Source organism: Lissotriton helveticus, chromosome 11 (assembly GCF_964261635.1).
Source record: "Lissotriton helveticus chromosome 11, aLisHel1.1, whole genome shotgun sequence".
Classification (NCBI taxonomy): domain Eukaryota; kingdom Metazoa; phylum Chordata; class Amphibia; order Caudata; family Salamandridae; genus Lissotriton; species Lissotriton helveticus.
The window spans coordinates 1,020,364,079-1,020,940,794 of NC_136072.1; the positions used below are offsets into that span (position 1 = coordinate 1,020,364,079).

At 45.1% G+C, this 576,716-nt stretch overlaps 1 protein-coding gene across 1 annotated transcript; it reads left to right on the forward strand.

Moving 5' to 3' along the window:
• Positions 1-210,400: 210,400 nt before the first annotated feature.
• On the forward strand, positions 210,401-211,629 carry LOC144790931 (ly6/PLAUR domain-containing protein 3-like). The gene is made up of 2 exons (XM_078665563.1): positions 210,401-210,701; positions 211,018-211,629. Exons 1-2 carry the CDS (start codon positions 210,453-210,455, stop codon positions 211,627-211,629), a joined length of 861 nt encoding a protein of 286 aa, XP_078521689.1. The 5' UTR covers positions 210,401-210,452.
• Positions 211,630-576,716: the final 365,087 nt, after the last annotated feature.

Here is a 576,716-nt window from a genome sequence, read left to right on the forward strand (position 1 = left end):
GACAGAGTCATTAACCCATTGTCCACTACAGAAAGTGATTTTTCCAAATTAATACGATCAATTACCCGTATTCTCTCTGCTGTTTCAATTTGAGTAACCTTCCAGGCCTCATTGTATGCTGCATATACAGAGGCTGCTATGAAATGCTTTTGACGCTGTTTGCGTGGTCCCAAAGTGAAATCACGCAAGTCAGCACCATCAGTAAGTAAAGTTAGGTGTTGCTTAATTTCTGTCAGTGTGGAAGTTTGTAGCCATTGAAGGCATAATTTGCCCACACTGTAGGTTGTTATTATCCCTGGGTGATGTCTTTGAGGATATCTAGGGTCTGGCCTGGTCATTTTGAACCCCTGTGTTTTGTTCAGGAATCTATCTTGACAGTTATTTGTATCTGTGGGCCAGATCAACCACTGTTTCCAATCAGGATGTGTTCTGTTTTGGTTTAATATATGGTTTACGTCTATCTCTTCATCTGTAGAAGTGTTGCTAAACATTGTTGGTTTCGGAATAGACGGTTTATTTCAATCTTTGATTTTGGCTAGGCCAAGACAGGTGGTTTGTTGAACAGTGTCATTTAAAAATATCATTTGTTCTGGGATCATGCAGGCTCTAAACAAAGCTTCTATACCCTGTACTTGCCATTCTTTTGTACCCCAAACACTTTTCAATTCAACATTTTTGTCCCAATAATCAAACCCAAAAGTATTCATTTTTTCAAAGAATGAGTCTGAATATAACAATTTTGTGTTGGTTATCATGGTCTTGGTCCCTGTTTTGTTTGACAATTTAAAATAAAATGTTTCAGCATTACTTGTGTTAAAACCTGAAAAATATGAGTATTTGTCGTAAACGGTTCTTGAGCTCCCTGTTGGAGGTGTTGCACAATGTTCCCATTGATTATAATTTAAAACATTTCTAGGTTGTGCAGATCTATGTAAAAAATGGTTACCATAGTGGTTATAACAGTACATACTATCATAATTTGTTGAACCCTGCAAATAATCATGTTTGGTAAATTTAGCAGACATTACTAGGTCAGACATCATGTTATTAATGCTTTCGAAGTCCCAATCATCAGCAAATGAGCTTGGTTTTACAAAGTCACTCAAGGAGATCTTAATTTGGTGTGGATATTTCAGGATCTCGACCGGACCATAAATTTCATAGTCAGTGTTGTCCCAAGCTCCCCACCAGGTATCGGATTGGCTGTGAAGTTGGCTGAAGAAAGTTCTCTTTTCTCGACGTGTGAAGATGTGTGTGGTTTGAGGATCAAGTTGATTTTCTGACTTGCTGTGTCCATTTTAGCATATTTTCCCTCAATGAAGCGTCCCAAAGTTAGTACCATGATGAGCCAAAGTATGAGGATAAATGCACCAAAACCCACCCAAAATTCAATCCATGGGGAAATCAGATATGTTTCTTTCAGTTGTTTCAAAAGTTCTTTAGCTTTATCTTTAAAGGTTTTTGATGATGGCTGTGTCTTTGATTCACTGAAGCCTTCAGAGGAATCATCGAAGTTTATGAAGTAGCCGGATGCTGTTCTGTCAATCGTTCCAATTGGTTCAGGATTACTGTTTCTTGCATTTGCACTTGGTACTTCATTATAGATTGGTGTGTCTCTGCTAAATGTTTTTATTTGGGATTTCAGAGGTCGTAGTTCTATTGCATTGTTGCATAGTCCATGTTATTCTTCTGTAGGCGTTTCGAATGTGATGAGCCTCTTTGTTAGGACCTCTGTACTGGTAGCAAACCTTGGTGTTCTGCTACTTATTGGGAGTCCACTTGGCCTACTGTTTGTTATCGGCCACATGATTGTGGTTTTACCAGGTCGATGGATACAACTCGGTTCTCCTTTTTACCAGCAAGTGGCGGTAGTACAACTGATCTTGTCCCGTTGACAGACAAGACAGGAACTGCTTTTCTGTAAGAAGGCCCAAATTCCTTCTTTACCGCGATCTTCTCCCTGACTAGATCCCCGACTTTTGGAATCCAGACAGGTCTTGCTGGGACAGGTGGTGGTTCTTCAGTGGTTGTTGGCTGTTGTTTCAACTTTATGTTGCTCAGGTCTTTTCTTGTTTTGTTTAAGTCCTGTAAAATAGCCAAGCGGTCTTTGATATCAAAGCTTTTTTCTTCTACCACTGAAGTCTGACTATCAATGTCAGAGATCAACATCCTAGTTCCAAATAATAATTCGTACGCACTGAATCCCTTCAGAGAATTTCTTGGCAAGTTATTGAGACTACGTTGGACACTTATTAGATGTTTGACCCACCCAGCTCCCGAACCTAATATCCTTTCCGCTATATATTGCTTTATGCCTTGGTTTTTTCTTTACACCATCCCGTACCCTCAGGAAGGAAGTGAGAAGATTCCCGCTGTGTTATGCTCATTTGGCCATGTTTCCCATCAGGCTTGAGGGCTAGAGTGGAGACAATGGTCAAACGTAGCATGCTCTTAGCGTATATGCCATTTAGACTCGCAAATCTTTGTATAACAGTCCGGACGTCAGCCGAGTGCTGGTGATTTACATTATAAGTGGAACTAGCCTGTATATGTTAATCGCAACCCTTCATTTTTACTCCTCATTTTTCCTGGAGTAGAACGACGAGGTATTAAACTGTTTCTCTCCCCACTGCGATCTCTATTGCAGTCTGGGCAGTTTTTTACAAACATGGTGTGACGCAGGCTCATGCCTGGCCACCAGTACCGTGATTGTAATTCTTCCAGAGAATCTTTTAGTTTGAGGTGTCTGAGACCCTCGCCCATATGTGCGTCTGCGATTAACAAGTTTCTCCTGTCCATGTTTGGAATCACTCTATCCCCCACTCCAGGGATTCGAGCGAAAGGGACGGAGTTTGCATCGATTATGTATGTATAATTGAGTGGATAGTTGATCGGTAACGCTGAGCAGTCGCCTTTTGATGACGTTTTCACCGCCAGCACTGTTTCACCGTCAATGTATTTTAATGTACGCTTTTTTCGACCTACGGGAGCCGATTTAGTGGCTGCCGCTGTGGCTGTTTCAGCCAATGAATTCCCTGCAACGTGAACGCCATCACGCTGATGACTCAGTGAGTGTGTCACGTGAGTCTTTGGTAGTTCTTTTTGTAAAAGAGCTATTTGTTCCCATAGCAGTTTCTGCTTTATTGGTGCATCTGTGTCATCTTTGTAACCGTTTTGAATCCATGTCTGCAAATCCTTGTTATATGATTTGACGCAGTAATATGAATCTGACACTATAAGTGTCGGGAATTCGCGATCCGCATTATCTAGCGCCATTTTCAAAGCTAATATTTCAGTTTGTTGTTCTGAATTAGTTTCTACAGAGTGTGTCTTTGTTAATAGAGGTTTTAGTTTACCTCCGCGCCACACTTCTTTTGTAATCTCACATGTGGGGTTGTATGCTTGTTCTCCCCAAACGGAGGGTTGAGCATGTCCGTCTGTATAGATTACACAGGCGTAATGTCGTAAGGGCAGAATATCGATTGGCAGAGGATATGTTTTTTCTTTTCATATTCTAGTTCTTAGAAAATTGTCAGCCAGGCTACACTTGATAATTCATATCCTACGAACAGGACTGTCAGATGGGCAATTCTGGATTTTTTAAAGTTGAATTTGTAACCCTCTGCAGCGAACCCAAGTATTATGGTGTTCACTCTTTTCAAGTGAGTCTCCAAGTCATCATCTGTTAAGTAAATGTCATCGACATAAGATAATGCTTCATCATCATATAGTTGTAGTAATTCGGTTACTCTCGCTGAGAATACTCCCGGGCTGTTCTTGTACCCCTGGGCTAACCGACAGAATTGTTTTTGAGTGCCATTTATTGAGAACGCAGTTAAATATCTGCTCTCTGGTGCTATGTTTTGACAAAAGAATCCATTAGAGATGTCTAAGGTTGTTTTGTATTTTTTGCGCACTATGTTATTCATTAGTGCAGCACTGTGTGAGTTTTGCACTGCAAAAGTTTTGCAACATGTGTTAAGGTGTCGGTAATCCAAAACTAGACGGTATGAATTGTCTGGTTTGGAGACCGGAAACAAAGGGTTGTTCATTTGTGAGGTGCAAGTTTCAATCACCCCCTGGTATTCTAGCTGATCTAGTATTTCATTTACCTGTTTTTTAGCTTCTTGCTTAATTGGGTACTGCCTTTGTGCAGTAGGTTGTGATTTTAACTGGATTTTGTGAGGAGGAGAATCCTCATCCCATCCCACGTGATTTTTATATAAAGCAGGAGCTAAAGCCACTGCCCACTTTCTAGCAAGTGTGTATTTTTTATGAATTGGGATATGATTTGAGAAGGCAGGCATAATTACTTCTTCGCCATGAGGGCACTCCCTGACAAACTCTGGTGGCCAGTCTTTTTCAGCTAGAAGGATATCATAGCCCTTGGAGAGATTATCCCAAAATAGTCCCCTTATTTTCCTAGTCTTATCTCCCTCTATACGCAATGTTATTTCGTATATCTTGTGAGGTTTGCTAACTCTGGTGTCCGCAGTTTCCACTTGAAGATATTCATTCGTGTCCACTGTCTCCAGATGATTCATAAGGACTTTGCGAGCTATGCTCACTTCTGCTGCGCTGTCTAGCATTGTCTGAGCCCATTCTCCGTTTTTCAGTTGTGTCCTCAGTATTCTCGGCATTGTTAACTACCTTGATACTGGCTACCTTCTTTTTTGGAAATTGTAATTTCTTTTTTAGTTGAGCAGGTTCCTTGTCTTTGGACTTGGCGTGCTCTTCTCTTTGTTCTGATCGTCCTCTTCTTTCCGATTTCTGCGAGGAAGTCTGAAAAGATTGAGAGGGACGTGTATCAATGTCTTGATATCTATCAGGCTTTTTAATATTATCCCTATTTCTAAGGTTATATCTTTTCCCAGAGGGGTCACTCTGGGGTGACCTGTGTCTTTGGTTCGGAGATTTTTCTCTTCGCCTAGGAGACCTTCCTCGGGACTGGAATTTCTTTTCTTTAGGATTGGATTGTTTGTTTCCATCCCAGTTCTTTTTTGGTGATGTAGAATTGTTATTAAAAAATATTTTTTCTGGACTTTCAATCAGTTGCGGTTTTACTGGTATTCCACCTAAACTATCTCTACCTAGTTCCTCATAGGATTTTTCTATGATTCTGGCAATTTCCGCTGGTTGGTCTGCTATATCTGTCTCTTTTAACCTCTGGCGGATCGCCATGTTTGCTGCTTCACCTTTTATGTTGGCTAGTAATATAGCCGAGACCTGCTTGAAGTCTTTCAGTAATTTCATACCAAGAGTTAAAGCGGGTTCAGGACCATATTCATCTTGAATTTGTTTTAGCACATCTGGTATTACCGAAATGGATGGAACACCGTGCCTTTTTGTGTAGATGGAAGCAAAGACTGTACCCCAAGTGTCACAGTCCTCAATGTGTGGTGCGATTCCCATTGGAAGACAGATAGTCAGAATCCTGTGTTTTTCTAATGGGGTGGTGTCAGGAAACACCGCCTCTATTTGGGTAATTTTCTGTGCCAACCAGAATGGTATTTGTTCCCGTTTAGCTGGTACTTTACCTAGGCAGGACTGGATGTTCTGTGGTGTAATTTTATTTGTGTTCCCCTGGTGAGGGGTCAGCTGTGGAATTTTAATCGCTGGCTGAATTGTTCAAGTCCGCATCACATATTGGACTAATTGTCTGTGTATTTTTATTAGTTGTTTTAGCTGTGTTAACAGCTCTGCTGCTGGCATCTCATTGATGTCTGGATGTGGTGTGTATCCGGCTAGGACCGGCCACGTTGCTCCTGGTCTACCTAAAGGACCGAGCCTGGTGATGTGATTATTATGTTTTAGGGCGCCATCAAATAAGAGCAAATGCTCTTGAAATTTGAGTGGTACTTCCACCTCCTCGAAAGGAGTGTACTCATTAGGAGGTTCCTCTATTTTGTAATAGTGGAAGTACTTTGTTACAGCATTTGCTGCTGGAAAATGTATCCATGAATAATATACCTCTGTCTGCCGATATTCGTGTGCCTCAATTACGAATATGACTGTGCCACCTCTAGGTGTCAGTCCATTTTCTATAAGTTTTATGGTTATAGATTTCCTTTTGATGACCGGGATGAGTATTATATCCGGGTCTGCGTCTTGCATGGTAGCATCAGCTACTGCGAGTTCAGTTGCTAATCTAACTGCCTCTCTTTCATCCTCATTGTCTGACATTTTACTGACAGGATGGTTATTTTGTTTGTTTGCAGATCAGGTTTCTTATGGAAACAAAGTTTAGATGCACAATATTTTGGAACTGTTTATCCTTCAACGTTGATTATACCAAGAACCATACATAGGAGTTCCCTCCTGCGAGGTCTGGCGGATATAACCTTTCACCCACTCCAGACGTCTTTGGAGTATTGTGGAAAAAGGGGTCTGAGTGAGAAAGCACGACTGAGTTACTCTAAATGTCTTACGTTAGTTTTATCGCCCTTTCCAAACGCGTTGGGCGCCATGTAGTGTAGTTCCTATCATCCCAATAGGCTCTGCGCATTGGAATAATACCTACAGCAGTAAAGGCCTAGACCAGACGTTAACTAGGTCTACTACTGTCGATACTAGACTTAAAGTTTTGGGTTTGCCAGCTTAGCTCAGAGTTCACTAGAAACTTTCTCGAATGTTCAAGGAGGACTTAACTTCCCTGATTAGACAAGAAGGGATTTAGTTTCTGACAACCATAGAACATGACAACTTTGCTCTCCCCTAATCAAGAGTATATCTCGAGAGTCGTGTGAACAAAAGGCAATTTATTTTACTCAGTCAGTACGTGCATTCTTAGTCTCATCAGAATGTAGAGAAAAGGAAGAGACGGGCGTGTTCAATAAAAAGGTGTTATTTATTGATCAGTCTCTTTTCTCGTACAAGAGAAATGGATCGATATTATTGCAATACTTATAGTTAAGTAAAGTGCATACATTAAAAGCAATAGTATAAAATAATACTGTAAAAACATTGATATGGTTTCTAAGCCATAAGATGTTTTAAAATGAATAAAATATATTACATACACATATACATTTGACTAAACGTACTCAACTGGTGTTTCTAGATACGCCTACCCCGTGTACCTGACCTAAGCCTAATACGTGGGCGGGAATAGAAAGTTACAGTTTAAGTTAAGTTTGTTTTTGCCAAGTGAATAACTTAAGAATTCTCTGTGAGGGGTTATTCAGTTCTGTACCTGGAAGTTAGGATGAATGAGGAATGGTATCTCTCTCTCTGGTCTCGATATTCCAGGCTGCCTGCGAGGGCTACCCAGAAACGCCGGGGCTGGATTTCTCGGCAGGAGAAGTCAGCGCGTCTCTCAGCGCGTCAGGAAGGCGGGGCTGCTGCCAGCGGGGTCTGCTCTGCTCTTGGCTTCGGCAAGTATGGCTGCTCCGTCTCGTCACCACGCGTGTGTTTGCATAGGGCAAGATCGGTAATATTTATACCTTTAAGGTGCCGAGATTGACGTAAGGATGGACATAGATACGTCAATAAGGATGTCATACGACTTGCTCGTTAGCACATTCTTTTACTGAAGTTCTCGGTGAAATCAAAACAATGGCCGCAGGGTTTTGCCCGGGTTGTCATAGGTTTGATTTGTTATGAGAACTCCGTATGCCTTATCAGGGGCTGGAGGAATATCGCTTGTCTAATTAGATCGCAAGCGTTATGACCTAATCAGATAACACGTTCCTGTGCCGTAGTGTGACTGCGTCAGATAACGGTATCTGCATCATGGGGATTTTCTGCCTCATGGGCTGATTACTAGTTAACTTGTTAGTTTACTAACCAGAATAGGGTCAGGAATAGGGGGATCGATTCAGAACCTATAGGAATACATCACACTGCCTTCTGAAATAATTCTGGCCATTAAACATCTGACCCCCAGGAAGGCAGCTGGCCAGGACGGGATACCGGGAGATCTACTCCTGAATGATCCTGAAGCCTGGGCCAGACTTATTGCCGTAGTAATGAATTTGATCTCCAAGGGTTATCCTGTGCCAGACTCTTGGAAAGGAGCAGAGGTGGTAACAGTATACAAAAAGGGCCCCAGAGAGGACCCTGCCAATTACAGACCAATCAGTCTGATTGACGTGATCCAGAAGGTGGTTGGTAGGGTCATCATTTCAAGGGTAGGTGTCTGGATGGAAGAGGAGCATGTTCTCTCCCACTTCCAAGCAGGGTTTCGCTAGAAGGTGGGAACAATGGACCAGGTCTTCCGTTTTTTTGCGATCTGTTGGAAGGCCGTGACCATTAACAACGGTAGTCTATATTTGGCATTCATAGATCTCAAGACAGCATTCGACCTGGTCCCCCGAGCAAGGCTCTGGGATATCCTGGAGAAGATGGGTTTCCCAAAGCCTCTTCTGGGTTTTATTGTAAAGCTACATGAGGGGAACTATGCGAGGATCAGATGGGGCACCCAGGGACAACTGACAGAGAGGGTGCCCGTGAGGAGTGGAGTCCGCCAGGGATGGGTTATGGCACCGACCCTGTTCTCCCTCTTTGTGAATGGTGTGGTGGATCATCTGAGGGAGGAAGCGGCAGATGCGCTATCCCTGGCGGGGGAAAAAACACCTACTCTACTCTTCGCGGATGATACCATCTTGATCTCTAAATCCCCCATAGGTCTCCGAAAACTCCTGGATCACTTTAGTGAGTTTTGCATTGATAGAGGCCTTACCATCAACACCTCTAAAACAAAGCTTATGGCCATTTCACCCGCCAAGAGATTCAGGAACAACTTTTCACTTAATGGTGGCCCCTTGGAGTTGGTCGACTCCTTTGACTATCTGGGTGTTAGGGTAAACAGCCGGATGAAATGGAAAGATCACCTGGCGAAAATGTAAATAAACCACAAAAGAGTTGCAGGGGTGGTTTTAAGGGAACAGTGGGAGTCGACAAGTAAAACTGTGGCACCGACCCTCGCAATATATGATGGCCAAGTATTACCGGCAGCCCTATACGGATCTGAGCTATGGGGGTTTGAGAACGTAACGGAGTTAACCACATCAGAAAACAAGTTTATGCAAGATTTGGTGGCCCTCCCAGTCTCCACCCTGTTGATTCCTCTACGGCTAGATCTGGGTAGGCGCACCCTTAAAGACACAGTACGTTTGCGCCCACTACTTTTTTGGGTGCGACTAAGAAGGACCCAGGAACTACACAATTATGCTGCAGCCCTAGATTAACTTATCTTGCTCAACACAGCTAACAAAATCAAGTGGTTGTGCAACCTGAGACAGCTGGTTGAGCAACTGGGCCTAAGTGAAGCATGGCTGAGCCAAACCCCGCCTCCTAAAGCAGTGATCAAGAAGCTTTAATGGGACTGGGTACTGGAGATGGGCATACGTAGGAGTGAAGGGGGGCCCCTTTCCCAGCGTTTTCTGGAGTTCAAATGGACAAGAAAACTGGAACCCTTTCTCGATTTTATAGAGAAACCCCTGGACAGAGCACTTTACCTGAAATTCAGGCATGGAACTTTGCTGGTAAATGACTTTTCTTCTGGGTGGAAAAGCAAAGGTGTTCTTACTAAATCCTGCCCTGGCTGTGCAGCCCCCAATGAGTCAGTAGAGCACTTTTTCTTTGCTTGCCCGGCTTACAGGGTCGCTAGGAAAATATGGCTAAAACCATTATGTACAGGGTTGGGCTTTAGATGTCACAAAATGGCCCTACGGGTTCTCCGCACTGACACGTCTTCTACTGCTTTGGTGTGTGGGGTAGCCAAATTCCCGGGTAGTGCATGGCAGACCCGTACAAGGAGGGCCAAGCCTACCCCCCATTTAGCCTAACTGCCGGACAGTCCCACGGCAGGAAGTGCCTTATACGATTTTATGTGACAATATCTTGAGTTTGATTTTAGATAATTTAAATTGAGTAGTATATGAGGATGGTTGAAAAATATATGAGTGCTGAACCCCTACTCTTTTATCCTTTTAATGCATTGTATAAATTGTATACTTTTATGATGAATTTTTTTCATCGAATAAAGTAAATACTACATTTTGTCACAAGAACATTACATTTGTGCCACAATTCTAGATCCATGGTCCAAATCGGCACTGAAAAGTAAGATATTAATTTCTTTTTCAGAAGTGTATGTTGCCAGGTACAAAACTTGGATAGCTGAGGCAGCCAGTAAGTGAAAAATGAATGTCTGGTAATTAAAAGCCTGCTTCATAAACCCACAAAAAGAACTGCAGCAGGGCATCCGGCATCAAGTTCAACTTTAGAGCCTGAGGGCAGTGGGTTTGGCTCAGAACACTCACCAATACTATCGACAACAGCAAGAACCAGATCATTAGCCCCAGTGAAATCTTTAGAGGATTGGTATTTACAGTAGGGACTTGGTAGGTCCAGTGCTGATGCAAAGACAAAAGAGGCCGAACAAAGTGTAGCATCCCTGAACATTGAGCGGATGGTCCAGGTCTATCTGGTCGACCCAACAGAGGTGAACATTGATCAAAACCCATTGCGGTATTGGTATGGGAAAAGGGGCCAATGGCCACTGCTCAGCAGGCTGGCGATAAACTATCTGGCTTGCCCTGTGGCAAGTGTCTCTTCTGAATGTGTTTTCAGTGCTGCTGGTTCCATTGTAACAGAGAGAAGGACCAGTCCCTCACCCAAAAACGTGGAGAGGTTAACGTTTCATGAGTGGCATAAAAGGTAAACAAGTCAACAACAAACACAGCAGACCTAATTGTCTGTGTAGTGGTGGAGTCGAGTGTAGTGTGATATGATTGACAGCGGTGCATTGATTTAGTCATTTAAATTGTAAAATGATATGTTACTGGATATGTGCTTTGTCAGACTCTGTCAAAAAATGTACGCTAAATGGAGGATGTGCAAGAGGTGCCGTCACCGTGGGCCTGCTCTGTCCTGTTGTTGTAGGTTGATGCTGGAAACAGACTAGAGTAGACATGATGCATCCATGCCGCCTCTGAAAGTGTTCTTGTTGCACTACACCGTAACTTATGCATTTTTTTTCTACTTGGTTTTTGAATATCCCTTTTGTTTTTCCATCTACAATTACAGGCCGGCCCTTACCCTGTGCTATACTTGGAAAAACAATGCACACTTACCTTACCAATGAATCTACATCTGCCAAGCAGCCAGTGGCGTTACCCAAGATTGATGGACAGAGCATCTGTGGAAGGGAGGACAAAGAGGAATGCCGAGATGCAACTCCCCATTTTGACCAGGATAACACAGTAACATTATCAACTTTATCATCTTTTAATAATTTGATTATTTTGTTGTCTTCAATCATTACTACAGTGTGTTGTTATTATTATGTTTGCTCTCTGCTTATAATTCATCCCTACCGCTACTTTTTAATTTTCTTTGCTATCTTTAAAAGTAAGTCCGGTACAACAAAGCACCAACTGTATGTAATCTGGGTCTCTCTCAGGGCAGACAGGCAAGGCAAATTGCATAATATTAATATACTGCTGCCCTGTACTGTCTACTGTCTAATTGTCTAGTAGTCGTTAGTGAGTAAGTACTACTTATCATTAACCATCAAGTTATCATCATCATCATCATCAAAGCTTTATTTTGATATACAAGATATCATAAAAGCACATACAAAATTTAAAAGAAAAACCGCAATTCATAAATCTTACATTTTGCAAAGTTGGTTACAGTAAAAACATTCATGTTACAATAAATAATTTAAGAGGCATATTAAACATTAGTAGCTTTGTGGATATTAAAAATTATTTAAAACTAAGTCATCTCATAGCTTTTCCTCTAATTATCCAAACCCAGCTCAGAAATTTGGCAACCCCACACATTAAGCTTGTACTAGTGTAAGCCTTGAGTATTCTAAGTGCTACGGAATGATTCCTGGTTCCGAGCAATAAACACGCGGGTTTTAGCCATTTCTGTCTCGGTTTTACATAGGCTGGGCATGCAAAAAAGACGTGAGCGATACTTTCAGTGACGCCTTCACAAATTGGGCAGTCAGGTGGGGTTTGGGACAGGGGCTTCCACTTACAGGTGTAATCGTGTAAGGGCAGGTTTCCCAGCCTGAACTGAATGAATAGGGATCTATCCCTTGGTTTTTTGATAAAATCCAAGTACGGCTCCAAACGAGGCTTGGGTTTGTGCTGTTTAAACTCTTCGGTCAGTCTTCCTTGGTTTAGGTCCCTTAGATCTTGCTCGTCCACCCAGTTCCAGTAAACTCGCTTAATTTCGGGCTTAGATAAGGGAACTCCAAGCTCCCAATCGATTGGCAAGCCAGTGTCGTTCAGAAGCTTCTAAATGTTACGGATCCAGCTGATTTTATGGGAGCCATTAAGATTCATAACCTCTTTCAAACCATCAAGATACTTAGAGAGCTCTGGGGTCCGCCATAGCATAGCCCAATATAAAAGAGGTCGTAGCCTGGCTAGGTCCCGGATGGAGCGGCGACCCAGATCACTCAGTAATGGTTTGATGGGGGTGCCCATTGGAAGGGATACCAGCTCTCTAAGGAACTTATTCTCGGAAGTGGTAAGACCGCTAATGGAATCGAAACCCCACAACTCTGCACCATAGAGGGCACTGCCCACAGCTTTTGCAGCATATATATCCAGGGCAGGGGCAACGGGCTTAGAGGTGGACATACGATGTTCTTGCCCCAAAGCACCAGCCACCCTTTTATGATTCAAAAGCATTTTATCAATATGGGGCTGCCACTTCAAGTTTTGTGAAATTCTAATTCCCAGGTAGTCAAATTCTTTTACACGCTCCAATGGTTCTCCATCAAGAAAGAGGGTGGACCTGGAGGACTTACTAGGATTGAAATAGAGGAGCTTAGTTTTCGAGGTGTTAATGACAAGGCCCCTAAGTTCACAAAACAAACAGAAGCGGTTCAGCAACTTTTGCAGGCCCATGGGGGTTTTCGAGACCAACAGTGTGTCGTCTGCGAAAAGTAAGGTGGGCACTTTATCGCCCGCCAGGACCGGAGCATCTGCGTTTATTTCAAGCAGAAAAGAGACCACACCATTCACAAACAAAGAAAAAAGTGTTGGGGCTAACACGCACCCCTGGCGTACCCCTCGGTTCACAGGAATCCTATCGGTTTTTTGCCCTTGGGAGCCCCATCTAATACGGGCATAAGTACCATCGTGCATGCGTGCCAAAAGGTTTAAGATTGGTGGGGGAATCCCAATCTCCTCCAATATAGTCCACAGGCGGTCTCGGGGAACCAGGTCAAAGGCGGTCTTTAAGTCAATAAATGCCAAATAAAGACCGCCTTTGCCAATGGTAACCACCTTCCAGTGAAGGTAGAACAACCTAAACGCTTGGTCAGTTGTACCTGTGCATGCCCTAAAGCCTGCCTGATAAGGGGAAATGATCTTATACTCCTCTGCCCACGAGAGGATCCTCTCAAGGAGAACCCTGCCCACCAATTTCTGTCCAGCATCTATTAGACTAATTGAACGGTAGTTGGCAGGATTCTCCCTAGGACCCTTCTTGTAGATAGGAATCACCTCGGCCGCCTTCCAAGAATTAGGGACCGGTGAGCCTGCCAGCAATGCGTTTATTAGGGTAGCAAAATACGTTGCCCAACCATCAGGATTAGCTTTGAAAAGGTCACCTGGCACACCGTCCTGTCCTGGGGCTATGACAGATACTATTTTGGCTATTGCAGCAAGAACCTCTTTATAATTAACTCTTCATCATCCTCATGCATGCATTTCCTTTTTCTCTCTCAACAGATTTATCGGTATGGTAGTCTACAAAGATTGTATTTTGTTGTTTGTCCATGCGTTCTGTTTTTCTTTGTCAAACCTTTCCCCAAACCCCCTTCCCAACCATTCCTCAAACCCTAACCCTCTTCCCCCGGGCTGTGTGACTTATTGAGGTGTGACTAAATTAAATGTACACCAATAATTTATCACGCGCTTGCTGGGGCGGATGTGGCAAAAGCAACAGTAATTCAATTTCAAGGCAGGGCGAGGATCTTCTTCTGCTTGCCCACCCATAAGCAGTATATTTGCGAGGTATATTTTTTTACCAAAGGAACCTAATCCATCAGCATTAATTGCTGGCATCGACTGAATTTGTTGTCATCCTCTTGCACAGCACTAACATTTACACTTGTGTCGAGTGTACTGGAGGCCTAGTCGAATGACTCGTGACGCAAGTTTCGAGTTTGTTTTAACTCTATATACAAGGCTATCCCCGCCACCATTACATTTTATTGCATTTGGCATATTATTGTTTGGCAGTAAGTTCTGTACTGTACTTTGTTCTACTACTCCTCCCACAGTCTCTCTCAGGCAACTGACTGTCTCATTTTCTTTTTTTGCAAATGCTACTGCCAGTGTTTACTACTACTACCACCACAACCATGGCATGTTGGGAAAGAAAACCATCATCACCATGTAGCCATTGCTGTGCCTAAGTTAGACATCAAGCACAGGTTAGAGAAGAAGTTTGGGGGAGGGATAATTAATAATTTACATTTTTTTCATTAATTCAATTTCAACACCCCTTTGAGTCCAATTGCAGAATGCATAGACTAGGAGGAGAGACTGACAAAACTAGTGGGACAAGTCACCCATTGAGGGGTACCGCATCTATCTGTTTGTGTGTTACAAAATCGGCAGATTATTAAATCCAACACTGGGTGCAGCCCTGTCTGCAGCAGCAAGGAAACCATCTTTGTGATGTAAAACAGTACCCCCCACGATACATTAACTAAGTATTGCTTTGTTTAAGTAAAGATATAATTTAATACCCTAACAAAAGTAAACGATGTAAAAAAAATCCCATAACACCCGACCCACCCCTCTCCCAAACCCAACCAATGTCCAAAATGATAAAGTCCAACCCATGTTCAAAATGTCTATAATCACCAATGCAACGCCGAATTCCCAACAAACCCAAAAATGGATTAATAAAGGGGGAATGCAAAAGGATCAAGTTATTGGAGGCTCTGAGTGCATATGCCCTGCAGTTGCATCCACGGGGGGGGCAGCAGTGCTAGATATTATACTGCGGCGGCGGGCAGCTGCCTGACCGTGGCGCCGTACAACTGGAGGTGCCTGTCTGGGGCCCGGGGCATTGGAGGAGGCTGCAGCTGCCACCGCCTCCTCCTCCGCTAGAACAACCAGCCACCAGTATTCTTGGCAGATGGCCTCCAGCTTCTAGCGTCGGGTATTGGCTGCCAACTCCTTCCTGGATGGTTTTGCTTAGGAAGGAGTAGCTATATCAAGAAAGCAGAAAATAACTGTTAACCAATAATCTTAGCAAAACAGTAACAAAAATGAATTAATAGTGGCACAGTGGCGCTAGCAAGCACGGTACATAACATTTGTGGTATGTATCTACCCTCCCACTTCCTCGGCCTATAACATTTGTGGGAGTTTCTGTCATTATACTAGCACTATGAATGAACTTGAGTTCGCAGTATACCAGTCTTCTTCTGCTTCTCTCTTGTTTAGTCAAATTGACGTAACTTTGTTGTCGCCGGCATGCCAGCTCAGTCAGCCTGCGCCCAAGACAAACATACTAGAGTCATAACGCAGACTGCAGGTGGGGAAGTTCGTATTTTTCTATTATAGGTGGCACTGGCCATACTCTGTTACATCAAGGGCAACTGCTTAATTTCACTTTCACACTGCCCTGACTACTAGAAAAAGGCAGATGATATGCGATCCAAAGATCATTGCTTATATATGGAACGACATGAGGTCCTTTGTTTTGATTGAATGTGTAACCAGCCAGGCTGAAAAAATTAACATAGGTAGGGAGTTGTCCTCTGAGTCGGAGGAAGGCGCTTGATAACTACTACACACATATACAATATATATTCTGTGTTTGCAAACTACTGTTAGTCAAGGGAGTATTCTGAAAAAAACAACTTGGATTCTCCTCGGCTTTCCTACTCTGGCGCAGTTTCTTTAACAGTCTCTTCACACTAAGACTCTTCATGTCAGTGACAGTCTCCGCCTATGCTATCTATGATGATACAATCCAGGCATCCATCCATTCAAAGTAAACGTCTATCATTCTTCTTAATCTCTCAACAAACCCTAGATTGTTTCACCAACAAACATGTATTATTATTTTTTTTTCAACCACCACCCATGCGTCCTTTCCTTCTTTGCTTACCTCGGCTTGGAGTTTGACCCAAACACCACTGAGGATTCTTGCTATCCTCCACCCGTACAGTTTCACCCACCCAGACAGGCATCTTTTCTTTCACCTTCCACCCATCCTTCAACCACCCATGCATCTGATTCCTATCAGCCACCTATGCATGCATCCTATGTATCCTTCTGTGCCAGTCATAAATATTACATCTCGCCCATCCTTCCTCCTTCCACCCTTCTTTCTATTTTTGTTCAACATACCCATCAAGGTCATCTAATCTGACTTTTAGTCTTCTCTTTTTTTCTTTTTTCTTTTTTTTATTGAAATCCATATAACAAACATTCTAGTATCCATAAATACATCCATAATAATTCATTAGATGTGATGATAATAAACCCAGAGTTAGTAAATAGCACAAATTTACCAAGAGAGAATAAATATTAAAATCTAGAAAAATAAGCTGCATAAACATTTACATTCTTATATGAAGGACAAAGAACACAGTATCTACTTCCAATCTTAAATAGAGACTGAAAACTGAATAATGTATTAAACCTTGGATATCTTAACTTTTAGTCTTCTCCATAAAACTTTCACAGCTGAGTTTAAGTCAGATAGAAGAGGCTATTGGTTACTCAATTCCCACCGCTATTGCTAATGCTAAGTAAAGGGTGTCTTTTTCAACCGTTGTTTACAAGAACTTCTTACTTCCTAAGTCTCAACAGTACAGTGTAGTGTACACCCTTGCAGCAAGTGTAATATCAATAAGTAAGGATAACTTACCACCACCCGCCACTGCTGCTGTCTCCCCTCCTGCAGCCCCTACAGGGGTCGCTTATCCTGCCCCTTCTGGAATAGTGACGTCGCCATCGCTGCTGGCCCCAGCACTGGAGGTTGTTAGTACGTGTAGAAAAAATATGACACATTTTTTAGATGCCATATACACCTCCCCCTATTTATTCTTTTTCATTAGAAAGATTCAAACAAAAGTTAATTACATACATTTACAACAGACATTACTGGTACAAATCTGGCACTACTAGAGTAGAGTAGACATTTGTAGTGTTATGGTCTCTAGGGTCATGCTAGTCTCTTTGCTAAGTTAACGTGAGCCGCACAAGCATTTTTGCTTTGTGTCTTTTATTTTTGTGCACGTTACCTCGCAGCTTGTTGCGTAAGAACTAAGAAGCCTTTGAGCCCAAATGAGCGCATACTGCTACTGTCTGAGTGCTGTGTGCAAGTTTGAAAAACAAGCAACTTTGTTATAGAGTTCTAGTGGTTAGTCCATATTGCTTAGCCATAACATGCTACACTTTTGGCACGACTGAGAAATGCTTGCAATATACTAATGCACACCATTTTTCTCATTACAGATGAAAGATTCCCTTCTACGAAACAGAGCTTTGCAGAGCTTATGATGTAACCAGTACTTCTAGGTTCTTCTAAGGTGAGGGGTTCACCAGAATTTGCTTAGAGATCTTCATATATGATTTTATACAAACTATATTCCTGCCAAGGAGAGGGTGATTTTTCAACCACTGTTCAGCTATCATGATTTGCCCTTTTGTCTTCTCCAGACTTGTAGTTGTAACAATGTTTAATGTTTTAATCTTATGCATTTTGTTGTTGGTGCTGGCACTTATAGTTAGTATACTGCATTATAGAACAACGTACAGAGCTTGTTATTTAAAAATAAACCTTTTGAACTTTCATAGACTCTGTGGTATTTGGTGTGGATTATGGACTTAAACGAGTGAGTGAGCGAAAGGATGTGTATTGCTTCCACAACTCTGCGAGTTTGAAAGTGTAGTGTTATGTTCTGGATTGTCTAATCACTGGGTTTCTTCGTGGGGTTCAGGGAGCCTCAGCTAATGAGACACTATAGCTAGTTGGTCAGGGGGTTGTGGGTGAGATATGAGGAAGGTCCAACCTCCTATCAACAATGTTCTGTGAAGAGTTCTGTATGTGCAGAATCCCTACAACAGTAGTAGTATGTACTAGTATCCTATAAAAAAAAATTAAATATCTGGTTGGGAATTTTGTTGGTGGGAATATTCTAAAAGCCTCAAGATTAAGAAGACCAGAAAAGGACAACCCAAAGGACTGGACTCAGTGGCTAGAGCGATTGATGAATCGGAGTTTTATTTAAAACCTTTAAAATAAAGACTGGCCACCGGGCAAGCTTAGCTACAGACAGACTAATAGTAGTAGTAGTAGAGAATTTTGAAACTGATTGTCTAGATTGAACATTGGAGAAGATATTGTAAAAAATAGAATTAGAGCCCTCGGTAGAGGAGCGTTCCTGGCCCTGGGAGGCCTCTTCCCCAGCTCCAGCCGACTCCGACCCCGTCTTTCTGCCCCTGGGTGCTGATCATGAAAGATGTAAGAAAGAAAGAGACAAACATGGATAATTGGTGTGAAACAAATAAAATATTTTTTAAAACGCTCAAAAAAACATTTATGGAAACAACATTTGCAATAAAATTGACCTATCTAAATCTGGTCGACTAGTAGTATTGCGGGATTCTCGCAGCGGTCTGCCTTGTTATTATTTAATATATTTATGAACACTATTCCAGTGTTCCATTCTGATTCCAAAATACTAACTAAGCCTAAGTACCACCTGACCTAGCCCACCTATCCAGACGGGCCAATTGTTCACTAAGTCTAGAAAAAAGCAATGGAGGACACATGCATAAATGTTTGCATACATCAAATTTTAGAATTACAACAAACGGCTATGGGTGCTGAAGCTGAACACAGGCAAACAGGACAACTTACAAAAAAAATAGTCCCCCAAAAGCGTAAGGATACCGCACTAGGGGTGGCAAGATGGCGGCCGCTTTATTCGAGTGGGTGTCGCTCCCTGACCAGCGCTGCAGCAGCAGTGGTTTTTCTGAGAGAGAGGAGAGTTTTGGATGAGGGAGTAAAAACTCTATATCGGAGCAGTTCAAACAGCAGCTCGGCATTTTTTTAAAAGGATCATATGTTCACGTACCGGGAAAAACAGAAGCTCTGGCCCTGGTCTGCACGGCTCGCAGCAACGATCGTCCGCAGCCATGCACACCTGTGGATCTGGCGGGCGTGGCTATCAGGGAACTTCCAGCAGGAATCGAGGGTGAACGGTGGCTCACAAAGCAACATGCAGTCTCGCAAAAATGGAAATGGAATCTTACCTGTTTCGAGCACCAAAGTTGCTGGAGATGCGGCAGCCTTAGGGATTAAGAAGACTCCGGCTGCTCAGGAGAAGGCTGACAAATTTGAAAAATCAGCGAAAACGGGCAGAGTGGCAGAAAAGCCCGGTGCTAAAACAATTGCCGTTAGTCTAAAGAAGGCGAGTCTTGCAAAAGGGAAAGTTGCTGTAAAACCCAACCCCCACCTACCCTGAGCGATGGAGGTACTAACAAGAAGCTGGGGGTGTCGGTGATTCCCTCTCAGGCAATGGAGGGCTCTGGGCAGGGGAAGACTGTTACCGTCCCAGGGATGTTTGCGGGAAAGCCCTCACAGACAAAAATACAGACACAATGTTCCTTCTGTGGTGCGGATGCTGCTGGTTCCCCTAATAACTTCGAGGTTCTTTTAAAGGACAGTGGTGGGGGAGTAAATTGAATCATGTCAACGGAGAAGCCTGGGACAGTTGGTGGGGATAAAATTGTAAAGAAGCTAAATACAACCCCTGAGGCCTCACTGGCGTTGTGTACGGGCACAGGAGGGGCTGAAGGGGCTGAAGGGGCGGAAGGGGGCTCTGCAAAATCTCTGCAAGGCTCAGAGATCGACATGGCTGATACCTCTACCTTTCAAACTCCCGTTGGAAGTGGTCTGGATACGGGATCTGGCGCTGGTAGTATACCGGATGTCCAGGATGGAGATAGCTTTTTTACTGTGGCAGAGGAATCGGATATAGATCCTACCTCCGACTCCGAAAATGAAGAGCTTATCTTGGGTGAGGAGAGTGGGAGTCCCCCAACTACAACAGATACTCTGAAAAGGATTACACCTTGCCACAGTAAATTTAGGAAGATACCAGCACCCACCTCGAGAAAATGTGGGAGCGATGGCTCCGTGGCAAGCAGTAATCTGCAATTGGATTATTCAGGAGTTACAACTACCCTTGCAGGCTCAGGAGGGCCGAGAGCCCAAGAAGGAGACCTGGGGGGGCCTGGAGGTGAATCCAATCTACCTCCTACGAATACCCAGTTTTTTGCCATGCTTAAGTCTATCCAAAATGAAGCTCACCAAGAACATAAGAGAGCCCAGCTAGCTACGATGAAAATACAAGGGGCAATCAGGAAAAATACAAAGGCTTGCTCAGTGGTCATTGCCAGGACAGTTGCCTTGGAGGAAAGAATTGTGGGGCTCGAGGCTGGATTGCAAAATACCGAAATAAAAATTACAGCTAATGATGAAAAGCTTTCAGATATAATGTGGAAGTTGGAGGATTCCTAAAATCGGCTCCGTCAGAACAACTTACGACTTTTAGGGATTGAGCAAGAAGCTGAGGGTGAAACTATTTAAAACTGCGTTTCCGGAGCTCTCACACTGGTGTTGGGAAACTGAGATACAGAGAGTGCATCGGTTTCCCCTTATGCTGAAAAAAAAGCTGCCCCCGAAGCCAAATCCCGGGCAATATTGATTGTTTTTGGTAACTTTTGTTGAGAGAAGCCTTTTTTGGAAAAGCACGTCCGGATGCAAGAAGATCTGCAGAGGGTCATACTTTTTTTGTGAGACCCGATTTTTGTCACACAACAGTGGAACGGAGGTGGCGGCTCCGCCAGCTGATTACCCGTTTTCAGAAAAAAGGGTGTGAAGTCTTCTTGATGAACCCTGCACGGCTGAAGGTTATCCTTCATGGCAAGATACGGGTGTTTATCTCGGAAGTACAAGCAGAAAATTACCTGAAGGAACTTACGGAGGGCTAATGTGTGTTGTACTTTCAGTTAAGAACTTTCTTGGAGCAAACCTGTATTGGATGTTTTGGCTTTTTTCTTTTCACTCCCTCAAGACTGTTTTTTTTCTCTTAAATCTCTTTCTCTCTTTGTATGTTGATATATGGTCAGGGAGTGTCAGGGAGTGACCGGGAGACACTCGGCAAGTGGGAGGCATCACAAGGGTCTGAGGACCTTTTTTGCCAGTTTTGTGGGGTGGGGGGTGGGGGTATCAGGGTGGGGGAGGAACTACAGGGTAAGGGAAGGTTTGGGTTGGGGGTTGTTTGTGGGAATAGGCTGGTTCAGGTAGGGTGTTCACAATCTCTCAATTGGATATATGTTTGGAATATTTTCAAAATGCCATGGCTAATATTAGGATAGCATCTATAAATATATGTGGACTAAATGATCCTGCTAAACGGCGTCGGATCAGAGAGGATGTGCGTTTCCTGCGGGCAGATATCATTTTCCTTCAGGAGACTCACATCGAAGCTAGCCGGCATAAGCTCCTCGAGCTTGAGGGTTTTCAGTTGAGTTCATGGACCAAAATAAAGGGGTTGCCATTCTGGCGCGGCGAGGAACAGTGAATATAATCCGTTCTTCTGCTGATGTTTACTGTAGATGGGTCATCATTCATGGTAAATTTCAGAAAAAAACCTTCACACTTTGTTCAGTTTACGGCCCAGTACTTGATGATCCAGAATTATACAATTGGATAAACTTAGAGCTGGTCGGGTGGCCTGCCCCGTTTATATTATGCGGCGATTTTAATATAAATATTAACTGTGAACTTGCTAATCAACCGGGTCTAGCATACCCTGGTCGAAAACCTAAAGTTTATAGGGCTCTGCGGCAGATGGTGGAAATGCATTGGCTGATTGATGTATGGGCTTCTTTTAGAAGGGATGATTCTGGGTTTACCTTTTTTCTGCACCACATAAAACCCATTCTAGGCTAGATTACTTTTTTATTTCATCAATCCTGGCTCAAGGCTCTAGTATTTTCCGATATCCAAGAGTAATGTCAGACCATAATCCGCTTTTATTTGAGCTTAATATACAACCTACGGCTAGGAAACCAGATGTATGGCCTTTTAATCGTGGTTTGCTACGAGATAGCAAGTATATTGAATGTATGGTGCCTTGGATAACAAGATTCCTAAATGAAAATATAGGTAGTACTAGTATACAAAATGTCTGGGACACACTTAAAGCTGGTATAAGGGGGAGACGACTCGATATGGATGAGAGAGCCAGAAAAAGGAAATAGTCAAATTGTTGGAGTTACACAGAGATCTTGAAGAGGCCGGTGGGGATGGTGATGCCGCTCAAACTCAGATTATAATTGCTAAATCAGCCATAACAGAAATCTCACAGGCCAAAGCTGCAAGTAAATTTGTGGCTTGGCGCTCAAGAATGTTTGAGAATAGTGAAAGAACCAGACATATGTTAGCGGTCAGAACTCGAGAAAAGGAATCTGCTTTGCGTATAGAGAGCATTATGGATCCCAAAGTCGGACTAGTAACTGAAGAAGGCGCTATAGCTTTAGCATTCCAGAAATTTTATCAAAAGCTATATAATGAAGATATCTGTGGTAACGAGGTGGTTCAGGCTGAAATCCAAGTGTACCTTCAGGAAATTGAGGTAGGGGCTTTATCCTCTGAAGAGCTGGATATACTTGAGGCGGAAATAAAAACTGAAGAGTTATGGCTAGTTCTAGATTCTCTCCCTAGTGGTAAGGCTGTTGGCCCCGATTTTATACCAGGGGGTTTCTATAAGAATTTTCGCTCTCAGCTTACCCCAGTAATGATAGAGTTGTTTCGAGGGATCCAAAATGGGGATAAGCCTCCTGAATCATGGCGGAGAGCCAGGATTGTCACATTTTTAAAGAAAGGCAAGATACCTTCATATACCGGGTCTTACCGACCAATAACGCTAATTAACAGCGATATTAAAATATACTAAAACATTTTGGCAAATCGGCTAGCAGGGGTGTAAATTTAAAAAAAAAAGGTCTTATGACATGGATGTATGTTAAGTTGCTTTTACTTCTTTGTCTTTTTTCTGTATGATTTCTTGTACATGTCATACCTCCTAATAAAAACTTTTTTTTAAAAATTGATTTGGTTGGTTCCTGCTGATGTTCAGCTAGTGATAAATAATAAGCCTATATTACCACTCAATAAACAAACTACAAAAGGTTCTACTAAGGACTGGGGTAAGCAGCACTCAGCAACATGTGACGTGACAGAGGATGCGTCACCCAGACCACTAAAAAACGTAGGGGGCAGATGGTTTGGAACTATGCTGAGCCTGAATCTACACATTAAAAGGACGTATTGAGGAATGGGAAATGCGGTCTGAGGTCCACTGGAGGGCGGATAATATCATGAACTATTGAGGTGTTTAATGCGCAGGTACGAACTACATTACCCAAAATGCATGAAAGCTGGAACTCACCTGAGCCCCAATGGAGGTCAATTAGTCATGCTGTATATACACATTGAGAAAGGCTGGGACCAGCCGCAATACGTCAGGACCGACATTGCGCTGTGAATAATCAATAAACTATTTTCTTGCTTACCAGGAGTGTCCACCTCCTCTGCTCTTTTCAGAGGAGTTGTGAAGGAATATATATATATTTTATGCCTGGATGGCTGATTAAAGCGTGATTTTGACTTGCTGGACTGGTGTGGCTCGTTCTTTTCCTTCGGAGGGGAACTTGGTTCTTATATATATATATGTATATATATATATATATAGCAGCTCCAGAACACCAACCAACCGCACTCTCGAGCGGGTGCACACAAAGCGGGGGTGTGCCCGCGGACGTATTACAGCTCCAAATTCACAGGATATTTAAATCCAAAAGAATGCAGCACACGCAGGGGTGGTTCCAGACAAGAATCTTTAATGTCGGAACGCTCACAGCAACAAGTTGCTGTGAGCGTTCCGACATTAAAGATTCTTGTCTGGAACCACCCCTGCGTGTGCTGCATTCTTTTGGATTTAAATATCCTGTGAATTTGGAGCTGTAATATATATATATATATCCACAACGTTCAGATCCCGCTACTTCCAACCCCACTCAGCGGCGGTGGCGAAGAAGAAGGAGACTCGGACCCCACAGGACTTAAGGCAGGATGTTTTATTTTGGCAAAAACAACCTCACGCATGATGCGTTTCGGGCCACAGGAGCCCTTGTTCACATGCAGTCTTGATTAATCGCCAGTGCATTTTTTTATATCTCTAGTGACCACTCCCTTCACCATTGCAAGTCACATGTCCATAGTCATAGAAAAAAGACTCGATTTGACCAGCAGTTTGTCTCTAAAGCCGAAAACGTATGTGATGCATTCATTTGTACATTGTAACTAAAACACAGATTTAATACATGTTAATATCATAAATATGTGCAAAAATTGCTAAATCTAAAAATAGAAAGTATATTCTTCAGATATTCTTCAGATATAAGAATATTGATGGATAAATCCATGTAGTACATGCAATAGTTGTCGTTACTTGTCAAATACTTTTTTTAGGTTAAATCCAATATGTGACATTGAAATAAAGTGCATATGTGATGAGCAGCAAAACAATCCATAAATTAGTTCTTGTGCAACACAGTGCTTATTGTGCAAAAAAGGCAAATATTAATTGTGATACGAAATACATACAAATAGATCAGTTGTAGTATAATTATAGTGCAAACATTAAAAGCAATTATATTGATAACATATATATATATATATACATGTTTTCCACAAAGTTCCCAAAGCATTGAGAGAGAACACTACAGTGCTCCACCATCCGGCAATTAGATGCAGCTTGCTTCCTGCTCCAACTCTTTAACATATGCCAACGCGTTTCGCGGTCTTGCGCCGCTTCTTCCTGGGCTGCTGAAATCACACAAACAGGCAAGCATTATCTTCATTTTCATTCAATTTATTCATGCTTGGCCACAATGGGCGTGTGCTGTCAAGTCTTGCATAGTATTGCATGATGGGATATTGAGTTCCCGAATGCGAGCAAATTCAAGTTCAATGTGCATTTCAATTTTTAAGCTTTGTAATAACCTTGAGTAGGTGTTGGGGCATAGATGCAAGTTTCATTAGCATTTCGAGCACTGTGCTTCCATGATCTCGATAAGTTCGATTTCAAAGCCTCAGTCAGCTGGCTGAGGTGTATCTCCAACTGACGATGGTTCCTCTCTCCACGGCAGGGATGCCGTGTAATTAAGTTTTCCACAAAGTTCCCAAAGCATTGAGAGAGAACACTACAGTGCTCCACCATCCGGCAATTAGATGCAGCTTGCTTCCTGCTCCAACTCTTTAACATATGACAACGCGTTTCGCTGTCTTGCGCCGCTTCTTCCTGGGCTGCTGAAATCACACAAACAGGCAAGCATTATCTTCATTTTCATTCAATTTATTCATGCTTGGCCACAATGGGCGTGTGCTGTCAAGTCTTACATAGTAATGCATGATGGGATATTGAGTTCCCGAATGCGAGCAAATTCAAGTTCAATGTGCATTTCAATTTTTAAGCTTTGTAATAACCTTGAGTAGGTGTTGGGGCATAGATGCAAGTTTCATTAGCATTTCGAGCACTGTGCTTCCATGATCTCGATAAGTTCGATTTCAAAGCCTCAGTCAGCTGGCTGAGGTGTATCTCCAACTGACGATGGTTCCTCTCTCCACGGCAGGGATGCCGTGTAATTAAGTTTTCCACAAAGTTCCCAAAGCATTGAGAGAGAACACTACAGTGCTCCACCATCCGGCAATTAGATGCAGCTTGCTTCCTGCTCCAACTCTTTAACATATGCCAACGCGTTTCGCGGTCTTGCGCCGCTTCTTCCTGGCCTGCTGAAATCACACAAACAGGCAAGCATTATCTTCATTTTCATTCAATTTATTCATGCTTGGCCAGAATGGGCGTGTGCTGTCAAGTCTTACATAGTAATGCATGATGGGATATTGAGTTCCCGAATGCGAGCAAATTCAAGTTCAATGTGCATTTCAATTTTTAAGCTTTGTAATAACCTTGAGTAGGTGTTGGGGCATAGATGCAAGTTTCATTAGCATTTCGAGCACTGTGCTTCCATGATCTCGATAAGTTCGATTTCAAAGCCTCAGTCAGCTGGCTGAGGTGTATCTCCAACTGACGATGGTTCCTCTCTCCACGGCAGGGTGAGAGGAACCATCGTCAGTTGGAGATACACCTCAGCCAGCTGACTGAGGCTTTGAAATCGAACTTATCGAGATCATGGAAGCACAGTGCTCGAAATGCTAATGAAACTTGCATCTATGCCCCAACACCTACTCAAGGTTATTACAAAGCTTAAAAATTGAAATGCACATTGAACTTGAATTTGCTCGCATTCGGGAACTCAATATCCCATCATGCATTACTATGAAAGACTTGACAGCACACGCCCATTGTGGCCAAGCATGAATAAATTGAATGAAAATGAAGATAATGCTTGCCTGTTTGTGTGATTTCAGCAGCCCAGGAAGAAGCGGCGCAAGACCGCGAAACGCGTTGGCATATGTTAAAGAGTTGGAGCAGGAAGCAAGCTGCATCTAATTGCCGGATGGTGGAGCACCGTAGTGTTCTCTCTCAATGCTTTGGGAACTTTGTGGAAAACTTAATTACACGGCATCCCTGCCGTGGAGAGAGGAACCATCGTCAGTTGGAGATACACCTCAGCCAGCTGACTGAGGCTTTGAAATCGAACTTATCGAGATCATGGAAGCACAGTGCTCGAAATGCTAATGAAACTTGCATCTATGCCCCAACACCTACTCAAGGTTATTACAAAGCTTAAAAATTGAAATGCACATTGAACTTGAATTTGCTCGCATTTGGGAACTCAATATCCCATCATGCATTACTATGAAAGACTTGACAGCACACGCCCATTGTGGCCAAGCATGAATAAATTGAATAAAAATGAAGATAATGCTTGCCTGTTTGTGTGATTTCAGCAGCCCAGGAAGAAGCGGCGCAAGACCGCGAAACGCGTTGGCATATGTTAAAGAGTTGGAGCAGGAAGCAAGCTGCATCTAATTGCCGGATGGTGGAGCACTGTAGTGTTCTCTCTCAATGCTTTGGGAACTTTGTGGAAAACTTAATTACACGGCATCCCTGCCGTGGAGAGAGGAACCATCGTCAGTTGGAGATACACCTCAGCCAGCTGACTGAGGCTTTGAAATCGAACTTATCGAGATCATGGAAGCACAGTGCTCGAAATGCTAATGAAACTTGCATCTATGCCCCAACACCTACTCAAGGTTATTACAAAGCTTAAAAATTGAAATGCACATTGAACTTGAATTTGCTCGCATTCGGGAACTCAATATCCCATCATGCATTACTATGAAAGACTTGACAGCACACGCCCATTGTGGCCAAGCATGAATAAATTGAATGAAAATGAAGATAATGCTTGCCTGTTTGTGTGATTTCAGCAGCCCAGGAAGAAGCGGCGCAAGACCGCGAAACGCGTTGGCATATGTTAAAGAGTTGGAGCAGGAAGCAAGCTGCATCAAATTGCCGGATGGTGGAGCACAGTAGTGTTCTCTCTCAATGCTTTGGGAACTTTGTGGAAAATATATATACATGTATGTATGCCACGAACATCGTTGAGCAGTTTTATTCCAAACAAAAACGAGCATTGACCCAGGTTTGGTGCCGTTGATTTTTATTGAAACATACCAACAGTCGCCATGACGTGTTTTGACAGATCCCATATATATATATATATATATATATATATATATATATATATATATATATATATATATATATATATATATATATATATATATATATATATATATATTCACAACAAAATCCCAAAGCGCAACCATCCAAACAAACGCGCAACACCAGGATACAGACTCCGTGGCCAATGATGAAGATTAGTGTTGTTTATTCACACATCATAGGTCCAAATGACGCGTTTCGGCTGCCAGACATGCACATTGTTCACATAGCGCGCTGATAAAAATGGTGCATTATATACATGTGACAGTGGTAGTGTTTTTTCTATTTTGTTACTAGTGACTAGGCATTTTACTACATGTGGTAACTTTTACCGTAGCGCTACTTTACTGCCGAAAGGCGAAATTACATCACATCATGGTCATCATGTATTGACATAGTGAACAGACTTTGTGGTGTGCTACCTGAACTGTAACAGTATTGGCTGTGTGCATAATCTCTGCGTGCAAGTTATGGCAACATACGTAAAATACCTGAAACAGATCGCGCTCAACTTGAGTGCCAAACTGAGTGAATACCTGCATTGTCAAGCAGGTAAGTTGACCTCCGCAATCTACCCCATGTTAAAAACGGCAGTGCGTGTCGGATTGTAAAAGGGTGCGTCTGAGCGAGTGAGGGAAATGCAATTACATGTGTGGTACTAATGCGTGTCAGCCGAATGTGCGGACATGAAGATATCCCCGTTAGTTACCAGGCTTGCAGAGTTATCGCATTTAAAACCCATTATGCCAAGCAGCGCGTGGAGTACCACTAGAGAGCCTAATTGATTTATTGAATGCATAAATGTGGGGCTATCCACCACTGGATACAGTTAAATAAAAACGAGTGAGGGATATATGCGTTGTTATATACAGCTTAAGAGAGGCATGCGTGCATAGTGCGCATATGTATTGCAGGTGTCCGTGCCGTGATGTAGCCTCCTCAAGGATGTGGAAAAGTGACATAAATTACATTATAAACATGCAGAAATTAAATGCTTTACAAGAAATAAATACTAGGTTTCCCCAATGTGTTTCTAAGCTTCCTCTATTTGTACGCAGTATACATGGGATCAATCCTTTCTGAATGAATGAGTGTGCAAGGAATTCATAAAAAATCCAAATGGACCATTGAAACGATGAAAATGCAGGTAATAAACAAAATTGAATCAACAAAATCCAAAGAATGTAAAAACACAGATAATATAATCCAAATACTCAACTACGCACATACATGCTTTGCTCGACATTTTCAGTTCGAATGGTCCTCGTGTAGGCAATATAACTACATAATTGTGAGGTGCTAAATATATGTACAGTGTAGGTAAATGCCATTCTATAACATGTCAGCATATTCTGTACTGCATATATCTACATAGCATGGGTCAGTATCACAGCAAATGGTGCAAATCCTCACAAGTGTTGAGGCAAGCGGGCGTTTTGGTATTGAACTGCAAGATGTATTTACTTTCAAGTTGGCACAATAACCTCTCCCTGTTTCCCCCACGTCTGAGTGCTGGTACACAGTCGATGACTGAGTATTGGAGGTGATCTAAGTTGTTATTATGCACCTCCTTGAAATGTCTGGCTACGGGGTATGCTGGGTCACTATTGACGATGGCTCTAAGGTGCTGCAGGATGCGCATGTGCACTTGTAACTTAGTACTCCCAATGTAGCGTAGCCCACATTTACATTCCAGGATGTAAACTGCAAACTCAGTCCTGCAAGTTAGCCTTTACTTGATGTGGAGTGGTGCATGTCTGAAAGCGGAGTCCAACTGCGTGATATTCTTGCCAAATGTAGATGCCCTGCAACTATTGCATTTTACAAAACCCTTCCTGTCAGCCAACCAGTTCTGGGTGGTTTTGATTTCAGGACTGTTCTTGACTAGCGCATCAAGCATGGAGAATGCCCTCCTGTAGGTGATATCAGGGTGGTTTGCAACTATTGGTACCAGCGTGGGGTCAGACTTGATGATGTCCCAGTGTTTGTTAATAGCTGATCTAATTACTCTTTCCTCTGAGTTGTGGGTTATGATCAGTCTGGTGTTAACTGTACTGGTTGGCTCTGCAAGAATGCAAACTGCACTAATGATTTGAGGGGCAGGTTTACCAACAAGGCGTTCTTCTCTGGGGATGGTTTTGGCTCTTTCTGTGGCTTTGCATATGGCAGCAGCCGAATATCCATGTACCCTGAATCTCTTGTCAGCCTCGCTTTGGCACTTAAGAAGGTCATCTTGAGTGCTACATACCCTACCCAGGCATAGCATTTCCCCGTAGAGAATGCTGGCTATTAGATGCCTGGGGTGAAAACTTGAGGTGTGCAAAGTTGAATTGCCTGCAGTGAGCTTGCGATTACGTTTTGAGTGCAAGGTACCATTGGCGACATACAACATGACATCTAAGAAGTCAATGGAGGTGTCACTGATATTGGCGTTGAATTCCAAGTTGAGATCATTAGTGTTTACTCAGCAATGAATTTTCTTGCACTATCCACATCACCTCACCAGTTTAAAAAGACATCATTTATGTACCTCAGCCAAGACACAATGTTGTTGTTAAATGTCCCTGAGTGGTCGACTATGAGAGCCTGCTCCTCCCACCAGCCAACATGTAAACATGCATAGCTGGTAGGTAGTTATAGTTAGGACCGTGTTTCCATAGGAAAAGCATTTTTTGACTTGCCTATAACTTTGGTGTTGTTTGACGAATCTTCACTAATTTTTCCCTCATAATGGGCTGGTGATTCTTGTTGCACGTGGAAAGTTTTAGTTGACTTGTGAAGCAGGGCTGGAAAAAATATTAATTCCCATAGGACCTATCAACACGACTGCAGCCCAAACTGCTGGATGGTTTTACACCAAATCTGGTAGAAAGGTAGAATTGGTTACGCAGATTGTGCTTTTTGTTATTTTGTGTAAATCTGTTCAGTAGTTTTTGAGAAATTTAAGATGAAATAGTTAAGGATATCTGTGGCCGAGTATATTTCACGTAGACACCACAAGTAATCGCGATAATGCGAGCTGAAAGGAATGCTGTGATTGGCTGGCCCCAACCTGAAAAGAAAGTTATAGCTGCCATTTTATGGATCGGAAACAGTTCCCATGGGTTGAAAAGTTGTGGGAAATGTTATAGAAGGGGTCAGGGTAGCAGTACTCTGACCCCATGTGTGACAAATGGTGGTGTCAATGACACAAGTTATGTGTCAAAATTACATTTTTGGGCGACGCGCAATGTACGCAATGAAGACGTGACAGTCAGTGTGCACACCCATATAACGCTTTGGGAATTCCACGACCATCACACAACTCCACAAATATTGAAGAGAATATAAAAAAGTATATATTTTCACACACCAGTACTGACATTTACTTAGGCACACATGCACATACTCACTGATGCTTATGCACCCAGTGACACATTCATTCAGAAACTCATAAACCCATTCAGAGTCACACTCTGACACTGACACACCCACTTACAGATGTAGTCAAACAGTCACACTAACACTGAGAGACCCACTTAGAAACGTATGCACCCACTCATAGATGTACACGCTCACTCACAGACCCACTGTAACACTGATGCACCCACTGACAGACTCACTCCGACACTGATGCACCCACTTAGAGACCCAGTTAGAAATTGATGCACCTACTCAGAGAGTCAGACCCCAGCTCAAAGATGCACTCAGACACTGATACGCCAACTCGTAGACTCTCTTAGACACTGACACACCCACTCAGAGACACAGTCAGACACTGTTGGATCCACTCAGATTCCCACATAGACTCTAATCCACCCACTCAGAGGCCCACTCAGACACTGATGCAAACACTTAGGGTCACACTAAGACACTGATGCACCACTGAGAGATGCTCTCAGATACTCAGACACCCACTCTCAAACCCACTCAAACACTAATGCACCCTCTAATAGACCCATTCAAACACTGATGCACCCACAGAGAGATCTGCTCACTGACGCACCGGCTCAGAGACCCACTCAGGCACTTATGCTCCAAATTAGAGACTCACTCAGATACTGAGACACCCACTGACAGACCCACTGGGACACTGATGCATCTATTCAGAGACCCACTCAGGCACTTGAACACCCACTCGCAAACCCACTCAAACACTAATGCACCCAGTGACGTACCATCTGAGAAACTCAGAGAGCCACTTACAGACCCAGTCAGAGACTGAGATACCAAGTAACAGACCCACTGAGACACTGATGCACCCACTTAGAGTCCCAGTGAGAAACTGATGCACCCACTCAGAGACCTAATGAGAAAGAGACACACCCACTTACAGACCCACTCAGACCCTTATACAGTGAAAGAGAGGCTTACTGACACAGTGATGTAGCGAGTCACAGTTCCCAGTGAAAGAGTCTTACATGCTGTGATAGCCACGTTGAGGGAGTTATATATGTTTTTATATGTTCTTTTAGATAGCAATATATTTAGTGTGATAGTTAGAATCTGATTAATAGTTATAGATTTTCAACGTGTTGGTGGCTATTGAATGTCTGTTTTTGTTTTGTGATTTCGCGATGTCTTCACAATCATTGCAGCACCTGGCGTCACAGCGAAAATGGAAAATAGGTTTTAAAGATGGTTTCCATAGAAGCTAAGTAGAAAAATATGAGTTCACAAAGTACACTTATAAACCCCCAGTGTCTGAAATATTGCAAAATGTGTGGGTATATGTGTTTTACACTTTATGAAAAAGGCGGTTGGTGATGTAATCGCGACACACATTGTCCCGCAAAATTCTGCTGGTCATTGAATGTCTGCTTTTGCTTCGCTTTTTTTGCAATATAATCGTGATCTCATTTCAAAGATTTTCAAAAATTTAAGCAAAAAAATATTTATAAAGGAAATTAGCAATATTTTGAGTCCTAGGGTGGCTCTGACAAGAGCCTATGTGTTGATTGTGTTAATATGACAGCTGCACATAAGAGTGGATGCAAAGTTTCAGGGTGGGTAGAAACAACCTGTAAAGTGCACTCCATCTCTTCTATAGATTCCATGCATATCGAAACACAGGTTGTTGTTGTTGTAGATAGAGCCCATGTTATGGTCTCTGAGGAATGCAGAAACAGTTTTATTAACGTTTCCTGGCTTTGTCAATGTGGGGACGGAATTGATTAGACCACCTTCCATTTCTGCCTTTGGCATATGTTGGAAAATACTAATGCAGTGTGAGGGAAAAGCGTCATTAAGTGTACAAATGTATTCTTCATAAGGATTTACAGTCCTTCTCCAGTCAGTGTGTTTAGGTCATTGCAACCACAGTGCACCATCATGAGGTCAGATGCTGGGGAATCCACAATGTTTTTAAAATTAAGGCAGCATTTGATGTCCCTTTCTTTATCTCTGGCCAATCCAAGGAATGCCCACATTAGCCACACCCAAATCCATGTCAATACCTTTCTTGCTTGCGTTCTCACTAGCCCAATAGACATAGCTGTGGCCTACAATCCACACTGTAATAATTTTGAAGGAAGGAGGAGTACCAGACAGCAGAACCCTACACCTGAATGTGGGAGTTGGTAGAATGAAAGCCAGTTAAAATGCATGTATGTTGGTGGTTTGAAAAAAATAAAAAATCAGATTGGTTGTAGGGAATATGCAGGTGAATAAAAGTAGGTAGTGTTTTGAAAGGATAAGCAAATAGATGTTTGATTGGCTCTGGTTAAACGAAACAAATGTAACGCAGACTTGGATGTACTTTACAGTGTGTACAGTAAACCACACTTGCTGTAGCTTATTTTGTAACAAGTATGGTGTTTCTAGAATCTGGTGTGAACTTACAACCTACTGGTTCTAGTGGGTTAGTATGCAGACTGTGCTAAGATAATATTGTGGGATGGGTGAGAGGTTAATATTTGTTATACATGTGAGGTGTTCGGCCTAATTATAGTGCAAAAGGGGCTTATTTCTTAGTGAGGGCTTGTTAAAAAAGTGTACTGTAGTGTTAAAGTAAAAAAAGTGTGAAGGTAAATATGTTTTTGTCCTTCTGTTTTTTTTTTGCAGATTCTTTGCAATAGTCACTATCACCTCACGATTTTATACAAATAAGCATCCATTTTGGTGGCCTTTGTAAAATGCAGGGAAAAGGTTAGCATATACTAACCATTTAGAAGTGCACTTACAACGCTAAAATATAAAAGGAATGCTTTTATGTGCTGCCTTTTTCAGTATCAGACAGTGAAAAGTTCAGAAAGTTGCCATTTGCTTTGTATGAGAATGGTGTACCATTCTTATGCTAAGTTTTTGCTAAACCTGAAAGTTGCATCTATCAAATAAGAGACAGCACTTTTACACATGAACTCAATCTTGTGCTATGTAATGTACATTTTGGTGTAAGGAAAAAAAAATATTAAAAAACTAAATGTGTATGTGAGATAAAAAAAGTCAGGATAAAACATAATAGTATTTTAGGTAGATTAGAAGTGTTTTGATTGGCAGTATGAGTTTGTGTGAGATATAGAATTGGTCTCTATGAAGTAAGTTTACAATGTGTTGGCATGGAACTGCATATTTCCCTTGGGCTGCTTTACTCCATTCTCTATATTTTAGGAAAAAACGACTGTAGTCTAATGCTTAAAATGATGTAATAATGTATCAGGACATGTACAACTGTGTGTAGATGATATGCTGGACAGAAACCATTTTTTTATTGAATTCTGAGTGTTGTAGTCCTGCATATTCCATTATAAAGGGGAGTAGAACAGTCAAAATTGAAGGAGTAAAACCTGCACTGTATTGTATAAACCTGTGAAAATTGTCAGCTATGTATTAGAACTCTTTTGCGTAGGTGATCTTAACTTAAATTGCAAGGTTAGCTTTTCATATGATTACAGGGTGAGATATGTCAGCTTATAACATATAACTGCATATAACTGACTGCTGAGAAATACTGTAGGTATCCCATAAAGTGCACACTGAGAGAGAATTTTCTATTTAAATTGTAGTTCCTTAGTCATGCATGGTGGCACTATTATGCCAAGCACTACATACAGTGTAACACCCATAATCCAATTCACATACGTATTTCCAAAGCATATACCTCTGTCGCCCACTCACACAGCAACAGACATATTTATACATTCACTAACATAATTAGTAACTAGTTATATATCCAGTAGTGTGAAAAATATTTCCACAGACACGTATGTTGCTTTCAAATTCCTAATGTATGTTAAAAGATTTTGTAAAGCGCACGCACACCAGGCTGGTTTTATGGCGCTACTCTAAGAGATGCTTGACCCTAGGAAGTTACTCATAAGCTTGTCTAAATAGCCAGGTCTTGAGGAGCCTCCTGGAGCTTAGGAGGTTGTTGCATGATCGGATTTTGGGGGGGAGAGAGTTCCACAGTCTGGGAGCTCGAACAGCAAACCTGGCACCACCCAGGCACTTTAGTTTGAAGTCGGGGATTGACAAGAGGTGTTTATGGGCCGAGCGCAAGTTGTGCATGGGTATGTGCCTATGGATAAAGCTGTCCAGGAATTTCGGGCTCCTCCCATTCAGGGATTTGAAGATGAGGCAACATATCTTGAAGGCACAGAGCTGTGAGATGGGGAGCCAGGGCAGTTTCCTCATCAGGAGGGTGACATGATGATGTCTAGGCTGTTGAAAGATCAGTCTTGCTGCTTGGTTCTGAACCAGTTGCAAGCGTTTGATTAGATAAAGTGGGATGCCAAAATATAGAGAGTTGGCATAGTCAACATGGGACATAACCATGGCAATCACCACCTGGATCAAGGCATCCTGGGTAAGATATCTTCTAGTTTTTTTATTTTCCTCAACTGGAAGAAACATGTGGATATCACTAAGCCGATTTGGGACTTCATAGTGAGATCTTGATTTATTGTCACTCGAGGCTTTTAGCCGAGGCAGATGGGGTGGGGGATTGGCCCAGCTCCTTTGGCCAAAAGTGTGAGCCCCTTGGGTTGGAAGTTCCCCGGTTAGGACTAACTCAGTTTTATCAGTTTTAAGTTTTAGGTGATTACTATTCATCCACCCGCTGATAAACAGCATAGTTGACTGAAAATGGCTGACCGAGTCAGAGGAGTTGCTGATGGAGAAAATTAGCTGGAAGTCATCAGTATAATTGAAAGGCAAACTTTCTTCTCTCTCAGAGCCCGGATCAGTGGGAGGAGGTATAAGTTAAACAGAAGGGGGGAAAGTGAGGAGCCCTGTGGAACACCACATGTGGTCCTCATTTTGGATGCTGTATACTGGGCAATGGAAACCGACTGTGAGCGATTTCCCAAGAGGAGCGGATCCGGCTCAAGGCAGGCCCCTGGATCCCCGCGTCTCCTACACGGTCGACCAGTATACCGTGGTTAACCGTGTCAAAGGCTGCGGAGAGATCAAGAAGGACAAGGCATCCCTGCGGAGAGTGTCTAATACTGTTAGTATTACGGCCTCAGTGGAGTGTGCAGGGCGAAACCCTGTCTGATGAGGATCAAGATATTCAGACTCTTCTAAGAATCCGAAGAGGCATCTAGTGGCGTATGCTTCCAAGACTTTGGCCATGTATGGGAGAAGAGAAATTGGACGATAATTCATCAAAGTTTGAGGGTCTGCCCCTGGTTTCTTCAGGAGAGGGACAACAATTGCCTCCTTGAAGGTTTCTGGGACAAGGCCCTAGGACAATGGCTCGTTCAGGAGAGATAGAGCTGGGCTGGGAAAAGCAATGAATATCTCTCTTAAAATGCCGGGAGGGCAGCAGTCACTTCGTGAGCCTGATCTAACTTTGGAGAGGATATCCAAGAGGGTCTGGTTGCTAATAGTCAGAAAATGAGTAAAGGTACTGTGATTTTTAGTTGTAATAGGGCCAGCCTCTGAAATAGGGCATGCCAGAATGCTGGCCTTGATTTTTGCAATTTTGTCAATAAAATTGAATTCAGGGAATTAGAAAGGATTTGAGAAGGAGTGGGTTTGATTGTGACTCTGTCAGGATTAGACAGCTCATTGACAATTGAAAAAATCTCATTAGACCTGTTAAAAGCGGTCAGGATTTTTGAGGAGAAGTAGGCAGCTTTGGTAGTCAAAATAGCTTTTTTGTAGGTTTTCATAGCGTCTAGGTAGGACTTTTTGTCCTCAGAAAGGTAATTGTGTCTCCACTTTCTCTCAAGTTGCCTGAGCGCTAATTTTTGGGCTTTTAAATCAGCAGAGAACCATCTCTGGGCTTCATGACGACGGGCAAGGTGAGTTTTTATAAGGGGAGCATGCTTGTTGCTGACATCTAAAAGCCATGTAGTAAGATTTCCTGCACTGTGGTTGATAGAGGGGAGATTAGGTGGCACTGAGTTGACTTGTGTGTTGAGGAGTTGCGTTTTATCGACTTTATTCCAGTTCCTTGTGGTCCCCCCAACAAGGGATGGGGTTTTAGCCGTGGTAATATTGTTGATGGTGAATTTAATTAGATAGTGATCTGACCAGGTGCAGGGTGTGACCAACATGGCAGACGTGGTTGTAAGATTGGTTGTCGAGACCTGATCGAGTGTGTGCCCTTTGATGTGAGTGGCTGAGGACACCTAATACAAGTAATGAGGTATTCATTTAGCTTTCTACACTCACTTTAAGTAATAGATACAGGCAGTAAATATAAGACTCACACCCTGGCATATGTGTATAAATATGGGAACAGACTGCTAGCTACGCTATATAGCAGGGTGTTATGTGCTTAATATGTAATGCATATATTCTGTATATTCTCCGAGGTATATGCTCTGCTACAGACCCATGTGCCCAATCATACATCCACCCCGACACTCAGACTGTAATCTGAGATTACTAAGTACAAAAGGAGGCATATAGTTAAATATCCAGTAAAATAATCACAGAAACACCTAAAAACAGTTACTTGCATAGAGAGGTACAATTGATATGTATGTTATACTAAAGTAGGCAGTAGCAGATATAGTTAATTAAATGAATGCTCACTAGCATAGCCAGTGGGGAAACCAAGCAGCCCATTTCATTTGGTTTTACAGAACCAGAGAGGTCACAAACAGAGGCAGTAATTTATCCAGAAAAGTACATGCACATGCAGTCACAGGCCCAGATAGGGACTGAGAGACTCATTTGGATATGCTTGAAAGAACTGATACTTTGCACCATAACATGTAGACAAGTTGCCCTTGACTCATGTTTGAGATCTGTTACACTTGAGCTGGTGCATGACGTTTTACAGCTATGCAAACTATTAGATTTGAAAGTCTTACAGAAGATATCAAAGTTTTTTCTGCTATGTATAAGTCACCACTGAGATAGCCTGTAGGTAGAGAATAGGGCACAGTAGTATGTGTTAAAAGGTACCACATTTAGGGGCTGATTAGGATGGTGGACGGATAGCGTCCTGACCACCAGTCTCGCGGGAAATGACCGTCCGACTGCACCGTGTGAAAACCGGCAGTGCAATTAGGATTCCCCTCCAACACGGCGGATGGAAGTCACCAAAGACCACCGACCGCGGACGCAACCATAGAAAACCCATCCGCGGCGGAGGGATGTCACCAAAGAACGCCGACCGTGGACGGAACCATTGAAAAAACCGACCGCCGCAGACGGAGTTGCCGCGGTAACAGGCCCAACCGTCGACAGTGCAGCAGAGTGACTGGCCGCACGATTAGGATAACACCACCAGGGCAACGTAAAGAATCACCCTCCATGACCGTTGCGGAAAATAACATCGACAAATGTAAGTATCAGCGGAAGGTCCGAAGCTAATCTCCCGCGGCGGTCAGACCGCAAAAAAAATGGCGGCTGCAAGGTACCATGCAATCCAGCAAATCAGGACCCAAACCTACCATGAACACACCCCTCTCCCAAAAACCCACAGCAAAAACACACCCCCATGGTGGAACACCTGACAGGCAAGGGTCCACACCCACAACATACCTGACTGCAAGATACCATTGGGACACAGCCACAAAGAAGAAAATAAAAGGTGCCCCTCCCATCCGCACAATCCTTTGCATCACAGCAGAACTGAGAGGAGGAGGCACACAACAGAGCACAGTACCACATACACCAATATCCACACAACAATCTGCACATCAACACACACACCTCACCATCCACCACAACACCATCCCAACAAACCACACACCTGCACCCCCAACACCCTGCACAGCACACACCATGGCCCACAAGAAACAGCCTAAATTCACAGAGAGTGAGCTGAAAGTCATGGTGGATGAGATTATACGTGTAGAACCAAACCTGTTTGGAAACCTTGTACAACAGACCACACTGGCCAACAAAACCAGAATGTGGGAAAGGATAGTCACCAGAGTAAACGCATCAGGGACCGCGCCACACACCAAAATCGACATCCAGAGGCGGTGGTACGACCTCAAGGCAAAGGTGAAGTCAATCAGAGCCAAGAACCGCGAGCGGGCTGAGCGTACTAGCGCCGGCAGTCTCATCCAGCCAATACCATACAGTGAATGGGAGGAGAAGGTGCTTGGAATACTGCACCTGGAGAGCCTGGAAGGAATAGCTGAGGGAATTAAGGCTGTTAAGTACAACCTAATGACCACAAACACAATGCCAAGTACTGCCTTGCACAACTGCTAAGAAACTCCGCCTAGGCCCCACACCATGCATGTGGAGCACTCATTCATCCAAATGTGTGAATGCCACGGCCAAAATGCATCCACCATGATCACCCACACATGGAGCAACCCCCATTTCCTGGGTCACATATGGCTAAGCAGCCAGCACTACAATTCCCAACAGGCCGCCTTCACCCACAGCCCAGCAAGATGGAGTCCCTCCACCATGTTCTAGCAATGCAACCCACCTCACCAAAGTAACAGGTAGGTAGCCATCTTCACAGGGAGGGGTGTACCTGGTTGAGGGGCCAGCACTACAACTCCCAACAGGCCCCCCTTCAGCCACAGCTCAGCAAGATGGAGTCCCTCCACCATGTGCTAGCAATGCAACCCCCCTCACCAAAGTAATAGGTAGGTAGCCATCTTCACAGGGAGGGGTTTACCTGGTTGAGGGGCCAGCACAGTATGACACCTAGCCAAGTGGCGTATGCCACCTTAACCCGTTATGATGCCCAGTACTGTGTACCACAACAATGTGATGAGTTTGTCAATCTTGTGTTGCATGACACGACATCCCAATTGTCACAACAACCAATCTGTGCAGTACACAGTAATGACTCTCTAACCTTTGTACAACAGGTGATCGTGAACTGGCAGGAAATGTCAGCAACCGGCAGCACCAGGCACCCCCCTCAGACCATGGACTCTCCGGTGCAGATGACCTTGATGCCTCGGATGCTGTGGATGAAGCCAGTACACCAGTGTCGCCAGTGCCTTCACGGTCCCAGGACATTGCTGTCACTACCACTTTGACCACAACACCAACAGTGGCCCCTGCCGTCGGGACCTGTACTGCCACTACCATCACCACCACCACCACCACTGCAACAAGTCTTCCCTGTGCCACTGTACCAGACCCATTGGACAATGAAACACCCTCCACATCCCAGGAGAGCATGGAGAGTTTCCGGGCTAGGACCCAAGTGAGGCAACAGGTCCCGGACAGAAGGGCAGGTGCAAGGGCAGGTGGCCAGCAACACCCACCCAATTGTGGTGCCGAGGCCCTGGATTTATTTATTTTATTTATTTATTTAAAACACTTGTAAAGCGCAACTGTCACCTGGCAGGTATCCTGGCGCTAGGAAGCTTACTCCTGAGTTAGAAGCGGTGGGAGATGATTAGGGGAGTGGTGGAAAGGGAATCTAGGGGAAAAGCCAAGTCTTTATTAGTTTCCGAAAAGGCAGAAGCTGTGAAGTTTGACGAATGTCGGCGGGCAGACTGTTCCAGAGCTTTGCAGCCGCCACTCTGAATGATCTTCCCCCGATCCTGGCTCTCTTAAATCTGGGTACTATTACAAGGCGGGCGGTCGCGGATCGCAAAGCTCTGGTTGGTGTGTACCAGGTAAACATTCGTTGTAGAGGTCTTGGTCCTAATCCGTGTAATGCCTTGAAGACCAAGCAGAGAGACTTGAAGGCAATTCGTTGCTTCAAGGGAAGCCAGTGTAGCTCGGCTAAGGCAGCAGTGGTCGAGGATCTCCTGGTCCATCCGAGGGCCAATTTGGCTGCTGCTGACTGGACACGTTGGAGTCTGTCCAGCAGTACCATGGGGGTGTCGAGCAGGAGGGCATTGCAATAGTCAAGGCGACTAAGAATAGTGCACCTGACTATCTGTGCTCTGGCGGGAGGTGGTAGTAGTGGCAGGATTTTACGCAATGAGCGCATAAGGGCCGAGCAGGTGGCGACTGTTCTTGATACCTGTGTTTCCATGCTCAGTTTGTTATTCAGCATGACGCCCAGGTTGCGAACACTGGTCACAGGTAGCAGATTATCTGGATTTTCCGGGGGCCCGAACTCAGCAGGCAGAATGCGGGGTATGCGGCTCGCCGGACAGAACAGGACCTCGGTTTTAGAGGAGTTGAATTGGAGGGAGTTGTGGTGTAACCAGCCAGCAGTATCCCTCAGGCAGTCGTGGAAGGCTTCTAAGGTAATAGAGTCTTCACCCTCCCAGGAAAAAATGAGTTGGGTATCGTCCGCATAGTTTACTGTAGTCATATTGTGGGATTTGATAAGAGTGACCAATGGTATTAAGTAAACATTAAAAAGAATCGGACTGATAGAAGAACCCTGGGGTACACCTTGGGGGACTGGGGAGAAGGCAGATTGAAAAGGGGGGAGGGATACAGCCTGTTTCCTATCTCTGAGAAAGGAGTGGAACCAGAGCAGGGCTGTGCCGTCAACCCCAGCCTCTCTCAACCTCTCAAGCAGGATCACGTGGTTGACAGTATCGAATGCGGCAGACAGGTCCAATAGGATCAAGGCCACCGCTTGGCCCCTGTCTGCCCGCATTCGAAGTTCTTCCATGGCCGTAAGTACTGCTGTTTCGGTGCCATGGACTGGACGAAATCCGAATTGGAAGTCGTCCAGAACGTGGTTCTGCTCGAGGTGGGTTGACAGGCAGGTGCTGACCCATCGCTCCACCACTTTCGCCGGAAAGGGCAGAAGTGATATGGGTCGGAAATTGGAAAGGCATTCTGGGTTCAGGGATGGTTTTTTCAGAAGCGGGGTGATTAGAGCTTGCTTCCAAGGGTTGGGAACCAACCCACTGCGGAGAGATTGGTTGCAAATCCTCCGAAGGGTATGGAATAGCTCGTGCCCGCATGCTTTCCAGATTTTTGGGGGCAATGGGTCAAGAGGGGACCCGGAGGTGATGCCCAGTGCCAGTCTTTCAAATTCTGCTTCGGGAATCTGGGGGAAAGCCAGAAGACTTTCCCTGGGCGGACAGACTAAACTGGGATACAGATTGGTGGGACAGGCTGCCGGGGAGGTAGGCGTGTATTGGGATGATGAGATTGCCAGGTTATTGATGATGGTCATGATTTTATCCAGAAAGAACTGTGCGAGATTGTCACAGAGGGTCTGAGATGGGGGGATAGTTTTCTTAGCACAGTCAGGGTGTATGAGATTCTCTAGGATCTGGAATATGCTTTTAGAGCTATCAGCTGCATTAACTATTGTGGAGCAATAGTAGGCCGATTTGCTCTCTCTAATAGCCGCTTTGTATTCCAGAAGCTTATTTTTCCAGAGTATTTTATTGATGTCACAATAGCCATGTCTCCACTTCCTCTCAGCCTGCTTACAAGCAGACTTGAGGGTTTTCAGGGAGTCAGTAAACCAGGGAGCAGACACTCTCCCTTTAGGATTAAGAGACTATGGAATCCGTGATGGATGTTATCCTGCTACTGAAGGTTCTGTAGTTGTTTTCCACCGAGCTAGTGGGAGAAAAACTATCTTCCGTATCGAAGACTGTGGTGACAGAGCTGAGCTTTTCTAGAGCTTTCCAGTTCCGGTACGTAAAATCTGCTGGACGACTATTTTTGGGCTTGTTTGTGGTGGTACTGGTGATATAAAGTTTGATAAGTGAGTGGTCCGTCCAGCTCATATGCAGATTGTCGCCAACTTGTGTTAGGTCTGGGCTCAAGAAAATAAGGTCGAGTCGATTGCCTGCAGAGTGGGTGGGTTGCCTAATCAGTTGGTGAAGCCCCACACTATCACAGGAAAGCAGGAGGTTGTCTAGTGCTGTATCGAGGCTGCCATTTGGCCAAAGATTAAAATCTCCCAAAATAACTAATTTATTATGGGAAGTTGCCATATTAGTGAAAATAGTGAGAAGTGCTTGTTGTTGCGGAATGGAGAAAGCTCCTGGGGGCCGGTAGCAAATATTCACCGTGAAGATATCTCCTAGGTGGCGATTTATGGCCAGACCGAAGAGCTCGACCCCAGGCACTGGGTCTATGTCTATAGTATTTATAGTCCAGGAGGCTCGGAAGATAATGCCAACTCCGCCGCCGCGGCCTTTTGGTCTGGGGAGGTGCAGGATATTGAAATTGAGTGGGCATGCGGATGCTAGATCAATATCACAGTCGGCCTGTGTCCAGGTCTCGGTTAGGAACAGGACATCGAGATGGTGTGTTTCTATAAGGAGGTTGATTTCAGTGGCGTGCTTAGGTAATGATCTGACGTTTAGTAGGCCTCCTGAAATCAGGCCCCTATGGGTGAAGTCAGCTAGGGGAAACGCAGTGTCCTCAAAGGTGAGCTTACCTTCGGGTGCGGATCCTTGTAAATATAGCAATGTGTCACGGGTATAACGTGAGGGATGCGGGTCAATTTGGGCAGAGGTGGCGGTGCTGGTCGCGTCCTCGTCGCGGACGACCGCAGACGAGCTTGCCTTTAGCACGCCTTCGGCGCGCAGACGACGCGCCCGCTGCGCTCGTCCGCTGCGCTGCCGGTATTGGCACATGATTTATAGTGGCAGCTGACGCGTAGGAGGGGCGTGGCCAGCAATAGAAGGGCGTGGCTGAAGTCTCCCTCGGCGTCTAATGGCGCCCAGAAACCAGCGTTTTGGGGGTCAGACAGCTAGTGGTCAGCTGCTCGGCGAGATAAGGGTGAGTGCCAGAATGAGCAATGTGCAAATCTACAGTTATTAAAAACACAATACACAAGTTAAAAATAACAGGCTGCAATGACAAACTCCCGGCTTTCCGCCTCAGGAGTAGCGCAACAATGAAGCGACGCTAGTGTTCAGCGCGCTTTAAATGATTCAGTGGAAGGGGCGTGGCCAGCAATAGAAGGGCGTGGCTGAAGTCTCCCTCGGCGTCTAATGGCGCCCAGAAACCAGCGTTTTGGGGGTCAGACAGCTAGTGGTCAGCTGCTCGGCGAGATAAGGGTGAGTGCCAGAATGAGCAATGTGCAAATCTACAGTTATTAAAAACACAATACACAAGTTAAAAATAACAGGCTGCAATGACAAACTCCCGGCTTTCCGCCTCAGGAGTAGCGCAACAATGAAGCGACGCTAGTGTTCAGCGCGCTTTAAATGATTCAGTGGAGGGGGCGTGGCCAGCAATAGAAGGGCGTGGCTGAAGTCTCCCTCGGCGTCTAATGGCGCCCAGAAACCAGCGTTTTGGGGGTCAGACAGCTAGTGGTCAGCTGCTCGGCGAGATAAGGGTGAGTGCCAGAATGAGCAATGTGCAAATCTACAGTTATTAAAAACACAATACACAAGTTAAAAATAACAGGCTGCAATGACAAACTCCCGGCTTTCCGCCTCAGGAGTAGCGCAACAATGAAGCGACGCTAGTGTTCAGCGCGCTTTAAATGATTCAGTGGAGGGGGCGTGGCCAGCAATAGAAGGGCGTGGCTGAAGTCTCCCTCAGCGTCTAATGGCGCCCAGAAACCAGCGTTTTGTGGGTCAGACAGCTAGTGGTCAGCTGCTCGGCGAGATAAGGGTGAGTGCCAGAATGAGAAATGTGAAATCTACAGTTATTAAAAACACAATACACAAGTTAAAAATAACAGGCTGCAATGACAAACTCCCGGCTTTCCACCTCAGGAGTAGCGCAACAATGAAGCGACGCTAGTGTTCAGCGCGCTTTAAATGATTCAGTGGAGGGGGCGTGGCCAGCAATAGAAGGGCGTGGCTGAAGTCTCCCTCGGCGTCTAATGGCGCCCAGAAACCAGCGTTTTGGGGGTCAGACAGCTAGTGGTCAGCTGCTCGGCGAGATAAGGGTGAGTGCCAGAGTGAGCAATGTGCAAATCTACAGTTATTAAAAACACAATACACAAGTTAAAAATAACAGGCTGCAATGACAAACTCCCGGCTTTCCGCCTCAGGAGTAGCGCAACAATGAAGCGACGCTAGTGTTCAGCGCGCTTTAAATGATTCAGTGGAGGGGGCGTGGCCAGCAATAGAAGGGCATGGCTGAAGTCTCCCTCGGCGTCTAATGGCGCCCAGAAACCAGCGTTTTGGGGGTCAGACAGCTAGTGGTCAGCTGCTCGGCGAGATAAGGGTGAGTGCCAGAATGAGCAATGTGCAAATCTACAGTTATTAAAAACACAATACACAAGTTAAAAATAACAGGCTGCAATGACAAACTCCCGGCTTTCCGCCTCAGGAGTAGCGCAACAATGAAGCAACGCTAGTGTTCAGCGCGCTTTAAATGATTCAGTGGAGGGGGCGTGGCCAGCAATAGAAGGGTGTGGCTGAAGTCTCCCTCAGCGTCTAATGGCGCCCAGAAACCAGCGTTTTGGGGGTCAGACAGCTAGTGGTCAGCTGCTCGGCGAGATAAGGGTGAGTGCCAGAATGAGCAATGTGCAAATCTACAGTTATTAAAAACACAATACACAAGTTAAAAATAACAGGCTGCAATGACAAACTCCCGGCTTTCCGCCTCAGGAGTAGCGCAACAACCCTCAACCATCAACAGGGTTGTGGGCGTATATGAGCGTGCACAGGCACAGGCACGCCAAGACACACTGGAGCACCGGCAGCTGTTGAGGTCCATCGACAACAGGATGGCACAACTGGTGGACATCATGGGGCAGCAAGCAGCGGCTCGGAGGGACCAGCCTGCAGGCCATATACCACCTCCCCCAGTGGCCTGCAGGATGTCATTCCACAAACATCCCCTGAGGCCACAGAGAAGGATGTGTCCCCCGAGCAAGCTGCCCCCACAGCAGCCCCCCCTCCAGCCAAAATACAGAGGGGACATCCGAGGAAACAGCTAGGTGAAACCAGTGGCAAAGCACTAGCCAGCCGCCAGACGAGGAGCCAGCGCTGACTTCACCATACCCTGAGCCTGTGATTCACTCTGCTGACTATCCTCCCCCACACCGCCAGGCCATTGCATATATCTGTTGTACTGGGTTCCCACAACAATGTGGGTTCTACACGATGTTCTCATCCTTCATGACTTTCAACTTGCTGATCCCCACCCCCCATCTTGTAAATATGCACTCCCTCAACACTGCCACCATTGTAAATAAACACCCTTGAAACACTCATGTCTATGTGTACTCCATGTTTTAATCACAGGGTGTACAATGATGTAAACGTTACCATGTCCAAGGAGCAATGCCTGTCTGTACTCATGGTGAAAATGAAGCGACCTAGGGAGAACAATAGAACAACATACACATGTCAGGAGACTGCATCACAGCCTTCACACCACACCGCACTTCACGGCTGTGCTATCAAATCCACTCCACAATTTGCACTACTCACAACATACCCATTCTTGAGCAGTGCATGACTGCCATGTTCCACACACATTTGCATCCAGCACGGAGCCAACCACAGGCAGCAGTCTCAACCCACATCCAGACATCATCACCAACCACCCCTCCCGCATACCATGTCAACACCGTACGTTGACACCCACCTTCAAGGGTAGTAGCGCTCAATGAGCTGATGTCTCTGGTCCACACATTCCTCCTCCCCACTATCATCATCACTGGACACGGGCGGGATAGCATGCGGAGCCACTTGTTGGTCTGCAGGGTCCAGGATCAGGGGGATCCCCTTGCGCAGGGCCAGGTTGTGGCAAAAAACAACAAGTGATGGACTGAATGTGGATCAATGTCACACACTCCCCCAGTCAAAAGATCTGGGCCCAAATCCATCGTTTTTTTGCACTCCACACCACCCTGGGTCAGATAATGGCTTTATGCAAATCAGCTCTGACCCTGTTGCCCCATGGGAACAGTCCAGTCCGAACTACAACAGCCATATCTTTCCCAGACCGGAATCAAGCATCCGAGGACCGGACCGGTTTCGAGGTAACACCTCTCTTCAGCCCGGCTAGCTTGACTCCAAGTGGTGTGGAGTGCCTGGGACCCACGTCTGGGCATCCCCAGCGCACTTAGGGCGGCAATTGCAAAAAACAACAAGTGATGGACTGAATGTGGATCAATGTCACACACTCCCCCAGTCAAAAGATCTGGGCCCAAATCCATCGTTTTTTTGCACTCCACACCACCCTGGGTCAGATAATGGCTTTATGCAAATCAGCTCTGACCCTGTTGCCCCATGGGAACAGTCCAGTCCGAACTACAACAGCCATATCTTTCCCAGACCGGAATCAAGCATCCGAGGACTGGACCGGTTTCGAGGTAACACCTCTCTTCAGCCCGGCTAGCTTGACTCCAAGTGGTGTGGAGTGCCTGGGACCCACGTCTGGGCATCCCCAGCGCACTTAGGGCGGCAATTGCAAAAAACAACAAGTGATGGACTGAATGTGGATCAATGTCACACACTCCCCCAGTCAAAAGATCTGGGCCCAAATCCATCGTTTTTTTGCACTCCACACCACCCTGGGTCAGATAATGGCTTTATGCAAATCAGCTCTGACCCTGTTGCCCCATGGGAACAGTCCAGTCCGAACTACAACAGCCATATCTTTCCCAGACCGGAATCAAGCATCCGAGGACCGGACCGGTTTCGAGGTAACACCTCTCTTCAGCCCGGCTAGCTTGACTCCAAGTGGTGTGGAGTGCCTGGGACCCACGTCTGGGCATCCCCAGCGCACTTAGGGCGGCAATTGCAAAAAACAACAAGTGATGGACTGAATGTGGATCAATGTCACACACTCCCCCAGTCAAAAGATCTGGGCCAAATCCATCGTTTTATTGCACTCCACACCACCCTGGGTCAGATAATGGCTTTATGCAAATCAGCTCTGACCCTGTTGCCCCATGGGACCAGTCCAGTCCGAACTACAACAGCCATATCTTTCCCAGACCGGAATCAAGCATCCGAGGACCGGACCGGTTTCGAGGTAACACCTCTCTTCAGCCCGGCTAGCTTGACTCCAAGTGGTGTGGAGTGCCTGGGACCCACGTCTGGGCATCCCCAGCGCACTTAGGGCGGCAATTGCAAAAAACAACAAGTGATGGACTGAATGTGGATCAATGTCACACACTCCCCCAGTCAAAAGATCTGGGCCCAAATCCATCGTTTTTTTGCACTCCACACCACCCTGGGTCAGATAATGGCTTTATGCAAATCAGCTCTGACCCTGTTGCCCCATGGGAACAGTCCAGTCCGAACTACAACAGCCATATCTTTCCCAGACCGGAATCAAGCATCCGAGGACCGGACCGGTTTCGAGGTAACACCTCTCTTCAGCCCGGCTAGCTTGACTCCAAGTGGTGTGGAGTGCCTGGGACCCACGTCTGGGCATCCCCAGCGCACTTAGGGCGGCAATTGCAAAAAACAACAAGTGATGGACTGAATGTGGATCAATGTCACACACTCCCCCAGTCAAAAGATCTGGGCCCAAATCCATCGTTTTTTTGCACTCCACACCACCCTGGGTCAGATAATGGCTTTATGCAAATCAGCTCTGACGCTGTTGCCCCATGGGAACAGTCCAGTCCGAACTACAACAGCCATATCTTTCCCAGACCGGAATCAAGCATCCGAGGACCGGACCGGTTTCGAGGTAACACCTCTCTTCAGCCCGGCTAGCTTGACTCCAAGTGGTGTGGAGTGCCTGGGACCCACGTCTGGGCATCCCCAGCGCACTTAGGGCGGCAATTGCAAAAAACAACAAGTGATGGACTGAATGTGGATCAATGTCACACACTCCCCCAGTCAAAAGATCTGGGCCCAAATCCATCGTTTTTTTTGCACTCCACACCACCCTGGGTCAGATAATGGCTTTATGCAAATCAGCTCTGACCCTGTTGCCCCATGGGAACAGTCCAGTCCGAACTACAACAGCCATATCTTTCCCAGACCGGAATCAAGCATCCGAGGACCGGACCGGTTTCGAGGTAACACCTCTCTTCAGCCCGGCTAGCTTGACTCCAAGTGGTGTGGAGTGCCTGGGACCCACGTCTGGGCATCCCCAGCGCACTTAGGGCGGCAATTGCAAAAAACAACAAGTGATGGACTGAATGTGGATCAATGTCACACACTCCCCCAGTCAAAAGATCTGGGCCCAAATCCATCGTTTTTTTGCACTCCACACCACCCTGGGTCAGATAATGGCTTTATGCAAATCAGCTCTGACCCTGTTGCCCCATGGGAACAGTCCAGTCCGAACTACAACAGCCATATCTTTCCCAGACCGGAATCAAGCATCCGAGGACCGGACCGGTTTCGAGGTAAGAGAAGGATGTGTCCCCCGAGCAAGCTGCCCCCACAGCAGCCCCCCCTCCAGCCAAAATACAGAGGGGACATCCGAGGAAACAGCTAGGTGAAACCAGTGGCAAAGCACTAGCCAGCCGCCAGACGAGGAGCCAGCGCTGACTTCACCATACCCTGAGCCTGTGATTCACTCTGCTGACTATCCTCCCCCACACCGCCAGGCCATTGCATATATCTGTTGTACTGGGTTCCCACAACAATGTGGGTTCTACACGATGTTCTCATCCTTCATGACTTTCAACTTGCTGATCCCCACCCCCCATCTTGTAAATATGCACTCCCTCAACACTGCCACCATTGTAAATAAACACCCTTGAAACACTCATGTCTATGTGTACTCCATGTTTTAATCACAGGGTGTACAATGATGTAAACGTTACCATGTCCAAGGAGCAATGCCTGTCTGTACTCATGGTGAAAATGAAGCGACCTAGGGAGAACAATAGAACAACATACACATGTCAGGAGACTGCATCACAGCCTTCACACCACACCGCACTTCACGGCTGTGCTATCAAATCCACTCCACAATTTGCACTACTCACAACATACCCATTCTTGAGCAGTGCATGACTGCCATGTTCCACACACATTTGCATCCAGCACGGAGCCAACCACAGGCAGCAGTCTCAACCCACATCCAGACATCATCACCAACCACCCCTCCCGCATACCATGTCAACACCGTATGTTGACACCCACCTTCAAGGGTAGTAGCGCTCAATGAGCTGATGTCTCTGGTCCACACATTCCTCCTCCACTTGTTGGTCTGCAGGGTCCAGGATCAGGGGGATCCCCTTGCGCAGGGCCAGGTTGTGGAGCATGCAGCAGGCGACCACGATTTTTCAGACCTTTGCGGGTGAGTAAGGCAGGGCCCCTCCTGTCTTGTCCAGGCAGCGGAACCTTGACTTCAGCAGCCCGAATGTGTGCTCCACCACCCGACGTGTCTTGTCATGTGCCACATTATATCTCTGTTCGCCTGGGGTAGTGGGAATCTGTACTGGGCTCAACAACCATGGGTGGTTCGGATACTAAGAGTCACCTATGGGAGAAGTGGACAGGCACATTCAACATTACCACTGTGGTGTGGGTCAGCAGGGCACACATACAATACAGTGGTTGACACTTACAACTCACCAACAAGCCTGCCACATTCCGGATGCATATTCACCATCAGTTGGGGCACAATTCTACTCCGCAGGATGTGGGAGTCATGTGCAGAGCCTAGAAATCTGGCACACACTTGCGAGATGATCTGATTGGCCTGACACACCACTTGGACGTTGATGGAGTGATAATGCTTCCGATTACGATAAATGTGTTCACATGCCTGTGGTGGAACCAGACCCATATGTGTGTCATCAATGGCACCCACCACATGTGGAATCCGACCCAGAGTGTAGAAATCAGCCTGCACAGCTGGCAATTCCGCTGCCCCTGGAAAATTTATATATTCATCCTTAAACAGCATCATGGCTGCCAGGACATCACGCAGTACCACACTAAACATGGGTTGGTACATCCCCCCTGCTGTAACAATCATGTGCTAGAAAGTGCCAGTAGCAAAGAAGTGAAGTGCTGCCATCACCTTGGCCGTTGGTGTTATTGCACCGGGATATTCCTTGCATGGCTGCAGGAGGGGCTCTAGTTGGGCAACCAGGATCTGAAATGTGTGACGGTCCAAGCGGAATCTGTGTATCACCTCGTCACCCACAATGTCCTCCAGCACAGTGTATGGACGGTGCACATTCGGAGCCCTCTTTGGATGGGAGCACATGTCAATTGTAAACACAACACAGCTGTACCACATTTGTGATCATGACAGACACAGCAACAACAAAGACTGACATCACCAGTGATGGTACCACAGACTACATGTGGGTTGGCCCTGGCACCCAACAATGGCACACCTGTAGACTTGCCACACATTAACATCCCCATAATGACGCATGTGTATGCACAAAGGCACGTTTCCACATGCACTACAGACAGCCTTGATTGTGCAACATACACCTCATGTGTGTAACTGCATCCCCACAGGCCCCAATCTTTGTGCTGCACCATGCCAATACATAAATACACAGTCCATGAGGTCATGCACCACTGACTAGACTTGCATAGGCTGGACATGGACACATGAGAGGGCAAACCATCAAGCATACATCACACAGCAACAAAATCATAGTGCATCCATCACATCATCACATGTCGTTGCACAGACCAAGCACAGACTCACATGTAGCACAATCTGCAGGTCCATGGTAACACTGAACTGTGTAAATGTTAACCAACAACCCATGTCACATGTGAGCCACCACATCACAACATTGTCACAGATGTGCACTGGCCTGGCATGTGCACTCAGCACTGCTCTGGGTGGGTAACTTGCAATGTCTGCATAGCCCTGTTGCGTGATCATGGTGGACAATGGACACCCTTGAACAGCGCCCTCACCACAGCATGATGTGTTGGCAGGTACCATGTACCTGCTCTGCCACCCATATCCCCTAGCCAACATGGAATGTGTGCCTGACCATGCAGTAATTGGCCTCACGCTGGCAGTGCACGCCTGCCTCAAATACAAAACTTGCATTCAGCCTCCACGAAGGCGGTTCCCATTGGCTGTTGAATAGGGTGCCATGGCGGGGACACATCGGTGCGGTCATGCGTCCGCTGCCGCTAGGGTGAATCTTTCAAATGCATCCAGTTTCCGGCACCGCAATGGAGGTTCACGCACACCGCGGGGGCGGGGCAGGCTTTTCGCCAAATTTAAATCTACATTGTAAAATGGTGGTTGGTATGTCCCGTCATGCAGATAGCGGTACCCACCGCCATTACCCGGCGCTGGGTAACCCGGGGAACAGATTGAATGGGCATGGGCGGTGAGACACCACCGGGGAACGGCGGTGGGTACTGCTATCTGCATGGCGGGCCCCTAGACTGAATGGGCATGGGCGGTGACTCACCGCCGGGGAACAGCGGTGTGTACCGCTATCTGCATGGCAGGCCCCTAGACTGAATGGGCAGGGGCGGTGACTCACCGCCGGGGAACGGCGGTGGGTACCGCTATCTGCATGGTGGGCCCCTAGACTGAATGGGCATGGGCGGTGAGACACCGCTGGGAAACGGCGTGGGGTACCGCTATCTGCATGGTGGGACATACCAACTGCCATTTCACAATGTAGATTTAAATGTGGCGGAAAGCCTGCCCCACCCCTGCGGTCTGCGTGAACCTCCATCGCGGTGCCGGAAACTGGATGCATTTGAAAGATGCACCCTAGAGGCAGCGCACGCATGACCGCGCCGGTGTGTCCCCGCAATGGCACCCTATTCAACAGCCAATGGGAACCGCCATCGCGGTTGCAAAATGCAAGTTTGAAAATCGCAGAAGGCGTGCACTGGCACCGCGGGGCCAGTCATTGGAGAGTTTTAAATAAGGCAGACCTGGGACACCAATTGCAGCTGCCCTGTACCAATGAAATTACCTCTGGGCCCTATATATGTGTGGGAGTGTGCACCACATCTCCACTGCTGCCTGCATCCATCACCTCTACCTGCTGCTGCCTGCTCCCTACAACACCCACTGCTGTTGCTGCAGATCCAGTCTTCAGCCAGTGCTGCCTGCACCCATCACCTCTAACTGATGCTGCCTGCTCCCTACAGAATCAGGTGCTGTTGTGCCAGTGTCCTAGACACCGTGGTGTTGAGGGTTGTGCAGATTCGGTCCCGTCCCTTCACCACTGAGGAGCTGCATGTCCTCGTGGACGGGGTGCTCAACCAATATGTGAGGCTATACGGTGCCCCTGGAGTGCTGGTAAGTGCAGTGTGTTGTAAATGAGGGGGCATGGTGTGCACCACTTACTCTGTGCATCTGCTGTCTGGGCATGCTGGGGGCTGTGTGGGACACAGTTGGGCATGCTGTGTGCATGGTGATGTGATGTGTACCCAGTTCCTCATGATTCGCGGTCCGCACTTTGAGATGGGTTTGGCACGCAGTGTCGCAGAGCATATGCCATATGAAGGCTAGTAATCAGTGGGCTGACTCAGGTCTGTTGTGTGCATGTGACAATCCGTGGTGGTGGTGTGGGAATTGCATGTCCATGTCCCTCCATGTTGGGGCCATGGCACAGATCCCTTTCCACCAGGGCCATGTCGGTCGGTGGTGTGCATTTTAGGGCAATGTGGGTGTGCTCCAGCCCTGCCTGGACATTATGGGTTTGTCTGGTTCACTCACAGGCAGATTTGTTACCATGATATGACATCTGATTCACCCATGGGCACCAAGAAGATATGTGTATGCTGGTACATGTGCTGTTCCAAACCCCATACCAGCTATCTAGTTTGGGTGTGGCTCCCATGCCTTTTCTGTAAGTCTCATGGCATATGTACCTACCAGCCATATCTGCAGTTCCCCTGCTATGTTTATGTGATTCACATGTACAGTGTGCCTGTGTTGACTGACTAATGTACACTGACATGTCTTCCATTTACCTCCCAAATCCGTAGCTCAAACTTCACCAGCGTAAGGCCATATGAAGGGCCATAGCACGCAATGTGCGTACCGTGGGGGTGTGCAACAGGCGACATACACACTGCAAATGAGAGCAAACCAAGTCAAGGGAATGGTGTCCAGCAATGTGAAAAACCATGAACAAAATTTGAAAGCATGTATGAGCACCTGTCATTGAGGTACATAGGCTGAAAATAAAACCCCATCAGACCAGCCATTTGCTGGAGATTACGTCATATGAGGGTTTAGTACAGCATTAAACCCCACATCCGACTTAGTATTGACGGTGTAGGAGTAAATGTCAGTACTTTAGCCATGAAACTCAATGCAGAGATATCGTGCAGTGCTACAATGATGGTGGTACTTAAAAATGACTACTCAGACCCAGACATAGGTTCAGAACGAAAGACTAAGTGTCAAGATTAAAAACATGCCGAGTAGTAAAACTTACCCTATGGCATTTATACAGAGCGGTCGACATGTTTCAGCCAAATAGGGAATTACCCTGGCTTTCCTCAGGACCTTTAAATATAATATGGCTACTGCAACTGTGAAAAAAACTTTTTTGTATCAAATGTGACATAACAGTATGTACTGAAAGCAAGTTACATAGCTACCAGGAACTTGAAAGAATGTGAGTCCACTGGAAGGGAAGAGACATGTCTTCTTCCTAACAAAACAACAGAAAACATGTAATTGTTTTTCTTATTCAATCAACATTGGATTTCACACATACATTCGCTAAATGCACATAGGAAACACGTAGACAGACACCTGCATAAATAATTTGTATTATGCATTATAAAGAAAGCATGTTAGCTTAATCACCAGGAAGCATTTCTTCGCGGTGATACTCACCCAGCGTTGTGTGGATGAAGACCTCATCTCACCCGGCAACCGCTCGGGAGTGTGAGGCCCCGCTCTATGGTGTAAAGAAGAGGGCACAGTAAGTACTAAGATCCACTGTGTCCAAACCAATTGTTTTACACACTTAACCCAACAAACGTGTATTAGAAACACCCTTGGCCATACCTCAAAATATACCCACTACGAAGTTCTCTAGGAACCATATAAAGCTATAGGACTTTCACAAGATTTTTGTATCCTATGGATAGTTAGAGAGCACTATAGAGTCCTTCTTATCTCGAATTTGCAGTGTCAAACGACATTGGTTGCAGAGAGCCTGACCAGCAACTCACCTATCCGTCGGTACCTCCATTCTACTTCTACTACACACCTACTTACTAATATTGAATGGTCTTTTCCCTTAAGTAAACACTCTTTTAATTGGCTTTGACCGAGTTACTCCAAAAATCGCCTGAGGCAACAAGTCTAGTAACCTCACTTGTATTTTGAGTCAATTACAGACCAACTCACGAATATGGAATGGTCTTTTCCCTTAGTAAACACTCCCTCAATTGGGTTTGACCGAGTCACTTCATTAAGCGACACACATCCTATATTGCTCATGCCCATGCTTGGATTATAGGATCTATCAATGGACATACCCCTCGGTTGTTTCCATCTAAGTAACTTCATGGCGCCGACTGCTCCATGCTCCAGAGGTATAACACTACAAACCCCGGATTTTTTAACATTATACGGATCACGCATATGCCGGGCGACAGCATTCATTTGTGCGCATGCCCGGGGAACAGTGTTCTGCCCCGTGATCGTGCGCACACTACCATTTTGGTTCTCCAATACGCAAGTCACACATTTTGTGCTCAGTGTTCTCCATCGCGCATTTTTCCCTAATCCAGGGCAGAAAGCACCCACAGCATCTTGGGGTGATAGCCGCATTATGTTCCGTTCTTTCGGCTATAAGACACGACTATAGTTCGGGCATGATGCCTAGACTCGCAGGGTAACGGCGCATGCGCGCAGAAACAGTGTTTTCTAGCGCGACTGGCTACACGAAGTCAACGCCCTTTACATCCAATCAAACAAAACTATTTATAAAGGAAAAAGACGTCACAAAGAGTTCCTCCCCTTCCGTTCAGGTGTCGAATGGAGGTACCGACGGATAGGTGAGTTGCTGGTCAGGCTCTCTGCAACCAATGTCGTTTGACACTGCAAATTCGAGATAAGAAGGACTCTATAGTGCTCTCTAACTATCCATAGGATACAAAAAATCTTGTGAAAGTCCTATAGCTTTATATGGTTCCTAGAGAACTTCGTAGTGGGTATATTTTGAGGTATGGCCAAGGGTGTTTCTAATACACGTTTGTTGGGTTAAGTGTGTAAAACAATTGGTTTGGACACAGTGGATCTTAGTACTTACTGTGCCCTCTTCTTTACACCATAGAGCGGGGCCTCACACTCCCGAGCGGTTGCCGGGTGAGATGAGGTCTTCATCCACACAACGCTGGGTGAGCATCACCGCAAAGAAATGCTTCCTGGTGATTAAGCTAACATGCTTTCTTTATAATGCATAATACAAATTATTTATGCAGGTGTCTGTCTACGTGTTTCCTATGTGCATTTAGCGAATGTATGTGTGAAATCCAATGTTGATTGAATAAGAAAAACAATTACATGTTTTCTGTTGTTTTGTTAGGAAGAAGACATGTCTCTTCCCTTCCAGTGGACTCACATTCTTTCAAGTTCCTGGTAGCTATGTAACTTGCTTTCAGTACATACTGTTATGTCACATTTGATACAAAAAAGTTTTTTTCACAGTTGCAGTAGCCATATTATATTTAAAGGTCCTGAAGAAAGCCAGGGTAATTCCCTATTTGGCTGAAACATGTCGACCGCTCTGTATAAATGCCATAGGGTAAGTTTTACTACTCGGCATGCTTTTAATCTTGACACTTAGTCTTTCGTTCTGAACCTATGTCTGGGTCTGAGTAGTCATTTTTAAGTACCACCATCATTGTAGCACTGCACGATATCTCTGCATTGAGTTTCATGGCTAAAGTACTGACATTTACTCCTACACCGTCAATACTAAGTCGGATGTGGGGTTTAATGCTGTACTAAACCCTCATATGACGTATTCTCCAGCAAATGGCTGGTCTGATGGGGTTTTATTTTCAGCCTATGTACCTCAATGACAGGTGCTCATACATGCTTTAAAATTTTGTTCATGGTTTTTCACATAGCTGGACACCATTCCCTTGACTTGGTTTGCTCTCATTTGTTTTGAATGTAAAGTATAGGGGATCGAGCATACAGGTCGTTAAACTACCCCTTGACCCTCCACACATCCTTTTGTCTTTTGGACATACACACTGCCACAAGCAGTGAGATGACATCTCCAGGCTCAGCAGGAACATGGCGGAGATGACACTGGGGGTGATTCCACGTGCTGGCAGGTTGGCACACCGTACCATGACCCCACTCATGGCACGCATCCTAGCAGTGACACATCCTGATCTGGCGGCACGTTTGAGTGAGGAACAGCCAGAATCTGGGGGTGAGTCTACAGTATGGGCTCATTTTCTTAATGTGTGCCCACATAGTTTGCATGTCAGAGACAGTACTTGCCTCTGTGTTGTTGGCAGTGTGCTTCAATTGCTTGTGAGTGGACTCTGTGTTGTGTGCAATTGTCATGGTTTTCCTGCAGCATGACATACATGGTGCATTCCTGTGTCTGGCCCTGTACTTGACAATCAGATCTGTGTCCTCATTGCATCACCTGCATAATTGTCCGCATTGACGTGCCATCGATGTTTGATGCACATGTTTCACATGTACAGGCAATTTGTGCTAATGGGGATAGGTGAAGGAGGTTGTGGATGCCCAGGCTGGGTACAACATGTTGTTTTGACTTCCAGGTCTGTCCACCACTTGCCTATGAAGTTTGTGACTCTGGCACTTACATGTACCCACATCTCTCTCTCTTTCAGCATTGGACGAGGGCAGTGTCAGACAGACAACAGAGGCAGTTGGTGACAATACATCGTGCTCTGATGTAACACAGGATACGACCGAGACAGATGGGAGCAGCATCGTTGAGGGTGGCAGGGGTGACCATGAGGACTCACGTGTTGACACACCAACATCCTCATCATCCAACAGCGGGGGTGAGTATTCATTGTTAGGTGACACAGGGAGTCGGAAATCAACCCCCTCAACCGGCACACAGCGTACAGGGCCCACACTCCCGCAAACTTCAACAAGTACTGCCCGTGCTCGCCAGAGTCGGAGACACAGAGTGTCCTTTGGTCCAGGCACCGCTGCACCTGACCATGTGTGCCAAACTGCCCTCAGTGCTGAGGCAGTTGACCTGCTGTGCCAGCTGTGTGTGGGTCAGACTAACATGCTAAATGCATTCCTGGACCACGACAGGAAGTTGGGCCAGGTGGTAGCTTTCATGGAGGGGATGCATGGGGATGTGGCTGGTAAACACAGGACTGTCCAGTCCTTGTCCTCGAAAGTGATGGCAGCCATTCAGCTGTCACATGCTCAAAGTTCAGCTTCTGTACCTGCGTCCACACCACAGGCTGTAACAGAGGAGAGTGACCTCTCCGATCCTGCCTCACACTCTGGATATGGCACACAGAGCCAACACAAGCAGCAGGCAAAGTAACACAGGCCACATACACCATCCCCTGGGAAAGCTAGAGGCAGCGCAGGGCACGACATAAGCTGCCCCTCAGAGAACACAGGGCACTCAGGCGTCCCCATCCATGTCCACTCCCAGGGACAAGGCATCTCCCAAGGAAAAGGCACATACCAAGGACAAGGCATCTCCCAGGGAAAAGGCATCTCCCAAGGAAAAGGCACCTCACAAGGACAAGGCACCTCCCAAGGAAAAGGCACCTCCCAGGGACAAGGCATCTCCCAAGGAAAAGGCACCTCCCAAGGACAAGGCAACTCCCAGGGACAAGGCACCTCCCAAGGAAATGGCATCTCCAAAGGACAAGGCACCTCACAGGGACAAGGCATCTCCCAAGGAAAAGGCACCTCCCAAGGACAAGGCAACTCCCAGGGACAAGGCACCTCCCAAGGAAAAGGCATCTCCCAGGGACAAGGCACCTCCCAAGGACAAGGCACATACCAAGGACAAGGCACCTCCCAGGGACAAGGCAACTCCCAGGCACAAGGCACCTCCCATGGACAAGACATCCCCCGAGGACATACAGCCATCAGCCATACCTCCCCTGAAGGTGGTGTTGGTGAGGGATCATAAGGTACATGTCTCAGAAGTCGATTCTCCCCATACCTCGACTCCAAACAGCACCCCTGTGAAGCAGAGGAAGGAGTACAGTGTTGTGGGGTCTCCTGTTACACAGGTGTTTGAGGGCAGGAGGCAGGGCCAGAGCAAGCGTTCAGCAGAGTCCAGCACATCCCCAGAGAGCAGACCACCACCAGCACATGATCCACCTTTGATAGGAAGTGTGTCTGTGGAGCCAGCACCATTTCCCAATCCTAGCAAGTACACACCGACCTCACAGATCCCCAAAAAGCGTAGACATACACCGCAAACAACTGAGCCTCATACTGTCTCTCCTGGACAGCTCTCTCCGGCTCCCAGAGCCACCCAGCCTTCTGGACTATCCAGCCCAGTGGGTCATCAGTACAGTGATGTCACAACCTCAGCTGCAGTTCACTCTCATGTGTCAGATACTGGCACTGTGTCTGTTGTCCACTTTCAGGTGTCAGATACTAGCACTGTGTCTGTTGTTCGGTCTCCTGTATCAGGCACTGCCACTGTGTCTGTTGTTTACTCACATGTATTAGATACTAGCACTGTGTCTGTAGTTCGCTCTCCTGTATCAGTTACTGCCATTTTATCTGTGGTTCTCTCTCATGTTGAAGATACTAGCATGGTGTCTGTTGTTCACTCTCCTGTATCAGGTACTGCCACTGTGTATGGAGCTATCTCTCATGTATCAGATGCTAGCGCTGTGTCTGTAGTTCAGTCTCCTATGTCAGGTGCTGCCAGTGTATCTGCACCTCCGATGGTACACAGTCCACCTGATTCTCTGGTGTGAGTTTCAGTCCCCCTCAAACACATCTCGTTTACATTGCTGGCTGGACTGTCCATTGTAGGCACCCTGGCGGTGTTGTTGTCCATGGCAGTGTATATGCACCACATATCCCTGTGCTGCCTCAGATGTACCTGCTCTGTTCTGGCCACTGGCCCTGTTTGAGTTATGATTCTATGTGCCCCTCACTTGTGCTGCCTCAGATGTACCTGCTCTGGCCACTGGCCCTGTTTGAGTTATGATGCTATGTGCCCCTCACTTGTGCTGCCTCAGATGTACCTGCTCTGGCCACTGGCCCTGTTTGAGTTATGATGCTATGTGCCACTGACTTGTGCTGCCTCAGATGTATCTGTTCTGTTCTGGCCACTGGCCCTGTTTGAGTTATGATGCTATGTGCCCCTCACTTGTGCTGCCTGAGATGTACCTGCTCTGGCCACTGGCCCTGTTTGAGTTATGATGCTATGTGCCCCTCACTTGTGCTGCCTCAGATGTACCTGCTCTGTTCTGGCCACTGGCTCTGTGGTAACTGTGCTGCTTCTTGCCCCTTGGTTGTTTATGTTTATGTTTTTTCAATTTGTAATGCGCACAAATACCCGAGGGTGTCTCGGCGCAGAGGATTTAGACAATTAACCGAAAAGAAAAAGAATGTATTGATCAAAAAGCCATGTTTTCAGCTGTTTTCGGAAAATTAACAAGGTTGGACTGGTTTTAATACAAAGAGGAAGGGAGTTCCATAATCTCGCCGCAGCTACCAGAAAGCGTCTGTCTCCCCAGGCAGCTGTTCTGGTGTGGGGGAGGGGCAGAAGAAAGTTGGATGCCAAACGGAGAGACCTACTAGGGGTGTAAATCCTGAAGGCATTTATTAAAAATTGAGGGCCTGAGTTGTGTATTGCCTTATATGCAATACAGAGGGCCTTGAATTTTATGCGTCTTCCAACTCTAAGCCAGTGAAGTTGACGTATGGCAGCTGCAACAGATTGATATTTGGGGATGGAAAGAAGTACCCTAGCCGCTGCATTTTGGACCAATTGTAGTTTATCCACAACCTGCTGTTGGGCATTTAGCAGGAGGGCGTTGCAATAGTCCAGTTTCGAAAATATTAATGTGGAAATCAATGTCATTCCTGCAGCTAGGGGTAAAAAAGGAAGTAATTTTTTGATTTTCCTGAGGGTAAAAAAAGAAGCTGAGGTCACATTGTTGACATGATGGATAAAAGTTAGTTTGGTGTCGAACGTGACCCCCAGGTTCCTGACCCTGGCAACCGGTACTGGTGGGGGGCCGAATTCAATGGGCCACCAGATGTCAGACCACACCGGAGACAGGTTGCCAAAGGTCATCACCTCAGTTTTGTTCGAATTTAATTTAAGGCAGTTCCCCAACATCCAGGAACCTATGGCTAGTAAAGCCTCCTGAAATCTTGAGGCAACTGCCAAACCATTCTTATGGACTGCCAACACCAATTGGGTGTCGTCTGCATAGGTGGTCAAATTCAGTCCATAAGTTTTTATGACCCTCTCCAAGTCCGACACATAGATGTTGAATAGTGTCGGACTTAGCAAGGATCCCTGGGGTACTCCACAGGGTAATGTGGAAGTGGGCGAGTAAAAAGCACCAAGTTTCGCAGCCTGGGAACGGTTGGCCAGAAAGGAAGCTATTAGGTCTCTGGCTCGATGATTAACCCCCAATGCTGAGACACGGTCGATCAAGATGGAGTGATCGACCGTGTCAAAGGCGGCAGAGAGATCGAGCAGAATGAGCGCAGCTGCCCTATTATGATCTAAAATAGCTCTGATCTCATCAGCCGCCTTTATCAGCGCTGTTTCCGTCCCATGGTTCCTTCTGAAACCAAATTGGGTATCATCCAGCAAATGATGTTGTTCAATGAAGTCAGACAGTTGGTAATTCATAATTGCTTCACAGATTTTTGCTGGGAAGGGAAGAGCGGCTATGGGTCTATAACTAGCTGGTTCTAAAGGGTCCAGAGAAGGTTTTTTCAACAAAGGTTTAACCCCTTCAGTGCTAATGACAAGGGTAACTCGTCATGGAGTTTCCATTGATTTCAATGGAAAGTCAATGGAAGTGCATCATGTGCCTTAGCAGCCAAGTGGTTAATTGTGGTTTTCTTCCAGATCTTAGGGTACTCGCCTGTGAGGAACGTAGAATTACAAATCTTGGTAAGAGGGAGTGTAATAAGTTCACTGAGTTGATTAAGTACCGATGAAGGGCACGGGTCCAGGGGTGAACCTGAGGTAGTGGTGACAATGTATTTGTTAATTGTTTCTGCAGGAACAGGGTGAAATAAAGAAAAAGTAGGACCAGTGACAGGATTTGAGATGGGTTGAAAATCAGAGCCTTTGGATTGAACTAACGAAGTAAAGGTAGCATAGATGCTGGTGACTTTGCTGGAGAAATAGTCAGCTAGGGAGTTACAAAGGTCCTGGGATGGCTCAACTACAGGGACAGAAGGAGGGGTAGATAACAAATTGACTATTTGAAACAGTTTCCTAGAGGAATTTTGTGCGGACTCTATTTGAGATAGGTAGTACGCCCTTTTTTGAGAGATTATGGCACGTTTGTAAATGGCTATGGCAACTTTATAAGTTTGTTTGTCGTGCAGATTATAATGTCTTTGCCAATGTCTCTCGAGGTTCCTGCAGTGCTGCCTCTGCAATCTAAGTTCCTCGGAAAACCAACCCGCAGATTTAGTAGAACGGTTTGGAAAGATGACTTTAGAGGGGGTCGCTAAATGGAGTGCGTTTACAAGCCATTCATGAAATTTGGCAGATGATTGATCTGGATCAGCAGGAATCGCGAATTGGGGCGTTGTAAGTAATTGGGTAAGCAAGGGGAGGTCCAAATTTCTCCAATCGCAAATACTCTGTGAGGTTTTAGATTTCAATTGTGCTTGATTCGGACTGTATGCTTTGATACTAAAGATGACCGCATAATGGTCTGACCAAGTCTGAGGTAGCACCTTAGTAAATGAAATAGCAGGATTATTAGTAAATAATCCGTCCAAAGTGTGGCCAGCTTGATGTGTCGGAACTGTAACTAGTTGGTGTAATCCTAATGCTTCTAAATCTGCAATGAGTTGGATGGTGTCTCTGTCCACGGGAGATTCAAGATGAAAATTAAAATCTCCCAGGACTGTATAGTCCAATGAATCTACGCACGTTTGTACAATTTCGGCAAGATTGGAGAGAAACTGAGTGCGTGTGCCTGGTGGCCGATAAAGGAGGCAGCCCCTAAAAACTTGGTTGGTGTTAAGTGTGATGGAAAATTTAAGGGTCTCACTGCACAAGGTTGGAGTAGAATCAGTTTTTAAACTAAACTTGGCTTTATGGACTATGGCAAGTCCCCCACCCCTGCCTACGGGTCTGTCCATTTTGAATACTAGAAAGCCCTCGGGGGTGGCGGAGCAAAAATCTGGTCTGGAACAGAATATCTAGATTTAAATTAGTGATTAATTCTCGAATTTCCAGACTGTGCCTTGGTAGAGATCGAGCGTTAATGAGGGCCACTGTGTAAGGAGGCCTAGGTTCTGTACAAGAGGTCTGAGTGGATGGGGGAGGATCACAGAGTGAAAATAAACATATAGGACAAGAAATGCTGGAAGGCATAGATAGTGACACACACGACAAAGGAGGGCAATGATGTGAAGAGACACCTACATTGAGTCTTTTTAGCTGGTCACCGGAATACTGGATACGAGGGGATCGAGGAAGACAAGAGTATTGGCCAGGGGGGGTGGCCCTGGGCCCGGTTCCGGCGCAGACGGGCTTGCCTTAAGCGCGCCTTTGGCGCGCTCTCGGCGCGCCCGCTGCGCTTCCGCTGGGGCATGGAGTTTAAGTAGGCGAGGAGGCGAGCAGCTAGACTGCTAACCTCTCAGCCCAGGCGTCTGATGTAGCCCTTCACAGTATGGCGGTCTATCCCTCCACAACAAGCCGAATGATCGGTGGTGGAACGGGGATCGCGCCTCTGGGAGCCCAACACTCATGCACATTCAATTTAGTATTCAAATCAAAGTGCTAACATAATTATGGTGCAGAAATAAAAATAAAAACCAAACGTTTTGAAAAAAAACGCTAGGCACCCTCTACAAGGAGCATCCGTCGGCGGAATCGTTTTAAAAAGGCTGGTTATGGTAAGAGGCGCACTAATAACAGCATAGGTTCGTAATTCCTTCGCATTTCAGGTTAAATAAATCCAAAGGTGGGGCTGAGTCACGAGTTTAAGTAGGCGAGGAGGCGAGCAGCTAGACTGCTAACCTCTCAGCCCAGGCGTCTGATGTAGCCCTTCCCAGTATGGCGGTCTATCCCTCCACAACAAGCCGAATGATCGGTGGTGGAACGGGGATCGCGCCTCTGGGAGCCCAACACTCATGCACATTCAATTTAGTATTCAAATCAAAGTGCTAACATAATTATGGTGCAGAAATAAAAATAAAAACCAAACGTTTTTTTTAAAACCGCTAGGCGCCCTCTACAAGGAGCATCCGTCGGCGGAATCGTTTTAAAAAGGCTGGTTATGGTAAGAGGCGCACTAATAACAGCATAGGTTCGTAATTCCTTCGCATTTCAGGTTAAATAAATCCAAAGGTGGGGCTGAGTCACGAGTTTAAGTAGGCGAGGAGGCGAGCAGCTAGACTGCTAACCTCTCAGCCCAGGCGTCTGATGTAGCCCTTCCCAGTATGGCGGTCTATCCCTCCACAACAAGCCGAATGATCGGTGGTGGAACGGGGATCGCGCCTCTGGGAGCCCAACACTCATGCACATTCAATTTAGTATTCAAATCAAAGCGCTAACATAATTATGGTGCAGAAATAAAAATAAAAACCAAACGTTTTTTTAAAAACCGCTAGGCGCCCTCTACAAGGAGCATCCGTCGGCGGAATCGTTTTAAAAAGGCTGGTTATGGTAAGAGGCGCACTAATAACAGCATAGGTTCGTAATTCCTTCGCATTTCAGGTTAAATAAATGCAGCTTCTCATGGACATGCTCTGCACTCTCTCATTGCCCTGCCTGGAACTGTGCTGCTTCTTGCCCCTTGGTTGTGCAGCTTCTAATGGACATGCTCTGCACTCTCTCATTGACCTGCCTAGAACTGTGCTGCTTCTTGCCCCTTGGATGTGAAGCTTCTCATGGATATGCTCTGCACTCTCTCATTGCCCTGCCTGGAACTGTGCTGCTTCTTGCCCCTTGGTTGTGCAGCTTCTCATGGACATGCTCTGCACTCTCTCATTGCCCTGCCTGGAACTGTGCTGCTTCTTGCCCCTAGGATGTGCAGCTTCTCATGGACATGTTCTGCACTTTCTCATTGCCCTGCCTGGAACTGTGCTGCTTCTTGCCCCTTGGTTGTGCAGCTTCTCATAGGCATAGTCTGCACTCTCTCATTGCCCCGCCTGGAACTGTGCTGCTTCTTGCCCCTTGGTTGTGCAGCTTCTCATGGACATGCTCTGCAATGTGTACTGGCCACTGGGCTGGCTCCTGGGTACATCAGAGTGCTATCTTTGTGATGTTTAATAAAGTCATTTACTCATGTTGTGTACTTTGTCAGTGTCCGTGCTTGTTGTGTACTTGCATTGTGGCTTTCTTGTGATTTACAGCATGCCCTGTCTACCACGGATTAGTTCATACTGGTGACGCACCTGACAACAAGTGAGGCGAGTTTTGAGCATGCCCCCTGCACCGCTCAATATACATATATTACTGGGCCGGCCCAGCAAGAGTAAGGGAGTGACACCTCTGCCATTGATGAGAGGCTGGCAATGAACGCCCATTTGCTTACAGAAAGGCCTCTCAGGCACCCACTGGGCCACTGGCGGTCGTTTACAAATGCAGAGACCGCCCAAATCAGTCCACCACGGCTGCCCACAAAAGCAGCCCTCAGCTGGGACTGGACACCGGCCCCATGGGCATTGACCTAGTGCCCTTGTTGCCAATCAGACGCTGCTGGTGGGAACAGGTAACAGTGTTCATGCGTGCTGAGGCGTGGTATGTGTGTATTGCATGCTTGCGTCCCTGTGGCGGCGTCCACGACGGTGCATGACTTGTTGGTAGTGAAGTACGAACAGGGCCGGGAAGGCGTGTAGGGCTGGGTCCATGGCAGTCGGGTCCGTGCGGTGGGTCTCTTGGCACAGCTTTCCCTCTCCTTTGTGGTGCTTTCGCCGTCTATGAGATGGAGGTGTTTCCGCTGCGGTGTTCTGGTTTGTTTCCGACTACGTAAAATTGCGGACGGTTGGGACGTCGTTCCGCACGGCGGTGGGCCTGGATTGGCTCCGTCCGCCGTGGTGTCTGGTGTGTTCCTACGGCGGTGCATGTTTTTCCGCGGTGGATGGTAAATGTGCCCAGTTCCCCTTCCTAATATGGTGGACGGAAGGCCCGCTGCTGGCGGACGATGAGGTGCATTTTCCGCCGCCTCCAGCACATTGGTCATGCATCCGTCCGCCATCCTAATGGACCCCTTAGTCTGTATGTTCTCTAACCTACATGCACTTCTACAGATCCATGTACCCAATTATACATTCAATCCGTCACCCAGAGTTTAATCTGAAAAAGAGGCAGACAATTGGACATTCTGTAAAATAGTGCTAGAACCAGCTAAACATTTACTTGCACAAAGAGGCAGAACTGATATGTATCTAGTGCTAAGGAAGGTAGTTGTATACACCAAAAAGCCAATAGTTATTTACACGCCCAGGACACAATTCATGCAGCCTATTTTATTCTGTTTTATAAAACCTGACAAATCACAAACAGAGGCAGTCATTTATCCAGAGAGTTGCATGTACATGCAATTACAGCCCCAAATGCAGGCTGAGACACTCATTTGGATATGGGTTAAAGCACTGACACTTTCTAGTGTAAGATGGAGAGAAATACCCTACCATCATGTTTTGTGCCCGCTATACTTCAGCCAGTGCATGCAGTTTTATAGCTAGGCTGACCTTCAGATTGAAACCCCTACATAAGGTATTAACTCCTCTTCTACTATACAATGACATAGTTTGCTGCTAAGGCATAGGTGAGAGTAGTATGTGTTTAAAATATACCATATGTACTGTGATATTCTCTGAGGTATCTGTACAACAGTAGGAAGTTACTTGAACATTTAGTAAAATAGTGACAGAAGCTGCTAAACATTTACTTGTACAGAGAGGCAGAACTAATATGTATCTAGCGCTAAGGGATGTAGTTGTATATACTTCTAAAAGGCAATACGTACTAATACACCCAGGACACGATCTATGCAGTCTGTTTTATTGTCTTTTAGAGAACGTGATAGGTCACAAACTGACTTATATGCCCATGCAATCAAAGCATCAAATATGGGCTGACACACTCATTTGGATATGGATTGAAGAACTAACACTTTCTAATGTAGGATGCAGAGAAACACTATTGCATCATGTTTTGGGCCTGCTACACTTTAGTCTATGCTTTAGTCTATAACCTTCAAATGTAAAACTTCTACATAAGGCATAAACTGGTCTTCACCTATGTATTAGTCACCACTAATATAGGTTCCAGCTATGCCATGGAGGAGAATAGTAGGTGCTTATAAGATACCGCATGTACTCTCAATATTTTCTAAGGGAACATGGACTTCTAGTGTCCATGTTCCCAATTTTACATCTACCCTGCTATCCTGACTTTATTCTGAGATACCTAAATAGAAAAAGAGGCAGGCACAAAAACACTCAGTGAAATAGTGTCAGAAACATATAAATATTCACTCATACAGACACAGAGAGTCAATATGCATCTAGCGGCAAGGGAGGTTTTTGCACACATACCTCAAAAACCCTATATTCACTAACACATTGAGTAGGCTCGTCATGGAGTCTATTTCATTTCATTTTTGAGAACCAGAGAGATCACAAACATAGGCTGTCATTTACCCTCAAAAGTACATGCCTATGTAATCAGAGGAACAGATAGGGAAAGAGACACTCTTTTGGATATGGGGTAAAGAAGTGATATTTTCTAATCTGACATGCAGAAAGGTTGCCCTTTGATCATGTTTGAGACCTTGTACATTTCTGTCAGTAAATTGAGTTTTTGCAGCTAGGCCAACTAACTGATTCAAAGTCCTACACAAGGCATAAACCAGTGGTGGATAGTAGGGGATGGTGGCTCTGACCAAGGGGCAGAAAAAAAAGAATTAAATGTGAACACCGCTGCCTTACCTCTATCCCCTTCTCTCGGAATGGAAGCAACTAAGGGCCATATGTATGAAGCTAATTTTTCCTCGCAAACGCTGTGATTCGCTAAAAATAGCGTTTGCAATTAAAAATTTGCAATTTCCTATGTATGAAGCCAAAATCATATCGCAATTTAAGGAATTGCTAAAATAGCGATTCCTTAAATTGCGTGAGTCTGAATTCTGCGATTCCCTCAGCGAATCCTTATTGTGCGAACATCCAGTCAGCGATAATCGCAAAATCAGAAATCGCTAATAAGGAATCGCAATGGAATGTATCAAAAAATCGCATTTTGCAAATTCACGAAATTCGCAATTTTAGAAATTGCATTTACCACCAAGTGGGGGCAGGTGGTAACCAGGTGCAAAGTATATAAGGAAGTCCACAATGCAACAGACTCTTTTCCACAATGTCTGGGCTGTACGTCATTGCGAGGAGGCGAAGACTGAGAGCTGCTGCGCAGAGGAGGAGACGCCAGGAGAGGATTTTCCGTGCGCGCACCACAATCTACCAGCGCACTGAGGAGGACATCTACACCCACTACAGACTGGAGGAAGACAGTATACTAGATTTAATTGAAGAACTCAGACCCTATCTTGAACACCCCAAACGCAGGACACAAGCCATCCCCACTCACATCCAGGTCCTGTGTTCACTACACCTGCTGGCCTCACGTAGTTTTCATGAGGTGATAGCCACAGCAGGAGGGGTGTCACAAAGTGCCCAGTCGCACTTTTTTCATGCGTTCTTCGATGCCATGGCACAGAGGATGCAACACCACATTCACTTCCCCAGCACCCCACGGGAACTAGACCAGACCAAGCAGGACTTTTACAATATTGCCCAATTCCCCCACTTCATAGGATGTATCGATAGGACACATGTCACAATATCACCCCCCTCAAACAATGAGTACATATTCAGGAACCGGAAATGCTACCATTCACTTAACATACAGGTTGTGTGTGATGCTAAAAACATCATCACTGACATAGTAGCAAAGTATCCAGGCAGCACACATGACTCGTTCATCTTTCGTCACAGTGGGCTATACCGTAGACTCTCAAGAGGTGAATTTTGCGAGGGATACTTACTAGGTAAATGCATTTAAACATAAGGCACATTTCTACTGACTCCCATGTGCAATTCAGTGACTAACCATTTACATTTCAAAACACAGGTGACAGTGCCTATGCAGTCCGGGACTTCATCATGACACCCTACCTCAATCCTGCTCCTGCTGGGGAGCAGCGATTCAATCGCGCACACATTTCCACAAGAGGCACCATTGAACGGACTTTTGGCATACTGAAGAACCGATTTCGATGCATTCATAAAAGCGGAGGAGCACTCCAATACAGCCCAGAAACATGTTGCAAAATAGTGGCAGCATGTGCCATGCTGCACAATATCGCCACCAGAGAAGGCACATCAGTGGAGTTGAGCGAATCTGAATCCTCTGACGTGGAGGGGCCTGGACCTGGATGCATAGCAGCTGGTGTCGCTGGTGCTGCAGCTGGCCGCCAGAGGCGTGATGAGATCATGCGAAACTACTTCTAGGTATGAAATAATGACACAATGACAACTCTAATGTGTATAACTGTGTTTTAATAGCAGGAGAAACAATGCCACATATCCTCCATGGCAACTACTCACACTCCTAATAACATGCACATGTTAAAGTCACTGTGCAACAGATAAACCGGTGTGACTGCGAAGTCATTCTAATTGTGCGTAGCAGGCCTATTGCTCCTGCCACTACGGCGCCTCTCCATGATGGGTGGTGGGTTGCTGTTACTCTGCACTGACTGTGCGTCTTCCTCACTGAGAGTAAGTACTCCAGGGCCTGCAGTATGGAGGGCCCGCAGCTCGTCCAGAGCAGATGTTGCCTGCACAATTGCAGTGGCGAAATCCCGCATGCCATGTGAGAACTCACGCTGCATTAGGATGCTGCGCCTGTTTAGGACGTTGGTAGTAGAGGCCAATCTATTGATTGCCCGTGTATAACGGTCCATGCGCTCAAGCTCTCTGCGCCTTGCTGCACGTTCTGCTTGCAGCTCTCCACAAAGCGCTTGCATGGCACCCCTCACTTCTCCTTGTATGCCCCTGAGCCCTGCCCTCACCTCTCGCTGTAAGGCCTTTATGTTTTATGCTTGCAGGCGCTGCACCTGGAGCATGTTCAATTCCAAGCCTGCAAACACTGATTCATCTCCCTGGTCCCCAAAGCTGCTGGCTGTGCGGTTCCTGCATCTGGCTGTGCCCTGTAGACCTTGGCTGTTTTGAGGCCTGGACTCCTGCTGTGGCCGTGTGTCTTCGGACTGCAAATTGTTGTTGCTGTCATCTGCCTCGTCCTCCATTGGTAGCAGTGGCCTCACTATGTGCCGCCTCTGTCTCTTCGGAGGATTGACAGGGCTATCCTCTCCATCTGATTCTGGCTCCTGCCCTGCGTCTCCAGTGTCTGGATGTTCCCTCACTCTTCCACTGCCTGTTGGCTGTGTAGTTGCTGGTGCTGTGGACAGAACAGCACACATTTATTTATTTTACTCATTTGCAATGTGAAAATAAATTATTTCACAGTTTGGCTTCACATTACTTTTTCATTCCCCTTTCTTGACCTGCACATGCCAAAATTGCCTAGCGTTGTTGTTTACACAACTTTAATTTACATGTGACTACATCTCCCATAATGCATTGCTGTTACTGCCTTTGCACCTGCTCTAGCATGAAATGTGGTTCCCCTACCCTCTAGGTTGCTGCAGGGGATCTGGGGGGTGGGGTTTCGTGTGTGATGGCATGCTTCTTACCTGGTCTGGATGTTTGTTGCTCCGAGCTGTCTAGGTCAGCCACGCCGTCACGCTCTCTGGTACCAGAGTACCCTCCACTAGTTCCTCCAGAGGTGTGGATTCTGGCACAGTTGAGGTCCCTCCACCGGTGAGTCGTGACTGCTCCAGCCTGGTAGCTACCTTTTCTTTAGAGCGCTGGTGCAGGTCGTACCAGCGCTTGCGTAGTATGTCCACACTCCGGTGTGTCACTCCCACCGCATTCACTTTAGCCTGTATGGCTGCCCAAATGCTTCTCTTCCTGGTCTCTGGCACCTTCAAGGAACTCCACCCAAACAGCACATCGTGGCTTGGCACCATCTCCTGTATCAGGGTCTCAAGTTCTGCTTCAGAAAATTTCATTTTTCTCTTCCTGGAACATTCTCCTTCCTGCTGTTGCTGCTGCTGTGTTCCAGCCATTTCCATGTTGCCACTTTCAGCCATGGTGTAACTGTAGCAGTTTTCAATCCCCCACTCTCCCTCTCTGTGACTCTCCCTCAGCAGCACTGTTGCAGCATGGGTAGTCAGTCACTTCCTGGTAGTGGTGTCATCAAACTGCACCAGGTTTCCGATTGGCTGTTTAGCGAAATACGCTAAATTGCGATTTTTCCCGTTAAGGAATTGCAATTTTGCGATTTTTTGGGTTTAAGGAATCGCTTTACGGAATATCGCAATTTAATAGCGATTTTTACCGAATCGCTATTTATTTGCGTTTTGTTACATACATATCGATTTGCGATTCGGAATCTGCGATTCGGTAAAATTCGCTAATTCTGAATCGCAAATTGTGAGCTTCATACAGATGGCCCTAAGCTCCCAGAATTTCCTTGCCAATCACGAGGCTGCTTTACAGCAGCATTGTGATTGTTCTGGGCACCGTTGTTAGGCACTCAGAGAGGGATCTGGCAGTCTGTGCATGTCCTCCACCCAGGCTGTGCAATACAGCCAGTGGAGAACATGCAGAGTGAGCATGATGGTTTGGCCGGCCCAAGACAGCCGGCCAAACTGTCATGTGCACTTATCGTGCAGTCGCCACTCCTCCCGCTGCTGGCATCACGCGAGCCCAGCGCCACCCCATCCTAATATGGAGCTTTAAGGCAAACTAAAAATAAAATGATGATATTCTGTTATTATCATTTTATTTTTACTTTGCTCTGCTCTTCCAGCAGTGGGGGCGATGCTCCTCGGCTTTAGCGGTGGAGCCACCCCTGACATAAACTGATCTACTAAGTATAAGTGACCACTTTGTTAGCCTGTAGCTAGAATATAGGCATGGCGCTATGTGCCTAAATGGTACCACATGCACTCTATATGCTCTCTCTTATTTTACATCCAAACCTTTTTCCTTGCTGTGCAGAGTCCCACAGGGCTCCCCAATGAGTCCTCCTATTTTTAATATTTCTGTTACCCCGCTGGCCACCCTGGTAAAATCATTTAGTCTATCTATTGTCCAATACGCAGATGACAAACAAATTGTTGTCTCTCCTTCTAGGAAGGGTCCCAATGTAAAGAAGTATATATTCAGGCGGTTGGTGTGTGGATGGATGCAAACTGTCTTTGACCGAACTCTGGAAAAACAAAGGTCATCTTATTTGGGAAAAATACCTCCTTTTGTAATCCCACCTGGTGGCTGGATTAATTGGGTTTGCTCCTTCTTCCAGTGAAAAAGGTGAAAACCCTGGGTATCCTAATTGACGATAAATTAGCATATAAAGAACAGTCATATAAGGCAACCTCCACACCCTTTTTTATGCTGTGTAGTATCAGAACAATTGCACCGTTTCTTCCCCTAAACACGCTGAAAAGAGTGGTCCTTTGCCTTGTAATGTCCAAATTGGACTATTGCAAAATACTTTATGTTAATTTACCCAGAGCTCCCTTCGAAAAGCTGCAGACTTTACAAATACAGCGTCAAGAATGCTGATGAAAATCCTGAGGTCTCAGTCAGCCTCACACGTTTTGGTGAACCTTCATTGCCTACCTCTGCATCAAAGGACTCAGTTTAAAATGCTTTGTATTGCTTATAAGGCATCACTGGAACAAGGTCCTACATTCTTCAAAGAAAAACTCAGATTGTTCGCCCCAACAGAACTCTTTGGTTCTCCACAGCAAGGAATTCTATTGTGCGATCCTACAAGCTCTCCTCTTGGGGAGGTAGGAGCTTTGTACACTGCACAAACAAAAACAGGAATTGCCTTCCCTTCTCTTTTCATTTCCCTGATTCTTTTTAGCGCTGAAACGGCTTAGGGTAATTGTTTGTGCTTTATAAACTCAAATCAAATCAAGCTACATGCATTTCTACAAATCCATGTGCCCAATTATACACCCACCCTGCCACCCAAACATTAATCCGACATACCTAAAGAGAAGAGGAGACAGACATTTGGACATACAGTAAAACAGTGACAGAAGCAGCTATACATTTACTCGTACAGAGAAGCTCAACTCATATGTATTTAGCACTAAGGAAAGAAGTTGCACATAGACTTCAAGAAGTTAAAACTTACTCACACACCCAGGACACCAAATATGTAGCCTATTTTCTTATGTTTTACAAAATCTAAAAGGTTACAAATAGAGGCGGTCATTTATCCAGAAATGTACATGCGCATGCAATCAAAGCCCCGCTTAGGGACTGAGGCCCACATGCATCATTGTTACATTTTGCACTTCCTAATTTGCGAAAAATAAGGAATCGCAAATTAAGAAGTGCAAAATGCTATGCATCATTATTTTCGGTATTCATTTGGGATTCGGTAAAAATCGCAATTTTTACCGAATCCCAAATGAATACCGAATTCTTAAGTACATTTTTGCAATTCCCATTGATTCCTATGGGCCAAAAGGCCCATAGGAGTCAATGGGAAGGCATCAGCAAATTGCGAGTGGCACTTAGAAAATTTCATGGGTGCAGGGGGGGGTCCAAAGGACCCCCCCATGCACCCCTGAAATGTATTTTTCGCATCATGTTTCACACACACATGTCCTAAGGACATGTGTGTGTGAAACATGAATGTTGAAAAAAAAACATTTTCACCATTTTAAACACTTTTTCCAAATTTACCGAGTGGTTCAACCACTCGGTAAATTTGGCACCCTAACTGCGAATTTCCACTTGTAAAAGTAATGATGCATTGCTTTTAAGAAATCGCACATATGCGACTTCTTAAAAGCACCCGCAATTTTAGAACTCGCAACAATGTTACGAATTCTAAAATTGCTTCATGCATCCCAAAAAGCACTTTTGCATTCGCAAACGGCCGATTTTAAGGAATCGCACCGTTTGCGACTATAAAAATGCTTGATGCATGTGGGCCAGAGACACTAATTCAGATACGGGCTTAAGAATTTACACTTTCTAGTCTACCATGGATAGAAGCAGCCCTTTCATTATGTTTTGGGCCTATTACACTTCCACCAGTGCATGCAGTTTCACAGCTAGACTGACCTTGAAATTTGAAACTCCTACATAAAGAATAAAGTGCTCTTGTATAATCTATAAGTCACCACTGAGGTATCGTCCAGCTAGGACATACAGGAAAGTACTATGTGCGTAAAAGACACTACATGTACTCTTAATATTTTCCAAGCTACATATACTTCTAGAGATCCATGTGGCCAAATTTTACATCTACCCTCTTGTCACCCAGAATTAAATGTGACAAACCTACATAAAAAAGGAGGCAGGCACAAACGTACTCAGTTAAATAATGACACAAACACCTACAGATCCACTCTTGCAGACAGGCACAGCTGATATGTATCTAGCACTCAGGGAGGTAGTTGCACACACAGGCACTTCAAAAACCTATACTCACTAACACAGCGTGTACTCTAACCATGCAGCCCATTTCATTTCATTTTTAAGAACCAGGGAGATCACAAGCAGATGCAGTCATTTACCCACAAACGTACATGCATACATAACCACAGGCCCAGATAGGGACAGAGACACGTATTTATATATGGGGTAAAGAAGTGACAGACTTAAAATAAAGTTTAGCACAAATGCATTTTGTAGTAAGTATTGTAGTACTACAATAGTACTACAAACATAAAATGCTATTCGCCATCTTACATAACAGAAGTTTTGACTCTGCCTCACTTATCTTTTTCTGTGGGAAGTTCTCAACCCTGACTGTGGAGACTCTAGACACACATAGATACACATTTTAGAAGTAAATGTGGGAAGGACAGAGGAGAGTGGCATGGAAATGAGAAAGATTATGACTATAGCAGAGGGCATTAGGGAGGAGAAATAAGGTATTAGGGAGGGTCAAGACAGGGGATAGGGAACAACAAAAGAGGTAGCCCATTGCTATACACAAACTGCACTTCTAAAGTTACAAGAGTAAAAAGGGACCCAGCTCAGTGCTGAAATAAGTCCAGTACCACACATGGCTAACCACTGGTACTGCGCCACCCTCCCATAGAAGAGAATAGAGTTAGTGACCTAAATGTAAACTCCATAGGAAATAATGTTAAATGAAATTAATTTATTTAAATTAGTTAGAGTATAATAATTTTAATTTAATGTTAAAACAACATATAAAATAGTACATATGTATTATTTAATTATAAAATATGTGAATAGCCTTTTTTGATTTTAAACAGTTATGTAACAATAAATGTTATCAAAATAGTTCTTTAATTGAAATTCATTCTTTGCATACCTTTTGATAAGTATCACTGCATAATAAACATTTTTTTATATTTAAGAGGAAATTTGTTCTAAAACAAATTGAATGAATTTTTTTTTACATAAACTTAGTTTCATTTAAAACATTTACAATATCTAAAATGTAATTCAAAATTATTTTAATAGTGGTGTATTGTTTTATTTAATTAAGTTCTACATTTGAAATAAATATATAAATTAATTTACCTTAAAATGTACTACTTTTTTCAAGTTAAATACATTTGTTTGATTTTCCCTATGTGTTTTCATAGGCAAGCTCTGCAGTCAGTTTGGATATATGTTAAAGTATGGGGTAAATTTAGAAAAAGTATTTAAACTTGGAAAACGTTTGTAAAATATTTTCATGTTATAAATTAGGGTTTGAAGTGGGGCTTGGGTTGGGCATGAAGAGGTTAATGCTCAGCAAACGTTAGGTGTATCTGGATATCTGGATGGTTGCTACTTGGGGAGACCCATGTTATATAAAAATGATAAAATAGAGTATTCTGATTGACTGAAGGAGAATTTTTACTCCTTAGACATATCGGTAACACAATACCAATGCCAGTTCAGCAGTACCAAGTGATCTTATTGGCAGGCTGCAACTCTGAACACAATGTAGACGCCACACTTACAGGCTTCGGGGATTTGGTCACTGAATATTGGAAATTGAATGTCAAAAACCCATAATGGGGTTGCGTGGGCAGACCATAACCTCTAGGATCAATGGGGGGAGGGCTTTTGCTCATTGTTCTGAGTCTCTGAGCAGTGGGCAGTTGGTCAGGTATTAGCGGTTGAGCACAGTGCCTGGCCTTAGGACAGGTCTTCTGGCTTACACCTCGCTGTTCATGGCAGAAAGATGTCAGCAAAGGGTAATTTGCCAGCTGCAAGGGAGTTGAGAGCAGGGCCTGGCATCTGGCCAGACCCTGTGGATAAACCTCTGGTGCACCCAACGAATGACTGTTTGCAGTGTGAGTTGGCTACCTGTGGTAGTTAGTTGGGCACCAGGCCTGGCTGTTGCATTCACGGCTTCTGGCCCACCTAAGCACCTAAGAACCATGGTACTTTGAGGGGTCCAGTGGTTCCTGAGCCTCGGAAAATGCCATACGAAGCCCACAGCTGCTAGCTGGGAGAGTCTCTGGGCTTGTTTCCTCTCCTCGAAAACTCAGAAATGGCAGTCAGCTGCCTGGAGTTTTGAAGCTGCCTTTGAAGGTGACTCCGCAGCTAGTTTACTTCAGGTTTCTTTTTACTCTTCCCTTTCCGTTTTGGCTGATCCACCCTTGAGTTATTTCTCACTTTACTAACCCATAATGTTTTTCCTGTCATTTAGTGTTTGTGGTAAATCCCTGTTTCTGCTCTTTTACTATTTAAGGGCCTCAGTATGGTTGGAGGGTGCATCACAACAAAGCTATGTTCCTTCATTTGTTTTCTTTGCTTCCTCCACTTGCTGATCCTGGCTCCTCACCCCAGAAGAATTTTACTATTGGTTTCTAGATTCCGGCTTTTCTCCAATCCTCTAAAGTCTTTGTTCAACAAGGAGGTTCTTTACATTGTTGGCTTTCAACTCCTGAGAAGGTGGCAGCTTCTCGGTTGTACTTTCCTACCACATATTCCAATGTGTGGAGATAACATGGCTTTCAGAAACAGTCACCTGTACATCGGACAGTGAAAGACCCATACAGAATTGTGGATAAGTATCTAGACCCGACCGGATTGCGATGACCAAAAATGTTTTTGACTGTTTCTGGCATGGATCCTGCTGTGGAATTCTGCCCTTAACTAAGCAATCCATTCCATGTCTTGCAACCTTCCTGCAATAGGCCTTCAACTTCTAAGTATGCTGCCAACCTTTCAACATTAAGGTAGTTATAGATGGTCTTGTGGTTTATTTTATCTTTCAAACTGTATATGAAGTAACCCTGTAGACCTATATTTCTTTAATCGCTGGCTTAACAACGCTCTATATTGGGGCATACACAACATGATTTTCCACACAGACCAAGTAGTCTTTATTACAGTTTGTATTTCATTTTTTATTGGGGGGGGAATTTTACTTTGTTATCAGGACTTTCATATTACAAAAGATATACAACCATGATCACTACAGTAACCATGATCACTACATTGAGTGATCAGGGTTACTGTAGACCATTTTTCCAAGATGGCTCACTTTTCCCTTTTTCTGAACCTGCCACCTGCCATCATGATGGCTACGAATATCTGACTATATATTTTGCCTGCATGGGCTCACTGATACCATAATCTCTGACAAGGGCTCTCAACACCTTTCTAGGTTCTGGTGCTCAATGTGTTCTGTCCTGGGTATCCATAAAACTCTGCCCTCAAGTTACAATCTACAGTAATGAGACGGAAAACGTCAATCAAAGTCTAGCAGAATACCTATCCTTATTTGAATTCTCAGATAACACCCCTCTTCAATCTGCTATTAACGTCTCAACATTCTATCGCATACTGGACATACTGGACTTCCATGTTCATAAATTTGGCTCTACTCCTTATGTGCAGCTAGCATTGATTTTCTGAAATTTGACTCTGTAAACAGAGTAAGTAATTACTAGATATCTTCAGGATTCTAAGACAGCTATGAAAGCTAAGACTGACAAGTTAAGAAAACCAGTAGGTAAGCTTTAAGGTTTCCAATCTCTTGCCTGTTCAAAAGTTGCCAGTCTGGGGTTGTCCTCAAATCTTTGTGCACTTTTTATAACCAAACAAATCATTCAAGTCATCTTTAGGCATCATCTTGCTACATCTTGGATGATCCACCCCAACTTTCATGTCCCCCAATTAAAGCCTTTTTTACTTGATTATTTTCATCAGATCTCTCCTTCTACTCCTACTGTCATAGTAGATGGGGAATTCAGTTCAGTTCATACGTCTTTATTTCGAATATTTCATCATAAAAGACACACACGTAAAAATAGCATCATCCAGAGTTACACAGCCAAAGATTTAAAAGACAATACAGTAGCACAATATATACACATGATACGATTATTAAACCTAAGTAAAAAGGATGTTACTACCATGAACCGATACCTCAATAATACAATATAAAAAGTCACTAAGATCAATTAAAAACACAATGATCCTAAACCAAGTCAACCTCTAACCTAATGGATGGTCCTGATAGTCCACATTCAACCCAGGAATTTTGCTACTGCTGTTACATTGCTTTCCCTAGTATCAGTCCTGAGAATCCTTAAGGCCTCCAGCCCCACCCGAATGCCGATGTTTTGGCAAATAGGTTTAAGCCATTTTTTACGGGGGCTGCATAGGCAGGACATGCAAAACATATGTGGCCGATAGACTCCCTCTGATCCGCACACCAGAAACAAAAATCATCCCCCTGTCCTTTCCAGTTTTTTGTGAACGTTCTTATAGGCAAAGAACCAATCCTAAACTGATGGTATAGCTTCCTATCACTCATCTTAGTGATAATGTCCAAGTAATCTTCTAGGGACGGATCGAGCTTGTGTTCTAAGAGCATTCCTGACAGGGATGAAGTATTTATCTGGGCGAGATATTTTTGTCGGACTGAGAGCCAGTATAAATCTTTAAAGGCTTTTTTCGATGGGAAGCAATTGTTTACTGGATCAGACCACAAGTTACTTAAACCCATATCTACTAGTAGCAATCTTACTTTTTTAAACCAGGGAAAGTTACCCGAGCCCACGACAGATCTAACATCCATGATTTCTTTAGCAAAAAGAGCCAGTTCTGGAGTAGTCCAGATCCTCCTCCATAAGGCCACCGGTTTAAACCGTGCCACATCATCAATTGAGTGGCAGCCTAAGTCCATTAAAGGCGGATTCAATGAGCTAGAGCGGGGGAGGCCTATTAAATGTCTTAGACATTTATTTTGGATTTTAACAATTTGGGTTAAGTCCGCGAAACCCCAGAGGTCCGCTCCGTACAGGATTGCTGAACTAATCCTGGAGTTAAATATCTTTAAAGCAGGACCTATCCTTTTTGTTAGTGAGGACCTCTGTTCTTTAACTAAACACCCCGATAACTGGGCAAACTTAAGTGAAAGAGTCTCAATCTGGGGCTTCCAACTAAGCTTTTTCTCAAGAACAGCCCCTAGATAAGTCATGATGTTGGTCTGTTCAAGCGGAATTCCATTCATTGTGACATGTCCCACCACAGGTTTAGTTTTTGTGAGTATCATAAATTTAGTTTTTGCTACGTTCACCTGTAGGTCATTAATTTGACAAAATTCCTCAAATTTATTTAGGGCCGCCTGCAGGCCCTGCTGGGTTTGTGATATTATAAGGGTGTCGTCCGCAAACATAAGTAACGGAAACTTGGTACCACCCAACGTAGGAGCATCAGTTGGGAAAGCTAGGAAGTACTGCACAACCCTGTTGATGAACAATAAGAACAAGGTTGGTGCTAGAACGCACCCTTGGCGCACACCCCGAGACACGGGGAATCTCTTGGTGACCTGGCCCTGCTTTCCCCAGCGCACCTGGGCAAAATTATCATTATGCAGCTTAATCACTAAATCCAAGAGCTCCTGGGGCATCCCCATACTACTAAGTGCCACCCATAGCTTTGCCTTAGGAACCAAGTCGAATGCAGACTTAAGGTCCACGAAGGCGGCAAAAATAGTACCACCTCCCAGGCTAACGACTCGCCAATAGATCACAATAAAACGGAACACCTGTTCGATGGTACTTATACAGGACCTAAACCCAGCCTGCAGGGGGGACAGAATATCCTCAAGTTCTATCCAACTCTGTATTTTTGCTAACACCATCCTTGCAACGATTTTCTGTACAGAGTCTATCAGGCTTATTGGACGATAGTTACGCGGAGCGGAGCGGTCTGCCTTTTTGTAAATTGGCAGGATCTCCGCTCCGCTCCAGGAGTCCGGAATACCTGCCCCCTTCACTATTGCATTGCCAAGAAAGGCAATGTATGGGACCCAATTTACTAGGTCATGTTTAAAAAGATCAGCTGGGATGCTGTCCATTCCTGGAGCTTTGCCATTCGGGATCTTTCTCAGTGCATCCTCCACATCTTTGCATTCAAATTTTAAAACTTGGCGGTTGGGCAAGGGACTTATATCAAGAGGGGGACGCTAAACCTTCCATTGTGCTTGGGAGAGGAGAAGGACCCACGGACTTCCGGACCTGACCTGCGACTCTTTGTCCCCTTGGGTGCTGCTGTTCCCGCTGTTCCCGCTGTCACCATCACCACTGCTCGCCGCACCCGCTGCGCGGGTGCCGCTTCGCGGGCTGCAGCGTGGGGCAAGGTCCAAAGGCTGGCAGCGGGGATAGGAGGCGGCAAGGAGGTGGGCGTAATCTTCCACGCAAGGACTCAAAAGACCAGGAGTCCCTGCATCCGTCCAGGTGCGCACGGCCGCGCCCCCTGGGAGGCACGCCCCCGCCCAACCAGGCTGTAAAAGGCGTGTGCTCCCCTTATCCTGTGGGACGCTAAACCTTCCGTTGTGCTTGGGAGAGGAGAAGGACCCACGGACTTCCGGACCTGACCTGCGACTCTTTGTCCCCTTGGGTGCTGCTGTTCCCGGTGTTCCCGCTGTCACCATCACCACTGCTCGCCGCACCCGCTGCGCGGGTGCCGCTTCACGGGCTGCAGCGTGGGGCAAGGTCCAAAGGCTGGCAGCGGGGATAGGAGGCGGCAAGGAGGTGGGCGTAATCTTCCACGCAAGGACTCAAAAGACCAGGAGTCCCGGCATCCGTCCAGGTGCGCACGGCCGCGCCCCCTGGGAGGCACGCCCCCGCCCAACCAGGCTGTAAAAGGCGTGTGCTCCCCTTATCCTGTGGGACGCTAAACCTTCCGTTGTGCTTGGGAGAGGAGAAGGACCCACGGACTTCCGGACCTGACCTGCGACTCTTTGTCCCCTTGGGTGCTGCTGTTCCCACTGTCACCATCACCACTGCTCGCCGCACCCGCTGCGCGGGTGCCGCTTCGCGGGCTGCAGCGTGGGGCAAGGTCCAAAGGCTGGCAGCGGGGATAGGAGGCAGCAAGGAGGTGGGCATAATCTTCCACGCAAGGACTCAAAAGACCAGGAGTCCCTGCATCCGTCCAGGTGCGCACGGCCGCGCCCCCTGGGAGGCACGCCCCCGCCCAACCAGGCTGTAAAAGGTGTGTGCTCCCCTTATCCTGTGGGACGCTAAACCTTCCGTTGTGCTTGGGAGAGGAGAAGGACCCACGGACTTCCGGACCTGACCTGCGACTCTTTGTCCCCTTGGGTGCTGCTGTTCCCGCTGTTCCCGCTGTCACCATCACCACAGCTCGCCGCACCCGCTGCGCGGGTGCCGCTTCGCGGGCTGCAGCGTGGGGCAAGGTCCAAAGGCTGGCAGCGGGGGTAGGAGGCGGCAAGGAGGTGGGCGTAATCTTCCACGCAAGGACTCAAAAGACCAGGAGTCCCTGCATCCGTCCAGGTGCGCACGACCGCGCCCCCTGGGAGGCACACCCCCCGCCCACAACTGCCCTAAATAAACAGAATACGTGGCGCATAGCGGGACGCTAGCGGGACGCCGAGCGAAGCCCGAGCAAAGGGCGGGCAGTCTGTGGCAGTCAGGGGCTGTCAAGGCTGGGCCACGTCCCTTTCTTCCAGCGTACTGTGTGTGCGTTACCTGAGATCTTACCGGAGGTGAACAACCCTGCGATGTCTACGAGGTCAGGGAAGTCTCTGAGGAATGAGGGAGGTGGGGCTGCTCCTACCGTGCCGACTGTGATCGGCTCCATGGACCGTTTCATTACCAGAGTAGCGGCGGTAATTGAAAAGGAAATAGTGATGTCTGAAAAACGCCTTTCTGATGTATATCTTCCCGCCAGGCGTTCTTCCCTAGGGGCTGTAGCCTTGGCAATGTCTCTGTCTCCAAATGATGCTCAATGTCTCCCCACAACAGGTAATCCCCAGAAGTCTCGAATCACAATAATAGGGGACACTGTTGACAGGCTGGAGAAACTGGCAGCCTTGGATGACTATGAGGTTGTGGAGGTTTTTGAGGAGCCGGGGGCTTCCCCCCCTAATGGAATGCAGCTTCCAACGCCCAGCGTGGTCTCTTCACCAAATAACCAGGACATCGTGGATGAAGCAGTTGAGCCCGCTGGTCCTTTGGTGTTGCCCACACTCGACAAGGGGAAGAGGGGTGGTCGCCGTCGGAAGGGGAAGTATGTCACCCTTTCCAATCGCTTGAAGAAGCAAGATCGCAGAAGACTGGGGGTAAGATCACATTCCCTTCCACCCCCCACTACAGAGAAAGTACCAACTGAGGGGAATTTGCCAAGCAAAACATTAGAAGAGGGGTGTAGCTTGCCAATCTATAATAGTAATGTGTTGAGCACGGCTGTCCCTGACTACTCCGACATTATTACTAATAAGCTCATTAGCCTTTTAGCCCCCCTGCTTAGTATAGTTGAAGGATTGGGCGTAAGATTGGATAAGCTAGAGCAAACAACACTTGATAACTTTTGCTCGCTGAAAAATCTGATTAAATTGCAGACTCGAGTGAGTGAGAACAATAGGGTGGGGGAGGTAGGGAAATCAGTCCCTGTAGCCCAGGGCCAGACGCTGGCCCCATCTATTGCACTCTCAGTGGGGGGGAAAACAGCTTTTTCCTTAACCTCAGTTCCTTCTGTACCCTCAGCAGGATGTTACTCTAAACCTAAGCAAAAACCCCCTGTTCTTCCCAAAACCCAACCCCAAAAGCTTCCCCAAGCTAAGGCAGTAGACAAAGTGGATCCGCCTAATGCCAACCAAACAGTGGTGGGGGAACTGAAAGTAAAGGGCAGTAGTCCTAGCCCTATACCTATCCCCGATAAGAACAAGACAACCCTTGCGCCACCTGTAGTTGGTCCCCAGAGGCAGCCACAAAGGAGGCACTCGGCAAACCTTCCCCCGGACTGTCAGCCCTATGTGGCTGTCTTGGTTAAAGTCCCCCCATTGAAGGAAAACCAGATAGAAACGCACCAGATGCTAAAAAACAAGTGTATTCATTGGTTAATATAAAAAAAAACATTACCCCCCCGGTGTGGATGGGCTGATATTAGCCGTTCGTAGAGTGAATTGGGTGGGTCAAGGTAAGAAGCATCTGGAGGGGGACTACATTATTGTCAACTTCCAGGACCCTAGGGTGGCAGGTTTAATTTGTGCCCGGGGTCAAGAGGGAGGTAGCGAGGGTGTACAAGCAGTGGATTTGTCCTATTTTTACCCCAGGCCTGAGCCTAATTCACAAAAACTGGGTGTGACCGCTAATCCTCTTTTACAAAGTATGGGTGTTTGTTGGCCAGCGGAACCTTTGGCACACCCACAGGTCGGTTGGATTGCTCCCAATTGGAATCTGGGGGGGTGTTGACCTGAGGGAGTCGAGGGGCTGACAGGGGAGGAAGTGTACAGTGTAACTATTGATCCGAAACAGACGCCCATTCCCTCTTCCTTGGAAGATTTACCGCTATTATCAAATGATATAGCGGGTCCTAGTAGGCCCCAAACCTCCAGTCCTTATCTGGGAATTGACGGTCCTCCGGTGGGCTTGCCCCCCTGTCCTGCTCCTGTGAGCAGTGGTGCTGCGCCTGTAGTGGACACTGATTTCAGGGTCGCCAGCTGGAATGTGGCTGGAATTACTAGGAAGTTACAACTCCCAGATTGGAATGCCCTGGTAGAGGAATATGCTATATGCATCTTCCAGGAGACCTGGAGCGTGGTTCCTGTGCACAGAGCAGGTTATGCAACCAGTTCTGTCCCGGCCATACGCTCGTCTTCTAAGAAAGGCCGACCTTCGGGTGGTCTTTTAATGTGGGTGTCAGCGTCTTTAAACTGTAGGATAGTGGAGTGTCAAACAGGTTGCCCTGACATCCAAAACATCATCTTAAAAGACTCCCGGAACCGAGCCGTGCTAAATATTTTTAATATTTATGCACGCAGTACCATAGGGGGTAGCCTTTCACCAACCATTAAAATATTGGAGGGTCTTCTAAAAACAACTCCCCACAAATCTTGCACTATGGTTGCAGGTGACATTAATTGTACATTCGAGCCCTTGGGCTCGGATGTTTCCTTGCACCAGGAAGAGCTCGATAGTGCTAGAGGGATTCCGGGCCTAGAGATAAAACCAATCAGAAGGTGGTCGCAGGTGGCCCTCCAAGTATACTCCCTTTCTATTGAATTCGAGCTACGGGCGGTGAATGGCAGGACCAAATCAGACAAGGAGGGGGCTCACACATATAATAGACCAAACCACACATCGCGTATTGATTATATCATGCTCGATGTGGGATTATGGAGAGAGCTAAAAGATATGGTCGTGGTTCCAACCACAGAGAGTGACCACAATCTACTCTCTCTTACATTGGGGTGTTGGTGGACACCAGGAAGGGAGGATGCACCCACCTCTCGTCTGGTGGGACTCGGCGAATCGCAAGTTGCCCCCTGCGGGAGGCGACTAAAGTGGGAAAAACGTTCACTCTCCAAGAAGAGTGTTGAACAGGTAATGCTTGTTCTATCTAAAGCCCAACAAAGTTTAGATGCATCTCTGGGGGGTGTGGGTGCAGCCTGTGGGGAGTTTCGAATCCTGACAGAGTCTCTAACAAGTTTATTTACTGTACCATCAAGTAGCTGGGAGGGAAAATCTAAGCAAACCCAAGCAAATGGGTGGTATACCCATACATGTAGAGTGTTAAAAACTAGGCTGGTAGAAGCGGTAAAATCTAATTCCCCATCCAGAGTGAAAGAGGCAAGGAGACTGTACTCCAGGTCAATCTCTGTTGCAAAGAGGGAATGGGAGGAAAAATTTTTGGAGGACCTGCTAGTGGCCAGTAGAAACAAAGACCCAAGAGGATTTTGGCTACTCGTGGGGAAGCGTAGCAAGCCCGATGACACCCTAAGGACTTGTAATATCCCCTCCCAGAGTTGGGCCAATCATTTTGGGGCTCTTCATGCACTTGGAGAAGGGGTTCCGTTTGAAACTGTTCCCCTATCATCCTCCCTTGAGTTAGCTAGTTTAGATCTGTTTACCCCTCAGGAGGTTGAGATTGTCATTCAGTGGGTGGCACCCCGGAAGGCGGCAGGACCGGATGGTCTACCTGGAGACTTGTTGAAGGCTTACCCATCGGAGTGGGGGAAAATAATATCGGCAGTACTTAACGATATTATGAAGGGTGGGCCGGTCCCCGATTCTTGGAAGGGGGCAGTGGTAGTCCCCATTTTTAAAAAAGGTTGCAGGAATAGCCCTGGGAACTATAGAACTATTAGTCTCCTTGATTCCTCACAGAAAGTAGCGGGAAAGGAACTCCTGGGGCGTATTCTGCATTGGGTCAATGAAAACAGAATACTCTCCGATTATCAAGCGGGGTTTCGCACAGGAACAGGAACCGTGGAACAGGCGTTTAGGTTGGCCCTTATCAATTGGAAGGTGGTGGTGCTGGGCAAGGGCAGTCTTTATTTAGCCTTTATTGACTTGAAGACTGCCTTTGACCTAGTACCACGGGGACGGTTGTGGGAGGCTCTATACAACATGGGGATGCCTCCCTATATGTTATCCCTGCTTATTAAATTGCATGAAGGCAATTTTGCCCAGGTACGGTGTGGGAGTAATGGCGAGACAACAGAGAAGATCCCAGTGTTAAGGGGTGTGAGGCAAGGTTGTGTGTTGGCCCCCACCCTGTTTTCGTTGTACGTTAATGAGGTGGTTGATTATCTTCCGAAGGAACCGGCTGACGCCCCTTGTTTGGGGGGTGTACGAGTGCCGACTCTGCTTTTTGCGGACGACACTCTATTACTTTCGAAAACCCCCCAAGGACTGCAGAAACTACTCAACCGCTTCCAGAACTTTTGTGATGCTCGAGGTCTTGTCATCAATGTAGATAAAACAAAGTACCTAATTCTACATCCTCCGAGGAAGCTCGGAAGCCCTCCTGTTCTTAATTCCATACCTCTGGAGAGAGTTTCCCAATTTGACTATCTGGGTCTACGTTTAACAGATAGCGTGAGCTGGACTATGCATATAGACAAAATGCTTCTAAGCCACAAGAGAGTGGGTGGTGCTCTGTTGAGAGAATTTCGGGAGTCACCCAGACACAGAATAGCGCCAGTCCTCGAAATCTATAAAGCAAAAGGTGTTTCGGCAGCCCTATACGGGGCGGAGCTATGGGGACATGAAAACCTGGTCTCTTTGGAAAAAGCTGAGAATAGGTTTTTGAAGGACCTCCTTTGTCTGCCCTCAAGTACACCAACAGTTCCCGTACTATTAGATACGGGCTGTAAGAGCATTAAAAATCAAGCACGTTTACGCCCGCTCTTACTATGGTCCCGGATCTGGAGGGTGGAGGAACTGAAATCTTATGCAAATGGATTAATTGAGATAATGAATATGGCTGGCTGGGCCAAAATCAAATGGCTGAGGGACACCAAGAAACTACTATATGACCTTAGCCTGGGTGAACATTGGAGCGCAAAAACGTCACCCCCAAAAGACGCCTTGAAGAAAATTTACTGGGATTGGGCTGCAGGACAGCTAATTATGAACTCTTCCCACTGTAATTCCACGAGATCCTTTTTGCTCCTAAAGGATATGACAAGATATGAATCTTATTTTGATTTTATCACCCTCCCAGCAGATAGGGCACTGTATTTCAAATTTAAAGTGGGTATTCTACCAATTGGTGCTTTTACATCGAAATGGAAATCTGGTGTCTCTTTGTCCCCGTTCTGTGCACATTGTCATACTAGACCAGAAACGGTGGCCCATATTTTGTTTGAGTGCCCGGACTACCTAAGACCAAGGAAACACTGGCTCAAGCCCCTTTTGTCCAACATGGGAACACGCAGCCACCTGGTTGCCCTACGTATTTTAATGTCAGATACCTCCCCTGTTATTGTTTGTGGTGTCTCCAAATTTTTAAAACAATTTTGGCTGATTCGTTCCAAGAGGCTGTCAATTTCTGTTTAATTGATCTCTTAATTAATTTATTCGGGAGTACACCCGGTTCTTAACTTTTTACGATGTATGTATTGACTAGCTGGATGTCTTGGAATGTTTTTATGGTATATAATTTGCGTTCAAGATAATTGTTTATCGAATAAAAGCTTACAACAACAACCTTCCAGTTCGAGCCCTCTGAACTGAGACTCGAAAAACCCAACCCAATCCTCAGGAGTCACATGATTTTCTGGATCTTGGGAATGGGGGCTAGTTCCCCACTTAACTATATTCCAAAACTTCGTCTGATTTTTCAACCTACTGGCATCTGGGAGCTCCTTCCAATGATGCTCCTCCCACTCTTTTTTAGCAAGGCTTTCCACTTTACTATAGTTTATCCTAGCCTTCCTAATGGCTGGCAGATTGCCTGACCTTATAGCTGCCGCCAGCAGGCCGTAGGATTCACAGCAGGTTTTATTATACCAAACTTTTCCAGAGGGCTGGAATGCAGACCTTTGAGGCTTTCTAGGTTTAGAAAAGTATGATTTGAACTCCTGGAATAGTGCTTCATGAATTACAGATGTCTTCCCAATAATATCTTCCTGTGACGGAAGGGAATGCAAAGCACACAGGGTCCTAGAGACCACCGTATTAATCCTAACTAAGACAGCGGGGTCTTCAATGATCCATGACCAGCGGACCCTTCGCATATCATTGGTTAATAAAGCATCCGCAGTCGTTATCTCGTTATGGTTAGTACTCATTTCACCACCATTTAAGATTAAGCTCAACAAAAGTGGGTTGTGGTCACTCTCAGGGCGGTCAAAAATCATCATATCATCAAGTATTGACCAATATTCAATCTTGAGGAGAATATAATCGATACGGCTAGTAGATTTTCCATTATCAAATGTTGCCCTACCGATTTTTTTTGGAGATGGAGCGTCCATTAACTGCCCTAAAACCACGCTCCAGGCAAAAACCCATCCCCTGCAAGGCTGCCCCTGTCCATTTCTTAATTGGCTTCACATCTAGAGAAGGAATATTCCATTGTGCATCCTCCTCAGCCCACAGAGGTTCGTTGTCAATATTGAGATGTTAAAACGAGCAGTTTAAGTCCCCAGCTACAAGCAATTAGCAATTTAGCCTGGGCGAGTCAAAAAAGGTGTTTAAATCTATAAAGGTTAAGGAGCCCCTCCCACCTGGCTGACCCCTAATGTACACATTAATAATGAGGATATCTAACTGATCAGGTTGTTTCAGATTTACAACAAGGATGTCCGGGCTGTCTACAGTTATTTCCATCAGACTATAATTAATAGATTGCCTTACCCAAACGGTTAGGCCCCCAGATGGTCTTCCTTTTTTTCCTTTCACAGCCGCTTTATAAAAATGTAGGTAACCTGGGCGGTGTATAGGGACGACAGCCCACGTCTCCTGGAAGATCAGAATATCATGATCCTCCACAAATTCGGTCCACTCAGCTGTAGACACTTTACTCATTAAGCCCACGATATTCCAAGAAACGATTTTTAACGTATGCGTTAAAGTAGTTAGCAAGGACGGGTTAGGGTCCAAAACTTGTTGGGAGATCGTAGTGGACACCCCACGATAGCCGGGACCCCCATACTCTATGGGCTTGGAGGCTATTGTTTTGTAATTACAACTTTCCTGCAGAGGACCCCCCACTCTATTCTCGGTACCCGGTTCCCCATTTTCCGTTATCAAGTACATAATAGTCAAGCCAACACAGTCTTCAGGCAGAGAGCGAACTCTACCGAGGAACCCCGTACCTAGGTCAACTCCCTCCTCCAAGCGAATATTTCTGTTATCAATACGCTTGCACAAGATGGATTTAACATTTTCCAAACCCTGGACCACTGGAGGACTTATAGGATTTTGACCCAGTCAGTCCACTCCCTCCAAGCCAGAAAGCAGGTCAAAACGGTTAGACAAGAGGGGGCAGAACTCCTGCCAGCAATCAGGATTAGATCTACTAGATTGTTTTTCACGCCATGTTTGCAGGTTGGAAGACTGGCGCAGAGGTGTACGAACATAAAAATAATTCAAGTTAAGAGGTTGTATTTCACCCTCCCCACCCGGCCCTGTACCGTTACAAATAAATCTTACCACCCTAGGGTCCATAAAATTCACTATTATACAATCCCCCTCTTTGTCCTTTGGTCTACAACCCAACCAACTAACCCTTCTAACGTGGATATTCTCTGCATTAGTATGGGCTGGGAGTGATCTATTCCTGTTCAACCAATAGATGACCTTATTTTTCAGCTCTCTGTGGGTTTCCAGCATGTCATCTCTTAGTCCGGGGAGACCAGTCAATACTACCGTAAGGGGGACGGACTCGGGGGGAGATCAATGATGGGGAACTTCCTAATCCCACCTGTTTTACCCAAAACATTATTCCCTTTGGGTGATAACTCCCCAGCCACAACCGGGATTCCAGACGTTTTCTCAACTTCCCTAGTGGTCGTTTTTGGACCCTCTCTGCTACTAAGGTTAGACTTTCTAGAGTCAGGACCGCACTCAATGCTAGGTTGGATTTGGCAATTTTCCACGCTACCAGCTAAATCTTGGGGGAAATCACTAGTGGAGCTCACAGGACCCGGGGTCACTATAGGTTGTATTCGGGGGCCTCGGCCCTGCATGCTTTCCACAGCTTTTTCTAACATACAAGACCTCGACGTTACCACTTTTTCTAAATTCCCCAGGTGTTCACTTATTTGTTTTATTCTTTCTAGTAGTGGCAACATCAGGGATTTCACTAACTGCTCAATTTGACCCAGGAGACCCTCGTTATTTCCTGTACCGCTATCTTGGCTCGGTGGTTGCTTAGTGTTAAAAAGATAACAGACCAGGTCTGATGAAACCTCTTCTTTATTCACGGCCTCCACTGTGCCAACAGGAACACAGGACACTTCAGTACATTTCCCTCTTCAAGATCAGTCTCACACACTGAACATTCTAAGGCTGCCTTCAGGGGTAAGGGAGGTTCCAAGGAGGGAAGAAAGGAAGGGGTGGAGGAAGATACCACGTACAGGATAATATGTATACAACCTAAACCTGTGTAGGGCTAGAACATAGCCCAACAATAATCCTAAGATAATTAACAACTTATGTTAAACACACCTTAGACCTTGTGAATATGACACCTTTAGCTACCAGGATTTGTGCATTAAAACTTATGGATTATAACACATCTTCCTTCCTAACAAAATGCAAGAAGATACAATTTGTCTACATTATACATTAGTACATCTTATAGTCCTTGTGCCAGTTAGGAGCATTGGTAACTCTCTTGGTGTGTACCCTTTGGTCAGTGGACTTCCGAAAGATCCCCTGTGCAGGGGTTCCTGGGTCATGACATTTTGCCAAGCGGTCCATGCTCCAATTCTGTCCATTTTCTAATGTTACAGTGTTGTTTTTAACTTCTATGATCTTCTTGGGCTTAAAGTACTTGGGTTCAAAATTACCTGCAACGTTCGGTCTCCATACCACTACCATTTCACCAACTTCCCACTTTTGTGCCTTGCATCCATGTCTATTATCGTATTGTTCTTTGTATTTGGCCAGATGAGATTGTATTTTCCCTCTGGCTTCCTCAAACGAGTGGTTCGGAGATTCTCCCCCTCCTATCCATGACGGAAAGAATTTGGTACTCGGCTTCCTTCTTCTTAGGAAACAGAAAGGAGATATTCCTGTTACTGTGTTAGGAGTAGTGTGGAAGGCCCATAATAGCTCTCCGATTGATTTTTCCACTGGAACATTGTTGGCACATGCTAACTGAATGTTTTCTTTGCTCATTCTATTTACTCTTTCGATCATGCCATTTGCCCGCGGGCAGTACAATGCTGTTCTGAGATGGGTAATCTTGAGCTTTTCCAAGAATACTGCCATTGCTGATGATGTGAGCTGTACTCCGTTATCCGTGACTAATTCGGAGGGAATGCCTTCATTGGAGAACGTTTCGCTCAAGAACTCTATTAATGAGTTAGTAGTGATGTCGTTGACCACTTTAGTCACAACCCAGTGTAAATGGAAGTCAGTCAAGGTGAAAATGAAACGTTTATTCACTCCTGATCTGTTGATTGGGCCTATAATATCCAGTGGCAGTTTGTCCCATGGTTTACTCGGGATTGCCACCGGTGATAATGGGACCTTCTGGATATGTTTGGATTTTTCACTGTTGGCGCAAGCGTGGCAGTTCTTCACCTTGTTCTCCACCCATGAATCCATGCCAGGAAACCAGTAGCGTTCCCTGAGTCTGTTCTTCGTTAGGCTTCTCCCCAAATGTCCTTCATGGACTAGATCGATAAGTTTGTCTATTAAGATCTTTGGGGGTATTATTTTGTCCCTTCTCCAGAGCAATTCATCATTCAGACTAATTTCATGTTTAACCTCCCAGAATTTGCTCAGTTCATCGTCGACCTCTTTGCGACTCTCAGGCCACCCATTTATAGTTAGATCCTTCAATTTGCAGACAGTTGGGTCATTGTCCATACTCATAGTCCATTCCTCCTTACCAATGGTGTTTGAATGGACTTGTAAAATTGGGAATTCATGAACCTCAAACTGCTCCACTTTATCCAGGGGTGCTCTTGATAAGAAGTCTGCTGCCTTGTTATGGTCTCCAGCAACAAACTCCACCTTGAAGATGAAACTTTCTAACCCTAGAACCCATTTGGCTATCCCAGGTGTGCAGCTGTTTGCCCCCTTTGAACTAAAAATGTACACCAAAGGTTTGTGATCAGTTCGTATGGTGAATTTGATGCCCCATAGGTAAAATTTGAAGTGTCTCACTGCCCAAAAACAGGCTAGTGCCTCCTTTTCTATCACCGAATAGTTTTTTTCCGCAATGGTCAGGGTGCGAGAGGCAAAGGCCACTATTCTCTCTCCGCCAGCGATGACCTGAGACAGGGTAGCACCCAGCCCCTTGTTGCTGGCGTCCGTGGTGAGTAAAGTTTTCCTTGAGGGATCAAAATTACACAGGTATGGGGCATTAAGAATGGCTGGCGTGATTGCCTCAAAAGCATTCTGGTGTATTTCTGACCATTTAAATTGGGCATGACTCTTAGTGAGATCTCTAAGATCTCCAGCAATGTCCTCAAAATTTCTTGCATACTTTGCCATATACTCAGCGAGACCCAAGAAAGACATTAATTCCTGCTTGTTTGTGGGGGCTTGGGCTTTTTCTATTGCCTCCAGGAGGCTGAGCTTAGGACGGAAACCTTCTTTAGATATTGAATGCCCCAAGTACTCTACAGACCCCACTCCAATCCTACATTTCTTTTCATTGAGAGTGAGACCTGCTTCCTTGAACTTCTCAAGTACTAACTTGAGATAGGTATAATGTTCCTCCTTAGTGGCACCATATATTAAGACGTCATCTTGGAAGAAAATAGTCTGAGGGATTCCTTCCAAAATGTGCTTCATAATCTTTTGAAAAACCGCAGCCGCGGAAGCTAACCCGAACGGCATGCGGAGGAACAAGAAGGAGCCTAGAGGTGTGGTGAAGGTAGTCAGTTCCCTTGACTCAGGGTGAAGTTCCACCTGGTGGTATGCGCTTGATAAGTCTAGAACACTAAAGCAACATGCCTCCCCCATGGTACTCAAAGCTTCATGAATGCGGGGAAGTGGGAATCTTTCCACTATAATGTTGTCATTGAGATCCCTGAGGTCTATGCATAATCTTATTCCGTTTTTATCGGCCTTTTTAGCAATAACTATCGGAGAAACCCATGCACTGCAATCTACAGGCCTGATAACCCCCAGTTTTTGTAGTCTGTTCAGTTCTTCCCTTAAAGGTTCACCCATTAAATGTGGTATGGGCCTTGTTTTATGGGTGATGGGTTTAGCGTTAGTCTTGAGCTTAATCTTGTGTTGGAAGTTTTTGAGGAGCCCCAATTCAGATGAAAATACTTCCGGGAAATCCTTAACCCACTTGTCACTATAACTAGGTGAGTCCATAGAAAGCACTTGCTCAAGGCCGTTAGGATTAAGTGTTATGCCCAGTGCTTTTTGGTGTTGCCACCCCAGAAGGTTAGAGCCTTCCTCTACAATGTAAACCAACTTCTTTTGTCAATAGCAGGAGTAACGGATTTCACAATGGTGGGTGTAGTGGGTGACAGCCTAGCCATTTTAGTAACTTTAGCACTTCTACCCTTTTGGGCACTACCCCCACGCTTTCTTTTACCAGTGGGCTGCTGCGCTTTGTTGCCTTTCCTTGGTTTTGGCTCTATAGTGACCTTTGTACTTAATGAGGTTGATGGGGTTGGCAAAATTTGTTCTACCCTCCTATTTTCAATCAATGAAGTGCTATCGTTAGAGGTATTCAATGAGGTGCAGGCAAACAAGCCTACGGACCCTACAGTTACTAGGTTATTACTCAGATTTGGAACTCCGTTGGGCTAGTGAATAAGAGGCTGCTCAGGAGTAACAGCAGACCTAATTTTACCCAACGAGGAACGTTTTGCAAATAGAGGATCCAGAGATAGTCTTTTTTCAGTTAATGCTATCTCGTGTTCTAATACTACTGCTGCCCTAGTGATGAATTGGTCGAGAGTTCCACTCACTGACCCCCCGATGGTACTAGTAATAACATTTCTACCTTTCCCTGAACGAAGCGCCATTTAACTACGAGCACTAAAAATAGATATTATAAATAGATAAAATAATACGATAAAAAGTGGTAAGTTAATTGATAGACCAAGGCTACAAAACATGTACTAATCCCACAATAAATTACAATCAAGGAGTATAAAACACAAAGTCTCACATATGGAAGAACGTAAGTAAGGGGGTGGCCCAGCCCGGCCTCAATCGGCCACGGACGGCCTCAGACGGTCCGGCCTTTGTCCCAGGCTTCTCCCGGCATGCGCCCGCGCGTGTACCACGCAGCGGAAGTCCAGGTTAAATATATGCAATCAGGTAGGGGGCGGGAGGAGGCACACAGCTGTACGGGGTTACGGGGCTGCTGGTCCTCGCAGTCCCGTCCCGTCAAACCTCTCACGACGGCAAAATTCCAGAGCCCAGGCCTTCAAAGTACAAGAGTTTGCAGATATCAAATGAGGATTAAAGCGCCAAAGTCAGGGAACAACCTCTGCGAGCGGCACCCTCTGCCTTATTATTTTCCCAGGCGTCCGATGTATCAAGTCAAACCATTTTTTCAATAGGATTCTACAGTCGATGACCACGTTCCCACAAAAACTTGTCATTGGCTCTTGGCAGCCTGTCAATGATCAGGTCAGTGGGTCACAATTTTACCACACCACGCAGGTCTCAACTGACATACATCTTCACTGCCATCATTTTCATTGGCTTAGCACCTTAGGCCTAAACATACACTACGTGTTCAATACGGGATCAGAAACCAGCTTGTAGAGACGCACGTTGAAGGCAGGTAGGTAGGGGAATTCAAATACCAGGTCAGGGTGATTTGTGACTCTAGAATTTTCGGATGTTGATTGCAGTGCATTGTTCACTGAAAGGCTATCCAGCAAGTGAGCATTTTTGAGTGTCTGCTTCTTCAGTCCATGCCCCAAGACTGGTACGTGATTTTTTCTGGCCTTTCCTGAAAAACCTGGGGCATAAGAAGGGGGCTATATTGTTGGATCTGTGCTTTCTCAGTCACCTGATCACCAGAGATTCACTATACCTTGAGGGGGTCCCATGGTTCTCAGGCCTTAGAAGATGCCATTTGTAGCCTGTAGTTTCAGGATGGGAGGGTCTCTTGCATGGGCCTCAATCTGGTTAGCGGGTGTGCTGCAACAAAGCTGTGTTCCTTTACTTCTTGCCTTGCTCTCTCTACTTTCTGATCCTGACTCCTCGCTTCTGAGGAATAACATTACTGAGTTTTAAATTCCTAGTTTTCTTTAGTCCTACAAAGTCTTCATCCATTAAACTGTGCTTTTTTCTGCCTTTGGCTTTTTCCTCCTGACGAGGTAACAGCTTCCTGGTTGTACTTGCCTACCACATATTGCAGTGTGTGCTGACATTGTGGCTTTTGGAAACAGTCATCCGTACATTGGACAGCAGAAGAACTGGACTGGATTATGGGTAAACATCCACCCTGAATATTGGCCAAGTTCAGTGGCTGCGCAAGTTTAAATGCTGTGTGCAGTGGATGTATTGGCTGCGTGTATGATCAAGAATGAATTTGTTAAAAAAACACAACATTTTCAATTGACTTTAATAAAAACAAAGGCTACATTGATTTTATAGTTACTTATAGTAATAAGATCTTAACACAAAATGTAAAGTGACATTGTAGTAAGGTGTTGAAATCAGATAAAAACTGATCCTTAAAAAAATGAACCACTGAAGTGCACAAGTTATAGTTTACTGAGTTAACTTGTCAGTAGTAAACATTTTATTCAGTTTAAATAAAAAAACAGAAAATAACAAATATTACAACAATGCAAATCATATACTAATAAACATCACCTAATAAAATGCAGAAACACATTTAAAAGTCACCTAACCACTTTTGTCTACGTATTACATGCCAACTGAAAGTTTCCACTGTTTAGCATAGCTCTAGAGAGTTTAATTGTTGCAAGAAACCAGCACAGGTCTGTATAGTCTGACATTAAAAAACCTGAATAACTGTTTAATGAATCGAGCTCTTATTACACCACAAAACTCACCACAAACATGAGGTGCAGGGAACCTTGGAAACAGTCCAATCACAAGAACAACTAGCAAAAGCGCTAGACCAATCATTCTGCCTTGGGAAGGTCACAAGATGATGGATCATATTATGCCTGAACATTGAAAGCTCAAACCTGTGGCTAGTATCGGTTACGCTTTACAGGTTTGGTTGTATGCATTTCTGTGATTAGGGCAAACGAGCACGAAGCTACGCTTGATTTATGGCGCTCTCTATCAAATCTCTTTGTCACACATATTCAGAAAGGAATCTTTAAGGTCTCCTTTACAAATCTTATTCACACTCTCTGGATTATCCTAATATTCAGGTCTGCCAAGCCTATTGCATATCATCAGTTTAACATGACTTAAACAAAGAATATGTGCCGCTAGCTCTAAGTTTAAAACAATTGTGTACAGGCTCATGGACGTCAATTCAACTACATACCAGGGGTAGCAGAAGTGACATCACACACCCTTTGACCATAACAACATCAAAGGAGGTGACATCATATGAATATTCCCAGGGTGAGAGATCACACAACCTTAATCCCAATGGCAAGACAATAACTGACATTGCTAAAGCGCCCTAAGAATGGCATGATTATTATTTCAACACACAAACATTTATTTTTTTCCAATACCGCCAATATTAGGGTTCTGACATGATCTTTGAAAGTAGTAGGGCGAAATACTTGCCATCAACTCTAGTAAGTCAGTAAAACAAATGAGCTCAACCTTTCCCATGGGGGTTTGGGGTTCTCCTTCTGAGAAAACTTTGAAAAAAATGGAATCAAATAATGCATTTAAAAGCACAATTTTCGCATACATGTTCTAAAAGGTTTAGGCTCTGAAGGGACACTCATCAAATATTCAACTCCTTTATGATGTGCAAAGCCAATTTATATTGAAAAATTTGTGAAAAAATACCAATTTATTCACTATCGTTGTAATAAAAAAAATGCAATGCTTAATTTGTGAAAAAATATGTGCAGCTACCAGAAAGGGTTTCATGGATGGTAGCACCCAGTTATCCCACTGGTGCCACACATTACCATCATTGGCACACCCACTGCCTGATTGGAAAATGTGCAAAACTAAATTGGAGCTAGTGGGTGAAATGAGAAACTTCTCTAAGAGGAACTTCACTGTGAAAAATTGGAAGAATGCTGACAAATGGAGCCTTTTACAGCACAGTTATCACCTACATTTGCTAAAAGCCAAAGGTTTTAAAACGGGACTCTTGAACTATTCAAGTAGCTCAAGATAAATAAAGTTTAAATAAAGTTTGTGCCCACTAGGAAGGAAAGTTGTCCTCACTACATCCCACAACCCACCCTTAGTTGGTGGGTGCCATTCGCCTTGTAGTTCCTACAGAGTTCACCAGCTTGTACACCTTGCCTATCCTTGATTCATTATACTGGGATCACACACCAAAAACGTCTGGTTTCAGCTTCATTGAAGACAAAGTAGGTTGAGATGTGTACTATTAATTTAAACACACTCAAACATGCTAGCTTGTTCCTGTCCTAGTTTTGTATAATGAGTGACACTTCCACGTTACTGGTCAAATTGTATTGGGTCTGGTATGCATCGCATTGTAATTACAAAATGAAAACATATGGATGATCAACACTTTGTAGAGCAGCCACAGGTTTTGTAAATATTATTACATATCTCTGGAGGTGCATCATTTTGTTGTTGCAGACTAAAAGTGACATAAAAAAAAGAAATGCTAACACAAATAGTGCCCCAAATCTCTTCCGAAGCACTTTCCCATCGAGAGCTCTTGACAGTGTGAGTAGCTAATAAAGTGTAGTGGGTAGGATGACTTGCACCATAGGAAAACTATGTCTATTTCGAAAGCAGATAACACCAAACATTAATAAATGAGCTATTAAAGACCAATCAGCAGGGCACAATTCCTAAAAAAAGTAGGGGGGGATGCTGATGTCACAACAGGAAGTGACGTCACGAAAGGTGGATTGCACCATCAGACTCACTGCCTCCCCTCGCTCACCCCTTAGATGCGATTGCATCAGAGAAGCCAGCGTGTGAGCAGCGTTCTGAATGAGAACCAAACAGTGAATGTGTGGCTCCATTTGCTCCAGTTATCAGGCTCCCGGTAAAATAAGTGGGGGGGACGCCATCCACTGGCGTGGTACCCCGACTCGAGCCCTGCCAATCAGTTAAAAGCAGCAACATATATTTATAAAAAAAATATACGCTCACAATAAAGCCAACAACATCATACCTACAAAAATGACACCTGGTCAGGAACACAAACCCCGGACTCTTGGGTTGAAGTGGACGTTCCATGGCCTTAAACAGCCAGCTATACAAGCAAGCATTTCTTATTTTCATAGAAACAATTGCCAAACAGAACTCTGCTGTGGTATTTGGTTGGGATCTTTCAGTGGGAATTATTAAAAATAACGAAGACACTTAAAATGAAGGCAGACAAAACAGGAAAGCTCCTTACTGAATCTGAAATTATAGCTGGGCAGATCACGTCAAATGAAATACAGAGGTAAACATTGTGCATCATCGTTGTTTGACTGTGCACTTCCATTGTGCAGTTACAAAGCTTTATCCAAAGTCCACCAATGAATAACGCAAGCGCGCTCTAGTCATGTTACTACCAGTCTCGGGTTGTGCATGTATTCTATTGTATTGTATTGTATTGTATTGAGCACTTATATAGCGCGGCTGCCACTCCACGGGTATCCTGGTGCAGTGAGCACAAGGTAGGTGTTTTTGTCTTTTTAAATGTTATCTTCCCTCATGGGTGTCTGTCGACCCCCCCCCCCCCTTCCATCGTAACCCCACCTCACCACTCTTTCCTGCACCGGCCACTACTCACTCACCTGTGCGATTGGTTGTGAGCCTATAACGCTCCTGCCCACGAGGGCACACTGTGCAAGGACAAACATGCAGCGCTAGAATGTTTAACAGTAAGTGAAGCGCTGCATGATACAAGAACACATTTTTGAACAACCCGCCTGTTGTCGACCAGGTTGGTGAAAATATTATGTTTATATGAATAAGTAGAATTTGGAGTCCATTAAATATTTTGAGTTAAATCCCCTGGCAGAGTCCCTCAATGCCACTGTGCGCCGCTAATGGTTACAGTGTGTCGGCCTGGTGAGGGAAACGCAGGTGGGGCTGCTCAAGGCTTTTGAATATGGTAGTCAGGGTCAGATTGGTAACACAGCACTCTGGAAATGCCTTGGCCGAAAGGGTGGTAGCCGAGTTCTAGCTGTGGGCTGCTTTTTTGGGAAGCCTGGGGGCTGTCCGGGCTGTTAGGATGCAGTCAGCGGCCCAGGATGTGCCTGAGTGGCCTTTCTTTGAGGCAGATGGACGGAGGTGTCACCCCCTTTCTCTCGCTGGGCCAGCCCATTAATGTATGCTGATTGAGCGGGGCAGGGGCCTGAGCAGAAGTGGTCTCACTTGCATTCATGTGTGGCTCAGCAGTGTGAACTAACCTGTGCATTTTTTTTATCCAAGTGAAGTTAATAAAACATGCCCCCTCCCCCTTTCTTTTAATAAAACTTCGCTGAAGCAGTGTTTTGCAGAAAGGCAATAAGCAAATGTGGGCCACTTTTTTTTGGTATGCCCGGGCTGGTTTTTTATCCCAATCTAACCCTGATGGTAGAAGGTGTTTTAGGCAGCATAGAAAACATGCTTGAGGCTTCTGAATACCGTAGTTCGTGTTTTGTGCAATATGAAAAACAAGAGCACAGAATTTAAAATGCAATCTTTTGCTACGAGCTGCAAAGCTATGCAGGCCACGTCACTGGTCCCTGCTGCACATGGCCTATGCGCTGGTAAATCAGCACTGTTTTTCCAACACTGTATTTCCCAGGGCTTGTACAATTAGGCATAATTTACGTAATTTAATTTAACTGGAATACAACTATGCACACAGTTTAGTACATTACTTGCTGCAGCCTAACTCACCACAGTCAGCGGGCTGGGGCCAGCACCACAGCTTGCATGTGTTTACAGTCCACCTCTGGGTGATGCAGAATTCTGCTTCTGCAATGTTGCTTTTGTTGCTCACCTTAGCAAACCCACGCTGAGTCTTGGATATTAGCGGCTATGTTTTTCAACATTTCAGGCTCCACTACCTCAGATAGGCCCCCAGCCAGTCCAAGTATCCCAGCCAGGTTACCTCCTCACATGTGCTACCGACTTAATCCTTCTTCTCTGTGGACTACTACTCAGCTGAAAGCTGCAATCGAATGGTTGGCAGGATGTACATGCAAGGTTTTTTTGAGCAAGTGTGCTTGGGCATGGCAGCCAGGAATTGTACAGCAAAGCAAGCAGTAACAAGGCAGCTGCAACCCCAGGCAAACCTTATCTCACCTCCATGTACAAAACCTTATCTCACCTCCATGTACAACCTGTGTTTGAAATGGCCTTTTTTGCAGGGTCACCCCAAACCTTTTGCCTTCCTCCTTTTTAGACCCTCTTTTTGTTGGCTTTAGGACTCTGGGCACTTTACCACTCTTAACCAGTGCTAACGTGCACACGCTTCTCCCCTAAACACGATGTCATTGGTGTATACTTGATTAGCATATTTGATTTACTGGTAAATCCCTTGCAAAGTGGTATATCATATACCCAGGGCATGGAAGTCAAATGCTACAGCACTGATTGTTCCACCCTGTGCGTGTTGTTTACTGCCACTTCGATTTGGCATTTCAAGCAACCTGCCAGTCTTGAAACTCCCCTTTTATTACACACATCACCCTTAACGTAGACCATAGGTATTAAAAGGACAATGTGCTGTTTAAATGAAAGGTAGGACATGTACTGTGATGTTTTCATGTCCTGGAAGTGACAAACATCCTATTTTGTTTTCCACTACTGTGAGTCCTACTCCTCACCTAGGTTAACATTGGCAATTCCCTAATACACTTTTAAGCTGTAATTCCTGATCGGAGAAGAATAGCTTTTTTTATGTTTCATATGCTTGAAATGATAATGATAAATCCTCCTTACTGGTGAAGTTAGATTTAACATTACTACTTTGGAAATAACACTTTTAAAAAGTGGACATTGCTCTGCACTTACTGCTGTTTGTGCCAGACAGCCTTTCTCCAATACATGTCTGGGTTGGGTGACAGCTACACTATGTGCATTCCCTCTAGACAGCAAAAGCACAGGAAGGTGAGGCTCATCTGCATTCTGAGCACTCATCAGCATGCATCTGCATTCTTATCGGCCTTCCTGGGCAGGGAGGATCGGGAGGGGCTGACATTCACACTTCAATAGGTAGAGTCTTGTCCATACACAAAGCACTGATTAACCACCCACAAGTAGCCTGACAGACAAGACCGGGGTGAAAGGGATCCTTGTGAACATCAGAGAGCTACTCTGAAATCACCCCCTACATCAAAGGCACTTTTGAGTATAAGTACTGAGATCCTGGCCCACACAAATCAGACAGTTCTGGATTTTAAACTGAACCTATGTCGGAAGGACTGCTGTGCTGCTTAAAGGACTAAACTGGACTGCTTTTCTGAAAGGACTGTTTTTCTGCTTGTTGCTCTGCTTCTGCTTTTCCTGACTCTACTGAAGGAAGCTGGACTCTGCCTTCCCTCCAAGTGATCTCCAAGGGCTTGCTGGCTTACCTCCGGTCTTCTGAAGTCTCAAGAACATAAAAGACTTCTTGCAATTCTGCTGGCAAGGCTGGACTCTGCTTTGTATAAGTCCTATCCTTTCCTGAAGTGCCCTCTCCAATTCTGGGCCTCGAAAGTGTATTCTTGCAGCTCTTTTCACATCAATATCAATGCAATGGTAACTTTGCGCCTATCTGACTGACACATCTCCTTCATCGCCAAAGCAGCTGCCGCTCAACAACAGCGATTCTACAGCTAGTGCGGCTCAACGCCGATAGACAGCATGGTTCTACATCAATGCAGCACCTGCATCTCAAAGGGGTTCGACACCAAAGCTTCCATCAATGGCATGTATCGGCGCCAATGTTAGCCTCCTTTCACGAAACGACGGGATGCCTTCCCAACTCCTCGCCTCGAGTCTTCGATGTTGACTCTATATTGCACCCAAGATAATTTGTTAGTAGGACCTGTCTGAGTCCTGACCTTGATCACGGTCAGCATGAACTTTAAATTTACCCCACTCTAGTGCAACCTCAAGTAACATCTTAGTGCTAATGACTTCTAAGCACTGTCTTTGCATTTAATATTTAAACATTGATATCTTGACTCTACTGATTGAAATTTTGTTGTTCTGCGATTATTTTGCTCAAATAAATATTCTCTATTGTTCTAAACCTGTGTGGAGTCTTTCTGTGGTCAATTCATTGTGTTACCGTGCATGTGTGTATGTGTTGAACAAATACTTTACACATTGCCTCTTTAGATAAGCCTGAGTGCTCTGTGACAAGCTACCAGAGGGTGAGCACTGGTTATCTTTTAGTGTTTATTTAGATTACCCAGAAAAGAGCGGTGGTTCCTCCCAGGCCTGGGTGCATACCTCAGCCAACCAGTAATCCCATTTATAACAACCTTTCTATTGATATAGGCTTTCCATCAAAATCCTGAGCCACATCAGAAGAGGGCATAAGCTAATATGATCTTTCAACCTCATGATGAAATGCCCCTTGCACAAATAGTTGCAGCAACTAGTTGGGACAGCCCCCTTTTTCGTTATGCAAATATGCTGTAGATTTTCCACATTAAAATACCATCAGACACTAGACCTGTAGGTAGCACTGGAAACACACTTGGCCCTGTAAATTACACCCATCTCATTCAGAGGTTTCATCCCTAGTTTTGTTGCAAATCAGAGTAACTCAACTGTAGATTTGGAAAGTTATTGATTTCTTACATTCTTTAGCAGTAGCTATTTGTCTTCTCAATTAATCTGCATATCCGAATAACTTTGATGAGCTGCACACCACGTGCTGCAAAAGGAACAGCTATGCCCCGTCTGGCACCCCACAACATATAAAAACTTTTACCAAAATTGACTTTCAAATGTAAATGATACATAAAGCAAACAAAGGCTTTCAATAATAAGTAAATGCCATTTTCTGTACGTGCCATTAAGACCATATCATCAGCATACAGTAATGCTGGAATGGAACACCGACTAATCTATGGCACAGCCGTTCCTTTCTCTGCTTAAACTCTCTGTAGATTTTTGACATATAAGGTAAAAAGCAGTTGAGCGAGCACACAGTACTGTCTCACACTCCATGCCATACTAAAAAGGTTAGAACATTCACCATGAATTCTCAAAACGACGTTAGCTTTAATTCCTGCACAGGGCTTTTTGAAAGAAATTGCAGTCTTGGAATCCACCACTATCTACCCATTATGGATTATAGTTTGGTCTACTTTACACAGTTACACACACTTGGCAGGTCCACAAACACCAAGGGCACAGTCTCCATTTAACCCACTGTATATTTACTGATTATCAGATTAAGGTTTAAGCACTGCTCTTCTGGGCTATCCCCTTACAAAAAATGCATTCTAACTTCGATAACATAATTTGCTCCTGTGCCCAACATTCAACCTTTGAAAGAGCATTCCACCTGTCACTTTAACCAAGGAGTCCAACAACAAAATGGATCAGTAGCATTTAGGATCTCCTCTGTCTCTTTTTTTAAATATGAGTGCTATCAGCGTTGTCTGCAGAAGGTCCATTGCCGTGAGGTGAACGGCTCAACGTAACAGCGGGGACCCAAGCGCCACGAGGTGAACGGCTTTGAGCGCCAGTACCGCGAGGGCAGGGACTTCAATCCCCAGGTGCCCCGGCGGTTGTGGCGCGTCAGTGACGCCAGCGCAGCGCCCGGAGGCGCGTGAAAAGGCCGGAGCACCGAGCGCTTAACGGGAGCGTTGTCTGCAGAAGGTCCATTGCCGTGAGGGGAACGGCTCAACGTAACAGCGGGGACCCAAGCGCCACGAGGTGAACGGCTTTGAGCGCCAGTACCGCGAGGGCAGGGACTTCAATCCCCAGGTGCCCCGGCGGTTGTGGCGCGTCAGTGACGCCAGCGCAGCGCCCGGAGGCGCGTGAAAAGGCCGGAGCGCCGAGCGCTTAACGGGAGCGTTGTCTGCAGAAGGTCCATTGCCGTGAGGGGAACGGCTCAACGTAACAGCGGGGACCCAAGCGCCGTGAGGTGAACGGCTTTGAGCGCCAGTACTGCGAGGGCAAGGACTTCAATCCCCAGGTGCCCTGGCGGTTGTGGCGTGTCAGTGACGCCAGCGCAGCGCCCAGAGGTGCGTGAAAAGGCCGGAACGCCTCTCGCCCCGCGAGTCGTGCGCGGGAGCTGCCCGGGAGTAGCCCGGGACAAGGGCGGGGCAGTCTGTGGCAGAACGAGGCTGGGCTGGGCCAGAGACCCTGGCCCAAGGAAGTTGAGGTCTACTTGAACCCCATCGATTAGAGTCACAGTGAGATTTTATTAACTTTTGCCTGTGAACAAAGGTTGTAAATTGTACCGCTACGTATACCTCCTTACTGTTAGTGGGGGTGCAATACATCTAATTCAAATTGGGAGTGTATTATAGTAGGTAGCAATATGTCATCACTAAGTGCTCCACCTGTCCTTGGTACCTTGAATAACTACTTAGTAAAAGAGGTTAAGAAAATCAATATCGAAAGACGACAGTCCTTAGGGCTAGGTAGCGAATCTTTGCCACCCATCACGTGTTCCCCCTCTTCGACTACGCTGGGCCAAGGTGAACTTAGCATTAGTGATAACAATGATCCTCTTGTTCTGGAACCGCCTGAACCTGTCTAGTTGGACTTGGAGGTTATACCGGAATTTATAGCACAGCATCCTCCTACCCCTGCTCCAAGAGTGGTTAGAACATGTAGAAAAACACAGTTGAAACGCATGGGTACCCGTTCAACAAGAAATAAAGCACTCACACCTACTACACCTAATAAAAACTTAGAAAAGGTAGATGATGCACTAGTAGGATCTAGTACCGTTAAATTGGATGACGAACAGCTCAACCAATTGGCAGCTCTGATTGATCTGAAGATAAAGGGCATCATAAAACCTTTAGTGGCTAAATTGGACCGGATGTCCGCTGAAATAAAAAGATTGGGGGGCCTCTTGGATAAACACAAGGGAGCATCAGGAGTGCCTGATGACGCTCCTGTCCTAGGTAAGGTTAGTAGTGCAAGTCCGGTTACACCCTCTGTATGTACTGCTGTTCCTATAAAGTCTTTGGTTCCAGTAGAGATATCCCCAAACATAGCTTCAAACATTCCTATTCAGGTCCCAAAAGTGACTGGTGCTACCTCGGGGGTGAAACAGGGTTCCAAGGTCCCAGAAGGGAGATCAGGCCTACACTTACAGCCCCTCAAAAATAGAGAGTTAGCTTTAAACTTACCAGTTGAGGCTTGCCCTCATACCATTATTCTTGCCAATGTTCCGAAAATTAAGGAGGGTCAAAATGAACACTGGTCTTCGTTAAAAAACAAAACACTCTTCTATTTGTCTAGTAAAACAGATTTGGGAGAATACCTGGAAGATAATATTTTAATGGTTAGAAGGGTCCCTTGGGTGGGCAATACTAACAAAAGTCTAGCGGGAGACTGTGTGGTCGTAAGAATTAGATCTTCAAGGTTGGTTGAGGATATACTGAGACAGGCAGGGTCATCCAGAATTGTAAAAGATTATGTAAATCTTCTCCCTCTGGGCTTCTTTTACCCACCACCTCAGAGCATGCAAGTGAATAGTAATTTAGGCAAAAGGAGATTGCCCTATGACTTCACTGTCCCCGTTCTAAATAGATTTGATACTTTTTCAAATCTGGACGACAATGAATGACTAGGTAGCCAAAAAATCAATCTTGCTCCTCTTGTCGAGATTAATGTTCATGATGCTACGACAACGGTAGAACCTATAGGCTCCAGGGATCCTAATATATCCATAATGGTAGAAACCCCAGGTTATCGAGACCGCTCTCTAAAATTAATGACCTGGAACGTAGCTGGTCTTAAAAACAAGATTAATGATCCAGCATGGAGGGAGTTTATCAGTATGCACGATATAATAGGCCTTCAGGAAACGTGGGACACGGGTGACATCTTGAGCCTGGATGGTTACGCGTGTTACCACATTCCTGCGGACAAATCTCACATGGGGAGGGCGAAGGGTGGCTTGGTCATCCTAATTGCAGCCAATATCCAAGGGGTATATACCCAACTAGACACCGGTTCTCGGAATATCCTGGCTGTACAAATTTGTTTAAGTGGGGTGGGAAGGTTTTTAATAGTTAGTTTTAACAATTCGTATGACAGAGTTACCACGACCGAGCACCTGGGCATTTTAAGTCTGTTTTTGGAAAATTACAAGGAGGTACATGATAGCCATTGTTTACTCATAGTCATGGGAGACTTTAATATCCATGGATGTCCGGACGAGTGTTCGTCCTTAGACTTATTTGGCCCTGTTGAACAGGGTGACATCCATTTTGAACATTCTGAACAGGGCGGTCTCCTCGAGACAATCCTGGCAGACAATGGTTTGACGCTCCCAACATTGAGGGACAAGGAGATACCCACATTTAAGGGGAATGGATGTCACTCATTTATTGATTATATTTTTATTAGTTTAACTCCTGGGGATAGGATTCTTGAATATTCGCCTACGTGGTCACACTTCAGTGACCACAACCCAGTAGTTCTGAGTTTGACGGATCTGGTCTTGAAGTCCACGACAGTGGCAAATAGAACGGACAAATCGGATATTCATTCGAGAGATCAGGCCCGCAGACTCAGATGGAGTAGGATCATACCGGGAGACTTCCATACTAATCTAATATCCACAGTAGGATCTGAGTTGGATACCTGTATGAATCTGGAGGCAGAGAATGAGGAAGTTTTAGCGGCTTACTCAATTATCTGTGCCCAGGTTTCTTCAGATCTTAGTCAAACAGGGAAAGCTAAGGCGCCTGCTGAACAAGGGTGGTTTGATCACAACTGTTCAGCAGCCAACCAAAAACTAAAAGCTGCCCTTAATTGCAAACCAGTGAATAGGGCCATGGTGGCCTTACTAAGGAAAATATATAAAAAAAGCCCTGGACATAAGAAAACGAGAGATTAGGGAAGCTGCCTCGGAAGACCTAACCTCAGTTGACGTGCTCAGGAATAGTGCCAAATTCTGGGCCGTCGTTAATAAACCTTTTTTTCAGGACTCCTGTAACGACCTTTTAGATTGTGGCATCCAGGAACAGGTGTGGTGCTCGCATTTCAAGTCAGTCTATGAAGGGGAAAATAGTGGGGAGGGGAGTATAGCGACCCCTCTCCTAAATCCCTATACTTTAAAGGTATCCGAGCTAGAGGCAGCAGAGGTGATCGGGAAGATGACTAGTAATAAGGCTTCAGGTCCCGATGGTGTCCCTGCCGATCTCTTTAAATCAGATGTTAAGACCTGGGCTAGGATTTTAGTCAATGTTTTTAACAGGGTTTGTATGGCAGATATTCTGGACACTTGGTCCAAATCTGTCATCGTACCCATTTTTGAGAAAGGAAATAGGGGGGACCCAAGTTGTTACCGCCCCATTTCCCTTATCGACGCCGCAGTAAAGGTGCTAGGGCGCGTGGTCCTTGGTAAATTAACATCCTGGCTGGAGGACACAGAAGCACTCTCATGCTTACAATATGGGTTCAGGAAAGGTCGTGGCACAGTAGACCAGTGCATCAACCTTTACCTGTTAATAGGAAAATACACTATTGCCAAACGAGGTACCTTGTATTTAGCATTTATGGACCTTTCCTCGGCCTTTGACCGAGTGAATAGGTCCAAGCTTTGGGATTTGCTTCTCAAGTTAGGAGCTGACACAAATATCGTGTATTTTCTAGCTGACCTACATAGGGACCTTTCAGCCACAGTTAGGTACGACCGTTTGGGAAATAGCACAGGCAAGATCGCGATCATTAATTGTGTTAGGCAGGGCTGTATCCTGGCCCCCTTACTTTTTACACTTTACATTAATGAATTAGGGGTCGTCCTAACTGATGCATGTAAAGACTTACCAAGGGCCGTTAAATTCCCCATTACGGCATTATTGGGCATTATTGTATGCCGATGACGCTGCTTTAATAGCACGAACAGCTGTGGGGTTGCAGTGTCTTTTAAATTCATTTTCCAGTTTTATGAAGGGACTGAATCTGAGTGTAAATTTTCCTAAATCTCATGTAATGATTGTGGGGAGTAAACCTAAAAAAATTAAGACCATGACTTGCGAAGAACATGTTTTGTCCAGGGTGACAAGATTTCCCTATCTGGGGGTAATTTATTATGATAATTATGATAATTCTACCTGGTTACCCCAGCTGGCTGCCAAATGGAATGCCTTTGCCAGGTCTATCCTGGCAGTACGGGATTTTGCTCGTAAATTGGGTGTGAAGCCTATGGAGGCGGTGTTGAAAATTTATGATGCTAAATGCACTGCTATAGCGATGTATGGAGCAGACTTGTGGGGGCTAAACAATGTTAAGGTTTTGCAGGTGATGGAGGACAAATTTTTGAAATCTTTTTTATGTGTCCCATAGTCCACTCCGGGTAATATTGTTCATCAAGAGTGTGGGGTTGATTACCTGGAGGATCGCATTGCTTTAGCACCGCTTTTGAAGTGGATCTATATATGGCTGAACCCTGAATTAGAGCCGAATCATGAAATATTGAGGGATTGTCTATCTTTGGACCATGGTCATTCTATTCCCTGGCTGAACTATATTCAAAAATTGGGAGTGAAATTGGGCCGACCGGAACTGTATCATTCCCCACACAAACTGTTGAAAGGGGACATCAAATGGGCAAAATACACATTTAAACAGTTGGTATATCTGGATAGAGAAGAAAAAGAACTATGCAAACCAACTGTTAGGGCCCACCAAATGTTAATCACCACTGATGGCATAGAACCTTATTTGAGTCTCGTCAACAATACGAACCATCGATTTTTATTGACTAAATTTAGATTGAACAAATTCCACCTTCTCCTTACTGATCGTTCAGGATGGACTAAAGACTCGGAGCTGGAGATTTGTTCTTGTGACGGTTTCTCAACTAAAGACACTATGCATTTTATTGTTTTTGTAAGCATTTGAGTAAAATTCGCAAAAAATTCATCATTCCCCTTATTAAGGACAAGGGCTTTAGACAAGTTAAGCCTGCCCTTTTATATGTACAGTTGTTGTCTACTACATGGGAGATCTTCAATGTAGCAAATTTTGTAACAATTGCCTTAAGAGTGAAGAGGAAAACTAACTGGATATATTGCACATAGTGGTATATATAGGCCTGAGAAATCAGCATCTTGTTTAATCTTTTTTAATTGGCTTTCTGCCGGTTTTTATCTTTTTAATTATAATATTTATAATGTACATTTTATCTGTATATGATTTTGTTGTGATAAGGTATGTAATCTAACCTACCTTTTTTTTTATTAATTAAGGTCTTGACACTTTTAAGGTTTTTGCAACGAACCGAATAAAGTATTTTTGAGTGCTATCAGGGATTGCAACCATGTATCCACCTTCCCAATTCTAGTAACTGCTCTCAGAACATTTGTTAGGAGAAGGCCCCACACCTCTAAATTGATCCTAGAAAGCTCAGCTGGGAACCCATCTAGACCTGGTGTCTTCATATTCCATCTCTTTACAGTGGCTGACGTGACCTAGTGGAGCTTGAAGTCAAGGGAAGGGGAACCAACACACCAAGGCTAAAAAGCACACTTCTCTCTCTCCTCCCTGTCACTGGATGGACTATCATAAATCATGCCATAATGAGCACTCCAATCCTGAGCAGGATGAAAACTTCATTGACATGGGCGTTAATTTCTCTATAAGAAGGCTGAGCTACCTAGCTCTCGCACCCCCATCAAGCAGTGATTATAAGCTTGCTTATTTGTTTACTTGTAAATCTTTATTCAGCTATATAGCCATAAAAGCACATAAAACCATTACATTCGATAAAATATGTACAATCAATTTGTTTAAATGACAGTATATTACAATACTCTACTGACAATATTATTTGATTTCAATTCAATGTGTAATCCAAATGTCATGATCGACATACATTTTTAATCCTTGTGATTTAATTCACCAATGAAAAACGTATAACTAAATTCATCAGTGATAGCCGAGAGACAACCAGTCTATAGAATTAAAATATATCACACCCAAAGTCCGACTACAAGAATTTTCTTGCGTCTGTACTAAGGAAAAATACTTTTGGAAGAGGGGGAAATAAAACAAATAGAAATCCAGCTCTAGCAGACAATATTCCCCCAACGATTTATTGACCAGCCATTACCTAAATTGTAATTGTGGTGGTTCTTTGGTGTTATACCACCATACAGGGGCAATTTACTCCCAACAAGTGCCAGATACTCTGGGTACTAAAAGCTTAATGGGATGTTTTAAGTCACACTGGGTTATAGGCATGGCTCTAAGGTTGTATACCATTGTGCCCATCACTGGGATGTGTGTTGTGCATTTCATCAAACTGCAAAGTGTTATCCATAGGGTCTGGGAGAAGATGTTCTCTCAGAGGTAAATGCATATCTGTCAAATTCTTGACCTAAAACTTAAAAGTGAGGGTCGTGTGAACCGGGTGATACCATAAAATCTATGAAGGCATTTTTTTGGTAGGTGGTGAATACCAGTAAAAAGAGGGCCATATCCACTAAATATGGTTGACTTGACCAATATGCCACGTGTCCAGCATGTGATCAAATGATATGTCCATTATCATGTGATAGACATTTGGCCACTAGTATAGAGTATTGAATTAGTTTAGGTTCACAAACCCTATAGGACACTGTCACAATGACTGGATGTTGTTATCAATGATGTCATTTGAGCTATCATCAGTAATATCATCAATGATGTCATTTATCATATCATTAGTGATGTAATATATGAAGTCATAATCACTGCATGGAGGGGGAGCAAGTTATTGTTAGCTCAGTAAACTATAACGTGTGAATTTCAGTGGTTTTCCGGTTTAAGGGTTAGTTTTTTATCTCATTTCAACACATAATAGAACGCCACTTTAACTGTGTTTTCGTTTTTCAGTATAAAACAGGCACACACACACACAGATAAATATTACAAGCATAACAGAGCATCACAAAAAGGATACATATGAATAAATGCTTAATTCAATTTTGGCGATATTTAAGTCTCCATTCACTGTCCCCTGCTTAGTAGAATAGTGGCATATAGTAACAGTTTTCTTGAAACCCCTAGGCAGCTCTGGAAACTACTATTTTACTACCACCAGAGGGCGCTAGATGGATGGATGGTTGTGTGTCATATTTTCTCTTTTCTTTCTTTGAAATAATATTAATTTTAAAATAAAGAGATCCTCGTCGTATGATGCTTCCCCTCACTAGAATGCGAATTCCTGGGCCCCACAAAAATGTGTCAGGCCTAGCCTCTATATCACAGTCTACACCCACTCGTGCACATTTTCTCGTTTGTATGGGCGCATCAAAGGCTGTGAGCATGGTTTATTTCGTGGAATGTCAATGGTCTGGGGGATCGTATTAAGCGGGGTGTGGTGTTGCGATGTCTACGACGTTTGTCTCCGGATATTGTTTTTCTACAGGAGACTCATTTGGTGGGCAATACATGTCGTGCAATGAATAGGTGGGGCTATCGCCTCGCCGCACACTCGGGGTTTACCACGGGTTCCAGGGGGGTGGGTATCCTTGTTCGGGCTTCCCTCCCCCTGGCTATTGATGATGTGATCCTTGATGATCGGGGGCGTTACGCCGTCTTCGTGGGGCGCTATGAGGGTCGGACCCTTTCCTTGTTTGTAGTTTATGTGCCCCCCGGTCTACAGACCTCTACCTTTTCCGATTTGGGCCGGGTGTTGTTGAACCTCCCTGATAGTACTCTTTTCATAGCAGGGGACTTTAATTCTGTGTTCTCCGGTCTATGCGATCGTCACCCCCCTAGGGACACTCCTTCGGCCCAGCAGTGGCTGGGCGGGTTTCTGGATACGTTTGGCTTGGTGGATTGCTGGAGGCTTATGCATCCTACTCAGCTTCAATACACTTTCCATTCTGGGGCCCATGGGAGTTTGTCTAGACTGGATTATTTCCTGATGCCTGCGGCGCAGTCGCCGGCGGTTCGCGAGATTAGACACCTCCCCCGGGGCATCTCTGATCATTCACCGCTCTGGCTTTGTTTTGAGGTGGGGGTGGAGGCGGCGGGAAGGGTGGCTCCTATCAACCCATGGTACCTCGCCTCCCCCGAGACCCACAGTCTCTTGATTAAGTCTTTGGACAACTATTTTCTAGACAACGAGGGGTCCGTCTCCTCTGCGATATCCCTGTGGGAGGCCTTTAAGACAGTGATTCGCGGGCAGGCCCTTTCCCTTATTGCTGAATCTAAAAAGGCGAGGAATCGGGAGGTGGTGGACCTTGAGAGGGAGATTGCTGAGATAGAGGCTGACCTGGAGTCGGATGTTACACCTGGTAAACTCCACGCCCTGGGTCTGAAACAATTTGCTTATAGGTCTTTGGTTACAGATGCGGCTAAACTGATGTTTCGAGAGCAACAGGGTCGCTTGTATGATGTGGGGGACAAAGCGGGTAAGTTGCTGGCATGGTTGGATAAGAAGGAGAGGGCGAATCGTGTGGTGCCTGTGATTCAGACTTTGAGTGGTGTGAGAGTGACCGACCCGGTTGGAATAGTTGAATGTTTTGCGGACTATTTTTGTGTGGTTTATTCCCCTGTGTCTGAACGGGATGTTGATGACTCTCGCCTTTTGTTGCGTGATATAGCTCTGCCCAGTGTTTCCGATTTAGACCGAGTCTCTTTGGAGTCCCCTTTCACTACGGATGAGATAGCGACGGCCATTCGCTCACTCCGTTCGGGCAAAGCTTTGGGCCCGAATGGATTGCCAATTGAATTGTACAAGCTACGTCCTGATAAGGTGGCGCCCTATCTTCGCACCATGTTTTTGGAATCCCGGGAGCGGGGTATTCTCCTATATGATCAGCGTCTGGCTACGATTGTTGTTATTCCTAAAGAAGGTAAACCTCGGGACCTTTGTTCGTCTTATAGGCCCATTTCCCTGTTGAATGTTGAACCCAAGGTTCTGGCTAAGCTTCTGGCTACCCGCCTCTTGACGGTCATCGGTGACTTGGTTCATCCGGATCAATCCGGATTTATCCCGCATCGCAACACGGCTCTTAACCTACGTCGTCTCCACGGTGCTGTTGCGAGGGCGGGGCTTCTGACGGAGCCGGCCATTTTGGCTTCGCTAGACGCTTCGATGGCCTTTGATACGGTAGAGTGGCCCTATCTTTGGGCAGCTCTTGAGAAATTTGGTTTCGGACCTGAGTTTATTGGTTGGGTGAAATTGTTATACGCCGAACCCTTGGCACAGGTAGTGGTAAACGGTCGGGTTTCTGTCCCCTTCTGCCTTGGTAGGGGGACCCGTCAGGGATGCCCCTTGTCTCCGTTGCTTTTCGCGCTTGCCCTGGAACCGTTGGCTGCGTGGCTTCGATGGGAACCTTTACTCAAAGGGATCCGTTGGTCACCGGATTTTGAAGACCGCGTCTCGCTTTATGCGGATGACATTCTTCTGTATCTTACTTCCCCGCGTAAATCTTTAAATGTCTTATTTGACGTTCTTACTTCGTTTGGTGCTAACTCAGGTCTGGTTATTAATTGGGCTAAGTCCTGTGTGTATATTCTCTCGGGTGTTTTGCCCCCATTACCGGACAGATTTCCTATCCAGGTTGTCCAGTCTGGCTTCAAGTATTTGGGGATCTTTATTACGCTGGACTCTTCACTCCGGTTCGAGCGTAATCTCCTCCCCCGCCAGCGGATGTGGCCCGCTGGCGTAAACTACCCTTGTCTCCTCTGGGCAGGGCTGCCCTTTTTAAAATGATGTCTTTGCCACGATTCCTATACGCACTTCAAAATTCTTTTGACGACGTTCCCGCTACCTATTTCTGAGAGATCGAGAGTCTTCAAAGGCAACTGATCTGGGACGGGCGTCCACGTATCGCCCTGGCGAAACTTACTATCCCTTGGTACGACGGGGGCATGGCGCTCCCCGATATCAAGAGATATTATTGGGCTACCCAGCTGTCTGCCATTAACCACGCACTGTATTCCCCGGGTCGAGATCCGGCCTTTGAGATGGATAGATTCCAGCTGCCGGGAGGGGATTTTAATAGAGCGCTTTATTCCAGATCGGCTGGGCGCCATCTTACGGGCCCGTCCAGGACCGCAGTCAATGTGTGGCGCGCCGCGAATGTGAGTTTGGGATGGGAGAACCGACTGACAATGGCGACTCCGCTTTATGCTTCCGAACGTTTGGGATGTCTCTGGTCTACTAAGGGCTTTGACCGCTGGGATATGATTGGGATATGTAAGGTGGGTGATGTCTGTGTGAAGGGTAGAGTGAAGTCTTTCCAGGCCCTATGGCCGAATATGACTTGAGTGATAGAGAGTTTTTTCGATATCTGCAGGTCCGGCATGCTCTGGCCTCAGTTCTGACTCCTGATGTGACCCTACCCGAGTCCTCCCCCCTTGAGTAACGCATACTGGATGGACACCTGCCCGATAGCACTATCTCCCTGATTTATAGGAAACTGATTAATAATCGCGCTGACTTACTGCTCCGACTTAGGGAGGTATGGGTCGGTGACGGGTTGGACTTGGATGACGAGGATTGGCAGTCGGCACTCTCTTCTCCGAAAGAGGTCGCCATCCCCGCCCGTCTTCGTTTGGTTCAACTTAAGATCCTCCACCGGGTGTATGTAACTTTTCCGCGTCTGGTGGTAATGGGTTTTTCCCCGGATGGCTTATGCAAACGTGGTTGTGGGATGAGTGCTACATTTCTGCATATTCTTTGGGAGTGCCCGGTGGTAGCAGCCTACTGGATGGATGTGCTTGCGGTGATGACTGTTGTGACTGGTATTTCCCTGCGGCCTGAGGCCCGACGATGCCTGTTGAATGTGTGGGAACCCACCGACTATTCTGTGGCCCAGACCAGATGGGCGACCTTGGGATACATGGTCGCGAAGCGGGACATTGCGCAGCTCTGGGGCGCGACCAGACCTCCCGACGTCTCGGTGTGGGAGGATAACATGGACTGGTCCATGTTCCGAGAGAAGACCGTCTATGTAGCTAGGGGCAGACCCAGGGCGTGGACGAAGATTTGGGGTCAGTGGAACGATTATCGTGGAGACATTTGTACTCCTCCCTTGGTTGACACTCCCGATGTTACCCTATCTCCCTAGGCTGGCGTTCCCGAAATTTTTCATACTGTTCTAGGATTTTCCTGTCCTCCCCGCTGTCCCCCCCCCCGGCCTTGCCGAGTCCCATTGACTGTGCTTTCGTCTTCCTGATTAGTGGCTTTCCCCTCCGCCTTCTGGGCTGACCTTGATTAATGTGCATTCGCCTTGTTTAGAGTTTGTTGTTGTTTTTATGTTTAATACAGAAAATTGTTATGTCCTGTCCTATGTTTTGAGCAATACTTGGTATCTGATTTGTGCCTGGCCACGGAAGTGACCGTTTGCTTCTTATGTTGTGCGTTGCTATTAGCGGCCAGCCCGTGTGGTTGTAGGCCCATCTTTGTAATTTTTATTTCATTGCTCAATAAAAGTTTTTAACCAAAAAAAAAAAAAAAAAAAAAAAAAAAAAAAAGCTGTGAGCATGCATCAGAACTTGCTTAAGTGAAACTGAGTTTTGTGACTTAGGCCACACACAATCTGCTTTTTTACTACTCTCTGTAGTCACATTTGGCAGCTGCAGACTAAAAGCATTTCTTGTGAAGGTTGCCCACTACATGAAACATCACATGTCTTAAAAACATCTCGGTGTCTTCGGCACTGATTAAACTCCCCTCCTGTTTCTAAGTCTGTTGTTATTTCCCTTGATAAACTATAAATTGTTAAATCTTTTTTTATAATATGGTTTTATGTTATTCTGATGCTTGTTCTATCTCGTATCCTATTGCTATGATTCACTTCTCTCGTATAGATTGTGAGTGCTTAAATAGCTAGGCCTGCCTGGTAAATGTCACTTCCTGCTTTAGGAGGTAGTTTGGTGGTTTTAATTACTACTCTCTTTATATGAATTGTGTATGCTGCTCTGTGGGCTTCCTGGTGCGCTAATTAGATTTAGACCCTCGGTACAATCGATAGATTCTCATTCCATTTCGACCAGCCCAGTCATGGCCGGTAATTTACAGCTCTAGTTGTTCTGAAATCAATACAGATTTGCTCTTCATTGAGAGGGCTGTAAAACAAGGGTGACAGCAGGCGCACTAAGCAGTTGACATGGAGACAGCCTCCCTTCGGATCAGGGCCAGAGCAATCAGGCAGGTACTGCTGCGTTATCAGAGGGTGGACTGAAGCAATCTTCCATGTGAATGAGCACGGACTTTAAGGACTTATCAGCTTTTTGGTGGCTGACGTTTTCAGGCATGGAGTGTACTAAAATATCTCACAGCGTTGTGTGAGAGGGAGAGAGCGGGGCACAACCATATCTGCAGAGTGATGGTGCTTGCTGTCCTCCTCTCCCTTGCCCTGGTGCACAATCAGGCTGCTGCTCGCCAGGCACACACCATAGCACCTTAGTGCGAGGTAGTATACATGATGCCTAGCGTAGCCTTTGAACTGGAAGCATACCCTTCTAGTACAAACTCTATGCTGAGGCAAACTTGTGAGCACATCCAACTTTCTATGTGTGCTATACAGTGCCACCCACATGCAAAGTCAGAAAAGATTGGAGAAATAAAAGCATTCTTCTTCGATAACCTTAATGTCAAAATGGCATTTTTTTTTTTTTTTTTTTAGTAGGTAGGATTTTCCATCAAAGAGCCATGGGTGGTTGCATCTGAACGCTCATGCATCACCCATGGAACGTCCCCTTTGATGTAATGCAAACGGGAGCTCAGTGCTGCTTTGCATTACTTCCCGGTCACTTACAAGTTTTGTGCAGGAAAAATAGTTTCAAGTAAACATTTTGCACCAATTTGTGTCACTTTTTAGATGCAAAACCAGCATCAAACATTTGTAAATACACCCCCCACGTGTTGATCTGTGTTCATAAGCAGTATAGTGTCTGAGTAGTTTATCCACCCTAGGGAATTGCGAGCCAGGGTGCATGGGTACTGATTTAGACTAGGAGAACGGTCTCCCTTTCCCTTGTTTAGATAGTAACAAATAGCTATAAATGGGTTGCACCAAATCCCTTCCATCCTTTGCTCCAGTGCTACTGCTCCTGCTCTACCAATGATAGCCATGTTTCTGAGATTAGGAAGCTGTTATAATTTGATTAGATACTTGCTAAGGGCCTTTCGGATTCGTTCCCCAGCAAGGTATATCACTGATATATGCAAACACCCTGATGAAGGGTGTTACCCAGAAAACGGTCCCAGGATGCTTGTTTCTGGTTCAGGGAAGACCTGGCTTGGCAGTTTGGGCTGGACTGTTCCCATGAGGCACTAAGTCAAGACTGATTTGCATATAGCTGGGTCTGAACTGAGGTGGCGTAGTGAGCTAAAGAATGATGATGGATTCAACCCAGATCTGTGACTGAAGGTACGTGTCTGAAAAGTTTCAGCGCTCCGTCCATCATCTCCTTTTTTTGACCACCTTGATTACTCTAAATGATTGACAACATTTTTAAAAATTATCATCTTTCCTTGGAGATTTGATTTTAAACCAATCCCCCACTTTCACATTAGTTGCTTACAAAGCTTTTCTTCCGTCATTATATACCTTCCTTCTTCTCAGTTTGTCACTCTCGCTTTCCCCCAACCATCAACATCACCAACTCTACTATCAATTTCCACTCGCTTCTCATTCATCCACAATGCACAATGCTATTGGCTGTCCTCCTCCTAAACAACAGAAAAGGAATAACACTGGTGACAAAATGTGGCATTAACCTATACTCTTTCACCTATGTTTTTAAACTCAGCCATCGAATCAGCACCTCACAATAAGTAAATGCTGTATAGACTCTTTCAACACCTTTTTAAACCTCTCGATCATACCATTTGTTGCAGGCTAATACAAAGCTCTTTTCCTATACTTTATGCCTATTTCACCCAGGTATTCCTCAATAAACCTAGAGGTTAGTTGCACACCATTGCCAGTCAACAAAGTACTGGAAAAGCTTTTTCTCCCAAACAATTCCTTGAGGAAACAAATCAAATCTCTAGACTCCACTGAGTTCACAATCTTCAATTCTGGCCAATGAGAATACATGTCCATGCACACAAAATCACATTTATCAGAAAATATTATCCTAATGGGACATAGAAGGTCCAAAGCGATATCCATGCATGGCCCAGAAGCAGGTTCCTGTACAACCATTGGTTATACTCTACACTTTAGCACTGTATTACTTTCTACACACTCCACACAATTTCTCACAATCGTATCAACCATCAAGTACATTCTAGCCCACCACACCCCACTCAATTTCTTACAATCCTTTCAACCATTAATTCCATTCCAGCCCACCAATAGCCCTCTCCGGCTCCCTCCTTAGTCTTGGATATACCCCTGTGACTAATATGGGCATTATCTATTAATTCCTTCCTCAGTCCACTGGGGGACACCAGCTTGCTGCTCCAAATGACCAAACCATCTATCAAAATCAACTTCCCAATAGCATCGTATTTCCTCCTCACATTAACCTTTAGTACTCCACCCCTCCAACATCATCCTTACTACACCCTGTAATGTCTGATGCTCAGCAAGTGCCTTCCTCCATTTCTCTTCTTGAACAATCCTGCAGATGACTGATCAGACATTAAGTTCTTCATCAAAATGGTCTCATCTCAAGGCTCAAAACTACCCAAGTACGACGCTTTGTAGAGGTAGCATTTAATATCCACAAATTCACATTTGCACTGTTGACTCCAAACACATTCTTTACCCTTTTTCAGCAAACTCCGAACGCATATGCTTTGCTCAGCACAGCAAGGCACAAATTTGCCATAGTACTTTGCCATGCCTAAATGTTTCACTAAATCCTCCTTGTTTTGTGGAGAAGGCAATTTGTTGGTGGTACAAACAAGATTTTCTTTAGGGCGGAAACCAGAGATACTCTATTTCTGCATCATTAAATTTGCATTTTTCAGACTTTAAAGTCAACCCACTTTCCTTCGACCTTCTCAACACATTCTGCAGTCTTTGTCATGTTCCTTGAGATTCTTGCCATATATCAAGACACCATCCTGATATATTTGTACCCCTTCTATTTCTGTCCTACACTGTAATCTGTGGTATTCCAGAATACCACAGATTACAGTAAAGTGTGCTCTGAGTAGGCATTACATTTGTACAAAGGTCCAGTGTGGCGTTGAAGGGCAAGGTCAGCCTATTTTACAATATTTCACCAGTTGGAGTCTTCCAGCAGGTAAAATTGTGTCTGTTTTACTCAAACCCAGAAACACGGAGTGCGAAACACATGGCCACTTATAATTGTACCAAGTGAAATACTGATAAGAGTATTGTAAAGTTATCATAATCTTTTTAATCTAGAACTATAATAACATTTTTACCATGCAGTTGCCTAGCAAGTATAGAAAATAACAGGAAAGGTTTTTACAGAAATTCCAAAATTAACCGTATTTTGGAGACAATGTCCATGAATCAGTGAGCAAATAAAAGCTGAAAACTAAAAATAAAGTATCAAATAGATTGATAACTATGTCTTTTTTTATTGCAAACATATTGTATTATGAGTAATCAGTTGAAGAAAAGTATGTAAAGACTATTAGAATTGTGGCCCATCAACTGCAAATTATTTCCTGACATACATTCAGTGCAATAAATAACAATAAAATAGTAAATGTGTGCATTGGACTCAAACTATAGCTCACTGAGGTGAGGCCATAAAGCCTGAAACCCATATTTGCTTGCATGTGTTCCCGTCTAAAGTGGAACTAGCCTAGATGTACGGGTTGGACTGTAAAGGTTGGAGTACAACTAAGACTGATTTACATTTGGCTAATCACTGTCTCGGGTGGCACAAAGGGCAAACAAATACGGACCTGAATGTGGCAAAGTAAGGTGATTGAGTATAATTCAAGCATTTCACTGATTAACGTTGTTTTTCGAAGTAAGACTTAAAGCATAATGCACACCCATCCTGTGAGAGTGTGATGACCATTGCATTACAAAAACTACTACTAAAAGTACTACGTATCAATAAAATATGAAAAAAAATTCGTAGCTAATATTGGAGAGTGAACCGTGAAATATAAAAAAACCATTCAAAATAAATTGAGATTCTATACTGATTGATTATTGGCGGAAACAACAAGAAAAAATAATAACAGCAGAAAATGCAAGAGATCTAAAAGTATGAAACAGATAAACATTTAACACTAATCAAAATTTAAAAAAATAGACAAAAAGTAATATTTGCTTACATGAATAATGAGGAGCAGAAAATAACAGAAGTAGAAACAGAAATAAATAAATACGATAAAAAGAAATACCCACAATCATTAAGCCATATATGATGTATGCACAATTTTCCAACATGCAATTTCTACAGGAGCAACACATGTTTATTTTGAACCAGGAAACACTTGTGCATCCTCAAATACAAAAATCAAACATAGAACATAACATAATTACAATGACATATTGCAGACAGATGATAGCATAACAGTTTCATAAACTATTTGCAATAGAGGAATAGGTAGCCAAAATGTAAATAGGCACCCACAGTACAGCAAGGTTTTCTCATACACAAGAAGGTAGAAAGATAACGCATGAACTGACTGTGTGCTGCTGACATTTGTAGGTCAGGGATGATTTTAATGCTCATCCTGCATAAGCAACTCACTGTTTTTCTAGTTTCTTATGTATGGGAAAACCTCCCTCCAGTCTGTATGCTATGTGCTTCTAGATAGGTGAACATTGTATGCAGTGTTCCACAAAGATTATGCATAACTCCTGCACTTTTTAAGATCTATGGTTTACACCTCTAAGGCTCCTCAAATAGCTGGTATTTTGGTTTAATACCTAGACAAAATGTATGCTGCACATGACTGGAGACTCTGTGGGTGAGTCAACAACAGCTGAATTTATCCAAGGTAAGATCCAGTCAGTTTAAATGATCAAAACGTTGGGCTTCACTCTGTGGTATCCACCATAAATGGTCAAAGGTAATAAAACAGTAAAAAAAATCCTAATGCATCACATTACTATGAAAGCAACTGTCAAAGTGAAAATACTCAACACTCATTTGGAATCATGCATTACGAGGAGGTGTAGATGAATGCAGACATCTCCTTCCTACAGTACTAATTGTGGCTTTCAGATTCAGACCATTTTTGCTTGAATCTCATCTACTTGTGTTTCATCTATCAAGCAAAGTCATTGTGGGGCTAAGTTGCATTCTATTAAGACCTTTTATCCTGCCCTTGCACAACACATTTTCGAAAGACGCAATTGGTATGAAATATGACCGCTCACATATTTGAGAACAAATCAAGAATAACTTACATTGCGACTTCTCTCCAAATTTATCATTGGTTGTGGTTACTGGAAGGGTAAAGTTTTAAATCTTGGCCTTAACACTTCAGGCACTTTTTGGAAACACCACCTAGCTTTAAAAGAAAGGCTATCTACGATCCAACACAGCTCCGGCACTCAAGCAGGAAACATTTGAGTGTGGCTCAAACCCTAACGTTGCATTGCTGTCAATGGACGAACTATTACCAACAGCAATCTCTCAACAGCCTTGATAAGGTATCCATAACGTTTCCCCTCATCAGGATTCCAGACACAATTACATCATGGCTGCACACTGGGTCTACATATTGTGCAAGAGGGCTTATGCTCCTTTGGTCTAGCAGCACCATACCAATTCCAAATGGAATGACCACTGAGTTGGGCAAAGATAACGTTTCTTATCCACAGTGCATTCTAAACTGCTGTACCACATTTGGTTACATTCAAAAGGTTATCACTGATGTTGGAGCTTTGCACTAATACATTTATGATGGCCACTATGCAGAATCAGGCCGTGTGAATCCCAAAAGACGAGGGCACATGGCAAATAAAGAAAATCTATGCAGGACAATAGTCAAAACCATGAAATTTATACAACAATATAGGGCCTCATTTATGAAAAGTGACGCATTGATGCGAGAAAAAAGCGATGCGTCACTTTTTATTGCGCCCTCTTTTCTACACCAATGATGAGTCATATTTACAGTATGACGCATCATGTCGCAAGGAGTTACAGATACGTCAGTATTTCTGACGTATCTGTAGGCGCAAAAATGACGCATTGCTGGAGTGTGTCACAAAACTGACGCAAATCCAGCAATGGGTCATTACACATGGGCAAGTCCAATGTGAAATGTGCTTGCGCCAGTCTTACGCATGCCATGAGGCAGGCGTAAGATATTGACCCATATGCGTCTTAGAAGTGGCGCAGTGCAATCTCATAGATTTCACTGCGTCACTTCTACGAGGCTTACTTGCGTCAGAACGCCCACCCTGCATACATTATACCTGCCACAGGTATAATGTGGTGCAGGTGTTTACAAAGTGACGCATCTGCCTAGATGCGTCACTTTGTAAATATGACGCAACATGGCGCATTGTTTACCCTGCTGGTGCGTCACAAAAAGTGATGCACTGGCGATGCAAAAGTGATGCATGGACTCATAAATATGCCCCTTAGGATTCATTGCAGACAGCAAAATGAATCAATTTCAATGTAGCTCATATGTAAAGAGAAAAAGTATAATTTAAGGCTGAATGACAATCTGATAAAGGGACAACCCAGCATGAAAGTAAGGAAAAGTCTAAGGGCTTGATTCACCAAGTTAAACTTACACTTTGTGTAAGTTTACTACTTTTCTGTATTCACAAACTATGTGCAGAGTTATGTATGAGAATTTCTCTGCTCCCGGGACTCCAAAATCAGGATGGAGAACTCTGCACACATAAGTATAAGGATTGCAGAGTTGTAAAACTTTGCACGCAGTTTGTGATATTCAAAGAGTAGTAAAGTTTACCTTTGTAAATCAGGCCCTAAGTGTCAGTCATACAACAGCCTGTCATAGAGTCCGCCTATATAAAGCAGGCAAAAGTTCTCCAAATCAAAAATATTCTATGTACAGAAGGAACTAGCTAACTGACAAAGTCTGCTCAGTTTAAAAGCCAAGAGAGCTCTGTAAATTATCTCAGTACAAAGTCAGCAAGAGGTTCGACATGAACTCTACCTGTGCATATTAGGCACAAATTTCAAAGCACAAATTAAATAACAGACAGTGTTAGTCTGGCTTCTAAGACATTAGCAAAAAGTCTGTAACACATCCCAGCAAAATCATATTCAATTGGTTCATAGGAGTGGAAAACCGTACTCTCAATGAGGTGTGAAATGGCACTGTAGGGCTGAACTATTAAAGTTATACGACATGAACCAATCAACATTGCGTAAATTGTGTTACAAAACTTTTTATTCTAGAGATCCTCCAAAAATTCAAATAATAATGATCCCTCTTACCATACATTCGAGGGAAATTACATTGTGCATTTGAACAAAAAACTATTTAAAATGAATAAACAAACAGTTGTTGTAGGTCGCTACAGCCTTGATTATTGCAATATTCCCAGAACATCTGTAGGGCTACAAGTTACCTACAGTAGGAGAATCTTCACCACAAAATGAATCTCATGTCCATTATTTTTTGTTAATGGACAAGAACTCCAGCAGAACTTTTGAACATGAAGAATATACCAGCATTTATTTTTGCATTGCAAAGGTACATGTCAGTACAGGCAGTTTGAGGCACAGGTATGTCAACTTGAGGCGTGAGGATGCTTGCTTGAGCACATATAAATACGCAACACTTTAATTATTAAAAATGCTTTCTCAAAGGCAAGCCCCACAACTCTCACACACACGTTTTTCTGGGAGGTTTGAAAATATCAGAATTACTAGAAGTGATTTTATATTCTGTGTGAGAGAAATGTAAAGTAAAAAAATGCATTCAAGGGAATTCTTTGCAAACCTTTGCAGTGGTAGGCTGTTTTCTGGGATACATCCTATTTCCCAGGGAGAAGGTGAAGTGTGGCCAGAGAGGACCACTAACTAAGAGTACTGGAGTGGGTATGAGCAGCTGCACTCTGCACCACAAACTCCATGACGCCTCATTTTCCATGTGACACAATTTTTTCACAGGTAACATATTATTCCAGAGTACTAGTGTTGATGACCCAGTACTTCTAGTACCTGTGAAATGATGCTGCTTCTTCAACACCACATGAACTGTAGAAGGAGCCTTACCCTTGCCTGGCAAGATGTGTTGTCTGCTTAAAAGGAAGTTAGTGCTGTTCCACTTTTATAATAGCTGATCATGCTGCATCTTCCCCACTCAGTCATAGGGTACATCGATGGCATCAGTTATTATTGTGCAGTATGCACCACCGATCTGCTCTTGAGCTCCCACACCCAAGCCATTGCCTGCCATGCTGCTGCATCTTGAGCATTAAGACCACAACACCTTCAAATGCAGAAGCTGGCAAAACAATAACTTGTGGACTTCGAGATACCAACTCAAAGGCACTCTTTATACTGGCTCTCACATGAACATGTTAACTAACCTAACAAATATTCTTTGCACACTGGAGAATGTGCATAATAGTGTGGCAATTGTGCTTTACATCCTGTCAAGCTATGTGGCACAATGGTGCTTTCCATACTAGTGATGAAGCATGATTTTTGCTTGATCAAATCTGCTCAAATTTGTGTCATTAACCAAAACAAATGACTAATGGTGTGAAGAAAACTATTAACATGGGAGACTATTTACATGAAAAGTGCAAGGCAAAGCGCAATACGTTTAGCAATAAATGTAGCATTAGACATGCAGAAGAACATGAATAATATAAATTACTCTTTTTTATTTGGACCAAAACATTATGAGAGAGACTTGAAATAAAATGTTGAATTATAAAAGTTTTCACATAGAATTATGAAATAATAATAACAAGAACGCTTATGGAAAGTGTTACGTGAAATGCTTATTTCCTTTCTTTATATCATGAGAGAGACATAATTATTATTATCATTATTATTATTATATATTTTTTTTAAAGATCTTTTTATTAACTGAGAACAAGAAAAACCAACGGCAGGTGCCTTACATCACGGAACAAACTACAATTATACAAACATACAGCGCAGAATAGACGGATGACCCCCAAGGCAAGAGCTGAGCCATGAATTGTAACTGGCGTGCGGCCATGTAGTATACGAGAAATATTAAGACCAGTCCAACCAACACTGATCACAAACCCCACCACCCAAAGGAACAGGATTGTCATAAGCAGGGCAATTTCGAGTGGCAGGAGAGCGTAGCACAGTAGAGCAGTGGACTAAACAACAACCACAACCAGTACGCAGCAATACAAACGCAACACATTGTAAAGTGCAAACAATACCACCCCCAGGACCCGTCTACCCACAAAACAGGATTACCCATCAGGAAGGCCCCCAATATCAGGATACGAATAGGATATCAAACATAGAAACGAAAACATAAACAATACCAAAAAAAAAACTTCCCCCCACCCTGCACCCCTGCATATCGTCTAACCTCAACTAGCAGTCACCCCATCTAACTAAATACTAAAAGTAGAAAATGGAGGAGGGCATCTTTGTATGGGCCCCAGGTTCCCCCTACCCCCCCGCCAGAACCAAGCAACCCCTGTAATAGAATCAAGAATCTATAAGGAAACCCAAACAGAACAAAACAGGGGAAGCTGTAAACACGCCAAACCTCCCGTAAGCACAATGGTAGCAAATCCCACATCCATTGAGGCCATGATATTAAACCCAGTCAATCAGTCTCATCCTTGGCCCTTCCGATCTATCATGCAAACCCCTTCCGGTCGAACCACCGCATCCACAGGAGAATCGAAGTGCGAAAAGAGTTCAAAAAAGTTCAGTCTGAAACTAATCAAAAATGTTAAGTCTTTGAGAACCCCATCCACACAGAAGATCCCCCTCACCAACATTAAATCCCAACGTTGTTTCCTCCGTGACCGTAGTGAAACTGCCAGGGAGGGAAAAGATGTTGTTTCTATCCGAGAACAGTTTCCAACAGGAGTCTCCGGGAGGGGAGCACCGATTAGTCCGCCAACAGTCAGCAGCGATGTTAGGCTTAATGATCAGTTCAAAGCTCCAAGCTCGCGATTATCCACCAGCACACTGACCAAAGGCTTCGATACTTCTTGCTGCACGGGGCCCTCATCGTCTGTTAAAATGGTCATTGTGAGAATCTTAGCTCGCTTTAGATCTTGCAATGGAGCAGAGTCCGGTCTCACACGCCCTGTCTCAAGTGTATCCGCAGTCATTTTGTGGACAAGGGCTTCCACATGCGAATGAAGTGCCCCGATGGCTGCCAGTACAGTCCTCAGCGACGGTTCACACTCCGTCCGACCCATCTCTCCTCGCTCGGTATCGACCATGTTCACTTCCCCCAGAGAGCCCGGTCTCTCCGGGGGAAAAGTCAAGAGCGGAACGGACGGCAGCGGAGGGCGACTTATCGTTCACCACGGCAGCGATCTGCACTCCGCTACCGCGAGCGAAGACCCCGACCCACCGAACACCGGCGGGGGGCAAACCGGGTCTCCGGGTCAGGGACCTCCGCCCACAGCCTCAGTCGTGCCTCGTCACCACTCCTTCGCTGTTAACCAGCCCAAATGACCGCCATCAAAATCGGGTAAAGTCAACCTCCACAGCGATGGACCGGACCCTGCCTGATTCCCACGGCCGATGTTGTTCAACTGTAACCTGGCTGGGCCAGTACTCGAGGCCCCGGCTCACAAGCTGGGCTAGGCCGGGAACTGAAACACGACGTAACTCCGGCAACCAAGCCAGTAAAATTCTCGGGATTGCACCATCAGACTGTACGCCGGTTTATCCACACGGAGGTCGGGCGTAAACACAGTATGAATGACAGGATAATCTGGCAGGAGACGGAGGTCGGCGGAGCCGGGAGCCTAAGCGGCCATCTTGTTCCCTAGCGTAGCTCCTCCCCTCAATTATTATTATTATTAAATCTAATTAGATTATGCTTATGAGTTTAATAAGAAATAACAAATCTTTTACCATAATGAATTCCTTATGTATTCTTCCATGAATGATTTTGTCGGCGAATGTTGCAAACTGATGTGGAGTCTACCTGAGGAAGTGGATAAAGTTGCAACATTCTTTTCCTGCTTCCGCGGAAAGAAGACATCTTAAGTATTAACAATGGACTGTTTAAGGGAACCTGGATGAACTGGATGGGATTAAGATCACCTCATTTTAAAAGCTAATGAGATTGTGAAGAATTTGTGAATCTAACTTTAGGGGGTTGGACATTTGACATTTGGGGTATCATTATCACTGGAAAAAAGAATTAGGTAGTTGCTGATTCTATGAGAGGAGAGCCTTGCTGCTATTTTCTCTGTGCTACTTTGGATGACTGCTGTCTTTGCAATACCTGGCTGAGGCTTTCCTGATTACTTTGCCCTTCATCGGCTGGTGATGTTGCCTTAAGCTATACCTTTTCGGATGAAAGGTTAGTTCTTCTTAACTATTGCACGTTGTGCATTAGTTCTCATTGATCTAGGTTCGTATGAAAATTGAATTGTACATTGACATTGTAATGAACTATCCTCTTTTGTCTCTTCTTCTCTCTACTAACGCCTGTTATTGATATTGAAATACATTCATTATGAACTGTATTTCTCCTATTTGTGATTTTACTTGTTACACTGAACGTATGATGCTTCCTATTGAATTCCTGTATTGACCCTTCATATTCTGAAATATTAGATAAAAGTGACTTGATAACTATTCAGATTTTGTCATTATTGACGAGTTATCAACAAAATTGCAATATTGTGACAATGTTTGTTAGGTAAACAGTTCCGTAATTTTAGGTCCTCATGGTGGGAATTTCATCATTTTTTTTCATTATCGAGTCCCTATTAGCTCTACAAAAAGGTTCATTGGATGACCTGGTTTTGTAAGTGATTGTTGAGTTCTCCTTGGCGCGAACTCCTAGTTATAAAAGATCCAGGGCCAGATGTAGGTAATTCATATTTACCACCTCTTAAATACCGAATTTTACCGATTCGGTATTTAAGAAGTGGTAAATATGAAGGGGGGAGATGTAGGTATTTCCAGATGTGGAAATACCGAATCGTTAAGATTCGGTATTTACCGAATCTGGAAATACCGAATCGGTATTTCCTATTGATTCCTATGGGCTGTGAAGCCCATAGGAATCAATGGGCAATACCGATTCTGTAATTACAGAATCGGTAAATACCGATTTTAGCAAGGGTGCAGGGGGTGTCACTTTGACACCCTCTGGCACCCCTGTTTTAGGCTTGTGTGCCATGTGGCACACATACATGCCCTAAGGGCATGTATGTGTGCCACATGGCACAGGTGTACATGCACAGATGTGCATGTACACCTGCATCGGTATTTTACCATGCAATTGTATTGCATGGTAAAATACCGATTTTCAAAGCCATGTGTCAATGTGCAACTTGGCACCTACATACCGAAAATGCATTTTCGGTAATTTTACCGACCGGTATATTTACACATTCGGTAAAATTACCGAAAATGCCTGTTTTTTTCCCCCTACATCTCAAAATTCAATTACCGGTCGGTAACGGCCGAATTCGGCCGTTACCGACCGGTAATTGGCCACCTACATCTGGCCCCCAGTATATTAAAATTCCAGTTATTATAAATGGTTATAAAATTTAGTCCGCATCCGCTGGATCACTAGCAAAACAAGAAGTACCAAATGGCCATGTTGTTTTCATGCTGGTGTGATGCAGACTTTTTTATGGGGATTATGTACATACCATTTTTAACAATTGTGCCAAAGGCATTTATCAATGCACAAACTGCCATGTCAGTGAATGCTTTACACACTATTAACCTGATTCACACAGATATGCTTACATTTTTGTGTATGTTTATGATTGTTTGCTATTTACAAAGGTATTTAAGTAGTATATTTACGACTGGGGAGTTTCTGTACATAAAAAGGTATGAATTCCCTAACTTTTTATGTGTGAAGACTTTGCAGTCATAAAGAGACTACTAGTAAAATACCTTTACGAATAGCAAACAATCCTAAACTTATTCAAAAGTGTAAATATATATTTGTCAATCTGGCCCTTGGGCAATATACATTTTGGCATGAAAATGCACATTGTTTAGTGAGGCAGGGTGGCTCAGTAAGCTGCATGCCCGCTACTGATAAATGTGGTGGTCTGAAGGTCATGATAATTTATCCTGACAAGTTATTTTGAGCTTTCCATGCTATTGAGGTACATAAATTGAGTACCATAGATTGCCAAATGTAACATCTGTTATCTACATCACCAGAAGTGTGGTATGACGACGTGCTATATAAAAACAAATTACTATTATTATTATTATTTTGGAAAGTTTAAATGGAGGAGAAATTAGTATAAGGCATGGCAACAATACTTTGAATATGGGGGACATTCTGGATTCTTGTTTGGTAATATGTAATTAAATAATATGGTGCAACCTTATAACTGGTCTGAGAATGGTATTTTGCACAGTAGGGGAACAAATTAAGTGAAAATCAGCCCAGCAATTTATGTTTTATATAAAGTTATACTAGCATAGCAGTGTGGTATATATCTTTTTGGGTAATGAGGTCTTTATCATCATTGCAGTAATTGGAGAGTAATAGATAACTCTGCCTGAAGTTTTAATATCAGTAATTTGATGGTACCTGTTCCAGCACTAGAACTGTCCACCACAGAGTGAGAAGTCAACAGGCACAATAGACTATATACAGAATTCTAGGTAGTTACCAGAGGATTATGGGGATATTTTTCACCGAGGGTTCGGAGATACATTAAATAGACGTAGACGAGAGCGAAACTTGAGTTGTCTATTATGTCACTTAGGGCCAGATGTAGGTAGGCGTTTACCGGGTGGTAACGGCCGAATTCGGCCGTTACCGACCGGTAAAAGCAATTTGATATGTAGGGCCCTGTATTTTACAGACTCGGTAAATTTACCGATAGGTAAATTTACCGATTATGTAAAGTACCGAGTCGGTATCATTACGGATTCCGGAAAATTGTTATGTAGGTGGGACTCTTCTGAGTCCCACAAGCATTACAAAATCGGTATTTTACCATCAAATACTATTTGATGGTAAAATACCAATTCTGGTGTGCATGCACATGTGTGCATGCACACCTATGCCATATGACAGGGCAGGTATGCCTGCCACATGGCACCCGAGCCTCTTTTGGGGGTGCCAGAGGGTGTCAAAGTGACACCCCCTGCACCCTTGTGACAGTCGGTATTTTCCGATGCGGTAAATACCGACCGGTAAATGCCCAATCAATCCTATGGGCTTCAAAGCCCATAGGAATGAATGGGCATTAACTGGTCGGTATTTACCGCATCGGAAAATACCGACTGTTTCCGATTCGGTAATTGCACATCTGCATTTACCTACATTTCGGTACTTTTATTTTACCACCTCTGAAATACCGAGTCGGTATGATGCGGTATTTAAGAGGTGGTAAAATAAAATTTACCTACATCTGGCCCTTAGAAACCAAGGTAAACAATTCCTCATAATTCACTTTTTACCCATCTATAATTTTATGTAATGTGCGGTCCCAAAATCCTGCACTGCTGCTTTTAATTACAAGTAGATGCAGAGAAGTAACGGTGTAGCCATACATAACATGGCTTCTATTCTATGCCCAAACATTACAAAAATACTAACCCTCCTGCCTACAGTCCGTAACTCTCTGTGTCCTTTCCTCCAGAAGGTGTGATCTTTTGTTTCCAGCACAGCTCTGATAGCCTCTTATATCGTCCATCCAGAAAAGTATGGAATTCCTGTATAACGTAGCAACAGTGGGAAACAGCTTTTGTTAAACACTGTTGCTAAATCATAGAAGTAAACCATTGGATTACATAACAATTATTCATGTTAGTAGCTCCTTACCAGAACCATACATAACAAACGCATAACCGATCTCCCTTGATGGGTGGCATCAAGAGCAATATTCTGACACTTCTGAGCAGCATTTTGAAGACTGACATATTTTGTACCATAGTATTAACAACACCTTGGAATACATGAGAAATATCCCATTATAACGACCCACTCCCTGTGCTATCTGAACAACAGTCATTTATATTTTAGATGTGCCCTGGCATATGACAGCTGAGTCCCAGCATATAATTTCATCCTTTGTGATGCTGCCATTAAATAGCAGAGAGATGGCAAATAATTGTGTGCAAACACAGTGTTTAAAAAAACGAATTATTTCTCCTGACATAACGTTTCTGAAGAGTGTTAGTTTCACTGAACTACGAGTTTATTACAGAACATCTCTTGTGGTAAATATGTGCTGCTATACATCCAATGTTTTTGTTCAAGATGCACAATGTTCTTGCTAACACATACATAATTTGCCATTACATAGAAATATTGCCCATGGGTATCTTGGCAGGCCAGGATGTACTACAAAAATTCATCAGCTTCCTTTCAGGACTGCTTGCCAATAAATGTGAAAGCTGTGCTGTAAAGTAAATGACTGGTCCCATTTGTATTATTATAATGTTCCTAGGGTAGAAATGCATAAACTCCCTGGAGAGACCTTGCTTAACTCTCTACAGTAGTTCATTTGATAGAATGTGTTTTTTTTTGCTAGCGTTGCAGAGGGTTTATAGGCCATGCTTGAATTTTTGCATTCAATTACATAGTGTATTTCGCAGGTTGTAACTATAATTAAAAGAATCTCCCATTTGAGTTTAAAGATATTGCACTACTTCTTAAACTGAAAAAAAATGATGATGCATAATAGGAACTGGTCAAATGTACGTCTAAGCGAGTGACAGTGGGTAACAAATTAAGCAACTGTATCTTGCAAAAACGTTTTAGTTTCAGCCACAGAAAAAAGAGCAAGCAGTATTTGCTTTAAAATGAATACTGGCAGCAGAGTAGAGGCAATGCATTTTTACAATTTGTATTTTGTTTTAATATTGCCATTGGAAATAGTGTGGAAACAATTTTAAGGCATCATTAGTTAACTATATTATTTGTTAAGTAAGCATAGAAAAAATTGTGAACCCTGTTTACTGCCTGTAGGGCTGATTTAAAATATGGTAATAAGGATACTCTGTTGCAAGGCGTGATGGAGTACCCTCTCTGCCAAACTGAAGGTCCACCTGCCTATTTTATAGATGTACAGACCTTAAGTATGCCAGTGAAGGAGCCTACTCCAGCCCTGTCACTGACATACTCCTCCACCTGCATGACAGCAGTGCTTTAAATGTGCAGGTACTGTCTGGTACTGAGTATCTGCACTTCTTTAATTTGAAAAGGAGATACTTGCACTATTCAACACTGCTTGATACATTTAATGGGAGAGCAGCAGGACTTCTCATGAGCAAATAAGTAGTCATTTCATTTCAATTTTGCTTTATTCGAGAATGAACTCATAAAAGCTTTACAGACAACAATAAAAAACTATTTATAAAACATTTGAATTGATTAAAAAAGAGTTAAGAAAAAGTAGTAAAAAATGTATCACATACATAGTCACATAAAATTTACAGATAAAATACGTACACTCTGATTTAATGACCTCCAATTCATTCATTTATCTGAGGACTTTTGTCTAATGGACCATGACCAGCCGAGAAATTTAGAAGTGGCTATTAGTATAAACAATGAAGAACTATTACAGATAATTCTTAATGCCACTACACTACTGGTTGTACCTAAGTTCTTACACATGGGAGTGAGCCAGATACGTCTCGGCTCTACATAGGATTTACATGCAAATAAAAAGTGACCAATTGTTTCGTCATGTGCTCCACAGGATGGACAAGAACTATTTGAGGGGCCTCCCCACCTGCCTGTTAGCGATTTAAGAGGGAGAGAACCTGCTCTAATCTGGAAAAGCAACTTCCTATCCCTTGGGCTAGTGATAGTGTCCCAGTATGGTTCTAGACTTGGGAGGAACTTTGCTTGCAGAAATTTTCCAGCCATAGTTTCTTGGTTGATTTCTTTCCAAGTCCGTTCTGCCACTTTCTCCCAATAGATCTCTTTAAGGTTAGTTTTTGTTGGAAAAGTGGCCACCTCCGGATTTTCCCATAACATGTAGAGGCCTAGTTTGCCCACATTTTCCTTAGTTCATTTAGCCATCCTATTTTGTGGAACTCATCTGCATTGATTATATCCTTAAATCCTTCCGCATAGTGTGAGAGTTCGGGTGTAGTCCACAGTCTACGCCAGTACATAATAGGTCTTAATCTTGCTAGGTCAGTTAATGCCTTTCTGCCTAGATCATACCTTAATGGCAGCAAGGGGGTGCTCTTGGGAAGACTTGTGATGAGTTGAAAGAATGTGAGGTAGTTAATGTCCCTTTCATTGTCCCAACTAATGATATGCGTAGGCTGAGATGGTTGCATGTTAAGGCTAATCAGGAAACTATAAACAGCATTAATTTCCAGGTTGATGAAGCGGTAACACTTCTTGAACAATTAAACCCAAAAAATTCAGGGAGTGGTAATGCAACTAAAATCCATGAGAACCTCTTCATAGCTATTAAGGATTATTTCTAGAAACCAGTAAAGAAAGGCGACATAAGAAATGCTTAACCAGCGAAGTGGTATAATGCTGAGTGTAGATGGACTAGAGTAGCCTTAGGAGTCGCAATAAGGGAGAGGGATATGGTGTTTATTCGTATGGCCAGAACTACGTACAGAAAAAGCATAGCCAATGCGAAGAAACTGTGGGATGAGCAGCATTGGCGAGAGCTGAAGGAAGCAAACGACAAAAATGACACTAGACTATTCTGGAACATTGTCAAATGGGGTAAGGGGGGTTCACCAGAGCCCCCTAATAATAATGTATCCCAGGAGGACTGGATCAACTACTTCAAGTCGCAGTATGCAGACACACAGTCCAATAACTTGATGACTGAACATAGACCTTCATTTTATAAAGTCAATTTATTCAGCAGTAATGAGGTTATGATGGCCTTGAGTACAGTCTCAAATGGCAGAGCCCCGGGTCTAGATGGTGTGCCGGCGGACCTTTTCCTCAATGACAAGGAGCGCTGGTGTAAATACATTCTTCTCCTACTGAATGCGGTTGCTCAGGGCGCTAATATATCGGCATCATGGCAATGTGCAATTATAATTCCCATTTATAAGAAAGGAGAGAAATCACAACCAGGAAACTATAGGCCCATAAGCCTAATTGACACCATCCAAAAGGTGATAGGTAGGGCGGTTGTGAACAGACTTTTGGACTGGGCCGAGGAAAATAACGCCTTGTCAACATTTCAAGCCAGCTTTCGAAAATCTGTAAGTACAATGGATCAGGTCTTTCGTTTTTCCCTTCTACAATGGAAAACCGTGTTACTGAGGAAGGGTAGCCTGTACGCAGCCTTTGCAGATTTACGGGCCGCCTTCGACCTTGTTCCAAGGTCCAAACTGTGGCAAGTGTTGAAGAACCTGGGCATCCCTGAAGAGCTTTTAACGATGTTTAATGAGGCTCCATGGGGCAAATTATGCGAAGATCCAGTGGGGAGGGCATGGTAAGGTAACCATGTCATGGTTCTTATACCACTATTATAGTATATGGTTTGGTCTCCACCTGGAGCCCACTATGTACGTGTGCTACTTACGATTGTTTCTGTGCTACAGTATTGTGTGCTTTGTGTTCATCTGCATGTAACAGATACTGAGGTATTTGAGGTGTGTTATAATAATAAACACATCTTTTTATAACTACTGTGTGGTTCTCCTTTCATTTAACCAATACAATAAGATTGCATTCTGGTAATACAAGCTACTTAACATTCATTCAAGACTAATCGTGAAGGCTGCTCTCCACAGTTACCACTTCTAAGGTTATCCTTGACCTTTTAAATCACCATAAGGGTTGTTTGGACTGGTGCAAGGTGCCCTCTTTAATTAGTGGACATCATATACCAGGCCAACTTCTCACAATGACACAATCCTATATACTAAATGCAATTGTAAATGTCATAATGCTGATATTGCAGCATGTACAACCACATGGGGGTGCAAAAAGGCAATTGCCTCTCTAAACACACCACCACATTTTCTGTTCCCTAAATTAAAGGGGAAAAACAGACAAAGTCAATAACAAAAAGACCCCTTACACAACCCACCTGTCATGGCCTGAGGTGGGAAATACTTCCCCTTACCTCACATCTGTCTGTGCAGCCATCAGAGGTCAGCTCCAGTTGAAAGGCACAACAATATTCCCTCCATGTACTGCTACAAATTAGAGTGACACCTGCACAGGTCCCTGAGGGTGCCCTCGTCGACATAGATTAGCCCACTGCTTTCTGATTCAGCTGCACTGAAAAGAGACATTTTAAGCATTGGGGTAATCCATCTCAAAGAATCTCACATAACACTATTAAAATTACTTGGAGAGGGAGAAAGTTGGGTGATGCGTAATCTGCCGATCTCATTGACGGAAATGTAAGTCCTCTGGAGACTCACATCATTGGCCCATAGTCCCTGGCAGCTTCATCTTGGCACCTTTGTCTGTATTTCTTTTAATCAAATTGTCTGTTATGGCCTGGGATAACAGAGCCTCTGGATAGGGGTCATAGTCTTATCGCTTCCAAGAGAACCTCAAAGAGTTTAATCTGATTACCTGCCTCACAGATGTACAGATTTTATAGCTTTGATATCTGACCTATTAATAGTTCTTATACGATTTAGTCATTTTAGTGTAAAATCTAGGTTTAATCTATGTAGTCTCCTAATGTCTACATGTAGTTGGATTTTTAGTTGCTTAAGCGGTGGTGTATACCTTTTCTCCGTCACTTCTCTCAATCCAAATTATTTTGATTGGTCTTGCTGCTCACACATTCCATTAGTGGAGAGTCATGCAGGCAACCAATTTGTTCAGCTTCTCCACTGCAGATCTGAAATTTACATGTGCAACACTCATCCGTTGGGGAACTTATTGAAAAACTGAGTGGTCGAGGTTACCTGTAACCTTCTTGTCATTAATGTTCTCCGGTGTGATCTCAGGCCGCAACCTTTTTAGCCTTAATTTTCTCTGGTGTGATCTCAAGCCTCATTGTATCAAAGTCAAATATTTATTTTATGGTCGTGTTTGCTGTGCAGGGTCTGGGCTTTGAATGAACTTCTCAGTTGAGCTTTTGTCACTATATATGGTGAGGTGTCTCTAGGCTCAGATAATATAAGACCACTCTTCAAGATAAAAACTCTGCTAAATTAAAGATGCCAGCAAACTATTATCTGCTGCTAAGCAACTTGTGCAATATAATCAATAATTAGAATGGAAGAAGGCCTGCATGATGCTACTTTCTTAAAAGAGCCTACAGCCGACCTACTACTCCTTGGCCTATTTCTTTGCTTTTGTTTCCAGCTAAAATATTAGAAAAATATGTGAAATCAAAGCTTGAACTGTTTGGAGTAATAATCCACTGGATTCAGCAGAGTTTGACTTTTGTCCTACACATGTTACTGAAAACATATGCTGGGTTGCATCCTGGATGCCCATATGAGGGCAGTCGAATAGGGCAACTTTGCTGCCATGGTATTACTAAATCTGTAGGCGACTTTTGATACTATCTTATCTCGCATGATATTCTAATCTCCTGGTTGGCAAAAAATAATATTAAGGACACCGCTTTGAAGTGGTGTGCTTCATAACTTGATAATAGACTTCAATCAGTCCACCTCTTGCCATTCCACTCTGAGTATTGTTGTATTGAACAGGGTTTTCCTCAGGGTTCTGTGTTGAGTCCTACTGTGCCTAATATTTACTTGAGGTCTCTTGCTCAGCTCATTCACAATCAGGGTGTTATCTTCACAAATTACACTCACAACACCCAATTTGTTAACTTAGTGGACTCCACATTGTCTGTTCCCTATGAGAATTGTCAACACTATATGCACAAAATCAGAAGCTGGCTTACCTCTGATTACCTTAAATTTAATGAGGATAAAATGAAGGTTCTATGCTGTACCTTGCATATAATTCCTCGGGCTCTACGAGATTACTTTTGGCCTCCACAGTCAAACTTTGCTTAAGTGGGCTTGTCTATGGTTAGTAAACCTAGGGTTCCATTTTGATAGAAATTTACTTTTTATGGCATAGGTAAATAGGTTGGCATACATTTGTTTTCCATTGTTCAAATTGTTCTGAAAGAAATTGCTTCTTCTTCTTGTTGCTCATTGAACAATGATTGTTCAGGCTACCATTCTAAGTCAGCTAGACTATGAGCACTCTCTGTTTCTCGGCTTTACTGATTATTTAATCAAGCACCTTTCCCGCATGTAAATAGCTGCAATACATTTAGCTCTCACTCTTCCTCTGTTGTCTTCTGCTTCTACTGCTCTTAACAAATTGCATTGGCTTCCCCTGCTGAAGAGGATTAATTTTATGTCCTCATGCATTGTTTACAGGGCCTTCTATCATGTTGGCTTGGAAAATCTTCTTGACAAGTTTGAGCAGTATCATCTCAGTCGCCATCTGTGCTCCTCAGATGCCCACCTGCTGGTGCAGCCAAAATTCAAGCTTTCTCATGTTGGTGGCAGGGCATTTACTGTGCAAGCATCTTGCCTATGGAATGGTTTGCCTCTCACTCTAAGGCGGGTTCCTAATCTGAGTCAATTTAGGAAGCTGCTCAACACCTAGCTCTTCATTCTGTACCTGAGTTTGTAAATGGGGAGTGTGGTCTCTGTTTAGTGCCAGGACGCCTCTAAGGTAATTAAATGTCTATAATAATATTATAGGTTGACTGTATCCAAGCTCTCAACATTTTGATGTGATGTTCTGGACAGTGCGTGCATCCATGGTTTTAGTAGCTTAGAATTGGTAATTTGAAATTTCAACATTCTGAAGACACTTCCCGTGACTTCAGTGTTGTAACCTATTAATTATGTAATTGCATTGCCTACCTCTGCAAAGTTGATAAATTAGCCCTCTGCATGAAGCTGATAAATTTTCCTAAACGAAGCTCCAAGCAATGTTAAGGTAGTTTTGTAGAAGATCTCTAAAATCACTTCTTTTATAATATTGCTATGGAGCAACGACAGTGAACACAGGAAAGAATGCACCGCCAAAGATGTGCCACTAGGCAGAAGTTTGGAAAAGCACTTAACATTTTTTTTCTTTTGATGGGGGGTTTATAGAATCAATGTATCTTTATTTTCTCAATAGTCACCTTATAATTATTGCCAGCATTTTTGTAGGATTGTACACCCTTACATCACCAGTCTCTAAGCGTTAATACTAATGAGCATGTGACAAATCTTCTTCTGGGTAGGTAAGTCCTAAACTTTAGACCTGATTTTAGGAAATATCCTATGTTGTATTTATAAGGTGGAAAATGCAAAATGATTTTTTTTTAAAACATGTGCAGTGTTAATAACGCTGTGCATCCAGCACAACAGACCTAAGACGTCTGTCCTGCAATGATCACAGACTGATATTGCAAAAGTGGCAAAAACACTTCCTGTGACGGTGTCTGTGTAACCACGCTTGCAGTAGGTGTACATTCAAATGTGATGTTGCCTCATTTTCAATGTGTTATGGTTCCATGGAAATAAGGAAGATCCAAAATGGGGCACCCACATTTATTTTTTAAATAGGCTTGCGCAATTCAGCATGTGAGTGGTACAATAACAGACATAGATAGTGGGTTACTTTGCATAAGAACATATCTCAAGTAGATGGCTGTGTACACACAATTTACATACTGGTGTACTGTATATGTTTGTGGAGTAAGTTACATGTAGAACATAGTGCCAAATTATTAAACGTTTTTACTGCTGTAAAGAGTCCAATTTACTGTTTGCAATTGAAGTTTTTTTTCAGAAGCTATCAAAAGCATGTTAGAAATCAAGAAATGTATACTGAATGCATAAAATGGGTGTGCCTGCAACTCTGTACCAAATCGTTATCAGGAACGCACATGTTGTGAGGGTCCTTGACAAACAGCGATTCGGGATGAGATGTATCAATGATTTGAATCTGCAATTTCAGATGAAAGCCATTGAAAAGGTAATGACCCCCAAATTGGGCTGCTAACCCATTCTGAAAAGGATAGGGTACCATTTGGATCCCTTTCTCTTTTGATTGTTGAAAAGCGCTTCAGGGAGTGTAAGCCGTGGTCTACTAGACCATTGACAAATCCCAGTGAAATTTTTATAAGACAATATAAGTTTTGAAAAAGTAGTCGGTCAGCATTAAGGAAAATGGCCTTCATTAAAAACTGTTTTCTTTATTTAAACACAATGCTGATCCTTGCTGAACCCTGTGATTGTGGCCCATCAGAGTGATTTGCAGTGTGTGACCTGCCTCATGAATGCTGCAGAAGTAGGTTGGATTGAGACTCACTCCAATTAAGCAAAAATGTCCCTAAAATACTGGTGCAAATTGCGACCACTTTTTGAGACCAGTGTCATAGTACCTCTGGCCCCAATGATCTTCTATGTGTAGAATGATAGAGAACAACTATTTAAGAATGATTTTGCTTGATCATGTCTGATCATTAAGTGTGTTCTAATAAACAGAACTAACAGTGTGAAAAATAATAAATATGGGAGATTTTTTTTAAAAAATGGAACATAAAAGTGTGCAGGAGAGAAACGACACAATTTAGAAATCAAAGTTGCAATGAAAAGCATGCAGAAAGGTTGGAAACTGGTGTTTCAAGAAATGTCCGTGTCCATGACATGAGAGACAAACTTAATACTGTACTAAGTATTTACAAACAGAATTTAGAAAAGGTGATATTTAAAATGCTTGAAGTAAGATGTTTCTTTCTTATGTTTTCTCTAATCTAATGAAGACTTAAAATAGAAAAGTTACAAAAGAAAATTCTTCCTCCCTGAGCAATAATAATAAAGTTACATACAAGTGTTCACAAAAAAGAATGATTTCAAGCTAGTAATTGTAAGGTTAGAACCAATGGATGAGGAGATACAAGAATTCTTCACCTACCTTAACTCTAATAATATGAATGTTCAATCTACTACAGCACATGACAAAGAACAAATTGTTTTTCTGGATGTTGGTCTATTTATTGAAGAGGGCAGATTATGTAGCAGAATGTACCGTAAAGGAACCAGTTATAACTCTATTCTACATGCCAGTAGTTGCCACCCCAAAAGCCAGGTTAACTCTATCCCCTTTGGGGAGATGTTAAGAGCACAACGGAATTGCTCAGTGGAACGTGATTTTGTTACCAATCTTCATGATATATCAATAAGATTCAGAAGAAGAGGTTATAATGAGAAGATTATTAACTCAGCAAAAACAAGAGCTTTGGGGCTTAGTAGGGCTGAGACTCTAAGAATGAATAAGAAATCCAAGCAGGGCTCTGACAGATCTGAGGTTGTTCGGATGGTCACAAACTATGGAATAGGAAGCCATAAATTGTACGGAGTGTTGAACAAATACTGGCACCTGTTAAAGAGTGACGCATATATTTCACCACTCCTTAAAGACAGACCTAGTGTTACTTTTCGTAAGGGGAACCCTACAGAATATTGTGAGCCCCAGTTACCCCAAACCACTACCTAGTACTAACTGGCTAAGTAAACAGCATAATGGAGTTTTTTGCTGTGGCCGCTGCAGTTCCTGCAGATGGGCTGTCAAAAAGATAACAGAGTTTGAATATAATGGTACAGGAAGACACTAGATTAACTGTTTCATTACGTGTGATACCACCCATGTTGTTTATGTCATTGTGTGTTCTTGTTCTAAAATCTATGTCATGAGCACTATTCGAAGATTAAGGGACAGAATGGTTGAACATTTCCGTGCTCTCAAGAATGGTGAAACGAGATATCCGATAGCAGCCCATATAGTGCATAACTGTGATGATGTAAAGAACCATAGTTTCAACTATCATGGAATTGATTACATTAAAATGGATAAAAGAGGAGGCAATAGAATACTACAGCTGAGACGAAGAGAGGTTTTATGGATAATGAAACTGAGGGCGGTTGAACAGGGGTTGAATTTGGACCCTGAATACCAATATTTTCTTGGCTCCTGAAATGCTCTGGCTGCATAACATTGTAAGAACAGGTTATAATTGTGATTTCACATGTTTAATATCCATTTCATAGATTATATCTTATTCGTATATGAATAACATATAATTTGCTGTTCTCTTATGAAATAATTACTGTTTGCATGAATATCTGAGTATTGTTAATGTATTCCGTATTTAGGAATGGGTTTTCCTATCTTTCCTTATTCTTTCTTTCCAGTTCTCCTTACGTGTACTTGATGTAAAGCCTGTTCATGGAGAAAGGATGCTATTACGAGTAGCCTGGGGTGAAAATGTATGCCTGGAATAGCATGTGTATTGAGTACGTACAATACCTAATATGAATGTTGGTTTTGAGACTCGAGTTTTTATATAGTTTTTGTAATTTTATTTGGTTGAAACTGACAATACCAATGAATTGTCCATAATGTTAGGGATATTTTACTGTTAAATGACTAGAATGCTGGTACATTGATTACTGACTGACCTTGTTTTGGGATTACTTTAGTTACAGTGGCCATAGGGGCTGCTTGCTTGCGTGTTATTTAAGGTGCTGGCTTTTTATCAAGAAATGATGTATTAAAAATTAATTTGTGGTGAGGATGTATGCCTGTAATAGCTCAACATGGTTGTTCGGCATGTTAGAGATCCACTGTGAATGATGAAATGAAGGGGTTTGATACCTGTATATATTGTTTGGGTAATTTACTACAGATGGAAGCGTGAATTTGAATGAATTAATTTTACACTAAGGATATATTATTGAAATTTGCTAGGATGTCGATTACTTGGCTACCTAAGGAGAAGGCCTTGGGTTTTACTCTAGTTAAGGCGGCCAAATGGGCTGCGTGACGTTTGGTGAGGGAGAAGCAGAACCAGTGGCAAGGGAGAATGGACTACGAGAAGAACATGAATTAAGGGTACTGAATTAATCTTTAGTTGTTATATGGATACGTCCTGATCCTCATATACTTAAGAAGATCGGGTACCATTTACTTGCGGATTAGATTGAGATAGTTCTTTTGGAATTGAATTATGAGGAATGAATGGAGTTATTTACCACTCCAAGATGGCCCCTATACACTTGGATGCTGTCTTATTTAAGGCATGGTAAAATGGCGCCGACTGTGCACGCCGTCGGAGATTGAAACAGACCGATACAGTCTGCCGGGTGAGTGAAGCACTATGATTCAGACAGTACAGTGGTTTTAGACAGGGTACGGTATTATTAATTTCCTGACTGACTTATACGATGTTTCTTTTATGCGTAGAGACGGATCGGTGCACGGGGACTATACTACATTAGGAACGCTCATGGTAATAAAGGGGTGAGTTTGACCTTTCTGATTAAACCTATCTTGTAGACATAACAATGCTTTCTTACTTTGGAGTGGATAGTAACTAATTGAATGTTTATGTATGTTTTTATAGATACATACCCAACATTTGTGAAAGAATTTTATGAGGTAATTATCAATATGGGTAGCAATACGAAAATCAAGCTGTAGATAAGCTTGGATTCACTTTTTGGTAAAGTTGCCTTACTCTTATTTTGCTTTTGGCTTGCTCTTAGGTTACATGCCACAAAATATACATATATGCCTATTGGGCAGGATTAGATGTTCAATCATTTTGGTGAGTCGACTGAGAGACGTTATGACTATTTGTGTTTCGCAATTTGATAATCTTACCGAATCAATTATTTAACCGATTGTCTATCATGTAAAGTAATACACGACATGAAGTTTTAAGGTGAAAGTATAGCATTGTGAGTGAATTTGTCAGTAGATACGACATAACGAACAATCTCTTGTTGCCAACGAATACTCATATGATGGTAACTTTGTGATATATTGTTTTAGATTTCATATCCAATACCTGTGGATTTGCTAAGATATTGGACACCATTTCTTTTGTGTGTGAAGGTGAATTGTTATTATTGATTACGTAACTCTTTACTTGGTGGAGTTGTGCACTATAAGTGGGTCTTTATTCCTTGGTGTTTTAGCTGCATCCTTTGATTTGTCTTCTTTCACTCCTAAGGTGTTGCTCTATAATATTGCAATGGATGACTAACCCCCATTGGATAACTTTAATCTTACTTACTCTTATTCCTTAGCCTATATTTTCTCTGGCTAAAGTTTTTGGCAGGATTATATTATTATATTTACAACGTGATTAATTTATTCTCTGCAGTCCTGATGAAGTCAATGGCAAGATGGTTGCCTGACGAAACACGTGTAGGCTGTTGTGGCTGCTCTATGGATTTGAATTTTGCAATTTTGGAACTGGAATAAAGAACAATTGAACAAGAAGAATTTGAAGAACTTAATTTGAACAACACCTTACTCTTGGACTACAATAGAATATCAATTGGTTCTAACCTTACAATTACTAGCTTGAAATCATTATTTTTTGTGAACACTTGTATGTAACTTTATTATTATTGCTCAGGGAGGAAGAATTTATTTTGTAATTTATATTCCCATCATGGGGATTGTGGGATAGCCTGGTAGCCTCTCCCTTTTTCCACCCTTAGTAGCACCTTAATATTACTGTTTTTCTATTTTTGATTCACCCTATTACTGTGGTAGTGCGCCCTGTCTACTCCTTGCTACCAATTGTTCTCTTAAACTTATAATAGAAAAGTGATTGCTTATATTTTATTTTTTGAGAATTTGAAATCAGACGATGCTTATGAATTTGAGGGAAATTACATTTATTTCTGCATATTGTTTTCTTATGCATTTCTTTCTTTTTGTATACATTATTAATAAAAGTGTGTTTTATTCTCAGAAAACAATGATTTATGGTATTTTTGTGAAGGTCTCAAAACCAGTTTGTGTTATTTCCATTTTGAATGTAGGCCTCAGAAGAATGTATTTTGTCTTTCATAATTTCTAAAATGCTGATTTATTAGCCCTGGCTGTGTATATTATATCACTAGAGTTTCCTTCCTACGGTTGGAATATTTCTTTCTATGAATATCACTAGAGTTTCCTTCCTACGGTTGGAGTATTTCTTTCTATGAATAATTGTGTCAACTATGTTGCAAGCTGATGTGGAAGAGAGCGTGTGGATACGTAGAGGTCTTGATGTGTATCCTACTTTCGAGATGACATGGCGTCTTGCAAATGAACAAAGAATTATGTTGTTAAAGTTCCAGATGGACTAGGCTGGAAAAATATCACCTCATGAATCCTAACCAATCGTGCAAAACTGTGAAAAAGTAACATTTTGTGGTTGGTATTGAGAATATTTTGGGGTATGATAGTTTCCGTGGGAAAAAAATGAAAAGAGGCTTTTTCTGCTGCACTCTCAATACTACTCTGGCTGGCTATAATCTTTGCAATGTTGGAGGTAACATGCTATTGGTCCAAACTCTGATTCTCCCTTGAACAGAACCAGCCTGATTTCCCCTTTACACTTCATTGGCTGGTGAAGTTGCAATACCTCTACCCTTTCGGCTGAAGGATTAACTGTTTCATACTCTTGCAAGCTGTGCAATAGTCCCTTGACATTAGGTTTGTATACATTTCGAACTGCATATTGAAATTCGCAACGAGTATTTTTTCTTTGTCTCTCTTTTGCTCTCCTCTCATGCTGGTTATTGTTTTGATGTATTTACCATGATCTGTGTTTGCTGTTGTGAATTTTACCTATAATTATTGAAATAACAAAAGTATTGAACCTCTAATATGTTTATGTATTGACCATTCATATTTGATGGTTTAGATAAAAGAAACTTGATAAGTATACAGTTTCTCTTTATTGATTTATTATTTGACCTGATACGTATTTTGACTATTGTTGTGGGTTAGGCATTTTCTTCATTACAGGTCCTCATGAAGAAAATTGCATCCATCTCTATTTATCTGAGTCCTTATCAACTCTTTCAAAGATCTATCAGAGGACCTCATGATTTGTAAGTGGTTATAGAATTTCTACGGGCCCAAACTCTTTGGTATAGTAAATGATAGAAATTTGGTTTTAGCATAAAGAAGATATTGTTAATCTTTATGAAAATGACACCGCTTCCATTGGATCAGGAACATCATAGTCCTAAGGGTGTACAATTGAAAAGATTTGTTCAAGCATTTCACATTTATGCAATGAAAAAAATTCAGCTGCACCATTTTAAAATGTTCCTAGGTGACACAAATACGATTTAGCATATTTAAATGCAAACTTGTATATAATGATCACAAAGATTACAGATTTGTTTTAGAAAAATCACATTTTAAAAAGAAAATGTAATTATTTATTTTGTATTTTATTTTTTTACACAGATTTTCATACTCATTTGTAGTAGCCTCAGAGAAATGTGGGGTAGGAATGCATACTGGAGGGAAACTCATTAGCAATCTTTATGGTTAAACAGTTCAGTTAATCCACAGCAGAATGATAAAGCCTACTTATTCTGGATTCTCAGCATTCAAGGCATGATGCAACACAAGTAAGATTTCAGGAATTCCATGATCAAGAGACATGCCCTCCCTAGATCAACTTCGCACTGAGGACATGGTTGTGCAATACAGCATATTTGATAGACCGGCTTGTGGCTTTTGGGCCATCAGAATGGAGTGGACATCTTCATAAACTTCTGGTTTAATGTAATCAGAGAAGTGTTTAGGATTCGTGATAGGGTTTTTTGATGCCTGTCAACACTTTGTGTCACATGGGTTGTCCACTTTTGTAAGAGTTTGCTTACCAGAATTGCATTATTTCCATTGCGGGATTAGTTCTGAAAGTGCTGTTTGTCCTCTCCCTACCAAAATTTCTTTTCAGCCTATGCGTTCCCCAATCTACTGTAGTTTCAAAGATACTCTTTGTACAAATTTGCTCCTGACTGGCTTCCTTCACTTATCTTACCCCTGACACTGCAAGCTTCACTGCTACCTTGTTTCTACATACCAATAAGTACTAAATGATTCATTCTGTTTATGTACGATTCCTGTTGTGTGTAAAGTGCTTTAATACCAGTAAGTGTAGCAGTGCTATAAAAACTAAAATACATTGTAAATTTCTTAAGAGAAATAGACAAGAGCAAATATTTGAAGGCAACCAGTTAACCTATCTTCTACAAAAATACTTTTATGTACGAAGTGTCATGGAGAGTTCTTGAAGTGATCCCATGCCTCTCTCTTGGATCCACTCCTCTTTCTCCCTAGAAAATATATTTTATGCCAGCTTACATATATCCTAGCCCAGCAGAGTGAGTTATCATTAAATTCTCTCTGCAATTGTTACCTGACAGTTGGCTTGTTCTAAACATGAGTTTTCACCCTAACCTGCAACCAGCAATGGGTCAATCCATTACTGAAATCCAAAAGATTCCCAAAGCAGACTTACATGAAAGGGTTTACTTATTAGATTGATTATATCAGCTATCACAGCTACATCATAGAGTTAACAGTTTCTCAAGATGGAAAAAATACTGCTTCACCTAATATCTCCTAAGCGAATCAAGCTATGAATTTCAGATTTGTGGTACCTATCCTGGCACAATCAATCGATCAATCATGCAATCATGAAATTTGGAAAGCGCACTACATACTCGTGAGGGTCACAAGGCGCTGGGGGGGTGCTAATACTGCTCGAAGAGCCAGGTCTTGAGTAGTCTCCTGAAGGTAAGTAGGTCTTGGGTCTGCCATAGGAGGATGGGGAGTGTGTTCCAGTTCTTGGCAACGAGGTAGGAGAACGATCTGCCACCAGCAGTCGTTCTTCGCATGCGGGGGATGGTAGCAAGGGCGCGGTTGGCGGGGATGAGCTGGCAGTTCGCGGTGTAGGTGAGTCGTCTGTTGAGGTAAGCTGGACAGGTGTTGTGCAGTGCCTTGTGTGCGTGGGTGGGTGAGGAGTTTGAAGGTGATCCTCTTGTTGACGGGCAACCAGTGCAGGTCTCTCAGGTGGGGTGTGATGTGGCTGTGTCGAGGGATGTCGAGGATCAGGAGGGCAGAGGCGTTCTGTATGCGTTGCAGTTGTTTCAGCAGTTTGGCCGGGGTTCCCGTGTAGAGGGCGTTTCCGTAGTCCAGCCTGCTGCTGACGATGGCCTGGGTGACCGTTCCTCTTCTGTCTGTTGGAATCCACCTGTAGATCTTCCGGAGCATGCGGAGGGCGTTGAAGCAGGAGGATGTGAAGGCGTTGACTTGCTTACAGTGTTGAGTCGAGGATGACGCCCAGGTTGCGCTTGTCCACCAGGAGTCGTCCCAAGCTGAGGGGGTGGAGCCGAGAATGAGGACCTCCATCTTGTCTGATTTCAGCTTTTGACAGCTGTTCATCATCCATTCGGCGATGGCCTTCATTCCTTCAGGAGGTTGGTTTTGGCAGTGAGGGGGTCCTTGGTGAGGGAGAGGATCAGCTGTGTGTCGTTGGAGTAGGAGATGATGTTGAGGTCATGCAGTCTGGCGACGTGGGCGAGCGGGCCATGTAGATGTTGAACAATGTCGGGCTGAGGGATGATCCTTGGGGTACGCAGCAGATGATCTTGGAGGCCTCGGACTGGAAAGGGGAGGCGCACGCTCTGGGTTCTGCCGGAGAGGAAGGAGGTGGTCCATTTCAGAGCCTTGTCTCGGATCCTTGCGTTGTGGAGGCGTTTGCGTAGGGTGCGGTGGCAGACAGTTTCAAAGGTAGCTGATAGGTCCAGGAGGAAGAGGGCCGCGGTTTCGCCTTTCTCCAGCAGGGCCCTGATGTCGTCGGTGGCGGCGATGAGGGCAGTTTCGGTGCTGTGGTTGCTGCGGAATCCGGACTGAGTTGGTTCCAGGATATTGTTCTCCTCAAAGTAGCGGGTCAGCTGTTTGTTGACAGCTTTCTCAATGAACTTTGCCGAGAACAGGAGCAGAGAGACGGGCCGGAGGTTCTTGAGGTCTCTCGGGTTCGCCTTGGGGCCGTTGATATCGGCGTTCTTCCAGCTATCCGGAAAGGTCACGGTCTTGAAGGAGATGTTGATAGCCTTGCGGAGATGGGGTGCGATGGTGGCACTGGCTTTGTTGAAGATGTGGTGTGGGCATAGGTCTGACGGGGAGCCGGAGTGGATGGTGCTCATGATCTTGATGGTGTCGTCGTCATTGATGTGGGTCCAGGTGAGCAGGGGGTTGCTGTGGGTGGTGGTCGTGGGTTCTGAGGTGTTGCTGGTATCTGGGGAGGTCAGGTTGTCGAAGCTGTTGTGGATGTTGGTGATCTTGCGGTGGAAGAAGGTGGCAAGGGGCTTGCACAGGTCTTGCAATGGTGGGATGTCATTGGTGTTTGAGCTGGTGTTGGAGAGTTCCTTCACGATGTTGAAGAGCTCTTTGCTGTTGTGTGCGTTGTTGTCGAGGGGGTCCTTGAAGGAGGCCCTTTTGGTGGCTCTGATGAGGTGATGGTGTTGGCACATGGCGTTCTTGTGGGCTTGTTGGTTCTCCGGTGTCTGATCGCGGTGCCATTTCTTCTCTAGTTTTTGGCAGGTTTATTTGGAGGTCTGGAGTTCTGCAGAGAAGCAGCTGGCATTCTTGGTGGTGTGTCTGTTGGAGGGTTTCTTGAACGGGGCGAGAGTGTTGGCGCAGTGGTCGATTTAGCGCCTCAGGTTGCTGGCGGCGGTGTCGGGGTGTGTGGGGTCGGTGGGTGGGTGTCGGACGAGGGTGATGTTTAGCTGGTCTTCGGTGATTTTGCTCCAGCTGCGGTGGGGGACCTGTGGGGTGCGGTGGTGCAAGGTGGGTTTCTGGAAGGTGATGTGGATGCACCGATGGTCGGTCCAGTGGAGGTCGGTGGTTTGGCTGAAGGAGACATGGGGGCTTGCGGAGAAGATGGGGTCAAGCATGTGTCCGGCAGAGTGGGTGGGTGTTTTGATGAGCTGTTTTAGTCCGAGGTTGGTGAGGTTGTCGATCAGTGTTGTGGAGTAGTTGTCGTTGACATTCTCAAGGTGGAAAATCAGGTCTCCGAGGAGGTTGTATCTGTGGAGGCGAGGGTTTGTGTGCTGATGAGGTCGGCGATGGAATTGTTCAACTGTGGTTGGGGTCCTGGGGGTCTGTAGTGAGGGTTCCTCTGAGGGTGGTGTTGTGCTTGACGTGGATATGGAAGTGGAGGTGCTCGACCATACTGAGGGCTTCTTCGGTGTTGGTTGAGATTTTGATGGTGTTCCTGTGGATGATGTTGATTCCACCTTCTGGTTTGTTGTTGTTCCGGTCCCTGCGTGTGATCTTGTAGCTGTCCGGGATGGCTATGGCTATGTCCAGTGCCGAGGAGGTGTTCATCCAGGTCTCCGTCAGGAAGGCGACATCTGGGCGGAGGAGTCGAGCAGGTACCAGAGTTCGACTGCGTGCTTGTGGACTGAGCAGGTGTTGAGTAGTATGCATCTGAGATGGGTGTGGCCTGCGGTGTTGGGATGGGCAGGACGTGCTGGTGTGCGCCGGCTGGCGTAGCTACAGTTTTGGCAGGTGAAGGGCCCATGGATGAGTTTCGGGGTGGCCTGGAAGAAGGTGGAGTTTCGGACGGCGATGAGTGCATGGAGGGTGTTGGCGTTGTAGCGGCGTCAAGACCTGTGGGGGTCCCGAGGGCCAGGGGGTCTGCCACAGAGCGCGGTCCAGACAGGACGGGCACAGATGGGCTTCCCCTAGCCGCGCCCGCTGCACGTGACCGCACAGCGATCGTCGTTTGTTGGGGATGGGGGAGGGATGAGCGATGAGCAGCTGGGAGGAGGGGCTGAGGGGCGGGGTCAGCAGACAGCTAGGGCGGGGGAAAACTGAGGAGAACAGTAAACAACAGAGGGCACAGCTGCCCTAACTACAAAATACTAGAAAAAATAAAGTAAAATAACGGGCACAGTACAGTACAAAAGGTGACAAAGACACAACCACCAGTCACACTGCGGCAGGACAATACAGACCAGCGGGCTGGCTCGAACCCTGCAGCGAAGGGCAGGCAGGCTGCAGGATGAGGCAAGTATTGTGGAGCTGCCTGGGAGAGTGAGATCAGAGGACCAAAACAATGAGAACAATTTTCAAGAAATCCTCATGTATTCCAGTCATTCAGAACCCAATGCATCTTACATTTGCTTTTTGCCTCCTCAAATTCGGTTTAATGCTAATTCCATTAAGGTGGCATTATTGCTGCCTTGGTTGTCTAACCAAGCATTAACTTAGAACATCTTTGATACTGAATCACAGTCCACAATTATGGTATATTCCTTAAATAATTTGCCAATTGTTAAAAAAAATCAGAATATTGAGGTGACTCACATGAGCTTATTGAATTTGAGTCAAGTGATATAAATTATCTCTCATCTGAGACTGTTTGAACTTATGAAGCAGCAACCATTGCCTTCTTCCAAGGGCTCAGAGGGATTAGAAAGATTACATGTGATGGTGGATAATTCTCATACCACTACTAATGTTTTCGTTGATCTTATTATTCAAGCTGATTACCTATAAATAAGAGAAACGCTTAACGAAAATTGAATTTTTCACATCAGTCACAGTGATTAAAACAACTAGGACACCCAATCCGGGTTCCACTGGGGAACTCATGCAAATTGGGGGACTTTGAAAATCATTGAGCGTGGAGGAACAAGAATGAAGAAAATGTGCCATTTCATTCGGCAATATCCTCAATTGGAGAGAAACATGTTCACACGCTATTAGAATGTAGACCAAGACTAATTCTAATTTAAAGGACCCAGCAGCAATCCACTCACATTTTCTTCTTTACCATATTTCTTCATTAACATACTTTTAGATCATATTCCCAAATTTCTTTGTTACCAAAGCCTTAGCCTTCGGTCCTTTATCAATATTGGCAATAATTGTTTTTGATGCAGCTAATTCTTTCATAGATAAGAGATGTAAAGGATACTCAAGATAAGGATACAGTAGAGCTCAACAAGGGATTTGATGGCACATCCCTCAACTCTTGGAAAGTACACCAAGAAACTGAATCACTAGCTATGGGAACAGAAAAGGGAACTGGAAAAACATTTCTTGGACCACAATTATTCTTACAATTTTTTCATTATGTCGGGCAGTACTTGGCTTCAACAACATAGGGCCAGATGTAGGAAGCCTCATCCCGGTCGATAACAGACGAAATTACCGAATTTCGGCCGTTACCGACCGGAATTAGGCTTTTCATATGTAGGTGGCTACATTTCAGATTCGGTAATTTACTGAATCGGTATTTAAGAATCCGGTAAATTACCGGTTCTTAAAAATACCGAACCTGTAAATTACCGAATCTGAAATGTAGGGAGCGCTCAAATGAGTGCTTTTCCCATTTTAGGATTCGTTATTTACCACAACTAGAAGTTGGTGGTAAATAAGGAATTCCTATGTAAATGCATAAATGTGCATTTACACCTGTTCCATGTGACAGACATACATGCCCTTAGGGCATGTATGTATGCCCCATGTGCACACCAGCACTAATCAGGGGTGCAACAGGGTGTCAAAGTGACACCCACAAACCCTTGAATTTTCGGTATTTACCAAATCGGTAATTACCGATTCTGTATTTGCCATTCATTCCTATGGGCCTCCAGGAATGAATGGCAAATAGCGAATCGGTAATTACCGATACCGAATCTTACCGATTCGATATTTTTTACCGAATAATTACCTACATTGCATTTACCGATTCGAAAATACCGAATCGGTAAAATTCGGTATTTTCGAATTGGTAAATTTAAATTACCTACATCTAGCCCATAATAATCAAATTTACGGCAGTATCCAAATGTGAGTTTCTCCTCTGATAAAAGATTTTAGAAAACTATTCAGCAAAAAAGGAGCAGAATATTTACATCCCAATGAGGAGTAAATTAATTCCATCAAGCTGATATTAAAGGCCCGATGTAGGTGGCCATTACCGGTCGGTAACGGCCGAATTCGGCCGTTACCGACCGGTAAATGGGTCATTGAGATGTAGGGGGCTATATTTTACAGAATCGGTAAATTTACCTATTTGGTAAATTTACCGATTCTGTAAAATACCGAATCGGTAATTTTACCGATTCGGAAAATTCCTCATGTAGGTAGCACTGTTTCCAGTGCTACAGGCCTTTTAGATTCGGTATTTTACCACCCAATCCAATTGGGTGGTGAAATACCGAATCCAGGTGTGCATGCACATCTGTGCATGCACACCTGTGCCATGTGACACACAGACATGCCCTTAGGGCATGTCTGTGTGCCACATGGCACACATGCCCGTCTTTGGGGTGCTAGAGGGTGTCAAAGTGACACCCCCTGCACCCTTGCAAAATTCGGTATTTACCGATTCGGTAAATACCGAACCGGTAATGCCCATTGATTCCTATGGGCTTCAATGCCCATAGGAATCAATGGGCATTACCGATTCGGTATTTACCGAATCGGTAAATACCGAATCCTTCCGATTCGGTAATTGTAAAAATACAATTACCTACATCTGCCCTCCTCTTTTTTACCACTTCTTAAATACCGATTCGGTATGAATCAGTATTTAAGAAGTGGTAAAAAAGATTTACCTACATCGGGCCCTAAATGCTAAAATCCCTAATGAAAATATCCACTCATTGACTGTTCAGGAGGATAATATTTAAAAAAAATATCTGGGGGAAAATCTCAATAGGGCCTCATTTGACACTCCAGATTTCCTGCTTGGCTCACATTTGTGTGCCTATGCCTAATGAAGAATTTAGGCCTTATGTGGACTATGGGGAGTTTAACACCATTTTTGTAAAAAACTGTTATCTTCTACCACTAATCTCAGTACTACTCAAAAAAATCAGTCGAATTCTTCACCAAACTCGATGTAAAAACTGCAAATAATTTCGAAACAATAAAAGCAGGTGCAGGTGACAAACAAAAATGTCCTTTAATACTCACTAGTGTCACTACAAATCCTTGGTCAGCCTGTTTGGTTTGTACAAAACCATTTTAATACTTCATTGATATTCTTCCAATGTTCTTCACAGTACCCAGAAAATACTAAAATGGCATTATGTTAAATGGCTACATATATATCCAACACATCTCTAAAAAAAGTAATTGGAAAAGTGTTGAGATGCCACAGGAATAGAGCACAGAACACATGGCATGACTATGAGCTTGATTTAGAGTTTGGCAGATGGCTACTCCGTCACAAACAGGATGGATAACCTGTCCACATAATTACAAGTTGATTAGCATATAATGCACTTGTAATTATGTGGACAGGATATATCCACGACATTTTCCAAAGGGTATCCGTCTGCCAAACTCTAGACTAAGCCCTAAATATTTAAAATGTCCATATTGGGTACTAAAGGCTGTATCCCATTAATCTCCTTGTCTGATTCTCACCAAATTGCATGCAACTCTCAAATCAAATTTACTGAACATCTTTTAAATTATAAACATAAAACAAAAAAGCATTGTTTAAAATATTTGCACATATATAATGAAAATAATTTTTGGGAAAACTTGTATTTATATATGAGAGACAGGCACATTTAATAATTCTTTACATGTATCATAGAACAGATATAGTCAAGACAATATACATTCTTTGTCACCCTCTATAGACATTGCAGAAATAGATACACCTGATCGATTGCATATAAACCATTACCACATTCAATGTTTCTGAACAGTTGGTTATTCCAGTTCTTGAGTTATGAGAGGTAATTCGCAAACATCTCCTCTATATGTGTTCCATCCTTTTTAATCCATTTCCTGGGACAACCCCTATGTATGTACACAGTTTTTTTCTGCCACCATGGCCGTGTCCATATCCCTGCACCATTCTGCGAGTGTGAGGGTGATTGCCACTCCCCAGTGTATAGCAATATTTTTTGGGGCGTCACCGGATCTGGCATGTTATTGATAATTTTCCAATAGGTCATAGATATTGCTTTTTTGTCCATGTGATCCGTCAAGAGCCTATCTTCTAGGGGGGAAGCCTCAGGCAGGGTGGTGTCGGGGGGAATTGCCACTTCAAGGGCGTGCTTGATCTGTCGGTAATGGAAGTGCTCTGTTGATGCCATCTCGTACTGCGTTTGGAGCTGTGTAAATGGGATCATGTTTCCCCGTACCCAGAGGTCGCCCACTTTAGATATTCCAATATGGTCCCAGTGAGTAAAGCTTTTGCTTTTTTCCAATCTTCCCAGCCTATCTGTGACCCAGAGGGGTGTTGCTTCCGTGAGTACATTATGCCACCCTAACCTTTTTTGGACTAAATTCCAGGTCTTGTTGTATGTTATGTTATGGAAACTTTAAGAGCGCACGATTACCCGGAGGTGTCCTGGCGCTAGTTACTTCTCCCTAATGCAGAGCCAGAAAAAAAAGGTTTATTTATCTAAAAGCCAGATCTTCAGCCCTTTCCTGAAAGCTAGAAGATTGGTGGCATTTCTCAGATGGAATGGCAAGCCGTTCCAGGCTTTTACTGCGCATGAAGGGAAGCTTCTGCCACCCCACTGAGCTTTTTTTTTGGGTGGGACTACGACCAGCATGGCACCCAGTGATCTGAGAGTTCTTGTTGGTCTATACCATTGAAACTGGCACCCTATAAGGCCCTGTCTCACCCAACTGCAACCTGTCGAGGATATAAGCTGGGACTGTGTGGGGAACATGAATCCAGTGGTTAATCACTATGAGTTGAGCGGCTCAGTTATATGTCTGTATGTTGGGGAGTGCAATGCCTCCATCATCCCAGGTGCGGGATAGTTTCACCATAGCTATGCGAGCCTGCTTGTTGTCCCATAGGAGTTTAGTGACTTCTGCCTCAATGGCACAGAAGTAAGATTGCGGGACCAAGAAGGGTGTGTTTTGCAGGGCGTAGAGTAACCTAGGCAGCGCCATCATTTTGAAAAGCGCTGCTTTTCCCAGGAGTGACAGGGGCAGTGACTGCCAGTGTTTGGTATCCCTTTGCAACCATTTCAGTGGGGCTTGTAGATTTAGGGCCAGATGTAGATAATCAGCATTTACCGATTTTAAAATAGCGAATTTTACCGATTCGGTGTTTTAGAATCGGTAAATGCTATGTAGGTATCCTTTCGTTAAATTTTACCGATTCGGTATTCCCCATTCATTCATATGGGCCTTAAGGCTCATAGGAATGAATGGGAATTACCGAATCGGTAAATACCGATTCGGTAAAAGGGGTAAAACATTGAAGGGTGGCAGGGTGTCACTTTGACACCCTGTTGCACCCCTCAATTGTGTATGGATGCACATGTGGCAGACATACATGCCCTAGGGGCATGTATGTCTGCCACATGGCACTGAAATAATTTGCATGAAATTGCGTTTTTGGGGGGTTACGTTATTTACCACCAACTTGTAGCTGGCGGTAAATAACGAATCCTAACATGGGATAAGCACTCATTTAAGTGCTCCCTTCATTAATAATGCAGTAATTTACTGAATCGGTATTTAAGAATTCGGTAATTTACCGATTCCTTAAATTACCGATTTGGTAAATTACCGAATCCTTACATTAGGCCCCTACATCAGAAAAGCCTAATACCGGTCGGTAACGGACAAAATGTGGTAATTTCGGCCCTTACCGACCGTTATTAGGCTTCCTACATCTGTCCCTAAATGCCATAAATACCTCCGGGTCAGGGGTGATATGAATCCCTAGGTATTTGGAAGTGTCTTCTACAACGGTTACATTGCAGCCAGCTGGGAGGAGTGGTGGGGGGCCCTTCAAGACATTGAGCACTGACTACGTCCAGTTGATCATGTATCCTGAATAACGTCCATATGAGCTACAGATATCAAAGAGGCAGGACAGGGAGCACCTGGGAGAGGCCATATATAAAAGGATGTCATCCGCATATAGGGTTATGCAATCCTTACATTCCTCAGTCCATCGGAGTCCCCGGTTTACCGGGTCCTGTCGTATCCAGGCCGCCAGAGGCTCCAGTACCAGATGAAAATAATTTTTGTAAAAATAAAATATTACTTAAACATGAAGAAGAAAAAATACCAATAAAATTATATTGTCAAACATGAGATAGTAAACAAATAAAAATTTAATATTTATATTAAACTAATGATCAAAGTTGGAACAGAAATATTAAAATAAGTAAAGAAAAAATAGACCCGTATGGAGTAATATTTTGGAGGAATCATCATCACTTTCCGGCACCAAGGCACCATACGAGGTGTCACATTTACAATGCCCGACTTTAACCTCAGCTACAATAGGTTAAGTGTTGTACTTTGGAGGGGTCAGGTTTACTATACCAACTCCAAACTGATCAACAGTAAAGAAAGTGTTTGACTCAGTAGCGGTCGAATTTACTATTTCTACCCCAATGTAAAACAATAAATTAATATCCAAATAATCAAAACAATTTAATGATTAACACAATCATCCAATTAAACAATTAACAAGTAAAACAAATATTAACATAATGTTAATTATCTATTGAATGGCTAAAAATGTACTTAATGATCTAATTACCAAAACAATGTATAAATCAATAAAAATGAATATTTAAAATACTTACCATCCCATTCCCTGACAATCAAAATTAAAATTGACATAAGATTAAAAAAGTAAATTATTACCAAATCAAAAGACTAGAAGTGAATCAAACATATTTGATTATTAATAAATTACAAGACAAAAGTTCAAAAGAACTACAGAATTAAAACATAGTATTACTACAAACAATATAAAAGACCTAAAAACAATTTTCATACCATTTACAGTCTTTACCACAATATTTTTGACTTCATGCTATTTGGGACACCATCTTTTCTCACAATATTTTTTACACATTATTTTACCGAAATACCAAGGACCTGTCTCCTATGTTTTATGGCTAAGAAATAAAGCACCCATGAGGGCTTTTAGCTTTCAGAAGTAGATCAACTAGACTATCATAAGACCAATTTGTGTATCTGGTCTGGCTCCTTTTTACTGTGAACATCTGGCAGAGGCATTGAAGATGATTCAGCCTTTAACGCACCACGTATTTAGGAAATCACTTGTTTCAAACCTGACTGTGGAAATCATTACAGATCATTGCATTGGAATTAAAAATAAACAAGCTTCCATTCTATCCAATTGGACTGGGAATTATGTTTGCCAAGGCAGTGGGTTCCTAAAACCTCCATGAACATAGGGGCATACAAGAGGTCAAAGCATATCTTTTTTATATGTTCATTCTCTAATGCCAACCACGTTATTTACCCACAGCATCCTTCATATGTAGGTGCATCTATGAGGTCAAAAGGTATCATTTCTATATATCCATTCTCTAATGCCATAACCTTCCCTGTTGTTTCCCAATAGGCTCCTTAATCCAGCAGAGCTTTGACATGGATTCTTACAATGGCTCCAGGCTTATCATTTTCTTCTCTTGGAAGTCTGTTTAATGCATAAAACGATTGATATGTGGAACATACTGATGTTCTAAAGTCTATTAGCTCCTTGCTTGACACGTCTTTGTTTACCTATTTCCTTTTTTTTTGTTCGCATCATCCTTCCTCCTGCTTTGTTTTTTCTCGCTTTTCTACATTTCACTCTCCTTTCTTTCTTCTCTTCTCCATTCCTCACTTATTCACTTCTTCCTTTTTCTCTCACTTCCATAGCTAATTCTCTTCTTGCATGCCCCTTACTCTCTACCCTTGAATGTCCCTGTCTTTCAAATTGTCTTCAGTCTCCATCTTTCTATTATTATTTGGCCTTCATACTTTTCTGCTTTCCTATCATGTAGCTTTTCTTTCTTTCCAATCCCCGCTCCTATCTTTTCTGCTGTGCTCCACACTCATTCCATCTTTTCTATATCCCTTGTTTATTTTCTAATGCAATCTCTCCTCTGCCCTTATTCTCTCTACTTCATATACCATTCTCACCCACCCTTCAACGTTCCTCCGTCTTTCCATCCTTAATATAACACCTTCATAGCTGCCAATCTCCTCCCAACCTCTTTCTATCCAGCTATAATGCTTTCCAAACTGCTATTCTTCTTCATTTTCCATTCCTTTTCACATCAACCATCAACTTCCTGCCCTGTCTACTAGTTCTCTTTTCTACCTCATGATAAGTTCCTACACAAACCCATTACATTACGGCCACTACACTACACAATAGTTCATGCTGACTGGATAAATAAAGTGGGTGGTGGAGTGGAAATGATATTATTTTCTTTCTTTTCTTTCTTTGTTTTGTCCTGACAAGGCCATAAAAGCACAGATAAAAATGTATAGGATACAATTCGGATAATGTCACAATGTGCAAAGTTAAGAAACATATACTAGTCTAAAGTTTCCACAGAAATAAACGAAAGTATTATAAATATATAAAAATAAATATGTATATTTATAGCTCATTTATAGCTCATAAAACACAATAAAATCAAACTATATACAACCAATCACAGTGGGGGGGGGGAAATTTATCCGGGCTATCTGTGTTTTTAAAACGGTACAAAAGGGGGTGGTGATGGAAAGAGCATCTGAACCAATCAAACACTCACACCCAGTCAACAGATCTGGGTTTAATCCATCACCATTCTTTAGCCCACTCTGCCACCCCAGTTCAGACATGGCCATATGCAAATCAGTCTGACCCTGTGCCTCATGGGCACAGTCCAGCCCGAGCTGCCAATCCATGCCTTCCCTGGACCGGAATCAAGCTTCCTAGGACCTGTTTCTGGCATTTCAGCCGTCGTCAGCCATGCTTGCTTGAATCCAGTGGCAAAGTGAGCAAGGGACTCAATGTCTGAGTATACCCTGCCAACTTATGGTGAACAAAGTGGTACAAAAGGGGGTGGTGATGTACGGAGCATCTGAACCAATCAAACACTCACACCCAGTCAACAGATCTGGGTTTAATCCATCACCGTTCTTAAGCCCACTCTGCCACCCCAGTTCAGACATGGCCATATGCAAATCAGTCTGACCCTGTGCCTCATGGGAACAGTCCAGCCCGAACTGCCAAGCCATGCCTTCCCTGGACCGGAATCAAGCTTCCTAGGACCGGTTTCTGGCATTTCAGCCGTGTTCAGCCTGGCTTGCTTGAATCCAGTGGCAAAGTGAGCAAGGGACTCAACGTCTGAGCATACCCTGCCAACTTATGGCAAACAAAGCGGTACAAAAGGTGGTGTTGATGGACGGAGCATCTGAACCAATCAAACACTCACACCCAGTCAACAGATCTGGGTTTAATCCATCACCGTTCTTTAGCCCACTCTGCCACCCCAGTTCAGACATGGCCATATGCAAATCAGTCTGACCCTGTGCCTCATGGGAACAGTCCAGCCCGAACTGCCAATCCATGCCTTCCCTGGACCGGAATCAAGCTTCCTAGGACCTGTTTCTGGCCTTTCAGCCGTCTTCAGCCATGCTTGCTAGAATCCAGTGGCAAAGTGAGCAAGGGACTCAACGTCTGAGCATACCCTGCCAACTTATGGTGAACAAAGCAGTACAAAAGGGGGTGGTGATGGACGGAGTATCTGAACCAATCAAACACTCACACCCAGTCAACAGATCTGGGTTTAATCCATCACCGTTCTTAAGCCCACTCTGCCACCTCAGTTCAGACATGGCCATATGCAAATCAGTCTGACCCTGTGCATCATGGGAACAGTCCAGCCCGAACTGCCAAGCCATGCCTTCCCTGGACCGGAATCAAGCTTCCTAGGACCGGTTTCTGGCATTTCAGCCGTGTTCAGCCTGGCTTGCTTGAATCCAGTGGCAAAGTGAGCAAGGGACTCAACGTCTGAGCATACCCTGCCAACTTATGGCAAACAAAGCGGTACAAAAGGTGGTGTTGATGGACGGAGCATCTGAACCAATCAAACACTCACACCCAGTCAACAGATCTGGGTTTAATCCATCACCGTTCTTTAGCCCACTCTGCCACCCCAGTTCAGACATGGCCATATGCAAATCAGTCTGACCCTGTGCCTCATGGGAACAGTCCAGCCCGAACTGCCAATCCATGCCTTCCCTGGACCGGAATCAAGCTTCCTAGGACCTGTTTCTGGCCTTTCAGCCGTCTTCAGCCATGCTTGCTTGAATCCAGTGGCAAAGTGAGCAAGGGACTCAACGTCTGAGCATACCCTGCCAACTTATGGTGAACAAAGCAGTACAAAAGGGGGTGGTGATGGACGGAGCATCTGAACCAATCAAACACTCACACCCAGTCAACAGATCTGGGTTTAATCCATCACCGTTCTTAAGCCCACTCTGCCACCTCAGTTCAGACATGGCCATATGCAAATCAGTCTGACCCTGTGCATCATGGGAACAGTCCAGCCCGAACTGCCAAGCCATGCCTTTCCTGGACCGGAATCAAGCTTCCTAGGACCGGTTTGTTTCTGGCATTTCAGCCGTCTTCAGCCAGGCTTGCTTGAATCCAGTGGCAAAGTGAGCAAGGGACTCAACGTCTGAGCATACCCTGACAACTTATGGCAAACAAAGCGGTACAAAAGGGGGTGGTGATGGACGGAGCATCTGAACCAATCAAACACTCACACCCAGTCAACAGATCTGGGTATAAACCATCACCGTTCTTTAGCCCACTCTACCACCCCAGTTCAGACATGGCCTTATTCAAATCAGTCTGACCCTGTGCCTCATGGGAACAGTCCAGCCCGAACTGCCAAGCCATGCCTTCCCTGGACCGGAATCAAGCTTCCTAGGATCGGTTTCTGGCATTTCAGCCGTCTTCAGCCAGGCTGCTTGAATCCAGTGGCAAAGTGAGCAAGGGACTCAACGTCTGAGCATACCCTGACAACTTATGGCAAACAAAGAGGTACAAAAGGGGGTGGTGATGGACGGAGCATCTGAACCAATCAAACACTCACACCCAATCAACAGATCTGGGTTTAATCCATCACCGTTCTTTAGCCCACTCTGCCACCCCAGTTCAGGCATGGCCATATGCAAATCAGTCTGACCCTGTGCCTTATGGGAACAGTCCAGCCCGAACTGCCCGTTCTTTTTCAAGGTAGAAACGTTATCTGTCCTGCTATCACTAAAATACTCAATCACTCTTTGGAGACAGGTAAAGATCCCCTGGTATGAAAACATGCCATGCAGAAGCCACTTTTAAAAATACAGACTCTGGATCCTTCACTACCTGAAAGTTATAGGACAATTTTACTTCTCCCATGTATAAGTAGTGTTTTTGAAAGGGTTGTTAATTAGGAGCTCTCCATGTTTTTGGAAGATCCAGAACTCCTACATCCTACTCAAACAGGCTTTTGAGCAGGAAACAGCAGGGAAACTGCAGTATTAAGTGTGACTAAGAGCTCAAAGGAACCGTTGACCAGTGGCAGGGTGGAGGGCATTTTCTTAGACCTAAGCACCGCATTTGATATTGTGTCCCATCCAGGTCTTATTGAATGATTGGGGGAAGCACAAATTGGTTGCTAACTTCATTTTTAATGAATAGAAAATTCCAAGTAACTGAGAACATTTTTTTGTTCTGAGTCCTTATTGCTGGAATACAGGGCACCTCAGGGATTCTTGTTAAGCCCCACTTTGTTTAATGTCTATATGCAGCGTTTGGCAGACATTACTATGGGGAAGTGCTTTTCCACAGTGTCCTACACTGATGACACTCAAAGAGTCATCTCCTTAACATCTGACACAGTCTTACTTTCCTCCAAGCTAAACGCCTGTATAAAGGATGTTACTCACTGAATGTCAAGTAGCAATTTGAAACTCAAACGAGATAACACAGAGGTACTGGTAGTAGGAAATGCAGCCACCCTCTGGTCAGAACACCATTGGGCCAATTCTCCAGGAGAATGCCCTGTGGATAGATAGCCAGCTCACCATGGAGTTCCAAGCTTGGAAACTGGCAGCTTCTTGCTTTGGGTTGGCTTCTCCTCGCTACAAGAAGAACCGTGGTCCATGGTCTTATCTAGCTAGTTCAGAATGCTGCAGTGCGAACATTTCTGAAGATTCCAAAACACCTTTTTGTCTCCTTTGCTCTTGTAACCCTTCATTCGTTACTGATATGTAAAAGAATTACATTCAAGTCCTTCTGACTGGCCCATAAACTGATTAATAACAAAAGTCCTTCTCTAATCCAGAAGCTGCTAATCCCTTACTTCCCCAACAGACCTCTGAAGTTGGAGGTTCTGAAGCTTTTTGTAGGTCCTACAGTCAAGAAAGCCAGAAGTGGGGGACATTACTTTGCCTATAGGCAGCTAAACTCTGAAACACCCTACCTCTTTATCTCAGACCGACCAAGGAAGAACAAGATTCAGGAAGCTTCTTCAAATATACCTCTCTTGAAGAGTTCCTACTGAGTAGGCTAGGATGGACATAATCGCTGGAAGACCCGTCGGCAAGCCATGTGCTTTAGAAATGTCTAGTATAGTATTGTATTATTGGCTGCACCCACTCTTGTCATTTCTATTAATTGCAGGCCTGCTGTCCATGCACATGTAATCAACATATACTTACTAATGCAGGTGGTGTTTTATCTTTGTGATAGAAGTAAATGATACTTATCGTTTTGAAGTATTTTATTCTTGGGTTGATTAGCCAGGTGTGAATGCTAACTCAAACACATTCCATACATATGCTACTCCTAAACCACCAGCTCAATACAGAGCATATGCACTCATGGAAATACCAGTCTTACTGGGAACACAATAGTTGGTTCCGTGGCACCCTCCCCCATGTGAATACACCCGCATGCATGGGCCCCCTCAGTAATAATGGGGCGGCCTTACCAGCACCAGATGAATGCACACCATACCCTGCAGGAGAGGGGTACTGGGGTGAGGGTAGGGGGGTCCTCCACCAGGCCATGGAACTCTGTGGAATTTCACTGATTTTTTCAATAACTCAGTGAATTTCCGCAGAGTACCACTACACAAGCTCTACCCACCCATACTAGACTTCCAAATTGAGGGTGACATACAGCATACCATTAAAGCAATATTGTGTTGATTGGTGCTCACAGTTAGTACAAACATCCCCGCCGGGTGAGTATGTCATGCTTCCTTCCTTCTCTGCTCTTGTCCCTGAACAAGTCAAATAAGCCTATGCAGCCGAAAAGGCTCTTGCACTAGCCCCTGCGCTATCTAGCAAATCATGTTGACTGGGGTAAGGACTCTCCTTATCATATCATACCCTTAAGGTCCAGCCCCCAAGTGCAACTACAATATCGTATTAAACGAGATGCTAAGGCGTTAGAGAAACAATCTTACAATTGGAGTAACAGGGAGTGATTAAACCCATTGTCTGTCATATAAATAATCCTATTTTTCCTGTTTTGAAATCGGATCATTTGTATTGAATAGTCTTAGACTACAGATATTTCTACAGTCATACACGCACATTTGTAATACAAAATACACACAGCACAGTACTAATTAACAATATAGCCCATAAAAAAATACAAAACAACAAAACAACATAGAATATCTTCAATGTTTTTTTTGGTCACAATCTAGAACCTGACAGACATGATTGGGCCGCTTTTACAGCACTTGGATTTCAAATGAGATATTTAAGGCTCACAATGGCCTATAAGAATAGCCCAGGGCTATTTGCTGTGCCTATAATGTCAATCCTTCAAGATAGTTTTTCTGACATACTGTCCTACGTGGATGATATCCACTTAATGGACAACGAATTGAAACCCCTGAACAGAGTAGATCGCATTGGAATTTGCTGAACTTGGCAATACGTTCAACCTCTAAAAATCTAACATGGCTTTTCTGAGTGTCCTTTTCCTATGTTATGAACTTATGCATGAGAGAAAGAGCTTTGCTACTTATTTTTTGGTGAACTGTACCATCTGCAGCCTCCAAACACCTTAAAGAAATTAAAGTGCCTGCAAGGATTTATTAATTTTGGCAGAACATTCATTCTTGATTATGCACAATGGATTAAATCATTCGTCCTGATATTTCCAAAACATGTTAGACATCTGAACACACAGATACTTTGATCTTTACAATCTGGCTGGCTTGCTACACAACACTACATACATGTGTACCACAAACCTAGTCATCTGTGATTTACTGGGTGTAATTGGATTGACCTATATCACTTTAAATGAAAGTGAGATGGTGCCAATGGCATATAAATCACATTTGTATTCCAATGCGGAAATGTATTTTGCCTCAACTAGAAAAATACTGAATGAGATGCAGATGGCTATTATTAAGGAGCGGCCACTAGCATCAAAGGAAACACATTATTGTCATTACATGTGTGTCAGTCTTCGAGGCTGTCACACAGGCTAACATTCCTAACGCTAGGTGGATACAATGGGCAACATCCTTAATAGCTGTTGATGTAGACTTTGTCTTTTACGCCTCTTTACAGACACAAGAATTCTTGCAGTATGAGCATGTTTATCCCATGTGCACTTCGGTCTTCCCTCTTGAACAGTATAAACAGATTGTTTACACTGATGGTTCAGCTCAGCATGCTAAAGGCTCTAAACAGCAGTGCTCTGCGGCGTGTGCCACTGTTGCTGGTATGATCTTGGGCAAAATATTCCAACCACAAAAACAGATCACTCAGTCCCTTGGGACTGCACTGCACAGTTGGCTGAACCAAAAGGTTTACTTCTTGCACTCAAACATAGGGATCCTGAATTCCCTGGTCTGAAATATAGTCCTTGTTAGACACTGACCTCCTGATACACTTCAACAAATTAGTTTATTGCTTCTTTAATGCAGATAATATTTCCGGCCTTGCTCACCTTTTTAAAGTTCTCAGTTCTGACATAGTTAGATCCTTCCAAAAAATCTTTGTTCTGCCATCCCGAAGTGGGTGTGGGGGCACTAGGAAACTTGGTGACCAGGGCGTTTACCCTATCACTGGGAGTGCTGGCTTCCTGGTGTCCTAGTAATACACACCTTGTTGTCTTTAATGCTTCTTTTCCCTTGGACCGGTGGAGGAACCTGATTTGGGAAGATGGTCTACTGCGGTGTGACACCGAAGAGGAGACTGCAAATGCTGCCAGGACCACCAGTAAGTCTCTGTGTAAGCAGGTTTGTGGCCCTGGCCTTGCATGGAGGGTGCCTGGCCCACTTATTGGAGTGCGACCCCATCTCCCCACTTGAAGGATCTGCAGGAAACATGCCACGTGCATTGCTTTGGGAGTAGGTCAGCTGTCAGTGGGGGGTGGGGCCTGGAACTTGTCCAGCCTCCTGTTGCTGGCTCGAATTCTGTTGCCCCCAAGGGCCCATGCCCCGAACACTCTAGTCCTCAGAATGTCGGAGCCAGAAGGGGTTGAGCTGAAACCCTCTGCACTGCATTAGTTGGATACTCACTGCAAGACTGAACCGGACTGCTGGTGCTGCCAGGACCAGGGACACGTCTCTGCGCAAGCAGGTTGGTCGGCTTTATTACATGGAGTTGCTGACTACATATGTCACTGCTTTGCGGTGACACCTGGGGACCCATTGCTGCTATCTACTGTGACATCTAAGGCAGCGACATACAACAAGGAGGCCTACCCCCAACTCATACACAAATAAAAATAGACAAAGTTACGGCCCCCCGCCCGCCAATGCCATAAGCCGAAGATGGTGCAGCATCCAGACCCCCCCTCCAGATGTCTTAGAGATATAAGCCTCCCAGAGGGGCTGGAAACTAAGATTGGTTAGATTGGGGTACGTGTTTTACTCCTGAGGCAGGACTTGTGCAACGTTGACCAGGTCACAGGTGCAGAAGGGAAGTTTTCTGATTTGGAGGATTCCATCATGTCCCTCAAGGCTGGGGTGGCCTGTCTGATGACAGCATGCTGCATCCTGGAGGACAGCACCAAGATGATGAAAACCAGGCCAGGCGGACTAACGTGAGATTTGTTAGGTTCCCTGAGGGATTGAATGGACAGCTCTGGAAATTTGTTTGAAACAATGAATTGCATCCTGGATTCTTGATGGGCGCCTATCTTACTGTTTTATTGTGAAGAGAGCCCGCAGATCACTAATGGTGAAACTGCCTCCATGCCCCCCTACTCGTCCCCTGATCACCAAAATCTTAAACAGCAAAGACAACATCTTTCATGCTGTCATAGAGAAAAACATGATATGCTTCTAATGCACCAAGAAGCTTATCTTACTAAACTACACTTAGCTAGTTCAACAGCAACGGAAATCGCCTGAGACTATCAAACAGAAACTTACATTGAACATCACATATATTCTCCTTTTCCTGCCCCAACTTCGGGTTGTTTATGCCTCCAAATCATTCTCGTAAGCGGCCCGAAGAGTACTTCGAGTCCAGTACCGGACTCAAAGTACTCTTCGTGCCGCTTACGAGAATTACTAGGATTTTAGCTGACCTTATGAAAGCAGAAATTTGGTAGAAGACAATACATCTTCATTACTACTATTTCGTTATCTGTGGTTTATGCTGACTCCAGGACCTATTGAGATTGACTTTCGCGGAAGTCATCATTTTGATTCTCCACAGATGTTGGTGCCCTGATGGAGTCTATGGTTAAATCCAATTAAACAAAACACGTGTTGTCTCAAAGGCTCAAATTATGGCTTTCTCTGTTGTGAAGAAGAACTGAGAAAAGTGAACTGATTTATACAAGACTTGAAATAAAACACAAGGAAGAAATACTGAAGAAAACTACTGCGGTGGCGTGGCCAAGATGGCGGCGGAGTAGGACGTGTTTTTGAGTCCCTCTGGCGCCACATTTTCTAAAGCATTGTCTAGCACCCTCTGGGATTGCCAAAACGGCCGTAACCCTTGCCGCTTTCTATCATCCGGCTCCAGAGACAAGATTGGGGAGGTTTTCTGAGCCCGTCAGCTCCAGAGCCTTTTTCGGCGGCTCGTCCACCCGTGGTGTGGCGAGATCCGAAGACCGGTGCGGGCCTTTACCAGGAAGAGAGCCGACGGACAGCGAGCCCACTGCTGGGGCTATCGGAGCTGGCGCCCCACCTCCTCACCCCCTGCCGATATCGGAGCGGGCACCAGGTGACTTTGTGGCAGCATTCTCTGGCCCCCGTGAGTGTCAGGAACGGGAGCCGGGGTTGATGAGCAGAGGGGGGAGATCCGAGCTTGGAAGCAGAGAAGGGTACACGGAGTAGAGCCTGGAGCCGACTGAGGAGGCCGGCGAAGTGGGCCGCAGTCGCCAGGAGCAGAGGCCCACGCGTGAGCAATCGGCGGCCTAGTGTGGTCTAGGGTGGCTGGCCTGATTCGGAAGGAGACTGGGTCCGGCCCACTGACGGATGCATGCGGAGTTGAGCCTCGACGGGAGCGGGTGAACCCTGCAGCCTACGGAGAGGGAGTAGATGGTGCATTACATGCTTCCCGCCTAGGGACTCGCCCCTGCCTGTACAGACGGACTGGAGTGGATCCTCCTGTGAACCCACAGCAGGATCTAGCGGAGTGGGAGCAGTGGAGCGCAGTGAGGAGCCTGATACGTGATTGTCTACCCCCCTCTGCATGACCGGGCCGGCTGGGAGAGAGTATGTACCCCACGTGTGCAGAGGGCGACCATTGCTGGAGGTAGCGCTCTGGTTTGCGGACTCCCTGCCATTTTTGCCCTACTGCCCTGAAGGATAGCACTGACGGGTGAGCCCCGAACAACACAACCATGTCGCAGCGCAGCGGAACCACTGAGAGCGGCGGGATGAGCTCCTGTGCCCTGTTGTTGACCCGCAGTGAGGACGACGCTGACCAGAGGCCCCCCCCCAGAATCCCTGAGGGCGGGCATAAAGCCATATGTTACTGCGGCTGGTGGGCAAACAGCTGTGACGCCGCGAGACCTGCGTCGGGGGGCCTGTGCTCGACCTCTGACCTTGGGTAAGAGCGCCTACAGTTGGAAAGATCTTTGGGGTACGTGCCGGCAACCATGGCGTCCAACAGGACAAAAAAGGACAAGCCTGAGAAGGATGGGATCTCGAAAGGAGCGGCGCAACCTGCCGCGCCTATCCTCGACAAATTCCCAAAAAAGGGTGGAAATGATGGACCCGCGACCAAGGCCTTTATGATGGAACTCTTTGCGGCCATTTAGAAGGACATATCAGACCTGCGCTCGCAACAGGCCTCAGACCTGCGCGAAGTAAGGAGAGATGTGGACGGAGTGGGGGAGCGGGTCGCGATGCTGGAAGAACACGACGTGGGTACAGCGGAGGACATCCACCAACTGCAGCAAGACGTGATCCGCCTAACGGAGCAAAACCTTGACCTGTAGGCCCATACAGAGGACTTGGAAAATAGGTTGCGTCGCAACAATATTCGCATTCGCTCTGTTCCCTGGAAAGGTGAGGGGGTGGACCTGAGGGAGTACGTTGAGGCGCTATTCAAACACATTCTTGAGGAGGAGGACATCCAGACCATACGAATGGACCGAGTGCACCGGGTTGGACTGCCACGAGGACCCCAAGCGCCACCCCCGACATCCTGGTGTGTGTACATGATTTTCAGCTGAAGGAACGGATCCTTAGGAAAGCAAGAGATCTGGCTCCCCTCCAGTTCCGAGACCATCGCCCCCTGCTGTACCAGGATTTAGCGGCCTCCACACTGCAAAAGCGCAGGGACTTTAAGCCCGTGACCACGTATCTCCAGGAGCAAAAAGTGCCCAATTCTTGGGGGCACCCGTTTCGTCTTATCTTCCGTTGGCAGAATAAGTTGGTCCAGGTGCGTTCTTTAGAGGTGGCGATGGACCTTCTGGGCTTGGAACGCCATGACCCGGTGTCCAGGAACAGCGGCTCAACTGGCAGGCGATGACGGCGCTCAGCAGAGTGGCAGAGAGTGGGCAAGCCAATGCAGACGGGGGGCCGGACCTGTCAGAAAGGATGCAGGAGAGAAGTGCGGCGGTCGCTTCTGTGGCCCAGGTCACTGACGCAGCAACGGACCACTGTGAGGCGGCCTCATGAAACCGAGAGGGCCAACTCTCGTGCTTTCTCTCCATGATCGTGAGGGTGCCCGACGAACAGTGACAGGCGCCATGTCCCCCTGTCCTTAAGACTTTTCCTCTTTTGTTCTCTGTATTGTGTTTTCCTCTAGGGGTGTTGAGGGGGTGGGCGGGGTAGGTTGGGGAGGGCAGTGGTGGTAGCGGGGGTAGGCTTATAGATCGTATTCAGTGGAACTTGCCGGCGGGGTGGGGGAGCTCGAGGTGGGGAGGTCCTGCGAGGCAGGTTAGTCTTGACATGAGCAGTTGGTTGCATGCTACACTCGGACTCTGGAAGGGGGATGGGGGGGAATCACCCAATTGGACACTCACCATGGTGGGCTGGGGCAAACGGCCTTTGCAGAGCTATCTCGTAGGAATTTCCGATGCCGCCTTTAACCTTAGGAACATGGAATGTTAAAGGGCTAAACTCGACCCAGAAGCGCCAAAAGATCTGGAAGTATATCATTGATCATCATCTGGATATAGTGGGCATTCAGGAGACTCACCTGGCTAAAACGGAGGACTCACGCCTTAATCACAAATTGTTCCCATTAATCTATAGATCCTCTGCCGCCACGAAACAGAGGGGGGTGGCCCTTATGTTCCGCTCGACCCTACAATTCCAACCTGTGGGTGTACAGAGTGATAGGGAGGGTCACTGGATCATGGTTAAGGGCCTCTTGAGGGGTAGACTCTGCACATTTCTTGTACTGTACGCACCTAACACAGGGCAAAATGCCTTTCTGCATACACTGCTGAGGGCCGTTAATGATTTTGTAGAAGGGCCGCTGATTGCCATGGGGGACTTTAATATGGTATGGCAGAAAGACCTAGATAGCACACATTCACAGAGGTCAGACATGGGCACGTTTTCCCCCGACACACAGCAACAGATTTCTGACTTGGGCCTTTTTGATGCTTGGCGCTTCCTATACCCCCAATCCAGAGATTTCACCTTCTTCTCCCACGTCCACCGCTCCTATTCCCGGATTGACCACTTCTTCCTGAGCCAGTAACTTCATGGGGATCTACGGGAGGCCAAGACTTTCCCATTATCTGTTTCTGACCACAGCCTGCTTGCGGTGGGGCTCCAGTGAGGTGTGAAGAATAAAGATAGCTCCAGGTGGTACTTCCCAGCTTCCCCGGTTCGGGACAAACCCTCATGCACCACATTACGAGGACTTATCACCAAGTTTTTCACCCTCAATGATCCAGGGGACACCTCGGTCTTCACCACATGGGACGCCATCAAGGCGTACCTTCGTGGACACTGCATAGCACTGAACGCCGCCCTTAATCGGCAGTGCAGTTGGGAGCGGGAACAGCTAGAGGAGGAGCTCTCCTCCTTAGAAAAGGCGCATAAGGAGAACCCCTCCAGGTTGGGACTCAGGCAACTAACGGCCGTCAGGGGTAAACTCCGAGCCCACTATAATAACAGGGCCGAATATACCCTGCTGAAACTGCAGCGACTTTCTTACTCCCAGGGCAATAAGGTGGGGAGACACCTAGCCAGGCAGCTACGGGACAAGAGAAAGCGAGAGTACATAGGGGGAATCCAAGGTGCGCAGGGTGGAGTGACGCATCAAGACGAGACGAAGGAGGAGCTCTTTGGGGCCTTCTACAAGACCCTCTATACAGGGGATCACCTAGAGGCTACCGCCCAAGACGAACATCTGCAAGGATTACCTCTGCCTCAGGTTTCAGCGGAATAGAATGAGGCACTCTCTGCCCCCTTCTCAGGGGAGGACGTGCTGGCTGATGGCTGCCATTAAAGCCTTAAAACCCCACAAGGCTCCGGGGGCGGATGGGTATACGGCCATCTTCTATAAAACGTTTGCTTCTGAATTATGCCCACACCTGATCCAACTATTTAACCGCATGGCGGAATAGGATGAAACCTCCCGCACAATGGCAGAGGCACTTATATCCGTCATCCCCAAACCCGGTAAAGACCCTAGTAAATGCTCTTCCTATAGGCCGATTGCCCTCCTGAATTTAGATGCGAAGCTCTACTCCTCCATCATCGCCCAACGGCTCAATGACCTTATGCCAGGCCTCATAGATCCGGATCAGTCAGGGTTTATCAAAGGGCACCAGACCCATGATAATACACGGTGGGTGGTACACCTCATTGAGAAAGCCAATAAGTTTAAAATTCCAGCGGTTCTGGTGGGCCTAGATGCAGAGAAGGCGTTCGACAGGGTGGACTGGGGGTTCCTGTTCCGTACCCTGGCCGCCTTCAGCTTCTCCTCCAAATTTATAACAATGATACGAGCGAACTACCTCTCCCCCCGATCCCGAGTGGCAGTGAACGGTCAGTTCTCTCCCTTTTTTGAACATTCCAGGGGCACTAGGCAGAGATGTCCCCTGTCACCGCTGCTATTTGCCCTCAGCATTGAACCTCTGGCAATAGCAATGAGAGCCGACCCTGACATCCGTGGCCTACCCTTCACTGGGGAGTGCCACAAGATCACTCTCTTTGCAGATGATGTCCTCCTCTCCCTCTCGGATCCGGCCCACTCTCTTCCCCATGTGCAGACGGCACTGGCGCGCTATGAAGCAGTGGCGGGGTTCAAGGTTAACTAAGACACATCTTATGTCCTTAACCTTACGATCCCCCAGTCGGAGCTTCCCCACCTTAAGTCGCTCACTCCCTTGCCGTGCACAGAGTCCTCCCTTCAATATTTGGGTATCCACCTGACCCCCACGTTGGGGAAACTGTACTCCGCTAACTTCCCTGCGCTTCTTGCTAGGATCCAGTCCGAACTGGCCCGATGGAAGCCCATGTTCATATCCTGGCTTGGGAGGATTCACGCGATTAAAATGACCCTCCTCCCCAAGCTCTTATATCTGTTCCAGGCCCTTCCTATAGACCTCGACGGAGGATTCTTTCGGCGGGTGAGGTCAATGATGCTGCGTTTCATCTGGCAGGGGGGCCACGCATGTTTTCCCTTCACCGTCCTACGCAAACCAAGGAAGGAGGGAGGCGTGGGGCTGCCTGACATGGAATTGTATTATAAAGCGGCGCAACTCCGCATACTAGTTGAGTGGTCACAACAAGAATCAGAAAAACACTGGCTGCATATGGATAGGAGCGTGGCTGGGAGAACAATTTGGGACCTGGTGTGGCGACCCAAGTGTGATAGACCCAAGAATGCATACCTCAGCACCCCCACTAGCACCACCTTGAAGGTCTGGGACTCTGTTTCTAAAGACGACAGATGGACCTCCTTCCCCTCTCCCTTCACGCCCATACACTTCAATCCCGCCTTCCCTCCAGCATCACTCGAGGGCCCCTTCAGGGCTTGGCTGGACAGAGGTTGTCTAGCACTCACACACCTATTTCACAATTATGACCCGCTCACCTTTGAAAACTGCAGGAGGTACTACGGGGTGCAGGAGAACGAACGATACCATCACGCTCAACTACTACACTGGGCGTTCTCCCCCCAGGTGAGGGAGGCGGCAACTCGACCCCTCACGCAATTCGAGACCTTCCTGACCAGGACTGCATCCATTAAAGGGGCAATTACTTTCATCTATGGGTTCCTGCTTACCACTACAGTTTCCCCTAGGCCCCGGTATATGCATATTTTGGGAAGGGATCCTCCACCAGGACATTTCAGACGCCGAGTGGACTCACCTATGGTCTGATATTGCCAAGTTTAATCACTCAGTGGAGCTTAGGGAGGCACATATGAAAACCATGATGGATTGGTACCTACACCCTGCCAAGCTAAAACTGATTTTCCCGGGGACCTCCGATAGATGTTGGAGGGGATGTGGGTTCTTAGGGGACTTCCAGCACATTTGGTGGGACTGCCCCGTTATCCGGCCGTTCTGGGAGGAAATTCTAGCCCAAATTAAGGATATGCTGGGATACCCTATTACTACCTCGGTGGCCTTCACCCTGGTGGGTCTCCGTGACCCTGATCTCGAACACCAGACCAGGGCGGACATGAGGATCATGTGGCTCAGCATTGGCGCGGCCAAAATTACTCTGGCTGCAGCGTGGAAGAAAAAGGAGGCTCCGGCCACCTCTCTCTGGCACTCGAGGCTCTGGAGGTTGCTTAGTATGGAAAGGATGGCAGATATCTTTCTAGATGATTTTAAGAATTTTGAATTTCCCTGGGGCCCGCTGGTAGCATTCCTCTCTCGGGGCCTACCATCCGCAGTCTGTCTGCCTAGCACACTCAGTCTCCACTTGTTTCAGGTCTGAATCCCTGTCGCTATACATCTGGTTCCCTGTCCTGCGCTTATTGCTACCACCAATGGGGAGGGGAGGATGGAGAGGGGGGTGATTTAATTTGTTTTCTTTGTTCGTTACGACATCCCGCCTAATGCTCCATTATGGTATGGCGTGCCGAGCCACATGCCTACAGCAGGTTCTCTTAGCACTACGGGCAGCTATTTGTGACCAACTTACTGGGGGATTAGCCGATAACCCGCATTGTTTTGCTTCTGTACAACTGTGCATCTTTAGCGTTCTCTTCCTTAATGGCTTACCGAATGCTGACCCATATGCTGGATAAGCAGCACTCCCTTGGACACTAGGCCAAGTGCCAGAGACTTGAACACGATGACCCGTCCCCAAATCTGTTGTGTCGCCCTCAGGCGATTGTTCTGGCTACCCCCTGCGTGGGCTGAAGTGCGGGATTGTCGCATGTTTATTCCTATTGTTTTTTTTATTAAATGCTCAAAAAAAATACCTTTGACAAAAGAAAACTACTGCATGAATTACTCTTGTCAAAATTACATGTGACTATTGCTCAGGAGATTGATGTTGCATTCTGTTCAAAGTGTTACCTTGTTTACACTGCTCTGACAGCGTAGGGTGGTCGTTGTGCAATTTCCTTTGAGCATTGTCTCATTAAAAAATTGTCCTCCACTACATGACCACTTGACTTTGCGCAGCCTATATCCCACTGGCCATTCTTGTGAAACTCATTATTGAGTGATTGACTAATTGAACTATGGCAGATCCCCATGATGCCACTTGCCTCACTAGCAGCCAATTATCCTTACTGAGGAGTCCATCTCCAGAGGGGTGCCTTGGATGAATTGCCCCAGTGGTGTTATTTCTTTTATGTTCTGTGTTTGTTGGGGCAACAGATACTTCTTGGGTGGAAGTATGGGGTGGAGGAATTTGGGCGGATTATTCTGGGAGAGGTTCTGGCCCTTTTGGCCACAGTTCATCTAGCAGTGCCAGCTGGGGGGTATGATATATCACTATCGTATGCTGATACAAAAGGTTGATTGCCAGTCACCGTTTGGGCTAGTGGTGCCCAGGGACATCCCAGTTCATGGGAATGTTCCTCCCCACATCTAGCACCTAAACCATGGTGTACTTAAAATTATGATAAGGAATGTCAATGGTCTTAATGACTACATCGTAGTGTTGGGATTTGTAAAACTCCAGTCACCAGAAGTCCTACTATTACAGGAGACACATCTCCGGGGAAATCAATGCCCATTTCTGTCCTGATTTGGCTACAAAAGTGTGTACCATGCCAGATGCTCATGGCCATCTTCAATCACAATCGTGTACCTATTTTGGCCTCCCATAGCATGTCTCTCTCACAGGGGAAGTATGTAGTGGTAGAAAGGGTAATTGCAGCCAATGTATATAACATAGTTTGAGTGTACATCCCTCCCCAGTTACCTTGGCCTTACCTGGATTCAGTAAACGTTGCATTCTAGAGCTCCGGTGGGGCATAACAGTGGTGGAGGGGACGTCAACTTTGGTGATATCGGCCCACACAGATCGCTCGAAGAGAGCTGGAAATAGTCATCATCCGACTCAGTGGCCAGCAGACTGGACATCAAGGTCTGTGGCATCTACCATGTCTGAAATCCAGACACATTAGCATACACCCACATATCGGCTGCACACCAAATGAGGTCCCACAGTGACCTCTTCTTCATGCCCGCTTCACACCACAAGTGCATGCCTCCTCCCTCTGGATTTCAGACCACTTTATAGCATTATTACAGATTGGGGGGGACTCAGCCCTCCAACTACCCTAAGTGGTGTCTGAATGTGTAGTACCTGACCAACAATGAGATCACAGATTTCCTTTCACAGGAACTGGACACCTACCTTGCCCTGAGTGAGGGCTCCGTGAAACTCTCTGGGACTCTGTGGGCGGCGGGTAAAGCTTACATGCGAGGAATTGCTTACCCACACCTTAGGGCGAGGGATAAGCAAAAACACTACCAACTGAGGGAACTGCAGATCTGCATTATCCGTGAGGAAGAGTGGTCAGAAGAGGAAGAAATTGAATCCCGAAAGGTGATGATTTACAGAGCGTTGTTGATGAAACTTTTCCTCAACATGGCACAGTTGTGTTGGATCCAATCCCAGAGCAGGGTCTACGGGTGCGAGATAAATTGAGCAAACTCCTCTATTGACTAGCCACACACAGCACGATGGAGATGGTCATAACATACATTATGGATCCACACCAGAGAATTGCATCTATGTTCACGGCACTGGAACAACTGATTAACCATGAAGAGATAAATGAGGCTCTTTCTCACATGAACCCTGATAAACCACGGGCCCTGATGGTCTCCCGGTTGAATATTATCAGAAACTCTGCAGGTCTATACTATTACAACTGCTAGCCCTACATAATGAGTCCTAAGCATGGGGCAACTTCCCAGAAGGGTTAAAATATGGAGACCATAGTGGTACTACATGAGGACAGGCGCTGCCTGATGACTGTGCGTCCTACCACCCAATCTTGCTCATCAACAGTGAAATTAAGTTATATGCCAAGGTCCTGCCCAACAGACTCATCAAGGTCATTCACAAACTGATGCACTTGGATCAATGTGGATTCATGCCTCATAGTAGTACAAAACATCCATTTGCAAGGTGTATGCGGCCATGGCCTACCTACTTATTGATTTTTAAAAAAGCTTTTGATTCCCTTGTTCAGGACTTTTTGGGTGACACTTTGAGATGTTTTGGCTTAGGGACATGCTTTGTTTTGTACGTACGGGCACTAAATGCTGGTTTGGCTGCACAAGTGCCTCTTAATGAGGTCCTTTCATGGAATGTTCAGATACAGCGTGGCACCAGATAGGGGTGCCCGCAGTTGCACTTCCTTTTTACCTTGGCAATGGAACAGCTGGCATCATGAGTGTGGTGCGACACACAAGTGCAGAGATTCCTGTGGGGAGATGGCATAGAAGATCGATAGCACTACATGCACATATGTCCTGTTTTTCTTACAGATCGGGAAACTACAAGACCTGGGCCACTTCATGTCTTAGAACAATACAGGCAGGCCTCCTGCCTGATTCTCAATTGGTCCAAATCGCTCCTGGTCCCCTTGACTGGGTCCCTTACAGAAACGACATGGCAGACTCAAATGCCGATCCGCAGATGGAGCTTCTTAAAGTTAGGCAATTTTACATCACTGCTCGCATCAATCACTTGGTCACTTCACATGACGCCACTAGGTAGCAGGATGTAGGGTGACCTAGCAAGATGGACCCACCTGCTGCTTAATATATTAGGGAGGGTGGCGCTTTTTAAGAAGATGGTCTTTCCACTCTTCCTATATGTCCTGCTAAATTTTCCACACCTGTTTCCCAAAAGATGGGTCACAGAGTGCGCTCCTTTGTTTTGGGCCAGGCAGATGCCACACATTGCCTTTGAGAAATGTGTATTCTCTACCTTTGATGGGGGCCTTGCGGCTGCAGATTTGTGCCTGTAATACTGGCTCCTCTATTGATGGTCCTCAATTACTGGATTCTTAGAGGCAGGATTGATCTGGCCATCAAGTTTGAACTAATGTCTATCGGTAGTGATACCATAGTGGATAGGCTTTACAGAACCCCTGTGCCACGTGCACTCCATGACCAGATGTGCGGGTAATATTATGCTGATGACCCCCCTTGGAGGGGCACCTGGTTGGGCCAAGTACGTAACCTGGTTGAATTTAGCCTCAGGGACCTTACAGGCATTTCCTAATTATTAAACGTATGACAGGAAGCACATATGTTGTCCTTTCAAGACCTACAGGCAGACTTCCACCTGCATCAGTCCCAGTTCTATAGGTTCCAGCAACTACATCACGCCCTGGCTTTCCACTGAAAGTCTATTCAGGGAGCCCCTCAGTTCAACCCCCTGGAGGCCAAATTGCTCATGGATCCCCCAGTATAGCGTAGCATTTCCTGTGTCTACTGTTCCGTAATTCACCAGACTTATTCACCCCTTTAAGGATCCGTTGTGAGTCATTTGTTGGCACCTTTGGAGGATAACGAATGGAGGGAGGCCCTCATGGCAAACTAGAGAGAGGATGATATCATGCAGGTTCTGCCTGATTCCATTTAATTTTTTGCATACTACATATCTGACACCATTGAAGCTTTGGAGAGCGAGGATACTACACATTTGGCCATCTAGTCAAGGTCCAAAGTTGTTTAGAAAGGGCTGTGGTAGGGCCTGCCATGGGAAGGAGACTCAGGGTGTGGTCACCAATGTGAACATTTTGAGTAGAGACCCAATGGGTGAGGCTAAACAGCAGAAAGATCGGCTGGGCCTGATTTTTGACCTCCTAAAGGTTCAGAATGATCTTCTGAAGGCACAGAATGATATTCAAGGGTTTCAAATAGTCTACTGTGGGGTCACCATGGAATCCTAATTCTACATACTGGATTTGTGAAGGATGGCATCAGAACACTGAATGCAATGGTGTCTGATTTAGCTGACACTTTCCAAGATCGAGAACCATCTGCAGCCAGTTCGGTCCCATAAACTTCAACATTTGGCAATGCCACCGAAAGTGTAACACTGCTGTCCACAGAACCCAGAATCACAACTCGCCCCCTTGAGTTGCCCTTAGGAGTGTATGTTCATCTGTCCCATAAAAGAACCTACAACCAAGAGACTAACTGGAGCATCTGGCAGCTGGAAATAGTCTCTAAGAGACTTTGTACTCACCATTATTTTCACATCAAACATACAAGTTTACCTATTATCAAAGAATCTCAATGAGAGTAAAATTATTTTAGTAATATATTTTTAAATATAAATGAATACAATGATGAATATAAATAATGTGTGTAATGACCTCATTTGTATGTGTGTATTAAATCATAGACTGTTCACAAAAAATACATACCCCCACATCAAAGTGTCTATAGTTGATACTCATGTCTGCACATAATATACATTTCATGCAAAGCAGAATTATAGCTAGGTCAACTAGAATTATGCGGCAGGGATGGGTCAAATTATGAGGCAGGGGTGAGTAAATTATGTGGCAAGAAAAGGCAAATTATTCTGCATCATGTGGCACATTTTGTAATAGTATTACTTGAATATTTGGTCATTTTTAAACATGTTACCGCTGTCTGGGCATTAGCTGTACCTCATTAGTCCCAGTTCACCCTCAAATATAGCAGTAAGCTACAGAAAGATGAGCAGGCAAACTTTGCAAAGGGCCTTCCCATGCACTGCAACATGTGTCGCTGCAGTTTTACTAACTTGTGAACCGTTTGAGCTAGAAACAACATTGTTTTTTGTTAACATCTGCAGTTTATGCAGCAGATGGTGAATTATGTTGCAAATGTGGCAAATCTACAATTATGCAACAATGGCAGCAGCAGCACAATCCGTTAATTCCAGTTGCCCTAATTATAGCCAAACAAAGACAAGTATGTTAACAACATCAATTGTAGTTTGGCAAGATACAAATGTAATTGAAAAGGGTTAGGGCCAAATGTACCATGGCCAAAATAGCGCCTTGCAATTGCAAGTCTTTTGCGACTCGCAATTTGCGAGGCGCTATTTTGGATGTACAACAGTGTGTAACACACTGTTAGCGATTCCTAATGGGGTGGCTCATCATGAATATTGATGAGCCTCTTGCAATTTGCGACCCCATTGGGAATGGCAGGCCCTACCAGGTATGGTGGCCTGCTGGGCTCGGCATACCACCATGTCTGGGACTGCAAAAAAAATAACGTTTTTGTTTCATTTGTTAAGGGCAGGCAGTGCCTGCCCTTAAAAAATATTTTATCCTGCGTTTGCAAAGGAGAAGGGGTGCCCAGGGGAGCCCTTCCCTTTTTTGACCCCATTACTACCCTCTTGAAGAGGGTGGTAATTTGCGAGTGTTTTGCGCCAGCAATTGCGGACACAAAACATCCCTACACAGGGTTGCGCTTACTATTAAAAAGGGAATGCCCCTTCCTAATAGCAAGTCGCAAAACCCTATTTTGACAGTCGCAAAAAATTGCGACCTGCAAAATAGGGTTTGTACAATTCCCATGCTGGTTTTGCAAGCGCAAACAGGTTCGCAAACTGGTTGTACATCTGGCCCATAGACTTCTAAAATTCCATGCGGGAGAAGGACACTTCAACAAAATGTACAAACACTTGTCTACATACAGACCATGGAGAGGAGACACACCACTATGAAGTAAGAAAAAGTTGTCTGAAGCATAGAGACATGGATGAAACGTGGGACAATAGTACCCCAACTGTCCAACTACAACATATCAAGCCAGGGACAATGGGACTCCCTTTGTCTAACTCTGACTTTTCAAACCAGGGACAATGATACTCCCATTGATCCAATGATCTGTTCCTGTGTTGTGTCACTAGGCCCAGCCAGACAAGTCAGGTCATGTTTTTATCAGCCTAAGTGGGGAAACACTGGGTGGTTGTCATTTTGTGGATCCTTGCAGATTCCAGAAGTTTCTGTAACAGAAATGCAGTGAAAATGCATGATTTTAGGCAAAGTGTGAGATTTAAAGGGCACTGTTGGCAAGAAAACTTTTTGGCATCTATGCAATACAAGCCTCACAGCTACCCTCACTACCATCCCAGGTCATTTTCTTGACTGGACATGCTGATGTCTCCATGTTGCACTTTGGGGCAGTTTGTGCAATGGGCACTAGGCCCATCAACCCAGGTGAGTTCGCGTTTTTACCATGACAAGTGTGGGGATGCTTGGTGGAATTTTGTGGATTGTAGAGCTTACCCCACAGAAATATGAGAAAAATTTAGGTTTGCAGTCAAAGTTTGAGGTTTACAAGGGCTCTTTGGCAATAAAACCTCATGAAATCAACACAAGGCAAAACACCCTGGACTCCCCAGGTATCTAGTTCTCAAACATTTCTAGGTTTCATAGGTTTCCCTGGGTGGTGGTTAAGCCTAAGCCCATAACCTACACTTACCCACATTGCATACAAAAGTGTAAGTTTTGAGTACAAAAACATGATCTGCCCATGTTCAGTTTTGGGGCCTTGCTTATCCAGGAAACTGAACCTACCCAGACAAGTGGGGCACCCTTTTTATCGGGAGACATGTGGGAATTCTGAGTGGTTGGAAATTTGTGGATTCTCACCAGTGGCGGCTCGCAGTGGGAGTGCTGCGGGGCAGTGGGGCAAAGGAGGGTCAGGACAGGGTGGGGTGAAGTGGAGTATGACATACAACAGCCACGAGTATAGTAAGTATATGAATAAATAACACTATTTACCTTGTGCTCGCTGCATTACCAATTCGGCGATGCAGCAAGCGCAAGGTGAATAGTTTTATTTATTTATTTACTTACTTTACTCATGGCAGTCCTACGTCCAACTCCACTAACCCCACACCCTGCCCCTGCCTCACCCCGCACCACCACCCCGCAGCACTCCCACTGCGAGCCACAGCCTACACCAGGTGGCTCGTTGCAGCATGCATGCAACTGGCACCCCCTAAAATCTATCATTCCACACGCTCAAAGCCTTCTGCCCCCTGGTTCTCAAAACAGATTAGGGATCACAAAGTTCTCTGCAAAAAGTTGGAAAGATCTTGGCGGATAAACTACAGCGAGGCGGACAAAAAAAATTACTTAACGCCGAATTGAGAGTCTATAAAGAGATGATTCGAATGGCTAAATGTGCGTTTTTCTCCAAACGTATCAAGGAAGCTAGTAACTCCCCAAAGGAACTATTCTGTACGGCGTCATCTCTAGCAACCCCCAAACCGGTGGAAATACCCCCAAGTCGTCAACTATGTGAAAACTTGGACAAGTTCTTTCTGGGAAAGGTGGAAAATATTTTCTACTCTCTAGACAACCAAGTCAGGACTCTGGGCCCAGACACAAACCCAGGGATTGATAGCAAAACGGAAAAACTTCTCAATTTCACCCCAATTAATGAAGAGGAGGTAGTGCACCGATTACATAAGATAAAATCATGTTCCCACTCATAACCCCTGCCCAGCTACGGTTGCAAAACTAGCGCCATCTATCATTGCGGCTGGACTGACCCCACTGTTTAATATCATGCCCGACAGTGGGGAATTTCCCTCACAATGGAAACACACATCCATTCTGCCCCTCCTAAAAAAGTCCAACCTTGATGTAACCGACCTGAACAATTATCGGCCTATCGCAGGCTACCCCTCCCAGCCAAAATCATGGAGGGCATATTAAACGCACAGCTGAGTTCCTTCCTGGGGATAGGAGAGCGTCTAGATCCATGTCAGCAAGGATTCCGGGCGGGGCACAGCACGGAGTCCGCGCTGATCAAGTCTCCTGAAGACATAAGAATGGTGTTGGATGCAGGCGGCAGATCCGCTCTAGTCCTGCTGGACTTGTCTGCGGCCTTCGATACGGTCCACCATAAGTTACTGGTGGACCAGTTGGGGGCCTGCGGGATTCAAGGAAAGGCTCTTAAAATCTTGCAGGCTTTCCTATTCAGCAGGACTCAGACGGTGGCCTTGGGGGACTATGAATCGGACCCATTTGCGCTCCCATGTGGAGTTCCCCAGGGGTCCTCCCTGAGTCCGACCCTTTTAACGTGCATGTCTCCACCCTGGCGCCAGTGATCCGATCCTTTGGTTTTAACCTTACATCGTACGCAGACGACACACAGATTGTGGTGTCGCTGCTCTCGGGTGAAACAGAAAGCACAGCTGACAGGTTTAGAGGTTGCATGCGGGAGGATAGCAACTGGATGGCAGAAAACTGCCTTAAACTCAACTCAGCAAAAACGGAAGTGCTGTTATTCGGGTCCAGAGACAATTTCTGGTCCCCACGATGGTGGCCAGAGGAAATGGGGACCCCCCCTGCGCCGGTGGCGAAGGTCAAAAACCTGGGGGTACTAATGGACGACTCTCTGTCATTCAAGCCACAAATTAACGCACTGTCCTCAGCAACCCACTTTGTGCTAAAAACCATTCGGAAAGTCTTGCCGTTTCTGGCGACGAACACAGGAAAACAGTAGTAACAGGACTTGTGATGTCCCGACTGGATTACTGCAACAGTCTCCTGCTGAATGCCCAACAGGGGCTGTTGAACAAACTCCAAATTTTACAGAACGCAGCAGCCCGCCTGATCACGGGGAAACCCAAGTTTGCTTCTGTAGCTCAGGATCTGGTGAAGCTACACTGGCTTCCAGTACGTAAAAGAATAGTTTTCAAAGCACTCTGCGTGATCTTTAAGGCACTGCATGTCCTAGGCCCTCACTGTATGAAGCAACTCTTCCAGCGGTACATGCCTGCAAGATCCTTAAGGTCGGCTGAGCAGGGGCTGGTGGTAGTCCCTAGAGTCAGGAAAGCTCGCTGGGGGGCAGGAGCTTCTCCCTGGGTGCGGCAAAGCCCTGGAACGCACTGCCGCTAAGCCTCAGACAGACTTCTGATCTGCTATCATTTGGGAGAGCCCTAAGACGTGGCTCTTTATACACTAAGTTACAAAGTCCTCAACACACGCATACTAGTGATCACCCAGCGCCAGGACACCTTTGGGTAACAGTGCGCTTTAAAAATGTCTAAATAAATAAATAAGGGAAGGCTTCCTACATCCATTAGGGCAAAAAGCAAATAACGTTAAGACACCACTCTTACTTCTGTGTTTTTGACTATTGAGATGGACATGGTTTTAAAATGGCTGGAAAGCAACAGAACTGCTCCTTGCACTCCTGTTTTCTCAGGCTAGGAATGAGTAAACAGATACCTCAGTTTACCACAAGAAAAGAACACGTAAAACGCGGCTAAGTAATTGATTATTTCAGTAATAATGAGCCGACAATGGTTTACAATCCCTCTGGTCTTCGAAGGATGTAGCCTGATGCATGCCCAGGACGCTCCACTATCTGGAGAGCTGGTAGCCTCACACGAAGAAGGAAAACACTCTGCAAGGGGTGTAAACAGACAACAGACACATGCATATGATAAACGTGTTGATTATGAGTGCCAGGTAAGTGCTTGCACTGTGTTTAAACGGGCAGCAAATACAAGCATTTGCACTGCAGAAGGTCTCGCTTTTGCGGGACTTTACGCTATTAGCATTGTAAATGACAATGACTTTAATTTATGTTTTAAAAACCAAAACATAAATAAAAGGCATTGTCATTTACAATGCCAATAGCTCAAACTCGCATAAATGTGAGACCTATTGCATTGCAAATTCTTGTTTCCTGACGTGACTTGACTGCTCCTCACACAACAAGCACACAGACTCCTGAGCACAACTTTAAGTAAGTGGTGAGGCCCAGAAGCGATCACACGTGACCCCCGTAATGCTCACAGGCAGTGAAATCACCTATGCAAACAACGGGTAACTGTCCCGGCTGCTTGGAATGCATGGCGCACTGAATGTAAGGAAAACACTTCGTGCCTGCAGTAGGGCAAAACCCATTAAATAAAATAGTGCTTACAGACCAAATAAAACATACTGTGTCCCAACAGAAGTAAAAGGTCCAGTCGCCATGGTAGGTTTCAAATGAAGACACAGCAGTACTAAGGAGGGACTAACAAGGCGATTTAGGAATCAGAAGCCAGCATTTACAAAGGAAAAGGGCACAAGCCTATGAAAAATTTGAGCGGAGAGTGGGCAGAGCTTCAAATCCCTAACTCAATACAGCATGGCTTGCAGTGGAGCACATGCACTGCCCAGGCTTGACCTAAAAAAAAGTCTAAGTGCTTTGTGTTTTCACACTCATGTAAGTGTGTATAAAAAAATGCACAACAGCTTAATTGAAAAATAAATGCAAATTAAACTGACCAGTGATCATTGTACTCTTTTAGGTTATGACACCTCAGCTAGCTACTACCATCACTGAAGAGGTTTGTGTTTTTTTAAAGCTGAGTGACACATAGTTGGTGCAGAGGAACAGTGACCTTTGTATTTATAGTCCGGGCCTCTGGAATGATGCAATTTTGCGTTCTAGGCATTTCGCACCTACTGCTGGATTTCCCGCATTTGCCACATAATCCATAATCTGCTGCATAATTTGCAGATTTAAACACAAAAAAGTGTTTCTAGCTCAAATGGTTCAAACTTACTAAAAATGAAGCAACACATGTTACCCGTCAGTGGAAGGCCCTTTGTAAAGGTTGACCGGTCACCCTTCTGTTGCTTATTGCTATATTTAGGTGTTAAACTGGTACTTATTATTGGCAATATATGCCAGCACAGTGTTAAAAAGTGTAAAAATGACAAAATATTGCGGTAATGCTACAACAAAATATGTAGCATAATTCACCTTTGCTTTTTGCATAATTTAGTCAACCCTGCTGCATAATTTATCCTTCTCCTGTCATATAATTCCAGTGGCCCTGTTTATAGTGCTATAAGGTCCCAGCCTGTGGCAGTAAGCACTGTGAATATGTAAGTCATTATTATAAAATATGATTTACATAGTCTAAGTGAGTCTGTTGCTAAATGATGCAGTGATTGAGATAAAACAAGTTCTTACAAAATATACTTTTTGGTAATAAGTAATCAAACTTTATGTAATGCAGACACTGTTGTGCCTCCATTATTCCAGATCTCAGCTAACACCCCTACATTACAGGTCAAAACGAATAAATCTTTGCCACCATGAAGCTTTAAGCAGAGCCACTTGAATTATTCAGCAGGAAAGAACCACATTATGTCGCAGAGTTGACTAAATTATGCAGCAGGAAAAGGTAAATTATGTGGCAAATTTTGTGGTTAGCATTACATCATTATTTTGTCAATTTAACTCATGGTAATGCTGTCAGGGTAAATACTTCACCTCATTAGTACCAGTTTAACACCCAAATACAGCAGTAAGCAATTACAAGATTACCAGTCAATCTTTGCAAATTTCCTTCCACTGCTACGGAACACTTTGCCACATTTAAAAAAATATTTGTTCCGTTTGAGCTAGAATCAAGTTTTTTTGTTGTTGATGAAATCTGCAGATTATGCAGCAGATTATGGATTAAGTAGCAAAAGCGGTAAATTTATAATTTTGTGGAAAACGCTGCTGCTGCAGAAACTCATAATTTCAGTGGCCCTGGCTTTAACTGGCTCAATCAATTAACAGCTGGTAAGAAGGCTGGTTTCTTTTTTAACTTTCTGCACTACCACCACACCCTTTGCTTTTAAGCAGAGACCTCAACGTCAGCATTAACCATTCAGGTGCAGATTTTTGTCTGGAAGTAGAGTCCATGGAGTGGCAGGTAGAAGGCCATCAAGGTTGTATTCAGATGCAGAGCCCTAATCCTCTCGACCCCTGGGGCCTCACAGCAATGGTCCAGGAGACCGAGGAAGGGAGCGAGATTCATAGATATTGTCAAAGAGAAGGACTAGAATAGGGAGCATTGTATGAGGACTCATTCATTTTCATGTTTACAAATAGCCAGAGATAGCTTCTTCAGAGAGATACCCCAAAGAAGAGGACAATATAAGTGGTCTTTTTTTTAAAGGGCCATTCATAAGGGAATGGGGTACTGCTGCCTGGTGTGTAAGTGGCCACTGCTGGTTATCATTAAGGAAGCAGATGCAGCAGGACTGGGGCCCAGGGGTTTGAGGGGCCCACTGCATCACACCTTTAAAAAGGGGAATGGGAGCTTACCTTTGAAAAGGGGAATGGGAGCTTATTTTCCTTTCTAGCATTAGGACCGAGGAGATGGTCCATCATGGTAGGAAAGAGGTAAAAGATGCAGAGGAGAAAGCCTGCTACTCAGGAGTGCGGTTATCATTAGTGCAGCAGGTGCAGTTGCATTGGGGTCCAAGAGTGTGAGGGGCTCACAACACCCCAATTATGAGGAGCAGTATATTTGGGATAATGCATGTTTCTGTTTGATACTTTTGCTGTTTTATTAATCTCATATTTAGTGCAGTTTCTGAGCTATAGGATAAGTACCCCTGAAATCATCTCATAAGAAAAGGACACACAGTCAAATGCCACCTGCTCCCCCAATTCTTTCCATACATTTTTGGAGGGGGGCCGCATCTCAATTACTTTTGCTTTGGTGGGGCTCAGAGGAAAATTTTGAACACCTCTGCATTATATTATGGGTAACCCAAAATCCAAACGTGTCAAACAACCACTGTTCCGAAACTCAGTATCGTGCCAACATTTCAGAAGTACAAAGGTTTCCTTCCTTGCCATTTTCATTAATTATATTTTGATATATGAATAGCTACATGGTCAGCACACAGTCAAAACCATCCAAAAGTTCATCTCATTTCATGACTGCAGCTATCGTGGGTTTTTGGAGTACCTGCAAGCCCTATATATCCCAGCCACCAGTAGGGTGGTCTTTCAGATGTAACATTGTAATGCTTTTGTAAATTAGCCATTGTAAAAAAACATTACACTGAAGACATTGTCACAAAATCTATTTTTTCCCACTCTTTTTGAGAGAGAGAGAAACTTGTTTATTTAGACCTTGGTCTTTTAAACAGTACAGAACACACGTAATTAGAATCAAAAAGTACGGACAGACAAAATTCTACTACATCTTAAATAGGTAAAATTCAGTACTTGTTAAAAGAAAATTAAAAGAGGGTGATGCCCTCAGAAACACAACATACACTAGGCCCTATTTTTACAGAAATATCAAAAACTCTAAAAGGTTAAGAAGAAAATTTTTCATTTTATAAAACTTTAAAACAACTTAAAATCAGTGCCCCTCTTTCGAAATCACCCTTCCATATTCTTTTAAACCCTTCAAAAATGTACCCAATGCAATTGCAATTTCTAACGTGGGCATATCGGTAAGTAAACAGATCTGGGCACGAGAAGTTATCTTATGTGATAGAAATATCGGACATAAAAATATTTCCTTATATCGTGTACAAATAAGCAATCAAGTAGAATATGCAGCATATCATGTCTTAGTCCACGTCCACAGTTACAGTTACCTTCTGGGCCAATCAGTGCAGATTTTAATTTTCCATCTATCTTCCATGGGTTGATTCCAACCCGAGTCCTAAGAATTTCATATCTCAGCACTCGGTTGGGCAGAATGTCCAAATACGGGAACCAGCCATCATTAACCCATGACGTTTTTAACCACTGGACCGATTTTTTCTCTGACATATAATCTAGGTCCTGCGCCCTGGAGAGCGACTGGCCTTGTTCCCTAAGAGTTTTCTTAGTAAACTTGGCTATCAAGGCGTCCTGAGAAAATTTCACATTAAGGCACCCAGTTACTTTCTGCAGGGTTTTGCTCACATCCTTTGCCCAGGCAAGGTTACTTATTTGGATCTCATCCCTACACCACTGTGAGACCTTTAGTGTCACTCCTGGGTCTTGGCGCTTCCAGAATCTTACCAGGGCCATTTGAGATTGTACGGACCATGAAGTTAGCCCTAGTTCCATTCTTATTGCTTGGACCATAGTACAGTTTGGTAAGGACAATAATATTTTTAAGATTTTTCCCTCTTCCTGGTCCCACTCATGTTTACCGCTCAGGTATAACACCTCTGCGCCATACAATACTTGGGGGGGGGGATCATTGCACCAAATGCCTTTATCATTGGTTTATGAGTCATGTCGCCATATTCTTTATTAAACCTTTTCAACCCACTTGTGGATGAAAAAGCTTTGGCTCTTTGCGCCTCCAAATGGGTGCGCCAATTTAGCGCACTATCAAACCAGAGGCCTAGATATCTATATTCCTTGACTGCCTCTAATTTGTTATTTTCCAAAAACCAATTAAAGTTCCTCTTGCTCTTTCCAAAACATAAAACCTTGGTTTTTTCCATATTTACAGTCAAAAATGTTCTATCACAGTAACCTTTAAAAGCATTTAGTTTCCTTTGAAGTCCTATTTCTGTTTGATCTAGGATCACTAAGTCATCTGCGTATAATAGGCAAGGCACTTTGTTCCCGCTCATTCTAGGGCTTGCACTTCTTTCTACTTCAAGTGTCGCAGGGAGATCAGCCAGAAAGATTGAAAATAACAGGGGTGCCAGGACGCACCCCTGTCTAAGGCCATTCCCTATCAATATCTTGTGGGTTAGTGACCCATGCGAATCTCTAATAACCTGGGCCCAGTTCCCTCTATGGAGATCTTTCAAGATCATCAATAGGCCATCCGGGATTCCATATCCTGTCAAGTCCTCCCAGAGTTTGTTCCGGTCCACAGAGTCAAACGCGGCCCGAAAGTCAACAAAACAACAATGCAACTTCCCATTTTGTTCTATTGACTTCCGGGCCAAAGCCCATAGGGCAAAGCAATGGTCTATTGTGGAATGGCCTTCTTTGAAGCCGCCCTGTTCCACTGGAATAATTGTTCTCTCTTCTGCCCAAGTCTTTAGCCTACCTAATATTATTTTAGCAAATATTTTTTCTCCTATATCGAGTAGGTTGATTAATCTATAGTTCCTTGGTGTGTTGGCGTCCCCTTTTTTATGGATCGGTCGAATTATCGCACCCTTCCAACTACTTGGAACTATTCCTGATTCTAGGACTACTAAAAACATTTGGGAGAAGAATTTAGCCCACCAAGATGTCCGTGACTTGATTATCAGGGCAGGCAGGTTATCTGGGCCGGAGGCTCTTGTTAAATTTAAAGTTTTGATTGTATTAAGTACATTTCTTTCTGAGAAGTCTGGTTTTATGTCATCTACCAGGCCTCTCCAGTTTCTTTGTACTTCCTCTTCAGATTCTCTCCCCGGTGGGTATAGCTCTTTCAAATAATCCTCCCAGGCACCCTCTTCTACCACGCAAATCATTAAGGCAGGTGAGGCTTCTGTTGCTGAGCGGACTAGATTCCAGAATATTCTTATATTCTTGGATTCTATTGCCTCCAGCAATTTCCCCCAGCAATTATCCTTATGGGCTCTTCTTGTGCTGTCCAGAAGCATAGTATACTCTTTCTTTAATTTTACAAGATATTCAACTCTAGATTTATCGAATTTTTTACGCAGACTGCGCTGTTCTCGCCTTAGTTCTCTTTTCTTGATTAAACAGGCTATATTATTCCAGTTTCCCTTCCTAACTTGAGTGGTTTGAGTACTCTTGATAGTCTTTACGTCTGCTCTAAGTTCGACCTTGATACTTTGTACCACTTGGTTTAACTTTTCAATGTACCAGGCCAGATCTAGACCAACTGTGCATCCTAGAACGATTTTATGTTGGAGCCTGGTTAATTTCTCTATGTTTTCTTCGGTTAACGGTGTTGTGATGCGCCTGGGATAGTCCATCTGTGGTATAATTACTTTTTCAGCAACAATTTGATGGGAATATGCCAGTTCCACTTCTAGAATATTGTGGTCACTTTCTTCTATATGGTTAACCATAAAGCCCTTTATTATATCAAAGTTCCATGCTGGAATAAAGACATAATCTATGGGACAATTTTGTGTACCTTGTTTAAAGGTTTTTTTTGCCGGGCGATCTTGTGGGGACCTACCGTTCAAACAGAAGAAACATTTATTCGCTAGGTAGTTCCCCAAGCTTACATCATTCGTTGTACACAGACTTTCGGGAAACTTTGCTTGAATTAGATCGTAAGATTCTAAGAAGTCCTGATACATGAGATCCTGCCGTTTAGGATTAAGTTTATGGTTAAAATCTCCTACCAACAAAATCAAATCTGAGACGTACTTTTCACACAATAAATCTAAATCATTTTTAAAATGACCCATTTCAACTCCATACTCCTCCTTGGCCCCCCATTGCATATATACATTTAGAATCAACACATTATTCTTCTTGTTACCAACTGTAATTAAAGTTATTCTACAGCAGAGCAGCCCTTTACATGTTACCGTGAGCCGGGAGAAGTTTTTCACCAAATTTGTAGATATTAAAGTCAATAAACCCCCTGCCGGGCGTCCTGATCTAGATTTTACTGCCGGTCGATAGGCTTGACAGAACCCATCCACTACAGGGAGCTCGCCACATAGCCAGGTCTCCTGGATACAGATGATCGCATTATTTTTCGCCAGATCTTTTAGCCGTTCAAGTTTTATTTGGTTTCCTAGCCCATTTATATTCCAGGAGACCATTTTTAATCCGTGTGGCAGCCCCTTTACCTATTCCACATCACTAAGGGGCCCAAACCTATTGGATTCCTCTAAGTACCGCTGTGAAGGACCTGGGAGGCTAGATTTAAGACTCAAGTTCTTCCAAGAGTCTTCCGGGACAGAGTTATTTATTATAATATTAAAGTTTCCCGGGCCTTGCCCTAAGCCTCTTTCTATGAATCTTACTTGCCTTTTACCAAGTCCTGCATGGTACTTTAGGAACTCTTTTCCTTTCTGGACACTTTCTTCAGCCCCTACTTCTTCATTAGGTACTAACCGAATCCCTGCTTTTAATATCTCACTACTAGCTCATTCAATGGCAATTTTTACCACCTCAGAATAAACTTGTACTTTAGTAAGCTCTTTTCCATCAAAGTTTGTTTGAAAGCCCACCTGTCTCAGATCTTTTGTACAGATTCCTTTCCAGTTAGGGCAATGGGCGACAGCATTAAGAAGGAGTGCTCTATTCAAGTACGAGCGCTTCTTCATTTTTTTCCCTCCCCTTCCCATTTTTACTTGCTCAAAGTACAGCCATTGATTTCCTTTAGACTCCATACCATTAGTTTTTGACCCCCTATGTGGTTGTTGTATTTTAGTTTTCACCTCATCGGCTTTCTCATTAAATTGCATCCCCATATTATTTTGTTTCTTACTGCCACTATCATGTATTACTCGAATCATTGCTGGCTTCTCTGTACTTCTGTCAGGTTTCCCCGGCCGCTGGTAAATCACTGACTGCTATGTGACTCTGTATGGAATACAAAACTACATTCCCCATGATCCTTTGCGCGGCGCTCTAGAATGACGCTGTGCGACCGGAAAGGATATCATGGCGTTTTCTCAGGGAAGCGCTGCCGATTATTTTGCTTGGCGAGCAGATTTCCTGTTTGTGTTTCCTGGACTCTAGTTGGCGTTTCTTGGAGGAGGTTAGCGGTAAGCTGGTGATCGCTTTACCGGATTTGTGGATTATTGAGGTGGGGCTTAGGAAGCGCCCGCAACAAGAGCGGATTGCCGGTCCTCTCTTACCCCTGGACTACGGATTACTGTGGTGGGGCTTAGGAAGCGCCCATATCGAGAACGAAGAACCTTGTATCAGGTTTTCAAATATTTGAGTGGTGTGTTTGTTCCAGTGCAATTGCTGTGCAGCCCAGTGTTTGAGCTATTGGCTCCAGAGCTTCTTACGGGGAGCACGCTGCTCCTGTCATTGCTGGACACCTAGGCATAGGTGCCGCCTGTTCATTTCTGGAGAGTCACTTTACTGTTTGCGCTTACAGAGAAGGATCTGTAAGGACGCTGTGTTTTGCTTTATGCTGGGATTATAATTTGTTACTGTTATACCAGATACATACTTGGTGAACTATCCATTTAGGGGAGGTATCCTAATGACATTCTGCTTATACCTATCCTCGGAGAGGGAATCCTTTGTAATAACCAGGAAGATACCGAATAGGAGTGTTATATACTGAGTACATTTCCCGGGCATTCTGGTTATCTTTATTCCCAGTTCTGGGTAGGTGTGGTTACATCTTATCTGTCTGCGTACATAGGGCCACAGGAAGAGAGTGGGACTGGGGTTTTATGCTTTCTTTTGTTGTGTCTTATAGTAGGAAACCAGGGGAAGTAGAAGAGCCCTTAATATCGCTCCTTCGTTCTGGCACACCTGTATGGTTAACAGGTGAGGTATGCATGTAGTATTGTAAATAGTGAGTCTCTAAGCTGAGGGTTATCCTACCACTCATCCCTTGCTTTCTGTATCTACAGGTGTTCGGTTCCTGTTGCCCAGCAGTTCCCCTCCGGACCTACATTTTCCTCCGCTTGATCTCCTTAACAGTCTGTGACCTTACCAGCCAGACTTGGGATGATCTAGAGGTGGGCCCCTTTATAGCATCGATCCAATCCTGAGGAGCACCCACGAAAGACCTGACAGAATAATCGGCCCACGTGTTTTGCTCCTCCCGGTTGAATTGATCTAAGGGATGGCCACCTTAGATGAGGTACTGGCCGCACTAGGCTTAGTGCAGGCGGAACTAGCCGCCTCCCGCCAGGAAACCGCTGCGTTGCAGGCACGGATGGATGCCTTGCAACGAAACCCTTTTGATGCAGGGAACCCTGCCCCTCCGCCCGCCTCAGTAGTGATGGAAATGCCCTCCCCTGTTCCCCTAGCTCCACCGGAGAGATTCCTGGAAGATAGAAAGAAGGTACAGGTATTTATGACCCAGGTGATGTTACACTTCACCTGTAATCCCAAATGTTTCCTTACTAATCAATCCAGGGTTTCCTTTCTTATTTCCTATTTGGGTGGAGAAGCAGCTCAGTGGGCGGTCCCTATCGTCAAGAATAACGACGCGATCCTTTATGACTGGGATTTGTTTCGTGCTGAATTTGAGAAAACGTTTGATAGGAGAGTAGAAACATTTTCCGCTGATAAGGAGTTGCTTGTCCTCAAGCAGGGCAATTCCGATTTAGTAACATACCTAAATCACTTTAGGAGATTAATTGCGGAAACCGATTGGCCGGAGGCCAAACAGATGGTTCTGTTCTACCAAGGACTCACAGACAATTTGAAGGATGTCATAGCCCAAGTTGAACCCCAGCCTAACACGTGTGCGGCCTTTATTGACTTGGCCTTGCGTTTGGACCACAGGTTAAGAGAGAGGAAAGGAGAGCTTGGAAGAAAAGACAGACCCCTGTTGTTCGGGGACAAACCAGCCAGTGGGGATAAGTCTGAGGGAAAATCGGAACCCATGGAGATAGGAGTAGTACGTGCATCCCTCACATCAAGTGAAAGAGAACATCGCCGCAAATTCGGGCTCTGTCTTTACTGTGGGAAAAAAGGACACTTCCTGCGTGAGTGTCCAGTGAAACCGAAGGGAGGACGCTATCGTACCGGACAAGGAGTGGTCTCCACAGTAGATAAGGAATCGGAAAACTCCACTGCTTGAGTTCAATGGAAGGGAGGAACTTGAGCGCACACTTCATCCCTTCAGTAACAGAGGAGGTCTTGGCTGGTAACCAACTGTTCTATGTGGACATAGAATTATGGATTGACCAAAATCCCAAGAATATCCGAGCCATGGTAGACTCAGGAGCGACAGGTTGCTTTATGGATTTGGATGAAGCCCGGACATTGGGGTAACTCCTGTCGCTAAGAAGGTCCCTGAAGACGTGTTTGCCGTGGATGGTCATGTGTTGGAATCCGGTCCTATCACCCAACATACACCGGAGTACGAGATGTGGTATGGGGGTTACCACATGGAACGTCTTTCGTTCAACCTCATTCAGGCACCCACCTATGGAGTGATACTGGGACTCCCTTGGCTGAAAAAACATGAACCCTCCATTAAGTGGACGGAGCAGTCTTTGGTGTTCTCCTCCCATTATTGCCAAACCCACTGCATCAAAGAGAATCTCCGACCCTCTAGGGTGTTGGCGGTTACCCACAGGGTTTCTACCGCCGAGGAAAAGGAGGTGGTATTACCCAGATGTTACCAGGTATACGGGGAGGTGTTCAGTAAGGCAAAAGCAGAAGCGCTCCCTACGCATAGAGAATATGATTGCTGTATCGACTTAACGCCTGGGTCGGTCATTCCATGTGGCCGAATATATGCCTTGTCTCAAAACAAAACATCTCCGGGAATATCTGGATAACCTCCTTGCTTTGGGTTTCATTAGGCCTTCTAGGTCTCCAGCAGCTTCCCCGCTTTTCTTCATTCCAAAGGCCAATGGGGAATTACGCTGCTGTATTGACTATAGGGCTTTAAATGCCATAACCATCAAGAATCAATACCCACTCCCATTGATACCGGTGTTATTGGAACAAGTAAGATCGGCTAAGATCTATACAAAATTGGACCTAAGAGGAGCATACCACTTAGTGCGTATGCGATCTGGCGATGAATGGAAGACCGCATTCAAAACGAGGTATGGACTTTTTGAGTACCTAGTGATGCCATTTGGGCTTTGCAACGCCCCTGCCTCCTTCCAATTTTTTCTCAATGAGGTGCTGAGAGACTTCCTAGATATCTTTGTAGTCGTCTACATTGACGACATCTTGATATATTCCAACGATGAACCAGAACATCAAAAACATGTGGGTCAGGTGCTTGAGGCTTTAAAGCAAAATCAACGTTACTGCAAGCTAACGAAATGTGAGTTTCACGTTGATACTGTTGAATTCTTAGGGGTCATGCTCACACCAACAGGACAAATAATGGCAGAAAGGAAGGTACGAGCCATAGTGGAATGGCCTAGACCCACCTGTGTTACAGACATCCAAAAACTCCTTGGGTTTGCAAACTTCTACCGGAGGTTCATCTCGCACTTTTCAGACATGGTAACCCCACTCACAAGGTTGACCCGGAAGAACACCCCCTTTGTGTGGGGCGTCGATGAACAAACCGCCTTTGATCAATTGAAAAACGCCTTCACGTCGGCACCGATATTAATCCATGCTGATCCGAAACTCCCATTTGTGGTAGAAGCTGACGCATCAGAACTAGCTGTGGGGGCAGTTCTCTCGCAAAGGAGTGAAAGTACAGGCTATCTCCATCCCATCGCGTTCATGTCTCGCAAGCTAAACACCGCAGAACGCAACTACACAATTGCTGAAAAGGAACTATTAGCTATTAAAGACGCATTCTCTGAATGGAGACATTGGCTGATGGGTGCCTCTCAACAAATTCCGGTATACACCGACCACCGAAACCTGCAGTTTATGCGAGCCGCTCGCCATCTTACCCCCAGACAACTTCGATGGATGCTTTTCTTTGCTGGATTCAGTTTTGTGGTTACCTTCCGTCCGGGATGTGATAATAGGAAGGCGGATGCTCTCACGCGCCAGGAAAACCACCCAGCATTGATGGCTTCACCAGAGACCAGCATCATTGAACCTACAAAAGTGATAGGAGCAATACACACTGAGGAGTTCCTCCACAAAGTTAAAAGAGGCATTCAAACCTTCGCTTGGAAGACCTGGATCCGTCTACATCCTGAATGGAAAGTTCGTCAGGGGTTGCCTAGAAATGGGTCTCGGTTGCTTCTCCCCACACTAGCATTGAGACAACAAGCCTTCAAATGGTGCCACGATCTACCGTGTGCTGGACACACTGGAGGGAGGAAAACCCTGGAGAAATTACTTCGCACTTATTGGTGGCCAACCATCCGGCCTGACGTGTTTGCTTGGGTTCAACGATGTGACACCTGTGCACAGGCTAAGAGTGATCATAGACCTGCACAAGGGCTGCTGCAAACCATGCCCACTCCTGTGAGTCCTTGGGAGAGCTTTTCGGTGGATTTCGTGGTGGGTCTCCCTAAAGATCAAGGGATGACCACTATAGTGGTAGTTGTGGATTATTTAACCAAGTTGGGTCACTTTATAGCCTGTAAAGGGGTTCCCACAGCTAGCCAGCTCGCCCATTTCCTACTCCTCCATGTCATCCGGTTGCACGGCCTTCCTAAGGTTATTGTTTCAGACAGGGGAGCGCAATTCACTGCAAAATTTTGGAGGGTCTGGTGCGATCGATTAGGCATCACCTCTTCATTATCCACCAGTTTTCATCCCCAAACGGATGGGCAGACCGAAAGGTTAAACCAGACCCTCAAACAATACCTACGTTGTTTTGTTGATACCACTACTGAGGCATGGGCGGACTGGTTGTGGTCGGCTGAGGTAGCCTACAATGATGCAGTCCATTCTTCTACTTTGTACACCCCATTTTTCTGTACTTATGGGTTTCATCCCAGATTTGCCCCATTGAGTGTGCCGGTCGCTGAAGCTCAGATTCCGCAGTTGCAGTCCAGATTGGTGCAGTTGCGGAAAACCGTACTGCAAGCTAGAAGGAATCTTGAGAAAGCGAAGAAACAGTATAAGACTCAGGCTGACAAGCACCGTAGGTACTGCCCAGTGTACACGAAAGGGGATTGGGTGTGGTTGTCCACTCGAAACATCCGTTTCCGACGGTATAGCGTCTTCAACCCTAGGTTTATAGGCCCTTACCAAGTGATTCGCCATGTCAACCCTGTGGCGGTGAAATTGAGACTTCCTTCGCATTTCCGGATACACCCGGTGTTCCATGTCTCCCTGCTCAAACCTGCTCGGGGTCCTGGTTCTAAGGCCCCGGTGCCTGTGAATGTGCAACAGGAGGTGGAGTACGAGGTGAGGTGCATCCTAGACGCTCGTAGGGTGAGAGGGAAGCTCCAGTACTTGGTTTCTTGGAAGGGTTACGGCCCTGAGGAGGACTCTTGGGAACCTGTTGGCGCTATTCATGCTCCCAGACTGGTGAGGCGTTTCCATTTGTCTCATCCTGGTAAACCTGGTGGCAGTCAGTGAATGTTGTGAGGGGGGTGTACTGTCAGGTTTCCCCGGCCGCTGGTAAATCACTGACTGCTATGTGACTCTGTATGGAATACAAAACTACATTCCCCATGATCCTTTGCGCGGCGCTCTAGAATGACGCTGTGCGACCGGAAAGGATATCATGGCGTTTTCTCAGGGAAGCGCTGCCGATTATTTTGCTTGGCGAGCAGATTTCCTGTTTGTGTTTCCTGGACTCTAGTTGGCGTTTCTTGGAGGAGGTTAGCGGTAAGCTGGTGATCGCTTTACCGGATTTGTGGATTATTGAGGTGGGGCTTAGGAAGTGCCCGCAACAAGAGCGGATTGCCGGTCCTCTCTTACCCCTGGACTACGGATTACTGTGGTGGGGCTTAGGAAGCGCCCATATCGAGAACGAAGAACCTTGTATCAGGTTTTCATATATTCGAGTGGTGTGTTTGTTCCAGTGCAATTGCTGTGCAGCCCAGTGTTTGAGCTATTGGCTCCAGAGCTTCTTACGGGGAGCACGCTGCTCCTGTCATTGCTGGACACCTAGGCATAGGTGCCGCCTGTTCATTTCTGGAGAGTCACTTTACTGTTTGCGCTTACAGAGAAGGATCTGTAAGGACGCTGTGTTTTGCTTTATGCTGGGATTATAATTTGTTACTGTTATACCAGATACATACTTGGTGAACTATCCATTTAGGGGAGGTATCCTAATGACATTCTGCTTATACCTATCCTCGGAGAGGGAATCCTTTGTAATAACCAGGAAGATACCGAATAGGAGTGTTATATACTGAGTGCATTTCCCGGGCATTCTGGTTATCTTCATTCCCAGTTCTGGGTAGGTGTGGTTACATCTTATCTGTCTGCGTACATAGGGCCACAGGAAGAGAGTGGGACTGGGGTTTTATGCTTTCTTTTGTTGTGTCTTATAGTAGGAAACCAGGGGAAGTAGAAGAGCCCTTAATATCGCTCCTTCGTTCTGGCACACCTGTATGGTTAACAGGTGAGGTATGCATGTAGTATAGTAAATAGTGAGTCTCTAAGCTGAGGGTTATCCTACCACTCATCCCTTGCTTTCTGTATCTACAGGTGTTCGGTTCCTGTTGCCCAGCAGTTCCCCTCCGGACCTACATTTTCCCCCGCTTGATCTCCTTAACAGTCTGTGACCTTACCAGCCAGACTTGGGATGATCTAGAGGTGGGCCCCTTTATAGCATCGATCCAATCCTGAGGAGCACCCACGAAAGACCTGACAACTTCCCATTCTTGTATTGCTTGCTCTCACTCTCTTAATTTTTGGAGGCTTACGTTTTGACTCTTGTTCCATTAGATCTAATGATTCCTCCATCTCGGACCTTTTTCTCACTACTCTACCTTTGCTCTTTCTTTGTATGACTCTACTAACAGGTCTCCCCTGTCTGAATGAAGCATGACCCTTATATACACCCCTCCTTTTTATCAGCATAGGCCATTTTGAGATGTACACTTCATGATTTGTAGCCGGGGGTTCAATATTCCCAACCTCCATCACAATTGGAATTACAGCTGGGGGTTCTTTATTCCCAACCTCCCTCTCGGTTGGTGTTATATACTCTGGATCAGGAACTGGTCTAAGCATTGAAGGCATTTGACTCTTGATTCCCTGTAATTCACCCTGAATTTTTAAAAGGTGCGAATTTTGTGTTTTTAGTGTATCATGATTTAGCATTGTCACTTCAAGGATTCCCAGGAGAGTTTTTTGCAATATTAAAATCAGATCCAGCATTGAAGTGGCCGGATTTGTAGAGGACTCCGGGTTAGTCTGTGAAGACTGATTACCGTCTTTAGTACTCTTGGAACCTAAAGTGTGTTCTTTGTGCACATCAAGTCCTTTCGAGATTCCTTTCAGAGCCAAGTCGTTCAAATCCAGGTCATCTTCCTCATCTTCCTCCTCTTGTCCTTGAGTTTCACTGTTTCCTTCCTTGGAGTCGTGCAGCAAGGACAGCTTTGGGGACGAGGATAGCCTGGGTGTCATTGTTGGGCCATTGTGAGTAGTTAAGGACTGTAGTGATTGGTTAGTTAGATTTTCAAGGCCCACCATTTGGTCGTCAAAAATGACAGAGGGGCCCCCCTTCCAAAGTTCTTCCCCGGCTGATTCAAGATCAGGTGAGAGGGGCTTAACTGGGGAGAAAACCCTTTTAAAATGTTTTCCCACAAAGTCTTTCAGGGGGTTAGAAGCTTTGCCACCCAAATGACCCGCATTCGATTGCTCATTGGGTATTTTCTCTTTTTTCTTTTGGGTACGTTTAGATTTTGGTTTTGCCTCAAGGTCCACTGAGCTTCCTCGTGACGAGTTTAAATCCATTGGTTTTTTTTTAGAAGTCTTTGTTTTTGCCTGTCCCAAAGTACTTTTGTTCTTCCTTGGCGCCATCAAATGGACCTTTTTGATACAGAGATACGTTGGTGCTTTGTACAGGCTGAATCAAACCCCTCAGCCCTAGACACTGCCCTCAGGACTGGGGTAGACTATTTGCAACAGTAAAGGGATATAATATTTCGAAATGGACCTTTTTGATACAGAGATACGTTGGTGCTTTGTGCAGACTGAATCAAACCCCTCAGCCCTAGACACTGCGCTCAGGACTGGGGTAGACTATTTACAACAGTAAAGGGATATAATATTTCGAAAGGGGTAAAGAGCAAAGAAACACCCTTTACCCCACTCACCTCTGTTGTGCTTTTGTAGATAGCCTTAACCGTGCCCAAGCCCGTTTTCTGCTACACATATGGTGCCTCTTCCTCTCCTTAGCACTTTAGCGCCTTATTCCGGCGCTGTCCACCGATTTGCTCCGGCCCCTCCTTTTCTTCTCCGCCCTCTACAGACTCGCGCTGTGAGGCTGACCAGCAGCGAGGCTAAACAGCGGCGTGCGACGAGAGATTTCCGGCGTCTACGATCTGAGCGCCGCCTCTTTACACACCGGCGCTATTGCTTTTAGAGGGGGCCGCGGGGGTGGGGGGGCCGGGCGGCCGCAATGCCGCTACACCGGGTCGCGATCCCCGCTTCCTGCTCCTAATCGGCGTCTCTCGCAGTTCCTCGCGGTCACGTGGGGGCTCCCGGGTCACGGGTCACGGTACGGCAACTACGCTGTGATCACGCAGCACAACAGAGGCCACTCGTTTTCATTCTTTTTTTATTTCAAAAATTAGCTTTGGCAAAACCTGGAGAGATCCACACAAATGGGCCCGAGGGAAGAATGAAAGGCTGCTTTTTTTGGCCATCAATTGGCCTGCAGTGACTGTCATACTCTTTGTCACTCACCCACCCTCACCACAACAACTGTGAGTCCATGTATGAAGTAGGGGAGCAGGTACAATCTGGAACAATCACCAAACGGAAGGGGATCAGAGGTGGCCTGTGCTTGCGAAAAAAAGCATCACCTGCAGAGACTGAGAAGGTAAGGAGCAAAGTAGCCCAAAACTATAGAAGCGTTACGTGAACAAAACCTGAGGAAATCATAGGGGACAGTCTATATATAGTGTAGGTGAAACAGAAACAATTGTTCATCAGTTCTGCTCCAAGATCAGCGCCATTGGACTCTAATCCTAGCTCTCATCAAAGGCAAGTAGACTGATCTCATTGGTGCTTACTGGACTGTTATGTCAAATGTCAAAGGTTCTTATATAGCGCCTTATCACCGCAAGGTCTCAAGGCGCTTGCTTTGGGAACCTGTCCTGGCTTTTTCCCTGTGACAAACTGGGCATCCCCAAGGTGAAAGCCAGGCATCCCGCCGCAGGGGGGCCATAGTGGAGATTAAGCAAGCTATTGCCCAGAGTTGCAGAGTGTGAACCCATGATTCGAGTAGGCACCGAAGCGAGAATTATCGAGTCCGTGGACATTTTTGGCTCAAGACCCTGCCACGTCGGGAATTGAACCCTGGTCCCGGGTCTGACCTCTGCTTCAGGGTCTGCCTCCTCTAACCAGTGAGCCAAACTGAGCCACACTTCTCCACAAACAAATTATTACCTGCAAATGTTGTTTTTTATGCTGCAGTGACACTTTTTTCGCCTTGACTTTAAGGAGATATGTTCTAGGGGCACTTTCGGCTAGGAATACTGTAAATCACTTTGTCCCCTTCGTTTGAGTCTTTCCCCATAAGCCCCATGTGTTTGTTTATTGCCACTGGTACTGTCGATTTTTCTTCTGGGTTTCTATCTAACGGGTTGCTTTTTAATAGCTAAATATGGGGAAGCGTACCTGTATTCCCAGAAAAACCTGGGCCCAAGCTAATCCTTCTACCCCGCCCCCGACATCAATCGACAAGATGCTGCAAAGGGCAATAGGTGTTGTTGTCACATCATAAATCGAACGCACCGAAAGGAGGCTGTCAATCACCCCTGACCTTTTCCCGCCCATAATGGATTTTCCCAGTCCCAATACTACTTATGTTGCTCTGTCTTCAACTGGAGATGATACCCCGCCCCCAATAATTCCAATGAATACCACATCGGCCGCAAAAAAATTGATCAATGAAGGTGCAGGCACACGTAAGAACGGGAAACGTAAGCAGATAGCGGGGAGGGCAACTATGAGTAAGAAGGCAAGAAGATCTTGCCAATCAAAATCCACCCATAGAATCCTCACCAGCCCTTAGTGTAGATCCTTAGTATCCAGTCTGTGCCCAGTCTGCTATTAGCAGGCTTATTATCCCGACTTAGTGAACTGATCAAGCAAGAGGTTGCCCCTCTGGTTGATCCATTAAAATCTTTGACATCTTTGGTAACCTCGAGGCAAATGCAACCTAGCCCCAGTGTAACACTACCCCTAGTGAGGGAGGGAGGTTCTATCCCGACCCTGATCCTAATAGGAGGGCACTTATAGACAAAGAGGGTATTCCTAGTGACCAACCTTCTAATACACGGCACCTCACTACCCGAGATCATAGCTCCATCCCGCAGAACCCTCCCGCACAGCGTCAGCAAGAGCACATAATAAATACAATACTGAGAACAGCTCGCAGCGAGGAGGATAGTACCCACCCAATGTTCAATGTGTTGACTACCCATCAACTCACTTATACCCCAGCAGGGCCAACTGTAACCAGAGAAGAGCCAAGGAGCAAGGCAGACGCGGCCCTCCCGACCATAAACATCCCCCCAGAATCATCTCACTATGAAATTATTTTAACGGGGGTCCCGCCTCTTAAAGACACTCAGAGGGAGACAGAGTTAGAACTTAGGAACAAGTCCTTATTCTGGTTAGCAACACACAGGCAGTTCCCCTATGAGAGGGCTGAGGAAATTATAATGGTGCAGAGAGTTGATTGGGTGGGACCTAGTAATAGATTCAATCCAGGAGACTGTGTGGTTGTTGTTAACTGTAAAAATCCCCAGATGGTACGTTTGTTATTAGACCACAATCCCGCACATGGGGAGCTCCGTACAGAAGTGAGAGCTTTTTCGCTGGATTATTTTTATTCCCACTGTCACAATTCTGTTAGGGCAAAAATTCCTTTGGGGCATTTTAGACAAATTGAGGATGAACCAAATCTTGCCCACAGACATCCTCCCAGTAGATCCTTGTTTTTTAACCTGCCTGTAAATAATCGCATTCGGCCCCTGGAAGATGTAGACTGACAACTAAGTTTAGCCGGTGTGGGCTTGCCGAAGAATACCCAGGAACTCCAGGGAGGGTGTGCACAGTTAGATAAGGGGATAGTGGGGACTGGTACAATATTGGGGGCTTGTGTTGAACCCACCCTGGGTGGTGGGGTCCCGGAGAGTACATCCTACCCACCGGAGTCTATGCATATTAATCCTTTTTTTTTTTTCTTTTTTGGTAGAGTTTAATATAGCGCGAACTAGACCCGAACCGAATCAGGTATCAGAGCGCTTTACATAGCACAAGTTACGTTTTACATGAGGACACACACTTTCATTTTTAGGCACGGGTAGATTAAGTGATTTGCCCAGAATCACAGGAGGTTTTGGCGTCGTTACCGAGACTCGAACCCAGATCTCCAGGCCCGCGGTCGAGCGCCTTAGCTTCTATCTATTACAATGACTTCATAAATGGGATAAATCATTTAAGAGCAATCGAAGCTCCCACCGACTTATCTGGAGGTGTTTTATGCCCAGGAAGTGGGTTGAAGATCCTATCCTGGAATGTAGTTGGCACTAAGAGTAAACTTTCTTGCCCAGAGTGGGGACTTTTTGTTGACCAGTTCGATGTCTGTTTGTTCCAGGAGACTTGGGCAAATGATGATTATGCCAGGGTGGGTTTTGCAATATTTAACATCCGAGCCACCCCTAGAGAGAGGGGCAGACCGTCTGGTGGATTATCCATCTGAGTTGCCTCTCACGTGGGTTGTACACCTACTCACCTGACTACCCCCTCTAAAGACGTACAATGTGTAATGCTTAGCTTCCCTTCTAAATTGAGGTTTGCAATTATTAATGTCTATTCGCCCTGTAAGCCTGTCCCAGGAATCAAAAACCCTCGACGATTTAAACTCTTTTATCCCTATGGTGCCTTTAAATTCGAGACTGATAGTTGGGGGAGGTTTAAATTGTCATTTTGAACCCCTCTCTGGCGCTCACAATATGATTAACAATGAGGAGGACCTGCAGTGGGCTATTCCAGACCCACAAGTCCATTCGGCTAAGATATGGACCCCCTTGGTACTTCAAATAAATGCCATTTTTTAAAATCACTCCCAGAGAGCTTGTAATGGTTGGACATCCTCTGAAAGGCCGGGTAAATCAACGTTTAATAGACTCGACCAAGCATCTCTAATTGATTACATCTTAGTGGAGTGCAGATCATGGCATAGGGTTCTGGACATTGCTGTCATGCCACGACATGACAGTGACCACAATGTCCTGATTTTAACAGTGAAAGTCCCAGATTCTGGTATCCTCCCTGCAAATAATTCTCCTTTGGAGAATAGGCTATCTCTCACTAGCAATAGGAGAAGAGTTAGGTAGGGAGCATTAAAAAAATCACCTGAGAATGTGGGAGCTCTTTATGAAATGGTAATCCCAGCCTTCCAGGAATTTAGCAGCGTCCCAGTTGATTGGGATAATCTAGCCCTTATTATGCAGGTTGCGGCACTCCACAAGAACTTGACAACTAAATTAGCCAATGATTTCTTTCCGACAGTACGCCCTAGAAAAATTAAAATGATAACACATAGGTGGTTTAATGATAACTGCCGTAATGCTAAACGTGCGCTGATAGCGACCATTAAAGAAAAAAACAAGTCATTAATTAAAATTAAGAGAGTTCAGTATAAAGAAGCTGTTTGTCGAGCTAAGCAGTCCTGGGAAGAGAACAAATGGGTAGACATTAAAACAGCCCTACTGAACCGGGACATGAGAGAATTCTGGGCCATAGTCAGAACAGGTAGTAGGGAGGGTAATCCAGCGGTTGAACCAAATATTCCTGCTGAAATGTGGGCTGATCACTTTCGGACATTGTATGTAGTAGAAAGTGATCTGGGCCCACATTCTATCAACAATAGAGCTTTCCTAGGTGACCAGTGTCTAGTTGGTGGGCGGGCAGAGGACTCCTCTGCTACTGCCCTTAGACACGCTGATGAGGTGGCTGTTGGGATAACCCTCCGTGAGGTTATCTCGGCAATTGCCAGGGGATTTGTTTCAGGAGGAATCATAATTTTTTGCACGGGTACTATTAGATCAAATCCAGGGCTGGTTGCAAGAGAATGACACCATAAGCCTGTATCAAGCCGGATTCAGGAAGAACACCTCGACCGTGGACCAAATATTTAGATAACAACTTATTGTTTGGAAGACGGCATCATTAGAGGGTGGCAGCCTCTTTTTGATTTTTGTGGACCTGAAAACGGCTTTTGATTTGGTCCTTTGGGTGCTAAGGGGACTGGGGAATCCCTCCTATTTGCTCAGCATGCTTATCAAGCTGCATGATGCCACTTATGCTCAAGTAAGATGTGGCAGGGGTGGAGAATTAACCAACAGAATCCCAGTAGACAGAGGAGCGAGACAGGGTTGTGTGCTCGCACCTACCCTATTTTGCCTCTTTGTCAATGCACTTATTGCACAACTTTTAGAGGTTGAGGACAACGATGCCCTCATGTTAGCAAACTAAAAGGTGACAGCATTGATGTTTGCTGACGCCACTCTCCTGTTGTCCAAGACGCCGATGGGTATTCAGAGGATATTGGATAGGTTTGTCCACTTTTGTAATATTAGGGGTCTGGTGATTAACACCATGAAAACTAAGTTCATGGTTTTTAATCCGCCCAAGAAAATGCGTTCAAATCCCCAATTAAACGGCATCCCACTCGAAAGAGTCTCTGTATTTGACTATTTGGGCATCACCCTTACTGAAAATATGGAGTGGTCACCCCAAATAGCCAAATCCAAGCTTAAACTGTGCCCATACAACTGGGGCACAGCTAAATTGGTAAGGAAATCGATTTACAAACTCATTGCCCCTGCCATTGGGATCTATAGGGCGCAAGCGAGGGGAGCTACGCTGTATGGGGCAGAACCCTGGGGCCACAGAGCCTCTGCTTCTAAGTAAAGTTGAGAACAGTTTCCCCAGACAAATCCTGGGCCTCCCACCTAGTACCCCATTAATCCCCTTGCGGCTAGACTTAGGCATAGACCCCATTGAAGATGAGGCTGCTCTACGCCCCCTATTTTTTTGGCGAAGGCTTTGGGTGACCCCTGAATTGGCTGAGTATCAAGCAGAAACCAAGAAGCTATTAGCATATCCAGAGGTAGTAAAAAAGTTCCTTGGTTTGCGCATGTAAGGCACTTATGTGCAAGGATAGGCAAACCAACCCTTTGGAGTAATCCTGAAGGAATCAGCTTCTTGGTTTCTCAAGCTGAACTCCGGAGAGTGTATCGAACCCAAAAGCTCGAGTCCATCCAGGCAAACCCGAATTTGTTTCTTTAACTACACAGTTCCTTATTGTTAAGGAGGACTACAAACTAGAGCCCTTTCTGGATGACATCCTACCCCTCATAGCAAGGAAATTATATGTTCAGCTCAGACACAGCACTCTACCCCTCCAGGCATTCACCTCCAAATGGGCTGGACTGCCCCTACTTGGGTGTCCCACCTGAAATAACCAGGAGGAGTGTGTACTGCATGTTCTATTCTTTTGCCCCGGTTATAAAAAAGCAAGGCAATGTTGGATTCTACAACTGTGTCGAAATTTGGGGTTTGTGCAATGTATGGCGGCATATAGAGTTTTGAAGTACGATACCGCCAAACCCATTGTTTTCTCTATCTCTTGGTTCCTAAATGCAATGTGGCAGAGTCGATGGGTTTTTTAGAAAAGGAAAAACAATCAAAAATTGGTAGTCAGACTGCAGTACCATCAGAAAAGTCCAATGCGTAGACTATTGTATTGCTTATAAATGTGAACCAGCATTTAAAATGTTAATGTTCAATGTAGTTTTTATGTGAATTTTGTGGTTTTAACTATTTATTATATTATTGCTGTTCTGTCGTATGCATTGGGCTTATTTATTAACACTATATGAATTGATCTGCCATCCGGTATTTTTGCCCATGTTTTGTGTTTTTTTCTTCTCACTCGCCACTTTACTATGGTATTCTGTTACCGAAAAGCTATGTTGTTATGTCTAGCCAAATTATCCTTGATTGAATTGGTCCCTTTTGCACTGTTCGGAATGTTTGAAACTAATAATGCAGTTCCTTAATTTGTGTATGCTTTTATGGTCCTAGTGACCGAAATAAAGGTTTTTGAACTGCACTATAATATCCTTGTGACCCATGGTCTTTGGCATGGATAGAGAATAATCCGGAATTAAAACGTCACTTTCCCACGCAACTCAAATAGTAAAATTTCTCTCAAATTGTGTTCTTTCGTATGTTGAAATTCTGATATCAAACCACTTTCTCGCCAAAAGTATAAACGGATTTTGGGGAAAGGATTGCAGGCAATGCAGTCTCTTAATAGCTAGGGGCGCACATAAATTTGTTATTATGTGGAGACAAGAAAAAGTAACAAGAAAAGTTGAAAACTGCTAATTTTCACGGTGTTGAAAGAAATCCCCGAGTGCACTTTATTTTAACACACTGCTTTTCTAGGACATAACTCTAGAGACCTGACTTTGTTTTCTGAACACTTAATTGGCTAGCATGTTTCTGCAACAAAGTCTTCTCATTCCCTAAACACCTCTCAAATCGCACCTCTGTAAAATAGCAAACAGCTCTCAAATCGCACCTCTGTAAAATAGCGAACAATGTAATAAAAACCACTCAGGCTGTTACTATGCAAGAAAAAATGTTGTGAAGCTTCATTAAGCAAGTCAAAACATAATTCCCATTAAATGTCTCTGTTCTCCAAATAGATATTTTAGGATAAAAAATAGAAAAACAAACTTTTGTCCTCACTCTCTGAGAGTCAATTAAAGACTGTAAATTGATTTTATAACTTATACCTTTAGCTATGATCCTTTATTTTAAAGTTAGGCACAAGTCCCTGATAGTTGATTGGCTAATAGGTTTTCTAATTCCAAAGTTCACGTGCTGCGCCGGCGGCTCTATAATTGCAGCATTTTCAAAACAAGCATTGGCATAGCCAATGGGTCTAGCCTTTTGTACCTTTTAAGTGTGTAGCCATGCAGGACAAAAGGACTTACTCTCTGCACGATGGTGCACTAACATGGGGCACTCTGCAGCCAATTCTGCACATTCCTAGGAAAGACAAAACGCATATTCCTTTTGCCCAGACTAAGTACCGGTAAGGCACTTTCAATACAGCGTGAACTTAGCATACATAACACTTTTGAATTAAAAACAAAGATACAGGGTACTACTTCCACTACGCATATAACTGAATGCTGAATGATCAGTAGTGAAATTTAACACACTTTGGGCCAGATGTAGGTGGCCAAATAGCGAGCGCTAACGATAAAATTAGCAGAAATTTCAGCGTTTGCGATCGCTATTTGGCTGTAGGTGAGTTTAAACCTACTAGCAAAATAAGGAATCGCAAAATTGTGATTCCTTATTTTGCTCTTGCATTTAAGGAATTGGAAATTGCGATTCCTTAAATGCATTGTAAGTAGCACAAAAAAAAGTGCACTTTAGCCTTAAGGAATCGCTAAATACCACCAACTTCAATTTCATTAAAAAAACACTTTTTTGCTTTTTTTAAAGTGCCATGTGGCACACATTCATGCCCTTAGGTGATGTATGTGCGCCACATGTGCACACTTGCACATTTCAGGGGTGCAACAGGGTGTCCTTTTGACACACTGGCACCCTTGAAATAGCGCCCACTATTTGTGATTCTTTACTAGCGAATCGCAAATAGTGAATATCTTCTCATTCATTCCTATGGGCCTCCTAGCCCATAGAATTGAATGAGTAGGTATTCCTTATTAACGAATCTCAATTTGCGATTTGTTATTAAGGAATATTAAGGAATCGCTAATATTTTAACGATTCCTCCCTACATTCAATTGTCGGAGTCCCTAATAGCGAATTGTTAAAATTCGCTATTAAGGACTCGAAAATTTGATTTTACCTACATCTGGCCCATAATGGAGCACATTTCTCGACATCCATTAGCATGGGCTAATTTTGAGCAGGTTTTATCAGACCATAAGCAAAAACAGTCAATTTCCATTTCTGAACTTAGGTTTTACATAAAAAATGCATCCTGGTAGTTGTAGTCTTGGTTCATTTGAATTGAGCCACTTGAACCAAAACACCTGATAGCAGTATGTAAAAAGAAAGTCTCGTAGTGGTGCTCTGGTGACATGGAAACATCTGGTAACCAACTAAAACGTTCCAAACCATGGTGTGTTCGGTCTGAAACTTGTTGGCACCAAAAGCTGAAACGATGCTGCCTATTTGTCTCATTGCAACTAGCCAAAATACACCCTCTCTTTGAAAGGGCTCTAGGTGTATGCCACGGGTGACACTAAGTCAGATACTCATACCTGGAGAGTCCAAGGCGCTCATTCTGCTACGGGGAAGTAAACCATGAAGCAAACCTGCATTTGGAGCAAATCATAGACATTTGCGTTTTAGTTGCCGACATGCAACCAGTGCAGGACGTGCCATCAGGAATAACTAGGGCCAGTCAAAGATCAGGTCAGGGAGTCAATCTCTGAGTCCGATTGGATACCGTTGATGGGGCCATGCGTGTCGGGATGTTAATTTACTCCCACCCCCCAAACTTTATGGTTGAACTTCCTGTCACCAATGTTTCGAGTAAATCAAGGCGCCAAGCAGTCAGTTTTGAACGAGGGTCTGGATGATACTTCATAAAGGGAAAGAAAGGTTTACAAGAATTTGGGATAACGCCTAAGTGTCTTTTCCAATCACAATTTCCATGCAAACTGGCCGACTCTGGAAATGACAGGGAAAGCAGCAAGCATGCAGATTAAAAGAAAGGGCATGGCCTCCAGATGTGGCTGCATGCTGTGCTGGGGAAAAGAAAAGATGCCGCCTCCTGAAGAGGCCGCATGCTGAAAGATGAAGCATGGCAGCATGAACCGGGAACTGTTCATCAGCAAAATGTTACAAGCATGCAGAAAAATAGAGTTAGGACCACAGAGGTGCTAGGTGAAAACAAATAATCTGCCAATCGGGGAACAGGCAAGCGTACCGACTAATAAAACCTTGCGCAGTCACCTGAAGTGGCCGCCATGCCGTGCTGAAATAAAGAATGAGGTAAGGCATCCAAAAGCGGCCTCCATGCCTTGCTGACAAAAAAGAAAGAACGCAGCCTCCCAAAGAGGCCCCATGCTGAAAGAAGAAGCATGGCGGCTGTGAACCGGCCACTGTTCTGATCACTTGCAAAATGTAACAAATAAGAAGTAACAAATAGAAAAGGGCGCAGCCTCCCGAAGCTACCCAATGCTGAAAGATGAAGTGCAGCATCCCTGAAGTGAGAGCTGCGCTGATCAAGAGAAACACACGAGCACTTGCATGAAGTGCTGTTTCAGATGTAAAAACATTTTTTCCTAGGGCAGTAACTAACATAAAAAAGTGGATGGATACAAGTCCTGGGGGCTTTCTCCATTGGAGGGAACCAACAACAAAAACGAAGGAGAAATGAGAACAAATACCCAATTGGAAGCAAGTATTTTTAAAGGGCACTGAAACAAACAAATGAAAAGAAGCAGTCTGTAAGCCCACAAACTGTATGCAACATGTCTTAAAAAAGACAGCACAAGAGTTGTCTAGGCCCAACCAAAATAAGGCTCAGCCAGTGGTAAAGGTGTCAACGCCATGCAATTCAGCCTCTTTGATAATTCATGAGAGCAAGATCGTAGACCCTGGAGCCAAAACATGGACGCCAGGACTGGAAGAATGGTTAAAGCAGAACTGAGAGCTGTGCAAGCCAAGCATGCCAAATCTATGGAGAACATCCCATCCAGTAAGAATGAACCAAAACTACAACTGTTTGCAGATATGAACAGGTATTTTGCACCCACACTCCAAAATTCAACTCAGTGAATTAGTTAATCACAACCTATCAGACATGGAAAGCATTTTGTATGAGCCATCAGATGCAAAATACCCCCAGACCACTCTTCATGACACGTTAATGAAAATGTGATTTTCCTAGTTATTTATAAAGGAAAGTCTTAATTATATTAAAGGCACAGAGGTGAGTAGTATTCTTCTCTAATCTTGCAGTTTGTTTAATAGCAGCAGTCAAGAACTGAAAACCCCAAATCCCATGAGGATAAGGAACAACTAACCAATGGACATAAAACGTAGTAACAATGCCAACAAATGTTGTGCATTTCTGGCCGCAGGCAGAGAACGGAAGGGACGGCTGGCAAGTTGCCTACAAGAGCCACTTCGCACCAGGTCCTGGCTCGACCCTGACACCATCTCTTTTCTTAGGCAGACAAACAGAAGGGAAGCGCGGGAATGGAAGAGGGAAAGCACGCGCAGGTTTTTGGGAAAGTGGCCTTGGCGGGAATGCTGGCGGCCGTCCTCCTGGCTGAAGGAGTTGCCAGCCTACGTTGTTACTCCTGTAAGGATTTTAATGATGGAGGATGTGCAGTGGACCGCATCAAGATAGAGGAATGTACCCCGCCACAGAACGTCTGTCTGGAGGCCATCGGTGTTCGAATCATAGATAAACAAAAAGTGTCAGCAGCAATAAAGGGGTGTGACATTCAGCTGCGGCCCGTGGAGGGAGTTGCGGTGGAGCAGGCAGGCGGGGCGGGGGAGGGACAGGGTGGGGGTGATAAACACCGGAATCTGGATGATTGCAGGTAAGTAAACAATTAAATTAATAAAACGAATTTCGTTCCGTGCCCTGCATCGCAAAATGCGATGCAGGGCGCGCTACATAATTCGTTTTATTAATTTAATTGTTTACTTACCTGCAATCATCCAGATTCCGGTGTTTATCACCCCCCACCCTGCCCCTCCCCCGCCCCGCGTGCCTGCCCCACTGCAACTCCCTCCACGGGCTGCGGCTGGTGACATTGGCGTCCACCAGAATCAGGACAACGCAGACATCAGCTCCGAGTACTCGTACAGTAAACGGAAAGTTCACGCCTGCTCTGAAGACCTCTGTAACACGTTGGTGACTGAAGCCTTCGTGAACAAGACTCTGTCCGTCCAACATGAAAACAGAACTCAAGACCTCAGTAATCTTGAATGTTACTCCTGCGTCAGTACCTCGAAGGACCAGTGCTCCCCACATAACGCTCCTGTTGTGAGATGCCTAGATGAATCTCCAAGCTGCTTTGAAGGGAATGGCAGCATAATCCTAGGTAAAGAAAACAGAGTCATCTTACCCTACTTTATGAAGAAATGCGCCGTCTGGAGCTGCACTACGTGGTACATGGGGGTCAGCGATTATGAGAATGTCAGCGAAAGCAGCTCTTGCTGTAGTAAGAATCTCTGCAATGGTTTGGTGCCAACAATAACACCAAAGAAAAATGGTGGCCTGCGCACCACATATGTTTCCTCACTTATAGTGGCTGCCCTGGTGGCCATTATCAGTTTATATAGGGCAGCTGAAAGCATTAAGTACTTAATCCAAAAATTGCATTATCATTCTCTTAAAGAAGATGAGCCATTTTTACTGTAAGCCGCATCTCGGGGAGAGGGGTTGGCCTAACGGCTAAGGCACTCGACCTCGGACCTGGGGATCTGGGTTCGAGTCTCGGTAACGACGCCAAAAAACCCCTGGGATTCTGGGCAAATCATTTAATCTCCCCGTGCCTAAAATGAAAGTGTGTCCTCATGTAACGTAACTGGTGCTATATAAAGCGCTCTGATAACTGATTCGGTTCGGTTCTAGTTCGCGCTATATAAAATTCTGCAAAAAAAAAAAATAGCATCACAGTAACAGCTATAACTCCTAACTAGAATGTGAACAGCCCTCTTTTCCTATGCGACAATAGAAAGCACCGGACTGTAACACCGCCAATGGGCTTGTGAAGAACTTTGCAGCCAAAATGGTGAACATAGCCAAACGCATGATGTGGAATATGGCTGTGGGCGCTCGAGGCACCCAAAGCACCGGTCGCAATGCAAAAGCACAGTAAGCTGTCAAATAACCAATACAGGATATCAATGATTGAAGTTTTATTAGAAATACCAGTAATAACCGTAATAAGTAATAAAAGTGTGCAATACTTTTCTTGACTGCGAGTATTAAGAAAAGAGGGCTGTTCGCAGAGACATTAGGAGTTATAGGTGTTACTGTGATGCTGTTGGTTGGCATTGGTACTCTATTTTATCCTAAGAGGATTTGTAGTTTTCAGTTCCTGACTGCTGCTATTAAATAAAAGGAAGTTTACAGAAGCATAATAAGACTCTGGTCTTGCAATTAAATGAACATGGGCGTGGCTAATTATTCTGGTACCACAAAATCACAAAACATGGTTGAATTCTCTGATCATCAATGCCGCCCTCCACAAAATGTGGTGTTGGCAGTTTGGATCGTTTGAATACATACATTTTCTGATAACTAAACATGTTTAAATTACATCACAGTTAAATGAGACGAGCTACGGTATATGGAGAATGCAGTTATAATGATTTACTGATGAGTCAAAATCAATTAGCTGTACTTTATGAAAAGGAGTGTAGGTGAAATAGCTGAGAGTGCCTTGGCCAAGGGCGGGCCCGTCTGCGCCTGTCAGAGACCGGGGGAGGCAGGGCCCCACCTTCTTGGTTCTCTGACTCTGGTACAGAACTCTGCCTCAAGTTTCCCCGGTGCTGCTCACAATGTAGCCTGCAAAGGATAACCTAGGACAAGGGACAAGGATGTCTGTTTCTCATTCAGCGGTAGAGGTGCTTGGTGCCACATCGGAGTACTCTAGACTGCCTGCGGCTGAATTGGTCTGACAACCCTGGCTGGGACCCCCTGCTAACCTGGTAGGTGTATTTACTCTAATTTACTGATACTGGTCTAACACTCATTCAAAAATGGTAAAAAGGAATACGACACGGTATAAATAAATAAATAATTAAAAATAAATAAACAAAATAAATAAATAAAGAGGATTCCCCTAAGAGACCCCATGGCACCACTTTTGACTCTTTCTTGGTGCGTGTCACAAGCGCCCTAGATAATTAAATTATACTTACACAACAACACTTATCTTTGGATAGAGGAAAAACTCATTTATTACATGTAGACAATACACCTTCTCAAATTTCTGCTGCTACACCCACGCAAAGTGATGTGTTCACACAAGATGGAGCTGTCACTGTGGCCCTGATAACAGCCTAAAGAGCATTACACTCCCCCAATCTTTCTTCATTAACCGAAAACGAGCCTCCCACAAAAAGGAAAAAGAAAACAAAATACAGTGGTCTAAACTCAAATGGCATGCACTAGATCAAAGCTGACCTCAAATATCATCCAACAGAGGGTGTCCAAAGGAGACTCACTGTCGCCAATCTGCACAGACAAGGCTCAGTGCGATAATTCTAATGCTATACCTTGCACCTAGGCTGAACGGGGACACACTTTTTATTAAATTTGAATCAACATTGATTGCTAACCTCTTTCCGCTTCTGCAGAGACTAAGCAACCTTGAGGCCGCTGTGACAAAATTACAGAGCACCGTAGATATTTATAGGAAGCCTGATATTCCACTGAGGCCAGTAGTGGGGAGTTGTAGCACTGTTGCAGGTGATCAGGAGGCAGTTGGATCGAAGACACAATTTCAATACCAGATATGTGAATCTGTCCCTATTACTTCCCATGTAACTAAATGTACTAGGTACTTCATTCCAGGATTCGGGACCAATAGAGCTAATGGCCCCAAAATTGCCACTGGACCTAGAGATGAGGACGCCAAAACCGCAGGCCTTCAAGGAAGTGAAGTCTCTGTTAGTCAAAGTAGCAGCAGAAGTGAAGATAGATATAATACAGAGGTATTGGATGACGTTCAATATGCAATATGCAAACCTTTCCTCCTCAAAGCTATGCTCATCTGGAACATAACCTAAAACTAGGTGTAAAAGAGCAGGCTGAGGGCCCCATGTCACACGCAACCCCTAATCCCAAAGATAAACTAAAAAGTATTTCCTTGAATGTTGCAGGGCTAAGAACCAACCTGTTGGATTCTAACTGGGCTACCCTATTAGACAAATGCCACATATGCATGTTCCATGAGACATGGTCCACTTGCATATTTTAAAACTTGTGTGTCACGAAATTTGTTATATTTTTAATTTCACTCACTGTGATTTCCTGGCATCTTTTAGGACTCTGCCCCTCGAACTCACCGCGCAGCGGACCTAGCGCTGCCGCGGACTCGACAATCACAAACAATTCTTGCCGCCATTGACGGCGTGCTGTGAGGCCACGCCCACTTCGAGGCCACGCCCCCGCCCAATCTGTACAAAAGACGCTGATTGCTAGCGTTCTCATTCAGATCCACTTACTCTCCTGAGGCGGAAGCCGGGAGCACCACTTGCATATTTTAAAACTTGTGTGTCACGAAATTTGTTATATTTTTAATTTCACTCACTGTGATTTCCTGGCATCTTTCAGGACTCTGCCCCTCGAACTCACCGCGCAGCGGACCTAGCGCTGCAGCGGACTCGACAATCACAAACAATTCCTGCCGCCATTGACGGCGTGCTGCGAGGCCACGCCCACTTCGAGGCCACGCCCCCCGCCCAATCTGTACAAAAGACGCTGATTGCTAGCGTTCTCATTCAGATCCACTTACTCTCCTGAGGCGGAAGCCGGGAGCACCACTTGCATATTTTAAAAATTGTGTGTCACGAAATTTGTTATATTTTTAAGTTCACTCACTGTGATTTCCTGGCATCTTTCAGGACTCTGCCCCTCGAACTCACCGCGCAGCGGACCTAGCGCTGCCGCGAACTCGACAATCACAAACAATTCTTGCCGCCATTGACAGCGTGCTGCGAGGCCACGCCCACTTCGAGGCCATGCCTCCCCGCCCAATCTGTACAAAAGACGCTGATTGCTAGCGTTCTCATTCAGATCCACTTACTCTCCTGAGGCGGAAGCCGGGAGCACCACTTGCATATTTTAAAACTTGTGTGTCACGAAATTTGTTATATTTTTAATTTCACTCACTGTGATTTCCTGGCATCTTTCAGGACTCTGCCCCTCGAACTCACCGCACAGCGGACCTAGCGCTGCCGTGGACTCGACAATCACAAACAATTCCTGCCGCCATTGACGGCGTGCTGCGAGGCCACGCCCACTTCGAGGCCACGCCCCCCGCCCAATCTGTACAAAAGACGCTGATTGCTAGCGTTCTCATTCAGATCCACTTACTCTCCTGAGGCGGAAGCCGGGAGCACCACTTGCATATTTTAAAACTTGTGTGTCACGAAATTTGTTATATTTTTAATTTCACTCACTGTGATTTCCTGACATCTTTCAGGACTCTGCCCCTCGAACTCACAGCGCAGCGGACCTAGCGCTGCCGCGGACTCGACAATCACAAACAATTCTTGCCGCCATTGACGGCGTGCTGCGAGGCCACGCCCACTTCGAGGCCACGCCCCCCGCCCAATCTGTACAAAAGACGCTGATTGCTAGCGTTCTCATTCAGATCCACTTACTCTCCTGAGGCGGAAGCCGGGAGCACCACTTGCATATTTTAAAAGTTGTGTGTCACGAAATTTGTTATATTTTTAATTTCACTCACTGTGATTTCCTGGCATCTTTCAGGACTCTGCCCCTCGAACTCACCGCGCAGCGGACCTAGTGCTGCCGCGGACTCGACAATCACAAACAATTCCTGCCGCCATTGACAGCGTGCTGCGAGGCCACGCCCACTTCGAGGCCACACCCCCGCCCATTTTTCTCCCTTGATAACATGTGTATCCACCGGACGCGCAGCAAGCGGGTGCAGCGGGTGCGCCGTTTGCGCGCTGAAGGCGCATCTAAGGCAAGCCCGCCATCGCCAAGACATCGCCTCTCGTCAGTCCCCCTGGTCGGACTCCACAGGAACCCCTTCAGTACGATAGAGAACACCTCATTGCCCTGAACCCTGGATGGAGTTGTGCCGACACAACAGGTATTCTTGGTCACACTCACCTCCAATGTAAGTCCTGCCACTTTATCACAGCTAGCCCCCGCTTCATCCAACAGAAACGAGACTCGCCTACACTTACCCCACTTACGATCCTCCAACTTAATGTCAGGTCTCTCACCAAACATCACCATGAGGTTAACACCCTCATACTCGATGAGAACCCTGATATCCTCTTCCTCTGTGAAACCTGGATACGTGACGGCGCGTCTGCCATACCTAACCTCACGCTTCCAAACGACTACCTTATGTCGACTCTAAATAGAGATGCGAGAGGTGGAGGCATCGCTGTAATTTACAAGAAGCAATTCCCTTGCTCATTCACCAAGGAAGAACTTCCCGGCTGTGAATGTGCCCGCTTCAAAATAACAACCAGCCCTCACTTTGCCCTGTCAGGCCTCTACATCTATCGTCCACCTGGACCTGCCCCTAAATTTATTGAAGCTCTTCTTGAGGTGGCAAGATCCTTAGTGACTAAATCTGCCAACTTCACCATACTAGGTGACCTCAATCTTCATTTTGATCTGCCTAATGACTCCACTATCAAAAATCTTCTTGCCGACCTCAGTGCCTTACAACTTAACTCCCTAATCCAAGCTCCAACGCACTCAGCTGGGCACACTCTTGATCCGGTTTTTACAAACATCCAGGAGGTTAAGACAGAGGTGCCCAGTCCGATGGGATGGACAGACCACTATCTCATTAAACTGACTATACCAGTTAATGAAAGAGCGTACAATACTGAACCAACTCGCCGTCTAAAAAGACCATGGCACAAACTATCCACCAGTGACTTTCACGTCACCCTTGTGAATTTCATCGCGAGGCCAACCAGGACATTAACTTGACCTATGGCGTTTTCCACGATTGGATTACTGGAGGACTCGATGCTCTCATCCCAGCCAAATGGTCTAAAGGGCGCAGCTCACCTTCTAATCCATGGTACAACGACACCCTTAAAACCATGCGTAAAGACTGTAAAAAAGCCGAACGTCTCTGGAGAAGGGAATACAACAATGGAGATAAAATCAACTATCTATCCAAACAAAAACTTTATCATAAAGCCATCTGCGCCGCACGCGCCACCTTCTACGCAGACAAAATCATCTCGAGTCCTAACCCTGCCAAAACTGTCTTCAAACTGGTTCAAGAACTACAGAGCAGCAGATCTCCTTCCCCCAGCATCTCCTCCGCACAACAATGTGAGGACCTCGCTACGTTTTTTGTAGAGAAAGTACAAAGTATCTACAGATCCTTTCCCCAGCTCCCCCCTAATGCTATCAGTCTCACCAATTCCACCTCCAATTATTCCATTTTGACTCACATCCCAGAAATCTCTTATAACAATCTCACCAAACTTTGCAGGAAAGTTAAATCAGGCTCCCCTGCAGACCCCATGAGTCCTACTCAGTTCTTGGATTCACTTAATTTTTTTCTGCCTTCCCTGGCCTCCATACTGAATCTTTCCTTTTCCTCAGCGTGTGTCCCAACAGCCTGGAAACAAGCATGGGTTTCACCTATCATCAAGAAACCCACCCCAGATCCATCTAAACCGGAAAATTTCCGACCCATCTCATTGCTTCCATGGCTGTCCAAACTTGCAGAGGCCCATGTTAACAACGGCCTTTCCCAACACATGGACCAAAATAATATCCTGGACCCATCTCAAAATGGGTTCAGAGCAGGTCACAGCACGGAGTCTGCTCTCCTGGCCACAACCGAACACCTCCGGACGATTTTGGATTCCGGTCAGAGTGCTGCGCTGATTCTTCTTAACCTCAGCGCAGCCTTCGATACGGTATCCCACAACATCCTTCCCAATCGTCTCAAGACAGTAGGGGTCTCCGGCCATGCTCTAAAATGGTTTTGTTCCTTCCTCAAGGACAGATCCTTCCGGGTGTCAGCCCCCCCATTCCTATCTAAACCCCACCCCATTACACAGGGAGTTCCGCAGGGCTCTGCATTGAGCCCATCCCTTTTTAATCTGTACGTGCAGCCACTTGCAGCAGTGGCCAAAGAGTGGGACCTGACGCTGGTGTCGTATGCTGACGACACACAGCTGGCCATCACTCTCACGGAAGGCCCTTCCATCGCGGCCTCAAAATTCCGAGATGGTCTTGCTGCTGTTGCCCAATGGATGACGCACAACTGCCTGCAGCTGAACGCGGGAAAAACGGAAGTGCTGCTCCTTGGTAAAAACACCAGCCACTGGAATGAGCACTGGTGGCCTTCGTCTCTAGGGACCATTCCACCTCCCAAATCCCTAGTCAAAAATCTAGGAGTCTGGATGGATGCCTCACTCAGCTATCAGACCCACACCAAAAAAAGTGGCTGCCACCTGTGTTGGCTTACTGAGGAGTCTTAGCCCCATACTTGGCTTTTTTGATGCTAAGGTCCGCCAAATCATTATCCAAGCGACAATCCTCTCTTGCTTGGACTACGCCAATGTTCTCCTCCTGGGCGCCAATAAAGGAGAGATAGCACGATTGCAACGCGTGCAAAACTCTGCGGCAAGAGCCTTAGTCGGCCTTCCCCGCAGATGCTCGGTTAGAGCTACTATTCGCAAATTGCACTGGCTACCCGTCGAATCCAGAATTCAGTTCAAAGCCCTCATCATGACCTTCAAAATCCTTAAACTCGGAAGCCCAACACTGCTACGACCTCTCCTCTCTCCCTACGTGCCACGACGGGATTTGCGATCCTCAATCCAGCACTTTCTGAGCGTCCCCGCATAAAGCTCTGCTGCATTGGCGGTCGTTCCTTTAGGGTTCTGGGAGCCAAGCTTTGGAACGCCCTGCCACAAAATATGCGTTGCTTAGAAAGCCTACCCACCTTCCGGAAGGCCATTAAGACTCACCTGTTCCCCTCTCTCTAGACCTTCTTTCTCCCTTTTTCTTCTTACTCTTAGGCTAGGGTCTGTGGTCTTCCTCTAGCGCCGGGACGCCTCTTCGCTGGGGCAGCTGTTTGTGCTTTACCAAAAACTATAACATAACATAACATAACTTAACCCATTTTTAGAGTGGGATATACTAACTTTAGCATTCAAGCCAGACCTTCGCCAGCAGGTCAAGCGCCTGGAGGAATTCTTCTTTGGGTTAGGACAAGCCTGGCCTGCAAAGTTAGTAGACTCAATATTGAGTCAGATGACATAGTACCCATCAATCTTTTATCCTGAAAAGGAGATTCTATCATATGATTAATTAACATATATAAAAGTTTTAAGAACATGAATCAGGAATCTACCACAATAGCATCTTTGCCGAACTTTCTATATAATGCAGACAGAGACAATCTCTTAATTATAGCTGGTGAATTTAACGTCACATATGAGCCTGTGGCCTACCTTCAGGATCTAGGGCAAGACGAAGAATTAGCAAGGGGTATTAAGAACGTGCAGGTGCCCCTGCTTAAGAGATGCACCAAGGTGGGGCAGCAACTCCTAGCGTTTACCCTAAACCAACGAGTGTGTTCTTGTAATAAACGGACGCAATCTGGCTCAGTAGCTACCTTTACATTTAAGAGGGGGAACGCCAGAAGCAGTATTGACTATATAATGGTTGATTTAGACCTATGAAACAAAGTACACGACATGGCCATCATACCAAGGCATGACAGTGACCACAATACATTGGTTTTGGAATTAATAGAGCTCTGTCTGAATGGACACCCCCATAGTCACCTCAAATGATGACAGACGGACCAATGGAGCCTCATAGTTTCAGACGATAACTCTCTAACCAATACATATGCCCAGATAGCTTCTCCCTAGATAATTTTAGTAACTTGTGTTGTGACAATTCATACATTTTTTCTATTTTCTCACACCTTCTCAAGGCAATCAATAGCCATTTTTTTTAGACAAACAATAAGCAAGAACCATAGAGGCTGGGATATTCCCTGGTTCAACAAGACCTGCAAGCAGGCAAAGTCTGCCTTAGTTGTAGCAGAAAAAAGGATGGGAGAAGTGGCCACATAGTGGAGTGAGGAAGAGCCTACAAGAAAGCACAGTAGAAGCTAAGAAAAACTGGAAGACAGAGAAGTGGCAGACTTTGACCAAAGCTTCACATAAGAAAAATAGAACATTATTCTGGCATTTAATAACCAAAGGAGCAGTCCACACGGTAATAAAAAAGGATTTCTTTATCCAGCCACACGTGTGGGAGGAGCACTTCAAAGAACTGTATGCTATAGAGGGTAGTGAAAAACCTCCTGTGATTCTGGGCAAATCACTTAATCTCCCCGTGCCTAAAATTAATGTGTGTCCGTCCTCATGTAACGTAACTGGTGCTATGTAAAGCGCTCTGATACCTGATTCGGTTCGGGTCTAGTTCGCGCTATATAGAAAAAAATAAAAATAAAATAAGGACTTTGAATTTCCAAAGGATGCCCAAATTCGACTCCAGAAATAGTTTCAGAGGAAATAGTCTCCTTTACTTTAGAAGAAACTGTAATAGCAATCACCAGCCTGGGAAAGGGCAAAGCTCCAGGATTAGATAAGATACCAAGGGATCTTTATTGTTCAGAATCTACCATATGGGGCCCTGTTCTCCACTCAACCTTGAGGAGGGGTCATCCGAAGTACCTGGAGGGGAGTCAAAATTGTTCTGATTTTTAAAAAGGGGGATAAAGGTGACCCCTCTAATTATAGACCAATCAGCCTCATAGATACGCCTCAAAAGGTTATTAGCAAATTGATCCTGACACTACTGAATACTTGGATTGAGGACAAATACATACTGTCTCGCCTCCAAGCTGGCTTTAGGGAATCTACTATCATCCTAGGACAGGCATTCTATTTTTTACTGATTACTTGGAAGGAAGTTATCTTTAGAAAGGGTCATTTATATGTTGTGTTCGTAGATCTCAAGCAAGCATTCAACTCCATAAATTGCTACAAACTGTGGGTCACCCTCCAGGAACTTGGTTTGTCAAATGGACTACTACAACATATTGTGCGTATGCACCAGGATAACTATTCGATGGAACCAAGGGGGTGAACTCACTGAGAAAATAAAGGTGCACAAAGGAATACGACAAGGTTGTGTTTTAGCCCCAACCCCATTTAACTTATATATAAATGGGTTAATTAACTCTTTCTAAAACTGGGGGATTGACCCTCCAAAGCTTGCAGGCAGACAAATGCTATCTCTTCTGTTCACAGATGATTCGTTATTGATTGCAAAAACACGTATGGGCATGCAAAATATACTGAACAGGTTTGCAACTGCTTGCACCGACCATGGTCTAGAAATAAACTGCTCAAAGACCAAATTCATGGCTTTTAACCCCCACCGCTGTTTAATGGGTAAAATTAGGTTGGGTTCAACCATGCTTGACCTTGTCAAGGTTTTTGACTATTTAGGTGTCAGGCTGAATAGCAATGTGAGATGGACTGATCAAATCCAAAAGACTACAATCACACTACAGCATGTTGACTCAGCAGTAGCCAAAACAAGAAATCAAACAGCCTACCGCCCTATTTCCCTAGCCCTTGAAATACATCGAGCTAGAGGTCTGGGGGCAGCCCTCTATGGTACAGATTTGTGGGCCTTGGCCAGTCAAACAGTTTAGAGCTGGCAGTAAGTAAGTTCATAAACTCTATATTAAAACTCCCAAATAGTACCCCACTCATCACGGTTTAACTAGACCTTGGCCTAAGAAGTGTTAACCACATAACTGAACTGAAGACTCTATTGTTTTGGGTAAGGATATTGTCCACCAAAACTCAGATCCCTGTAAAAGAAGCTGTTGAGGAAGTACAAAAACTTGATATAGCAGTGGGATGGGTAAAGTGGTTTAGAGAGGTGAGGCATTGGTTAGTGAAATTGGGGCTGAAGGCTATGTGGGACGACCCAAAATCCCTGAAAAAAAGCAGTATCTCTTCTCAAAGCGAAGTTTTTGGCTGAAATTCAGGACTCATGTTATGCTGTCATGGGCACCCTAACAGGAAGGTTTTTCGAATTCAAAAATTATTTTTTATTAGAGCCATATATGGATGAAACTGACCCCCGACACGCATGTGCACTTTACTTACAAGTCAGGTATGGAACACTACCTCTGAATTTTTTCAGAAGTGGATGGACTTAGCATACTGTAACTGCAATGTGCCCTGCTTGTTCTCTTCGTCTTGAATCTTTAGACCATTATAAGTTTTTCTGCCCCAGCTATACCCCGACTAGAAAAAAGTGACTTATATACCTATGCCAGATTCTATCGTTTAGGCAAATAGCAGATGCACTGCGTGTTTTCAGCTCAGACTCCCCTAAATGGCTAGTGTTCGCTCCACAGAAGCCCAAGACGAAGAGGCGCTAATGCATCGAAACGCGTCGGTTTGTTCGTTGTAACTGGGAAGAGTTCATGCTATCTACACAAGGTTACAGCCCGGATGGGAGGGGTGCGGTCGTGTGACCTTACTGAAATGCGAAGGAAATTGTGTGAAAATATCCAGAAGGGCTGTCTTGTCCTGGTAAGGAGCACCATCCCCAGCGGAAGCGCACATATGGGGAGGCTGAGGAATTTGAACAATCGTCCCTTGTCAGCACGGCACCTCACAAGTACAATAGAAAGCATGAACGTGGTCCCAACCTACTATAGGTAGGTGTTAAATAATTGCTAACCAAAGGAACGGACATTGAGCTTACTAAAAGTTGTAACACTGCGCACCTGATTGCAGACTTCATGTCCCACAATGCAGTTTAAAGCAAAGGTACGCCATGATTGGCAAACTGCAGAATAAAAAGGCATGGCAAAATTAATCAGGTGTTGTTTCAATGCTGCTCCACAGAAGCTCAAGAAGAAGAGGAGCTAATGCCTCGAAACGCGTCTGCTTGTTCGTTGTAACTGGGAAGAGTTCATGCTATCTACACGAGGTTACAGCCCGGATGGGAGGGGTGCGGTGGTGTGACCTTACCGAAATGCGAAGGCAATTGTGTGAAAATATATATATATATATATATATATATATACACACACACACGTTTTTTACAAAATAAAAAGGTTAAAGAATTTAAAAAAAACTACATGAATAATATGAACAATAACACATATCACAAACAATGAAAGTACACATTTATTAAGAAACAGTAAATTGTAAATATATTTAAAAAAAGAAATATATGCATTCAATAAACTATTACAATATAATAAAACAATCATAAATAAACAACAACTAGCAAAAGTGTGGACTTTAAAGGAGCCAGATCAACTAACCTAACTCCAACTGAAGCAAAAGTAGGAAAAGTCTGGAACTTTGGAGGGATTTGATTTATTATTTTCATTACAAAGTAAGCAAAATCAAGGAACGTTTTGGACATAGGAAGGGTTATATTTACCATTCCAACTTCTGATCATTATTAAACAAACATTTAACTACTTAGCAACATAAAATTGTTAAATCATATTCAAAATAGCAAATATGTACCATGTAAATAAATACAAATAAATGTAAAAAACTAATAATATAAAATAATGTTAAATAATTGCATTCAAAATAAACACACACCCTCCATTGTACTTAGAAAATACCACTCCCAAAAATAAAATAAATCATTAATTAAAAAAACCATTGAAATAGTAATCAAATAAAACAAATCAAATTAAAACACATTCTAAAATTAAAATAGATATCATAACCTGTGGCTATGATAGGGGAGATAAAATAGGCCCACGGCTGGCATGACAGCTCGGAGCGAAACAGGAAAAGGATTATGTTAAACACATAGTCAATGCCGCTGGCGTCACACACTCCAGAGAGGGGGGGGAAGCAAATGCATTCCGGGACTTCTATTGCTCACTTGACACAGCAGAACCCTTAATGGAGCAGGACCAGTCTCGCTACATAGACTCACTTGAGTTACTGCATGTTCCCCCTCTTTTCAATGGTGAGCTTAGCCAACCTATCATGATAGAGGAGGTTCAATAAGTGATAGACGCCCTTAAACTTCAGAAAGCCTCCGGTCCCGATGGGTTAACAGCTCAGTACTATCGAACGTTTGCTACGGAATTTACCCCTCATCTGACAAGCCTCTTCAATCAAATAGGGGCAACCAACAGGTATCCCTGTCGATGGGGGAATGTCTAATTACTATAATCCCCAAAGCTGGGAAGGATCCGCAATTATGTGCTCCCTATCAGCCCCTAGCCCTCTTAATTCTGGACGCTAAATTATGCTCTAAACTTTAGGCCAGCCGACTAGGAAATGTCCTACCTACGCTAATCCACCCTGACCAGTCGGGATTTTTTTAAGGGTCAGCGGACCCACAATAAATTGCACAGGATAATACGTCTGACAGACAAAGTGCAGAACAAGCATATCCCGGCAGCCCTCCTCTCACTAGATGCAGAGAAGGCCTTCGACAGGGTTGACTGGTCCTTCCAGCATCACACCTATGCCGCTTTGGGTTTCGTGAAATCGGAATGGTTCAGGCTAACTATCACTCCCCCAGATCCCGAGTCCTAGTGAACAGTGAAGCTTCAGATTTTTTTCCACTTTTACGGGGGACGAGGCAGGACTGCCACCTCTCGGCCATCCTTTTCGCCCTCTGCATTGAGCCATTTGCAACGCGGATAAGAGATAACCCCAATATTTATGGGGTCAAATTTGGCCCAGATGAACACAAAATTTCGCTCTTTGCGGATGATGTTCTATTACCTATCACTGACCTACCAACATCGCTGTCAGCTATACAAAGCAAACTCAAACTTTTGGAGAAGGCAGCGGGATTTAAAACCAATCTAACTAAATCTTTTCTACTCAATCTAATGCTGCCCCATGCAACGATGGTAAGGATCGAGGAGATGTCCCCCTTCTGTTGCGTACGCAAAGAAATCACCTATCTGGGTGTTAAAATCACCCCCAAATTAACCGATATCTACAAGGCCAACTTTCTCCCTCTGTTGCGACAGCTTCAATCAGACTTCAGGAGATGGAGCTCCACATTCATCTCCTGGATAGGCAGAATAAACGCAATCAAGATGAATGTTCTACCTCAACTTCTTTACCTTTTTCAGGGCCTCCCGATTACAGTAGATAAGGAGCTGTTCCCGGCACAGCTATCCCAGCGGCTATTGACCAGACTACAACTGGAGTTTGGGTTGGCCCTTCCTGACTTTTGTTTGTATTTTCAAGCCGCCGAGCTGAGGGTCTTGGCGGAGTGATCCATTAGGGCCTCCGTGAAACACTGTTTCCATATGGATAGGCAGATAGTGGGTAGAACCATATGGGACCTTCCATGGAAACCAAAACACAACAGACGACCTAATGTATATCTCAGCATCCCCACAGCCACTACTCTCCATGCATGGGACACCGTTACCAAGACACTGCCCTTGACGACCTTTCCTTCTCCCTACACCCCAATTCACTTCAATCCAGCCTCCCCTGCCATTATTAGAGGGCCCCTCTGTTAAATGGTGGGAGGGTGCATGCCTTAGGCTCTCCGACCTTGTTAAGCGGGGTGAATTGCTCTCCTTTGTGGAATGTTCAACCCTTTTTAAATTACCCCCCACAGAAGAATATCATTAGCTCCAACTAAAACATTGGATGCAACAACCCCAGGTGTGGCTAACTGCGACTAGGGACTTGCTCCCTGTTGAGAAATGTATGCAATCGGGCACCACTACCAAGGGCTGCATATCTTTTCTGTACTCTCTTCTTTGAGCGACGGGCCCCCAGTTGGTACCATGACACAGAAGAGTTTGGGATGCTCTCCTCTAGGGGAGAAACAGAGGGGTTTTCAGTACAAAGATATTGTCAAACACAATCGCTCTATGTTTTCAAGAGAAACCCACTATAAAGTTATATATGAAGGGTATTCACATCCCCTGAAACTACACTCCATATTCCCAAATACCTCAGACAAATGTTGGCGGGGTTGTGGACTGCTAGGAGACTATTGTCTTATTTGGTGGGACTGCCCCTCCATTCAACCCTTTTGGAAAGAAATCATCTCCCAAATCAAACAGATCCTGGGATACCCCATCCCGGACACTGTAGAACATACTCTCCTGGGAGTGCGGGACCCTAGCTTGAAGTATCAGACCCAAGGGGATCGCTCAATTATGTGGTGGTGTCTGGGGGCAGCCAAGATGGCAATAGCCATCACCTGGAAGAAGTTGGAGGCCCCCTCAATTACCCAATGGCATGCCCGGTTATGATGAGCACTGGCCCTTGAGCAGATGACGGACATAGTCAATGACTCACGTAAGGGCTTTGACTATGTCTGGAGCCCGTTGGTGGGTTACCTGTGGCAGGTGTTGCCTCTATTTGCCTGCGATCCCAGATTGTGGGTCCTACATCTTTTTATATTTAATGGGCTTGCTACCACCCTGCGCCGCCCCTGTCCGCCCTGGATCGTTAACATGAGACACCATGGAAGTGTGTTTATTATTATAGTTTTTTTCTATATTTGTTTTCATTTTCTTCAAAGTTTTGTTCTCTTTGTTCGTTCCTGAGCACAGACGGTGGATGTATCCTGGAACTTTTAATATGGATCTGTAAGGCGGCACATTGATGGGCCCAATGTATCTGGGAATTGTTTTTTCTTAAAGAAAAAGTAAAATTTGCAGAGACCTTGAGGGGAAAGCTGTGTGTTACATTTTGATATCTGTAACTCTTGGCATGTGAACTGTGCTCAGTTGAAATATAATTGTTGTATATATTTGCAAAACCCAATAAAAATATTTTGACAAAAAAACAAACAATATTCTTACCTTTTGTATCTGGTCCTCAATATTTAGAAGTAAGGATATTTTTGTCACAACAAATAACACAATACTTATGTTTCGATATTTGTGTCATTCACCAAAAAAACAAAACATTTTATGTTGTCACTGCATTGATATTAGAGACAGCCACATCTAGCAATCTCCTTTCTTTTTGCATGCAAGGGATAATTGACAAAACTAATACCATGAAGGGATCAAAGAAGAAATCCAGCTAGTAAAAGAAACACCCAGAGTCAAGAAAGTTCTCATAAGGAAGAGTGCATTGATGGCAAAGTAGTCAAGAAAGAGGCAAGCCACCAGTCGGTTACAGCTGCAAAGAACGTGGGGCCTCATATACTAAGGTGTTTTATAGTCACAACGCCTGTGATTCATATTTTGCACCACAAAGCACTTTTTAACAATGTTCAAAGACGCTTTAAGAGTCAAAAAAGTCTTTCCAATTCGTAAAACGGGTTTGGAATCCATTTCTGAACAAGAAAGGGAGTGCAAGAGTGTTCCTCTCTTCTTTCTGAATTGCAAACGAATGTAAAAAGTTGCCACCTCTCAAGATCTGGTGGTAAAGGATTCGCAAAAGGAAAACTGTCTGGGTGGGACATATTTCCTTTGAGAATCATGTTGAATGGTCATTATGTGTTCCCAAACAGGAACAAAGAATTTTTTTTAAAGCAACACCTTGTTGCAGGGGATTCTGCACATATACATAACTATGCACAGGAAAACAGGACCTCAGTGAATAGTGATGGGGTGTACCATCTTACCACATTAGTACCCAAAATCCCAAACCAACTAGCTATAGTCTCTCATTCGTTCTTCGACTACAGCTAAGCTACAAATCATTAGACAACCCAGAACACGTCCATCTCTCTTGGGTATTGCGGGAGCCAGGCAACTCTTTCGCTCACTCACTCATTCTTGTCCACAATGCGAGTAATCAGAGACGCTGTATAGTTTAAAATGTTTATTTTAACTAACGCGCTCTATGGTATAGTACACGTGCCATTACTAGCAGCAAAATGCATAAACACAATATAGTAAGCATTGTCACAAATCCATAGAATACAAACAGGGATATCATTTTATAAAGACAGTGGAAAAGAGACTAAGAGACCTAACCACTCTCCCCGTTGTAAGAAATAGTTTATTATAAAAAGAGGACCTCTGGGCTTTGTCCGCAGACCCCTTACCCCAAGGCCTAGATGAAATGTTCACATCTCAGGACAAGCACAGCTCTTCTCTCTGGAAAGGGGTCTCTCCAAGTGAGTCAAAACGTGTTTTGCGTGCAAAATTCAAGCACACGATTTCCAGGAGTGCAACTGTGGGTAGTATGTTATGCCTAGGTGTGAGGGACTGACCAGAACAGAATAACAAATGGCATTGTTGATCAACCTTGTACCTCGTGTGCAGACTAAACCTCAGAGCACAGCAGAGAATGCAAAAAGCAGACAGATCTCATGTGAAAGAGGCACAAACAGAGTCTAGCGAAATATATGCTTACAGTGTCTTGCGCAAAAGCAGCCTCATGGCAGTGAAGCTCTCAAATGTTGACAATGGGCCCATAAGCTCTACTACACTCTCCCCCTGGTAAGTCAATCATATGTATACATAAGACGAAAATAGAGTTCAAAAAGCGTGAGCAGATATCAACAGGCATGTCCATGAATTTGGAAAACGCAAAGACGAGAGTCTATATAAAAATAACAAGTTCTGGAAGAAGCAGGAAACAAACAGTGAGAAAAGGTATACGAAACCCAAATGATGCCGGATGGCCATGTATGCGGTTAATCCATTAGGGGTAGGAGCAAAAGAATGCAACATCCTCCAAAAAGCCATCATTGTGGTCTGTAGAAAAAAAGAGACGCCAACCAATTTAATAAGGTGAACGAACAAGAGTGTTCCTCATTGTCGGGTGCCTCCATTAGCATCGCTGGATAACTTGAGAGATATTCAATATAAGTCTGAAGTAGAAGATTCTGTGCAGCCGCACAGATATCCAATTGAGCCAAAATTCCAAGTGCAGCCACATTAACCCAATCCCAGAACAGTCCTGTTTATGGGCCACTAAGGGGCCCATTAGCTGGTCAAAATCCGGGTCCGGACATGATGTATTGGAAAGGCATAAGCCCAACGTCCATGCAAAATAACATCTCAAGCACAAAAAGACAGATTGAACGCAAGTAAAATATGCAAAATGGAAGGACAACCCATTAGACACACTGCATGTTGCCAGTGGTAATGTACCGAAGCATTCATGCATTCGGTCACGGAGCAATTGGAGCCAGTCCGGCATGTGTAGTAGCACAAGAGGAGCAGCCATTGTAGAGCAGGCACAGCAGAAGCAGGATTCCAGTGACTAACGCCAATACTAAACTAAACCCACCAAAGATGCTGGAAAAGCTAGAATGAATGAATGCAGGTATTACACCAAATATAATTTGAAAAGAAGTAACAAAGCCAGAGCCGACAAACTTAAAAAATTGTGCGAGGCCTTGAGTAGTGGACACAATAAATATGCGATGGATGAGCTTCCCAAAATGTAGTAGGAGGTTAGTCTTTAGAAGCATTTGAACTTCAGTATCTGTGCTAGCCACCTGCAGGTTGAAGGTTTCTTGCGCGTAAGTAAGGGGTACTTCTTGTTGGGTTAAAAGTGCCTTTAATCTGCTCGAATTGTTGAAATCTGCTTTCAAAGTTGGTATTGAAGGCCAAGCAGAACTATCCAGTGTCCCATGCTGGGGCGGAAAAAGCACATTATTGCAACAAATTACGCGCTCTGAAACTGTTACAATGTAGGGTATGGCAGCAAGCAAGCCACAGCATTCTTGGGTATTTAAAATAAGATAACTACCGTTAGTAAGCAGAGTGAATGTGGAATTGTTTCCGGGAGCTGGTTTACCTTTTAAAACACAAGCAAGGTTCGGTGCTGACACATTACATGCTCCGTGCAATTTTAAGTGTTTGCATACAAGGGAATGACCTACTGTGGAATCACAGTCCTTTCCGGTATGATACACTTCTGTATCATCCCTTAAACATTGATAGGTAAAAGACAAAGACCATAGTTCATGCAGAAAAGTACTTACAAGGGGTTCAAAGCGGCCTAAATGGTAATGTTCATGCAAGAAGTGAATTGAAACAAAGAAAAAGGCAAATATATAACCCTTTGGATTAGCCAAACAGCAGAGTCACTTTCTGCGACAGAAAAGGGTAAAGGATCTATTTTTTTCAAAGTGCAGAAGACTGTGAATAGCATCTTTCATTGGCATGAATTGCTGTTTGTCTGTTAAATTAAACAGTAAAAACAAAGCAGTTGCATTCGAATAATCCCACTGAACTTTTCCCATTTTTAGAGTTTGCAAGGTCCATGCAAATTGCATTACAGAAAGCAGTTGATTCTGACCAGGATATAACAGAGACACATCTTCATGTACAATGTCAATAACAGAGGAAGCAATATTGTCTAATGTATAAATGCTGGAAGACAGTGCATTAATATAGTTGGATTTTTTTTCTAAGTTAGCCTGCTCTATTTTCCGCGAACGAGATGCTGCCTCAAGGTGTGAAACTTTCCGAATATCATTGTAAGCAGCGTATATCCATCTTTGTGTGCTAGGAGCCCTCGGCCCTAAGGCAAAATCGGCCAAATTAATATTGCTGGATAATAACGATAAATGTTGTTTAACAGACAATAGTGTAGAGTGCTGCAACCACTGTTGACATAATTTACCAACCGAATAGGTTGTTTCTAAATGGGAATCAGGAAATTTTGGGTCGGTTCTGTCTTATATATAACCTAAAGTAGTGTCATGAAAATAGAGTTAGCAGGCATTTGTATTTGATTGCCAAACTAACCACCCTAGGGGATCCATTCCAGATACATTAAATGAATTATTTTGAAACAAAGTCTCTAATGACTCAATTGTATAATTTGTGTATGAGCGCCAATTATTATATTCAGCTAGAGAGGGAATGGCTGGGGTGTTCATTTTTTTTTTCAGTAGCCAAGCCAAAGCATGTAGTTTGGTACACTGTATTGTTCAAAAATAAAATCTGTGCTGGGATGAGGTAGGCACGATGTAAGGCCTCAGTGCCTCACACCTGCCAGTTCTTGGAATCCCAGATTGATTTTAAATTAACTGTGTCTTTCATAACCTTGTAGGGACAGGTCATGTCTGAATGAATCTGAATAGATTAGTTTACTGTGGGTCAACATGCCTTTTGGAGATGAGGAAATACTTAATTTGAAATAATATGACTCAGGGTTTGACCTATCAAAGTCCGTGAAGTACGTACATTTATTTCTAAGTATTTTCGAGCTCCCTTTCAACGGTGCAGGGTAGTGTTCCCACTGAGTGTAATTAACGATGGGACGTACAATATTTGTTTTGTATAGGCTTGTCTACCCACCTCACGGGCCTAAACGACAATATCCCCTGGAACTCTCTAAACAGTTCCCCTAATCCTTAATGTCAAAGAGATCTGTACCAGCCTGCCTACTGAATACACATATCCGCTATGGGAAGTGTGTAAATACACTGCCCACGTTGCACGGAACTGAGCAAGTCACCACATAATGCGGGACTTGGCGCATTTGCCAAAGCCTAGTTCCTCGCAGGGCCTACCCGCCTTCTTAATGCCTCAGAGTATACTGATGTCTCTAACGCTACACACCCATCACTACATATCCTAGACACATCAGCTTAACATCTACTTAGCACTGATCTGGAGTAATGTGGGCCATTAACATGTACTTTTCACACTGTGAATAGGTTCGGTGCACACATGCACAGCAGCTACCATAATCAAGGCGGACTTCAACGTCTTATCCCCCCCTTTTTCCCTTTTGGCACACATGCGCAACAGCCACATACACAGAATCGTTCTGGTCTTTTCACGGCCATTAACATGTACCTTTCACACTATAAATAGGTTTGGTGCACGCATGAGCAGCAGTTACCCTAATCAAGACAGTCTACATATCTTATCTTCTTAGCACGCATGCACAACATCACCTACAGAAGTGGTCTAGTCTTTTCATGTATCGCACACCCACGTGATGATGCATTTCCGGCGTTTGGCTGGCTCCGGCATCTGGCAGGCTCCTGTATTTCATTCCGGTTTCGGAGCAAGTCCAGTTACATTGAGGACCACAGCGGCGACCGGAATAGGTGCCACAGGCGGGTGTCCTATCTTGATGAAGTAAGGTTTTCCTTTTAAATCCAGTATGCGCAGGCATCATAACTTGCAAAGCAATCCCGAAGACTGCCGAGACCTTACGAGTATTTTTATGCTAACTTTCCTTCCCCCTTTATTGCCTATAGAGTGTGACAATAGATGGGTGCTCCTCCCAGGTCTTGATAAAGCTACCAGCAACACGTAGCCAGTGTAACTATTTTGTCCATCATTACATTGAAGCAATCCACTCCCTAACCAGACGCAGTTTACGCACAACTACTAATCGTTACGGTCTAAGTATACACTACGCACTCTTTGCCTACAACTTCTAACGATAAGGCTAAAACAGCATCAATGGCACCCACAGGGCTATACCTGCCCTTTTACCTTTATAATAGCGAACAAAATGTAGAAGCATGACTCGAATATGCTATACCCGGTAACCCTTGCGCAATAAGGGAGTACATCACTGGAATGGCATGCACGACCGGCAATTCACCCGGTCCTTTTAATAGACTGACTTACTCCCGTGCTCACTCACCAAGACAATCACAGTGGCACATGAATATTGCGAAGAAAAGATTGCATTTTATGTTGCATTCATGTTATGTGTGTTTTGTCTTTTTCTCTCCCTTTTTTCCTTACAGGTTTTTACTAAAGGGGTCCGTAAGTATACTGACACCCACCCACAACACACCTTAGCAAGTGTGCTGAAATATCACCTTACACATGGCGTAATTTTGCCACAATCACTCCCTTCACACGGTCCTGAAGAAAGCCCTTCATTAAACATGTAGACCTTCTAAAGTGATAACAATGATAATTTTTCTCCAATGTTGTCATTCGTTTTTAACTTTATCCTGGGCCGCTCTCAACAAATCATTTGGCATGGATTCCCAGAGGTAATTTTAACTTGCACCACTTCCCTCACATACTGCACAACACCAGCTCTGCTGTAATCAGGCGGCGTAGCACAACCGGGTGGCATTCGGCTACCCGGTTGGGACCCCAATGATGAAGCATGCCACCAACCAGGTTGGTGGATGAGGGGGTCTTTTAAAAACACCTAATGGTTTTCAGGCATTTCTGTAAATCTGATTACAGGATAGTCGGCCTTCTTCTTCTTCTTTCTCCTCTCCCATTATCAGGTCTGTCCATGTTGTTTATAGCTTATGCCAGGTGATAGGGACGTACCCCATACTATCCTCCCTTTCTCCTTTTTTTAACTAGGAAATATTGCCCATAATGTTGATAACAGTACAGATTGGCATGATTGGCAGAATTCATATACAAAACCTCAGTATCAAAATCAGCATAATATTTCAAATCTGAAAACAAGGTTTGTATTGCATGCACATCCCAATCATCAGAAAGTATGTCCTGTGTCACCACATCACCCATATAAACACGAAATATGTATGGTACATTGATGACCTCAGTCGGTCCATGGATCTGATAATCCACTGTATACCAGACGATTCCATTAGAAACTGGGAACCTTGAAATGTTAACAAGAGTCTGGTCACGCTTCATGATATGGGAAGTGGGGTGCTAAAATACCATGAACCAAGTTCACAGCAGAGCGTTCAGGCAAATAGTGATCATTGATGAGGAGGAAAAAAACTGTTATAAATCCAATTAACATGAAGAGACAAATGAGGATGAGGACCAACCAGATATATGTCCATGGAGGGACCAAATAAGTCTGTTTAAACCAGGAGAAAAAAATTGTCAATTTAGTTGGGCCACTTGAGGAGGTGGAGGATGAGTCATAAGAAAAACTGCCATGGTGCAAAAGACTATCCGGCAAATCATGGAAAGACTCACTTGTGGGATATGTATATTCAGCCTCTGCATTGCAGGAGGAGGCTGGGGAAATAGAAGAATGGTCAACAACAGGGTCCATCTCGATGACAGTGTTGTGTGGTATACTGGAAGACGTTCCACTCTCATGAGTCCTCAAAATTGTGGGACACGAAACAGCAGGCATCACACTATTCAGAATCGGCCAGATGTTGTAGCTTGACATTGTCCACTGAAATGTATATGTTGTCTTTGCGACCAGGAAGAGAAGGTAAAATCACTGTTCGAGTACCCTTTAGACCAAGCACTGGAACCGGTGCACGATAAGACAGACCAACTTATTATTTGTTCTCCATCGATTTTTGACCAGATCTCCAACTTTAAGAAGCCATCCAACCACCGGATTCAGGAGTGCTGCATCAGTTGCTGAGGACAAATGTTCAGTAGCAAGACTGGCACAGGTCTCTTGTAGGTTCTGTAACATAGTAGAATGATTATCTATGTCAAAGTTCGTGGCAGCTGCCGCAACGTCTAGACCATCAAGGTCTGGCAAAACATTTTGATGCCAAAGAGCATCTTGTATGGGGTCCACCCACCCAGAGGTCTTCTAGGGAGATCATTAAGTGCACATTGGATGCCATACAAATGGGCTAACCCGTTCCTGACAGTACCTAAGACTCTAGCTTTCAAGCATTGCTTTAAGTGACAGTTCACTCGTTCCACAATTGAGTTGCCCTCAGGCCTGTATGGAGACCAAAACTGCACCAGTACCCCTAAAGACTTCATCGCATCCTTGTACGCCTTAGAGGCGAACGATGGACCTTGATCAGAATGAAAGGTGCCACAGGCAAAATCACGACATAGACACGCAAATCCTTGATGACATTTCGAGCGTCAGCACTGCGTTATTGCCAAACCCAAAGGAATCTAGTGCACGAATCAACTGCAACTAAAATGTATTTAGATGCAGTATCAGAAGAAAATGGACTGTTGTGATCAAGATAAACACAAGCAAAAGGGCAATTGGCAGTGCAACGCGGTGTTTGTGGTGGTCGTTTTACCGTAGAAGACTTAATTTGCTCACAGATATCACAAGAAAGTACATAATTACGGGTTTGTTTATATAAACCACGCCACCAGTAATGTTGTTGCAAGATAGCAACAGTTGCAGACACTCCGGCATGGGCCGAAGCCATGGCTTTGTGTGCGGTTTTGATAAAGTGTGTCTGCGGTCCACATTCGGAATCAGCCGATCTCCAATGTCAGGCATTCTAGCAAAAGGAGCTTGTTAGGGAGTTAACTGTTAAGAATATTTTGAAGGGAAACCCTGTGGATAATTAGAGCCCTCTGATGTTGCAGCAATTGCTGCTAAAATATCATTATCAATCTTAGTCATGGACCTTGTAACGGCTGCTACGGAACATGTGGCTACTGCAGATATGGCAGCTTTATCAGTCAAACAATTACCAACAGCGTGTGATCCCAGACGCTGGTGGCCAAGAGTATGAATAACATGTGTGAGTGGCAGATGATGTTTAAGATCCGCCACTCTAACCCAAAGCATTTAATGCTTAATTGTGCTGGCTTTAGAATCTTGGTAATCATCTTGAGACCAAAAGAATAAGTTGTCATCGAAAGACTTAACATAGTAATAAGAGTCACATTCAATAAGAGTTGAAACCTTTGGATCTGCAAACTCGAGAGCAAGAACCAGAGCGTGCAGCTTAGCCAACTGAGCGCTACAATCTCCTAGTGCCTGTGTATGCACTACAATCAGCATTATACCTGCTACAATATCATAAGCCGCTGGATAAGCACGTTTAGAACCTGTCGCCGGTTGCGCCAAGCCATCTGTGTAAATGATACATGCGTACTCCTTCAAAGGAAGCAAAGATAGAGTAGGTGGATAAATGTGTTTATACTGCAAGAACTCCTGTGTCTGAAGCGAGGGGTCAAAGATAAATGTGACATCCGGAGATGTCAAAGAAGTAGCCCATTGTATCCAACGGGGATGTAAAACCTTTGAGTTAGGGACACTTGCCTTTGTCACTGCTTTGCTGTAACCACCAAAATGTGTTTCCCCTGTGCCAGTGCGCGTTCCTTCAGGACCGCCATCTGCACAGCTGTCAAAACCTTCTCAATAGTCAAAAAACGCATTTCGGATGAAGTGTATAAGTGCGATTTGTATGCGATAGGTACTGTGTCACCCTCATTGTACGTCAAGTAAGTGAAACCCAGTGCACCTGGAACGATCCGTATCTCCAGGTTTGTGTGGTTATCACGTGTCAACAAGTACTTAGATTCAAGTAAATCAGATTGCAAAGAATGCAAAATAGCAGAATGTTCCGGGAGCCAGCTGGCTTTTGAATAGGTAGGTTGTATCAAGGCATGAAGAGGCTTGACACACTGGTTTTACTCGGGAATGAAGGATTGCTCGAAATTTAAAAATCCCAGCAAAGACTGACGTTTTTTCAGTGTAGTTGGAGACTGCAAATGTGCATATTTTTCCAGAAAGTGGGGGGCCAAGCCCCGACCTTCATTATTGAGCTCATAGCCCAAAAAGAGCACCGCATAACAAGCGATGTGTGATTTTGCAAAATTAAATTTGTATCCGTAGTCCACAAATTCCAGAATTATGCAGTCCACACGGCATAGATGCGGCCATAATTTGTCGTCTGTGAGATAAATATCATCAACATACGAAAATGCATCTGGGTCAATGCTGTCTAACAAGGAGATAACATGTGCGGCAAAAACCTCGGGCTATTCTTATACCCCATAGTAAAACGCCAAATTTTGTTTTTGGTTTCCACCAGATGTGAATGCGGTCTATTGACTGCATTCAGGGGACAAGTTATGCCTAAAAAAAACATTGGAAAGTCTAGTGTTGTTTTATATTTTTTACGAACAATACTGCTCACAAGAGCAGAGCTATGGGTATTCTGTACCGCAAACGTATGGCAATGAGAGTACAAATGCCGGTAATCCAAAACTATGCGGTAAGACCCATCGGGTTCAGATACAGTAAAAAGAGGATTATTCATTGGTGACACACATGTTTCAATTACTCCTTAATACTCTAACTGAGTTAGAAAATCAGAAACTGGACCTTTGGCTTCCCGCCGGATGGGATATTGGAGTTGAGGTTGAGGCATGACTGCAATGGAATTTCGTGTGGCGGTGAATCTTTATCCCAGCCAACTTGATTACGTTACAGTGCCGGCGCCAGGCCAAAGCCCACTCAGCTGCAAAAGCCTCTGCATGTTCTTTGAGGACGTAGCGCGAAAAACTTGAAAGTATCACATCCTCCCCCGTGCTGCTGCCAGAATAAAATGTGTGGGTCATTCTGATTCTGCTAATGAAGTGTCATAGGAAGAGGTCAGATTCTCCCACGAAATCCCTGTGACGATACACTTAATGTCACCCTCAATGCGAAAAACCATATTATACAACCGAGCTGTCTCTACAGTAATGAAAGTTTCAGTTGCTGTCGCCTCCAGACAAGGACGCAGTGCCTCCCACACTACTGTAACTTACGCAGCACTGTCTAGCAGGGTTACTGCCCAAGTCTAGTCCAGCAGCCGGGTTCTTACCGTCTGAGGCATATCTCGCTTTCAAAGCGGCAACTTTTTTCTTTTGAAACGGGGCACGGAATCGTGGTTGTTCCTCCCGTTTCCCCTTGCCGTCAAACTGACGAGGCCATTCATGTCCCTGTGGCGCAGGATGACTTTTTCCAAAAATCTGGCACCCCCCACCACCGATCAGTAAGCCCGATGAGTCCTGTGAAGAACAAGGATACAGCTGATCAGGGACCTGAAATCTATCTGGAGTATTAATTTACGCGCGGTTGCGCAAGTCATAAGTACACTCCGAATTTTCAGGTGTCGTGACCCAGCATTCGATCCTTGCTTCTGTTGCTGCTGTCCCTGCTTTTTATTTTTCCAGTTCTTTTTTTAAAAGACTGTACGCCCATCTGATTCAGACTGAGCTTTTTGTTGTGTTTGAGACTGTGTTCGCATTTAACTCCCAAACTATTGAGGCCAATGGTTTTTATAAACCTTCACATTAACTTTCAGTCATTCGCGTGGTTTGTCTACATCAGGAACAGCCTTCAAGCCGTTATTGACTTGAAAGCTTACTTCATTGCCCTTGACATTGACAAGGATCATATCAGCAACCACGTCGAACACCCCCACCAGTCTCGTCCCCAATTCCACAGACGCTTCAGCACCATGTTCATCCTGAATACGCTTAAGCATGGAGGGGAGTACAGTCATAGAGGGAGTGCAGAAACACTTTGAATATACAGCTGCGAACACCTTGCCCCAAGTGTTACAATGAGCCAACTCAGGAAGTAAGTCTTCAGGCAAACTAATATTCAAAATCCGGTGTTTGTCTACAGGAGATTTAATAGGAAAAACAGCGTCAAGCGGTCCACATTTTTCGGCAAGCCAATAAGTTAATTCATCCTTATTTTGTGGTCGCTTGCCCATCACCAAATTAACCATAACGGGACTGATAGTAACTCCACCAGGTCCTGCAGGCTGCGCTGCAATGCCAGGTGGTCCCACCTGGAAGCTGTGGGACATGAACTGAAAAACAGCTCTAAGCACTGCTATCAGAGAAGCAAGTAACAGGCATAGTTCGGGCAGCATAGCCGCCATCATCGCACGCGGGTGAGTGGTATAACCAGCTAACACAGGTCAAGTGGCCCCGCCTATTAATAAGGGCCCAAACGGACCGGCGTGTATGAGTGTTGAAGGGTGCCATTAAACCAAATTCGGTGTTGCCAAGCTGTGAGCAGAACCTCAAGGGTCCGATAAGGTTGATACGCAATCGGATCAGCCGTGGCAGTGTATTCTTGGAACAGGTTATCCGTCCCATCCACCGCCATGTTATGCGCCATCACGAGATAAAAAATAACAACTTAAAAAGTGGCAGCACAACAAGAATAAAGAGAGAAAAACCTTTTTCAAAACTTCAAGCTTGAAAGAACCTATAAAAACATCAAGTTAGGAGGCTAAACCATCACAGCTGTCTCCGGAGGCAGAAGTGAGGGTATTGTGGACAAGCACAAGCACTACTCAAGCGTCTCGCAGATAAGAACCAGACCAAAAGTTGGCGGCACCATGTTGCAGGGATTGTGCACATATACAGAACTATGCACAGGAAAACAAGACCTCAGTGTATAGTGGTTTACCATTCTACCACATTAGTACCCAAAATCCCAAACCGACTAGCTATAGTGTCTCATTCGTTCTCTGACTACAGCGAAGCTGCAAATGATTAGATAACACAGCACATGTCACTCTCTCTTGGGTATCGCGGGAGCCAGACAACTCTTTCGCTCACTCACTCATACTTGTCCAGAATGCGAGTAAACAGAGACGCGGTATAGTTTAAAATGTTTATTTTAACTAACACGCCTTATGGTTCAGTACATGTGCCATTACTAGCAGCAAAATGCATAAACACAATATAGTCAGCATTGTCACAATTCCATAGAATACAAACAGGGATATCATTTTATGAAGACAGTGGAAAAGGGACTAAGAAACCCAACCACTCTCCCCGCTGAAAGAAATATTTTATTATTAAAAAGAAGACCTCTGGACTTTGTCAGCAGACCCCAGAACACAAGGCCTGGATGAAATATTCACATCTCAGGACAAGCACAGCTCTTCCCTCTGGAAAGCTGTCACTCCAAGTGTGTCAAAACATGTTTTGCCTGCAATATTAAAGCAAACAATTTCCAGTAGAGCAGCTGTGGGTAGTATGTTATGTCTAGGTCCGAGGGACTGAACAGAACAGAATAACAAGGGGCATTGTTGATTGACCTTGTACCTCGTGTGCAGACTAAACCACAGAGCACAGCAGAGAATGCGAAAAGCAGACAGATCTCATGTGAAAGGGGAACATTGCGAAATATATGCTTGCAGTGTCGTGCGCAAAAGCAGCCTCATGGCAGCGAAGCTCATGCTAACTTAGCAAATGTCGACAATGGGCCCATAAGCTCTACTACAACCTATTTCTTTATTGGACCTTGACTGCTTACAAAATGCCCATTAGGTAGAGCAAATGTAGCAATTATGATCTGCTGACCCTTTCTAGTAATCATCTATGCTTTTCCATAAGATTTGCAGGAGGGTCTCAAAATACAACTTTCCTAATTAGGGCCTAACTAAGATGTTGGGCGGACGTAACCATTGTGGTCACGGGACACCACGATTACAATGCGACTGCACATGGTGCGGTCGCATATTCCCTTTTGTCTATGGGAGCTTGTGCAGTGGCTGTAGTGTAAACCTGCAGTAGCATCAAGCTCCCATAGTCAAATAAGAGAATCTGTTCATCCCAGCACCAAGTGGCAGGCACGTGGCAGGCACCCCAGCGTGCCTGTCACACGGTGCCGAGATTAACAGGGTTGCACCATGGGTGCCCCCTTGGCCTCTAAGAGAAGGCTGCAGGATGAAGGGAGCCCTGCTAGGGGCCCCCAATGGTGCTTTTCGACAGGCTTTCCATGCCGGAAAGCCTGACATAGAAAGCCTGTCGGAAACCGACATCGTAATCCCTATGGTGGATAAGCCATCCATAGGGATTACGGGTAGGCCTTGGTCTGGCCGATGTTCTCCTTGAGCCCTTTAGAATCCAGCTGGAATGACCGGCTGATTTCACTTTCGATTACCTGCATCACAATGCGGCAGTCAAAACTGAAACCGCAATGAGACTTAGGAAGCCTCCAACCTGCAGTCGGAGTCTTTCTAACTCTCATCATAATTAGGACCTTAAAGTCAATTAGGCAAGTTGTTTTGTGACTCTTTGCAAATGGGCAACTTGTGAAGATATCTAGTAGTATTTTGGGTGCATCTGAAATTGCATCCCTGTTCAGAAACCAGTGGATGTGCAATTCGTACATGCCTTGTTTGCAAATGGGGATAGTACATCAGGACCTTAGATGTATCCTCTTTATTCTGCATTTCAGGCATGACATTTAAAAAAAACTGCAAATTGTAGCTAGCAGCATCAAATCAGCATCCATTTGGGGGGTGGGGGGGCTCAACAAGGGAAGGTATCCAACCCAAGACAAAACAGACAAAGTTTATCTAGTTGAGGTAATATCATGCAAAAATTAAGATCTTGAGGAATCTGCAAGAGAACATAGCAACAGTAAGAAACAATTGAGGCTGACTGAGCAAACCTTTAGGAGTTTAGGATAATTATGCAAGAAAGAGGCCAATGTGGAGCAAAGAGCACAGGGCATAATGAACGAAAGAAGGTGAGGCACACACAGGTTGTTACTAGAGAAAAGATTATAGGATATCGAAAGGATATCAACAATAAAGGAGAAAAAATGGTTAGGCACAGAATGAATACACACTTGCAGGATGGTCAGATACAGCTGCGGGATGGCCATGCAAGTTAGATTAACTGACCCCTAGCTGAAAATAGGAAGAAAATCCTGAAGTGCAAGAATAGCCTAGCCTACCACCGAAGAAGAATACATCCTGCTAATGGGCAGTCGATGGAGAAAAAGCCACTTAACTGAAAATGAACTGACAAGTACTGCAATGCATAACAAGAGTGAGAAGAACAGGCCCAAAGAAGCGAGAGCTTTAATAATAGACATATGTGAGAAGAAAGGAAATGCAGATTAAGAGTGAAAGATAGCTTGAGAGCAAGTGAAAGGAAACTAAACAGGCATGCCTTGAAGCAATTCTAAGGAGTACATCTGCAAGAACCAATTCAAAAAGCCCTTGAAGATCATCTCTTAAGAGTGTGAAATTGAATTTTTGTTGGAGAAAGAGAGGGACTGTGACATATACAACTCAATGGCACATGTGAAGGGTCTTAAAGATGTTCTCTTCTCTACTGGTAATCAGTGAAAAAGTGGAAACTTTTCAGAGATGGGGCACAAGCAGGAAGGGAAGCCTCAATGCTGAATTTTCTATCAGTGACAACTGATGTATAAGATACTTAGGGCCAGATGTAGGTAATTTCCATTTACCGATTCTAAAATACCGACTCATACCGAATTGGTATTTCAGAATCGGAAAATGGTATGTAGGAAAAAAATCGGTAAAACTTACCAATTCGGAATGACTCGGTATCACAAATCGGTAAATACCAAGTCGGTAAATACCGGATCTGTAAAATCCGAATCGGTAAAACCCATGCATTCCTATGGGCCTCCTGGCCATAGGAATGAATGGGAGTTACCGATTCGGAATTTACCGAATCGGAATTTTCCAAATCGGTATTTACCGATTCGGTAATATCCGATTCGGATGTTTGAAAAACGCCATGTGACCCTGACAACCAATCAGGGACACCCTAGACACCCCACAACCAAGGCCCTGAGATTCCAACCAATCAGATTGAAGCACCCCTCCCCAGTACCTGGGAGTGGCCACACCCAGGTAGGTGAACACCAACAGAACAAACAATTGAGCTGAGGTGAGAGGAGCTGAGCATCCACAGGCAAGCACTGCAGCAGGATGGAGTCACATGAAGGGCAAAAGGATGCTGGGGAGAGAAAAAGGAAGATCAAGTTCAGCCCAGAAGAACTACAGGTGGCTGTAGAAGAAATAGTAAGCCACTACAGCCAAATGTTGCAGAGACTGTGAAGAGGAACATATGGCTTGGCATACAGGGCAAAGTGAATGCCATTGGTGTGACCCACTGGGAGAATGAGGACATTAAAAAGCGGTAGTATGACCTGCGCATCGTAACAAAGAAAAAAATTGCTGCACAAAAAAGGACGCTGGTGAGACTGGAGGTGGCAGGAGCAAAGCCCCAAAGCTGACTGCGATGGAGGAGCTTGTGGAAACCACCATGGAGCCAGAATGCATCCATGGGATAGGAGATCTGGACAGTACTGCTAAAGCTACAAAGAAACAAGGTAAGGGCCATGTACCCTAATCCACAACCATTACCCTGACCCCGTACCCCACTGTGTAGATTCATCACACAGCATAACAGCTCATACTTGGTGCCAGCAATGCATCATGGTAGAGGTAGTCATGAATACATTGATGCAAAACATACACCACACGACTCTGCAAGGCATGCCACACACATCACCACACACAAAATGTGCACTGTGCAAAGTTATTTTAATAATTTTTTTAAGAACTACACACAGATGAAGAACAACATTGACCCTATGTCAATTTCATTACACAGGAGAGTCCTCACGCAGTTCTGCACCAGCAAGGGAGGAAAGGGCACCCGCACCTAAGAGAATGGAGAAAGAGAAGACAAAAACAGCTCACAGCGCTGTAGAAGGAGGCAACACCACCACCCAGGAAGCCTCATCCCCAGAAAGAGCCTCAACACCTGTGCCACTATCACCTTTGTTGTTCGGATCTCCTGATTTCTCTACCACACCGCGTACACCCGTAGCAATGTCCAAGGTGTCCATGCAGGGAAGGGAAAGTAGGCATGAGGAGCCCCCTCAGAGGATCCTGCAAACCTCTGATTCGGAGGATGATGACGTTGTACCTCAAACAAATGCACCTGTGGCTGACAGGTCTAGATCACATATTGCAGCAGGCGCTGCGCGCACCAGTGTCCTTGGCAGGAGGGCACGTGAGGGTGGCGAGGGGCAGGAAGGGGAAGAGCGTCTTCTGTGGCCTGGAAGGAACAATGGTTAAAGTACAGCGCTTGCAGGCCAAAGCACTCTCAGCCGTGCATAGGCAGGTTCGCTGTATGAACATTAAAATGACCAACATGGACAAGGGTATTGGCCACATTGCATCAAGTTTGGAGGCAATATCAAAGGGGATAACGGACATCTCCACATACATGGGTGTACTGTCGGATAAGATGGACAGGGATCATCAACAGCGTGGCAGGGATCGGCAGTATATGCGCCAGCAAACAAAGGCAATGAACAGGTTTGCTTCAAGTACGTCACTATTGTGCCGAAGATCTATATCCATGCAGGATGCAATTGTGCACTGCTGCACAGACTTGACACGGTGCATGGGAAGAGTGACCTCTGCGATGGAGCAGATGCTCAACACAAACACAGCCAATGCTGGTGACACTGGTGTGGAGGAGACAGAGGGGTCAACCAGCAGGAGTGGCTCCAGCACACCTGTACCGGAGGTGCGCAGGAGCGGCAGGGGCAGCCATGCTGAGTCAGGCCCCAGCAGAGAATCAGAAAGCCAGGCACATCAATCACGCAATGTAGTGCGTGGACGTAAGCACTGACCTATGCTGCAGATCAATACAACTGCACACAGTGACGGCAACTGAGCAGGAGCAGCCATGGACATAGACTTTGATGTATGATGCCTATTCCCATGTGACAATGATGAGTGAGTGAATATTAAACTACACTTGTCAAACACTATACCTGTCTATGTGTCATACATTACCTAGAAATATCGACGTGTAATTTCTGTCCGTCTCAATCTACCATCTATTGCTGCTGGTCCTGTTGCCTGGGGGTCTGCATGTTCTTGGTCATCATCAATGTCCTCGTGATGTGTCACCTCCACCTCTGTACCTTTCTTGGTGGCAAGATTGTGCAAAATAGCACAGGTCACTATTATCTTGCAACATAGGATGGGGGTGTACTGTCGAGCACCTCCGCTCTTGTGGAGGCAGCGGAACCTGCTCCTTAGGAGTCCAAATGTTCGCTCAACTACGTTGCGAGTTGACCTGTGTGCCACATTGTATCGCCTTTCTGCTCTGTTAGTTGGGTTGAGGTACGGTGTGAGCACAAAGGAACGCAGGGCATATGCACTATCGCCTGGGAGGGAATGAGAGGTACATGAGTTACAATCACATTACACATTCATCTGCCATTCATTGCAGGCTGTGTTACACTTATTTAGATAGCAGATATCCATCTCCAAAATCTCCTGCAAGAAGCCGTGTGTATATTCCGCTGTTCTGGAAAATGTAGGAGTCGTGCGTGCTCCCAGGAAATTTGGCCACTATGTCTGTGATGATGTTGCCAGCATTGATATCACCTGCACATTGATGGAGTGCGTAGACTCACGATTTCTGTAGATGTGTTCTGTGGCTGCAGGTGGGCATAGTGGAATGTGGGTGCCATCTATGCAGCCTATCACATGTGGGAAGTGTGCCAGTCCATAGAAATCTGTTTTTGTTTTGGCAAGTTCCGCAGGTGTGTCAGGGAACCGGATGTAATGTTCCATTCTCTGCGTCATGGCATCCAGAAACTTCCTGAAAAAAATGGGACAGGCAGCTCTGGGATACACCACCTACTGCAGCTATCACACTCTGGTAGCTCCCAGAGGCAAGCAGGTGTAAGCTACACAGCACCTGCACATGGGGTGGGATGGCGTGGGCCCTGGGAGTTGGGTGATCCAGGTATGGGTGGAGGTCCCCAATTAATTCCAAGATGGTTCTGGGGTGTAGCCTGTACCTCTGAAGTATCTCAGGCTCAGTCAATTGGAACAGGGTGATCCTCTGCCTGTACACCTGCTCCTCCCTCATCTATACCCTAAGACCTGCAGCATGTAGCCTTAGCCTCCTCGCAATCACATAGAATGCCGCCATTCTTGCAACACTGTTGCATTTTGGGGCTTTTTTTATAGCCTGCACCTGGTTACCACCTGCTTCCAGTCCATGGTAAATACCGACTCTTAAATACCGAATTTCATTGAATTCGGTATTTTTTTCCTTTCCTACATCACGATTGACATATTTTCCGAATTCTTATTAACTGATTCGGTAAATAAGAAGTCGGTAAATTAGAATTCGTTAAATACCGATTCGGAAAATATGTTCTCGGTAAATACAGAATCGGTATTTTACAGACTCATATTTTCCGATTCGGTAAATTATTGGCTCCTACATCTCATTTTCAAAAGACCGGTCGATAACGGCCGATTTTACCGAATTCGGGCCGTTACCGACCGGTATTCGCCTACCTACATCTGGCCCTTAGTGTTTAAGTACATGATCCTACACAAGATTAGAGCTTGAGCTGTCTTCCTGCAGTGTTGGGAAAGATTGGAAGATCTTTACATTAAGCTTCAAGTAAAATCAGCATGAGGAGGGAACTTAATTGACTTGCTGGATGAAGGAAAGACTGCTATCCACCAGCAAGTCTTGCCATATTCACGGGGTAGGAGCGCCACCCAGTTTGTGGGACCACCATTCAGGAGTCAAAGGGGAAGGTGGACCCTTGAGTTTGAGACCTCTGGCCCAGATGCATGAAGCTGAAAACCGCTCGCAAACGGGCAGATTCTTAGAATATGCCCATTTGCGACCGGTATCGCAAATTGAGAATTCGCTACATTGCGATTACTTGCATTTAAGGAATCTCAAATAGAGATTCCTTAAATGCAATGCATTAAAGTTTAAAAAATAGCGATTTCGCTAATAGGGCTCGCAAACTGCCATGAAGTACAACTTCATGGTAATTTGCAAAAACTTTGAAAAATGCACTAAAGGGCATTTCTCAAAGTTTCATGTTGCGCACACACATGCCTTAAGGGCATGTGTGTGCGCAACATATGTGCACAGATCAATTTCAGGGGTGCAACAGGGTGTCCTTTGGACACCCCTGCACCCTTGAAATCGCATTCTCATTTTGCGATTCGCTAATTGCAATTCGCAAATTGAAAATTCTTCCCATTCATTGCTATGGGCGAGATATTCCTTAATTGCGACTCACAATTTGCGAATCGCAATTAAGGAATTTTAAGAAATCGCTATTTTTAAAGAGATTTCTTCTTGCATACCATTTTGCTAATCCTTATTAGCCATTCCTTATTTTTCGCTAATAAGGAATCGCAAAATGGATGCTTGATGCATCTGGGGGTCTGTCTTTTCCTTATTTAGGCGGTTACATTGCAGCCACGAAGCTATGGCCTTGAGGCAACTGTGAATGTTGTCTTTATACTCATAGGATGGTTTTTAAAGAAAACAATAATTTGCTTGTCAACTGCATTTTCATAAGAGATAACCCCTTGATTTGAAGTAAGGCTGCTAATATGAAGACATATAGATTGAAGAGAGTGGTGGTAACAGCAAAAAGCCAGTCACCCTTCATGGTGAAAGCAAAGACAGCCATCTGCTGTCTTTTGGCTATGTTAGGGCTATAGAAATAACATATACATACACAAACACAGAAGCTTGATGCCGTCAATGACATTAAGAAGGCCAAAGTGGGTGCTGTTTTGTGGGTAGAAGCAAGTGTATGTCTGTGCCTCAAGAGAAATAACACCAACAAGTTAAACACAATTGCAGATTAATTGATTTTCAAGGATCTGTGTTGGTAGGGGAAGCAGACAAATGGGTTAATTGCTAGGAATAGAATGATCAGCAGAGTAAGTAGAATAATGAGAGCAGTTTTCCTACACTAGGGCTTTATACCATCATCAGTGGAAATAATAAAGACGGCTTATCTCACTATGAAAGCATGATATGATCCATTGAAGAGCCAGATTTGATGCAGGAGAGAGAGTGTCTTGTCTAGGGAAAGGGGTTTGAAGTGAGAAACATGTGATTAAGGCACCCGAATAGAGTAAGAGATGACCATGAAGAGGTCAGATGGAGAACCAAAAGGTTTATAGATGTTTACAATGTTATCATCAAAACAAGTCAGAAAAGATATTAAATCATTTTTGAGAAAGTGCAATGTGGATCGAGTGAACCAATTTTTTTGTAACCTTTTTGTGGTGGTGTAGTAATTTTTAATATCACTTTAAGAGGATCCATAGGCATTCAGTTTTCTTGCATTTGATTTAGACTGCAGCAGTGTCAAATGTTTATTTCAGGCATGCATAGTGGGAGCTAGATTCAGAACAGCAGAAGTGAGCTAGGAGTAGTAGGAGTCTGCAAACAAAAGAATTGAAGAGGTGGTGGGCAATTAAATCAGCGTGGAGGCAAAGATTGGCTTTCCAATCTGCATACATGTCCCAGGGCTCTGTAGCAAGCAAAAGATATGGGTAGATGTTTGAACAGTGGAAATGGCAAGACAATCTGACCAGATCACTGGAACTGGATCTAATGACAAAAAGGGAACAATGTAAAGCTAGGATACAGAGCATAACCCCGGAGGTGGACACAACCATTTGTGTGAGGCCAATACCTGCTACAGATTTATACATGAAGGCAGAAGTAGCAGCCTCCACACCATCTGGCTACACACCAAACTCTCACTGAAGAAAGAAGTTTGCTGCCTGAAGAGCAATGAAAGAAATGATATCGGCAGTAGTGGAACAGAAATGCTTAGCTCGGCTTTCAGGGTGATAAAGTGGAAGTCCCTTGAATGAACATGTGGATGATACTGTGAGAGAAAAAAGTAGGGATTCTGATAGGAGGTCCAGAATACTAGGTAGATGCCCCGGTCCATCCATTAACCTAAATATTGACAATAGATCTTTCCTGAGGAAGAGCCTTAGAGGGCCATGAGCCTGAGACCTTAAACTTCAGAGTAAGGCCTTGAAAATCCTTGGACAAAGGAAGTAGCATTTCACTATGGAATATGAGGGAAAACTGTGCAGGCTACCTATCAAGTCAAATTCCAATAAAACGCTTTTGCAGTACAGCAACACAATTAATTCTTACACATACACAAACTGCTATAAAGTACTCATATTACATTTAGACACAGCATTTTATGAATTTTCTCTTGTTATTTCTGGTCGGACTTTACAGCACTAACAGCCTGATTCATGTAGCTAAAAGCGCTCGCAAAAGGGCCAGATTCTGAGAATCTGGCCCTTTGCGAGTGCGATTTTTGCATTTGGTATTCATCATCCCAAATGCAAAAATCGCTATTTAAGAATTCGCATATTTGCGAGGAATGGCATTTAAGGAATCTCTAATAGAGATTCCTCAAATGCTATTCATGACACAATAAAAAATTGCGATTTAGCACTTTTGGGCCGCTATTTACCGAGAGGTCAGACCTCTCGGTAAATAGCAAAAACTCAGAAAAATGCTTTTAAAAGCATTTTTCTAAGTTGCATGTTGCACACACACATGTCCTTTGGACATGTGTGTGCGCAACACCTGTTCAAGTGTGCATTTTAGGGGTGCTACAGGGTGTCCTTTGGACACCCCTGGCACCCTTAAAATCGCTATCTGATTTGCGAGTAGCAAATTGCTACTCGCAAATGAGGGATACTCCCCATTCATTCCTAAGGGCCTTTTGGCCCATAGGAATGAATGGGGAGTTATTCCTTTTTTTGCGAGTAGCAAATTGCTACTCGCAAATAGAGAACATGTAGGAATCGCTATTGATTTAGCAATTCCTACATGAATGCCGTTTTGCGTGTCCTCAATAGCGAGTCGCTATGATTCGCTATTAGGGCCACGCAAAGCGGCCCGTACATGAATCAGGCTGTAAAAGTGTTACATTTTTTTTTTTTTTATTTAAATGTTGTACTCACAAACCAAACACGCTTGCGAAGCTTTAACGCGAATGCGGTTTTGGAATCAAACAGTAAAACATGGAGATTACTACACGAAAGCAAAACAAAGGTTCTCAACCAGCCTTTCAAGTAAGTTTTGAACAAACAGCTATTGGACACACAGATATGTAACATCCACGATGTTCAAAAAGCTAAAACGTGCGTTTATCATTTGTAACAGACAACGCCATCTCTGCCCGATTATGATCTAGAAACCTGTGATACAAATGCTATTTAAAAGAAGCGTGACCAGTTGCGTGTTCCCGAACACAACCAAATAGCAGTAGGTTTTATTGCCGTATAATTCAAACGCACCACAGTGATGTAACAACGAATGTGTTGAATTATGTAACCTGAGACAATCGGTTTGTCTCCCTCCCCATTTAGGATTACCGGGTGTTTCAGAAAAACGCAAAGAGCATTGATAAAAGAAACAAAAGTGTCCTCAAAAGACAGAGGTAACTATTGAATCGACACAGATAAAGTTAGGCAGAATGAAGGAGAAGGCAACCATACTCAATTGTTACTTCTTTATCACTTGACAGGTACCCAGTCCAGCCCTGATGAAAAACCCGGAAAATAAATAGCGGGTTTGGAAACGCGTTGGCTTTCTCATAGACTTTCATATATCACTCACAAAGGGCCATTAGACCAATAGTGTGCATCTCAGCGGTGGACACTTACAACAAAGTTATATTCTTTAGAGACTGTCCCTTGTGAGAATAGTCCTAAACATACTGAGCTATAAATATATATGAGATAGGACTGTTATGATAAAAAGTACTGGTGTTTTTTGACTGTATTGAATTGTTTATAATTAATTTGTCACACATTTTGGTGTATATATTGCTTGTTGAAAATTGTTTATTATTTTTAAATGTCTTGTAGTGTGTCAAACTTGGACATTTTGAAAGTTACAATTGTCTAAATCCATATGATGTAAATCATTGATGATAAAAAACTTCAGTGCCTAACAATAATTTATCAGGGCACAGAGTCTGCTTAACATAAAGAGCAGCAATAAAAAATCGAGACCAGGTCAATTGTTTTTTGATTAGATTATGATGTCCTACCTGGTCATGTAAGGACAAGACCCCCCTCTGGTTTATAGCTCTTGAAGAGAGACATTTCTGATTAGTTTGCTCAGCAGCAAGAGTTGACATTTCTGTAAACCATTGAAGGCCATCTTTATCATGACTTCAGAATATTGCACCTGTGTAACTCCTTTGTTTCAGTCACTTCACATGATCTCCATCATGAATAAAAAAAAGTATAAAGTAAAGAAGATCTCATAACGACCCAGACACTGATTCTGAGGAGGAGGAGAGCTTCCCTAACCCCTACGATGAATTTGTCCGCGATTAAGATGATGAGGGCCCTTTTTTTTATTTATTTATTTTTTTTATTTTGAAGACCTTTATTTCCATATACTGCATGCACACAGCTTTCGAAGCCTAAAACCCGGAGGCCGGCAGCATAGACATCAGGGCATTTGATTATATAACACAGCCAGTGACCGACAACCTCCCGGTTTGGTGGCGTTTGTGGAGTAATATCAAATTAGCGCATTGTATTGCATGAAGACATGTATTTTCAATGATCCGGCTAGTCTAACAAAGGTCACTATACTTTTACAAACGAACCCCAGAACCAAACCTGCCTGTCTAAAGCCTCACCAAAATGCTGTATCATCATGGCAATGCACCCAGCCCTACCCACAGCTACCCGCCCCTATCCAAAACTACCTGTGAGGAACACACACCAGCTTTATAGTAATCCCAGACTCGCACACGAGGTCCTCAACTCCAACTGATACAGAACCACAGTCGTTCTCCTACACTCAAACCCATTCCATCTCAAGCATTCACACCTCCGCGCCACCCTGCCCCAACCACAATGCAAATGGTTCCCATATGTCTACGGGTCTCAACCTACGTGGCATAAGGTCCCATTAATTAGTCAATTGGTCTCTACAGTACACTGCTGAAGGTACCCAGCCCGCAACTGTGGGAGTGGCAGTCTTCTTCCAATGCAGCGTCATTTGGCGTTTGGCTAGCAACAGCAATAAAGCAGTTAGTTTCCGCGAAGCACTTGGGATGTCCAACACATGGCCAAAAGTGCCAATAGTGGACTCTGGCACAATTCCAGCTCAACAATCTGTCCTATGTGTTTCAAGATTTCCTCCCAGTAAAGTGCCACCTGCCTACACTCCCAAGTCAGATGAAAGAAGTTTGCATCAGTGGCCCCACATCTCCAGCAGTTCGCATCTGGCTGGAGACCCATACGATGGAGCTGCTTTGGGGTGTGATAAGTTCTGTGCAAGTAATTGAAATGGACGAGCCTCAGTCTATAATTGGGGGACAAATTCTCAAGTTTTTGCAGCAGAAGGCCCATTGTTTTTCAGTAATAGTCACGTCTGCTTCCCGCTCCCACTCAGTTCTTGACGTACTTGACAGTATTGGTGCATGTTCTTGTGTTATACTGTATATGCGGGTGATCAGTTTGCGAGGGGAGCTATTAGATAACACGTCCTCCAGCGCCGGCAATGGGGCCGGGGCCTTTGGAAATTCCGTGTATCGAGCCTTGCAAGCTGCCCGCAGCTGGTAGAACAGCAACATGTCAGAAGCCATCGGCAAATTCGCGGCACACATCTGCTGCAGCGTTAGGAATTCGTCATCTGGATATAAATCTCCAGCTAAGTTCAGACCGTGTCTACGTGCCCGTTCTGTCACAGCTTTGTCCGTTAGTGGCCCCAGTAGAGGGTTACCACCCAACGGCATCGAAGGTGCATATAGCTCTGCGATTCCGACTCTTTTAGCTATTTTCGTCCAGGCCCATCTCGTCGTTTCTACTGTATTTATGTTCTATGGGGATCTTTTGTATGGGTGATATAAAGTCGTACTGAAGGGGGTCGGAGCTGCTATGTCAATTTCAATCGCCACATGGGGCTGATACGGGATTGGATGCTGCCAAAAGTGCACATATTGAGCCTGGGCACTGTATGCATATAATTTAAAGTCACAGGCAGCCAGGCCGCCCTGACCAAAAGGAAGCGTCAATAGTTTCCAGGAGACCCTAGGCTGCCTACCCGCCCATATCAGCTCCAGAAATGCTGACCGCAGCCGCTTAAAAAAATGATTATTGAGGGGCATGGGAATGTTTACAAACAGATAAAGCTGTTTGGGCATGATTACCATTTTACTAATAGCTATACGACCCGTCAGAGAGAGCGGCAGATGTCTCCATCTCTGTACCTTACCTTCTATCCAGTCCACAACCCTGCCATAGTTCGCCAGCCATATTTCCTGAACAGATCTGCCAATCCAGATACCCAAGTACTTAACACTGTCATCCGTCCAGGCTATAGAGAATTCTGTGATACAAAAGGGGATGATGGACGGAGCGTTTGAGCAAATCAAACACTCACCCCCAGTGAACTGATCTGGGTTTAATCCATCACCATTCTTTAGCCCACTCAGCCACCCCAGTTCAGACATGGCTATTTGCAAATCAGTCTGACCCTGTGCATCATGGGAACAGTCCAGCCCGAACTGCCAAGCCATGTCTTCCCTGGCCCAGAAACAAGCATCCTGGGACCGGTTTCGGGTTCATAATCCTCATCAGCCAGGCTATCTTGAATCCAGTGGCCAAGTGAGCAAGGGACTCACGTCTCAGCATACCCTGCCACACTTAGGGCGAACAAAGCGATACAAAAGGGGATGATGGACGGAGCGTTTGAGCAAATCAAACACTCACCCCCAGTCAAGTGATCTGGGTTTAATCCATCACCATTCTTTAGCCCACTCAGCCACCCCAGTTCAGACATGGCTATATGCAAATCAGTCTGACCCTGTGCCTCATGGGAACAGTCCAGCCCGAACTGCCAAGCCATGTCTTCCCTGGACCGGAAACAAGCATCCTGGGACCGGTTTCGGATTCATAATCCTCATCAGCCAGGCTATCTTGAATCCAGTGGCCAAGTGAGCAAGGGACTCACGTCTGAGCATACCCTGCCACACTTAGGGCGAACAAAGCGATACAAAAGGGGATGATGGACGGAGCGTTTGAGCAAATCAAACACTCACCCCCAGTCAACTGATCTGGGTTTAATCCATCACCATTCTTTAGCCCACTCAGCCACCCCAGTGAGTGTTTGATTTGTTCAAACCCTCCGTCCATCATCCCCTTTTGTATCGCTTTGTTCGCCCTAAGTGTGGCAGGGTATACTCAGACGTGAGTCCCTTGTTCACTTGGCCACTGGATACAAGATAGCCTGGCTGATGAAGATTATGAATCCGAAACCGGTCCCAGGATGCTTGTTTCCGGTCCAGGGCAGACATGGCTTGGCAGTTCGGGCTGGACTGTTCCCATAAGGCACAGGGTCAGACTGATTTGCATATAGCCATGTCTGAACTGGGGTGGCTGAGTGAACTAAAGAATGGTGATGGATTAAACCCAGATCAGTTGACTGGGGGTGAGTGTTTGATTTGTTCAAACGCTCCGTCCATCATCCCCTTTTGTATCGCTTTGTTCGCCCTAAGTGTGGCAGGGTATACTCAGACGTGAGTCCCTTGTTCACTTGGCCACTGGATTCAAGACAGCCTGGCTGATGAGGATTATGAATCCGAAACCGGTCCAGGGATGCTTGTTTCCGGTCCAGGGAAGACATGGCTTGGCAGTTCGGGCTGGACTGTTCCCATAAGGCACAGGGTCAGACTGATTTGCATATAGCCATGTCTGAACTGGGGTGGCCGAATGAACTAAAGAATGGTGATGGATTAAACCCAGATCAGTTGACTGGGCGGTGAGTGTTTGATTTGTTCAAACACTCCGTCCATCATCCCCTTTTGTATCGCTTTGTTCGCCCTAAGTGTGGCAGGGTATACTCAGACGTGAGTCCCTTGTTCACTTGGCTACTGGATTCAAGATAGCCTGTCTGATGAGGATTATGAATCCGAAACCGGTCCCAGTATGCTTGTTTCCGGTCCAGGGAAGACATGGCTTGGCAGTTCGGGCTGGACTGTTCCCATAAGGCACAGGGTCAGACTGATTTGCATATAGCCATGTCTGAACTGGGGTGGCTGAGTGAACTAAAGAATGGTGATGGATTAAACCCAGATCAGTTGACTGGGGGTGAGTGTTTGATTTGTTCAAACGCTCCGTCCATCATCCCCTTTTGTATCGCTTTGTTCACCCTAAGTGTGGCAGGGTATACTCAGACGTGAGTCCCTTGTTCACTTGGCCACTGGATTCAAGATAGCCTGGCTGATGAGGATTATGAATCCGAAACCGGTCCCAGGATGCTTGTTTCCGGTCCAGGGAAGCCATGGCTTGGCAGTTCGGGCTGGACTGTTCCCATAAGGCACAGGGTCAGACTGATTTACATATAGCCATGTCTGAACTGGGGTGGCTGAGTGAACTAAAGAATGGTGATGGATTAAACCCAGATCACTTGACTGGGGGTGAGTGTTTGATTTGTTCAAACGCTCCGTCCATCATCCCCTTTTGTATCACATAGGGAATTCTGTGGCACACCTTGCCGTGCCGTCAGTTAACGGTATCATCATTGATTTGGACCAGTTGACTTGTATACCCGTAAGGCTGCCATACCTAATGAATTCCCGCATGAGCGGGTCAAAGTTGTCTGTGGGATTGATCATGTAGATAGTCATGTCGTCTGCGTACATTGAAATAAGGAGGCCCCTGGAGATGAAACCGATGCTGCGATCAATGTGGTGTTGTCACAATCACGCTGCAAGGGGTTCCGTGGCTATTGCAAATAGAAGTGGCGACAGGGGGCTGCCCTGTCTTGTGCCCCTCATTATATCAAACTGCCACGAAATCTGTCCGTTTATTTTCACACGTGCTGTCGGAGACGTATATAGGATCTTGATTCGTTGGACGAATGATGAACTAAACCCCATGCGGGTAAACAATGGAAATAGGAATTTCCACTCAAGGGAATCAAATGCCTTTGTGGCGTCTAGAAGAGCAGCTGCCGCCTGCACTCTGGGCTCTGAATAATGAAGCAGACCGAAAAGAACTCTCAGGTTATGTGACGTTGCATGACCGGGGACGAATCCCGATTGGTCAGATAGCGCTATCTGTGGGAGCATGGGTTTCATTCTTTCCTCCACTAGTTTAGCATATATTTTCGCATCTAGATTTATCAGAGAGAGGGGGCGGTATGACTCAGGGTTCAATGGATCCTTACCTGGCTTGAGGAGAGTGATTATCATGGCCTCCCTTAATGTAGGCGGCAATGTACCCGTCTCCATGGTCTCCATATATACCTGATGCAGTCTGGGGGCTATTATGTCTGTGTATTCTTTGTATAAAGCGGCCGTTAGCCCATCTGGGCCCGGGGCTCTGTCAGCCGGCATGCCAGCGATCACTTCCTTTACATTCTCTATTATAACTGGCTGGTCCATATATTTCCTGGCAACGTCATTGAACCACGCCAATGCAATAGTATCCAAATATTCCACAACATCCTTATCACTGGGGTTTGTACGTGATATGTACAGCTGTTTATAGTATTCCGCCATCGTGTGGAGTATGGTCTGCGGTTCTCTCACCACATCTTCATCCACCCCTGTTAGTTCCGTGATGTATTCTGCCCCACGCGGTACTCGCAGTAGTGATGCCAACTTCTTGCCAGCTCTATCACCCTCCCCATATCTCCGAGCCTGGGCATATTTATTAAGGTATGTCACTTCTCTTTCCGCTTCTTCTTGAAACGCTGTTAGTTTTGCTCTGATCTCGGACTGGGTCAAAGGGGATTTACTTTCCCTATTGCTTCTCTCTAAACTGGCAATCTCCCTCTCCAGATCGCCCAGTGTGTTTCTAATGGACCTTAATACCCCGGTCTTGAGCCCCATACAGCTGCCTTGTGTCACCACCTTAAACGCCTCCCACAGGACACCTGGTGAATTCACCGTACCCTCATTTAATTCAAAATACTCAGTCAATTTCTCTCTCAGTTCTTCTCTGAACACTTGGTGTAGCAATGCTCTCGCACAGCGCATGACCGGAAAATTACCTTGGCAAGTGATCTGCTGCTGACACTCTTGAATGCATATCCCTGGACAACAACCAATAGTCAATCCTTGACCAAGCATTTCGGTGCGCGGTCACACATGTACCCTCACGTTCATCTGGGTGCAAGGCCCTCCAAGTATCCACCAAGCATTCCTCAGTCAACAAGTCTTTCAATAGTGCTGCTGCAATAGGATGGTGTTCGTGTGACGCTACCTGTCTATCAGACGTAGGGGATAGGACCACATTGAAATCGCCCCCCCCACATCAGTTCAACCTGTCCACAGGACTGTACCTTCTGCCATACATTGCTAAAAAAATCTGGGCTCTCAGAATTGGGACCATATACATTTACAATCAGGACAGGAGTTGCGCATAGCGTTCCCAGCAACAGAATATATCTACCCTCCTTATCTATAAGGGATGTTTGCGTTTTCCATTGTAACCCCCTTCGTATAAGGACAGCCACACTTCTGGCATAATTGGAAAAAGGCGCCTCCACTATCTCACCCCAGCGATGATGTTTGAGCATACCAGTGTTGACAGAGGCCAAGTGGGTTTCCTGCAATAGGCAGATATCCACCTCGCGATGTATCAAATAGGAGTGTATCAACCTCGCCTTACGTCGGTCATTCAGACCTCTGATGTTCCAGGATATACAGTTTATTGTCCTAATAGGGACCCCCATTCCGAAACAGACCTAGCTGCAATCAGCCTCCCCTCTGCAGTCCTTCGGAAGGACAGTTCAGGGCAACACGAGTGAGCTGTAGTGCAGAGCCAGCGTAACATCAAGGCACAACAGGCAATAAAAACATGCAAGCAGACGAAATCCCCCCCCACCCGTTCCAACCCCCCAAACATGTGGAACATACCCCTTCCAAACCCCAACTTTCCAGCCCTCCCCACCTACACCAGCCCCCCAATCAGGTTGTGAGAAGCCCTCCCTCAGTGCCCTCATCAGAACAAACAACAAGGACATGTTCAAAAACATGGGACTCATCCCTTGGGGCGTGTTGAGTGACCGCATTCCACCACTGTACTTGTGACAGGGTGGCCGAGCTAACCATGCCACGCATACCCCTCAAGTCCTCAGTTGCAATCATGGCCAATAAGTGACATTTAGTGGGTTTTTCAAGTACAGTTTGTAAGTGGACACTTCCCCGACCAACATTTCAACCAATGCCCAGACTATGAGCCATCGCCACTCAACCTTAGCCCATAGAGCATCGTGAAACAAACATCTTACCAGACCAAAAAAGATTGGACTCTTCATTCAATGTCACTCAGTCTATTGTCTGGATTTTCTTCTTCTGGGGCTTTCTGATTACTGTGTTCTTTTGCCTTCTGTTTAGCATATGCAAGTGCTGCGCTGTCGTCGACGAAGAAAGTAGGCCTGCCAGGGCCCTGAACACGAAACTTGGCCGGGTATATTAAGGTGTATTTTGTGCCAATCTGCTGGAAGATTTTTTTAATTTCAAAAAGGGGGTGGTGATGGACAGAGTATCTGAGTTAATCAGAACACTCCTACCCAGTCAACAGATCAGGGCTTGATCCATCACCGTTTTTTAGCTCACTGCACCATCCCAGTTCAGAACCTGGCTATATGCAAATTAGTCTGTACCTGGCCCAGTGCATCATGGGAACAGGGCAGACCAAACTACCAAGCCAATTCTTCACTGGAAAGGAAACAAGCTTCCGGGGACCGGTTTCTGGCATTACAGCCGTCTTCGGCCCGGCTTGCTTGAATCCTGATGGTGCAATGAGCAAGGGACTCACGTCTGAGCATACCCTTCCACACTCATGGTGGCCAAAATAATTTCAAAAAGGGGGTGGTGATGGACAGAGTATCTGAGTTAATCAGAACACTCCTACCCAGTCAACAGATCAGGGCTTGATCCATCACCGTTTTTTAGCTCACTGCACCATCCCAGTTCAGAACCTGGCTATATGCAAATTAGTCTGTCCCTGGCCCAGTGCATCATGGGAACAGGGCAGACCAAACTACCAAGCCAATTCTTCACTGGAAAGGAAACAAGCTTCCGGGGACCGGTTTCTGGCATTACAGCCGTCTTCGGCCCGGCTTGCTTGAATCCTGATGGTGCAATGAGCAAGGGACTCACGTCTGAGCATACCCTTCCACACTCATGGTGGCCATCAACTGTGTTTTTTGCAATTTCACCCTGAGTGTGCTGGGGATGCTCAGACGTGAGTCCCAGGCTCTCCACACCACTGGAGTCAAGCTATCCAGGCTGATGAAGGCTGATAGCCAGAAACCGGTCCTTGGATGCTTGATTCCGGTCTGGGAAAGACATGGCTTGGTAGTTCGGACTGGACTGTTCCCATGAGGCACAGGGTCAGAGCTGATTTGCATATAGCCACTGTCTAACCCAGGGTGGTGTGGAGTGCAAAAAAACGATGGATTTAGGCCCAGATCCTTGTACTGGGGTGAATGTATGACATTGTTCTACATTCTGTCCATCAACTGTGTTTTTTGGAAGATTTTTTTAGCCAGAATAAATTCCCTGCGGGCCGCCTGCACCTGGAAAGTGAAGTCTGGGAATAGCGCAATGTTGTTGCCACTGTACTGTATTGACCCCTTCTCCCTGGCAAGGCGCAGGATGATGTCGCGGTCCCTGTAGTTGAGCACTCCTGCCAGGATGGGTCTAGCTGGGGCACCTGGCTTTTGCCTAGGACCCAGTGTTCTGTGAGCCCTTTCGATAAGAAACATAGATGACAAGTCTGACACAAACAGATCCTTGAACATAGTTTCCACATATTGCGCCATTTTTTGAATGTCCGTGGACTCCGTAATGCCTGTAATGCGTATATTGTTACGTCTCGTTCTCGCCTCCAAATCCTCGTTCTTTTGTTGGATCAGGGACAGGACTTTGACCATACCTTTTACTTACCTTTCAATTTTGGTGTGGCCTTCTTCTGTTTCGGTCACACGCGTTTCCAGCACACTGACCCTCCCTTCCTGCTTATCCATCCGTTGTGTGATCCTGTCCATATGAGGGTGTCCATTTTAGCGTCTATACCCTGCAGGCCCGCTTTCAATTCTTGAAATATGGTTTTCACATCTTCTGCTGGCAGATGGCCCTGAGCGCTATCCTGCTCTGGTTCCCACTCCGGCGCGCCCACCTCTTGCTGCTTATTCGTCTTTTTATCGAACGTTAGCTTTGGCTGTCTGGTCTCCGGCTTACCCATTGCGACGTTCGCTAGGTACTCCTCCACCCACAACGAGATCAGGCAGTACGGTGTCCACCCAGAGCGAAATCCTCAGCTTTTATCAGTCAAAGCGGCTGCCACCTATAGATTCTCCTGCATGTACAGTTAATGCAGAGTTATTGTCACTTTATGGCCCTGGCTGACTGGGCTGTGAGCATATATGAGAAGGCAGAGCGAGGCGAGCACAGAACAATGTATATGACCATTTGCGATATGCCTGGCAACTCCCTGTGCCGTGAATATCCCAGAGTTTTGAAGGGAGCAGGGGCCCCTAACTGCGTGGCAACTTCACCCCATGTGTATGTTGAGTTCTCTGCACCGCCCGGTCTGACACACGGATGTGGTGTCTCTCAGTAGAGTTGGTGTCATAAATGGTGATATACCAGGTGCGTCCCCTACTACAGAGCGGGCTTGTATAGTCAGTATCTGGGCACATCTGCTAATGGGATTCTAGGCACATCGCGAGTCTTTGCGTGGCTCCATTTCTCACAGAACGCTAAAATACCTTCTTTCGGGCAGTTGGCAGTATCAACGCGATCACGAGGAGACTGTGTATTCTACTCGCCACAGAAGACTCCGGGTCGGACAATCTCGACAGCACACCCAAATCCGGGAGACACATATATGTTTAGCTTGGAACCTTGCGAGCGGCCAAGTCTTCTATCTGCACCGCCCGTCCCTTCCCAGTCAGGTGGTGATTGCAGCTATTTAAAATAGCGGCCTCACTTCATGGGTATCACCTCTTGCGCACTTTCTATCAGCAGCGCAGTACATAAGCGAGCCTGTATCGCAATTTAAGTCCTGGGCCAGAGTTCTGCAGGAGTATCGCCTATTGCTTCGTAGCCCCCCGGGTATGAACTTAAGCACCGAGACGGCACTCTTGGAGGTCAATGAGGTTATCAAGGAAGTGCTGGATGCAGGAGGAAGGGCCATGCTGTTAATGCTAGACCTGTCGGCGGCCTTCGACACCGTCCCTCATGAGGGTCTCCTTAGTAGACTCTATGAGATCGGTCTGAGAGGGACGGTGTTGAGCTGGTTTCGATCTTATTTAGCTGGTCGCCGGCAGGTGGTCTGGGCTCTGCCGTACTCGGCCGAAGTGCCGCCTCTAGAGGTCGGAGTTCCGCAGGGGTCGGTATTGAGTCCGACTCTTTTTAATATCTTTCTGGCCCCTTTAGCGGCGCTGGCTGAGTCTTTTGGGGCTCAGTTCCTGTCATACGCCGATGACACTCAGCTCCTTTTCACTTGTGGAAAGGGGGCTGAGTTTGATGGAGAGGCCATTCGGGGCTGTCTTGGGGCCGTCTTTGAATCGTTTCAACGAAACAGCCTCAAATGCAACCCAGATAAATCTGAGGTGCTATTCTTCGGGTGTCAGTCTGATCCAAGCTGGCAGGAGTGGTGGCCGGTGAATATGTTTCCTCCCGTGTCATCTTCTCTGATTGCCAAGAACCTGGGGGTCAAGATTGACAACGGCTTGACACTTAAGTCCCAGGTCCTTGGATTGGCTGGCACCTGTTATGGCCTCCTCAAGATGCTGCGCAAGTTCCTTCCTCTCCTCCCGCTGGCGCATAGGAAGGTCACGGTCCAGGCCCTTATCGGTTCGAGATTGGACTATTCCAATGTCCTATATCTGGGTTTGCCTGAATATCTTCTTCAAAGGTTACAGGTAGTCCAGAACTCTGCGGCCCATGCCGTTTTTGGCTTGCATCGTCCAGCGAGAGCTTCGGACCTTTTGATCTCCTTGCACTGGCTGCCTATTCGGAAGCTGATTGCTTTCAAAGCACTCACGTTGGCGCATAAGGCACTCCATGGTGTTGGAGCAGAGTATATCCAGAAACGGCTTGCTCTTTATAAACCGGCTAGAGCTCTGAGATCGGAATCTCTTTTACTTGCCGTTGTCCCTGCCATTAAAAAAGTAAGGGTAGGGGGGCGTTCCTTTAAACGTTTGGCGCCTCAGCTTTGGAACACTCTTCCTTTGTCACTTCGTAGTACTTCTAATCTGTTGACCTTCCGGAAGGATTTGAAGACGTGGCTTTTTAGCCAGTGATCTACTAGCACTTTTTCTTCTCTGAGCCTGCCCTTTGCAGTTTGTTGTGGGTAAGAAAGCGCTGGGACACTCTTCGGGGTAGCCGAGCGCTATAAAAGACACCCATAACATAACATAACATAACATAACATGATGCCGCATAGTCACTTTTGCATTTAGACACAGACTGCCACCCGCTCACCGTGTCCCCTCGGCGTTTTCTAGGGTACAACTACGCTGTCAGCAGACACTCGCCTCCGCTACATGGAAGAGCCCAGCCAGGGCTCCCCTGACATCTACTCAAAAGTCAAGTAAAAAAGATTTATTGCATAATTAATAAAAATTATTACAAATTCACATGATGAGATAAAATGCAAAGTTAATAAAATTTTTCCTGAGTTATTACTTCTCGCGATCTAATAAAGTTAAAACGATACAGTTTAAAAAGGAGAAGGGAAGTAAAAACTTCCTCGGACGCTCCACAGTCTATCTCAGATCTTTAATTCTAGTCTCAGTTTGGCCCTCCGCCATGATATTCCCCCTGCTCAGATTGTCCTAAGCATGTTCTCGCCTCGTCCAGAAATTTGACTCCACGGCATGCCAAGATAATGGAAGCTCCTCCCAACCAACTTGTAACTGCGTGCCTGCATGATCGAATATTCAGCTCATTAAAAATGGATTTCAAATAACGTCGTCTCTGTTGTATCAGTGCCGGGCATACACAGAAAAGATGGGCTAGAGTTTCGGTTTTGTACCCGCAAAGGCAACATTGCTCTGTCTGGTGTGAGTGTTTCCAAGAGGGTAATAAGTCCTTCGAGACGTGCATGCCCATCCTATAATCTGTGAATGCTTTTTTTAAGTGACCACTGAAGTGGGATGTAAGATATAGCAGAGGTTTTAATGAGGTAAAAGAGTTAATAATGGTCCAACCATGCCGACGATTTGCAAGTGATTGTTTATCCTCCAAAAAGGATTCCCTTTTTGCTGCAGCATTAGCTAGTCTGCTTAGGGTTGATTTGTCAGTCTCTGATTTCCAGGCTAGTTCTAGGTCCAGTTTTTCCACGCAGCATTTCAAATACTTCCCCCATTTGTTCACGGTTTTGGTCTCCCCCTATTGTTTAATTTCTTCCCAACTCAGCCAGTCCATTGTGTTTGGGTCTGCGGCTCGAAGTTTATAACGTAGTTTCACGAAGCCGCTCATGCTCCGGAAATACTGATTTTGCAGTCCGAACTCCAGCCTGACTTGGGATACTGAAGCGGATTTTGGGAGATTAAAGACCGCTTTATAGATTTTAATCTGTAGGTCGTTTAAGAAATCGGCCTCCTTGCCACACCAGGTAACTAGACCATAGGATAAGGTGGGCATGATTTGGGCTGCCATAACTTTTATAGATGTTTGTAATTTGGGCAGTCCATTTTTCCTTTTAATGATCGATATGCAAAGATTAGAGATTGGGCTTTTGCTTGTATTGCTGCTTTGTTCTCCTTATGCTTTAATCCTTTTGATATTATTATTCCCAGGTACTTATATGACCCTTGTTCTTCCACGGTTACCCCGTTTGCCGTCCATTTATACTTTAGTTTTTGCGGATCTAATAGACGGACCACTTTTGTTTTGTTTTTGTTTAATTCCAGCCCTTCCCGTTCCAAGTAAGATGTTAGTTTATTTATGGCTCTTTGTAAGCCAATAGGTGTTTTGCTCAGCAGTACTATATCGTCTGCGTATTGCAAGAAGTGTATTGGGTTGTTGGCCAAAGATGGAGGGTGACTTTCTGCCAATTCTAGCACGCTTGAGAGGTCAGAGAGAAAAAGGTTAAAAAGAGTAGGGGCTAATACACAACCTTGTTTTAGTCCATGATAAGTTGGAATACTCCTGGTTGTACTACCTCCATTACCCAGTTTCACTCTTGCCCAGGTGTTCTGATGAAGGGCTTTTATGGCTTGTAAAAGTTGGTTTGGCAGGCCCCAACTCTTTAGTTTGCCCCACAAGCGCTCTCTGTTCACCCGATCAAAAGCAGACTTGATATCGATAAAACAAGCATACAGCCGAGCTCCCTTGGCTACCGCAATGTCCATTAGTAGTGACAGACAAGTTAAGTTTGTTATTGTTCCCATTCCTTGCCTGAAACGTGTTTGGTACTTGGGAATTATCTTTGTTTCTCCTATCCAGATTTGTAGCTCAAGTAGGATACAAGAGGCGTAGAGCTTGGCCTCCACATCAATTAAGGATATCAGCCTATAGTTTGTGGGGTTACGATGATCTCCATGCTTGAATATCGGATGTATAATATTGCCTTTCCAGGAAGCTGGAACCTCAGCTTGATTATATATGTGGTTAAATAAAAGGGTTAGAGTCTCTAGCCACAAGTCCGGGTCATGCTTAAAGATCGCATTTGGCAGCCCATTCGGGCCTGCAGCTCCTTCTGACTTCAATCTCGATATGATCGTTCTTAGATTATTTTTTGTGATTAAATCGACTGATTCAATTGCCCCCTTTGAGTCTCGAGACCTTTATTTTCTTTGTTCTTAACTCCTTTTGATTTATACTCGTTTTCATGTATTGCCCGGAAACCTTTCGCGGGACCTTGATCTATATCTCTATATAAGGTTTGCACATGACGGATCCAAGTATCTGCTCCAACCCCAGCTTCCTGTTGGAGTTTTACTCTATGGTTTAGATTGTTTATAATTCCCCAGAAGTCACGGCTGTTAGGGTGTTTGCCCGCAATTAAAAGTTTGTTCCAGATTGTTTCTTTATACGAAAATTTTGCAGCCCTCACGGCCTTTCTGTAAATGCTCCTAGCTTCCTTTAGGTTGGATTTGTTTATCACTGACCCTGGTATTTTTTGGGTGGCAAGAGCTCGTACATCCTTGGTGACCTTTCTTTTTTTTGATCTTAGTTCCATATTAAACCAGGGCTCTTTCTTACAGTGAGTGTTACTCTGATTCCTGGCCCTTGCTGTGAACTTTTGCTGTAATACCAGTATCATTTGCTCCCAGTTGGGTACTCGCTCCTCATCTTTTTGGGTCCCTAGGTTGGCCATCTGGGCTTTCACTGTAGCCTCAATCCTGCCCAACCCTTCTCCGCGCCATTTTAATTTTTTTAGGTTAAACTTTGAAGCGTGGTGTAGAAGAGACATCATTCTTGGCGCCAACGTGGGAGCGTTGTTCAGGCTTGTTATCTGGGGGAAGTGATCGCTTTCTACTCGTAGTTCTATTTTGAATGAATCAATGCAGGGAATTAGCTCGTCGCTACAATAGTGTAGTCAATGATTGACTGAACCCTGCCGCTCAGGTAAGTAGCACCTGCCGGCCTGTCCCCCTTTGTATTGCCGTTCAAGATTGACAGTCCGTAATCTTTTAAGCTGGCTAAAAAAGATTTTCCGCAGCTATTTGCTTTCGTCTTCTCCTTGTCCATATTTTTCCCAATAAAAGCGCTGTTGAAGTCCCCGGAGATGAACAGGGGACAATGTGAATAGGTTCTTTGCATTAATTTAATCAATGCTAGTAGGCTTGCGTATTTTTCTTTTTGTGACTTTCTGTCTGGATGGATAAAGACATTCAAAATTAAAAGTTGCCACAATTGAGGCCCGGATAACGAGGTTTCAGTGATTCTAGTCACTTGGACCCAGTTTAAACCCATGTCCAGCTCTTCTGATAACTCGTTGCGCTGCGTGGGTGCTGCCTCCGCTCTCGTCCCCCACTGTGCCACCCAGTGAACGTCCGATCCGCCATTCACTCCTTCATCGCCATAGCCGCTACCACAGGTCCCAGCTCCAGCCATCAGCAAAGGCCGCGCCACCGGTCGGGGACAACAGCCGTCACCACGCCTCCGGATCTCTCAGATCGGGTCCGATTTCCACCACGGACGAAGGAGACGTGTCCGCTCAGAACCCCACAGTGTGCGAGGACAGGGTGTAGCGTGTGGGACACGAATAATTGCCGGATATTCGGCTCGGCCGGCGGAGTTGCAGATTCAAGCAGCCATTCCGCGCTACGGCCAAGCCACGCCCCCAGATGATGAGGACCTTGATTTCAAAAACCAACTTGACGTTGACTTCCCCTCCTCATCTAAGAATGCTATTCTCAACCCTTTGGGCGAGGAAATGTTTTCTCCACTCAACATCTCCCACCCCAATAGCTCAAAATGTTTTCCCCAAGATCATGTTGCCCAATTCATTAAAAGATGGCTCAGGAATTCACTTGAAAGAGAGGCTCAGAGTACCCTTAGATCCGAGTGCCTTAGACTTTCGATACAAGACAAGGTCTGTCAGACCCCCAACCTTGACTCTGACTTAATTAAATTTCTATTTAAATGAGGTTGGAGCTAAAGGGCTTTTGTCCTTCGCGGCAATGCAATGCCAGTCTTAACATAAAGAGGAGGAGAGCCATCCTTAACAAGATCAATCCCAAATTGGGTGAAATGGCTGAAAAAGAGCCCTCCTAAAACCCCAGAGGCCTCCTCTTTGGTGAGGACATGATTAAATCAATTGGGAAATATGTCTCCACCTTCACCGCCCTTGACAAGGCCAAAACCAATATGAGTCGTGTTTTAAAAAAAAATATTTTATTAAACAAGCAGAGTAAATGATCAGTTGGCAATCATTAATTACAAAAATTGACACAGAAGGCATACATTACAGCGGTACATTATTAGTGCGAGTTCGGGGAGGACCAGTTCTGGTCATCGCCATTTCAGTTGTAGGGGAGGTACAGAGTTCGCCCCTAAAGACATTCCAGTGACCCCATTTCTTATCCCAAGTTCCAGGACACCCCCTGACCCTGTATACAGTTTTTTTCAGATAGCATACATGTGTCCATTGCAGCGACCCATCTGATCAAGAGCGGTTTATTTGGCGAACCCCACTGCATTGCAATTTCACGTTTTAATAAAAGAAAGCCCAATGCCGCCCATTGACATTCCAGTGCAGTGAGATCCGTGGGGTCCCACACATTAAGGAGTCCGCTTTTGGGAGACAGAGGAACCGGCTTCCCTAGTGCATCAGACATCTTATTGGTCGCTTGCTCCCACAGGTCTTGGATCATCGGGCAGTCCCAGATAATGTGGTAGAAAGTGCCAACAAGCCTGCAGTTACGGAGGCAGAGATCAGTTGCACGCTTACCAATCTTGGCCAGTAGGGGAGCAGACATATATGTTCTGTGTAATATCTTCAATTGTATAAGCCTGAATCTGTGATTGATAGCCGACTCACGCGGGGACATCAGTGCCGCCTGCCACTCATCATCCTCTAAGGTCCCAATGTCGCCCTGCCATTTGTCTCTCAGGAGATGGAAGGCGTTAGGCATGTTATTGCATAGCTTGCGGTAGGTATGGGATATCGCCTTGGTCTGAAGGGGTTCTGATAATAGTCGATCTTCAAGAGGCGAGAATTGTGGAAGAGAAGTGAGATCAGGGACGTTAGTAAGTATGGCATGTTTGATTTGGAGATAGCGGAAGGCCTCAGAGTTGGCTAGGTCATATTTCTTCTGAAGCTCTACAAATGTAAGCAGTTTGCCCTTATGAATCATGTCTCCCAGGGTGGAGGTGCCGATCATGTCCCACTTGTCAAAGCCCTGATAATGACAAAGGGAGCCTAGTGTACGCGAGGCCCAGAGCGGAGTGGATAACGTGAGAGTGTCAGACCAGCCGAGGCGCTTATTCGCTCGATGCCAGACTGCTAGCATTTGTGACATCGGGCCTATATATCGAGTGCGGGAAGGCTTACCATATAAGGCACCAAGGTAGCCCTCACTGGCCGTCTGACATCATTCAAGGTGGAAAGCAGGGTTTGTTGGTGAACCATATAGCCAAGAGTTAGTGGCTATCAATTGAGATGCCCAATAGTAAAGTCGAATATTTGGCAAGGCGATACCACCATCGTACCACCCCTGCGTAAGCGAGAGAAGAGCAATGCGGTGGGAGCCGCCATCCCATAGGAGGAGGCGGAGGTCTCACTCTAGTCCATTAAAATAGGAGTCGGCAATGGGAAACGGGCAGTTTTGCAAGGCGTATAAAAAGCGAGGAAGTGCAAGCATTTTAAAGAGGGCTGCTCTGCCTGGAGAGACAGAGGCAGCGATCTCCAATGCAAAACGTCTTTATGAAGTCTTTGTAATGGGCCCTGTAGGTTACAGTCATAGAAGACTTTGGGGTCTGGGGTGACAAAGATGCCGAGGTATTTGAATCCATCCTGGGCCACATCTATCGAATATCCCCTCGGGAGAGGAGGGGTGGGCCATGTAGCATGTACATCACTGATTTGGACCAATTGATGGAGAAGCCCGAGTATTTGCCAAAATTAGTGATGACATGCAATAAACTATTAATAGAGGATTTCGGGGAAGAGATGTAGACAAGGATGTTATATGCGTATAGTGAGATCTTATCTATTGTATCGTCATTCCACCGGAGGCCTCGGATAGAGTTATCCATCCTAACCCAATGGGCCAAAGGCTCCAGGGTGAGCGCGAACAATAATGGGATAGGGGACATCCCTGTCTAGTCCCTCTGTGTAGAGGAAAACGTCTAGATGTGTGGTCATTAACAAAAACTTGACCCCAGAGATCAGTATAGAGCAAACGGACCCATTGAATACATTTTGGACCAAAGCCATGGCGGACTAAGACCTCAAAGAGGTAAGACCATTCTATGGAGTCGAAGGCGAGCGTGGCGTCGAGGGAAAAGATAGTTGCGTCTTCCTGGAGAGATGGTATTCTACTCATAACATTATGAACTTTATGGAGATTGAGCGCCGTGTTATGGCCTGGAAGGAATCCTGATTTTTTTTTTTTTTGAAACTTTTTATTAATTTTATAAATACAAACACAAACAATTTGCAAGGAATAAAGAGAAAGAGAAGACAGCAATATAAACAACGTTGCATTACATGGTGTGGGAGCGGGAAGGTCAACCAATGAGCGTATGTTCTATCAAGAAAGAGTCTCGCATGGGGGGGGCAGAAGGAACAAAATGTATCCAATACACAATAGTAAGTGGAGGAACCCTCGGGTTACGGGGACGTAGGTGCAACATCTGGGTCAGGGAGAGGGGGGAACATATATCGCCACGGTAAGTGTTCCACTGAGTCCATATCTTCCCCCATTTTCGGGGGGTACCCCGAGAAATATATACAGTTTTTTCCCTGAACATGCACCAGTCCATGTTTTGTTTCCATTTCCGAATCCCGGGTGGTCCCTGAGCGCCCCACAGTTGCGCAATGTCTCTTTTGGCGATCATATTGCCCAAGGTCACCCATCGAAGCTGCGAAACGGAGTAGTCGTTCGGTTCCCATACATTCAGCATGCATCTCCTAGCCTCCGGCATCGATCGCACCCCCGTAACCTCACTCATTACCTCGTGCACACGGGTCCAGAATCGCACTACCTCAGGGCACTCCCAAATGATATGGAAAAAGGTGCCCAGGAGACCGCATCCACGCCGACACAAACCATCCACAGAAAAGCCCATGTGCACCAAACGGGGACCAGTCACATACACTCTATGCAGGATTTTAAGTTGCACAAATCTAAGGCGCGCCTGGATGGCCAACTCTTTAGGGGAGGAGATCGCCGCCTGCCAGTCCTCATCGTCCAGCTCCAGCCCATCACCAATCCAGACCTCTCTAAGGCGAAACAGGAGATCAGACCTGGAGTTGATCAACTTTTTATAAATAAGCGAAATCGTACTATCAGGAACATGTCCGTCCAGTACCCTGTCCTCAAGCGGGGACGACTCCGGAATCTCCACACCCGAAGGGAAGTCCGAGAGCACCGCGTGGCGGACCTGCGCATAGCGAAAAAATTCGCGATCGCTCAGAGCGTACTCAGTTTTCAATTCCTCAAACGTCTTCATTCTCCCCTTAGTCCAAACATCATCAATCCTGCTGATACCTATCAAGTCCCACCTATCAAACCCCTTCGACTGCCAGAGAGAGCCAAGTCTATCGGATGCATACAGTGGGGTGGCACGAGTTAATTTATCAGTCCACCCAAGCGCCATGGAAGCATGTCTCCACACCTGGACAGCCGTCCTAGTGGGGCCCGTTACGTTTCGAGGGGTGAGTCTCGAGTAGAGGGTTCTATTATAGTCACCCCCCGGCAACAACCATTTGTCCATCTCGAAGGCCGGATTCGGCCAAGGGCCATACATGCAATGATTTATTGCCCCCAATTGAGACGCCCAATAATAGCGACGGATATCAGGCAAAGCAATTCCACCGTCGTACCACGGGAGCGACAGTTTAGCGATGGCGATCCGGGGCCTACCCCCCCACACCAGTTGTCTCTGTAAGCTCTCAACCTCACGGAAATATTTAGCCGGGACAACGTCAAGTGTGTTTTGCAATGCGTAGAGGAAGCGGGGCAGTGACATCATCTTAAACAATGCCGCTCTACCCAGGGGAGAGAGAGGGAGTTTCCCCCAAGCAACAACATCTGCCCGAAGGCGCTGAAGAGGGGGCAGCAAGTTCCGGTCAAACCGCAGTTCAGGTTTCAGAGTGATAAAAATGCCTAGGTATTTAAATCCATCTCTCACAATCGCGATAGGACAACCACTTGGCAGAAGAGGGGCATCTCCCGACAGGACGTATACACAGGACTTCGACCAATTGATGACAAGACCCGAGTTTTTGCGAAAGGACGTTAAGACATCGTTAAGACATCAAACAGTACAATGAGGGATTTACGGGGAGATGTGAGATATAGCAGAATATCATCAGCATAGAGAGATACACGGTCCTCAAACTCCGAATTCCATCTAATGCCCTTCAGGGACGGCTCCCACCTCAACCAGGCCGCCAGCGGTTCCAAGGCGAGAGCAAACAACAAGGGGGACAGGGGACAGCCCTGTCGCGTGCCCCTGCCCAGTGCAAAGGGTGCAGAGACCCGACCATTGACCACCACCTGAGCCATGGGACCGGCGTAAAGCAATTTGACCCACCGAACGAACTCCGGACCGAAACCAAACTTGGCAAGAACCGCCCACAAATACGGCCATTCTATTGTATCAAACGCCATCGTAGCGTCCAAGGACGCCAAGATGGCAGGCTCACGCAGCGTCTCGGCTCGTGCCAAGACGCCATGCAACCGTCGGAGGTTAAGCGCCGTGTTGCGATGCGGTATGAACCAGGTCCCCAATGACAGTCGCCAAACGTGTCGCCAGCAGCCTGGCCAAGATTTTAGGCTCCGCATTAATCAACGAAATGGGTCTAAAAGAGGCACAGCGATCCCGAGGTTTACCATCTTTGTGGATGACGACTATAGTGGCCAGTCTCTGGTCTGGTGGGAGAGAGCCCACCTCCAAAGACTCGAGAAACATAGAGCGCAGATGCGGAGCTAGCGTGTCCGGGCGTAGTTTATATAGCTCAATGGGGAGCCCATTAGGGCCCGAAGCCTTGCCGGATCGGACCGAACGGACAGCAGCGGCAATCTCGTCCACAGTAGGCGGCGCATCCAGAGCATCCCTATCAATGTCAGGCAATCGGGGAAGTGCAATATCCCGCAATAGCAGGTGGGAGTCCTGCTCAGATCGATCAGACACCTGGGAATACACCTCGCGGAAGTAATCGGCAAAACATGTAACAATATCAGCAGGGTCAGTACAACACTCTCCATTCTCCGCAACAATCACAGGGACGACACGACTTGCATTCTCCCTCTTATCCAGCCAAGCAAGTAATTTCCCAGCCTTATCACCCACATCATACAGGCGGCCCTGCTGTTCCCTTCCCATTTCCTTAGCAGCTTCCGTGACCAGAGCCCTGTATTCATGTTGTTTCAACTCCAATAGATGTAACCCCTCAGCGGTGACCCCAGATTCCAAGCACCCCTCCAGGGCTGTGACCTCCCCCTCCAGGCGAACCATCTCAGCACGGTTGGCCAACTTCACGCTACCAATCAACGAGAGGGCCTGGCCACGAATGACAGTCTTGTAAGCTTCCCAAAGTAAACTTGGGGAGGAAACAGAGCCCACATTTTCCGCAAAATAACAATCGTGTGTTTTAACCAGCTCAGCCCTGACCCTGGGGTCCTTCAAATACCAGGGGTTAATCGGAGCCACTCGGCCCGCCGAACCCCGCCGTGCATCAACCACCAGCCAAAGCGGAGAATGGTCCGAGATACCCCTTGCCAGATGTTTAACTTCCCGTATGAGGGATGCATGGGCCGAGGGCAATAATATATGATCTAACCTCGAGAGACTACCATGAGCACCAGAATGATAGGTATAGTGCAACTGCCCCGGGTGAAGCAAGCGCCAGCAATCAGTGAGCCCCAGCGTCTATAGGAAGTCACTCAACCAAGTCTGGGCCTTCGGCAGTTCCCTGGGAGGGTGACGGTCAAACATCCCCGAGACCACCGCATTAAAATCACCCCCAACCAAAAGCAGACCCTCGGGGAGACCCAGGATAAGTCCACTCAGATCAGCGAATGTGGTGGCTTGGAGGCCCGGGGGCACGTACACGGAAATCAGAATAAGAACCTTCCCTTCCCAGCGCCCCACAATGGCGGCGTATCGTCCCTTATCATCCAGTATGACATCATCAATGGCCAAGGGGAGGGAGGTCCGAACCAGAATGCCCGCCCCTCCGGAGCCCGAAGTGAAACCCGAGTGCGCCACAAGGCGATAACCACGCCTATTCAGAGCGTAGCACTTGTTGCCGAGCAAATGAGTCTCCTGCAGTAAGACAACATCAGGAGAGAAACGTTTCAGCAATTGCAGCACCACCCTCCTCTTGATCCCATCACCCAACCCGTTCACGTTCCAACACAATATCTGAAGTCCCCTACCCCCCATCCCCGAATTCAGCCCCTCCCCCGCCCCACACCCAAAGCAACTGCAAAAAACAGGAGTTTGCCTTTCCTTCACCTTGCAAATAACAATAAAATTCAAACCAACAACCCAGTCCCCCCAACAATGCCAAAACAACTATACCCCCCACCCCGCACCCCTGCTGAAGACCAAAAAGCCCCATAAACTTGCAGTGTGCCTGTCGCCCAACCGCCCAACTAATCTACGAAAAGAAAACCCAGGAGGAGAAAGGACCCGCTCACCCCCCACCCACCCCCAAAAGGACTATTACTTGCAAACATTAATGACACAGCATAGCACAGTTCAAAGCCAACGTGAAGGGTACGGGGTCAAAGTCGACATCTATTCCTGCTCCGTCGGGCCACCGTCCGCCCGATCCGATCTGCCAGAGTCCTCAAAAGGTTCTTGATCCGCAGGCAGCGAGTCAAGCCAGTCACTCACGACCCCAGGATGCTCGAAGAAAAAAGTACGATCCCTATGAACCACCCGCAAACGGGCCGGGAAGAGCATGGCATACTTCATAGACCTTTCCCGGAGTCTCTTCTTGACCCCTTGAAACCCCAGCCTCTGTTTCTGGACCTGTTGTGTAAAGTCCGGATAGAAGCTGACAGTAGAGTTCTCAAAGGCAATGGGACCAGACTGCCTCGAAGCCTGCAGGATAGCGTCTCTGTCCCGGAAATGAAAGATCCTCGCAATGATGGGTCGTGGGTTAGCACCCGATTTAGGTGTGCCGCCGGGGATCCTATGTGCACGCTCGACAGCGAAAAACTTGCTGAGACCCTTGGGCGCCAAGTGATTCAGCACCAGGTCTTCCACCAATAAGTCCGTCGAGGCAGCAGTCGATGATTCCGGGACCCCAATCAGGCGGATGTTATTGCGCCTGGCACGGCTTTCATAGTCCTCTAGGTGCCCAGAGAAATAGTCATTAGCTTTCCGCAGATTCCCGACTTTAGCCCGTAAGTCAGAGACATCAGTGACCAGGCTAGTGGTCTTGAGATCCAGGGATTTGACCTTTTCGTTTGTCTTCGCCAAATCCGCACTGATCAAATTGACATCAATCGACACAGTATCCAGTTTGAGAGTCAAGGCCTCATATTGTTGCCCCAATGAAGCCTTCATACCGGTAATGGCGCCCATGAGATCCCACAACGAGGGCTCTTCCTCAATCGATGAGTCCTCCGGCATTGTCGTCGAGGGTTTAGATGCTGCGCCCGGCGATCCTTTAGTAAGGGTGTACCGGTCCATAATGTTCGTTTGCAAAGCACTCCCTCGAACGCCCGGTTTAGTCTTGCGCCTCTCACTCTCTGGCTTGGTGGCCATCTTAGATCCTGGACCCGTACGGGTCGCCTGTTGTCGGGTGAAAATGATGACTGCGGTGGCAAATGCAGGACCAAAAGGGCGAAGGTGGTGCCAGTCTCAGAACTGAAAGCCACGACAGATCGGCATCAGAAGCGGATAGACCAAAAATATAGGCACGTCCGGCCGTCTACGTAGCTAACAAAGTCAGGTTGATCTCCGGACAGGAATCGAAACCAAAAGCGGTCGCCAGCCCATGCAAGTCCGGCAGTCCGTTGTTGTTCACTTACTGGACGGCAGGCCAGACAAGATAGCTCGGGGCGTCACCTAGGAGCAGGCCAGAAAACTGCGGCGATCTGTAGCTCTGGACCCCGAAGTCCCAAAAAGTTTTTGGGAACAGATAAATGATCAGTAGAACTACGCCAATAAACACCAGTCGTCAGAACCAGGATAAAGTACAGGATAGTCGATGGAGGTGGCGAGGGTCCGGGAGCCCTGTGCTCACGCGACCATCTTGGGTGCGCGCGAAGCTCCTCCTCCGAAGGAATCCTGATTGATCCTCGTGAATTAAGGAGGGGAGTACTGTTGTGATTCTGGTGGCGAGAAGTTTCGCCAGAATTTTCACCTCAGAGTTAATGTGGGAGATCGGCCTATAAGAGCCGCAATTAGTAGTTGGTTTATTAGGTTTGTGAATTACAACTATCGATGCCAATCGTTGGTCTAGCAGCAGGCATCCGGTATCACGGCACTCTTCGAACATTGCCTTCAAGTGTGGGAGAATCTCACCTGCCATACCTTTCAGAAACTCAATAGGGACACCACTGGGGCCCATAGCTTTTCCTGACTTAATGGCGAACAGCGCATTGCCAATCTCCTCCGTTGTGAGGTCTGTCTCTAGGTCCTTCGCGTCTGTCTCAGAAAGAGTGGGTAAGCGCATTTCATTTAAGAGTAGTTTAGACTCCTCGGCACTGTACTGTGCCCTGGCTGTGTATACTCCCTCTAAGTGAGTAGCAAAGACCTCCGCTATTTCTCCGGGATCTGTAACAGAAGAATTGTCTGGGCCAGACAGTTCTGGGATCCATCTGGAGCCTTGCTCACGTTTTTTGAGCCATGCCAGCATTTTACCAACTCTATCCCCCAATTCATACACTCGGTGGCGAGTCTTTAAGAGTTTGGCCTGTGCTCTCTCTAAGTGTCAGCGTTCACACACGAGGCTCCTGATGTTTGTTTCCTGGCGATGCACGCTCCCAACTCCTCTATGAACTAACCAGTCAGCAAGGAGAGGAACTTTTGCACGGCTGATTAAATCACAAGGGAAAGGGGAAGTGGATTGAGAAACAAGACAAAAACAACACTGGATATCTTCTTGCAGTGTCAGCTTCTACTTCTCTTGAAGTGTTCAGGACTTCCTTTTTGTTGTACCTTTACCAATAACAATAACCTTTTAGATGTCTGAATTATAATTATAATTAAGCAATGTCATACAGAAATACATACCAATATTTATTGAAGCCCTTTCTAACACTCCTATTTGTCAGGCTTGAATTTGCTCTGGATTTTAACCTTAAAATATAATGCATAGGATATTAATTTCAATCATCAAGGTCATCAAGACTATGCACATTACAATTCAAAGGCAACACCCAAATTAACTTGGTTAAAAGGTTAGTGAGTAGTCTTAATGCACACATCAAACTTTGCCTACCTGACAAATGCGCATAGATCTCCTTAAAAAGGGATTCTGTAAAATAAGAGACAAGAAAAGAAACCACAAAGAACCCTGCGACCTTTTAGGGCTTCCTGAATTAACTTTCTTAGGCAAAAACAATCCCTAAATACTTTCACTCAGAGGGGTGATCTAGGATACATCAATAGAAGTAATTATTAATAATTAGTTCAATTTGTAACATAAAACTGTTGGCAAGATTTCTTCGATAAATACACACTTGGCTTTACCAATGCTTTTTCTGCAGCAAATTAAATTGTCTTTGCTTATGCTTCTTTAGGTCTATAATGTCAGTAACAAGCGATAGTCTTTTCCAAAGTCCTTTCTTGATGACAATAATATTTACAATTGTATTTACCAGTGCTTTGTGTTGTCCAGTGTTGCCTGGTAACTGGATATCTCTTACTTGTTTGTTGCAGGAAGTCGGACTCCACCGGAAACGCAGAGAAGAACTCTATGATCGCTGGCCTCCACCGGAACTGCTGGGAAGAACTCTAAGGTCGCTGACGCCCTCCGGAAGACGTGGAACAAAGGCAGAGTCACCGGGATATGAAGGTAAGGAGGGGAAACGGGAGGGTTTCAGGGCTGAAGGGATGCTGGAAATTCAACGGGATGACACAGAAGCGGACTTTCAGACGGCAGCTCAGGAACGCTCGTGGTGATGCGAACTCACGAAGCGAAGCGTTCCCGTGATTGCAAGCTGGGTATTTATAGCCTGCGCCTGGGCGTATGCTCGCTCACTCACGTGTAAGCAATCGGCAGTTCAAAACGTGAGAGCGAGAAGGTTCTTGCAAATGTTAACCCCCGCGAATGAAGCCTTGTAAACAATCATTGCTACATGCAAGTATCAGGGCAATAGTAGGCTAAGCAGAAATAATTAACAAGCATCACTAGCTGAAAAGATAGTACACTCAAATAAACAGTTCTTCTCTGCAATGTATTAAAACGTGCACAGTAAAGGGGATCAACTTGTGATTGCCAAGGAACCCATGAAACTAAGGCTACTTCTTTGTATTCTAGTTGTCGTGTCCGGAGACGGGTTGCGGTCTCTTCCGAGGGGTGTGCGTTGTGGGTGGATTCTAGGTGGGCTAGGTTTACTTCGGCCTGACTTAGGTGCTCATTCTGTTTGTGTATATAACCAGTCCCTTTGAAGACAGCCTTATAGGCCTGAAGTCGGCTATAACTATGGTTATAGCCGACTTCACGGATCCGACATTTTCAGTGAAATAATATTCCGTGTGTTCTAGCAGGCAGTCTTGTATGTCGGGAACTTTTAGAAGACAAGGGGTTATTATTATGGGACCACGGGATCTCTGGTGGTGGTATGTGAATTCTACCAGAAGTGGGGAGTGGTCTGAAATTCCCCTGGGGAGTCCCTTAGGGTGGCGAAAAAAATCCATATCAGTTGTGGGGGAGAAAAGGTAATCTATGCGAGAGCTACTATTATGGGCATTAGAATAGTGTGTGTAGTAAGAAATAGTCGGGTGGAACGAGCGCCATATGTCTTCGAGTCCCATCACCTGTGTAAAAGCTAGGAGATCAGAGCTCTGCCTATGTGACGTATTATGGGGGTGGCGATCGAGGGCGTCATTCATTGTCATATTAAAGTCTCCCCCAATAAGCAGGGGTCCATGTGGGAGATCCAGTATGAGTCGCTGCAGGGTTTGCAATGCGTCTATTCCCAAGGTTGGAGGAATGTACACTGAGATGATATTTAATGGTTTCCCCTCCTAGATGGCCTCTACCACAGCAAAGCGACCAAGCGGGACAGCCCATGTCTTTGTACACGTTAATGCAACATTTTTACGGACTAGGATACCGGTCCCTCTGGAACCGGAGGTAAATCCTGCGTGGACGAACAATTTGTAACCCCCTCGGTGTAAAGCTAGACATGTGTTACCCATCAGGTGCGTTACCTGGAGGAGAACCAGGTCCGGAGCGTGGCGTTTGAGATATTGCATGACTATCCCTCTTTTTATTCTACTGCCCAGGCCATTGACATTCCATGTCATGAGGGAGAGAGACTTAGTCAGGGGGGAAGTCATGGTGGCTTAAAGACTGGAAGATATTTACGGAGTGGAGGCCCTTGAGTCTCGGAATGTGTCCCAGAGCCGATATCGGATCTGAGACGGACGAGGGTAGAGTTCATGGGAGACCAAATGTGTCCTAATGTGGGGTGTGGAATGCCTTGCGCAGGTGCGGAACGCTGTGTAGCCAGCTCTATGTCCAAAAAGACTCTGCAACGTGTAAACAAAAACAAAAAGAACAAAAATAATACAAGGATCAGAACAAACAAGGAGGGATGTAAGAGGGGCCACTTGGGCCACCGGCCCATCAAGGCAAGACAGGACACAGGATCAGGAGACCCTCGATCTTCCTGGGGACAGAGTGGTACATCCGGTAGCCATCGCGGCATTTGAGGCCCCGGAAGGAGCAGTGAAGTGTTGGAAGGAAAGACTTTGCTGAAAACACAAAAGAAAACGAAGAAATCCAAAACAGAGCAGCATAAAACCCCCCTCCCTCCCCGTCCAACCACCCACCCAGCTCCCCTGCCCGCGGACTTGAAACTATCCACTCCCCAACTAGGCAGAATGCCTGTCGCCCTCCCAAACATGTACGGGATGTGTGGAGAGCCATAGTTGCCCTCGCCCAAAAGTGCTGAATATTTCAGTCTAGTGCAGCTCCAATACCCATGCATCAACAATAACATTCACATAGTACATTTAACGATGGCATGACCTGGACACTCCCTGGCGTCTGGACCGCAGAGAGTAGAAATCAAGGCAGCAAAGGTGAAGACAAAGCCAAAGTGTCCTCGGCCACTCAGGGTCAGTAGATTCCAGTCGCATAATTCGGGTCTCAGGACAGCGTTCCATTGATGGCGGAAATGTACAGTCCGCTGGTGAGCTCACAAGTTTTTTCGATTGTCTTCAGAAAACAGATCTTGACTTTCTGGGAGCAAATCAGGATCAGTATGTTCGGTCGATCCGCGGCGATGACGCTGAGTGGCACCCGATTGACGCCACCCCTCGAGCCAGTCCCATGTCTCTTCAGGTGATAAGAAGAACCAAGTTTTACCGTTCGACTCCACTCGTAGCTTGGCGGGAAACAGCATGGCGTACTTAATATCTTTAGCACGGAGTGCCTTTTTGGCTTCACGGAAGCTACGCATACGAGCTTGACCCTTCACCGTGAAGTCGGGAAAGAAAGTTTTCTGGGCGTTCTCCAATCGTACAGGTGGACCTGCTTGCGCCGTTCGAAGGATGACATCACGCTCTCGGAAGTTAAACACCCGGGCAATTATTGGACGGGAGGAGAGGCCACCTTTGGCTTCCCTCTGGGGACTCTATGTGCTCGTTCGATAGAGAAATAGTTGGAAAGTTGTTTTGGCTGGAGGTGGTTTTGGATTACATTTTCGACAAAGAGGTCAGTGGCAGGCCCCTCCATTTGTTCCGGGAAGCCTAGGATGCGGAGGTTGTTGCGTCTAGTGCGTCCTTCATAATCGTCCAGGAGCTCTCCCATTTGCACTTGTTGTTTTTGAAGTTGGGCCACCTGCTGTTGGAGAGTAGAGGTGTCTTCCATGAGTGCCGTGGTTTTGACCTCTATGTCCCGTACCTTGGAATCCATTTTTCGGAGGTCTGCCCGTAGTAGGGTAACCTCTATGTTAACCGAGTCTATTCGGGTCTCTAGAGACGAACGAACCCCGGCTATCTCTTCCATCACGTCCTCCAGCGTGGGGGTACTTGTTGCCGGGGGTGGGTCGTAGTTTTGGGCACATTGGAGAAGCGTGGCTCAGTGGTTAGAGGCGGCAGACCCGGAAGCTGAGATCAGCCGTGGACAAGGGTTCGATTCCCCGCCTCGGCGGGTCTCGGGCTCAAAAATTCCACGGACTCGACAATTCTCGCTCCGGTGCCTACTCGACTCACGGGGTCACACTCTGCGACTCTGGGCAATAGCTTGCTTAATCTCCACTACGGCCCCTCGCGGCGGGATGCCTGGCTTTCACCTTGTGAATACCCTGCCGTGGTATCTCACAGGGGAATACCAGGACGGGTTCCCTAAGCAAGCGCCTTGAGACCCCTGGGTGATTAGTGCGCTATATAAATCGAAACACATTTACATTTACATTTACATTTACATTTACATTTACATTTACATTTTCAGGGTTCACCTCTTTGGGCTCTCCTTTAGAACCCCACGAGAGTTTGTTGATTTGCCTCTGGTTGGATGGTCGGTTGCCCTTACTGGAGGCCATGGTGGGGGGGTCGATACGCCCAGTGCAGTCTGGTGACGCGGGTCTAGGAATAGTCAACAGGAACAGACCCTCTCCCCTCTGATTCAGGCAGGTTGACACCCCTCTCGCCAGTCCACAAGCACTGGGGTAATGATGACCCAGGTGGGGGGCAGGGGAGAAGGAGTAAGGTATCACCTGGAGGTCGGGGAGTACAAAGGCGTTGTTTATTCAGCAGTCGATCACAGATTTTGTTGAAGAGCGCCCCTTGCACTTGGGAGCCCAGGCAAGCAGGTCATATGAGACGAGGGGGGGGGGCGCTTCCAGGGTCCGGTTACTGTATGGGGTTGTGTTCTCCCAGGTAAGTCCACAAATACGAGAGCACCTTTAGAAGAAATGGGAGGGTGGCTTGCTCCCGCGACTCAAGGTCAGTCTCAGGGCAGCAACCATTCGTTCCAAACCTGTCCCCCGCATCCGGTCCTTTCGAGGCAGTCGAGGCGATGTCCTCCAGGGAGGGTGAAATCACAGTTGCAGCGGTGGCGGGAGGCAGGCGCTCAGAGGCAGATCCTGTGGGCCCGCAGATTCTAGCCAACGGAACCCCTTCTGCGGGTTACGAGTAGGCCGCAGATCGCCCCGGTTCGTTCCAGGTGGAACAGCCCAACAGGTTCACACGTCGTCACTTGGGGGCCCCCTCTCACCTCACAGGAAGCAGTGATGGGCCGGGTTAGCAGGGCAACAGTGGATGGCCAGCGAGGGCGTACGGCCAAGGTGTGGGCAGCGTGGAGCAGTCCCCGGCAGGAGGCCCCAAGCCTGGGACTCACGTAGATGGCACTTCAGGCTCTGGGGGGGGCCTGCCGCCCGCAGCAGCCCTCCGGCTCCAAATGTCTCAGCCAGGCGGGGGAGCTGCACAGTGGGAGACAGTCGGCGATGCTATCGCGGGGGGTCGTCTCTCAATCACAGCGTTGTCGGGAGGGCGGATGCCCAGGGGCAGATCCTGTGCGCCTGGAGAGCCCAGCCACTGGGACTCCCTCTGGCGGCTCGCAGGTAGGCCGCAGATCTCCTCGGTTCGCTCCAGGCGGAGCGGCCGGACAGGGCAACACACCGTCTCGTGGGGGCTTCTCTCGCCTCACAGGGAGTAATGCAGGGTCCGGACTATCCGGGCAGCAGTTGATAGCCAGCGAGGGCGTCCGGCTGAGGTGTGGGCAGTGCGAAGCGGTCCCCGGCAGGAGGCCCAAAGCCGGGGACTCGCGTAGTTGTTACTCCGGGCTCTGGGGGGGGCCCGCCGCCCGCAGCAGTTTTCCAGCTCTGATCGTCCCACCAAAACGGAGGAGTCGCACAACGGGAGACAGTCGGGTCCGTCAGGCCCAACCCTGGTGTAGTCTATTTGTGGAAGCTCCCCGCTCTTGGAGTCAGCGCCAGAATCGGGGCTCTCGATAGTCAGCAGCTCCGGCCGCCATTTTTGTCTGATGAGGCAGCAGATCCTCGGGAGTTCACAGCGGCCGCAGAGGGCCCGGAGGCGGCTAGGGAGCAGGAAAAGGCGCCCAGGCAGGTCAGCGATAGTTGCACTTTTGAGGATGGGTCATCTATGGCACTAGTTGAGATTGAAAGTACACATTATGGGCGAGGGCCGAGGAGCCGGTTCAGAACGTGGCCATTCCTCTTGGCTGCTAGCCACGCCCCCCCTCATGAGTTGTGTTTTTAATCCCAACCGTTTTGGACGGGCTGGAAGAAGGGGCATTTCTTCCGGCTGTGGCAGCCAAAGGCCCTTCTCAACATCTAGAGGCTATGGAATAGGCTTCTACCCATCCAACCCTCAATTCTATCCTCAAAGAGGAAGAGGCCCACAGAGCAGAGGTTACAGATCGCGTGGAACATCAACCCTTCCTTCAGTTCATTTGGAACAGTCGTCGCTTCCAATTTCAGGCTCTCCCTTTTGGCCTTTCCTCTGCCCCTTGGTGTTTCACCAAGATTATGAGAACTCTCACCTCTCTTTTGAGGGAAAGAGGTATTTGCTTAATTATATATCTGGACGACATTCTCATTATGTCTCAACTCCATTCACAGATCCTAAAAGCCCTCAAAACTGCCATGGACCTCATAGAGAGTTATGGTTTCATTATAAACCCAGAAAAATCTATCCTTACCCCCTCAAACTTGCCAAAATTCGCAAAGAGATCAGGTCTGTTCCAAAATGAGATTCTCTAACCCTGAGAGAGTTAGCCAGGCTTCTAGGCCTCCTTTCATCTTCCATTCAAGCTATCTTTCTGGGGCCTCTCAACTACCGAGCTCTTCAGAGAATAAAAGGGAAAGCTCTCAGGTCTTGCCTGTGGTACGGAGATCTTGTAACCTTTGATCAGGAAGCCAGGTCAGAACTCTTTTGGTGGCTGGAGAATTTGGATGCCTGGAATGGCAAAGCAATCTTTGGCTTGACACCGGAGTTTGTTCTGGAATCAGATGTGAGTCTTCATGGTTGGGGTGCTCGTCTCCTCAACCGAAACACTGGTGGTGTATGGTCTCTTGCGGAGGCCTCCCACCATATAGACTTAAACTTACGGTAGGCTTATATGCTCTAATGAGCTTCAAACACTTGCTTCAGGGCAGATCTGTTATCCTCAAGATTGACAACATCTCCGCAGTATCCTATATCAACCGTCTAGGCGGGACCAGATCAGCTGACCTCTCCGACTTAGCCAAGAGTCTCTGGATGTTTTGCTTAGAGTACAAAATCACTCTAAAAACGGAATACCTCCCGGGAAAGTCAAATATTTCCACAGATTGGAGCTCGAGATTCCTCTTAGACTTCAGTGATTGGAAACTCGACATGAATGTTTTCAACGCTCTGAATTGGATTTCAGGCCCCCTGGATGTGGACTTATTTGCGAGCAGATTAACTTTCCAGTTACAGAAATACTTCAGCTGGATGCCGGACCCGGACGCTCTTGCAGTGAACGCCTTTCTCCAGTGCTGGTCAGACCTTCAGGGTTACGCGTTTCCTCCCTTTGCCATGATTCTCAGAGTTCTGCAGAAGGTGAGGCAGGACCAATGCTTCATAATCCTGATAACTCCCTTTTGGCCATCTCAGGCATGGTTCCCGACCACCCTGAAATTAGGATGCGGCATTCCCTTCTTAATTCCAGTGGTCAGGGGTCTAGTTAGAAGATCACCATCTAATTATTTCAGGGAATTTGAACCTTCTTGCCTGGAAAGGGTCAGGCAATCTAACAAACTGTCTGGCATTTCGTCATCAGCTGCCACTCTCCTCAGAGAATCCTGGGCACCAGGAACACACTATAGGTACAATAACATTTGGAGAAAATGGTTTTGTTGGTGCATGGAGCGGAACATGGATTCCGTGGAGGGTCCTATCTTACACATAGTTAATTTTCTTGTTGAACAATTCGACAAGGGTCTTTCCTATAGATCTAATAATTGTTATAGGTCAGCGATCTCTGTTGCGCACTCCCTTATCAATGGTCAGATGGTAGGTAAAAACGTTATTGGTTGTAGAGTCTTGAAAAGTATTAGAATGAAGAGACCTCCTAATCATGAATACCAATCCTTGTGGGATGTTAAGGCTATTTTAGACCTTTTTCTTCTTGGCCTGATAACGCTTTACTTAATAGGAAATGTCTTTCCATTAAACTTGCAACTCTCTTGTGTTTAATTTCATGCCGTAGAGTTTCTGATATCAAATTACTTGATATTTCTAATAGATCTTATGATATGTATGGCGTTAAGTTTGAAATCCTTAGAAGAACCAAAACTATGTCAGACTCGATTTTTTACCCTCGGTTTGATTTGTGCAAAAGACTCCGTTGTTGACTGTATGAAAGAATATGATTTTAGAATGAGAGACCTTCACCCTCAGGGTGCTAATCAATTCCTTATTTCATTTGTTAAACCCTTTAAACCAATTACTTCTACCTCCATAGCCAGATGGGCCAAATCAGCAATGAGCCTGACTGGCGTTGACTTATCTAAATTCCAAGCCCACTCTCTTAGAGGTGCTATGGCCAGTAAATTCTTCTGGTCTGGTGGTAAGTTGGATGATATCCTCAAAGCGGCAGACTGGTCCAATGCATCTACATTTGCTCGTCATTACTGTAAGCCAATCAAGCACATGTCTGATTTTGTCCTACACGGCTACCAACATGCATAATGTAGCCTCCGGTCTTGTTATGAAATTGGAATTTTCCTATTAACATGACCAGAGAATCTGGATTTCATTAAAGACACAGAGGCTAACATTATAATATAATTTAATAGGAGAATCGCAATTTACTTTAGCAATAACCATTTAATATAGTTGCTTATTTTATGAAGACATATAAACAAAGGGGCACAATCACTTTTCACAATTTAACACAATATAGATATACTGAAGTCCCAATTAAATATTTATGACTAACCTATGTGAAAAGTGCTGTATTAAAAATGACAAAGACATAAAGGATACTTCTTAAGGTAAGCTTACTTCAAAGTGTAAGAGATACAGCTGACTTTGGTTACAGGGTAGCCATAGGAAAAGCAACTGCCTGAGTTTCAAAGCATCACATTCCACATTCCACCAACAGTGAAGTCTGATAACTCAACATGCTTTCCAGCTGAACCCAACATAAATTTAACACAACATGGATAGAGTCAAGTCTAAATTGAATATTTATGACTGACCTAAGGAACGAAGCAAAGAACTCATGTTAGGAGAGTCCCATCCTACTTCCACAATGACGGCAACATAGGCAATAGTAATTTTCACCTAACGATTAAATGCATAGCAAAAACAAAGGATTGTAAGGCTGTTTTGTTCATTTTCACTACACCAATGCAGACACATTCTATGAACTTACCACAGAAACCACATAATTTACGTAATGGAAAGTCATTGGCTCAAACATATTTGTGTCAAAGTGCTTTTTCTCTCAGTAACCAAGGAGAACTAGCCTATATTAGGTAGCAAACTAGATTAATGTATTATATACTGATTGCCTCTGCCTATTTCTGATGTAATAAAGCTGTTGCTAAAGATAGCTCGAGAAAACATGAAACTGTGTCTGTGAGGCAACAGACTGTGTGAAAAAAAGGACCAGGGATAGGCCATTGAAAATCCTCGGCATAACAACTTTAGCTTGAAATCTAATGGTACTGGCTTTGACAATTGATGTATGTAGAAATGAGGATCCATCACGTTACTAGATGACGTATAGAAGATTTAATGCAGCACAGAGATAAACAGGTCTATCACCCATCTGGCCAGCGCTCTAACTGCCACTCCATGGAACACCCAGAGGCATCATAGGTAGAACCAACAGACAATCCAGAGAATTAACATAGAAGAAAGGCTAAGCACTATACAACATATCTCCCCTCCTTAAATCATAAAAGGATATAAAACAAAAACACAAGAAAACAAAAGACCAAAAACCCTCAATGAATATAATCATCCAAATAGACGGGAGGATGACGGGAACGAGGACTCCTCAGACTGATCCCAGAAGGAGCAGAGTGAACAGGAACAAGATCAAGGGTAGAACCACCTTCTTCACAAAAAGAAGTGGAAGTATCACCAAAAGAAGAGGAAGTATCACCACTACCCACCTCCCCCCGTATAGCAGACGGAGAAAAAACATTTGAGTCACTCTGAGAAGATAACATGTAGCCATTACAGTTCTTGTCACTGACACTTGAAAAATCCCCCCCAGAAACAACACCACGCTTTTGATAAAGCGCCACCCTCCTGTAATTCCACTTTTCCCCATTATCAAGGAGCACAAAATGGGCAAAAGCTTTTTTTACACCAAAAGGACCCCTAAACTTGGTGAGTCCTTTAGCACACCGGCCCGGCTTAACCTTGACAAGGTCACCCACTGAGATTGGTAAAGAAGCCAAGTTAGGTGAAGAAGATTGACTATCCAGACCTCTTAACCACGCAGGAGTCAACCTCGACACAGGAGGACGACCACGCATCAACTCGAAAGGAGACTTCTCCCCCTGTTTATGAGGAGTTGAGCGATAGGCCCACACAAGCTCCTGAACTCTCTCATTTGAAAAACACCCACTTTCAACAAACAACTGGATCACACCCTTCACTAATCGATTCACTCTCTCACACAAACCATTGCTCTGAGGATTGTAAAGACACGTAGGATGATGTTCAATACCACACTCACGCACAAAGGAAGCCATTTTTGCAGAAGTCAACTGAGTGCCGTTGTCAGTAATCAGCACAGACGGAAAACCTTCATCCACAAAGACACCCTTGAGAAAACTGATAGTGGAATCAGTAGTAATCTCTCTCACAAAGTGAACCGTTAACCACTTAGTAAAACAATCAATTACAACAATGGCAAAACGCTGATTAAAGGGTAATTCATTCATTGGACCAATGAAGTCCAAGCAAATACTGTGCCAAGGCAAATCCTTAAAAGAAATACTCCCAACCGAATGAGACCCCACAACCTTCAGACGCTTCTCTCCCTCCTTATAAAAACTACACTTAACAACACAATCCACAGCATCAGAATCAATCAAAGGCCACCAGAAATTCTCCTTCACACGTCGCTGGTTGAGGGTCTGCCCCAAATGACCCTCGTGAGCTAAACTAAGGATCCTACCCCTCAAAGAACTAGGAGGAACAAAACGATCACCCCTCATCAACAAATTCCTACCATCCAGAGACAACTCGCTCAAAACCCTAAGAAAGGGCCAAACCGGAGGTTCTACAGTACTCTCCCTTCTCGATCCTTTAACAACAAGATCGACAACAGCCTTTAGGACAGCATCCTCCTCCATGCCTTTTGACCACTCCTCTGCGGAAAAGGAATCCTCCCCTAAAAACAAAACATCTTGTAAAAAGGCAACCGCAGCGTCATCCTGTACATCCTCTAATGAATCTTGCCCCTTAATGGACCGCACAGGAAGACGAGATAAACAATCCGCCTGGATATTCCTCCAACCATGTACAAACTGCATTTGAAATTGATAGTCCTGCAACTGAGATGCTAATCTGGCCAGCCTGGGTGACCCCTTCCCAGTTCCCCCAGGTGCCAAGACATTGAGTAGAGGCTTGTGATCAGTGCGAAGGATAAACTGCGAACCCCACAAATAAGTTCTAAAATAACTCGCCCCCCACGCAGCCGCGAGAGCCTCCCGCTCAATCACAGAATAGTTTGACTCAGACACAGTCAAAGGTCTAGACGCAAAGGCAACAGTTTTCTCCACACCACCATGCTTTTGCAGAAGAACCGCACCAAGACCAATCCCACTCGCATCCACCATCAGAATAGAGGAGCGCTTAGTATCAAACGGAGTAAGTACATTCGCAGATTTGAGTTCAGCCTTAATCCCATTAAAACAAGAATCTTGCTCACTAGACCACAGAAATTTGACCCCTTTTTTTAATAAACACCTCAAGGGAGCCGTTTTCGTTGAAAAATCACTCACAAACTTAGCATAGAACTCAATCAGTCCCATAAAGGACCTCGGTTGTTCCTTGTCAGCAGGAGGAGGAGCTAACTCAATAGCCTCCAACAAGTTTTTTTTTCTCGGTTTGATGCCATCAGCAGAGAGACAAAAGCCTAAGTATTCAATTTCCTTAACTAAAAACGCACATTTCTCCCGCCGCAAAGTGAGCCCAGCATCAACCACCCTGCGCAAAACACTTTGTAGAACACTGTTGTGCTCCTCCAGAGAATCACCAAAAATAAGGATATCATCCTGAAAGTATATTACTTTGTCTAAACCCTTAAACACTTCTGTAACCATTCTCTGAAACACGCTTGCAGCTGAAATCAGCCCAAACGGTAATCTTGTAAATTGGAAGGTACCTTCACCAGTAATAAAGGCTGTCAGATGTTTTGAACTTTCCTCCAGACGAATCTGGTGATAGGCATGTTTCAAATCCAACTTGCTGAAAATTTTCGCTCCCTTGAGTGTAGAAACTAATTCACCAATATTTGGCAACGGAAACACGTCAGCCACTACACACTTGTTCAAAGAACGCAGATCCACAGAGAACCTAATTTTATTATCAGGCTTCTGCGAAATTACCACAGGGGAAATCCATGGAGAAGCCTCCACAGGCTCTATAATACCCCCCTTGTAGCATTTCTTCCAGAACAGATTTTACTTCTTTTCGCAACGCAAAAGGCACCCTTCTAGCCTTGTGCTGAATAGGAATACTACCTTCTTTCAACACAATTCTATGTGAATACCCTTGCAATTCGCCTAACTGTTCTCTGAAAACATGATTATAACTAGTAAGTATATCATCCACAGTAAAATTGTCTACAACCAACACAGGTTCCTCCGCTCTTGGATTTACAACAATATGCAGATCATATTGATGTGAACGTCCCAAATTAGCAGGACCATCCACAGACACATATACCTTACCACAAGTGGACCTGTTCTTAAAGACAATTCTTCCTTAGAAGTATCCAAGAAGGTCGATTTTTTCACCCTGGTAACCAGAGGGAAAAATGTCACACACCTCTGACACCTATCACCCCACACATCCTTCAACAAAGACGCAGGGATGATGGTCCACTTCGAACTAGTGTCAACCATCAGATTGATACGCTTGTCATCAATCACAAAATCAGCTTTAGGAATCCGCTCTCTTTTCTCAAGGCAGGAACACACTGAATCACACAAAACAAGAATTTTGTTCACATCCCGTTTTAGCTCACCATGCTCGTTCACAACAGTTACTCTTGAGTTTGCTTTGTTTTTACACATCTTCGCAAAATGACCCAATTTGCCACACCGCAAGCACTCTTTATTATTCGCAAAACAAAACTTCGCTTCAGACGCATGCGAATAGCTACCACATCTTGAACACATCTTTGACTGTGATTTACTAAAGGGCTGTTGAGAAATATTTTTCTTTTGCAGAACATAGCCTTTTTTTCACAATAGCAATAGCAGCCGCTTCACTGTCACTATTATCACTATTAATAACTTTGTGTGAGACCTCTGCAACTTTTGGTTCCAAACCACTCTTTTGCAGTTCTTTCATACACTTCTCACTCTCTTCAACCACTTTGGCTAACTCAATCGCCACTTTTAAAGTGGGGTTTTTAGCAGCCCACAGACGTTCCTGTATTTTGCGATTGTTAGCCTGTACAATAAGTTGATCTCTAATGAGTTCATCAGTCATTTGCCCAAAGTTACACTTCACAGATAACTCACGCAAACGCGCAACAAAATCGTCAATACTCTCATCCTCAAGTTGCTTGTTCTTATAAAATTTGTATCTTTGCAGAACCAGATTCTCCTCTTTCCCGAATCTAGTCTCAAGTCTTGTAACAGCCTCCTTAAACTCATCCAGAGGAGACTGTGAACCAGAGGGTAAAACCTGCGGTAAAAATTTAAACAAACGTTGTCCTTCTTTCCCCAAAGTTGTCATTAGAAGTGCCTTTTTCCTTTTTGGTGAAAAATCTTCCCCATCTAAAGCTTCTATATAGTTGTTGAACATTACAATCCAATCTTCCCAGGCAGTGGATGGATTCCCTGGTTCACTTAGAAATTGCGGAGGAAGAGCCACATTGACTGGCTGTGCCATAGTTACAATTCTACTAAGCACAAATGTCTGAGTGAAGGAAGAACAAGCTGTCTGTGTTTTATTTTTTTTTTTTAAAGCGCTAACGTCAAAGTAGCAATTTTCCTTCGCACTGAAGAACAACACGTTAACTTTCCCCAAATTGCGCAAATTAGAACGCGCGCTTACTTCTTAACACTCCTAACAACGAGTGTCTTCATAAACTTGAGTTTGTCCAAGTCCACAACGACCCGCGTCTTCAACGCGACCTCCGAAAGCCGATATGCTTTCCGCAAAATGGCCGTCAGCGTCACACGTCACATAGGTCATACGTCTGACTTCACACCTGCGACGTCTCCAGACGCACAAGGAATGCACTTGCCTGGTCGCTACGCAACACGTAGAATTCCTTGTATAATGCGTCACTCGAAAGGCCTCCCAGGTTGCCAAGGAGATAGAAACGTCAACAATCTCACCGCGGAGTTGTTGTCAAAGTTGTCAAGGTGATTCTCTGCTGATGTCACCTCCTTTGGCCAACGACAACGCCGAGAAGAAATTTCCGCTTTAAAACTCCGTTTTTCTCTTCCTTCGGGTGTTGCTCGACGAGATAACTAGTAGGAAGTTTCTTACTGCAAACGCCTGTCACACAGGATTCGCTGGCAGATCAGAACACTGTTCCTCTGTTATATTGACGCCGCTGCAGCTCTTAAATCCCAAACAGTGGCCAGAAACATCCACAAGCCAAGTCGCCAAATGATGTATGTAGAAATGAGGATCCATCACGTTACTAGATGACGTATAGAAGATTTAATGCAGCACAGAAATAAACAGGTCTATCACCCATCTGGCCAGCGCTCTAACTGCCACTCCATGGAACACCCAGAGGCATCATAGGTAGAACCCACAGACAATCCAGAGAATTAACATAGAAGAAAGGCTAAGCACTATACAACAACAATGTTTGACTATTGATCCATTGCGGCAAAGCGTTATGGATAACCATGGCAATGGGCAAGAGGGGTAGCAGAGGTGGTAGACCGGTAAAAGAATAGGGCAGGCAGGTTCAAGACAAAGCAATACGAAATGGGCATTAGCCAACACAAAGAAATTGGGCCGCATTCAGGTCAGCAAATATGGGAGTGTAGCAGTGGCACATAAGCAACGTAGTCTGAAAAAGGTAAAACATTGCGAAAAAAGGCGAAGAAAATTACTAGGTAGAGAAAAATAATGGGCTATAGGCTCAGGGCAACTCTAGATAATAAATACAAAGTAGACAGCAAATAGAAAACACTCAAAGAACAATGTTCACTATATACAATATTCACATTCACAGTAGAAATGTATAACGTTCTCTGGAAAAAAAGAACATAAATAAAAGATAAGTCATTCTTTAAATGAAAAGCCTGTAAAATTTGAACAGTAAAAATTGTGAAAAGACGGAAATATTATTTTCCAGATGGCATTCAGGAAGTAAAAATGTACTAAGTGAGGAATGATATACGTAGAAAAATAAAACCCATGGGGGCATCTCTTTTTAAATTGGGAATGTTCCAAGAATATTATGCTTCCCTGTACACTTTGACATGCAGATTCCTTTAATGTATTCAGTCCTTCAAATCAGAAAGGAGATCATTTGTGACTGAATGTTGCAATGCCCCAGACCTTGTGAATTCCTTTATGAGTGTGCTGAGCCAGCGTCTTTGAAGCACAAGTGTGGCAGGTGACAGATCCACCCATGCCATTGGGTCAGGGTGGCCCATCCTGCCTGTACTAAGCTCCCTGTTTATTATGCTGTCTGGGAGGAATACACAAAGGCCAACTGCCACCTACACCTAGGCATGTGACTCAGTAAACAGGTTGCAGGCAACAAATGGTTGGAACAAGAAAATACCATTTCCTTAAAGTGCCATTTTCAGAATTGTGCCTTAAAATCCAATTGTATCATTAAAGCGTGTTTTAAATTAGAATTAATTTAAGACCAAACTTTCCGTTACTACCTGCTCCCAATCAAAAGTTATCACTTAAATGTAATAAGGTAACCCAGTGTTATCCAATGGAAGAGGTAGGCCTTTAAGTTGAAAAAAATTATTTTAAGAGTAGAATGTCAAACATAAAAGTACATGCCCAAGTTTTTTTAATACGCTGCACCCAGTCTTTGGGCTGTTTAGGACCTATCTTACTGGTCACTTATACATACTAAAAAGTGAGGTTGATGCCTGGAAAAGGGTATATATCAAATGGCAGTTTAAAACTGCACAAATACTGCAATGGTAGGCCTGAGACATGTTTAAAAAGGCTACCTTTGACGATGGCACAATGAGTGATGCATGCCCACCTGTGGCATTTCATTTACAGGCCCTGGGTACGTGGAGTACAACTTTGCTAGGAACTTATATGTAAATGTAATGTGCCAGCCAGGTGTAAGCCAATTGTGCCATATTTTAGGGAGAAAGCACACACAGTTTAGCACTTGTTAGCAGTGGTAAGGTGCATAGAGTCCTCAAGCAAACACAAGCTAATTCCTCACAACAGGAGCAATGAAGGCAAAAAGCTTAAGGGACTAGCACTCCAAGGGTGTCAGGTCACACACAGTGCACCTCAATGTCAGAGAATATTGTAAGAATATGGGCCACATTTATGTAGGTTTCAATTTGTGATTACCTAATAGCACACTTTTGTGATTTGCTATTAGGTAATCAAACATCTTTGTACTAATGTGTCTTTGACACATTTCGTGTACCATACCTCATTAATATTCGTGAGTTTGTTTACAATTTGCGACCCATTGGGAATCACTAAAATCATAGGAATGGTGGCATGCTGGGGGCAGCAGACCATAATGTCTGTTTGCTTTTAAATGAAGCAATGTTTTTTTTATTTTTAAATGCAGTCTGTTTTCCTTAAAAGAAAATGGGATGCATTTCATACACAGAAATAAAAAGTTTTCTTTTCTTTTTTTAAGAGCAGGCAGTGGTCTGTGAGACCACTGCCTGCTCCTAAAAAACATTTTTGCATACATTCACAAAGAGGAAGTTTGCAAATAGGTTATTGCCAGCTGCCAGCAGCAAGTTGGTGGTAACATTTGAATGTTTTTCGACTCCATTTTGGTCGCAAAACATTATTACATGCCACTGCTATTTGCTATTAGGAAGGCATGCCCTTAACACACCCTTCCTAATACCGAATCCTTAACCCATTTTGCGATTCGGTAATACGTTACAAAATCGCAAAATGGGTCTTTATACATAGAAAAAATGCTCAGGTCACAAACGGCCCGATTCTGCAAATTGGGCCATTTGCAACATGAAAAAGCTAGGTGCATGTGAATCTAAGTCTTCCAGCACAGAGACCCCTTTTTCATTGAATTTTGAAGACATGTGTTATTGAACATGTAACAAGTGATGAATTGCCATTTCATTAAATGCTCATTTCTAGCATGTGCTATATTCTGTAAATTTGTTATGAATATGTCTGATCAGCAAGATCAATCAAAAACTCATTAAGAAATAATTTAGTCACTATTGGGATAAGAAATGACTATTCCCTTTCATAATGTTATTCTTTCATCTATTTTAATCACTTGCTTTTAGGTTTCTTTACTTTAGTTTTAGGTTCTTGAACAATAACTACTGATGCCATTTTGTGCTGGGTGAGACTCCATAGTATGCAGTTCCTTATGAGGAAAATGTGGAGTCAAATGTTTCAGGAAAAGGTATATGCTCCTATAGGAACACTGGCCCACACTCACCCAAATCGATATCATGCTTCATCATTGTGCTAGCTCCTTGTCGGGCCAGGGCTGCAATGTCCCACGGGCACCCACAAGGTGGCTATTTGCCAGAGATTTTTTGATTAACCATCTGGTGAAGTGAGGGTGTGTGGGCTAGACAAGTGTAGCTTAGAATTGTGAAAAAGTGAGTTAAAATAGGTAAAGTGATAATCAAGGTCAGTCAATTTAATGAGTGAGTTCACTAACCTAGTTGAAAGCATCTATGCTAACCTGAGATATAATGGTCCTAGCTAGCATGGTGAACAAATTAGTCTAGGGGATCGACATGTTTCTTGCCTAACTATGTCAACAAGATCAAATGGTGATTCATCAGGACCTAAATAACAAACCTAGACTACACAATGACTGGTTTCAGTAAAAGAAATAACTCTGCTCAAGGGGTAACCATGCGTGCACAGTCCTACAAGATGTAAGTCTGACTTTGGTGTTTCGGTTTGCAGAAGAGACCACGGCGAGTAGGAAAAGGGCAACCCAGATGCGCCGCGATAGAGGTAAGTGTGCTTTTTTATCATATTATTTTAAAAAAATAAAAATTATTAGGGGGGGTTGGAGGTGCATAGTGGAGCATAGCTTTTACCAAACTCTGTGAAGCTCCACGTAGTGCAACTACGCCAGCTCTGCCCGGGCTTATGCTCGATGTGACGGCAGCGGCAACTGCGCTGCAATGATCTCTCCAGCCGTGGTCCCACAATGCGTCAGTTCTTGCAGTTGCATGGCAGGGACTGCAAAGGAGTCGGTGCGGTGATTTCGGACTTCGGTAATCGGTGCACGAGACTCGGCATGTGGCAATTTCTCCAGCCATGTGCAGGCACTGCATCGGTTTCTTCAGCCCACAAGCAGCATTTAACTTACAGGCCCTGGGCACACACAGTGAACTGTACTAGGGACTTAGTAGTAAGTTAAACAAGCCAATCATGGAAACACCAACCCAAATTCACAATTTACAGAGGGAGCTCGTGCACTGTGGCAATGATCAACAGCAGCAAAGTGCCCAAAGCATCTAGACCAGCAAAATCAAAACCCAGCACACAGCAAAAATACAGGAGGTACAGGCAAGAAGACAGGGGTAAATCATGCCAAGGATGCCAGGTGTAACACTCCATCCCAGGGCGTGTCCTTTAATTCCTGACCTTGAGATGAGGGTGCAGTGGGACATGGTGTTGAAAGCCGCTGAGCGATCAATGAGGATCAGAGTGGAGTTTCCCCTCTGTCCATGATGGTCCCTGATACCCTCTCTTGCTGCCAAGAGGGCAGTTTTCGTGAAGTGGTTGTTGTGGAACCCTGACTAAATGATGTGCAGGAGGTTGTGCTATTCTAGGTGGGAGGAGAATTGACTGTTGATCTCTTTCCCCTTGACTTTGGATAGGAATGGTAGGAGTGAGATAGGTCTGACTTCTTTCAGGTCCGCCGAAGATATTTTCAGGAGAGGCTGTGACCCCTGTGTTTTTCCAGATATCTGGGAAGGGCCCACTGAGAATTGACGTGTAATGAAGGTGGTGATGTTGACGCTGATTAGTTTTCCTCCCAAGTTGTAGATGAGGTGTGCGCAGAGGTCAGTCGGGCCCATGAGTGAATGGTCTTCATAATTCCAGTGGTGTCTTTTGTTGGGGGTTGGGGGGACAGTTCATAAGTTGATGGATCTTCTTGGTGGTGTTCGTAGGCAGTTTTCTGATGAGGTCTTGTGGGGTGGGTTGAGGTTCAAATTCCTGTAGATCCTAAGTATTTTCTTGTGGAAAAAGTCATAATGGTTGTCCCAGAGTTCCTGTAAAAGGTGATGGTACCTGATTCATGTTTCCTCAGATTGTTCAACTTGGATACTTTGCTTCTATTTCTAAGTTACCTCAGGCTACCCTATCAATTTTCTCCTCTTCGACCTCAACCTTGTTTTTGTCTTGTAGGAGAGATTAACAATAAACTTTTCTGTAACATGATTTACTTTAAAGATAAGAATCAAAGACCCTTATCGTTTGGTAGGCATATACACTGTAATTTGGACAAGCATGATGATGATCACGTTCTACGGACACCTTTGGTGCTCTGGCCTGATTTTGAGAGGCATGGTGTCCCCATTACCAATAACTAAAACAAAGCACATTGCAGTTGAATTACACAGATTTTACATTTTACATCACCTATGTGTATTACATTTGTTTTTGCATATACATCAATAAGCTATGCACCATTGCCTCACTTTATCGGCCTGAAACCGTTTTGGTTTTCACCAATGTGCGAATGTTCCACCATTTTTTTGCTACACTTATTGACACTTTTTTCATGTTACTTATAACTGCTCTATAAACCAAGGTCAGATTATTGATAATATTATATGTAATTTTTTTGTTTCTATCCCTACATGTTTGTCTTTATTGTTGGACCATATGTCTATTTTTTTATTTGTTTTTTAAAATTTACTCTTATCATCATCAAAATATGTTCTTTTCTTGTTGTAATATATTACCTGTTGTGAACAATGAAATACAGATGTTTATGTATTAAGCATTGGGGAGAGGATGTAGCCTTACGGCTAAAGCGGTCGACCTCGAAACCGGCAGAACCGGGTTCAAGTCTCAGCAACAACACTCAATATCCTGAGATTCTGGGGAAATCACTTAATCTCCCCGTGCGTAACAAAAATGAATGTGTCCTTTTGTAACGAAACTGGTGCTCATGTAAAGGGCTCTGATAGCCGATGTCTCGGGTCTAGTTTGCGCTACATAAAACTCTCTTAAAAAAAAGCTATTTGTAACTAACATTCATGTTTTCAAAAACAGATTACATTGTGTTCATCTTAGTTTTTCATGTTTGCTGTCTTGAAATGCATAAACAGCCTTGAAAATGCTGCAGGCCTATGTGCTGCATGGGACAAAACATGTGTTGGCTGGTCAATTTTGCAATATCTTGTCCAACATTACAGTTACTAGGACAACAAGATCAATAAATTAGTAGAGTGGAATATGAAGAATGAATATTTGACTTTAATAAGAAATTCTAATTTAAATTTAAATTAAACGCTGTATTTTGACAATATCTAGTACCCTACACCAAGATATACAGTTCCTAATTATTTTGTAGATTCTAGGGGTATAACCCACTATTAGGCTAGCCTCATGAAACACTCATTTCAACCCTGCCCAAGGTGACTCAGATTCCCAAGACTTTTGCCCCTTTCACTTTTGGTATTTCCTCAACCCATTGTGTTGTTCCTGGAAGGAATTCCATACCTCATTCACACTTCTTTCAAGGATGAACACAAGGTAGGAGTTGGCTGAGGTTAATATTAATTAATCTTCCGAAAGGTCAGACAGGTAAAAAGTAACTTTCTAAAGGTTACTTTCTCATAAATATTTAAAGATGTCAGATTTCACCTTTGAATTTTTTTAATAACTTCTAAAAATAGTGGTTTCGATATTTATATATCTGCTCCCTTTCAAGAGTATTCAGTATTATTATTATTTTTATATGAACTCTGATTTTATACATATTGCAGCTAGGTCAGTGAACATAGCTTTGTGGGTTGTGTTACTGAAGGGACATGGTAATAATTAAGTTATAGCTGTTCCACTTTGAAATACCATGCACTCTGCCTTGTGGGTTAGAATATCTACAAATCAGTGGCTTACTAATATTTAAGAAGGAGTTCTTTAACTGTCAAAAAGTATAACTTTTAGGGGTGGGCATCACTGGGGTAATTCACTCCAGCATAATTACTGCTGAATTACTCATAATTATACGTCTTTATGTTAGATGCATAATCTAGCATTTAGCACTTTTTCTTAGCACAAAATGCACCCTTGCATTCAAAATGGGCATGAGAGTTTATTTTGTGCTAAAAAAATAGCACTAAATGCTACTGGACACAAAAAGCAGTAACAAGCAGCCCTCACTTTCTCTTAGTTCATTATTTCTGTGCTCCTGAAGTGGGATTTTTCTCCAAATTATTCTTAATTACTCAAGTTGCCGTAACTTTGGTAATTTACCATCACAAGTGTAATGCGTAATTACTGAAATTACTCCGGCTACTCGGACGTAACAAAAAATTCCACCCAGGCCTAGTTATTTTGACAGGTTTACACGGCAGGTGACAAAGGGTAGTCCTGCAGCCATGTTTGACCTAACACTCTAGTGGATGGCACACTAGGTTCTGCAGACTACAAGTGGCATTTAACTTCCTGGATGCCCTTTCTAAGGCAGATACTAAGACTTGCAGTCAAGTAAAAGGTGCCGTTTAAGAATAAGGCAATTTAACCATGTTTAAAGGGAGAGCACAGGCACTTCACTTCTGTTTTGCGGGTGTAAAATACATAGACAAGAAAAAATAGGGTCCAAAAAAAAGGTGAAAAATCATAGGTGGCCATGCAGAAAACAGATTTCCTACAGGGCAGATGAAGGAAAAGAGACTGTTCAGCCTTTTTTGTCACTGTGAATGAGATGAGAAAAACACCTATACACTTGGCCTGTTTAGCTTTTAGTTGGTTCTAGACGGTCTCAATGTGCTCAGAAGGCTCATACTTGTGTTGTAGGAGATGTGTTGGAAATGTCTTTTAAATATTTGGAGGTATAGGTGTAATGGTACCTGTTAATGGAATGTGGGCATGAATCCTGCTAGTCCTGATGCCTCTCTGATCGAGCATGGAAAGACAAAAATAAATTATGGGTCTCCACTTGGTCAGATGAAGAATATTGCATTGCCTTCTAAAGGTAATACAAGAAAAGAAGCAGGTACAAGCCTGAGATTTTTGGAACTAAAGGCCCCTGAAAGGGAGAAAACCTGGTGTCTGAAGAAAGATCATCCAGCTATTTACTAGAGTACTGGACCAAGTGTTTTACGAGTTGCGGGAAGTATTATACAAATTTGCAAGTGGAACTATCCCTAAATATGTCAAAAGTAGGCTCACTGTGGAAACTTGAAATTCCAATTTTACAGGCAATTGGAAATTTTGTAACAATTTACAGGCTATTGTCGGAAAGCTAATTATCTTTGAGGGTTTCAATTGCTTTCAAGCTGAGTTCACAAGATATAACATTCCAGCACAATAAAAAAAAGATGTAATGTCTAAAGGTAAGGCCTTATTCTGGACAAAGAATGACCATGTGCACTCACAGCTAGGCTTCACTTCTCCATATGTCCGAGTTGGACTTCTTCATGAGGATTATAAGAAATTGGAGTGTTAGTTGAGGTGACGAACTCACCTCAAATAATAATCACAATCATTGTCAGGGTGAATCACTAAAGTCATGGGGGCAGATTTGCAAGCCCCTTGTGCCTCTTTTGCCATGTTAAAAGTGGCGCTCCATGTCAGAAAGGCCAACATGGAACTGCTGTCAAAAAGTGCAATCATAATCCTGACGGCGGAAATGCAGTCTTTAAGGGATTATGATGCCTGAATGGTGGACGGACTCCTTGAGCCCGTAGGAACCGTGTCGGATTCCTCGTCTGGTTTAAACTTCGACCGACGTCACTATAGTACGTCGGTTGGACTTTAAACCTACAAAGTTGGTCGAAAAGCCTCTGACCAGCTCTCAGAGGCTCTCCAACTGACATTGTAATAAGGCCCTAAATGTGTAAGGCTATTTAGCCGTGGAAATATATATTGTTATTAGTGATAACACGGGATTTGCCGAACCGAGCAGCAAAACAACAGACGTCCCACCCTCCCAAAGTGTCTGCAACAGACTCAGCACCTTCTTCCACTACAAGATCATGATAATCTGTGACAACTTTGACAACCAAGACCTCTGCACCACACAGCTCCCCCTCCAATCGATGCCACCTAACAGTCCCTGTTCAAATGGACCCTGTTCACAGCAGAAGACACCTTGGAGACCATGAAAAGCATCCACCCCACTGCACCCTCAGACCGCTTCTCACATCACATCTTCCACAGAGCAGTTTTGGCCATCGAACCAGAGCTACGTTGGATGATTAACTGCTCCTTCAAGATCACCACCTGCCCCGACGACTTGAAAAACGCCGAAGTCAACCCCCACCTGAAGAAAACATCTGTAGACCCTATATGGACCTCAAAAAATGCAGGCCCATCTCCCTGCTTCCATTCGTAGTCAAGTGATCAAAAAGGCTGTCAATACCCAACTAGCAAATTTCATCGAAGCCAACAACATCCTGTACAACTCCCAATCTGGATTCCGCAGCAACCACAACACCGATACCGCCCTCCTTGCCACCACCGATGACATCTGTTCCCTCCTCAAGAAAGGCAAAATGGTAGCTCTCATCCTCCTGGAGGTTGTATGACATTACAACGCATGCTAATACATTGCATGCCATTACATCGCTGTTTTTACAACGCAAGTCGTTACAACGACTTGCGTTGGAGGGTGCTGGACTTAGGAGTAGTATAATTTACTATTCCAACTCCAGTCTACATACAGTAGGGAAGGTGTTGGATAGCAAATTATACTATTCCTTGTCCTAGAGCGCCATCCAGCGCAAGTCGTAGTAACGACTTGCGTTCTAAAAACCGCAATGTAATGGCATTGCGATGTAACGACCGCGTTGTAAACGACGTTTCCCCTCCTGGACCTCTTGGCTGCTTTCGACACCATCGTCCACTGCACCCTAGCCACCAAACTCCATGACACCAGCATCTGTGGCAAGGCCCTCATCTGGATATGTTCATTCCTCACCAGCAGAGCTCAGCGGGTCAGACTCTCTCCCTACCTCTCTGAACCAACAGAAACCACCTGTGGTGTACCCCAGGGCTCTTCCCTCAGCCCCACCATCTTCAACATCTAAATGGTCCCCCTCGCAACCATCATCAGGAACCACAGGCTCAACATTGTCTCTTACGCCGAGGACACCCAGCTCATCCTCTCCCTCACCCACAAACCCAACACCACCAAACACAACTTCCCAGACGGGATGAAAGCTGTTGTCACCTGGAAGAAAAACAGCTGCTTGAAACTCAACTGAGATAAAATATATCCTCATCCATTGCACCACCCTTTCTGCATGGGACGACTCCTGGTGGCACCCAGAACCTCGGAAATCCCCCCAACCCGACAGACCATGCACAAAACCTTAGCATCATACTAGACTCATTAGTCACAATGAACCGCCAGATCAACGCTGTCTCCTCAACATGCTTCAACACCCTCCGTATGCTACGTAAGACGTTCAGATGGATCCCCTCTGAATCCAGGAAACCTGTCCCTCTTGTCAGCAGCAGACTGCACTACAGCAACGCTCTCTACGCCGGAGTCAACAAAAAACTCCTTCGCAAACTCCAGACTGTCCCCAGAATGCCACAGCCAGACTGATCCTCAACATCCCCCGCCGCAGTCACATCACCGAACACCTCTGCAACCTCTAATGTCTCCCAGTCGAAAGAAGAATAACCTTCAAGCTCCACACCCATCATTACAAGGCCCTTCACAACACCTGAAAGGCTGCCTCTCTTTCCACACACCCAAAAGACACCTCGGATCAGCTGACCACGCTCTGGCCTCTGTTCCATGCATCCACAAGACCAGGACAGGAGGAAGGTCCTTCTACCTCGCAGCCAAGGCCTGGAACAACCATCCCCTCCACATCCGGCAAACCCCCACACAGACCCTATTCAGGAAGGATCTAGAGACCTGGCTCTTCAGATGACCCCGGCACTCAATGGAGCTACCCCCTCCCGCCCAGGGCCTTGAGACCCTCATGGGTGAGTAGTTGTACTTTATGAAACCTGATTGATTGATGATTGATGAGAGTCATTGTCTTTTACAATCATTAATATTATAAAGCCTATCCAAGGTCAACATCTAACCTTGCAACGTCTTCACTGCACCTGTGCACAGTTACCAGGCTGCTCATGACGGTAGTCTCACACATGCAACCTGCACACTTATGGACCTGCATGTGCACACATTTTCACATGTAACTTGCAAAGTACACAATACCCTAATCTTAAATGACGGACACTGGCGCTAAACACACGTTATCCATTTACAATGTGATCACCGTGGGTAAGAGACAAGGAGCGAGACTGTCCGACAGTGTAATGTCCAAAATCAGAGTGATCTAAAAGGATATAACCCAATTTTATTAATCAAAGCCAAACCCATTTGCAAGAGCATGCACCTTGCCTTAGGGGTTGTAAGGCCTACTTAGCGGTGACTTATTAATATTTAAAAAGGAAGGTTTTGACCTTTCAAAAAAGGAGTTAATTTGATGGGTCAAATTAACATTTTTAAAACATCACAGACAGGCTACAAATGGTAGTCCTGCAGCTATGTTCTCACTAGGTATGGGCATAACAGGAGTAATTACTGCAAAATTACAGCATTTAGCATTATTTTCTTAGTGCAAGATGCACCTTTGCATCCAAATCATGCCCAAGGATGCATTTTGCACTAAGGAAATACCACTAAATGCTACATGACATGAACAGCAGTAGTCAGAAGTCGCTTGCTCTTCCTTGGTTCATTGTTTCTGTGTCCATGCAGTAGGATATTTGCCCCAAATGACTCTTAATTACTCAAGCTGGCAAAATTGTGTAGTTTCAAATCACAAGAGTAATGCATAATTACTGAAATTACTCCAATTACTCGAGTGTAATACAATTTTTCCCAGGCCTAGCTTACAGTGTCCCTACAGTGGGCGGCACAATGAGTGCTGTAGGCCACAAGTGACATTTAACGTACAGGCCCTGGGTACACTTTTGTACCATATCATAAGGAATTATAAATAAATTAAATATGTAAATTAGGCATATGCCTATTTCATCATGTTGAAAGGAGAAAGGAACACAGGCACTTTACCTCTGGTTAGCAGGGGTAAAGTGCACAGTGGTTAACAGTTAGCAAAACAGTACAGGCAAAAATCTGGGGGGACACCAGGTAAAGGATAGTTATTTCCAACAACACTTTATCAGAGAGAGCCCAACCACGTGCATCATGGAAGGCTAATTTCTGGGAACACTAGAATTACAATATTTGGGGAGAACAGGCAGACATATTTTAAAGGGAAATCACGGAAGAAGAAATCACAAAAGCGATAGATGAGATGTCAACTAGTAAGGAACCAGGAGATGGGCTGCCAATTGAATTTCCCAAAATAGCTAAACCATGTTAGGTTTGAAAATTCCATTCCTGCTATGTACTCGTTTTCATGCTATGTGAGGTTAGCAGTGTGTGGCTAAATGTACGCCATTTGTATTCACGTTGTGGAACCCACAGAGTTATCCTCGTAAAGTGCAAAACTTGAGTTAGCGAGTGTGACTCCATTTTGTATTTCGTAACTCCTATTAGACTGCTTAGGCTGTGCCCGAACTAGACCGCATTATTCAGTATTGCTTGCCTTCTCAGAACACTGTACTTTGTTATTATTTTCCCTCTTGTTCAAGGCTGCTTCCTGACAAACTAATGAATAGGCCATTCTGCCCTTGCATACCTATCCGAGTGTGTAGTTTCTTCTCCCACGTTAGGAGATGCTGAGACCCAGCATCACAGCCTTGAATCGCAGATAACATGTACCCATCGGGCAGATGTTAGCTCATCCTACTGTGCATCTTTGCTCATGTTCGGCCCAGGCCGGCAGTTTGCAATTGTGGGCATGGTTGGAGGCTTCTTGGGAGGAATGATTACTCACCGTAGACTGTTGGAGGTCAGTCCCTTGGCAGACATCTTAGGGTACAGGTCAGGATGGGCTCCTCTGCAGAGTATTGCTAATAAAATGTATGTTTGTATTCTCTACTGCCTGACCGACTCTTAATTCTTGGGAAAGCATAGCAGGTGGTTGTAAGTAACCCAGGTAGCCCCTATGGGCCACTTCCTTCAACCATTACTAGTCCCATTCCATTGTAAGTTATTTCGGGAGGACTCTGATACACAAGACTTCCTGAAAGAGTTTAATAGAGTCAAAATCTCTTTAATACCAAAACCTGGATGTGATCCACTGCAAAGTACAAATTACAGACCAATATCTATTATTAATTCAGACAGAAAAATACTAGCAAAAATCTTAGCTACTCGACTTAAGTGTCTTATCACATTTTAGATCCACTCTTCCCAGGTTGGCTTCGTTACAGGATGCTCTTCGGCAAACTAATTAAAAACACCCTCCCACATAATATGGTAGGTGACCACAGCGACGATAAAGTCCTCATGTCTTTGGATGCTGAAAAAACATCTGACTGAGTGAAGTGGTCCTATCCGTTTAGGATAATGATACAATGGGTTTGGGATGACTCTTCATTGATAAGGTTTGCTGGCCTTACACATGCCCCAAAGCTTAGTGAGTTGCAGAGTGTTCTCCTTGCCCTAGTTGAAAAGAGGGCACCTTCTTTCACCACTACTGTTCTTGATGGCACTTGAACCCTTGTTCATTGCCATAGGCAAAAAGAAGAAAATTTCAAGGGTTGTGCACTTCACAAATGATACTCTAGTAACTCTATGAAAACCACTTGATTCCATACCTGCTCTGGTGTTATTAATTGGCTTGCTCTCCACATTTTCAGGTTATAAAGTCAATTGCTCCAAGTGAGAGACATTACAACAAGACCCTTATTACAAGAGCCTCGATAGCTAGGAAGAAGAAGAAGAACAGAATATGTAAAGTGCATCATTCACTAATGCTGCATCTTCGCACTAAGAAATAAATAAATCAAGGTCAGATCACAAACACAAAGCACCAAAACCATTCGGCAAGGAACTAACACAAGAAGAAGGTCATCAGGGTCTTTTGAAAGTTCATATATGAATCCATAGCTTTAATCAAATCAGAACATTAATCCACTGCTGAGGTCCAAGGAAAGATAAGGCTCTGCCTCCCACCCTCATGTAGCAACAAATGATAACTGTGAGTTGGAACAAAGGTCTCTGTAGGATACATTACATTTGAATCAGGTTGCAATAAAACACAATCTGGTTGCATGAATGACTTTAATGTACTAAACAGTTCCCTGGCTAAATTCTGAGAATTTGAAATGGAATTCCCCTGATAATTCAATTTTGCTTCCATCATCTTATGAGTTCTAGCTGTTGATTTAAAGTATGACGGGCATCAATGACCAAGTTTTCTGAGAGCGGTTCACCCATGGGCTCCCCCGAAGAAAACTTACTCCAAATGGATGGTTTAGAGGGAATGGTCTGATGTAAAATGTTTCTGTTGCAACAAGGTCAGGAAAAACCTGGTGATCATGGACACAATAAAAAAAGATGATGACCCCCTTTTCATCTTCATGGGACAAAACACCCATTATGTGAGGCTAAAGTTTTTTTTGTTTTTCAGAATCAAACTCTGACTTTGGAATTTACTTCTGACAAACAAAGAAGTTTGGTGTAGGGCTCACCTAAAATACAGCAGACGTGCTGCAAACCTTCAATGCCTTCAGAGATGCAGCGGTGGCAGGAGTCCTCTGAAGGCACAGAGATCAACATAGGGCTAACAAAGCAAACACAATGAGAAGATGGATGAAGCACTGAAACTTTTCAGACACTCACCCCAGTCACAGATCTGGGTTGAATCCATCATCATTCTTTAACTCACTTCGCAAGCTCACTTCAGACCCAGCTATATGCAAATCAGCCAAGCCAGGTCTTCCCTGAATGGGAAACAAGCATCCTAGGACTGGTTTCTGGATAACACCTTTCATCAGCCAGGCTAGCTAGAATCCAGTGGCAAAGGGAGCCAGGGACCCATGTCTGGGCATACCCTGACAACTTAGGAGCAACAAAGCAAACACAAGAAGATGATGGACGGAGTGCTGAAACTTTTCAGACACTCAGCCCCAGGCACAGATCTGGGTTGGATCCACCAGCCTCCTGGTTCACCGACGAACTCAAGGACTCCAAGAAGAACTGCCGCACCCTCGAGAAAGCCTGGCTCCTCGACCGGACCACAGACAACTTGACTACCCTCAAGAATGCCACCCACAATCACCACCAGCTTATCCGCACCACCAAGAAGAAATCACTGAATGGAATGGAATGGATGTGGATTTATAGAGCGCGAATTGCTGCCCGAAGGCGTCCAAGCGCTGAAGGAACGACTGGACAACAATGCCCACGACAGCAAGGAACTCTTCAGCATCGTCAAGGAGTTCTCCAACCCCAGCACCGGCAACAACGACATTACTCCTTCACAAGATCTCAGCGACTCTCTCGCCTAGTTCTTCCACCGCAAGATCGCCGACATCCACAACAGCTTCGACGCACCATCCACGCACCCAACCGTCGAACCAACGCCCCCCACCGCCACCCTCCGCACCTGGACCACGGTGACCACCGAAGACACAGCCTGCACGATGAACGCCATCCACTCCGGATCTCCAACAGACCCCTGCCCCCACCACGTCTTCAACAAAGCCGACTCACCATCGCACCCCAACTCCGGAACATCATCAACACCTCCTTCAACACTGCCACCTTCCCGGAGAGCTGGAAGCATGCCGAGCTCAGCGCCCTACTGAAGAAACCAACAGCGGACCCCACCGACCTCAAGAACTTCCGCCCCATCTCGCTCCTCCCTTTTCCTGCCAAAGTCATCGAGAAGACCGTCAACAGACAGCTTGCCGCCTTCCTCGAGATGAACGGATCCCTCGACCCCTGGCAGTCCGGCTTCAGAGCCAACCACAGCACCGAGACCGCCCTCATCGCAGCCACCGACGACATTTGAGCCTTGCTCGACAACGGGGAACCAGCGGCCCTCATCCTCCTGGACCTCTCCGCAGCGTTCGACACTATAATAATCCACATTTGTAAAGCGCACAATCACCCGTTAGGGTCTCTAGGCGCTGGGGGCCGTTGGGAAGATTAAGCAAGCTATTGCCCAGAGTCACATGGTGCTGGGCTAACCTGCCGCCGGAGCCGGGGATCGAACCGTGATCCCCAGATTCCAGCGTCAGTCGCCCTGGCCGCGGCGCCACACCTCTTCCTACTTCGACACTGTCTGCCACCGCACCCTAGTTCAACGCCTCAGCAACATCGGTATCCAAGAGAAGGCACTGGAGTGGATCATCTCGTTCCTCGCCGGAAGAACACAGAGAGTCCGCCTCCCCCCGTTTCGATCCGAGGCCACCGAAGTCATCTGCGGCGTACCGCAAGGATCATCACTCAGCCCCACCCTCTTCAACGTCTACATGAGACCTCTTGCAGCCATCGCACGCCAACACAACCTCAACATCATCTCCTACGCCGACGACACCCAGCTGATCCTCTGCCTCACCGGAGACCCAGACACCGCCAGAACCAGCCTACACGAAGGGATGAAAGACGTTGCGGAGTGGATGAAGAACAGCCGCCTGAAACTGAACTCAGACAAGACGGAAGTCCTCATCCTGGGACCATCGCCCTCTGCCTGGGATGACTCCTGGTGGCCCCCCGCCCTGGGCACCACTCCCAAGCCAACAGACCACGCACGCAACCTGGGCTTCATCCTGGACTCCTCCCTCTCGATGACCAGACAAGTCAACGCCGTCTCCTCATCATGTTTCAACACCCTACGCATGCTCCGCAAGATCTTCCGATGGATCCCGACCAAAACCAGGAAGGCGGTCACCCAGGCACTCGTCACCAGCCGACTGGACTACGGAAACACCCTCTGCGCCGGAACCACAGCCAAGCTACAGAAAAGACTCCAACGCATCCAGAACGCCTCCGCCCTACTAATCCTGGACATCCCCCGACGCAGCCACATCTCCGGCCACCTGAGGGACCTGCACTGGCTCCCCGTCAGCAAGAGGATCACGTTCAGGCTCCTCACCCACGCACACAAATCTCTCCACGACCTGGGCCCCAAGTACCTCAACGACTGCCTGACCTTCTACACGCCCACCCGCCAGCTACGTTCTACAAGCCTCGCCCTCGCTGCCGTACCACGCATCCGAAAAGCCACCGCCGGAGGCAGATCCTTCTCCTACCTGGCGGCCAAGACATGGAACTCCCTCCCCATCCACCTTCGGCTGATCCAGGACCATCTCGCTTTCAGGAGACAACTCAAGACCTGGCTGTTCGAGCAATAGCAGACCCCTTCCCCCAAGCGCCTTGAGACCCTTCCGGGTGAGTAGTGCACTATACAAATGTTATGATTGATTGATTGATTGATTGATTGATCATTCTTTAGCTCACTTCGCCACCTCAGTTGAGACCCAGCTATATACAAATAAGTCTTGACCCTGTGCCTCATGGGAACAGTCCAGCCTGAACTGCCAAGCCAGGACTTCCCTGAACCAGAAACAAGCATCCTTGGACCAGTTTCTGGGTAACACCCTTCGTCAGGCAGGCTAGCTTGAATCCAGTGACAAAGTGAGCAAGGGACCCACGTCTGGGCATACCCTTTTCGGGCTGGACTGTTCCCATGAATCACAGGGTCAAGAATAATTTGCATATAGCTGTGTCTGAACTGGGGTGGTGAAGTGAGCTAAAGAACGATGATGGATTCAACCCAGATCTGTAACTGGGGGTGAGTCTCTGAAAAGTTTCAGCGCTCCGTCCATCATCTCCTTGTGTTTGCTTTATCAACATAGGGCTCTCAGTGATCTTGAACTTTGGTGGGCAGTATTCTGATCTGGGTGGTGGAGAAGATGACCTCCTCCACCCTAATGTGTGTCAGGTCAATTACCTGGGTCAACATAGGCCACTAGTCTCCCAAGCATTGTCAATGACTCAAATTGCATTACAATCCAGCACTTTAAACAAAATTTACATATAAATTTCTCATGTTTCACATTGCACCAGAATGATAAAGCTGGTTTCATCAAGGAAGTTTGAGCAACCCTTCACTCCCGCTGTTTCAAGTGTTAGGATCTCGAAAGCTTGGATCTAGTGGAGTTCTGAAGCTATCTCAGTAAACAACTACTGCTTACTCTCAATATCTTATATAAGGAGGAAGTCTCTAGCTTCTAGTTAACTGCACTTGCTGAGACAGCCCTAGAAAGAATTTGAAGACAGACATTAAAGTGCAAAAATGGTGCTTGCTGAAAAATGCTAACTGAGTGAAGGAGCATTTGAAAAAGCAACACGTTGCTGCTTTATGGAAAATATTGTAAGAAAGTATGTTATTAATTAGGGTGGATGTGAGTCTACCACAGGAAATAAGGGCACAAACTTGTCAGGGTAAAACACAGTTTCAATACTTTATACATGGGTTCAAACCCCTGGTGGCATTGGCACAAATCAGACAAGCTTAATGTCACCAAAACACCCAAAATAATTTTACCTTCTGACTTAGTTTCTGAAACGGAAGTCGAAACTCTTCAGTGGGGCAAGGTTGCAGGTTGTATTCATCGCAATCCTTTCAAAGCTGTGTAGTCGCTGGATGAAGTCTTGCTGAAGTTGTTGGTTTTGGGGGAAAAGCACCAAGCGGGATGAACTCAAATTTTGTGACCACCTATGTCTCTTGTTGGTCAGATACTTTTTGTATCTTTGCCCAGTCAAGATTTCTGCTTTCAGACATTTTAAAGGAGCTCAGAATTGCACAGCAGGACAAGCCCAAAGTTGTATCTGACAAAGTCCCTTATAAATCAGCCACTGTTGCCACAAGGTCTCACTGAAGCTCTGGGGGTCTAGGAAGTTCAAAAATGTTCTAAGTTCCAACTTTTTAGAGTTTCTGGAGAAGTTCTTCTTGCTCAACAGGATCTCAGGGATAGTGCTTAGGGGTCAGGACTCGATTCAGCAGAGGCCACCATCAGGGACAAGTTCAATTACTATAAATCAAATGGGCACTTCAATAAAAAGGACTCTGCACCATGTTTTTTTCCTTGTAGCCAACAGAGGAGGCCAGCCAACTGACCCTTGGAGTCCACTTCTTAGTACTGGTTATTAGTGGGAGCAGGACCAGCACTTCAGGTCTCTACATAGGTCTCAAATAGCACTTCCGGTCCTCTTCTTCTCTTCTGCAGGTCCAGAGGAGTTCTGATGAGCAGTGAATGATGTGCAACTTTTGTTGAATTAACTAGAAAGTGAGTGGGGGTGACTCCTAAACACTTCTTAGCCCTACCCAGTGAGGAAAAAAATTCCCCTGACGTGAGCATTCCAATTTTGCAGCATATCGCATTTTATTTATGGAAATGGATCGGACAGTGCACTATCCGGAATCAAATTCAATGGATAGGATCATACCCCTTTTAATACACTAGGCCCACAAACGTGTGTGCTACAAGACCTACTTAGGAGTGACTTATATAATAATTAAAAAGTAGGGTTATCTCCTGTCTGAAAGGATTATTTTGGCAAGTTGCCGATGTAGTTATGCTAAACAGGTAAGGTCTGAAGCAATTTTTTTTGTCACTTTAGTGGATGGCACAATACGTGTGTTGTAATCTACATGTATATTCTACCATTTATATAATATTGTCTCCCCTGTTTCCTACCGTTCCTCTCCTCTTTCACTCGCCCGTTCCACCCCTTCCTTTCCTTCCCGGTTGGGACAACCTCTCCTTAGAATGTTGAAGAGAAGCTCACCTTAGAATGTTGAAGTGCCTAAGTTCTTGGTTGAATAAACAGCTTCTTCCAGTCTCTCCTTGTCTGCTTTTTACTTCTAACAAATTGGCGACGAGGATGGGATGCCATTGTTCTTATTGTTTGCCTGCCAGTCTTATCCATTGCTGACAGGCACAGCTTACATACTGTGCAGGTGATTGTTTCCTTATCCTTCCAGTTTTGGGTGCTACTAATTAGGCATGGGCGTGAAATTCGTTCCGCTCGCGGAATTTGCGGATTTTCGGCAAATTCGCAATCCGCGAACTCTAGCGAATTTGCCGAAAATCCGATTTTTTTTCTTGGTGATACAATTTTGCGGCGAGCGGCGTTCACTTACCGTCATTCAGCGTTTGCCGAGTTGTTTTTCTCGATATTTTGCTAGTGCTGCGCCATTTTGGATCTTGCTGCGGGATCCCGCGGGAGTTTGTCGACCGCGATTACGTCATCGCGCCTTGCCACCTTGCACAGCAGCTCGCATCGCGAGAGTTCGCAATTGCGAACACGTAGGTGCGGCGGGCAGCAACAATCTGGCACTCGCAAAATATAGATTTTGCAATTTCGCACAAAAAATCCACCAGCAAACAGCATAAACCTTCAGAAAATGATGATTTTTATCAGAATCACTCCTCAGGTTGGCATTTGCCTGCACTTTTTTTTGCAAGGAGTCCATTTTAGAAGGAAGTGCCCCACAGTCTCCAACTTCCTGTTCCTGTACAGCAGGTTCCTCCCAGTGCTTTCTTCATGTGCTGGTCACTTTCATTTGGACCTTGACCTGGAAGGATTACTCTTTGTGGATGCTGCTGGATATTTGGATTTAAGGCCTTTTTGACTTTCTTTGGATCACTTTTGGATTAGAAATCAACTTTCACAAGTAAGTTTGTTTGGGGCATTACAGTTGCTGCAACTACAATTTTGGAACTTTTTCAGAACATTAAATAAAATATATGGTGGGTAGCCACAGTATCCAGTAGGACCAGGGTTAGTTATGGGTGCATGATACAACTGTTTTGTTGAATTTAAACATCATTGAGGCCATGGATGGGCTGGGATTGTGCTGAATTTTGTGTTTTTTGTCGATTTGTTTGGGGCTGCTGTTGTGACCTTTTGCCCAGGGGTAGTGAGTGGTGCATGGACTGAGTCTGCCTGTGGGGTCTCTTTTTAATGTAAACACCCTAAATGGCATTGGATTGTGGTGATTTTTGTGTGTTTTTAGTTTTTTTTGGGGTGTTCTGTTGATGTGGACTGGCCACGTGGGTGGTGGTGGCCATTTTGAGCGCTTGTACAGGCAGGCCCTCCACATGTGCTTGGGGTGCAAGGGGCCATTTTGAAGACAGGCAGTGTCTGAGGCCAGCACCCATTTTGCCTAGCTTTCATCCATTATGCCCAGGGGTAGTGAGTGGTGCATGTGCCTAGTCTTTCTGTGGGGTGTCTTCTTGAATTTAAACATCATTGAGGCCATGGGTGGGCTGGGATTGTGCTGAATTTTGTGGTTTTTGTCGATTTTTTGGGGCTGCTGGTGGGGCCTTTTGCCCACGGGTAGTGAGTGGTGCATGGACTGAGTCTGCCTGTGGGCTCTCACTCTCTTTAATGTAAACATCCTGGATGGCATTGGATTGTGGTGATTTTTGTGTGTTTTTCGTTTTTTTTGGGGTGTACTGTTGATTTGGACTGGCCATGTGGGTGGTGGTGGCCATCTTGAGTGCTGGTACAGGCAACATGTGCTTGGGGTGCACCCATTTTGCCTAGCTTTCATCCATTATGCCCAGGGGTAGTGAGTGGTGCATGGGTCTAGTCTTTCTGTGGGGTGCCTTCTTGAATTTAAACATCATTGAGGCCATGGGTGGGCTGGGATTGTGCTGAATTTTGTGGTTTTTGTCGATTTTTTGGGGCTGCTGGTGGGGCCTTTTGCCCAGGGGTAGTGAGTGGTGCATGGACTGAGTCTGCCTGTGGGGTCTCTTTAATGTAAACATCCTAAATGGCATTGGATTGTGGTGATTTTTGTGTGTTTTTAGTTTTTTTTGGGTGTTCTGTTGATGTGGACTGGCCACGTGGGTGGTGGTGGCCATTTTGAGCGCTTGTACAGGCAGGCCCTCCACATGTGCTTGGGGTGCAAGGGGCCATTTTGAAGACAGGCAGTGTCTGAGGCCAGCACCCATTTTGCCTAGCTTTCATCCATTATGCCCAGGGGTAGTGAGTGGTGCATGTGCCTAGTCTTTCTGTGGGGTGTGTTCTTGAATTTAAACATCATTGAGGCCATGGGTGGGCTGGGATTGTGCTGAATTTTGTGGTTTTTGTCGATTTTTTGGGGCTGCTGGTGGGGCCTTTTGCCCACGGGTAGTGAGTGGTGCATGGACTGAGTCTGCCTGTGGGCTCTCACTCTCTTTAATGTAAACATCCTGGATGGCATTGGATTGTGGTGATTTTTGTGTGTTTTTCGTTTTTTTTTGGGTGTACTGTTGATGTGGACTGGCCATGTGGGTGGTGGTGGCCATCTTGAGTGCTGGTACAGGCAACATGTGCTTGGGGTGCACCCATTTTGCCTAGCTTTCATCCATTATGCCCAGGGGTAGTGAGTGGTGCATGGGTCTAGTCTTTCTGTGGGGTGCCTTCTTGAATTTAAACATCATTGAGGCCATGGGTGGGTTGGGATTGTGCTGAATTTTGTGGTTTTTGTCGATTTTTTGGGGCTGCTGGTGGGGCCTTTTGCCCAGGGGTAGTGAGCGGTGCATGGACTGAGTCTGCCTGTGGGCTCTCACTCTCTTTAATGTAAACATCCTGGATGGCATTGGATTGTGGTGATTTTTGTGTGTTTTTCGTTTTTTTGGGGTGTACTGTTGATGTGGACTGGGCATGTGGGTGGTGGTGGCCATCTTGAGTGCTGGTACAGGCAACATGTGCTTGGGGTGCACCCATTTTGCCTAGCTTTCATCCATTATGCCCAGGGGTAGTGAGTGGTGCATGGGTCTAGTCTTTCTGTGGGGTGTCTTCTTGAATTTAAACATCATTGAGCCCATGGGTGGGCTGGGATTGTGCTGAATTTTGTGGTTTTTGTCGATTTTTTGGGGCTGCTGGTGGTGCCTTTTGCCCAGGGGTAGTGGGATGTGCACGGACTGAGTCTGCCTCTGGGGTCTCACTCTCTTTAATGTAAACATCCTGGATGGCATTGGATTGTGGTGATTTTTGTGTGTTTTTCGTTTTTTTGGGGGTGTACTGTTGATGTGGACTGGCCATGTGGGTGGTGGTGGCCATCTTGAGTGCTGGTACAGGCAACATGTGCTTGGGGTGCACCTATTTTGCCTAGCTTTCATCCATTATGCCCAGGGGTAGTGAGTGGTGCATGGGTCTAGTCTTTCTGTGGGGTGTCTTCTTGAATTTAAACATCATTTAGGGCATGGGTGGGCTGGGATTGTGCTGAATTTTGTGGTTTTTGTCGATTTTTTGGGTTGTATAACGGATGTTCCTCTGTCTTCCATTGCTTTTAGGTGCACAAGAGAACCACCAGTGCCAGGAAGAAGTCCTGCTGCGGTGTGTGCAGCACAACGTCACGTGTGGCCACAGACAACTCTGCAACTTGTGCAACTGCGGCCTGCTGTTCTGAGTGACATCTGAAGAAGATGGCCCCAAAAAAAGTTCCCCGTAGCTCCTCTAGCAAGAAAGATGCCAGAAAGGAGCAGAAGAAGCAAGTTACCAAGCAAACTGGTGTGCCGCCCGCCACATTTTTTGGGAATAAAAAAAGAAATACGCCTGTAGCAGCAGCGGGATCTGCTGGGGACCAAGCTGGGAGCAGCACCCCCGCTCCATTGGGCTCAGTGCCACCACCCCCACTCCAACTTAAGTCCAAGCCCTTGAGTGCTGCAGAGGCAGCCAGTCTACTTGTTCAATCACCATCGACCAGTGATGTTGGCTCATCGCAAGAAAGTAGCAGCAATGTCCCTCAATCAACACAGGTTGTTGTAACTCATCTGACGAGTGTTGAACAACCACAGCCGCAACAACAACCACATGTGCAAGTACAAGCCCAAGTACATGTGGAAGGAGAGGCGGCGCAAGGAGAGGAGCAAGCAGAGGTGCATGGAGCAGCACAAGTGCCCACAATAGTTGTTCCTCCCGAAGTAGGGGCACATCTGGAAATCGACAATCAAGCCGAGGTATCATTCGAGGAAGCCACTCCTCCTGATGATCATTCATTGTCTTCCACATCCCAAGCAAGGAAAAGATCAAGGGTGGTGGTGTCTACATCTTCTTCAAGCCCACCTCCTTCTGATGATATGGATCTTACTTGGGAGCCAGCACCACTGCCGTCTGAGAGTGAGGCTGAGGCACACCATGATCTGACAAAGGTAGCTAAGCGTAAAAGGAAGGTCGTCGAAACTCTCATAGTTATGGAGTGTGATGACGCTCAACAAGAAGTGGCGTATACTCCTGCTGCTGAAGACTCTCACGACAATGACGCAGTCATCACTAACGTCACTGAAGCCCCAGCGGGCATGCAGCAAACAGACATTTTGACCCTAGCCCGACAAGCTGCTGAGCGTGATGATGAAGTCGACGAGGAGGCAATGGGAAAACCACAATCATTGAAGTTAACTAGTACACCACCACCTACCGCTTCCATATTTCTTCCTCGCCAGAAGGGACCTCCATCCACCTCGACCTCAATTAGTGGTGGGCAAAGTGCACAACGTAGTAAAAATCAGCAATACGCATCCTCCACTTCATCTGGCATTAGCAGCATGACCACCACCAGTATCACCTCCTCTGGCCCCCCCAGACATTTCAAGTCCGCAGTTTGGGACTTCTTTAGTATTTGCACAAAAAGTGAAAAACGAGCCATTTGTAGCATTTGTAAGCTTGCAGTTAGTCGTGGTAAGCTTGGTACCAAGTATGGGACTGGAGGCCAGAGAGGTCATCTTGAGAGACAGCACACTGTCCAATGGTTTGCGCACCTAGAGGAGATCAAGAAAGCCCGAATTGCAAGTCGAGAAAACGTTGATGTTCCATCTGATGATGACGAGGAGGAAGAAGCGTCACACGCTTCACTTACACCTAGTACCCCTGTCACCACACTCCCTGTGAACCACACTAAGAGTGTGGGACAGAGTGAGACACCAATGCGAAAAAGTTCATCAGCGAGCGTAACTGGGTCGAAGAAGTCATCATCCCGTAAAATGGTCCAGGGCAACATTAGAACCATATTGTTTTCAGACGCGCCATATGAACGCAACCACCCAATGGTGCGTCTGTATAACACTAAGCTGGCTAAAATGCTAGCGCTGGATCTTCTCCCTTTTTCTTTTGTAGTGTTGAAAGCTGGACTGAGACCGTCAACATTATCGGCGCCCTCTTGCTCTCCTTAACCTTTTTGTGCGCGTAAAACAGCCGCCATTTTGAACACCATGGCTTCCCTGCTCCCGCCGAGAGCCAGCGCGCCTCTCTCCCCCTCCTAGCTTCGCCGGCATCCCCCGCATACTGACAACCCCCCTGCCTGCACCTGCCGCGAATCATAAAACCCCTCTTCAGCGCTGCTCTGCCCCAGGCCCTCGTCCTGTTCCCAGCGCGACACCTCCCTTCTTCCCATTTATGATCCCCGGCCCTTTGATGCAAACCCCCTTTTCCCCGTGTGCCCGTTCGTCTTCCTCGTTCCCAGGCCGACACCCAGCTCTGCCGATACTGTTCCTTGCCCCTCCCCGTACAATAGAAAGTTTCCCCCCAGCAAGGGATCCCCGGGTTGATCAAAGCCCCCCGCCCTACGAGATCCGATCGAACCCCACACACTCCGTGAATCGGCGGAATATCCAGCTGCGCGATGATCATCACCTGTTGTGAACGGGGCGGGGACTTCCACTGTAACCTTGCGTGGGAACGGGCTGGGAAGGGGGGATTCTGAGGATGTCTTTCCGTACATCAAAGTATCGACGAGAATGTGTTACATGCAATAAAGAGATAAACTTGTGTATAAGAGGCCAGGCCTCAGGGATGCAGTTAGAGCACCTCAGAACGATACCTTCTGCCCGTTTTGTTGTGTTCTCCTCCGGAGAGAATAAAAAACCTTGTTTCCTGCCTTCCAGTCTCCAGCGCCTGCCTCTTCAATAGTTTAACTTCTTTGTGGGTTCAAGAGGCGACACCGCCGGGCAATACTTAAGGATCTTATATTCTGGTTTGTAGTGCCACCCTTTTTTCCACAATTGGCGTCCCAAGCGTGGGGCCCATCAGCGACCCATGGATCCAGTGGGAGAGGTCCTGACGACAAAGTGAACGACTGCAACGATCGGGAACGCGTCTGTCCGATAGACCCTCGTCTGACAGCCGATCATCCGAACTTCACTGGTTCCGAACAGACCTCTCTCGAGTGATCTACGGTCCTGACTGGGAACCATCAGGAGTGCCGCGAGGATAACGGAGAAGAGAGGACGATCGGGCGCTGGATTCGGAAGACAAGAAACTGTCCATGCGGTCCGGGTAAGGTCGTGTAATCACGACAAGTTGCGAAATAATTGCTTGATTGCTTGTTTGTTTAAAAATACTAGTATTGCCCTTTTTTATTTATTTGGAGATTCACTGTCTGCAAACGGAGAAACAACGGGCTCTCTCTCTTTGCAAGCAGTGGAGGATAGGTAGGGTAGCAGCCGTGCTTATTTTTTCTCCCCCACTCAATAATCACTTGAAACTGAACTGTTGTTCGCAAAACTATTGTTTCCTGGAGATTCCCTGTCTGCAAACAGGGAAGAGACCACCCTTTTTGCAGACAGTGAAAAGGGTAGGTAACGCAGATCTTTGCGGACCTACTCATTCTCCCCATTGTTATTTATTGGTCTTTTGTTATTTTGATCCATGAGGTATTCACTGCCTGCAAACAACGTAGAATAGAAATATTCTGTCCAGTCTTTGCACCTAGTGATAAGATAGGCAGTGCTGACTTTTTAGTCCCTCGTTACGAGCCGTCATGTCTGTCTTCTCCCCACTGATTAGTAGCCTGTTTAGCCCGGACCGCCTATTAGAGATGGACCATCCAGCCCCACTGGAAGGCACCCCTAATAAGGACATGTTCATGAAGCATGGATTGACCGCTATAGCCTATAGTAAACTATGGCATAAATATACAAAAAAGGGTCAAGAAAGTCAGTGGCCCCTGATAGGATCCTTCGATGATGATAAAATAAAAACGCTAGAAACTGCCCTGGGTAAAAACAAGACAACACCTACTATGCTTGACAGCTTCGGCATGTGGCGAAAAGAAACTGAACAACGTAAAAAGAAAACTGAGAGTAGGTTGGAAAAAGAGCTGCGAAAAGCAGCCCACCTAGCTGCCCAGAAACTAGAAAAAGAGAGAAAGGAAAGAGAGAAAGCTAAACAGAAACTAGAAATGGAAACGCCAAGCCAGTGTCCGGTTAGAACCCCCTCCATGCTCTACCCTGATTTACCCTCGAAACAACGAGCCAATGAGGACCTGCTGTTAGGTCCTCCTATCATCTACATGCCCCCTCCATATGCCCCTTCTCAACCCTTGGCGCAGCACGCGCCACCCCCAGGTACAAACGAAGGTACCGCCACAGCGTCGGCCCCAATGGCCTCTGTGCCAGCCGAACCCCTTGTATTAAAACCCGCATCCACAACAACGATAGACGACCATGAGACTCGAGGGGCTGGCCCTGCAAGAACAAACAGACTAGACAAAGATGAGCGAGCGGGGATCGACAAAATAGCAAGGACACTGGTAGAAAGGAAGGAGGATGAAGAGTACATCACGGATGTGTTCAGCTCGTATACAGGGAGTCACAGACGACATTTTACCGTACGACTGTGTTATCATGTCTTGAATGCATACGAGGACCGATATCGAGACAAAGGTCCCGAGAGCCTAAGGACTCTGTACCGGAAGGTCGATATCGGGGATGAGGGCGAGTGTGATGTGTCGGACCTCCTTACGCGTACGCTTGAGGTTTTCCGCCACCTCACTGAACGAAAGCCGGGAGCTAAATCCGCAGCCTCTGTAGTGACCGAACCACCAACCGAGCAATCTAACACCATGATGCCGATACGAGAGGCTGCCCCTTACTGGGTTCCTCCTCGGGGTACAGGGACTCACGATGATGCAAACAACCAAGATGCGAAGGGAAGGGTAGTGTACAACTGGGTCTACCAGCCATGGGACCGGCAAGAGATACTGACATTCCGGAAATCTCTACCCGACCTACGTAAAAACCCCACTGCCTTCTATACTGAATTGGGTACAGCCCTGGGCTCAACGATTATGACCCTGGCTGACATCGACTTGTTCTTCGGGTTATGTCTACCAGCTGATGTGTGGAAGCAAATCCGGAAAGTCGACCACCTTGAGCTGTTTGGACATGCCTGGTCACAACTCGATGACCTGGACAAACAACGGGGACCAGGACAAAAGCCGTTGAAATCCATTCTAGACCTCCCAGATAAAATCGTAGAGAAATTAAAAACCCTAATCCCAGAAAAGAAAGTGGACTGGTCGATAGTAACAGCCTGTCGCCAAAAACCCCAGAAGGATGTATCGGAATACTTCTCCCGGTTTGAAACGGTGTTCTCCGATTACAGCGGCCAGGACATGACCACTGCAACCGGACACCATCTGTTTGTCCAGAATTATGTTAAGGGCCTATCATCGGAAATCTCCCAGAAACTACAGGCCAGCGAGAGTAGTTGGGCAGCCTCCAAACCTACAGCGATTCTCCAAATGGCCCAATATTATGAGCATCAGAAAAATGAAAACGATAGGGCGACAGAGAAAAAGAAGAAGGACTTAAAAGAGAGGGTGATGATTGCCAAACTGCAAGGGGTGACTATAGGACGAGACCAATACCGGGGAAACTACCAGACAAACGTCCCTAAGACTACATTTCCCCAGGACCGCACTCTGACTTCCTACAGTGGACGCACAGACCTTAGAGAAGACCAGTGCGCTTTCTGCAAAGGGACTGGCCATTGGAAATCCCAGTGCCCAGTTCTTCTGGAAATGATCAGAAGCAAAGACCCCAGGGATGTAGCAAACGGACCGAGACCTAAGGGACAACAACGAGGGCCCCCAAATGACGCGACTAATGACAGATCAAGCAGACCAAATACGTTCGATCGACGCAGGCAGAACCAATATCAACAATCTGACTATGACGACACTCACACCTTCGCATAGGACAGCCAAGGGCGAGGGAGGGATCCAGTCGAGCTCTATGTTGACCAGCAGGGCCCTTATGTCACTGCTAAGGTCCTGGGTACCAAGTCTCCATTTCTGGTAGACACTGGCGCAACACGTAGTGCGTTATCTAAACGACTGATTCCAAGGGCACCCTTGTCTGGCTCACTCATAACATCGACAGGTTTCGATGGAACGCCCTCCACCAACCCTTTGTCTGCCCCGATTCTCTTTGACGTAGAAAACAACACCACCGACACCACGTTCTTGCTTTCCTCCAATAGCCCTGACGCCATTATGGGACTTGACTTACTGAAACACTTCCGAGCGACGATCAGGTGTTCTCAAGATGGAGTTCGAGTGTTTCTTTACGACAACCCCGTTCTGCTTAGACATTGCTCTCCCCGACACATGTTTTCCATCACCGACGTTGACGCGCCCCTGCTTGACACTCTACCTCCGTATCTGTGGGCCAAAGCGGATTCGGACGTAGGGCGTATGTTAATTGACCCAGTGCACATTACTGTCCGACCAGACGCAACACTCCCAAAACTCCCACAATATCGGATATCGCCAGAGGGCGAGAAGGCATTGGTAATGATTATCCAGTCACTGATAGACGCAGGAGTGGTAGAGGAAGTGGTTAGCAACGTTTGCAACAGCCCTATCTTGCCCATTATCAAGAAGCAGGGAGAGGGAGATGAGAAAGCATACCGTTTTATCATCGACCTCCGAGAGATCAACAAAGTGGTGGTACCCCAGTACCCTGTGGTCTCAGACATCACCACCATCCTGACTTTGATTCCATCCACTGCCACCACCTTCTCCGTCATCGACCTCAAGAACGCATTCTTCTCCATCCCCATCCACCCAGACAGCCGATATCTCTTCGGCTTTACCCTAAAAGCCCGCTCATATAGGTTTTGCCGAGCGCCTCAAGGCTACACGGAAAGCCCTAGCATTTACAGCCAGGCCCTCAAAAGACAACTAGACCAAATCCAGTTACCCGACGGAGTGGTGTTGGTACAATATGTCGATGACATCCTTTTGGCAGCCGACACCACCCCTCTAGCGATTACCGCCACCATTCAACTCTTGCACTTCCTTGCGGAAAATGGCCACAAGGTCTCCAAGAAGAAGTTGCAATACTGCCTACCCCAGGTCACTTACCTAGGCCACCTTTTGTCCAAAGATGGAAGAAAACTCACCCCTGATCGAATCCAAACCATTCTAGATACCCCTGTCCCTAAGACCCAGAAGCAGGTTCGCTCCCTATTAGGCCTCACCTCCTTCTGCCGACAATGGTTACCAAACTTCAGCCTCGTTGTAAAACCACTGCTTTCTCTGCTAAACAAAGACGTCCCTTTCCCACTCCCTTGGACCCCTGAGTGTCAAACTTCCTTCACAGAACTGCGAGATGCCCTTTGCTCAGCCCCTTTCCTAGGTACCCCTGATTACAAAAAGCCCTTCTCCCTTTACACTCACGAAAGGGAGGGGTGCGCTTTATCTGTCCTGACCCAGGCCATCGGCCCTAAGCAACGACCGTGCGCTTACTTCTCTGCCACTCTTGACCCTGTCGCCAGAGCCTTGCCTGCCTGCCTTCGAGCTGTAGCTGCTGCTGCAATCTCTATCCGACAGAGTGAGGGGATTGTACTCTCGAATTCCCTCACGGTACTGGTACCCCATGCAGTCGACACCCTCCTGAACCAAACCAAGACGCAACATCTGACGAGTGCACGACTGACTGGATACGAACTGACCTTGCTTGCCCCCCATATCACCCTGAAAAGATGCACCACACTGAACCCAGCAACTCTGTTACCCTTGCCAGAGAACGATCCCAATGTGCACCCCGTACATGACTGCGTGACTCTCACGGACGAACAGACCAGGAGTAGGGTCGATCTCAGAGACACGGCTTTCCCTGACCCCGACGGGGAGCTGTGGGTGGACGGTTCTTGCATCAAACTCTCCGATGGTACCACTTCCGCTGCCTATGCAGTCACCACGGCTCGAACTGTAGTAGAAACAGCCCGCATCGCCCAGCGATCTGCCCAGGCAGCGGAACTGATTGCTTTGACACGAGCCTGCATCCTGGCAACAGGAACCACAGCGAACATTTACACCGACAGCCAGTATGCCTTCGGGGTGGTTCACGATTTTGGGCTCCTCTGGAGGGAGAGAGGATTCTTGACCTCACACGGCACACCCATTTTGCACGGGGATCTAGTCTCCGCCTTAATCGAAGCTGTCCTCCTCCCCAACAAACTTGCCGTTATCAAATGCCAGGCACACAAGAAAGTGACAGACATTATTGGACAGGGAAATGCACTAGCCGACATCACCGCCCGAACGACAGCTGAAAACAGAACGACAACACGTATGTACGTGACCAGGTCACAAGCAGAAAACTGGACTGACGCCAAGGACACAATTAGAGACATACAAACGGCTAGCACACAACACGAATTGACTGAATGGACACGGGTGGGATTGAAAGACGATGAAGGCTGCTGGCGGACAAAAGACACGAACAGATGGTTGCTACCTGATTCGTACTTGATTCCCATATTGACCATGGCACACTCCCCTGCCCACATAGGATCAGCCCCCATGATCGAACTTGTCTCCAGGGTTTGGCACAATGACAAGATCCCAGATTCCGCCAAACGCCTGGTCCAACAATGCTTAATATGCCTGCAACACAACCCCGGGAAAGGAACTGTAGTACCCCGGGGGGGATTTGGGGTCCCAAACCACCCATTTGAAGTCCTGCAGATGGACTACATCCAGCTAGACAGATGCCAAGGCCTGAAATATGTACTCGTCGTGGTGTGCGCATTTAGCAAGTGGGTGGAAGCATATCCAACCCGTGACAACACCGCTATGGCCACTGCAAAGGTTCTGTTAAAGGAGTTTTTCCCCCGTTATGGCCTCTGTCGTGTTTTATGGAGTGATAATGGCCCCCACTTTGTAGCCAAAGTTATCCAGCTCATCCTAAATGGGCTGGGTATTAAACAGAAATTCCACGCAGTCTTCCACCCTCAATCTGCTGGGCTTGTCGAACGACACAATGCCACACTAAAGCTTAAACTGGCCAAAATAGTGGCTACCACGGGCCTGAAATGGCCAGACGCCCTCCCATTGGCATTGCTATCGATGCGCTCTACCCCCACCCGACATCACTTAACCCCTTATGAAGTTGTCTTCGGTCGACCCATGAGCGTCTGGTCTGCCCCGAAACCAACTTCCATTCATGACGTTCCGGACGTCCTAATGTCTGATTATCTGTACAAATTGACTGAAACTTTGTCTGTCCTTCATCAGCAGGTGCAGCAGGCCATCCCCGATGCTTCCAGGGGTCCGGGTCACGCCATCCAGCCGGGGGACTTCGTGCTGATCCGAAATTTTCAGCGATCAAAGAGTTTGGAACCCCGGTGGACGGGCCCCTGGCAAGTGCTGATCACCACTCGGACCGCACTTCGAGTGGAGGGGAAGAAACACTGGCTGCACGCTCATCACTGCAAAAAGGTCTCTCAAGCCCTGGCCACGACAGACACCGTCAACACCCAAGAAGAGCTCCTGAACCAGGACCGACCATCGTTGAACTGCTATCCTGATACTGAGACACTTGAACTTTCAAAACATCCTGACCCCACTGTGCCATCTCGAGAAGGGTATTTCCTGCGTCGAAAGGAGGGAGTTTCGGCTAAGTAGGCCACGGACTAGGTTAAAGGATCTCAGAACGGTGACCCAAACTACCAAGGGTTACCTGGAGAGAAGCTAAAACTAAGTCTGTGGTCCTGCCCACTACCGAGCACCTTGAAAACGAAGATGATGGAAGCGCCAGATAAGAAGATGATGGAAGCGCCAAACAAGAAGCCGACGGGGACAGCAGGAAATACCCACTACAGAAATCCGAGAACAGACAGACTCCATAGCTCAAAGACAATTGTACTCTTCATCACAATCCTCTTCTGTTTTCTCCTCATGACCACGCTCTGGATTTTGGAAGAACATGCACCTGCTCACGAAACATTCCTAACCACTGCTCAGCCTACCACCATGAAGGAACATTATCTAATCCCGCTCTCTCCTCAACTAAGAGAGAGGCGAAAGGAGTTTTGGAACAACTCTTTCGTGCAGCTACTTCACCAGCACAATCTTGCCACCAATACCACCAACTGCTGGATCTGTGGGTTGCTACCCCATGCCACTGGACATTCAATACCATTCATCCCTTCACCCTTCTCTGTCCACGGCTCCTGCCTTGCTTGGCAGATCCTCCTGCAAGAGAGCTATACGGGCAATGCCACCTCTAGCAGAACTGCAGCACATTCTTCTCACGGGGCCGTGCGAAACAAGACAAAGACACACTTCTGCCCGCTGACCCCCAGCGACTCGATCCAAATGGACATCCCGGCTAAAGAACGAATCGAAATGCAGGTGTTCAACAATCCAACCAGACCCACCTTCTCCTATCTGCGGAAACGAACGGCTGCCACTCTGACTGTGGCCCTGTCGGTCATCAACGTCACAGGCCACATGTGTGTAGAAGGACTTGGGACACAGCTGGTGGGTCGCAGCGCTTGCCGCTTTACCAGAACTTTGGATTCCACGGATCCACCTTCCTTTGTGTCATCCCCAAACATGTATTTCATCTGCGGCACGAAGGCCTACACCTGGCTCCCCAAAGGCTGGGGGGGTACTTGCTACATCTCCTTCGTCCTTCCTCCGACTTATGTAGCCCCAGCGAACCACCACAGGCAAAAACGAGCCAAAGACATTGAACAAGCCGACTCGACAGGGGCGCAGTTCCTCGATGCTATGAAAGGACTCGTCCCCCTCTGGGGCCCGATGGCAAACAGCCGTGCCATCCGACATTTGACTCAGGCAGTCGAGACGACCATGAACATCACAGCGGGCATCTTTGCCAACAACACTGCCGAGCTCCAAGCGGTCCGTTTGGTGGCTCTTCAGAACCGCCTCGTTCTAGATGTGGTTCGGGCGGACCGTGGAGGAGCATGCCGCATTATTGGGTCCAGCTGTTGCACATACATACCGGACAACTCACCCTCAGTGTACAAAGCCATCGAACATCTTCACAGACTCTCTTCGGAAGTTCACCAAGAGCAAGAAGAATGGTCGCTTGGTGGTTGGTTCTGGGACACCGTCAAGAGCTGGGGCTGGAGACTGCTCACCATTATCATGATTCCCGTAGTTGTAATATGTGGCCTATGCTTAGGAATTCAATGTCTGCCACCTATGTGTTCTCTATGTGCGAGTTGCATTTTTCCCAAAACTGTGGACATTGGAAGCGAACATATGAGAGCATTGTATGATACCGAAGTTAGAAATTTGATGAAAATTGACATTGAGTAAAGCAAGGTGGCTAGATATGTTGAAAAGGGGGGACTGTTGAAAGCTGGACTGAGACCGTCAACATTATCGGCGCCCTCTTGCTCTCCTTAACCTTTTTGTGCGCGTAAAACAGCCGCCATTTTGAACACCATGGCTTCCCCGCTCCCGCCGAGAGCCAGCGCGCCTCTCTCCCCCTCCTAGCTTCGCCGGCATCCCCCGCATACTGACAACCCCCCTGCCTGCACCTGCCGCGAATCATAAAACCCCTCTTCAGCGCTGCTCTGCCCCAGGCCCTCGTCCTGTTCCCAGCGCGACACCTCCCTTCTTCCCATTTATGATCCCCGGCCCTTTGATGCAAACCCCCTTTTCCCCGTGTGCCCGTTCGTCTTCCTCGTTCCCAGGCCGACACCCAGCTCTGCCGATACTGTTCCTTGCCCCTCCCCGTACAATAGAAAGTTTCCCCCCAGCAAGGGATCCCCGGGTTGATCAAAGCCCCCCGCCCTACGAGATCCGATCGAACCCCACACACTCCGTGAATCGGCGGAATATCCAGCTGCGCGATGATCATCACCTGTTGTGAACGGGGCGGGGACTTCCACTGTAACCTTGCGTGGGAACGGGCTGGGAAGGGGGGATTCTGAGGATGTCTTTCCTTACATCAAAGTATCGACGAGAATGTGTTACATGCAATAAAGAGATAAACTTGTGTATAAGAGGCCAGGCCTCAGGGATGCAGTTAGAGCACCTCAGAACGATACCTTCTGCCCGTTTTGTTGTGTTCTCCTCCGGAGAGAATAAAAAACCTTGTTTCCTGCCTTCCAGTCTCCAGCGCCTGCCTCTTCAATAGTTTAACTTCTTTGTGGGTTCAAGAGGCGACACCGCCGGGCAATACTTAAGGATCTTATATTCTGGTTGGTAGTGCCACCCTTTTTTCCACAGTAGAAGGGGTTGGTTTTCTAGAATTAGTGGCAGCGCTCTGCCCTAAATGGAAGGTTCCTAGCCGGTTCTATTTTGTCCGAGTTGCGGTTCAGCACTACATGAAGATGTGCTGAAGGTGATTGGGGCAGCTTTGCAGAAGAGTGCTGTTTACACTATACATCTGACAACAGACATGTGGACCAGTGGCGCAGGCACTGATTACATGTGCATCACTGCACACTGGGTCTCTTTTTCAGGGGTTAAAGCAAAGCTAAATGCAGGTGCTGACCTGGACCAAGTTTTTAAAGCTGCTCGGAAACATGCAACACTAGCCATGTTTGGCTTGGAGAAACGTCATACAGCAGAAAACATTTTGAATGAGTTTAACACAAAGGTCTTTGACTGGCTGTCCCCAAAAAAATGCAAGATTGGTTATGTTTCCACGGATAATGGCGCCAATGTAGTTAAGGCCATGGATCTGGGTAACTATTTCAGAGTGCCGTGTTTGGCGCACTGTATCAACCTGGTTGTTAGAAAATTCTTGGATAAAGACAGTCCAGCATGCGAGTTAGTGGTCACCTGCCGAAAAATGTGCAACCATTTCAGCCATTCTTTTAAGGCCCGGAAGCATCTGAAGCGCCTGCTGCATGAACGTTGAATGCCAGTGAAAGCACTCATCCAGGAGGTGCCAACACGTTGGAACTCAACCTTCTACATGCTTGAGCGTCTGTATGAGCAGTTTACGGTACTCGATCAGTATTTCTTAACACTGGGTACAGCTCAGAAGGACCTGAGGCTAGATGCGGAGCAATGGGAGCTAGTTAAAAGCCTGACAGACATGCTTCGTCCTTTTGAGGTCTTCACGCGTGCAGTCAGCAGGGAGGACTGTAATTTGGGAAAAGCTATCCCATTGTTGTGCATGCTGGAGCACAAACTGAAGGCGGTGTCTTCTAAGTTTCAAAAAGATGAGGAAAAGCAAGAAGCTTTTGTTTTGGCGGAGAAATTATTAGAGCGCCTACTTGGCGTTGAACGTCTTCAAAATATCCACTCAGAACAGCATTACATTTGTGCTACTATACTGCATACACGCTACAAAAAGGTGCTGGCAGGCAGTGCATTATTTCCTTTTGGTGATGAAGATGTTACAAAGTACAAACATTGGCTAGCCTTGTCAGCCATGAGGTTTGAAAGAGAACGGCAGCAAATTCAAGGAAGAGGCAGTACATCAGCATCAGCAGGCCATCCCCAGTCAAAAGACTCCACTTCTGCACCTGTGGCTGTGGCAGAAGTGACCTCTTACCCGTTAAAGACACCGGCAACCGGATCATCTGCACCAGACACAACAGAAATATCGAGTGAGGAAGAGGATTGGCTAACTGAGCTTGGGTTTGGTTCTCAAAAGGTCAGAGCAAAAAGTAATCAAAGTGGAGGAAACATGGAGAACCTTGAGTCGATGGTGCAGGACTATCTGAATGACTCAACAGAGGTCTATGTTAATGCTGACCCATTGGCGTATTGGCATGGGAAAAAAGAATTGTGGCCAGAGATCACCAACCTGGCTATACATTACTTGTCTTGCCCACTTGCAAGTGTGTCTTCTGAACGTGTTTTCAGTGCTGCTGGTGGCATTGTAACTTGCAAACGGACCCGCCTCTCGCCCACAAATGTGGAGAAGTTAACAATGATCAAGATGAATGAGCACCTCATACCACCAGATTACAAAGTACCAGATTGCACGACGGAAGAAGACGAGGAGGACAGCAACTTAGATGAGGGAATTTCTTCTGTGTTAGGTGACACTGACCTACTCCTGTCTGAATTTGCAGAGTATGAGGACGAACTCTTCTTCCCTGACACCGAGCCCTGAAAATGAGCCAATGATTCAGAAATTTTCTTTTTCGTACTTATTCACTTTTATTCCTGTGTTTCTGTCTTTCTTTGTTTTGCACAGTTAATATAATTAAAACTTTAATCACCTGTACTTTTGCTTTTTGGCTGTTTGGGGGTCTTCTACTTGTTTTCGCCTGGGTTGACGGCTCTGGGGCCATTGCTGGGAAGGTCTAATACCGGATAAAACTGGTTTGGACAACATCCATGAGGAAAAAGTTTTAGCATTTTCTGACTTTTCGCTCAATGTAGCGTTTTCGGGGGCCTGTTTGGGGGACTTCCTGGTGTTTGTGTGTGGGTTTCGGGGTCTGGGAGCACTGCTGGGTATGAATAGTGTCGATAGCAAGAGGTTTGAAGGAAATCCATGGAGGCAGAGGGGAGTTAGGGCCTAGCTGCAGAGCGCGCACTGAGTGATTTTGGAATTTTTCAGAAAAGTGACTAAGTCCACATTTTTGTACTTTTGCTTTTTGGCTGTTTGGGGGTCTTCAACTTGTTTTCGCCTGGGTTGACGGCTCTGGGGCCATTGCTGGGAAGGTCTAATACTGGATAAAACTGGTTTGGACAACATCCATGAGGAAAAAGTTTTTGCATTTTCTGACTTTTCGCTCAATGTAGCGTTTTCAGGGGCCTGTTTGGGGGGCTTCCTGGTGTTTGTGGGTGGGTTTCGGGGACTGGGAGCACTGCTGGGTATGAATAGTGTTGATAGCAAGAGGTTTGAAGGAAATCCATGGAGGCAGAGGGGAGTTAGGGCCTAGCTGCAGAGCGCGCACTGAGTGATTTTGGAAATTTTCAGAAAAGTGACTAAGTCCACATTTATGTACTTTTGCTTTTTGGCTGTTTGGGGGTCTTCTACTTGTTTTCGCCTGGGTTGACGGCTCTGGGGCCATTGCTGGGAAGGTCTAATACCGGATAAAACTGGTTTGGACAACATCCATGCGGGAAAGCCTTTTGGCACTTTTTGTAACTTAGGGTTCGTTAGGGTTAGCCCTAGCAGCAGGATTGCATGTGTTTCGGGGTGTTCTTGATTTTTGCAACTGAGTTCTGGGGTCTTAGAGCACTCGTGGGAATGTGTAATTTTGGTTGCAAGTGATTTGAAGAAAATCCATGGTGGGAAAGGGGGGATCACTTACTCTGTGAGAGGCACTTAGTGTTGAAAACATTTAGCCATTTACACTTAAAGGAAGAAAATGACACAGACTTAAGTTTCAGGAAAACAAACTTACTGTTAAACCCCCACCCACCAGACTCAAAAGCAGTAAAAAACAGGTATGCTCAGATAAAGTTTCAAAAAGTATATTTGTATAGCCCTAACAAAATAATCTCCTGCAAGACCCTCCCTAACCCCAACGATTGTCCTTCAAAAGTCCCAAAAAGAACCCAACTCCCAAATCCCACCCCCCAAAAGTCTCTAAAAAGGGGCAAGGGACACTACGGCAGGATGCTGTTCACTGTAGCGGCCAGGGCATCATACTCCTTGCGGAGGGTGGCATGGTCGGAGCGGAGGCCCTCCACCAAGTTCTTATAAGTTAAGACCTCCTGCTCCAAGTAGGACACTCTGAGGGATAAGCGGCGCTGGCGTGCCTTGCAACTCCTGTGGGGGGCAGCTGATGTCTTTGCTGCTCGGCGGTGGCGGTTGGCTTTGGTAGCCCGGCTCCGTACCGCTGGAGCACTGCGCTGGCTGGCTGCCCGTGTGGGCCCGGAGGAGGATGCAGCTGTCGCAGTAGATGTACTAGTAGACTGCGTGTCCTCCTCCTCCAGGGCCAGCAGCCGCCGATATTCTGCAACAGTGGCATCCAGCCTCCGTTGCCGGGCCATTCGAGCCTGCTCCTTCCTTGATGGTTTGTTGGATTTGGAAGGAGCAACTATATAAAGAAAGAAAGACATAGTCTGTAACCAATGCTCTTAAGATTAACACAAAATGATTGAGCAGAAAGTTGTGTCACAGTACAACTAGCAACTTGAAAGCACAGTACATAACTATTGAGGCCAGAACCTATCTAACCTCCCACTTCTTCATCCTTGCTCTAACATTAGTGGGAGTTTAAGGAACAAATTCTACGAGCACTATGGACTTCCATTACAGTCGACTATGACAGTACACCAGTCTTATTCTTCTTCTTCTCTCTTGTTTAGGAAAATTGGTACGTTATCTTCTGCAAGCCGGCATAATGCCAGCGCAGTGAACTTGCACCCGAGAAAAACAGACGCACACCATGATGAGTGAGACAGACTTGCGTTACTGTACCGGTACAGTACATGCAGGTGGAGAAGCTCATATTTTTCTATTACAGGTGGCACTGAGAATACTCTGTTAAAAGGGCTACTGCTTAATTAATTTAACTTTCACCCTACAGTGCAAATGAGTACTAGAGAAGGAAAAAGAAGAAACTAAATAATCTGATTATCTATCACTTCACATGGGATGTATTTGATTACATATGGGATGACTTTAGGTGCTTTGCTTTTTATTGAGTGAACAGTGATACACCCACACATGAATGACGTACTACTACCAAACTAAAATTATTAAGAGAGGTAGGGAGTGTCCACCATAATAACCGGATATATGCTGTGCTTGCAGTTGCAATACAAACTACTGCTACTATTCATGGCAGTATTTGGACAAAATTACAACTTCTTTTCCTTGCCTTTCCTACACTGGAACGGACGTGCGGGTGCGGTGTTACATGATCTTCAAAGTAACACTTTGTTCATCCAGTGACCATCTACTCTCTCTAGATACACATATGCTATCTAAGAGTCAGATAGTACCATGATCCAGGCATCCATCCATTCAAAGTATATGCACACATACAGTTTCTGTTTCACCCACCAAGGCTGTTCTCCTTCCACCCATCCTTGCTTCATCATTCACCCAGCCATGCACCATACCATATTCTTTCCTTCCCAGCCACCTCGGGGACCAACCAAACACATATCATTCTTCTTTGCCAGTCATCATTAAATTTCTCGTCCTTCCACACTTACTTACACCCTTCTTTCGCTTTTCGTTCATCCCATCCATCAAGTTTATCTCAGATCTGATTGGGATTTTTCTCGCCAAAAACTTCACAGCTAAGTCGAAGTACATTTAGAGGAGGCTACTACCTGGTTGATTTATAATACACCCGTGCAGAAAGCACACTCTGCAGTCTTCAATCTCAATAAGTAAGGAATATATAGCTTACCTCTGCCCGCCACCACCGTGTGAACCCTCACAGGCACAATGGTGTTGTCCGGCACTTGCACCGCCGCCTCCCCAGAAGTGTCCTCCTCATTCACTACCACCACCTCCGCGCTGGCCCCGCCACCAGATGTTCCACCTACAAAGTACATTTAAGATTGTTAGAATACACCACTCACTACTATATAATATTTGGTCTAGGAATAAAGAAATGTGAAAAAAACAGAAAACAATGTAATAATTTGTGACTGTATAATCTAAAGTAAAAATGTTCCTTTTTCCAGGGAAGGCTCAGTGCATAGAGCTATTGCTGACTAGAATGGGAGTCCAATGGAATTGCCAAATGTGCAATCTTAGTTAGCTACATAGACAGACTAATAAGAATAATCTAGTAATACCACAGGGAGTCATAGTCGAGGCAGGATAAGCATTTAGATACAGTCTACAAGAAGAACAAAGGCGATTTAGAAAAAATCGAATGAGGAACGCTAGGAAAAAATAGGTACTCTATATTAAAATGAAAACTTACTGGGGCCAGCAAAGGAGCCCTCGCCTGGCCGATCCTGCCCTTCTAGCAGCAACCACCTCCTCCTCTGTCCTCTTGCCCCTGGGGGGAGCGGATGTACAACATGAAAGAAAGAAAGACACGAAAACATGGATGATTGTTGTCAACCAAATCAAACATTTCAAAAGAACAATAACAAAATATTTTGGCGAAATAGCAAATAGACAACTATTCCACGGGATAAATTGACCAATCCCATGTGGTCTACTACGTTATTAGTATTGCTTGATTTGCGGACCGTCGACTTGGAAAGCTCTTATGTAACTCACTAAACAAACTACTAAAAAGGTTCGCCTAGGACTGGCAGGCAGCAGTCCGCAGCACGCAAAGTGACAGACAAAGTCCATCGTGATTGCAGATCAGCGACAACACTAAAAAGTTTCCTACTACATTAACCAGTCATTAAAATACTCAAACTATCAATCCTCCACCACTATTTCTTCTTATCGCCATGTGTACAAAAGAAGGACTAAACTTGAGTCTGTAGGGGCTGATTTAGAAGCCCCTTGCGGCTCTTTTGCTCCATTGTTGCGTGACTTTTGTGACGCAGCGGCAGGACAAAAGAGGCGCCATGGTGCGGCGTATATTAACAACGTGACGCATATGGGAGATGCATCACGTTGTAAAGCCCTGCGCCATCAGGGGGCGTTCCGGCGCAAGGGAGGGCGTTCCTGCGCAGGAACGCATCCTAAAAGTGGCTGAGTGACATCTACAAGATTTTAATCGGTCACTTTGAGGACAATGATGCGTGACTCAAACCCTGCGCCTGCTTGAAGCAGACGTACGGCTTGACACAGCATTGGGGAGATAGAGCACCCCAGAGCATTGCTGGAGCTGCACCATCGTTGCGACGCAACTCCAGCAATGCGCCGCCTTTACGGCACAGAAGCGTAACGCTTCGGTGACGTTTTGGGCACATGGTGCGACGCATTGTAAATACGGTGCACCATGGGTGGTGGTGGCGTGGCTCACAATTACTGGCGCATCCCTGCTACTTTGCAGGGATGCGCCGGTAATTAAATATCTGACCCTTAGTGTCTAGCATTACACAGTTCTTTAAACTACACTCATGCATAATTTCACAGGCCAATGAAATGAACACAAAATCGAAAACAAATAAGCATAGTAGCAGCGCTACTGAGAAGGAGAGCAGTGCACCTGAAATGCACAGAAGATTTTGAAATATAATTTACCTACAATGTAATCAGCAGCATTATTGCTCTTGGTAAAAAACAAAAATTTGCAAGATAATAACACACAGAGCAGGAGAAAACAGAGTAGTAAAGAAATAGCTACTACTACTCACCAAGCCCGGGGATCTCAAGGCCGAGCAGGTCCAGCAGATCGCGTTCCCGGTCCAGGATATCCGTCCAACGGTGGGTGACTTGGTTGTAGGTGCGCCGGACCCGAGATTGTTGGTACATGGACGGGCACACCTTCTCCCACCGCTTCCGGCGCTCCCGGAGCCTGTAGCCGCTAGCGATCTTGCCGCCTGCCATGATGGTCCTGGGGAGGCGGCGCTGAACATAAAAAACTAGTGCGGCCACCTCCTCCGCGCTGAAGATCTCCCCCCTCAAACGCCCGCACGGGAGTCGGGCACGGGGTGCGGGACCCTTCCCCTTCGCGGGCTGCTTCCCGACTCCCTTTACCATGGCCTGGGCAGAAAGGAAGCTAAATAATAAAGAAGACATAGAATAGGGAAGAAGAAAAGAAAAGAGTTTAAAAAAGTAGTTTAAAATTAACAAAAAGTAGCAGAAAACACAAAAATATAGAGCTAGAAAAATAGAGGGATAGATAATAAGTAAAATAGATTAAAAAAAACTTTAAACAAGCAAAGGATGGCAGAGATTCAGAGAGGATACAGATTCAGAAAGCATGCCCAGAACCATAGGAATGAATGAGAAACAAGATGGCCGCGCCCGTTCACGACCGCGTGGGTAAGTTTGCGCGAGATTTTACTCGCGAGCACCCGCGAAATTGTACTAGCAAGCCGCACACTTTGCGAGATTACACATAGCGCCCGGAAATGGAATTACGTCATGCAAACAAGATGGCCACGCCCATGTACGACCGCTAGGGTAACTTCGCAAACCTGTGATGATGAACCAGAGGTAGAAACAACATAGTCGCGGCCATTGCGAGCCGACAAGTAAGTTCGCAATTGCGAACTGGTACACAAACCTCGCGAACTGGCAGAAACCCTTGCGAACAAAAAAAAAAAAAATCTGCACATTCGCGGGAGTTTGCGGATTGCCAATCCGTGAATACGCAAGTTCGCGGATTGCCAATCCGCAAAATCCGCCCATGCTTACTACTAATCTGGCTATACCTGCCAGTTCGTTCCCCGCTGACTGGCACAGCCCACATGCAGTCAATTGTACATGCTTAGCATCCGCAAAGAGGGATTTTCATTTACACCGACCGACCAGCCTGCTCAAACACTGCTGAGAGGCACAGCTTATATTTTAGCTTCAGTGCTTTTTAGCCATTCATCCTCCTTTCCACAGTTTCAGAACTATTTCGTGATTAACATTTTCCCTCAGCAATTTTCTGACAGAATTCTTCTGTCTCTCATCACACTATTGGAACTTCCTCATAGAAGCGCTGTTTTAACTCTTCGTGAAATACACAGACAAATTTACACGTTTTATATTAAGATTTATTTATTTACAATTTACAGTGCATAATTACAATTTACAGTGCACATTTACAGTAGGAATGATGTCCTGTATTTAACTCTATACTGTAAATATTCTAGGCCACCATTCTCTGCGTTCTGTACTTCATTTGTTTTTTTTCCCTCTCTCTATTACTCATCCTTTCTCTTTCTTACCTACTATTTCTCTTTTTCTCTCTTTTCTTTCTTCCTCCTATCACCCATTATGGCATTGTTTGCAATGTCTCAACCTCCTTCATTCTTGAATGAAGCAGGAGAGCCTCTTATTTCATGGAAAAGATGGGTGAATCTTTTTGAATCTTATTTGATTGCAATTGGGGGAGACAGATTTTCATCTACACGCAAAAAAACATGTTTTGTTACATAACATGGGCAAACATACAAAATACATTTTTGATGATCTCCTTGATCCCATAATTGAAGGTGAAGGTGGAAATGAAGATGCATGCACATGGTGATACCCAACATGATGTATATCAAAATACCCTTAAGAAATTCGAGATCCAATTTGGATATAAAAATTAATGCAGTCCTAGAACACCATACATTTTTTTTCTAGGTCATAAGGGAAAAATTAGAAAGTTTGTAATTACATTGCTGTGTTAAGAGGGTTAGCATCTACATGTGAGTTTGGTACTTTAACAGAATCTCTTATCAGAGACCAATTACTGAGAAACTATTGGCTGATGCCCCAGACTTAAAACAAGCGGTAGATATTGCTAAAAGTATAGAACACACTGCATTTGTATGAATGAAATGAAAGATGCTGTTGAGATTAAGCAAGTCATTGAAAAAAGTGTATATAAGGTGTCTACAAAAGATGATAAGAACAAAGTTTTCTCTGCTGAACCTAAAAAGCAAAGAACAGATGGTACCAAATTAAAATGTTTCCGTTGTGGTGATGGAGCAGGGTTTCACATATACAGAAACTTGCTCGTATTCATCCCTCTCTAAATATCTTGTAATATATTAACCAACATGTTTTGGTTAATACCATTTACACTACACAACATTTCTAGTATCTAGGGGAAGCTTGCCTATGTCCTTTTACTAACAGTAATTCAAATGCATTAAAATGGGTGCCACAATGCGGGAATTTCACTGCGCATGCATCTGCCACACTCACGTGGTGTGACGTCCTCTCTGCTTTGGTGGGAAATCTTTGCTTCTGTGCACTAGTGCCAGAAAGAGCCGCTTTAAATCTCACATGCTAATGCTTATGCTACAGGTTGTACTAATACTTGTTCGTTTTGCTTAACTACTAATACACAAATTAAAATAAAGCAATGGGGTTAGAGTAGAGATAAGTGGTAAACAGTGCATTAATTTATTTTTGTATTCTAATATGTTTCTTTTTGACTTTGTTGCCAGCTTGTATTTGGGTCTGAGGGGTGTCTTGAATTGCCATTTTGAATGTGTTCTGCGCATGTGCCGGGAAAAACGAGAGACCTCGAACTGTGGCATTGAAACTATGTCAGGGATTGTCTTAGCCGCGATGCGCCTGAGAGCCTCAACCCATGACCTGGGAAAAGGAAGAAGACTGACAAAATATTTCAACTTTGTATGCTAAAATTAAATAATATTGGTGGGTGGAATAAAACCATGAGAAAATAAATTGTGGGTGGGGATTCAATCAAAATGAATCGAATTAAAATTACATCATTTTAGTATGTTGTGATGACCTCTCCTTGTCTTTCCAACCAATCACTGAAGGGGAACACATAGATTTGCAACATTTAGGGATGGTACATTGCCCTTGAAATGTTATAACTAAGGTAGGATTAGATAGAGAAATTGTCCGACTTGTCCAAATAGCTGACCTGTCACTGACCCAACACACTCAATAGCTGATCAAGAGCAGAGGTGCTCTCACGGGTGTTTCGGCGTTTCGGCGGGACGGAGGTCTGGTGGATGGGCGCCGGCTGCTTCTAATACAAGCGGCCTACTGGAATACAGTGCCCACCTCCTTCTTCTGGGGACTTATAGGATTTGCTTGTCCTTGGTTTCCTTGTTAATTATTACAGAACATGCATATGATGTTCAAACACATGAATTCCTGAGGAGTTCTTATTTCCTAAACTCAGGATTCCAACCTGACCTAGTCCCGACCTAATAAATAGATACATAGTACAACCTGGTTTGTTCCATACCGAATGAGAAAAGGAAACATCAGATTTTCCATACATCAATTCATACACATTGGATGACTGAATCTGTGAATACGTGGCCAAGGCATTACAATCTCGTCATATTCTCACTCCTTATGGGACAGCTCACATTTACAAAAGCCCTGAAGAAGTCCCAGCTTGGGACGAAACGCGTCGGCTGTACATTGTTGTTTTGAATACACTGAAAATAAAGATCATTTGAAGATTAACAACATCCTGTCAATGCAAAACGTTCTTATACATGCTTATTAATAGCATTGTAATTTGCTCAATTTCTTGTTGTGGTGCATCTTTGCAGTGGTTTAACGTGCTGGCGGAGCACTCTTTCAGAAGAATCGATTACCCAATTAAGGTACTAATTGGCTTTCCTAGAGAGAGGGGTGTGACTCTGGCTTTGCACTTAGCTAAGGTCACCTGTCCTGATCTGTACCTGTCTTGTCCCGTGGGCACCTGATTAGTCAGGAGCCTGGCCCTGGTCCTTTTTGCCCCAGCCCATCACCAGGATTGGTCATTGCATCATTCTAGGTAAATATAATCTATGTGATATGTCCAGGTGCTATTTCCCTTTCTCACCCGTCCCAGGTACCAATGTCTAAAGGTGTTGCTGTGATTTCTTACAAACTGCATGTCCTACTGGCTATATTCTTGCTTGTAACATTTATGGTCATTAGATTGTGGCCCTTTTTCATTTGACTCAAAAAATCTCCCATAGATAAAGGTTTTAAAACTTTCTCCGGGTCTGTGGTTATTATATAAAATTAAATGTGTTTAAATACTACCCGTTTATTCTAACTCTCTGATTCACATGACTAATAATAAGGTGACAAGGATTGGTAAGTCAAGGTTTACAGGTATAAGTCCTAATCAGACCTCTGGACAAACTGATAGAGTGATTAAATTAGTAAATTAGTTAGGCAGGACTGCTAGTTCAAAGTGTGTATGTTATATGGGCCCAAGGTGAGTATGGTAAAACTGAGCTAATATGTCCCTGCGCGCTCTATCAGTGGTAATCCCAATCACTTAGTCAACAATTTAAGATGCCCGGCTAGGATTGTCATGTGTAGGAAATGCAACAAACGTGGACATTTAGCAAAGGTTTGTAAAGAAATGAGAAGCAATGCCACTCACATGGTCCACAATGAACCAGTTTCAAATGAAGATATCGTCTTCCAAGTAGCTGACCCTAAGGAATTTCCTAATAACAACTACCCCAAATGTAAAATTCTCCTAGATGATATTCCTTATTTAGTGTTCACCGACTCATGTCCCCCTTCTACCTTTATCAATAAATCTACATTAAAGGAAATCTCCGGGAGCACCGATTATGAAATTTTACCCCCAGACATTAATCCATGCGGCTACAACCATGATCCCGTACCTCTCATGGGCATGCTTGTAATGCAGATCAATGTCAAAGACAGAGATACTGTGGAGAAAGTCTACATCACAAAAAATGGGTTGAATTTGTTAGGGTGGAAACACCAAAAAGACTTAGGGATCAAGTTGGATCCCAATGCTCCAGAACCAGTTTATTTAATTGAGATGTCTGGTGTAGGAAAAGATGTGTGTGATCAGTTTCCTGAAGTATTTTCTGATAACTTAGGTCTGCTGAAGCTTTTCTTACATAAGATCAAGTTGAAGACACAACCTAAACCTTTTGTCCACAAAGCGAGATCTGTCCTTTGCTTATAAGAGACCCTCTAAGAAAAGAGTGAGACAGGTTGGAAGCCAGTGGTGTGATCGAGAGGATTGAGAGCTCCGAGTGGTTGGCTCGCATAGTGGTAGCATCCAAGGAGGGAGGGAAAGGTATCCGCCTGTGTGTTGCTCTTAGAGATCTAAACTCCAACATTTGGGTAGATAGACATCTCCTTCCTAACATCAATGAGATGCTCAGTGTTATACAAGGTGCCAAATATTTCAGCATCCTGGACCTTTACCCAGCATATCACCAGGTAGCTCTCCACCCTGACTCCAAAACCCTTACATCATCAGACTGGACAGAATTGTTAAGACAGGGGGTGGCATCGCCTGCATATACCAGAACAATCTCTCAGCAAACCGATCCCAATCTCCAGCATTCCCCTCTTGTTAATACATATGCCTCGACATCACTAGCAATGGCAAACTAGTATGCTCTCTACATACCCTCTATCGTCCACCAGGTGATAACCTCACCTTTACCGAACATTTCATGGACATAGTCTACACTAATGCCGGACATCAAAATACCCAAATAATTCTCAGAGACCTCAATCTCCCCTGGAATAACCCCAATGATGCTGTGGTCAATAGTCTCAAAAACATCCTCTCTGACTTCAACCTCACCCAAATTTGTAACAGCTCCACACATGATAAAGGAGCAATCCTTGATTTAGTAATCTCCAAAGTTGAATCCATCTAGCAAGATACGATCCATCCATGTGATTGGTCCGATCATCATATCATCACCTAACACAATCACAATCTCCAGCTCCAATTTCCTTCTTCCCCCTGAAGGGATATCTGATGTTCATGATCTCACCAACCACTACTTCAATTCCATGAACATGATATTAAACAAGGTTGCCCCTCTTCAACTAAAGAGAGTTTCCACAAAAGACTCTAAGCCTTGGTACGATGTAAGACTCAACGAGGAAAGACGATCCTTAAGAATAACTGAATGTAGATGGAGATTGGCTCCATCCGCCAATCACCTCAAGATACTAAGAAAGAAAAGAGACGCCTACTACAGAAAGATCAAGTGCACTAAAGCAGACTTTTTCAGTCATCAATTAGACCAGGCCAATAATTGTCCCCAAAAACTTTTCGAGCTAATCAAAACTAAATCTAAGGATGCACCTCACCGCCCCCAAACTTTGGGGCTCATTAGGATGGTGGACGGAAGGACGACCGCAGTCCTGGAGTAGGGGGAAAAAGCCTTTTTTCCGTCCACCTGCCGCTGACACTCCGACCGCCATATTAGGATGGGAAACACTGTCAAATTTCCGTACGCGGCGGAAGAGCACGCACCGCCGCGGAAGTACACCCGACCTCGCAGCGGACACACCCAATCCAGACACACCGCCGTACGGATTGACGTCTCCGACCGTCCTCCAAATCACGATGGCGGAAAACACACATAAATTCGCTGCGGAAAAACAACCTGCCTGAACACGGCGGAATCACCACAGCGGAGATACACACCACAAGCAGATCGCCGTCATGGACCCATCGCTGCACGCATTTCCGATACTCTTCGTGCTCCACCACCAGCAAGTCATGGACCATCATCGACGACGACGCAGGTACGCCAACTCACCAATTGCTGACGGAAGGGGAGTACCTGGCAGGGCTGTGACGTTGGAAGGCGGAGTGTCATGTCACAGGAAATACATTGACGATCGCACCAAAACATACACAATTGAAGTACACAACCAGGAATGACAACGACAAACCACAAAACATGACTTATTAGCTTTATTCAACATAATAGGTGCATAATATTAGAATATCCAAGAGCATGGGCATTGGGTACAACAGATCATGTACATCACTGGCAGCACGTGAGAGTGGGTAAGTGCATCAGCAGTCCATTGCACAGAACAGCTACATCAGAGGCAGCATATGAGAGGGGCCAAGTGCATCAACAGTCCATTGCACAGAACAGCTACATCAGAGGCAGCATATGAGAGGGGGTAAGTGCATCAACAGTCCATTGCACAGAACAGCTACATCACTGGCATCACAAGAGAGGGGGTAAGTGCATCAACAGTCCATTGCACAGAACAGCTACATCATTGGCAGCATATGAGAGGGGGTAAGTGCATCAACAGTCCATTGCACAGAACAGCTACATCATTGGCATCAAATGAGAGGGGGTAAGTGCATCAACAGTCCATTGCACAGAACAGCTACATCATTGGCAGCATATGAGAGGGGGTAAGTGCATCAACAGTCCATTGCACAGAACAGCTACATCAGAGGCAGCATATGAGAGGGGGTAAGTGCATCAACAGTCCATTACACAGAACAGCTACATCAGAGGCAGCATATGAGAGTGCACAATGCAGTATCAGAACAGCAACAGGGCTTTGTGGCCAACAGAGCAGGTACATCAGAGGCAGCACGTGAGAGGGCAGAATGCAGTATCAGAACAGCAACAGAGCAGGTACATCAGAGGCAGCACATGAGAGGGCACAATGCAGTATCAGACCAGCAACAGGGCAGTGTTTACAACAGAGCAGGTACATCAGAGGCAGCATGTGAGAGGGTCTAAGTGCATCAACAATCCATTGCACAGAACAGCTACATCAGAGGCAGCATATGAGAGGGGGTAAGTGCATCAACAGTCCATTGCACAGAACAGCTACATCATTGGCAGCATGTGAGAGTGCACAATGCAGTATCAGAACAGCAACAGGGCATTGTGGCCAACAGAGCAGGTACATCAGAGGCAGCACATGAGAGGGCAGAATGCAGTATCAGAACAGCAACAGGGCATTGTGGCCAACACAGCAGGTACATCAGAGGCAGCACATGACACTGACCAACAAATACCATGCCTGCATCTGACACATGAGAGTAGCGGACACACACAGTGCCAGTACCTGCAACAGGAGAGGGCACAACTGACACAGTGCTACTACATGATGCTTGACAGCGAACAATAGACACAGTGCCACTATCTGACACATGAGAGTGAACTGCAGATGAGCCACTAGGACCACTGAAATGATGAGCCACAGGGCTGTATGGGCCAGGAGGCAGGGTGGCTCTGGGAGCTGGGGACAGCTGTACTGGAGCGACATTGGGGTGGTCAGGTCTCACTGGTGTGTGTCTCTGTTTCTTTGTGAAACGAAGGGGCACCCCGGACATGACTGGACTGGTAAGTGGAGTGGCATCATCAGACATCAAAGGTGTTCCATGTGCTTGTGGTGGTCTGCTCTCTGGGGACGTGCTGGACCCTGCCTGCCGTTTGCTGTGGGCCTGCCTTCTGCCCTCTGCATCATGTGTAATGGGGGATGCAACAACAGTGTACTCCTTCCTCTGCTTCTGCGGGGCGTGGATGGGAGTAGAGGTATGGGGGACTCCACTGCTGACACATGTGTTGTACATTCCTTAAACATCATCCTCAGTGCAGCCAGGGGTGATACAGGCCTGTCCTTGATGGTGCTTGTGTCCATGAGAGAACCCTTGCCCATGGGATGTGCCTTGGACGTAGGAGGTGTCCTGTCCCTGGAATGTCCCTGATCCCTTGCCGGTGCCCTGTCCCTGGGTGCAGACTTGTCCATTGTAGTGTCCCTCTCCTTTGAAGCTACCTTGCCCTTGGGAGTGTCCCTGCTCTTGGGAGGTGCCCTTTCCTTGGTACTGTCCTTGTCATTGGGAGTATCCCTGCTCTTGGGAGGTGCCCTTTCCTTGGTACTGTCCTTGTCCTTGGAAGTGTCCCTGCTCTTGGGAGGTGCCCTTTCCTTGGTACTGTCCTTGTCCTTGGGAGTGTCCCTGCTCTTGGGAGGTGCCCTTTCCTTGGTACTGTCCTTGTCCTTGGGAGTGTCCCTGCTCTTGGGAGGTGCCCTTTCCTTGGTAGTGTCCTTGTCCCTGGGAGTGTCCCTGCTCTTGGGAGGTGGCCTTGGCTTGGGAGTCCCTTTTGTGGGGGATGCCTGTGTAGCATGTGAATCCATTTTCACCAACACCCCTTGATGATCCTGTGTGTCAACTCCAGTGTTGCTCACGTCGTCTTCGGAGAAAGATATCACAGTCCTAGAGGATGGTGTCTGTGCCCTCCGTGCCCTGCCTTGCTGCCTGTGGCTGCTCCTAGTGTGATAACCTGAATAAGAGGCCTGGTCTGATGACTCACTCTCCCATGTAACATCAAGTGGTGTGGATGGTGGTACAGAAGTAGCACCCTGTCTATGCGAACTGTTCTGTAGAGACCAGCAACATCGCCATGCATCCCCTCCATGAATGCCACCACCTGCCCCAACTTCTTATCGTGGTCTTGGAATGCATTGATCATGTTGGTCTGCCCTACACACAGCTGTCGCAGCAGATCAACAGCCTCTGCACAAAGTGCACTTTGTGGCACAGGTGCAGGGGCAGCGGTTCCTGCACCGAAGGCAACTCTGCTCCCCCTCCTCTGGCGAGCACGAGCAGTACATGTTGCAGTGGGTGGCAGTGTGGGCCCTGTGTGCTGTGTCCCGACTGAAGGTGTCGATTGCCCACTCCCTGTCTGTGACAACAGTGCTGACTCACCAACACTTTCTGAGGATGAGGGCAATGGTGTCCCACATGTGAGTCCTCAAGGACGGTTTTGTACCCCTCTCCGTGGCTGCCCTTTTCAGTGTCAGTCTGCGTGTGTGTCATCTCGGATCCAGATGCATTGCCACCACTCATCTCTGTCGTCTGTGTCTCATGGCCCTCGGCCAAAGCTGGAAGAGAGAGGGAAGAGATGTGAACCTAAGTGACACACTCACGTACTGAAGGTTTCAAAGTCACACCGTTCCGTACAGTCGATTGACATGTAGCACCCATCCTGTACACGAACCACCCCTACCACACATCCACACATCATAGATGCATGGGTGTATGTGAAACCTGTACATCATACAAACAGGGCAAGTGCATGCAGACCACCACACATGTCATGCCATGGGACACCAGACCTCAACGGCATGTCCTGCAACCCTCAAATACAAATCAACTGGCATGTCCACCTGGCGGACATGGGTGCTACTGCTCACTCCGCTAATGCCACCAACATGCAATATATGCTAAAGATACGCACCACGGATGTCACTACTGTGTCTGAGCACGGATACATGCATTCACTCACAAGTTACAGACACATACAGTCTGCTTACCGCTAGTTTGCTGTTGATCCCCTCTCAGCCGGGCGGACAGGTTAGGATGCGCCACAGCAATTATGCGGTTCATTAGAGGTCTCATGGTGCGTCATCCAAGGCGGCCTGTTCTCGGAATGATCCCCAGTGTCATCTCGGCAACGTTCTTGCTGAGCCTGGATATGTCGTCCCAGCGCTTGTGGCAGTGTGTGTGTCGTCTATTGCACACCCCCACTGCCCGTACATCACGTGCTATGGTCTCCCACACGGCCTTGCGAAGGTGCAGCTTCACCTACCAGGATGGGAGACAAGAAGGGAACGTCAGTGGACTGTTTGACAATCATATATATTGCAGAAACACGTATCTTCATGCAGCCATGCGCATTACAACATATGTGAAGGTCCCACAGCACACCCCCAAGCTTGCAGAAGCAAGGAGTCAGTGACCACCTCATGCCCACCAACATGTTACACACTTCACTTACCACCTGCCCGGGGGCACCGTAGAGCCGTTCATAGTGGCTGAGCACACCGTCCACAAGGACATCCAGCTCCGCTGCGGTGAAAGGACGAGACCGGGTCTCTCGCACTCCCTGCATGGCAAGGTTCACGACTGTGGCAGTACAGCAGCAGTTGTTGGATATCTCAGCAGCAGCAGGTTGAGGTGACGGTCTCAGGCAGCAGTTGTTGGATAGCTGAGGAGGAGCAGGTCGAGGTGACGGTCGCAGGCAGCAGTTGTTGGATAGCTCAGGAGCAGCAGGTCGAGGTGACGGTCGCAGGCAGCAGTTGTTGGATAGCTCAGGAGCAGCAGGTCGAGGTGATGGTCGCAGGCAGCAGTTGTTGGATAGCTCAGGAGCAGCAGGTCAAGGTGACGGTCGCAGGCAGCAGTGGCTGGAAGCAGTGAATGTTTGCAGGAGATCTCCACACATATATAGGGCCCTGAGCTCATTCCAGTAGCACACGTCTGCAGCAATTGGTTTCCCTGGATGCTTCATTCAAAAAGAGCCAATGACTCACATTGTTGTGGCGGAGCACGTCTTCCGCAATTTTTGAATACGCTTACGCGCAACACGTAACCTGTTCCCATTGGCTACATGTGCACGGACCGTCACGTTCACACACCGGCAACCGCATGTGCGTGCTACCGCGACGGTGCATCATTTGAAATCAATCACTCACTGGCGCCGGTATGGCGGTGCACGCCTTCCGCGGTGGCGGTGCAGACAAACACATACATTTGATGATGCAATCTGAAATGGCAGTTAAAACAACCCCTTACAGTGTTATTGCCTCATCCACCGCCAGTCCATGCCGGTCACACACTGCCAGTCCAGGCCGGTCACCCACCGCCAGTCCAGGCCGGTCACACACCGCCAGTCCAGGCCGGTCACACACCGTCAGTCCAGGCCGGTCACCCACCGCCAGTCCAGGCCGGTCACACACCGCCAGTCCAGGCCGGTCACTTTAGGAGTCCCACAATGATATTTCCTATCTCCAACACTGTTCAATCTATTCATGGAACCACTCGCTGAAATGCTATACTCATCTAACGTACAATATCACATGTACGCAGATGACAAACAACTATACATAAAGATCCATTCTCTAGAAGCCATCAAATCGCTCAACACAACTCTCGAGAAAAACTCAGACCTGGCTGGCGGAAAACCATCTAAAACTGAATACCCTTAAACCGAATTCTTCCTAATCACTCCTCCTGCCCTAGTACCCATAATGCAAGACTGGATCAAACAGCTAACAGCACTCAACTGTCAACCTCTTATAGTTGACTCAGCGAAATCGCTGGAAGTAACGCTGGACAGAAATCTCAATATGCAGAAACACATCAGGAAGCAACAAAAGGAGCAAACATTCACATAAATAATTTGAGAAAACTGAAACCTTTCCTGCCTGAAAAGGACTTCAATCTGGGAGTAAAAGCTCTAGTCATCCCAAGAGTGGAATATGGGAATGTCTCTCTCTGCGGCCTTCCCAGATCTTCAAAGGACCCTCTAAGAGCCTCAATCAACGCCGCAGCTAGACTTATTACTGGCTTCAAAAGAAGCTCCCACATATCCCCTGACCTAAGATCCCTTAATTGGCTACCTTTTGAAGCCAAAATCCAACTAAAAATAGCATGTATTACGCATAAAGCCATTCATCACAATGCTCCCAGCTATCTGGCACAGAAACTGGCACCCTCATGTGGGAACAGATCTTCCAGAAGTGCCAAAAAATTCTTACTGAAACCCCAAAGGTTCAACAAGAAGAAAACATACAACCAAACCTTTTCAGGGATGGCGCCCAGAATTTGGATTGCTTTGCCTCCAGAAACTATACTTATCCCTCTACTGCATCTTTCAAAAAAGAAGTGAAATCTCTTCTCATGGCTAAGTTCACTTGAGCATGGGTTACTGTTATTACTCGTTTCAAAACTTGATCTACATGGAACTATATATTATTTACTTTCTCTTTATGTATCCAAGATATTGTGTCTATATTATGCTTGATCTATATGGAACGTTATGTTATGCACCATATATCTATGTTATTACACTATCATTGTCTGACATGGAACTATATGTTATTTAACATGTACCTATGTATCTAAGATATTTACCTTGTAAAGCGCTCTAATTCCCGAAAGGGTCTTGTTCGCGCTATATAAAACTTTCAAATAAATAAATGAACTACATCCTTCATAACACCTTTTGAAGCCTACCAATTTTGCAAAAATCCGTTCAGCTTGGCATCAGCCGCTGCAGTGTTTCAACGTATAATGCAACACATTTTGAGAGGTTCCGACAAAGTGTTGTTTCCAGGATGACATCCTGATTTATGGAGCATCAGAAATGGAACACAACAGTCTTGAAAGAAGTTCTTGGCAAATTAAGCAAAGCGGTTGTCACCACACAAAGAAACAAATGCAAAACTGGTGTGGAGTCTGTAGTGTACCTGGGCCACACCATCTTTGGCGAAGGAAAAAGATCTAAAACCAGCATAGTTGATTCGGTCAAGCTAGCCCCAGGGTCCACTAACAAGGAGGAACTAAAATCTTTTCTAGGCCTAGTAGAGTATATGATCAAGTATCTGGAAAATGTTGCTGGGCGTACATTCTCTCGGAGAGTTGCTAAAAAAAGGGGACCCCTTTTAATTGGAATTCCCAATGCCAAATTGATTTCGCTCATATTTAGGAATGTTTGATCCCAATGCTAGAACAACCGTAACTACTGACGCCAGCATGAAAGACTGACAGCCTTTGCGTCAAGGTCATTGGAAGAACCGGAATGTAACTATTCCACCATTGAAAAAGAGGCTCTCGCTTGCTATTGGGCGATAACCCACTTTACGTTTTTCTTGCGGGGAGTACCATTTACTCTACGCACAGACCACAAACCCCTACTTCCAATGTTCTCCACAAAGAGCATTGAAAGGGCCACTCCCTGTATCTCCAAATGGCTGTTAGGTTTACAGGGTTTTAACTATAATATGTACTACATACCAGGCAACAAGAACCAAATTGCAGACTGTCTTTCGAGACTCCCTATGACCAATGAAAATTCACAATTTAACCCACCTGAAGAGAGCATTCTTGCAATAGGCATTCCTGCTATTTACAAAGAAGAATGGGAGAAAGGTTTAAAAGAGAACACTATCCTTATGGATCTAAAAACCACAATTTGCGGAGGGTAGCCCAAGAATCTTAAAGATTTACCAGAGTATCTCAAGTCTTTCTGGGTGGTGAGAGATGAATTGTCAATAATCGTTGACCAGATTTACAGAGGCAATAGAATTGTTCTACCTACAAACATGTACAAATGCATCATTGAAGTACCACATGAGGGTCATCCAGGGAGGAGCATGACTAAGAGGAAAATCAGACAAGACTTTTGGTTCCCCAACATGGACTCCATGGTGGAAAGACTTGTGAAAGATTGTCTTGCATGTGGATCCTGTGGCAAATCCAAGGTCACTCGTAAAGCCCCTCTCATTCCAGTGTCTCTCCCCTCCAAACCTTGGGGCAAACTGGGCCTGGACATCATTGGTCCCTTAAACCTGCTAAATTCTTCTCAAAGACTCATGTCTGTACTTATCAATTATCATTCCCACTGGATTTCTACTAAAATGGTCTCTTCCATCACTACATCCTCCCTTATTTAATTTCTCAAAGAAGAATTTTCCAAGGAAGGCATACCCAGCACTCTGGTCACAGACAATGGTGTTCAATTTACATCACACGAAATAACAGAGTTCTTAACCAAGTTATCTATTTCCCATCTAAAATCCCCTCTATATTGCCTGAAAGCTAATAGATTGGTAGAAAGGGCCAACAGAATGATACAAAACACTATTCAATTGGCACTTACATCACATGAATCAGTAGAGGAAGCCATAAGACAGATGCTATGGTCCTATCACACATCGCCTAAGGCTATTTCTGGAGTTTCTCCATTTGTTGCTCTAAAGGGGAGAAATCCAAGTTCCAAACTCACTCCCAATTGGCTAAATGGGGGTTGTCCAGTTTGGGTAGACAGTCATGGAGAAGGTTGGACATCATCAATGTGATTACAAAGCCAAGTACCACCAGAAATGGGGAACTATCAGTAAGGAATGGTGTGAAGGTCAATGGGTGGTTATCAAAAGACCTAATGTAGGTCGTTCCAAAGTTTCCTCGTTTTCTAAACCCATTAGTATCCAACGTGTCAATAGTGATTCAGTAGTATTGGAGGACGGAAGTACCTGGAGCATGGACAATGTAGCTCACTGTCCCAAAGTGTGTCTCCCGATGTCTGTTAGTGGGGAAAGTCTGGATGACTCAGTCTCAAACACACAGGAACCAAAGGATGCTAGAATTCGTCGTCCACCACTTTGGCAAGTGGACAATGAAATGTAATGCTATTTCTTCCGTGAATATTGTATAGTGATATATTATACTGATGATTGTATTCTCCTTGTATCAACTGTTTCTTCTTCCCTATTCAAAGGGAGGTGTTTTGTAATCTACATGTATATTCTACCATTGATATCTTATTGTCTCCCCTGTTTCTTACAGTTCCTCTCCTCTTTCCCTTGCCCGCTCCACCCCTTCCTTTCCTTTCCGGTTGGTACAACCTCTCCTTAGAATGTTGGAGAGAAGCTCACCTTAGAATGTTGAAGTGCCTCCAGGGCCAGACTGGGAATAGAAACTGGCCCTGGCAAACTGCTCAGCCGGCACCCCATGGGGTGAGGGGAAGTGCAGCTGAGCATTTTGCGTTCAGAAAAATGCTTCTCGGTGACAAGCAACAGAAATGTGTAAGCCTTTCATTTTGTTTCACAAGTCCAGGGGCCATATTACATGAAATGAGCAGTGGAAGTGCTAATGTAAAACATGCGTCTGCCATAGTTTTTGTTCTTACTAGTTAGGGGCATATTCACAAGGAGCTATCAATGAATTAACTGCACTTTATAACAGCCAAAGTCGTGATATATTTACCACCCTATTCACAAGCTGGTGCTAACAGCCCACAGCACCAGTTTTCTGGCGGTAGCAGCTGCAAAACTTCGCCACAGAGGACCCCCGAAACTATCGCTAATGAGATGCAGAGTAGGCGTTCCCGTCTCAAAACCCGGTAAAACACCACACCTCAACATTCACAACGATCAGACAGATCAGCAATAAGAACACAAAACACGGGATAAGGCACGTTAGCATCAGGCATTTTACACCTGCTCTGACCTGGTGCAAAGTCGGACCACAGCCTGCACCACAAAAGGGAGCACAGCCCATATCCACACCTGAAGACAAACAGATACCATAGAGCAACTGAACATGCAGCACGGACAGCCAACAGGGCAACAACACCCACCAACACCACACCCAGGACCACCCCTCCCTGGCACCCCCCGACAAAGACATGCCACATCAGCTACACTGAAACATCTACAAAATAATCCGCCTGATGCAGCAAAATCACAACTGGTGACATGCATGTGTTGTCACAGAAATGAGCATCACAGATTCACTTTTCGAAGCAAACAATGAAACTTTATTGAAATCAACACAAAAATCAAATGAAGACACATGGCGGCTCCCCTCGACACAATCCGTAGGTCACAGCCTGCAAAGCAAAAAACATGATGAGAAGATGCGTCCTGCGCACATCAAAGGACAGAGAGAGAGCGAAGGAGAGAGAGAGAAGAAGAGAGGGGAGAGAGAGAGAGAGAGAGAAGAGAGGGGGGTAGAGAGAGAGTGAGAGAGAGAAGAGAGGGAAAGAGAGATAGAGCGGGCCCTGCGCACCCAGGCACACTGCTCACCTTCTGCCACCGGTGTGTCTCCAAGCACTTGCCGGTACGTATAGCAGTACACCAGGTCACATATCTGAGACAGAGCTGTCATCTGAAACAGAGTCCAGAGACATGACTGGCACAGTACACACACTTGCACAAGATAACATTGCCCGCCCACCCATACACACCCACGCAGAGGTATCCCAGCCCCTCCCGCCGTCCATGGGAGCATGCCTGCCCATGCACACACAGGCCTCACTGCTCACCTTCCGCCACCGGCATGTAGACTGCAGGTTCCACCATGTGCTGCTGCAAGCCACAATCCCGGGGCCTGCGGATCTGGCACCCTATACACCATGCAGCCACGTTGCGCAGGCCACCATATTTCACGTTTGGTGCTGGGTCATGGTTACACCATGGGATGGGACACACCAGGGCACCCGGCAACATTGCAGCCTGCACAGCCGCTCAGCCTAATGGGTGCCACTTACTCTGGGATTTCGGAAGCGAGGTCACGTAGCGGTAGGCCCGTATAGCCCACTGGTGTGGCCTACACTGCGGTCCAGCAAGGCACACTAATCCTGAGCAGTCTGAACTGGGATGGGGCATCTTGCAAAAACAACAGTTTGCAGGCTGCCTACCCGCTCAGCAGCTCAAGGTGCCAATGACTCAGCGGCGGCGGACCTGTGCCAGCTGCAATGCAGCATGTGCCGCAAACCTTGTTCAACACCAGTCAGAGTCCTGTGGCGGGGTGCCTGTGCCGGCCAAAATGCAGCGTGTGCCACAAACCCTGTTTAACCCCAGTCAGCTCCACTTGGTGGTAGGCCCGTGGAGGCCTCAAGGCCTCAGGTCGGTCATCCAGTCACGACAGGCAGAGGGGTATGTGATGTTTTCGGCCCCTTATATTTCCAGGGTCACCTAGCTGTGACGCCCTCAGGGAGTGGCTTTGACATGCTGACAACTAGACCAGTGACCTGCACAACACCAGTGAGTATGCCTGCGATGGGTAGCAATGAGGCCCCCTCATGGAAGCGTGAACGGAGTGGTCTGGCCTGCCGTACGCCAGAACAGCACAGGGCTTGCTATATTTACTCATGGGCACTGGGCGTGGTACAGTCCATGTCCGGACAAGAAAGTGGCTGGTGCGTGTGTCCCTGTTGTGGTGTCCACGGGACCCGTGCACACTTTGCTATGTAGCACCCTCTAACTGGCATCCCACAGGATAAGCATCATTGACGCTAGGGAAATCACTGTCCCTACATTCATCCACACATACATACATGAATGATGAAAGACATGACACAACAGTGCATTACTGGATGTTTATTGCACATCCAGTGCAGTTCTGCAGCTGGAGTGGTACAGGGCACCCGCAAATACACCACACTATTTGTCCCGTGGCAGGCCAGACAGAGTCTATCCGTGGAAGACAAGTACTGTGGAAGAGGAAGGCTGCAGTCCGCAGTCTGGTCGCCGTGTCATTGGTCATCAAACAGGAGGTGGTGGGGGGGCGTGGCTAGCGACCGACGATGGCGGCCGCAGCCTAGAGAGGCTCCCGAGCGGTGGTGGCTTCCCGCACTCATCCGGAACAATAATCCTGTATTCGATAGTGGCGGAAGGGGTGGAAAGGACCCAGAGTCCCGGCAGCATTCAGCGCTGCAAGTTTGAAACGGACTCGGCGAGGCTGCAGACTCGGAGGACGAACAAAGCCGGAGAAGAGGTGGGGCCTGACAACAGCCGGGAGGCAGCGGAGCTGTAGTTACCTCGGAGCCCGACCGGAAATTGACTCTCGCCGGCCGCACCTGGCCGGAAGTGCCGGCTCGTCGGGACAGTTGCCGAACCATACGCGACCTTCACCCCGGGGGTCCAGTGACACCGACGGAGCCCCGCACCCCCCGACACTGACCGAGGGGGCAGTAGTGACGGACACGGGGCCTCCGCCTACGCCGCAGGCCGGAAAACACAGTGCCGCCATCTCTTAACCCCAAACGTGCGTCACGGCCCTGCGGCAGCGGCCCCAGCTTGGCGGTGGTCGGGCCGGGATCACGGATGCTTACAGAAGGCTCCGCTGCATCAAATATCACACTCTTGGCAGCAGACGACCGACGACGGCCGCGAACGGCAGGGGACGACCACTCTCCCCCCCCTTCCTTTCCTACTAAGACTCTATCCAGGGCACTGAATCCATCGGTGGTACACACGCCAGGGGGTACGCCTCATGTAAGCAGTACTCGGGATCATACACTAGTACCTGTTCGGATCCATTACGCCCTGCTGGCCGAGAACAACGGGCCTTGATCAGAGGTGAGGAGAGACTTGGCGCCAATTGCTGGTGTGGACGTAGTGCCCTGCGTTACCCGGGTTGGAGGCGGTGGCCAGGACCAGCAGTCGCGGACACGAGAGGAATTGCTGTACACCCTCAGAACAGGCCATACTATTCGAGGCGTAATCGGGCTGCCCTGCCCAGGGGCGCGCTCCAAAACATGACGCATAGAGGCCCTCGACAAAATGCCACCCAGGCCAAGCTAGACAAATTCGCATACGACAGACACTCCCCACCCCAGGACCAACGCAAGACGGCCGGGAAAATGACGGAGACAGAGGGGACCAAGAAGGCCACTATCGAAGAAGTCTTGGCGGCACTGGCACAGGTGCAAGCGACAGTGGGGGCTACAGCTACCGAGGTCACCCTGATCCGGGCGGACCTCCACAAAATATCCGAAAGGGTCAAACAGGTGGAAGTTGTTACTAAATCCTTGGTCGAGGATGTGTCCGAACTACAAACAGCAATGGAGCGTCTACAGACGGACAACAAACTGCTTCGTGACAAGCTGGATGACCAGGAAGGGCGCTCTCGGCGCAACAATGTCCGAATTTTGGGGGTACCGGAATCGGAAGACACTGGGGCAATGGACCTCTATGTAGAGGATCTGATTAAAACCAGGCTCCAACCTAAGGGGCTCTCACATTTCTTCTCGGTGGAACGGGCCCACAGGGTGCCGGGGGGGAAGCCTAAGACTGGAGGGCCACCTCGGCCGATATTGGCAAGGCTATTCAATTTCAGAGACCGCGACGCCATCCTTCAGGCCGCAAGAATGGCACCGGCCATCCAGGTCCAAAACTCAAGAATAGCGTTCTTCCCAGACTACACGGCGGAGGTCGCTAGGAGAAGGAAGACGTTTTTGGAGGTAAAAAAAACGTTGCGAGAAAAGGAATTAAAGTACTCAATGCAATTTCCAGCCCGATTGCGAGTGGTAGCGGACAACAAAGTGTGGTTTTTTGACACTCCCGATACCGCCCGGGACTGTTTAGAGGGATGGCGTACTGTGGACCGACAGCGGAAACCACCCAGACAACATCACGAACGCGGAGGGAACAACGGAGCAGGCTCACAGTCTTCCAGTCGAGGTGGAGTAGAAGGATCGCCCTCACATGGATTTACAGGACCTGGCGGTGAGGAATGAACCCTACTCGAAAAAAGGGCTTTGGTGAAGATTGCTGATCGTCGACACATCACTCTACAGCTGCATTTGGACTCTGGCGACACTGTCCCGGAAGCACGCAGGGATGCCGCCTGCTCGGGGAGACACTCTCCCCCTTACACGCAAGTACTCTGGTTGCGGGATGGGTAAAGCACTCTGCTCAGTTGGGGAGGCGGGCAGTTGAAAGTCCGTTAGGCAGGGATGCAGGGAGGGGGGGTTGGGGAGGGGATGGTTTTGTTACAGTTAGGAACACACTTTCACGGTCAAGGAAGGTACCTAGACTTCCCTATGAATCTGGACTAGGCAGGAGGGTCGAGCAGGTGGGGGCGGCTCCCAGCAGAACATTGGACAGTGGATCAACCCAAGGTGGGAAGGGAGGACGGGTAGATGACTCTCTCATTTGGCCTTCTGAATCAGTCGTGGGCAAATCTGCGCCCGGCACCCGCACCACACTTCCCCATTGTTACACTATTAGCCCTGGAATATCCAATGACGAATGTTTTACTTCCGGAGAGGAGTGAGGTGGATGTAGAGACGCACTGCCCTGCATTGAGTATCATGTCCTGGAATGTGAGAGGGCTGGGGGACAAGGTTAAACGGGGGTTGGTCCTTACCGCGATTAGGAGGCAGAAACCCTCAATAGCATTGCTGCAAGAAACGCATTTAACAGGGGGTACGGTTAAAGCCTTAGATAGACGAGGATACAAGATGATAGTCCATTCAGACTTCACGTCGGGATCCAGGGGGACCGGGGTCCTGATACAGAAAAACACAAGCTTTATCCCCCTACTCACAAAAACTGATGACCAAGGCTGTTTTGCAGCCCTTCAGGGGCAGTGGGAGGGGAAGCTTCTTAACCTGGTTTCAGTATACATTCCACCAGCATTGCACTCAGTACAACTCCCTAAATTGGCCGATTTTATTCTGACTCTCCCTGAAGGGGAAGTTATCCTGGGAGGGGATTTCAACGCGATACTTGACACCCAACTCGACAGGTTCCCCATACCGGCCCCCGCAGGAGGAATCCCCTGCCTCCAACGTTTCTTAACAGCCATAGGCCTGACAGATATTTGGAGGCACCTCTACCCCAGCGCCAAACAATACACCTTTCACTCCACAGTGCATGGGAGTTTGTCGAGAATTGACCACTTTTTGACTCTGGGAGACGGTCTCCAACGTATTGATACAATGACAATTCACCCGCGAGGGATCTCAGATCACTCCCCGCTAACGCTCACACTCTCCTCACGGACACGAACGCACAGGGCATGTATCCCATACAGGCTACCTACCTCAAGATTCCCCAAGTTCGTAAAGCTCTCAAAACAGCAACAACACGGTACTTCGCTGAAAATATAAACTCGGTAGGCTCCTCCGAGGTACTGTGGGAGGCATATAAGACGGTCCTACGGGGGGAAGCCATACACACAATCACAGGTTACCGGCGCGAACGCTCTCAGGAACTAGACGGTATAGAACTGACTCTGCAGGAATTAACAAAGATACACGAACAAGACCCCACTCCTTCCACTCTACATGCACTGACACTGCAACAACAGCTTTACAACGACCACCTACGTATGCAGGTTAAAGATCGTATGACTGACACCCAGAACAGGATCTATGAAGTGGGTGATAAGGCCGGGAAACTATTGGCGTGGCTCGACAAACGGGAAGGGAATTCTAGAGGAATCCCACGTCTAAGGGACAAATATGGAACGCTACATACTGACCCAGACCACATTGTGGATCTGCTAGCGGACCATTTCGAACGGGTATATACCCCATACCATGTAATCACCCCAGAAATGGCCAGGGATGTGCTGGCGCCGATCGAGGTCCAAACATTGTCCTCAGAGGTGTCCGGTGAACTGGAGGCCGATATCACCGCGGAAGAAATACAGTTGGCTATTCGTGCCTTGAACCCGGGTAAGGCGATGGGGCCTAACGGGATACCGGTAGAATGGTACCAAGCAATACCTGAGGCTCTCAGTCCACATCTACTGGGAATGTTTAAAGAATGTCAGAGAAATGGCACGCTCCCACCAGACCAAAGAGTAGTGACTATAGTGACTATCCCCAAACCGGACAAACCGCCGGAAGACTGTTCATCTTACCGCCCCATTTCACTGCTCAATGCAGAAGCAAAAGTACTCGCTAAACTCCTGGCGATGAGACTCTTGCCCCACTTGTCCTCTCTGATACACCCGGATCAATCAGAGTTTATGCCACACAGAAACACTGCGTTGAATTTGCGACGCCTACACGGGGTACTAGCCAGAGCAGACTCAATACCGTCCCAGGCAGTGATATTGGCCCTTGATGCCAAGATGGCGTTTGACCTGGTGGAATGGCCATACTTGTTTGAGGCGCTGTCCCGCATGGGATTTGGACCCCGATTTATTGCGTGGGTCAGACTGTTATATACCGACCCGGTGGCAAGAGTGGTAGCCAATGGCCATACATCGCGGATGTTCTCGCTGGGGAGAGGCACGAGACAGGGATGTCCCCTCTCCCCCTTGCTATTTGCGATTTCGCTGGAGCCACTCGCCACGCTCATTAGAACCTCGCCTCTGCTTAAGGGCATCTGCTGGAGGGAGGGCTGGGAGGATCGGCTGTCGCTATACGCAGACGACATGCTGATCTATCTAACTAATCCCGACGATGGAGTGCCAGCCCTATTACGGCTCTGCGACGCTCATGGCAAGATCTCTGGATACACCTTGAATTGGAATAAATCGGAACTTTATGTTCTGAGGGGGCAGTCTCCGACCCTCGACCTGAATTGTCCTCTACGGATAGCAGGCTCATCGTTCAAATATTTAGGCATTCACGTCACTAGAGACCCCGCAGAATTCGTTGACAAAAATCTGAAACCCCACTTAGATAGGCTCAGGCGCGATGTCAAGTTCTGGTCGGAACTTCCACTAACGCTTCTGGGACGAGCTGCACTTTACAAAATGATGGCTCTGCCCAGATTTTTATATGTCCTTGAAAACACGCCTTACCCGGTAGCCCCTAAATTCTTTCAGACAGTCGCAGCGTTGGTCTCCAACCTCCTATGGGGGACCCACCCTGCTCGTATCGCCCAATCAAAACTACATAGAGGTTGGTTTGAGGGCGGCATTGCTCTGCCCAGTTTAAAACTTTACTACTGGGCGGCGCACCTTAAGCCCATCAACCAATGGCTTCACGCTTCTCACGCCGAGCCAGCCTTTCAGGCTGACAGGGGACAGCTGGGCACGGTCAGCATGTTGACTCCACTATATGACCGCCGTAAAATCTGCACTTTAGTGGGACCCACCAGACTAACGGTCACAATCTGGCACACAGCGACAGCTGCTCTGGGCTGGAAAGGGAAAATCACCAAGCTAACTCCACTGTGGGACTCCCGAATCCTCGGACACCTAAGAAACAGCAAGGGATTTTCCCACTGGGACACTATAGGGATCTCCACGGTGGGAGATCTTTGGGAAAAGGGAGGGGTAATACCCTTCAATAGATTGAAAGAACTGTATGATCTCAATGAGAGGGAATTGTATAGATACATCCAGATAAGGCATGCGCTACTGGCGGTTTTGCCCGTAGACACTGACCTGCCTGAATCCTCCCCACTAGAGGATCGCCTTCTTACGGAATTCATGGTTGAGCGCGCAACATCCCTCACTTATCAAAAACTGATAAACAATTTCCCAGACCCTACGTTGACATTAAAGATAAAGTGGGAGGAGGACACCAGCGAAATGGATGAACACGAGTGGAATGAGGCACTGGCGTCGCCTACGGAGGTGGGCATCTCTGCGAGACTACGACTGGTACAATAGAAAATATTGCATAGGGTGTACTACACTAGAACAATGTTACACCGCATTCACAGGATAGAGCACCCTTACTGTCTTCGTGGGTGTGGGGAAGAGGGTACATTCTTCCATACCATATGGGACTGCCCCCGAATCCAAGAATACTGGAAACAGATACTTCGCACGATCTCACAGACACTGGAAACCACACTGTTGCCTGAACCGAAGAGGTGCCTTATTAATGTATGGGAACCTACGGATCTCTCCAGATTCGGACGGATTTGGGTTGCGGTGGGATTGATAGTGGCGAAGAGAGATATTGCGCAGCGCTGGGGGGTGCCAGAAGTACCGACCAAGTCGCACTGGTGCTCAAATATGGATAAGGTGATGTTGACAGAAAGGGCGGTGTATTCCAATCGTGCCTGCCCGGGGAAGTGGAATAAGATCTGGTCTAAATGGAATGTGTATAGAGGTGAGATATGTGACCCCTTGCCGGAGACTGACCCGGATTAATCAGATGATGAAGGGGAGGAGTGACGGGTCACAACACGTTCTGGGAGAGCAAGAGGGATGAGAATTAGGAAAGAGAACCCTCACTAAGTGGCCTTGCCAGACTACAGGGCCAGACACTCACAAGATTACAAGTTCAAGGCATACCTGACTGGTTATAGATTAGACCCTTATAGAGATAGAGGTGCTAACGCCATGTTCCAGCATAGGAACCTAGGGAAGTTAAGTACAGCTGATCAATATTCAAATAGAAATGACCACATTTGTGTTCCACACAGATAATTTGTTTGTTTTCTTGGTTGTAAAAATGGGAAATCAAAGACCACTTATTTCGGGTAAACCGCGGTAAAGGACTCACCCTGCCAGTGAGACACCGGTATTGTGTTTTGCACTGATGAATACTCCTTTGAAATCAATGTGGTGTTATGTGGACGATTCAAATACACTATAGCGGCCGGCCCATCGGGTTGTAGGCATTCCGCAGTGTAATGTACATGATGCAATAAAAGTTTTTACTTCCCAAAAAAAAAATACAGGAGGTGGTGGTCCATGTCGCTGTCCAAGGTGAGTGCATATGAGTGAATCGGAGGTCAGTGGGAGGTCATATGCGGGACCAACCAGGAACAGGCCAGGTGGTGGAAATGAATGCTACTGAGCCCTTCTAATCACAATCCCGTCCACGTCCTCGTCCCCGGATGTGTGTCCTACAACACCTGAGGGTGTTGCTGTACCTGCTGCGGCACTGCGTTGTAAAGGTTTGTGTTGTAAAAACCGCGTTGTAACAGCATGCATGGTAAAGCATGCATTGTAACGTCATACATCCACACACCAGGGGCCGGAGATGTGGATGTTGTGGGGGCAGCAGTATTCAACATCGCCACACCTTGCGGCAGCAATGCCATGATGAGGATCTGCAGGGCATGGTAGATACCAGCTACATTCCACTGATGTGCAGCGGTGGCTGCCATCCTTTCCGCCTCCATCCGCACCCTGTCCTCCAGGAGCCTCTGAATGTGTGCCAGCTCACAGCTGGTTTCGCTAGAGCCACAGGTGCTGTTCTCTCCATGTCATGACTCCAGCTATGTCAGTCAGGACTCGCTGGAGACCATGGAGCGGGGCTACACACCCAAGGATGGCGTCAAGTTTGGTTGCCATGTTGCCGAAGGCCAAACGCACCTGCTCAGCGTATTCCATCTGGCACTCCAGCACACAGCGTTGCAAAGCCATGTGTTGTTCCTGGGGGTCTTGGGGGAGTGCCAGGCTGTGGGTGCCTCCTGCTGGGTGCTTTGGGTAGTGGGTGGGGTCTCCTCGATGTAGCTGGCCTGCCCTTATCCTGGAGGGGATTGGCAGATGAGGTCAATGATGTCTTGGATGGCTTGGGTGTCGATGCTGGTGTTGTCCTCGTCATCAGTGAAGAGTGGCTGGGACTGCTCTGCAGGAGATGTTGACGGTACCCCTGCGATGTGAAGGGGAGAAGATGTATTACAATGTGCCAACATGTATGTAGCCGCATGGTACATGTTGACATTCAGACAGCATGGCATTGTACATTGTGACAGTCTGTAGATTTGGGCGAGGACCCAGAGACATTGTGGGTGTGCACTGTGCTCTGCTTGATTGTGCATGTGTGCCATTGTGCCCTTCTCCATCCATCCCCCCAGTACCTGGTGGTCACTCACCCTGTTGTGGTTGGGTTGTGTCCTGTCGAGCCGTTTTCCGATCCCCCGACTCCAGCCACTGTCTCCACACTGATGTCAACACCAGCCCCTCCATGTCATCCAGCACGTGCTGTGTGCATTGCTGCCTTATGGTTGGTGAAGAGTTTCTCCTTGGACCGCCGCTTGATGTAATTCCATCGCCTCGTCATCTTGTCCATTGTCCTCTTGTGCTCCCCGAGAGCATTCACCTTGTCCACGATGTTCCACCATATTCCATTTTTGGTGCCCAATGACACGTTGGAGGTGACGAACAGTTGTTGATGGTGTTCCATCACCTCTGTGACTGTGATCCTGTTTGTTTGCGGACTGAACTTAATCTTCTACTCTTCCTCTTCCTCTTGTCCTTGCACTTCCCTGTCCCCGAGGTCGCGGGCTGGTAGTCCGGGGTGCTTGTGGGGTTGTGCTCATCCTCTGTGCCTGCTCCGGCTGCCTCCATGGTGCTTAGGTGTTAGTCAGTTTACTTTTATGGTGATTTTTCCTGCCTGCCAGGTGTGTGTTGCAGGCCTGGTGCTGCTTATCGCTGGTTTACTCATCGCGCTTTGCCCATCGCTTTTTTTGGTGTTGTAGTTTGTGTTTTTGTCTCCATCGAGGTGGTTGTATCGTGGACATTGTCCGTGGTTTTGCAGACAATCGCATGCTACCACCGCGTTGTGAATTCCACGTTGACACTGGGCTATTTTTCCTTGATAGGCTGCAATGTTGAAAGTTGCGTTATCCTACTCTTGCGGTAGTTATCACACGTTCTTGTGAATATACCCCATAGTGTCTTAAGGAGGTTAAAAGCTGGACCAACCTGCATTTTACTAAGGTAAATGGTTATTTGTCACTGGCTATTTAAAGGGATGTGCTGCTTTTGGCAAGCAAGATGGAAACATTTGTTTGCATCTCTATGTAGCAGAACGCAGCATAAAAACTCAGCATATAGCAAAAAACATAACAGGACACAAAAGCACACCGGTCAAAACAGAATGCAAGAAAACAGCCACAATAAAATCCCCCCAAAAAATAATTGCATTAGAAATCAAAGCAGAAGAAAAAACAGTACATCACAACCACAAAAAAATGCAATACATCTAATATGCACAAAAATTCTTGACATATATTACAACCTCTATAAATTTGCTTTCATAATACAATGGTAAACTTTGTTTGCACCAAGCATACTTACTGTGGGCTGTATCATGAAAGTCTACCCTGGCTCAGCGCAGAGCCAAGCCACTTTTTTTATGCACCTAGGGCTGGATCATGATGTCAATTTCGCACTGTGCCAGCACAGAAGGGGTCTGCGCACTTTAGGGCATATTATCAAGAATGGCGTTAAAAATTATCGCCGGTTTATCGGCGGAAAACTGCAGCTAAAGCGGCGATAATGGGTTTGATAATATGCTCTTGAGAATTCCAATAGAAGCCCATGTTCTGGTGTGAACAGGGGCTTATATTGGAATTCTCCAGGGCATATTACCAAGCCCATTATCGCCGCTTTAGCAGCAGTTTTCTGCCGCTAAACCGGCGATAATTTTAACGCCGTCCTTGATAATATGCCCCTTCTTTTTATCGTCTTGAGCCCATACATTAATTTGAAATATCTCTAAGTTACGGCATGCTTTGCTGACAGTGGAGCTCGCTAACACAGGGCAATAAAGACCTTTTCTGTTTCTGAGCCCTGCTATCTGAAAACCATTACCTGAATGGTATTTTGAGGTAATGTGTGCGCTCATGATGCCAAAAAGAAGTGCACAGATCCCTTCCACACAGGCCCAGGGTACAAAATAGCATGACAATATTGCACCCGCAATGCATCAATTCATTAACCAGATATTTCTCCAAGTTCTGGCTGATTTTCAGGTAGTACAGTTCAGAAACAGTGAGCAGAGTTTGCCTCTATATATGATTATACCCAGTTCCTTGGGACTATTGGGTCGCCCTATTGGGGGAACATCCTTTACAACAAAACTATTACCACGCTGTACTATTACAATGCAACATTTACAATGCAGGTTCCTTTACAACACATGTCACTACAACGCATGCTATTACAACGCAGAGGCTATTACAACGCATGCCATTACAATGTAAGTATTATTGTTTTTTTATTTAAAAAAAATTTCAAGTATGTGAGATTTAATATAATGTATATTGTGTTTTAAAATGAGAAATTTTGTACATTTTTTTTAATAATTAATAAAAAAAAATACTAACGTATTAATACTCTTGTTTAATATATTTTAACATTATGGGGTCCATTATGATGTCGGGCGGATTGCCTCCGCCAGGCTGGCGGTAGCCACCGCCGGCCTGGCGGAGGCAATCCGCCCGACATCCATTGCCAAATTCCCCCCGCCATATTAGGATGGCGGGGGGGGACCGCAGCGGTGAAAATCACCGCCCGCCTGTTTTCCGCCCCGGTGGCCTTGCAGCCGGGGCGGAATATGTTTAATATGTTGGCGGTGTCTGTTAGACACCGCCAGCCATATTACAATGCGCATTCTGGCACACCTTTCCGTGGCGGCAATGCCGCCACGGAAAGGCAGGCGGAGTCCCCCTGCAGGGGCCCGTTGCGGGCCCCCAGGGACTCCGTGGGGGTGGGGGGTGCACATGGGGGGTACCTATGGTACCCCCCTGCATTTCAATGCACAACATAACAGGCACCTCGCGGTGCCTGTCATGTTGTGCATTGAAATGCACAACGTGCATTTTTAGCATTGCGGCGGGCGGTGCTTTCAGCACCGCCCGCCGCAATGTTAAAAATGCGGGAAGCGCCCGCCACTGTGGCGGGCGCATCTTAATATGTACAACGGGACCCCCGCCCTTATGGCGGGTGGTCCCATTCACCGGTAGGATGACGGGCGGACAGAGTCCGCCCGTCATCCTAATGGACCCCTAAATATATGATAAATAATTCTTCATTTAAATTAAAAATAAAATTAAAAACTTGTTAAATTAAAAAATTAATAATCCTTTTTTTTAAAGTATTAATACTCTTGTTTAATTTATTTTAAAAATATATATGTGATAAGTAAAAATAAAATTAAATATAAAAAAAATAATAATAGAGTTACAAAAAATACTAAAGTATTAATACTCTTGTTTAATATATGTTTAAAAAATATTAAAATATTAATTTTAATTGTACATTTATTTCATGTTAAATTAAAAAAAAGTATTAATACTCTTGTATATTTTATGTTTTATATATATATATATGTGATAAGAAAAAATTATATTAAAAATATATATTAATAGAGTTAAATTAAAAACAAAATACTACAGTATTAATACTCGTGTTTAATATATGTTAAAAAAATTACATTATTAATATTCTTGTTGAATATGTGTTAAATATTAAATAGCAATTTTAGAAAAAATATTAATTACATTGAAATATTATGGAATAAAATTAAACAGTTAAAATAAAATAAATTTAAAAAAACAAAAGAAATTAATAAACAAAAAAATGCTATATGATTATAAAAAAATTAAAACAATTTTTTATTAAAATTATTAAAATAAAAAAATATAGTATAATAAAAAAGTTCCCACGCTTTATCATAGAGTTTAATGAAAAGTTATGTCCTTCATTTATTTCCATAGCCGCTTGTATGTATACCGGAGAGCAGTTTACTAAGTTCATTTGAAGCAAGATGCGGGATAGAGCCGAACCAAATGGATCAAAAAAAGAGGTAAGAACAGTGTAATAGTAATTATGGAAGTAGTCTTTGCATTTTAAAAATAGAACATATAACAAATATATATTTAAACACGAGAAACGTAATAATTTTATAATAAATTTATAAAGAAAATATACATTTAGAACAAAAATATTTTTAATTATTTTATTGGAACATTTGCATAATTAATCAAATTTATTAACATATTTAAATAAATGATTCATTCAAGTTTAATGTTTAATAATAAATAATAATAATGAATTGTCCTTTTTTTCTGTTAGTTGCAGAAGATGACGTAGACGCGTAAACGTGCATGGACACGGCCATTTTGAAGAGCGTCGTTGGACAATGCAGCAGAAAGCAGATCTGCGCTCAGGTAGGAAACATTTAAAACTTTTTTTATAAACGGTTTATTTATTAGAACTATATATATTGTAAGGAGAGAATAAGGGGAGGTTGCAAATGTTAGGTGTCATGTTATGTTTAGTATTTCAGCATGTCGCCGATCATTTAGCTAGAGTATGCCTTTGTCGGATCGCCTGTTTAGAGTAAGTTTTATAAAATAAAGTAAATTATTGTTGTTGAAAAAAAAATAAAGTATACTTTATATATTGAAATATAATGTTTACGGTGAATATAACATGCGTAAAAAAAAAGGCAAAAAAGAAGATCGAATTCGTGGATTTGGGATGTTTTGGATATATTTTTCATGGACATTAATAAAGGATTATTCTTTTTTTGAAAAAAATAAATTTAAGAAGATTGTTTGTAAAGAGTTTTTGGGCCGATTCGGTTTGGATTTTGGATTTGTTCTTCGAAGGATTGGTGATGGATTTTGTTTCGATTTTGGAGATCGAATTGGAAAAGAAGATTTATTTTGAGGGAGAGGTGTGGCGCCGCGGCCAGGGCGACTGACGCTGGAATCTGGGGATCAGGGTTCGATCCCCGGCTCCGGCGGCAAGTTAGCCCAGCACCATGTGACGCTGGGCAATAGCTTGCTTAATCTTCCCGACGGCCCCCAGCGCCTAGAGACCCTTACGGGTGATTGTGCGCTTTACAAATGTGGATTATATATATATTATATTTTGCATTTGATTTTCAAATGATTGGAGTTGGATTATTTTTCAAATTGGGAGATCATTTTGGAAAAGAAGAAGATATTTTTTTTATTCGAAGGATTGGAGATGGATTTGTTTGCCTTTTGGGACATGGTTTTGGATAATAGAAGACTTCAAAAAAATATGCATTTGGTTTTTAATTTCAAAAAAAGGAAATCGATCTTGTAATGCCTTTTTTAAAATACATGGAATGCTGTACTCATCGGTGGAGAATGGATTGAAGAATACAGAACATGGGCATTTTTTTGGGAGAATGAATTAAAGAAAAAATGGAGTGGTTTTCTGGTTGGATTACACTTTTCTATGGATGTATTTTGGTGGAAAAAGAAGAAAAAAAGAGAAGAAAGAAGACATCTTCATGTAAGGTGACCCGCCATTAATATTTAAAAAATGTTTTTAGAAAAATGTCAATTATATTGAAATGTTATAGAAATTTAGAGCAAAGCAGAAAAGTAATGATTTTATTTTTGTTAGAAATGTATGTTAGCAACATTATCAAGGTAGTCTAAAGCCACACACAACGAAAATTGTTGTAAAATAGCCAATAGTCTCTCAGACATTTCTTTTGATTTTTTGGAGATTCCTGGATTTAGACTACCTGTTAATGTTTGCGAGATTCTCATTTCTTGAAAACTTTGCTCCTTCTTCAAAGTTTCCAAAAAATTATAGAAATTTGGGTGAGGTTTTCCAATTGTATGGTTGAAGGAATTATGCCATCCCTCTATGGCATTGTTTGTTTTTGCTTCTCCTTCTAAACAGCTTGTGTAGCAATTCCACAACTCCACATGGAATCGTGGCTTACTCCTGTGACCCGACCTGCTTAGATGCCCAATCCATGAGTCCTCAAAATAATTAAGTAAGGGTGCCAAGTTCTCTTCAATTTCAGTAAAAAATTCAGATTCTGTAATTGCTGTGTAGTACTCGTCTACACTTTCAGGAGGATTAAAGCAAAGAGCTGTTAGTTTTTTTAGTTCGTATTGTAGTTTAATATCCTTAGAATAATCTACAACCAGGTATGTTTTTTGTAATTTACGCCAAAATGCCTGGGAAAAATGGAAAAAACATCCCTGAATTTGGGTATCCGTCTACGTTTTGGTGATCACATTGATCATTGCAAATACAAAATCAATAATGATTTTCCTATGACTTTTGTTTGAGGTTTTGCTTTTAATCACTGATAAAAGCTCAGTGTAGGTTGTACCTCGGCTGGCCTGCTTTCCTATTCCTTCCCTGGATGAATTTTGTCTGTTGGCAAATGGTGTGTCATCTGGCTCTCCGTTGGACCCCTTGCCACACAAGGTCTGGAAGGTGTTCCAGGCAGAGCTTTTTCCACCACTCCATTCCATCTGCTGCCAGTCTCTGACCACGGCCATGGTCCCGGATAGCTGGAAACTAGCAGTGATTACCCCACTGCTAAAAAAGGTCACCTTGGACCCTTCATGCCCGACCAATTATAGGCCTATTTCACTTCTGCCTTTCTCAGTAAAAATCTTAGAGAAATTGGTCACCAGGGTCCTGTCCAGCTTCCTTGAATCTAGCGACCTTTTGGACAAGGCTCAATTTGGCTTTAGGCCGGCCCACGGTACGGAGTCTGCCTTGGTGGCCGTTTTGGACGACCTGCGTTCGCGTGTCGACATGGGGGGAGCAGCGTTCTTGGTGCTGCTTGACATGTCGGCCGCGTTCGACACGGTTGACCATGCGGTTTTACTCGGCAGGCTCCGGGAGTCCGGGGTGACCGGCTTAGCCTTGGGCTGGTTGGCATCATACCTCTGTAACAGGCGGCAATCTGTGGCTATGCCGCCTTTTCGATCAGCGGTAAGAGATGTAAAACAGGGAGTGCCTCAGGGCTCCGCAATCAGCCCGATCCTCTTCAACTTATATCTTCGCACTCTAATAAGTTTAATTAAGTCATACGGCATGTCCGTCATCAATTATGCCGATGACACTCAACTTATTTTTTCCATCGAGGGCAGAGATGCGGTCTCCCTGGAATCTTTTCACCAATGCATGGCTGCAGCCACGGATTGGTTGAGACAGAACTCGTTACAGTTTAATGGGGCAAAGACTGAAGTTCTTTATTGCTCGGTAGATCGAACGCCTCGTCCTTTGCCAGAAGGGCTCTGGCCTTCTTCTACCTTAGGCATTGTTGCAGCGGCAGACTCTGTCCGTAACTTAGGTGTCCTGCTCGGGCCTAGTCTCCAGCTGGATGCCTTCGTTAACAAAACCACGGCGACTTGCATGCTGCTGTTACGTATGCTGCGGAAGATCCTTCCGCTACTTCCTCACTCAGCAAGGACGGAAGCGGTGCGTAGTATCATCCTCAGTAGGTTAGACTACTGTAACTCACTGCTTCTGGGGGCCCCCAGCACCCTAGTCATGAAGTTACAGCGGGTACAGAATATGGCAGCTAAATTGGCTCTCTCGCGGCCATGGTCTGCTTCGTCTTCTCTTGCTCTTTCGGATTTACATTGGCTACCGGTTCAAAAACGGATTTGCTTCAAATCTGCTTGCTTGGTTTTTAGAGCCTTGCATGGGCTGGGCCCAGTGGTGCTGCGAGATCTTTTTTCCTGGAACTCTGCTGCCAGACTTTTGAGATCCTCTTCGGCTTTCTTGGTGACAGTACCCAAGATAAAAAGGGTGAGGATGGGCGGCCGCTCATTCAGCTTTACGGCCGCCAAGCTTTGGAATTCCCTACCGCTGGCCCTAAGGTGTAAGCAGGATCTCCCGTCTTTTAAAAAGGATCTTAAAACCTATCTTTTTCCGAGGGCAGTGTAATTGACATCTGTAGAAATGTTTGTGGTCAAAGGGCCAGGATACCCTTTGGGTGACAGACGCGCTCTATAAATATGCTTACATTTACATTTACATTTGTAGATTGTTTGTCAGGTAGCAAACTGTATACTTAAGGGGATTACATTGTTGTTAATTTTAGCATGAATAGTCTAAATTTGAGTGAATGGATGGGGTGTGCTTTTAAACGTCCCATCCATCATCCAAATTTCACTATTCTCTACTTTGACAAGGTTACGGGGAGTACTAAAGATCAGTATACGTTTCAGAGGGTTTTGGTTGTCGTGCAGGAGGAATGGTTCATTAGAAAAAGATATAGTGAGTTCTTGTGGAATGTTAACGTCAGAAAAGGTATGTGGAGTGGTTGTATTTGTGTTACTTGTCTGCTTTTGTCGTTGAATTATTCATCGCAGATTTGGAATTATAGGCATACTACTAGCTATATGACTGGGGACATGCTGAGCAACCCCCCTTAAAATAGAACCTGAAGTGTCATTGGAGGTGCTTGCAATATCTTTTATCTCATGTTTAGTTTCTCTAATTTCAATGTCCATTGCAGAGGCAGAGTGGTTAAGCTCAGTTGTACTTATAATAGTTTCATCAAGAGTAACCGCTCTGCCTTTGCAATGGCTTGAGTAATATTGCATGCACCTCCAATGCCTTCGTGGTTCACTTATTCTCTCCTTACAATATATATATCCTGCATGTTTAAGTAGTCTGTTTCTTTTATTGGATTTAATGTATCTTGCTGTTCTCTCAGATGACATTATCTGTAATCAAAAAGAAAAATATTTTTTGATAAAATGTTTATTTCGCTTGTTAATTCTAAAACATTTTAAAGCTGTTACCCCTACACTATCCATCACTTTCCCTTCTGCTGCACCTTCATGGAGTTAGAATAGTAAATCTTACCCCTACACTATCCGCCACTTTCCATACTGCTGCACCTTACTGGAGTTATAATAGTAAATTACATCCCTACACTATCCATCACTTTCCCTACTGATGCATCTTCTTGGAGTTAGAATACTAAATCTTACCCCTACACTATCCATCACTTTCCCTACTGCTGCACCTTCCTGCAGTTAGAATAGTAAATTACACCACTACACTATCCATCACTTTCCCTACTGCTGCACCTTCATAGAGTTGGAATAGTAAATCTTACCCCTACACTATCCATCACTTACCATACTGCTGCACCTTCCTGGAGTTAGAAAAGTAAATTACACCCCTACACTATCCATCACTTTCCCTACTGCTGCACCTTCATGGAGTTAGAATAGTAAATCTTACCCCTACACTATCCATCACTTACCATACTGCTGCACCTTCCAGGAGTTAGAATAGTAAATTACACCCCTACACTATCCATCACTTTCCCTACTGCTGCACCTTCCTGGAGTTAGAATAGTAAATTACACCCCTACACTATCCATCACTTTCCCTACTGCTGCACCTTCAAGGAGTTAGAATAGTAAATCTTACCCCTACACTATCCATCACTTACCATACTGCTGCACCTTCCTGGAGTTAGAATAGTAAATTACACCCCTACACTATCCATCACTTTCCCTACTGCTGCACCCTCCTGGAGTTGGAATAGTAAATTACACCCCATACACTATCCATCACTTTCCCTACTGCTGCACCCTCCTGGAGTTAGAATAGTAAATTACACCACTACACTATCCATCACTTTCCCTACTGCTGCATCTTCTTGGAGTTAGAATAGTAAATCTTACCACTACACTATCCATCACTTTCCCTACTGCAGCACCTTCCTGGAGTTAGAATAGTAAATTACACCCCTACACTATCCATCACTTTCTTTACTGCTGCACCTTCCTGGAGTTAGAATAGTAAATAACACCACTACACTATCCATCACTTTCCCTACTGCTGCACCTTCCTGGAGTTAGAATAGTAAATTACACCCCTACACTATCCATCACTTTTCCTACTGCTGTACCTTCAAAGAGTTAGAATAGTAAATCTTACCCCTACACTATCCATCACTTACCATACTGCTGCACCTTCCTGGAGTTAGAATAGTAAATTACACCCCTAAACTATCCATCCCTTTCCCTACTGCTGCACCCTCCTGGAGTTAGAATAGTAAATTACACCCCTACACTATCCATCACTTTCCCTACTGCTGCACCCTCCTGGAGTTAGAATAGTAAATTACACCACTACACTATCCATCACTTTCCCTACTGCTGCATCTTCTTGGAGTTAGAATAGTAAATCTTACCCCTACACTATCCATCACCAACCCTACTGCAGCACCTTCGTGGAGTTATAATAGTAAATTACACCCCTACACTATCCATCACTTTCTTTACTGCTGCACCTTCCTGGAGTTAGAATAGTAAATGACATCACTACACTATCCACCACTTTCCCTACTGCTGCACCTGCCTGGAGTTAGAATAGTAAATTACACCCCTACACTATCCATCACTTTCCCTACTGCTGCACCTTCCTGGAGTTAGAATTGTAAATTACACCCCTACACTATCCATCACTTTCCCTACTGCTGCAAGTTACTGGAGTTAGAATAGTAAATTATACCTCTACACTATCCATCACTTTCTCTTATGCTGCACTCTTCTGGTGTTACAATAGTATATGACACTCTTAAAATAAATAGAATTTTAAATAACATTTACGTTTCAAATTGATAATGTTACCTTTTTTGAATGGATTTGTAGACTCTTTGCTGGCAAATGTATTTTTGTTCTTATTGTTTGCAATTCTTTTTTGCAAAAGATGGTTTGTCTATAATGTAATTTTCAAAATGTAATTAATGTACTGCATTTTAAAAAATAATGTTTACATATTCGTGAAAAATATATTGCACTTTACAAAATGTTATGTTCTATTTTTTAAGATTTATGTTATGTAATATGCAGTGGTTTTCAAAAGAGTTTGTCAACATTTATTTATATAAAAAAACTATTGGTATAATTTTTTGGCTAGATCAGTATTTTAATAGAAGATCATTTATTGAATTGATTTTATATCTTACTTCACGTTTCTTACCTTTGGAAGTTACGTTTTGGTGCCTTGATAGGTTCTCAGGATTTACTGGTTTTAAATGGATTCAAAATGGTGAGTTTTCCGAATCTGAAAAAAAATATATTTGAAGCTTTGTACACTTTACTGTGGTGTAATTGTGTCTGCAAACTGTTTGTGGATTGAAAAGCTGTTAATAATAAACTGGGTTATGGTGCTTATTATAAAACATTTTTCTGATTTCAAGTAGTAATTTTGATGTTGGTGTGTTGACTCTTTGTTGGCTTCTGAAATGAGGGTTCTTGTAATTCTTCTAAATTTCTTAAAACACTCGTATTATCTCTGTGGGGTAAAAACGAGTTTATGGAGGTTATTTTCGTTCTTTAAAAACCCTAGTACTTTGAGTGAAAAATTTCGTAGTTAGAGAAAAAATTTTGAACATACTTAAAATTGTGTGAGAAATTGAGAAAAATTATTCAACATATTTATTACTTTTTATACATTTTATTTTACTTTTTAGAGACATGCATAAGCATTTTTGTAAAAATATGTAAATTTATTTCATTGCGATTACTTTAAATTGGTTACCTTAGTTTATGAAGAAATTTTAGAATCTGTTCGTTTTTCTTTTATTCTTTTAAGGATGTGATGATTTGTTCTCTTAGAAAATTTCATTAAGCTGTAAAAATTGAATTTATACAACGTAAACCTTACTAAATAATTATAATGTTTTTGATTGTAATACATTTGATATGTTTTTTGATTTATTATAATTACGTTGTAATTTAAAAGATCCATAATGACAACTTTTTATTATGTGACACTTTAAGAAATTGTTTAAATAATTTTATACTAGAATTTAAACTTACTTACATCTCTTCTCACTTTGTAAAAATGTCGAGAATATATTTAAGAGTGCTTTTAAACATCTGAAACATAATATTTTAGTTTTAATAATATGCTAATAATTGTTTATTATATTTAAAACCTTTAATTGGGTTTGTGTTTCAACTTACTTGTTTATAAGATCAGAGTTGTATCTTTTCAGTAGGAGTTCTTCACTGTGGCAAGAGGTCAGAGGGTCAGAAACGCGCGACTGCTCTCTCTGGTAGTAGAATTACTACTGATTTCAAAATGGAGTATTACTCGTATTTATAGGTTTTTATGATTCTCATCATAATTTACGAGAAAAGTATCGCTTGGTTTGATTTTTTTAAAATAGTGATTTGCTGTGAAAACGTGAAATTTAAATTTGGATTTTAAAAGTGTGTGTTCTGTGTGCAGTGTATCGTTTTGACCACCATTTTGTTTACTGTGCTTCTGTGTTGGTTTCATGAAAATAGTTGTAGGACTCATTTTTGGCATTATCTCTAAGATGGCGGCTATATGTTTGTTTTGTTGTTTTCTGAAATCATTCGAATGGTATTGTGATTAATATTATTTTTTTGGGTATTAATGAAAATGGTTTCAATGTGTTTATATTATATAAAATACGTTTAATACTCGAGCAATTATTTAATTACTCGAGTAACTGTTTTTTAATACTCAAGTATTAATTTACAAAAAATAGGCTAATTTTTAAAATATACTTTAAGTACTCTGCTATTTTTTAATACACTTCCCCACCCAAAACCCCTATTTTCCCTGCATCCCGTCCCAGGAGTTATTTTACAAAAAAAATAAAAAATATTTGAAATATGCGTTGTAATGTTATGCGTTATATTTGTTTTCGTTGTATTGGTACTTTTCATTTACTATTACTATTTCGCGTTGTAATGGTATGCGTGGTAGAAACATTCGTTGTAATGGTACTTGCGTTGTAAAAAATGTGTTGTAATAGCATGCATTGTAATAGTATGCGTTGTAGTGACATACATCCCCCTATTGTTGTTTTGCAGTCTATAAGTTTCTGAGCTGCCTAAAATAATTTACTAACTCAGAGAATTGATGAGTTAAATTAATTCACTTTACACACTGTGGGCCAGATGTACTAAAAAACTGTTTTCATGGTTGCACTACATTTGTGGAGCATCCATGACGCAGAATACTAGTAGAAATTTACAAAGCCACGCAAGGGGCAATTTGCGTACCTTGCGTGGCTTTGTGAAAGAAATGCAATGCAACACAGCAACTTGCGCTGCATTGCATTGCCTTTCATTCTGAGAGGGGTTCCATGGGTAGAGCATGGGCGTTCCCATGCAGCCACCCAAGGATTTCATGCAATCCCAGATTCACAAGGATTTGTAAACCTGGGATTGTGTGAAATCAATACGCCTCCACGAGGATGGCGTAACAAGAAGAAAAAACTTTTCCCCCTGGATATTTCTTCTTTCTACGTGTGCTACAATCTACAGGACATATAGAAAGAGGAATTGCCTTGAGAGATTGTTTTTGTGCAGGAAAGCACCCCTTCCTGTAACACAGGGACCCTTGCACTGTGGTTTAAGTGTACCTGCATTGGTACTCGGCTGCCTGAATGCGCCAGTGGTATGAGAGCAACAGTCCACCAAATCTTAGTAGATATGTCACTTTTCTGCTTTCTCCCATTCATGCAACGAAGCTCAGTAAGTTGCTATGCTACACTGCGTTGCGTGTAAGGTTAGTAAATCTGGCCCTGTATGTGCATAGAAAGAGGCACTTGGCTTTGCGCTGAGCCGCCACAGCCCCAGTCAAAAATGTATTGTGATGGACTAGGGTGTAGTGAAAATGGGAGCTGGAGAAACAAAGGGGCTTATTTACAAGCCCCTTGCGCCACTTTTGCGTCATTGTTAACATGGGAAAAGTGACGTACGCGTGGCAAGGGGCTTGTAAAAAAGCCCCAATGAATATCAATCAGCTGGAAGGATGTTAAATGATATTGTAAGTTCATGCTAATAATTATAGAAGTTAAAGAGTGTTATTTAATATAAATGTGCATACCTGCAGCTTTTTTGACTGTGTTTTGTTTCAGGTGGCCGAGGCATCGAGGGGGGCAGATAGCAACTTACATTAGAGTGAAATATTTTCAAATGCAATTTACTTGTTCAACACAGAGGCTGTTTCGTTTTCTTATAGTGCTAAAGATAGCCAACATGACATTTGTTTAAAAACAATGACGTTGATTGATACGGAGAAGGTTTGTTAAATTCTTTGACAACTGTACTAATGCATACAATTCTATTTTTTAAGATGCAACAAACAAATGCAGGCGTTGGCGGCTTTGGCTCCCAGAATGCAACGTAATATTCTGCCTAATTTAACATTACGAGTTGACAAATAGCTTGGCAAGGCAATAATTCTATACAGGCAGCTACACTACGTGCTTGCAGCAGATTTTGTCATTTTGTAGCAGAACAAACTGCCACTATCTTTGGATTACTATTGCCACCTACAGGACAGAACTATTATCACAACTCTAGAAATAAAATGTATTCATGACAGTTGAATTTTCCATATCATTGCTGGATTTGTAAAACATTCCCACTCGGTGGAACTACAACAATGTTCTGAGGGAGGGTGCTTCCATCATTGTTGCATCACTGAAGACATATGGATTGTGAAGAATCTAAACGTCAGACAAGGAACAAGTGCAGTGCTTGCAGTGCTTAATTTGTAAAAAGAAATAAGTGACAGGGCCCCCCGTCAGGAGGCCAGCCCAGCTTACACCACCCTTTGCCACTGCCGTCGCTGCCAATGACAGTACATACACAACTACAAGCAATCACATATGACAAATCAGACTGATCGAGGGCCCCAAAAGCTATAAGAATGGCTTGGGAGGCAGGTATTAGTTGTTTTAATGTCTCTTTGATTTAATAAACAACTGTTGTTGTATTCTTCTCTATATTACACAAACAGATTGCCATAGTAGCTGTCATAAATCCCAGTGTTGTCACCAGAAACCACCAGCTCAAATTAAGCACTGGGGCTACTTAAAAGTTTCACTCAGAAGCCACAGCTGGTGCTTCTAAGTGATGCACAGCCAATACCAAGGCAGCGTAGGTTTGAATCCTCCCCAGGCCTGTTTAATCAACAGTCAGGCACTCTCTGCCTCTTAATCTAACTTGTGCTGGATCCTGTTTTATCCCCTTTCAACCGTTTCACCATCTTTCCCTTCCTCCTTCTTGCATGTTTCTTTGTTTTCCACACTCTTGCTCTCTAGATATATCCGGTGAGGAAAATATGAGCCGGTCCCCAAAAATCTCACCGGCTCAAATTAAGTACTGAACAAGTGTAGAAAATGAACCATGCCTATTCAACAGAAGAGTATAAAGGTTGAGGCATGTAGAAGGTGGCACATTTTAGAGCACACTGCCAAATGTAGAATCATATTTATTATTTTTTTCACGCAGCCCAGCAGGACCCGAGAGAAAGGGCGGGGGCTGGAATATGCCATATCTTCCAAGATATGGTGTATTCCTGTTCTCTCCATGCGCTGGTGCACTTTTGAAGCAGGCACCCATGCACCATGGTGTAAGGGTGCCTGCGTTGAAGGTAGGATTATTTTTGTACTGAAAGGACACCAGAAATTTACAACAGCAAATGTTAACAGATACATAACATGAAGGTGCCCTTAGTACATGTTCTTACTTGATTCAATGATTAATGAAAGTATTTAACTCAACATTACTACTAAAGAGTGCATTTATTATATAATTAGAGAATCTACTCCCATGTGTGTTTAACCATGCTAATTAAGATATTTTAATGAAGTTTGATGAATAATAATACCATCCTCATTCAATAGATAATGAATTTATTCTGAAGAAAACTTAACTTTTCCAAACGTGTGTTATAACTTATGAATAACACTTAATGACTTGTAATTAAACCCATCCTTATATATGTAGAATGTGATCTTAATTGAAACGATAAAACAAATGTAATGTGTGCACTAATGTTACACGTATATGCAGTTAAATGTAGTTCTTAGTCATACTTACATCTGATGAAAACTAAAGGTTTATTGTAAGCTATATGTAGAATTAACTTAATGCCATGCATTAGAGTTTACATTCATTATAGCCTTATAGCCCGCCGTAGTGGGCTAAACCGGCTATTAACGGCCCGCCCCGAGCCGAAGGCGAGGGTCTTTAACAAGGGACGGGAGTTTTAATAGCCGGTATAGCCTTGCTATAAGGCTATTAGAATATTTTGCCACTAGAGGGCAGAATGTTCTAACAAATAAAACAAATAAAACAAAGGCTTCTCGAAGCTCGGAGGGATTTTTAAATTCCCTCGAGCTGCAAGAGGCCTTTGAAAAACATTGGTAAGTGCTGGGTTCAGGGGCTCCCAGTGGGAATGGTGCATTGGAGACTGCAAAAAAAAAAGAAAAACATTGGAATGTTGCTATGTGCAGGAAGGGATACCTTCTTGCACATAAACAATCATCCCTACAATGCAGGCACCCTTGCACTATGGTGCAAGGAGGCCCGCATTGGTGCTAGTCAGCTTAATGTAGCACCAGTACTAGGGATAACACAGGGGTGCAGCATATTTTTTTGAATATTGTGCATCCCTGCTTTTTGAAAATGTCGGAACATGGTGCTGTCAAATGTAGGACAGCTCCAATCGCCAACATTTTCTCATACATATGTCCCTATGTGTGTCTGAGAAAGAGATGTTCCCTTGTCCAGTGTGGGAGAAGCTAACAATGTACAGTCGGAATTTGATGAGATCAATGGAACCCTGATGGCGTGATCAAGGGGTATTGCTGAAGTGGACTTTGCATGTTACCTCCAGACATTTTTCGAAGTCCCTTCATGGTTTCAGACCCATCCTGAGCTCCCTTTGAGAGTCCTCCTGCCTCTTGTCGGACTGCTTTTCAGAAACCCTTCCCACAGATCCTATGCAGATCTCTCTTCTACGTTCCTTATGGTCACCCTCCCTGATTACATATTACTGGACTTTGAGAGGTTTAGACCTCAGTGTCACCCTTTTTGATTTCTTCTTAAATGTAACTTAGGCTAACACTTATTCCTGACCCTTAGAAGACACTTGACTGAGCTTCTGAGATGCTAATGCTTCCCTACTTGATTTTTTTTTGTTTTTTCCTGACTTCCTTCATGAACATCCCCTGATTTGTGAGTCTTTTGTTCCCCAACCATTCTATGTTACATGTGTAACCTATCGGAGAGCCTGCCTTGCTACAGTCAATAAGGCTTTGGAGGTCTTCACTGCTTTGAGGTGTAAAGCTTTAAATATACATGTCCCATGTTTTAAATACCATTCACCTGGCTATGGACATCTATGGCCTACTATAGGAACGTAGGAACTTCTTTTATGGTTACCCCCACTTTTTGCCTGGTGTTATGCTGTTTCTAACTAGTCTGAATGGAATCCTGCCAATTAGGAACCCAGTCTCTCTGTTATTTCCCTAAATTGTTATGGTAAGTACTTAGGCACTTCCCAAATTGAATACTGGCGTATTCGTATAAGTCCCTATTATATAGTACTAAGGTACGCCGGGCATAGGTACCCCAGGGGTCCCCCATGGGCTGAAGCACGTATTATGTCACCCATGGGAGACCATTCAAACTGTCACTACAGGCCTGCCATTGCAGCCTGTGTAAGCTGGTGCTAGCACCTCTTACAAAAGATATAGGTTCCCTTTATCTAGGGTCACTGCACTTAAAACTTATAAGTCACCCCTACAGCAGGCCTTTTCAATCCTGAAGGCAAGGTGCTCGGTTCTAAGAGTGAGGGTCTCCCTGCATGAGCAGGACACCCCATACAGCCTACGATGTCCATTCTCCCGGGTTGTAAGTGCCAACACCAGATAACATATAGAGGGGCACCACGTCATTACTCAATGACCATCTCGAAACTGCCTGGAACAAACCCTAACGTGTTTCATGTTAAACAAGATGAATCATAACCCCCACCCCATAAACAGTGAGGGAGGTATGATTCCAAGTACTGTAAAGGCCCTCTGTTAGGCCCTCAGTGCTCCCAGTACCAGTCTTCTAGAGCCGGACGGTACAACATGGCTGCTGCCTACCAGAGACACGATTCTGCACTCCTGCTGCTGAACCAAGCTCGAGTAGAGGAAGGCAGGACAATAGGTTTCCTGTCACAGGGAAGTGTGACCACCTCTCAGACAGGATTTAATGAATTGGGGCTGGGTAGGAGCGCTTTCCAGCACCACTCAGTCTGCTTGAGGGGCACATTTAGTGCCCTCCTTGCATAGTCAAGTTTAAACCAGCTCAGGGAGCTGCTGGCTCCCGCTTTGGTGTGAAACTGCACAAAGGACGTGGGAGTATCTTCCCCACTGTCCGACCCCTCCACTGGAAGGGAACCATAAATCATCCCAACCCTTTCCTTAGGGTTCTTACGCGCTTACCTGAGGGTGGGTCCCTAGATTCGGTAGTGGGACAAGATTCATTTCGACAGACCACTTCTACTTTGGCCGTCTGGGCACTCTGGACTTCGCTGGACTTCCCTATGGGCTTCAGGACTGCAGCTAGAAAGACTCCTGCTGATCCTGGCCTCATCGCCCTGCTTGTCTGCTGTAACATCCTTGCCTGTGCTCCTTAGAGAAACCTTCGAAGGCCTGTGGGCATCCAAGACACCTGAAGGAATCTCCCTTGAAGTGAAGGAGTCACTTCCCTGCATGTGCATGCACCATAACTAAGCTGACCGGTCTGCTGATCCTGGGCTCTCATGGACTCCAAAAGGCTCAGGAACACAGGTGGTGGTTCTTCATATCCCATGAGGCCTGCCCTGTCCTTTCACCGAATTTGAGGCCAGTATCCCTTGTCAGAGCTGCAGCAACTGAACCCTAGTGCACCGCGTCAACTTACCATTGCAAAGACTTATAGGCTTCCTTCCATCAAGATCTTTGGGCTCCTAAAAGCCCCAAATTCAAGCATCTACAGTGACCAGAATGTTGACCACATCGCTTGCACCATGGCCTGCATGTGTTGGTGTGCTGCTCGAGATCCTCTTGCGACTCCAGTGCCTCTGGCCTGTGAGTCTTGTTGAGGGTCACTTTTGAATTATTTGGACTCCCCTGATTGCTCGGGGCCTGCCCTGACTTTCCTGCTTGTGGTGAGTCCCCTGTACCTTGCTGGTCCACGTTATTTGCAGTTGCCAAGGCTTGTTCGTGCTCCCGATGTACTCTTAACATCCGATGTGGGACAGCTTGTGAGACTGCTCCTGGTCTTCCACAGCATCACCTGGTCCTCACAGCTGCAGCTACAAGGTCACCGTCATCTCTCCTGCAACATCCAACATCGGTGGACATTTGTCTTCCAGGCCTCCTGGTCACTCCTGAGTGACATAGTCTCTGTCCCCACTGCTTGCAGGTACTCTTCACTTTGATTCCACCTTTGGATTCCACTGGACACATTCACCTACCCCAGCAGCAGCATCTTCCTGAACCATTGGGTTCAATTGTGGTTTCTGACACCACTTCACACCTATGCTTCCCTAGTGTAGGTAATGTGGGTAGCAGGGTATCAATGGGTGGTTTGGCTCTCCAACCTTCTGTCTTCCATTGGGTTTCTCCAAGGTCCACTGGGAAGGGACTTCTTTCTTTAAAATTGCAACTGCTACTTACCCGTTGACTTATAGTGCGAATGCGGTTGTGGGGTTCCTAGATGTTCACCTTGTGTAGGAGAGTAGGGTCTGCAATCCTATGATCACCCAGATTTTTGCTTTTTGCTGCACTGGTTTACGACTTTCCCTGGCTGTGGGCCTGCTAATCAGACCCACAGCCTAGCTGTTCTCTCTATCCAAATTGTACTCAGGTACTGAATTGGCACTGGGCCCTCTCCAAGTCCCTGTACCCAGGGCTGAGGTGTACCCAGAAGTCTCCCAGGGGCTGAAGCATGTATTATGCCACCCCTGGGCTGACTAACTAAACTGACACAACTGGCTGCACGACAGCTGGGGCAAGGTGGTGTACTCACCCTTTGCTTTAGATATAGTATACCTATATCTAACCCTAAAATGGACACACAGATCTCCTATCAGTCACTCCTATGGCAGGCCTTAACAATCCTGAAGGCAGAGTGCTTGGAATCGTGTGAGATGGTGCTCTGGCATGAGCTGAGCCTGTCTGCGGCTTTCGGGATCCATCCCTTAGCCGTTTCCATGATATCGCATACCATATACTCTTAAGTGCATTATAATCCTCGCGGTTATATGCCAACTCTGGTATCGCTTTATCAAAACATGTCGAGTAAGGTGTCATACGAATTGGAATACTAACCCCTCGCCAATTCTGGCGACGGGGTTAGCATTCCACCCTTCTAGAGGGACACGACATATATGTAACCCCTAACCCCGGTTAAAGTCAGACAGAGCCTTAGCATCCACAAAATGGATGCTGCCACCGAGACACAAGTCTGCCCTCCTGCTGCTGGGAGTCCTCCCAGAGCAGGAGATAAGGACAAAGGGTTTCCTGCCAGGGGCGGTGCCAGCACCGTCCCAGACAGGATTTTGTGTATTGTAGGTAGGCAGGGCTTCAGAGGAAGGTGACTGCACGTGGCACCCCGGTGCTCACTGTGCATAGGCTGGCTTGAACCAGTTCCAGGGACACTCCAGACCCTGTGCTGGGGAAAAGCCCGCCAAGGAAGTGGGTGTAACCACCCCCCTCCTGGTCCCACCCCTAGGGCAGGACTTAGTCGCGTGCCAGCCCCCTTTTCCCAGATAAAGGTAGGAGCAGGCCCCCTTCCAAATTAGATCATCTTTGAATCCTGAAACTACTTTCTACGAAAGGAACTCAAGACTTCTTCCTAAGATTTCTCCCTTGTGGCTAAGGAGTAGTCACCCTGCATCCGCAGGCACCATCAAGAACACTGCGGTCTGCTGCACGTCCTTCCTCCGGAATCTGACTGCCCAGCTCGACGAGAACCGGCTTCCCTGGCACCTCTGACCTCTACCCACCTCTACAGCCAAGCTGAGAACCGTGGGTGCGACGAGACCTCGAGGGACCGGCCATCTTCAAGACTGCACGACTTCTGCACAGCAAGCCCGCCGAGTAATTTCCTGGTGAGTGCTTTGGGGTCCGAGAAGCCCCGACCCTGAGCAGCTCCAGCACCGAAGTGCAGCCTCCCAGCATCTCCACGATCTGCGTGGGGCCCTTCTGCTTTTTGCTGCTCACCGCGTTGTTTGGCTACTAGCCCGCTGGCTTGTGGCCTTCTGAACAACGCCCGACAACATCACTGCTGCTGGTCTGGTTGCTCCAGACTGGCCCTTGCTCCCTTCCCGAAGAGGAGCACCCCGGACCCTCCTGGTCCACTCAAGACGCCATTTTGAGTCCACCGCGTGGGCTTGAATTAGCCAAGGCTTGTTGCCCAATCCTGGGTAACTTCGACGCCGACAGCTTCATCCATCGTGGGACAGCTCGCCTCTCCATCCTGGTCGCCGACAACGCCTCCTGGTCCGTGAGATCTGCAGAGCCAGCGTCGCCCACTCACCTAGACGAGGTGACTGCCATCCGGTGCCCTCCTGGTGCCCACTGACTACTGGCTAGTAGTCACGAACTTGGTCCCCTCTGCTTTCAGGTGTCATCCATCTTCCAGATCCAGGCTTGTATCAACCCGAACTATCTTCACTGGTCGCCTGCCAGCCTCTTTTCTTCCAGGCTCCTGGTCCGGCAACGAGGATTCCCGACGTCTTTTGAGACCTATGCAGCTGCAGCCCCTGGGCTAGGTAACTTCGGCATTTCGGTGCCCCAGCATAGCCTCACTATCCAAGGGTCAGGATCCACTGTCGTTTTCTTCCTACCAGGTCGGGTTCGCCCGTAAACACTAACTTTAACTTTACTAGCTTCCATAGACTTTGTCCCGCATCCCGCGTGAGAGTGCACACTCTGCACCCGAGTCCCCTAGGTCTCCTAGAAGTAATCTACCGATTCCCTAGTCAAGTCCTAGCGATTCCAAAGCCTATTAGTACTGTACTTACCTGCTAGTAATTTCGCATTCCACTTTTAAAGTATATGGTTTTTCGTGTCCCTCGGGCATTTGTGTATACCGTGCTAACTTAAGTATTTTCGTAAGAGTTTTGTTGTGTGCTTAGCACCCTGTCCTCATAAAGAGTACAGGGTTGTTGTGATTCTAATAAATACATTGTTTATTTTCATAACACTTGTGTGGTGTCCTTTCACTGGGTGTTCAAGGGGTAATGTGATGGTAAAACAGCTGACTTAACACGCCCTCTAGAGTCTTAGCCTTAGACTGCTCGTATCCATGCTACTAGGATAGCTGGTCTATAAGGTTGACTTACAACCAATCATCAATAAGGGTTGTTTGGACTGATATATAGTGATCACTAGAATAGTGAACACTGCACATCAGGCCAACTTCTCACATTGGTGAGCAGCGGTTGGGATTTGAGCTTGCTGTTGTTTTACCACACATATCCTAAGAATATCTTGTGAAAGATCACATAAGTACTAAAGGTACATATAACGTAGCTTAGAATACTCTGAGTTCTACTGAACCAGCTGTTGTAGCTCCTAGGGCCTAGCACACCCTAAACTACAACTCTAGCAAGGGATCACTAGGCAAACATATAGTGTAGGTAAGTGCACCACTTACACCTCACTAGAAAAGCATGTCTACCCAGGGAGAATCTACTGAGACTCCCCTGGTCAGTGTTGACCCTCCACAGGTCACTTCAAGATATGCAGCTCTCAGTTTCCAGGAGATGAGACAAATCTGTGTCTCCAGAAAACTGAAGCAGGGGTCTAACCCCACCATTCCCTTTTTAATAGGTCTCTTAGAGACTTATGATGCGAGAAAGCTTTCTCAGCTAGATGGGAATATGCCAGCCTTAGAGGGTACCTCTGGGGATCCAGACCTCCCCAACATTGCCAATGCAGTTGAGGAGGAGGATCAAGGGGAACTCTCTGGGGACGAGGTAGACAAAGGTCTTGAGGTAGTCAGAAGGCTAACTAGGGCCAACTTAGACTTGCTTGGGCTAGGATCTGGGGGACCCGCAGTACTGACCCTAAGTAGGCCTAACCTTGGAGTTAGGAGAGATAGATCTCTTTCTAGGGACTCCAATAGATCTCTGTACTCTAATGCCTCTTCTCAGAGGAGAAGGAACTCTCCCCAGAGGAGATTGACTTCCCCTCAGAGAATGGAGCATGAAGCTAGGATGAGACAGGCTACTCTGAGGATTGAAAGGGAAGAAATTGCCCTGGCCAAAGAGAAGCTTGCCTTGGCTAGAGAGCAGCAGATGAGTGGGTTAGCTCCCACTGGTGGCAGCAATCTCCCAAGAGATAGAGAGAAGGGTTTAGATACTAAACACCTGACTAAGATAGTGCCCCCCTTTAAGCAAGGGGATGATATCCAGAAATGGATGGCTGCTTTGGAGAGGGCCTGCACTGTGCAGTGCATTCCCCGAAGTCAGTGGGCAGCTATACTGTGGCTCTCCTTTGATGGTAAAGGTAGAGATAAGCTCCTCACTACAAGAGTGGAGGATGCTAATGATTACCAGGTCCTGAAAAATGCACTGATTGATGGGTTTGGTTTAACCACTGAGCAGTACAGGTTGCTGTTCAGAGACACCCAGAAAACTCAGTCTCAGGACTGGTCTGACTTTGTGGATAGTGCCACTAAGGCTTTGGAGGGCTGGTTGCTGGGTAGCAAGGTTACAGATTACACAGGATTGTATAATCTTATGATGAGAGAACAAATTTTAAACAATTGTCAGAACCAGTTGTTGCACCAGCACCTTGTTGATTCAGATCTGACCTCTCCCCAAGAATTGGGAAAGAAGGCAGACAAATGGGTCAGGACAAGGATCAAGCAGAACCAGAACCAGAACCAGAACCAGGGTGGTCAGAAGAAAGCAGACCAGAAGGGTAATGCAAAGAGTGAACAAAATGACCAGAAGTCTTCACCAGGTCCCCAACAAACCAAAGAGGGTGGGGGTCAGGCTTCCCAGAAGAAGAAGACTCAAGAAGGCCAGTCAAAAAGGTGGTGCCAGTACTGCAAAAGTAAATCTCACTGGTTTAGTGAGTGCACCAAAAGAGGAGGGCAAACTCCTGCCACTACAGCCCCTAAGGCAACTGCACCCCCTAGTACAGTCAGTAGTGGTAGTGTACCTCCCAAGGCATTAGTTGGGTTAACCTTGGGAACTGAGGGGTCTGACAACTTAGTTGGCACACTCACTCAGGCTGTCCTTGTCTGTACAGGGGATATGGATATAACCCCTGAGATAAGTCCCAATACTTTGGGCAAATACAGGCAGACGCCTTTAATTAATGGCAAAATGGCTCAGGCCTATAGGGACACTTGTGCCAGTGTCACCATGGTGACACCTAACTTTGTGGACCCTGGACAGATCATGCCAGGTACTGATTTCCTGGTGACCAATGCCAGCAATGTCACTACTAGTCATAGTGTGGCAATTGTGGCTTTCTCCTGTGGTGGAGTGAAGGGACAAAAGAAAGTTGTAGTCAGTTCAGACCTCCCAGTTGATTGTTTGTTGGGCAATGATTTGGAGTCATCACAATGGTCAGAAGTGGAGCAGAGGACTCACATGGAAATGTTAGGCTTGCCAGCACATGTGCTTGCTGTGACTAGGTCACAGGCCAGAAAATGCCCCACTGAACAGGTGCTGGATCCTGAAATTATGGACCAGACACCTTCCAAGAAGAAGAGCAGTAAGGGTAAGGCTTTGCCTTCCCCCTTGCCCCAGGTTGAGGATCAGGTCTCTGAGGAGGCTGATCTGAGAGAACTGAGGGAAACTGAGCCTAAAGAGCTTGAACTTGATCAAGTTGAGTTTCTGGGCTCAGGGGGACCCTCCAGAGCAGACCTGGGGAAGGCACAGTTAGACTGCCCTTCCCTTGAACCCCTCAGACAGCAGGCTGCTGCTGAGGCTGCAGGGAATGCCACAGGTGCCCACAGGGTATACTGGGAAGATGGACTCCTGTACTCTGAGTCAAGAGACCCCAAGCCTGGTGCAACCAGGAGGCTGGTCATCCCCTTGTCTCTGAGAGGTTTCCTTCTCACCTTGGCCCATGAGATTCCCCTTGCAGGTCATTTAGGTCAGACAAAGACTTGGGACAGGCTTGTCTCACACTTTCACTGGCCCCATATGAATGAGAATACCAAGGAGTTTTGTCGCTCCTGTGTCACTTGCCAAGCCAGTGGTAAGTCAGGTGGCACAACAAAGGCCCCCCTCATACCACTACCTGTGGTGGGGGTTCCCTTTGAAAGGGTGGGGATTGACATTGTTGGTCCAATGGAACCCCAGACAGCATCAGGGCACAAGTTTATACTGGTGGTAGTGGATCATGCCACCAGGTATCCTGAAGCTATTCCACTTAGGACCACTACAGCACCTGTAGTGGCAAGGGCCCTAGTTGGAGTGTTCTCCAGAGTGGGCTTCCCTAAGGAGGTTGTTTCTGACAGAGGTACAAACTTCATGTCAGGATATCTGACTGCAATGTGGAAGGAGTGTGGTGTGAACTACAAGTTCACCACACCCTACCACCCACAATGCAATGGGCTTGTTGAGAGATTCAACAGGACCCTCAAAGGGATGATTCATGGGCTACCTGAAACTCTTAGGAGAAGATGGGATGTCCTGATCCCCTGCCTCTTGTTTGCTTACAGAGAGGTCCCACAGAAGGGGGTTGGCTACAGCCCTTTTGAGCTTCTGTATGGGCATCCTGTAAGAGGACCCCTGTGTTTGGTGAAGGAAGGATGGGAGAGACCTCTCAAAAAGCCTGCAACCAACATAGTGGACTATGTACTTGGTCTCCGCTCCAGGATGGCTGAGTATATGGAAAAGGCATCTAAAAACCTTGAGGCCAGCCAAGAACTTTGGCATGACCAAAAGGCTGTTCTGACTGTGTACCAGCCAGGGCAGAAGGTGTGGGTGCTGGAGCCAGTGGCCCCAGCAGCTCTGAAAGACAAATGGTCTGGGCCCCACACCATCATTGAGCAAAAGGGAGAGGTTACCTACTTGGTGGACCTTGGAACTCCCAGGAGCCCTCTCAGAGTGCTCCATGTTAACAGGCTCAAAGCATATGTTGACAGGAAGGACATGAGCTTGCTCATGGCCACAGATGAGGGACAGGAGGAAGAGAGTGACCCTCTCCCAGACCTGCTAACTCAGAATCCTGATGATGGATCAGTTGATGGTGTTGTCTTTTGTGGCAGCCTCACTGAACATCAGCAACAGGATTGCAGGCAAGTCCTGCAATCCTTCAGACATATGTTCTCTCTGACACCCAGCCAAACTGATTGGTGTACCCATGATGTTGACACTGGAGACAGTCTGCCTGTCAAGAGTAAAATCTACAGACAGCCTGATCATGTTAGAGACTGCATCAAAACTGAAGTGCAGAAAATGTTGGAGCTGGGAGTCATTGAGCCCTCAGATAGCCCTTGGGCTAGCCCAGTAGTTCTAGTGCCAAAGCCTCACACCCAGGGTGGTAAGAAAGAGATGAGGTTTTGCGTAGACTACAGAGGCCTCAATGCAGTCACTAAGACTGATGCCCACCCAATACCAAGAGCAGATGAACTTATAGATAAATTGGCTTCTGCCAACTTCTTAAGTACATTTGATTTGACAGCTGGGTATTGGCAAATCAGGTTAGCTGAGGAGGCCAAACCCAAGACAGCATTTTCTACCCCTGGAGGGCATTATCAGTTTGTGGTAAAGCCCTTTGGACTGAAAAATGCACCTGCCACCTTCCAAAGGTTGCTGATGGGCTCTCCAGGTATTTCCACTTAGAGCAAGAAGACTCACCTGGTCAAGGTTAGTTTATTGTCCAAAAGTTTGGGGGGGGGTCATGTAGGAGAGTAGGGTCTGCAATCCTATGATCACCCAGATTTTTGCTTTTTGCTGCACTGGTTTACGACTTTCCCTGGCTGTGGGCCTGCTAATCAGACCCACAGCCTAGCTGTTCTCTCTATCCAAATTGTACTCAGGTACTGAATTGGCACTGGGCCCTCTCCAAGTCCCTGTACCCAGGGCTGAGGTGTACCCAGAAGTCTCCCAGGGGCTGAAGCATGTATTATGCCACCCCTGGGCTGACTAACTAAACTGACACAACTGGCTGCACGACAGCTGGGGCAAGGTGGTGTACTCACCCTTTGCTTTAGATATAGTATACCTATATCTAACCCTAAAATGGACACACAGATCTCCTATCAGTCACTCCTATGGCAGGCCTTAACAATCCTGAAGGCAGAGTGCTTGGAATCGTGTGAGATGGTGCTCTGGCATGAGCTGAGCCTGTCTGCGGCTTTCGGGATCCATCCCTTAGCCGTTTCCATGATATCGCATACCATATACTCTTAAGTGCATTATAATCCTCGCGGTTATATGCCAACTCTGGTATCGCTTTATCAAAACATGTCGAGTAAGGTGTCATACGAATTGGAATACTAACCCCTCGCCAATTCTGGCGACGGGGTTAGCATTCCACCCTTCTAGAGGGACACGACATGTATGTAACCCCTAACCCCGGTTAAAGTCAGACAGAGCCTTAGCATCCACAAAATGGATGCTGCCACCGAGACACAAGTCTGCCCTCCTGCTGCTGGGAGTCCTCCCAGAGCAGGAGATAAGGACAAAGGGTTTCCTGCCAGGGGCGGTGCCAGCACCGTCCCAGACAGGATTTTGTGTATTGTAGGTAGGCAGGGCTTCAGAGGAAGGTGACTGCACGTGGCACCCCAGTGCTCACTGTGCATAGGCTGGCTTGAACCAGTTCCAGGGACACTCCAGACCCTGTGCTGGGGAAAAGCCCGCCAAGGAAGTGGGTGTAACCACCCCCCTCCTGGTCCCACCCCTAGGGCAGGACTTAGTCGCGTGCCAGCCCCCTTTTCCCAGATAAAGGTAGGAGCAGGCCCCCTTCCAAATTAGATCATCTTTGAATCCTGGAACTACTTTCTACAAAAGGAACTCAAGACTTCTTCCTAAGATTTCTCCCTTGTGGCTAAGGAGTAGTCACCCTGCATCCGCAGGCACCATCAAGAACACTGCGGTCTGCTGCACGTCCTTCCTCCGGAATTAGACTGCCCAGCTCGACGAGAACCGGCTTCCCTGGCACCTCTGACCTCTACCCACCTCTACAGCCAAGCTGAGAACCGTGGGTGCGACGAGACCTCGAGGGACCGGCCATCTTCAAGACTGCACGACTTCTGCACAGCAAGCCCGCCGAGTAATTTCCTGGTGAGTGCTTTGGGGTCCGAGAAGCCCCGACCCTGAGCAGCTCCAGCACCGAAGTGCAGCCTCCCAGCATCTCCACGATCTGCGTGGGGCCCTTCTGCTTTTTGCTGCTCACCGCGTTGTTTGGCTACTAGCCCGCTGGCTTGTGGCCTTCTAAACAACGCCCGACGACATCACTGCTGCTGGTCTGGTTGCTCCAGACTGGCCCTTGCTCCCTTCCCGAAGAGGAGCACCCCGGACCCTCCTGGTCCACTCAAGACGCCATTTTGAGTCCACCGCGTGGGCTTGAATTAGCCAAGGCTTGTTGCCCAATCCTGGGTAACTTCGACGCCGACAGCTTCATCCATCGTGGGACAGCTCGCCTCTCCATCCTGGTCGCCGACAACGCCTCCTGGTCCGTGAGATCTGCAGAGCCAGCGTCGCCCACTCACCTAGTCGAGGTGACTGCCATCCGGTGCCCTCCTGGTGCCCACTGACTACTGGCTAGTAGTCACGAACTTGGTCCCCTCTGCTTTCAGGTGTCATCCATCTTCCAGATCCAGGCTTGGATCAACCCGAACTATCTTCACTGGTCGCCTGCCAGCCTCTTTTCTTCCAGGCTCCTGGTCCGGCAACGAGGATTCCCGACGTCTTTTGAGACCTATGCAGCTGCAGCCCCTGGGCTAGGTAACTTTGGCATTTCGGTGCCCCAGCATAGCCTCACTATCCAAGGGTCAGGATCCACTGTCGTTTTCTTCCTACCAGGTCGGGTTCGCCCGTAAACACTAACTTTAACTTTACTAGCTTCCATAGACTTTGTCCCGCATCCCGCGTGAGAGTGCACACTCTGCACCCGAGTCCCCTAGGTCTCCTAGAAGTAATCTACTGATTCCCTAGTCAAGTCCTAGCGATTCCAAAGCCTATTAGTACTGTACTTACCTGCTAGTAATTTCGCATTCCACTTTTAAAGTATATGGTTTTTCGTGTCCCTCGGGCATTTGTGTATACCGTGCTAACTTAAGTATTTTCGTAAGAGTTTTGTTGTGTGCTTAGCACCCTGTCCTCATAAAGAGTACAGGGTTGTTGTGATTCTAATAAATACATTGTTTATTTTCATAACACTTGTGTGGTGTCCTTTCACTGGGTGTTCAAGGGGTAATGTGATGGTAAAACAGCTGACTTAACACGCCCTCTAGAGTCTTAGCCTTAGACTGCTCGTATCCATGCTACTAGGATAGCTGGTCTATAAGGTTGACTTACAACCAATCATCAATAAGGGTTGTTTGGACTGATATATAGTGATCACTAGAATAGTGAACACTGCACATCAGGCCAACTTCTCACACCTTGGGTGGTTCTTTGGATCACCAGCACTTCAATGTCCTCTGGGTTTTGTCATGACTCGAGTTGGTGTTCCTATACCACTTATGTGTTTCTATTACAAATAGACTTGATGCTGATAAGCCCTCTCTCACCAGCAATATCAATGAAGATGTATGTCAGATTGATAGTTGGATCGAGTCTGACAGCCTAGCCTTGAGACCAGAAAGGAGCATCCAACAACGTCGCTTGAAAGTGCCTTGGTACACCTCTTCCCTCAAAAAAACAAAGCTAGTCTGTCAACACAAACTGAGGTTATGGAGGGTAAGCTACTGCCAAAAAACAAAAGCAAATTATAAAGCAGAATTAGGGGAAGTACTATAAAGAAATCAAATTAGCTAAAAAAGCCTAAAAGAGCCTACTTTGAGTCAAACAATTTTAAAGGCTGGAAACCACTCCAGAGAAATATTTAAAATTGTCTAAACTTTTTCCTCTCCTGAAGTAGGCTCTAATCTGAAACTCCTGTCCATGGAATGTATGAGGCACTCACCTTGTTCTGCCTAGAAAAAATTAGCTACTATTCAGGCTAGCCTCCCAGTGCTGGAGGTGGTATACTGAGCTCTGGCACTGATTCAGTCATCCAAAATGTGATAGGAAATCGGAAAGATCCTGGCCATGATCCTTCCGTCTATATTTCAGTCATCAATGAAGCCTGCTCTCTGAACTCTTTCTCTCCTATCCCCTTGGATGATCCCCTGCAAGACTTAAAATGCCTCAAATCAGGCTCCCCATCAGACCCAGCCCCCTCTTTTATTCTTGCCCGGGGCAGAGGCTATTAACCCGCTGGTGAATCAGCTTCTGAGTATCTCTCTCTTGCCATCCACTGTACCTACCAAATGAAAATAAGCTAAGGTTATCCTGTTGCTTAAAAAAACCCAGGCAGACCCCTTTGACCTGGCCAACTATAGACTGATTTTCCTCCTACCCTCTTTCTAGAGAAACATGTAAACCATCAGATATCATATCTTGAAAGGAATAGCCTACTGATTGCCAGCCAATCTGTCTTTCACCCTAATTACAGTAAGTACAGAAACTGCGCTGTTGGAGATTGTTGACTCCATCCGGCTTGGTCTAGGAGTGGGTGACAGGGCACTTCTGGTCCTTTCAGATCTATTGGCTGCTTTCAATATGATCTCTCACCATACTCTCTTGACCTATCTCCATTCAATAGGCATTGGGGGACAGGCCTGGAAATGGCTGGCATCCTTCCTAGAGGGGAGGGGACAAGAGTTATGGTGCCACCCATACTCTGCCAATTCCCGCAAGCTGAATGTTGGTGTTCCTCAGGGCTCTGCCCTGAGCCCAACTTTGTTCTATATTTACCTCACGCCTCTGGGTAATTTGGCAGAATGTTTTGGGGCCAAAACTGTGTCTTATGCAGATTACACCTAGCTGCTGTTCTCATGGAAGAACCACGAGCACTGCCCAGGTAATAAAATGCACAATTGCCTTTCGGCAGTGTTTGAGTGGTTGTCCATGTACCAACTTAAATGTATTGTTGGAAAGACAGAGCTGCTTTTTTTTATTTCAGATACTGAGACAGCCTTGCAGTACTTCAGGCCATCTGGCGTCCCCCCCTAACCCCCCATCAAAAATCAGGTGGTGAAAAACTTGGGCTTTATATTTGATAGTCAACTGCTATTCCACACCTAAGTAAACTCAGTAGTGTGCTCCTAGTTTGCCTTCCTTTGACTCCGTCAGAAGTCTCCTTCAGAAGTTTCTGTTCTTATTGTCCTAGGTGGTCAGACAACAAGTGATTCAAGCCCTGATCATGTTGTGACTATGGAACGGTCTTTAGTACTTAATACCTTAATACCTGATTGATAGGCTGCAGCTGCTCCAGAATGCAGCGGCCTAAGCTATTCTCGGGCTCCCCCGTGATGCACACATGTCAAGCATTTTTAAAAGTCTTCAATGGCTGCCAGTAAGGAATAGGATTTTCTTTCAGATACTGCTTGTGACCCAGAAAGCTCTACACGGTACTGTCCCAGGCCACTTATAAAACAGGATAATGTTCTATGCTCCACAGAGATTTCTTCGCTCTGCGAATCTTTTTTTAGGCAAGAGCCCTGTAAATCCAGAAGGCTAGGTCAGGGGGATTGGCCCTCTCTTTCCTGGGCCCCTCCCTATGGAACAAACTGCTACTGACCATTACAAGCATCAAGGCAGCGCCTGTGTTTCGGAAAAACTGAAAACTTGGCTTTTTTCCAGCCCATAGTCCCTACTTGCCCCCGCTGACACTCTTCAGTAGTTAGTGCCAGGACACTCCTTGGAGTAGCAGTTGTGCTTTATAAATATCCCTACATGGACAAAGTAGTGTGTGCATTGTGTATGTCTCCGGGTAGGAGATATCTGTATAAGTTAGTGAGTGTCTTATAATGAATACATATTTTTATAAATACATTCGGGTGGTTCTTTTTCACTTAATCGATACCTAAAAGATTACATTCTGGTAAAACAAGCTGCTTTACACTCATTCTGGACTAAGTCTGAAGGCTGCTCTCCCCAGCTACCAGTTAGAGTGCTTTCTAAGGTTGTCGAAGACCACTAAAACCACCATAAGGGTTGTCTGGATTGGTGAAGGTGTCCACTTACCTAAATGTACATCGTATACTGAGCCATCCTCCCATACCTACCTTACAGGTGATGTATAAGTATTAAAAAAGGAAGTTTTAGGAGTGAAAAAAGGTTTATTTTGCCAGGTCGACATAGCAGTTTAAAACTGTCCATCCAGGCTGCAGGGGCAGACCAGTAAAGACACACTCTACACTGTTACTTTAGACTGCAGCACTATGAGTACTGCAGTCCAATATTTACAAGCCCTCAGTACATGTTTTACCATGTACTAGGGACATATAAGTAAATTAAATGTATCCTTTTTATCATGTGAAAAAGGGATAGAAAATAATTTTACCATTGTATGGCAGGAGTAAAGTGAACCGAGTCATAAGGCCAACCAAAACAGTTTCAGCAACAGAAAGGAGAAATCTAGTGGAATGTCATGCAAAATGCAGTAATTTCCAACATTTACCTTCTTCACCTTTCACATTCTCACCTCCACCTCACTCAGGTTCTATCATCCAAATTGATGCCTCATACCTTTCCTGTCTTTAGTTGTCCTATCTCCACTGCCTCTTCTTCTATCACACTCATCTTCATTAGTCTTTTCAGTTCTCTTTTGTCACTTCAACTTTCACTCTTTTTTTAGTTTAAAGATCTGTATAGAAACAATTAAAAACATAGGTACAACATTATGCAAACATTAGCATGTCAAAAGAGCAAAAAGATAATAGAACAGAATATAAATGGTGAAGAATAAACATTACAAAATAGCAACCAATGATACAAGATCCCAAACTATGAAAGCAATAATGAAAAGTTGCACCTTGAAACGCAATAGCTTTTTACAATTTTCAAAAGGGGGAAAAGATAAGAGAACGAAAGAAAGGAAAGAAAGGAAAAGAGGTGAAAAAGAAGAAAGAAAAGACGTGGGAAAGAGGAGAAAGTAGAAGGAGGGAATAAAAACGGAGAGATTGAGAGATTACCTCAGCCGTGGTTGGTAGTAGGAATACCTGCCGGGTGGTTACATGGGGGGGAAGGGCAGGGTGGGGGGTAGTAAACTATGGATAACGGAGGTTTACAGGTAAGTAAACCTATAAATAAATAAAACGAATTTCGTTGCGTGCACAGCATCCCCAAATGTGATGCAGTGTGCGCAATGAAATTTGTTTAATTTATTCATGTTTACTTACCTGTAAACCTCCATAATCCATAGTTTACTACCCCCCACCCTGCCCCTCCCCCTCCCCACATCACCGCCCGGCAGGTACTCCTACTACCGACCGCAGCTGGATGACCATATTAAATGACATATAAATAATGCCAAAATACATTATTATATCATTTGTGTGAGAAATACCTAACCTTGACTGATAAAAGCTAATGAAACAACAACAATGGTTCTGTTGGGAATCACTAGTTGTATGATTATGTGTCTTTTGTTTCAATTTTGTATAGCACCCTGTCACCAGTCATGACTTGATCACTGAATGTACATAGAGTCTATGTGTTTCTTTGTTTTTGACAGCCATCCAAAAAATTATGGATTTATCCCCAACCAAGGTTTATACTAAAAAGATTTACCTTTTGAACCATATCCTGTAGTGTGTGTCTCCTTATATCCTCCACAGGACATACTTTTCGAATGTGTATTAATTACAGGTTGTTCAAAATATTTGTGATTCCCAAAAGAACCATTGTTGTTGTTTCACTTACATACCCAGGTTCTGAGGGTTACTGGGTAACCCCATTACTCTTAATGGATAAAAGCTAATGAAGCAAAAGAAAAGATTCATGGTGGTTGATAAACAAAAGAAGAGTCCTTATTACGGAGTGCAGACGAAGATAAATAATTGGTGAGTGGAGACCAAAAGGCTTCCTTTCGAATCATTTGCTGAGATGTGCTGACAGAAACTCTATCCACTCTGTGATGATAACAGAGAAGATTCCACCAAGCAGAGTAGGAGACCTTGGAAGCTTCTTTCTAATTAGAGGTTATTACCTGAAAGGCAATTACAAGTACACAAAGATACCAACCTTGCAAGAACCAATCCATAATGCAGAGTTACTTCCAAGGAAAATAGAATATATATCAAAAGGAAAATTGGTAGAGCAGATGGAGGATATAGATTCACATACTTTGGTCCAAAAACGGCAAATGTTGAGACAATGAAAAAAGGAATGCATTAACAAGCCAGGGTTGTGTTGACATGACCAACAGTTCAAGGATAACTCTACGCTATACTTAGAAAGGGATAAAGCAGTAAAAAACAATCTTTGATAAAATTAATAAAGTGTTTGAGTGGTGCTAGCATTGAAAGAGATGTGATGTATGCGAGCCCAAATAGAATTTCCTAGTGGGAACGGAGAGGGTACGCTGCAAGACAGGTTCCCGTAAAAGGTCAACTTTTGTCTTGGAACGAACAAGAAAAGAGCAATGGAGATATTTATAAATGTGCGAGGCTTGAATGGAGGAATAAGTAGATAGGGATTCAAACAAGGAGTCCGAAGAAGACGGAGGAGATCCAGAAAGGAGAGAGAACCGATGAATTAAAAGTACTCTCAAAGACTCATATCTAAGTAGTGAGGAAACTGGTATATCAAACTTAAACTGTACCTCTTGTGGAGTGAGAAAAAAATAATCTTTAATCACATGTTTGACAAGGAAAATCGCTTTAGTGGCCCATTGTTTCAAAAAAATGGTTCGATTTGATAATTTAATGAGTTTGTTATGCCATAGAGCTGAATCTAAAAATAGTTGTAAAGGAGAATGAGATTTACACTTAACTGGGTGAAATGTAGATATAAAGTGTGAGATTGGCAGGTGATTAAAGGAACGAGGAGGATTAGTAAAACTAGCCAACTGGGAAAAAGGAAAAGGGTGAATTAGTGATTCCTCCAATCTGTGCTAAGCAGAACTGGAAATCCTTCAGAGTAAGATAAGTGAGAAATGCGCATGCGCGGGCGGCCACGCATGCGCATTAGTATCCAAGACGCGCGCGCCGGCGGCGCGATGACGAGAGGGAGCCCCGGGGACGCGGCGGACAAGGTAAGTGGTTTTATAATTCATTTATAATGTCATTTAAGTCTTTAGGGAGGGCGGGAGGGAGGCGGGAGGGAGGTGGGTGGCGTGTAGTGGGGCTACGCGAAGTGCGTGGGTGGGCGTCGTTTTTTGCCCACTTCGCGTAGCTTCGCTAAGCCCCACTACGCCCACTACGCCCACCGTTAGAAATAACACAACACAAAAAAGAGACTTCATACTCGACGTTGAGAAATGCTGTTTATCTTCAACACACACATGAAATAATGCAACATGAATATCATGGAATCTGGGGCATAAATCTCACTTACCAATATTACTAGTAGTACTAGGCCCAGTTTGTGTTGCACAGATCTCGATAATATGCACACATGGGAAAAGTTAAATTCTGATCCCTACACTGCACCCTTATGCAGCTCACCCTCACAATCCAAATATTGCAATTTCACACTGCTATAGGGTGCACCCTGGGATACAACAATATCAGTAATATGCACATACACAGAAAACAAAAACTTTCCGCAGCACTACGGGATGAGACCACTCAGGTACACCCACTGTTGAGAGGTTAAGTGCTTTTGGCACAAGAACAATGTATAAACCAACCCCGGCGACCAGTGTCATGAAGCACAGGTGGTTCACAGATATTCCTTCTTGCACACTTATACTCAATTTCCACTGCTACGAAGTCCTCGGAAGAGCCAGATGGGGAGGGCAGGTTTTCCACCATAATAGGGCCAATAAGGGAGTAAGCAGTGAATGGGGATCAACACACAGGGGAGTTTCTTGGCTTGAGGAACCACCCTGTTGGTTTCACATTGATCTAGCTGTGCCCCGGCAAGCTGGGCACAGGATCTGGTGCACGATGAGATGAGTTGCACCAGACACTTCAGGTTATGTGAAGCAGAGACGCAATTCTGTACCTCCCTGGAAACGAGGCTCTATGTCCGGCACACCTTGATGTAGGTTGCACCAAAAAATTCCGGTCACAGACGCAAGTTCCGCAAAGTCACTTGAGGTAGAATGAGGCTCCACAATGGGTACATCCCCCAACTCTGAGGGTCGCAACTTTTGAATCGAACACCGCACACAATGAGCATGCAGTTGGCACATGAAAAAAGTAGCACAGGCAACTAAGCAAGACACTGTTGATCCTGCAACTGGTGGATCTGGTCACTACTAACAAGACACTTATGTGTGCAGAGGTCCCTGCAGTACAGGAACCACTTTGCCACAGATGCGTGTAACTTCTTGCGCTCTGCACAAGGCACTCTGCTCTCCAGGCATGATTATGCAGTTCCAAGTTCATACCGCATTGTCCAGCTTTCAGCAAGCAATGTAGGCACTTGGGGGGCACTGCTCTCCAGATGTCACCGCTAATTGGTGTGCAATGAAATGAAATGAAATGAATGAATGAATGAAAAGAAAAGGGGGTTTATTAAGCGCGGCTGCTGCCCTAAGGCGGTCAAGGCGCTAAAAAGAAGGGTAGTGCCTCATGAGGTCACAGCTTAAGGAGGAGTTTAATTAGCAAAGAGGAAGGTTTTAAGATGTTTGCAGAAGGATGACAGGTTGGGGTTGGATCTTAAGTGTATAGGAAGTGAGTTCCATAATTTGGCCGCGTTGAAAGTGAAGGATCTTCCTCCTGCTCTTGACCTTTTAATGCGGGGGACTGCCGCCAAAAAAGCTTGAGCGGAGTGGAGCTGCCTGTTAGGGCCGTAAGGGGAGAGAAGGGAGTGGTTGATCTTGGGTCCAGTTCTCCAGAAGGCTTGATGGGACACACACATGGCCTTGAATTTTATTCTCTCCCTGACTGGGAGCCAGTTTAGGGTTCTCAGTCCAGTTTCTATTGACGTTCTGCGTGGAATCTGAAGCAGCGTGCGTGCGGCACAGTTCTGGACTCGCTGGAGTTTTTGCAACACGTATTCAGGTGCCCCCATATAAAGGGTTTTACTGAAATCGAGTCGTGATTGTATTAGACCCTGTATCACAATCTGTTTAGCTTCAAATGGGAGGACTGGGAGGATTTTTTTGAGCATCCTGATGAGGCCAAAGCAGGTTGCAGCTGTTTTGGTAGCTTGGGTGTTGAGAGTTAGAGATTTGTCCAACCAGACCCCTAGGGTTTTGATGTTATCTTTCGGGGTCGGTGGAGCACCCAAGCTGATGGGCCAAAGATGGTCAAAGGTCGGCAGCGCTGGAGAACCGAGTAACATAAGCTCAGTTTTGTCCCCGTTGAGTTTGAGGGATGAAGTAGTCATCCATGCCCTTACCTCCTCCAAGCAGGCCGCTAGGTTGGTCTGTGTGGGTACGCTGTTCTTCTGTGCAAGGGATACCACTAACTGAGTATCGTCCGCGTATGAAATGATCTTGATATCATATGGACGGACGATCTCAGCCAGCGGCTCCATATACACATTGAACAGCGTGGGGCTTAATGAGGAGCCCTGTGGTACCCCGCAGTTCAGAGGCCTCCTGGCGGAGCAGGAATCTCCCTCAAAGACTTGGAAAGTCCTTCCGCTCAGAAAGGATCTTAGCCAAGTCAGAGCATCTCCGGACACTCCCAGATTAGAAAGTCGATCCAGCAGAGTTTTGTGGCAAACCGTGTCAAATGCGGCACTCAGATCGAGGAGGATCCCTGCCACTGATCCTCCTTGATCCAGAATCCGCCTGGCTTCCTCCATTACTGCTAGGAGGGCCGTTTCCGTTCCATGTTTGTGACGGAACCCTGTCTGCGATGTATCGAGTAGATGATTGGACTCGAGGAATCTGGATAAGTGGAGGTTGATATGCTTCTCCAGTATCTTACTCGCCCAAGGCAGCAGGGAGATGGGGCGGTAGTTGGTGAGTTTATTAGGATCCAGGTTGGGCTTTTTCAGGAGTGCTCTCACCATAGCTTTCTTCCAGCCAGATGGAACCGTACTCTTTATTATGGAGTTATTGAGTAACTCCATAAGGGTGGGAAGAATAACTTGGCTGGCCTCAACCATGGTGCGGGGAGGAGCTGGGTCACAGGGGGATCCCGATTTTACTTGGAGTGATAGTTTTTCCAGGGTCTCTAGGTCTAGCAGAGGGAATTGGTTCAGAGTTTCCTCGGGAGATTTCCCTACCTCCCGAAGGGGCTGGGGGGCAGTGAGTGGGTCTGTGATTGAATTTGCGAATGTATGACCCCTCATAGGAGATCTTTGATATGCCTGAGACCTCCAAGAGAACAGGAGACCAGCCAACTGGTCCTTAGGAGCCCACTTCAGGGAATCACATGTCAGCAGGTCCTCAGCCCAGGCCAACTACTATTCAGGAAAGAACATGGTCCTTTCCACAGGTATTTACACGTCATGTGCACGACAGTGTCCTCTGTCAATGTGCACCATGCAAACCAGGTTCTCCGATACTGCATCCCCTTAGGGGATTTCTCCTCCCTGTGGGTTGCCACTGGGTAGTTTTACCCCGTTGAGCCTTTGAAGTTGGGGTAAGGTTCAAAGGGTATTTCTTTGAACCACAGATGTGTCACCCAAATTTCCATCCTGTCTGCCATAATGCCACAGAATGCAGATGCCTGTCTTTATGGGGCGGTGATCTGGCCCCAGAGTCAAAGTGCCACAATCTCTGCCCCCCATGTATTCCTCCAGACCCACAAATGGCAGAGGTCGGCTATCTCAATTGCATGCCCAATGGTTTATGGTTGTCACTGGGGAATGTCAAGAATTACCCCCCCCCCCCAGCCTCCGGTATTGACTGGCACCAAACCCCATGGCACACAAAGAGTTTGATGGATAGAAATGTCCACTTTCCATGCGCGTTTGCCCTAGCAAATCCATTGATAGGAAACATCAAGAGGCTGCGCCACTGCACTCCATAGTCAAACGCCTTATTTCAGTAAAATACCATCAAATAGACAAACATTCAGGGTTAACATCATACATTCCAATTTGGGACAAAGCATATGATTAATTAAAAAGATACAATTAGAAGGTGACAGTGCGTGTTGGGGTTGTAACAACAGGCAATACGATGCCTAAGCACAACAGATATCACATAATTCATAATTTTGAAACCGTCAACCGATCAAAAATTACTGTGCAAAGTGGCAGTGTCCCTTGTCTAAAGTGCAAATGCATTTGTTAAAATGTGTGCGTCGTCAGGCCATGAAATTACATTCATGTACATTACACAGCTGGATTAAAATCATTGTTTTAAATATTCACAATAAAAACAAACTAAGAAGAGAATTTGAGTTTGTTAATGTAAAAGGATAAAAAGGACTATTTACATTTTTGAATCAGTGGCCATTGTGACAAATAATCTTGATGGGGCAGGTTGTCACATCTATAACTCTCAGGAGTGGGTCGCGGGAGTTACCAGTGCCCTCCTTTTAATCGCCCATGACTGACCTAAAAATTTTGCAGTTGCGCATAAGAATAAGGGTCTTGCATCTACTTTCAATATGCGCAGGGCGACTCTAAAGTCTCGGGTTCCACGTTTTTTACAAACTGGGGTTAGCCTTTTGCTTCTTGGTTTTGTGTACGTTGTACAAGTAAAGAGAACATGATCAATTGATTAATGCGGGCCGGGACAGTCCTTTAGCTATGCTTTGTTGGTCGACCAAGAGTTTGTAAATGCATTGTTTGGTAGACTACCATACATAAATTGAATGTAGACCTTCCTGTCAGCCGGGACCTTGATTATGTCAAGGTAGCTTTCTAAGGAGCGGCTTACTTTGAAGTCTCTAAATTCTTCAGATAGTCTGCCTTGATTAATATTACAATATGCATTTTACCCAACCCATTCCCAGTATAGTAGTTTAATCTGGCTTCTATTATGGATTGGCAGCTTGAAATACAGGCGACCCCTTCCCCATGTTAACTTAAGGAAAAAGCAAGCCTCCTCTGTAGGGGAACCCGCGTCGGGTTTCCTTACTACCTGGGCAGCGAACACCGTGTTTGCTAGTACTAGTTTGGAGTACGCGTGCAAGGACGCTATCACAGACCTTATGTGGAAAGTCAGTCCTATGTTTAAATGCACAGTTCGTGTGAGAGCGCACACCAGTCTGTAACCGCAGGTCAGACACATAGGTAAACCACACCAGCGGTTTAAATGCGCACCTAGGACGCAATCCCAGGCCTGAGCTACATCTGCAAGCATCATGACCGCACCACTTACTAACATGTATCGGAAGGGTACATGCAGTTTCCAACTGTAGTACAGTGGTAAAGCGCCCAGAGCCTTAAGGCTCCACCCGAGAACCAGCACACACACCGGCTTGACATGGCAGACCAGCGGCCTGGGTCTCCAGGACACCCATGGTGTCCGTAACCTATCTGGCTAACAATGACAGTCCGGAATCAAGCTAAGCATTTCCTTGGTACTAGTGTGCACACTAGCCCATCTTGGCAGGCTGGTGGCGGGGACCTAGAAACATCACTTCATAAATGGCACATAATTACAGGCATGCAAAACAACGACATGCTTCCTGTTGGAATTGGCCCTCTCTGAAGGGTCACCCCCAAACCTTTTGCCTTTACCCCTTCTATTTTTCTGATTTTTGTTGTTGTTGCCCTAAGGACTTGCTAACCAGTGCTAAAGTGCTTGTGCCCTCTCCTTTAAACATGGTAAAATTTACTTTTACTTTGTCCAGCGGCTCCCTGATGACGACATCTCCTCCACGAACACTGCAGGATGCCTTGTCCTGCTGAATTCTCACCTTCCCAGACATTTTTCTTCAGAATTTCTTCTAAGTCCAAAAGAAAGCAGAGACTGGGCCCGATTCACTTTGTGTATCTCACCTGTGCTCTATTGCGGGCAGCCATAACATTTTGCTTTGCCCTGGTTTCAGCAGTGTGTATCTGTCCTGACATAATACCAGACATTTTTAACTAATTAAAGGAAGTGTTGACATGATTGTAGTTATCTCTACCATATAGAGGCCCATGCTTGATATTAAGGGCCTGATTAAGATGTTGGGTGGACTTGTGTCCACCGGACAAGTCTTAGTCCTGGGACCAATGACCTCCGGTCAGCGGCAGACCGGCTTATTACAATGCGACCAAACACTGTTCAGTCGCATACTCCCATTTCTCAATGGGAGCTTGTGTTATGGCCCAAAACCGGTTGTAACACAAGCTCCCATTGAGAAATGGGAGGAGTGGTTCATCCCTGCACTCCGTGACAGGCACCTTAGGGTGCCTGCCATGGGGTGCATGAATCTATGGTGCCTCTCGGCCCCCAACCTGAGCCTACAGGCACAAGGGAGCCCTGTTGTGGGCACCCAAACATGCCATATCAGACAGGCCAGGATTGAAACCATGTCAGAAACCATACATCGTAATCCCAAGGGCAGAAAGGCCCGCCCTTTGGGAGTACGAGCCGGCTCCGACTGGCCGTCGGGCTCCATGAGCCCTTCGTAAGCCAGCTGGAATGACCGGCCGGTTTACTTTCTCACCGCCAGCATCATAATGTAGCCTTCAGAAAGTAAACCGAGCTGCCAATTACGATGTGGCCAGGAAGGCTCCGTCCGTCGGTCAGAGCCATTACGGGACCACATCGTAATCGGCCCCTTAGTGAGCATCGGTATGTGTGGCTGTCTGTGGATTTTTTTTAACTGAGACAAAAGCGAGGACGCAGCAACACCAGAAGATGAGAGCATGGCCATTATTCCCACAAACCTATGATTTAATTCACCACAATCTCTTTTAATCCACTCATGCTTTTATGCAATCAAGAACATGCCTATGCTCATCCATGTCTTCCACTCTCTCCCAACGCAAGAGAGAAGTTTCAAACATTGTGTGGACTCTTTCTAGCTAGACCCGACCCCCCTTTGTCCTTGTGAGCAGAGGCATAGTTTGGTTAGTAAGATTGTGGGGGTAAGCTTCAGATTGCCCATAAATCACGCTGGTTGGAGCAGTAAAAGGGTAGTAGCAGGGTCGGAGAGGGCCTTAAGGTGCAGTAGGAAGGGAGAGGAGTGCAAATTGTGAAGGGTATTTATAACTCAATATTTTGTAAAATAAACATTTTTTAATATCTTTAAAAGAGAGAGTGTGTGTGTGTGTCAGTATTTATGTGTGTTTTTGTCTGCATCTGTATGTAAAAATCACAAGTGAAATTTGACAAACATTCTCACCATACATGGCTTAAAGCACCTGTTTGCAACTATTTACTACATAATACATTTATTAGGGGGGTGTAACACCCCAAATACCCCACCTGAAGCTACGCCTCTGCTTGTGAGGTTAGAAATAGCTATTTCCTTTAGTGTTCAATGCAGCTTTTCCAATCTCACAGTTTCAAAGCATGGTCAGAGGCACCTCTGATCTTTCAACAAGCAGATGTAAATACTTTGAGATACTTTGAGCTAACAGAAGCTGGTCTTCTATCTTCTCCTACTCCAGTCACATCTCTTTCTTAAATTTGCTGTGGTAAGTTCGTAATGGTTGAACTTGGCTGTGATGGTAAGATTCCCTAGGCGATTTCAGCTAGAGTTCTCACATCCTGTGCTCCAATGTATAATTGCAGCATTTCCTAGCACCTGTCCCAGCAAGACACTTTATGGTAAAAGGCAGGAACCCTAGGAAAGTCCCCTTTGCAGCATAAATAACAAAGTATTTTGTGAGTAATGATTTTGAATTTTAGTCCATTTACTGAATACCTGAAAGGTTATGTTTTTACTTATTTCCTGTCTGGATTATGCGGAAAATAGACTTAAGTTCACCTTACTATTTCAAAGGTTAAGTATGGGCTCAGCTAACCTTTCAGAGTTAAACACCAGGCAGCTTAATTTATAAAGGCATAATTAAAGCTGACTTACTTAGGGGCCTATTACGATCTCGGTCGTAAAGCCTCTGACCTTATGTTGGATGCTTTACAACCGAGATCATCGGTTTCAACTCAGACTGGCTGATTACAATACCGCTGGTCGTAATTGAAACCGGCTGGTCATTCCGGCAGGCTTCCGACAGGCTCCAGGAGCCCCTCGGCCAGTCGGAGACCGGTCCATAATCCCATTGGAAGGCGTTTTCTCCTTCGGGATCACGATGTTCAGTTTCCAAATGGCTCTCCGATATGGAAAGCCTGTCAGACAGCGACTCTGGGGCCCCTGGCAGGGCCCCCTTTTTCTTACGGCCTCCGGATGAGGGGGCCGAGGGGGTACCTATGGTGCCCCCTGTTAATCACTGTACCTTGTGGCAGGCACTTTGAGGTGCCTGCCAAGGGGTGCAGGGATTATCACAACCTTCCATTTCCCTATGGGAGCTAGTGCAACGGCCAGTTTACAGCCGTAACTCATGCTCCCATAGGGAAATGTGGGAATGTGACCACACCATGTGCAGTTGCATCGTAATTAGATGGTCGGGACCACCGACCGGAGGTCGTCGGTCCAGTTTCCGCCACTGTGTCGGTCAGAGGAAAATCAAACCAATATTGTAATAAGCCCCATAGTGTTAGGTTTGGCATTTTAAATGCAGACAATGAGATAGCAATAATAATGATGTTGCATGTTTGGCCCCAAATGTGAGTGAAGAAAACAATCACTTTGCTTTTGTATTGCTGGTGCCAGCCTGGGGCCCATTACATGCGTTAAATATGCCAGTATGAATATAATAACATTTTCCCTGGTTTAAGTAAGGACACATGCAATGAGGAGCTGTCTCCTCCAGATTCCAAAATGTCAGGTGCCCATAATCCAAACAAACAAGCACTCTACAGGAAACACAGTGAAAGACTGAGAACTCTTAGGAAGGGCTGTAAGAAGCTTGAGCGCTTATGGAGGAAGGAGTGGGTGGAATCTAATAGAAATGAATATCGCTCCGCGATAAGGGCGTATAAATCTGCTCTTCACCGTACTAGGGCGCAATTCTTTGATGAAAGAATTAAAAACTCCTCGAATTCCTCCAGAGAAACCTTCCTAGTGGTTAAGGAACTATTGAGAGTTCCCGAGCCCTCTTTAGCTCACGACAACTCAGGCGACAAATGTAAGGATCTTGCAAACTATTTTCACACCAAAATAGAGAACATTCTAAGTACCCTGCCCCAGATTGACCAGAGAGCAGATGCCAGTAGGCAGCCGGTTGGAGCCCCCGTCCACCTGGAAGCCTTCGGACCAGCGTCAGTGGACGAGATCCTTAAAGTGCTGGTCACTATTAAGAGCGGCTCCCCTAGCGACCCGGTCCCTATGAGGATCCTGGAACAGGTAGCAACTACTATTGCCACCCCTGTTACCGATTTAATTAACGCATCCTTTGCACGGGGTCTGGTGCCACCGAGCTGTAAGGGAGCAGTTGTGAAAGCCCTCCTGAAAAGTCTCACCTAGATCCATCGGATCTGGCGAATTTCAGGCCTATTTCTTTGCTTCCTGGGCTCAGCAAAATCGCGGAAAGGTTGGTGAACCAACATCTATCACACTTTCTTGAGTCCAATGGCCTGTTGCGTAATTCACAAACAGGCTTTCAGCCGGGTCAGGGCACCGACACCGCTCTTCTGGCAGTCGTTGAGGAAGCCAGAAGCATCTTGGATTCGGGAGGATCAGTGGCAGTGATCCTCCTGGATCTTAGTGCGGCTTTCGACACTGTTAATCACCAAGTGCTAATTCAACGGCTGTCAGATGTAGGAGTGACAGGGACGGCTTTGAAATGGCTCATGTCATTCCTTAGCGACCGGACTTACCAGGTATGGGAAAGGCAGCGCACGATCAGCGTCAATCCCCCTCCAGTGTGGTGTGCCACAGGGCTCATCCCTAAGCCCCACATTGTTTAATGTGTATATGGTCCCCCTGGAGGATGTGGTCGCCCCATTTGGTATCAAAATCGTGAGCTACGCAGATGATACTCAGCTGGTGGTTGCCTTATCCCAGCTTGCTAAAAGTCCAGACACACTGCACTCCTGCATGTCCAAAGTCTATACTTGGATGTGTGAATCGGCATTAAAGCTGAATGGCTCAAAGACCGAGATAATGCTTTTATGACACAAAGGACCCTCACTCCCTCCGACTATCTGGCCCAGTTGTTTGAGCGAGCTCCCGAGTCCAAAGGAGGAGATTAAGAGTCTTGGGGTCTGGCTGGAACAGGACCTCTCATTCAGGACCCAAGCAAAAAAAATGGCGGGAGTCTGCTTTAGTCTTCTCCGCTCAGCTCGGAAAGTTCTGCCCCTCATTCCACCGCCATCCAGAAAACTGCTTATTCAGGGGCTGATCATAACAAGATTGAATTACAGTAATGCTATCTTTCTTGGTGCCCCTGAAGCAACGTTTAACAAACTCCAACAGATTCAAAATGCTGCAGCACGGCTTCTTAAGAGTACTCCAATGACGCGGTCAGCCAAACCCGCATTGAGGGCGCTGCATTGGCTCCCGGTGCGCGAGAGAGTCAAATTCAAGTCCCTTTGCATTGCGCATAAAATTCTCCAGGACAAGGGACCTCCTATCCTGAAGAACTTAGTTGTGCCCTACAAGGCCAATAGAGCCTTGCGCTCAGATCAGAAACATTTGCTCAAAATTCCTAAAGTTAAAAAGGCACGTACGGGGGGGAGAAGATTCTCAGTGAACACAGCAATTCTTTGGAACGCACTCCCCCCCTGAGTCTGCGATCGGAGACCTCTTTCCTAACTGATGCCTCTGAATACGCTTGACTGCTACCTTTCTGTTGCTCTGGAACAAGCGCTGGGATGCTCTAGGGTAACTAAGTGCTATACAAAATTCGAAATAAATAATAAAAAAATAAATAAAAAAGACAGATGTTCTATGCGCGTCTTTGTGCTTAAATTCATAGCATTGACTCTGTAATGCACAATCACAACGTATTGTTTGGATCACTAACCCCAATAAATTGATTATGACAAAAATAAACTTATCAATTTCCGAAGGACTAGTGCACCATTTTCAAAAATGTCTTAAAATCTTAAAGCACTGAAATTATAATGCCACCAAAAGCACTGCATAAGTTGCCTTTAGCGGCCTAATACACTGCATCATTTTTCCTGGGCCATATGTTACCTTTCCGTTGCAGTGAAATCTGATGTACAGGGTTGAACTATTTGGTGCCACATTGCCACAAAATTGAGAGGTCCAAATAATAGTTGATGTCTTTTTGAACAGAGCTCAGATGCCAGGTGCAAGTCGACGCTATGAACATATTTGAAGAAAAAAGATATATAAAATAATAGCAATATTTGCATCATTATTGTGAGATCGCTGCCTGAAATCTCGCTATAACCGGTGTTCATTTTTCTGTCAAGTAAGAATGTAATGTCCACCGTACTCTTGATGGCAATAGATTTCATCTTGTCAGAGCTTTTTTAGAAGTCTAACGATGAACTTGATTGTGAAGAGCCTTGAATGTCTCAGTTGAAATTAAGACAAAAAACATGATTGCCAAGTACGCAAGGAGAAAGACTTCCCTGACGACTTCGTTCCTGCTACATGCCTCAGCAACATCTTAGGCAGGGTCCTGATTGTAAGAGGATTGTTAAATTCCTACCCATGTCTGAGCACCTATATGGACCAGTATTCCAAAATTTACTGCACCATTTTACCCAAGTGAACTCGGCAGGTTACATCTGCCACAATTTACTTGGCCAAAAACAGGCAAAATTTGGTGTGATAAATTCTGCATTTAATTTCTCATTTTCCAGAGGAAAACCCGGAAAAAGGAAGAATTTAGAGGCATATTACCAAGGGCCATTATCGCCGCTTTAGCGGGACTTTTTCTCGCCCTATTACCAAGCTGTCGCTAACACCAGTTAGCGACAGCTTGTAGGCGATAGCGGGCATTTTGGGGCCCACTTTGCATGTCAGCGATAATTATCGCTAATCACATGCAAAGTGGGCGTGCCAAAATGTCAGCGACTGAAAACAGTCGCTGCAATCGCTATCGCCTATGATCAACACAGGCGTAGTTTTGGAAATATTTGCGCTACGCGCGAATATCTCCAAAAGCTAACGCCTGCCCTGACCAGTTCTTAGCCATGTTATCCAATGAGAGGTGGATAACAAGGCTAAGAGCATTGTCACGGTAATGCCTGAATATCGCTGTACTGACAGCGATATTCACGCATTTCGCCTGTTTTTTATCGCTCCTGAGATAAACCTTGCTAATAGCAAGGTATCTCAGCGATAAAAACAGGTGAAGGGCAGCGATAGAAATATTCCCGCTAAGCCAACACAGCGATAATTATCGCTGGTTGTTGGTAATATGCCCCTTAGTGCACCAGGTAATCACCATACTCGCAGTGTGAATATTCATGGGTCGCATTTAATACCGCAGCCTTTGCCAGCGCGATTGTGGTACTCAGAGCCTGGTGCCCAGATTTACAAACACTTTGCAATACATTGCTTAATGCAAACCCAATGTAAAGTGCAGTGGTGGTATTTATAATCCAATGCAAATCGCAATTTGGTTTAGATCGTAACCAAAAGTAATGCAAAGCTGTGCAATGCACGTCGGGGAAAGTTAATTGACGTGCCCATGCAACCATGCATGGGTTTTGGCACAATTCCCTATCTTCAAAGAACCAAAGATGGGGGTTTGTGTCAACAAGCTGCATCTCCTTCAGGCAGGCCTAACGATGAGAAATGTTTTCATTTCTCCTTGGTTTACCTCCTTGCATGTGTGCTGCATTTTGCATTTTGGGAAATGTATAGTTTTTGTAGGGGAAGGGACCCCTTTCAGTGCATAAACTATGCTTCCCACAACACAGACACCCTTGCTCTATGGCACAAAAATAAGAACCCAGTTTACAAAATTCCAGACAGCCGCAAAAGTGGTGCCCTTTAATTAATTTATACAGTAAATTGCCTAGCTAAATTAAATGTCATGCTAATGCCATCTCTAATAAATTCAACGCTGGGGATTATTACTAATAATGATGCTCTTCTAACTGTACAGGCTCATTTTTCCTCATCAAGGCGACATTTTTCAAACTGTGTTTAAAGTTTTAGCTGTCAACGGGAGGCTGCTAAACCAGTGTCAGTGCATCACTGCACTTTGATAAATTGATGTCATGTTCTGTGATGTGGCTGCATCACCCCGAGCTGCTTGGCCTTGTCAAAATGGTAATAAAGAGCAATGTGACGATCTAGGTTCATCAGTTTACAAGTTATCGCTGCTCATATTAAAAGGATGACAGACACAACTGGCCTCTACCAGAGGGTTTGCTGCAAATGAGTCTTCAGAACGAATTGTTAAAATTTTGATGAAAGACCAGTGTGAGCAGAGTTCAGAGTCCGGAAGTCGTGAAGAGGTAACACATAGCACTACATAACACAACAAAAAAATATATAGTGGCATATCAGCAATGGACGGCGATAAATAACGCAAAGCGTGCTTAGCGCTTTTGTATTTATCGCCGTCTATCGCTGGAATTTATCGTCCTGTTAGCTCGTTATTAACAACGCAATGTAAATATAGCGGGGAAATCGCAGTTTTGCAGGGAACATCGCTGGTTTTCCAGCGTGGTTCCCTACATAACGGCGATATGCTTGATGATACGACCATGTGGTCGTAACACAAGAATCCACCCCCCCATGTTAAACATACATGAGTCCAGATTTTAGCAGACGTTTTGCCCAAAACTAACGTCTGCTAAAATGCATGGGCCGCCTTGTAAATATCACGATGTGCACATCAGCGATATTTTACAGGTTGTACTTCCCAGTGACGCCCACTTTGCATCTCATTAGAGATACAAAGAGAGGCATCGGGGAAAAGGGTGCTAACATGTGCTACTGCATGTTAGCATTCCCTTGTAGATAGGGCGCTAATATTATTTCCGCTTCTTTTGCTTTTAATGCCAAACAAGCGGAGGTAAGGCCCTTGTATATGTCCCAAAATAGGCTAGCCATAGTTCCATTTCCTCAGGCATAGTGCTCAGCCTCTTGCATTAATAGCCATGAAGGGTTCAGGGTAAGGCTACACTAATAATGCCGTTTGGACAGTTATTCTTGGACAGTGATTTATTTGTAAAAGAATTGGTACAGAGGCCCAAAGGTCGGCTCAGAAGGTCGTGTCCAGCACTATTTAATGTCGCCATGTCCGGTAACAAGGATGCGTAGGCTGGATTCTCCATCATGACTCTTTAATCCACCACCAGAAACCCCCTACTATTTAAAAAAAAAAGTGAAATCTTTTCATTCAACAGTTGCACAGTGCACATCAAATGGCACAGACATTGACGTGCTGTGGTAGTTATCTAGACAGTGAGATACACTATTAAGTTTTACTCAAATAATGATCAGCCTCACAAAACACATATAGATAACATTGCTAGGGGCTATTGAATGTGAGATCTGCCAACCCCACCCACTGCCCCGTGCCTTCCTGGTCAACTCTTTATTCATCTCTGTTAGAAATGGGATTTCTGGTTGGCTAGGGCTAGCGCCTAAGCCAGGCAGAAACCACCACTATAGTCAAGGCATGGGAGTTACACGCTGAAGATAACCCTTGCTCACCCCCTTGGTAGCTTGGCACGAGCAGTCAGGTTTATCCCAGAGGCAGTGTGTAAAGCATTTGCGCAACACACACACAGCAGCAACACACTAGGTACACCACAAAGGAAACTCCACACAAGGTTATATATAAAAATAGCCTTTGTATCATCCAAAACACATTAGAATAGTAATCACACAATATACACTGTGCCAACTGGCACTATGCAAAATTTACAGGGGATTATATACACCTGACAGGGCTAATTGGGCCACTGTTAGAACCATCACAATGCAAACAAAGAAAATGTAGAACACAACCAGTAACTACTGGCAAAACACTGTACTCAACATTATATCCTGCAACATAAATCATATTATGCAATTAGCATCACATTAGGCATAATGCACATTATGCGCCAACCTCATAAGCATAAACACAATATGCAATAACCTCATAAGCATAAATCACATTAGAGGCATAAATCAGGGTGCATAAATCACATTTATCATAGGCACCACATAAATCACATTAGGGCCTGGCTGCCTACCAACCTAATACTGACCCCCTGGCCAACTGGCCTTCTCACTGGGACTCAAACGTCCTACGTCAAAAAAAATGTCAGGGCATAGCTGCCAATGCAGCAACATCAAAGTGCGCAATTGTGCTGGGGCAGGGAAGGAGTGTACCTAACTCTTTTCTCCTCAGAATGACTAAACATGCCCCCAGGAAATAGTGGTGCTTGCACTACTGTGTTTCCTGGGTCCCCAATGGGACTGTTCACAAATGGCCCCCACAAATCTGGCACAGGCGCTGCCTCCTCCGGACGCACTCCGTGGCATCCACGAAGGAGGGGTGGGCTCCCACCGGACTTCCTCAGGCGAGGCCCCGCCACAGTCAGGTGGACGCCCCTGACTTCCGGTTTCGCCAGACTCGTGGCTTCTCCTTTTTGGCTGCAATCCGGGGTGGGATACTGCTTCAATTAAAGATACTTGTGGGGTGGGCACTCGCCGATCAAAGGTACTGGGCACCCGCTAAATAACCATGCCAGTGGGGTTGGCACCCGCTCTCCAGATCAGCACATAGGTAGGGTGAGCACCCGCCAGCCAACACCAAACCTGGGGTGGGCACCCGCTGTTTAAAATATGTAAAAAACAGGGTGGGCTCCCGCCGTTAAACAAGCATCAATGCGGGGTGGGCTCCCGACCAAGTAAACAGCGCAGGTAGAATCCCAAATGCCGGGATTCTCTTAGGGCACGTCGTAGCCCCGCAATGCCAGGTCACACGCTCCTCTCTCTTCCTTGGCAATCTAAATGTAGTGCTCATGAGGCGCTGGATTTCCAAAGAGGTCCAAGGAGGCACAGCTGAGTCCAGGCAGGCCAGCACACAGGGCACCCAGCAGGGAGGCAGTCCCTCGTGGCAGTTCCTCCTGAGGCCCAGCAGCAGCAAGCCTCCCAAGCACAGGAACAACACACCAAACATGGGGTCACAGCCCCTACATTTATTTTATTTTATTTATTTATTTATTTATTTATTTAATTTAATTTCTAGAGCACTCTATCACCTAACAGGCATCCTGGCGCTGGCAAACTCAGAGTACATGGTAGAGAAAAACGTGCAGAAGAGCGACAGGGTGGGAAAACCACCCAAAAATACAGCCCTTACATTTTCGGAAACAGCAATGTTTTTAGTCTTCTTCTGAAGAGAAGGAGATCACTAACTTGTCTCAGTTCCAGAGGGAGCCCATTCCACAGTCTGGCAGCAGCGATCGTAAACGTTCTGCCACCTGCTCTGACTTTCCTAAACCTCGATGTCTTAACTAATCTCGCCGAAGCGGAACGGAGGTTTCTGATTGGAACATACCACTCAAGGCTTTAAAAACTAGGCAGAGGGACTTAAACTGAATTCTCTGCCCCACTGGGAGCCAATGCAGTTCTGCCAGGGCCCGTGAGGAAGAGGACCTTCTGGGCCAGCCCAGGGCAAGTTTGGCTGCGATGGACTGAATCCTAAAAGTCTATCTAAAAGAAATTTTGGAGATTCTAACAGCAGGGATTTGCAATAATCCAATCTGTTTATGACTGTGCTCTGTGCAACTAATGCCCGTGCCTGGGGGGGTAATAAAGGAAATAATTTCCGTAAAGATCTGATAATTGCCAGGCAGCTATCCACCGTTCTAGTAACCTGAGCCTCCATAGTCAACTTGTTATTAAACATGATGCCCAGGTTGCGAACCATATCCACTGGTCTCACTGCGGTTGACATAATACTGGGCCAGAAGTTACTAGGCAACACTGAGGGAACCCTATCCGCAGAGCAGAAGAGCACCTCCGTCTTGCCTGCATTGAATTGCAGTGAATTACCCTTCAGCCACAGAGCTGTATCACGCAAGCAACAGTGGAACTCCTCCAATGAGGTAGACTTCTCTCCCTCCAAGGAGAGAATAAGCTGCGTGTCGTCAGCATAATTTATGATGTTAATTGTATGCTCTTTAATGTCTGCAATCAGAGGTTTCATAGTCTGCAATCAGAGGTTTCATATATATATTAAATAAAATTGGGCTGATTGCCGAGCCCTGTGGCACACCATATGTGATGTTAATCAGACCAGATCGGTAAAGAGGGATAGACACTGCCTGCGTTTGACCCGTGAGGAAAGATTGGAACCACTGAAGAGCATAGCCCTTCACCTCCACCTCCCCCAACCTGCTCAACAGAATCCTATGATTGACCGTGTCGAACATGGCAGACAGGTCAAGCAGAATAAGAATAGCTGCCTGATCTCTGTCTGCCCGCATCCGAAGTTCGTCCATCACGGTCACCAGGGCAGACTCTGTACCATGAACAGGCCGAAAGCCAAACTGAGCCTCCTCCAGCAATTTATGCTGCTCAAGATGGTTGGAGGGCGTCCTACTGACCACTCTTTCCGCAATTTTGGCCGGAAAGGGCAGAAGAGAAATTGGCCTATAGTTCTTAGGACATTCCGGGTCCAGGGAGGGCTTTTTGAGCAAAGGAGTCACTAAAGTTTTTTTCCACTGCAATGGCACTACCCCACTGTTGAGGGACTGATTACAAATTACCCGCAGAGTAGGAAACAATTCTGCCTCGAATTCCTTCCAAATTTTATGAGGTACGGGGTCTAAGGGGGAACCTGATGAAATGCCATGTGCTACTTTACAGAAATCTTCCGAGGTCAAAGGCGCAAACTCGGTTAAATAATTACCATTCCTGCTATCTGGGAAGGTGATAAAACTATCATTACCCCTCTTTCCCATATCCCTGAAACCCACTGTGTCAGTGGTTTCAAGAACCACTTGCTGACCCCCCAACTCATCAATAATAGTTTTAATTTTAACATGAAAAAACTTAGCCAAGTTATTACACAGTTCCTGGGAAGGGGGTATCTGCTTTTTGGTGCACTCAGGGTTAGTGAGACTATTCAGAATGTTAAAAATACTTTTGGAGGTGTTAGGGGCATTAAGAATCATATTAGTAAAATATTCTACCTTAACCCTATTTATCTCCTTTTTATAACACATGATCTTAGATCTCCACATGTGTTTGTCCATAGCCGAGTAACCCCGTCTCCACGCCTTCTCTGCACATTTACAATACAGTTTCCACATTTCCTTTATTCTGCCCTGGGGCAGGGCTGGGGAAACCAGTTGCAACTGCTTATGGGGGGTGTGGAGCACTTTGCTTACAGGGCTCCCACCCTCCTCTGTCAGGTTGGGGCTCTGTCATCATACAGACCACAGGGGGCGGAGCCAGCATTCATCCAGGCAGGCACAATCCAATTCAGGGTCAGGGGACTACTCCTCCCACTACTCCAAATGCAGATGCCATATTCAGCCTAGTGCTGACTCACCCTGCCCCTCCTTGAGCCACACACACCACATTAGCCCCTGTCACTCAAAAGCCAGTCATGCTATTCACATCAGGGAGGCAGACACATAGCACACAGAAATGCCAACTTCTAAAACAGGGATTTACCTTCAAAGTACATTTATGCCAAAACAAAACTGTTAATGTATAGAGACAATACAATTTTTTTGGATATAGGATTTGTTTTTTTTGACAAAGGGCCATATTATATTTTCTTCTGTGTATAGCTGTATGAGTGAAGTATGAATTCTGATGGTAGGATGTGAAGAATTTTTTGTTGTAAATATATGTAAATCTGTCTGTTTTGACATGTATAGTAAAAATGCTCTACTAGTGAGAAAAATAAAAATTCAACTAGTGACGTAAGTTAAAAACGGACTGGTATGTTTCATTCATAAAGGTTAAGGTCTGAATACATGAAATCAAGTCCAGTATTGGCCATTGTATTGTTCCTTTGTTATATTTGGCTTAGCCTTACTGGGTTAAAAGCCAGAACCCTGTGGTGTTTTTTCCAACTTCTAAAAGTGGCATTTCTAAAATAGTTATAAGAAATCTGCCCACACCATTTGCAACCTGCATACCTGCCATGCTTTCAGCTCCCTGGACGCCTTAAATGATGTTATCTCTTCTGCCTCAACCACTGGTGGGACTTGGGTCCCAGAGGCATAGCGAACATTCCAGCACCGTCTATCTTGCCGGTAACACTCTGTGTGGAGGACCAAAACCCCCAGAGTGCATCTCTCCTGACACAGCTCCTGACACAGCTGCCGCGAGTGAGGGGGAGGCGGAGCCAACGCACTAATAGCGCAGCCTCTCCCTCCTCGGCGTGGGGGATTTTGCAAGCTGCATACCTGCCGCGCTTTCAGTTCCCTGGATGCCGTAAACGCCGCTATCTCTTCTGCCTCAACCCCTGGTGGGACATGGGTCCCAGGGGCATAGCGGACATTCCAGCACCGTCTATCTTGCCGGTAACACTCTGGGGAGGACCACAACCCCCCGAGTGCCTCTCTCCTGATACAGTTCCTGACACAGCTGGCACGAGTGAGGGGGAGGCAGAGCCAACGCGCTAACAGCGCAGCCTCTCCGACCGTGGCGCGGGACACACGCGGGACGTAGCCCGGACGAAGCCCAGTCCAAGGGTGGGCCCGTCTGAGCCCGTCCGAGAATGAACGAGGCTGGGCTGGGCCACCACCCTGTTATCTGGGTATAAGTGAGTGACATTGACCAAAGTTTGTATATTAGTTAATGCAGGGAGCTGTTTAACCTGGGTGAACTTGTGGGGGCCCTATGGATTGAAGTCTAAGGACTGAGGCACTCGAAGTCTAGTGGGAAGTCTAGTTGGCACGCCTGCTCTATTTGACGGTATAGCTCTAGACAATTGTGAATAGGATTGGGGAGGCCTAGTTATTAAATAAGTATGGGGAAGACCACTCCACCACCCAAAAGGTCAACTACTAGGCAAAAAGCCCCCATGCAAACCCCCAACCATCGATAAAATGCTAGAACAGGCAATAGGAGCTGTCTCCAGTGAAATAGCACGCACTGAGAGACGCCTCTCTATAACACCAATGATCCTATGAACCTCACAAACTTCGGAGCCTGGAGCACTCCCATCTTTCCAAACATCGGATCTCCTGACCACTCCAGACTCACTGCCTAGACAAGAAAGTGTAGTTCTCAAAACCCGAGTAAATTTGTGATGGGGGGGGGCTAAAAGCAAAGGAGCACCCCAGAAACAAAAAGATCATAAGGGAGGGAAACATGTGAATCATACCCCCGAGGTGGTGTTAAACCAACGACCAATGGGACATTTAGATAGCAAAAGTAGCCCAGAACAAAGGGAGCCACCAATATGGTCAACCTACATGGTAAAAGAGTTTAAAACTTATTTTGAACACCTCATAAAATCTGAGTTAGAAGTTGCAACAATACGGATTGAAAAGTTGACCTCACTAGTAGATTTTTGGGTGAGTAAAATTCATTCAATTTTGCAAATTATTGAAACCGTTAATTCTTTGGTCCAGACCACTGTCCCCAACAAAATGAAGTGACTCCACCTGTCCCTACTGTGCTACCTGTCCTTGAAAGGCAAAAAACACGAGCACAAACAAAAGCCTTAATTAGTACTATCCCCCTAATCCAACAAATTCAGGCCCCAGCCACTCCCTTACACAGTGTGAACCACATTGCAGACAATGCTTGTGGCTCTAGGGAGCATGACAACAACACGTGGCCCATTAATGGAACACCTCTTATCTAGCAATCGTAAAGGAGATAATAGGACTACACACCAATCAAATCTAAGGGGAAAAAAATCTACTTTGCCTTGTATAGATTTGCCGCCAGCCTCTTCTCCCTATGTGGTTATACTAGCTGGAGTCCCAGAGCTGGAGATAGGTCATGGGGAGTCCTACCCTGATTTAAAAAACAAAATTATCTATTGGTTAAACAAGCATAGACCTCTCCCTCACCGAATCCATGGCAAAATTCTATTTGCATGTAGGGTTAGCTGGTTGGGACAGAGGCAGAAATAAATCCTGGGTGACTGTGTTCTGATTAATTTTAGGGACAGTAGGGTGGTCCAACATATTCTCGAATGGAGACCGCCCACGGAGACAAGTAGTAATCATACCCTTCACTTACGCTATTTTTATCCTCCCAGCCCTTTGATAGAGAGAATGGAAAGTGTGTACAAAAAGTCGGTAATAAGACCACAGAATAAGAATCTACTACCCTCATGTTGGGGTCCTGAAACTGTCTCGCCATTCAACATCCCTGTGAGTAACAGTTTTAGCCTCCTAGACCTGGTTGATTGACTAAATTCTTATGCTAATCACCCGGAATGCACAAATAACCAGCTAGTTAAGCCCCAAAATTGTGAAAGCCTGGTGCTCCCAGAACAACCTCTTAAGCAAAATGATGAGGCTGCATTTGTAGTTAGAACCCATGGCACTCCCACTAAAACATCAGGGAATTACCACCATAACGCACAGGGACGGGCGGGGATTTTGCACTAAGTGTTACAACAGGAGGGGAGCCCTACGCATATGAAGACTGGGATAGTAGAAGAATCACAAAATACTAAGATTTTATCCTGGAATATAGCTGGTCTCTCCTCCAATATGAAACTTCCGGATTTGGGATACTATATAGATACTCATGAGCTATGTTTGTTCCAGGAAACATGGTCAACGACACCATTGTATAGAGTAGGATACATTGCATACTGCATCCCAGCTGTTCAGGGGTCTAGGGGGAGACCCTCAGATGGTTGTCGCATCTGGGCAGGTATACACTTAGGTTGTACAATCAAGATGGTAGACACCTCCTCCCCGGATACCTTGTGTATTCTTCTTTCCTTTGATAACTCTCTAAAGATGGCTATTACTAATATCTATTCTTTCCCAGTGAGGCAGGGACAAACTTCACAGACCCTGGTTTGCTTGGCCTCCTTCTTTCCCACTTTACCTGAGTCTGTATATGTAATTATTGGAGGAGATTTTAATTGTCATTTCGAACCCCTTAACAGCATAACGACGACCATTACTAGCAAGGAAGATTCGGTCTGGGCAATACCAGAATGTAATACCTATCCAATAAGGGGTTGGTCCCCCTTGTTCTTCAAGTGAATTATTTTACATTCAGTCATCTGCTTAGAGCGTGTAATGGCCGCTTTCCCTCAGAAGGTCCGGGTAATCCTACTTTTAATAAACTGGGACAGGCATCTATAATTGATTGTATTCTGGTAGAGGTTGAGTTATGGCATAGAATTCTGGACTGCTCGGTCCAGCCACGCTGTGAGAGTGATCACAACCCATTGATCCTAAATATAGCTTGCTCCCAGCCCAAGGTTGACCAGGGTATGGTTTCACATTCTGCCTCAAGTTTAATTGCAACTGAAGGAGGCAGGAGAGTACAATGGTGAACATTTGCACAATCACCAGAAAAAATGTCCTCCCTCTATCAACAAATTATACCGTTTTTAGAATACGCATTTGATGACTCAGAAAATAGCCGAGGCTATGAATTACTGCTAGCGTTAGGAAACAATCACCAGGATTTGCTTTCAAACTTGGTGGAGTTCTTGTACAATGGGAAAAATAATAAGTCTGACCCCAAACCGAAACACCTGTGGTATAACAAAGCATGTAAGGAAGCAAAATGTGCTTTGGTATCAGGGATCAAGGATAAGGACAACCTATGCATCAAATAAACTAGGGCACACTATAAAAAAAACCCTAGCTGAAGCTGAAGCAGAGTGGGAGACAGAGAAATGGGAAACTATTAAGAAAGCTTTAAACGATAGAGATATGAGAGGCTTTTGGAATCTAGTAAAAACTGGTAAATCTGAAGGCAGCTCAGAAATCAAACCAAATTTGGGGGAAGAAGCTTGGAGATCCCATTTTAAACTTTTATATTGAAGGCCTTTATATGGAGATGAAGTTGCAGGGGTAACTGTTATTGAACAAACTCCTCTAAACACTTCTCCACCTTGGCAGAGTTTTTTTTGACACTGGTAAAATTGTTACCAAATAAGGCACCAGGGTTGGCAGAATCCCTGGCGATCCGTTTAGGAATGAACAAATAGTATGGGCACCCTCCCTATGGATTTTATTTAACGCCATCCTTGAAGGAATTGCAAACACAACAGTGATGGACAGAATGTGGATCAATGTCACACATTCACCCCAGTCCAAAGATCTGGGCCCAAATCCATCGTTTTTCCACTCCACACCACCCTGGGTTAGACAATGGCGATATGCAAATCAGCGCTGACCCTGTGCCCCATGGGAACAGTCCAGTCCGAACTACAAAAGCCATGTCCTTCCCAGAACGGAAACAAGCATCCGAGGACCGGCCCGGTTTCGAGGTAACACCTCTCATCAGCCCGGCTAGCTAGATTCCAGTGGTGTGGAGTGCCTGGGACTCACGTCTGAGCATCCCCAGTACACTTAGAGCGGTAATTGCAAACACAACAGTGATGGACAGAATGTGGATCAATGTCACACATTCACCCCAGTCCAAAGATCTGGGCCCAAATCCATCGTTTTTCCACTCCACACCACCCTGGGTTAGACAATGGCGATATGCAAATCAGCGTGACCCTGTGCCCCATGGGAACAGTCCTTGAAGGAATGGCACCCCCACCAACTTGGGCTGGCACAGAAATCATTCCTATTTATAAAAAAGGTTCCCCTCTCAACCCGGCAAATTATTGGCCAATAAGCCTTATTGATGTTACTTAAAAGATATTTGCCCGGGTTCTTCTAGGCCAATTGCAATCATGGATGGATGAGATGAACATCCTAACTCCTCTACAAGCTGGCTTTAGGTCAAAAACTTCGACCATTGACCAGATTTTCAGATTGCAATTGATATATTGAAATCTGTAATCTTGGAGGGTAACAGTCTTTACCTAACCTTCGTGGATCTCAGCTCCGCATTTGATATGGTGAATTGGGATCAGCTATGGGGTTTACTCCTTGATATGGGAGTACCTGTATATCTTTGCCAACAGCTGAAGTGCCTACACAATGGTACTTATGCGAGGATGAGACATGGTAAGAAAGGGGAATTGACAGCTCCCTTCCCCGTAGAGAAAGGGGTAAGACAGGGATGCGTTTTAGCTCCGACTCTGTTCTCTCTCTTTCTAAATGGTCTAATTGAAAATCTCCTGGCAGTGAAGGACATAGACTCACCAAGGTTAGCGAACCGCAAAATACCTGCTCTAATGTTTGCGGACTATTCGCTGCTCCTGTCCAAATCACTTATGGGTATGCAGCGGGTATTGGAAGAGTTTAACCAATTTTGTAGGAAGAGGGATCTGGAGATAAACCTCCAGAAAACAAAATATATGTTCTTCCAGGCCAACACTAGAAAACTGCCCTCACCCCCAAATGGAGGGTAGGCCTCTTGAGAGATTTTTGATTATCTGGGCCTCACATTGAATGACAAGATGGATTGGGGGACCCAAATAAAGAAAGCCAACCTTAAATTAACTCACTTTATAAGGGGAATTTTAAAAGTGCACAAAAATTACACCCAAAAGGTGGTGGGCCCTCTTGCTGAAATCTACAAGACCCAAGCAAGGGGATCATCAAAATATGGAGCCGAACTTTGGGGACACTGTTCATCTAATAACATTGTATCTGCAACAGAGAACACCTTCATCAGGAAGCTGATGGGTCTTCCCAAAAGCACTCCCTTAACCCCATTAAGGATGGACTTGGGCGTTGGCCCTATTACTGACTTAATTGCCTCTCGCTCACTCCTATTCTGGCGTCGCCTATGGAGTACGCCCAAGTTAGAAACATATAGGTAGGAATTGAAGGATGTTATGTCAATACTGGGAGCTAGGAACTTACCTTGGTTGTCCTATATTAGGAGTATATGTTACGCAATGGGGAGGGCAAATGTGTGGCTAACACCAGAAGAGACCTGCACCTCTGTCTCTAAAAAATCCCTATTCCTTGATTTTAAAGAATATAAATTTGCCCACCTGACCCAGAGTATGAACTCTTGCTGTCTGACCTCCAGCTTTCTGGATGCCAAACAGCACTACAAGTTGGAGACGGCCCTTGACAATATCCAACCCTTTATGGCAAAGAAATTGTATTTGCAATTTAGACACAGGACCCTCCCACTTTGTGCATTCACAAACAAATGGAAGGGAGCCATTAAATAAGATTGTCCTGGGTGCACCCAGACAGAAGAAACAGAACTCCATGTTATACTCTTCTGTCCTGCTTATAGGAGGTCAAGGTCTAAGTGGGTCATCCAACTTTGTAGAAACCTGGGGCTTAGACATTACGTCGAGGTTTTTAGGCTACTAAAATACGAGACACATCCATTATTCGTATTCGCAATCTTGAAATTTCTATTTGCAATGTGATGCATACGCAGAGGCATTATAAAGGGTAAAGAGCTGGGTAACATTTAATAGTGTCCTCTTATTAATTGTCAGTTTTTTGTATTTGCAGATATTTTTAACAAGTGAAATCATCTTGTTATTGTTGTCTTTTCTGTTTATCAATTGTAATGCCTTACTTTTAAATTATTTTTTTTAAATAACTTCTTTTTTTTCTTTATCTATATTCCAGTTGTTTTAGATGCTCCTTATAACACAGCTTAGAGGATAATCTAATCACAGCTGATGTATAGGATGGTTAATTAAGGTCTGGAGTACTAATGGGGGAGAAAATATGTTGTGAAATTTGTAGCACATTGTTTAAAGCTTTAGTGATTTTAGCACTATCATTTTAATATCCAATTGTCAGTCATATGAAATTTGTAATGTATGTATGGTTATAATCATGCACATTTATGGCTGTATAGTCGAAATAAAGTTTTTTGACTGACTGACTGGCATTTATTATCACTATTCCAAATATACCACACTTGACCACGCTGCTCCTCTCATATCAGGAATTACCACGAAAACACTTATCAGGGAATCCTCAATGCATTCCTATGGGAGGGCAGCCTCACAGTAGTGAGAAACCAATATGGCTGTTTGTCACTCCCAGGACATGTCACACACTTAAGGTAGATTTCCCACCTTTTACCTACAATGCACCCTGCCCATAGGGCTAGCGAGGGCCTACCTTAGGGGTGACTGACATGCAGTAAAAGGGGGATCACAGACTTGGCACACACTTTAGGTGCTACGTCACAGCGGCAGTAACACTGCGCACACAGGCCCTGCAATGGCAGAGGCTTGAGATAGGTTTGAAAGGCTACTTTGATGTGTGGCACACTCAGTGCTGCAAGCCCACCAGTAGCATTTAAATTACCAGCCCTGGTTATATGAGATACCACTTTACATGGGACTGACAGATAAATTAAATAGGCCAAATAGGTGTAGACCAATCTTACCATATTTAACACGGAGAGCACAAGCACTTTACATTGGACAGCAGTGCTAAAGTGTACAGAGTCCTAAAACCACCAACACCATGTCAGGAAAAACTCCCGGACACTTGGAGGTCTATTCGCCCTTGACTCCCTACCATTTTATCTCACTGTTGCAGGTTCTTTTTCATCTATTCCTGTAGGAAATTGGTTACTGGTTGAGGAGGTCATATCCTACTGAAGTAGCAACCAGAATGTCTGTCAGGATGAAGTCACAAACAACCCCCAAATCAACCTGCGCTTAACCCTCTAATAGCTTGGCACAAGGCTCTCAGATTTAGTTTAGAGGCAATATGTAAAGTATTTATGCAGCACTTCAAAGCAGCAATAGAGTGGAACACAACACAAGAAATATCCCACATTAATTTGGGAAAATAGAGTATAATGTAATAAATTATTTGAGAGCAAAACAACATAAATCCAATCAGAAGAACCAGAGATATGCAATTTTAAAGATTTAAGTAAAAATAATGCTAAGAAGCACAAAGCTCCAACTGTGGATATCTGGTCATGCACGGTTCGGATTAAGTCACAAGTTCAGGCACACCATAATGGAGCTTGGGCCAGATACAAAGTACCTTAAACCTGGGTTTCAGAGCATGGCGAGATCCCATATGGAGTATCTGTCACGCAGCTGTGGTTCTGATGGGCTGTGGGCTGTGATTTGAGGTTCTGCATCAACGATATGCCATGCAGCGGCGATTCCAGGGCAGTTGCGATGCAAGGACATATGTTGAGAATGCATCGCACAGCAGTGCTTCAAGTAGTTGCTGGGCTGCGATCCGAGGTTCTGCATCAAGGAGGCATAACGCATCAGTGATTCTGAAGAACTGTGGGTTCCTGATCCAGAGATGCATTGCACAGGTGGCAGTGCAAATGCAGAGCTGAAAGGCGATGGTTTGCATTGAGTCGGTTCTGCTAGGACCACAGTTGAGCTGGCAGAGCATTTTCAGGTCCACTTCCAAGATCCAGAAGTAGGGTGGCACCATTTCGGTGTAAGTCGCACAGCAGGCAAAGTCCCGGTGAAGGGTTCAAGGGGATTAGAGCCTTTTCTCTTCCTGAGGCTCTGAACAGGAGGCCAGTCAACTAGCCCTTGGAATCACACTGGTGGTCTTGGTTTCAGGATGTAGGGCCAGTCCACTGTCAGGTAGCAGGGCAGCAGGGAAGCAAGGCAGCAGAGTACAGGGCAGCAGGGTAGTAGACCTTTGTGCAGCAAAAGAGCACTGTCCTTCTGAGTAAGTCTTCTGCAGGTCCAGATGTGTACTCAAGAGTTAGGTCTGATGGTCCAATATTTATCACTGGTGCCAGGTTTGAAATAGAAACAAGGCTCTGGAGGATTCCTCCCCAAGAGGAGTTTGAAATTTCCTGCCTCCCTGCCCTGGCTCTAGCTTGTCTGGGGGAACAAAAACACTAGTGTCAAACCCTTTGTGAGTGTGCTTCATTCCTACAGCGTCAGCGCCTGAGCTTGGAAGAACATCATTCTCCCATGTCTTCATTGTGGGTGCATGTTTGCTTTTCTCTTACATGTGGCTGGACCGGGCATTCTCCAGTTCATTTGTGATTGGTTGACGACTGGATACATAATTGAGGTGACACAACCTTCCTGCTTCATTACTGCAACATCTAAGACAGAATGAGCATTACTCTGCCATCAAGGGAGGGGGCATCTATTTATCCACTTTGCTCCTCTGGAAGCATGTTTGCTCACTGCCTGCCCCTACCTCGATGCATAACGATAGCTAATCACCTGTGCGTGGCTGAACAGTGATCCAGTGCTACCCACCTACCTTCCCTAGATTCTGACTCCTCCCAGGGCATCATTGATCACATGTCCTCAGAATGGTAGCTCTCACTGTGACACCTTCCTTGTTTGGGCCTGTATGGGATAACTGCTGTTAAAAGTCTAGCAATCCTTACCATTGAACTCCCCTCAACCAATTGCTACAAAAACCAAACACACACCTCTGTCAAATGTAGCGCCATTAACTGACTATTATTCATATCTGAAAATACATTATTCATATCTGCAAAATATCTCACCTGTGACTTTAATTTTGAGGTAACCCTTAGTAGGTAACCCCGTGTTCTTATAGAGGTAACCAAGAAATTCCTACAAAGATTTGCCCAGTATTATTTGCATAATGTATCTAAAATGCAACATTTAACATAATGTTTTGGGAGGTGGAGGGAGAAGAACCTACAAAATCACTTTAAAGTGGTCTTCTAATTTTGGAAGGATTGACAATTGTTACAGCCCTAATACACTTTGCCACAAGAGCTGACAAAAAATCCCTGATCGAGAATACTCAAATACCCATGCAAAGCCTGTGGTGATATCTTAAAGAGCAACCTATTTTCTATCTAGTTTATAATGCCACAGTTGTAATAGATCTGATCCCTTTAAAACAGGGTGTTACTGTACCCTGATTTAATGCTAGTCAATGTACTGACCTTGGAAAATTGAAATACTTTAGCCCTTAGTAAGAATTGGGCAAAAACTTCTGATGTGTATGGCATCTACTGGTACCGCATGTATTTGATATTATACGAAAAAAATCGCATTTCCTGAATACATTTCAGCAGATCAAATCTGTACATTTTTACTGGGGAAAAAATGATCGGTAAACATTTGGACATGCAGATGTTGGTGCACTAATCTCCAAAAAACACATATTATTCCCCATTATCAGGGAAAAACTCAGAATTTGTTGGTATTTATTGATCCCAATATATCCCACTCAGTAAAGTTGGATTTCATCTGGTTTAATAAATATCGCACCAGTTATCAGCCAACTCATAATGGCGGGCTCTGATCAAAAAAACATGACCTACAGATCACATACAGATGTCAGTAGCTTACAACCATTTCCTGCAGCATTATCTTTTCCTGAGTTTCTCCACATTAAGTAAATAGTTTTCAAAATTGACCAATAGTTACATTTCAAAATAAACAGACAGGGATGTTGCAAAGTGATATATCTGTTTCACTGATTTCAATAGCTTTCATCTTTACCTAGTTTTTCAGGAGGGGTGGCTATCAATTAGTAATGCCAAGTTCTTATTTGAAGATGACTCATTGTCAGTGAAATTGCTCCCCCACCCTCTCAGCTCCACCATTAAGTGGGGCCTGCCCCTGCACCTGCACTCTTTAGTCTTGGTGATCGAGGCCTTCTCCACCAGCAGGTTTCCCTGTGCCTCATCCCTAGTGGTCCAGTGGACCTCTGTCTCCTTCCTCTCGCTTCACTCTTTCACTCATTTTTATTCATTTTTCTCCCCTCTTTTATTTTCACCTTTCTGCACTTTTCTGCATCTCCGCTCTTTTCTACTTTATTTCTGCCTTATTTCCCATTTTCCTTTACTCCTTATTTCCTCCCTTTACCTTTCCCCACCGCTGCTGCCCATGCAGCCCCTCCCCCAAGTGCAACAGGCCCAATACAGGTGTGGCAGAGGCAAGCCCGTGTGTGTCAGGTACGGTCTCAGCCGTGCCTACCTGGCTGTTTACAGACTAAAAATCCCATGATTTAATGGGGGAGGAGGTACTTAGGTTGAAAAGCGCTGGACTCATTGCGCGTAATTTTGTTTCCTGCTTCCTGTTGGTTTCCGTGTCCGTTCTATTGCCGAGTGAGCGGGGGCTCCAGAGCGCCGGTGCCCGGCTCACTAGAATCACTGATGTACTGAGGGGAATGCGGTAAGCGGAGCGTGGCAGTTTTACTGCACGCTACCGTTGCATCTTTCATTCTTTATTGGAAAGTACTGCTGTCTGGGGGAGAAGCGGAGCGCGGTGGTTAGGCATGACTACGCGTTGCCGTGTTTCCTTCCGGATATCATTTTGGAGTAATTTATGTTACTGGAGTGTAGTGGTGGAACGCTACGCACTGCCAGTAGGTTGACTTAATATTGTTTCCAGGGAAGCGGAGCGCTGTGGTTAGGAACTACTACGTGTTGCCGTGTTCCCTCCTATGGGCTATTCTGAATTCTTTTTACCCTGAGTGTGGTGGTAGGAAGCTACGCGCTGCCAGCTTTTGGCTTGCTGGATCACTTAAGAAGCGGAGGGTAGTGGGGATCCACACGTTACCGTCTTATCTGTTTCTCAAACGTTGCTGTGTCTACAGCACGGAGCTCTGTGGTGAAGTTAACCACAAGTTACCACGCCCATTGTGAACTATTCAACATCTGTTGGATAGGAAAGGGATTCTATCCACGCTATTACATTCATAACGCTTTTCAGAACACTAACAAATATATCTCACTGGAAGGAAGGGGTTTTTAGTTCCTATGCATGTTACCAAGAACTAGGGAAACTTCCCTCATTGGTTTGGTTGGGAAAGAATTTTTATGTGACGTCAAAGGCTTTACTGATGGTACGGCAATACATAGGGTGTAGACTTGAATGGGTGCCTGTGTATCTGAAGTATTCCTAATTCATGAGTACTCTTGTATTTGCAGATTATACACAAGAAGAGGTTTGGTATTGGAGAAATCTTGGTGTAGAAGTATGGTCTGTCATTCAACAGGTACATGGACAGTTAGCTAGAACTATTGAGAGTAGTCTTATATGTATATGCTGTATTTATATCTGTGTCTTATCTCATTTCAGAGCCTTTATCCCTCCTGTCCCCTTCCCTTTCCTGTCCCTCGCTTGATGGTTCCAATCACCCTGTATGTTTCATTAGGGTGTTGGTAATGTCAGGAGGTGGACTTCTTACCAACAACTGGATCCTGTGGAGCGTACCTGACAGAATTACACGCCCACGAATACAGCTCTGCCCGATCCAGTTGTTTGGGGAGTCATGGCCACTATGGAGGATGTCCTCCAAGCATTAGTTATGGTACAACAGGAATTAGCATCATCCAAGGCAGAGACTGTCGCCTTAAGAGACAAGGTGGGGAAATTAACGAGAAATCCTTTTGACGCTTCTTCATCCAATCCTCAAATACAGGTTACCGTACCACCTCCCATTCCTTTGGCTAGCCCAGAAAGATATTCAGGGGATCCCACCAAAACCCAAATTTTCTTGACCCAAATCATGCTGCATTTTTCCTGCAAGCCCACCTCCTTTCCCAACCATCATTCACGAGTGGCCTTTGCTATCTCATATCTAGTTGGTGATGCAGCAAATTGGGCTGTTCCTCTTGTAAGGAATAACAACGCTATTTTATCTGACTGGCCTGCCTTTAGGGCTGAGTTCAAAAAGGTGTTTGACCGAAGGGCCACTACATTTAGCGCTGATAGGGAATTACTGGACCTTAGGCAGGGCAGACAGGACCTACTTACATATCTCACTACATTCAACAGATTAGTGGCAGAAACAGCATGGCCCGAAGAAAAGCGAATGTCACTGTATTATCAGGGTCTAAGAGAAGGGTTGAAGGACATCATGGCGCAGATAGATCCACAACCTACCACTTGTGTGGATATGATTAATCTATCATTGAGACTGGACGGTAGGTTAGCTGAAAGAGGTGGTGAGAGACAAAGATGGGATAAAGGGTATTACAGAACAGAATCCGCATCCCGTAAAGTTGGTGCGTCCTCCGAGGCAGTGATGAACCTATGGAAATTGGGGCGGTTAGAGCCCCGCTGTCTAGGGAAGAAAGAGAAAGTCGTAGAACATCTGGGCTGTGTATGTACTGTGGCAAGAAAGGCCATTATGTAAGAGACTGTCCGATCAAACCAAAAAACACGGGGGGTTGGACCAGACATAAGAAATTAGCAGTATCCACCATCCCTAACATCACAGAGAAAGGGCAGGCAGAGGTAGTGAGAGACTTGAAGATTCCTTCACTTTTTGCCATAGCCTCACAAGACACCGAATCTCACATAGTGCCCCCCATGACTCTCGAAAGTCATACACAGGTACATCAAGTGTTGGTTATGATAGACTCAGGGGCCCTGGGCAATTTTGTGGATAGTGGCTTAGTAAATAGTCTAGCTTTAATTCGGGTGCCTAGGGCTACTCCAGAGGAGGTGTGGGCAGTGGATGGGAAGCCATTAAAATCCAGCCTTATCATTGAACAAACAGAAGAAGTGATGTTATCGGCTCCAGTGCCTAATGGTATGCATCAGGAGCCAATAACTCTAAACATAATCGAGGCACCCCAGTATGAAATAATATTAGGAATGCCATGGTTGAAAAACCATAATCCGTCGATCAACTGGAAAACCAAGTCACTCCAGTTCTCAGCCGAGGATTGTCAGAAACATATAATACTCAACCCACACACGCAAATTGTAGCTCTGTTGTCTTGTTTTCGGATAGCTACTGCTGCCGAAAAGGTGGTGGTGTTGCCCATGCAATATAGGGATTATGGTGACGTGTTCAGTGAAAGCAAGGCGGAACAACTACCCCCTCATAGAGAGTATGATTGTTGTATTGATCTGGTGGATGGGGCTACCATCCCTACTTGTAGAGTGTATGCTTTATCAGTGCCCGAGACAAAGCATTTGAAGGCATATCTGGAACATTACCAAGAGATAGGGTTCATTAGGCCCTCTCGGTCCCCCGCTGCCTCTCCTTTATTTTTTATAGCCAAGGCCAACGGTGACTTGAGGGCTTGTGTGGACTACCGCATGCTTAACAAGAATACGGTACGCAACCGTTACCCCTCACCTCTTATTTCTGTACTACTCGACCAAGTAAGGAACGCAAAGATTTACACTGGGTTGGATCTGAGGGGGGCTTATCACCTGGTACGCGTTCGTTCTGGGGATGAGTGGAAAACAGCCTTCAAGACTCATTACGGACTATATGAGTACACTGCAATGCTGTTTGGGCTGGGTAATGCCCCAGCGGCTTTTCAATTTTTTCTGACTGATGTCTTAAGAGAATATGTGGACATATGTATAGTGGTGTACATTGACGACATCCTTATATATTCAGAGGAGGTTCAGGTACATACAGAACATGTCATCAACGTTTTATAGAAGTTGAGAGAACACCAGTTGTTCTGCAAGTTGAGCAAATGTGAGTTTGGAGTGCATGAGGTGGAATTCCTAGGAGTTATGCTAAGTCTTGATGATTTGCACATGTCAGAACGAAAGGTGCAAGCAGTGCAAGAATGGCCAGCCCCAACAAACATCAAAGAAGTCCAATGTTTTTTGGGTTTTGCGAACTACTATTGGAGGTTTATCCTTCATTTTTCACAAGTAGCAGTTCCCATAACACGTCTGCTACGGAAGGGGGTCCACAGAAGCCAATGAGGCTTTCGAGTATCTCAAACAAGCATTCATTTCTGCTCCCATACTCGCCCATCTAAAACCAGAATTGCCCTACGTGGTCGAAGCCGATTCTTCAGATGAAGCTATTGGAGCTATATTGTCGCAAAGAGAGCCAGGAACAGGCCAATTGCATCCTGTGGCCTATTTGTCCAAAAAATTGAACTCAGCCGAAAAGAACTACACGATATCTGAAAAAGAACTGCTAGCGATCAAAAAGGCATTTCAAGAGTGGAGACAGTATCTGTGGGGGCTGTTTTCCCTGTGACAGTGTATACAGATCCCCGGAACCTTCAGAATATGAGAACAGCTTGTCATCTCACACAAAGACAAATGAGGTGGATGTTGTTTTTTGCCGGGTATGATTTTGTAATAACATTCAGACCAGGGGCTAAGAACCGGAAAGCAGACGCCTTATCCAGGCAAGAGAACAAGGATGACGCTCTCATTAGACCAGCTTTGGAATCCATAGTCGAACCCTCTAGGGTGATTTGTGTGGTAGGAGCTGAAAACTTCTTGAACAAGGTAAAAGGTACGAACTCGGCACTTAAATGGGAAGCTTGGGTGGCAGAAGCAAGTGGACGTTCTCTGAGACAATGACTCCCTTTTGTTGATAACAAATTGTTTTTGCCCACTGTTGAATTGTGTGAAAAGGCATTTGATTGGTGTCACAACTCACCTGTGGCAGGACATCAAGGCATGCTCAAAACATTCCAACTGTTGCAAAGACTTTTCTTTTGGAAAAACATGAGACAAGATGTGTCCTCTTGGGTGAGTCGGTGTGATGCCTGTGCAAGGGCCAAGAATGATAACAGTGGAAAGAAAGGGAAACTAGTGCCTATGCCTACTCCACGCAAACCGTGGCAGAACATCAGTCTAGATTTCGTGACAGGATTGCCAAAGGATCACGGTAAATCCGCCATCTTGGTTGTCATCGATAGCCTCACCAAAATGGGACATTTTATACCATGTAGTAATCTGCCTAATGCAGGACAAACCGCACAATTGTTATTGGACAATGTCATACGGTTGCATGGTCTCCCTGAGATCATTGTATCGGACAGAGGCCCTCAGTTCATCGCAAGGTTTTGGAAATTTTGGTGTAAGGCATTGAATATCTCCGTCTCACTCTCCACAAGTTTCCATCCGCAGACGGATGGGCAGACAGAACGCCTAAAACCAGACTTTGAAGAAATATCTAAGGTGCTATGCTACTGAGGCCCATGACTCTTGGGTAACGCTTTTGTGGATGGCTGAGCTGGCGTATAACAACGCCTGGCATAGCTCTTTATGGGTGTCTCCTTTTTACGCCACGTATGGGTTTGATGCTAGTGTACTTCCTGTGAGTATACCAGCAGGAATCTCTGATCAGCCAGCTGTTATGTGCAGAATAAGGAAGTTCCACTCCGTGCATCAACAAGTTGCTTACCATTTGAGGAGAGCCAAAGCGGAATACAAAAAAATGGGAGGATAGGCACCATAAAGATGGCCCTGTGTACCGGGTGGGTGATCGGGTTTGCCTGTCCACCAGAAACATCCGGTTCAAGTTGCGCAGCATATTTCACCCTAGGTATATTGGGCCATACACTATTGTGAAACAAATCAATCCTGTGGCTTTTAGACTGAAATTGCCAGGTTCCCTTCGGATTCATCCCGTGTTTCATTGCAGTCTCCTTAAACCTGCCTTGTCTGCTAGAAAGCGCGCCCCTCCTCCTGTGATGTGTGATGGGGGGCTGGAGTATGAGGTGCGACGCATCAGGGACTCCAAGTGGCGGAGGGGTGTCCTGTGGTATCTGGTCTCTTGGAAGGGTTGTACGGCTGAGGACGATTCTTGGGAACCTGTCTCTAATGTTCATGCTCCTGCTGCTATGCGCTCTTTCCATGCTTGCTTCCCTGCCAAGCCTGGCCCTAGGAGGCACTGAGAAGGGGGACCTACTGTCAGGTACGGTCTCAGCCGCGCCTACCTGGGTGTTTACAGACTACAAATCCCATGATTTAATGGGGGAGGAGGTACTTAGGTTGAAACGCGCTGGACTCATTGTGCGTAATTTTGTTTCCTGTTTCCTGTTGGTTTCCGTGTCCGTTCTATTGCCAAATGAGCGGGGGCTCCAGAGCGGCGGTGCCCGGCTCGCTAGAATCACTGCTGTACTGAGGGGAATGCGGTAAGCGGAGCGCGGCGGTTTTACTGCACGCTACCGTTGCATCTTTCATTCTTTATTGGAAAGTACTGCTGTCTGGGGGAGAAGCGGAGCGCGGTGGTTAGGCCTGACTACGCGTTGCTGTGTTTCCTTCCGGATATCATTTTGGAGTAATTTATGTTAATGGAGTGTAGTGGTGGAACGCTACCCACTGCCAGTAGGTTGACTTAATATTGTTTCCAGGGAAGCGGAGCGCTGTGGTTAGGAACTACTACGTGTTGCCGTGTTCCCTCCTATTGGCTATTCTGAATTCTTTTTACCCCCAGAGTGTGGTGGTAGTAAGCTATGCACTGCCGTCTTTTGGTTTGCTGGAGGACTTAAGAAGCGGAGCGTAGTGGGGATCCACACGTTACCGTCTTATCTGTTTCTCAAACGTTTCTGTGTCTACAGCACGGAGCTCTGTGGTGAAGTTAACCACAAGTTACCGCGCCCATTATGAACTATTCAGCATCAGTTGGATAGAAAAGGGATTCTATCCACGCTATTACATTCATAACGCTTTTCAGAACACTAACAAATATATCTCACTGGAAGGAAGGGGTTTTTAGTTCCTATGCATGTTACCAAGAACTAGGGAGACTTCCCTCATTGGTTTGGCTGGGAAAGAATGTTTATGTGACGTCAAAGGCTTTACTGATGGTACGGCAATACATAGGGTGTAGGCTTGAATGGGTGCCTGTGTATCTGAAGTATTTCTAATTCATGAGTACTCTTGTATTTGCAGATTATACACAATAAGAGGTTTGGTATTGGAGAAATCTTGGTGTAGAAGTATGGTCTTTCATTCAACAGGTACATGGACAGTTAGCGAGAACAATTGAGAGTAGTCTTATATGTATATGCTGTATTTATATCTGTGTCTTATCTCATTTCAGAGCCTTTATCCCTCCTGTCCCCTTCCCTTTCCTGTCCCTCGCTTGACGGTTCCAATCACCCTGTATGTTTCATTAGGGTGTTGGTAACATCAGGAGGTGGACTTCTTACCAACAACTGGATCCTGCGGAGCGTACCTGACAGTGTGAGCCCATCCGCGACCTGACCATGACCAGCGGCAGGAACCCTGGACCTCCACACCGGCCAATGCGTTGACCCAGCGGCACTCTACACTCTCAACCCAGGCCGCACCAACAACTGCAAGCTAGCGTCACCAGCCAACACCCACGGACCCTTCAGCTGCCACCACTGGTGGCACACCTACAGCACCGCCAAGACCACGGACCCAGTGCAACCCCACCACAAGAACACAACCGAACCGATGACCCTACACAAACACGCCACCGAAATCTGGGACCTCAACAGCACAACCCTGGAAGTAGCTTTCTTCACCGAAACCTGACCATCACCACCTCAGGACCAGACATCGCCATCGCCATTCCCCAAGGATACAAGATCTCTAGGAAGGACTGCCCCACTCGCCCGGGAGGAGGAATTGCTATCGTCCAATAATCCAGCCCACATACCTGATGGAACACCTCCACTTCAAGATACTGGCCAGCCCTACCTCCACCCTCTGAGAAACCCTCATCTACTGACCCCCTGGACCCCGTGGACCATTCACCAACTCCATCATGGATATCATCTCCCTGCATGCCATCACATCCACCAACTGCACCCTACTGGAAGACCTCAACTTCCACCTGGACAACCAACTGGACCCCAGCACCAAATCCCTCCTGGACAACCTCCACAACATTGGACTCCACCAGATAGTGACAGAACCCACACACCCAGCGGGACACACCCTCGACTCCCTCTTCACATCAGAAAACTCCATCAACTTCAGCCACAACACCAAACTCCCATGGGCTGACCATTGATGAGTCCACTTAACCTTCAGAACACCCATCATCCACAGACACCAGCACCTGCTCCCACGATGAAACTGAACCAGAATCACCGAGGACCAGCTAACCTCATCACTCAGCAACTCCACCCCTACCATCACGGAAAATGATGATCCCAACACCGCAGTCCAAACCCTGCACAGATGAATCTCCGACAACGCCAACACTATAGCCGCCCTCAGGAAAAACAACAACACACACCAAGAAAGATAGATGGTTTACCACCAAACTTTGTGAGTCCAGACGCACTTGCCACCGCCTCCGGAAGGCCTGGAGGAAAACCAAATCCTCAGAAGCCCACAACAACTTCAGAGCCGCCACCAACGCCCACCACCAACTCATCAGAAAAACGAGGAAAAAGTGATTGAAGACAGATACTCCACTCATGCACACAACAGCAGAGACCTCTTCAACATCATCAAGGAGTTTGCCCAACCCACCAGAGAGTCCACCGACATCCCTCCCTCACAACACCTCTGCGACAAACTAAGCACCTTTTTCCTCCACAAAATCAAGAGCATCTACGACAACTTCGACGAAGATAATCAACACACTGAATACTCACCAGCCACCCCCGACACCCTGAAGCCAGCGATCGACAAATGGACAGCCCTCACCATCAAAGACACACTGAAGACGATAAAGTCAATCCACTCCGGGGCCCCCACGGACCCCTGCCCCCACCACATTTTCAACAGAGATGCTGACACCATCGCACCCATGCTCTGCTACACCATTAACCACTCCCTGAAAACTGCCTCTTTCCCCGATGACTAGAAACACGACGAGATCAACCTCCTCCTGAAGAAACCCTCGGCTGACCCCACTGACCTCAAAAACTACAGACCCATCTCCCTGTTCCCGTTCCCAGAGAAAGTCATTGAGAAAGCAATCAACAGCCAACTCGCCACATTCATCAAAGAGCACTACATCCTCGATTCCTCCCAATCCGGCATCAGAAAAAAACACAGTACAGAAACCACCCTTCTCGCCACAACAGATGACATCTGCACCCTACTGGACAAAGATGGAGCCAGCAGCACCCACCGCAATGCAAAGAATACATGGTGCGACCGGCTTGGAGGTGGTCACATCGTAAATCCTATGGTGGGACCACCGACAGCTAGTCGGTCCCGTTTCCCATAAGGTGGTGGGCAGACATAAGTCCGCCCACCTAATCGGGCCCCAAGTTAGCAAAATATTATATAGACCTATAAATGTATATTTACTATGAGAACAATGAAGCATATCTGGCTTTTACACCATGTGCTAAATAATTATTTTGCTGGCCTCTTCCAGATGTGCCACGAGTCTTTAAAAAATGCAGCTCCTTCTCCCAGTCTTCATTACACAATGTAACCTTAATTAAAAAAACATGCATCAAACATTAACCTACATTGAAACCAATCCATACTATTGTTTCCCATTCATTTCTATTTTCAATGATCACTAATTGTATGATGAATTTCTTCCTCCAGAGAGATGTCTCTGAAAGTTTACCCTTATGTCATAAAGGGGCCAGGCATTGCTAGGGTTCATTGAGCACTGCTGAGTCAGCCTTCACATCATTGTGACATTCTTCAAGTGTTTTCCTGCGACAGGGGAGTGTCAGCATCTTGTGTTTTGCGCTTGCTTCTGCTAAAACTAGCTTGTGGCTATAAAAACAGACCTAAGGTCGCTTTCTGTTTATTTCACCTCGTAAGTGAACAGCTGTGACTGACCACTGTATAGAAAGAGGGTAGAAGAGGAGAACCCATCAAACTTATCTAAGCAATGTAGTCCCGGTGTGTTGTATAAAAATTGCTTGACAAAAGTGACAAATAAACCGGGGAGTTCGAAAGTGGCCATGGTGTGACAAGTCATCCTTTTAGCCCTGTTCACTCCCATTTATTGGACTAATACTGACGGTAAGTGACACTGACTGCACCCCGGGCTCTGCTAAACAGGCCCAGGGCCAGTGAACTGATGAAAAAGGTAAATGGTCATTAGTTATAATTACAATGACACACCTTGTAAGTCCCTAGTATATAATAGGGCAAGGGGGATGCAAATTACCTGTAAGTCCCTAGTACATAAAAGGGCCCAGCAGAATTCCTACACTTGCATGTGTGTACTGCTGTGTGCCTGCTGTCATTTTAAAGGCAGCCTTGCTTTGCAGACTTTCTTTAACCCTTTGGGTGCTCATGACAGAATGGTTCCATCATGAGAACCAGTGCTACTGTGCTCATGACGGAACCATTGCGTCATGAGTACAGGGGCAGAAAATCCCTGTGCTGCAGAACCAACCACCTCAATATGGCCCCCTGTCTCCAAGAAGTGGCCAGATAGATGGCCAATTGTAAACTCCAACTCAATAAAGACAAGACTGAATTTATGGTATTGGGTCATAACCTCATTAAGAAGTTCAAACTCTTCTGGCTGACTGTCTGGAGGGACTCCCTAGTCCATAAAGGAGTGATAAAGAGTCTTGGGATGTGACTATACTCTAGTCCTACCATCAAGTATCAAGAAAAAAACTTGCAGCGAGCTGCTTTGGTATCCTTATAATAGTTCTAAAAGTTCTAAACCTCCTCCCTTTTTTAGCCATTGGACTAATTGTCCAGGGCCTCATCATCTCTCGAGACATCTGCTGATCTGCTTCTTATGAATTTTCCTAATCACAATCTGCCAATCTGCCAAAAAGGCCCTGAAAGATCTTCACTAGCTTTGAGTGGAGAAGTGTGTCTAATTCAAAGCCCTATGCACTCTGCATAGATCACTTTACAAGAGAGGTCCCACTCTGTTAAGATCTCCAGCTACTCCTTATATTCCTGGAAAGGTCTCTCAGATTCACTTCTGCTCATAGTTTGTAGGTTCCTAAGTTCACCAGATCTTATTGAGGTGGCCACTCTTTTTCCCATCAGACCCCCACATTTTGGAACACTCTTCCCCTTCAGCTACACCAGTTGTTTAATGAGCTCTCTTTTCATAAGGCCTTGAAAACCTGGCTTTCCATTAATTAGCCCTTGCTGGTGAGCTGGTAACAACAAGTACTGTTCTAGTGCAGGGAGGCCTTCAGGTAGTTATGTGCTTTACAAGACCTACAGAATAGAATAGAATTATAAGGTGGTCTAATGTAACCCAGTGCTTTCCTCTGGGGGAGCTAGTTAGCCATGCCAGTGAAAAACAACTTTGGAGATTTTTGCTTGCCAGGACATGTAAAACCTATCTACAGATGTTTCCCTTTGTAAATACTATGCACCCTGCCCTATCAGCATTTAGGGCCAATCTTAGGGGTGACATACGTATTAAAAAGGTAGGTTTAGTCCTAGCAAAAGGTTTATGACTGCACATATTACATTACTGATGACATCTCAAATCTATGACAGAGTAAGTAATAAGTATGTCAGTTATGCATAACTAGTAAGTTCCATTGTTTTTGCATGGTAGGGCTTTTTCATTGAATTTCCTCAGATTGACTGAAGTCTAAAGATGCTGTACACTCACAAGGATGCTGAAAAGTGCATTATATTTAGTGGTGAAGTATGGGTTACACCTAGCACGTTTTGGCTTAAAGAGCCTTTCTCACAGGATGATTTATCGGCGGGTACTCTAGTCTAGCGGACCAGCACCATTGATAAGAGGGTACAAGTCAGCGTTTCAAAAGAGCTGTGTGCAAATAGACACCAAAATGACAATATCTGATGTAGGTAACCAGGGATGATTTTTTAAAGATATAGGGGCATATTATCAACAAATAGCACTTGGAGGAAGGTGATGTCGCCGATGGGGTGCTCCTTCGCTTTGGTCCAGGTAAAATCCTCTATATTTGCACTTTCTCGAAGTCATGATCATTTCAGGGGGCAACCCAGTAAGTTGAATCCAACCGCCAGTTCTGACATCGGAGGAAGCAGCGGGGTGATTTTCGGTGGTAACCTCCAGTTTTTTTGCTGAAAGTTCAGAAAAAGTGTCTACAGGTCAAGTCATGCAATTAGGAAGGGGGAAAGAGTACACTGTAACACCAGTCAAACCTATAGGAAATTGTGGGCACCACATGGGGGTTAGAAATCAATCCCCAGTAACCACCAGCAGGGTCCAGGGCAAATCCAGTTGGAACTGGTCAGCTGAGTTCAGCAGAGATTTTGGCTTCTTGCTGCTTTTGTGTTCCTGGAGTTGAACAGAAGGCTAGCCAACTAGCCTTTGGAGTCCACTCTTCTGTCCTCGGTATAAATGGAGAGGAGGTCCAGCCCTTGGGGTCTCTCTCCACAGGTTCAACAGCAGGTGCAATCCTTCGTCTGTCTTGCACAGGTCCAGCGGTGTTCTAAAGAGGGTATTAGAGTGCAGCTTTCATCTCCAGAGCCAGCCTGTGGGTGGGGAAACTTCTGTTCACTCCTTAACCAATGGAGTAAAAATTCCCAGGGCTACTCCTGCCCACTTTTGCCGCACTTCCTGTTTGTTTTACTATAATCCATAACACAGTGCTCCTCTCTACCTAAAACCTTTCTTCCTTTGTGCAAAACTAAATTGTCCCACTCAGAGGTGTGGCTAGTATAATGGAAACACCCTCCCCTGTGGTCACTCTATATCTGTTCTTGGGGCAGTCCCTTCCCACTGGGATTGGTGCCCAGTTATCTATCAGGGCAATGGGAGACAGGGATAGGTGTAGGTTACATCTGCTTGTGAAAGGGTAGCCAGCTTTTGAAGTTTAATTAAGTTCCTGGGCACAGCACTCTTTCCCATCCTGTCAGGTCAAAAACCTCTCCTCTACACCCAAGCCTTTTATCCGCTGTCCAAGAGCAATACACGACTCACCCAGGAAAGTCATTAACAGTCAGATGACACTGAACATTGTCAGAAAAACACATTTGCCTTAGGCAGGAAAATGCCAACTTTCTAATAGTATACAAAACAGTGATGGATGGAAGTCTTGAATTAATCTCAGATACTGGTAATCACTTGGGCCACATCGTAATCCATAATTTATTTTGCACACCATGACATATCAGTTTGGACCCAGTTTTATGCAAATCAGTTTTGACCCTGCTCCAATAGGAACAGTCCAGCCAAAACTTCCAAGCCAGGTCCTCCCTGAACCGAACAGAGACAACCCAGGATCGGTTTCGTCCTAGTTATGGGCTCATCAGTCAGGTGCAGCTTGGTTCCATGTCTGGGCATACCCATCCCACTTAGGGCCAGATTCTGATGCAGTTTGGAAAACGCTTCAAGACCAAATGGATTTGAGAATGGTTTCCTACCGAATCGGATCTGGAGAGTTCAACTGACTGAGTACGATTCATCTAGATGCTTCCAGATACGATTTGGTTGGACTCCTATTGACTTCAAGGGGAGCCTTTGTTCCGACCGAATGCATAGGCTCCCATTGAAGAAATGGGTGGCTGGGAAAAATCGGGCACCTCCTGGAGTCTGCCACACTGTGCACAGCTGGTAAGGGGAGACCCATTGATACCCCCACAAACCCGATTGGGAAGGCTCCAGGTGCAGGGTGGCCCTCTGCGGGCCCCCAAAGTCTGATTACAACTACCGATTCTAGTCAGACTGCACGATTCAGAAAGGCTGTCCAAATCCAGCATCGTACTCGGTCATGCAGAAATGCGGCCGTAGAGACGTACGATTCTGCTCCGTACGGCTCTGTCACTCCAAACGCCATCAGGTTCGAATTGGGATATTCCTTACGCCAAACTCGCATTATACTCAGTCTGTCAGAAACCTTTCCGAGTCAGTCAGAAAGACACGTTCCCGATTTGATTTGGACGGAGCAAATACTGTTAGGAAGCCTTCCCAACCACATTAGAATCAGGCCCTTAGGGTAACATACTAAAGTATACAAATTAATATAAATTCCTATTTCTAATAGTGCCATTACCAAAAAAGTAATTTAAAATCCAAATTAGCCCATTGATTGGATTTTAAATTACTATTACTCTTAGTCCTTGAAACATGGTTCTAGCTATTCCCAAATTGAAGTTATGCATTATATGATGTTATAATGTAACCAATTCCTTTTCTCTGGGAGGGGTAATTGAGCCACAGTGAAAAACAACTTTCGAGATTTTACACTGCCAGGGGATGTAAAACATAAGCACACATGCCCTCCTTTTAAAATACCATGCACCCTGCAATAGGAGCATTTAGGGCCCACCTTAGGGGTGACTTATAAGTATTAAAAGAAAGGTTTATGCCTAGAAAAAGGTTTATTTTGCCAGGTCAAATTTGCAGTTTTAAAACTGAACACAGAGGCTACAGGTGCAGGCCTGATAACATGCTTTGCATTGTCATGTTAGTGGTGGTACAATAGATGCTGCAATCCACTTCTGACATTCAACATACAGACCATGGGTGCACAGCCTACCATATTCTATGTGAGTTACATTTTCAAATTATGATTTGTATTGAATGTTCACATATTTTAAGGGCTAGAGTGCATTCACTGGGGCCAGGATAGCAGATCCCATTGTACAGAGTCAAAAACCAAGAGCATTAGTCAAAAATAAATATATATTATATTATATAATATTATATCATATCATATTTTCACATCAGACTAAGTTAATTAATTTGGCATTTGTTTCTATGGGGTGTTATTTTAATTCTCTGCCTCCATTTCTTGTTAAAGAAGAGTGTTGCTCTGTTGCAGTACCAGTGACTGGCCATGGTTGTTGCTTGCCTTACTCCAAGGCTTGGCTGGAATACCTTTAGGTCTATTTTGACACTTTTAGGGCTGGAGTAACTTCAGAAGTGCATTTTGTAAAGTGCAATGGCCTTACTCTTTTTTTGGGTGTGTCCAGTATGCCCCTCCCAAATCCCTCTTTAAATTTTCTTTGACCATACCCATTTTTTAACAATTACTAGTGCTACAAAATGCAGTTTGTAAATCGGGCGCACCGTATTCAACCATTAAGACCTACTCATTAATCCATTCATGCACTTTCCCATACATCTAGATGTCAATCAGTGAACGTAATAGAAAATGTCTATGACATTACCACTATCCCCTTAACTCCACTGAAGCGAGTAACAGCAGCTACCAGCCTCATAGGAATCTTACGTTTATTACATTCTCCTGCTTTCCCCAAAAGCAGACGAAAGTTCCAGTGAAAGTCTAGCACAACATTAGGAATCACCAGGGAAACCGTAAACAGAATTATTTAGTCCCTCTGTAACTTCACGTCTTACTTCACCCTCAGTGTCTAACTCATAATGGGCCAGATTTTCCCCAAACCAAAATTTATCACTAGCTCCTAGGAGCGGTATTTCTGGCGGTGAGGAAAAATCCTGCCCTTTTCCAGGGCCACTCACATTATGGACATAAAACTTCGTAAAATATGGTTGGGGCAATAATTTGGCATTATTCTTTCAGGAGTTGTTACTTTATCATGCTACAGAAGAAAAGTGAGCGGTGATGCAGCACTCTGACCGCGGATGGATTGGCGCTCGCCCTCACACCGTGCAGTAATGCCTCAATGGCTGGCTCGCTGGCCTCTGAAAATTGTTTTTCATGGCTCTGCTGGACAGTGATGGAGATGACATGCTGCACAGTGGCTGGGCGCTATCTCACAATGACAGAGGAGAATTGATGCTAACACCATAAATGGGAAAATACAGTGGAAGGTTAATGCCATATCACATCACCCCTCCCAAGTGAATGACTCTAGCCTTGGAGGATTAGCAGCACCCAGTACAGTGATAAAACAGTGAAGATATCAGTCAACTTACTGTGAGTCAAGAGTTCTGTTCCTTTAAACATAAATTCTCAGACTTTCAGCTTTGCCTTTCATTCCAATCCTAAAGATGATGCAGTACTATTTCACTAAATAGAAACCTTTTATAGGTTTATTTAGAAATTGCTAAGGTGCAGTGGAATAAGAAAAGCCAGGTCACTAGATTGTCAGATATTTGTTCTGCTTTGGAGAATTACTATTTTTTCAGGTAAGTAATGAGCTGTCACTTTAATTCTGAGAGATGTCTCATTATTACTTTAAACCTCCAAGAATTTTTTTTAATATCTCTGGCAGCCGTTGGTGACAAACAGTCACCCAGTTATTCGCCCCGAGTGTTAATGTTGAAACTGAACCAGAAATTTCAAAAATATTTTAACAGATATGTTCTACTAAAGATCCGATGTCGATAGAAGATGTCCAGAAAAAAAGCATGAAATATCTGGCATGGCATTAACATTACTAGTGGCCATTTCCACATTGTTTCGCATATGTTTACAGATATGGCGGATTAGCCAGTGGAAATGCTGCTATTCTTCTCCAGGAGCAAAATGATGAAGAACAATATCATACAATTTCTGCCATGATGAATAGCTTGGCGGACATTTCTGTGCTCTTTGTATTATTAAAGGGAGGGTTAAAAAGAGCCATCCAGTACAACTTTAGCTTTACTGTACAAAATAGATGTAAAAAAATGTTGTATATTTTTTGAGATTTTAAAAATAGTCCCTTGAAAGAGGTAACAATATTGGCAACGCCAATAGGTCAGGTGTTCGACCTGGCATCCTTGGTGTGGTTTCCATCTAACCACCTGTTTTTGCTGACTTCACTTTTGCTGGCTTTAGGAATTTGCACACTTTGCCACTGCTAGACAGTAATAAAGTGCTTGTGCTTCCTGCTTAAAGCATGATAACATTGGCTTTATCAAATTGGCATATTTCATTTGCGTATAAGTCCCTAGTAAAGTTCAGTAAATGTGCCCAGAGTCTAAATGAAATGCTACTAATGGGTCTGCAACACTGATTTTCCCACCCACTTAAGCAGCACTTTAAATATGTCTCAGGTCTGCCAGTGCAGCTGCTACAGCGTGACTCCAGAAATCATTTGTAATCAATACTCACCTTTTCCCTGAAACCTTAAAACACACAACTCATGCATCAGTGGGGCCCATAACACTGCGCATTTACCCTGATCACTTACACTTGGCTTCAAGGCTCTGGTGAATCACTCTGAAGAAACGCTGTTGCATTTTTGGTGGAGCGTCTAAACCTATTTAATTAATATCTACACCTGCAGAATTAAACATTTACCATGGTTTTATTCAGACTTAATTTATTTAGACACAGCACCATTATGGCAATGGATCTGTTAGAATGAAAATTAGGCGTAGGAAGAATTCAAAGACCAGCTTTTATTTCTTCATTTATCTAATTTTTATTCAAAGCAAAACGTTAATATGTCTGACATTTTAGGCATTAGTAAATCTTTATTCAGTAAAACTTAAACTTTATTTCAAAATGATCATTTAATTTGAGCTCAAGAAAAATCGCTTTATTTTAGAAGACAGTTAAAATTAGCAAAGAACAGATAGTTCCAAAGTCAATCTTTCCTAACATCCCTAACTAACACCCTCATCTTATCCTTAAATCCTGCAAAGCAAACAAGAAAATTCATAAGAGTCTTACATCCAGGAATCGGTCAGCAATCGGGCAGCATCTCCGATGGAAATGGAAAAAGCGACCCCGACTTAACAAAACCAGGGTTTTTTATACCCTAAATCCCTAACTTAATCTATCTAAAAAGTAACTAACATCTCTTATTCAGAATTTCATTGGACAATTTCGGGGTGGATGAGCATCATCTCACCATTACAGCATTAATTTCTCAACGTGTCAGCGAAATAAGAAAGAGGCTTTGTTTAGGACAGTCTTTGGCCTAGGCATTTCCTTTAGTGGCAACATCCGCACTTCTTCCCAGGCTCTGAGCACGACATCATCTTTGCTTGGCACACATCCTAGGTTCCGGGCCACATCAGCCTTGAACCTCCTCGAGCACCGGCAGTTAACTCTGACTTGCAGGTTTTGACGCGCCTGCGCTGTCCAGCTCTTGCTCACAGTTTTACCCAGGCAGCCATTTTTGCACAGGCCTCAGAGGCCACTTTTGGAACTATCATAGAAACAAACACAGATTCATGTTAAATTATGAATTTAAACTCATTCTGTTTACCTCCCACCTTACTAATGTTTCCCAATAAGTTGTTACCTAGCACATAAGCCACATGAATGCGTTTTTATACTTACATTTCTGCCTCTCCATCACATAAATGAATACAAAAAGCACATTTAAATTGCATTTGTTTACGAATAAGCTGCACATTAGTTCACAATACGATAACAATACATATTAGCTGGGTTTATTTTTGCAGCATGCAAGCAACATTAGTTCTCCCCATGTGTAAAATAAAAATAATGTGTGCACTTTAATCTATGGTTGATTAATTTCGAAAAACATGCAATTAGTGAATGTTACTGTTATGGGACATCAACTTTACGAGGGGTACACAAAATTTTGCGTTTGCCACCTCGCTCCATCACAGCCTGTGTGTGTGCAGTTTTAAACTACCATTTCAAACTGGCAAAGTAAAACTTTTGCCGGGTTACAATCATCTTTTAATACTTTTAAGTCACCGCTAGTTTAGGCCCTGGCAGTCGAGAGGGAAGGGTGCAATTTATTTAAAATGTAGGACATGTACTTTTAAGTTTTACATGTCCTCGTGTTGTAAACGTATCTAGGACCCTATTTAAATATTCCCGATTTATGCCCTTATGTGGTTATAACAAATCATATCCTTATAAAGGCATAAGAATCATATCCATATTTAGTCATAGCCAAGGCAGTCCAAATACGGCAAAGCTACTCCCATAGACTCCTAGAAAGTACAACGCGTTCTTAAAACAAACCAAGCCTCCAGCAGCCCGGGAATTCCCCCTGCTTCTGTTTTGATTTGTCCAAGAACTCCTGGAGTCCTGAAAGAACTGCAAATTCTTAGTGACGTCTTATGTCCAACCTTACATCAAACTCGGCACCTTCCAGGTATAAATATACCAGCAGCTGCCTTAGCAAACACATGGTGGTTTGGAGCAGATCAGCTATCTACTTGCCCGACGCCCTGCTGTGGCAAGTGCCAAAGGAAGCCGACCCTCCCATTGACGCACTGAGAGAGACGCTGTCTTTTCTCCTGCCGAGAAATCCAGCTCCAGTGTTTCCAGTCACCCTTGCGGGTTGCTGGGAGATTGAGTCCTGAGAAAGAGATACAAGACCTCCTTCATTCTATAACCAAGGTACGGAGCTGATTAGATCCTTAGAGAATTCTTGATTCAGAGTCTTGGCAAAGACTATCTTAACTTACCTGCAGCTCACTTACTCCTTCCCACGTACTAGGCTTAGGTTAGGTACACCGGGGTAGGCGTATCTTAGAAGCACCAGTTGAGTACGTTTAGTCATGGTTTTATCTATGTATATATTTTATCTATTTTAGATACCGTATGACTTAGAAACCATACCATGCTTTTACAGTATTATTTTATAATACTCCTTTTACTGTACGCACTTTACTTTATGCAAGTATAGCAATTGTGGCAACTCACTTCTCTTGCATGAGAAAGAAGACTGTTCAATAAATAACCTCTTTTATTGAAAACGCCCGTCTCTCTGTTTCTCTGCGCTTCTGGTGAAACTAAGCATGCACGATTGACTGAGTGAAATAGCTATCTATTGTTTCCGCGACTCTGGAGATATACTCCTTATTCTGGAGGGAGCAAAGTTGTCATGTTTATGCGGTTGTCAGAAACTAATCCCTTCTTGTCTATTCAGGAAAGTTAACACCTTCTTGTTTACTCGAGAAAGTTTCTAGTGACCTCTGAGCTATCTGACATTTATAATTAAGTCTAACATATTCAATAGAGACCTAGTCGACCTCAGTCCTACGTCTAAACTATCGTTTATGTTATTCCAATGCGCAGAGCCTATTGGGAATATAGGAACTACACTACACTCGTAGTGAAAACATCCTAATTTGGTTTTCACTACTGCAAGGCCTACCTCTTTCAATAACATTGGAATTACCTTATTACATTTTTTATAAGTGTAATTTCCAAATCGGAACAGTTAACCAGTTCATCTTTGGTGTCTCTGTAATCACAATTTAAAATCCTAAATAAACGAGTTGCTGAGGCTCTCCCTTTTCATTAGTCAAAATGACGATTTAATAGTGAGAGCCCCAACAATTCATTTAGTTGTCCTTGAAGAATTTGTTATATTATATCTCCTACTGGCTCCTCTTTCACATTACCAATTTCCACTGTTTCAGTTCTACAATAGCACTTCATTTATTTCACTGGTTTGATTATGGTCACTTCACTGGGGTTCACAAATCACCTTCAAATATGAAAATGTATATATTGTAAATACACAAATACTGAATATTTTTCAGAATCTCAAAATATGCTTTGCAAAATAAATTACACTCACTTTGGCTAAAGTGAGAACTACGTAAGTTCTGTTCTGTGGGTCTTTACATTAAACTCCGTTAGAATATTGGAATGCCTTATGGACCTAAGGCTTCATCCTGTGTCTTTTTGTTTTGTTTAAATTAAGCAGGTTATATTAATTCTTGCAAAAAATAATTAATTTATAAAATGAGTTCCTTGTGAAAATTGTTGCTGCTATTAGATCGATAGCATTGTGCATAAGATTTCAATGCACCTCAATCTCTCCTGTAGCTGTTACTATTGGCTTGTCACCATAACCAACTCAGACCTACTGTACTGACCATAAGCTTTTCCTCAAGGCAACCATCAGGCATACAGCTAATAAATATGAAATGTATACACAATTGTTGTTGGAAATGCAAAATAGTATCTCTCCTACTAGGGCTTAACAATTATAATCAGAGTGCAAATTGTCTAAAGTAATGGCTTGTCAGAGGGGCAAACAGCATCAACACCCTTGCCTATTAAGACACCCTATGAAATTCCATGTAACAAAAACCTATCTGTAGGTTTTAATTCAGAATAACAACAAGCCACCCTCATATTGCTACTGACTTCAACAAACGCTTTTCACAATCAATATGCCTTAAACATTAGTTTCACTATAAACAATTGGGCATATATCCTTTATCATTGGCTTTTCACCATAACCAGCTTTAACCCATTATACTGAGCCTAAGCTTTCCACAAGGCAACCCTCTCTCCTAAAACAGCCTAATAAGGATTACTGTAGTGCATATCTTCTAATACAGAATGCATGTACTGACCATAAGCTTTTCCTCAAGGCAACCATCAGGCATACAGCTATTAAATTGCAAATGAATACAAAATTGTTGTTTGGAAATGCAAAATAGTATCTCTCCTACTAGGGCTTAACAATTATAATTAGAGTGCAAATTGTCTAAAGTAATGGTTTGTCAGAGGGGCAAACAGCATCAACAACCTTGCCTATTAAGACAACCTATGAAATTCCATGTAACAAAAACCTATCTGTAGGTTTTAATTCAGAATAACAACAAGCCACCCTCATATTGCTACTGACTTCAACAAACGCTTTTCACAATCAATATGCCTTCAACATTAGTTTCACTATAAACAATTGGGCATATATCCTTTATCATTGGCTTTTCACCATAACCAGCTTTAACCCATTATACTGAGCCTAAGCTTTCCACAAGGCAACCCTCTCTCCTAAAACAGCCTAATAAGGATTATTGTAGTGCATATCTTCTAATACAGAATGCAAGATTTGTGGCTTTCTGCAATGGTCAATTATCCAATGGTAAGTCTCTGTAATGCGGCATCTTGTTCGGTTGCCCACATCCAGTTAGTTGCAGTTCTCCACTCAATACTGGATCTCGTGTTGTGAGGGAGTGGGTTTACTTACTGTTGCTGCAGCAGGAAACTTAGCCATGAAACCAATGAATTCCATTTGCAGTCTTCACCACACCCCACCTCCTTCAGGAGACATCTGGGATTCAAAACTGGCCTTGATCGAGCGGTGTGTAGTCAGATGCTTCTCGGGCCCAAGGCAAATGCCCCACCTCTCCAAGAAGAACAATCCACCCAGTGGAGTTCAAAGGAGTGCCATGGCTGGACTTACAGTCCTCACACTGGACTCTCCAGGTGATGTAACAGGGGTCACTGGATGTTTCTTGGTCTTGACAGAAATGCAGCAGTTAGTCCCTCTGGACATTCAAGCCAACGCTGCACCTAGAGCTCAGTTCTTCAGAACTGCTGCTAGTGAATTCACTTCCATCCTTGTTGCAGGAATGTCAAACAACCAATCATAGAGACATTGTGACTACAGGATAAGGTCTTGAAGGGATCAGTGCACTGGGATACATAGGACCGACTTCTGGGTCACTCTTGTTGGTATCCGTCTGTTTTTAATCTTTTTGAGCAATTTGCCAATCACTTTCAGGCCACAAATGGGTCCTATGGAGACTACTGATGGAACACTAGAGCATCAGAGCCCACTGCAGACTCCGTGCAGCACTGATGTCACACTATATATGATGTCGCCAAGAAGATTTGCCCAGCCTACTTTTTCTGGGATGGTGAACTCCAGTTCAGGTAGCTAACCCTGGGCCTCTCCTCAAGGCAGCCTCCTTTCTGCAGGGGTACTTAAGGCACCCCTCTCTCAGTAGGTCAGACGGGATCCTCTTCCTCGCATATCTACAGTTCTTCAGCAGGTTTCTGTAGACTCCTTCATGTTTTTATGTAAAGTTACTTTTCTTTTACTGGCCGCCAGTGGAGAAAAGCTGTTAAACAGGCCTCACATTCCCGCCTCTTGACACTGATTATCGGCCTGTTTGCTGCACAGTTTTCACCCCATCTGTGATTGTGTCTCGCTTTAAAAAATTAATGAACACCTTAGTGTTCAAAGTAAGTACTGTTTGCGAACTGATAATGTTATTTCATCCTGCTCCTCAGCCAGCTGTCTTTTACTTTCACTTTTCCATTGATGTAAATTATAGCCTCTGAAAAGGTACAGCCCTGCAAAGTACCACACATCTGGGGTTAGTGGTGTCTGCATCACTGCACTAAAATGCATTAGCCACGCATTTATGGTGCCCTGACCAATCCATGTGTGATGCCCTCAATGAGGAACTGTATTTAAGCAGACCCTTCACACACTGAAACAGTAGGCTGAAGGTTTCTTTTTCCATGCTGCTCCCACCACAAGTGCAGTCCAGCCCCCTAAGGGCTCATCTTCCTGGCTGGTTGTGTACCAGCGGGTCTGGTGTGCTGGATTTTACTTGTCTGCAATAAGCGTAAATTCACAGTCTCTTTTACCTTGCAAAACACCTAGTCAACATATAAGTGGGCAGATGCAGCTTACTTTTTCCTCGCTGTGATCTCTGCCAGTAAAGTCCCGAAGGTTAGGTGTGGCAGGTCAGTGTGTTGGCTGAATTGTTTTGGCAGTTTCTGGGCCCATTGCTTCTAGTGCACTGAGTTTTACTGTTGATTTCCATACTATAGAAACCTTGCCTGCAGCAAGGTTAAATGCACAGAGTCATCTCCCATACCTTACAAAACACCTATACAGCATAGGAGGTGGCAGGCGGCAGCTTTAGTTTGCAGTCCAGAGGGCTGGCAATGAAAGGTCAGTGTGTGAGCTGATTTGTTTTGCTATTTGTGAGCTTGTTGGGTCTGGTGCGCCACTGTTTTTACGGTTGATTTTCTTGATGTACAAACCTTGCCTGCAGCAAGCTTAAATGTATGGATTCTCCCATACCTTGCAGAACACTTATATAGTGTATGAGGTGGTGGCAGCAGCTTACTTTTTCCTTGTTGCGCCTGCAGCCAGTAAGCTCCCTGAAAGTTAGGTGTGTGGGCTCATTTTTGTTTCTGTTATTTGACTGTTGGGTTTAGTGATTTTTGGGCCTGCAATGTTGATTTCCATGATGTTACAACAAACCTTGAATGCAGCAAACAAATTGATGCAGTTTCCCATACTGTGAGAAATTGGGTTGTTGGTTGACTGGGGTGTGAACCCTGGTCACTCTATTCTTGATTCCTCTCCGTTTTTAATGCCTCACTGTTGTTCTATGTCATTTGCCAGTTATAATATACCTGGCCCCACATTTTTAACAATAAGCGCTTGCACCTTCACCATTAGCGCTTTTTATCTCTCTATTTCTCACCCGCATTGTCATAATATCTGTACACTAATCTGTGTACACAGGGCACAGCCCAATGAGACATACCCAATGTGCAGGCACCCTCAACCGACACCGCGCATGTCCGCTTCAGGACACACTCCTCTAACGCACATGGGCAGTACATTGCACACAGCCCACCGGGCCACACCCAAAGCGCAGGCGCCAACAATCGGCACCGCGCATGCTCACGCTGCACATACATGACTCAGCGCTTCCTCGCACAGTCTGTTCTCTCTGTTCATGCCCACACAGGTGATCGGAATGAACCAGACAATACTTAAGGCCCTAACATGGCTCAGGGCATTCTTACGGAGGCCACAGTGACAAGAGGTTCAACGCCGATGCAGACCGAAAGTGTTGTGAGTAATCTGAGAGCTTCTGCTACAAGCCGGGTAAGCTCTCTCTCCACAGGTCCCTAACCCCCTGAGGCCCTTTATCTCCTCAGGGTTCACTTCTCTGCCGGAACCACAACAAACCTCATATATATATAAGATAATTTTCACTGTAGCCATACCACCAATATGGCTACAACATTTGCCATTTATTTATCGTCTACACATCACAATAGATATCGGCAATCTCAAAGTGTTTTGCAAGTATGTTACCATGCTAAGACTCTCCCCTGTATGTTTGTTTTGTCATACTTGTTGTATGTCCAGTAATGGTCTAGAGGGAATCCCCCTCAAACATATAAAGCACCTTAGCGAGTGCTACACATTTATTAAAATCACACATTCACTTAAAATGAAGTAATTTGCACCTTCACTATTTGGTCCTGAAGAAAGCCAGTTTTAATCAAAAGGCCTGACTGAAACATGTAGACCACACCTGGATGTAGGAGACCCTAATTAAAACTCCACTCACATCCATCACATCAGCCTTTTTTAACGCTAACAGTGACCCAGTTATTAAAATGTAATTTACCCTCGGGTACTGAGATTCCTGTATAGCTTTTAAACTTTCACCTTCACGTCACTACACTGCACACTCAGCAATATACCTGCTCCGCTGTATTCAGGCGTCGAAGCACACCAGGGAGTTAATTCAAAAGAAAATTTTAAATAATTTGAAAATAATTGTGTATAGGACAAGTTAATGGTCCTAATGCAGCTCAGTTCAATTGATCATGTGTATTAAATACACTATTCGCTATACATAGACACAAAAAACATTTAAACAATTAACAAAGACAACAAAAAGAAGGTGTATATGCAAAATGTTAGATTTTATCAAAAAAGAGTCACAAGGGATTTAAAATACAAATATACACAGGGAATACAGGAAGAATGCAATAAATTTCATTTAGCTTCTCTGTAGAGCCTGTAAACACCTATCCAACATGTAAGTATTATTAATTCATATGGGATAAGGTTGAGAGTGGACGTTTCGGTCTCCTATGAATAATTCCTTGAGACCATCATCAGGACTGATAGATTAATATTTGTAAAGCCTGCTCTGCCAGTGATAATTCCAACCCACACCGCAACCATGGATCCAGGAATGATGGAGACCTCTTGGGGGGTTCATGGCTCACTCAGGCTGGCTCCACGTATGGGTTCAAGATAGTGAGAGCCTTTTATGTTCATGTGGCTCTGAACAGGAGGCCAGCAAACTAGCACTTGGAGTCAGTTCAGTTCAGTAAATCTTTATTTCGACAGTAAAAAACCATCATAAAAGTACAATTTATACAATTAAACAATTCATTAAAAAATTCATTAAATTACATTTCTGAACTTTTTGACATTAAAAAAGAAAGACCAAAACAAGTAAAGGATACATTTCATATGGGGAGGTAATATTCCTGTTCAAATGTTTGCTAATCCCTTGTATTCCTCAACCATACTGCCACTTTTAAAAAACTAGTAATACAACATAGAGTATGCATATCGCTACCTTTCTGTAAAAAGAGTAATGCAGCTTTTGCCTGACGGAATTTCTGTTTCCTGAGGATCTCAACCAAAAATCTGCGCCTCGGATTCCGGTAAAAAGAACATAAAAGTACAAAATGAAGGGTGTCCTGCGGAGACCTATTGTCGCAGCCGCAGGCACCCTTCTGCTCAATCGTTACAGTAAAAACTGAGGGATACGCTAAAATATTAGGTAACAGATTGAGCCTAAAACGACATAATAAAAATCGATCATATTGGTTGTACATCAGGAACAGATACGCTTCCATACCCTCCCCATTGCTGACTCGACAATGGGCTGCAATCGATCCTTTCAACATATCAGCATCACGTCTTGCAGTTTTAAATTTCTCTTCAAGCAGCATTTTGACCCTTTCTTTACATCTAGCAGAATTCGGTACAGGGTCACTAAAGAGGAGGTGCTCATCTATACTTTCTAGAGCGTTCTTAACATATTTTAGCCACGGGATTTTTAATCCATTCTCTCTATGCAGGCAGTCCAGAATAATCTCCCTAGTCAGTGCTGCCTCTGGATTGGACCATATTCTTATCCATGCCATAATTGGCCTCATCTTGACAAGGTCTGAGATATATTGGGTCCCTAGTTCCGTGTGCACTATTTCAGCAGGGATGGAGTGTGGGACTTTCAATACTCTGCGGAAAAATTTGTCTTCTGCTAATTGTAGTTTTTTAGGGTCCCTGAAACCCCACACTTCTGCTCCATATAGGGCCTTTGCTACACTAATTGAGGAATACATGGTCATAATTTGTTCGGGGAACCATCGTCCTAGCCTACTTGCAAAACTTAATATTGCACCACTCGAGGAAACTAGCTTTGTGCAATGCTCCATCACAAGAGAATTAAATTCGAGTTTACCATCCATCAAAAGGCCCGGATACGGGAAGGTGTCCACTGACTCCAACGTATGTGTCCCTATTTTGTATACAAACTTTTTTGAGGGATTTTTCCCGGCCATCATGACGAATGATTTCTTCAAATTTACGCACAGATCTAGCTTTAGTATACTTAGCAGTTAACAGGTATAAGTTTAGGCACTGATCACTGGTCGACTTAACAGCTCTGAACCCGTACTGAACGTCCACCAAGGTACGATGCTCTTCTGTCCAATCCATCAGCCGCTTCAGAATTACACGGCCAAGTATTTTAGCAGACACGTCAATTAATGAGATCGGTCTATAGCATTTTGGGTCGTCCTTGCTCCCTTTCTTAAATATCGGAACGATCAGTGCGGTGGACCAAGAGCGTGGTAGACCAGAACAAATGGCTGCGTTAAAAAAACCCTTGTTAGAATCGGGCCCAGAGATCTATATTACTCCTGTATAGATCTGGTGGAGTGCCATCAGGCCCCGGTGCTTTGTTTGGGGTTAGCCCATTAATTGCTAATACTATCTCTTCTAATGAGAGGTATGATTCAGAGTTCCGGGTACCCTCCCAGGCCCCTTATTGACTTCTGCATTAGGGTCGCTATAAAGGCCCTTAAAATGAGCAACCCATTGTTCCGGGAGGATGTTTGTACTTATCACCGGGGCAGTGTGATCTTGAAAGCATCGTCTATTTACTATCCTCCAGAACTGTGTAAAATCCCTATTCTCACCTGCCTCTCGCAGGTCTGCCCAAACTTCTGCTTGTAGGGTGATCTTTCTTGCTTTCACCTTCGATTTATAGGTTTGCCTGAGTTTGGCCACTTCAGCCTTGTCCCTCGGTTTGGTTTTTAAAGACAGTTTTAAGTTCCTCAGTGCTTTTGAACAACTAGCATCAAACCATCTTGGTTGATCATTGCCTTTTCTTGGCCCCCTAGTTTTCAATAGTTTGTCGGCCAGTTCTGTCAGGGTCCTGAACACTGCCACTAGGGTCCTTCAACTTGGAAGTCCAAACACTCCTCAACTTGTTTGCTACCCTTTTGAATTAAGGTTTTATAAAATTCCTGGGGATTTATTTTTGCCCACCTGAGTCTTCTCCCCTGATTTGTTGGCTGCAGGCTAGTGTCCCCTGGTTTAGTGTTACCCCCCCCCCAATATTACAAGATATTTCCATGGTTAGGGGGTTATGGTCACTGAAGGTGCTCCATTCCGTACTAACCTTAGTAATCCTCGCTTTAGAAAAGGAAGATATCATAATGTAATCTATGATGGTGGAGCAACCTCTCCCTTTAAATGTTGGGACGTATGTACCCTCCAACTCTTGGACGATCAGGTCAATGGTATGAGCTAATAAGTGGGTTTCTGTTACTGCAGTTAATAGTGAACCCTCACTAGTATGCTCAAAATGCGGACCATTTTTTAAAGGGCAGGAGTCCCATCCTGTGCCAGCAGATGACAAGGTTTGGCATAGGTGACAATTAAAGTCTCCCATTAATATTACTATTGGTCCTCCCCCTCCTGTCTTCTGTTCTGACTCTTGAATCAGTCTTTCGTCTATCTCCCGCAGGACAACATTCTCTCCTTCTACGGGTCCTGAATTATAAACGTTGAGTACAAATAACCTCAGCCCTCTACCTTGGAACCTTATTTCCTGTAATGTTTGTGACGTCCATGCTGGTGCTGACTATCTACCTTCTAAGGTTAGGCTGACATAGAGGGCTAGCCCTCCTTTTGCTCTTCCCATTCTGCTTTCCTGTGCTGGCACAAAAAAGCCTTTATAGCCTTCTATTTGATACTGCGAGGGATCAACTGCCCATGTCTCCTGCAAGGCTATTATATGGAACCCTTCTAATTGGTTCCGCCAATCTATGTTTTCAAATTTGCCTGCTATGCCCGCTATGTTCCATGACATGATGTTCAGCTTTCCACCTAATCCTATTACTCTTTTCGCATCCAGCTCGGTTAGCCTGGGGTTAGCCCTATTTACTTGCCCATCCCTATCTCTTTCCACCTTCCCAATGGGAGTACATTTTGATATTTCCTTAGTTTGCTTCCCCTCTAGTGCTTCCATCTCACATTCAGCAGTTGCCCCCCTCGGATCATTTTTCTTGCTTTGTGCCCTTCCTTGTAGTCAATCATTCTCGTTCAAGGATTGTAGGGGACTAAATCTATTTAGCCACTGAGGCCCACCCTGATTTAATAATGGTTGGGCACCTTTCTCCCTAAGCATTGCCCAGTGCCCCTCAATTGGCCTTCCCCTTCCCACCTGTCTAAATGGTGGCTGCTGTAAAACTGATTTCCTGGGATATAAATACCCTAGTGGCATTGTCCTTATCGTGCTAGTTACATTTCTATTGTGGTTGTCTACAATGTACTCCACTAGCTTAGGGTTTCTGAAGTTTGCAATGATGCAGTTACCTTCTATATCCTTTCTTCTGGAGCCAACCCAACTTGCCCTCCGTAGGTGTAAAATTTCTCCTGGTCCCCCCCCCCTGCAGTGGTCTGTGTATGTTTAACCAAGTGGTAACTTTGCTTTTGAGTTCTGTCCCTTTCTAAGTTCTGGTACCCCCGCGAAGATAACAACATAGGGGCTTGCTTCTGGTGGTAAGTTTACACGGGGTAAGGGATCCTGTGGTATATCACTCGGCTCCCTGTTCAGATGTGAAGTATACGTTTGATTACTTGTGGGGGGTATATGTGGTTGCCTTTGTATTATTTGTCCCTGGGCTGTTTTCCCACCCACATTTCCATTTGCTTGTACCCTTCCCTCCCCCAACTCTATAGCTCTTTTAGGCTCTGCATGCACCTGCACAGTAATGCTTTGCTCAGTGCTAACACAGTTGTTAATTGCAGGGGTTGGTTCGGTTGTTGCTGGCATTACTTTATCTAGATGTTTAGAAAGTATAGTATCAGTGGCCTTACCCTGTTTGTTCAGTTCAATGCTAATTTTATCTAACTTGCTTACTAAGGGTTTAATTTGATTAGTTATGAATGCCTCCAGATGTTTTTGCAGGTCTAAGATTACGGCATCAAGCCATACTGGTGGGTTTAAGGGGAATCTAGGTTCTATTATCAGTTCTTTATCCTCCACCGTTCTACACTCGTTACCTCTATTACATCTTTTCCTCGTGTTTGATCGTGTACTCTTGCTACCACTTTTTCTTCCTCTCTTCCTAGGAGTTTTGTTTCCCCCATTTCTTCTCTGATCATTATTCCCTACTTCTGGCTGAGCACAGGGTATCGTTTCAGCTGACTTTTCTAGGGGGCCAATGTCTGGGGTGTCGCTAAGATTTAAATCTGCAATTTGTATGGGAGTCAAAGGCAAATGTATTAAAGTGGTTGAGATACGCTTCTCCGTTCGTTCTATCTCCCCTGCTACTTTCCGTAACATTAAATCAAGGACAGTCGGGGTATTTTTATGCATCGCTACATTGCTTATCTCAGAACCTCCATGTTTTGTTGACAATGGGGTTCCTGGGTTGCCTTTGTTGGAGCGAGTTTTTGGTTTGGTAGCCATATCCGACCCTCCCCAGTAGTTTGTGGGGTGTATTACTAAACAAATCAAGACTATGGGCCCCTATATCAAGGATCGCTTTACTATCGGTTAATACAATACCGAGGTCCAGCAAAAGTCAGACTGTTTTTTCTTTTTTTTCCTTTCAGACAGCAGGTACTACAACAGTTTCAAAAAGCAAATCCAAGGGGGTTAGCCCGTCCCGTCCCTGGTCGTCCCCTGGCTCCGCCCGGCGTCGCCTGCGTGCGTCCCGCGACGCGGGAGGAGCACCGCGTTTAAATGCGCCTCCGGGCGCGGGAAAGTGGCGCTGCTGTGGGCGTCCCGTCGTCCCAGCAAGGGATGCTGGGGAATGTAGTCTTTTATTCGCTCCCCCCTCTCGACGGCCGCGATGAGAACTGCGGCGGGGGGTGGGGGGAGAGCGGCAGGATGCAGGCGCAGTGTCCGGTGGTCAACAAGGCTGCCTGGCAGGATGGTTTTCAGCCAGTGCTCCCAAGATGCAGAAATATAATATGAGGTGTATGAGGCTGTATGGAGTCGGCACGGCCCCTTGTCCTTGGATTCGTTTTCTTGTTTGCTCTTCGGACGGGCTCGTTTCTTCTCAAGTGGTCGTGGCTCTCTTGGCGTCTGATGTCAATCCTTTGAGCCGAAATCTGGCAGGTAGTAAAAAAAAAAAAAAGTCGAGGCGGTTTGAAGGAGAGAAAGGCCACCACAGCAGTAATACAGCTTTCTATTCACTTTTCCTCTCCAAATACGAACGTTGAAGTGTGCCCGCTATCGATAAATTGATCCTTTATACATAAGGAAGCGGCCATGTAATTATTCGCAGCCGCCTTTCCAGCTCGCGGCTTTGTGCTCTCATCCAGCGGCCCCCCGCCTGCAAGATCCGATCAAGGAATCCACCGCCGCAAACACCCGCTCCTCACCGCCACCGCGGGAGAAATCGCTTGCCCGGATTACGCCACTGCAGCCGTCCAACCTTGGATGTGTCACTTACTGGCAGCGTCGTTTCACCAATTCAAGAAACACGGCTCCTGGCGCTCCATCAGAATCGGGAGGTCCAAAAACGCCAGCCTGCCTTCCTGCTGCAGCTGCGGCTCGCCGCCATCATGCACGAGGGAAGGGGGAGGGGTCACAGGTAGGGCCTCCAGGTGCTTGGAGTCATTTTTGGCAATTGTGGGTACAGGTAAACATGCAGGGCTCAACAGCAGGGCTGGTCTCTGAGTGTCCAAGGCAGGCTCCAGGCAGTAAAACAGTCCTTCTAGGTACAGCAGCAGTCTGGCAGCTGCACAGCAGCAGGCAGTCCTCTGAGATTCCTTTCGCAGGGCATGTAGTGAACTAAAGAGTGGGTCTTAAGTTCCAATTTTTATACTGTGGTGCCCTGCTTCTAGAAGGTGGGAGAAGTTTCTGAAAAGGTTCTTTGAATTGCATGGGTCTCCCTGTCGCCCCTACCCTGGCTCCAAGCTGACTGCAGAAATGCTACAGGATCATTAGGCCTACTGTGGAGAGACAGGGCACAGCCTGTTCAGGTGCAAGTCAGGCTGTGCTCAGCTCCTACCAGTTCATTGGCCATTGAGGCCTAGCTAATCCCACTGTTGTATGAATGTCTGGGGGAAATTCACAAAGTCTAACTGTCAGCTTCATCCTGTCATGTGACCTAAGATAGGCTACAGGCACAAAGGGCTAAAGGCAAGAAAATGCCCACTTTCTAAAAGTAAAAGGCACACAGTTGATGGACGGAATGTAGAGCAAATCAAAACATTCACCCCCAGTCAAGAGATCTGGGTTAAATCGATCATTCTTTTGCTCACCATGCCAACCTAGTTTAGACCTGGCCATATGCAAATCAGTCTTGACCCTTTGCCTCATGGGACCAGTCCAGCCCAAACTCGAAGCCAGGTCCTTCCTGAACCAGAAACAAGCATCATTGGACCAGTTTTGGGTTTCACCCCTCATCACCCAGGAAAGCTTAAATCCAGTGGCACAATGAGCCCGGGTCCCACGTCTGAGCATACTCGGCGCACTTAGGGCGAGAAAGCAAAAGACACACAGTTGATGGACGGAATGCAGAGCAAATCAAAACATTCACCCTCAGTCAAGAGATCTGGGTTAAAGCCATCATTATTTTGCTCACCATGCCACCCCAGTTTAGACCTGGCCATATGCAAATCAGTCTTGACCCTGTGCCTCATGGGAACAGTCCAGCCTGAACTGCCGAGCCAGGTCCTCCCTGGACTGGAAAGAAGCATCCTAGGACTGGTTTCGGGGTTTCACCCCTCATTAGCGAGGACAGTTTGAATCCATCGGCACAGGACATGGGTCCTGTGCTCTCCATGCCACTGGAGCCAAGCTATCCTGGCTGATGAGGGGTGAAACCCCGAAACTGGTCCTAGGATGCATGTTTCCAGACCTGGGAGAACATGGCCTGGCAGTTCGGGCTGGACTGTTCCCATTGGGCACAGGGTCAGGAGTGATTTGCATATGGCTGGGTCTAAACTGGGGTAGCACGGTGAGCAAAAAAATGATGGATTTAGGCCCAGATCTCTGTACTGGGGTGAATGTATGACATTGTTCAGCATTTTGTCTTTCATTTGTTATTTTTGCAACTTTCTAAAAGTGGCATTTCTAAATTGTAATGAAAAATCATTACAATTTTATAAGTAACAAACATGACAGATCTATCTCCTCTCATTTAGGAATTACAGTGTATGAAGTGTAATAAGGACTCCTCAGTGTAATCTTATGGGAGGGGCAGGGCTCACGGTAATGAGAAATGAATTTGGGAGTTTTTCCCGACCAGGACATGTAAACATATAATTACATTATCTACCTTTCAATTACACAGCACCCAGCCATATGGGCTTCCTAGGGTCTACCTTAGGGGTGACTTATATGCAATAAAAGGGAAATTAAATGATTGGCAAGGGAATTTAAATGCCAAGTCAACATGGCAGTGTCACACTGCATTCAGGTTGCAATGGCAGGCCCAGGACAAGTTTTAAGGTACTACTGAAGTGAGTGACACTATAAGTGCTGCAGACCCACTGGTAGCATTGGTGAACAGCCTTTACGACGCGGCTGTTACACCGCCGTGCCGTTACAACGCGGTCTTTTCAACGCAAGTCGTTACCACGACTTGCGCTGGAGGGCACTGCAGGACAAGGAATTTTTTGATTTACTATCCAACACCTTCCCTACTGTACGTAGGCTGGTGTTGGAATAGTAAATAAAAAAATTCCTAAGTCCGCACCCCCTCCAACGCAAGTCGTGGTAACGACTTGCGTTGAAATAAACGCGTTGTAACAGCACACGTTGTAAAAGTACGCGTCGTAATGCCGTACATCCGTAGCATTTAACTTAGTATATGATTTTCGACTCTACAGGGGATTTACAAGTAAATTAAATATGTCAAACTGGTATAAGTCAATTAACCCATCTTTTAAGGTGAGAACACAAGCACTTTCGCACTAGTTAGCAGTGGCAGAGTCCTAAGACGAACAAAAGCGTATTCAGCAAAAAGTAGGAGGAGGAAGGCAAAGAGTTCATGGTTGACCCTGCAGAGAGGGCCATTTCCCAACATATACCTTATAAAACACCTACACAGCGTGTTTTGACAAGTTCAATAGTGCTTCAGTGTGAAAATGATGACCACTCTTTTAAATGTCTGATTTGCTAATGGGAGCCCCTTTTATTTTGGTACCCGGGCTTGTATCCGATCCCTGTTTGGGCCTTGCGGGGATTGTTTCCACTTCAGTCTGGTTGGCAGACACAGGTGAGCTCTCTGACATCTCAGAACTCGACTGTCCACAGCTCCTAAGCCTACATGAATCAGGACTGCCTGCTGCTGTAACCTTGTGACTCCTCTGCACAGACTAGGCAGGCGAGTCATGTACTCTCTCTGCACTGAAGTTCACTCATCTCTCAGCATGTGAGATCATCTACTAGGACACCCTTCCAATGTTAGTTATATTGTACTGACAACCAGAGGCATGATTCTTTTGATTTTATTACATTTTTAGGTGCACTAGTTTCTAAAACATGCTCGGTGCCTATAGCATAGTGTCGATCCAGGATTAATGTCTTGTCATGCTTCGCACATGGCTCCACTTTGAAATTCCTCATGGTTTGTCTTTAATTGTAATGAATGATGGTGCCATATCTGGTTTACAGTATAGCCACATTACAAAGAGACTGTAGGTTAGTAACCTTCCATTTCAGGAGTTTTGCATTAGTTTCAAGATATTTTAAGAACTTCTCATTTCTCAAAAGGTTGTATTTTCTGATATTTAGATCTTTCAATACACTTCATCGATTGGTTTTACCCACAAAAAAGTGTCACTCTAAGTGTCACACATTTGGCAATCGAATGTCACTTATGAGTGCATTGAAACCATAGAAATATCACATTTAAGAAATCTAATACTCGACAGCCTTGAATGTGAAACCTGCTCCTAATCCATCCTTCCATATTTCACGTATCTCTCACAATGCTCGAGTTCTACAGTTCTGTCTGATTTTAGCTTCTACTGAATGACATTGATATCTGTAATTTGCTGTGACAGACAGTAATTTGAGTGGGGGTGGTGGGCTACACACAAACATGCACACATACTCAAATGCATGCATTTACACACATGCACACATTCACCCACCATTTGCATGAGCACCGCATGCACAATGCACACACACCCCTTCAGAGCACGCACTCACAAACACACATGCATTCATACATACACACATGCAAGAAACATTAAAAAAAAATAACACTTACTGGGCCACAGCAGTGATCCTGGTTGGCAGAAAGGAAGCCTTGGTCGTTCCTGGCGATTGGTACTGCCTTCTCTCATTGGCTGACCTTGTTATGGGTCAGCGAATACAAGGATAATAGGAGGCAGCAATCCTTTACTCGTCAGTGTGCCTGCTGACCCTATCCCACTCTGTGACAAACGTCACTGATGGACACTCAGCTACAGTACCCGGCTGCCTGAGTTGAACCTGAAGAGTGGCTGACCGTTGATCAGTCTGATAGACACTCTTTGCGTTTGGGGAAAGGTGGGGCATTGGGCTATTTTGTCCAATTTTCAGAGTAATTCATATTATATATTTCTTCATCCGTCACGAATTTTGAATACACACCCTATCTAATTAATGATCAAATAAATACACAATTTATCAGTGGCAACGTAACTGAGTATCAACCTTTTGCCTTTTATCAGTTTATTTTTACCATATCTGTCAATATACAGTTCTCAAAAACTGTGCTTTTCACCAAGTGTTTGAAGCGGTTAAATAGAACCCAATAATGTAAAATAACTTTGCCAGTGTGTTTTTTCCTTAGTATATACTACCCTCAAGTGGCCAACAGTATAATTTGTCTCCAAAAGTAAGAGTGTGAAAAAGCTGAAATTATTTACCACATATTAATAACATAGAAAGGTCCTAAATATTAACATAAAAATGAAAAATGAGTTTAATGTTAGAAAATGTGCTTTTATTTTAATGTGCAATAGTGAAAATGTTGTTTATTTTCTGTAGAAAGCCATCATTTCTGCCGTTCTCTACTTGCTAGACGTCACTGCTAATTTATTCAATACTGTCCCTCTAAGAAAATAAGGGGCATATCAGCAAGGAACGGCAATGAATAACACAAAGCACGCTTAGCGCTTTGTTATTCATCGCCGTCTATCTCTGGAATTTATCGCCCTGGTAGCGAGTTATCAACAACGCGTTACAGGGATAGTGGGGGAAATTTCAGTTTTCCAATGAACATCGCTGGTTTTCCAGCGATGTTCCCTGCAAAAGGGTGATAACCTTGCTGATACGACCCTGTGATCGTAGCTGCACAATCCACCCTCAATGTTAGGGATGGGTAAGTCAGGATTTTAGCAGACGTTAGTTTTTGGAGTTATCCCCCAGTGCTTCCTTCCTTATAGTAAATGATTTTTTTCTCACATATCTAATGTTCAAAAGGTATGGATGTATGTTACCAACTTACTGGGGAACTGATCTACACCTAGGATAAGATTTACCCAAAAATTGTTTTGGGTTCGACACAGCCCAGACGCAAAATCCTTTTTTGGTATTTACAAAGCTACCCAGATATTGATATGTGTGGCTTTGTAAGAAAAAGTAACACAGTACATTGTGCTACTTTGCGTTACTTTGCATCAGAGAGGCATTCCATGGGTTGCTATGGGCATTCTGGTACCTCCATCCATGCATTATTTACAAACAGATGAAGACAGGGGCTTGCAGCAAAATGGTGCATCTGAGTGAGGCTGTTCCTACAAGTAGAAATATATTTATTTCTCCTTGTTGGTTCCTCTTTATATGTGTGCTGCATTCCACAACACACATACAAAGAGGAAAAAGCCTCTAAGTATAATTTTGGACAGTAAAGTAGTGCTTCCTGCCAAAAAACTCTCTAGACGTTAGAGCAGGCACTGACTCTATGAGGCAAGGGTGTCGGCATTGGCGCTAGGCAACACAAGGTGCCCAAGTGCATGGAGACAACAGAACTGAGCCTTGTATATGAAAATATGGCGAGGTTATGCACTCCCTCTTTCATGCAAAGCAGCGCAGGATCTTTACTTACCGTGCTACATAGCATGAATTCTTTGTAAATATGCACTGTAATATGTTTTGATTTTGCACTGGTAGCGAGAATTTTCCAGGTCAGTACCCTCAGTTTCTTCTGAGGAATAGACTAAATCCATGGGGTAATGTTCAAAAGGTATGGATGTATGTTACCAACTTACTGGGGAACTGATCCACACCTAGGATAAGATTTACCCAAAAATAGTTTTGGGTTCGACACAGCCCAGACGCAAAATCCTTTTTTGTTATTTACAAAGCTACCCAGATATTGATTTGTGTGGCTTTGTAAGAAAAAGTAACACAGTACATTGTGCTACTTTGCGTTACTTTGCATCAGGGAGGCATTCCATGGGTTGGTATGGGCATTCTGGTACCTCCACCTATGCATTATTTACAAACAGATGAAGACAGGGGCTTGCAGCAAAATGGTGCATCTGAGTGAGGCTGTTCCTACAAGTAGAAATATATTTATTTCTCCTCGTTGGTTCCTCTTTATATGTGTGCTGCATTCCACAACACACATACAAAGAGGAAAAAGTCTCTAAGTATAATTGTGGACAGTAAAGTAATGCTTCCTGCCAAAAAACTCTCTAGACGTTAGAGCAGGCACTGACTCTATTAGGCAAGGGTGCCGGCATTGGCGCTAGGCAACACAAGGTGCCCCAGTGCATGGAGACAACAGAACTGAGCCTTGTATATGAAAATATGGCGAGGTTATGCACTCCCTATTTCATGCAAAGCAGCGCAGGATCTTTACTTACCGTGCTACATTGCATGAATTCTTTGTAAATATGCACTGTAATATGTTTTGATTTTGCACTAGTGCCGAGAATTTCCCAGGTCAGTACCCTCAGTTTCTTCTGAAAAATCCATGGGGTGAAGCATGGATTATAAAGCTGTTAGCATAAGATCTCCATATCCACAGGTTACATACGCTGATACAAATATTTATAAAAAAAAAAAAACAATAATATACTGGATTCAACTGTTGTTGTTTCCTTTATTGGAACAACTGCCCAAATCGTGAAGACACTCCTACCATGCATTTTATATGTTTTCCAGCATATGCCAAGGACAATAACAGTAGCCGTTCTAAAGGTATTAGACAGAGCTTGTTAGGCTACTATGAAACGGATACCAAGGTGGCAATAACAAGTTTCGAATTATTCTACCACAACATGACGAAGACACATTTGGAGACCTAAGTTCAAGTTCTAGTTGACAGCAACACAGCTGAGGGGAGGCCCATAGGAAAGTGCTGAGACTGAAATTACTACACCTTTAACTGAAGAGGAACCAACAGCAGGCTCCTGGAAGCTAGCTCTACAGACCGCTGCAAACACCAACAGCAGGCTCCTGGAAGCTAGCTCTACAGGCCAGTGCAAACACCAAGAGCAAGCTCCTGGAAGCTAATTCAATAGGTTGCTGCAAATCAATAACAGCAGGTTCTTGAAAGCTAGAACTGTAGGCAGCTGCAAACTCTATCAGCAGGCTTCTGGAAGTGAGCACTACAGGCCGCTGCAAACACCAACAGCTGGCTCCTGGACTTTAGCTCTACAGGCTACTGCAAACACCAACAGCAGGCTCATGGAAGCTAGCCCCACAGACAGATGCAAAACCAACAGCAAGCTCCTGAAAGCTACCTCTACAGGCCAGGGGGCAGAGGTGTGGTGCAGCAGCCAGGGGGCTGACTCTGGAGCTTTGGGCTTGCAATTGATCCCTGGTGCTGGTGGAAATTCAGCACCATGTGACTCTGGGCAATAGCTCACTTAATCTCCCAGATGACTCCCAGCATCCTTGAGACCCTTAAGGGTGAGTAGTTCCCACTTTACAAATACCAGATTTAGATTTAGGCCACTGCAAGTACCAACAGTACCAACAGCAGGCTCTTGGGCTACCTCTGCAGGCCACTGCAAGTACTAACAGCAGGCTCCTGAAAGCTAGCTCTACAGGCTGCTGCCAATACTTGGGTATAGTAAAGACCTCCTCCAGAATGTGACTATGTATGCAGAAGAAGAAGATCAAAGCAGGTATCCTTTATTCACTAGAAAAAGCGACGCTCAGATAGATGATTTAACTGTAAGAGTGGAGCTGTTTGTCAGTAAAACCAATGACTGAGAGGAAACAGAAGCTTTCAATAGGCCCTGATGTTGAAGGTGAGCAACATACTACATTTTGTACATTTTAAGCACATTCAAGGAAGTGCAGTGAGACAATAATAAATAGACCCATATCTATGCAAAACTGGCAAAAAAATAACACAATGAAATCTTCACCGTCACCATGATGCCATTTATAAAGGATTTATTATGAAATAAAAGTTTCTTTGCTCATATCTAATTTTCAGGGGTGGATCAGCTTGACTTTGGCTCAAACCATTTATGTTTTGACCATGCGTTATATATACGTACACATGGTCTCATGTATTTGTGTGATTTAATATCATTACCGCAATGTAGTGCACTTGAACAGATATATGAAGAGCATTTACTATATAATATCGACATTTATATGAGTGGGCATGCTAATGTTTTCCTCACAGCATCATCACATTGCAGTTCCCATATATATATGCACCTGTGTGTTTTTAATAACATTGGGAATTCTTACATAATCCTGTATTAATTTGAATACCATTCTACATTTAGTTTGAAACAGTTTAGGTATCTATAACCATGCTTTTAAACGTGTATTGAGGTACTTACCAAAGTCCTTAGCATTTGAATTTTACATTTAACCTTCAATGTGAACTTTTGCTTGGGTTGCAATGTTTCTCTCTCCTCTGCAGGTGCATTTGTATGATCACATGGATAGAGAAAGGCACTTTGTGTATGAGAAACAGTGAGGCTTGGGAGGAGTACTTTTGGTAAGGACGAGAGGTGCTAACAAATAAAAGGATGACTATTGTCCTTGCTGAATTGGGAGACAGGAGGAATACAAGGACGTTCTGATGTGTGGACCAAAGGAAAGGAGTTTAAAGTGTAGTTCCCATGTTTCACTGTGTGTAGGTGGAAAGTAATAAGACATGTGATATGGGATTCATGAATGTTCTTTTGTGGGTTTAATTGGTGATCACATTTCAGCTTTAGTCATATTTTTTTTAGACTAGAGGGGTGAAGACCAGTTTGCTCTTTTTCTCTGTTATGTGGCTTTATGCTATACTACTGATTTTGGGGCACTTCTACAGAATTCTCTCCAATGCTTACCCCTTCCTTCCTTACTGGCTCTAATTAGGGTTTGCCCAATTGGTGCTACCTGGATTAGGCTCAGTTTAGGTAACTTAGATGTACTCATGCCTAAGCAAGAGGAACGAAAATCATATTCTGATAATCAAATCCTGGTCCTTATTTTCTGCATTGCAATTACTTGTATGTTTCCTGTTTCTGAGACTTTACTTTCTTAACTGATTTATTCTGCCAGTAGTGATTCTGTATTATTACAATATAGTTTTGAGATTAATGTACATCACCTTGGCTTTGAATATATATACAATGTTTACTTAATCCCATTTACCGACTTTTGGGTCCTCAATATGTGGTCAAATTGATTACACTGTAAATTGAATTTGTGGATGATTTTAACTCCCTTTTGTTTCTTAGGCTCCTAAAAAGGTCCGGTGCAAGGAAAATCTGAAGAAAGGGGCTCCATGCTCTAGCAGGGGCATTTGATTGCTTTTCTTGGTGTTTAAAATGTTAAGCACCAGTTGTTTGAATTATCCTTATTTCTTAATTCATCGACTCACAAATGTCCATCAAATTGTATATTTTCAAATTGTGAGTATCCAGATATACTTCAATACTTTTTTACTTTATAAATCTTTATTTCGGTAAAATTTTTCACCATAAAAGACATTAATAACATCCATAATATTATTAAAAATATAAAAATTATACTTTGTAAAATTGTCCGTTATCATTAAAAGGCAGTATTTCACAGTACAATGCATAACCTTGGTATGTTGAAATCAGTTACCGGCGTTGAGTTATTTTCTTCTCAGAGACCAAATGGCACCCAAATATTTGGCCACTGCAAAAACAATATGGTCCGACAGATTTGTTTTTAGGACTCTAAATGCGACCAGACACTCTCCAAGTCCCAAGTTTCTGCATAGAGGAACTATCCATTTCTTGCGAATCCCTCGGTAAGTGGGGCAGAAAAAGAGTATGTGGAGTTCGGACTCTTCGGACATTCTACAAGCTGGACACATACTGGGTGATTGTTCACTCCACTTACTTGTAAATACTCGAAGTGGGAGTGACCCATGCCTCCATTGCAAATATAATTTCCTAAGCAGGGGAGGATACAGTTTGTCTAGAACTGATTCAAAGCTATACGTGTCCTTGATGCATAAAAAATGCTCTGTTAGTGAGCCAGGTTTTTGGTGCTGTAGAAGTTTCATCAGTTTGCTGTCATGGTATATCTTTGCTAATCTCTTTTGGGAAAAAGTGGGCAATTGGTTACAGGATCATACCACATCTTTGAAAGTCCCAGACCCTCCAACTCTGATTTAATAAATTTCAGCCAGTTGATTTTCCCAGCATTGGGCATAGCAAGCACATCCTGTAGTCCCTGCCTATAGCTAGCCAATTCAGGAGTTACCCACAGCCTGCGCCAGAAAGCCAAGGGACGGAAAGCCAGTTCTTCATCTAATGGTCGCATCCCTAAGTCTAACCTTAAAGGGACTAGAGGCGAACTGGAGGGGAGTCCTACAACCCTCCGAATGAATTTGTTCTCCTCCTTTACCAGATCCGATGTTACTGCATGCCCCCAGAGCTCACACCCATACATGGCTGCCCCCCTAGCCTGTGTTTTGTAGATCTGTATGGGAGGACCAGCGGGCCGAATAGATGACTTGTTATTGCCCAAAAGATTCAAGATACCCCCCGAGTATTGAGTCAATTTAAGGAGTGCTTTCTCCTGGTGCGTACTCCATGTCAGTCTGTCATTTAGCATGACTCCAAGGTACTCGAAAGTTTTCACCCTTTCGAGCCTACTCTGCCCAATGTTAGGTCTAAAACTAAATTTTGAGGGGGGGGTTGAACACCATAAATTTAGTCTTTAAGGTGTTAATTTCTAGACCATATACCCCACAGAAGTCAGTGAAGCAATCAAGAACGCGCTGAATGCCCGTTGGGGACTTAGAAAGCAACAGGGTGTCATCGGCGAACATGATCACCGGCACCCTGGCGCCCGCCAACTTGGGAGCGTCAGAGTTAGCAACCCCATTTAGGTGGGAGATGACCCCGTTGACGTAGAGGCAGAACAGGGTTGGTGCAAGCACACAACCCTGTCTCACCCCCCTGTCAACGGGGAACCTATTTGACAGGGCTCCCTCCTTGCCACACCTCACCTGTGCAAAATTAGCAGTATGGAGACGAACAATCATCTCCAGCAGACCCTCAGGTACCCCCAATTTGGCCAACACATCCCAAAGCCTTTTGCGGGGAACCAGGTCGAAGGCCGCCCTCAGGTCCACGAATACAGTATAGAGGCTGCCACCCTCCAACTGCACCGTTTTCCAAAAAATGAGGACGAACCGAAAGACCTGATCTATGGTTGAGACCTTCTCCCTAAAGCCTGCTTGGAAGGGACTCAGGATGTTATATTCCCTCATCCATTCCGACAGGTGGTCCAGCAGCAACCTGGCGAACAGTTTTTGGGAGACGTCTATCAGGCTTATTGGCCTGTAGTTGGCTGGGAGCAGAGGTGATCCTTTCTTGAAAATTGGGACTATCTCTGCCCCCAGCCAAGTTGGGGGGATCGTCATGCCATTCAGAATTGCATTGAACAGCGCCCTGAGGTACGGGGCCCAAATTGTGATTTCGTGTTTATATAGGTCCCCTGGCAACCTATCTAGACCTGGCGCCTTTCCAGGAGCCAGAGCCTTGATTGCCAAACTAACTTCTGCCAAGGTGAATCCATTCATTGGGAATACACTTCCATTGGGTTGGTACATTATGACGTCTGGTAAGTTCTCCAGTTGGTCCTGATTGTGTGGTTTATACAGGATTTTAAAGTGTTCCTCCCAGACGGGGGCTGCTATATTTGCTTCTACTGCCACCAATGGTTCAGCTGAGCCATGTTTAACGATTTGCCAGAATTTTTTGGCATCACGCAGTGTAAGGGCAACTGTCATTTCAGACCAATATTCCTCATCCCACTCTTTTTTGGCGCTACGGAGGATGGACTTATAAGCAAGCCGCTTTACCCTAATCTTGTTCTGGGATTCACGTATTTTGAGGGACTCTAGTAGATCGGCCTTTGCCCTCCTGCATGAAGCATTGAACCAAGAGGCTCTTTTCTTCTTAAACTTCTTTGACCTAGCTACCGGGTTCAGCACTTCTGCCAAGTTGGTACATAGCTCGGAGTGGATGGCCCCTAGCTCATTGAGCTTTGCAGAAAAGAGTTTGGTGTCGTTCACTCGGTAGTGACTAAGGGCCTCTACCTTTTCTAGTGCAGGGACGACTGTCGGATGTTGGATGGGTTCTCCAGCAACTTTATCCATTTAATTCTACGTCTATTACTAGTTAGAACCAAATCAGCTGGGTTTACCAAGTTTTCTTCTAGCGGGCTCGTATGAGACCCCTGGATCGCAATACTCAGTGACAGTAAATTATGGTCACTATCAGCCCTGTCTACTATACGGAAGTCCCTTACTTTAGCCCAATCCCTCACAGAAACCAGGATATAGTCAATACGTGACTCATATCCGGGTCTATTGAAGGTATATTTTGGAGGGATGTCCCCTTGGATCCGCCCATTACAAGCCCTCAACGAATGACGAAGCGTAAAAGATGTTATTTGTGGGGCAAGTGGCGTCCAGGCCTTTATAGGGGGACCCGCCAAAGTGGGAATATCCCAAGGTTCATCCTCTTCACTTGTTAAATCTGTCAGATAGACCGGAAGGGGCTCGTACTGAGTATTAAAGTCTCCACCGACTATCAGTGTGGAACAAAGAGTGGTAGAATCAAGGAACAGCGCTAGGTCAATGATTGTACTCGAGGTAGCTGCTATCCCTACCGATCTCGAGTATACATTAATCAGTGTTACAGTAACACCGCCGGGCCACTCCAAAGATACACACTGGAAATCAGCTGAATTCGTTTCCAGTTTTGTGGCCCTGCAACCAAGGTGGGATCCCACCCAAATCAAAATGGGTCGTCCCTTTCCACCCCATTTTGCCTGTATCTCAAAAGACGCATATCTCATACGGGAATGGTTATCCCTGGCCCATGTTTCTTGGAGTAGGCATATGTCATGCCCTTCAATAAGTTCTACCCACTCAGGGGAGTCTAATTTATTGGCCAGCCCGGCGACATTCCAGGAGAGTGTAGATATCACTCCGGGGGCCACCGGCATATCAGTGGCAGTAAGTGGCCCAGACTGTCCTTGCTGGGCGAGGGACAGACCGTCCGTTACCACTAGCCTTGTTTTTAGCCTGGTCTCAGGGGGGGAATTGTCCTCGTTACTTGGGTCTATTCTGGGCTTGTCTATATCATTCTTATTAACTTTAGTTGACTTAGGTGTTATGTTGCCCACAGGGAGTTCAAGGGGTGCCCATTCTATGTAACTGGTGTCGCCTGAGGTTGAATTGTGGCTCCCCAACTGAAGTTGTGGTGAGGGAGAAGCAGATCGATCCAGTTTGGGTTGGGGAGTAGGGGATGCAGATCGGCCCAGGGGGTAGACAAAGCGACAGAACGAGTCAACTACTGGTAGAATGTCAGTAGACCTACATAAGAGTCAATCCACTTCCTCGAGGCACCCGAATCTATTGTAAGTCGGGGCCCCGGTCCACCCACCGTGTGTGTCTGACCAATCATTGGGTGACCTGCCCCACCCGCCTTTTCTCTCCGTAATCCAGCTCCAGTTCCCTCCTGTGTTCAGATGTGGTCGAGGTGGGTAAAAATAAGTGGGTGGTCTAGATGCTATAGGTGAATTTACACTGGTTTGGTTCCAAGAGTGTACAGATTGCGCAGTGTTGGGATTTTCAAATGAGACCACTACGCAATCGCCAGTAATGGACTTGTGCGAAGTGCCTATCCAGGGGACCCGGCGCACCATGAGGATTTTACTCCTCAGGTGGTTCGGTATTGGCCTGTTGACATTGAGCCAATGGATTACTTTGTTCTTTAATGAACCGAAGTCTTCCTGCTGGTGGTATTGCAGTTCCGGGACCCCTGTTAGTACAACAACATAGGGTCTAACATCAGGGGGAAGATCAACATAACCCCTAGGGCAATCTTTGTTGGCATTAACTCTCTGGATAATGGGTTGTTGGGTAATGGATTGTTTGAAGTTATAGTCTCTGACCTTCGGGTTAGTCATGGCTTTCAGGGGTGGTGCAAGATGACCTGCCGTGGCTGGCAAAGATGGTACAGACTGTACCGCCAGCTGGTTTGTGGCCACCGCTGCCTTTTTATAGATATCTATAGTATCCCTGTGCCGAGGTTTTGGAATAGGTTTAACCTTAGGGGCATCAGATGAAATGGCAACAGCTGCTATTTTATCAGCAGGTAGTAGTGTAGAATTAATAGTATCGGGTGGACAAGTAGGTTTATTAACATGGGTGCTAAGGGTTGCTAGATTCAAGATGCTTTTTTCAGTCTCAAGCAACTGAGATTCGATACGGGCGAGTCTTACTTCAAGGGGGGTTAAAAGTTTTTTTAGTGTTTCCCACACAATTGACAGAAATTCTACGTCCCTCCCTTTTATAGTACAGAGTGGGGCCTCCCCGTTCTCGCTTTCTATTACAAGATTATCTTTGCTCACCGATTGTACGGTACTCGATTCTAGTCTTAGTTCAAGAGGGTATGTACTACTTACTGAGGGGGATTCTAGTGGTGCATTAAGTGGTGCCTGAGTGGGAAATTGGCCCTCTGCTACCTTGGCTTTTTTCTTAAAATATGCCGAAGTATTATTGCGCTTTCTTTTGAGGTTTGGCCCTTTTTGTGGGGGCTGAAATTCCCCCCACCCAATTCCATAGGTTTGGGAGTTTAGGATGTTTCTAAGAGGGCCCTATCACCCCCAATGGCCGACCCAACTACCCCACCTAATGAGAGTCTTAGAGTATCGGTGGATGGGGGTAAGTGCCCCCCCTTGGGTGTAGTTGACATGGCTACTAGTGGCTGGTGGATGTCTGCCTGTATCGTGATCAGGGTGGGGACAGGACCAGTTGCACGTTCAGGTGTTTTAGCAAAGGCAAAATGCCCTAGGGAGGATTTTTTGTGGGCGGCCAACTCCTGGGATAGCCTTCTTGCTGCATCCAGTTCGATATATACTCTGTGCTGCATTTTATTAATCTCCCTATCAATGGCTGTGTTAGTCTTAGTGATAAAATCATCTAGTGTCCCATCTTTCAGTTTACCCTTGGCTGCCCTACTTCTGTACTCACGAGTTGACATGGTTCTTAAACAACAACAGGAGGTTGGGCAGCCGGTGCAGTAGAGAACACAGTTAGGGTCCGTGAGTATGGGCCAGACCAGTCCTTTCCGTCCTCGAACGGCCTCAAACGGCCCGCTCTTTGCCCGGTCTTCGCCCCGAGCTCCGTCCCGCGCGCGTCCCGCGTCGCGGTGGTGAATGCGCCTGTTATATAAGAGGAGGCTGGGGGCGTGGCCGCCGGGGGAAGAGGCACCAGCTGTGTAGAGTGGAGGATGCTGGTCCTCGCAGTCCCCCGGTAGGCTCCACGCACGCTGTTTCCAACTATGCCCTCAACCTGGGCCGGTCTCTCCTGGGAGCGAGTGTGCTCTCCACCGATTGTGGAGCCGCTCACACCAGGGTCAAACTGCCACAGGGAGCAAGTGAGCGGCACCCACGGAGCGGGTGTCGCGAAAGGTGATGGAAGAACTTGCGGCCTCAAGGAGCAGGCAGGAGTTTGGTACAATCCTCGCGGCAGAAGGTAATACAGTCAAAAAAGCACCCAATGTGCCGGTATTCCCAGGAGTAGATATCGCAGGAGGCTGGGGGCGTGGCTGCCGGGGGAAGAGGCACCAGCTGTGTAGAGTGGAGGATGCTGGTCCTCGCAGTCCCCCGGTAGGCTCCACGCACGCTGTTTCCAACTATGCCCTCAACCTGGGCCGGTCTCTCCTGGGAGCGAGTGTGCTCTCCACCGATTGTGGAGCCGCTCACACCAGGGTCAAACAGCCACAGGGAGCAAGTGAGCGGCACCCGCGGAGCGTGTGTCGCGAAAGGTGATGGAAGAACTTGCGGCCTCAAGGAGCAGGCAGGAGTTTGGTACAATCCTCGCGGCAGAAGGTAATACAGTCAAAAAAGCACCCAATGTGCCGGTATTCCCAGGAGTAGATATCGCAGGAGGCTGGGGGCGTGGCCGCCGGGGGAAGAGGCACCAGCTGTGTAGAGTGGAGGATGCTGGTCCTCGCAGTCCCCCGGTAGGCTCCACGCACGCTGTTTCCAACTATGCCCTCAACCTGGGCCAGTCTCTCCTGGGAGCGAGTGTGCTCTCCACCGATTGTGGAGCCGCTCACACCAGGGTCAAACAGCCACAGGGAGCAAGTGAGCGGCACCCGCGGAGCGTGTGTCGCGAAAGGTGATGGAAGAACTTGCGGCCTCAAGGAGCAGGCAGGAGTTTGGTACAATCCTCGCGGCAGAAGGTAATACAGTCAAAAAAGCACCCAATGTGCCGGTATTCCCAGGAGTAGATATCGCAGGAGGCTGGGGGCGTGGCCGCCGGGGGAAGAGGCACCAGCTGTGTAGAGTGGAGGATGCTGGTCCTCGCAGTCCCCCGGTAGGCTCCACGCACGCTGTTTCCAACTATGCCCTCAACCTGGGCCGGTCTCTCCTGGGAGCGAGTGTGCTCTCCACCGATTGTGGAGCCGCTCACACCAGGGTCAAACAGCCACAGGGAGCAAGTGAGCGGCACCCGTGGAGCGGGTGTCGCGAAAGGTGATGGAAGAACTTGCGGCCTCAAGGAGCAGGCAGGAGTTTGATACAATCCTCGCGGCAGAAGGTAAAACAGTCAAAAAAGCACCTACTTCAAAACATTTATAAATAATTTGTATTTGTATTTACAAACGTTACTTTATATTGCTTATCTCAAAGACTCCAGAGAGAAGGTTTATAAGCAAGCACAGAATAAATCCTCAGATGTTCTGAAGCTAAAACGAGCATATAACCCATTTTTGAATAGCAAAATATATAGCTGGGGAACAAAGTGAGCCAGAACCGAAGACTAACCAAAACAAACACGGCTTCAAGACATGTGTAGACAAATCTAAGACATAAAACTCAGCGGATAATTTCTAGGGACTACTCACCGGTTAAGAGAAAACAAGGGTGGATGGAGTGTTCCCTCGTGAGACATCTGATCAGTCAGACTTCTGTTGAGCATGTATTGGTCTCTTGGCAGATTGAGAGAGTGAAACCCTGTAGGCCCCATGATAAACTGCATGTATGAAAGACTACCAAAGAATGAGATAAAAGCTGCTTAAACACAGGGGCGGCCAGCATGGCTCTTAGAGGCAGGACAGGCACGAGGGGAGGGGCTGCTTTTAAAAAAAAACAATAATAAAAAAATCAAACTTGCCTTGCCGCCACCGGGTCCTGAGTCTTCTCTCCTGCTCGCATGTGTCCGACTCCAGGTTGGAACAGGAAGCAGGCAGCCAGCATCCCATCCCTAAGCCAATCACAATGCAGCATTGTGATTGGTCTGAGCGCCGTGGCACAGTGCTCAGCCAGGGGCTGTAGGGTTTGGTATGTTCTCCATGCTTACAGCCTGCATGGAGAACAGGGGAGTGCGCTTGACTGTTTTGGGCGGTCCGATAGGGCCGACCAAATAGTCATTGTACACAGGAGTGTTCTACCACTTAGCTTTAGCCTTAGGGGAGGAGACGCCACTACATAAACCTAAAACAAAAACCGGAACCAGAGCACTTGCAGTTCCCTAATCAACAAATACCCAGCAGCACGAGCTAGCTATAAAGATCTGGACTGATTGGCTGAAGTGCTGTTTCATCAAATGGCATCAACAATGTTTCCACTGCTGTACACTGAAGTAACACAGGCTGTTTTATTAAATCATCCAGGGAAAGTGTTGATGAGTAAATTAAACTTTGCAACGAATACACGATGGAATGACAACAGTGCCTCTTTGAGGTCTAACTTGCTTTCCTCTTCACTGACAAACTTCTAAATATGTTTTTAACTGTTTTCTCTATAAGCTCCCTTTTAATAATGAAATGTACTTTTTTCTGTCACTTTAAATAGTCACTTCCCGACCTTCATGTACAATAGTGAATGAAACAGTATTGGAAACTGCAGGTCCAGAAACACAGGACTACTTGGGCCATCACTCCCAAATCCCCACGACCCCGGGTGTACTGCTCCAGGAAACTCCTACTCTGGCCCACAAAGGAAATACCGCCACTATATGAAGATTATGGTGACTATTACATGTTTTCGCCCATAGAACTTTGTGCACTGAAATGAACGATATATATGTAAAATATTGACACCACAATCACATTTAGCTAGGGACATCCGGGGAGCAGCGTGTGTTCCTTTTTAGTTTCGAAATCTTCATAATAATGTTTTTATTTAAGTTCCATTCGGCTAATAATAAACTACAAAAGCTGAAAAAGTAATAAAGAAATCAATAATTTTCACATTAAATCTTCTACACATCTCAGCCTTATTATTCAAATAAAAATCAATCATTAAATTAAAAAAATATTTCACAGCAATTAACCGATGGATTCCAAGCAACGAACGACTGCACAAGAAGTTATCTTATAACTCATAATTTCATTCCATCGGGTCATGTCTCTCTGCAGTCCTCCAACACTTTACTAGATGTCCCTCTCAGGTCAGAAGGCTTTATGAGCCATCACAGAGTTGCAGTAGCTAAAGTCTCGGGCAAGGGGGCAATATGGGCAACTAAAATATCAGTGCCTGCTTTTATGACAAGTGTGTTTTTTTCAGTTTTTTTACCATCAAATGCATCCTTACATCACAAATTGACACTAGGATGTATTTTGAGCTAACATATAGTGCTAACTGATAACATAATTACATATAATTTCATGTTCATTTCCCTGAAATGCTTTGAAAGCAAATTTCACAAATTTTTCAAACCCCTAAATATAGGAGCCTTCAAATGTTTACATTTAGTGGGTTATTTTATAGGTGAACGGAAAAAAGGCAGTCACTGAAAGAGAATTATTCAATGGCTGAAGGTGAGCTGACCCATATTTCCATACGTTGTGCTGTGGTGGGAGGAAACATAACTTGACTAACATTTGTACATCCCAATAGATATAGAGATAGAGCCCCTCTATATTTTGTATTTTTAAAGATTTTTTGGGGGGAAAACATAAAGCTGGCAAAAAAAACTAAAGCACTCTAGGCTGGCCCTAAAAATGTAAGTGGTTGGATCCGTTTTGACAATTAAGAATATTATGGGATGCTGTGGTAACAAAGCAAAAATATAGTTTATCTTAGTGTTTACACAAGAGATCAAAACACTATGCAATCTCTCAAAGGTTATGCTTTTCTTACACTGACTTATGTTTAGGAGGAATACCTTTGGCGAAAGGCATGGCACGAGTTAGCCGTTGGGCTATGCCAAGCCAAAATTGACCTGTTGCAAGAAGAGGCAGGAAGTTCATCAACTTCCCAGCTGGCTGGGGAATATCATGAGCAGCCTAGCCATGCCACCCTTGTCACCCCCTGACCGCCAGTCACCACTCCTACCCTGTAACCACACATGCCCTACTCCACAAGGTCCTAAAGGTCCTAGAAACTCTGAGGGCAAGACAGGAGGACATTAGGAGGGCACAAGTGGCAATAAAGAAACGTTTATACCATACATAAATCTATTTACATTAGGAAGGGGCTGGGAATATTGCTGGTGGTTTGGGTGTCATAATTTGGTTAAGGGGTAAGATAGTGTAGTGTTAAGGGCTTAGGGAGGTGTGGGCCTGTTGCAGATGGGGGAGTTGTGATTAGTTGTGCAAGGGAAAGGTTAGTTCTGTGTTATTTAGGGTTTAGGGAGAGGATAGTTATTTTGCAGTTGGTGTAAATTGTATGAATTAAGGCATAGACTAGTGTGTTATTTTTTAGAAGTATGTTGCAGGCGACGTGGGTTGCTGGATTTTTCATCTTTTAAATAGATATTGTTATTCTATAGTACCAATGTTTTTTTTCCTTTGTTAATTAATGGGTTTAATATAACACTTTGTAAATCAATGGTACCCTGGGTAGACTTGGGAAGGTCCACACATCTACTGAAAGAGCCTCAAACAAGGCCCATATTAAAGAACAAGGAAGTTCCATTGCCATTTCTCTTACTTATGAAGGATTGATGTAGATACTAATTATAAACAAGGATGTTTTCTAGGGTAGTATACATATTTTATAAGTAGCACTAGTGCCCAAGTTTCAGGTATTTGTGATCTGACGATTTCAAATTTCAGTTGCCATGAGATTTACAATGCCACACCACCTTGTGGACAGCTTTTCTTTCATGTTCTTATTCCAGTATGATGTTTGTGGAACCCTATTAAGGGAACATGTCCTATTTATACCAGGAGCCGCATTACACATGCGCCGCATTTTCCTTCATTGCGCCTGGCGCACCTTTATAAAGGTACACCAGGCGCAAAGAAGGAAAGTGCACTGCATTATAAGGAATGGGCTTCTCCGAAGGGCAGCCACAAACTCGTGCTGCCCTGGGGGGGCAGTGCAATCACATGAAATACAGAGCAGCTGCTTTACAGCCGCTCCATGTTTCACGTTGTAGGCGGCAAGCAGCATGCACTTTTAAAGGGGAATAGCGATCCCCTTGCATGCACGTGCAGTCAGGGAATGCACCCACCTGCATCAAATGTCTGGGGGTCCATAGAACCCGGATTACCACTGCAGAGGGCTGCTCTCAGGGGGCGTACTGACAGTGCACCACCTTTTAGGAGGCGCCTCCTGAGCGAATCTTTGCCTCTGCGCCCATATCGGTAATTCGGCACGGGCGCAGGGACAAAGAGATTCTCTCATTTGCATGGGGCATGCCCCCATGCAAATGAGGGAATGACCCCTTGAAGATAGCGCTGGCGCTTTATGTCCACCAGCGCTATTGGTATTACAGAAGGGGCCTTCTGTAAAATCAAAGTGCCCCACTAGTGCGCAAATCGAGCTCAAATGCTCGTTGCGCCCCTGGACACTCTATGTAATGCAGCCCTGCCAAGTATCACGCATTAGGCGTGACACTAACGCATTCCAGTGCAGGTGTCCGCATCACCGCACGAAATGCATTAGTCACGCATAATTAGGGACCTGTGACCACCCCAGGTGTGCTATAACAATGAGCTGCAGCAACGCGGTAATTGCGCTATGGAAAGCGTTCATGTGACTGCCTGAAAATTAAATAGAATAGATTGATGAATGGTGCACTCGAGAGCTGGCAGGACAGCCTGGTGAATCACTAATAAACACACCAAGATGTCTTTCGCGGCTCATCGTCGTCGTTTTCTATTAAGGCGCGCTTCCCTGTGATCACGTGCAGGGTGATTAGCACCCCAGGCTGCAAGGCAGCCAGTCAGGAGCCTGGCGGCAGCTTTGTTTTTCAGAGCGCGCCCGTCTCTGGCAGAGCAGTACTTTTTCTTCACTTGCGAGCTGGAGTTGCACTCAGACTTTGCTGGACAAGACACTGAGGTAGGAGGCAGCCGTGGGTTTTAGTTTTAATTTGAAGTCGTGTATGGCCCAGGGCCACCCACACTCGCTGCATTCACCTGCCAAGACGTTCGCACGTTGGTTAAAAGAGGCACACATTATCCAGTCACGCTGGGGTCCCGTTTCTGAAATTCATGCACTCGATCATCTAAAGAAAAGTTTTTGAAAATAATGGAGTGCAACCATCATGCATTCATTTAGATATTATTTTGTCCGGCCTGGTTATGTTGCACCCTGAGACTTTGAAATAGCAGTTACATATTACATCACATCGGAGGCCTCCTGGAAATATCGAGTTCTAACTGTGCACGCAGGAGTCCCCTTTAAACAGCAAATGGCGAATCATGGAGCTTTGGATAGTTTTTCTTTTTCATTTTGTTTTCAATGACCGGATGCATGGAAACTTTTGTCTGGACTGCATCATCGGGTTTAAGGTCATAGTTTATTGTTAATTTAGGCAGCATTCACAGCATTAAGTGCTTTTTACAATTGTGATTATCACTATTCATTTGCATAATTGACTGAGAAGTGCTTGGTATCATTTTCACGTAGTAGGCATGGGGAGTGAGCACAATATGATTCACTGCAGAGGGTCACGTATTTCTTGGCACAATTTGTGGTCACGTGTTTGTAGATGAACTGCGCCACATGTTTAAAAGGATTGTTTCCACCTGTGTTACCACGAATTTGCTATCAGTTTGCTTGGTGGGTAACTTTGTTTGTTTTAGGGTTGGTGTAATGGGGGGCTAAGCTGCCAACATTGGCACATGGTGCTAATCTGCTGGTTTCCACATTGGAGCTTATCTCTACACACATTGTAAGTCGACTGTTTGCCTATGTTTGGTTTACTTTTAAGTTTCATGGTTGCTTTTACTCAGGCCACCACTCAGCACGGCGCACTGATTGGCCGAGCAGCTCACCGGCGCTGTTCACAGGCCCCTGTTAGTGCACTTTAGTTCAATTACTTCTTATAGTTTCTTGTTGCTCAAATGGGTGTAATTTCTGATATTTATATATTTCTCTATATGTTTCGTTGCTTGATTTTTGCTCGTGAGAAATTGTCACTCATAGTCGTTGAAATGTCACTCATAATTACACTAAAATTATAAAAATGTCACACATAGCAATCTGAAACCTTGGCAGCTATGGTAATACGGCCCCTGGTCTCCTGTAGTATTAATATATCAAACTGATTCCAGAATTGCCTTATGTTTGTATCAATGTTTTCTGAGGGGAACCTCCTTCGTTCCAAGGGCAGAAAATTAATTTCCAATACGTTTTATATTTTATCTCATATTTGACTTGTGGATCATATATGCACGTATCTGAAGAGGTGACTAATACAAGTGGCAACCAAATCCAGTCTTTCTTTAATTGAGAGTTATTTTCCTGTGTACTGCATTGTCTCCCAGAAATGTGAATACAGAGATTCTGAGATTCACATTATTGCCAATGCATTGATCATTTGCACCCATGGCTTTTCTAATAGATGGATCTTAAAATTTTACTAATGATTAAGAGGAAAGTGACCAGAGTAGTGTCATTTATCTGCAGACCCTGAAGAGGTAAGAACTTGATTCAGGCAATTTGGGATGAGTCCAGATGGAATAATTCTGCATGTGCTATTATTAGTTTGATGATATTTCGGAGACTGAAACTGGAAGAATGTCAAAGTTAAGGTAACCTATTCAAACAGTATTTAGCTGCTCAAAGATTACCAAGTTAGCTGTCAAGGATGGACTCTAAAATAGGACCCATAGAGTTCAAAATATGTATAATTATTTATGCGGACAAATGGTGCAATTGCCTTAAGAAGAGGAATGATTGACAGAGGGCGATTCCTACGGATGTTCTTTGCAGAAGAACATGCTGAATGATAAAAGAAAAGTTCAGTATTTGAGAGTCAAGCTAATCATGGTGCATGAAGGTGGTACACTAGCGGAAGACCTATTTAAAAAGAGTTGAACTTTCAGATTATTTAAAAGAATTCTCATTCAAGAGTCTTTTCCCGAAAATGTATATGCCTTTATTTGTAAATCCAATTCATTCATTTTATAGGAAATTCCATTGAAAGAGAGTGAAATGATGCAATAACAAGAAACGGCCAACACACATTTAGAGGTAACCCTCTTTTTTAAGGCTCAGTATATTAGGATGTTAGTAAATACAAGTCTTATTCTCTATGTCAAATCCATATTACTGTATCAAATTCCAAAGGAAATCAATCAAATTCAGTGTACCTTCACATGGCCCAGGGGGACATTGTCGTCTTCTCTAAGTTAGCACGAGCACGCTGCAAATTGTCCGCTGTTTTGCGCACGTTACTACATGAGTTTATTTTGAAAATGCATCTTTTGCCATTTTCACATGAGAACCTACAGCTGTGTTCACACTCTGCAGGTTCCTGGGATTTAGTCTGAACATTGTGAGCCGGGTCGATCAACAATGCCCCTTGTTATTCTGTCCAGGTCAGGCCCTAGCTCCTAGACAAAACATATAGCTGCAGCTGTTGTTTGGGAATACATACTTTGGTCTTATTGGAATACCAAATAGGTAGTGCACACTTGGAGAGGGAACTTTCCAGGGAGAAGAGCTAGACAACACCTATGCTGTAGATCTACCATCTATAGACTGAGGTACGGGGTCTGCAGATAACACCAGAGATCTTCTAAGGGGAGGGAGGTTAGGTTACACTGTCATTTCTTAATGACAGCTCCTTGCATGATTTATGGACTACTTGCTATGCTGACCGTATTTGTGTTATGCATTTTCCTGCTTATTGCGGCACGTATACAGCATATTAAAGCACGTTAGTTCAAATAAATATTTTTAATTTGTTCTTGTCTCTGTCAGATTATATTGTTGGACAAGTACAAGAGTGTGAGCGAAAGGGTGTGTCTTTCAACCGCAATTCCTGAGAGAGTCAGGAGTATTGTGTTCTGGGGTGTCTAATCACTTGTTTCTCTGTGAGTGAGTAGGAGAGCAAGTGAGACACTATAGCTTGTCAGTCCTGGGCTCATGGGTACTAAGGTGGTAAGATGTCTCAGCCCCTACGCACTAAGGTCCAATAATCCTACGCATAGTTCTGTGTTCGCACAGAATGCCTGCAACAGTATATGAACATGATCATGATTCTTAGTAGCCAGTTTTTATCTCTCCCTCAGAATAGGTATCAGGAGATTGAACACTAGTTCCTAAAAGGTAATTCCCTGGTTGCAGCTATAGGTTGCAGCATTGGTTGCACCAGAAGCTACTCTCTGATTAACACCCTTGAAGGAGGCCACTATGCAGGGATGCACATTTAGTCTTGAAGACTCCAGACGAAGATCCACATGTCTGTACTGAGCTGGAAAGACTGCCCAGTAGTCTTCTTTATTGTGCCAGCAACCGATTCTGGCACTTGAGGGCGGTACAGAAACATTTTTAAAAGTAGTCCAGCTTAGAACCTTTGATTTTGAACAAAGTGCCACCACACATTTAAAAAGCTCCTCTCCTTTAACCTTAAAAAAGGGACACTGTCAGGTGCTAACATTTTGGCTAGTTTCCCATTGTATAAATGTGACAGCTGATGTTTTCAATGTGACTGAGACTCCATGGTAAAACAGTATTGATAATAGGTTGTTTTTATTTGTGACCTTTCTTGGGTTAGGCTGTTTGAATTTTGGGGAGAACGTGGCATGCAACCTTTCCTTGTGCACCGCAGAGTTTGCCTCTGGTAAAGACTACCACTATGAACAACAAAACTGCTTCTCTTGACAACATCTTCATCATCAGCACCTTCATATAGTTATTCATGTTCCTCTCTCTCAGCAATAGCCATCTTCTTTACTTGTTGATCCCACAGTATTGGATGTTGGTTTTCCATATGGGTCAACTGCCCATCCTCGTATCATAATATACAACTGGCTTCCAACAACACTGCGGCAAACAGCCTGCAGCAAACTGTCTGTGGAAACATTCAGCACTGCAGTCCTCATTTGGCCTGCATGCAAAGAACTCCTAAACCAGGGAGGAGACCTTTCCCATAGAGCCAAAGACAGAAGGTGTAGTAGACCTAGACTGGGTTTGCTTGTTTTCGGGGCAAACTGTGTTTGTGGTAGGGATTATTGGTGATGGTTAAGGTTTTTAGATTTTGGAGCAGATGGAAGCAGGCGTTGGTGCTACAGGAGCATACTAAATAGAAGTAAGCTTCACTTCCTTAGCGTCTCTCAACAAAAACAATCGCTAGTCCATCTCTTTGTGACTGCCAACTAAGCTTTCTGGAACCTTCCTTTTGCCTTTTTAACTATGGAGGGACTCAGGGGTCTACTCCATGTCATAATTCATCTGAAAGAGAGCTTGGATAGGTGGAGGAAATGGTCTTTGTTTCTCTCATCTGAGATTAACCCCTTGGCTGCTGGGGTAATTTCCCTGCTGTGCTGGGGGGGCACGCACAGCGCCCCGGTGCTCATGACGAGCTCAGCTCGTCATGAGCTACAGTGCTCCTGTGCTCATGATGAGCTGAGCTCGTCATGGCCACAGCCGTTTCCTCAGAACGCTCAGCAAAGCAGGGGAATTATCCCAGCGTGCGAGCGTTCTAATGGCCATGACGATCTCAGCTCATCATCAGCACATGAGCACCGTGGCTGATGATGAGCTGTTAATCACATCTTGCTGTGCAGCAAACTTACCTTCCTGCTCTGCTCGAACCACAGGAAGATCAACTGTACAGAAACTCTTGTTCCTGTTGAGTTTCCTGGAAAGTTTTTCTTTGCTGGAACACTTATGGACACACTAGTCTAAGCCATGGCTGCAGTTATACTATTTTATGTGAATGTGTATTTCTATAGCACACTATTATTCATGAGGGTATCCTTGAACTTAGCAGGAGTGTGAGACTAGTCTCAAGGGACTTACTCATAGAGCTGAGTCTTCAGCTTCTTGCAGAATTCAAGAAGTAAGAAGGATGTTCTGATATGGAGTGGGAGGTCGCTCCATGCTTGGGAGCACTATATGAGAAGACCAGACCTCCTGATCACCTTTCGTGCATGTGTGAGGCGTGTGTGACTAAGATTCTCGTTGAGTGGTGGCGCCTGAAGGATTTGTGAAAATGCACATGGAGGTAGGTGGCATGTGTTGTGAAGGCCTATGAATTGCTTTGTTTGTGTTGGTGAGAAGGTTGAAATGTGGGTGCTTATATGTCAGAAGCCAGTGGAGGTTCCTCAAGTGTGGTATGATGCAGAACCAGCAGTGGAGGATAAGGATGAGTGTGGCTGATGTTTTCTGGATCACCTGTTGTCTTTTTGTGGGTTGGTTGGTGATAATTGTGTATAGATAGTCTAGCCTGCTAGGTATGAGGGCTTGAGTGATGGTCTTCTAGGATTCATCTGATAGGCACTTGAAGATCTTTCTTAACATCATCAGGTTGTGGCAGCAGGATGTGGCTATCGCATTAACCTCGGTGGACATGAATAGTTTTATGTTGATGAGGTTTGTAGGCCACCAGACTGAGCCCCATGAGAAGGCATTGTTCCCGAAGATCAACTCTTCTGTCTTGTGCATGTTCAGCTTTAGGCAGTTGGCCTCATCCAGGTGGCCACTTCAATTATGCTGGTGTTGAAGGTGTCCCTTGTGGTGGGTGTTTTTTTTTCTGAGAGGGACAGCATCAGTTGTGCATCATCAGCGTAGGTGAATATGTTGTTGTTGAGTGCTTAAATTATGCCCGCAAGCAGAGTCATGTAGATGTTGAAGCGGAGTGGGCTGAGCAATTAGGCCTGAGGACCTCCGCCAATGAGTTTTTGAGCTTCTGAGCAATAAGGCAGTAGGACAGGACCTTGGAGGCCAGTCTCATGAAGTTGTCTGATCGGGAGGAAATGGGAGCCTGTGTAGAATGATGCAGAGAGGTCGAGTAGTATAAAGGCCAGGGTTTATCTTCTGTCAAGGATCATCTGAATGTCATCTGTTGATGTGATGAGAATTGTCTCTGTGGTGTGGTCTGGTCTGAATCCTGATTGAGTGGTCAGGTTGGCGAGGTGGTAGGCAAAATATCTGTTGATGTATTTTTCCATCACCTTAACTGGGAATGGTAGGAGGGAGATCGCATTTAGTTCTTGAGTTTTTCTGGCTTCCAGGCATCTGGGAAGGTGGCTGTGTGGATGAAGGTGTTGAGGATGAGGGTGGGTGTCTTGATGATTGGGGTGTGGCCCTTGTTGAAGTTGTGGGGGGCAAGGGTCTAGACGGTCCCAAGAGTGTATGGTCTTCATGATTGTTGTGGTGTCTTTTGTGGTGACGATTGTCCATGTGGACAGGATGTATTCTTCATTCATTATTGGTAGCATTGTTGCAAGATTGCTAGGGTCCAGTTACAGGCCAAATTGTCATATATGGCTGTGAAATTTGCTGGAGAAAAAGTTTGAGAGGTCATCAAACAGTTCTTGGGTTGGAGTGGTATTGCTGGCAGTTGCTGTGGATGTGGTGAAGTCCTCGATGATTGTGAAAATGTCTTCACTGCAATGGGAGCCGGAGTTGATGCGTTCAGCTAGGGCCTTCCTCTTGACTTAACTAATTTTACTGGTGGTCACTCTCTACCTTCATTCTAGGTGCTTGCAGTACCATGTGGGAAACTAAGAGCTATCTGCCTTTGTTTCATTGGTGGTGGTCATTGTTCCTCCAGGGTTGATCCTCCCAACATCTCCCTGCCCAAAAGAGCGTACAGCAGGTACACCTACTTGCACACCTTGGCAAAAAAAGGAAGAGGGCTTGAAGTCAGTGTTGGCAACAGACTTCTTCTCCTTCTTGGCTGCTTTCTTGATAGAAGCCAGTTTCCTAGGTACCAGCTTGTTATTGATCAGTGCAAGCAGTAGCACTTAACAGAGACTACGATGCATGGAAACTGTCTTGCCAGAGCCGAACTGGTAAGACTCATGAGTGCTGACAAAGAACAAGAGGTGCAGACATCAACAATCAAACCGGTGATAAGGTACAGAGTATTCCACCAACTCTGCCTGACTTTGGAAAAATTGCACTGTTATGTCCAAAGTGCTTAACTGTTTTGAGCGTAGGGGAGCAAGTTGTTCCAACAAGGCTGGACACTATAAATAGTCATCATTGCTCATTTATTTTTTGTTCCTGCAGCTACGCACGGTGTTTTGTGCTAGATTTTTTGTTTAATTTTTCAATTTCAAAATGTAAAAAACACTAAAAAAAACTACAAAACAGTTATAAAAACACAAAAAAATATAAAATAGTTTTTGAAAAAGAACAGTGTTTACAGAACCAACTCTTCTGGTTAAAAAATCAATTCTATATGTTGGATGAATACATGAGTCAATAGATAGTGTCTGTGTGATTGCATTAGTGCATATGTAGTGTCTGAGTGATTGGAAGAGTAAATTAGTAGAGTTTGAGTGAATGGTTGAGTTCAAGAGTATTGCCGGAATGAATGGATGAGTGCATGGGTAGTGCCTGAGTGAATACTTGAATGCAAGAGTAGTGCCTGAGTAATTGTGTGAGTGCATGGGCAGTGCCTGGGTGATTGCATAAGTGCAGCGGTACTGCTTGGGTGATTCAATGAGTGCATGGGTAGTGCCTGAGTGACTTTGTGAGTGCAAGGGTAATGACTGGGTGCTTAGGTCAGTGCATGGGTACTGCCTGAGTAAAAGGATGACTGCAAGAGCAATGCCTGGGTCATTGGATGAGTGCATGGGTAGTGCATAAGTCATTGCATGAGTGCATGGGTAGTCCTTGAGGAAATGGCTGAGTGCATGGGTAGTGCTTGAGTGAAGGGTTGAGTACAAGAGTAGTGCTTGAGTGATGTCATGACTGGATGGGTAGTACCTGGGTGATTAAATGAGTGGATGGGTAGTGCCTGGGTGATTCATTGAGTGCAGGAATAGTGCATGGGTGATTCAATGAGTGCATGGGCAGCACTTCAGTTGAAGCAAAGGGAATGCCCGAGTGTAGAGATAGTGCCTGGGTGAATAGATGTGTGCATGGTTAATGCCTGAGTGAATGTTTGAGTGCAAGACTAGTGCCTGAGTAATTGCATGTGTGCATGGGTAGTGCCTAGGTGATTGCATAAGTGCAGGGGTACTGCCAGGGTGATTGGAAGAGTGCATGAGTAGTGCCTGAGTGACTTTATGAGTGCAATGGTAATGACTGGGTGCTTAGATCAGTGAATGGGTACTGCCTGAGTAAAAGGATGACTGCAAGAGTAATGCCTAGGTCATTGGATGAGTGCATGTGTAGTGCATGAGTCATTGCATGAGTGCATGGCTAGTCTTTGAGGGAATGGCTGAGTCCAAAGGTAGTACCTGAGTGAATTGTTGAGTGCAAGAGTAGTGCCTGAGTGATTGCATGGCTGCATGGGTAGTGTCTAAGTGATTGCATGACTGCATGGGTAGTGCCTGGGTGATTGCATAAGTGGAGGAGTAGTGCCTGGGTGATTCCATGGGTTTATGGGTAGTGTTTGACTCGAAAAATGGGTGCAAAGGTAATGCTGGGATCATTGGATGAGTGCATACGTAGGGCCTGAGTGAATGGATGACTGCATGGATAGTGCCTGAGTGACTGGTTGAGTGGTGCAAGAGTAGTGCTTGAGTAATTACATGAGTGCATGGGCAGTGCCTGGGTGATTACATAAGTGCAGGGGTACTGCCTTGATGATTGGAAGAGTGCATGGGCAGTGCCTGAGTGCAATGGTAATAAATGAGTGCTTAGCTCAGTGCATAGGTAGTGCCTGAGTGAAAGAATGACTGCAAGCGTAATACCTGGGTCATTGGATGACTGCATAGGTAGTGCATGAGTGAATCGTTGAGTGCAACAGTAGTGCCTGAATGATTTCATAAGTACATGGATTGTGCCTTGCTGATTGAATAACTTTAGGGGTAGTGCTTTGGTGATTCTATGAGTGCATGGAAAGTGCCTGAGTGAAAGTATGGGTGCAAGGTTAATGCCTGGCTGATAGGACGAGTGTATGGGTAGTTCCTCAGTGAATGGTTGAGTGCAAGGGTACTGCCTTAGTGAATGGTTGAGTGCCTGTGTGATTGCATAACTGCATGGGTAGTGCCTAAGTGATTGCATGACTGCATGGGTAGTGCCTGAGTGATTGCATGAGTGGAGGAATAGTGCCTAGGTGATTCAACGAGTGCATGGGTAGTGCCTGAGTGACTTTGGGCCAGATGTAGATAGCCAAATACCGCTCGGTAATACTGAAAATCTGTAGATTTCAGCGTTACCGACCGGTATATATCAATCCCCAATGTAGGAAAGGAATTGGTAACACCGATTCCTTATTACCAATATCTAATTTACCGAGTTGGATTTACCAAAAACCCAAATACCAAATCGGTAAATAAGAAACGTTAAAATGAGAAAAGAGATGTAGAAAAATTCGGTAATACAGAATTTCCCAAAAATCGGTATTTAAGAGTCGCTAATTACCACTGACTCAAAACAGGTGGTAATCAGGTGCACTGTATTTAAACAGCCCCAAAATGCAACAGCGTGATCACTATTGCAGATATGGTAGATAACCCGGGGGAAGTCAGTCTGACCTCTTTCCCTCCTTTGACTCTTTTGGGATATGAGGCTTTGTGTTCTACAATCACATCTGGCTCCCCGGCGGACCCTATGCCACCCGCCCTTTTCCGCCAGCTACACTCCTTAATCTCTCCTGTGAGTCTCGATCTGGTAAATCTGTCCTTGAGCTCAGCTTCTGTTCCTCGGGCATGGAAGCATGCTAAACTGGTTTCATTACTAAAAAAGCCCGCATTGGACCCAGGTCATCCAGGGAATCGACCGATCTCCCAGCTCCCCTTCCTGGTCAAGCTGGTGGAATCCCATGTGAACTTTACCTTGGCTAAGTTCCTTGAGCAGAATGCTATTCTTGCTACAACTCAGCATGGTTTCCAGCCTTGGCATAGTACCGAACCTGCTCTACTGGCTGTGTTAGAAACCATCCGGGGCAGTCTGGATGTTGGGGACTCTGCAGCACTGGTCCTTTTGGCCCTAAGTGCCGCCTTCAACACTGTTTCCCATGAAATTCTTCTGAAACGCCTCAAGGAAGTAGGGGTGAGAGATGTGGCATTGGCCTGGTTTCGGTCCTTTCTTGAAGACAGGTCCTTTCAGGTCTTTGTTCCTCCATACCACTCTCGGGAGGCTGCTCTGCAGCGGGGAGTCCCTCAGGGCTCTGTTTTGAGCCCTCTTTTGTTCAACTTGTATGTCAGACCCTTGGTGGAGGTGATTAAGAGCAGAGGGCTGTCCCTGGTGTCTTACGCCGGTGATACCCAACTGGTGTTTGCTTTCTCAAAGAAGTGCAATACCAACTTGGGTACGTTTAAGGACGACCTCTTGGCTATCTTAGACTGGATGGCAGCTAACTGTTTACAGTTGAACCCCAGCAAGTCTGAGATTCTCCTCTTTGGCAAAGACCTGAGAGCTTTGGTCGGAGCAGTGCTGGCCGGACCGCCTCAAGCCCACCCCCCGCCCTAAAGAGGCAGTGAAAAATCTGGGCGTGTGGTTCGACAGTGACCTGACTTTTGATAAACAGACGAAAGCCGTCGCTGGGACCTGCTTTGGGCTACTGCGTGGCCTCAGACCACTGCTCGGCTTCTTTCCCCCTAAAGTACGTCAGACTATCATCCAGGCGTCCATCATGTCCAGACTGGACTACGCCAACTGTCTTTACCTGGGCGCCAACAAGGCGAGTATTAAACGCCTTCAGAGGGTTCAGAATGCGGCGGCTCGGCTTTTGGTTGCATTGCCTAGATCTCACTTGGTTGCACATGTGCTTCCTAGGCTCCACTGGCTGCCTGTTGACCGGCGTATTGAGTTTAAGGCACTTTGGTATTCCCATAAGATTGTGACACTACAGGCCGTACCAGGGCTACTCCACTTGTTGGAGTACTATGTGCCGGGCGCCTGCTTCGATCTGCTGACCTTGCGCTGGTCAGTGTTCCACGCGTCTGGAGAGTGAGGGCTGGCGGTCGCTCGTTCGGTTATTTGGCCGCGAAACTCTGGAACTCGCTCCCCCTCACCATGAGAGCTATGCCGAACCATCTGGCATTTCGAAAAGCCTTAAAGACCTGGCTCTTTCCCCCGCAGGTAGTCTAACTTTTGCTGCTTCACTGTCCGGTAATGGTCTCATGGGGTTTCGGGTTGCGCTGGGACGCCTCGACGCTGAGGCAGCTATGCGCATTATAAATCCTAAATAAATAAATAAATGGCAGCCCTCTATGTTATTGCAAGGCTGCTATGGCTACAGGCAGCAGGAGTGAGGATCTGGAGACGGGAGGAGCGCGTTCACATACAGCTCCTCACAATCTTCCAACTGACTGAGGCAGAGATCCATGAAAGGTACAGTCTACACCCCCAAACCATCCTGGACCTGATCAGGGACCTGCACCCACTCCTGGAGCATCCAACACCAAGGGTGCACGTTATACCACAACATGTGCAGGTGCTCTGTAGTCTACACCTACTTGCATCTGGCAGTTACCAGGGGGTGATAGCTGTGGTATGTGGGTGTCACAAAGTTGCCTGTCCCTTTTCTTAAACAAGTTCCTTGATGCCATAATGCAGAGATTGCATCACTACATAAGCTTCCCAACCACACAGGCAAAACCGCAGAAAACCAAGACATACTTTTTCCAAAAGGCACAGTTCCCGCATGTTATAGGGTGCTTTGATGGGAAACACATTCCAATCTGCTCACCTGCAGCCACTGAGTACATCTACTGAAAGAGAAGATCAGCCACCCCATTAATGTGCAGGTAATCTGTGATGCAACCAACTTAATCACAGACATTGTGGCCAAATTTCCTGGGAGCACCCATGACTCATACATTTTCTAGAACAATGGGATCTACACACGCCTGGCTGCGGGAGAATTTGGAGAAGGATACCTGCTAGGTAAATCACGATGATACACCCTGATGTATGCTGCAGATGAACGTGTTACTGACTTTTATTAATGGCACTGTCTTCCCCACCTAGATGATAGTGCTTATGCTGTGCGGTCATTCATCCTCACTCCGTACCTAAACCCATTGACCCCAAGTGAGAGACGATACAATGTGGTGCACAAATCAACACGCAACGTTGTGGAGTGCACCTGTGGACTACTGAAAAGCAGGTTCCCCTGCCTCCACAAAAGCGGAGGTGCACATCAGTACACACCCATCATCTGCTGCAAGATCATCGCAACTTGTGCTATGCTGCATAACCTTGCAACTAAGGAAGGTACAGAAGTTGAATTAACTGACTCTGAGGACAAGGATGATGAATTTGCACAGCCGGAACTCAACGCAACAGGAGTGGCGCCAGCACCAGATGGGAGACAAAGATGGGCTGAGATCACATGCATCTATTTTTGAGTAAGTAAGGAGACACATGCAGTTGTTGTATTTGAATGACATAGTCTAATATATTGGCACTACGCCACTACATGAAGGGCTCAACATGGCAGTCCTATTTGTAACCACCCTACGAGGATGTCATGGGTTAAGTCACCCAGTTAAGTAGAGAAAGGGTGGCTTGCATTAACGCCTGCGGCCATGCACAACAGTGCTGGGTTCCTTTTGCAGACTGTCGTCACTGGCAATCGATCCAGTGCCAGCATCATGACGTCTGCCTCTCCTTCTGGACTCAGTTGCAGGGAGCGTTATACTGCTGCGACTTGTCTCCTCACTGTTCCCCACATCACCTGCACCAGTATTGGCAGCCTGAGTATTTAGGAGCACTTCAAGTGCAGTTGTAACTTTCACAAGCCCCCTTGACACATCACGGCTGCAGTGTGCCATCCCTTCCTGCATGGCCACGGAGCACCTGCAGAGCAGAGAGGTGACGGTGGAGAGGCGGTTCATCGCCTTTGTATGATTCTCTATCTTCTGCCTCTCCCTGCGCCGTGCCATCCTGTCCTCATCAAGCTTGCTGCACAGCAGCATCATGACTGGGACATGTCCCACATGCCCTCATCCATTTCCTTCATGCCCTCGGCCAGTGTTGTGTTCATTGAGCAGATGCCCTTCTCTATGTTCTGCATGTTTGCTGTCACATGTCTCATCTGCCGCTGAACTGATTGTATTGCTTTCCCTTGCAGGCGCTGAACCTTTAACATGTTTGCCTCTATACCTGCAAACACACCATGCCCCTCACCCTGCAAAGGTGGACTGGGTTCCCTAGCCCTGCGGCGTCTGGCACATGTGTGTGCTCGCTCTGTGGGGGACTGTGATCCAGCATTATTGCCATCAACTGGCATGGTTGACTGTTCTCCACCCCTGCTGTCTTCCAAGGACAACTCAATCTCTTGGAGTCTGGCAACTGCATGCCTCCTGGGTCGTGTTACTGCCGATGGTGACGCTGCTGGTGATGCAGGTGGTGGTGATGATCCAGGTGGTGGTGCTGATGCCGGTGGTGGTGCTGATGCCAGTGGAGGTGGTGTTGCCGGTGGAGGTGGTGATGTCTGAGGTGGTGGTGATGCCGGTGGTGGTGGTGTGGTGTGCCCTGCAGTTGAAATGTCCTCCTCCATTCTCTCCCTCCGGGGTGCCTTTCCTGCCTTGACATGTGCAGACCTGCGCGATGTCTCGCCTGTGGACACAAATTGTACATTAGCTCACTTGTCTGGCAGCACTTCGTAAAAATAATACATTTTCCTGTCTGCCAATCTCTCTGACTGTCCTCTGCTTGCTTATCACTGATGTGTGCCACATGCATTTGTGTTCAGTGAGATGACTGTTATGATGGGTGTAACACTGACTACATTTCCGATAATGCATTGCTGGAGTTTACTAATACATGTACTGGAGTGGGAATCACACTGCCTCATTGGGGAATGGGGTCAGGGAGTGGGGGGCACAGCTTGGTGTGCATGCATCTTACCTTGTTTGTTGCCAGCTCTGGCTGAGCTGTCTGCATCCCCAATTCCGCTGACGCTGTCAGGCTCAATGGTTGACTCCACCAGCTATTCCAATGCAGTCAGTGCAGGTGCCCTATTTCTTCCTCCACCTGTCAGGCTGGCTTGTTTATTCCTTTCAGCCATCTTCTTCTTTGGGAGGCTCCTGACGTCGTACCACCTTTTCTTTAGTACCTCTATTTCACGGTGGGTCACTCCAATTGCATTCACATGTTCCTGTATTCCAGTCCATATTTTTCTTTTCTCTGATTCTGGCACTTGCAGTGACTGTTTCCCAAACAGCTTTGTGTGTTCACTTACCACCTCCTCAATCAGGACCTGCAGCGCCCTTTCGCTAAATTTTAGTTTTCTTTTCCTTTCTGCACCTTCATTTTCAGTCTCCTTGTTGGCCATTATGCAGTTTTTGTCAGGAAAAGTTCTTACAGTTGCTCCTGTGCTCCTCTGCACTCCCTGCCTCTCCAGAAGATTTTGATTCAGTGCACCGGCGCGGGTGTGGCCACTTCCTGGTTGGGAGGTGGTGTTGATGCACATGATTGGCTGATTCCTCAATTGCAGTAATTTTGAATTACCGATTCGGTATTCACCGATTCGGTAATACAGATTCGGTAATACCGATCGGTATTAGGGATTCGGTATTATTTTTTCAGAATTTTACCGAATCGGTATAAATACTGAATTTTTACCTACATCGGAAATTCTGAATTCTTAATACCGAATCGGTAAAATTCGGTATTAAGAATTCAGAATTTCACATTTACCTACATCTGGCCCCTTGTGAGTACAAGGGTAATGACTGGGTGCTCAGATCAGTGCATGGGTACTGCCTGAGGAAAAGGATGACTGCAAGAGCAATGCATGGGTCATTGGATGAGGGCATGGGTCGTGCATGAGTCATTGCATGAGTGCATGGGTAGTCCTTGAGTGAATGGCTGAGTGAATGGGTAGTGCTTGAGTGAATAGTTGAGTACAAGAGTAGTGCTTGAGTGATTTCATGACTGCATGGGTAGTAACTGGGTGATTAGATGAGTGCATGGGCAGTGCCTGGGTGAGTGCATCAGTGCAGGAATAGTGCATGGGGAATTCAATGAGTGCATGGGCAGTACTTCAGTTGAAGCATAGGTAATGCCTGGGCAATTGCATGAGTGCAGAGATAGTGCCTGAGTGAATGGATGTGTGCATGGTTAATGCCTGAGTGAATGTTTGAGTGCAAGACTAGTGCCTGAGTAATTGCATGTGTGCATGAGCAGTGCCTCGGTGTTTGCATAAGTGCAGGGGTACTGCCAGGGTGATTGGAAGAGTACATGAGTAGTGCCTGAGTGACTTTATGAGTGCAATGGTAATGACTGGGTGCTTAGATCAGTGAATGGATACTGCCTGCGTAAAAGGATGTCTGCAAGAGTAATGCCTGGGTCATTGGATGAGTGCATATGTATTCATTGCATGAGTGCATGGCTAGTCTTTGAGGGAATGGCTGAGTGCAAAGGTAGTACCTGAGTGAATTGTTGAGTGCAAGAGTAGTGCCTGAGTGATTGCATGGTTGCATGGGTAGTGTCTAAGTGATTACATGACTGCATGAGTAGTGCCTGGGTGATTGCATAAGTGGAGGAGTAGTGCCTGGGTGATTCGATGGGTGTATGGGTAGTGCTTGACTCGAAGAATGAGTGCAAAGGTAATGCCTGGATCATTGGATGAGTGCATACGTAGTGCCTGAGTGAATGGATGAGTGCATGGATAGTGCCTGGTGGCCGACGGCACTGGGGGCAGCCCCGACACCCACCGACCACACACGCAACCTGGGAATCATCCTCAACTCAACACTCTCAATGACCAAGCAAGTCAACGCCGTCTCCTCCTCCTGCTTCAACACCCTCCACATGCTCCGCAAGAACTACAGATGGATCCAGACAAATACAAGAAAGACAGTCACCCAGGCCCTCGGCAGCAGCAGACTCGACTACGGAAACGCCCTCAACGCGGGAGCCCCGACCAAGCTCATCAAACAACTACAACGCATCCAAAACACCTCGGCACGACTGATCCTTGACGTACCACACCACGGCCACAACACTCCCCACCTGAGAAACCTGCACTGGCTCCCCATCAACAAGAGGATATCCTTCAAGCTCCTCACCCATGCACACAAGGCACTCCACAAGACTGGCCCAGCCTACCTCACCAGACAGCTCTCCTTCTACACCCCCAACTGCCAGCTCCGCTCCGCCGATCTCTCACTTGCCACCGACCCGCGTAATCGAAGAACAACCACCGGTGGGAGATCCTTCTCCCACCTCGCTGCAAAGGCATGGAACACCCTCCCACTGAGTCTACGACAGACCCAAAACCTGCTGACCTTCAGGAGGATACTCAAGACCTGGCAGTTCGATCAGTAGCAGCCTCCTTCCAGCGCCTTGAGACCCTTGTGGCTATGTAGTGCGCTTTACCAATAATTGATTGATTGATTGATTAATTGATTGAATGGCTGAGTGGTGCAAGAGTAGTGCTTGAGTGATTACATGAGTGCATGGGCAGTGCCTGGGTGATTACATAAGTGCAGGAGTACTGCCTGGATGATTGGAAGAGTGCATGGGCAGTGCCTGAGTGCAATGGTAATAACTGAGTGCTTAGATCAGTGTGTGGGTAGTGCCTGAGTAAAGGAACGGCTGCAAGAGTAATACATGGGTGATTGGATGACTGCATAGGTAGTGCCTGAGTGAATCGTTGAGTGCAACAGTAGTGCCTGAATGATTGCATAAGTACATGGGTTGTGCCTTGCTGATTGAATAACTGTAGGGATAGGGCTTTGGTGATTCTATGAGTGCATGGGGAGTACCTGTGTGAAAGTATGGGTGCGAGGATAATGCCTGGCTGATTAGATGAGTGTATGGGTAGTGTCTCGGTGAATGGTTGAGTGCAAGGGTACTGCCTTAGTGAATGGTTGAGTGCAAGAGTAGTGCCTGTGTGATTGCATAACTGCATGGGTCGTGCCTAGGTGATTGCATGACTGCATGGGTAGTGCCTGGGTGATTGCATGAGTGGAGGAGTAGTGCCGAGGTGATTGGATGGGTGTATGGGTAGTGCTTGACTCGAAGGATGGATGCAAAGGTAATGCCTGGATCATTGGATGAGTGCATACATAGTGCCGGAGTGAATAGATGAGTGCCTGGATAGTGCCTGGGAGAATGGTTGAGTGGTGCAAGAGTAATATCTGAGTGATTACATGTGTGCATGGGCAGTGCCTGGGTGATTACATAAGTGCAGGGGTACTGTCTGGATGATTGGAAGAGTGCATGGGCAGTGCTTGAGTGCAAGGGTAATAACTGAGTGACTATATCAGTGTGTGGGTAGTGCCTGAGTAAAAGAATGACTGCAAGAGTAATACCTGGGTCATTGGATGACTGCATAGGTAGTATCTGAGTAAATTGTTGAGTGCAACAGTAGTGCCTGAATGATTGCTTAAGTACATGGGTTGTGCCTTGCTGATGATTGAATAACTGTAGGGTAGTGTTTTGGTGATTCTATGTGTGCATAGGAAGTACTGAAGGGAAAGTATGAGTGTAAGGTTAATGCCTGGGCCATTAGAGGAGTGCATGGGTAGTCCTTGAGGGAATAGATGAGTGCATGAGTGAATGCTTGAGTTAAAGAGGTATGCTTAAGTCATTGTATGAGGGCGGAGTTAGTGCCTGGGCGATTGGATGAGTGCATGGTAAGTACCTGAGTGAAAGTATGGGTGCAAGGCAATGCCTGCATCATTGGATGAGTGCATGGGTAGTCCTTGAGGGAATGACTGAGTGCATGTGTTGTACCTGTGTGAATGTTTGAGTGCAAGAGTACTGCCTAAATGATTGCATAAATACATAGGAAGTGCTGAGTGATTGAATGAGTGCAGGAGTAGTGCCTAGGTGATTGTATTAGTGCATGTGAAGTACCTGAGTGAAAGTACGGGTGCAAGGATAATGCCTGACTGATTAGCTGATGAGCGTGTGGGTAGTGCCACAGTGAATGATTGAGTGCAAGGGTACTGCCTTAGTGAATGGTTGAGTGCAAGAGAAGTGCCTGTGTGATTGCATAACTGCATGGGTAGATCCTAAGTCATTGCATGAGTGCATGGGTTGTGCTTGGGTGATTGCATGAGTGCAGGAGTAGTGCCTGGGCGAATGGATTAGTGCATGGGTCCTACCTGAGTGAATAGTTGAATGCAAGAGTAGGGCCTGGGTTATTGGATGAGTGCATGGGCAGTGTCTGGGTGATTTCACAAGTGCAGGAGTACTGCCTGGGCGATTGGATGAGTGCATGGGAAGTGTCTGTGTGAAAGAAAGAATGCAAGGGTAATTAGTGTGTTATCCTATTAGTGCAAGACTTGTGCTTGAGAGAATGGATGAGTGCCTGGGTAGTGTCTATGTGAAAGGATGACTGCCTGCATGATTACATGAGAAACATAATGCTAATTTTCGAGTGGTCTAAAGGATCAACATTATTTATATTTGAAACAAATCGGATATAATGAAACTTTTTTTTAAAAAAATTAACGTTATCATGGATATTAAAATATGTATTCTTACCTTTTAAGTAATTTAGATACATTACTCAGTAGAAGTATTTTAGAGTAGTATTCTCCTAAACAGCATTAGAAAAACGGTTATTTAATGATAATATATTACAAAAATTATAATATTATATTTTTAAGAACACAACATAAATTTAGAATTACGTACATTTTCAGTTTAACTTTTTTGCTGTTCTCAGATTTCACTTAACTTCACCATACATGGTGATTTCAATGTAGTATTATCATTGAACAGCGGGGAAAAAACAATCAAATTAATTGTAAAAGAAAAACAAATTAGCGTAGAGCGTCATTTTAAATATGTGTAGGTATGTGTTTTTCTATCTACACTTTTTTAATTTATTTCCTTCAACTACTTCAACTCTATTATTTATCTCAAATACATTTGCCAAAATATAGATTCTCATTTACATCTGGTGCAACATAAACAACAAATATATAATCTATTTGCTTTTAAACACAATTTTCCGAATGCAATATCAATTACCATAAATAATAATTCAAACACTAATTATAAATACTAATGGTTTGTACTCCAGTCTACTTTGTGTTTACATCTTCCCAATAGGTTGAATGACGTACTTAAGACTTTGGCTTCAAAAATAACAAATATGCATTTGGTAATTCATATGGCAATCTAGGTTTGAACTCCAAGTGGGCATCATTGCAATGTGTCCATCCTTTATTACACTTTAAATACACAGTATAGTGTCCACATGTTGTAGTAGGTCCATCATGGAAAATAATAGCCACTGCTATAAAAGTTCTTCCTGAAATAGAGATTTAGCTGACATTAACACATTTTAATTTTTGTTTCCAATTTTCTTCCAATTGATCTACAACGTTGTAGCATTAAAATTAGATATTTTCCAAATCTTTCTATATGTAATGTAGACAACATCTCTGATCTACAATGCAAACAAACATCTCATATCCTGATTGGCTGTTTTTATCAATTTGTTAAAAGGTACTGATTTGCAGACTGATATCGTCAAGTATACGAATCGTTATGTTTGTATTTCAGTGATAGAAGTAAATGAACACTCTTCACATTTATGATCCCATCTGTAACTTAGTCCAAATACATTTTTAATTTGTATTCCTTCATGTTCTGATACTCTAAGTATAAGGATAAGACATTCTTGTTCATCTTGTTGCATATTAAGAGTAAATGTCAAAGAACCAGTACATATATCCAAAAGATGCCGAACACCAGAAGCAGTATGGATTTTACTTGTGTCAGTTACTAACTGTTGAAATACATGATGTAGTAAAAACAGAATCTTTTTTTCACAATTTCCCATGATTTCATATTGAAGGTCTTCTAGATAAAAGACAACATTCAGAATCACATTAGCATAACAGTTGATACATGAGCCATTTTCCAACTGGTATCCTACAATGTCATCAGCCGTTTCAATTTTCTTTTTCTTTATGCTTTAAAATTTCTCTTGGTTTGTTTTCTTTTTTTTAACCTCAATTGAATCTTTGACATATTTCCATTTTTGACACACTGTTCGTTTCTCATATATGGGATATTCAACTAAATCAAGAGTATAAAGTCTTCTTAAACAATTGTACTCTCTTACACAATTTGCATCAACACTAAACGTTTTTGTCATCAAAATCTATCAAATACAAACCAGACAATGTTCTTACTCGAGACAATTCAACTCATGCCATTCCCTCTTTGAACACTGTACTTCCAATATTTACAAAAGCAGTGTAAATACTTACACTATGCGATTTATGAATAGTTACTGCATATGCTAAGGACAGAGGAAACTGTTGTCTGCAAACATACAAATCTTTTAAAAGCAAAAAAGTTAACAACAATGCCCAATCTGTCTTACCCCTTTAATTTGATCATCAAAAATTCAATTCCATCTTTATGCTGACATTTTACAAAATCAAAAACTTTTCCCATTGCTCCATTTACTAAACCACCTTCTACATTCAAATGACTCCATAAAATTACCCAACAGTTTATACATATATGTAAAGTCTTTTATAAGCCTGTAGTTTTAGATACAAAGAATCCAATTTAGCCTGTACTTTCTCTGTAAGAAAAATAGTCACTCCCTGGTATTAAGTGTTATCAATAGCTTCAATTTCCACTGTTTGTTCTTTTTCCAAATTGAGAAGTTGTTGTTTAAATATAGAACACTCTTGCAGTGTAGGCATTAGGCAAACTATACACTGTTTTTCTCAAAGCATATTGTGCATTACTTCAGCTGCTGTTTTTCCAGTTGTAAACAAGGTCCTTAGTAGCTGACTTTCTAAAGCTTGTTTACCATGTTTCGGCAAAGCACCAAGGGGCATATTATCAAGTAACGGCTTAAAATTATCGCCGCTTTGGCGGCAGGAAACAGCTTCTAAACCGGCGATAATGGGCTTGATATTATGCCGTAGAGAATTCCAATAGAAGCCCATGTTAACACCAGAACATGGGCTCCTAGTGGAATTCTCTATGGCATATTATCAAGCCCATTATCGCCACTTTAACGGCAGTTTCCTGCTGCTAAACGCGGCGATAATCTTAACGCTGTTCCTTGATAATATGCCCCCAATTCTTATGTTTTGAAGAATATTTCCGTAATCTTCATCACTTGCTAGTCGCATATTCTTAACTTGTTCTTTATATTCAAAATGTAACCAAATGTTCATATTTCCAGTACTTCCCAAAGATTTCCTAGTGCCTTCATGGACAAAGGTTTTAAAAACAGGTTGTCCTTTTACAGGAGTAAGCTGTAGTAGATCTCCAAATACAATTGAATGTTTTCCTCCTAACAGAACATCGTAATTTGTTTTTTAAATCTGTTGCATTCTTAAATGTACAAAGGTAAGCATTAAATTTGAGACCATGCTCACCTCATCAATGATTAAAAGTTTCATTTTCTTCTGTACTCCTGAGACTTCATAACAAGCTTCTCCAGATAGCTTCTGATATTCCAATGTATTATCATTTTCAACTGGTAGCATAAGTAATAGATGTAAAGTAATCCCTTTAATGTTGTGTGATGCTAATCCAGTTGGAGCTGTTACAAAACAAGATAAATGTGATTCTGTAATTTTGTGTAGATAACTGGTCAAAACTTAAATTAAGAAGCTTTTTCCTGTTTCATCATGACTGCTGATCTACATTAGAATAGGTTTAAATGATAAACAATGGCATTCTTTTTTTTCATGCAGCAAACCATGTTGTATCTGTTGTTTGACTTGTAGATATATATTTTTCTGTTCAATATTTAGTTGTTCTTCTAACTTTTCCAATTGAATAATATCTTATTGTGCTTGTTACATTGCTGTTTCTACCTCATTCATGGATATTGCTGTTTCACTTTTGATAATTGACTGTCCCAGTGGATCTTGACTCAGTGGACCAGACCTTTGACTATCCTGAGCGCTTTCTCGAGCTATTTCAGCTGCAATAGTACTTTCTTGTTCAATCTCATCATTTAACATTTGTAGATATGTAGGGAACATTGTGCACATAATACTATCTTTACTTGCATTAAAAGAATCTTCAAAGCAGTCGAAATCTCCAAGTAATTCCATTTCCCTACGCCATGGCTTGAACAGTTGCAGAAGTGCTAAATAGTAATATTCCCTCTTATCTGGACTTTCGCGGCTGAGTTTTCTGTGGCTAAGAAAATTTCATTTTGCATGTTTTACCAAACATCCATCACATCCAATTACTGCATATTTTTCTTCTTTTATGTTTTCTGTAACTTTTCCTTTAAAACTGTAATGTTGAAGTATTTCATACACACATAGGTTTGGGATAGTATGTGTCCAACATATTAGTTCTAACAATATCTGTACTTTCTGGTTCATTCTGTGCTTAGTATTCGATATCTTGCAAAGATTTCAAAACTCTATATTGTGTAGCAGCAAGACCTAGACTTACCCAAATGATTCCTCTTGACTTTGAATATAAACTGAAAGAGCTCAAGTGATACGAACATTCATAGGATCCAATCTCTCGATGGGAAAGCATTTTCAAGATGAAGCTGTACAATTTGTTGCTAAGACTCTACGCTTGTGAAATTTCTGCCCGCATTTCTTTCATCTCTGTCTTTTCAGATTTGGTTATATATAATGTAACATAGCAAGCTACAGCAAATAAATTGTTTACAACGTACTGGATATCCATGTTTGCATTCCACATTTTTAAATTAACTGGATTGTAGTCATTAATGTATGTTGAAGCTTCTGTTCTTTTTAAGTTCTATGTATTCTTGGGAGATTTCCAAGTTATTGTATGCCTTACTGCTGACACAAAACTATTTACTCTTCCTTTAAAAATATTAGGACGTGGGAATCCAAAACAACATTTTGTATACATTTTCCTTTACACTTGTATTTTCATCTGCAGTATTTCCCACACCGATGACTTTGAAACCGTAAAACTTGTTGTCTCAAGCTCTTTTCTCCTCCATCTCTTGGAATGGCCCATGTTACATACTGTTCAATAAAAGGCAATACTGTTTCACCAGTATCAGTTCCAAATGTTAGTGCATTCTTTATGCATACTTGCATGTGTATATGAGGAGCCCCTCTGGTTTGGTACTCCTTTCTAACTCAAACAAATTCAGTTAACTCTCCAAGAGGCGGATTATTTTTATTGCAGATAAGGGACATCATAGCTTGAAACTTACAATTAAAATATCTGCACATATTTACAGGATCCATGGAACACAGTTCTCCAGCTGTCTTCAATTCAATGAGTTTAACATTTGAATTTGCTTCTCGTAGAAATTCAAGTAAATCATCCCATGCATATTCAACACAGCTAAGTGTTACAAACCATGTATGAGTACCTAAGTTTCTTAACATGCATTTAAGTTCTCCATGATGACAATACCATTACTCACTGGCACCACGTTGACATGCCATCAAATTGATTAACTGAGATCCTAAATTGTCATCTCTTTGTTGAACTTTGTCTATGAATTCCTTTGCAGAAACATGTGGAAGATGAACTTGTGTTTTTATTATGTGGTTCACTGCAAATCACTTTCAAACAGAAGAAGAAATATATATGGAATGCACCGCACTGTAGAAATTTTGGATCTTCAGAGTACAATCTTGTCGAGCAGTATTCTGAAGCTGGAATCTGTACAGCTCGCTCATCAAATCATCCACCTACTCCAGTGGGGAATAGCTGTGGAAAACAATGAGCTTCTAAACCTTTTTCCCATACACTCATGGGAGTTCCCTTTGCTTCCTTCATTTGAAATAATTCAATACTGTTTCCAATAATTTCCTTTGAATGTAGAGCATGTAAGTATAATGTTCATAAATCTCTTCACACTTGGATTTGTCCACTTTTTCTATGTGTCTACTTGAAATTTGTTTTTATCTTCAAACAAGATTACCTGTTCATCAGCATTTACATTCTTAAAATAAATGTTATTTTGTACCAGATATAATGTAGCCTTTTGAAGTTTAATAACATCTACAAACTCTTGCCATATTTTTCAACTCTGGATTTGCACAACATTTAGGGGCAGATTCCAATCTGGGTCAGAAAGCTCTCCAACCGAGCCGGATTCGGAGTGTTTTCTGACCGAGCCGGACTCCTGCAGTCAGACCGAGCGAGTACAATTCGACTGGATGCTGCCGGACTTGATTCGGTCGGACTCCCATAGAAGCCAATGGGAGCTGGTTGTACGACACGTACATGGGCTCCCATTGACTGAATGGGTATCTCTCACACAAGGGTGCCCCATACAGTGGGTACGCATCGTTGCCATCTGCACCATACATGCCTGTGTTGGGGAGACCCTTGGGTCTCCCACTGTGTCCGAGTCATAAGGCTGCGGGTGACGGGGGTCCGACGTGAACCCCCAAAGGCAGCATCCCGGACATTTTGCGAGCAAGAAACGTTGGCTCGATCCGGCTGACCGACGCGTGCATCGTACTGGCTCAGTCGGAATTCGCCTCCTTTGCATGGCATGGTTTGCTTACGGACAAGGCGTGCGGAGCGGTTCGGACCCGGAAACGATTCGGTCAGTGATTTTGCATTTCTCGCATAGTAGTTGCTCGCTCGTACAGCTGTACGAGTCGGGTGGAGAACACGCATACGCCTTGTACTTTTTACGGCCTGATCACGTTCGAGGGCCTTCAAGCAAGATCGGAATCGGCCCAATACTAGAATAACTACTGGCTCATTTTCTCCCTGTCTACACCAACAGTTTCAATATTTTACTTGAAATCTAAAGGTAAATACACAACTCTTCCTTTCAAACCTTTTTGTAAATCTGTTGGTGGCAGCTTACCTGTTTTAGGCTCCATACGAACTATATCCTGAAATGGGTGCACAGATTGAATAAGAATAGACTCATATGGATTCAAATCTGCCAGTTATTGAGAAATAGCTACAAACTCTAAGTTGTTATGAACTGCTCTAGCTGGAATTTTGTTGTTCTCTTCTAATTTGTTGTAACCGTATTTACAAATAAGTTGATCAGTAGCCAACTCAAACTGACCTTCTAATAACAAATAAGCACTAAATTGCTGCCACTTATTGTTTTCCTTTTAACTTAGTAAATATAAATCAACATTTCTAGTTTGACTTCTATAGTGAGTACGTTGACAACAAATACAAACATTGTTTTTTTTCAGATAAAACTGTCTTAAACTTTGTAATTTCTTCTGCAAACTCATCAATACTAATCTCTTTCACCTGTTCTTCAACTCCTATACTTATAAGGCTATCGCTTTCTCTACACTCCTCTTGTGAACCAAAAAAAATAAACTGTTTATCATCACAAACTTTTTGTACATCTGATAGTGAACCGTGCAGAAGAGCTGTGATCATTTCACTTAAACATAACACAGGAGATTTTACATAGTAGAGTCTCCTTACTAACTTCCGCATTTCTGAGTCGTGTACTGCTAACATTCTTAAATGATGAAAAGTACTTTTACACACTTTTTTTAAAGTCAAACCAGAGAATGACCCTGCAAATTATTATATTTTGTTTATTTTACATGGATCTAGCTCTTGTAACAGCCTAATCTTCTGTTTAAGACTTTTTTTTTGCATATTCTGGTAAAAAAAATGGAATATGTCAATAGATTCCTGTTGAATACTGTAAATACTGCTACAATCCCACTTATATGCAGGAGTTTGTGTGTGTGTTTCCCTTGAAATTCTTCAGCTATAACTTCTTCCAAACTCCTAAGAACAATTTTTTCTTTTGGAATGGAACAACCATCTTTCATCTCACAGTATCGACCACTAGTATCAACTGCATGAACTAATGTGTTCTGTTGAAAATAGCTTTCTTCATCAAAGAAAGGCTCCGTACTAGAAGTGTGCTTCCATTCACCAGTAAATGTTTTACAAAACTTACTTCTATTAACCAGTCTTTTTATTTTGCTTTTCTCCTTCATAATGTGGGACAGAATTTCTTTTACTGGAATTACTAACATGATAATTGTTAGCCTGATGTAGCTGCATACACGTATATTCATAGTTTATGTATCATTTAATGTTAATAACGGAAAGTAGCTTTTGTTTCTTACATATAGGTTAAGTTGCACAGTAGTTAGAGAAACCACACTAATGCCATTTTGCATTTGTCGACTCGGGCCTGGGTAGTGATCACGTGTTGTTTTCCCCGTTACCGAGCGAATCCCAATTAGTTGAGTTACAAGACAACTGAATACATGATGTTTTCTCTGCTCCAAGGCCCAAGGTCGCATCTGGCTTTAGAGGTGATAAGCACATTCTCGCCGGCGCCGGGCTGTTACTCCCATGTACAGAGACGAAAGGGAGTTGCCCTTTCTGACCTTCCCCGTAATAACAGAAACAGACTTCTGAGCAGGCTTTGTGTGCCATATATGGTTCTTCCGTAAGATCCTGTACCTATTGATAGGTTGCCAAATATGGGTATTTCATGTAATGTAACTATGGTATAAATGACTTGTCTCATGTGTAGATCGTCAGTCTTCTCGGCGCACTGATTTGGTGTGGAAGGAGGGGGCTCCTCTGCGCAAAGTTTTGTTGTTAATAAACAATTGCCTTTCCTTCACTGCCAACTGACTGGTTATTTGATAATAGTTATTGGGCTATTGGTATGTGTGGCCCTTCTCGATATTTTTCCAGTACTACAATAAGCTGCATTGTTTTAATCAATGTTTTCATTGTCTTCAATACTAATATAAATAATTTTCGTTTCAATTCAAAAGCAGTATCTACTACACTTTCAATGTGTTGCTTCTTTTTATACGCTGCTGAGCTTCTTTTAAACTTTTTACAGTCTTTTAATAAATTTGGAAGACTCTACTTTGAAACATTCGTACATGTATCTCTTTAAATTGTTTTTGTCTTTTTTTAAATGTTCTTTTTCTTTTCATTACTATTGTCTTTTTTTAATCTGTCTGCAACTGTTTTAAGAAATTGTTTAGTATTCTATCAGAACATACTTTATCCTGATTAACATTTTGGTCTTTTTGTAGTCCACTCTTTTTACTTTGGTTTAAGTACTTCTGTTTTCTTTGTTGTCTTCTCTGTTCATATATGCTTGCCATCTTCAATTTGTAATCTAAGCAAAATAATTTTCTAAAAATGAAAGAAAAGTTTTGATTGTTACTTACATCAATTAAGTTTTTTAAGTAAATTACATGTCAATGTTCATAATAACTAGTAAAGAATTAATTACAATTACATTGCTATTTATAACAAATCAAAAAAAAGGTACTGAAAAAAACAAGAGAATGTAGAAAGAAACAACAGAGGTGCAGAAAAAGTCAAGAGAAGTGCAGAAACAAGCAAGAGAACTCCAGAAATGCAAACAGCATTCAATACGCATACCCCTTTTATACATACAGTAACTTTAGTGTCATTCCATTTGCCGAAAATGCGCTCACCAGGTAATCGATTTAGGCAAGTAAGCTGAGGACAGCCTTGACGAAGGTTTGACTACAGGCCCCTCCTCCCTGGCAAAGTCCATGATGCACTAGTACACGTCAAAAATATACGGAATGACACTAAAGTTACTCTATGTATAATAGGGGTATGCGTATGGCATACTATCCAATGTGTCCTTATTGGAGGAGTCTGAGGAGTGGTAGCATTGGGATAACATTCCCGATAGGCCCTTAAGAAGAGCCAATAGGGGAACGGCTCGAATCATGTTGACCGATCATTTTTTAGGAGAAAGGATTCATTACAGTCCTCGCCTTCAGGCACAACCCCTGATTTTAACCATACCGGCTGGGGTCGGGAATAAAACAATAGTCCTACTAGTCAGATATTTTGAAACTTATCAGCACTTAAATTCCACTCCCCTCCACCTCACTATCTTTATCATTGACTACATCTATAAGTGCTCCCGTGTAACCATTGGGTCATAGCACACCTAAATCCATAGAGGATTCGGATTAGCCATGGCACCAAGGGGTAACCCTAGTTTGAGGTGTCGATAGGAAAAAATATATTTTTCCTACTACTTCACAGAAGGCACTTACTCATCAATGAGTAAGTGCTTTCTGTGAATAACAAAAAGAGTAAGTGCCTTCTGTGAATAACAAAATGAGAAAGTGCCTTCTGTGAATACCAAATTGATTAAGTGCCTTCTGTGAATACCAAAATGGTAGTACGTTTAGGATTTTGTCTTACGTTAGTTCTGTGAATCGGGCCCTGTGAAAATAAAGCTTTTGAGATCTAAAAATATCACTACAAACAGTAAAGCACTCCTACATAATACATAACACACCTTACAATTTAGTAAGTCACCTTTCAAAAAGTATTGCAGAATATGAAATATAAGAAACTATAAAGGATTTTTTTTTTGCACACAATAAATGTAATGCACCACTCCCAATGACATAAGATCAGTAATGGAAATCTTTCCCTCTCTTTCTGCACACAAATAAATGTAAGTAACAAATCACATTGCTTTCTACATTATTTCAAATTGTAAAACACATTTCTTTTGGTTAGTCATATTAACCCTCTCTAACTGTCTTCTAAAAGTGCCCAAACTGTTTCTGTAATTTCCTGAAGTCGCAACTACACTGTGGTGCTGCAGTGTAGCGTCGCGATTGAACCGCAAACCCTTTAGGCGAGTTCAAAAACCTATTTCTAATAATACTAGTTACAACACACTACTTCTATACTTAGCATTGACTTAGAAAAACTTAATTTAGTAACATATCACCATAGTTACCATTTCACATTTTAAATCCACAGTTGAGTTTCAACCCTTCCCCATTCTGCTTAAGCCCAGTTTCCATAGTAACAGTTTATGCAACATTCAACTGTACTAACAGGTCACAAGTTCACCATATCTTCAAGTTGAGCACAATATGCAAATAGCAGATATGGTTGACTTTTGAAAAACATCACCTTATCCTTTCTACTGTACCTTTCAAACATGTTTTAATAACCAATAAGAAACAGGCTTCTACAGGAAAGTAACATGCTTCCTATTTGTGAGTGCACAATGTTAATGAACAGCCAATGACTTATCGTCATTTTCAAAAACAGCATCTTCTGCACCATTTTAGATATCTCTCATTCTACCAACTGACTACCTCAGCTACAGACATCTTTTCATTCCTTTCAGACATCCCTTCAAGATGCTTTACGGTATGGATTGTAGGGCACAGCTATGTTGTTTGGTGAAAAAGTATGCTAAACACAGAGGTATTGACCTAAGTTTGCAAAATGTGGATATAAAATGGATTGCACAGAGAGGATTAAAGTGGCACCATTTGATGCCTTGGGATTAAACCTTTCTGCATCTCCAACCCCCTAACTCCACCTATGTGGCAATGGCCTAGACACATTGACTGGGGTAGGTCTGGAAATCCTACTGAAGGATACCTTTGCACAATTGATGTTGCTTTTGCCTCAAATTGTCTTTGTATACTCTAATATATGCCAAAGACAGAAATCAAAGTGGTCAAATCAATTATGTCCACAGATTGAAAAAGCTAGGAAGAATGTCAATAGAGCTGTTTCTGCTTACCTTAGAGACCATAGGATGGGATCCATCTATAACAACAATGTACGTTTTGATATGGGTGACATCTATAGAAGTGATGAGTTCACTTCACAGATGAAGGGAACAGAGTGTTTCTCAACAACCTTAAGCTGTGCATCCACACTTACATGTAGCTTGATCAAAGTCATAATGAAAACAATGGCTCTTTTTAGAGTCACCCTATAACCAAACAGTGAATCTTATTTTTTTTTACATATATACTCTTTTTAGCCTCTTCGGTGCTCATTATGGCTCCCGGCCATCATGAGTCTCAGTAGGCATGTGCTCATGACGTCCGGGAGCCATCCGAACGTTGGCGCTCCGCCCATGCGCTGTTAATTCCCCGCCTGTGCGGGAGAATTAATCAGTGGGCGGAGTTCTGATGGCTCCCGGTCATCACGAGTACATGCCCACCGTGATTTATGACGGCCGGGAGCCGTCATGAGCACCGCAGCGCCACGACTACACACACCCCCGCACCGCGATGGAATTTGTGCCGGGGATAAAGACAAGATACTCACTTATGAGACAGAAACTGGTTTCACAAAATGGTGGACGATCACAGAGCATGCGAGGTGGAGGCACGGAGGACAAAGGTAATATTGATGCTTTCCCTGGAGCCTCTTCATCCCCCCCACCCAACAGACAAATGCAGCTTTGCCAGCAAAGGATTACACAAATGCATATCCAGAATGTGTCCGGGCCGATCGATAGGCCTTTACACTAAACAGCCATGAGAATGTAAAAAGTCCACCATGATAAAAAAAACATTTATGCCACAGCAACATTGAAAATGAAAAACATTGTTTAAAATAAACTTTTAAAATGCCCCAAACACAGATAGCCGTGGGCAACAATCAACCTAGCCAAATAATTTTAAAATTGCACTTTAATCAGCCATCTCACACACCCAAAATGGTGGGCAAGCACATGCAGAAGAATGTGGCTGAGAACAAAGGATAATGCCCGGATACATGAGCCGGAATTCATTGAGGCACTCCGATCCTAGCCACAAGCAGGTATATGCAGACAAAGAATAATCAAATTGGGAATGGATTAAAGACCATCAATAGCCCCTAAAATAAGAACAGCAGCTATAAGAATGTAAAAATAATCCATTAAATCATCCATGGCCTACAGCACACTGGGCCCCGAGTAGTACAACTCTATAGTATAATTACAAATCTAGACAAAGATCCAAGGAAATGGAAGAAATATCATTCTAGGCATCCGTCACACTATTAATCTTTAATCCCCACATGGGCCTACACTGTAGCCCCTTGTTCAAACTCTAAGCAATCTTGCTCAAAGAAAATTTAAATCATGCAAGATAAGGAAAAAATGGTGAGGCCTAATCTGGGAGATAATGTAGCAGAGATTGCAGACAAAGGATAAGTGACACAGGGCCACATGTACAAAAGGTTTTAGCGGTCGCAAATGGAGAATCGGGCTGTTAGCAACCGCTAAATAGCCTTTAAACATGTATTAACCCCATTTTGCGAGTCTGTAACATATTACCGACTCTTTAGGAAGTGGCGTGTCCAGGGCGTCCCATCCTAGTAGTAAGTTGCAGGGGGATATATGAATGTTTTGTGACCGGAATAAGGATGCAAAATGTTCACAGTTCACCGCCTACTTCAAGTAGGTGGTCAGCCACTCGCAAATGGGAAGCGGTCCCCAGGGAACCCCTTCCCTTTTGTGAATAGTCGCAAAAAAATGTTTTAAGAGCACACAGTGGTCTCATGAAACACTGCCTACTGTTAAAAAATGGAACTGAACCGTTTAATTTTCTTTTTGAAATGCATCCCATACTCCTTTAAGGAAAAGAGGCTACATTTCAACAAAAAAATATTGCTTTACTTAAAAGCAAACTCAGACATGGTGGTCTGCTGTCCACCATCATGCCACCAGCCCTATGTATTTAGCAATTGCCAAAGAGTAGCAAATTGTTCTCTACCTCATCAATATTGATGAGGTAGGTCTATTGCGACCCCATTAGGAATCGCTAAATGTGTCTGAGGCATTGCATTTTCGACTTCCTAATTGAAGGTAGCAAAAAGTCGCAATTTAGGGAACTCGCAAAATGAATCAGTCGGACATGTGGACCTCAGTCTCTATTGCTCTTTCCATAAATAAAAAATATATATATAAATATATATATATGTTTTGCACTAAAAAAGTTACCCTAGCTGTCCGCTTGAGAAAAACTTCAACTCACAAAAAATGTCAAGTTGATTATATTGGTGCCCGTGTTAAAATCCACAGCTGCTCGCATTTGATCAAGCATTTTAACTTTGTTCCTGTTTCCCTTGATATGTTTTTTAATAAAAAAACTAATTAACATGACATGGTATAACTTGTGCATCACACATAACATCCAGAACACAATTTGCCTAAAGTAAGTAATACTACACCTTAGTAGACACATTTTTGACTGATCTTAGTGTGGGACTCTGGTGTTTCAGCAGGAAACAAAGCCAAGGGTCCTCGGTGTCATATAGCCATTAGGGTCATTGTAGACATTGCTAAGTTAGCATGAGCTCTGCTGCCATGATGTTTCTACATGACTTTATTTTGCAAGACTCTGTTTGTGCCTTTCACATGAGAACCATCTGCTTTCTGCGTTCTCTGTCTGTTCCTGGAGTTTAGTCTGAACACGGAGTACAATGCCCCTTGTTATTTTGTTCTGATCAGTCCCTAGCACTTAGATAAAATATGCTACACGGCTGCAGCTGCTGGACACGCGTGCTTTGATATTATGGGGATGTATGTTGGTTTAACACTCACTTGGAGAGGGACCTTTCCAGGGAGAAGAGCTATGCAGTTCCTATGATTTAAAACTACCATCTAGGCAACAAGGTATGTGGTCTGCTGACAAAGGCTAGAGATCTTTTTTCATATAATAAAACGTCTTCTTTCCAGGGGGAGGGTGGTTAGGCCTTATAATCCTTTATCCACTGTCTGCATATGATAACATCCCCCTTTATATTCTATGGACTTGCTACAATGCTAACCGTTTTAGGTTTATGCATTTTGCTGCTGGTAGTGGCTCGTATACTGCATTATAGAGCACTATAGTTAAAATAAACATTTTGAACTATAACAGTGACTCTGTCAATTCTTATGGTGGACAACTACTAGTGAGTGAGCGAAAGGGTACATCTTGCTACCGTGATTCCTGAGAGAGTCAGGAGTGTTGTGTTCTGGGTTGTCTAATCATTTGTAGCTTTGTGATTATGTAGGAGAACGAATGAGACACTACAGCTAGTCGGTTCAGGGATTTTGGGTACTTAGACGGTAGGAAGGCTTACCTCCTACACAACGCGGTCCTGTTTTCCTCCGCACGGTTCTGTGTATGTGCAGAGTCCCCGCAACAAGGGGGGACTCAGTGTATGGAGTGTACTCTAAATGCTGGATGGGATGAATGGTAGCAAGTTGAGACCCATGCCTGAATGTTATGGGTAAGTGTCAGAAGTCCTGCAAGGGGCCAGTGTCTGATCTCTGTAGAGTGGCTTGTCCCTCTCACCTGAGTAGCTGCGATAATGTACCGCATGCCTCCATGATGGTACATATTTCTTCATAGTTTACCTCATGACTCCAAATGAAAAAGGAGAGAGCGTATGATGCATGCCTGCTCCTTTGAGTCATCAGGCTATATTTGACAGTAGGATTCATTCAGTGATGGTGAGTCAGTAAACAGGGTCTAACCAGTGTCTGGTGAACCTGCTTAATCTGTAGGTGCCCTGGTGCTCTCCATCAGGAGGCACGTAGGTCCTAGAAAGGGTGCGTATTCTCCAAAGGCAGACCAAGCAGTGATGCTTATAACAGACTGACTTCTGTCAAATTTTACAGTATCAGTGCAGAAGCATTGAACACTTTGCACCAGAGTTGTGTAACAGATGGAAAGGATGACCTCTACTAGTGATGTGGGAACCTAATGTCCTGGATGCATCTGACATGCATTTAGATGAGTTTTTAGTTCAGTCTACATTGCTGTGGGGAAAAAGCATCCTAATTATTGGGTCTGATAGGTAGTCTTTGGTGTAAGAAGGTCAATGTTATGACACCTACAGTTGCATACAACTTGTGAGTGGATTGTACAGGCAAAGCTCATTCGCACTTGTGACCTTTTGTAGGAAAGAACACCCAAGGTTATGTCTAGACTATTTCAACTAGTTTCCGTTAGGAGGGGCGATGTTTACATTTTTTGAATTTGGTCCACCACATTTTTAGATCTCTGCTGTAAATGAGTCTCAATAAATCTCACTCAATGTAATCTCTGGTAGATTGCTAATGAGTGATAACCACCAGTGCCTGCCTTTTAAAATAAGGCATGCTGCTGTAATAGGATTTTCACTGGTTACACATGATCATATGTGCACACACTTGTTAAAATGTGTGCAGTCAGAATGCACGGCACTACTATCAAACTCAGTATCAGTGCACAGGAAGCCTTGTCACATGGCTCAGTTAGGCCCATGGAGAACCACTGCCATTTTGACATGCACACATTTCCTAAGTTGCCTTCTCTTTCACACTATTACTTTTGACACACATTTGCATGTGTGACAGTACAGGATTAGTTTCTCCGAAACTACAATGCTTACACATGCCACTTAGTAATGATACTATCATGACACTCTGAAAATTTCATACAAGGTCTGAACATACATTGTGCAAACATAATGGGGCTAGATGTAGGTAAATGGCATTTACCGATTCGTAAATACTGAATTTTACCGATTCGGTATTTACAAATCGGTAAATGCCATGTAGGTAAATATTCGGTAACAATTACCGAATCGTTAGGATTCAGTAGTTACCGAATCGGTATTCACCAATTCGGTAATTGCCATTGATTCCTATGGGCCTTGAGGCCCATAGGAATCAATGGCAATTACCGAATCGGTAAATACCGATTCAGTAAAATTACCGAATAGTCAAGGGTGGCAGGGTGTCACTTTGACACCCTGTTACACCCCTGATTCAGGCTTGTGTGCCATACATGCCCTAAGGGCATGTATGTGTATCACATGGCACAGGTGTACATGCACAGATTTGCATGTACACAGGTATTCGTTATTTACCACCAACTAATAGTTGATGGTAAATAACGAATCCTTAATGCCCTGTGGCACTGTTTTTAGTGCCACCTACATTTAAAATTACAGAATCAGTAATTTACAGAATCGGTAAATTTACGGATTCGGTAAATTTACAGAATCGGTAATTTTTAAGCCCCCTACATCTAAAACTCCAAATACCGGTTGGTAACGGCCGAAATCGACCATTACCCACCGGTATTTGGCCATCTACATCTGGCCCATGGTTATTTTTTTGGGGGGCCATTAGGTGACGCAGTTATCAGTAGATCATAAAAAATGACGGCCTGGCTAAGGGCTCAGCTTGGGAGTAAAGATACTTTTTGCTATAAATAAACAAGCATTTCCTGGTTGGGGCAGAGGAACACTTGCTATCATTGCGAAGTCACTACACGCTGAAATCTCAGCCCAGCTGCTTGCTGATCCCTCTGCGAGAACAGATATCCAACCTGGGACTAAAACTGGGACTTACATACTTTCCCTTCAGGTAATGGGGGTTGGATCATTCAATAGGGGATTTCTGGCAGAGCACACGCTCACTTTAGACATCTGGGTTAAGGACGCATATTAGTATGGTACACTTAGTTCATATATGCTTACATATATTCATTGTTTTAGCAAGATGGTGGAACATTTAATTTTGTTCACTTTCCTAATACTGCTTTTGTCATTGCAGCACTTATATTTCATACCATAATCAAGATGTTCAATAAATATTGAAAACGCCCCCTGTGTATACCTTGTATATTTCTCAGAGAGAGCACGAGTGACTGTGCGATAGAGCTTTAGATCTGTTACCGCGATTCCTGGGGGAGTCAGGTTGTCAAGTTCTGCGGTTACCCAAGCCATTTGTTACCTTAGTAGGTTTAAGGGAACTGATGGTAGCTCTGTGAGCTAGCTGGTCCATAGGACAACATATTCTGAAGGGGTGCTTGGGATCAGTATGTCAACAACCCAAGGCTAAATGTGCAGTTCCTACTAACAGCCTGTCACAGAAAGGTTATTTCATAAATTGGTAAAAGCCTGTGCAGGCATTATAATCTAAATGGGCGTGCAAAAAATATACCCATTTCTTTTCTACTTTTATGTGAGTCTGTAATGCCTCACTATGTCTGTATTGCTTTACTGCATTCACACTATAGGTAAAAGCTGCATTAAAATATTAACTTTGCATTAGCTCAATCTACAGAAAAGATTGTTTGCCCATGACAATGAACATCAGCATTAGGGTTCAAAATATCATTACAGTTGGGGAACTTGGCAGAGGTTCAGCTCCATCACCATTCGAGGAACGTTTCCTTCCCATCAGAGGGGAATACGATTGTTCAAGGGAAAGACAGACAGTGAAGGAGAACTTTGCATGAGTTAATTCTTACTTACTTGCTGACAAGCCTGTGTATCTCCTGCCCATGGAGGGCAGCCAGATCTCTGGTACCACTCAAAGGAAGGGCTCTCCTTTGACGTTTTGGAGGGAAGGGAATAGCTCACTGTATAAATTAGAGGTGAATGTTGGAAAAAATAATTGATTTTGCCATGTTGAAAAATCCAATAATACAGTGCATGATGATTGATCAGGGATGGAATGATGCTGTGACATATTTGAACTGGACAGAGACACCCACCTTCTGTAATCATCCACCACCACATTTAAAACCCTGAGCAAGGAAGTACTGAGAAGCATTGAAACCTGCAGAAAATAAGGACTGACAGACCCCTCATAGATGAACCTCTATCTCGGATGAAGGCACAGTCTGGACTTGCATTTACCTGGACTATTTTGGACCTGTATTTTGAAGACCAATGGCACTGGACTTCACACTCCCTCTGGGCGACAGTAGAGACATACTTGCTGGGGACCCTAGAGGATGAGGTACCCCTAGAATGTCTGTGGCCCAGTTCTAACTGGATGTGCCCTAGGAGGGGTGCCCCAGGCAGTTGCAAGACACACAAGTGCCCTGCAAGTGGCCAGGAGTCTCTGTGATCTGCCTTAAGAGCAGCGTGTTGCTGTTGCAGTAGACCATGGGTGAAGGAGATTGCTGAGGGAAAGAGGGCAGGTCCTGGATATCTCCCTCAATGTAGGGAGAGCAGTCTAAAAGCAAGCTCCTTGACACAACTAAAAGTTACAACCCTGGACATAAATCCTCCTGGTGGCTGGATAATGCTACCAGGAGCAGAATGCTCAAAATCCCATCAGGACCTTCCCCAATCAGGTGCTCGGCGAAGTAAAACAAAGAAGCTGTTCAAGGTGATTAGACATTGAGCAACTTCTTTGTATTACTCTCAGTGAGTGGGGGACTTTCCTTGGTCGAGCACACTGCACAATTCTCTCTTGTATCAGAGAGGGATAGCAAAAACAGCTGTTTCTCCCATCTGTGTCTGTGATGGCAAGCCAGAGTGAGAGCAGCCAGTCGCTACCTAGCACCAGAGAAAGTGCTAGGCAGACAGAGCCAGTTGCCTGGCCAGACAGACTTGGGCTCCCAGGTTGTCCATAAGTCAAAAGTACAGGTGCCCCAAACAAAAGGCAGGGAGACCTGATTGCCAAAACATGTAAAACACAAAGGAGAAATACAATTGTTTGCCACTGGTCAATTGGTTCCTAAAGAAACCCTCAGGCCAAAGGTGTGCCTTGGAATTCTGTGTGGTGTCATAACAAGAGGGTGATTAGGGGCACCACCCAATGTACTTCTGGGGCATTCGGGGTGGCAGTGAGAGTGGCAATACCTCACTGGAGCCTTAGATAAAATGTCAAGGTGCCAACTTTAGGTTCCTCGATAGAAGACTTTTTAGTATTATGGTTTGAGGGGTGCACAGTCCTTTGTTTTATATCCTGTGGTTGTTTTGGATCAAAAATAAGGTAGACTCAAACGGCAGGGAAACATCCTTTACAACGGAACCGCTACAACGCGGTACCGTTACGACGCAGTTTTAACAACGAAAGTCATTACAACGACTTTCCCTGGAGCGCGCTCTAGGAAAGGGGATAGTTTAATTTACTATCCAACACCTTCCCTACTATCCACGGGGACTGGTGTTGGAATAGTAAATTAAACTATTCACTATCAGCGCCCCCCAACGCAAGTCATTGTAACGACCTGCGTTGTTAAAACTGCGTCATAAAGGGACGCGTTGTAATGATACGTGTTGTACCGTCATACATCCCAAATGGCATAATATTGAGCAATGTTATGTTATGTTATGTTATGTTATTTATTACTTGTAAAGCGCGCATACGCCCAAGGGCTTCTTGGCGCTGAGGAGAGAATCAAAACATAACAATGCACAAAAAAAATAAAATCACTATTTCAAATAGGCCTGAGTAAAAAGAAAAGTTTTAAATGCCTTTCTAAAGGCAAGAAGATCCCTGCTATGTCGCAGAGTCAAAGGGAGGGAATTCCACAAGGAAGCAGCTAAAAATTGAAAGCTGCTACCTCCCTGTCGTTTCTTTTTAAAACGAGGGACCTCAAGTAGATCTTTGTGAGCTGATCTCAAGCTACGTAGGGGTCTATATCTCCTTAGCAGTTGTCTAAGAAACATTGGGCCCTTACCCTCCAAGGCCTTAAACACAATGCAACCTACCTTGAATGTGGCTCTCTGTTCCACAGGCAGCCAGTGCAAGGTCTCTAGTCCGTGTCTGATTGATTCCCACTTAGGTACCTTGCAGATTAGTCTAGCAGCTTGATTCTGCAGGTATTGCAATCTTCTAAGTTGGCCAATAGGCGCGCCCAGATAAAGGCCATTTGAGAAATCAATATGAGATAGGACTAGAGCACTGACTGCCTGAATTAAAGCCAAATCAGTGAGGAGGTGTGCGATTTTCTTGATCTTCCTCAATTGAAAAAAACCAGAGGAAACCACCGTTCCAATTTGAGTTTTCAAGGTAAGATCCTCATTAAGAGTCACTCCCAGGCTTTTTACTGTTTGGGATTTTTTTGGAGGAGAACCCATGTCCGACGGCCAGAAACGTGGACTCCAGCTGATCTCACTCTTCCCAGGCAGGATGAGTTCGGTTTTCCCCGGGTTAAGTTTAAGGTGATTTAAAGACATCCACCTTTAAATAAGAGACATGGTTGCTTGAAAGTCCTCGGCCGCATTTAGTGAATTTAGCACAAAAACCAACTGCAGGTTGTCTGCATAATTATATACAGTAACCTTGTGCTCTCTTAAGGAGAACAAAAGAGGCCGCATATATAAATTAAATAATAAGGGGGACAAGGAAGATCCTTGGGGAACCCCGCAGAGGGAAGTGTTTTTTGGGGCTGTGAAGGAACCCAGCCGAACAGACTGGGTGCGTTCTGAGATGAAAGACTTGAGCCAGGCCAAGGCCGAGTCTCGAAGACCGGCCTGTTCGACACGGTTGACCAAGATGGTATAGTCAACCGTGTCGAATGCAGCAGACAGATCCAGTAGCACCAAAGCCTGGTGCAAGTCCTCATCGGCATTAGACCTTAAGGTGTTCTGAACGGCCAATATGACTGCCTCGGTGGAATGACCAGGCCGAAAACCTGCCTGGTTAGGTTGTAAGTAACCGGAGACTTCCACAAAGTTTGAGAAGCTGTTGGTGACATGAGCCTCCAAGATCTTAGACAAATAAGGCAAGAGTGAAATTGGCCGATAATTAGAGAGGTCTGAGGAGTCGATGCCAGGTTTCTTTTTTAAGGGAATCAGTAAGGCCTGTTTGAAGCTGTTGGGAACTATCCCTGACGTAAGGGAGCTATTGAGCAGAGGGATCATGCTATCTGGGATTGCCCGACCAATTTCTCTCATTACTTGGGGAGGGCAAACATCCTCAGGAGATCCTGATTTAACTCTAATGAGTAAATCTAAAAAGGTTTGATCATCGATTAAGGGAAAAGAGTGCAATGTTAGGGGATTAAAAAAGATATCATCTATCGGGGCACAAACTGGAAGTTTGGATAGAGTATCCTTGATCAATAATATCTTATCATTAAAAAAATCATTCAGCGAGTTACAGAGTAATTGTGAGGGGACAACCGGAGGAGAAGTTCTATCATCATTACACAACTCAGTCACAATCCTGAAAATTTCTTTCGACTTATTAGACGCATTTAATATTTTAGTAGAGAAATAGGCGGTCTTGTGGGTGTGCAGTGTTTTTTGATAGGCTTTCCGGATTGAACAATATACAATCCTTGCTTGGGGGCAATAATTAATTCGCCAGATTCTCTCTTGCTGCCTCACTTCTAGTTTTAATTTCCTCAACTCCGGCGTGAACCACTTGTGTGCGTCCGCGCCATATGAGTTACAAAAGCGAGTGAGGGGGGCGTGGATGTTGATGGCCGAGATTAGCCATTCTTTAAGCCTACAATCGGCTGTCTCCACATCAAAACTCTGTACTGGCAAAGTAGACTTTAAGAAATTTAAAAAAGCTGACATGTCCATAGAGGACTATTTCCGAGTTGGTAGCTTGCAGCTTAAATTGAGGAGTTTTATCAACACAAAATGAGAAACTAATGCTAAAATGATCAGACCAACTACAGGGTTTAATATCAATAAAATCTATGGGTAAGTTCAAAGACCAGAGTTGGTCAAGACTATGGCCCTTTTGATGAGTTTTAGTGTCTATATGTTGTATTAAGTTCATGTCATTCAGAAGGTCCTTCGTCTCAGCTGCCTGGGGGTCTAGTGCTATATTATCAAACCAAAGGTTCAGATCCCCAATCAGAAGTAGTTTGGAATTATTTGTAACCAACGTAGCCAGTTGCTCCGCAAAAATAGCAGGAAACGTGGCCATAGTTTGAGGTGGGCGATATAATAAGACCACCACAAGAGTCCCATTAGCAGTGTCTAATTTGGCAACTATATTCTCTACATTAGGTATGTCTAGAGAGGGAAATTGTCTAAGTTGGTATTTCTTATTGACAATAATGGCCACTCCACCCCCAATTTTACCTGCCGGACGAATTACTGAGATAATGTAATAGTCGGCAGGCAGAGTAGCTAAGATGTCTGGTAGGGAGTCCGGAGTGAGCCATGTCTCAGTCAGCAAGAGCAAATCCGGTTTAATATCAGATAGCAGCAGGAAAATATCTATCTGGTGTCTGGTCATAGAGCGGGTATTTAAATAGATACACTTAAATTTACAAGTAGTACTTGGCGTGGTTTCCAGAACCGCGTATTTAGGGGCGGATTCAGTAACTAAGTTGGTAGGATTACTGATGCCAAGACGAGATGTTCGTTTCGTCGTGTTGAGGGGTACGGGGGGACACATCATTAAGGTAGGTCTTAACGCTTGTAAATCAGCGGATGTGTACGTATAGGAACCAATAGTATCCTTGGCCCCTAGCCCCGGACGCTCGCGGACGAGCGCAGACGAGCTTGACTCTAGCGCGACTCCGGCGCGCCTCCGTCGCGCCCGCTGCGCTCGTCCGCTGCGCTCCCTCCCAATGAAAACTTTGTTGAGCTTCATATCATTGGCATTACATTAATGCATATGTTCATGAATGGCATGGAAAGGAGGTACCATCAGAAATGATTTAATATTATTTACAATGTTTTTGAACTCTTGTATTTTGCCTTTAATTATTGTGGTGGCTGTTAGAACTGGGGGTCTCTAGTTGGCTGAGGCAATTACCTTAATTCAAATGGGAACCCTTGCTTCTAGTCAGGGAAAGGAGGGACACCCTCTTTGATAACCCCTACTCACCACCTGGAAGCTTGGCACAAGCAGCCAGGCTTATCTTCAAGGCAATGTGTAAAGTATTTGCAACCACACTCGCAGTGACGCAGTGTTAACACCACAAATAAACACCACGCTGATGTATGAAAACAGCGGTATCTTCATCAAGAATAAAAATATGGTAAGACCAAATAAAAAAAATCCAACATATGCGTATTCGTAATATTTCACTTTGCCGGTTATTAGGCCAAAAAACACTTGTAGGTTCTTGCGGTATCAAGGAGCAGTTCACAATCTGCATATGCAGTCCTAATGCAATGCTATGCAGTTTGTAATGTAGTTCGTATTGTCAGACTAATGCAGTTCGTAATGCAAGAATAATACAATCCTCAATGCAAGTAATCAGGCAGTTCGTAATGCAAGAATAATGCAATCCTCAATGCACATAATCTGGCAGTTCGTAATGCAAGTATAACACTCTCCTTAATGCAATAAGGCAGTTTGTAATGCGAGAATAATTCACCCCTCAATGCACATAATCAGGCAGCTTGTAATGCAAGTATAACACACTCCTTCATGCAAGTAATAAGGCAGTTCGTAATGCAAGAATAATTTAACCCTCAATGCACATAATCAGGCAGTTCGTAATGCAGGAATAACACAATCCCTAATGCAAGGAATAAGGCAGTTCGTAATGCAGGAATAATACAATCCTCAATGCAAATAATAAGGCAGCTCGTAATGCAGGATTAATACCAGGCCAATCGACGCGATTAGCACGGGCACCACTAGGCCCCAACCACAGACAGCAGTCCTGAACATCTGAGGGCAGTCCCGTTACTGCCGGGCAGGTCAGGGCCGCTCGAGGACTCAGCGAGTCTAACGCGATGCAGCAGTAGAGAGACGGGAGCACGCCTGCACTCCTTAGGCACACCTCCCCAAGCCACACACACTTGTGGCTCCTGACCAGAGTCCAAGCCTTACCTGGGGGATGCGCTGCCTTGCTCTCTTTCCCTCCCCGCTCTTCGGATGTCCTGCTGGGCACTCCAGATGACGACGCACCTCCAATGCAATGCAACGCTTTAGCCGGACAGGTTACGGTGCTGCCTTCTCTGTTGCTGATTGTCATGTAGCTCCTGTATATCCTTATATCGTGTTAAGTTAGCATAGGTACATTTGAGGTTTAAACGCCATTTTTCTGTCTTGCAGCTTCTGCACACGACACTTAATTGTTGACTTAGCTTTCAACCTAGTAGTTTGCCGTGGTGTATGTGAGAATAATATGTTATTGCTCTGATATCAGCTTTGCTTAATAAACTATGTCTGCACGAAGAGTGCTGAAGTTTCAGGAACAACACGATATGGAATTGTTATGAGGTCTGATCTCCACGCCTTCATAGTCATAACACAAGTGCAGCCTTTGCCAACTCTGGCTTCAGGCGGGATTGATATTGCTTTGCACGAGGCACATAGAACACACTTGATGCGGTGCACATGCAGAGAGAGCTGGTGTATGCTGATGTGATTCCTTCATGCTAGGACACTAAGGTATGGGCCCGCCCTAAAACAACCCAAAGAGACCTTCTTAGCTAATAATATAATATATGTGTTAGGGAGGGTGAGATATAAGTGTTGTTAACTCTTATTCATTACAGTATGTTGACATGCTGTCACCATTCGCTTTTTATGTCTTAGTAACTATGCTGGTAATTTTGCTACTGATAATAAGTATACTTGTATTATCTAAGATACTGCGCCTGAGAAGACGGCATTAGTAAATAAACATTTCAAATGCACATGTGTCTTCTTTACTCCATGTTCTGGTTTGTAATGATAATATAACGAAAGAGTGTTCATGAGTTCCACGTACCCTGAGGTACAGTAAGTTCATGTTCTGGTTTGTCTAAACATTGGGAGTTTGATATGTCCAATGAGACACTGTAGCTAGCTCGGTAAGGGGTGAGTTGGGTACTAAGGTGTGTTTTGGGTCACCCTAATTCGCCGAGGTTCCACTCCTCTGTGCACAGTTCTGTGTGAGAACAGAAACCCTGCGACATGGCGCCCAACGGTTTCGGTGGTCTTATATCATGACACTCGAGTAGTATATCGTTTGAACCTTAACCCCTTCACATCCGTTTCCGGAAAACGGGGTGTCGGTGAAACCTACCTATTTATGGTAATAGGTCTTTTTCAAGCTTGATTCTTTGTAAAACGGTTTCTTTGAATTACTACCCAGTTGTGCTACAAAGTATTCTTTGTTTTTCCGTAATTCCAGTGTTATCATGGCGGCGGCGGTGGCAATTGCGCAACATAGTCGAGTAGCGGTGCGCACACATCTACAGACGTACCAAGTCCCGGTGGATGGGATGGCTGTGATTTTAGTGGTGTGTGCTGATCCGGCGTTCCCTTTTGAATTGTTTTACTCTTGGGTTACGTTTCCGGCTGTGGAAGCAACTTCTGGTTTGTTCCACTCCTACACGGCCTCCCCTGTACCGGCTGAGTATACACCGTACAGGGCACTGGAAATACCTATTGATCATTGGCAGCATCGCGTTTGGTTTGATGGCGCCCTCCCCCACTCTTTGTCCGCTGCGAGGTTAGGTCCACTCTCAATTCCAGGTACAAACTGGCCTGCGTTGGGTGGTTTTACCCCGCACCCGAATCACGGGGCTTGTACCCTTGCAGAAATTCGCAGGCTACATGTAGTCTCCATTTCCGTGATTCGTGCATTGGTTCAATACATAGGTCGTCATCTCCCGGGTGGTCCCCCGGGGGGTCCGGCCGTTCAAACGGAACGTGGTGGTTTACGGCTCAATCCGGTTATGGTAAATTCGGTTTTTGGTCAACGCCCTGATAATAAAGATGATTTTCCTTTTTGGCTGGCCGAGAAATTTGACCAACTGGAAGCCGTGTTTCCCAATTCTACTCCTGCTGATAAACATAGAATGTTGACGATTACTTTACCTAAGGATATCACTCCCGAGCTCGTTGACTGTGAAAGTTGGGGTAAGACTTTTGCAGCTGTTTATGCGAGGTGTTTCGGCACCCCATCTATGGCTGTACTGCCTACGATCATTAAACGTGTTCAGGATGATCACGGTCCAGAGGCAGCGGTTGAATTGGGTATGCGCCTGTGTGGTTCTTTTGAGATTGTAAGTGATCTCATACTCTCCAACATCAAGGGAGATGCTGTGAACTTCCAGGTTTTTAATGCACTGGCAGCATTACCCGATGCCGAAAAGCCCCGCCAGTTGGCGAAGATTGTAGTGGCCGCTTATAAAACTATCGGTCGCACAAGTAAGGGTTTGAAGTACTTCGCGGTTAAGGAGAAGAAACAACCACAAGTGCAATCTGCTGCGGCAGATGTGCAACCAAAGTCCAAAAAACAGAATTGGCCTCAGAAACAGAAACAGGGGAAGCATCAGCAGCAAACTCAGGAATCATATCCTGCGTCACAGGTCCCTGCGCCGGCTGAGAAAGTTTATGATTTGCGCGATCGCGCGATGATTAAATCACCTGATCGATTTCAGGTTTCTGATCAACGCTCTCCTCGTTCCTTTCAGGACTCATCGGCCCCGAAGACCGGTGGAGGAGGAGGCGGACGGGGACGTGGTGGCCAACAAGGACGTGGCCAGCCCCGCCAGACAGAAGGCGAATGGAAGCAGGAGGATTCTACACCAAAGAGACCGCAGTTTGCGAAAAAGAAAGTTGCAGCCTTAACAGCGCATCGATATGCCACAGATAGTGAGAACGCGGCTTCGGAATCTGACGTGGGCTCTGACCTTGCTGGACAGCGCGGCGGAGATAACCATAGTCAGAGAGGCGCTGCGTCCACTACTGAGGGTGACAGCGACTGATGTCTATGTTGTGATAGAAACAGCGGATACGAGACTTGCTCCCCCTGAAAGACTTTATGAAATTGTCCTGTTAATAGAAGGTGACATACAGCGTACCGTTAAAGGTGTGTTTTGGGTCACCCTAATTCGCCGAGGTTCTGTCTTCTACATATGATATTTTGCTTTCGGAGGCTGACTGGCCCCCACCTTTTGTGCTCGCGGCGCCGCGAGGGGAGGAGGTGATCCTCCCCACTTTCGCGAACACTGTCTCGAAAGAGCATGCGCAGCATTTTGCAGAAGAGTGGGCTCGGGCTCTCGCGCCGTCTCTGTACCGTAACCAGTGTGGTTGGGATAAATTGTCGCCTTGCCACGAAATTCCGTTGCGGTCTCAGCCGCAGCCTCAACCTCAATATCCAATTCGGCGTGAAGCAAAATCTTCCGTCGCAGACATCCTTGAACAATTGGAATATCAGGGAGTTATTGAAACGTGTGTGTCACCGATGAATAATCCCCTTTTTACTGTGAACAACCCTGACGGATCATATCGTTTGGTTTTGGATTACCGGCATTTAAACTCGCATTGCCGTAACTGTGCAGTACAGAATACTCACGGCTCTGCCCTTGTGGATAGTCTCGTGCGTAAGCGTTTCAAGACAACGCTTGACATAGCCAACGGTTTTTATGCCCACAGATTGGACAGCTTTAGCTCCCAATGGACCAGTTTTACGAGCGCTGGAGTCCAAAAACAATTCCGGCGTCTTCCAATGGGCTATAAGAATAGTCCTGGTATATTTACCGCTCGCATTGTCTCTATTCTGGAGGCACTCGACCCTGATGCTTTTTCGTATGTGGATGACATATATCTCACAGACGACGATATTTGGGAGCATCTGTGTCGTGTAAATTCTGTTATTTGTAACTTCGCTGACATGGGTTACAAATTTAACTTTGCAAAATCGCACATTGCTGAACACACAGTGTTGTTTTTGGGCTATGAGCTCAACAATGAAGGTAGAGGTTTGGCTCCTCACTTCTTAGAGAAGTGCGCACAATTGCGCGCTCCTACAACACTGAAAAAATTACAATCTTTACTGGCCTTTTTGAATTTCGGAAGGACATACATTCCGGAATATGCCCAGCGTATCAAGCCGTTGTATGCATTAATACAACCTACTTTCTCAAAATCATGCTGGCTGCCTGAGCATTCAGCCATTTTGCAATCCTTGCAGGCTGATCTGCTCGCTTCTAAATATTTACTGACTCGTGATAACCACACCAACCTGGTAATAAGAATAATTCCTGGGACAGTGGGTTTCACGTACCTCACTTTTAATGAAGGAGACACAGTACCTATTGCTTACAAGTCACACTTGTACCCTTCGGCTGAATTGCGATTTCCCACTGTGGAAAAGGTTTTAACTGCTGTACAGATGGCGATTCTTAAGGAACGAGCACTGTCACAGGGGAAACGCATGCTGGTGGTAACACCCTGTCCTCATTTGGAGGCAGTCACGAAAGCCAGTGTACCAAATTCGAAAGCTTTGCACCCTCGGTGGATTCAATGGGCTGTGTCCTTGACGTCCACTGATGTCACGTTTATTTTTGACGCCTCATTACGGTCGCAGGAGTTCTTGCAGTATGAATTCGTTCATCCTGCTCCTCTGTCTATGCGGCCTTTGGAGGACTTCCATTGCATCATTTACACTGACGGTTCGGCGCAGGTTGCGCATGGCTCTAAACATGCCTACGTTTCCGCATGCGCCATTGTGGTCGGTGCTATGTTGAACGATGAGTTCATTTCCAGTGAAGTGCACACCTTGCCCCTGGGAGACTGCACCGCACAATTGGCAGAGCTTCGTGCTCTTTTACTAGCATTGGAGTACGCAGATCCAAGTGTTACTACACTCGTTGTGAGTTATTCTTACTACTGTGTCCAGTCTTACAATGAAAACTTGTTCTTTTGGATTCAAAATGATTTTCATGATTCCAAGGGTAGCACAATAAAACATAAAATGATCTGGGTTCGAGTGGCAGAGCTTAAGGCTATGTTGCCACTCGTTTATGTGATTCATACTCTTGGTCATCAGCGCGTAGGAGTTCACGCTGTTGGCAATTCGCTTGCTGATGAGGCGGCGAAATCTGCAGTATCTACGTACTTAGTTGCAGCGGTTACTAGATCCAAAACCAAGATTGATAGCGACATCTTGGCGGCAGTTGCTGCCTCTGAGAAGGGAAGTAAACATCCTGCGGGATTCCCTTCGAAGTACAAATACCACTTAAGTCCCGATAAGGTTCCTTTTGTGACAATTCCTGACGTTGGGGAACGGCTGATTCCCAACTCTGATCGCAGAGCAGACTTGATTACAGCGGCACATGAAGGTGTAGCGTCTGCGCATGCGGGCGTCTCGGCCACTGTAACTCAATTACAACAACGTTTCTGGTGGCGGGGACTGTACAAACAGACGCGTGATTATGTCCTTCTTTGTGACATATGCCAGCAGATTAAACCTTCAACTGCTACGCGTCCGCCACAGACTCAGTTGTACATTTCTAATAAACCGCTAGGTTGTGTTTATTTAGATCACTGCGGTCCTTTTTCATCTGATACTGCGTATAAGTACATCTTAGTAGCAGTTGACTCATGCACACGCTTTGTGTGGGTATGGCCACATCGCAGCGCTGATTCATGGACTGTCATTAGAGATTTGCGTGTCTTTATAGGGATTTTTGCCTGTGGTACCTTCCATTAGGATCAGGGTCCGGCTTTCGCCTCTAAGGCGTATAAGGATGCCATGACTTCGTTGGGGGTCCAAGTCAAGTTTTCGTCTCCCTACAGACCTGAGGGTAACAGTGTAGTTGAGCGAATGAACCGTGATTTAAAGCAATCTTTGACAGCCCGAGTTATAGGCACTAGCAGAAACTGGCTGGCTCACCTCTATGGCGTGCAGCGTGCTCTTAATAATCTCCCTAGAAGGTCTCTGGGTGGGCGGACCCCATACGAAATGCTCTTTGGCATCAAGATGTACGTCCCTGACCTTGACGGTCTAGACTGTGTGGTTCGCGCCACTTGCTTTGACGCAGATGAACATTGCAATGTTTTACAGAATCTACAAAAGACCAGAGACAGTCTTGCAAAGGAACATTTGCCCTCCACGTCGGATGATGCGTTGCAGATCCCGGTAGTTGGCTGGCTACCCCGAGTTGGCGAACTGGTTCGCGAGAAGATCGATAACAAGAAAGAATTTGGTCCTTCCTATCGAGCTCCGGTTCCAGTCCTTGGAGTGAAGGGCACAAGAACAGTCATTTTACCACCACTTCCTGGTCGTAAGGAAAACAGGTTTATTTCAATTGACAATGTCAAGATACACAGAGTGGCCGATTCTTCTTAGTAGGACACCGGCTGTTTCCTGTCCTTCCATTGTGAGAAATTCAGTTATGCCCACTGCTTCTAATATTGAACCTGAAGTGGCCATCGATTTACCTGCTGTTTCCAGTCCGTTATTAAATAATTTACCCGGAACTAACATTGATGAGATAGACTATACCTACCCCACTGATTTGTCCATGCCTGACCTGCAAGCACGTTTAGCCACGGAATCCAGATTTTCATTTGACTCTGCTTCCCTTGCCTCGAAGAAACCCTCTCGAATTGCAGTTTATGCTAGCCTGTTTAAAAAACATTTTTTGATACCCCCTTGGACATACATTTGTCTGGTCCTTTTTTCAGTTTACCTTTTTATGTCAATTGGTTTTGTGTTTTATTTTTTTCGAATCATGAATGGACACTATGTCGAGGAGAGAACTTGCATTACTCATCTGAATGGAACTTTGGCCCTGCTTTCCTGGTCCCATTCTACACACAGATTTAAAAGAGACTTGACTTTGGTTAACATCACAGCATGGCCTGTCCTTGATGGAATCGTGTGAGATGCAGTTCGGTTTCAGATTCATGGCCCAACGGAAGGCGTTAATGTACCTAATGTCCTTAGAGTGAATATGGGGGATGTGGTGAAACAAAACATTCGTTCTGATGACTGGGATGTCAATGCTGTAGAAAGTTTATTTTCTGATTTGCAGTACTATGCTGCATTTGATGCTGAGGATTTATATTTAGAATCTGCTAATTATGGTGAATTATTCTGTTACCAACATTATGGCAATCACTTCTTACACAAAACATCATCCAGAAGGGATACTGTTAACTTTACTCAGTGGGAACATTGCCCAGCGCCTCATCAGGGGAGTTCTGAAACATTTCTGAAAAAGTATACTTACTTCACTGACTTTAATCAGTCCAATCCCGAGTCCTTTTATTTTAAGTTTCGAAAAATGCCAATGTCCAAGGTTAGACTTACCGATACTAAATTGTTGTATTCGAAGGCCTTCCTTGATCAATTAGTTACTGGAGGCTATGAGTTATGGAAGGATACAATAGACCTTAAATCAGTTTGGGGTTCAAGGGCCTGGCAGGTACAAGGCACTGAGGCTTTGCACCGTGCATGTCTCATCCCGAATCATATGTTGTTTCTGAATGAAACGATTTCCCAGACCACATGCTTTGGATTGGCTACTTCTAAAAAGTTAAACGCTCCTTCTTTCCCGGAGTTGGAGGAATATGATGGTTGGAGTAATTTTACTCAGTTGTCCATTAGAGAATTGCAGACTCTACTTCTTAATTCCTCCTTTAACATTTCCAGTATGAATCCTAAGGGTTGGCTGCTTTGGCACCGTAGTGCTGATTCTTGCCAACATAGATTTTTGAATTTAACTGACGGTTTTAAAACTGTTAGATCTGATCCCCGATTTGACTTAGGTCATACTGTCACCTCGTATTCTGTAGGCAAATTGTGTCAAAATTGGCTGAAACATTCAACTTTACCTGCGGTTAAGGATCACCTTTCTAAACTAAATGCAGAAGTGGACTTGAATGATTTCATTAAAGGCCCGGCTAGTGGCAGGTCGAAAAGGTGGTTATATGGGGTTTACAATGAAATTTGGAAGCTATCACAGATTGAGGCTGCTACACGCCTTAGGGCTATTGATCAAGCAAATCTTGAGAAAGTGCTTGCAGTTGTCGACAATAGCATTAATGTGCTTTCCTCTAGAATTTACACATTGGATAATATTGTGTCATCAGTCGTCGATATTGTACATGATGAAGTGTCAGTATTATACCATGGTCAAAGTCAATTACGATCAATCATGCAGTTTGCATGGACCCTTCAAACTCTAAAAATGGGTAAAGTTCCCTGGGGGTACATGAACGTTTCTTCTTTATTTGCACCGTTTAATTTGACTGACAAACAACGCTTACTTTCAATGCGTGATGCTTCCTTTTCTATGTTACATATTGAAAGGTTAGAATCTTTACCTTTTTCCGTGGCTGAAGCCACTGCTGCAACGTGGCTTATCCACGGTTTAATAACGCTGCCTTTTGCTTTATATAAGTTTTCAAATTGTATGAAATATGTGCCCATAGGTCGTTATGAACCTTTAGGTAGCGGTTTCCTTCATGAAGTCTGGTCACTCCCATACACATACCGATGTTTTAAGGATGACCAGGAAGTTTATCTGACAGGGGAGGAGTGCACTGAGACGCCAGATCATTCTTTAATGTGTAGACACATACAGTTACACGGTTCATGCAACAAGGACCGACCGAATATGGCTTGCGTTTTACATGGTACACCAGTTCCTGCTATCATCCCCACGTTTAAATTATTAGAGAATGGTAGTTATTTAATGCTCAATAATGAAAACTGTTGTGGGTTAATTAAAGGTATAGCTTTCATAGTAACAGTAAGTGAGCGGGTTATTTGCTGCAGAAATGTGCTTTATCCTCCCACACGTGAACATAGGGAGTCTTCCATCTGGCCACAGATACCAACCTTGGGAGCAGAATTCAGCGGCATGTCAAGAATAAGGGCTCTTTTGTCCCAGAAAGAGGTGGCCTTGAGCTCGGCCCGTGAAACTTTCGTGCTTCACATTGCAAACACCCGTACAGAGGTTCAGGCTCTTTTGAATACTGATTTGCCTTTGCATTTCGGAGCGATGGTTCGAACTATCTTTAACGCATCCTCCACAAAAGGCCTTGCACATTTTTTTAAAGTTGTTAGCAGTGGTCTCGTGACTTCCTTTGAAAAGATTTTTGGAGTCATCCCTGCTTTCTTCCATTCTATTTTTTCATCCTTGTTTGGAGGGTTCCCGTTTTTACTTGCATTAGCAGCTGGCGCACTAGTGGTTTTTTGTCTTGTATTATCTAAGATACTGCGCCTGAGAAGACGGCATTAGTAAATAAACATTTCAAATGCACATGTGTCTTCTTTACTCCATGTTCTGGTTTGTAATGATAATATAACGAAAGAGTGTTCATGAGTTCCACGTACCCTGAGGTACAGTAAGTTCATGTTCTGGTTGTCTAAACATTGGGAGTTTGATATGTCCAATGAGACACTGTAGCTAGCTCGGTAAGGGGTGAGTTGGGTACTAAGGTGTGTTTTGGGTCACCCTAATTCGCCGAGGTTCCACTCCTCTGTGCACAGTTCTGTGTGAGAACAGAAACCCTGCGACATGATGATCTTGGGCAGCTTCCTCTTGCAAACAACGATCACGATTACCTCACGACTCCCTTAGCTTTCCGAAATCCTTCAGCACATTGCGGCTCGGGCCGGCGGCGGCGATCTTGATCTGCAGCCTCCAATATGATGACGGCTCAGGCCACAAACAGCTACACAGCAGCGTGGACAATGATTCACTCTGCGGGGGCACTGCAATCACGGGGCACTTTCCAACCAGCACTATAGACCCCACGCAGTCTCAGGCTGCAGATGCACATGCACAAAGCATCACAGAGACTCGGCTGGGTTTCGGACAACACAGTCCCGGGGCAATGCTTACGAAGGTCTCAGGTTGCAAAAAGCACACACTCACAGCGTCGCTGAGACACACTTGGAAACTTTGATGTTCCTGAGTTTCCACAACAGGGAGCCAGCTCTCCTCAGGCCCTTGGAGACAAGTTACTTTGGGACACAGTACACAGCAAAGTCCTTTCAACAGGGGAGCACAACATACAGCAAAGTCCCTTAGCCTTAAATCAGCAAACTGCAGGCCAGCCCTATAATACACAGCAAGGGTCAGTCTTTCTCTTCAGTCTCTTCAGCTGTTCTTCCTTGGCAGAGGTTCCTCTTGACCACAAAGTAGTTTCAATCCTTTTCAGTTTTGATCAGTCCAACATTCAGGGGTTTCAGCTATCATAGTTATACCCCTAAATGTCTTTGAAGTCTTTATGTTCAGGGGGCACTGACCTCTGTCCAAACCTGTTCTGGGTGTCTCCCTGCCAGTGACACCTTCTTCCTTTGATAGTGGGGGTCTAGTTCCTCAATCACTCAGCAGGAGGTGGAGCCATTCTTTTATGGCAGCAGCCCAGGCCTCTTCAGATCCAAGGGGCTACTCCTCCCCCTACACTCCAGATGCAGGTCAGCCTAGGATGTATGACATTACAACGCACACTTTTACAACGCACACCTTTACAACACATTTTTTGCAACGCAACATCCATTACAACACATGCCATTACAACGCATGCCATTACAGCAAAATTTTAAAAACTACATTTACAACGCATTCCATTACAACGCATACTACCTTTACAACGCATACCATTACAACGCATTACATTACATTGCATGTTTGGTAAGTGTTGGATAGTGTAGGGGTAAAATGTACTATTCTAACTCCAGGGGGTGCAACAGTAGGGTAAGTGTTGGATAGTGTAGGGGTAAAAATTACTATTCTAACTCCAGGGGGTGCAATAGTAGGGTAAGTGTTGGATGGTAATGTTATGCGGTGTAATGACATGCGTTGTAATGACTGAGTTGTAATGACATGCGTTGCAGTGGTGTGCGTTGTAGTGTCACGCGTTGTAATGGTTGCGTTGTAAATGCATGCGTTGTAATGGATTTTGCGTTGTAAAAGTTTTGTTGTAATGGTAGTGCGTTGTAAAAGTTGCGTTGTAAAGGTTGTTTCCCGTCAGCCTGTTGCTGTCTCACCTACTCCTCCCCTGGGTCAAGACATTTCCCAAATCCTATCACATTCAAATCCAGACAGTCAATCCACAGCCAGGCAGAGAGAGACAGAAGTGTTAGAACTAAACAAAACAGCCCCTTCTACATTATGGTTTCTAAACACACAATTCAAAAACCACCTTCACAAAAAGATGTGTTAATAAATTGTGAGTTCAGGCACACTAAACTTCACCTCTCCATCTTAAGCCTATGGAAAGATATGCTGGAAACGTATTGCACAGCCTACCCATTATATCCTATGGGCAAGATGGCCTTGCAACAGTGATAAACAAAATGGAGAGTATTTCACTGTTAGGACATGGTACACACCTCAGTACATGTTCTACCTTTCACAGACAATGCACCTTACCCAGGGGGGTACCTTGGGCCTACTATAGGGGTGTCTGATGTGCATGGAAAGGGAAGGGCATATGGCCTGGCAAGTTGTTTCACTTGTCAGGACAACATGGCAGTTAGCAAACTGTGCGCAGGCACTGCAGTGGAAGGCCCGAGTTCTCTCTTTAGGGCTACTTGTGTGAGTGGCACAATTAGTGCTGCAGGCGCACTAGTAGCATTTGCATTACCAGCCCTGGCACACATAGTTCACTTTAATAGGGACTTTACTAGTAAGGCAAACATACCAATTATGGGCAACCAATTACCATAACACTTTATACAGCGAGCACTTGCACTTTGACACTGATCAGCAGTGGCAAAGTGCCCAAAGCATATAAGTCGGCAACATAATGTCAGAAATAGGTCTAGGAGGAAGGCAAAAAGTTTAAGGAACTTTAGCCACAAAGGGCCAATAGCCAACGTCAATAGTCCAGGCTTGTATTACCGGCCCATGATGTTGTGTTGGGCATTTGGGCAGTTTATTGCGTTTTTTGGGGTTCAGGACTGGCTGGCTCACAGACCATTAGAGATGCCTCCAGCATAGGCGAGCCACAGTACTTCTACCTTATCTTTGGGACCCTTTGCAGGGTGTTATCCTAGTCATTTACACTTTCTATGTCTCTTGCTCACAGCACCACCCCTGAGTAAGTCTTGAACTGCTCTACCTTGCTACCCTGGGAGTAAAATGCTAAAATGGAGAATTTGGTTCCCAGTTGAAGGCCCCCCAGTACTTAAACATCATAATACCAGTAGCAAAGTAGCAAAAGACCTTAGTTATTTTAGTCGAGGCCCATTACTCAATGGCTGTCCTAGGACCCCCACTACCCAGTCTTGATTCTGACTAAACAGAGTGGATCCAAGCGAGATGTATCACTTTTGCATAGTTCTTAAGAGCAATACTGGCTGCTTAGCCATTGCAGCAAAATGAGGAAGCCAGCTTGATCCAGAAACATTTAGGTGCAATGTGCTGAAGGTTTTTAGTCCTCAGAGCTGAACTGATTAATAGGAAAAAATGTGTCGAAAGTGATATTCATTGAGGTATCAAATTGTGCAACATTTGTTATTGTTATGAGGATCAGTGACAAAATAAAATCCAGGGCCTGATTTAGAGATGCTCCCTCTGTCAAATTGACAGTCCATTCATCCTATTTAGTGTTGGGTGGACTGTCATGTTTCTGCCATTGGAGCCCCCTAGCTTCGAAGGAATCCTTACATCGATAGCCAAACGCACTTATTGGCATTGGTGTAAGCACATAAAACTGTCTGCCCTATTTAGAGAGATTGGTTTTGTGTACTCTTTTCTCTTTGGGACTGCCAGGAAAAGCCTGGCGGTCCTAGAGATAACAAAAGAAAAATTACCCCCATGTACGGGGAGAAAACTCACAACGTGTCAGGTTCATTAGTATTTCCTATTAGTGTGCTGTTACAAAATCAATGTCCTGCAAAAATAAATTGCTGAGTGGCTGCCTGAAACAGCAGCCACTCAGCAAACTTTTAATGAACAAATATCTCTAAATATGATTCTGAGCAGTCTGATACTTTTTTTACTCATTTTGATGATAGTTGTTATGAGCTGAAAAGCTGTTTGGCAAGGTTATACAATCAGACTGATGGGTATGTGTGCGGGGTTTGCTTTGTTATGATAGAATCACAAACTCAGCTTGGTTGTTACATTTATTCTTCTTTATACATTACTTTTGAGTTACCAGTCTTAGAAAATAAACATCTAAAACAATAAAGAAAAATGAATCCAGTCTTGACAGTTCACCAGGGTGTAGTTTGGTTTAGAGTTGTGTAGGAAACTAGGTTACTTGTTGAGGGGGTGAAACCCTACTCAAGCCTCAAGCAGCAACCACAATTCTTGGCAGGGTGAAACACAAGCAAATCCCAAATTAACCTGTGAGAAGCAGTCAAACACCACTTGGACGCAATGTGTAAAGTATTTAGGCATCATTTCAAACAGTAATAAAGTGAAAACACCACACAAGAAAATAGCGGCAAAAAGTCCAAAGCAAAACTTGTGGCAATCTGATCATGCGGGACCAATTGAAAGTCATAAGTTCAGGCGGAACGCAATGGAGCAGGGGTCGGATAGAGGGACCAGATTAGTTCCGCTGAACAGTTACCTCCTCAGTCCAGGGCAAAGAGTCCCATTCACAGTGGAGGGAGCCGCGAGGTGGGGTGAAACGCAGCGGATGGTCATCAATGTAGCATGAAGAACAGGCCTGGCATACCAGACATTCATCTATATTGTGCAAAGATCCTGTTGGGTGAGGCTTCAGGGTGGCATTCCCCACAAGCAGTAGATGCTATAGCGCAAAGAGCCCGGTTGACAGAACTTCGCACTGGCCGGCAGGCTGAGCGGCAAGGCTTTGGCACCAATGGGCACGCTCAAATTTGCGAACCCGCCAGTGAGGCCACACCAAGGATCCAGGACCTGAGGTACACCACTTAGGGGTCAGGGACTTACTCCAGCTGGATCTGTGTGTTGGTTTAGGTGGTTTGAAGGCCTGTTATGTTCCTGTGGCTCTGAAAAGGGGTCAGAAGACTAGCCTTTGGAGTCACTCCGGAGGGTCTGGGATCAGCAGTACAGCAGAGTGCAGTACTTTTAGCAACACAGCAGTCATTCTTCCTGGCAGAGGCCTCACGGTCCAGTAGGGTACGGAAGAGGTGGTTTCTGAGGTCTAATATGTATGCCAGCTGCTTCCTTTGAAGTGGGAGAAGCTTCTAGAGGTTTCCCTTTAAAGTGCACAGGCTTTCAGCCTCCCCTGTTCTGGATCTAGACTAACTACAGGGGGCATGCATCCCCTTGTGTGGATGCAGGACACAGCCTATTCAAGTCTAAGTAGGGCTTTGCCCAGCACCACCTTCCTATGCTGCCAGTGATGGCCCATCCAGGCACACTTGAGCTCTGTCCTGTGTGTGGCTATCTATGAGAAATACACAAAGTCAAACTGTCAGCTACACCCAGTCATGTGACCCAGAGGCAGGCTGCAGGCACTAAATGGCTAAGGCAATAAAATATCAACTTTCTAAATGTGGCATTTCTAAAATTGTAATTTAAAATCTGACTTTCTATACGAAATGATTTTTCATAACTGTTCCGAAGACACCAAACATCAACTGGTTACTTGTTCCCATTTGTAAGTTACAGCTTATTAAATGTAATAAGGTAACTCCAATGTTATCCAATGAAAGAGGAAGGCCTTGCAGTAGTGCAAAATGAATGTAAGAGTTTTTCACTAGCAGTGTATGTAAAATATAAAAGTAAATGTCCTACATTTTAAAAACACTGAACGCTGCTCTCTGTGCTATCCAGGGCCTACCCTATGGGTGACTTATATGTTTTAATAATGAAGGTTTTGAGCTTGGCAAATGTTTTATTATGACAGGTCGAAATGGTAGTTTAAAAGTGCACACACAGGCAGCAATTGCAGACCTGAGACATGTTTAGGGGGCTACTTGAGTGGGTGGCAAAATCAGTGCAGCAAGCCCACTAGTAGCATTCAATTTAAAGGTCTTGGACACTACTTAATGAATTAATTAAAAATGCCAATTTGGGTATAAGCCAGAAAAACAAAGTCAGCAAAAGAGGAGGGTTGAAGGCAAAACGTTAGTGGGAAATCTACACCAAGGATGCCAGGTCTAGCAGTCCTTTTCCTAAAATAAGGTTGTTCCTGTTCAGCCTGCAGATTTGTGGAAGACTTTGTATATCTTTGCACATGCTCCCAAAGTGGGAAGACCCCTTTCCAGTACATAAAAGAGAGCTTCCACTACTCTGGTGAAAGGTCAGAGAGAGCTGGGACCAGGCAAGGCAATACAACGTTTTAGGTGCCACTGCTAATGGTGCATTAGTGCAAGAGGACTCTAGGAAGGGGTGATATTCTCTTGCCCTCAAGCAGAATGAAGTTCTAAGATTTTTTCAAAAATCCCTAACCTTTGTGAAGATTGAAAAATATCAAGAAATAATATGTATGGATTTTTTTCATTTTGCCAAAATATTTTTCAGCAGCAGCTGTTTTGCAGAGGTGACAGATAATTGCATTGTTGTTAAAGTGAGAGGTTGGTCAACTTCGCAAATGTTTAGAGCAAAATTACAGTTTTTAAAGCCCGATTTAATAAAGGCTGTCTTATCTCCCCTCATTAAATAAAGTCCACTCAGGGGGTATATAAAAGATAGTTTTGCTGGCATCAAAATTTCTGCACTCTGTAAAAATAAAAAGTTTACTTCATAAGGTGTTGTTAGGAAGTGAAAGTTACCCCAACCAAATGGAAGCAATTTATGAACGTTCGCTGTGTATTATGTTCTGATTACATTCTTTGCCTAGAGCAATATTATCTCTAAGAGAAAGATTATGAGTTAGGGGTCCAAAATTACCAGTACCAGAATTGCTCATTCTGGCCAGTAACTCCTTCCAACACTCTCCAATTACCGGTCATTCTGTTCATGATTGGAAATAAACATGCAGATCTATGTTTACTAGTGAAAATATACATGCCAACATTTTAAAAGGTGGAAAAGGGTGATTTTCTTTTTTTTAAATATCAAGGGACTCCTTTTCCCCATTAAAGTACATTGAAGCAAAGGCAATTTCAGGCAGGAGACAGCTTAAATCTTTTCAAATTAAGCCATTTTTGCTTGAAAAAACAGGAATCCCCAACCTTGTCATACGGTGCCTCTCTCTCTGTGGAATAATAATTCCTTCTCCACAGTTCACACCACCGGCCTGTACACACCCATTTGATTTTGCCCACAGTCATATAATTGGGGGCATGAATAAATAGGCAGGGTTGCGTGCAGGCAGTCCCATGACAGATCGAAACCAGAGTGTGAGCGTGTTTGCTGCTGTGCAGCACAAGCGGTACAAAAGGGGGTGGTGATGGACGGAGCATCCAAACCAATCAAACACTCACACCCAGGCAAAAGATATGGGTTTAATCCATCACCGTTCTTTAGCCCACTCTGCCACCCTAGTTCAGATATGGCTATATGCAAATCAGTCTGACCCTGTGCCTCATGGGAACAGTCCAGCCCGAACTGCCAAGCCATGCCTTCCCTGGACTGGAAACAAGCTTCCGAGGACCGGTTTCTGGCATTACAGCCGTCTTCAGCCCGGCTTGCCTGAATCCAGTGGCAAAGTGAGCAAGGGACTCACGTCTGAGGCCTACACAGCATGCCTCATGCACCGACCAGTAGCCATGCCAGGAACACAACAACTGACGACAAGGGACAGGATCCACTGCACTCAGCACAACCCCTGGCCAAATCTGGTTTTACCATACTCACCAGCATCCCCAGCGGTAAGGTAGAACATTGGAACTTCCCAGCGCAACTCCACCCATGGGCCACTCCCGACCTTGGTAGGCTGCACAGATGATAGCCCTACCGCTTGGAGCTGCCACCCACACTAACTCGTTTACATCACATGCCCGGCGAGCACAGTTTTTGGCCACTACCCTGCCAAAGCCCCAAAATGATGTGGGGGTCATCAGCTGGTCACCTACAGCTACCTGACATGGGGAACAGAGCAAAGGCCCCACCAGCGCCTCAGAAAATAGTGTACGAGGTTGCACCATGCCCCACAAACCTCCTCGCTCTAGGCCTACAACCCCAGTGCAGGAAAGTTGACGAGGCTACCAATGGAGTTCTCACTCATTCATGTGACCACCAGACTCAGCCAAGGAAGTCAGTAGGAAGCTGGTAAAAAACTACCACCACTTCCCATCCCTCTCTACACCTCTGACACTAATGACACCATGACAAACCCTGAACACCTGCAGACATGGCATCCATACCCACCATTGAGCCTTTTGTTGTCTCTGAGCACCATCCTACCAAACTGCCAAATGGGCCACATGGGTAGACAGTCTTGAGACATATTTTGCAGCAGTTGGACTTGACGCTAACAGGAGGCGACCCATGCTCCTTCACCTCTGTGGCACCACTATCCACAAACTATCCAAGAGGGATGCAAACCAGCCATCCATACACCTACGCCATGATCAACTGCCCTCATTACTCACTCCATACTGATATGTACCCCAATCTAGGCCTAAGTAGCTCAACAGCTTTTCACCATCATTTGTCCTACCTTGCTCTGCATAACTGTTTTTGCACTGACCTTTTACCCCATTATGTGCTGAATAAATGTTGATCGGTTTCCTTGAAACTTGCCTCATTTATTATGCATGTGGATTCTGAGAAAAGTTCCCTGCACATGATGTATATAACAAGAATAACATACTCTGTATTAAAGTCATGGTCCTCTTCATGTTATGTTATGTTATGTTAAATTTCATTTCTATAGCGCACGGCTACTCGAGTGGAGTGTCCCGGCGCTTTATTTTTGGCAGCTCAGAGAAGAAACATAACACCATATAAAATCTTCATGAACAGTAAACAGAAAACATACTACAGGGTAAAAAGCCAGGTTTTAAGACCCTTCCTAAAAGATAGAAGATTGGATGTACCGCGCAAGGCCAAAGGCAGAGTATTCCAGAGCTGTGGTGCCCTCAGTCTGAAGGAGCGTCCCCCGATACGGGCCTTCTTTACTCGGGGAACTGCCGCCAAAAACAGAGATTCAGATCGCAAAGATCGGGCCGGGCGGTAGAAAACAAGCCTGCGCTGCAGGTATTTTGCTCCAGAGCCAAAAAGCGCTTTATGAGCCAGGGTCAACGCTTTGAAAGTTATCCGCTTCCGAATAGGCAGCCAATGAAGCGACTGCACAAGGCCGGACAATCTGGCTCGCCTGTGAAGGCCAAAGATAGCGTGTGCTGCAGAGTTCTGCACAACCTGCAGCCGCTGTACAAGATAGTCTGGAAGACCCAGATAAAGGACGTTGGCATAGTCCAATCTGGAGCCAATTAAGGCTTGCACAGTGATCTTCCTGTGCTCTTCTGTGAGCAGAGGCAAGAACTTCCGGAGCATCTTGAGAATGCCAAAGCATGTGCCCGTCAGACCAAGGATCTGAGATCTCAGCGTCAGACCATTGTCAATCTTGACTCCCAGATTTTTTGCCACCTGGGAAGCCTGTGCAGGAGGGAACATATCCACCGGCCACCAAGCCTGCCAGTCAGGATCTGAGGAACAGCCAAAGAACAGCACCTCCGATTTATTAGAATTGCATTTGAGGCTGTTCTGCTGAAACCAATGAAAAACCATCCCGAGACAGCCCCGAATACTCTCTCCGTCAAAATCCTGATTTTTCCTACACGTGAAAAGAAGCTGGGTATCATCCGCGTAGGAAACGATCTGGGCCCCAAAGGACTCCACCAGTGCCGCCAAAGGGGTCATAAAGATGTTAAAAAGAGTCGGGCTCAACACAGAACCCTGCGGAACTCCTACTCCTACTTCATCCTAGGACAAAAGAACTACTTTGCATAATTGCAGGTATTGATTTAGGCTCATTTACATAATCATACTCACAACATATCGGTTGTGTTAGAAACCCCAAGGCTATCTTTATGGTAAAAAATAACCATACCTTCACTAGATAGACAGAGAAAACTCTTCCAGGCTGACCCTGAGGTCGCAGCCTGCAAAGCTCTAGCACGCAGTGGTCAAACATCCCTTGCGGGGTGTCAAACTAGAGAACAAGATGGGGTCCTTCATTCTCTCCCATCAGGTAATGGGGATTGCTCTCTCCTAGGGGATTCTTGGCTTAACACCCATATACATGCTTGATACACTTAGGTGTGCTTAGGTAGAGTTGCATCATAGGAGTACGCTTGATTACTGTCATGTTTAAATGCTTGCATATATTTACTGTTTGAGCACCATGGTAGAATTCTACCTTTTATTTACTCTGTTGGTGTTTGGAATGTTTTACGTTTGCCTCTGTCTAATGATTGTCCCAGCAAACATGTTTTATTCTAGAATGACGCTGGCTCAATAAATGCTTAATGAAAACGTCCCCATTGTTTATTCTGTGCATCGCCCTGAGACTAAGTGAGCACTATTGACTGAGCGAAAAGCACTGCACTGTTTCCAGGATCCCTGAAGGATCAAGGGTTGTCATGTGCGATAGTTGCAAGAAACGATTCGCTCCTTGAAAAGGTTAGGGGGCTTACGGTGGCACTGTGAGCTAGCCGGTGCAAAGGCTAACATATCCTTGCGGGGTGTCCGGAATCAGACTAGACACCAATCCATTAGTTTCTGTTGTCTAAATTCCCAGATCCTATGTTTTTTCAGGAACTACACAACAACACCTCTAGTAAATCCTGACTATGAGCAGTTTCTACTCAGAGAGGCAAAGCAGACTCCTGATGTATCAGTGGCTGAGTTTTATGCCAGGCTCTGTGAGCTAGTAACCATGTGCACCATCCCTGCCGAGCAGGATGAATTCTGCTCTCAATTCATCTGGGGATGTGCATCAGTAAAACTATGCAAACACATCCTGCAGGTCCCACATGACAATGGATGGCATCCTCACATGGGCAGGTCGAAGAAACTGTTGAAATCGTAAGCTGACCATATAGAAGGCATGCTCCAATGAGCCTTCAAATCTGAACCGGTCAACCAAGTAGGGTTCATCGCCTCACCTCAAAGAAAGAACCGACCCATGATGTCGCAACCCACCAGACCATGCTTGTGGTGTGGAGGTCCTTCCCCACATGTAGGAGACTGCTCAGGAATAGGACAAAAATGCTCATTGTGTGGTCAGATGAACCATTTTGCCAAGGTCTGTCGGTCAACGCAGGTAGCGAAAGGGCCCAAGAAGAATGCACTCAACCGGTTAGACACGTAGTCTGTACTGGAGAATGATGACGACATGGATGCTGATGAGTTGAAAGGTACAGTCCCCGTCAGTCATGTAGTGGAGCCAAGACCATGTGGCACCTGCTATGTCCCCCGGTGCCAAATTATGGTTGACGGACAACCTCTAGTGACACTTATCAACAAGGGTGCCTCCATCAACATCCTACCCTTGTCGCTGCACAAAAGCATGGCCTCACCACCAGTGCTGCACCCTACCACCACCTGGGTGTATGCCTAGGGCACTTCCAAGTGCCTCCCACAGGCAAGCATCTTCACCACCACCATCAGCCACCAAGGGCAAGCAATCAAGATGAAAGTATAAGTCACGGAAGGAGGTGCAGCCATGTTGCTTAGCTGTCACACAGCAGTACGGCTCCGACTAGTCCAGTTTGCATTTCGGTTCACATCAGTGCCATTGACTCCCTTCTTGAGGAGTTCAAATAACTCTTCCAAGGCATCGGATGCCTTAAAAATTGTCCTGTCCAACTCCACATTGACCAGTTGGTGCAACCGGTTGGATTGCAATATCGTCGAGTGGCCTTCCATCTCCAGCCCAAACTAGAGGCTGAGCTGATGAAGTTGGAAGAAACCCACATCATGGAAAAAGTGGAAGGTCCAATGCCCAGGGTGTTGCCCTTTGCTGTTTTCTGCAAGACAAAACTGCCGGAGGAGGTGCACCTATGCGTGTACATGAGGATCCTGAACATCAATGTATAGAGTGAGCACCACAGAACACCTACCGTGGATGACATTATGGGGGAGTTGTTATGCTCCCGGTAGTTCTCAAAAATGGATTTACGATCTGCGTACCAAAAGATCCTATTAGCGCCTGAATACTGGCATGTGACCACATTCTTGACTCACCTCAACTTTCGGCATATCCATTACGGCGGAGCTGTTTCGGGATATTATCAGAGGAGTAATGGCGGGCCTCTCCGGCACCCTGAATGTCAGTGATGACATCCTGATCCATGCCCCCACCCTGGAAAAACATCTCCTCAGGCTGAGGTCAGTGCTCAAGCTGCTACAAAAATGCAGCCTCACTCTACACAAAGGAAAGTGTGAGTTCGTGAAGGAGCAAATATGCTTCTCCATGAAGGGAATCACCCCAAACCCTGCGAAAGTCCATGACATTGAAAATGCTCTGGCACCTTCCACCATCACCGGAGTGAGAAGTTTCTTAGGTATGGTCACATGCTGCGGCCAGTTTATTCAGAACCTGACCCAACTCACAGGACCACTACTTGACCTCACCAAGTATTCAACTCCTTGGCAGTGGGGCCCTGAACAAGAAAAGTCCTTCCAAAATAAGCAGCAGGCTTTGTCTGCTGACATCACACTTGTCTACTTCAACCCCAGAAAGGACACTGAGCTGTCAGTGGACTCCAGCCCTACAGGTCTGGGAGCCGTCCACTCCAGTTACAAGAGTATCAATTTTGCAGGAAATACCTGCCAGGAGCCCACAATCCAGTGGATTACCTTTCCAGACACATATGAGTCACCACCTCACAAGAGGCAGAGGAGGCTGAAGAGGCTGTGGAGTATGTGAGGATCATCATGGAGAGGTCATTTCCTCTTCCCATCTCGCAGGTTGACATCATGGAAGCCAACTGAGCTGACAACTGACTCCAGCACGTTATGGCCACCACCAGGTGGGCAAAATGGGATGCCATCATGACTACTCTGCCCCAAAAGACAATATAAGCCCAGAACACACTCCAGTCACTATGAAACATGAGAGAGGAGCTCACCATCTTAGTGAATGGGAGCCTGATCAGAAAAGAAAGGCGGGGCTGGCATCAGCCCTGCCGCAAGTATGGCGGGCACACTGGCCCCCACCCGCTCTCTGTGGTGGGTCACGCCCCACTGCGTCACCATATAGCGCCTGGCGCGCCTCAACATTGATTGGACCCCGGGTCTCCTAGTGACCCGGAAGTGATTCAATCACTTCCGGGTCACTGTGGAGCAAAGGCCAGGCCGGTTAGATCTGGCCTGGCAAGGGAGGGGTTAAAAGGCCAGGGAGCGCGGGAGTCTGCCTCTTTGACTCCGCGCTCCACGGCCTGCCCCTCCAGGCTCTAGGAGGCTGTAATTCTTTTTCTCCACCCACCAAACCCCTGCAGATGATTGGTATTGTGTTTTATGAAGGTTTTCATAGGTTTGTTCCAAATGTATATAGATGACAGGTGTGTCGTACTAATATGTTTTGTTCCTTAGAACTTTATCCTGTTTACAGGTCATCAATTGTCGAATGTATTGCTATTCCTTGGTCAGGCAGTAAGGTCATGATTGGTGAGCAGTAAATTTAAGGTCCTTAGAGGGCGGCGCCATTCTTGAATGGGGTCGCCCAAGGGGAGAGACAAGTGGTCTCTCCTAGAACTCATGGGGCAGTTACAGCCTGTTGGCTACATGGGTGCAGGGGAGAGGGGAGTCACGCTTTCTCTGGGATGGTTGGCCACCCCGCACGTGCACAATGATGCCAGTAAACGGCGCAGAGATGCAAGGGCCCCCTTCAATGGAGTTAATAGAGCGTACAGGGGTAACCGGGGGAAGAAGTACCCTCACAGTAAACGGACCCTCTGCGCATGCGCACTTCGACAGAAGGGCGTGGTTAATAGAGCGTACGGGGGTAACTGGGGGGGGGTGGGGGAGAAGTACCCTCACGGTAAACGGGCCCTCTGCGCTCTCCAACAGGAGGGCGTGGTTTAAGTGATAATGAGCTGACACCAGTTAGGGACCTTGCCGTAGGCCCAAATAGGATACGCAGAAAAGTAATTATTGTATAATTATGATTGATATGTTAGATTCGGATAGGAAATACCTTGTAATAGAATTATGTTAAGGTTAGCCATCTGATATCTGTATATATCAATTGTAATCAAATGTCATGGAACATTTTCTGAGTATTTGTGTAAATATTGTTTATTTAAATTTTTTATTTATTTTTATGTTTTAATAAATACGGCCGGGGGCTGTACGACTCTCGCCTCCAAAGAAATCCCTCTCATGTCCTTTTAATAATGTTTGTTAACGGAAGTGGGGGGGGGTCCTCCGGCAGTCCCTGGCCATAGACCCCGGCTTGTAGTGCTCACCAGCCAGACTTAATGGATGGTAGACCTGCCATACGAGTCACACCAGTGAGTCGTCAATACAAAAAAAAGGCTGAAAAGCAAGTCATTGTATCCCAGCCTTGACGAGAACAGCGAAAGGAAAGTCTAATAGTGCAGACCCTGCCAGGCCACCAGAGGAGGCGACCCTCTGCCATCACTGAACAGTCACCATAGACCCCTGATTCAGCGCTAGCGCAGATTTTGCCAGTCTGCCCAATGGCAAACACCTCTTAGCGGTCATTGATAACTACTCCCGGTATCCAGGGTCGTGATCAAGAAGAACACCTCTGCAGAGGAAACAATCCCCAAACTGGAGAAGATAATGTCTACCCATGGCCTTATCCGGAAACTCAGCAATGATAGCGGCCCTTCTATTCAAATGGACAAGAACTGGTGAGTTACCTGGTGTCTCGAGGGGCCAACTCCGCCGGATCACTGCCGTTGGCCTCAAGCTAACGGCTAGGTTGATCGTTTCATGCGGACCGTGATGAACACCATTCACATTGCACAGACCAAGCAGCAGTGCGTAGAGCGCCATATACACTACTGACTGACTCCACACTCAACTACAGCCGGCCTCCGGCCTCGACCAGTAGCCAGCCTGGAACACAACAGCATCCTCCTTCCCATGTTCCCCAGAAGGTTACGAAACTGATAGGGCGGGTCTGTGTCTGTGCCTGCAACCTCTGGCCAATCCGCACTTGATTACTCTGGATGCTTTTTTTGACTGGTTAAAAAAGTGCCCGGGTTTTCTGCACCATGCGGGGATCAGCAGACCACTCTTGTGATTGGGCTGAGTGACTCATAATCAGGCCTTGAGTTGGTGTCAAATTCTGTGTACAATTCAACTAAAAGGAAACGAGATGCTTTTCCTATTGTTGTGGCCTATTTGTGGTGTGAAAAAGCACTTTTGACTGGAAGCTGTGTTGTAGGTAATAGGACCAAAACGTGCAGTGAGTCCTTAAGGATGAGTAAGAACACTGGGCCATGATTGGTAGAATTTTAGAATTAATGTATTAAGTATTTTTTTAAACATTTTTAGTTTTACTAAATGGAAATTTTGAAATGAACATTTTCAGCTCTATCGTGAAAGTGTTAATGAGTACAACAACTGTGAATATGGCAAGAAGGAAAAGCTACCATAGCGTGCTGCTATTTAGACAGTCAATTCAGCGCAACAGACTTATAATTGCAAACAGTAATAATAAATAGACAAGAAAAAGAAAACAAGGAAAAAAAAGTTAAAGAAGCCCTTCATTCAGAAAATTCACTGTTTTTAGTATCAAAAATAGTTATTTATTACATATAGTAAAAGAATCTAGAACAATTACGCTCAAGGCAAAATGCTGGTGTACATAAAACATATCACAAAGCAGACAGGTGGCAAACAGAACAATACATATTATGATAAAGGTACAACATAAACATAAATAAGGTGTCCTTATGTAATTTTTGACCACATAAGCGTCAACGGCGTTTCAACCGCTGTATCACTTTACTGTCATCATCAGGACTCACAATTCCCTTGAGCGTTACAAATCTGTATTTGCGGGAACCTGGATTGTGCCTCTGATTGAATGAGCGGAAAGTAACGCAGATTTGGGAATTTTATTTCCCGACACTCTTGGCAGATATAACTAATTGTCCACTACTCAGTGTGATTTACTCAAGCCATTTTGTGCTTTTTGTGATTTATATTTTCTGAATTCGTATGGATGACCGTCAATGAGAGACTGGTTTGACTGCTTTTATACAGATTTGTAACACTCAAGTGAATTGTGATATGTATTGTTCTGTTTGCCACCTGTCTGGTTTGTGATATGTTTTATGTACACCAGCATTTTACCTTGAGCGTAATTGTTCTAGATTCTTTTACTATATGTAATAAATAACTATTTTTGATACTAAAAACAGTGAATTTTCTGAATGAAGGGCTTCTTTAACTTTTTTTCCTTTTTTTCTTTTTCTTGTCTATTTATTATTACTGTTTGCAATTATAAGTCTGTTGCGCTGAATTGTATATTTTAAGTGACCCTTCTCTTGAACCAAATGTTAGGTGTATAAACTGATTGTCCCTGGTTCAGATTTGCTGGACAGCCCTTGTGGTTGGTAACGCTATTTAAACAGTGTCATCATTGGCTTTTCTTTGTGACTGAAAAGTAAAATGTTTATGAAAATAGAATCTTGACAAAAATAGTATTTGGTCCGTCGTAGCAATTCAGAGCGATTCTGCTGGAGATGCAATTGCTTATTTTCATATTTTCACCCAGGCTCTCAGCAGCCACAATCTCCAGGTGAAACGTGGCAGGTCCTTGAAGTTCAAATGTAGCTGTTGTGAAATTAGGGGACTTCGGTATGAGGCCCCCTGTCCTCCTTCAGGTAGTTGTGTCTTTGAAGTTAAAGGCAACTCTGTGAAGGTTGAGCACAGCAATGCTTCATCCTGAATAAGCAGAGTCAGAAGATGCGATGCGTCCTCAGAGGAGAGTCCCTGACATCAGCAAACAGAGCTAGTTCGACCCTGCGGCTTCAAAGAGCTCTGTGCGCAGCAAGTCTAATAATTTATACACGCCTCACTCCAGGGTAATAAAAAACTGATGCAGCAAAAGATGCACAGCTAGCCAGAAGCTCTCAGAAACGTGTCTTGATCTGCAACTTTTGAAAAAAGCAATTGTAGGCATGCCCTACTGCAAGGACACAGGCTGTAATTATCCTCTTGCTGCATCGTCATCAGCACTACGCGTGGGTGACTCGCCTCGCATCCCCTGTTGTCATTCTAAGCTCACTTCTTTCGCATGCAAATGTCACTGGGTTTAAATAGTACCCTTCATTGACTTCCACATCACAAAAGTATCGTCAAGTGGGGAGAAATGGCAAGCCTATAACAGCAGCGCATTGTAATGTATGCACGGCTCATTATTACAGAGCCTCACTAAAATACGAGGAAATGTAGTAAATTAGCAGGGAAGTGCCCCAGGCGAAGCATGGTTTATTCTCATATCGCGCCTGGGGAAAAGGCTGACATTATCATCCCATACTGCAGTGGCATTAAGCATCTTTACAAAGTGTAACAACAAATTGACAGTCTTAATGATGATTTTTAAGTGTTTTAGAACTAGATCGCTGCTTCTTCTGTGCTGTAAGTTAACATTCTGAATTTTCTGTTTGTTAAGTAAGCATTGGTTTTGGACAGCAGGTTTGGTTATTTCACAAGTATGAGTGTTTATTCTTGTATTGCTGCATTTGTGAGCGCTGATACAAGAGTAACTCAGTGGCTGAAAGAATTATTGGGTGAGTGACAACATGTGTAGGTGAGTGGGAAAATTACTTCATAGGGTAATCAATGGGCTACGGAGTGCTTAGAGGGACTGCTGCTTATAGGTGTTATTTATGGACGAGTAGAGTACATTGATTTATAGCTGCATGAATGGAAAAAAGAATGGACAGATGAGTGAGTGAATGCATGGATTGATGGATAGGTGGGGACAGCTGGAAATGTTTACATAGCCTCAAGTCCTGTTTTGCCATCAACCTTGTAAGGTGTACGAGGGTCTCCTTTCTTCAAACCATGAATAGTGTTTCAGCCAGCATCTATAGCTTTCCATGCATGTAAAGAACAGCGGTCTCAAATTATTACCCAGAATTTGTTGAGAATAATCCCATTATGCCAGATTATATGGATAAGAGAATTCATAGTGGTAGAAGTAAAAAGTCACCTTACACTGTGAACGGGAAGTCAGTGACGCATACAACATCTTGAAACTAAGAGGTCTGGTGTTTGGACAGAGTTGAAGGGTTGGACTTGGCCCTTTCAACAGGGTCATCCCCACACTTTTTGCCTTCACCCTCCTGTTTTCTTAGCTCGTTTTTGTTGGCTTTTAGGACTTTGCACACTTTACCACTGCTAACCAGTGCTAAAGTGCCTGTGCTTACACCCACTTTGTTAAACCTAAGGTCAAGGGACAATCGATATTTGCCCGGCGGTATCGCCTCTTTAACCCACGAATTATTAATCAATGAAGAGGCAGGCGCTGGAGACGGGAAGGCAGGAAACAAGGTTTATTCTCTCCGGAGGAGAACACATCAGTTCAGACAGCAGGTATCGTCATGAGGTGCTCTAACCGCATCTCTGAGGCCTGGCCTCTTATACACAAGTTTATTGCTTTATTACATACAACACATCCTTGGCAATGCTTTGATGTACGGAGGGATATCCTCCGAATCTCCCCTCCATACCCGTTCCCACACACATTTACAGTTAAAGTCCTCTCCCCGGTCACAACAGGTGATGATTATCGCGCAGCTGGACATTCCGCCGATTCATGGAATGTGGGGGTTTGGTCGGATCTCATAGGGTGAGGGCTTTGATCAACTCGGGGGTTCTTTGATGAGGGAAGCTTTCTACTGTACGGGGAGGGGCAAGGAACAGTATCGGCAGAGCTAGGTGTTGGCCTGGGAACGAGGAAGACAAACGGGCACACAGGAAAAGGGGTTTTGTATCAAAAAGGGCCTGGGACCATAAAGGGAATGAAGGAAGGTGTCGCGCTGGGGACAGGATGGGGTCCTGAGGCAGAGCTGCGCTGAAGTGGGGTTTATGACCCAAGGCATGTGCGAGCGGGGGTTTGTCAGAGTGCGGGCTTTGTGGGGGAGGAGGGCTATGCCGGGGGCCAGTGGCATGCGAAAAGGGTTGTTCTGATCGAGGCACCTAAAATGGCGGGTGCGCACGAAAAAAGTGTGGCATCAGGGAAAAAGGCAAGATGGCGCAGATAATGTTTACCAGACCGTACTAATTTTCCACAGTCCTCCCTTTAACATATCCAAGACATCTTGCTGGCCTATTTCCAATTCATGTCGACTGTGGTGGTCACAGGAAAAGAAGTAGGTACCCAGGTGAAGGAGTTATAAACATTACATTTTAAAATCTTTCATCTTAGGAGGCGGGTCTATCGATAAAAACTCGTTTGCAGGAAAGTCATAGTAATGCAATAACAGACAAAAATGATTCTGTAGTGAGAGCATTGAGTACATTTCATAGCTACTTATAGTCGTTTGGAATGTGAATTGATAGGTCATTACATATGTGAGTTCTGTTCATGTTTGGTTGGGGCATAATTAATACAATGGTGGCTGGGAGAGAAATGAGTCGTAGCAGAAACGATGATTGAGGGTGTCAATGTTCGAAGTTAATGAGTTCTCAGCATTCTTTGTCGTCTTTTGTTGGCGCTGTGGAGCACCGGCGGTGGAGCTAAGGGTCCAGCTCTATTCTAGGTCCCGCGTTGCAGGGCACGACCTTTTCCTCGCGTTTCTGGTCAAAAAGGTCCTTTTCGCCCTGTGTCCTTTGAGTTGATTGTCAAAAAGGTTCAGATGGAAGAAATGTGCGTGTGAGCAGTCCTTTAGGGTAGGTCGGAAAAAAAGGGGGATGGAGCAGGGCCAGGTCGGGAACAGACTAGGGGGACGGAAAATTTCAGGTAGGCGGGCTCATGACCGAGTTTAGAGAGCGGGGACTTTTCGGCATACATTGGACATCGAGCAGGGGCATCAGGTCAGCCCTTTCCTCTCATTTTGTCGAAAACAGTGCCTCGTCCTGCAGCTCCTTACTGTCGCGGTCTCGCCTTGGCCAATGTCGCAGATGTTCCATAGTCTGTAGTCAGGCCACGTGCTCCCACATCCGGTCCTTCTTTCCTCCGACAGTCGTACCCTTAAATGAGTTTGAAAAGACAGTCTTTAGTGAATTGGCAGAGGAAGGTAATCACATAAGTCTATTTCTCTCCCAGCTCCCGGCAAAAATGGAAACATCCGTCATATTAGGGTTCGCAACTGACATATAAATGATTGATGATGGGCCTGCTGGATTTACTATAACTTTCCTTCACAACCATTTCTTTGGTGTTTGTTGGTCGTGAGACGAGATCTGGTACCTATTATTGCATTACAGTTACGTCAGTTCTTCTGACGGAGACCCACCTTCCTAGTACGAGCTTTACAAAGCTATACCGTTCTCCTGGGCTTTATATCAAAAAACGCAATGTGCTATCACCATGGTCTGATAGATATCTTTCTGAGAGATGAACATAGGCTAAACATTTTTCATTCTATCAATGCATCCTGCCTTTCAGCTAAACATTTTACTTTCAACAGGGTTCATTGCAACGATTTCTTCACTTCGGTCTAATCTTAATTTTGCAAACATCGTTCTAGTTTCTACATGGCCTCTTACAACCTGACTACTTAATTAAAAAACCGGGGTTTTATGGAAAACAACTAGGGACATAGAAAACTGTGGTAAGGGCGTAAATCGACCCATCTCTTACAACCGGGGGTGAGGGACAGTTTTATAACTCTCGTCTGGGGCAGCTGATATGAAACAGGGGGCGTTCCGGGAACATGAGGGTGTTTCGATCACCTTTACTGTTTGGGTATTGCGACAATTCGGGACGGGGAAGGTCGCGTTATCTGAGGCATCTTTTTATAACACAGGAGCCGCTGACATGTAGTTCCTTTATTTCGGGTCAGATTAGGGAACCTCAGTCGTCTTACCTGTCCTTTCCCTAATGGCCAAATCTCGGTTTCATCAATTTTTTTAGCAGAAAGGAGAGGTAGTGACACGGCGTCAGGGTGATTTTTATTTAGGATAAATTTTGAGCAAATACTTGTGGTATTTGGGGCCAATTGGTGGTGCACTAGGGGTGGCGGTTTGCCAATTTAGGTGCTAGTCGTTCGGAAGAGCGAGAGAGAGAGAGAGAGAGAGAGAGAGAGAGAGAGAGAGAGAGAGAGAGAGAGAGAGAGAGAGAGAGAGAGAGAGAGAGAGAGAGAGAGAGAGAGAGAGATGTGCAACAACAAGCTAAATAGTACACGTGCAACATGGGGAGTGGCCGTGCATTAAGATAGGCTATTCAGCGCATTATACAACATAAGACATTACGGGTCCGTGTTAGAAGGTTGAAAGCATGCAGTTTGGGATGGACGAGCATTAGGCCGGGTACAGGGGACATGCATCGAGTAAATAAAAAAAAAGGGCACCATTGTCGCATTTCTTGCATTCTCGGTCCTTTAACCAGTTACGTCAACGCGTCAGTCATACACAAACATCATCTCATAGTTTCAGACATACGTGACAGGTGTCCATTCACGCAACACGGATTAAGGGTGATCGCTTTCATCATGTCATACAATTTATTGGCTCTTTTGGTAAAAGAGCAGTTTGTGGGTGTGTTTAGGTGCCACCAGGCAGTGTTAGTCCGCTTCATGTATCAGACATGGCGAGGCTTCAGATCTTCACCATACCTTGGTCGTGATTCCGATGTGGCCTGCAGGGGGGAAAAGGAGGGGAGGGGGACAACATTCGAGCATATCAAAAGCGCGGGTACGAAAGTCTTTTACTTACCTCATACTCGTCTTATCTCCTCGGGATAGAATCCCTGGGGTTGTGGTTTCTGGAGCCAAGGGGGGGGGCAGTGTGTCCTTATGGGCTGTGAGTAGGAAAACGTTAGAGAATCAGAGGCACTTAGCGCGAGGTTTCTAGTTGGTAGGTGTATGTAACTATCGGGGTCCTTAAATCTCTTTCAACGCTGTGATGTTTTAAGGTTTATCAGCTCTTCGGTCAACTCTGTTCCCTAGTGCCTTTGAGTGTCGTATCTTTATAGTATTCTATCATTTACATCGTTTCACTTTACCCATCCTTTATATTCCATCTTTTACACCATTTCGCTTTTACCCATCCCCAGAAGTCGAGGTCTTTCTCCATGCGCGAGTCCCTGAGTCAGTCGCATATTTGACTGCAGAGTGTCGTGTCTCAGATTCGATCCTCCATCCGGGGCTGGGCAACCATCTTCTATTAACCTTAAAGAGAGAGCAGTGCAGGGTGCACAGAAAAGAACTCTCCCGCCGATCCCACATTTTTAAATAAAACATGCAATACCCGTTCATAGTTTCGAAAACCTTTATTTGCACAATCATTCAGCATGTTGATAGGACAGTGTGATCGGGGTTGGCCGGATACGGCAATGGCTAAAGTGCGTACAGTAGGGGGGGCTATTTTGTAGGATTAAAAACATGTTTAAAAAGGTTCATTCATTCATTTGCAGGGAACTAAAAACGTCTATCGAATAGTTGAGGGACCAAGGGGCATTCATTTCATAATTGGAAACACAGTTGGACTAGTTGTAATCAAATTCCTATAGGTATACCATGGGTGTGCGTTATAAGCGAGGTCACATGATAATCTCATAATGAATCGTACATTGAAAAAACATTTTTCACGGGGTCTTTTTACATGTCCGTCGAGTGAGTCCTCCCTCTTTTCCGTCAAGTGTACAGAGGATCATAACATATCTCGGAACATCGAGTCGTTTTTAGCAAAAGAAAACACCACGAGGCGTTCGTAAGTTCCTATTGTTACCGGCGCCATTTTGGGCGGGGCCGGGTTGGTCCGGAAGTAGTGTCAAGGAAAAAAATGTTTCCTACAACCGGCAGTTGGACCAGAGTCCTTTTCGGCAGTTCGAGAATTCATGCTAACAGAAGGAGTGGCTATGTCATGCTTATTTCGTTAGCGATCAAGGCAGTTGTCCCTCACCGGAAACCTGCAGGGGCCGAGGGCTCCTGGGACTTTTGTAGAATCTTCAAGGCTGTGGGGGTGCTGTCGGAGGTGGGGGCTCGTGCCCCGGTGGGCAAGCGCCCGAGTTACATTGCTGTTCAAAGTTACTCTAGCAGCCGAGACCCGCCTTCCAGCGGACCCAGACGCCATTTTGAGGCCCTGCAGCAGCCCCCCTCGTCGAGTCTGCAAGAGTGGAAGAGACCTTTCTGGGGACAAATAGGGAATGGAACTCCGTGTTGTGGAAGCAGGACGTTCGGCTAGGGCGCAGCTGTGGTGCCCCCACCTGGGGGGCGAGGGAGACTCGTTCGCGCCGTCTCCCTCTCCCGGTGCACTCCATGCCGCTCTCTTTCATGGGCCTGCACGATGGTCTCTCCACACCCTGTGCTCCACAAGTCCCATGCCCAGTGCTGCGGAAGTATGGCCACCTGCGGCGCATGTTCGGTGCTGCGCAAGTACTGGGGCGCCACCATGGTATGTTCGGTGCTACGCAGGTATTGGCACCACCGCCTGGCTGGAGGAGTTCGGCGCTGGGCCGGGGGCTGGGAAACCTCCTATCCGTGGAGGTGGGAGAGGCTCGTCCGCATCGCCTCTCCCTCCCAGCCCGACCTGGACTAATTTTCGCGGAGGTATGTACAGGACATCCCTCCCCCCAGAGTTGTCGCAGCCATTATTCAAGTGGCGCCGGTCGTGCTGCTGCGGCCATTACGGAGGGGAAAAGAAAGAAGTGTCCCGTCCTTCTCTGGGCCGGGCTTCCGGTGGATGTCGGCCGGACGCCCCTTGCTCTGGCCCCATGAACGGGTTCCTTGGCTCATCGGCTGCAGCCGGATCCAGTTGGCCCCAGTCCCCGGCCATTGGTGGCCGGACCGGGAAGACATGTGGCGGGACTACCTGCAACTCCCACGCGCCACCGTGGCCGGACTGGGGGAGAGAGAGAGGGGGGTCGAGGACATAGACATTCCCCCCCTTTACAACTCTCCGGTGTGGTCAAGGTGATCCCCTGGCTGGGTCCCGCTGGCCCTTGTCTCTCCTCCGGCTCCACCCTATGTTACGATTTCCCGGCCGACTGTTGGCAGCAGGACCCGCCTTATATGGGTTGCTGCCGGTTGGGCGTAGCCGTAACCCTGCCCTACTTTGGAAGGTTCCAGAATGGGGGGGGCGAATGTTCTGCTGACTTTCATTTTCTAGTTTACCGTTCTTGTTTTCGAACGTTTTCTGTTGTTAGGGTATTAATAGGTGTTATTATTACGTATTGTTATTTGTTTCTTGTTCGTTATGTTAAATAAAAGTTCAAGTTCATCAGTGGCCTACGGATTTCGTTTTCCCATTCCTTTCTTTCCAGGTTGTTCCATGCTAAAGCTTCTGTTAGCAGAAGTTTAAGTACCACGGTAACACAGGCAGAGGGATGACGCAGATTCATGCATCACGTACACACAAACTCAGACGGGGAGACAGTACAAATATTATATAAAAGACCCAAGACAAACATAAAACAGATATTGGCCATAATTATCTTTTTTTCTATATGCTGCGCATACTTTTTTTAGAGCAATGGGGCAGGCTTTAGTTATATGTCTATAAGGATGCGGGAGAAAGGAGGTAGTAGGTTTTCAGACATAGGCAATATCCCTAGTCCTATCGGCGAAGGATACTTGTGTAGCCCTTACCTCGAAATACCCTAAACTCTTCCTTACTTGGCTAAACGTAAGGATGCTTGATCATGTGTGTACATTATTCTTTCTGTTTTCTTCGGGGTTTGTCGTCTGTCAATTTAGAGCTACACTGGGTTTTCCCGTCTTATCGTTGTTGGATCTATGAGGACTCGAACATGTCGCTGAAATCGGCTTGGCGAAATCTGTGCCATCGGGCGTAATCGAACGTGGTGGTTCTATCTGGCCTGTTCAAGTCAGTCTGATTCATCTTTGTCTCGCGCCTTTTCCCTTTCTGCCGGCCTGTTATTCCTGTCGGTCCTCTGCTCCTACTCACGTTCAGTAGAGTCGGGCATTGGGCTTTCCAGTGCCCGGCATATCTACAAAAAGCACATTGGTTTTGCCCTAAGTCTGGCCGTCCTGTGCGTAGTGTCGGGGGATTACTTTCGGGACGTTGTGTTCTGGGGTCGTCCTGTCGATACGTTCCTTTACCTGCTCTGTCCTCGTCTCTATTCTTTCGTTGCATTGCTTCTTTGCGCCACATACCGAGGCAGTCGAGCATAATAGGCGTTGTCTTATTATCACGAAGGGCTATTTCTAACGTTTCTATTTTATCAAGATCGAAGGATCCTATCAGTGGCCACTGTTTCTCTTGACTTTCTTTGGTATACCTGTGCCACCGTTTACTATAGGCTATGGTAACTAATCCATAGTTTATGAACATGTCTTTATTAGGGGTGCCTTCCAGCGGAGCTAGATGATCCACCTCTAATAAACGGTCCGGGCTGAACCAGCTATCGACCAGTGGGGAGAAGACAGACATGACAGCTCACAACGAGGGACAAAAAGTCAGCACTGCCTATCTTATCACTGCGCGCAAAGACTAGACAGAATATTTCTATTCTGCGTTGTTTGCAGGCAGTGAATACCTCATGAACCAATAAAAATAAAAAAACAATTCAGTGGGGAGAATAAGTAGATTCGCAAAAAGGCCTGCTTCCTCTACCCTTTCACTATCTGCAAAGGGGAACCTGTTCTTTCCTGTTTGCAGACAGAGAATCTCCAGAAAACAATCCGCGAACAGTAGTTCGGGGTCAAAAAACAGTTAATCAGTGTCCGTTAATAAATAATTAATCAGTGGGGGAGAAAGATAGGCACGACGGCTGCGTTACCTATCCTTCACTGTTTGCAAAGAGAAAGAGCCTACTGTTTCTTCGTGTGCAGACAGTGAATCTCCAAATAGGTCAACAAAGAGTAATACTAGTATTTTCTGAACAATTAAACAATTATTTCGTGATTCGTCGTGTCTACACGACCTTACCCGGACCGTATGGACAGTTTCTCGTCTTCCGAATCCAGCGCCCGATCGTCCTCTTTTCTTTGTATTCCTCGCAGCACTCCTGATGGTTCCCAGTCAGGACCGTAGATCACTCGAGAGAGGTCTGTTCGGAACCAGTGAAGTTCGGATGATCGGCTGCCAGACGAGGGTCTATTGGGCAAGAGCTCTCCCGATCGTTGCAGTCGTTCACTCTGTCGTCAGGACCTCTCCCACTGGATCTACGAGTCGCTGATGGGCCCCACGCTTGGGACGCCAATTGTTAAACCTAAGGTCAAGGGACAATCGATATTTGCCCGGCGGTATCGCCTCTTTAACCCACGAATTATTAATCAATGAAGAGGCAGGCGCTGGAGACGGGAAGGCAGGAAACAAGGTTTATTCTCTCCGGAGGAGAACACATCAGTTCAGACAGCAGGTATCGTCATGAGGTGCTCTAACCGCATCTCTGAGGCCTGGCCTCTTATACACAAGTTTATTGCTTTATTACATACAACACATCCTTGCCAATGCTTTGATGTACGGAGGGATATCCTCCGAATCTCCCCTCCATACCCGTTCCCACACACATTTACAGTTAAAGTCCTCTCCCCGGTCACAACAGGTGATGATTATCGCGCAGCTGGACATTCCGCCGATTCATGGAATGTGGGGGTTTGGTCGGATCTCATAGGGTGAGGGCTTTGATCAACTCGGGGGTCCTTTGATGAGGGAAGCTTTCTACTGTACAGGGAGGGGCAAGGAACAGTATCGGCAGAGCTAGGTGTCGGCCTGGGAACGAGGAAGACAAACGGGCACACAGGAAAAGGGGTTTTGTATCAAAAAGGGCCTGGGACCATAAAGGGAATGAAGGAAGGTGTCGCGCTGGGGACAGGATGGGGTTCTGAGGCAGAGCTGCGCTGAAGTGGGGTTTATGACCCAAGGCATGTGCGAGCGGGGGTTTGTCAGAGTGCGGGCTTTGTGAGGGAGGAGGGCTATGCCGGGGGCCAGTGGCATGCGAAAAGGGTTGTTCTGATCGAGGCACCTAAAATGGCGGGTGCGCACGAAAAAAGTGTGGCATCAGGGAAAAAGGCAAGATGGCGCAGATAATGTTTACCAGACCGTACTAATTTTCCACAACTTAACCTAATTAATTTACTTGTAAGGTACTAGTAAAGTGGTGCTACCTGTACTCAGGGCCTGTTAATTAAATGCTACTAGTGGGCCGGCGGCACGGATTGTGCCAATCATTTAAGTTTGCCAAATCAAAGGAGAGAGAGAGGACTAGGTAAGCTAGTCCGGATCCCCAGGATTATATGTAGATATCAATAAGGACTAGCTAGGTAGTGAGAGGAAGACTCAATTAGGTACATGTGCTAGTAAACCATTTGGTTTGTTCATGAAGCCCTCACCCACCAACCTAGTTGGTGGCATGCTTCATCATTGGGCCCACCACAGTGACGCCGAATGTGTCCCGGGTGTGCTTCAACGCCAAAATTACTGCGGAGCTGGTATGATTGCTGAGTGTGCAGTGTGATGAGTGAGTAAGTGAAGGTGCATATGCCCTTCTACCAAGGCAATCAGAATCAGAGGTATCCTTTTTTATCTCAGGGCCGCAGACCACGCGGCAAGAGAAGGAACCCCACACAGGTCCAATGGGCACCGGAGGAAGAACCCGTGAGCTAGTAAACGTTCATACCACCAGTCCCTTAGTCTTCAACATTTCGAGTACACAACTCATAAATGAGGAAACGGAAGTCCTGAACAAAGGCCTCTACTTTGTCCCAACCACCAGACTCGACACCTTCAAACTGCATGTAGAGCTTGCGGAGTTCTTCAGGAAACGCAAGCTCAAAGCTTTCTTTGAAAAGAAAGAAAACACAGGCAATAACAATGAGACCTCTAATGAAACCGGCCTGAAGTTGAAGTCCAACTTCATCCCACACCCAGCCAGCATACCAGTAGAAATATCTACATTTGAACAGGCAGTATTTGCGGATGTAGAAAAACTACAATCCAGGAACACTTTCAACAACCTTTCCAATCGGGACGGCGAGGTCATCAAACGTTTACAGAATGACCCAACCCTAATCATCAAGCCAGCTGACAAAGGTGGAGGAATTGTCCTGATGGACAAAACGGATTATGACAAGGAGTGCCGCAGACTCCTAAGCGACACCCGGAACTATAAATGTCTCAAGAAAGACCCAACCGAGGAGCTACGCAACACCATCAATCTCCTAGTCAAAAATGCAAGTGATGCAGAGCAAATTTCTAAACAGGAAGAAGACTATCTATGTACCAAAAATGCCAGAACCCCGTACTTCTACACAGTACCCAAAGTGCACAAAGGGATCACCCCACCACCAGGCAGGCCCATTGTGTCAGGCATCCAATCCCTTCTGGAACCGCTGTCACGATTCTGTGATTTCTTTCTCAATCCCCTGGTCCAAAAGACACCATCATATATCAAAGACACCAAACATCTGCTCAATATCATTAAAGTACACACCTAGTATAATAAATTGCTAGGCTGACAAACCATCTGTGTTTAGTCACTTGTATTTTTATAAGGAAAGATTATGAAAAAATGCCTTGGCATCAAAAGGATTCACACCGCATTTACAGAGGTTCACAAATGCATTGAAAAAACCATAAACAATACATTAAATCAAAACATACACATATAACAATTGTGATTACATTAAATAAAGACAACTGTGGAATGCCTCAAAAAAATCCCTTTGTTGAGGCACCAATCCTGGATACAACTAAACAAGTGGACAGCTGAGATGACAAACTAGCCTACTTGTTATAACCACCACTAGATACACATAAATTAATTCAACACATGGTGCACAACATAGGAAGACACAGAACTATGCAGCAATGTAGAGTTGTGTGTAAGTTATATTCCTATTGTGCCCTGACAGTTCAGTATCTGGGTGGAGCAGGACGCCGACGCGTTTCGAACCCGTTCAGTAGTTTTGAGGGTTCTCCTCAGGACAAGGATTGGGGAGGTCGTTGTCGCTGTGAATTAAGTTAAAAACATGGTGTCAATGAAAAGCTGACTACTCCCTCACTTCAACTCAAACACTGTGAAGTAGTGAGTAAATACCTTATGCTGGGAATATCAGGATGCTACCTGTGAAAAAGGTGATATAAACCCTAGTTAGTCTCTGTTGTATGGAATACACTCTGAGCCACTCTGTGCAAATAAAGGTGATCCCGCTTTGAGGCACGTACCTTGATGTTTAAAGTGCGAGTGCACAGATAAGGGATGCTGATGTACCTAAGGTCGGGAAATGTGCCTAAAGGAAGTAAAGAACACGAAGTATTCAAAATTTGTATCTTGGCACAACACTGTTCGTAATACAAATTGCTCATGACTAAAAACTCCCAACTCAGTCCTACCTTTGTGTGCAAAGTTTAGATTCACGGCACGAACACGAGCGGCAGCCGCCGCGGGTTCGGCAACTAAAAATCAAAGGGGATGCAGGGATTAGCAAGATTCTGGAAACGCGCTCGCACAAGCTGTCCAAATGTGTTTGGAAATGTTTAAGAAAAACTCACATTTAGGACGAGTAAATCGGCGATGTACTTCAGGCACCCGGACGGTAAAGGACTGACAACGCGGATACAGAAGGGGGCGTGTCCAAATGTATTTAACGCGCAAGGGGTGTAGAATGGCCTGATGGGACATGTAGTCCGTTTGCGCGAGTGCCCACTAAGTAGAGTGGAAAGGCGCACCCAAGTAGAGTAATATTTTTTTACAAAAAAGGATATTAGATCGAAAGCGAGTTGAGGAATTCCAGTTGCAATTTTTTATCTCTATTAGAAGATCAGACGCATGTTTACTCAGGTGTTTCCGGGGGGCTCAGAGACAGAGGGGACACCCCTAGGGGGACCCCTGTGGGAGGTTTACCAATTAGCAGACATACTGAGTAGTTATACAAACACATGAGTATATTTACTACGTAGTTGTACAGACACATGAGCAGCAAGCAGCAAAGACAAGCAATCGCTGCGGACAGACTATCTAGAGATTACCGAGTTCATTAAGGTCATTGAGTCCCACCATGGCAGTGTTAAACCTCAGAATAAGGTAGGCCTCTTTTTGGGCAAGGCGTACGTCTGGGTCTCCGCCTGCTCCTGGAGTGTTCTTAATATTCGCCAGGATCGTCCATTTCAGATCATTAGATGAATGTTCTTTTCGCAAAAAGTGGGATACCAAGGGTGCTGTCAAAACCTTGTTGTTTATCCTTGATCGATGCTGGATGATGCGTTGGCGCGCTTCTTGAGTTGTTTTGCCGATGTAGACCTTTCCGCACGGGCAAGTGATGGCGTATACTGCATACTTGGTCTTACAGTTAGTAAAGTTGTTATGGCGCCAGTGTTTTTTGCCGTCCGTGAACAAGGTCCCTTCTGTTGTCAAGTTGCACACTGAGCATGTCCCACATTTGCGATGGCCCATTACCGGGCCCATGTTGAAGAGGGTTCCCTGTGTTTCTTTTTTCGTGACACCTCTTGTGGACGAGATCTGTTGTCCGATGCTTCTGTTTTTTTTCAGTGCGAAAAGGGGTTTGCCAATGTCTGGTAGGATTTCCTCAACGAGATGCCAATTGTTTCTTATTATTTTCTGTACTGGGTTGGTGTGGGGCCCAAAAGTGGAGACACAAACCATTCTCTCGACATTGGATTTCTCGCGTTTTTGTAGAAGGTGTTCCCGCGGTGTCCATCGTGCCCTCTTCATGGACTGTTTCAGCAGTTTTGCCGGATAGCCACGTGCCTTCAGCTTATTGGTCAGATTTTCTCCGTGGATGGTGAAGTCTTCCGTTCTCGAACAGTTTCTTCTCACCCGTAAATATTGGCCATACGGAAGATTGTTCTTCAAGCTTTTCGGGTGGAAGCTATCATAGTGGAGCGCATTATTCCTATCCGTTTTTTTCTGGAATAATGTAGATTGCAGGCCTTCTGGTGTAGATTTGATCTCCACGTCAAGAAAAGGCATGGATCTGCAGTCGTATGCCAGACTGAACTTTATGTCAGGGCTGCGATTGTTCAGCCACTGATGGAACTCCTCGAGGGATTCAGATGTGCCATTCCAGATGCACCACACATCATCTATGTACCTGAGCCACTGCCCAATGTGGGCTCCGTACGGATTGTTATTATAAACAAATCTCTCCTCATATTGGGCCATATAAAGTATGGCCATTTCCGGGGCAAAAGGACACCCCATTGCCGATCCCTTTACCTGTAGGAACATTTCTTCCTCGAATATGAAGAAGTTCTTTTTAAGGGCAAGAGATGCCAGATTGACAATAAGTTCAGTGGGCACTCAATGTGGCCGGGGTCTGGAGTTGAGGTACAGTTCTATCACATCCACTCCATCCTGCTGTGGAATTTGGGTGTATAGAGAAGATACATCCATTGTTACCAAGATTTGGCTGTTAGGATCGAATTCAACTCCCTCAACCTTGGTTAGGAAGTCCATGGTATCTCGGAGAAAAGAAGGGACTTTGATGATAAACTCCTTCAGGAAGACGTCCACAAACTTCGAGATCGGCTCCAGCACAGAGTCACAACCCGAGACTATCGGACGGCCTGGTGGTACACTGGAGTCTTTGTGCACTTTTGGGAGGAAGTACAAATGTGGAGTGCGTGGGAAGCGTTTTACAAGGAATTCTGCTTCTTTGGGGCCAATAATCCCATTGTCTCTTGCGTCTTTGACAATCCGTGAGATTTCGTGGGTGATCTCAGCCGTGGGATCTTGTGTTATCAGGTGGTACCAGTTGGTGTTGTACACATGTTTCCTTCCTTCGGCTTTGTAGAGATCCTTGGACCAGAGGACGACTGCTCCGCCCTTGTCCGCCGGTCTAATCACAGCTTCTTGCTGGTTCTTCAATGTGGTTATGGCTTGTCTCTGATCTTTGGAAAGATTCGATGGTATGTATCTTCTTTTCTTTTCAAGATCGTTCAAAGAGGATAAGACTTTCTGCTCGAAGGTGATGATGTTCTTTGCCATGTTGTTATTTGGGGGGCAGAAGAGAGATTTGTTTCTGAGACCCGATACCTCCACTTGTGGTTCATAAGTAGAGTCTTTAAAAAACCATCTAAGACGTATTTTTCGGAAGAATTCGATCACCTCCATTTTGACTTTGGTGAAATCAAGATGTGTGCCTGGTACAAAAGAGAGACCCAGCTGTAATAGTTCTTCCTCCGCCCTGGTCAAGATTTTATTGGAGATATTAATAATGGAGGAGTCTTTCAAGACTTGTAGTTCCGCTTGCGTGTTGACATTTCCCATTGTGGTTGCTTGAATTTGGTCCGCTGCTGTTGCTGGCCCTGTCCTAAAAAAGGCCTCTTCTGTTGGCCTCTGTTCGATGATCCTTCCCCTGGGTCAGATTCCGCAGACAAATCAGCAGATGAAGTTTCGGAAAATGTAAGGAATCTTTTTTTAGATCTCCCTTGGTATGAATTGAGAAATCTAGTGGACTCGGAGCGAGTATAGAAATCTTCTTTTAAATATGGATACACAACTTCCAGATTGAACGCTTTTTTATCCTTCTCAAACTTTGTTGTTTTGAAGTTTATTGTATTATCTTTAAACGTTGTGATCTCCTTCTCAATCTTTTCAAGGAGTAGTTTAGCCTCCGACTCTGTGTGATTATCCTTAATGTTCTGAAGTTGCTCCTCGATCTCCTCAATCTCTTTTTTGCAGATTCTGTGGGCTGTCTCAATGGTATGGACCATAAGGTCTCTGCTACACTTCGTACTAATGCAGCTGAACCCTTTCTTGTACACAGGGTCGTCAGTGAAGAGCACTGGTACGTTCTTTATCTGTAAGCCCCACGGTATTGTACCAGCTCTTAGATTTGCGAGTAGAAACTGACCGTGTAGCTCTGTTCTGATATGCTTTTTTTGGAGTCTGAGAAGCTTGTCCGCTACGTTTTGCTGCTTTGCTGTGCCACTCAATGTGAATGTTGTGAACAGTGTTGAGTCAGCGAGGAGTTTCTCAATGTGTTCCTCACTAAATGAGAGTGTGTCCTTCTCTGCCATTTACTTTCCTAACCAGGATACACTTAATGTGTGTGAATAGGCTAATGTAAAACGACTTGAAGCCTTACGGGTAAAGACCCGTTCGAAAACAATGAAAAAAGAGGGAAGGCTGGGTCCTGTCTCTGACCGGCTGGACCACTCTTATGGAACAAACAAACCAGATTGCCGGGCAGTGTTAGTTGGTTGACACAAGTACACACCTCGTCCACAAGAGGTGTCACGAAAAAAGAAACACAGGGAACCCTCTTCACATGGGCCCGGTAATGGGCCATCGCAAATGTGGGACATGCTCAGTGTGCAACTTGACAACAGAAGGGACCTTGTTCACGGACGGCAAAAAACACTGGCGCCATAACAACTTTACTAACTGTAAGACCAAGTATGCAGTATACGCCATCACTTGCCCGTGCGGAAAGGTCTACATCGGCAAAACAACTCAAGAAGCGCGCCAACGCATCATCCAGCATCGATCAAGGATAAACAACAAGGTTTTGACAGCACCCTTGGTATCCCACTTTTTGCGAAAAGAACATTCATCTAATGATCTGAAATGGACGATCCTGGCGAATATTAAGAACACTCCAGGAGCAGGCGGAGACCCAGACGTACGCCTTGCCCAAAAAGAGGCCTACCTTATTCTGAGGTTTAACACTGCCATGGTGGGACTCAATGACCTTAATGAACTCGATAATCTCTAGATAGTCTGTCCGCAGCGATTGCTTGTCTTTGCTGCTTGCTGCTCATGTGTCTGTACAACTACGTAGTAAATATACTCATGTGTTTGTATAACTACTCAGTATGTCTGCTAATTGGTAAACCTCCCACAGGGGTCCCCCTAGGGGTGTCCCCTCTGTCTCTGAGCCCCCCGGAAACACCTGAGTAAACATGCGTCTGATCTTCTAATAGAGATAAAAAATTGCAACTGGAATTCCTCAACTCGCTTTCGATCTAATATCCTTTTTTGTAAAAAAATATTACTCTACTTGGGTGCGCCTTTCCACTCTACTTAGTGGGCACTCGCGCAAACGGACTACATGTCCCATCAGGCCATTCTACACCCCTTGCGCGTTAAATACATTTGGACACGCCCCCTTCTGTATCCGCGTTGTCAGTCCTTTACCGTCCGGGTGCCTGAAGTACATCGCCGATTTACTCGTCCTAAATGTGAGTTTTTCTTAAACATTTCCAAACACATTTGGACAGCTTGTGCGAGCGCGTTTCCAGAATCTTGCTAATCCCTGCATCCCCTTTGGTTTTTAGTTGCCGAACCCGCGGCGGCTGCCGCTCGTGTTCGTGCCGTGAATCTAAACTTTGCACACAAAGGTAGGACTGAGTTGGGAGTTTTTAGTCATGAGCAATTTGTATTACGAACAGTGTTGTGCCAAGATACAAATTTTGAATACTTCGTGTTCTTTACTTCCTTTAGGCACATTTCCCGACCTTAGGTACATCAGCATCCCTTATCTGTGCACTCGCACTTTAAACATCAAGGTACGTGCCTCAAAGCGGGATCACCTTTATTTGCACAGAGTGGCTCAGAGTGTATTCCATACAACAGAGACTAACTAGGGTTTATATCACCTTTTTCACAGGTAGCATCCTGATATTCCCAGCATAAGGTATTTACTCACTACTTCACAGTGTTTGAGTTGAAGTGAGGGAGTAGTCAGCTTTTCATTGACACCATGTTTTTAACTTAATTCACAGCGACAACGACCTCCCCAATCCTTGTCCTGAGGAGAACCCTCAAAACTACTGAACGGGTTCGAAACGCGTCGGCGTCCTGCTCCACCCAGATACTGAACTGTCAGGGCACAATAGGAATATAACTTACACACAACTCTACATTGCTGCATAGTTCTGTGTCTTCCTATGTTGTGCACCATGTGTTGAATTAATTTATGTGTATCTAGTGGTGGTTATAACAAGTAGGCTAGTTTGTCATCTCAGCTGTCCACTTGTTTAGTTGTATCCAGGATTGGTGCCTCAACAAAGGGATTTTTTTGAGGCATTCCACAGTTGTCTTTATTTAATGTAATCACAATTGTTATATGTGTATGTTTTGATTTAATGTATTGTTTATGGTTTTTTCAATGCATTTGTGAACCTCTGTAAATGCGGTGTGAATCCTTTTGATGCCAAGGCATTTTTTCATAATCTTTCCTTATAAAAATACAAGTGACTAAACACAGATGGTTTGTCAGCCTAGCAATTTATTATACTAGGTGTGTACTTGTGTCAACCAACTAACACTGCCCGGCAATCTGGTTTGTTTGTTCCATAAGAGTGGTCCAGCCGGTCAGAGACAGGACCCAGCCTTCCCTCTTTTTTCAATATCATTAAAGACACCAGCTTTGACCAGGCAACGCAACTCCTGGTCGGATTAGATATAGAGAGCTTATACACCAGCCTGCCACAAGACGCCACACTACAGGTATTACATGATGTTCTGATGGAAAACAACTGGGAATACCAAACCCCCCGAAGCTTCATCATGGATTGCGCCGGTGTCACTGTGGTGGGCCCGATGATGAAGCATGCCACCAACTAGGTTGGTGGGTGAGGGCTTCATGAGCAAACCAAATGGTTTACTAGCACACATACCTAATTGAGTCTTCCTCTCACTACCTAGCTAGTCCTAATTGATATCCACAATCATTTAAGTTTCCCTTTAGCCGTGTCTCAGGCCTGCCACTTCAGCTTGTGTGGGAAGTTTTAAACTGCTATTTTTACCTGGTAAAAGAAACCTTTTACCGGGCCCCAACCTTCTTTTTTACATATATAAGTCGTACTTAGGCTGGGCCCTGTACAGCCCAGAGGGCAGGATGCAGTGCACAAAAAAGATTGGACATGTAACTGTAAGTTTTACTTGTCCTTGGACTGAAAAACTCTTACATTCTTTTTTCACTACTGCAAGGCCTACCCCTTCAATAGGATAACATTGGGCCATATGTAGGTAAATGGCATTTACCGAATGGTAAATACCGAATTTTACCGATTCGGTATTTACAATTCGGTAAATGCCATGTAGGTAATTATTCTGTAACAATTACTGAATCGGTAAGAATCGGTAATTACCGATTCGGTAATTACAGAATCGGTATTTGCCATTGCTTCCTATGGGCCTTGAAGCCCATAGGATTCAATAGCAAATACCGATTCAGTGATTACCGAATCGGTAAAATTACCGATTTTACAAGGGGGACAGGGTGTCACTTTGACACCCTGTTGCACCCCTGTTTGTGGCTTGTATACCATGTGACACACAGACATGCCCTTTGGGCATGTCTGTGTGCCACATGGCACAGGTGTACATGCACAGATGTGCATGTACACAGGAATTCGTTATTTACCATGCCATAATATTTCATGGTAAATAACGAATTCCTAAGGGCCTGTGGCACTGTTTCCAGTGCCACCTACATCCCATATTACCGATTCTGTACATTTACCGATTCGGTAATTTACAGATTTGGTAAATTTACCGATTCGGTAAATATACAGAATCGGTAATATTTTGGCCACCTACATCTGAAAATCAAAATACCGGTCGGTAACGGCCGAAATCGGCCGTTACCGACCGGTATTTGGCCACCTACATATGGCCCATTGTAGTTACCTTATTACATTTAATGAGCTGTAACTTCCAAATGGGTACGGGTAACCAGTTCATACTTAGTGTCTTTGGGATTGTAATGAAAAACCCTGTCTTATGGCAAAGTCATATTTTAAATTACAATTTTGGAAATACAACTTTTGGAAAGTTGGCAATTTCCTGCCTTAGGCATTAAGTGTCTTCAGCCTGTCTTCGGATCACATTACTGGCTGAGAGTTGTGGTTTTTTTCTTTCCTCCTATGCAGCCACACACAATAGAGAGCTAAGGTGTGCCTGGATTAGCCATCACTGGCAGGATGTGAGGGCGTAGTTGGGCACAGCCCTTCTTACACTTGAATAGGCTGTGTCCTGTCTCAACACAAAGGTCTACATACCCCTGTAGTTAGTCTGGAGTATGAACATGGGAGGCAGGAAACCTGTGCACTACAAAGAGAAAACTCTAGACGTTTCTCCCACTTCAAAGGAAGCAGCTGGTATGCATATTGGACCTCAGACACCAACTCTTCAGAACACTTCTGGAGATGTGGAGACTGTCCGGAAGAAGGACTGCTGTGCTACGGAAATAACTGACTCTCTGCTGGATTGCTGCTCTGCTGGGCTACAGCCTTCCTTGACTGCTGCCTTGCAGGATTGCTGCCCTCCTACCTGAGACAGAGGGATTTGACCTGCACTTGAACCCAGGATTCCCAGAGTTTTTACAAAGGCTAGTCTTCTGACCTCCAGTGCAACTGGGACATAACAGGCTCCCAACTACTTGAACCAGCACCCAGATCCAGCTGGAACAAAGCCTGGTCCCCCAAGTAGTAATCCTCAGGCCCTGGACCCTTGGTGTGCCTCAGTAGAGCTGAATTGAGGTTTTCACCGTTGCCACCAAATCCTTTTTGTACGCATTGCCAGTCAGCGCAAAGTTCTGTCACCCTGACCCTTCGCACTATAACATTGGCCGCTCGTTGGGAGCGCAATCGCGAAGATCAAGCCAGCCGACTGCCCATGATGACAACAGGATCTACTGTCTACGATGATCACCGTGATGCCTGGTCTGCTCTTTTTGCTACAATGACAACCTTCCGTGAGGCTTCCCTGCTCCTCGCGGCTCCTCTACCTTGAAAAGGGACTCTTTGCACTGGACTGAGAAGGTAACTTTTGAGCATGCCTATCCTGGCACCTGTTTCTTACCCGTGCTCCATCACGGTCAGCCTGAACGTTCTCCCGATCTCGCACGACCCGATAGCCGCTTTGGGCTTTTTGGTGTTTTTTCACTTAATTCTTTAAAATTGCATGTCTCTGGTACATCTTTCTGAATTGTTGTCATTTTGGTCTTGATTTATATATTACATGCTGCTCTATGTTCCTACATTGGTGTGGGGTTTTTCATGTGTGTGTTTTCATTTTATTGCTGTTTGAAGTATTGCATAAATACTTTATACATTGCCTCTAAGTTAGGCCTGACTGCTCTGAGCCAAGCTACCAGATGGTTGAGCACAGGTTAATTTGGGGTTTGCGTGTGCCTCATCCTGACAGGGATTGCAGTTGCTGCTTGAGTTAGGTTTCACCCGCCTCAACCAGTAACCCCGTTTCTCATAAGGGGCAGACTTTTTGCAGCTCTCAGATTACGGAAAATGCACCCATCATCCAATGAATTACACAGTAGTCCCAACGGTGAATTCCATTTAGGTGTATATTAAACCTAAACCTAATGAGCATTGGGAAAGCCAATGTTATGTTAAGAGTTTGTAAAGTGCAACAGCTGCCCCAGCAAAGAGGCATCCCGGCGCTGAACAGCAGGAAAATGGCCATGCACAGAAAGGCACAGGAAGGCCTACAAAGAGGGGAAGAGAAGAGTTTTAATGGCTTTCCTGAATTGGAGGTAGTTAGTGAGCCCCCAAATATGGGCTGGCAAGGATTTCCAAAGGATGGCAGCTCTGTTCCGAAAGGAACGACCTCCGGCGTGAATCCTTCTCACGTGGGGGATCACTACCAGGCATTGTCCCATAGAACTGGGCGAACGCGTGGGTGTGTAGGGTAAAAGAAGGTCGGTCAAGATTTGAGGAGATGCCAATTTCAGAATTTCACGATTCGCCTGGCCACAGGAAACCAGTGGAGACGCCAAATGGCATATGTCACTGAGCAGGTTCTGCGCAGACCGAGATGGGATCTTGCGGCCGCATTCTGGACTCTCTGTAGCCTTTGTATTTCAGACTTGTTGTTTCCCAGATACAATGAGCTGGCATAGTCGAGTCTAAACCTGATCAGAGCCTGGATAATGATCTGCCTCGTCAGGGCATCAAAGAAGCCCGGGAAGTGTTTGAGTCCGCATAACAGACCAAAGCAGGTTCCCGCCACCTTTTTGGTTTGAGTCTGAAAGTTAAGTGAAGTGTCCATCAAGACCCCTAGATTCTTCACTGCAGGCTTAGGGACAGGGGCAGTGCCTAGACTCTTTGGCCACCGGAGCTCGTTCCTATGGTCATGGTTCCCTCCCACCAAAAACACCTTCAACTTGTTGGCATTCAGTTGGAAACAGTTGGTCATCCACTCGACGACTGCCATAAGGTCGCCCTCAAATTTCATGGCGTCCCGCTCGGGTCGCTTGAGAGAGCCACCACCAACTGTGTGTTGTCGGCATAAGAGACCTTAGACAGGCCTCTGCTCTTGGCGACTGCGGCCAGAGGTAGAACATAAAGATTGAAAAGCAGAGGGCTCAGGGATGAGCCCTGTTGAACCCTTTCACCTATAGGGAAAGTTCTAGAGGCGAAAGGGGAGGCTATCACCTGAAACATCCTGTCCGCGAGGAAGGATGCCAGCCACTTAAATGCTGAGTCAGTGACTCCAGACTCTGTCAGACGACTTAGCAGAATTGCGTGAGATACCGTGTCAAACGCGGCACTAAGATCCAAAAGGATGAGTGCCGACATTTGCCCTGCGTCTAAGGCTTTCCAGAGATGTTCGGTCACAGCCAAAAGCGCTGACTCAGTGATGTGGCCGGTGCGGAAACCGTTTCGAGAGGGGTCGAGCATATGGTTAGCACAGATATTCTGTGAGAAGAGAATTAAAGTAGGCCTCTGTAATCTTCGCAGTCCAAGGTAGCAAAGAGATAGGCCGAAAGCTTTAAGGTTTTTGGGGTCTAAGGAAGTTTTTATAAGCTGCGGTATTACTCATGCCTATTTTCAAGCCATGGGTACAACCGCTGCACCAAGGGACCCGTTAATCACCTGTTCCAATGAATGTATGATAGGGGGAAGGATTTTTGGGAATTGGTCAGGCTTCAGAGGATCAGCAGGAGTGCCCCACTTGACTTTGGAACAAAGTGTAAGTAGAACATCTTGAGAGATAGGGGGAAAATCATTTAGAATACCATTAGTATGATTGCAGGATGTCTCAAGGGGGTCTGTCTGGACCATAGGGAAGCTTTTGTAAATGTCTTCTACCTTCCTAACAAAGAAGGCTGCCAGCTCATTGCACTGCCAGTCAGAGGTAATCAACGAGCCTGCGACGTCTTTCTGGGATTTACGATCAGAGACTATCGGAAAAAAACTCTTGGCTGGGTTAGTGCTCTTGCTGATTTGCTCGGCGTAGAATGCTACGCGCTTAACTTGGATAGCACTGTGGTATCGCTTTACGGCAATAAGACTGGAGTCAATGTGCTAATGCAGTGGTGCCTTACCTCTTGGCCCCCACTGAGTAATTACCGGAAGCCAGGGAATTTTATTTATTTATTTATTTTTATTTTAAGTATTTCTAGAGCGCATGGCTGCCCGTGAGCGTCCCAGCGCTAATGAATGGGAATGGGAAGTTATTTCAGATAATTTGAAGCGCAAAACAATTTATAAAAAATACAGAACCAAGAATTCATCAAACAAATACACAGATTCTGAAATATTTTATTTAATTCCCAAACATATATAAAAAAATCTAAAATTAAAATCTAATGGTAAGGTTGGAATTTTTCTAAGTTCAATTGAAGCCTCTAATCATCCAAACATGCCAGCACTTGTACTGCTCCTACAAATCAATCTGAGGATACTACCTTCATTTTCAGTTTTGCCTTTTTGTTTATAAACACTCTATCAATCTGTTAATATTTAATTTTCTAAGCCGTCACAGATCTCCTGAGTATGTGCTGTGGACCCCTAGGGATCCCTTGACCACACGTGCACAGGTAAGTAAACACATGACATCACAAACACTATTTGCATGTGCTACATGTACAAATGTTGTGCAGCACATTAGTACCAAACCTATTGGCATTGCCAGTCATGGGGAAAAAAGTAGAAAAGAAGGACCCCCATTGTTAGCCATTAACCCTTTTTGGTGCTCTCATACTACTGGGTTTCTCAAAAACTTTCTGTTGTCCTTCACAGACCACGCTCCTTTTCACCCACATACCTTTAAACCTATCTGCCACGTTTCAGTCCCTCTGCCCTCAGATCCATCCTCAGACTACTCTTCAGCATCAGGCAGCATGTTCTATCACTCAGAGGTCAGAATGTACCAGTCCTGGCATTTTATTCACTTTGCATGCTCAAATGTTTCAGCAACTACCACTTCTGTAATTGTGCTGAAAATTGAGGAATTTCTATGGGTTGACAGTGTTACAGCAGAGATACTCATATAATTTACTTTTATCACAAACCACACAATTTCAACTACTGGATCCATATAAATAAAACCTCGATCGACATACGCATTACCATAGATCACGGTTCTCCAATGGATCTTTGTTTTGAGCTAACAAGGACTAGAATACTTGGAGAATGTGAAGCAAGTCCTTATGAGGACCTAGGCATAAACAACTGCCCAACACATGCCTATTTCATTAACTTTCTTAGATGTTGAAACACAACCCTTGAAATAAGAAAGATGACCAAAAGAATGAGACAAAAACAATAAAGATAATTCCTTTAAAGCAGTTATCTAAAACCTCTTTTGAATAGACAGATCGTGAAATCGCATTTAGAATAAGATTTAATAACAAGTAGTTAATACAAGTAGGCTCACAGTACATTACATGAAATAATAAACCTAGTCATGCTTGCTTTAATGTTATGGGTACCCTGGGAACAGGTCCACATAGTCTTCTCAGTCCCTGTACTGATCATCCTGGTATCCTACTCAAACTGGTCATTGCCCTCCAAGCCCTGATTTTCATAGTCCTCTTCAAGCTAGACTTGATGGTCCTGGTCCTCCTGCACTCTGTCTTCCTGGTTCGGCAATAACATGTCTTTGACGATCATAGACAATCCTAGCCTTTCATAGTTTTGATGCTCCTTGGCCTCTGGTTCATGCTAGCCTTCCAGGCCCTGGTCTTCCTGGTCTGTCTGGTCATCAGTCCTATGTACTCTTGCCCTAAGACCTTTAGGTTCACGGGTCTCCTCTTTCTCAGTCTCTCAATCCTGGACTGTTGTATCCTCCTCACCCTATGTCTGGTCAAACAAACCTCCTTACCCCGCTCTCCTGTTGTATCCAATCCCCTGGTTTGCTTGTTCCTAATCCTTCTGTGTTGTTCCCCCTGACCTGTTCTTGTCTTAGTTCAGGTAATCCTTTGTCTGGCCCTCATGTATTCGGTCTTCTGGTCCTGTCATTGCTTTTTTAGTGCTCCTAATCCCCCTGTCCGCCTGCCCCATCTTAGTCCTACTAGTCCTCCTGGCCTCCTTTTTTGCCTGTTCTACCTAGTTCTTGTCCATCTGACTGTGGTCCATTCTATCATGATCCTCCTAGTAATGGTCTTCCAGGGTCTGATCTTGCTGATCCTTTTGGCACTGGTCCACCTAATTCCCATGTTGCAGGTCATCCTGGTTCATGTAGTCCTTGTCACCCTGGTTTGGGATCCCCCCCTCAGTCTGACCCTCATGTACTTGTTGATCCTAGTTCCACAGGTCCTGCTATCCCTGGTCCTTCCTGGTTGTGGTCTTCCCAATCCTACACCATTCAATTCTAGCTTCTTTGTGCTCCTTGATCTGATCTTGGTAGTGTTGGACTTCCTATCTCTGATTCTTCTTTCCATTGGTCGCCAGGTACTGTTTCTCCATGGTCTGCGTACCTGGGTCTGATACATTTGGCACTGGTTGTCCTAGTCCCTCTGAACATGGTTAGTTCACTCAGGCCCTCTTCACCATCTTCATCAATTTGATTCAGAGCTTTCTCTTCCTTCTACCATTGGTTCTTCTGTTCTTTTGAACTCTTTCCAATGGGTTCAGACACCCCTGTTCCATATGCTCCTGGCCTTCCTATTCCATCTCATTGTGGTCCCTGTACCCCTAGTCTGTTCTCCCTTGTCCTGTACCTTCTCATCGATTTATTTCTGGTACTCTGGTCCTCATCCATTATGTCTCCTTGGGTCTGGTTCCCCTTATTTTGTTTCTCATGCTCTAGGCATCCTAGCGCTTCCAGGTAGTCCACCTGCAGGCCTATATTTCTCTACTGATCCTACTCCTTCCTTCTTCAGCCACCCTCCACAATATTTTTAGTCAGGAATATCGTCCAAGTTTGTCTCTCAGATTTATTTTTCTGGCTTCCAGATTTCTTTCTCCGAGACATCATTGTCAAGATCAGAAATGAGGGCCCAGAAGATACATAACCTTGCCCACTTGAAACACTGATGTGAATGTTAAAAATCAAGCCCACATTCCCAAGATGTGGGGGTGAAGGCCCCTCATGACATGGGACCAATAAGCATGTTTCCCTGTAACTGACTCTGTGGGGACAATAGTATGAAAGTTGTTTTAATTCACAAATCAGCTGAGTGAACTCCTGGGAATTTCCGTTGTGCATTAGTCTCCTGCCCCCTGTTTTCACTTTTCCAATCCACTGACATCTCATTATTGTGCTTCACTCCATTTATCTCCTGCAAGTGTCCCAAAGCACTGTGCCCACAAGTATCAATTTTCTACTGAAAGTATCACACCCTCTGTGGCCCAGACCACCTAGCTCTCTGCATTCTCTGGCTGCTGCTGCTTGTCAACTGCTGCTCTGATGCCAGGTCTGAAATACTAAGCAAACACTATCCTCTTTAAACAGAAGCCTAAAACTAGCCTTTGGTAAAAATCCCAAAAAGAGCCAGGCTTTCTCTTTCACACTCTGAGCAGGTAGACAGGTATCTAGGTGCACGGTAGTTCACAGCTTCTCCAACAACTTGTTCACCCTTTAGATGATGTCCCTTCCCCTCTGGGAGGCTGTTGTTATGTACACCCAACTCTGGATCACAGCAGCTCTCTGAGTATTCTGTGGAGAATGTCCTCCCTTGATCAAGAAGAATGTGGAACTGTAACAAAGTGGGATTTCTTGGGCCCAACATGTATACTCATGTTCCAGACAGAGGATGTTGATGCACTGTCTAAATTACTGACACCGGTTTTGGGTGGTTGTATTTCAAATGTCATGTTCTGGCTGCAAAGTAGACACAGACCTAGTGCAAGGTAATAACTCTCACTATAGGAAGTGATGATCCTTGTTCCAAGCAGGAGTATCCCAAAACATTGGCATAATGCAGCATAAAAACTCTGCACTGGACTGTCATAAGCCTTTCTGAAGTAGCAACCAAGGAAAGAACAGGAGTAGGCTTTGCCAAGAAAGTCCCATACTCCTAATAACTGAATCTACTTTCTCACCCCCTCCTCCTACCATCCACCAAATGGCAATGTTTAGAAAAAAACAAATCAGCACACTTCTGCTAAAAGGCTCCAATAGAATTTCAAAGGCTAGCCTTGCCGCAAACTCTCTGGTGTCTGTGTCTGGGCTTCTTCCCTTCATCTCCAGGAATACAGGTAATACACCTACATTGTCTGGGGAAACTGTACTTAGTCCTTCCATCTTGCGCTATGCCAAGCCAGAGGCTATCCAAATTGGATCCCATGTTCACAGCAATCACACTTTCACCACAACATCTACACCATACACACACACACTCAACATCCAGATGGGAAATCTGGGTTTACAGCAGAACCTTTACATGAGTGATACTGATATGCCACACTCCTTTTAAAGCAGAAAATGTCCCACTCAGTATTTTCAATGCACTAAAATATTGGTATGTTGTCAGCACCGCCTCATGACTTGGTCAGAAGTGCTTTGTCACTTAAGAGGGCATGCTTTGTTCAGCCAACTAGATAATGGAATTGATTGTGGACCTCGGAATCTTAACAGACGTCATGTATAATTATGATACACATTGAACAACCAACAGAAATCTTATGTAGTGACCTTTTTAAGCTAAGAACCAGTTATATCATTATATTTGTATAATGCTTAAAGGTGTCATAATGAACATGTTTAGAGACTCCTAACACAGTCAATTATTAAGAAATACAGTGTTGTATTGGTAACAGACTTCCAAAACTTGTATTTTTGTGTACTAATTATTTTCATGACGAAGTAATCTACTCTGTAAAATAATATATTTGTGGCCGTTTTGTAACAAATTATGAGGAGCAGTTAGACTATTTAATTGAGAAAAATGTTACTCAGTATACTATATTCCCTAATGTTGTAGCATTCATTGTAGTTCTCCTCCTTCACATATGTATGCATCAGCACGTTTCTTTTGTTACCCTAGAGCAGAGCATATTTTTTCAGTTAACTTTTGTAACGATTCAGAAGTGGAAAAAAGAAGAAAAGCCTTTTTTTCCGGAATTTTTTATAAGATGCTAGAATATTAACTAATTGCCTCAAAATAGTGAAATACGTCTGTAATTCCTAAAAACTCAATTAAATATTTTAGGCAGATGATTAGAAAAGCCATTCAGAAACTCACCAAAATAATCAAAACAATCAGGGCCCGATTTATATGTTTGCTGATGTGCATACTCCGTCACAACAGTTATGGAGTATACACACCCCCAACATGAGGGTCCACCTGCCCAATTTAATATGGGCAGAACTTCAGTTTGGTTATGGCGGTGACCACCATGTCACCACCATACACCTTAGCCAAACCTCTCCGATGGCCTGACGAAGTAAAGACCATCAGAGAAATGGCTACATATCCACCGGCCAATGGCCGGGGCCTCCACCAGTGCGAAAGAGGGGCCTCATTTATGAGGCTATGCGTCACTCTTACGCCGCTGGTGCGTCACTTTTTGTGACGCACCAGTGGCGTAAAAAATGCGCCTTGTTGCGCCATATTTACAAAGTGACGCATCTAGGTAAATGGGTCACTTTGTAAACCCCTGCGCCACATTATACCTGCGCCAGGTATAATGTATGCAAGGGGGGGCGTATTGACGCAAGAAACGGTCGTAGAAGTGATGCAGTGAAATCTATTTGACTTCACTGCGCCACTTCTAGGACACAAATGCGTAAATTTCTTACGCCTGCCTCACAGCAGGCGTAGGACTGACGCAGGCCCTTTCACATGGGGCTTGCCCCATGTGAAAGCATACATTGCTGGAGTTGCGTCACTTTTGTGACACACTCCGGCAATTCGTCACTTTTGCGCCGTACAGATACGTCAGAAATACTGACGTATTTGTAACTCCTTGCGCCATGATGCGTCATACTGTAAATATGACGCATCATTTGTCTCGTAAGGAAGGCACAGTGAAAAGTGACGCATCGCTGTTTTCACCTAGCGATGCGTCACTTTTCATAAATGAGGCCCGAGGTATTTAACATGTAGCCCTGGCGGAACAATGACTTCAAAATATAAATGAGGCCCTTAATTAAAAACATGTGCTCTTCAAAAAGAAAGCCTGATTATTCTGTGTGATGTATAATATCATAGTAAAGTGAAGACTCTTAGAGATACCATTGTCAAGGTTCTTTATACATGGCATTTAATACCATATAATAGTGAACTGACCACGAATTTGGTTTATATTCCAAGTGAAATCTCCTCTAGTATCGAGAGATTTCACCAGGATGTTGTTACGCATGGGCAGTGTTTACTTTATGCTTGTTGCTGCAGGGGTTTGGTACCAGCATTCATTTTTGGACCTAACCTTCCTTTACAACATCAGGTTTGAATACAGGACAAGAGCGAGAAAAGCAAAAAAAAAAAATAATAAACTAGGAGGAGAACAATAGGAAACTGTAACAAAGGGAACAATATGGTATTAAAAGGAATCTGTAATACTAAAATAGGGAGACATGAAGTGTAGGGTGGTGAAATTAAGAGGCAAGAGGTTAGATTAATATTAGGTAGCATTGGAATATGACAAATGCAAACATTCAGCATATGCTGGCATTGGGCTGCTCCGAAATAATTTTGGCATCTGCACTTCTTGTAGGATTTGGCCTAAAGACTTCTTTAACTGTTTTGCCAGCCTGAAGTTTTCCAAATAAATAATAAAAATACATGCAATTAGAGGGCCATTAAACAATCTTCTTCATCCATGGGGCTACTCAAATGTCATTCAAATTATGTTCCCTCCCACTACAGCATATAATTTAGGCCATTGGCTGAGCCCGCTTCAGCCGTTGGGTACCTTCATTTTGAATGACTATGTTTTGCTTGTACACATGTATACATCAACTTAAACAATAGCCCTCAATGTTGGACGTTTGAAGGCACTTTTTATTTGCAAGCATGAAGTAGTAACTATTCATAGTAGAGTGTCATCACTTTCTCCAGTTAAAATCAAGAAACATATCATATTTTACACCTTATCCTCTTGAATAATCAAATCTTTTAATTCACTCAGCCCCCGCTGAAGAAAGTTTCAAAAGAACTATGGGGCTCATTATGATGGCAGGAGGATCGCCACCGCCTGGCCTGCAGTGGTGATCCTCCCGCCATCACAATGTGATTCACCCACTGCCAAATTACGATAATGTGGAAAAGTAAATTTTGCCATGTTCTGTGTCTCTACGCGTCCTCCATCATATGTTATCTGTGCATGATTAATATGCATATGTATTCCCCATGTTTGATTAAAGACGCAATTACAGTTGTGTCCACCTTTAGTATGTCAGTTTCCAGTTCTCGTGAATACTACGAATATCAGGCCTATGTAAAGCTACGTTGCCACGTTTCTCAGTGTGCACGTTATTCCATTGTAAAGTCCCCGTTTCTAGGCCTCAAAAGGGCCCGGACACCAGATTCAGCTCCTGTCTCCTGAAGCCTCGCTGAGGAGCGATACAGCCCCCACCTGTATCCTCAACCCTTCACTTACTTCCTGCCTCGCAGTGCCCGGCTCAGCCTAGCTCTGCCTCTGAGTCTGCCAAGAGTATGTTATGATTCCAGTTATCAGTTCAGCCCTCCTTCTCTGCATTCCTAAGCTACTGAACTGCATCAATAGTTTCCGTCATTGTCTAGCCTTTACGTCTCCATGTAAGAGAAATACTGCATTTAATGGTCATTTAATATTCTTCATCACGCACTACATGTAGAATAATGCATGCTCTAGTCTTAGAGTCTGTTCGCCTTTACCCCGATAACTTTTGGATTCTATCAACATGTTCTCTAAACATCAGATACTAGATACTGTTTAGGTACATGTCGCCCTGACTCTCCAGACTTCAGTCTCTGCTCCTAGCACAGAGTTCGTAGCCCCCAGCTTCTCCTAGTAACACGTCATTGCCAGTTTGCGCGCACCATCAGGTCAGAGGTCCCGGCTCCTTAGGTAGCCCCCTCCATGTTTCCGCCCCATTTATGACATATTCTGTTACGTTTGCATCACATGTCTATGTATACGCCCTGTTACACCTACTTTCACCCTTATCTTTCGCGACTGCTATTGACCACACCCACTGCTCCGCCTATCGTATGTATTATAATGCAACTGTTTTAGTATATATGATCATGCACTGTTATTAAATGTTACGCCGAATACGCCGATTCCGATCCTGCCCCCGGCAGCGCTGCCATCCTATTCCTGTGCAGGTTGTCCTGTTCCTGTCCTTATGCTGTATTAAACCTGCAAAACTCCTACTACCTCGAATCTTGACTCTTATTTATTGAGCTATCTGTTATTCATTTATTTATTCAAAAATAGAGGTATTATTTATTTATATACCACATAATGGCGCCCGAACAGGGACTTGCCCTTTCCCCACGCGTCGGTGAAGCCACGCCGACCCCCTGACCCTCTGCAGTCGTGACGGAACTCTTCTGCGCACCGGCAGATATTTCTGCTTCAAGTATCCCTCAGGCCCACGGAGGAGACGGAGGAGGCGGTCCAGCATCCAGACGAGACGGTGGAGGAACGCGGCGAGTCCCGACCAGAGCCCAAGCCGAGAGTCCAAGGTCCGAGGTATCCGGAGGCCCACCCGTAACAGAAGTCCGAAGTTCGTCCGTCCGGCGTCCAAGCAGTCCCGTCCAGTCTGAGGCCTTCCGTTCTTGCTGCCCGGTGAGTACCATTACTGGGGTAGTATCTAGACAGGGTCGATCTAATTGACTCTGGTCCGTGGGTTGGTGGTACACAGACCCACAAACGAAGTGTCCACTCCGGTGGATGCGGGTCCTGACGTGTCTCTGTATGAGACCGGTAAGTTTCGTACTGTTTCAGCAGTGCATCTAGTTTCTGTTCTAGTCAGTTCTGTTCTCGAGAAAATTCATGTATTCTGTTTTCCGTATTCCAGGTAGTATTCTGTTCGAACTGTTATTCATAATGTTCTTCATGTATTTTAATGTCGTGGTATGAGTGCGAAGTGATTCTCGTGTTTATTGTGTATTGTATTGTGTCCAGATTATAGTTCAGTCATGCCGCTCTTTTCAAAACTGCGTCAGTTGAGAACTAGAAAAGGTCTGCTAGAAGCAGCAGTTCCTGTCCCGCCTAGGGACAGTCCAGGTCATTTTATGTATCAGAAGCATGGCATAAGCGCCATATTGTATCTAGATTTATGGGTCGAGTATATCAAACAGTTAGAGGAAAAGTATAGATGGCCTGTGTCAGGCACATGGGATGCCGAGTGCATCATGAGAGTAGAAGAAGCATTATGGAAAAAGAAAGCCAGACAGTCACAGAAAGATGCCATCGAGTTATGGCGCAAAGAATCTCATAAAAGAACCGAAAAAGAAATCAGAAAGTCAGAATTAAGTAGAGAATCCTTGGAACGAGCCCAAGAAAGGGAATTAATCGAGATTGGTGAACAAGTTAAAACCGAACAGTCAGACAGACAGAGGCATGCTCTTATTAAGGGTATGTATCCTCTTCTTGCCGAGGGCTTGCCAAAAGCGACCCCGGAGGCATCCAGTAACTTTCCGCCACCATTAGTTCCGACCAAGCTACGTCACAAACCGACCGCAGCTGATATTTTCATCTCGTCCTATTTGGACGACACAGTCCCAGAATATGCAAATCCTGTTACTACTCCGCCAGTCCCTGTAAATCAGGCACTTCCCGCTCCTCCAGACACCGGAGTACCTGTTACGGTACCCCCGGTCCAGCCCGCCATACAAGTCCAGTCTGCATTTCCATTTCCCACTCTGCCAGGACGAAGAGCATCAGTAGACGACTCTAGTTTAGGGGCCGCAGGGGGAGGTCCTCCTCAAACCCCGCCGCCACACAAGCGCTTAACGTTAGCCGAATTACATGCACAAGCGTCACAGCGTACGCCCAGATATCAGTCTGTTGCAGAAATAAGAAAAGCCCTTAACGAATGTGGCTATGATCCAGTCCCAGGCGAGGATAGTATGGTTTTATATGCATTACGCGTAAGAAAGGTGACCGAGTATCTAGTTACCCTACCAGATATGAAAGAAGATCTAGACAGAATATATCGTTTCATCCGTACAGGGAATGATCCAGAAAGTATTAGTGACGTCATGTGCCAAAGAAAAGTTGAAGTCCAGCTCATGCTATTAAAGTTTCTGATTAATTGTTTAATACGAGAACAAGATTATCCGACCAAAGATCGAGCCGAAATGAAAGTCCTGACAAGGTGGAGTGATAATATAGCCGAGGGTAAGCATAAGACTATCGGTAGTATAGAGAGTATGTACAAGAAAATTCGTAAAGAGATAATAAGGTTACACGATCAACGTAAAGCAGCACACGTAAGCGAGAAAGAAAATGACTCTTCTACAGAAGAGGTAGAGGACGAGAATCCCGACAGAATAGCGTATGTAGGAAAATCTAGATTCCCAGATCGCCATTTACGTCTAGAACACAAGCCAGTTTTTCACCATTCAGCACCAGAACAAGGTTCTCTAGAACAAGTATTTCAAGCCACCGATCACATTCTGAAATCACGAATCGGTTATAGCGAGTTAAGTACCATGCATGAACAAGAACTAGTCCGATCAGCAGTCCGATGGACTACTGATTCTACCACTTTTCCAGACGAAATAGTGGCACAAATGTTTCTGAAAATGCCCCCAGCCGAGCAGCGACTGGCGGGTATGTATATGATTCAGCACCTCATTACATTGTATGAGGGTCAACATTCTGATCCAGGTCCGTTACATGATGTCCTGAACGAGTTACTCCAGTATAAATGGAAAGGTTTAGGTACCGATTTAATTAGTGTCATTCTAGAACAGCGCCACAAATATAGTATGTTTTTGAACCCGCATTTTGTTCATGTCTCACCCCCAGAAAGTAAACCCTTTTACATAGACAGACAGAATCCGTTACGAGAAGTGCATCCAGTTAAGACAGACGGTGGTGAAATGCAACGAGTGTTTGTTTACACCCCGATCACAAAGATGGAACTCTTAGAGATGAAAAAGTTAATTCCCTGTCATGACAAAGATCCAGCAGGGTTCCACCGAGAATTAAAAGACATGCTCCGTATGGGAGAATACACGTATCCAGATATTATTAA

Excerpts from the sequence above, each read along its gene's own strand:
- LOC144790931 (XM_078665563.1), top strand. The coding sequence starts at position 210,453 with ATGGAAGAGGGAAAGCACGCGCAGGTTTTTGGGAAAGTGGCCTTGGCG. Across the intron at positions 210,702-211,017 it reads CAGCAATAAAGGGGTGTGAC|ATTGGCGTCCACCAGAATCA; the intron begins ATTCAGCTGCGG and ends GCGGCTGGTGAC.